Source organism: Hemiscyllium ocellatum, chromosome 26 (genome assembly GCF_020745735.1).
Source record: "Hemiscyllium ocellatum isolate sHemOce1 chromosome 26, sHemOce1.pat.X.cur, whole genome shotgun sequence".
NCBI classification, from domain to species: Eukaryota; Metazoa; Chordata; class Chondrichthyes; order Orectolobiformes; family Hemiscylliidae; genus Hemiscyllium; species Hemiscyllium ocellatum.
Genome location: NC_083426.1, coordinates 8,055,891 through 8,581,581, shown reverse-complemented (window position 1 = coordinate 8,581,581; position 525,691 = coordinate 8,055,891). Strand labels below are relative to the sequence as shown.

General features: G+C 42.4%; 4 protein-coding genes across 16 annotated transcripts; 2 read left to right on the top strand and 2 right to left on the bottom strand.

Moving 5' to 3' along the window:
* Positions 1-68,309: 68,309 nt before the first annotated feature.
* Positions 68,310-106,104, bottom strand: rbbp5 (retinoblastoma binding protein 5). 4 transcript variants are annotated; one of them, XM_060845325.1, is made up of 15 exons: positions 105,944-106,104; positions 100,681-100,706; positions 99,592-99,764; positions 96,610-96,750; positions 94,731-94,893; positions 93,729-93,838; positions 90,998-91,117; positions 89,900-90,053; positions 88,120-88,191; positions 86,974-87,091; positions 80,059-80,128; positions 78,630-78,735; positions 77,154-77,277; positions 76,365-76,553; positions 68,310-68,411 (listed from the first exon to the last, which is right to left on the bottom strand). In XM_060845325.1, exons 1-15 carry the CDS (start codon positions 105,960-105,962, stop codon positions 68,389-68,391), a joined length of 1,608 nt encoding a protein of 535 aa, XP_060701308.1. In that variant the 5' UTR covers positions 105,963-106,104; the 3' UTR covers positions 68,310-68,388. The 4 variants fall into 4 exon arrangements, with proteins under 4 accessions (XP_060701308.1, XP_060701310.1, XP_060701309.1 ...); XM_060845327.1 differs by having other exon boundaries at positions 76,476-76,553; positions 105,944-106,103; XM_060845326.1 differs by lacking the exon at positions 68,310-68,411 and adding an exon at positions 71,422-74,862 and having other exon boundaries at positions 76,476-76,553; positions 105,944-106,103.
* A 9,392-nt stretch (positions 106,105-115,496) lies between these two features.
* LOC132828322 (uncharacterized) lies at positions 115,497-186,638 on the top strand. The gene is made up of 15 exons (XM_060845322.1): positions 115,497-115,691; positions 125,779-125,803; positions 129,945-130,070; positions 136,671-136,789; positions 138,577-138,688; positions 149,878-149,925; positions 155,515-155,654; positions 156,950-157,027; positions 161,832-161,886; positions 167,738-167,901; positions 169,465-169,533; positions 174,131-174,185; positions 176,455-176,541; positions 182,517-182,588; positions 184,056-186,638. Exons 1-15 carry the CDS (start codon positions 115,536-115,538, stop codon positions 184,865-184,867), a joined length of 2,118 nt encoding a protein of 705 aa, XP_060701305.1. The 5' UTR covers positions 115,497-115,535; the 3' UTR covers positions 184,868-186,638.
* On the bottom strand, positions 180,278-308,266 carry dstyk (dual serine/threonine and tyrosine protein kinase). 6 transcript variants are annotated; one of them, XR_009646108.1, is made up of 14 exons: positions 307,914-308,266; positions 268,768-269,156; positions 242,188-242,878; positions 225,281-225,519; positions 223,392-223,475; positions 217,025-217,201; positions 214,908-215,037; positions 214,381-214,537; positions 211,614-211,746; positions 209,774-209,887; positions 205,822-205,936; positions 203,997-204,131; positions 194,466-199,111; positions 180,278-180,453 (listed from the first exon to the last, which is right to left on the bottom strand). XR_009646108.1 is itself a non-coding variant. In XM_060845318.1 (13 exons), the coding sequence occupies exons 1-13, from the start codon at positions 308,182-308,184 to the stop codon at positions 198,930-198,932; spliced, it is 2,817 nt and encodes a 938-aa protein (XP_060701301.1). In that variant the 5' UTR covers positions 308,185-308,266; the 3' UTR covers positions 192,635-198,929. The 6 variants fall into 6 exon arrangements, 4 of the variants coding, with proteins under 4 accessions (XP_060701301.1, XP_060701302.1, XP_060701303.1 ...); XR_009646107.1 differs by lacking the exon at positions 180,278-180,453 and adding an exon at positions 192,635-194,158; XM_060845318.1 differs by lacking the exon at positions 180,278-180,453 and having other exon boundaries at positions 192,635-199,111.
* A 39,425-nt stretch (positions 308,267-347,691) lies between these two features.
* tmcc2 (transmembrane and coiled-coil domain family 2) lies at positions 347,692-514,150 on the top strand. Of its 5 annotated transcripts, none has more exons than XM_060845316.1 (7): positions 347,692-347,763; positions 348,090-348,263; positions 361,990-362,514; positions 493,826-494,171; positions 497,947-498,535; positions 506,983-507,118; positions 510,958-514,150. In XM_060845316.1, exons 2-7 carry the CDS (start codon positions 348,090-348,092, stop codon positions 511,267-511,269), a joined length of 2,082 nt encoding a protein of 693 aa, XP_060701299.1. In that variant the 5' UTR covers positions 347,692-347,763; the 3' UTR covers positions 511,270-514,150. The 5 variants fall into 5 exon arrangements, with proteins under 5 accessions (XP_060701299.1, XP_060701298.1, XP_060701297.1 ...); XM_060845315.1 differs by having other exon boundaries at positions 347,701-347,844; XM_060845314.1 differs by having other exon boundaries at positions 347,701-347,949.
* Positions 514,151-525,691: the final 11,541 nt, after the last annotated feature.

The window sequence follows — 525,691 nt, the reverse complement described above, 5'->3', positions numbered from 1 at the left end:
CCTAACCCTTGCCAGATCTCCTCAATGTCTCTGCACCTTTCTGTACAGTTACCCACGATCCCATTGCCTGCTTCTTTCCCCAGTAGCATGCAAAAGCTTCACTGGTCTGGAGTTACTTGTGTCAGCATAACCAGCATATTTCCTTGGTTGATTGGCTACTCTCTTCATCCAATCGCCCCGGCATCCATCATAATTTCAAGTTGGTGTCCCTTGCAATCATTGCCTGCTGCCATCCCATGGTTTAATGAGCTTCCATACAGAGATCTAGTGATTATCTGACTTATTACTGGAAAAGCGAAAGCTATCTCCAGCAGGATGTCTGCAAATGGACATGATGGTGTCATGACAATGTCACTAATAATGCAGAGACTCAGACAAATGAAAATACACAGGGTATTTGGTGGGTGGGGTGAGTCGATGGGAAGAGTTTGGGGGACAGGCAAATCCACCCCTACAAGTCTCCAAAACTAGAAAATCCATTTGCAGCTGGGCAACCAATCAGAGGAAAGTCTACCTGATAATTAGACCTGAAGGAAATGGTGAGGAGCTGCTCCTCCAATCATGGGCAAGTGCTTTCCCCTGCCTGCTGCTGATAGGTTCATTGGTGTGTCAAATGTCACATGTAAATCTGTGATGTGGAAATGCTGGTGTTGTACTGGGGTGGACATCGTCAGAAGTCACACAACATCAGATTTTATTTCTCAGGTGAAAGAGCAGCACTCCAAAAGCTTGTGATTTCAAATCAACCTGTTGGACTATAACCTGGTGTCGCATGACTTCTGACATTTAAATCTGTAATTGAGATTTGGGATCATAACTGTCTGGTTAATCTGTGGCAGCTTTACCCAGTAGTAAATCTTTTGCTGAGACCTCACTAGTTACAATAACTTGCCGGTGTATTATCTATTCTGAAAAAAATTGCGAGCTTATGTTTGTTGTTCTGTATCAATATAAATCCCATGGTGTCTGGGGGGATTAATGTTTTCCTTTTGTGACTTGACAGCAAGCTTAATGAATGGCTGTTAATTATTGAGGATATTGATGAATTAACCTCATTCTGCTTTGTGTGAGTCCAAAGCCCCCATATGTCACAAATAAAAAGCATTGTAAATATGTCACTGCATCACTTAATAAATGAGTTAGTGTGAAAAGAAGAACAGTCCTTGAAAAAATCTCAAGGAAAACCCTTCAGATGAAGAACCATTTCAAATGCTCTGTGGACGCAGGTTTTTATTGGCTGGTGAAATTTAAAATCAATTAGTAAATCTGAAACATTAAGCTGGTCCCAACAATGATATGGTGCCATCACTAATTGTCAAATAAGCTCATTTGGTTCACCAATGACTTTTAGGGAAGGAAATCTTCTGACTTTGCCTGGTCTGGCCTACATGTGACTCCAGACCCACAAAAACGAGGTTGTGCTTAGTTGTGCTTGGCAATAGCCTGGCAAGCTAATCAGGTTCAACAGATGACCAACAAATAGTAGCCTATCCAGTAATACCCAGATCTCTTGAAAGAATTAATCAAAATCAGAATCCCTACACTGCAGAAAGAGGCCATTTGACCCACTGAGTCGGCACCAAACTTCCAAAGAGCATCCCAGGCCAGGTTCCCATAACCCATCATTTCCCATGGATAACCCACCTAGCCTACCCATCCCTGGTCATTATGGCATGGCCAATCCACCTAACCTGCACATCTTTGGGATGTGGGAGGATACCAGAGCACCCTGGGAAACCCACACAGACACAGGGAGAACATGCAAATTCCACACAGTCACCCAAGGGTGAAATCGAACCTGGGTCCCTAGCACTGTGAGGCAGCAGTGCTAACCACTGAGCCACCATGCACCACATTTAACTACAGGGTAGCTCATCTTTCCTTGGGGCAAGTTCGTGATGTGTCATAAATGCTGTGTCCTACACAGCAGTATCCATATCCCACAGGTGAATTTAAAACAACTTGTATTTATATAGCATCAGGAAACTCTCAGTGATGGGAGAGAGGAATAACAGGCTTAGTTCAAAATGGCAAAGTGGATGCTAAGGTGACAAACAATATTCTTCAGTGGCAATGGGGAAGGTGCAGTTTCAGTGACAAGGGAACTGGGTCCATGGCAATGACTACAGACCAATGTTCTGCCCGCCCAATAGGAGAGGTCGGACATTCACAGAAGGTCGTGCAGGAAGTCAGCAGCAGATCAAAAAGCAAAGTACATTTCTTTCTAAAGTGATGTATTACCTTGCATCACAAACTGTAAAAGCAGCAAAATCCAAACCCACTCGGCTTTTAAACATTAGGAAGATCTTCTGACTGATCTGGAGTTTACATACCTTCAGCATATCATGGCAACAGATCAGGGATCAAACTTCAGTGGATCAAACAACACAACAAAGGAAGATTTTCATTTCTTTATAGCCTTTCACAACCTCAGGACATCCAACAGTGTTGCATAGCCAATACTTTGAAGCTTAATCAGTAATTTAGGAAGCATGGCAACTAATCTGTGCACAACAGCCTCCCGCATGTGATAATGACCAGCCAATCCATCTTTTTAGTAATGTTGATCGAGAAATAAATATTGATCCCACGTTGCAGGGGAGAAATTCTCCACTCTTCAAAGAACCATCCATGGAACCTTTCAACATGGACCTGAAAGAATATAAGGGAATTGGGCTTAATCTATGCAAATAGTCAAGGTCATTTCCTCAGGTTAGAGGAGTCCAAAGCTAGAGGGGACAGGTTTAAGGTGAGAGGGGAAAGGGACCCAAGGAGCAACTTTTCACGCAGAGGGTGGTGCGTGTATGGAATGAGCTGCCAGATGAAGTGGTGGAGGCTGGTACAATTACAGCATCGAAAAGGCATCTGGGTGGGTATATGATTAGGAAGGTTTTAGAGGGATAGAAACCAAATGCTGGCAAATGAGACTAATTTAGGATATCTGGTTGGCCTGGAGAAGTTGGACCTGAGGGTCTGTTTCTGTGCTGTATATCTCTGTAACTCTATGTAGATTGGATGTTGATTCTAAGAGTGCAGCTTCCTTCAATACTGTCATTGCTGGAGCATTGTCCCGCGACTGTGTCCATCGGTATTCCCACTGTCGGAATTGAGACTCCGTCCGCTCAAAATTCTCCTCATTGACACACATCGCTATGGCTTTGCTCAGGATTTAATTTTGTTCTGCTCTGGCTGGGGCTGATGCCCTTGTTATTTTACCAGCGCCCCGGCCACAGCAGAGTCCTCTCCACAAACACACAGGGACAATGCTGAGGTCAGCTCACTGCCATGAAGCACTCCCAAGGAGCAACATCACTTGTTTGTGCCCCAGGCCACCCAACTCACTGAGCTTGAGTATGGACACACAGACACACCTACAGATCGTAATTCATTCATCCGCAGGTAATCCTTCTCATCACTGTCACTTAGGGAGACTGCAGTCTCTTGTAAATACACCCACTCCCACATGCCACTACCTTCCAGCAGCTTTTTCTGACAGCTAGCTCTTCATCTCTCTCTGTTAAATTGGGTATTCATTAATCAATTGAGCAAAGATCAAAGCTAAAGGATAAAATAAAGAGTGGAACAATGCAATCAAAACTGATCACTGGACACGCACTTCAACTCCAATGAAGAAACATAATTTAGAAATGCTTTAGAGTGAAGAATATAGATCTTGCTTTTTGTGCATTTTTTTGCTGCTGTAATTTTATGTACCTCGCTCTGTTCTGTCACTGTACGTTATGATCTGCCTGCATTGCACACAAAGCCAAACTTTTCACTGTATGTGACAATAATAAATCAAATCAAAATTGAAAACAGAATCAAACAAAATGATTTAAAAAGGAGACTAGACACAAGAACAGGCCGTTTGGCCCAACCATACTATTCCATTCTTTATGCTCGACTGGAATCTGTTGCCTCCTCATCTGAATTGATCTATTGCCCTGAAAATGTGTTGCTGGTTAAAGCGCAGCAGGTCAGACAGCATCCAAGGAACAGGAAATTTGACGTTTCGGGCTAAAGTCCTTCTATTGCACTGTCCTGGATAAGCCTTCCACTTAAATGTATTGATGCTATTTGCTTCAACTCCCTGTGGTAGTGCATTCCACATTTTCGCCACTCTTCCAGTAAAGGCATTTCTTCTGACTTTCCCATTGAATTTGTTGATGACTGTCTTTTATCGGCAGCTTTTAGTCCCGCTCTTCCCCACCAGAGGGAACATTCTCTCTGTTTCCACTCCATCAAAATCTTTCATCATTTCAAAAGCATCTATGAGCTCACCCCAGAGCCTTTATTGTTCAAGAGAAAAGAGAAGCATCCTATCAATCTTTTTCTGAAACTTTGACCTAGATATTTATAGAGTCACAGAGTCATGCAACACAGAAACAGACCCTTTGGTCCAACCAGTCTGTGCCGATCATAATCACAAACCAAACTAGTCCCATCTGCCCGTTCCTGGCTCCTACCCCTCCAAACCTTTCCTATTCATGTACTTATCAAAATGACTTTTAAACATTCTAACTGCACCTGTACCCACCACTTCTTCTGGAAGTTCAGTCCACACACAAACCTGTGTAAAAATGTTGCCCCTCATGTCTTTTTAAAATCTTTCTCCTCTCACTTCTAAAATATATCCCAGTGTCTTGAAACCTCCCACTTCAGGGAAAAGAGATCTATCGTCACCTTACATCCTACATACGACTAAAGCTTTCAGCCTTAAATAGAATCTTAAACTTCAGTTGTTCATTGTAACTGATAGCTCTCTTAATCTCTGTCAAAATACACTCTCTTAATCTCTGTCACGTGGACAGCTTTACAATTGTACAAATTCTGAGAAATGCTTGTAAACACAGGAGTTAAAGCCTCAAAAGTTTATACAACTTCACTTTGTCAAAGACAATAAAATGCTGATCTTGCCAGTAATCAATTCATTCCACAAGCAAGTTTACAAAAAATATTGAGTGGATTGACCTTGCTAAATAGCAAGGGGTGTGCTGACTAGGTGGGTTAGTTATGGGAACTGGGTAGGGCGGCACGGTGGTTCAGTGGTTAGCACTGCTGCCTCACAGGTCCATGCGGGTCCCAGGTTCAATTCCAGGCTCGGGTGACTGTCTGTATGGAGTCACACCACATTGTGGTTTCCTCCCACAGTCCAAAGATGTGCAGGGCAGGCGAATTGGTTGTGCTAAATTGCCCATAGTGTTAGGTGCATAAGTCAGAGGGGTAAATGGATCTGGGTGGGTTACTCTCTGGAGGGTCGGTATGGACTTGTTGGGCCGAAGGGCCTGTTTCCACACTGCAGGTAATCTAATCAGAAAAAGGGATTACAGTTCTCCAGCCACAGAGCCCCTCACGATGTTGCTGATCTTGTCCTCTTGTGACCAAATTAAGGTAAGGCCACTTCTCAATTCAAGGGATCCAGGGATTGGATGGGATTCTCTTACGAGAGTAGATGTGGACTCAATGGGCCAAATGGCCTGCTTCCTCACTGTAGGGATCCTGTGATGCACTGACTGTAGTACTAATGTATATGGGAAGAGCTTCCCAAAGTTGTCTGCTTGAGCAGTCAAGACATTTCTCTGACTGCGAATTTTGAAGGAAAATTGAGCAAATGAAGGACTTTAAACATCTATCAAATTTCCTGCAGTGGACTGTATCCGTTTCCTGATAACTGTGAGCTAAATGGGAGTCAGACAAAACACAACGGATAGCCTGCTGGGTATAATGAGATTATTGGATTGACAAAGGGCAGAGGAGAGGATTTCCTGAATCACTTCTTTCTACAATCAGCGACAGCTTTGTAATTTACTTTGCAGAGTGCTAAAGCCCACTAGCCCTCAGCGTGGAATAATTTATTCACCAACTGCCTTGAGAAAGCATTAGGCAAAGCAGTCAGCCATGCCAGACCCTACATTTATGCCAGTAAAAGCACTTTAAGAGAAACCTCAGCTGGGACCATCCAGCAGGGAGGCTTTCAAACACTCTCAACCTCAACTTTCCCCTCCCCAATTATCCCCTTCAAAATAAATAAACAATGTGCTTCATTAAATAAGCTCAGCAGCTGTCCATTTCAGTCACACCATCCAAGTGACAGAAGGGGCAGAGCAAGAGGCATTGCAAATGAGGGCCCAGTTCCCCTCACATCTCTCACTCCAGCTTCAAGGTCTGCTTGAATCCTTCAGTTCTCCAGCCACAGAGCCCCTCACGATGTTGCTGATCTTGTCCTCTTGTGACCAAATTAAGGTAAGGCCACTTCTCAATTCAAGTAAAACTCTGAGAGGAACGAGAGGAGTTGCCTTCTCGTTGCAATTTTTAATCACCTCAGGATGCCCTGAAGATTCCCACAGCTACTGTGGCTTTTGTAGCACTGTCATGACCCAGGAATTGTTGCTGCCAACTTGTGCACAGCAGGATCCCATAAGCAGCAATGTGGCAATGACCCTGTCATTGACCACTTTTCTAGTGATCTTAGTCAAGAGCTAATGATTGGCAACATTAGCATACTTGTCAACATTAAAGGCATTTAAATGGTCATTGGATAGGCATCTGGATGATAATGGAATAGTGCAGGTTAGGTGGGCTTTAGATTGGTTTCACAGATCGGTGCAACATCAAAGGCCAAAGGGCCTATACTGCACTGCAAGGTTCAATGGCCAGAATACCAGGACTTTTATTTATTCATTCACTAGCTCGGCCAGCATTTATTGCCCAGAGGGCATGTAAGACTCAACCACATTGCTGTGGGTCTGGAGTCACATGTAGGCCAGACCTGGTAAGGATGGCAGTTTCCTTCCCTGAAGGGGATTAATGAATCGATTGGAGTTTTCCTGACAATTGGCAATGGATTCACAGTCATCATTAGACTCTTTATTCCAGATTTTTATTGGATTCAAATTCCACCATCTGCCAAAATAGGATTTGAACCCATAATATTACTGGGGTCTCTTGATTTACGCTCCAACGATAATACCATTAGGTCATCACCTCCATCCGTCCTTTGAGAAAACTGTCGTGGAATCTCTTAAGTCCACTCAAGGGGAAAGACAGGGCCTTGGTTTAAGGTCTCATATACCCAAAAGAGGATATTTCTTTTAGTGCTGCTCTTACTAGAATTCTGAGCTCAAGATGGTAGAGTCAGATTTTAACCCACAACCTTCTAATGGTTCAAGCATATAGTTCTTTGAAAGTTTCATCACAGGTAGACAGGGTGGTAAAGAAGGCATTTAGCACACTAGGTTTGGAGGGATAAGGGCCAAGCGCAGGCAGGTTAGTTTGGGAATATGGTTGGCATGGACTGGTTGGACCGAATGGTCTGTTTCCATGCTGTACGACTCTGTAACTCTCTATAACTCAGATGCAGTGTAGGACCCACTGACCACGATTAGCAGAAGAACACTGTGAAATAGTAGCAGCCATGCCTGATAGTGCCACTTGTACCTCTGCATCAGGACATCTGTCAGGGAAGACTTCTTGGATTTTGTTGGATTTGGGGTTTTAGCTTCAATCTCTCCACTGACAGCCCTAAAGCCTGTTCACGCAGAGGGTGGGACATGTATGGAATGAGCTGCCAGAGGAAGTGGTGGAGGCTGGTACAATTTTATCATTTAAGAGGCATTTGGATGAGTATATGAATAGGAAGGGTTTGGAGGGATATGGGCCAGGTGCTGGCAGGTGGGACTAGATTGGGTTGGGATATCTGGTCGGCATGGACGGGTTGGACTGAAGGCTCTGTTTCCACACAGTACAGCTCTATGACTCTATGACCCTCATCTTGACCCAATCTGCAAAGAGGAGAAAGTGAGGACTGGAAATGCTGGAGTACCAGAGTTGAACAATGTGATGCTGGAAAAACACAGCAGGCCAGGCAACATCCGGGAAGCAGGAAAATCGATGTTTCGGGCATAAGCCCTTCTTTCTGAAGAAGGGCTTATGCCCGAAACGTCAATTCTCCTGCTCCTCGAATACTGCCTGACCTGCTGTGTTTTCCCAGCACCACATTTTTCAACTCCAGTCTGCAAAGAGCCATGATTTTCAACCCTTGATGATGAGAAGGTTAACTGGGACAGGGAAGGAGAAAATGATCCTTCCAGAGAACAGGGTATGTAATTCAAGGTGACAGTGTAGGATACTAGGGAGGTGTTGTGGCTCAGTAGTTAGCATCGCTGCCTCACAGCACCAGGGACCTGGGTGAGAGTATGTGTGTGTGTTTTTTTTTAGATTTGATTCCGTACAGTGTGGGAACAGGCCCTTCGGCCCAACCAGTCCACACTGAACCTCTGAAGAGTAACCCACCCAGACCCATTTCCCTCTGACTAATGCACCTATCACGATGGGCAATTTAGCATGGACAACTCACCTGACCGGCACATCTTTGGACTGTGGGAGGAATCCAGAGCATCTGGAGGAAACCCACACAGACACGGGGAGAATGTACAAACTCCACACAGACCTGAGGCTGGAATCGAACCTGGGACCCTGGTGCTGTATTGAGCCACTGTGGTGTGTGTGTGTGTGTCCGTCTAATTGGGACAAAGGAGGCTTGAATTTGCACTAATTAAATTTAGGATTTACTTATACAGAAGTGATAATGGTAAAATTAAGGGTGGGAGTTCTATTTTGCAAGATTTTTATTCTGCTTGCTGAAGAGGTGAGTGTCACATCCTTACACAAGGTACACAGTCTGAAAGCTGGAATCTGTTTCCAAACTGAAGGCTTATTGCCTTCTGCCTCCATCCCCTTTGATGGGGTGTTAATTTAATTCGATGAGCGCCTGTTCAGAACACCTCCACCTGCCAGTGTCAATTCCCTGCCCACTCCTACCCCATTCAAAAGATAAGAATGAATGAGGATAACCAATTTCTACTGACAGGACAGTCAGCAGTTAGAGGACATAGATTTAAAGTAATTGGCAAAATCAAGCTGTGAAGTAGGAGAGTAAAGTGTTTAATACTCATCTCCTTACCGTGATCCAGAACGCACTGCCTGAAAATGCAGTGGGAGCAGATTCAATGATAACAGCCAAAGGGAACTGGATGAATACTGAGCGAGGAGAAGACTTGTCTTCCTAAGGGGATAGTACTGGGGAGTAGGATGAAATGGAGAGTACAACAAGCCAGTTTAAAGATGATGGACTGAATGGCCTCCTGCCATGAATACGGTTTCCTGATTTCATGTCAAATAATTGCCTTCCAGAGCTGGTGCTCAGTAACCTTTGTCCCAGTGTTATGGCCTTTTGCAAATCTTAAACATTACCCTCTGGGAGAAAATAAAGTTGAGCAGCTAAGGCAAATCTGAATCATTACTTCAAATTAAGGCAGGGAGACAGGACCAGAGGGATATTAATGGCAATGAATGAGATGTAAATTTAGAACAGATATTTGGAAGATCTATTTAGCTAATTAAAATGGTGATAGATGGTTTAGAAGATCCACCAAGAGGATTGTAGAGAGATTGGTAGTTGGTCTATCATAAAGCTGCACTCTCTTGGGTTTTGTGCAGGTTGTTATACCAAAGGGAGATTCTCCAGCAATCCCACCGCCTAATCCGGCTTCTTTATCCCAATAACACTCTGATAAAACCCAATTTCGTTTTAATGTTGCTCTTGGGATTTAGTAAAAGGAAATAGATTTAAGGTAACTGGCTAATGAGAAACCCAGCAGGGAGACTCACAGTACACTGCTCTGATCTGTAATGCACTGTCTGAAAGACCAGTAGAAGCAGAACCAATACTAACGTTCAAAGGGGAAATAGATATACATCTGTAAAGGAAATGTTTGCAGGACAATGGAGAGGGGTCTCTGGGGACTTGAACTAACATGTGAATTAGAATTAGGAGCAGTTCACTCAGTCACCTCGATGCTGCTGTGCCATTCAATCAGATCATTGCAGATCTAATAGCGCCATATTCCCACCTATCCCAATAACCTTTCACCCAGCCAAGAATCAAGACGAAAACTTAAGTCGTTTCTGGTGGTGATGATGATGGACGGGTGACCAGGGCAGAAGTCCCCTTACAACACTTTTGCACAGAAACATAATAACTAGGATCAGGAGTAGGTCATTCGGCCCCTCTAGCATGCTCTGTCATTCAATAGGATCATGCCTGATCATCGAACTCAGTTCCCTGTTCCTGCTTTCTCCCCATACTCTTTGATCCCTTTAGCCCTAAAAACAATATCTACCTAACTAATGTAAGGGCGGCACAGTGGCTTAATGGTTAGCACTGCTGCCTCACAGCGCCAGGGACCTGGGTTTGATTCCCACCTCGGGTGTCTGTCTATGTGGAGTCTGCACATCCTCCCCGTGTCTGTATCTAAAGATGTGCAGACTAGGTGAATTGGCCATGCTAAATTGCCCATAGTGTTAGGCGTATTAGTTAGAGGTAAATATAAAGTAGGGAATGGGTCTGGGTGAGTTACTCTTTGGAGTGTTGGTGTGGGCTGAAGGGCCTGTTTCCATGCTGTGGTGAATGCAACCTAATCTAGCTCCTTCTTGAAAACATCCAATGTTTTGGTCTCAACTGTTTTCTGTGCAGAGAAATCCACAAGCTCCCCATTGTCTGGATAAAAAAAAACTCTCCTCATCATAGTTCTAAATATCCCCATTCTCTATCCTTAAACTCAGCACTGGGATCCACTAAGTGTGGCTGCGAGGCCACAGTTTAACATTGGTGTGAAAGGAGCACTTTCCCTACTACCGTAATTTCCGAGGGGACTTTGTGCCCACCTGTCCACACTTGGATTAGAGCCCACAACCTTCAGACTCAGAGGTGAAAATAATACAAATTGACAAGTAACAAGAAATACAGGGCTTGAGAGTTGTATTTGGCATCCGAAAGGCAATGCACAAAGGCATTCAACATACTAATTGGTTTGATTAAGAAGGAAAATGCTATGTTTTCCCTCCTGGTTGTCCTCTCAGCCTAATAAGATTTGGACATTTATGGGTCTGCTCTACATTAGTGAAGTTCAAGCTGATAAATGGCTTCAACCAACCAAACCATTTGTCAGATCCTGGTTCGAAGTAACAGCAGGGTCTGGCTGTGGCTAATGTCTCCAGGGACTGTGTCAAAATTACATTACCAACGGCTAATACTCGAGGGACAAAAGCAGCAGGTGGTCTGAGATACTGATCTATTTTCAGTTTCTTGATTGAGACCTTCATTGTTGGCATTGTTGTCTTGGAGTTCATGCATTGTCACAAAACTGTTCTGATGCTGGACTATTGAAACTGAATTTCTAATGTTCATGGGGGAACCTCAGTGTATGTTAATAGTTTCGGAGGATACTGTGGCGTATATTAATAGTTTTTGAGGGTATCCCGGTGTATGTTAATAGTTACAGAGGGTAACCCGGTATATGTTAATAGTAACAGAGGGTATCCTGGTGTATGGTAATAGTTACAGAGTGTATCCCGGTGTATGTTAATAATTATAGAGGGTAACCCGGTGTATGTTAATAGTAACAGAGGGTATCCTGGTGTATGTTAATAGTTGAGTAAAAAGTGAGGTCTGCAGATGCTGGAGATCACAGCTGAAAATGTGTTGCTGGTTAAAGCACAGCAGGTTAGGCAGCATCCAAGGAACAGGAAATTTGACGTTTCGGGCCAGAGCCCTTCATCATATCCATTCCTGATGAAGGGCTCTGGCCCGAAACGTCGAATTTCCTGTTCCTTGGATGCTGCCTAACCTGCTGTGCTTTAACCAGCAACACATTTTCAGCCGTATGTTAATAGTTACAGAGGGTAACACGGTGTATGCTAATAGTAACCGAGGGTATCCTGGTGTATGTTAATAGTTACAGAGGGTATCCCGGTGTATGTTAGTAGTTACAGAGGATCTCTGGATTCATGTAAATAGTTACAGAGAGTCCCCGGTGTACATTAATATTTGCAGAGGGCCTCTGGGTGGAAGTTAACATTTATAGACAGTATCCATGTGTGTGTGAATACTGACAGAGAGTTCATGGTCATGCATTATCAGATCCCTCGGTGTGTATAAATATATACAGAGGGTTCCTAGGTGCAGAGGGTTTCTGGGTGTATGTTAATATTTGAAAGATCCCCTTCCTCTTTTGACATTTCTTCACCATTAGCCAGCAGCTGGGAGAGACTTCATTTCCCTTGTTCCATTCTTACCTTCCTAATTGTAGCCCAAGAATCACAGCAATCATTTCTCTCCCAATCCCATGGATTTACCCTTGCCTTGCTCTTGTTTCATGTCTCATGCGACTTTGTGATATATTCTGAATATGCCTCAGTCTTCATGGATGCACTGACAATGCCTAACTCCAATTGCAGTGGCTCTCTCTCTCTTTTTGTCTCTCTCTCGAGCTTGCACTGTTGTTGAATGATCAGTCTGCTTGCCCGACATACAGCACTAGATGAGCTGAAATACTGGAATTTCTCACTAATTGCCACAAAAGCATTCCCTAGTCTCTGACTCCACCCTGCTCCCTGAGAATGAAGTTTGAACCAGGCTGTTGATCATATTGGTGTCGTATTTGGCATATCTGTATTAATATAGCACCTTTCATAACCTTGGGGCTTTATGGCTCGAGGTGTAGTGACTGATGTAATCGGGAAAACATGCAACAAGTGCAGAGCTACGCCCCTCAAAGGGTTTGGTCCCAATTACCAGGAAAACCTTTTAGAGAACTGATCTTCTCAGAAATGGTGCCTTGGGATGTTTACAACCACTGGAAAGCCTACACAGGGTCTCAAATAACAGTCTGACCAAAAGGACAGTGCCTCTGACCGGGCAGCACTGGGGCAATACTAGCACTGAAGTGACAGCCTGCAATATTAGTCCCGTGTTGTGGCTTTGGCCAATGAACTTGCAGGATTCTAACTCAGAGATTGAGTCAGATTGACTGAAGCAAGAAAAGTTAAGGTCTGTCAAGGTCCGTTTCAGTGTTTAAGCACAGATCTGTTCTGGTGCAGAAGGAAGCCATTTAGCCCATCTGGTCTGTGCCAGACCTTTGAGCATTTTGACTGAGTGACAAACTGCTGCCTTTTCCCCATAGTCCCCCCCCCCCCCCCCCCCCCCCCCCCCCCCCCCCACAAAGTGTTCTGGATTCCCACAGTCAAAAGACCAAAACGTGACTCATTTGGGGTGATCACTGCAGAGTCCAGGAATACTATGCAACAGAGCAGTGCTGACGGAGAAGGCAGTAGGTGTGGGTTTTGAGTGAGATTAAACCTGCTCTGCTTACTGATCACTGTGGAAACAGGGCCGACTGGCCAGAACAAGCCTCAGTAACCCAGAGCAGGAGAAGAAGGAGGAGCAGGAGCAAGATCAAGTCAGACCACAAAATCGCAGAGTGGTTGCTGAGCACAGGGAGGCCATTCAGCCCATTATACCAGCTCGATTACCTAGTACCAATCTCCTACCTTGTCCCCATATCCCTCCACATCACCTCTATCCAAATAATCACAATGATGCGGTCCTAGTACCTATTCATGGCTGCTGCAGTGGAGGCGAATTTGGGTTCCCGACGGCATCTACGACCAGCACAGATACATTGAGGTTCTGCCTTGGCAAGTCCCAGCAAGGACTTATAGTAGCGAGGGTGTGGGTGGAGGTGAGATGGAGCCAAAGAGTGGGAACTTTCATTCCAGCAGTGATAAGGCGAAGTGACTTGTGCCTGACCACCAGGCCCATGGCCCAGACTGGGGCATTTAATAAGGAGGACTGTGAAGATGAACACTTTTTATTCACTTCTTTATTCTTCTCCCTTTATATTCTATGTTTTGGTTTACCTTTCTGTTTTTGTAAGTTCAAAATCACACAACATCAGTTTATCATCCAACAGGTTTATTTGGAAGTACAAGCTTTTGGAGCGCTGCTCCTTAGAGTCATTGAGTCATAGAGATGTACAGCATGGAAACAGACCTTTCAGTCCAACCCGTCCATGCCGACCAGATATCCCAACCCAATCTAGTCCCACCTGCCAGCACCCGGCCCATATCCCTCCAAATCCTTCCTATTAATATACCCATCCAAATGCCTCTTAAATGTTGCAATTGTACCAGCCTCCACCACTTCCTCTGGCAGCTCATTCCATACACTTACCATCCTCTGTGTGAAAAAGTTGCCCCTTAGGTCTGTTTTATATCTTTCCCCTCTCACCCTAAACCTATGCCCTCTAGTTCTGAACTCCCCGACCTCAGGGAAAAGACTTTGCCTATTTACCCTATCCATGCCCCTCATAATTTTGTAAACACCTTTATAAGGTCACCCCTCAGCCTCCAACACTCTAGGGAAAATAGCCCCAGCCTGTTCAGCCTCTCCCTGTAGCTCAAATCCTCCAACCCTGGGCAACATCCTTGTAAATCTTTTCTGAACCCTTTCAAGTTTCACAACATCTTTCCGATAGGAAGGAGACTAGAATTGCACGCAATATTCTAACAGTGGCCTAACCAATGTCATCGGGTAACTAGCTCTGAGAAGCTAGTGCTTCCAAATAAACCTGTTGGACTATAACCTGATGGTGTGTGGTTTTTTAACTTTGTCCACCCCAGTTGAACACGTGCACCTCTACATACTGTTTATTCAAGATGGCACCATTGAGTGGAAACACTAGGCAACACTTTTCACTGTATGTTGTAACAAAATACACGTGACAATAAAAAAGCAAATCAAATCAATGCCCCTCTTGAAAGTTTCAGTTGAACCAGCCCCCACCATACTGCCAGACAAGGGCATTTCTTACTTTAACAACTCAATGTTTGAAAAAGCCTTTCTCTCACTTCAGCTTTGCTTCTTTTACCCATCAGTTTAAATCTGTGCTCTCTCATTCTTGTTCCTTTTATGAGCAGCTTCTCCCTCTCTACACCACTCAGCTGTCAGGATTTTGCAAATTTCTATCAAATCACCTTGTTAGCCTTCTTCTCTCCAAGATGAATATTCCCAAATTCTTCAATCTATCCTCATCACTGACGTTTCTCCTGCCTCCTGACCAGATATCCCAACCCGATCTAGTCCCACCTGCCAGCACCTGGCCCATATCCCTCCTGTTCGTATACTCATCCAAATGCCCCTTAGATGTCAATGAAGTCCCATTACCAGGGTGGCTAACAACTACACACTTTCATCTGTCTACATTACACTGGATTGATCAAGAATATATCCATCTCAGTCTTAACGAAAGTCAGAGATTGCACGACACCAGGTTATTGTCCAACTGGTTTATCTGAAATCAGTGCTGCTCTGAAAGCTTGTTATTTCAAATACAACTGCCGGACTATAACGTGGTGTCGTGTGACTTCTGACTTTGTCCACCCCAGTCCAACACTGGCGCCTCTACATCAGTCTTAAATATACACAGCTCCCTCTGGCAAGATGCTCTAAAGACTCTTAACCCTCTGAGAGAAGAAATTGCTCCTCATCGCAGTGTTAAATTGTGCCAGTCATGGTCAGCAAAATGATTAAGCAGCTTCATATAATCCATTGAAGAAAGAGAAGAGAAAAACATGATCTACAATTGAAGCAGAAAGCAAAACAGGCTGGAAACCTTACTCGGTGTGCAGGAAGTGAGCTGAATATTAGAAGGTTTAATAACAGAGCTTGCCAGCTAGCTACTTGTGCACTGCAGAAGCCTGGTGCATCAGTCAAGGAGAGGTTGTGGAGTTTACTAGAGGACAGTAAGCCAAATTGTTGAACTGGACTCTATAAATCAGTGTGACGCCTTTCTGTAATTGGGATGCACTTAGAGTGGATGGTGCTGATAAGAGGAATGCTATGAAAAGCTGCTAGCTCTGTCACAGCTAGATCCAAGCACATTGAGGGGTCCTGCTGTGGCTGTACGCTGGTGAAGCAATAACAGCTTAGATTGTTCATGCTTATTACTGAAATACAGATTGGCTAAGGAGGAAAAATTCCTCCCACTCATGGTCTGTTCAGCAGATCTCGCTAATATAATTTTAAAAATGTGCACGAGATCACGGTTCTACCCACTGCTGTATTTGATAAGACACTCAGAGCAAAGTACAGGCAGTAACTGGAATGGAAGATGTGAAGGAGTCAGTGATTATTCACAATGTGACCACAGTGCACACAACCACAGAACCACACAAGGAAATGTTCTTGGGTCTCTCCTCTTTGTAGTTTTTATAAATGACTTGGATGAAGAAATCGAAGGCTGGATTAGTAAGTTTGCCAATGCCACAATGATCAGCGGTGTTGTAGATAGTGCCAAGGGATGTTGCAGGTTACGACAAGACATTGACAGGATGCAGAGCCGGGCTGAGAAGTGGCAGATGGAGTTCAACTTGGATAAATGTGAAGTAATTCATTTTGGAAGGTCGACTTTAAATGCTGAATACAGGATTAAAGACAGCAGTGTGGAGGAACAGCGGTATCTTGGGGTCCATGTACATAGATTCCTCAACGTTGCTACCCAAGTTGATGGGGTTATTAACAAGATATACGGTGTTTTAGCTTTTGTTGACACAGGTATTGAGTTTAAGAGCCTCAAGGCTTAGGCCACACTTGGAATATTGTGTCCAGTTCTGGTCGCCTCATTAGAGGAAGGATATAGATGCTTCAGAGAGGGTGCAGATGAGATTTACCAGGATGCTGCCTGGATTGGGGGGGGCTTGTCTTATAAAGAGAGGTTGAGTGAGCTTGGGCTTTTCACACTGGAGGGAAGAAGGAAGAGAGATGACTTGATAGAGTAGACAGCCAGAGATTTATCCCCAGGGCAGAAATGGTTGTTACAAGGGGCCATAATTTTAAGGTGATTGGAGGAAGGTTTTGAGGAGATGTCAGATGTAGGTTTTTTACACAGAGAGTGGTGGGTGAGCGGAATGCACTGCCAGCAGTGGTGGTAGAGTCAGCAACACTAGGGAGATTTAAGCGACTGCTGGACAAATACATGGAAGGCAGTAAGTTGAGGGGTGTCTAGGTTAGGTTGATCTTAGATTAAGATAAATGCTCGGCACAGCATCATGGACCAAAGGGCCTCGACTATGCTGTACTGTTCTATGTTCCATGTTCTAATTGTTCTGGTGCAGAAGGAGGCCATTTGGCCCATTGTGTGTGCAAGTGCTCTCTGAGATAGCATTGTGAGTAAACATCTTTCCTCTATAACCCTGACTCAAATAATCATCTCACTGAACCTGCTTCTATCAGGCAGGGCATTCCCAAAGCCTAACGGCTCACTGGGTGAGACAGCTTTCTGTTACATCACATTTACTTCTTTTGCAAATTGCTGTGAGTCTGTGCTCTCTTCATTCTTGATCTGCTAGGGGAGGAACAGCTTCCCCCCGGTCTACTCTCTGCAGACCCCTCATGATTTTGAAAGCTCCAAATAAATCTCCTCCTAGCTTTCTCCTCTCTAAGATAAACAGTCTTAGTGGTTCCAAACGTCCATCATAACTGAGGTGTCATCTTTGGGAATCTCTTCTGCTTTCTCTTGAACGTGTCCAAATCTTTCGTTTTTCCACATCTCCCTCTCTCTCACTATTGCTTGCAGCTGGTGCTGGGTTGTGAAGTAGACAGGCAGGAGGCTGGGAAAACGCAGCAAGTCAGGCAGCATCAGGAGGTGGAGAAATCGACATTTCGGGTGTAATCCTTCTTCCTGAGCCTGAGTCAGACCTATGTATTCTCAGTATCCCATTTGGCCCAGTGCTGAGTCTCCTACCTGGTATCCTCTTGCTCACTAGAACCGTTTATTTCTTCTTCCTGAATATTACGAGTGCCTCTCAGCACCTCTACTGCCACTACCTCCTGCACCCCACCCACCTCCCCCCTCCCCACCCCGTCCTGGTGTATTTGTTACTGAAACCCTCAGGGGTATTTTTGGTGCTTGCTGGACAACTCCAGCATTCAGTTGCCAGGCCTTTCACCTTCCATCTCCCAGGCACTGCTGCCCATTCTGAACTCTCCCTAAGTCCTGCTCACCCATCACTCCTGGGGATGACACGGTGTCTCTGTGCTTAGCACTGCTGCCTCACAGCACCGGGACTCGGATTCGATTCCCACCTCGGGTGACTGTCCGTCTGGAGTTTGTGCATACCCACCGGATCTGTGTGGGTTTCCTCCGGGTGCCCCGGTTTCCTCCCACAATCTGAAGATGTGTGGGTTAGGTGAATTGGCCGTGCTAAATTACCCACAGTGCTTGGCTCATTGGTCAGGGGTAAATATAGGGTAGGGGAATGGGTCTGGATGGGTTACTTTTCGTAGGGTCAGTGTGGACTTGGCGGGCCGAAGGGCCTGTTTCCACACTGTAGGGAGATCTGATCTAATCTAATTCTGTGTTGACTGACCCACATTGGTTCCTGTTCCTTTTCGGCCTCAACTTTAAAATTCTCAGACACTAAAACAGAAATTGACGGACAGGCTCAGCAACCAGGGTTAACTTCTCGGGTCCAGTGACCCTTTCCCAGAGCTGATGGTAGCTGGGAAAAGGTTGGTTTTATTGCAGAAGATAAGGTCTGGGTAGGGGGGTAAGAAGTAAACAGTGGGTGGGGATAGAGCACAAAGAGAGAGAAGACTTGAAGTATTAGCTTGCTCTCTCTCTCCACAGATGCTGCCTGACCCAATGGATTTCCCACATTTTTTGGTTTTGGTCAGTGACGAATAGTTGGACAGATAAAGGAGTGAATATAATGATCAGCCTGCAAGAATGAACAGCTAGGAATGAGGATGATTAGTGGCTAACAATGGGTTGAGTGTAATAGCAGACCATCTGGTAACAAGGCTTGGTGTGTGGGATTGGGTTAAGAACACAAGAGAAGCTGCCTCAAGCCCTGAAATTGCTGACCCTGATATTGAGTGCAGAGCACTGCAGGGTCCCCAAATGGAAAATGAGGTACTATTCTTCCAGTTTGTGCTGATCTTCGCTGAAGCACTGCAGCAAGCCTGAGACAGAGATGTTGGCCAGGGAACAGGGTGGGGTGTTAAAGTAGCAGGCAACGGGAAGCTTAGGGTCTTTTTTGTGGACAGAGCATAGATGTTCTGCGAAGTGACCCCGTGATCTATGCTTCGTTTCCTTCAATGTAGAGGAGACCACATTGTGAGCAGTGAATGCCATAGACTAGATTGAGTGAAATGCAGGTAAAGTGCAGCTTCAGCTGGAAGGTATGGTTGGGCCCTTGAATACTGAGGAGGGAAGAGGGAAATGGGAACGTGTTACACCTTTAATGGTTGGTTTACCCGAAACACTACTTAGACAATGTCTCCCCCACCCATCCTCCTCCTGTAACCAAAAAAAAAGTTCTGTGTGACGATTTGATAAGGTTACTAGATTCTTTTTCAATAATCACTTTGGGAATTCAAAATACTGGGACTGGATGTTAGGACAGTTGAATGTTCTCCCTGTAGACTGTGGGAGGCAATGGTCATCAGTAGTGTCCCTGTTGACTGCATCTTTGGGAAATGCACCCAACTCCAGCTCCTCGGATGCAGTGTTACAGAACTGGAGCTGGAACTGAATGAGATTCGGATCATTCGGGAGGCTGAGGGGATAATTGAGGGGAGTTGCAGGGAGGTAGTCACAGCTCAGGTACAGGAAGCAGGTAGATAGGTTACAGTCAGGGGATGGAAAGGGAATAGGCAGACAATGCAGGGATTCCCTACAGCCATTCCCCTCAATATTTTGTGGTAAGCATAAATTCTACAAGAGAGATGGTTTGCACCTTAATAGGTTGGGGACCAGCATTCTGGCAGGCAGGTTTTCTACTGCTACATTTAAACTAAGTAGCAGGGGGGAGGGGACAAACTGGATGTTTAAAAAGGAAATTGAAGGGAAAGTTAGAACAAGAGAAGTCAAGAAAGACAACTGGATCAATGAGGCAGAAAATTCGAAAAGGGATCATGCTGTAAGGTTGAATGGAACAGGGGTTGATGGGAAGGGTGAGAGCAGTAACAAAATTAAAAATACTGTATATGAACGCACGAAGCATAAGACATAAGATGGATGAGCTTGAGGCTCTTTTGGAAATTGGCAGATACGATATTGTGGGGATAACTGAGACGTGGCTTCAAGTGGACAGGGCCTGGAAAATGAATATTCAAGGCTACACGTGCTATCGTAAGGACAGACTGACGGGCAGAGGGGGTGGAGTGGCCTTGTTGGTAAGGGAGGATATTCAGTCCCTTGCGCAGGGGGACCTAGAGTCAGGGGATGTAGAGTCAGTGTGGATAGAGCTGCGAAATTCTAAGGGTAAAAAGACCCTCTTGGGAGTCATCTACAGGCCCCCAAACAGTAGTCTGGATGTCGGATGTAAGTTGAATCAGGAGCTGAAATTGGCCTGTGGTAAAGATGTTATTACAGTTGTTATGGGGGATTTCAACATGCAGGTAGACTGGGAGAATCAGGATGGTATTGGACCTCAAGAAAGACTTTGTGGAGTGCCTCCGAGATGGATTCTTAGAGCAGCTGGTGCTGGAGCCAACCAGGGAGAAGGCAATTCTGGATCTAGTATTGTGTAACAAACCAGAATTGGTCAGAGACCTCGAAGTGAAGGAGACATTGGGAAGTAGTGACCATAATACATGAAGCTTCAATCTGCAATTTGAGAGGGAGAGGGTACAGTCAGAAATGACAGTACTTCTGTTGAATAAAGGGAACTATGGAGCTATGAGGGAGGAGCTGGCCAAAGTTCAATGGTGCAATACCTTAGCAGGGATGACTGTGGAGGAACAATGGCAGATATTTCTGTGTATAATGTAGAAGTTGCAGGATCAGTTCATTCCTAAAAGGAAGAAAGATCCCAGGAGGACGCATGGGCGGCCATGGCTGACGAGGGAAGTTAAAGAAACATGTAAAGTTAAAGAGAAAAAGTATAACATAGCAAAGATAAGTGGGAAAACAGAGGACTGGGAAGCTTTTAAAGAACAACAGATGATTACTAAGAAGGAAATACGCAGAGGAAAAATGAGGTACGAAGGTAAACTGGCCAATAATATAAAGGAGGATAGTAAAAACTTTTTTAAGTATATGCAAGGCAAAAAACAATAGTTAGGACTAAAATTGGGCCCTTGAAGACAGAAACAGGGGAATATATTACAGGGAACAAAGAAATGGCAGAAGAATTAAATGGGTACTTCAGATCTGTGTTCACTGGGGAAGACACCAGCAATCTCCCTGAGGTAACAGTGACTGAAGGACCTGAACTTAAGGGAATCTGTATTTGCCAGGATTTGGTGTTGGAGAGACTGTTAGGTTTGAATGTTGAAAAGTCTCCGGGGCCTGATGGTCTACATTCCAGGGTATTGAAGGAGGTGGCTCGGGAAATCGTGGATGCGTTGGTGATTATTTTCCAGAGTTCGATGGATTCGGGGTTGGTTCCTGAGGATTGGAGAGTGGCTAATGTTATACCACATTTTAAGAAAGGTGGGAGAGAGAAAGCAGGAAATTATAGACCAGTTAGTCTGACCTCAGTGGTGGGAAAGATGCTGGAGTCTATTATAAAGGATGAGATTACGACACATCTGGATAGTAGTAACAGGATAGGACAGAGTCAGCATGGATTTAAGAAGGGGAAATCGTGCTTGACTAATCTTCTTGAATTTTTTGAGGATGTAACTCTGAAGATAGATCAGGGAGAGCCAGTAGATGTAGTGTACCTGGATTTTCAGAAAGCTTTTGATAAAGTCCCACATAGGAGGTTAGTGAGTAAACCTAGGGCGCATGGTATTGGGGGCAAAGTACTAGACTGGATTGAAAAGTGGTTGGCTGATAGGAAACAAGGGGTAGTGATAAATGGCTCCATTTCGGAATGGCAGGCAGTGACCAGTGGGGTACCGCAGGGATCCGTGCTTTTTACAATATATGTTAATGATATAGAAGATGGTATCAGCAATAACATTAACGAATTTGCTAATGATACAAAGCTGGGTGGCAGGGTGAAATGTATGAGGATGTTAGGAGATTACAGGGTGACCTGGTGGGCAGATGCATGGCAGATGCAGTTTAATGTGGATAAATGTATGGTTATCCACTTTGGTGGCAAGAACAGGAAGGCAGATTACTACCTCAATGGAATCAATTTAGGTAAAGGGGCAGTACAGAGAGATCTGGGTGTTCTTGTACACCAGTCAATGAAGGTAAGCATGCAGGTACAGCAGGTAGTGGAGAAGGCTAATAGCATGCTGGCCTTCATAACAAGAGGAATTGAGTATAGAAGCAAAGAGGTGCTTCTGCAGCTGTACAGGGCCCTGGTGAGACCACACCTGGAGTACTGTGTGCATTTCTGGTCTCCAAATTTGAGGAAAGACATTCTGGCTATTGAGGGAGTGCAGCGTAGGTTCACGAGGTCAATTCCTGGAATGGCGGGACTACCTTACACTGAAAGACTGAAGCGACTGGGCTTGTATACCATTGAGTTTAGAAGACTGAGAGGGGATCTGATTGAGACATATAAGATTATTAAAGGATTGGACACTCTGGCAGCAGGAAACATGTTTCTGCTGATGGGTGAGTGCCGAACCAAAGGACACAGCTTAAAAATACGGGGTAGACCATTTAGGACAGAGATGAGGAGAAACTTCTTCACCCAGAGAGTGGTGGCTGTGTGGAATGCTCTGCCCCAGAGGGCAGTGGAGGCCCAGTCTCTGGATTCATTTACGAAGGAGTTGGATAGAGCTCTCAAAGATAGTGGAATCAAGGGTTATGGAGATAAGGCAGGAAGCGGATACTGATTAGGAATGATCAGCCATGATCATATTGAATGGCGGTGCAGGCTTGAAGGGTTGAATGGCCTACTCCTGCACCTATTGTCTATTGTCTATTGTCAATAGCAAGTATACCGTTTTGGATACTGTTGGGGGAGATGACTTACCAGAGGTAAGCCATGGGGTACAGGTCTCTGGCGTAAGGTCTGTCCTTGTTGCTCAGAAGGGAAGGGGGGGAGAAGAGCAGAGCATTAGTCATTGGGGATTCCATAGTTAGGGGGACAGATAGGAGGCTCTGTGGGGACAAGAGAGACTCACGATTGGTGTGTCATGATGTGTCAGATCATGTTTTTGGGATCCTTGAGGTAGAGGGGGACAGCTGAAAATGTGTTGCTGGTCAAAGCACAGCAGGCCAGGCAGCATCTCAGGAATAGAGAATTCGACGTTTTGAGCATAAGCCCTTCATCAGGAATGAGAGAGAGTAGCCAAGCAGGCTAAAATAAAAGGTAGGGAGGAGGGACTTGGGGGAGGGGCGATGGAGGTGGGATAGGTGGAAGGAGGTCAAGGTGAGGGTGATAGGCCGGAGTGGGGTGGGGGCGGAGAGGTCAGGAAGAAGATTGCAGGTTAGGAGGGCGGTGCTGAGTTGAGGGAACCGACTGAGACAAGGTGGGGGGAGGGGAAATGAGGAAACTGGAGAAATCTGAATTCATACCTTGTGGTTGGAGGGTTCCCAGGCGGAAGATGAGGCGCTCCTCCTCCAGCCGTCGTGTTGTTATGTTCTGCCGGTGGAGGAGTCCAAGGACCTGCATGTCCTCGGTGGAGTGGGAGGGAGAGTTAAAGTGTTGAGCCACGGGGTGGTTGGGTTGGTTGGTCCGGGCGGCCCGGAGGTGTTCTCTGAAGCGTTCCGCAAGTAAGCGGCCTGTCTCACCAATATAGAGGAGGCCACATCGGGTGCAGCGGATGCAATAGATGATGTGTGTGGAGGTACAGGTGAACTTGTGGCGGATATGGAAGGATCCCTTGGGGCCTTGGAGGGAAGTGAGTGTGGAGGTGTGGGCGCAAGTTTTAAATTTCCTGCGGTTGCAAGGGAAGGTGCCGGGAGTGGAGGTTGGGTTGGTGGGGGGTGTGGATCTGACGAGGGAGTCACGAAGGGAGTGGTCCTTGCGGAACGCTGATAGGGGAGGGGAGGGAAATATATCCTTGGTGGTGGGGTCCGTTTGGAGGTGGCGGAAATGACGGTGGATGATACGTTGTATGCGGAGGTTGGTGGGGTGGTAGGTGAGAACCAGTGGGGTTCTGTCTTGGTGGCGGTTGGAGGAGCGGACCACTCCCTTCATGACAGCGTTCCGCAAGGACCACTTCCTTCGTGACTCCCTCGTCAGATCCACACCCCCCACCAACCCAACCTCCACCCCCGGCACCTTCCCCTGCAACCGCAGGAAATTTAAAACTTGCGCCCACACCTCCACACTCACTTCCCTCCAAGGCCCCAAGGGATCCTTCCATATCCGCCACAAGTTCACCTGTACCTCCACACACATCATCTATTGCATCCGCTGCACCCGATGTGGCCTCCTCTATATTGGTGAGACAGGCCGCTTACTTGCGGAACGCTTCAGAGAACACCTCCGGGCCGCCCGGACCAACCAACCCAACCACCCCGTGGCTCAACACTTTAACTCTCCCTCCCACTCCACCGAGGACATGCAGGTCCTTGGACTCCTCCACCGGCAGAACATAACAACACGACGGCTGGAGGAGGAGCGCCTCATCTTCCGCCTGGGAACCCTCCAACCACAAGGTATGAATTCAGATTTCTCCAGTTTCCTCATTTCCCCTCCCCCCACCTTGTCTCAGTCGGTTCCCTCAACTCAGCACCGCCCTCCTAACCTGCAATCTTCTTCCTGACCTCTCCGCCCCCACCCCACTCCGGCCTATCACCCTCACCTTGACCTCCTTCCACCTATCCCACCTCCATCGCCCCTCCCCCAAGTCCCTCCTCCCTACCTTTTATCTCAGCCTGCTTGGCTACTCTCTCTCATTCCTGATGAAGGGCTTATGCTCGAAACGTCGAATTCTCTATTCCTGAGATGCTGCCTGGCCTGCTGTGCTTTGACCAGCAACACATTTTCAGCTGTGATCGCCAGCATCTGCAGACCTCATTTTTTACTCGTAGAGGGGGACAGCCCCAAGTCATGTTCCACATAGGCACCAACGACATAGGTAGGAAGAGAGATGGGGATTTAAAGCAGAAATTCAGGGAGCTAGGATGGAAGCTTAGAGCGAGAACAAACCGAGTTGTCCTCTCTGGTGTATTCCCTGTACCATGTGCTAGTGAGGCGAGGAATAGGGAGAAAGAGCAATTGAACACATGGCTACAGGATTGGTGCAGAAAGGAGGGATTTGGATACCTGGATAATTGGGGATCTTTCTGGGGTAAGTGGGACCTCTACAAACAGGATGGTCTATACCTGAACCAGGCAGGGACCAATATTCTGGGGGGGGGGGGTGAAGATTTGCTATTGTTCTTCAGGAGGGTTTTAATTAATTCAGCAGGGGGATGGGTACCAGAATTGTAGCTCCAATGTACAGGAGGTTGAGAGTAGCGAGGTCATGAAGAAGGTTCAAGGCGACAGAATGTACCAGCAGGCAGAAAGATGGTTTGCAGTCTGTCTAATTCACTGCCAGAAGCATCCAGAATAATGTGGGTGAACTTGCAGCATGGGTTGGTACCTGGGACTTCAACATTGTGGCCATTTTGGAGACATGGATAGAATAGAGACAGGGATGGCTGTTGCAGGTTCTGGGATTTAGATGTTTCAGTAAGAACAGAGAAGATGGTAAAAGAGGGGAATGTGTGGCATTATTAGTCAAGGACAGTATTAGGGTGGCAGAAAGGACATTTGATGAGGACTCGTCTACTAAGGTGGTATGGGTTGAGGTTAGAAACAGGAGAGGAGAGGTCACCCTGTTGGGAGCATTTTATAGGCCACTGAATAGTTCCAGAGATGTAGAGAAAATGATTGCAAAGATAATTCTCGATAAGAGCCAGATTAACAGGATAGTTGTTATGGGAGACTTTAAATTTCCTACATTGACTGGAAACACAATAGTTCAGTACTTTAGATGGGTCAGTCTTTGTCCAGTGTGTGCAGGAGGATTTCCTGACACACTATGTAGCTAAGTCAACAAGGCGTGAGGTCACATTAGATTTGGTACTGGGTAATGAACCTGGCCAGGTGTTAGATTTGGGGGTAGGTGAGCGCTGTGGTGATAGTGACCACAATTCAGTTATGTTTACTTTAGCGATGGAAAGGGAGAGGTATATACCACAGGGCAAGATTTATAGCCGTGGGAAAGGCAATTATGATGCAATTAGGCAAGATTTAGATCCATAGGATGGGAAAGGAAACTACTGGGGATGAGCACAATTAAAATATGGAGCTTGTTCAAGGAACAGCTACTGCATGTCCTTGATAAGTATGTACCTGTCAGGCAGGGAGGAAGTGGTCAAGTGTGGGAAACGTGGTTTACTAAAGATGTTGAATCTCTTGTCAAGAGGAAGAAGGAGGCTTGTGTAAAGGTGAGATGGGAAGGCACTTGAGTATTACAAGTTAGCCAGGAAGGACCGAAAGAGAGAGCTAAGAGCAGCCAAGAGGGGACATGAGAAGTCTATGGCAGGAAGGATCACGGAAAACCCTAAAGCTTTCTTTTGCTAAATCTGGAATAATAAAAGAATGACTAGATGGGGGGGTGGGACATAGGGAGATAGTGAGGAAAAAGATCGATCTGAGACAGGTACAGCTGAGAACAGAAGTGAGTCAAACAGTCAGGACAGGCAGGGACAAGGTAGGACTAATAAATTAAACTGCATTTATTTCAATGCAAGGGGCCTAACAGGGAAGGCAGATGAACTTAGGGCATGGTTAGGAACATGGGATTGGGATATCATAGCAATTACAGAAATATGGCTCAGGGATGGGCAGGACTGGCAGCTTAATGTTCCAGGATACAAATGCTACAGGAAGGATAGAAAGGGAGGCAAGAGAGGAGGGGGAGTGGCATTTTTGATAAGGTTTAGCGTTACAGCTGTGCTGAGGGAGGATATTCCCAGAAATACATCCAGGGAAGTTATTTGGGTGGAACTGAGAAATAAGAAAGGGATGATCACATTATTGGGATTGTATTATAGACCCCCTAATAGTCAGAGTGAAATTGAGAAACAAACTTGTAAGGAGATCTCAGCTATCTGTAAGAATAATAGGGTAGTTCTGGTAGGGGATTTTAACTTTCCAAATATCAACTGGGATTGCCATAGTGTTAAAGGTTTAGATGGAGAGGAATTTCTTAAGTGAGTACAAGACAATTTTCTGATTCAGTATGTGGCTGTACCTAGGAGAAAGTGAGGTCTGCAGATGCTGGAGATCAGAGCTGAAAAATGTGTTGCTGGAAAAGCGCAGCAGGTCAGGCAGCATCCAAGGAGCAGGAGAATCGACGTTTCAGGCATAAGCCTTTCTTCAGGAATGAGGAGGGTGTTGCAAGCAGGCTAAGATAAAAGGTAGGGAGCAAGGACTTGGGGGAGGGGCGTTGGGAATGCGATAGGTGGAAGGAGGTTAAGGTGAGGGTGATAGGCCGGAGAGGGGGTGGGGGCGGAGAGGTCGGAAAGAAGATTGCAGGTCAAGAAGGCGGTGCTGAGTCCGAGGATTGGGACTGAGATAAGGTGGGGGGAGGGGAAATGAGGAAGCTGGAGAAATCTGCATTCATCCCTTGTAGTTGGAGGGTTTCTAAGTGGAAGATGAGGCGCTCTTCCTCCAGGCGTGTTGCCATGGTCTGGCGATGGAGGAAGCCAAGGACCTGCATGTCCTTGGTGGAGTGGGAGGGGGAGCAAAAGTGTTCAGCCACAGGGCGGTTGGGTTGGTTGGTGCGGGTGTCCCAGAGGTGTTCTCTGAAACGTTCCGCAAGTGGGTGGCCTGTCTCCCTAATGTACAGGAGGCCACATCGGGTGCAGCGGATGCAGTAAATGATGTGTGTGGAGGTGCAGGTGAATTTGTGACAATATAGAAGGATCCCTTGGGGCCTTGGAGGGAAGTGAGGGGGGAGGTGTGGCTGCAAGTTTTGCATTTCTTGAGGTTGCAGGGGAAGGTGCCGGGGGTGGAGGTTGAGTTAGTGGGGGGTGTGGACCTGACAAGGGAGTTGCTGAGGGAGTGGTCTTTCCGGAACACTGATAGGGGAGGGGAGGGAAATATATCCTTGGTGGTGGGGTCTGTTTGAAGGTGGCGGAAATGACGAAGGATGATACGATGTATCTGGAGATTGTTGGGTGGTAGGTGAGGACCAGTGGAGTTCTGTCCTGGTGGCGATTGGAGGGGCGAGGTTCAAGGGAGGAGGAGTGGGAAGTGGAGGAGATGCGGTGGAGAGCATCGTCAACCACGTCTGAGGGGAAATTGCGGTCTTTGAAGAAGGAGGCCATTTGGGTTGTTCGATATTGGAATTGGTCCTCCTGGGAGCAGATGCAGCGGGGGCGAAGGAATTGGGAATATGGGATTGGCATTTTTACAGGGGGCAGGGTGGGAGGAGGTGTAATCTAGGTAGCTGTGGGAGTACAGAAGGTGCAAAACTTGACCTACTCTTGGGAAATAAGGCAGGGCAGGTGACTGAGGTGTCAGTGGGGGAGCACTTTGGGGCCAACAACCATAATTATATTTGTTATAAAATAGTAATGGAAAAGGATAGACCAGATCTAAAAGTTGAAGTTCTAAATTGGAGAAAGACCAATTTTGACAGTATTAGGCAAGAACTTTTGAAAGCTGATTGGAGGTAGATGTTTGCAGGTAAAGGGACGGCTGGAAAAAGGGAAGCCTTCAGAAATGGGATAACAAGAATCCAGAGAAAGTATATTCCTGTCAGGGTGAAAGGCAAGGCTGATAGGTATAGGGAATGCTGGATGACTACAGAAATTGAGGGTTTGGTTAAGAAAAAGAAGGAAGCATATGTCAGGTATAGACAGGATAGATCAAGTGAATCCTTAGAAGAGTATAAAGAAAGTAGGAATATACTTAAGACGGAAATCAGGAGGGCAAAACGGGGACATGAGATAGCTTTGGCAAATAGAATTAAGGAGAATCCAGAGTCTTTACAAATATATTAGGGACAAAAGGGTAACTAGGGAGAGAATAGGGCCCCTCAAAGATCAGCAAGGCGGCCTTTGTGTGGAGCCACAGAAAATGGGGGAGATACTAAATGAATATTTTGCATCAGTATTTACTGTGGAAAAGGATATGGAAGATATAGACTGTAGGGAAATAGATGGTGACATCTTACAAAATTACAGAGGAGGAAGTGCTGGAAGTCTTGAAACAGTACCTGATCAGGTGTACCCGTGAACTCTGTGGGAAGCTAGAGAAGTGATTGCTGGGCCTCTTGCTGAGATATTTGTATCATCGATAGTTACAGGTGAGGTGCCGGAAGTCTAGAGGTTGGCAAATGGGGTGCCACTGTATAAGAAGGATGGTAAAGACAAGCCAGGGAACTATAGACTGATGAGCCTGACCTCGGTGGTGGGCAAATTGTTGGAGGGAATCCAGAGGGACAGGATGTACATGTATTTGGAAAGGCAAGGACTGATTCAGGATATTCAACATGGCTTTGTGCGTGGGAAATCATGTCTCACAGACTTGACTGAGTTTTTTGAAGAAGTAACAAAGAAGATTGATGAGGGCAGAGCAGTAGATGTGATCTATATGGACTTCAGTAAGACGTTCGATAAGGTTTCCCATGGGAGGCTGATTAGCAAGGTTAGATCTCATGGAATACAGGGAGAACAAGCCATTTGGATACAGAACTGGCTCAAAGGTAGAAGACAGAGGATGGTGGTGGAGGATTGTTTTTCAGACTGGAGGCCTGTGACCAGTGGAGTGCCACAAGGATGGGTGCTGCGTCCTCTACTTTTTGTCATTTACATAAATGATTTGCCTGCGAGCATAAGAGATAGTTAGTAAGTTTGCAGATGACACCAAAATTGGAGATCTAGTGGACAGTGAAGAGGGTTACCTCAGATTACAACAGGATCTGGACTAGATGGGCCAATGGGCTGAGAAGTGGCAGATGGAGTTTAATTCAGATAAATGCGAGGTGCTGCATTTTGGGCAAGCAAATCTTAGCAGGACTTATACACTTATGGTAAGGTCCTAGGGAGTGTTGCTGAACAAAGAGACCTTGGAGTGCAGGTTCATAGCTCCTTGAAAGTGGAGTCACAGGTAGATAGGATAGTGAAGAAGGCGTTTGGTATGCTTTCCTTTATTGGTCAGAGTATTGAGTACAGGAGTTGGGAGGTCATGTTGCGGCTGTACAAGACATAGGTTAGGCCACTGTTGGAATATTTTGTGCAATTCTAGTCTCCTTCCTATCTGAAAGATGTTGTGAAAAGACTTACAAGGATGTTGCCAGGGTTGGAGGGTCTGAGCTACAGGGGGAGGCCAACAGGCTGGGCTGTTTTCCCTGGAGCGTTGGAGGCTGAGGGGTGACCTTATAGAGGTTTACAAAATTATGAGGGGCATGGATAGGATAAATAGGCAAAGTCTTTTCCCTGGGGTGGGGGAGTTCAGAACTAGATGGCATAGGTTTAGGATGAGAGGGGAAAGATATAAAAGGGACCTAAGGGGCAACTTTTTCACACAGAGGGTGGTACGTGTATGGAATGAGCTGCCAGAGGATGTGTTGGAGGCTGGTACAATTGCAGCATTTAAAGGGCATTTGGATGAGTATATGAATAGGAAGGGTTTGGAGGGATATGGGCCGGGTGCTGGCAGGTGGGACTAGATTGGGTTGGGATATCTGGTCAGCATGGACGGGTTGGACCGCAGGGCCTGTTTCCATGCTGTACATCTCTATGACTCTATGACTCTAGTTAGATTCGCGCCTGTCAAGGACAGTAGTGGGAAGTTGTGCGTGGAGTCTGAAGAAATAGGACAGGTGCTAAATGAATATTTTTCATCAGTATTCACTCACAAAAAAGGCAACATTGTTGACAAGAATACTGAGATACCGGTTTTTAGACTAGATAGGATTGAGGTGCATAAGGAGGAGGTGAAAATAGATAAGTCCCCTGGGCCGGATGGGATTTATCCTAGGATTCTTTAGGAAGCTAGGGAGGAGATTGCAGAACCTTTGGCTTTGATCTTTATGTCATAATTGTCTACAGGAATAGTGCCAGAAGACTCGAGGATAGCAAATGTCCCCTTGTTCAAGAAGGGGAGTAGAGACAACCCTGGAAATTATAGACCAGTGAGACCTACTTTGGTTGTGGGTAAAATGTTGTATAGGATTCTAAGAGATAGGATTTATAATAATCTAGAAAGGAATAATTTAATTCGGGATAGTCAACACTGTTTTGTGAAAGGTAGGTCGTGCCTCACAAATCTTTTTGAGTTCTTTGAGAAGGTGACCAAACAGGTTGATGAAGGTAAAGCAGTTGATGTAATGTATATGGATTTCAGTAAGGCTTCTGATAAGGTTGCCCATGGTAGGCTATTGCACGAAATACGGAGGCATGGGATTGAGGGCGATTTAGTGTTTTGGATCAGAAATTGGCTAGCTGAAAGAAGACAGAGGATGGTGTTGATGGGAAATGTTCATCCTGAAGTTCAGTTACTAGTGGTGTACCGCAAGGATCTGTTTTGGGGTTACAGTTGTTTCTCGTTTTTATAAATGACCTGGATGTAGGCATAGAAGGACAGGTTAGTAAATTTGCAGACGACACTAAAGTCAGTGGAGTTGTGGACAGTGTGGAAGGATATTGCAGTTTACAGAGGAACATAGATAAGCTGCAAAGCTGGGCTTAGAGTTAGAAAATTGAGGTTAATGTGGGAAAGTGTGAGGTAGTTCACTTTAGAAGGAATGCAGAATACTGGTTATTAGTAAGATTCTTGTTAGTGCGAATGAGCAAAGAGATCACAGTGTCCATGTGCATAGATGGCAATAAGCTCCCATTCAGGTTGATAGGATTGTTAAGAAGGTGTACAGTGTTTAGCTTTTATTGATAGAGGTACTGAGTTTCGGAACAATGAGGTCATGTTGCAGCTGTACAAAACTCTGTACAGCTTGGAGTATTGTGTACAGTTCTGGTCACCGCATTATAGGAAGGATGTGAAAACTTTGTAAAAGGTTCAGAGGAGATTTACTAGGATGCTGCCATGTATGGAGGAAAGATTGTATGAGGAAAGGCTGAGGGATTTGAGGGTGTTTTCATTAGAGAGAAGAAGGTTAAGAGGTGACTTAATAGAGACATACAAGATGATCAGATGATTAGATAGAGTGGATAGTGAGAGCTTTTTTCTTAGATGGTGATGGCCAGCACGAGGGGACATAGCTTTAAACTGAGGGGTGATAGATATAGGACAGATATCAGTGGTAGATTCTTTACTCAGAGAGTAGTAGGGGCGTGGAATGCCTTGCCTGCAACAGTAGATAGACTCACCAACTTTAAGGGCAGTTAAATGGTCATTGGATAAATATATGGATGATAATGGAATAGTGTAGGATAGATGGGCTTCAGATTGGTTTCACAGGTCTGCACAACATTGAGGGCCGAAGGGCCTGTACTGTGCTGCATTGTTCCATGTTCTATGTTCTACCTTCTTTGGCAGTTGCAGGGGAAGGTGCCATGGGGCTGTGGGGAAAGGGGGGGATTGTTGGGAGTGAAGGAGGGTATCACGGATGAACGGTCTTTGTGGAAGGCTGATGGGGAGGGGAAGAGAATATGAGTCTAGTGATGGCATCTCACTGGAGATGGTGGCAATAGCAGCTAATAATCCTCTGGATGTGGATGTTGGTGGGTTGATAAGTGAGAATAAGGGGGATCCTATTGCCATTATGAGAGGTAAGGGAGTGAGGGCTGAAGTGCAGGAGATGAATCTTTACTTGGTCTGACTCCAGTCCCATAGCAACGTGGTTGACTCTTAATTGCTGGGTAGTTAGGAATGGTGGTCACCTAGCCAGTGAACGGGTAAAACAAATCAGATCACACAGCAATGTGGACAACATTTTATTGACCTTGAGGTCAATTCAATGGCAAGGAGGCAGCTGCCAATTTGAGGTTGGCAAATCACAATCCATGGAAGAACGTAATGTTCAAGAATCAGCACGCAGCCAACAGAAACAGTCTCCCACCATCATTAACATGTTGGCAGCAGCTCCACATTCAGCAGTCAGGCTGCTGCAGCTATCCTAATTTTGGGAACACTCATAATTCACGCATACATTATAAACTGCATGTTTCACAGAAATGAGAAATAGACGAGTATTTATATATAGAACAGCAGATTCCTTACTAAAGCCCAGGATTAATGCCAAGTCCACACTACAAGCGTGCTCTCTCTTTCCCTCTTTCTCTCTCTCACTCACTCTCTCGCTCTCCCTCCATAATGCTTTTCTGTGACTCTTTCTTTTACATGTCTAACAGTCTCCCTCATTAATAATCTTGGGCTCCTTCAGTATCTGTCCCTCTGGCTCTGTCACCTCTGTAGTCAGAACCTATTGGCACCTCAATGCCAGGCTGTGTTTTTTTCTAATTCATTTGTGGGACTTGGGTGTCGCTGGCTGGCCAGTATAGATAGCCCATCCCTAGTTGCCCTTGAGAAGGTGGTGGTGAGCTGCCTTCTTGAATCGCTACAGTCCACTTGCTGTGGGTTAACCCACAATGCCGATAGGGAGGGAATTCCAGGACTTTGACCCAATGACTGTGACGCCCCATTCCCCTTTGTGGCCAATTCTTTTGGAGGATTTTAATGGCATCTTGAAGTTACCCAGCCCTTTTGTTATTGTAATTTATTTCAAAGTTCACTTCCATTCTTTCCTGGAAGAAATGACATTTTGCAGGTACTCCGTTCCTCATAGGCACCAACCACCCTTCAGCGCATTTCCTCAGGTGCTGACAGCTTGTGTTATTTGACTGTGTAGCACTTCCTCAAAGCCTGATTTGGGATCCATTCGGCACATGTGCGGGAACATAGGAGGGATGGTTAGTAAGTTTGCAGATGACACCAAAATTGGAGGTGTAGTGGACAGCGAAGAAGGCTATCTCAGAGGACAATGGGACCATGATCAGATGGGCCAATGGGCTGAGGAGTGGCAGATGGAGTTTAATTTAGATAAATGTGAGATGGTGCATTTTGGTAGGGCAAATCGGGGCAGGACTTATACAGTTAATAGTGGAGCTCTGAAGAGTATCGCCAAACATGGAGACCTAGGGGTGTAGGTTCATGGTTCCTGGAAAGTGGAGTTGCAGTTAGACAGGATGGTGAAGAAAGCCTTTGGTATGCTCACCTTCATTGGTCAGAACATTGAATATAGGAATCGGGATGTCATGTTGAAGCTGTACAGCCATTGGTGAGGCCACTTTGACAATACTGCGTATAATTCTGGTCACCATTCTATAGGAAGGATGTTGTTCAACTTGAGAGGGTGCAGAAAAGACTTACAAGGATGTTGCCAGGACTGGAGGGTTTGAACAACTGGGAGAGGCTAAATAGGCTGGGGCTGTTTTTTTTTTAGACTTACAGTGTGGAAACAGGCCCTTCGGCCCAACAAGTCCACACCGACCCGCCGAAGCGCAACCCACCCATACCCCTACATTTACCCCTTACCTAACACTACGGGCAATTTAGCTTGGCCAATTCATCTGACCCGCACATCTTTGGACTGTGGGAGGAAACCGGAGCACCCGGAGGAAACCCACGCAGACACGGGGAGAACGTGCAAACTCCACACAGTCAGTCGCCTGAGTCGGGAATTGAACCCGGGTCTACAGGCGCTGTGAGGCAGCAGTGCTAACCACTGTGCCACCGTGCCGCCCACCGTTTTCCCTGGTGCAACGAAAGCTGACGGGTGATCTTATAGAGGTTTATAAAATCAAGAGGGGCATAGTTGGGGTAAATAGCCAAGATTTTTTTTCCAAAGGTAGGGGAGTTCAAAACTCGAGGGCATAGGTTTAAAGTGAGAGGGGAAAGATTTAAAAAGAGCCTGAGGGGTAACTTTTTCACGCAGAGGGTGGTGCATGTATGGAATGAGCTGCCAGAGAAAGTGGTGGAGGCTGGTACAATTACAGCACTTGAAAAGCATCTAGATGGGCCCATGAATAGGAAGGGTTTAGAGGGAAATGGGCCAAGTGCTGGCAAGTGGGGCTAGATTGGGTTGGGATATCTGGTCAACATGGATGAGTCAGACCAAAGGGTTTGTTTCCATGCTGTATGACTCCAGTAGGAGTAGCGACATGCTGACCAGGAGGAGGAACACTGACTGATTTTCACAGGCTCAGGGATGTTGAGGCCAATAGCACTGCCTCCTGGCTTCTCCTCCTTCCTATTTCAAACTGAAGTCACAGAATGTACCAATGAGAGTCAAACATGGAACCATCACAGCTTCTTTGGTTCTGCAAAATTCATTGATCAAATTGGGAAGCATTGTGTTTCCTCTTCTTATCCTAAACCACACCCTTCCATCTCTCTCTCTCTCTCTCTCTCTCTCTCTGTCTCGCTCTCTCTCTCTCTCTCTCCTCCTGTGAGGCACAACCTAAACCCCACCTCTTTGGCCAATCCTTTAGCCACCCATCCTTGGGCAGCCATTCGGCCCATTGTGTCTATGCCAGCTGCGAAGGTGGTAATCCCTCCTTCCAATTCTTGGCCCATTGCCTAGGTTATGACATCTGAAGAGCATTTCGAAGAGACTTGTTTTTTAAAGATATAAAGATGGTTTCTGAGGTTACTATCAGTGGCAGTGAGTTACCAATCCCCACTATCCTCTGGATGAAAATAATTATTCCTCAAGTTTTCTCTGAACCTTCCACCATGTGGATTCAGCCTCTGCCCCCTGATTATTTACCACTTGGCAAAGGAATTAAGTACTTCCAAACCACTCTAAATGGGTCCCTCATAATTTGAGACATCTCAAATTAAACTTTCCTTCTGTTTGAAAGAAAAGCCGCAGCCTTTCCCATTATTAAATGATTTTATTCCTAATAGTGCCTGTGTATCCTCTCTACAGGGATCACAATCTTCCCGTAAGGCAGTGATTAGAACCACAGTATAGCTCAGCATGTGCGATCACTCCCATAAAGTAACCTGGGCATTTTTATGCTTTATAATAACCATATAAATGCAACAGTGGATCCAGGTACAGGAGATAGTTGACTGAGGAAGTTATTTATCGCCCCCACAGACTGAATGGAATCTTATTTTAAAAGACAACGCTGGTCCTTTGCTGCCTCTGAGTGGCAGTAGAGGTGAACAGCTTATGGGAGCAAAAACTTAATTGTAGGAGAAACTCAGCAGATCTGGCAGATCTGTGGAGAGAGAAACAGAGTTAACATTATGAGTCCAGTGACCCCTCTTCAGGGCTGGCAGTAGCTAGGAAAAGGTGGCATGTATGCTGATGAGCGGGGGATGTGGAAGGCGGGTGGGGTTAAGTGGAGACAGAGCCCAGAGAAAGAGAGATAGGACAAGTAAGTTAGGCAGAAAAGAGATGGTTTATAGTAAACTAGAGAAGAAGGAAAATTGCTAATGGGGACAATGACCAGGTGAAAAAGAGCTGGCTGCGCTCAAAGCAGCCCATGTGATAACTGGGCCAGGGGTGTGTGGGTGGGTAAAGGACATGGAGATAGGCCTTAAAATGACTGAACTCGATATTGAGTCCTGAAGGCTGCAGATGGGTATACAATTAGTTCTTCTGTAACGCGATCGCTTGTATTTTTGTACAACCCCGCGTTATAGAAACATCTCGCTTTAGAAACAATGCTTAAAGTGTTGACGACGTAATCGTGTTACAGCCAACACAAAGTTTTCACTTGCGAAACAGTGTCCCCAATTCGTCGATAGTGAATTCGAGTTAACGAAACACACGTTATCGCAGAATGGCCTGCAGTCTGAAACAGCGATGGAAACAGAGAGAGAGATGATCAGTCTCTAAGCACTTGTCATGGAATTTGAATTCAATAAAAATATCTGGAATTAATAGCCTAATGATGACCATGAAACTTATGTCAATTGTCAGAAAAGCCCATCTGAATCACTAATGTCCTTTAAGGAAGGGAACAGCCATCCTTACCTGATATGGCCTACATGCGACTTCAGATCCACATAATGGGGTTGACTCTTAACCACCCACTGGGAATTAGAGATGGGTAATCAATGCTGCCTCAACACCCTAATCCCGTGAATGGATAATAAAAAGAGTCAGAGTCAGAAAAAAAATTGCTTTATCTTTTGGAAATCAATGAAATTATAAAATTGTGAGATATAAAGTTATAAATGCTTGGCTTTGACTTTTAAATCTGCACCTTTACTATAATCATGTCATGACATAGGTGTTTGCATTTAGCATTGTGGAAGGAAACCCTAATTGGGTTTTAAAGATGTTTCAGTGTCACTGACCATAGCACCAGCGCACGCTGTCTGACCTATGATATTAGAAGTCTACAGGTTTTTAAGTATATCCCCAACATGGGCACAGTTTCGCTGACACTCCAGTGCAGTACCGAGGGAATGCTGCACTGTCAGAGGTGCTGTCCCTCACATAAGACACTTGAGTCATCTCAAATGGATGGAGAAGTTCCCCAATCACAATTCTGGGGAAGAACCAGAGAGCTGTCACTGGATTCCTGGTCAAAAATCAATCTTTGATGAACATCGCACAAAAGAAAATCTGGTCATTCTCGTTGTTTGTGGGAACCTGCTGTTTGTCTGTGAATCTGCACTACAACAGTGTCTCTATTTTTTTCTTACACACTGACTGTGGCCCAGCCAGCACAGAGTCAGTCCTCACCTGAGGAGATTCTAATTCCGTAGTTATACATTTTTTTAACATACAAATGGTTTTACATCATTAACACGTTTAGCGTTACATTTGCTGAATAACAAACTTTTCTCATAGTTGTAATTTGTTTCCCCTAAAATGTGGAGATTCCAAGCCTGTTGGTTATAGATTTTTTCTTTATTTCCCCCTACACTTATGTTTTCCCCCGCACCCGTGATGTGTATGTGTGGGTGTGAGACACAGTGAAAGACAACAGGTGTATAAATCTTTCTTCATTTTCCACCACCAGGAAGAAAGGAAACACCCGAGTGGCCAGTGACAAGCAGTGCCCTTCACATCAAAGGGCAATGCTGTGTGATCAAACAGTGAAGGGGCGGGCAGGGACAACACTGTCACTATTTCAAAAATACTTCATTGGGTGTCCTGAGTACTAATGGGTACTATATAAATGCAAGTCATCTATTTCTGGTTGAGTCAACTGGCCTCAGTCCTTCCAAACCTGGGGTCAGATAAATAGCTAAGCTTCCTGCACCTGCTCACTGCCTCGAGTTGATAGCATTTAGTGTTGTCCATCACCCTCCCGGATTAATGCCAGGGAACAGAATGATTACAGCTTGTAATGTTACTGCAATCGATTTCTTTATTTACCACTCAGTCAGTTTAACACTGTAGCATCAAGTTACAAACAAAGCTGCCGCAGACTCATCGCTGAGACTTAGGTATGGCCCATACTGGTGAGGGAGAGCTGGCTGGGCTCAGCTGGGACTGCCCTCCCTCTCTGAGCTCACACTCCTGTTTCTGTGATGATTGTTCCTGGGTTACACTGCCCATGTCTCTTCACAACATTATTTTTAATTGTTTCTTTTCTTGAAAGCTCCAGGAAGTTTGATTCCCGCCCAGGACTCTTGTGACTCTAAGATCATCCACTCAATGGTCAGATGGACAAGATGCATCTGTTTACCCCCTACACACACACACACACACACACACACACACACACAGCTTCTGTCTTGTATTTGGGAGCTGTGATAACCATGAAGATTGAGCAGTTTTTTTAAGGAGAGCTTATCACCAGATTCCTGCATGACCCTGGATCTAATTTTAAGACTACATCCTGTTATTCTACCTTTAATCCCACAAGAGGGAACAGTTCCTCACTGTCAAACCTAGTGAAAGTGTACCACATTGTGAACAAAGTCAGAAGGCACACAACACCATGTTATAGTCTAACAGGTTTTATTTGAAATCACAAGCTTTCGGAGCAGGTAATTTCAAATAAACCTGTTAGACTGTGAAGTGGCGTGGTGTGGTTTCTGACCTTGCCAACCCCTGTCCAACACCAGCATTTCCACGCCATGCTTACCATTTTAAAACTCTCAGTCAGATTGACCTACCCTTCCCTTATCCTGGGGGTAGTCAGGAGTGCAGAGAGTGGGACATGAGGAGAAATAAGATTAATCTTCACTAACCTGACCCTGTTGTAGATTTTATATTGTAGAGATAGCTTCTATGTGCATGAAAATTTTATTTAAGATATCTTAAAATATCTCTGCAGTCACAAACTGTTTGCACTCATGTTTATAGCTCAGGGGTTCAGCTCCTTCTACAGTCTGTTCACTTGTCTCAGAGAGCACACCCAGGCTTAACCAGTTGAATTCTGTCAGCATCAATTGCAACTAGACTCACATAATCAAACACAAAGCGATTGGACATGGACTTTATTCATTGTCTAAGTTTGCCTGTGACAATGCACACTCACTGAGAAAGCTCAAGGGTGACTGGCAATCAAAACTGAGCAATGCTGGCAGAGAAAAACACAATGAATGTTTCTGTTGGACAACCTTCATCAGAATTCGAACAACGTGAATGATACAAATTTAAATCATCGAGTCACAGAGTCATACAGCACAGAAACAGACTCTTCAGTCCAACCAGTCCACACCAAACATTATCCCAAGCTAAACTAGTCCCACCTGCCTGCTCCTGGCCCATATCTATCCAAACCTTTCCAATTCATGTACTTATCCAAATGCCTTTTAAACGTTGCAACTCTACTATATCCACTGCTTCCTCAGGACTCCAATGCGAACTACCCTTTGTGTAAAACATTTGCCCCTCATGTCTTTTTTAAATCTCTACCCTCTCACCTTAAAAATGTGCCCCTTAGTCTTGAAAACCCTAATCCTAAGGAAAAGACAACTGCCATCAACGCTATCTATACCCACATTATTTTATCTACGTCCATAAGGTCGCCTCTCTACCTCCTACACTCCAGTGAAAAAACTCCCAGCCTATCCAGCCTTTCTTTATAACTCAAACTTTCCACACCCGGCAACATCCTGGTAAATCTCTTCTGAACCCTCTCCAACTTGACAATATCCTTCCTATAACAGGGCGACCAGAACTGGACACAGTATTCCAGAAGAGGCCTCACCAATGCCCTGCACAACCTCAACATGACTTCCCGACTCCTACAGGCAGTTCTGCTAAAATGCAAATTGACTGTAATGTGATTGGGTGAATAGGAAATGCTTTTTCTAAAACACAAACTTTTAAAGTGTGTGTTGGCTATAATGTAATTATGTTGCCAGAACTTTAAGTGTGTTGTATTGTGCGATTTTTGTATAGCACAGAGCTGCACAAGAACGCAACTATCAAGTAATAGCGGGACTACTATATACTCAAAGAACCGAGCAATGAAGCAAGTATACCAAATGACTCTTTAACCACCCTGTCTATATGTGACGCAAACTTTGAAGAATTATGTACTTGAATCCCTAGGTCATGTGGGAGAAAGAGCAGAGTATTTTTGAAACTGGGCGGTGCTGAAAGAGAAAAGGCAGCAAGTTCAATATTAAAACAAAGGCTAAAGAAATCTCTTTCCCACTCGAAGATGCTGAGCATATCCAGCATTTTCTGGTTTTAGTTTTGCTCCCCAGCATCGACAGCTTCTTATCACGGTTCTCAAAGTTGTCCTTGACAAACAATAATCACCTTCAGAAGATGTGGAGAAAACTGTATGAATATGAACAATTTTATCTCAAAGTTGCAATCTGAGTTCCTATTATAAACTCAGTTGATTTTTCCCCAGCCACTCACTGTCCCCTTTCTCAAGTCTGTACTGTATCTCAAGGATTAATTCATTGTTCACTTCATCATCAATCCATTTGTGCCTCACTTTAATGTCGTCAAACCCTGTCCAAGGTCTGAACTAACCTAAAAGCCTGGAGCGATTGTATTATAGAGTGCTTCAATCTCCTTATTGAATCACATTTTGTTACTTGTACACTTCCATCTGTGTTTTACATTAACTGCCTCGCTCAATAATAGAATTAGTTGGATTCCCTGCAGATCGTATTACCCTACATACACTCTCTCTCCTTACCCACACTGTTTGCAACTGAAGTCAACATTATGAACTTACATATGGTCATTCAATAATAACATGGCTGATTGATTGCGGTCTCAATTCTACACTGCAGCCTTCGATAACAACTCCTTTCTTAGTCAAGAATCTATCTACCTCTGCCTCAAAATTATTCAATGAAAGAAGTTTATAAAATAATGAGGAGTATAGACAGAGAGTATAGTCGTTGCCTTTTCCCTAAGATGGGGGATTTCAAGACTTTGGGGCACATTTTTAAGGTGAAAGGCAAGAGATTAAAAAAGACATGAGGGGTCATTTTTTTACACAGAGGGTGGTTCACGTGTGGAAAGAACTTTCTGATCCCTGGAGCATCGGAGGCTGAGGGGTGACCTTATAGAGGTTTACAAAATTATGAGGGGTATGGATAGGGTAAATAGGCAAAGTCTTTTCCCTGGGGTGGGGGAATCCAGAACTAGAGGTTATAGATTTAGGGTGAGAGAGGAAAGATATAAAAGAGACCTAAGAGGCAACTTTTTCATGGAGCAGGTGGTACGTGTATGGAATGAGCTGCCAGAGGAAGTGGTGGAAGCTGGTACAAGTGCAACATTTAAGAGGCATTTGGGTGTGTATATGAATAGGAAAGGTTTGCAGGGATATGGGCTGGGTGCTAGCAGGTGGGATTACATTGGGTTGGGATATCTGGTCGGCAGGGACAGGTTGGACCGAAGGGTCTGTTTCCATGCTGTACATTTCTAGGACTCTATGACTCTATTTGAATAAGTACACGGATAGGAAATGTTTGGAGGGATATGGGTAGGAGTAGGCAGGTGAGACTAGCTTAGTTTGGAATTATGGGTGGCATGGATTGGTTGGACCGAAAGATCTGTTTCGGTGCTGTAAAACTCTATGGCTCTGTCTCCACCATACCCTGGAAAAGATTTCCAAAGACTCAACGCCTCCAGAAAAAACATCTCTCCTCACCTCCATCATAAAATGGGAGACAACTTATTTTAAGCAGTGTCTTCTATTGGCCCATCGATCACAGTCTTGGATCAACTTTAATTTTTGTTTCCTTTCTGGTTAAAATCATGCCAAAAGAATCTTTCACCTTCCACATCCTTAGGTCACCCCAAAATTATTTTGCTTTTTGGCCACAGAAATACTTTTCAAAGTGTGGTCATTATTGTGACAGCAGCCAATTTGCACACAAGTTCCCAGAAGTATCCATGGGATGAATGACCTGCGAATCGTTTTACAGTAATATTATGTTGGAGATACCAGACATCAGTATCGCCCTCATTTTGAGTACCATGGAAGTATTCCACATCAGTCTGAGATGGAGGTGGAACTTCAGGAGAGACAATGTAGCATCGCCTCAGAGCTGCAATTGTAAAAACCCTCCATTGTGGGAACAGGCCATTGGGCCCATCGAGTCCGTTTCAACCATCTGAAGTGCATCCCACTCAGAACCCACCCCCCTAATCGATAACCCTGCATTCACCATGGCTAATCCATCTGCACATCCAGGACATTATGGGGTAATTGAACAAGACCAATCCACCCTTTGGACTGTGGGAGGAAACCAGAGTACCCAAACGAAACCCACCAGACACAAGGAGAATGCAAACTCCATACAGACAATCACCCCGAGGCTGGAACTGAACCGAGGTCCCTGGTACTGAGAAGTGGCAGTGCTAACCAATGAGCCACCATGCCGTCCATTATGGCCCACTTAGGTTTTGGTCATTATGATGTTGCTCTTTGTAAGAACTGTAAGAAATTGGCAATGTGACTGCACTTGGAAAGTATTTCACTTGTAAAGTGCTTAGTGCCATTTATGAGGTAGTGAATAGTGCTTTATAAATGCAAGCGTTTCATTTTAGTCTTATTCTGGAGCCAAATGTTGGGTCCTTAATTCTGCCTCAGTTAATCCAACAATGTATTAATGGTGGTAGTCCATTTACCCTCTCTGAAACGAAGGATGAGCAGCGACATGGGACAGAATGTTTTAAGTCTTTGTTTTAATCTAAAAGCTCAATGGCAAGCAGATTCCAACAGTTGCCCAGGATGGAGCGACAGAGATATTCCAGCATGAAGGAGACAAGGTCATTTGTTCTCATGCTCCCAAGAAATGTATTCACCAGCCACACCTTAAGGATAGATGCTGGTACACAGACCGATCTGAAGGACAGCAACACAAATGTAGAGTACCCAGTCTGTAATTCCAATAGGATCCCAGACAAGTCTGTACTGCACACAGACACAACCCTGTGGGTACTGGTAACACAAAAATAGCAAAGACATTGCTCAAAACAGTCAGGGGATTCAGGGCAACATCAACCCAGACAGGTTGAGTTAAAATTATTTTGATTTGATTTGACTTGTTTTGATTTATTGTTGTCACATGTACCGAGGTACAGTGAAAAGTTTTGTTTTGTGTGCAGTACAGCCAGATCGTACCATACAAAGGGTAATAGAACAGAGCGAGTAATACAATGTTACGGCTGCAAAGAAGTTGCACAATACGGCCAACATTCTACTTGATATTAGAGAAGTCCATTCAGAGGTCTCATAACAGTGGGGATGAAGCTGTTCTTGAACCTGTTGGTCAGTAATATTCAGGTTTGGATGCTTGGAGAATCTCTCAAATAGATTTAAGAGAAAGCATTGTTAGTAATTTTAACGGACTTAGAATTGGGGTTTGAAAGTGCAGAACAATTGTAGAGAGCTGGCAGAGAGTCGCCCTGTGTCATGGCCATCTTGAATCCATGATCCATTGATTCCCTTATAAGGAAGGGAATGATACTGCAGAAACATGAAAAGCTTGAGACCTTTGTGAATTGACAATTAGAAATTCGACACAGCTGGGATTGTCCTGGGTTCATAGGTAGCATGTGGAGCAAGCTCACAGATAAGGGTACTGTGGTAGTGTATGACACATCCATGATTATAGGAGCTCCTTTATGTTAATAAACCACCACCAAGTCACTCGTGTCACCAATGGAGGGAGGTGACGGCCCAGTGGTATTATCACTGGTCTGTCAATCCAAAGACCCAGGTAATGTGTTGGGGACTTGGGTGCGAATCCTGCTGAGGAAGATGGTGGAATTTGAATTCAATACAAAATAGTCTGGAATTGAGAGTCTAACGATGACCATTGCTGATTGTCTGGAAAACCCCATCCAGTTCACCAATAGCTTTCAGGGAAGTTTTGAGGAGGATGATGTTGAGTGTTGACTTGTCAGAGCCATGGAGGTGACACCCAGCATTGGGTCAAAAATGAGATGCCAATGTGTACCTCACTGATGTAATGGTGCTACAGAGTCAAGATGACATGCCATCCAGTAGCAGGATCACTCCAGGCTGTGCTGATGGGCTGGCACTTTTGAGGTTCTCTCCTGTTTCCCCCTGGACAATATCCACCTTGCCCAGTCGAACTGCCGGAAGATGATCACTGCAAACAGCTGGCCATCATGTTTTGGAAATGCTGGTGTTGGACTGGGGTGTACAAAGTTAAAAATCACACAACACCAGGTTATAGTCCAACAGGTTTATTTGGAAGCACTAGCTTTCAGAGCGCTGCTCCTTCATCAGGTGGTTGTCCTGAACACTCCAAAAGCTAGTGCTTCCAACTAAACCTATTGGACTATAACCTGTGCTGTGTAATTTTTTTGAACTGCAAACAGAGATCTCCTCACTGCTCCTCAGTTTAGTCCCAATCTATTCTGCGGTGAGTGGGAATATGCTTCGCAATTTGATGTTTTGAGATCCAAGGAGATAAAGTCTGGTTGAAGATTTGTAGCTCGGGTGTCTGTTGTTGTGGTTGCGTGGGTATCCGTTTTTGGCGAATACCTTGTATAGGTGTTTATCACCAGATGCCTAAGAGATAGACCATGGAACGAGGACATGCCACAACCAAAAGGACTAGCCACACTACCATACGTCAGGAGCGTCTCAGAACTGACAGCCAGACTACTGCGACCCTTAGGACTCATAACAGCACACAAGCCAACTTCCACACTCAGACAACAACTCACTAGAACAAAGGACCCAATAGCCAGCACGAGCCAAACTAACGTAGTTTACAAAATACCATGCAAGGACTGCACAAAACACTATATAGGACAAACAGGAAGACAGCTAACAATCCGCATCCATGAACATCAGCTAGCCACAAAACGACACGACCAGCTATCCCTAATAGCCATACACTCAGACAACCAGGAACATGAATTTGACTGGGAAAACACTACCATCATAGGACAAGCCAGACAGAGAACAGCCAGGGAATTCCTAGAGGCATGGCATTCATCCACAAACTCCATTAACAGACACATGGACCTGGACCCCATATACAAACCACTACAGCTGAAACTGACACCCGGAAGTGGCAAGAACATCCATCAACAGACACATCGACCTGGACCCCACATACAAACTACTACAGCTGAAACTGACACCCGGAAGCGGCAAGAACAAACCACTATAAATACCGGAAGAAACATCAAAGCAGCGCTTCACAGGAGGCTCCAATAACACTGATGATGTTCCCTAGCCAGGGAACGAAACGTTTGCAGCAAAAACTTCCAGCTCGGCGAACAGAACCACAACATCCAAGGAGATCTCTCTGTGGGATGTCTTCACCTGTCAACAAGGTGGCCAGGGTCAGTAGGGTTAGAGTTAGAGCTATTGTGGTCAAAGTACTTTTTTTTTCTGCCTCCACCAATCAGATCCATGTGTGCACATAAAACAGTTCAACTCAAGGATGCCTTTCTCCCCTCAACAGGACCAGCGTGCATTTAGATTTTCTTTATTCATTCACAGGATGCAGGTATCATTGGCTGGACCAGTGTTTAATGTCCATCCCTAATTGCAGTTCTAGTGACAACTACATTGCTGTGGGTTTGGAGTCACATGTGGACCATACTGGGTTAGGACGGCAGACGCTCTTCCCTAAAGTGATCCATATGGATTTTTCCCTGACAATGGCTGCACAGTCATTGAGATTTATTGGATTCAAATTCCACCATCTGCCATGGCAAGATTTGAATCCAGGTCCCCTTCATCATTACCTGGGTCTCTCAATTAATAATCGAGTGAGGACAGCACTTGGCCATCGCCTCCCTCAAATGGAATAAAAATGGTGTTTCGCGAAAGTGATATCAGACAGTCATTTGATGGCAATAAACATTAGGAGGTACAGGTGAGCAAAAAGACTTGGTCAAAGGTATGAGAGATTTTGTAACAATGGTGAAGGAAGAAGGTGATGAGCTGTGCTGTTATTTATCCTGAATCAGATGTTATTTCCTACAAAGACCACTCCCCGATCATCGCTGCTGCACTCTTGAATGCCCTCCCTGACACTCCACACAGAGCGGAAACTGAAAGCAACCCAATGTCCAAGGTAATTCAAAACCCTAGATCATAGCCATCAAAAGGTTTCCGGACCTTCAGGGGGGGCTGGTAGATATAAACCTAATGCTCAGTACGAAAATAAGTGAAACCAACACTTAAATTCCTGAGGACAGAGATACCAGGAAGGGAGTTGGGGAAACTTTATGATAAAGCTGAAAAACAGACACATTTCATTTCACCTTCATCAGAACACAATCACAAGAATACCAAATCTCAAAGGACATAATAACTTATACTGCACGAGGAAAGGGAGCTGATTGGTTGACAAATTGATTTTGTTTGGTAGAGATATAGGCATGGAGGATGCACTTGAGAACAGTTAACTCTCTGACAATTAATGTGAAGGTCAAGGCTGGTAGAAGTAGAGAATACTGGATGGCTACAGGTGATGAGGTTCTGATCAAGAGAAAGGAGGCATATATCAGTATAGGCAGCTGAAATCTCATGAATCCCTTGAGGAGTATGGGGATATAGGAGTACACTTAAGAAGGAAATCAGTAGGGCAAAAAGGGGACATGAGATAGCTTTGGTAGATGCGGTAAAGGAGAATCCAAAGAGATTCTACAAATATATTAAGGGCAAAAGAGTAACATGGGAGAGAATCGTGCCCTTTAAAGACCATCAAGGTTGGCTGGGTCTTTTTTCCCTGGAGCGTAGGAGTATGAAGGGTGGTCTTATAGAGCTTTATAAAATCATGGATAGGGTGATTTGCTTCTTCATCAGGTGGTTGTGTGGTTCTCCACAACTACCTGATGGAGGAGCAGTGCTCCAAAAGCTACTGCTTCCAAATAAACCTGTTGGACTATAACCTGGTGTTGTGTGATTTTTAAACTATAGATAAGGTGAATAGCCGAGGTTTTTGCCCAGGCTGGGGGAATTCAAAACTAGAGGGCACAGGTTTAACGTGAGACGCAAAAGGTTTTAAAAGGGACCTGAGGAGCAATCTATTCACTATGTGCGTGGAATGAGCGAACAGAGGAAGTGGTAGAGGCAGGTACAATTACAACATTTAAAAGGCATTTGGGCAGGTACTTGGACAGGACAGGTTTAGAGAGATATGGACCAAGCATAGGTGAGACCAGGTCAGTTAAGGAAACTGGTCAGCATGGGTGAATTGGGCTGAAGAGCTTGTTTTCAATCTATATGATTCTATGACTCTGAAGCTTTTGTTTAAAGTCAGACCAGGCAGGTCAACTCTTAAAAGGTGGGGAGCTGCCCTAGGGAGTGCACCAACTATCCACTAATCTTGTCATTAGATGAAAAAAATGGTATGCAGGGGTCTGCTCTCACTGTTTGTGAAGGACAGGTCCTGGTGTATGTATTTATACAGCTTCTAGCAAGGGTAAGTGCGCCATATTGTGCACCCTACTCAAAATTCTTTCCAGGTTGTTGGAATAATTCTCAGCACACAGAGGACTGTTCAATAAGGGAGATGAGGAAACATTTTTTTCACAGAAGAGGAAAGATGTTTCATCTCGTACCCATCAAGACACAACCACAATTAAATTAAATTTCAAAATTTAATGTTGGACACTCCATTCTGAGTTTTGAAGGCATTGACTAGTTGAGTATGATTAATACTCTGTTCGCCTGCTCAGCTCTCTGTCTGTTGCAAATAACTGAATGGTAATTGATTCAGTTGTCACGAAGTCCAGCCCATATCCTGGCTTTAACACTAAAGTTAAGTACTCACATCACTCACTGGTTTGGTAGAAAGTAACTGTTTTTGACTGCACAGCAGCATTCTGTTTGCGGGAAGAAAAAACATATTTTTAATCGCATTATGTTGTTATGATTTGGAAGGTATTGACTGAAAGGGTGATGGAAAATGGACAGCATTCCATGAGAAACAAAATAAAAAGGTTTCTGGGCAAAGAGAAGTGGGAAAGGGACTAACTGGACAGCCATTTCACAGATGGGCTGAATAGTCCCTTTCAGCGCTTTAGGAGTGAAAAACAAGTGATATTGCCTTACTTGCACGCCCTCTTTTAGATTCGATTAGATTAGATTACTTACAGTGTGGAAACAGGCCCTTCGGCCCCACAAGTCCATACCGACACATCGAAGCGCAACCCATTCAGACCGATTCCCCTACATTTACCCTTCATCTCACACTATGGGCAATTTAGCATGGCCAATTCACCTAACCTGCACATCTTTGGACTATGGGAGGAAACCGGAGCACCCGGAGGAAACCCACGCAGACATGGGGAGAATGTGCAAACTCTTGGTAGTGGTTTATAGTCTCCCTTTGTATATAAAGTAGGTTATTGCCAGAACAAAAGACACACACAGAGATTTTCAATTTACATTTCATTCTGTTGATTTAATTTACTTTAAACAATTCAGCCCAGCTCCTCTTGAAATAATCTTACCAAGCAAGAACATAAACAGAGACTGCTGGAGAAAATCAGCAGATCTGTGGAGAGAAAGCAGATTTAACATTTCGGGTCCAGTGACCCATCCTCAGAATGGATCGCAGCTGGGAAATGGTGGTATTTATGCTGGTGATGGCGGTGGTTGGGGGGGGTGGGCGGTTGGGGTGAGGGGCTGGGCAGGGTGAGCAGATAGTTTGAGATGGAGCCCAGAGAGAGGTAAAATAAAGTTAGCAGACAACTAACAGATGAAGGAGCAGCACTCCGAAAGGTAGTGCTTCCAAACACATCTGTTGGACTATAACCTGGTGTTGTGTGATTTTGAACTAGGCAAACAAAGGGATTGTTGACAGTAAGTCAGGGAAGGAGAAAAGTTGATAAAGGAGACAGTGAGTGGATGAAAATGAGGCAGCTGGACTATCAGCGTCTCATCTTCCACAATGGGGACCCTGCAGCCTTCAGGACTGAATACCATTTTAGACCTTGTATACTACCTTCTACGTACTTCACCCACCCCCCATACTCCAAGCTCTGTCATCACATTGGCTGCTTTCACCTACTCATGGCCTCCATTAGCAGCTTTTTTCACCCCTGCTTACTATCAAGCAACACTTTGTCTGCCTGACTCCCTCTGGGCTCCATTTCCACCGATCCACTCACATTTTTTCCTCCTTGTCTCCCGACATCAGTGCAAACACCATCTTTTCCTCGCTACTATCAGTTCTAAAGAAGTATCACTAGATCTGAAATGTTAACTCTGTTTCTCTCTCCATGGATGTTGCCAGACCTGCTGAGTTTCTCCAGCAATTTTTGTTTCAGGAGTCCAGTATCTGCAGTTCTTTGTTTTATCTTATTGAGAAAGACCTTCTCAGTCAGCTCAATACAATGGCTATCATAGTGTTATAGAGATGTACAGCACGGAAACTGACCCTTCAGTCCAACTTGTCCACGCGACCAGAAATCCCAACCCAATCTAGTCTTATTTGCCAGCACTTGGCCCATATCCCACAAAACCCTTCCGATTCATATACCCATCCAGATGTTTTTTAAATGTTGAAATTGTACCAGCCTCCACCACTTCCTCTGGCAGCTCATTCCATACACACCACCCTCTGCAGGAAAAAGTTCCCCTTGCATCCCCACCCCAGAGAAAAGACTTTGTCTATTTCCCTTATCCATGCTGCTCATAATTTTATAAACCTCTATAAGGTCACCCTCCGACGCTCCAGAGAAAACAGCCCCAGCCTGTTCAGCCTCTCCCTATACCTCAAATCCTCCAATCCTGGCAACATCCTTGTAAATCTTTTCTAAACCCTTTCAAGTTTCACAACATCTTTCTGATAGGAAGGAGACCAGAATTGCACACAATATTCCAACAGTGGCCTAACCAATGTCCTGTACAGCCACAACATGACCTCCCAACTCCTGTACTCAATACTCTCACCAATAAAGGAAAGCATACCAAACGCCTTCTTCACTATCCTATCTATCTGTGACTCCACTTTCAAGGAGCTATGAACCTGCACTCCAAGGTCTTTTTGTGCCGTAATACTCCCTAGGACCTTATCATTATGCGTATAAGTTCTACTAAGATTTGCTTTCCCAAAATGCAGCACCTTGCATTTATCAAAATTAAATTCCATCTGCCACTTCTCAGCCCACTGGCCCATCTGATCAAGACCCTATTGTAATCTGAGGTAACCCTCTTCGCTGTCCACTACACCTCCAATTTTGGTGTCATCGGCAAACTTACTAATTATACCTCCTATGTTCATATCCAAATCATTTATGTAATCAATTACACCGATCCTTATGGCACTCCACTGGTCACAGGCCTCCAGTCTGAAAAACAACCCTCCAACTCCACCCTCTGTCTTCTACCTTTGAGCCAGTTCTGTGTCCAAATGGTTAATTCTCACTGTATTCCATGAGATCTAACCAATCTCTCATGGGGAACCTTGTCGAACGCCTTACTGAAGTCCATATTGATCACATCTACTGCTCTGTCCTCATCAAACCTCTTTGTTACTTCTTCAAAAAACTCAGTCAAGTTTGTGAGACATGATTTCCCACACACAAAGCCATGTTGACTATCCCTAATCAGTCCTTGCCTTTCCAAATACATGTAAATCCTGTCCCTCAGGAATCCCTCCAACAATTTGCCCACTACTGACGTCAGGCTCACCAGTCTATAGTTCCCTGGCTTGTCCTTACCACTTTTTATATATTGGTACAACATTAGCCAACCACCAGTCTTCTGGCACCCACCTGTTGCTATTGATGATACAAATATCTCAGTTAGAGGCCCAGCAAACACTTCCCTAGCTTCCCACAGAGTTCTAGGGTACACCTGATCAAGTCCTGGGGATTAATCCGCCTTTTTGTGCTTCAAGACATCCATTTTTCAGGACCATTTTTCAAGAAGTCACCTTCTATTTCCTCACATTCTATATCTTCTATGTCCTTCGCCACAGTAAACACTGATGCGAAATACTCGTTTAGCATCTCCCCCTCTCCTGCGGCTCCACACAAAAGCCGCCTTGCTGTACTTTGAGGGGTCCTATTCTCTCCCTAGTTAACCTTTTGTCCTTAATGTATTTGTAAAAACCCTTTTGGATTCTCCTTAACTCTATTTGCCAAACCTATCTCATGTCCCCTTTTGGACCTCCTGATTTCCCTCAAGTGTACTTCTACTGCCTTTATGCTATTCTAAGGATTCACTCAATCTCTCATGTCTACCCCTGACATATGCTTCCTTCTTATTTTTTAACCAAATCCACTTTTAGTCATCCAGCATTCCTTGCACCTACCAGCCTTTCCTTTCACTCTAACAGGAATATACTGCCTCTGGACTCTTGTTATCAATTTGTGGGCAGCACGGTGGCACAGTGGTTAGCACTGCTGCCTCACAGCACCAGAGACATGGGTTCAATTCTCACCTCAGGTGACTCTCTGTGTGGAGTTTGCACATTCTCCCCCTGTCTGTGTGGGTTTGCTCCGGTTTCCTCCTGCAATCCAAAAAATGCGCAGGTTAGGCGAATTGGCCATGTTAAATTGCTTGTAGTGTTAGGGGAATGGGTCGGTGTGGACTTGTTGGGCCGAAAGGCCTGTTTCCACACTGCAAGTAATCTAACCTAACACATTTTCCGTGATAATTAGACAAAAGCTGAACTTTGTGAGTTTGGGCTGTATTTTGCATCTATTATTGGGTTGACCAAAACTTCCAGAATTGTCCGGGAATCTCCAAAAATACAAGATTAATCTTCAGCCCACTGGTGTGAGCAAAGGCCAAGAGAAAGACCATTCAATCAATAGTGTGATGCTGTTTTGGTTTACTTGAACACTTTTCAAAAATGGAAAGAGAATATGTGACTGGTTGGGGTGATAAGAAAAGGGACATAATATCCTGAAATCTCCCAGCAAATCTGAAACTAGGAATGGCAACACTGGTCTAGTAGGATGAGGATTTTAATTTAGTTGACTAAAAAGCCAATCTCATTCAGTCACTGAATATTGGATGAACAATGAACAGTGACTACCACAAACCATTCTCCCGTAATCAAATACACATCAATTCAAGAGAGGATTAAAAGCACAATATTGCAAAAATTGCTCAAAATCTGAAACAATAACAGAAAATGCTGGAGAAAGCAACAGGTCTGGTAGCATCTGTGGAGTCCAATATGGCTGTAGGAGTGTCATACTGGTCTTGAAACATTAATCCTGTTTCTCTCTCCACAGATGCTGTCCACACTTGCTGAGTTTCTCCAGCATTTTATGTTTTTATTTCCAATTGGCTGTTGGCTCTGGGGAAGAGAAGGAGTGGGAGGAGGAGGATGCCACAAAGTCCCTTGAGGCAACTTCATGAAATTTGGGAACATCCAAACTACCGACACTAATCGTCAAAGTTTGTCAATATTTACTTTCTCTCCTAAAGGAAATGGAGGCGTTCAAACTGAAATGTTATCAGGATGTAAGTAGCTGCTACAACATCATCAAAGACATCTCTTGCAACAAAGTAAGTCATTATTTTCAAAAGGCTTGATTCAGGAATACTGCAAACTCTTTCACATGTGGACCTTCCTCCAAGAGTAATCAGAAAGGGGCACAGTTTATTTGAATTGGTTTAGCTTCATTTTAATTAGTTTATTTTGATGGCGCTTGAGGATATTCAGGACCAAGAAATGAGGTGGAAGCCTAGCTTGCAGCAAACACACCTGGTTCCACAAACACCAGGCAAGAAATTATCAAGAGCGTTACTCGCTTCCTATTTCTCTGCTTTTTTCTCTTAATTGTAAAACAACATGACTCAGTGTGGCTCTCATTGGACAGGGAAGACTGAAATCTACATTAAGTCCAAAACCAAATCATAATTTCTGCTTGGTTAGTTTTCAGGCTTTAAGAGGCACAGGGGATGCAGAATTTTGTTCAGTATATAAGGCACAAATCTCCAGCTTTGCAATTCTAAAGTAATAGGGTGACCCAGTGAGCTACAGCTGATACCATTGTACCCATATTGCATTTGGTTTGTTCCATTTTAGATAGATGAAGACAGCAAAGCAATGCAAAAAGCCAATCTGGAGTCATCCAGTCTCCAAGACCAAGACAATGGTTTAGGATATTTGGATGTAAACATGCAAAACAAGGAGGAAACCAATGCAGGAGGAGGCAACTGGATCAGATGGTGGGAACTGGACTGCTGCACAGCTTTGTTGATAAATGATGAGCTCTTTTTCAGAGATTCTGTGACCTCTGACAAATGTAGCGGCTCTGGTTTCTGCAGCATCAGTCTCAGAGATTATAAGAGGTTCCAGAAGGTTCTGGAAAAGAAGTGTCAACTGTGCATGAGCAGAAACAAATCTGAGTTGGGCGGAGAGGCACCAATAGAGGAAGATACCAAAAGAGGATGGAAATATAATCCCTAAAATACACTCAATAGAACTCAAAATGGGTTTAAGAACTGCAGGACAGGTCAACACCCAGAATTGACAGAAAATCCTCCAGTTACAGATTGGGTAAAAAGGCCTTGAGCATGTACAACCAGTAACTATCGCTAGTACAGGAAGACATCTACATTTGAAAATGAAAAACTTCCAACAAATCAATACCATTATCTCTCTCAAAGGTGTTTCCACCAAAGATCAGCACTCTTTATCTGATCTAGTTTCTGATCCACCCAATGGGGACGATCCTCACCCAGTTACTAATGCCCTCATGGGAGGGATTATTGAGGGGAAGAAAGAGGAAAGAGAAACGAGACATGAATCATCTTCAGTCAGAAGGTATAACCATGACAGACTCTCTCCAGATACTGGAGCCTTCCACATACCACAGCATGCACAACACTACCAAAGCTACCTGAATAAACCATCAGTGGAGTGGAATGAGAAACTCTCAGACACTGCAGAAGACATTGGAGAAATGCAAGATTTAATGTTAAGGTTGGAAGACCATGGGACTTGCTACACCACCAGGAAACAGATGAGAGACCAGCTCCTCAAAGACTGAGCAGTGAAGACCAGTGAAGAAAGGAACAGCATGACCACTGACGATGACACTTTGAGTGGCATCAAGTTGGGAAGGTATTGGAACAGGACAGAGAGGAAGCATCACTGGACACCGGCAAAACAGAAGAGACAGAGGAGAGAGGTGATGCTGCAAAGCCAGCTGTAGATCGTGAAGAGAGTAGAGAGCAGAAAAGTACAATCCAATATTATCGAGCTGAGCCAGAGGAAAGTCAGCAGGGAAAAAAGTAAAAAGACTTTTGACAACTGGGTCACCATTCAGGAACTGTTGACACATGGTTCATGATTTGCTGATGGCTGAATAGTCTACAGTCCGTTGCTCTCTGTCACTACTGCACAAAAACATAACAATATAGTTTAAGAGAACAGGTGGAAGGGATAATAAATGGATGCTTGTTATCATTCTTCCACACCTGGCACTAAATCAGTTTTTCAATCCTCACTGAATCATTGTGATGGATGTTTGCTGACGATTACAGTTCGGTAATTAATGAGGTTAATGCCATTTGTTAATTGTTAGTAAAAATATTGACATGTTCACTTCTTGATTAATGCACACATTGGTCAACAAATTGAAGGAACTAAAGGCTACATTGAGAATTCCGAGATCCCAGAAATTCTTGGCAATTTGCTTCCCCCACAACAGCATCATACCTTAAGTCTTTGTTATTCTTAACTTGCTGGATTTCCATGTTAACTTTCCCACTAAATTTACCACAATAATTTAGAGTTGGTTAGTGAGAGCCTAAGTATCTTTTTTAGTGAAGAGATAATTGTTAAGACATTGCCAATCCAACCCAGAGGCGATTAATCTCAGTTCTGAGCAGAGTAAGTTCTTTGCTGAAAATCAAAAAGGTTACAAATGTTAATTTTGTACATAGTTTTCCTTTCTGTCAATGCTATCTGTCAAATAAAGTGTAATGAGGTCGCAAATAACTGTAGAAATGGAGGCAAGGATGTTACATTTACTGTAGCACTGCAGTCAGGGGGAGAGTGGCATGGGGCAAATATCACTGGCCTAGTGACCAGGCTAATGTTCTGAGCTTATGAGTTTGAATTCCATTGTAGTATTTGGTGGAAAAGCTGAAGTCGATACCCAGAATTAAAAATCTTTCCCAATTACAACCATGTAACCACAATAACACCCATTCTGGTTTACTAATGCCCTTAAGGAAAGAAAATCTATCAACCTTACTGACATGTGACTCCATACCCACAGTTACGTGGGTGACTCTTAACTGCCCTCTAGGCGATTATGAATAGGCCTAGCCATAATGTCCACAGCCTGAGAATAAAAAATATCAAGAGCTGAAATCTGATATACCAGTCTAGGTGAAGCCATATGGAGAGCAGATGTACGCAAGGTTGTTAAGGACTGCGTCAGACCATTCAAAACATTCTTAAGCAGGCAACCCAGTCCATAACTTTGCAATTTGTTTTGGTAAGTGTACAGCGAAAATTACCCGGATTAAATTAGTTAGCTTGACGACTAGATTTTAAAACAGACAAAAATTTATTCACAAAATTACACAATGAAAGACAAAGAACAGAATAAAGAACCCTTACGAAACTTAATCTATCCAACTAGACTTAATTCTGATTTTACACAACAGTTCCAATTATCAACCCCCCTTTAAAACCCAGTGTAAATGGAGCAATGCTTCCACGTTGAAGTTGAAGGGCAGGAAAAAGAGAGAGTTTCCACATGCTCCCTGTTGAAGACTCAACTAAAACTGCTCAGCTAGAGAGCTGGCCACTTCCCTTTCATTATACAGGTCACTTCTAAAACATGACCACTTTGGTCTGAAGTCTCACCTGTTTACATATAAACAAAAGGTTCCTCAAAATTCTTTTCATCTCTGTACTAAACCAGACTGATTGAACCCCGGCCCAGTTTATTATCCCTCTGAAAAACTATCAAGGACAGAGTCTCCTTGAACCAAGGAACAGCTTTAGGGAAAAAAATGGACTAGCTTTGTGACAAGATGAAGATTCAGGTTTTGGGGTTAAATTATGACCATTTTCAGAAGATGTAAGAACTTTTCTGTTTTAATCAAATCTTTTTTTCTGTCTTTTTATTTCTCTTTCTGGACCTGATTTGACTCGAGATTACCTGATTTCCCCCTCGGTTCCTCCAGTGTTGTTCTCCATTCTATATCTCCCGTTAAGAAGTTACCTTCTTAAGCTCATTGTCATGTTCAATTGCCACCTTCTCAAATTCAACTTCAGAATTCAGGATGAAAGACAGAGAAAAATCTTTAACTTATGGGCTACATAGCAAGCTGATCCTATAGCACAAGATTTAATCCAAATGGTTATTCATTTTCAAACAATACATTAGCTTATCTTACCAATCTCTGCCACATTCAGTCACATTGGTCAACTATCCAGAACATGACTGAGCAGACAAATGCCCATATTGGTCTTGTAACTGGTTATAACTGAAATATTCCTCGCACAACTTCTGTCATACTTTGCTGCAAATGTTGTTGCACACTAGACTTATTGCACCTTCTGTAAGTGTTCAGTAGGGCACATCTCACAGCTCCATCTGTGAAGCAAGTTCTGTGTAACACAACCAGGACGCAGGCTGGAGTAGTCTTAATTGGTCTATTTTCTGAACGACAAGAATTAAACAGGTAGAGTTCTAATTTCTTCAAGCTTACGGTATAAGAATTCCAACACCTCACATATAGACATAGCAACTCTCCTTCCGCCAACCTACCATAATTTTGCACAATTGAATCACCACTTGGGAATCCAAAGCATTACTCTGTGTTCTGGTGGATTGGCTGCGCTAAATTATCCCATCGTGTCCATGGAGGTGCAGGTTGGTTGGATTGGCCATGCTAAATTGCCCCGTAGTGTGCAGGGATGCGCAGGTTAGGTGGATTGGCCAGAGTGAATGCAGGGTTACAGGATACTGTAGGAATTCTGTGGTTCCTGTATGAGAACCCAAAATGCTGATCCCTATGCCAGTCAACAGATTTGAATCAGCCAATAGTGTCCTTGCTTTAGTAACAGACTTCCACAGCCCCCAAATTTGAAATGCATTCAATTATGATGATGAGTTATGCAGATTGCAGCATGATTGTTTTAAAACTATATTTATTCTTAGATGCTGTATTTCAATTCAATTAGAATTACTCCTCACAGTCAACGTCACCAAATGCTTCCTGAAAACTCAGGTATAGATTACTGCAGTGAATTCTGCCAACTTCAAATCCAACAATGGCATAGTAAAGTTGCCCTTTAGGGCTGTTTCTCCTTTGAGTTTCTGAGCTACAGGGACTGAGCCAATCTTCCCCTGTTAATATCTGAGGAGCAGCATCTCAATTTTAACATTCTCTCATCCTCATTTTCAAATCCCTCCATGGTCTTACCTGTCCTCTGTTATGGATTAGGCTGGATTCCTTCAAAATATTCCAAGAAAGTAGCCTAGACCCTAACTTTTTCTTATTTTAAAAGCAGATGTGTAGTGGATATTCCAGTTGTGATGCAGCCAGTAAGCAAAATAGAATTTATTTAAACACTACAGCTGGAACACAAACAAAGGAAACCAGAATTTAGAATAATTAGATTGCTTACAGTGTGGAAACAGGCCCTTCAGCCCAACAAGTCCACACCGACCCACAACCCATCCATACCCTACATATACCCCTTACCTAACACTACGGGCAACTTAGCTTGGCCAATTCACCTGACCCGCACATCTTTGGACTGTGGGAGGAAACCGGAGCACCCAGAGGAAACCCACGCAGACACGGGGAGAACGTGCAAACTCCACACAGTCAGTCGCCTGAGGCAGGAATCAAACCTAGGTCCCTGGCGCTGTGAGGCAGCAGTGCTAACCACTGTGCCACCGTGCCACCCCAAATAACTTAACTATTTGAAAACTCAGAGCTGAAAATGTGTTGCTGGAAAAGCGCAGCAGGTCAGGTAGCATCCAAGGAGCAGGAGATTCGACATTTCGGGCATAAGCCCTTCTTCAGGAATCTGAATATTTGAAAACTCAACCAACTCAATACCACAAATTAACTAAGGAGCTGTTCCTATAACATCCCATAAACACACCCCTTGGCAAAAGGTATATTCAAACTCAGTTTCTTACAATAAGGAGAGATTTCAGAGAGAGAAGCCAGTCAAGGATCATCTGCTGAAGCTTGGAACTTTTCCCTGGACTGCAGCGGCTTCTCATTGTTACAACTAAAAGGAAACTAGAAAAACCCTGAACTGGGAGAACTGGCCACTCCTCTGCCATTGTTAAACTAGGCTCCTGCCCAGACATTTCAGCCCCTCTGCCTTTATGACCTCTCTTGAAAAATCCCAAGGACAAAATCACCTTTGTTAAAGGGGCAACATTGTCACACCTCATATGTACAGCTTCCTCAATGTTCACCAACCTCTGAAATCTCAGGGTTCTAGCCTTCTGAGCAATTTTCTTCACCCACCAGAAGTGACCATACCTCCAGTTGCTTGACACCTAGCTCTGGAATTTTCTCCATTGTCCTCTTCAGCACTCCGTTAAGATGCTCTCAAACTTCTCTTTCTATAAGAAGCTCCTTAGTACCTGTCTGTTATCCCAAGCTTCTGTCCAGCTGCCTTCACATCACCTAAGTGCTTAGCAGCAGTAATGGTTGCTTCAGCAGCAGAGTGGTAGACCCAGTGTGGAGACTCCTGGAATGGACCGTGTGGGGAAAGCATAGCAAAAGGGAGGAGATCAAGCCCCTATAGAAAGTGCGGTCCAGTGTGGCTAAGCGCTTTTGAAAGATTCAAAAAGTGTGGCACTGGAAAAGCACAGCCAGTCTGGCAGCATCTGAGGAGCAGGAGAATAAGCCCTTCATCAGGAATGTGGGTAGGTGGGCTGAGAGATAAATAGGAGGGGTGTGGGGTTGGGGGCAAGGTAGTCTGCAAGGCCATAGATCGATGAAGGTGGGGGGGGTGATGGTGATAGGTCGGTGCAGATAGGTAGGAAGGAAGTTGGACAGCTCAAGAGGGCAGTGCTGAGTTGGAAGGTTGGATCTGGGATACGGTGGGGGGAGGGGAGATGAGGAAACTGGTGAAATCAATGTTGATGTAACATAATTGGAGAGTCCCAAGGTGGCTAGGGAGGCCCAGACTTGCATGTCCTTTTGGAGTGGGAGGGGGAGTTGATGTGGTCAGACACAGGGGAGTGAGGTTGTTTGGTGCCTGTGTCCCAGAGTTGTTCTCTGAAATATTCTGCAAGTATCCTGTTTCCCCAATGTAGAGGGGACCACGTCAAGAGCAACAGACACAGTAGGTGAGGTGTTTGGATGTGCAGGAAAATCTCTGCCGATGTGGAAGGATCCTCTGGGGCCTTGAATGGAGGTGAGGGGCGAGATGTAGGCGCAGGTCTTACACCTCTTGCAGTGGCAGGGGAAGACTGTAATGTTTGCCTTTCAGCTTTATTTCTTTATTTTTCTACTTAATACTAAGAATGACTGCATTAACTTTTAACTGTTCTTTCTTTCTATCTTGCTCTTTTAATTCTGTACCGAGGTATTTGTACCTAAGATGATGCCTTGTGTAGCGGCATTGTACACTTTTCACTGTATCCCTGTACTTTTGCACTTGAGTATGCATGGCAATAAGCACCTAAATCTAAATCTAAAATCTAAGTATCAATATCTCATTGCACACCTGTGAAGCACCTTGAGATATTTACTGTATTAAAAGTGCTACATAAACATGAAGTTGTTATAGTTTCACAATTTTGCCTGAAGATTTTTTTACCCTAGTCTGCATTGTACAGCACCTGAACAATGGCTACTAGAATGCACTGGTGGGGATAGGTTCACCTGAGGCATTTGATGGGGTGTTAGATTTTATTTAAATAGAAACAATTTACAAGATTACAGGGAAAGGCAGAAAGGAATGTAGTCATTTTGCTTACTCAGGCATGATGGGCTGAATGGTCTCCATCTACACCAAAGCAAATTTTGTGACAACCAATGAGAACTTCATTGAAGCAACTCTGTGCAAATCTTATGTCGGGGATTATGTATAAACTGGTTCCAAAATCTCATTAGTTTCAAGTTGTGTCTCCACCAAATTCCAGGAAAGAGGGGTGGGCTGGGATGGGGGAGAGCAGGCTGTTGGCCTGGAGGCTGGTAGTGGGTGAGAGAGTGGGTGGGGGTCAGGGTTGAGATGGTGGAAGCACTTGCAATGAAATTTTCCATCAGGTTGTGTGTAGTTCAAAAATGAGGTAGTGTTTATTTATCCTCTTCATCAACAATGGCACTTAGAGAAAACAGTCACATTATCATTGATTGAAAATGAAAATTTGTCTTTCTTCACTCATAAAAATTTGATTTCCTGACAAAACACTGTGTTTTTCTATCATTGCCAAAGTCATTCAATAGTTATAGGTGCAATTTCTATCCCAGAATAATGCAAACGTATATGGAAAATATAGTTAAGAGAATTCAGGAAACATAACAATCATTGAATCATTCTTCAATTCCTCTCCCAATAAAGTTGCTTTTGAATAACTTAATATGAGCAGCAGCTGAGGAATGGTGATGCTCACCGTGTGAGGACTGCTAGATATAGAAAACAATGTGGTCTCTTTCTGAGCAGCCATGATTCACACCCTGCTCCCAGGTTAGGAAGAGGACAGTTGTTTAATGATAATCTCTGCTCTGTGCTGATTTCTAACCCTCTTCAAAGCTCTCCTGAATGTGTCCCCTAATCAACTCCGGCATGGTATTAAAGGATTGCCGGAAATGCCAACATTTGCATGTTAAACCAAGGTCAGTTTGAGTTTTCAAGTGAATATAAAGGATCCTATGGACAAAAATAACTCCCCAGAGGTCAGTAACCTGTTAGCAAGTGGTAGCTCAGTGGTTCGCACTACTGCCTCACAGCGCCAGGGATGCAGGTTTGATTCCAGCCTCAGGTGACAGTCTGTGTGGAGTTTACACGTTCTCTCTGTGTCTGTGTGGGTTTCCTCTGGGTGCTCCAGTTTCCCCCCACAGTCCAAAGGTGTACAGGTTAGGTGGATTGGCTGTGGTAAATTGCCCATGGTGTCCATGGATGGGCAGGCTAGGTGGAGTAGCCTTGGAAAATACAGGGATAAAGGTGAGACTGGGTGGGACTCTCTCCAGAGGGTCAGTGTTGGTGGAATGGCCTGCTTCCACACACTGGGGATTCTATGAAGTTAACCTTTGACACACGAAAGAGTTTTTGTCTTTAGTACTGACTTATACAGAGTCTGACACTGGAATGTCAATACGCGTACCCTTTTTAAGTCAGTCAGGGCTCCCTAAATTAACCAGATTGACAGCGTCAATCAGGGAACTCATACTCTATGAGGACCAGCTGGCTGAGATCATTATAATCAGTACAGTGATACAACTTTAGAGAAGAGTAAGAATGAGGATCTTAGTTAATATTTGTCCATCAAACAGTGGATCACTGGGTCTTTACCACATTGCTTTGTGGGAGGTTACTGCGTGCAAGATAGCTGCCAGAGTCCTTATTCTACAACAGTGACAACCCTTTTGGTAATGTTTCATTGACTGTTAAGTGCTTTTGGAGAATCCAAAGTGATGGAATGCAGCATAGAGATGCAAAATTTGTCTCACAGCTGCACACACACACCATGGGTACTGGGGATAAAAATAAGCACTACCGCAGTTAGGCGGTAGTGTGGGGGTTAAAAGGAAAAAAAATTTTTTTTTAAATTAACAGGGAATAAAGGCACTGCTTGTCACTGGCCACTCGGGTGTTTTCCTATTTTTCCTGAAAAAAAAATAGAGATGCAAAATTCTTAAGCTATGAGAAGACAATATAGGATTTGCAGCACAGAATCACTTGGTCACTGGTCCACACCAGGCTGAATGCTGCAGCGGAACCTTCTCCCAGCTTCTTCAGTTCACACAATCATCACGTGCTTTAGTGGTTTCCTTCTTCACATGCACTTATCAAGCTTTCCCCTAAAATACATTTGCCAGACCTAGGACTCAGGCACAGCAGGTCGGATCCATGCACTTTAACAATGTCCTCAAAGCCTCTCCGAAGAGGTCAAACAGCTTCCGTGGACTTGTGGGAGACCCTTGGCTTGTGACCAAGCAGGAATGGCGGAGGTTTGTTTCAGGAAGGTACAGGACAGTGAGATTCCAGCAGGGACATGCGGGGACGAAGCCGAGAATGAGGAGGAACCTCCAACACCTCAGCTGCCCGAGACCACAAACAGCATCTGGCCTCCACGTGACTGAGGCTGCAGGTTACACAGTGAATTTAACTGCAATGGCAGAACCCAAAGTGGAAATACACCACCCTCGATCCTGAAGGATGGCTTAACAAGAAAGGTATCTTGGTTATTAATCGTATTGTAATTGTGTGTTTCAGAGTTGGGCCACTTTACTGGTGAGATAGGTTTTCCTGAGGAACAGATTGGATTTATTTGTACAGATAGTTCTCCTACAATGCTGGCGTTGTGCTCCAGCGAAACCTCACTTAATAGAAAATTGCTTTCATTAAATAATGGGGCCTATGGGAAAAGTGGGGTTAGGGACAAAACAGCAAAAAACAAATCACTCACACGATCACTCAAAAATTGACCAAAAGCCTAACACAAAGCCTGAATGGATATTTAAATCATATTTCTTAATGAAACAAAAGTAAATTTAACACATTACTTTGAAAAAGTACTGTTAATGCAGGGACAGATGGTCATCATCACCACCTTCCAGGTGCAGTTGTGGTTACAGAAATGAATGGCAGTGGTTGATTGTCTTCTGACTTTCTTGGGGGTTGGCTTAGATTGTGTGATATGCAGGTACAAGAACAAATTAGAATGGCAAATGGTATGTATAAGAGTAATGCAGTCTTGCAGGAAATATACAGGACTTATACAAGAATATTCTTCTCAGAGGGAGAGCAATAAACATTCATTAGTTTAATTTTTGAGATGAAGTTGCTCAATGTACAGTACTGTACCTCTCACATGCTCCGACGGCACCTGACACTGAAATGTGCAGAATAACATGGAGTGTTCACATTGGCTCATTTGCAGAACAAAGCGTGCAAAATGATTGCCGCTGGAATCGCGCTATTACAAATAGAGGTAAGCGTTCTTGAAAATCCCATTCCCTGATTCTTCAGCGATCTTATAGCCAAATCGCACTGCTGAAACAAACTTTATATAAGAACTACCTGTAACTACATTATATTTAAGCTTGCTTTGAACGTCTTCATTTTTATCCAATCAAGCCAATCATAATCTTAACGATTTCTAATAGAATGTTACAAAACGCTATTTTATATACTCCTGCTCACTAGTTGCCAACAGTGTGGCAGTGAATACACGTTGGAAACTGTCTGCTCTCTGTGAAGTGCTCAGCATGTCCCAAAATTTGGTAAGTGTTTGGAGTGCAGCATTGTTTAATTTCCTAAATGTATTCTGTTCAAGACTATGACACATTCAGTAAGAACTCTTTCCTTACAGCTTGATCAATACACACATTATTGTCACAGAAGGTCAGAGCTTCTGTTCTCATGCAGCTCCTGTTACTTAGTTGGATGACTCCAATATCATTATTACACCACCATCATGTATGCCTCTGATGTTAATCTCATTACTCTACAGCAGGAACGTGATAAATTCATGCTCCTTATCATCTTCAGCAGTGTAACTTTTCCTAACTCCCACGCTCTCTGCAAGGTCCTGCTATGTACTGCTGCTAATTGACTGCCAGTGATAAGACCAGCACAGTGCTCGTGGACATGTACCCATTCAGAAATTTCACAAAGGTATTCAATCTATTCCTCAGGAGGTTCAAGAAGAGCATACCACAACCCAATGCACATTCTCCACACCATCCATTCACTTCAAATCAATTTCACTGTATATATCTGATAAGATATGGTCAAAGAGTTTCAAGATAGAAAAGCCATCTAGTTAGAAAAAAAGTTAAGATTTGGAGATGCCGGTGTTGGACTGGGGCGGACAAAGTTAAAAATCACACAACACCAAGTTATAGTCCAACAGGTTTAATTGGAGGCACTAGCTTTCAGAGTGCTGCTCCTTCATCAGGTGGTTGTGGAGTATGGAGTATAGAAAAAAGTTGTATCTATATGGCATTTTACCGTAAAGATAAACTCATACAATAATAGTAGACATACAGATGTTTCCTTTTGCAGAGCAATGTTGAATGAGAAGTCTTAGGTTAAGGGCTGGCAGATTTAAAGCAGAGATATTAAGGACTTCCTTCTTAAAGCATTGCCAATCTGTGGAATTCGCTAACCCAGAGTGTTGTGGATGCTGGGACATTGAGTAAATTTAAGGAGGAGATAGACAGATTTTTAATTAGTAATGGGTCAAAGGATTATGGAAAGCGGGCAGGAAAGCAAAGTCAAGGCCCAGATGAGATCAGCCATTATTATATTAAATGGTGGGCTAGGCTAAAGGGGCTAAATGGCCTTCTCCTGCTCCTAGTTCTGATAAACCAGTTTGCAATGCAGTTGTCGTGTCAGCAAATGCAGCAGCCATTTTACATGAACAATAACCAACAGACAAAATGAGTCGTCATTAGTTAATCTAAAGAACAAAATGTGTCTTCATTCAAGGGAGAAGGGGGTGTTGCTGGCTAGGCAGCATTTATTGCCCATCCCTAATTACCCAGACAATAATTAAGAGTCAACCATATTGCTGGGCATGGAGTCACATGTGGCCAGGCCAGGTAAGGATGGCAGGTTTCCTTCCTTAAAGGACATTAGTGAACCAGACAGGTTTTGCTGATGGTCAGCAATGGATTCATCATCATTAGACTCTTAATTCCAGATATGCATTTAATTCAAATTCCACCGACTTCCAACGATGGATTTAAACTCGGGTCTCCAGAACATTGTCTGGGTCTCTTGGTTAACAGTCTAGCAATAATACCACAAGACTATTGCTTCCCTTCCAGTGGTATTGACAGGAGATACAATATTGGGCAGGTCTGGAAAAATACACATTGTTCTTTGAACGTTGCTCCCATGTGCATCAATTAAAGTGAGCAACATGGCACTGAGCTGTCCTATTGAGAATTTCAATGTCATCAGAGGCTAGGCTTAAAAATAAACTGTTTTTAAATTGTTTCAACTCTGGAAAGGAGCAGAACCACTCCTCATTACCCCACTGTGCACCCGCCTGCTACAGATGTGGTTAAACTGGTAACAATAGAAAACCTAATTTATTTACTGCACACTCAGTAATTTGTCATACACAAAAATAAAGCTCCAAGAACAAAAGCACAGGCCCCGCCGATTGCCAAACCGATGGCAATGACACGCACAGCCGTGTTCGCACTTTTAAATAAAGCTTTTACTTTCGCAAAAAATGATTTCGACTTCTTCTTCACTGGATTTCCTTGCAGGATTTCCAACTCCTCCTTTTGCTCAGGTGACAGCACTTCATAATAATTCAGTTGCACCAATTTTTCCGGGATGACCCTCACTCCAATGAGCACGCGCTTGACAATTTGCATTGTCTTTGAGTTCTGCACTTGGCACATATACGTCCCAGCATGCTTCTCCTCCACAGCCTTTATTGGCAGAAGGAGAGAGAAGCGAGTAAGTGCCCATGCTGTTAATATTAGCCTGAACAAAGTTTATTCCAAATATAGAAATAACTTTTAAAAAACAAGATTGTTTGTTATCCTGTACTAAAACAAAAAAAAATGGAAAAATGACACTGTAGCTCAGTGGTTAGCACTGTTGCTTCACAGCACCAGAGACCCAGGTTTGATTCCACCCTTGGATGACTGCTGCATGGAGTTTGCACATTCTCCCAGTGTCTGCACGGGCCCCCTCCTGGTGCTCTGGTTTCATCCCCCAGTCCAAAGATGTGCAGGTTACGTGGAATGGTCATGCTAAGTTGAGTATAATGCCCAATAATTTGCAGGCTAGAGGGTTAGCCATGGGCAATACTGGGTTACAGAGTTAGGGTGGGTCTGCATGGAATGGTCTTCAGAGGGTTAGTGTGGACTTGATATCTGCTTCCCCACTCTCGGGATTCTATGAAAATGTGGAAGTCAGGATTGAGGGAATTGTGGCTTGAGCTTTAAGATTAGCTTTGCTGATTATGAAATCAAAACGAGGGACAGTCGAATCAAAGATCTGAAAAAAAGAACAGAAATTGCTGTAGAAATTCAGCAGGTCTAGCAATATCTGCTGAGAGAGAAACACACTTAATGTTTCAAGTCCAGTGACTTTTTTTCAGAACAAGAAGCAAAACGTTAACTGTTTCTCTCCACAGATGCTGCCAGACCTGCTAAGTTTCTCCAGCAATTTCTGTTTTTGTCCAAGGAATGTTTGCTGCTAACTTCCTAGAAGTTCTGGGGGGTCTAGGTTCAATCCAGAGATAATTTTTAGAAGTTAAATTTTTGGTCTCAGGATAGGATTTGAGGAACCTCTGCTACTGAATAAAATATTCTGTCCAGTCAAAATCCAGCGAGTTAAATCACATTCTGGCTTTAAATGGATGACTCAAATCCTCCCCCCCCGACTTTGAGAGGCAACCCTCCTTACTACTGCAAACTCACAGGAATATAAAAATATTTCTGCTCACTAATTACTCTTCACACGAGGCTTCTGTCTCTGTAACAGGTTTCAGCCAAGAACAAGTCTTTTTATTATGTGTCTGAAATGAGTCTAACATAACCACTTTGCCTGAAGCATGGGAAATTTGGGAGATGCTGAATCAATGCCTTCTCATTTTCTCTCTTTACCCATCTCATCAAATGCTGTGAGCTGATGACTTGGGGAGGTTATGTTGAAATTAGTCTACACAAGCACAAAACAGGACAGAGGGATGTCTTTGCTACAGAGAGACTGGTGTGTGTGTGGAATGAACACACAGAAATGCAGGTACAGTTACATGTTAAAGACATCTGGATAAGTTCATGAAAAAGGAAATGTTTGGAGGAATATGGGCCAGGAGCAGGCAGGTGGGATTAGTTCAGTTTGGCAATATGGCCGACATGGCTGAAAATGTGTTGCTGGTCAAAGCACAGCAGGTTAGGCAGCATCTCAGGAATACCCTATTCCTGAGATGCTGCCTAACCTGCTGTGCTTTGACCAGCAACACATTTTCAGCTGTGATCTCCAGCATCTGCAGACCTCATTTTTTACTCGAATATGGCCGACATGGACTGGTTGGACCGAAGGGTCTGTTTCCATGTTGTATGACTCTATTACTCAAACCAACATAGGATAATTCTGAAGAAGAATCAAATTAGAACATATCGAAATATTAACTGTTTCTTTGTCTGAAGATGTTGCCAGACCTGCTCGGTTTCTCCAGCACTCTTTTTTAAAAATTTAAGCTTACACAAGAAGTGATTGAGTGATTGTTTTTGCATGATCATTAGATATGGGCACTGCTGATTAGGCCAACACTGATTGCTCATCAAAATTGACCTACAGATGATGATGGAAATGCAGTATATTCCATTGTACACGTATCCAAATCTCAACAGAGCAAATTAATACTCAAATAAAAGAACTGGAGATGCTGGAAATCTGAAACGAAAACAAAAATACCTGGAGAAACTCAGCAGGTGTGGTAGCATCTGTGGAGAGAGAAAAACAGAGTTCATGTTTTGATTCCAGTGACTCTTCAAGAAGGGTCCTGAGGAAGGGTCACTGGACTCAAAACATTTAACATTTTGCTGGAGAAATTCAGCAGGTCTGGCAATATCTGTGGAGAGAGAAACACACAATGTTTCAAGTCCAGTGACTTTTCTTCAGAACAGGAACCGAAACGTTAACTGTTTCTCTCCACAGGTGCTGCCAGATCTGATGAGTTTCCACAGCAATTTCAAATTAATACTCACTTTTACAATAATCATCCAGGGTGTGGTTGTATCCCTGATTGGAAAGAGTTTGAATAAATATTGATCTGTTGTCACAATTCCCCTCGCAATCTTCCACACGAAGATGAAATCTGATGATCCTAAAGTTTTGATGGTTGCATCCAGGCAGCTGATACTCAAGGTGGCACCTACGGTAGTGGTCTTGGCTATCAGACCACAGTCCTCATTGATCAGGCACAAGGCGTTTGTTAACGTGCAGTTACTTTTCTGCCCCTTTTTGTCCATCTTGCAGTAATACTCGGACCTCCAACCCAGCCCACAGGTTTTGCTGCAGGGGCTCACACTTACCAGCAAGTTCCCAGTAATTGTCACATTCTCTGCATTCGGTGGTAAGGTGTTTAAATCCTCTTGGAAGGTGGCCAGATGAATCAGGAAAGTAAAAGAGAGGACACGGTAGATATCAGCATGAGGGACCAGCATTTCCTGAGGGAGTGGGGTAGAACAAGAGGAAGGGAGGAGAGAGGATTAAGGTTGCAGATGATCCAATTTTAACAAGTCTTTATTACATCAACCACTGGAAACAATGGAGCTCAGGTCACACCATGACAACATTGGTACACTTTTAGATGCGCAAAATAATGGGTGAGAATTTAATGATAAAGTAAGGGTGAGATTGATGGCACATACCATCTCCTCATATAGAAATCATACAGTAACTTCAGGAGAGGATGGATGCACAGTTCAGTGTTGGTATCCAAGCTTTGTAAACCTGTTTATACAGCTCCAACCTTCGTAAAAGTGGGACCTCATCTACTGCCTCACCAGTGCATTCTGTAACATGGGGCACAGTTTAAATTCCCCACAGCAATGTTACATTTTGAATATATCACATCTATAAATTCTTTTAATCATCAGATAAATTTCTTATTGCCAAACAACCATTAACCATTAGAATTTGGGAGTCTAATTCCCATAGGATTTAATTGAAGTTTTCCAAAGTATAACTTATTATATTGTATTTGCCTCGTTCTCTCACTTAATTCTATATTGTCTCCCTCTTTTCATCAGTTCAGTTTTGACACCACACCCCCCTTTGTTGGTTCTACATTTCTTCAGTCTAATTGGTAAAGGGAGTAAGTACTAAGGGAGTAAGTACTAAGTGACTATCCCTGTTGTTTCCCAGCTGTGTATGTGCCCTTACTCACTGTACCTGTATCAGACTGTGCTTTCAGTAACTTGCAATATCATGCAAAAACAAATCATATCATAAAGATCATGATACATCTTCCTAATCGTAAGCACTAATAAATTCACTTCCACAACAAAATGTTGCACAAAGCCTTTCCTGAGGGATACATTAAAGTTGCTTAGTCAAGGTCCTGGACAATGAAAATATTCATAAAGCAGCAAATTTCTCAGCTTAACTATTATGTAGCACACTAAATGCGACTTATTTAACATCGCATGGTAGAGGTCACCTCTGCTTCTCATACCTTACCTCAAACCTGGCTGTGTTCTCCCACCACCCCTGCTTTCACTAACCAACACTAGCCTCTGGTCTGGCAGCATCGCGATATTAAAATTCTCATGCTTGGTTTCAAATTACTCCATGGCCTTGCTCTTCCTAATCTCTGTCAGCTCCTCCAGCCCCCATCTCTCCAAGATCTCTGCACTCCCTTCAGGGGTATAACTATTAGCAATGGGTTTTGTTTGATTCCAAGCAACTTTGTTATCGCTTCTAATGCACCTTGCCAGACTTATATTCATTGCTTTTCAATCACACAAATAGAAGGATTCAAAATTTTGATCATTAAAGTAACCACAATAACTACTCATAACATTGGATTTTCCAAAACAACACAACCTTCACAATGGAAGACCTTCCCATTTTAATTTGCTCCTTTTTCCCTGATTTGACAGCTAGTAGAAATTGATAGATAATTTAAAGAAGTGCAAATTTTGATCTGGCAAATACAGTACAGCAATGTCTTAGTTTTATTGTACTGGTCTTAATGTTACTAAGACTCTAAACTTTTAACAGAAACTGATTTGACGTTCTGTTGAGCTGGGAGGTGGTTGGTCAAATGTACAGCAAGGCAATGTCTCAAACAAAAATGCTGATTAATTTCAAGATGTTCTTCCAGTTACTTTATTACAACAGAGGGACAATGATGCAGTAGTATTGGAGGGGTAGGGGAAATCTGTTGTCTTCACCTGCCTTGGCCTATATACGACTCCAGAGCTACACCCTTGCCCTATCCTTAGCTGTCCTCACAAGCTATTCATTTACAACAAACTGCTAAAAGGTCACAAAAATAAAGGAATGAAACTGGACAGATCACCTGGCATCAACTCAGCAACTGGAAGTGACAACCATCACCCTGCAAACATCTCCTTAACAACATCTAGAGGTTGGTGTCAAAATGGGGAGAGCTGTTTCATAGATTAGACAGTGATATAGGTCATTCTGCTATAACGCAACAGTTGTGTTCCTCTGCAACCTCGCGCTATGGGAAATTGCTACATAAATTGCACTGTAGAAAATCGTGCTATGGAAAACCCACTATTCCCATTCAGCAGAAAGCTTGCATTATGTGAACAATATCCACAATTAATCAATTGTTTTATAACCAGTTTGCACTCACGAAACATACATTATAGAAGAACTACCCATACTCTCAAATCATACCTCACATGGCGTCCCAGACAGCTTCATGGTCATCCCTACATAAATACTGCCTTCATTCCTGATGAAGGGCTTTTGCCTGAAACATCAATTTTCTTGCTCCTCGGATGCTGCCTGACCTGCTGTGCTTTTCCAGCACCACTCTAAAATCTAGCATCTGCAGTAGCCACCTCTGCCTACATACTGCCTGTCCATTGCAGGCCTTCAGCAGTATACCAGTGAAGATCAATGCAAGCTGAAGGAACAGAACCTGATTTTCCACTTAGTCACTTTACAGCCTTCAACACTCAACCTTCGAGTTCAACAACGTCACACCATGAACAGCCTCCTCTGTTCTGATTAAGGGCCTTCCTCATCTTCAGATACCCACCCGAGCCATGTCTCTTTTCTTTATTCATTCACAGGATGAGAGCGTCACTGTCTAGGCCTGCATTTATTGGCCACCCCTAATTGCCCTCCAGAAGATGGTGGTGAGCAGCCATGTTGAACATGCAAATTCCCTTTGTGGTCAGCACATTTACAGTGCTATTATAGGGTAGGAAGGTTTAATATTTTGACCCAACCAACAATAAATGCTGCCCTTGGCAGCAACATCCACTAAACAAGAAAACAGCATGCTTTAAAAGCTAAGTGAATGTTTGTCGTGCACATTCTGAAGGCCAAAGCACTCAGTCTCTCAGGCAAGAGCAAATGAATTGTCCAGGAGACAGCCTATGAAGACATGCCCAGAAATGAGTGCTCATAATCCAGCCAATGAAGTTACAGATGAGACTACCCCTTCTAATTAAACAAAAAACACCAACAGAATTAAAACCAGGTTAATGTTTATTATTTACAGAAATTAAGAAAATGTATACACAGTTGCTCAAACCATCCTTGCATTTATGTTCTGTACAACCAAATATTGGGTCATCTCAATACACTTGAGTCATCTACACATTTCTGAAATCTGGCCAATTTAAATGCAGTAGAGGATTTAACAAGTATTTGTCCTATCAACATTAAAAAAAGGATCATTGCAAAACAACCGACCCCCAAGTGGAAGAGGTGGTTTAACAATAACAGCTATCTGTTATTAACACGACCAGTCAAACACGGAAGGAATTTCTCACCAGCACAAGGGCCATGCACCAGCAGGGTCAGATTACAGTGCTCCCGGAGAAGGCAAATTGTCCAACTTCGGAATGGTCATTTAAGAACCAATGTGAAACTCTCGCTTCCCCTTCTCCGAAGGAGTCTTAATTAAACACAACGGACAACCAATAGTCTTCACTGTCCTGGTTTCTTTCCACAAACATCTTATTCTCTTCTCTCCTCATATCATCACCTCATTGTCAAACTCCCTACTGGGTCAAACAGAAACGCCCAGACTCAAAAGAGGGACCATTTAAAACCATAAAAACTGCAAACAAATGGATTGTCACATTGAAAATTGCAAGATATCATTTAATGTGTTTACTGCTATGTAGCAGGAAGAGCCCAAAGAACTGTAACCTACTAATCCTTTGGTCTAGATCCATCATCCTTCCCCCCCATTAAAGCAGTTTTACAGAAATAAGGGTAGCGCAATGATGTGAGAATACTCTAAAAGAGTAGCTGAGACTAACTGCATAGGTGCTAGGGAAGCGAGATAAACACACAAAAGAGAAAACAGTAAAAGATTTCTGCGAAGAGGGTTGGATGAAGAGCAGAGGGAGGTTTCTGCAAACCATAAACCCCAGTAATGTACCCGCTGGGCCAAATGGGCTCATTTCTGTGTGGCAAATACCACATTACTAATTCTATTTGAATTAAAGGGCATGTGTTCAATTGCATCTCTTTTTTACCTCAAAAGAAAAAGTCAATGATTAATAAATTTGATCTTATTTGTTCCCTGGCAACGGTAGTCGGTCGATATTGAACAGAGGTTATATCACAGTAGCCACTGGAACTGGAGGATTGAAATTTTGCAGCAGGATTATGAGGACAATGCACTACAGAAATAAAACCATAGCTCATTCCTTGCTCAGCTCAATGTAGATAAGAGAACCTTGTCGATTTTAAAAGTATTTATCATGTTACAACATTCTGTGCCACACAGACAACAATAGACTTCTTTTCTGTATCATAATTTGTCAATGGTTCATACTTTCATTCAGAATTTTCTCGGGACTCAGTATTTCGCACGTGCAGCTGTAAATGCTACTTTTTACAACGAGCAGATTCTCTTCGGCCAAGCTGCTCCAATTGACCATCAGTATTACAGAAAGAAAAAAGTGAAACAAGGAAACATGAAACACTTGGGCAGGTGGTGGTGGGGCTGGGGGAGCACTTGTGTAACAGTTAGAAAACATCGAGACACTGGAATGACTGGAAAATAATCATGCAGCTTCAAATCAAGGTATCATTTATCTGCTTGGGTGGGAGCTTTGAATTTTTCCATTTAATGGGCCCTCCCCTTGTATGCATGGGGTTAGACTTTGGTATTCATTACCAGGTGATAGACATTTCAGGTGCACAGGGACAGTCACATTTTAGGGAGCGTGGGTTTTGAATATGCACATATGGGGTAAAGGTTAGGTGTGCATGTGTCTATGTACATGCGTGCATGTGAGAAGACATCTTTGGATTGTGTGTGTGTAGAGAGTGGAGACAAGAAGTTTCTTCCATTGACACAACGGTACCCATTCACTAGCTGACTAAGCCTTCAGAATTCGTCCATAGTGTCACTGAATATTAAAACAGGACTTCATTATTTGTGAAAGTGAACAAATAAGAGTTAGTTAAAAGTTAATTGATGGAGAGGCTTATTTCAGATAATAAACAAATTAAATTGAAGGTGGCCATCAAAATTATCCTGTTCACCCTCATCTCCTGGAATCTCTACTTTATGTGAATTGTCTTGCCCTGTCCACATGGGAGCACCAGTAATCATAAACAGATTGAGCACTTCTATTTGAGCACTGGCAGCTATTCCAGCTGTAACTCTGACATCGCTCTCCTGACCTGACTGGTCTACAGTTTTTAAGATCAGTGAGAGAAGCCCTTCCCAGAACGGGCCGATTTTGGGGACTCATCTATCCGATGCCTCCATAATATCCGATCTCAGTGTTGCTGGACAGGGCTCTGGGGCTGCAGAGGTTGAACTAAGAGGTCGAAAGATTCACTGTAAACCATTCGAGAGATGAATCTCCAAGTTCAGGAACCGATCAGCAGTTGGGCCTGGCAATGATTTCACTGATTGGAGGCAGGTATCCTTTGGGATGCCAGTCCAACTCCACCCCAGTTGGTGTACTGACTGCCCACTCAAATGCCAGGTCCTCACTTAGACCGGAAGCATAACCAGATAGGAATCTTCTACCAGCCTCCTGCACCAGCAGAAAGCCTGGGGAAATTCAGATCCCTAAGGTTCCTCAACAGGAGAAGGGATAGGGATTTGCGACAGCACAATAGTTAGATACAGCCAGTTGGTACAGATTGTGAAGATGTACAACTGCTGAGTGGAAGTGCTACACTTTGAAAGATCAAGGGAAGGGAAAAGTAAGAAAAAAGCAACTGCCAACCCTCACTTCAATAGAGGCATTAGTTATAGCCCACAACAGGATTATCAGTCCACTTCATAAACAAAGAAATAACAAAAAAGTTAAATCTACGATATTTAGCCATTCACCGCCAGCTAGTTATACAACAAACCAGTACAAAAGATATACAAGCACCCAGATCTCTCAAGGTTACCACAAATAGTTCTTCTTTAAAAGAAAAATACGTGATGGAGAGGGAGGTTGTGTGTCTCTGGAACCGGATTTTATGAAACTTTACAGTGCACCTGACATGTCAGTCCTGTGACCTCCCAGAACATGAAAGGGACACCCATCAATAACTACTACAAAAGCAAAACTGGAGGATGATAGTTTTGTTCATCTTCTCAGACTTGAGTGCCTTGCTTGTTATATTTCCATATAAATAGTAATATATTCACTGTATGACATGTGAAGACAGAAATTACACGTCAGTTTTCCTGGTGAACTGTAAGAGATCTTCAGCTGACTGATGTTTCAATGCCCATAGTTCGAGGAGGGATGAAGGGCCTATCCATCCCTTCGGTTCATGAAGGTTCCTTTTCTCTTTGGCCAACAAAGTGGCCGACAGTCATTCTCTTCCCAGGTGCTGCATCACACTAAGAAGTATGAAGGTAGCTCAATAATGTCAACGATGATGGAAAAATCATCATCAGCCGTGTTTACAGCAGGTCAGAAATAACACCTCCTCCTGAAAACCCAGAGAGAGAGAGAGGCAGAGAATAAAAATTGAAGTATCTCAAGGTAATGGACAGGAAACATGAAACCAAGTTCTCAGGATGTATGTCCCTTTGGCTAATTTCAGCCCCAGCAGGAATGATACTGCTGAATTATAATACCAATCTTAACATAACAATGGTTTTCAAACAGGGGTACACAAGGCCTTGATTAGTATAAAGGTGTTGGTGAAACACTCTAGAGAGGGAGCAAGAGGTGAGTGAGCAAATTAACGCATCTCAATCTTGAAAATGAAACTGTATCAAAAAGGAGAGGACATTACTTTCTTGCATCTTGCGTTTATTCTTAAATAGCAAATAGGCCATTTTCTTCTTTAACATTTTGACCTTGCAGTTCCAAGCAATAACAGAACAACTCCCTTGGAATGTCCAAAATTCCATCTCCCAGTTCTCATAATCCATAAATCCGACTCCAGTCCAGTCTTGTGACTCTTTTGCACTGTCTTAATATTTCTTGGTGGCCTGAATTGGACACAGCTCTTAGAAGGTGCACTCTGACAGAACATTATTTGATTTCAGTACGTTTTCCAATGATCTGACTGAGCTACATTGTTCAACATTGAACACGCTGAATTGCTTGTTGGTCTCCAATATTTGGACATGATTATTTGTGTGGCATTTTCACTCGTGTTTTGTAACCAAAGATTCCCAGGAGTATGACAATATTTTGAAGGCATTCCCCACAACATGTTTGAAAACCACTGCTATATGCAAATAAATAAAAATTTCCAATGATTTATAAACAGAAGCACAAAGTATAAAGCAAGCACGTTATGCTAAACCTATATAAAACATAAGTTTAGTCTCAGTTGGAGTATTGTCCTCAATTCTGAGCAGAGCTGAAAATGTGTTGCTGGTTAAAGTGCAGCAGGTCAGGGGGCTTTTGCCCGAAACGTCGAATTTCCTGCTCCTTGGATGCTGCCTGACCTGCTGCGCTTTAACCAGCAGCATATTTTCAGCTCTGATCTCCAGCATCTGCCGACCTCACATTTTACTCAATTTTGAGCAACACACTTTAAGAAGAACGTGAAGACTTTGGAAGCCAAAAGTCCAGACCTATAATAAAACAGCAGGGTAGTGGAATCAATCGGTTAGAACTTTCAATAGGCCTGATGGGTGTAGGGAAATACTTGACACAAGTTGCCTGGATTTGCCAAGGAAAAACTACGTAAGCAAATGGGGGGAATGACATTAATAAAAAGCGACATGGTGCAGGCAAAATGAAGGAGGATCGGGAAAGGTTTGGAGATCCTTGTGCTCCACACGTGGACTAATTAAGCTAAACAGCTTGATTCACTGCTGCAAACACTACACACTGCTATCCACTTAACAGCAACTCCGCATGCAAAACCAGGAGCAGAAACTAGAGGGAGCGGAAGGGTGAGGAGGAAGCGGGGGTGGCGGGAGAAAGCACAGGTATCAGGTAAGCTGCGGGAGCTCCCACCGTGGTCCTTACCTGCGGGTGGCTCAGCCACCTCCGCTAGCTCCTTGCCCTTCACTGCTCCTTCCAAAGGCTGACCTCTGTCCCCTTTGAAGGCTTTCGACTTAATGAAATCTTTCTCTTTACCTTTCGTTCCTTTTGGCCGGCCTGCTTGCTTTTTCTTCGACTTGCCATCGCCCTTCACACCCAGCAACGGGTGAACTTCTGCAGGAGAAAATAAACCGGCTGGTTACTGTCGCTGAACTCAGAAGCAATCGCCTTTTGGACCACAGCTTCTGAGCCAGTGAGACTGAAGACAATTGGAAGGGGAAAAGGGGGGGTAAGCATTTCTGCTCCTAAGTTACCCAGTAACTCTGCTTTGCCTTGATAAGGTTTAAACATTAACAAGACTGTATGGTCTATAAAGCTTTCTGGTAACAACCTTGGCCTATCCTAATCTTTTATGCATTCTATTTTGTGAACTGATCTCATCCTACACATTTCCATCCCCTAACACAAAGCAATATGACTTCAAGCCAAGCTGTGCACAATATAAGATTCAGTACAAGTACAGCTCACTCGAACAGCCACAGATCTCCCACAGTATTACTGCTTTCTATGATCTGGACATTAATGAGATATCACCAAGGTAGTACAGGCATCTCTATAGTCCATTTTAACCTCCTCCAAATTCCAATGAAACTCTCTACCTCCTTTTGAAATAATGTATCCAAATAGGAGGTTGAGGAACGATTATTAAAGCAAAGAGTTATCAAAACAAAGTGTAAAATACTTGTGATAGCTGGTCTAATAAGTAACAAGTACCATCACACGGAACTCCTTGCAGCTCAATAGTCGTCATCTTGGGTTTCTTCTTTGGCGGCTGTGACCCATCAGTGGACGCCTGTCGTTTCTTATCCGGATTGTTCAGGTCATCAGCTCCTGGGGTCTGTCCAAGACATAGAAGCTATTAAAAAAAATCTCAAAACACAGAATAATTTCACTCACTCTCTGACTAGTCTCAACGACAAAGGAAGTGAAGCCCCTCCATTGAGTGAACATCATACTCCAGCACAAACTCAACACTAGATCAAGCATCACCATCATGCTGACGCTCTGTCATTCAGAGATAAAATATTCCATTGATCCATTTGCTATTCATAAATTTTGAATGTGTTTTTTCCCCTAATTATGGCACCTTAAGATATTTTAATACATTCACATTAACGGCACTAAATAAAAATTAAAGGGCTCTTGTGGGTGAGTGGTGGTGTCCCTACCTCTGAGCAGAGGCTCAGTTCAAGTCCCACATGCTGCAGAGGTGTACAATAACATCTCTGAACAGGGTAATCAGAATATATGTATAAACAAAACACTTTAAAGAAACGCTAACTTTTATGCAGCCAATCAAGTAGATTTTGGGAGTTTAATCACTTTTATAAAATGGAAATTGTGGCAGCTAACCCTCACACATCAAGGTCTCACCAACATCAAGGTGAAAATAATCAGTTTGTACGTGCTAGGTGCTGGTTGAGAGGTGGGTATTGACCTGGGTATTCTGTGGAATGCATCATTCATTTACATCCAGCCGAGGGGAAAGGCCAGGCCTGCTTTAACCTTGCACCTGAAGTCTGGACTATTGTGGTTTTCGGTGGGGAGGGAATGGGGAGTACATAGGACAGCAAGATTAATTAGCATGAACCTATAAAATTGACAGAAATTAAAGTTAGATACAAAACTGTTGGAAGAAATAAAACAGTAGGACACTTATGCAAAAAAAAGTATTATTAAACATATCTTCAGCAGTGGCCTGAAAACTGAAAACAGTAGTTTTCGGTTTTGAATCCCCAGTATCGGGATTTCTAGACTGGGAAAAGAGAACAAGGCCCATCTAGTTCACCTTCTACCATCCTAGCAGCAGGATTACACGATGACAACAGAGATGCTACCAAGACTCGGACACAAAGCGAGGAAATCCCGACAGTGGAGAAGTGCTCTGGGTTCCACAGATACCTGCTTTTCCAGGTTTGCTGCAATTACCTGTCTCAAAGCACTCAGATAGAGAATCCCAAAATATTATCAATCCTAATGCATTGTTAGTAACGCTCATTCGCACGAACACATGAGTCAGGGAAAGCTGTAGGCCATTCGGCCCCTCAGGCTTGCACTAAGATTTTGACTGATCTGCTTGTGTTTCAAACTCCCAACCCCTCCAAACACAAGTGAAGTTAATGTCAAATTAAACTGCTCATGTTACTGCTCATCAGCAACACTGGGTTACAGTGTTACTTGCAATCTCACCTGCACTGCTTCAGGAGGTGGTCCATAGGGATTCTCTTCAGGATCCTCCACTTCTGGAGATATTGGGAGGTAGAGGAGAGCTTTGCAGTCTTCAAACTCTTCATCACTGGGTAGAAACAATGCAAGGCATGAAACCACATACATTACCCCCAACTATTAGCTTCTCTCTTCAAAGGATATGAAAGCAGTTCTCTCAAGCTGTACTTCCACAGAATGTGCAGCGAAGAAAATGGTTGGAAAAGAAATGGCCTCTTACAGAGAGCAGAACAGTAATTGACGCTGTCGCTTAAGCAATTTGAATCTGAGGCCACGTATGTTAACTGCAGATCAAGAGTCAGTAGAAAAGGCTGAAGATAAACATAACATTTTATAAGTTCACTGAATGAGTTTTTTTATCGTTCATGGAATGTGGGAGTCACTAGCAAGACAAACATTTGTTCCTCATTCCCAATTGCTCTTGGACTAAGTGGCCCACTCATCTATTGCAGAGGGCAGTTAAGGGTAGGTCGTGCTGCTGTAGGTCTGGAGTCAAACGTAGACCAGACCACGTAAGGACAGCAGATTTCCTTTCCTAAAGGCAAGGATCTTTATAATTGATGATAGTTGTCATGGCCACTAATCTTCATTCCAGATTTTATTTATTGAATTTAGATTTCACCATCTGCCAAAGTGGGGTTTAAGCCCATGTTCTCAGAGTGTTATCCTGGCTACGTGGATTACTAGTCCAGTGACATGAACATGAAAACATCACTCTCGCTGAGGAAATATTCAACCACCAACAAAAGTCACCAATCTACAGTAAAGTGTCGGGAGACAAGGAGATGATGGAAGACCTGGTACCCAAGCCCAATGCAGCATGTAAATTCATATGAACCCAGAGCAATATCCCCTGATCATCCTCCCACTCTAGCCCAATGCAGTTAATTCTCTGACTGACACCCAATGACCAAAAATTAAGACTCTTCTGGTCCTATTTTATGAAGTCATGAATTCACATTTTCAAGTGTAGTGCGCAATCACAGGGTGCACACAAGAATATGAGAACGTACCAGCCATTACTGACCACACAGTACATGTGTACTGGAGGAGCATTCACTTTACTTGTCTGCTGAAGATTACTGCCCAATGTAAACATCCCAGAGCTCCAAGAAATACAGGAAAGCACCTTCACCACATGGACTGCAGTGGGTTAAAGCAGTGATGGACAATAAATACCATCATGGCAACGACGGACCATTTCAAGAATGAACCAAAAGAATAATTCCAATCAATATATCGAGACGTAGAGAGCAACAGGAAATTAAAATCCTTGGTTTCTGCAACTCTCCCGACAACAAGATGCAGCACCCCAAAGAAATTCCCGAGCTTGAAATCGAAGTTGATGCAACAACAACCAAGAAACAACATATATTCAGGTGTAGTGATCTACCTGCTACAAAAAGCAGCAATAGGATCGACGGATGTGACATCAACCTCTTCATCCTCAGCCGCATCGCCACCTAAAGGATTTTCAAACATAAATAGGTCAAAGTTTGATAACAATACAAAGGTGCAAGTGTGTTGCTGGTCAAAGCACAGCAGGCCAGGCAGCATCTCAGGAATAGAGAATTCGACGTTTCGAGCATAAGCCCTTCATCAGGAATAAGAGAGAGAGAGCCAAGCAGGCTAAGATAAAAGGTAGGGAGGAGGGACTAGGGGGAGGGGCGATGGAGGTGGGATAGGTGGAAGGAGGTCAAGGTGAGGGTGATAGGCCGGAGTGGGGTGGGGGCGGAGAGGTCAGGAAGAGGATTGCAGGTTAGGAGGGCGGTGCTGAGTTGAGGGAACCGACTGAGACAAGGTGGGGGGAGGGGAAATGAGGAAGCTGGAGAAATCTGAATTCATACCTTGTGGTTGGAGGGTTCCCAGGCGGAAGATGAGGCGCTCCTCCTCCAGCCGTCGTGTAGTTGTGTTCTGCCGGTGGAGGAGTCCAAGGACCTGCATGTCCTCGGTGGAGTGGGAGGGGGAGTTAAAGTGTTGAGCCACGGGGTGATTGGGTTGGTTGGTTCGGGCGGCCCAGAGGTGTTCTCTGAAGCGTTCCGCAAGTAAGCGGCCTGTCTCACCAATATAGAGGAGGCCACATCGGGTGCAGCGGATGCAATAGATGATGTGTGTGGAGGTACAGGTGAACTTGTGGCGGATATGGAAGGATCCCTTGGGGCCTTGGAGGGAAGTGAGTGTGGAGGTGTGGGCGCAAGTTTTACATTTCCTGCGGTTGCAGGGGAAGGTGCCGGGGGTGGAGGTTGGGTTGGTGGGGGGTGTGGATCTGACGAGGGAGTCACGAAGGGAGTGGTCCTTGCGGAACGCTGATAGGGGAGGGGAGGGAAATATATCCTTGGTGGTGGGGTCCGTTTGGAGGTGGCGGAAATGGCAGCGGATGATACGTTGTATGCGCAGGTTGGTGGGTGGTAGGTGAGAACCAGTGGGGTTCTGTCTTGGTGGCGGTTGGAGGAGCGGGGCTCAAGGGCGGAGGAGCGGGAAGTGGAGGAGATGCGGTGGAGGGCATCGTCGATCACGTCTGGGGGGAATCTGCGGTCCTTGAAGAAGGAGGCCATCTGGGCTGTGCGGTGTTGGAATTGGTGGGACCGACTCAACACAGACATCTATTATAAACCGACTGACTCCCACAGCTACCTGGACTACACCTCCTCCCACCCTGCCCCCTGTAAAAACGCCATCCCATATTCCCAATTCCTTCGTCTCCGCCGCACTCCTTCTTCAAGGACCGCAGATTCCCCCCAGACGTGATCGACGATGCCCTCCACCGCATCTCCTCCACTTCCCGCTCCTCCGCCCTTGAGCCCCGCTCCTCCAACCGCCACCAAGACAGAACCCCACTGGTTCTCACCTACCATCCCACCAACCTGCGCATACAACGTATCATCCGTCGCCATTTCCGCCACCTCCAAACGGACCCCACCACCAAGGATATATTTCCCTCCCCTCCCCTATCAGCGTTCCGCAAGGACCACTCCCTTCGTGACTCCCTTGTCAGATCCACACCCCCCACCAACCCAACCTCCACCCCCGGCACCTTCCCCTGCAACCGCAGGAAATGTAAAACTTGCGCCCACACCTCCACACTCACTTCCCTCCAAGGCCCCAAGGGATCCTTCCATATCCGCCACAAGTTCACCTGTATCTCCACACACATCATCTATTGCATCCGCTGCACCCGATGTGGCCTCCTCTATATTGGTGAGACAGGCCGCTTACTTGTGGAACGCTTCAGAGAACACCTCTGGGCCGCCCGAACCAACCAACCCAATCACCCCGTGGCTCAACACTTTAACTCCCCCTCCCACTCCACCGAGGACATGCAGGTCCTTGGACTCCTCCACCGGCAGAACACAACTACACGACGGCTGGAGGAGGAGCGCCTCATCTTCCGCCTGGGAACCCTCCAACCACAAGGTACGAATTCAGATTTCTCCAGCTTCCTCATTTCCCCTCCCCCCACCTTGTCTCAGTCGGTTCCCTCAACTCAGCACCGCCCTCCTAACCTGCAATCCTCTTCCTGACCTCTCCGCCCCCACCCCACTCCGGCCTATCACCCTCACCTTGACCTCCTTCCACCTATCCCACCTCCATCGCCCCTCCCCCTAGTCCCTCCTCCCTACCTTTTATCTTAGCCTGCTTGGCTCTCTCTCTCTCTTATTCCTGATGAAGGGCTTATGCTCGAAACGTCGAATTCTCTATTCCTGAGATGCTGCCTAACCTGCTGTGCTTTGACCAGCAACACATTTGCAGCTGTGATCTCCAGCATCTGCAGACCTCATTTTTTACTTAACAATACAAAGGTGTACACTTTAGTTTACAAGTATAAGATGGCTGGGACAACTTCCTAATATGGTAGCACGATGTACCCATGATGGAAGCAACACCCTTCACAGCTAAAACAGTATGATCCAAATAACTATTATAGTCTAATAAAATATTGAGAACTTAAAATGGTCTTTAGTGAAGTTTATTAAGATTGCAGTTAGTCTTAGAAGAAAGTCAGAAACTGAGACAACCTGATGGAAGTACGTAAAATTTTGAGAGGTGTGGATACTTGGACTCTTTCACCCTGTATGGAAATGTCACATTTTAGGGGACATTTAAGGTGAGAGCAGAAAAGTTTAAAGGAAATGTGCAAGGATTTTTTTTTAAGCAGAAGGTGGTAGGTGCCTGCAAGGCGCTGTCAGGGGAGCTGGTGGAAACAGATACGTTAGCAAAGTTTAAAAGGCATTCAGACAGGTACACGAACAGGTTGGAATAGCAGGATACAGACCACGTGCAGGCAGAAGAGATTTGCTTAGAATGGTATCATGATAGACATAGACATAGTTGGCCAAAAGACCTGTTCACATGCTCTGTTCTTAAAAAATACAGTTCTCAGAGGAATCCATACTTTTATTGTCATGAAGTTGGTGTGCAAAAATGGTAAAGTTGTAAAATGGGGGAAAGTATTGTGCCATCCCTTTAAGAGCTGGTGTTCTTAGAGACTTAACAATGAATGTCTGTGGGCACCAGCTGCAGGTGCTCAAACTGACATATTGTATTAAAAAGCTGTTCAGTTAGCAGACCCAAACTGCATTTTTGCCAGACAACAGTTTAAATTCAGCCAATTCAATTTAAAAGGACTAAGGACCAATTAAATTTAAATCTGACGGTGTTGACAACCTCGAACTACTCTGGTTATAAACAAATTAAATGTCTGCATGGCGTAGGTCATGGCATGCCTTTGGTTCGGAGGAAGTGGGAGTTGCAAATGTGGTAGCCACTTCCGCCCCGAATACCACACACCTAGACACGGAAACCTCGATTGCCGATGTCACTTCCACCACCAGTGACGTCACCCTCCGAGAACCAAACCGAAATGCCGCCCATATTGCTCATGACGTCACTGTGGACACAGCTATAAGCTTCACTCTCCACCCCCTGCGTGAGTGTCGCTTCCGTTGGCGACGTCACTCTGGACTCTATAATCACGCCCATTCAAGCAACTGTCTCCACACCCACCTCGAGCTCCAGCCCCACTCTAGGTCCCAACTCCCATTCCTGCTGTGTGTTCACCATTCCCCCAGACCTCCCCCTCACTAAGGATGAACGTTTAGCCCTCAGTAAAGGCCTCAGCTTTATCCCTCTACGCTCCCAGATTCATGAGTTCAACACACGCTGCGACCTTGAACGTTTCTTCTGCTGCTTCCGCCTCTGGGCCTACTTTTACAACCAGGACACCCGCCCACCCACTGAGGACCCCTTCTCCCGCCTCCAATACATCCCATTCACCTGGACAGCCAGTACCGGCCTGTTACCTGCCCTCGATGTCTTTAATTCAAACTGTCGCTGTGATATCGACTGCCTCAACCTGTCCAACCTCCTCCCCCCCTCCAGCCTCCCGTCCTCACAACATGCAGCCCTCCAGTTTCTATGCTCCAACCCCAACTTCACCATCAAACCAGCAGACAAGGGAAAGGGCAGTAGTAGAGTGGTGCACCGACCTCTACGCCACTGAAGCCAGGCTCCAACTCCCTCGACACTGTCCTGTCCCCCTTACTTCAGGAACTCCCCACCTACATTTGTGACACCACCCAGGCCCTTCACCTCCTCCAAGATTTTAGTTTCCCGGTCCCCAACGCCTCATCTTCACCATGGACATCCAGTCCCTGTACACATCGATCTGCCATGACAAAGGTCTCCAAGCCCTCCGTTTCTTCCTCTCAAGCTGTCCCAACCAGTACCCTTCCACCAACACCCTTATCCACCTGGCTAAACTGGTCCTCACCCTCAACAACTTCTCCTTCCAATCCTCCCACTTCCTCCAAACCAAAGGGGTAGCCGTGGGCGCCCGCATGGGACTCACCTCTGTCTGCCTTTTTGTCAGATATGTGGAACAGTCCATCTTCTGCAGTTACACCGGTACCACTCCCCACCTGATCCGGTGTCGCCTCTTGCTCCCACGAGGAGGTTGCACAGTTCACCAACTTTACCAACGCCTTCCACCTGACCTCAAATTCACCTGGACCATCTCAAATACCTCACTCCCCTTCCTGGACCTCTCCATCTCTGTCTCCGGTGACCGACTAACCACAGACATCTATTACAAGCCCACTGACTCCCACAGCTACTTAGACTACACCTCCTCCCACCCTACCTCCTGTAAAAACACCATCCCTTATTCCCAATTCCTCTGCCGCATCTGGTCCCAGAATGACCAATTCCACCTCAAAAAGTCCCAGATGGTTTCCTACTTCCATGATCACAACTTCCTTCCAATGTGGTTGACAGTGCCCTCCAACGAATCTCCTCCACTTCACTCACCACCGCCCTTGAACCCCATCCCTCCCAATGCAATAAGGACAGAACCCTCCCCGGTCCTGATCTTCCAGCCCACCAACCTTTGCGTACACCGCATCATCCTCCACCACCTTCAAAAACCGTTGGTCAAAAATTTACCTGTAATTCTCCCAATGTCATCTACTGCATCCGTTGCACCCGATGTGGTCTGCTCTACATCTAGGAGACAGGACGCTTTCTTGCGGGTTGTTTCAGATATCATCACTGGGGCATCCGCACCCAGCAAACCCACCGCCCCATGGCTGAACACTTCAACTCCCCCTCCCAATCCATCAAGGACATGCAGGTCCTGGGTCTTCTTCACCACTAAACCGTTACCACCAGACTCCTGGAGGAGGAGCGCCTCATATTTCACCTTAGGATCCTGCAACCACACGGGATCAATTTGGATTTCAACAGCTTCCTCATTTCACCTCCCCCCACATTACACCAGTCTCAAGCCACCAACTCGGCACCAACCTCCAGACCTCTGAAATATCACCTACTCCCACCTATCGCTTTCTCAGCTACTTTCTCCCCAACCCACACCCCTCCCATTGGTCTCTCAGCCTCGGCCCACAAGCCTCATTCCTGTTGAAGGGCCTATGCCCGAAATGTCAATTCTCCTGCTCCTCAGATGCTGCCTGACCTGCTGTGTTTTCCCAGCACCACACTCTCGAGAAAGTTCAGGAAGACCATTCTGTGTGAACTTTGACAGACAAGTTTGAATTTATTGTTCTTATTACTTAGAGCTACGTGAGTGGGATCTAAGTTATTGAAACAGCATACCAACGGAATTTAGCTCAGTTAGGGAATATGTATAGATAGGGAGTAACTGTTCAGCTTGTTAGAAATTCTGTTAATTTGTTCACTGTTAGAGTTGGATAAATAAATTGTTACTTGTTAATTGTAAAGTGAGTGAAAGGATTTCATTTCATTTAACCAGTCCTTTACAAGAGATTGGAGGGGTGGGGTCTGGGAGGTATGTAATACTCCTTGTCACACTTTTTTTATCAGATTATGAGATGAGATGCTCCTCTTTGTGTGTTTGTTTTAATCATCAAAGGGGTGGCAACCTCCATTTCATACCATGACAGAGATCACTATGACCAATTGTTGCTTTGAACACGGCTGAATATATTGGCAACACCAGCAGTAGTTGCCCCACACTTTTGAGAAATCAATGTATGCAATCCTGAAGACCAATGATGGACAAACAGATAAATTGGTCGTTCAAACATCAATATACAGGTGATAGAAATCTGAAATAAAAACAGAAAACGCTGCAGCAACTCAGCAAGTCCGGCAAAGTTGAGCTACTGAGCTTGAAAACTCAAAACTCTGTTTCTCTCTCCACAGTTGCAGCCAGAGCTGCTGAGATGTATTGATCAGTTTACTAAGGAGCCACCAAGGGACCAGGTGCCAATTTGCTACAGTTTCTAGCTGGGTCTGAAGTACAGTCAGTAATACGAAATTCGAACCAATTGTTATCGTGTAAAAGGAAGCCATTTAGCCCATGCACTCTCAGAATGAGTATTATGACTTACTGTCATCTTTCTTCCTTTACCCCATAACCTACAATATTAGAAGTTACTTGAACAGAAACAATGCCCTCCTGATTGCCTTGTTGAACCTGCCTCCATCAGAGTTCTAGACAGTACTTTCACACATACTGTGTGAAAACGCCTTTTTCATACATTGCAATTATTTCAAACATGTGCCCTCTCATCAGACTCCCTTTTACAAACAGTTACAAATTCTCACTGTTTATTTTGTCCAGACTTCTCATGACTTTGAGAGCTGCTATCAAATGGGCTTCTCCCTTCTGAAGAGGACAGTAACAGCTTCTCTAGTTTATCTTCATTACTGAAGTTTGTCATTCCAGAACCAAGTTTCATAAACCTCTTCTACAACCTCTCTAATGTGTTCACATCTTTCAAGTGGGGTGCCCAGAGAGCTGCACACATACTCCAGTTTTCATTCTTACCAGTCTGTTCAGGCTCGCTCTTATCTTCATCTTCAATATCAAACTCAGATTCTCTCTCTTCGTATTCAACATTCTCGTCTAACTCTTTGAAGTCTGGAGCGAATGCACTCCAGTTTTCCTAAGAGAAATGTAACCACGTTCAGTCAAACAGGCTCCGTTTGGAATTCCAGACAGTCAATCCTGAAACAAAAGCTCCAAGAGCAAAACATCTACATATCTGGGAAAATAAAAGAGGAGGAAAGTGGAAAATGAAGTATGTGTTCCAGAGCTGATCAGGCCAGTCTTGTAACAGTAGGACAGATTCACACCATTTTTTTTCATGATTCACTTCCATAAAGCCTGATGCTATTTTCATTCAAACCACTTTCACTGGTCACAGTGTGAGACAAGAGATGAAGTCGACAGACCAGAATTAGTTTTCCAGCAGAAACATACTTCAAAGAATCTACCTTCCTCCTAAGCACACCGCACCTCACCCCTCCATCCACCTTTTTCAAATTAAACTGTGACCAAGAATACAGGAGCTCTGGATAAGGGGAGGCCTCTCTCAGATTATAGACACTGGCTCAGGCATTTCCTTTCTCAGCTGGACAGAGACAGCCAACCGATGGGAAGGCTGTCAAATTAGAAGTTTACTTAGCTGTAAAAATAATTTTTCACTGCTCACTGGAACAGAATATAACAAGAATCAGAGGCCATGTCATCCCCACTAAAATCTCACATTTCAGTCGCTCCATACTGACTGGGTTTGGCCAACAACTGATATTAAACTGCTTTCCAAATTAATTAGCCGAAGAAAGAAAAGTACCACGAGGTGAGCCAACCAGAGCCGTGATAGGACAACACATTAAATATATTTATTCATTTTTTAACATATCCACTCAAAAGATTCACATAGCTGTTTCTTTCACTCCACACTGGGGTTTTGTAACCACGGGATATGCTTTTATATCTCTTCCCAATGACTGTGCCACAGATAGGTGCGTGTGTCTAGGCACCAAATCTAGAATGGTCTAGAATTTAATCTGATACACAGATGCCAGCTTTCAGGAATAGTTAATTTGGTGCAGACATCTGTCATCTGGTGATTGTTATTCAGATTCAGGAGCCTTGCCTTAGAGACATAAAGTCAACCCTGGCACTTACCACTTGGTTCTGAGCCCAAATAGACACGACTCCACTGGATATCGAGGCTATGATCGGTCGGACAGGGTGCCACTAAAGCAGAAATTTTAAAAGGGAAAGAAAGAAAGTTAGTCTTGCGTTTTAAGTATAAGATGTCCGGTTTTCTGAACAGAATATGGCCAACTCCAAAAATTAATTAAGAGTCAAATATTACATGGGAGACTTGCATTTTAATGTTTGCAATACACACTACCCACCACTGCTGAAACACATATTGGGAATCTGACTGACAGCAAGTAATCAATGGCCAAAGAGGTTGTAGAAGACATTCAGAAGTCATACATCTCTTAATTTACTTTTCATAATTGGAGTAAGCTGTTCTAAAACATCACTTGCAAATAACCATGAATAAACAGCTAAGCTTTATTCTTAGAAAACCTACAGAAGACTGAGTGGGAAGGACTTCTCCGGAGCATAAACCCTCACACAGAGCAATTCGACTGAATGACCTCATTCTGTGTCAGAAACAATGAAAACTAAAGACATTCTCTAAATTCAAAACTGAATGCCTGTTTTTTTTTGTCACACCTGGTACGTCTCCAGTGACACTACCAACGTGTCGAAGACCAGGCGTGGAAGGAACCAAGAAGTTGGCGGCTGGTTACGCAGCAAGGCCCAGAATGTACATGGGAACATGCAAATTAGGAACAGAAGAAAATCCCCAGCTGCTCAAACCCAGTCCAACATTCAAACTCTTGGCTGATCTGATTACAGATTCAATTCCATAGTCACACCCACTCAAGGCCCGAAAACCTTCAACTCCCTTATTAATTGATCCATTTCCACATTAAAAATACTCAGTCACCCTGCTTCCACCAAGCTGCTGGAAACAACTTTGAAAACTCAGGATTCTCACAGAAACAAAATTCTCCTCATTTATGTCTTAAGGGGAAGGTGCTTTATTTTTAAACTCAATCTTAAGTAAAGCAATGAGTGAGAGATTGACTGACTGGTAGGAGAGCACAGAGCATAATGTGGGCTACGTATGAAAAACTGCAAGTCTAAGGACAAGGAAGGGAGAGGTTAGGGCTAAACCGCTGCTGTCGAGAGTGTGGTACGGCAAAAGCACAGCGCAGATTCTCCTGCTCCTCGGATGCTGCCTAACCTGCTGTGGCTTTTCCAGCATCACACTCTTGACTCTGATCTCCAGCATCTGCAGTCCTCACTTTCTCCTAAACCACTCCTAAATTAGCACTGCCTTACAATTTATCTCCTTCTAGATTCATTGGTGTGTGAATGTGGAGAACAGAATGCCAAAATTCCTTATTCCAGTTATCTGATCCTTTCTCAGTTACCTGCAACAGAAGCTTGCGCGCAAAGCTTCAAACGCCCATGACCCAAAGATCGAAGATCACAGAATTATTACAGCTCAGGAAGGCATGGGTGTTCAAGGCTTGACTGCAGACAATACATGCGTTGACAATTATTCAAATAATCCCTCTGTAAACGACCAGAGGCCCACCCTAAATCGTAAAATTTAACCAAAGTAAAGTAAAGTCATCAGAAAAAGACAAGGAGGACAATTTTTGGACAGAGTAGGGGTTAAGGGTTTTGGCAGGAAAGTAGAGTTGAGGTTGAAGATCAGTAATAATCTACACTGAATGGTGGAGAAAGAGACATAGCTTACTCCTATTTCAGTGACCTTGAAGAACGCCTAGGATCACTCAACTAGAATCAGAAGAACTCAGTAAATTAGAGTCTGCCAGTGATTAAAACTAATTAGCCACAAGTGGTCACTTACTGCTACATCCAACAACAGCTCTCCTCGGGTGCCATGAAGAATCTTCACCAAGTTTCCAATGCTTTTCTCCCACATGTAGAGCGCGTGCTGCCGTGCTGATCCAGCACAGATGTACTCCCCATCACCAGAGAAACAACATTTCTTCCAGGGAGTCCTGAGGTTGAGACAAAGTATTAGGTCACAGATTAAAAAAAAACAAAAAAAACAGAAAGAATCATTCATTCCCAGTAAACACGTTAAAGGCAACTCAGCAACGCTCACTGAACAAATGCTTTCTGATTTCCACAAATGAGAAGCTTTAATCCAGTGAATTAAATCAGGATTATCTCTGTGCTTTTTCATAATTAAACATCAGCAAAAGAAATTGCTTTGCAAAGTGGATATCTGATTATAATTCTTTTCAATAAAAACCCATTAGAGACAATAAGACCATAAGAAATAGTAATGGAAGTAAGGCCATTCAATCATGGCTGATGGGCATTTCAACGCCGCTGACCCGCACTCTCTCCGTATCCCTTATTCATTCATTCTCCCTTTTTGTTGGTGAATTCACAATCTATTAAATTAACCATTAACTGGTGATCTGGCACTTTGAGAGATTCCAGTCATTCTCCTCAGCCTCAGCATTGTGAAAATGCTCAGGCCAAGAGCAACATAACCACTGATGATCCCGCTAACTGCTATGTCTGTACCACACAGAGTTATGACGTTGTTACAGTTTCTAACTAGGTAGTGGTGCAGTGGAGATGTTATCCAGAGGTCCAGTTAAGTACCTGCTGAAACTGGTTTAAACCCCACTGTAGCTGCTGGTGAAATTTAAATTCAATTAATAAATTTAGAATCGAAAGCGAGTCTCAGGAATGATGACCATGCAAACACTTGTCAATTGTCATATAAACCATATCTTTCAGGAAAGGAAATCTGCTGTCACCATCTACTTTAGCCTACATGTGACTTCAGACTTTTAACTGCCCTCTGAAATGGCCAGCAAGCTTTCCAAGGATAATTGGGGATGATCAACAAATGCCGGTCATGCCAAAAGCACACACGTTCCAGGAAAACATAATTTTAAAAGTAGTAGTTTATTCAAATACTGACCTGTTCACCAAGTCCTGCAGCTTCTGCATTGGTTCGGGCTCCCCATCTCGCCCACATGTCAAGATCTCCCGACCGTCATATACTCGGATGATTCTGTCTGCTGTGTTTATTAGAAAGCAGCTACCGAGACACAGAGAGAATAGTTTAGCGAAGAAGTACCCACTACCACATTCAGGCAGAGTGAAGTAACTAGGTGGCGCTTGCTAGCACAGAAACAAAATGCAGTGAGATGCAGCTAATGATTGTTCGTTGGCAAGAGATGTTGAAGGTGAAAAAGAAGGTCAAAGATGATGTCTTTCACTTGTTTCATGAGGCTTTAGGTCAGAAGGGAAGAGGAAGTTTTTAAAGCAGCGAACTGAATACTTTGAGAGCTTGAGTAAATGCTAGATCAGGTTTACTCTCTACGACAGCCCAAAGAGAAATATAATTTTTAATACTTAAATGCAAAATAAACTTCCTTTTAAAAATTTTTGCATTTTTAAAAAAATGAAAAGACAGAACATTTGGAAGTGTGGAGCAAGAACAAGGTTCAAAATAAGCAAGGAGTTGGAAAAACTCAACCTTCAAAGAGTCATAGGGTCATACAGCATGGAATCAGACCCTTCGGTCCAACTCATTCATGCTAACCTGATAGCCTAAATTAATCTAGTCTCCATTTGCCAGCATTTATCCCATATCCCTCTAAACCCTCCAAGTTCACATACCCACCCAGATGCCTTTTATATGTTGTAATTGTACCGGCCTCCACCACTTCTTCTGACAGCTCAGTCCATACACATACCACTCTCTGCTGAATAAAGGCTGGAATATCCAGTCATGAGGTGTGACCAGTGAAAGAAAAGCATCCACCCTATGTGTGGGAGAAAGAATCTGTGAGGAGCTGCTTCTCCAGATCATAGATTCTTGTCTCTCCCATGCTCAGTGCTTCAGTTCTCCAATCACAGGTTCCCTCTCTACTGAAGAGAACCCTAAAAATAGAAATGAAGGAGGGGATGCCACTACATCGATAATAACGGAGTCAATGAGGGGAAGAATAGCAACTCTGAATACCAAGTAGTAGTCCGATAGAAAATGTCAATAAGAGCTATTGAAAAAGATATATTTAGACCATTGCGTAAGATAATGTCTTTGGTGTTTTTGACACTGAAAAATTAACCTACTGCTCAGGTTACTCATCCATCGATTGTGCAAGTCACAATTATTCCCAAATGTTCACATGATGGAAGATTTTCTACCCTCTATCTCAGTGACTGCATTACAACCTGGTCCAAATATGGATAAAAGAGCTGAACTTCAGAGAAAAAGTGAGAGTGACTGTCCTCAAAATGCAGGTAGTAATTAATCAAATGGAGCATCAAGGAGCCCTATCAATACCGGAGTCTGAGGGAACCGAGGGAAAAGCCCTCTGCTGCTTGGGGTCAAACCAAACACACAGGAAGATATTTGTGGTTGTTGGAGATCAATCACCTCAGATCCTAGACACCTCTGCAGTAGTTCCTCAGAGCAAGTGTTCTCAGCTCAACCACCGTCAGCTGCTTTACCCTCCATCATAAGACCCAGAGGTGGGAATGTTCGTTGAAGATTGCACTATGTTCAGCACTACTTACCACTCCGCAGATACAGAAGCAGTCTGTACCCAAATGCAGCAAGGTTTGGACAACACTCGAGCTTGGGCTGATAAATGGCAAGTAACATTACTGCCACATAACTGCCAGGCAATCACCATCTCCAACAAGAGCAAATTGAACCATCATTCCTTGACATTCAATGGCACTACCATCACGGAATCTCTCACTGTTAACATTCTGGGAGGTTACCACTGGGTCAGAAACTTGAACTTAACAAGCCAAATAAATATTATGGCTACAAGTGCTGATCACAGATTAGGCATCTTGAAGTGAGTAACGCATCTCCTGACTCCTCAAAGCCTGTCCACCATTTACAAGGCACAAGTCAGCAGTGTAACAGAATACACTCCACTGGCCTGAAAGAGTGCAACTCCAACAACACTCAAGAAATTCAGCATCAGCTATGACGAGTAGCCTGCCTGAGTTAGCAGCATAAGCACCACCTTCAAAATTCACTTCTGCAAACACCATCTACTCAATAAGAAACAGGGACGGGCAATAATGCAGGCTCCATGTCTCAACAATGAATAAAAAACACAAGTGTACAGGGTGGCTGTGTGTGCCAAGCAAAAGATGCACTGAAGCAACTCGCCAATACATCTCAGACAGCATTTTTCAAACCTGTAACATCTAACAACTAGAAGGACAAAAGCAACAGATACATGGGACCCTACCATGTGAATGTATCCCTTCAAACCAAATATTGACCTACTTAAAACTGTGTAGCCCTTCCTGTTGCTTGGTCAATATCATAGAACTCTCCCCCAGCAGTACTGCAGGTATATCTACCCATGCAGGGCAGTAGTTCAAGAAAGCAAGTCATTACCACCACCTTCTAAAGAGCAATTAGGTGGTGGTGGTCAGGCAGAGGGAGTGAGATAGAGTGTGATAGAGTGTGTGATAGAGTGTGAGAGAGAGAGAGAGAGAGAGAGAGAGAGAAAACTAAACAGAGGAAATAAAAACACAAATCTGAGGACTCTGCAAAGCAACACAAGTGGTGCAATACCCATTCTGATCACTCACTGATTCAGACTCATACCACTGAGTGAAAACATAGCTCATTCTAAACTCCCTGAAAAATGTGTGAATCAATAAAAACTCACCTCCCTTTCCTCGCAAATTCGATAGATTTGATCGCCGTGGTGTTACTAGTGCCTGTTGTGACTCTGAATGAGGCTACCAGATCTTGTGAATCAGTCTTTAGAACTAAGATCTGAAAATACAAGGCGCATTTTAGCATTATCAACAAAAATAAGAAAAACAAGAATTGAGTAATGTCACAGGGGTCAACACGTGCCCTAAATGGTAGGATCTTAGCTCTCCCTGCCACTGACTAGTGATATACAGGAACATTACAAACGTGAGGCATGTTAGCCAATCACAGATCCAAAAAACAGAAAATTCTGTTCAAATGAAAAAACATTTAAACACAAACATCAATGTGTTTCTCTTCAGGAGGAGGGGACTCCATGAACGTTAACATCCTCAATAACAATGGAGCAAGTTTATGGGATCAGAAGCTTAGAGCAATAAGTGTCCTGGGTTTGATCTTCACGCAATGCTGATTTAGTCAAAGACACCACTAAGGGGCATTACAGCTCGACTCAGTGTTTGTGGGCCAGGGAAATTAATTGAACAAAAAGCATCCAGGAGTTCCAAACCTCACCGTCAGTGTTGGAAAAGCACAAACTTTCTTTCTCTCTCTGCTACTCCTTTCTGTGTTGGTTGACAAGCAGTCACCATTCATCCTTTGGCTTCACCAAAGCAGGATGATGCTGGGGCAAGTCAATGGAGGACTTCCAGCATCTGTGGATCTGTATTCCAGCCACTAGGGGGAGGGTAAAGGCTCAGCTGTGGGAGATTTCTCGATCTTTAATGGTCTGAAGAGCAATGTAGATCAATAGATACAGCCAGTTTTGACAAAGCACTGGATCTTTCGGACATTAGCTCCAAAGTGCTTTACCACGTGAGATTGCACAGAAATAGACTGTAAATAAATGAATCAATTAAATAGATTCATGATTCAGAATTGATACATTTGATCTACCAGTGATACAACTGGAAAACTAGATCAAAGGAACAAGAGATTTTCCTGTAATGCTCACCTTTCCCTTGGCATTCCCTGTGTAAATATATTCTCCTCGTCGGTCAAAAGATGCCACAACATTAAGATCTGAATCATCATCTACAGGTAGAACCACGTGCTTAGAGTCAGAGAGAGTTAATAACACTGGAGCACATTTCATCGGGCAGACAAGGACCCTGTTCCTGTTGATACAATGCAGGTTCAAATCAGTTACAAATATCCATTTAAGGGCTTGTCCTTCATTAGTAAACTGAACTAACCAATGATTAGAACGGAAAAGCCAAGTGGGAGGTTTATTTCTCCCACACAGCTTTATTAAGTGTAATATTATATTGTACTAACACCACTGGCGTAACAGATTGTTATAGAGAAATAGCACTCCAAATGACCAGTTAGCAACTTAGGATCATAACTACCACTCCCACTTTATTGAGCCCGTTACCATTCACTTCTCTTCTCTGGGTCCTCGTGGGGTGCAGCGGCAGTGTCCCGACCCCTGAACTGAGAGGCCCGGGTATAATTCCCACCTACTTCAGAAGTATGTAATTACATCCCTGAACAGGCTGATTAGAAAAAAACGTCACCCCTCCTCTGAGTTCTATTGTGATGCAGTATTAGTGTCACCACCTCTCGGCAAGAAGGGCTGCGCTCAACTCCCACCTGGTCCAGGAGTGTTGCTTAGAAAATATCACATCATCTCTGGACCATCATCTGTTTCTTGCCCCATTGCATCCACATTTCACCTTTGTCATTTGATAGCTTCCACTCTTCAACTTATCACAGACTTCCCTCTTTGTTCCTTCCTCTACCGCTTTAGCCTAATCTCTGTATTTGATAGTAATTTGTTGAATTTTTAACCTCCCATTGTTCTGATCAAAGGGCATTCAAATGATACCTGAATGATTTCTCTTCACAGATGCTGCCAGACCTGGTGAGTATTTCTAGCATTCACTACATTTACTTCAGACTTCAATTTTTTTTCATGGGATGAGGGCGTCTCAGGCTAGACCAGCATTTATTGCCCATCCTTAATTGCCCAGAAGGCAGTCAGAGTTCACCATATGGCTATGAGCTTGGAGTCATATGGAGGCCAGACCAGGAAAGATGGCAGATTTCCTTTCCTCTTTTTTTTAAAAACAATAATAACACTGGCTACATCGTTGTTATTAAACCAAATTTTCTTAAACTCTAGACATTCAGAATATTTGCACTAATTTGCTTTTGACCCGCAGCAACTAGAATTTGGATTCTGTGACACCTGGCAACAAGTTTGTGACGCTGTTGAAGAAGCTGGACAGAGGCTGAGAAGCTCTTTGCAGGGCAGCAGCAGATTCCGAACTGCAATGACCTGGGTTCCTGCTTTATGTCATCCACGAAAGGATAGTGTGCTGCAGAATCAGGAAGTAAAGTCCCCTTTCATTTGTGCAAGGGGGAGAAAGAAAAAAAAACCACTGACTCTGTATAATTTTGTGTTCCCTGTTAAGATTTTGAATGGCAGACGTTCTGATGCAAATACTAAACATGAGAAGTTAACGAGTGTTAAAATGTCAACAATCTGTACAAACAGAGTAACTCAGCCCCAACAAAGCAGTGCCTGGCATTCAAAGTGGATATTTCCCACAACTGCTACCCTATGGATCAATCACACTCATTACTTTACATGCAAAATTAGGGACACGTATCTCTCACCCACCCAAAAGTGGGTTGCATTTACCTAAACCCATGTTACATTGGGAAGCTGGTCTTTAAAATTCCTAAGCTTTCAAATTTCAGAGAGGAGTGTAAACAGAAAAGTTAGAAAAATTAACTTTCATAGCCCCAAGTGGACTAAAGATTTTAAATTTACTGCAGTCCTGGAAATTTCATTGTAAATCTACACAAACTCTTGGAACACTTACTGATCTCTGGGATGGAACTGCACTTTGAGAACTGGTGAAGGAAATCGGAACCTCTGGTCACAATCTCCAGACAGAACGTCCCACAGCGACACAATGTTATCGGTCGACGCACTGACTAGTTTGTGCCCATCGCGACTCCAACTGTAAAACATGAGGAAAATGCGATTATTTTTTAAAAATGTAATCTCCACAGGATGTGGACATCACTCAATGCATTTGAGAAAGTGGTGGCAGCTTCTGAAACTGCTGCGTTTGTTGTAGGATAATATAGGGGGCTATAAAGGAGAGAGTTTGACTCAGCAACGGTGAACGAACAACAACATATTTTCAAGTCAAGTTGGTGTAAATTATGTAACATGTTAGAGGTGTAAATACATTGATAGTTTTTATAATGTATGCTTTTTCTTTCTAACTTAATGCATGCCATTGCATCCTCAGCAATTGTGGCCACAATAGGGAACACTGAAACACACAGAAATCAAAATCAACTGTCTGCCAGCTAAAAGGAAAAGGTCAAGGCTGTTGGTGTATGAATGAATAGGGCCATATGCAACTCTTCCCAGTAAAAGCTAAAGAAATGGACCCAAAGAGATAAAACATAATGGGTGGCATGACTAAAGGCACATGTGCACCAAATCTGCAGTTAAAAACAAAATCAAGTAAAAATGTTGTGAATAAATATGATTCACCATTACAGACACAAACTCTTGGAATATTTACCAGTTGGAACTGAAATTTAAAAGAGGAAGGAGAACTGGAACAGTGGGACTGCACTTCCACCTTCTGGGTGAAAGACAGAAGTGCAGTTACTCTCAAAATAATCTGGGAGTATAAATAGCAGCAACTGAAGAACAAAAATCAGATGAGGGAAAAAGAATGGGGTGGAATGGGGGGGCTCTTTCAGCATCAATAAAATAGAGAAAAAATTGAAGTCTTTAATAATTACTTCAATCAATTCCAAACTTGTCACGTCAAATAAAATATATAAGGGTGGTGCGCATATGGAATGAGCTGCCTGAGGAAGTGGTAGAGGTGGGTACGATTACAGCATTTAAGAAATATTTGAACAGGTCAATGAATAGGAAAGGTTTCCAGATAAATGGGCCAAATGCAGGCAAAACAGGACCAGTTCAGTTTAGAAAACCTGGTCAGCTTGAACAAGTTGGGCTGATGGGCCTGTGTCCATGCTGTTTGAACCTATAAAATTTATGATGCACTGCACTATTAAGAAACTGGTATTTGAAAAGAGGAGAGTTTGCATTCAGGACATAGAGGAGGGCACTAAGGAGGCTGGTGATTCTAAGCAACAACCTCATGAATCAGTATTTGAATACCTGCTTCTTCTTGCCTATGTAAAATGACTGATGCAAAAAACAATTGTAAGCTCCAGCTGCACAGTACGTTCATTTTGGATTGCAGTAGCGCCAGAGAAAGTAATTCAGGCTTTATCGGATGATGTAGATTAGTCATTGAAGTGGGAAAACAAAGACAAATCAAATCTAAACACTGACAAGTTCAGAACATTGTGTTTTATGAAGAATGAATGAGCAAAGACATTGGCAAAAGAATTACAATAAAGAAGTTTGAAAGGGACTGATAAAAGACCTATTAGTTCTATCAGACTTTATACAAGATTTACAGAGGAACACGCAGTTGTTCGGTGAGCTGGATTGTGTAGTTTGAGTGTGGAGAGCTCAGCCCATTCAGTAATGCATTTGTTAGGCTCCACTTTGAATCCATGCAATTCTGACATTTCACTCTGGGGCAGATGTGTATCAGTAAATGTGTGAAAAACAGAAGAATGTCCTGAATGTAAAAACAGTGATGAGTTTCAAAACAGGCTATTGAAGGTTCCACTTCAAGTCCAGAGGAAGGAACAGACATCTTACAGAATATGAGAAGTATTTAATGGTGCAGTTAGGCGATTACAGAATATTAGAGCAGACCATCAGAATGAAATTATTCAAATGAATTAAAAGTCAACTTAGAACAGATCTTGAAATAAAATCCTCCCCTATTAGGGGACAAGTGTTTGCAATGATTAGGTTGCTAACTTCAAAGAACCACCGGACGCTTGCTTCTCAAGAGCAGATATATGTAACCAATCTGTTCAGACAGGTTATTTCACGCCTCTGGTAGAGTTGGGATTTAAACCCAGATTTAGCGACACCATTATTGTGCCACAAGAAACCTCTATGTTCTTAAGAGTAGATTTGATGGGAGACTGCATCAGGAAGTTTGAGACAGGTAAGAAGACTGGCATTACAACTGTATTCAGCTGTAGCTCACTTCTGGTCAGATCTCTGAAACTTTAGCAGCTGAAGGAGAAAACTTAGACTTGCTTTGCATTTCCCAAATTTTCAGTTTCTCTTTCAAATTTCCAACATTCCATCTTTCTTTCTGGGCTCACAGCCAGTGAACTCTGAGGGGCCACACAGATGTTACAACCATCTGCAAAACACTAAACTCAAGCAGGGTACAACGCTCTGTCATCAATGGCTAGTTACCAGCCTACTGACATGGTATTCTTTCAATCTCAAAGATTGAGATACCCATTCCCACCTCACCAGCAACAACAGAGACGTACACTATTCCTTGATGAAGACCAGAGTGGACGATAGTGGGAAAAGCTGATGCTCAGCAGAATCAGAAACCAAAAGTTTCCAAGCTTGGTCCCTAGCTTGTATAAAGTCAAACTCTCAGCCAAAGGTACAGGTGCATGAAAACTTAGCTGACAGACCTGTCACTACAGAAGGAAAAATGGACTCTTAACCTTGTTGGAACATGTGAACTGAGGCCAGCTGGCCCCTCCCCCACACTCAGCGTTTAGCGGCTACCTGAGAACATAATGGCTAGCAGCTGTACCTCAACATGCAGTCAACTCAAACTTGGAGGTGAACAACTTGCAAAATGTGTTTTGGTTTTTAAAATATAGACACATAAGTACACATCCACAAACACACATACAGGTTCATCAATTACCATAATGAACAAACTGGATGGATGTGTGCGCTGATGATTTTGGCAATACCCCTCGTCAGGAAGTCCCAAATGACAATGCGACCGTCGTTACACCCCACAGCAAGCAAGGTACCCCACCTGTTAAAGGTACAGGTGAGGGCCATGCTGATACAGTCCAGAGTTCCATCCGCCTCCTGCAAAAATAAACTACGTCACATCCAGAGAAGAACAGCGTTGCATTATATACAACAATTTGCATTCACATAGCTCCTTTAATACAGTAAATCCATCACAAGGTGATTCAAATGAGTACTGACAGTAAGCCATTATAATTATTAGGACTGAGGAATAATAGCTTAATCAAAGGGTCTGGTTTGAGGAGCACTTTAAAAAGGAAGGGCAGAGGTTAAAGGTATAGTGAGGCAATTTCACAGCTTAAGGCAGCACTTCACAAATCTTGTCCCACTGTGATCCCACTCAAGATTTGAAAATTGAGACACCCCTCAGCAGGAACTAAAAGAGTGGTTTTAGTGGGGGGGGGCTCTGTGAGATCAGAGCCCTGGTACAGAAGCAGTACCACTGTTATAACTCGATTAGAAACCCCAGAGGCCACTGCCACCTCAGAGCTCAGGACCCTGAAATTTCAGCTCGTAACCATGCTCAGGGTCCTAATCTCCATTTTGGGAAACTCTGGTTTCAGGCTGAGGCAACTAAAACTAAAGCCACTAGCTGAGGTGCAGAGGGAATTGGTGCTGCACACAATCCCAGAATTGCAGGAAAGCAGAGTCCTCAGTGGGTTGAAGAATGTTTGACAGTTAGTGAGGGGCAAGGTAACAGAGGGATTTAACAAACACAGATCGGAATTATAAAACTCAAACTCTGCCAAATCGGCAGCTAATTTTAGTTACTGAGATTTTTTTTGAGAGCCAAGATACATTCAAAGACGCAGAGACTGTTGGTTGGAACGCTAGCCAGGAGAATATTAGAATACTCAAAACTGGACATAACAAAACCAATGATGTGAATTTCATCAACAGATGGAATAAGGCAGGATAAGGGTCAAGCAACTTTACAAATGTGCAGTTTGACACAAAACGTTTTCAAACCTACCTCTGGGTAGTTCTGTCCAAAGGACTCTGTTTAAAAGAAATGGAAACATCAATTTAGACACTAGGTCTTGAGAACGATGTAGTCTCATTGAAGTAAAACAAAGAACCGTGCATGCTAAAGATTCCAAACAAAAACAGAAATTGTTGGAGGAAATCAGCAGATCTGCCTGCATCTGTGGTGACAGAAAGCAGAGGCAATGTTTCAAGTCCACTGTCCCTTCTTCAGAACATTGGACTCAAAATGTTAACTCTGTTTATCCACAGATGCTGCCAGACCTGCTGAGTTTCTCCAGGAATTTCTGTCTTAGCTTGCAATCGTACTGAACTGTCTCAATATATACAGCAGATATAAATGTTCATATCTTCATCTTAAAAGGATATTCTTCCAGACCACAACACCCACCTAGCAGGACATACACATTCACCATTTGGCCTACTGTTCTTATATTTGTTCCTGGTTTTCACTATCATTCTGTACAGTTTTCTCTGAGTTTATATACATTTACCTTCCTGAATATCCCTATTGAATTTGCTCCCACCATGCTGTCAGAATTGGACATTGCAAAGCTCCACAGTCACCATCCACTGTAAGGCCAACAAAAACATTCTCTTCAAGAAAATGAACAGCCTTCCTGCAAACTCCGCCACTGAAGGTGACAGTTCAAGGCTGTAAACTCCAGCTTTAAGCACGGATCCTTGTTCTGAGCATCTCAAGACAAAATACCTCACGTCCGATGTTGATTCACAACGCCACACATTTCCATTTAACACACAGGTTCAGGGGACTGAGGCAGCAGCATTCAGAGAGTTAGTACAAACACGATAGACTGATTAACCTCCTCGTGCTGTGATTCTATGCATTGGATTATGGGGGAGTTCTTTGATAAACTAATTAAGTAATAACAAATATTGAGGAACCAGCAACTCAGCAGCAGTGGGAGAACCCCAGACCAACAGCATCTGCTATTAATCGGAGGAATAATTCAATCGTTTCATACATTATTAATTTTTTAAAAAGTATTTATTCACAGCCTCACAGGACGTGGTTGATGTTCATTTCCACTTGCCCTTGAGAAGCTGGTGATGAGACACCATTTTGAACTATGACAGGCAAGTAGTATAGATACACCCCAGACCATGTAGGAAAGGAACTCCAGGACTTTGACTCAATGAAGGAATGGCAATACAGGTCTAAAATAGGATGGTGTGTAGCTCAGAGAAAAACTTGCAGGTGGTGGTGTTTCCAAGCATCTGCTGACCTGGTTCTTTTAGAATGAGTGAGAATATTGGTTTGACAGAGAAGCTACTGACAGAGAAGCCTCAGTGAGTTGCTTCAGAATATCTTGTCAATCAAACAGGACACGATGCTGGATCATGTCAAGCTTTTCAAATGGTACAGTGGCTGCACATTCCACATTTCAACTGCGCCTCATACCAGGAGGTCTGCTGTCATGGTATATCACACTTGACTATTTTGTGCCATCCTCACACAGTCACTGAAATGCATCGGTAACTGCAATGACATCAAACTAAATCTACATCAATCCCTCATTCTCAATCACCAGAGCTTTACAACTCTGATCAAATAGTGACATCTCTTTTCTTGTTGTCATTTTTTAAAGCATTATTTATGCTCCTGCAATTCCAAACACCTTTTCATTTGTCTGTGTATGAATTTTGAACAGACCTCCTAGCAGTGTGAAGAAGTTGTGAAATTTTTATATATATATTTCAAAGGTCTCCATTTCTTCCACACGCACTTATTCCCATTTCTGAGTAAAACAGAGAAAGAAATGAAAGTAGCATCTTTTGAGTTTTTTCCTGGTTACTAACTTATTCTTCATCTTCACAAAATTACTTCTAAATATCTCTGTCCTTCTTCCAATTTCTGTATATCTGCCATCCTCTGTTATCACATGTCCCAAATAGACAAACTTATCTGTCTGTTCCGGTGGGAATACATTCCTTTCAATCTTCATTCTAACTTCTGCTAATTTATTCATTTCACTTAAGATTTAATTTTCTTTTTGGTGTTCATACTCAATCCACATTCTAAATTACATTTAACTTGAACTGTGATATTTTCCCAATTCTGCAAGTAACATAGCATTATGAGCATGCAGCCAGTTTATACTCTTGCCTTCTATCTGTGGCTCTGAGTATTTGTTCTGTGTACAGATTGAATGTCTGCAAGAATGCACAGCATTGTGATACACCTCTCTTCACTTGAGGCATACTGGAGTGCACTTCGTTCAGCCTGATGTTCGCTATTCGGTCACATTACAAGCTCTGAATAAATCGCCCATTTTACTGGCAATGTCACACATTTCAGCAACATGTCTATTAACTTTTGGTGATAAAGACGATTGATAGCATTTTCATAGTCTAAATCTAGACCATATTTGATCAATCTCTGCTTTGAATGTGCTTTTTTTTCTAATATAGTTTTCAAGATAAGCTTATAAAATGACATTACAAAGTTATAATTCTAAAATGTTACACTCCATTGCTTTGGTGATCTTAAACTTAAATGAGAAATATCACTTGGAATGGATCCTGTGTGTGTATTTGATCACAAATTTCTGTTACCGCTTCTAACTCGGTTACTTCAAGGGCTTTTAGTTTAGATGTTCTGTTGTTACTTCTTCTATGTCTGGAGCATTTCCTGGATTGATCAATTTTAAACCATCTTGATTTTTATGTACCACTTGCAAAAGTTCTCATTTCCTTTCTATCTGTCAAAGATTTCACCTTCTGGTGTATAACTCTCTTTGTGATTTCTTTACAACTTCAATACTACTTCATATACTGCATTAGACCATTTCTGCTCAGCTTGCCGACACATGTTCTATGTTTTATTTTCAATTTCGTCAGACTAGTGTGCTGCTTTCCTTTTCATTTTTATCATCATTGTATCTTATTGGTCATCCACTCCTTGTCTCCATTTTTCCCCTTTCTTTCTCCATCTTGCAACAGTTTCTTTGCAGTGTGTTGGATGTTCTATTCTGTGGTTTTCCACTTATTCTCTATTTCTTCTTCTATGAGCAATTCTTGCTCAAATGCCTCAATCCTGAAACATTCTTACCCATTTTTAAACACAAGTTTTACACTTCAAAATGCGAATGCTGACCATAAATTGCTGTGGGATAGCTCGAGGTCATGAACAGCGCTCTGACCATCCAACTTACCACTGCCAACTCCTCGCCTTCCCCCTTTCACCCTCCTCCACCCCCCCAACACCCAATCTCTCCCATTACCCCTCAAAGACCAGCCTCTCGTTATGCCTAAAACAGCCCTCCACTCACCCCCTCCCCTCCTGCCAGTTACACCTCTCCCCTACCTCCACTTACCTTACCCTCACTCCAATTACTCCCTCAGTTCCCTCCACACCTCATACTTCGCTCACTTACCCTTTCCTTCCACTCTCCTCCATGAATCCAGTTGTCCTTGCAAACACCCCTTCTCTCCCTCTCATTAACCCTCCTCTACCTCCAGTTTACCCCTCTCCCTCCTCCCTCCCTCGTTTACACCCCCTCTCCCTCTCATTCCCTCCTCCTCTCCCTCTCGCCCACTCCCCCTCATTCCCTCCTCCTCTCCCTCTCGTCCTCTCCCCCCATCCCCTCTGTTCCCTCCCCCCTCTTCCCCCCGATTATCGTTCCCTCCCCATTCCCTCTCCCCCTCATTCCTCTCCCCGTGGATCCCATTCACTCTCCCTAGTCCCTCTCGCCCTCGTTCCCTCTCCCTCATCCCTCTCGCCCTCGTTCCCTCTCCCTCACCCCTCTCTCCCTCATCTCCTCCCCTCCCTCGTTCCCCCTCCCCTCCCTCGTTCCCCCTCCCCTCCCTCGTTCCCCCCCCCCTCCCTCGTTCCCCCTCCCCTCCCTCGTTCCCCCTCCCCTCCCTCGTTCCCCCTCCCCTCCCTCGTTCCCCCTCCCCTCCCTCGTTCCCCCTCCCCTCCCTCGTTCCCCCTCCCCTCCCCTCGTTCCCCCTCCCCTCCCCTCGTTCCCCCTCCCCTCCCCTCCCTCGTTCCCCCTCCCCTCCCCTCGTTCCCCCTCCCCTCCCCTCGTTCCCCCTCCCCTCCCCTCGTTCCCCCTCCCCTCCCCTCGTTCCCCCTCCCCTCCCCTCGTTCCCCCTCCCCTCCCTCGTTCCCCCTCCCCTCCCTCGTTCCCCCTCCCCTCCCCTCCCTCGTTCCCCCTCCCCTCCCCTCCCTCGTTCCCCCTCCCCTCCCCTCGTTCCCCCTCCCCTCCCCTCGTTCCCCCTCCCCTCCCCTCGTTCCCCCTCCCCTCCCCTCGTTCCCCCTCCCCTCCCTCGTTCCCCCTCCCCTCCCCTCGTTCCCCCTCCCCTCCCTCGTTCCCCCTCCCCTCCCCTCGTTCCCCCTCCCCTCCCTCGTTCCCCCTCCCCTCCCTCGTTCCCCCTCCCCTCCCCTCCCTCGTTCCCCCTCCCCTCCCCTCCCTCGTTCCCCCTCCCCTCCCCTCCCTCGTTCCCCCTCCCCATCCCTCGTTCCCCCTCCCCTCCCCTCCCTCGTTCCCCCTCCCCTCCCTCGTTCCCCCTCCCCTCCCCTCCCTCGTTCCCCCTCCCCTCCCCTCCCTCGTTCCCCCTCCCCTCCCCTCCCTCGTTCCCCCTCCCCTCCCCTCCCTCGTTCCCCCTCCCCTCCCCTCCCTCGTTCCCCCTCCCCATCCCTCGTTCCCCCTCCCCTCCCCTCCCTCGTTCCCCCTCCCCTCCCCTCCCTCGTTCCCCCTCCCCTCCCCTCCCTCGTTCCCCCTCCCCTCCCTCGTTCCCCCTCCCTCGTTCCCCCTCCCTCGTTCCCCCTCCCCTCCCCTCCCTCGTTCCCCCTCCCCTCCCTCGTTCCCCCTCCCCTCCCTCGTTCCCCCTCCCTCACCCCTCTCTCCCTCGTCTCCTCCCCTCCCTCGTTCCCCCTCCCCTCCCTCGTTCCCCCTCCCCTCCCTCGTTCCCCCTCCCCTCCCCTCCCCTCCCTCGTTCCCCCTCCCCTCCCCATCCCTCGTTCCCCCTCCCCCACGTTCCCACCCCCTCGTTCCTCCCCCTCTCTCTCCCCATGTCCCTCGTTCCCCTCCCTCCCTCGTTCCCTCTCCCACTCTCCCCCTCCCCCTCGTTTTCCCCCTCCCCCTTGTTCCTCCCTCTCTTTCCCTCTCCCTCCCCCCTCGTACCCTACCCCTCCCCCCGTTCCCTCCCCCCGTTCCCTCCCGCTCATTCCCTTCCCACTCGTCCCCTCCCCCCCCGTTCCCTTCCCCACATTCCCTCCCCCTTACCCAGCAGCTCCAGGTTCATCCTCTCCCTCTCTCTGGTTTATCCTCCTCCCCCCGGGCTCCGGCTCAAACACCAACCGCCACTTTCCTTCAGGATCCGAGCCCCGGGCGGCCGCCTCCCCCCTCGGTCCGGCGGTGAAAACCCTCCGCCGCTGGCTGGTCCGCCGCTCCCCGGCCGTCCCCCCGGCGCGAAGAGCACTGTCCCCGGTACAAGGTTCCGGCCTCAGCGTCTGTGGAGGGACAGAAACTGAACCACATCTGTCTTACTTTGTTCTATAATGTTCCTGTGATACACCATGAGATGTTTCACAGTCTAAAGGAGCTGGAAGTTGTTGATGTTCTTGTTTATTTTGTTCATTTCATTGATGTCTTTGTGAAAATGTTTAAGGAAGGATTGACAATAAGATCAAAAACATAGGAACTGAATATGGCCATTCAACCCATCCAGTCTGTTCCGCTATTCAATCATGGTTAATCTGTTTCTTAACCCTATCTTCTGCCTTCCACCTATAACACTTGATCCTCTTACTTATCAAGAACTTATCTATCCATGTCTTAAATACACTTAATGACTTGGCCCCCACAGCCTTCTGCAGCAATGGGTTCTACAGCTTAACTGCCATTTGGCTGAAGAAAATTCTTCTCATTTCAATTCCAAAGGGTCATTCCTTTACTCTGAGACTGTGCCCTGGGGGCCTCGTCTCTTCTACTAGTGGAAACATCTCGCCGTCTGCTCTATTCTGGCCTGTCAGTATTCTGTAAGTTTCAATCAGGTTCACCCCTCATCCTTCTGAATTCCATCGTGTACAGACCCAGGGTCCTCAACTGTTCATCATATGTCAAGACCTTCACCCCCAGGATCACTCTTATAACCTCCGCTGGACCCCTCCAAGGCCAGCACATCGTTCCTTAGATGTGGAGCCCAAAACTGCTCACAATAATCCCAATGCAGTATATGTCTGCTTTAGTATTCTGGCCCTCTCAAAATGACTGCTAATATTGTATTTGCCTTCCTAACTGCCAACTGAACCTATGTAAAGTCAAGGAGATTCCAAAATCATGCTAGATCTCCACCCCTATCAACCCTCACTCCATTTGGGAGTCAGTGAGAGAAATAGCCAAGTGGCTGAGAAATAAAAGGACCTGCATTGAAATAGTGCCTTAATCACCAACCCTACAAGGTTGAACTGGAACAACCAGTAATCAATAATCTCCCATCACTGTTGGTGGACAAAGGTAAAGGGGACGTCGAAAATAGAATTTTGTTTAGAAACAAATATATCTTTGAACAATTCAATTTGCTCGCTATAAAAATATTTGGCTGACAAATGAAGTATAAAGAATCATTCAACTGGAAAGGTGCAGAAGCCACAGGGTAGTAGTCATGGGCGATTTCAACTTCCCAAATATTGATTGGAAGCTCTTTAGATCAATTAATTGGACGGGGCGGTGTTTGTGCAGTGTGTCCAGGAAGCTTTGCTAACTCAGTATGTAGATTGTCCGACCAGAGGAGAGGCCATATTGGATTTGGTACTTGGTGATGGGCTTGTTAGTGGGTGAGCATTATGGTGATGGTGACCACAATTCTGTGACTTTCACCTTGGTTATGGAGAGAGATAGGTGCATGCAACAGGGTACGTTTTACAAGTAGGGGAAGAGTAAATACGATGCTGCAAGACAGGATCTGAGGAGCATAAGGTGGGAGCATAGGCTGTCAGGGAAGGATGCCGCTGAAATGTGGAACTTTTTCAATGAACAGATACGATGTGTCCTTGATATGTATGTACCTGTCAGGCAGGAAAGAGATGGTCATGTGAGGGAACCTTGGTTGACGAGGGAGGTTGAATGTCTTGTACGGAGGAAGAAGGAGCTTACATAAGGTTGAGGAAACAAGGTTCAGACAGAGCGTGGGAGGGATACAGGATAGCCAGGAGGGAGCTGAAGAAAGGGATTAGGAGAGCTAAGAGAGGGCATGAAAAATCTTTGGCGGGTAGATCAAGGATAATCCCAAGGCCTTTTATGCGTATGTGAGAAAAATGAGAATGACGAGAACGAGGGTAGGTCCGATCAAGGACAGTAGTGGGAGACTGTGTACTGAGTCGGAAGAGATAGGAGAGGTCTTGAATGAGTACTTTTCTTCAGTATTTACAAATGAGAGGGTCCGTATTGTTGAAGAGGAGAGTATGAATCGGACTGGTAAGCTAGAGGAGATACTTGTTAGGAAGGAAGATGTGTTGGGCATTTTGAAAAACTTGAGGATAGACAAGTCCCCCGGGCCTGACGGGATATATCCTAGGATTATGTGGGAAGCAAGAGAGGAAATTGTGGAGCCGTTGTCAATGATCTTTTCATCTATACTGTCAATGGGGGTGGTACCAGGGGACTGGAGAGTGGCGAATGTTGTGCCCCTGTTCAAAAAAGGGAATAGGGATAACCCCGGGAATTACAGGCCAGTTAGTCTTACTTCTGTGGTAGGCAAAGTAATGGAAAGGGTACTGAGGGATAGGATTTATGAGTATCTGGAAAGACGCTGCTTGATTCAGGACAGCCAGCATGGATTTATGAGGGGTAGGTCTTGCCTTACAAGTCTTGTTGAATTCTTTGAGGAGGTGACCAAGCATGTGGATGAGGGTAGAGCAGTGGACATAGTGTACATGGATTTTAGTAAGGCATTTGATAAGGTTCCCCATGGTAGGCTTATGCGGAAAGTCAGGAGGCATGGGATAGTGGGAAATTTGGCCAGTTGGATAGAGAACTGGCTAACCGGTCGAAGTCAGAGAGTGGTGGTCGATGGTAAATATTCAGCCTGGAGCCCAGTTACAAGTGGAGTTACGTAGGGATCAGTTCTGGTTCCTCTGCTGTTTGTAATTTTTATTAATGACTTGGAAGAGGGAGTCGAAGGATGGGTCAGTAATTTTGCAGATGATACGAAGATTGGTGGAGTTGTGGATAGTGAGGAGGGCTGTTGTCGGCTGCAAAGGGAATTAGATATGATGCAGAGCTGGGCTGAGGAGTGGCAGATGGAGTTCAAGCCTGTCAAGTATGAGGTTGTCCATTTTGGAAGGACAAATAAGAATGCGGAATACAGGGTTAACGGTAGGGTTCTTAGTAAGGTGGAGGAGCAGAGGGATCTTGGGGTTTATGTTCATAGCTCTTTGAAAGTTGCCACTCAGGTGGATAGAGCTTGTAAGAAGGCCTATGGTGTATTAGTGTTCATTAGCAGAGGGATTGAATTCAAGAGTCGTGAGGTGATGTTGCAGCTGTACAGGACCTTGGTAAGGCCACATTTGGAGTACTGTGTGCAGTTCTGGTCGCCTCACTTTAGGAAAGATGTGGAAGCTTTGGAGAGGGTACAGAGGAGATTTACCAGGATGATGCCTGGAATGGAGAATAGGTCATACGAGGATAGGTTGAGAGTGCTAGGCATTTTCTCATTGGAACGGCGAAGGATGAGGGGTGACATGATAGAGGTTTATAAGATGATCAGGGGAATAGATAGAGTAGACAGTCAGAGACTTTTTCCCCGGGTACAACAGAGTCTTACAAGGGGACAAAAATTTAAGGTGAAGGGTGGAAGGTATAGGGGGGATGTCAGGGGTAGGTTCTTTACCAGAGAGTGGTGGGGGCATGGAATGCGCTGCCTGTGGGAGTGGCAGAGTCAGAATCATTGGTGACCTTTAAGCGGCAATTGGATAGGTACATGATAGGTGCTTAAGCTAGGACAAATGTTCGGCACAACATCATGGGCTGTATTGTTCTATGTTCTATAGATTATAAGAAATCTTCTGTCCTTTCCTCTGGTGGGACAGGGTGGCGTTGTTGCAACCTGCAGCAATTAAGGAACCTGCACCTACACAGTCATTCACAGGGAAGTGGCAATGTAATGGTAATATTAGAATCTAACAAGCTGCCACTATTTAAGAAAGGTGGTAAGGAAAAGCCAAGGAATGATAGACTGGTGAGCCCGACATCAGCGGTGGGCAGGTTATTGGAGGGGATCCTGAGGGACAGGATTAACGTGCATTTGGAAAGGCAAGGACTGATTAGGGATAATCAAATGGTATTGTGTATGGGAAATCGTGTCTCACAAACTTGAATGAGTTTTTAAAGGAAGTAACAAAGAAGCGGTGGACATAGTCTATGTGGACTTCAGCTAGGGTTTAACAAGGTTAAACTGGTTAGCAAGGTAGACTGGTTAGCAAGATATGGTAGACTGGTTAGCAAGATTAGATTACATGGAATTGATGGGGAGCGAGCCATGATGTGTGTGTCCTTGTATGTTATGATCTATCTGTACTTCTCATAAAACAAAACTTTTCTCTGTACTGAGATACATGTGACAACAATAACTCAAAATCTCTCATTTTAATATAAAATTGGCTTGAAGGTAGGAGACAGAGTTGTTTTCAGGGCTGGAGGTCTGTGACCAGCAATATGATGCAAGGATTGGTGCTGGGTCCAATGCTTTTTGTCATTTATATAAGTGATTTGGATGTGAATATAGGAGGTATGGTTTGTAAATTTACAGATAACACCAATAATGGTGACATAGTGGACAGCATTAAGGTTATCTCAGAGTACAACGGGATCTTGATCAGATGGGCCAATGGGCCAAGGAGTGGCAGATGAGTTTAATTTAGATAAAGGTGAGCTGATGCATTTTGGAAAGGCAAATCAGGGCAGTACTTATACACTGAATGGTAAGGTCCTGGGGAGTGTTGGTGAACAAAAAGGCCTTGGAGTCCAGGTTCATAGCTCCTTGAAAGTGGAGTTGTAAGTAGATAGGATAGTGAAGAAAGTATTTGGTATGCTTTCCTTTCTTGGTCAGTGCATTGAGCATAGGAGTTTGGAGGTCATTTTGCAGCTGTACAGGATATTGATTAGGCTACTTTTGGAATGCTGTGTTCAATTCTGGTCTCCCTCCTGTAGGAAGGATGTTATGAAACTTGAAAGGGTTCTGGAAAGATTTACAAGGATGTTGCCAGGGTTGGAGGGTTTGAGCTATAGGGAAAGGCTGGGGCTGTTTTCCCTGGAGTGTTGGAGGGTGCAAGGTGACGTTACAGACGTTTATAATATCATGAATGGTGTTTAGGGTGAATAGCCAAGGTCCTTTCCCAAGAGTAGTTGAATTCAAAACGACAGAGCGTACATTTAAGGTCAAAGGGGAAAGATTAAAAAGGTTGTGTTTGTGGCCAGTAGGTGGAGCAATTTGTGAATATGTGCAACCTCAAGTCTATGGCCTTTAAACTCATATTGAACAGTGTGGGTTAGGAATAAGCAATTAGCTCAATGAGTATGGTTAAAAGGCAAATTCTTCATCTTTGGGGCGGCACGGTGGCACAGTGGTTAGCACTGCTGCCTCACAGCACCAGGGACCTGGGTTCAATTCCCGCCTCAGGCGACTGACTGTGTGGAGTTTGCACGTTCTCCCCGTGTCTGCGTGGGTTTCCTCCGGGTGCTCCGGTTTCCTCCCACAGTCCAAAGATGTGTGGGTCAGGTGAATTGGCCATGTTAAATTGCCCGTAGTGTTAAGTAAGGGGTATATGTAGGGGTATGGGTGGGTTGCACTTCGGCGGGTCGGTGTGGACTTGTTGGGCCGAAGGGCCTGTTTCCACACTGTAAGTAATCTAATCTAATCTTTGATGACCCAATTTAATCAAGTCACAGAATGTCTGCAATGCAAAAAGAGAACATTTGGCCCAATGAGTCTGTAGTGATCCTCTAAAGAGCATTCCACTCAGACTCTAACCCTGCATTTCCCATAGCTAAATCCAGCTAGCCTATACTTCATGGACAGGTTAGCATAGCCAATCCCCATAGCCTGCATATCTTTGGACTGTGAGACAAAGCTAGAGCAACCACCAGAAACCCATTGAGAATGTGCAGACTCCTCACTGATAGTTGCCTGAGGCTGGAATTGAACCTGGGTCCCTAGCACTGTGAGACAGCAGTACTAACCACTGAGCCACCATACTCCCCTTAATTGTTTTGTGATTTGTTTTGTTCTTGAGCATCTCCTGAAATTTCGAAAGAGGAACCAAATTTTCTCTCAGTTAACAGCCTCAATGTTGTGACAAATTGCACAAGATTCTTTGTCTTTTCAGGACAAAAAAGCCAATTAACTCATCAGGGAGACTTTGTAGCAAGGACCCATTTGTAAAGTGTCAGTTCACGAATGTGATTAGCTACTGGATTGAGACTCTCCAATCATTCTGTAGTTGACAACAATGTGATATCATTGCCAAACACCAGATGAATGTAAGAAAATTACTTCCTTCCACCCTTGTGCTTTGGATTCTTGATTCACAGAATTTGTTCCTTTTTTGCTCACATTTTACATCCTCCCTAGAATGTTTTATTACATTGTCTTCTATTTGTAGAAGAACTGCAAAGGTGAGTGACAGACCATAAAGGCAGAGAGCTGCAAAAGGGGAGGGGTTTCAGAGGGAGTAGAGAGAGATGTCAAAGAGGGAGACATAGTCAGGAAAGGATGCAGAGTCTGGAAGAGAAGAGAGGGGCCACAAAGTGGAGAACACAGGTTTAAACCTTTCAACAGAGGAATAGTCACTTAACTAGGAACAGGAAAATTGAGGTAATGAATCCCTTGCATATTAATGTGGAGTTTGTCACTTAAAGCTGCAAGAGTTCAGAAGTTACCGTATGGTGAAAAATGCACCGGAGTAGAATATTAAAGAATACTGTTGATGGTATAATTTAATATCAGGCTGTTTTATTTTGTTAAAACTTGCATTTATGTGTTACCACATTTAAAAGCATCATACATACTATGAATTACTTCAGAGGTATTAAAGACAAAATGTAATGGTTTAACTGTGACCCCAGAAAACCTGTTTATGATGATAGCTTTATTGTGTATAGAAATGTGGTGGTTTTCTTTAAAAGCATTTGTTGCTAAATTATACCTGTTGCCTTGTGCCAGTTTAGGTACTGCAATGTCAAGGAATATGTCCTTTCCTTGTGTATTTTGGCTTTAATTTCAATGGGATAGTGACATCATTAGGTGTATTGATTAATTATGGAGTCATAGAGTCGTACAGCACTGAAACAGACTCTTTGGTCCAACTCACCCACACCGACCAGCATCCCAATCTGGCTTGGTCCCATTTGCCTGTATTTTCACATATCCCTCTAAACCCTTCCTATTCCACCCATCAAGATGCCTCTTAAATGTTATAATTGTACCAGGCTCCACCACATCCTCTGGCAGCTCGTTCCATAGCTGCACCACTCCCTCAGGTCCTTTTTAAATCTTTCCCTTCTCAGATTAAACCTCGGTCCTCTAGTTTTGGACTCTCCTGCTCTGGGGAAAAGACCTCGACTATTCACCTTACCCTAAAGAAGGGTTACACTCGAAATGTTGACTTCTCCACCTCCTGATGCTGCCTGACTTGCCGTGTTCTTCCAGCCTCCTGCTTGTCCACCTCGGATTCCAGCAGCTGTAGTTTTTTTTGTGTCTAATTCACTCTATCCATGCCCCTCATGATTTTATAAACCTCTACACGGTCACCCTTCAGCCTCCGACGCTCCAGGGAAAACAGCCCCAGCCTGTTCAGTCTCTCTGTAGTTCAAATTGTCCAATCCTGGCAACTCTGAGTGAGTTTAAATCCACATATATCAACATAGATACAAAAGCTATTGTTACTAAATGGCTGCATCAACAAATGAAGGAGTTGGTGAGACCTGGGTACAGAGCCCGCGAAAACCAAGAAATAGCTCCTGCAAGTCAAAATGTAGCTCCTGAAAAATGTCAAGACGAGCCCTTGGAAACAACAATATACTGAGCGCTAATTTCGACTGATAATTTCCTGATCACTTTTTTCAATGTTAATTAGTGTAACCCCATGGACTGCACCACTCAAGAACACAGTTCACCACGACCTTCTCAAGGGCATTTAGGTTTAGGGAGTAAATGCTGGCCCAACCAGCGATACCCATATGCTGAGAATTCATTTGAAATAAACACCTCGATTAAAAACATTGAAGAATGTCACTGATTCAGCCATCAGTTCTGCAGGTTCCTCCTAAAACATAAGATCCCTCGTTAGAAGCTGTTTGTTGGGATCAGCTGGTGCAGTGGCTGTGTTCATTTCCTTCACATTTGCAGGTCTTAGGGGAAGATCAGCAAGTGAGAAGAGGAGCATGGACGTGCCATTCAAAGGGCCAGCACAGACACAGTGGGCCGAATGGCCTGCCTCCTTGCAGGACAATACTGAATGCTTCGTCTGTGGGCCAGCTTCTTCTCAAACCAGGATCAGAAAATTGGGACAAAAGCAGAGGTTGCTGGAAGAGCTCAGCAGGTCTGGCAGCACCCGTGGAGAGAAATCAGAGTTAATGTTTCGGATTGAGTGACCCTTCCTCAGAACTGATGGTAGCTGGGAAAAAATTGGGTTTTATGCAGAAGATAGGGTGGGGGAAGGAGGTAAGGAGTAATCGGTAGGTGGAGATAGTGCCCAAAGAGAGAGAAGAGCAGTGCACAGACAAAGGAGTGGCTAACGGTCAGCCTCGCTTCTAATGGGGGTTGTTCGTGACTGATAATGGATCATGTGTAAGAGCTGATTGTGTGATAACAAGAACCAAAAAAGAAATTGCTGGAAAAGCTCAGCAGGTCTGGCCGCATCCGTGGAGAGAAATCAGAGTTAGTGTTTCGGGTCGAGTGACCATACCATGTGATAACAAGTCCTGGTGTGTGGGGGTTGGGGTGAGGACATGGGAAATTATTTACCTCGATATTGAGTCCAGAAGGCTGTTGAATTCTAGCTTTGTAGAAAGCTGGGTACTGGAGCTTTACCTGAAGGTAAACCTCATATTGCTGGAAGTTTTAAATACAGTGATCCTAAACACACAGCGTCCTTACTGCTGATGTAGGATGTTACCACGACTATTCATTTTGCATGTTTAACAGCAACATCAAGCAATAAGAAAAGCTTAAATAAAAATAGAAATTGCTGGAGAAACTCAGCAAGTCTGACAGCATCTGTGGAGAGAGAAAAACAGAGTTAAAGTTTTGAGTCCATTGTCCAGTCCGGGGTCTGAAGAAGACTCCAAACATTAACTGTCTGTCTCTCTCTATGGATGCTGCCAGATCTGTTGAGTTTCTCCAGCAATTTCTGTTTTCATAATTGATTTTGGAGATGAATTGAACACATCAGGTGTTTCCACACATTCCTGTTTTATAAAAACAGAGATTCTCGAGTTTCTGAAAAAGGGTCACTGAACACGAAACGTTAACTCAGTTTCTCTTTGTACAGATGCTGCCAGACCTGCTGAGTTTCTCCAGCAATTTTTCTGCTCTTTTTGTCTTCAGATTTCGGGATATCATATTCCAATGTCAACATGTGGTGAAAAAATATCGCAAACCCCAGTAACAAAAATCTCTTGGCAGTCACACGCCTATGAATTGGGCGGATTGAAGTTTTTTTTTGTATCCAAAACCCTCAGACAATGTGGATAAACAGGATTGCAGATCAAGTTTCAGTACAGTGCAGGTTACTGTCTCCCTGTGCAACATTACAGACTCCAGATTTTACTCCTTGTTGATTGCTCCTTGCCCTTGACTGGGTTGCAATTCAGACAAATGGACTGTAGGATTCCTGGTAGTATCCCGGGATGGTGTTTCCGGCTGGCGGTTGCATCACTAGTTGCTCTGGGACTTGCAGACAGCAGCAGATATGAAACCCTGGCACTTTCCAATAGGACTGTCGGGAGTTGCACTGAGGACTGTTCACAGAAGGTAAGGTCTGTCCTCTCTTGTGAGATGGGGTGTTGGGGAGGGGTTGCTGGGGGAATCCCTCTGAATAAATATGTAGGACATTGCCATGCTGCAAATGTGTTGCTGGTCAAAGCACAGCAGGCCAGGCAGCATCTCAGGAATAGAGAATTCGACGTTTCGAGCATAAGCCCTTCATCAGGAATGAGAGAGAGTAGCCAAGCAGGCTAAGATAAAAGGTAGGGAGGAGGGACTTGGGGGAGGGGCGATGGAGGTGGGATAGGTGGAAGGAGGTCAAGGTGAGGGTGATAGGCCGGAGTGGGGTGGGGGCGGAGAGGTCAGGAAGAGGATTGCAGGTTAGGAGGGCGGTGCTGAGTTGAGGGAACCGACTGAGACAAGGTGGGGGGAGGGGAAATGAGGAAACTGGAGAAATCTGAATTCATACCTTGTGGTTGGAGGGTTCCCAGGCGGAAGATGAGGCCCTCCTCCTCCAGCCGTCGTGTTGTTATGTTCTGCCGGTGGAGGAGTCCAAGGACCTGCATGTCCTCGGTGGAGTGGGAGGGAGAGTTAAAGTGTTGAGCCACGGGGTGATTGGGTTGGTTGGTCCGGGCGGCCCAGAGGTGTTCTCTGAAGCGTTCCGCAAGTAAGCGGCCTGTCTCACCAATATAAAGGAGGCCACATCGGGTGCAGCGGATGCAATAGATGATGTGTGTGGAGGTACAGGTGAACTTGTGGCGGATATGGAAGGATCCCTTGGGGCCTTGGAGGGAAGTGAGTGTGGAGGTGTGGGCGCAAGTTTAACATTTCCTGCGGTTGCAGGGGAAGGTGCCGGGGGTGGAGTTTGGGTTGGTGGGGTGTGTGGATCTGACGAGGGAGTCACGAAGGGAGTGGTCCTTGCGGAACGCTGATAGGGGAGGGGAGGGAAATATATCCTTGGTGGTGGGGTCCGTTTGGAGGTGGCGGAAATGGCGGCGGATGATACGTTGTATGCGGAGGTTGGTGGGATGGTAGGTGAGAACCAGTGGGGTTCTGTCTTGGTGGCGGTTGGAGGAGCGGGGCTCAAGGGCGGAGGAGCGGGAAGTGGAGGAGATGCGGTGGAGGGCATCGTCGATCACGTCTGGGGGGAATCTGCGGTCCTTGAAGACGTGATCGACGATGCCCTCCACCGCATCTCTTCCACTTCCCGCTCCTCCGCCCTTGAGCCCCGCTCCTCCAACCGCCACCAAGACAGAACCCCACTGGTTCTCACCTACCATCCCACCAACCTCCGCATACAACGTATCATCCGCCGCCATTTCCGCCACCTCCAAACGGACCCCACCACCAAGGATATATTTCCCTCCCCTCCCCTATCAGCGTTCCGCAAGGACCACTCCCTTCGTGACTCCCTCGTCAGATCCACACCCCCCACCAACCCAACCTCCACCCCCGGCACCTTCCCCTGCAACCGCAGGAAATGTAAAACTTGCGCCCACACCTCCACACTCACTTCCCTCCAAGGCCCCAAGGGATCCTTCCATATCCGCCACAAGTTCACCTGTACCTCCACACATATCATCTACTGCATCCGCTGCACCCGATGTGGCCTCCTCTATATTGGTGAGACAGGCCGCTTACTTGCGGAACGCTTCAGAGAACACCTCCGGGCCGCCCGGACCAACCAACCCAATCACCCCGTGGCTCAACACTTTAACTCTCCCTCCCACTCCACCGAGGACATGCAGGTCCTTGGACTCCTCCACCGGCAGAACATAACAACACGACGGCTGGAGGAGGAGCGCCTCATCTTCCGCCTGGGAACCCTCCAACCACAAGGTATGAATTCAGATTTCTCCAGTTTCCTCATTTCCCCTCCCCCCACCTTGTCTCAGTCGGTTCCCTCAACTCAGCACCGCCCTCCTAACCTGCAATCCTCTTCCTGACCTCTCCTCCCCCACCCCACTCCGGCCTATCACCCTCACCTTGACCTCCTTCCACCTATCCCACCTCCATCGCCCCTCCCCCAAGTCCCTCCTCCCTACCTTTTATCTTAGCCTGCTTGGCTACTCTCTCTCATTCCTGATGAAGGGCTTATGCTCGAAACGTCGAATTCTCTATTCCTGAGATGCTGCCTGGCCTGCTGTGCTTTGACCAGCAACACATTTGCAGCTGTGATCTCCAGCATCTGCAGACCTCATTTTTTACACTAGGAAATTGCCATACCTTAGTAGCAGATCCAAAAGTTCAGAAATACCGCTCCAGCCAAAACAAAACAATTGACGATTCCAGCTCACGAGATTCCTCCTTCCTGTTAAAGAAACATGTTTTCTAAATGTGACGTAGAATCATGTTGTTGGCATTGTTAAGACTTTTAGGACCCAAAGGGGGTTAGGCAGAGCAGGTGGAGAGAAGCTGTTACAAAAACAGAAGTATCTGGAAAAGCTCAGCAGGTCTGGCAGCATCTGTGGAGAGAAATCAAAGTTAACATTTTGGGTCCAGTGATCCTTCCTTAGAACTGATGATCACTAGGAAAATGTTAAAAATCACACAACACCAGGTTATAGTCCAACAGGTTTAATTGGAAGCACATTAGCTTTCGGAATGATGCGCCTTCATCAGGTCAATCACCTGAGGAAGGAGTGGCATACCGAAAACTAGTGTGCTTCCAATTAAACCTGGTGGACTATAACCTGGTGTTGTGTGATTTTTAACTTTGTACACCCCAGTCCAACACCGGCATCTCCAAATTAATAAAATGTTGGTTTTTATGCAGAAGCTAGGGTGAGTGGAGGGGGTAAGGAGTAAATGATCAGTGGGGATACAGCCCAAAGGGTTGGGCAGACAAAGGAGTGGATAACGATCTGGCTAGGAGGGTGAATAGCTGTTAATAGAGACTGTTAGTGGTGAACATTAGGTCATGTGTAATGGCAGACGATGTAATAGCAAGGCCTAGTGCGTGGGGTGAGAGGGCTAGGACATGGAAGAGTTCAGATCCTGAAATTATTGAACTTGATATTGAGACCAGAGGGCTCTAGGGTCCTCAAGCAGGAAATCTTCCAGCTAGTGCTGAGCTTCACTGGGAGGCTGCAGCAAGCCTGAGACAGAGATATTGGCCAGGGCTTATGCCTGAAACGTCGATTCTCCTGCTCCTCAGATGCTGCCTGACCGGCTGTGCTTTTCCAGCATCACACTCTTCGACTCTGACTCTCCAGCAGCTGCTGTCCTCCCTTTCTCCTGCTCTGTTAAAGTAGCAGGCAACTGGAAGTGCAGGGTGTTTTTTGCAGGTGGAATGTAGGTGTTCTGTGAAGTGGACACCCAGCTACACTTTGTTTCCTCAATGTGGAGGAGACCACATTGTGAGCGGCGAACATAGCAGACGAGACTGTAGGAACTTCTTAAGGCTGAAAGACCAGAGGGCACAGGTAACCTCCAAAAGAAGCAAAGATGATGTGAGAAAAATGAAATTTCACTCCATACTGAGTCCGGAAGACCTGCTGAGATTTTGCAGCAACTTTCGTTTTCATTCCCAATCTCTTCAATCTATCCTCATTGCTGAAGTTTTTCATCTCTGGAAGCATTCCTGAAAATTTTCATCACTTAAACAGATAAAATGTGCTGGATTGTGGGGAAAAGGAAGAGAGTGGGATTGAGTAAAAAAATGCTCAAGGCCCTTCATCTCTCATTCCTGATGAAGGGCTCTGGCCCGAAACGTCGAATTTCCTGTTCCTTGGATGCTGCCTAACCTGCTGTGCTTTAACCAGCAACACATTTTCAGCTCTGATCTCCAGCATCTGCAGACCTCACGTTTTAACTAAAAAAAATGCTCAGACAGCCAGTGCAAACACAATGGACTGAATGGCCTCCGTCATGATTCTGTAATCCCATGAGGCGTTCTGACACTCATTCTGGTTCACCCAGCAGGTCCAGGAGAAGCAATGAGCTGTTCTCTGCAGTTTGAATGCACAATGCAGAACTTCAGAGAGTTAGAAAGTAGTATTATTTAGGTAATTCAATAAGTTTGTTAAAAGTCAAATGAAATAATTTGCCATTGTTGCTTTATCCTGACGATGTCCCTATGCTTTACGAATGAGAGGGGAAAAGGCTACAATATTCTAAAGGTGGTTAAGCAACTGGGTTTTAAAAAAAAGTTTCATATTTCAGCAACAACTTTAACTTAAATAGCAATCTTTTCTTCCAAATTCAGAAGAATGACTTAATTACCTGGGATCAGACATATTTAAATATTTCGATTGGGTAGCAGTAAATTCTTTTTAAAGGGATTTATTTGCTTGAAACAAAAACAGACATTACTGGAGAAGCTCAGCAAGTCTGGCAGCATCTGAGGAAGGATCACTGGACCTAAACCATTAACTCTTGATTTCTCTCCACAGATGCTACCAGACCTGTTGAGTTCTTCCAGCAATTTCTGTTTTTGTATCTGCTTTCCAGCATCTGCAGTTCTTTCGGTTTTTAATTGATTGAAATATTGGAATGGTTGACAGTGTGTGCAATCTACAAGATGCGAAGCAGCAACGCAGCCAAAACCCTTCAAAAGTACCTTCCAAATCTGTGAGTTCTACCATCATCGAAGGTCGAGGGCAGCAGAGCACCACCAGTTGCAAGATTCCGCCCCCACCCCCACGCACCATTCTGCCTTGGAAACAGATCATCTACTATATCTACTTTACTATGGCTGGTCAAAATCCCAAAACTCCATCCCTAAAAACACTGTCACTGCTCCTGCACCGTAAGGGTTGCAGTGGCTAGAGAAGGCTGCTCACCGGTGCACTCTCCAGGGAAATAATTGTTGAGGCTTTGCCAGTGTCACTTACACCCCAAACATGAATGTTAAAAAAAATTCAGGATTTGGGGATCATTTGGCCGGAGATAGGGATATGAGATTTTAACTGGCCCCCTTGAAAATTTCTACATTTTAAAATTAGGACTGCTTGCTTAATAATTAAATTCTTAAACCATTTTGTCCCCTGCTGGAGACGGGAATCCTGGTCTTGCAAAGAGTGAAAATTTTGGCATATGTTTTAATTAGTATTTCTGCCTGGCTTTTGAACAAACTGACCACACCCCAATGATGGGAAGCTGTATATTCTGTCCAGTGATCATAACATCTTGGCAGGGATTTGCAGGGGTGTGGATTCGTTGTAACTGGGGTGATTCCAAACTCTGACTCACCTACCCTGGGTTACACCACCTATACTACGGAACTGATATGTCCTTTCAAAACTCATTTTTACAAAGTTTGTCTGACAAAGCTGTGGTCAGATGATTCCTGTGGTCAACTTCAATCCTTTAAATTTTAAAAACCATTTAGAACATAGAATATTACAGTGCAGTACAGGCCCTTCAGCCCTCCATGTTGCACTGACCTGTGGAAACAATCTGAAGCCCATCTATCCTACACTATTCCATTATCATCCATATGTTTATCCAATGACTATTTAAATGCCCTTAAAGTTGGCGAGTCTACTACTGTTGCAGGCAGGGCGTTCCATGCCCCTACTGCTCTCTGAGTAAAGAAACTACCTCTGATATCTGTCCTATGTCTATCACCCCTCAATTTAAAGCAGTGTCCCCTTGTGCTAGCCATCACCATCACCATTTGACCCCATAAAGGTCACAGGTTTCAAAATTGATATTTGGAAATCAAAAAGGATATTAGCAATAAGTAGAAGGTGGGAAAACTTGGGTTGTTTTCAGAAGACATGGATCAGGGGGTGCTCGTCGGACTCTTTCTCTCAGGGTGGAAGTGTCAAACATTACGGGGCAAAAATGTAAGGCGAGTGTGGAAATATTTGAGAGAAATGTGCAAGGAAAGTTTTTTACACAAAGGGTGTCAGGTGCCAGGGGAGGCAGCAAACACATTAGTAAAGTTTAAGAAGTATTTAGACGGAGATATGAAGAGGCAGGGAGTGGAGGGATACAGACCATGTGCAGGCTGTGCATCATGGTCAGCACAAACATTGTGGGCTGAAAGGCCTGTTCCTGTGCTGTACTGTTCTATGTTCGATGATAAAATGATTATCACAAAAATCACACAGAAGATTAGAATCCGTACAGTGTGGAAACAAGGCCTTTCGGCCCAACAAGTCCACACCAACCCACCCAGCCCCATTTCCGTCTGACTAATGCACCTAATACTAAGGGCAATTTAGCATGACCAATATCTCTGCATATCTTTGGAATGTGGGGAACATGTGCAAACTCCACACAGACAATCACCAAGGCTGAGAATTGAACTTGGTACCCTGGTGCTGTGTGACAGCAGTGCTAACCACTGAGCCACCTGCCACACTAAAGGAGGCCATTCAAGCCATTACGTCTGCACTGTCTCTTTCAATGAGCATTATGATTTAGTACTACTCAGTTGGTGTTTCCCCGTAACCCCACGCATTGTTTATTATTTTAAAAATTCATCTAAAGCCCTCTTGCATGCCCCAGTTGAAGATGCGTCCAACATACTTCTCAGCACTATACCCACATCCATAACCACTCGCTGTGTGATAACGTTTCTCCTAGATTAGTTCCAGAGATGAACGGTTTGTCTTATGAGGAGAGTTTGAGCAATTTAGCCTGTACTCTCTGGAATTTAGACAAAGGGAGTAGATCTCATTGACATGCTGAAAGGGATTGGCGAAGGAGACCCAGAATGGATGTTTCTTCATGTGGGGGATTCTAGAATAGTTTTGGGTTCAGGGATGAGCAGATTTAAAACAGAGATGTGGAGAAATTACTTCTTTCATAGAGCCATGAGTCTGCGGAATTAACTATCCCAGAGTGTGGTGGATGTCAGGACATTGAGTATATTATAAGGAGGAGATAGATTTTCAATTAGTAACGGGTTGAAGGGCCACAGGGAACTGACAGGTAAGGCTGAGTGAGATTAACCATGATCATGTTAAAAAGGCGAAGCAGACCTGAGGGGCTGAATGGCTTACTCCTACGAGGGTAAATGGCTCCTCCCTGACTACTCCAGCCTCTGCGTGATTTTGAAAAACTCAATGAAACCTCTGTGTTGCCTCCAAGGAGAACAGCCACAACTTCTCCACTCTAACCTCATAATTGAAGTGTCATACCCTGGGACCATGCTTGTAAACCGCTTCCGCACTCTTTCCAAGATGTTCACATCCTTCCTTTTGTGTGGCACCAGAAATGTACACAGTACTCCAGCTGAGGTCTAACCAGTGTCCAGTGTAAGTTCAGCATCACTTTCTTGTTCCTGTACTCTTTAAGGAGAAAGTGAGGTCTGCAGATGCTGGAGATCAGAGCTGAAAACGTGTTGCTGGAAAAGCGCAGCAGGTCAGGCAGCATCCAAGGAACAGGAAATTCGATGTTTCGGGCATAAGCCCTTCATCAGGAATTCCTGATGAAGGGCTTATGCCCGAAACGTCGAATTTCCTGTTCCTTGGATGCTGCCTGACCTGCTGCGCTTTTCCAGCAACACATTTTCAGCTCCTGTACTCTTTATCCCTCTTACTGAATCTGAGCTTACTGTGGACTTTATCAAATGCTTACTTGGCAGTCTTGCCACGATTAGTGACTTATCCACAAATATATCCAGGTTTCCTGGATCCTTTGTACCCTTTAGTTGAGTCCTGTACCCAAATTCTGTCGACGAAATCAATCACCTCATCCTTCTCCATACTGACTTCATTGCCACCTATCTGCTCACTCTAGCAACTTGTCGATGCCCTTTATGCAATTCTGCACTGTCTCCTACAAAGATTACAGATCTCCCATGTTTTGTGACATTTGAAAGTGTAGAGATTTTTCCCGGGACACTAGAATCTAGGTCATTAATATCTATCAAGAAAAGTAAGGGCCCCTAAACCGACCCCTGGGCAACTTCACCACAAACCTCCCTCCAACCTGAAAAATATCCATTCTGTCTGTTTCCTGCCCCTCAGACAATTTATGAACATTGCTGCTCATATCCCATTTATTCCATGAGTGTAACTTTTCTCACAGTCTTGTGTACCACTGTATTACTCACCTTTTGGAAGTCCATGCACACTACACCAACAGCATTATCTTCATCAATCTTCTCTGTTCCTTCTTCCAGTAAGTCAGTTAACAAGTATTCCCTGAGAAATGATGTGCTAGCCCTTCCTAATGAACCCCCCATTTTTCCATGCACCTATTAATTCTATCCTGAATAATTGTTTCAAGAAGTTTCCCTATCATTGAAGTTAAACTGACTGCTCTGTAATTGCATTTTTTTAAGAAGGGTGCTACATTTGCAATTCTCTCGTTCTCTGGCACTACCCGTGGGCCTCATGACAATTGAAAAATATTTCCAGTAGCTCTGCAATTTCCATACACTTTAGGTTAGATTCCCTACAGTGTGGAAACAGGCCCTTTGGCCCAACTAGTCCACACCAACCCTCTGAAGAGTAACCCACCCAGACCCATTCTCCCTAATTCTACTGGCAATTTAAGTATGACCAATTCACCTATCCTCCACATCTTTGCACTGTGAGAGTGTAACCCATGCAGACACTGGGAGAATGTGCAAACTCCACACGACAATTGCCTCAGGCTGGAATTGAACCAGGTCCCTGGATTGTGAGGCAGCAGTGCTAACCACTGAGCCACCATGTCGCCCCAAATATATCCTTGAGTTCATCTCATTTGGTTCCAACGTTTAATCAACTTTAAATACAGACTCTATTCCTGAGATGCTGCCTGGCCTGCTGTGCTTTGACCAGCAACACATTTTCAGCTGTGATCTCCAGCATCTGCAGACCTCATTTTTTACTTTAAATACAGACATCCTATCCAATGTCTCCTCATTGATTTTAAAGCTTTCCAGGGACTGAGTCTACTTGCCAAGGCCCAGGTCTTTCCTCACTAAAGACAGATGCAGAAAATCCATTTAACAACTAAGCATTTGGCCCACCATGACTGTATTAAACTCCCCAGTTGAAGCACTGCCATCCAACTGAATTGTTTTCAGCAGCTGCAAAGTTGGAAGAAGTTAGCAAGAAGTCCTGTGCACCTGTCAGCGAAACAGAGTAAATGATGACAGGCTGACTATTGCTTCCCAAATCATGGCGCTGGACATAACACCACTACATAAGCTTGGGATCTTTTCTCTTGTTAATTCAACCAATGTGCGGATCACTGGCAAGGCCCATGTTCCTCTCTCCCTTTGGGGGATTCATGCGGATCGGTGCCACAGCATGAGACATTTTTTAAAAGCTTTTTTTGCCGAATATGGGCATCATTGGCTGGGCCACCATTTATTGTCCATCCTTAGTTGGCCTTGAGAAGGTGGTGGTGAGCTGCCTTCTTGAACCGCTGCAGACCATATACTGGGTATACCCGCTGTGCTAAGCGAGGCAGTTCAGGATGGTGAGTGGCTTGGAGGGGAACGTGCAGGGCGGGAGGGGGTGTCCCCATGTATCTGCAGCCCTTGTCCTACTAGATGGTGGAGGCCACACAGGTTTGCTGAAGGAGTCGAAAGGTATGGTGCTGGAAAAGCACAGCAGGTCAGGCAGCATCCAAGGAGCAGGAGAATTGACTTTTTGGGCATAAGTCCTTCATCAGGAATGCCACTCCCCATCCTGAACTCCCTTGTGCAGCACAATGGGTATATCCAGTATATGGACTGCAGTGGTTCAAGAAGGCAGCTCACTACCACCTTCTCAGGGGTAGCTAAGGATCGCTAATGCCCAAAACAAACTCCTATGATAGCATTTCCAAGAAAGGCAGTGGGTTATCTGGGCATTATCATCATGCTGTTTGTGGAAGTTTGCTGTGCACATATCAGCTGCCGTGTTCCCTCCATTATAGCAGTGTATTTGCTTCATTGGCTGTCAAGAACTTTGAGACATCTGTTGGGCAAGAAAGGTGCCATATAAATGCAAGTCTTTTCCATTTGTAAATTCTAAAACACTCAAGGGAAAATAGGCATGTGCAATAAATGCTGAGTCAGCCGGTGACACCCATAACTCTTGAACAAGTAAAAATATTTTGTGATTTCAACATTGTGTTGCTCAAGTTCCACACCCTAGCCAATAGGTAAAACTGTGACTGATAGATATAGTTTGGAATAAATGGAAAAATGTGAGTTCTAACAGATCTAATGTGCAGTTTGTCATTTGTGTCTTTACAGAATCTTCCCTGTCGTGTTATTAAAGGTGGGTACTGAGCTTATTTACCCTTTCTTTTCTCGATTAAAATAATTTGGAGTTAATCCTTCATTGCTCTGTCACCAAGGAGAACATTGAACATGAAGAATACACATCTGTGCACATAAATTCTCATCCACTTCTCATTCTGACTTGGTAGAAAAACCAGTGAGAGATTTGTCAGCTATTTTACATTACCTCACATTCACACTTCAATTGTAGCAAATAGGGAGAGATGTAAAAGTAGGTGCCAGTCTCCTGTTGCCTGTTCCAGTGGGGAGCGGGGTTCCACTGTATAGCGCTGGCTGCTGCTTCTGTTCCTCACCCCAAAAGGAAAGTTAAAAATCACACAACACCACGGTATAGTCCAACAGGTTTATTTGGAAGCACTAGCTTTTGGAGCGCTGCTCCTTTATCAGGAGCTACCACAGTTACCTGATGGAGGAGCAGCGCTCCTAAAGCTAGTGCTTCCAAATAAACCTGTTGGACTACACGCTGGTGTTGTGTGATTTTTAACTTTGTCCACCCCAGTCCAACACTGACACCTCCTCATCATGGACCCCAAAGGTAGGTAGACCAATTATCCACTTTCCAGACCCTCTTGCTCAGTTAACGCAACATCAAGATGAAAACTGCATCACTTTATTTCTGTAGTCATTTGCCACAATTATCTCCTTTACAACAGTGGCCACTTTTCAATTGTGTTTGTTTCAGTGTGGCTTGGGATTTCCTGAAGTGACTGAAAGTAACAGTGAGTGCCTATGTCTATTGGAATCTACAGCCAGATCTGATTCTGTCCTTCCCTAATGCTTCCCAGCGACAGGAATTGACAAATATTCAGGAGCAGGAACTCCCGAGGTAGCTCTGATAGCTAGAGTAACATTCATTTTCTTCCCTTGAAAAATACTTTTTTCCAAGAAATGTATTTTATTCATAAATTTGTACAATTACATTTCAACTTTAAAGTTACAAGAAGTGCATCAAAATTCAGCCAGTCGCCATATAGCATGTTCCACTCTGAGCTGTCTCATTACAATTCTATTAGTCTTAATGCTTAAAATATATATTCCATACCAGGTAACATGCCCTAGGGCAAAACATTTCAAATAGTGCCATAGAAATAAACATTTCTCCACGTATCATATTTTACTCTGAGATGCCTGATTACAGTCTCAATGCTGTTGCTGTTCACACTGTGAATCAGCTGGTTGAGCAGGCAGTGAAAATTCCCGATGAAGAGCTGATGCTCGAAATGTTGACTCTCCTGCTCCTCAGATGCTGCCTGACCGGTTGTGCTTTTGCACCACACTTTTTGACTCTGATCACAGCATCTGCAGTCCTCTCTCTCTCTCTCTCCCAAATGGTATACTGGCCTCTATTGCAAAAGCATTTGAGTACAGGAGCAGGGAAGTCTTATTGCAATTGTACAGGGCCTTGGTGAGACCACAGCCAGGATATTGTGTGCAGTTTTGATCTCCTTATCTGAGGAAAGATGTTCTGATAATGGAGGGAATGCAACAAAGGTTTATCAGACTGATTCCTGGGATGGCAGGACTGACAATAATAGAGAAACTTAATCAGTTACAATTATACTCACGGGAGTTTCGAAGAATGAGGAGGGATCTCATAGAAATCTATAAAATTCTAACAGGATGAGACAAAATAAACACAGGAAAGATGTTCCCAGTGGCTGAAGAGTCCAGATCCATGGGTCATAGCTTAAGGATACAGGGTAGACCATTTGGGACTGAGAAGAGGAGAAATATCAGTGGGGAGTCTGTGGTAGGCTCTGCCACAGAAAGCAGTTGAGGCCAAAATATTGAATTCAAGAAGGAGTTCAACTTAGTTCTTGGGGCTCAAGGGGTCAAAGAAAGTGGGAACTGGATACTGGAGAGAAATTGGGAATGGAAGACTAGAGAGAAAGTGGGAACGGGGTACCAGAGAGAATATGGGAATATGGGACTGGAGAGAATGTGGAAATGGGATACTAGAGAGATATTGGGAATGGAGGACCGAAGAGAAAGTGATAACTGGGCACTGGAGAGAATGTGGGAATATGGGACTGGAGAGAAAGTGGGAATGGGACACTGAGTTGGATGATCAACCATGATCATATTGAATGGCAGAGCAGCCTCAAAGGGCCGAATGGCCTACTCCTGTTCCTGTTTTGTTTGTTTCAAAGTAATTCCACAGAAGGCATACATTCCGAGGAATTCCACGGATTCCAGCCCCACATTGTACTATGGCTGAAAGCCCTTAGAGAATGAACTTGCCCTTGAGAATTGCCCTTAAACATCAACAATTTTCAGGCAGACCAAAAAATTTCTTTCACCAAGTTGACAGTCCTCTCGGCATAGCTGGAGTATATCAGCAAACTGACCAGAGAGCAGAATGCATGATCAGAGTAGGCCTTGGTTCTAACTTGAACATCAAGGCTAATATCCCAGTTAAGGTTTGAGGGAGTTCTGCAGTAGATATATGAACCAAAGTCCCATCTGCCTGCTCAGGTTACTGTAAGAGATCCCAGGAGACTATTTTGAAGAAGAACAGGAATGTTATCCCACGGTTGGAACGATGGCTCTGTTTCCATGCTGTACATCTCTGTGACTCTATGTATCTTGGCCAATAGGTATTGACCAATCAACATCACAACAATAGATAGGGCGGCACGGTGGCACAGTGGTTAGCACTGCTGCCTCACAGCGACAGAGACCTGGGTTCGATTCCCGACTCAGGCGACTGACTGTGTGGAGTTTGCACGTTCTCCCCATGTCTGCGTGGGTTTCCTCCGGGTGCTCCGGTTTCCTCCCACAGTCCAAAGATGTGCGGGTCAGGTGAATTGGCCATGCTAAATTGCCCGTAGTGTTATGTAAGGGGTTGGGGTATGGGTGGGTTGCGCTTCGGCGGGTCGGTGTGGACTTGTTGGGCTGAACGGCCTGTTTCCACACTGTAAGTAATCTAATCTGGTCATTACCTCAGCATTGTTTGATGAAGTTTGCTGTGGGAATACAAATTGGATGCTACATTTCCTACATTGCACTATACACAAAAGGATTTACTTAACTGTAAAATGCTTTTAGATGTCCAGCACTTGTGAAAAATGCAACACAAATGTGAGTCTTTTTTTATCATTTTAAAAATATTCAACAGAAAGGGAAAACAAGCAAAATCAAGCAATTCCTAAGAAATGTGTTTCACCACAAAAGGAGATGATGGAGTGTCTGGAAAGTGACTTAATTTCTCTCAGTGACACAGGAGAGATAAATAGAGAACAGTGCTCTTTAGACGCTGGAGTACAGAAACCTGGTTGTCCATTCAGGGTCTCTGTTCATTAACATGACATTAGCCCAAATTTCTGAGTGACATTCATAGCAAAGTAGGAAATAGAAAGAGGCCATTCATTCTCTTGAGGCTGTTTTGTCATTCACTTACATCATGATTGAACCTTAACTCGGAAAAGCAACTAAGATAATCAAAGACCACTCTCACCCCAGTTATACTCTCTACCAGAGCCCTCTCACCCCAGTTATACTCTCTACCGCCCTCTTCCATCGGATGGTAGGTACAGAAGTTTGAATACACATCCGAACAGATTCAAGAGCAGCTTCTCCCCTGCTATTATCAGATTTTTGAGCAGACCTCTCAAATGTTAATTCTGATCTCTCTGTCGCTCTGCACCATCTCTATGGCTGTAACACTGTATTCTACACTCTGTTTCGTTACCCTGATACACTTTGTATGGTATGATGTACCGATACAGCACACAAAGCAACATTTTTCACTGTATCTCGGTACATGTAACAAGAATAAATCAACAAATTAATATTCGTTATTATCCTGATCCAACCAAAACCCAAGATGCTCAGTTTTGACATTTTTGATTGATTCGTTATCAAACTTCAACAGTCTTTTTTGAGGGAGAGAGTTCTAGACCTCGTTACATTTTTATGTGAAGAGTTGCAATTCTAATCCTGGCTTTAATTTTAAAATTATGCCCCCTTCTAATGTTTGTTTTGAAATTCATAATTCAATTGCACTATAATCTTCTAAACTTTTTGGAATCCAAGCGTAGTCTAGGCAACTTGGAAGGGTTTACACGTGAGCGAGGATCGATCACTTCTGTCTCACAGTTTTTTCTTTATTTCATCAGGTGATTGTCTGCCCAAGTACCATGATACTTGGCCTCTTTCACCACCTCGAAACATGGATATACACATCGTTCTGCTGAAGGGGGTCGGGCCAGTGCTAGAGATCAATTTCACCTATTCAGCTGATGGTAAGACATTTCTCCCCCCACCTTGATTCTTTCACGGGACATGCAAAGCCAATATTTGTTGCCCATTTCCTGTTTACCTTTGAACCAAATGGATTGTTGGGTTATTTTAGAAGACTATTAAAGATCAACCACATTGCTGTGTTTCTGAAACCAAGGCAGATTCCCTTCCCTCGAGGGCATTAATGATTAATGGATTGTAGCCATGGTGTGGCCCCATTACTGAGCTGACCTTTATATTCCAAATTTGGTCATTGAATTTAATACCTTTAATAATTTATGGGTGGCATGGTGCTTAGCACTGCTGCCTCACAGCACCAGGGACCCAAGTTCGATTCCAGCTTCGGGCTGGAAACTGTGTGGAGTTTGCACATTCTCCCCGTGTCTGTGTGAGTTTCCTCTGGTTTCCTCCAACAATCCAAAGATGTGCAGGTCAGATGAATTGGCCATATTAAATTGTCGATCGTGTTCAGGGATGAGTCAGTTAGGAGCCTTAGTCATAGAGTCATAGAGTAGGGGAATGGGTCTGGGTGGGTTACTCTTCAGAGGGTTGGTGTGGACTTGTTGGACCAAATGGCCAGTTTCCACACTGTAGAGATTCTATGATTCTATGATCTGTCTGCTTTGCTGGCGGGATTTAAACCTGTACCACCAGCCCATGGTCTGGGTCTTTGGATTACTAACCCTTGATGTTACCGCTATGGTACCATCTCCCTCACAATGATACAAAGAAGAAGCCTTTCCAAATGTCACCTACATATCTTTCTACAAACCCAGCGGAACTCCTTGCAATCCAAATATTCACATTAGTTTTCTCCATGTACTCCTGTAGTTACTGTAACGAGGTCAGCCAGGTGGACTTCATAGAATATGAGTTCCCTGTTTGGGGCTGTTAATCTGATCCAATTAGGGAACCCAGGCTGACAGATATAAACAGGTGTCAGACATCCTGTTCACTCTGAGAGCTGGCTCTGAAGGAACTGGATCAGTGTCAAGGATTCTCCACCTGTGAATAAAGTGTGATTTGGTGTCGGGATATGGCCTCTGTGGAGTTATTTCAACTCTAACCCACCAGCTTTAGGCATGATCCTCTGATACTGTAGGTGCAACGAAATGGGGAAGAAAACACAAGATTGGCACTAGGAAATGATGCTGTTTTGAGGAGCTGGTGCACAATGAGCTGAATAACCTCCTTTTGCTAAAGATGACCAAGCTAGTTAATATTCTTTACTATATTGTACATTGTAGAATGTGAAATGTGTGATTTATCTTTTGGTGTAACCTTTCATGTTCTTTTCATTGTGCCTTGCTTGGCTTATTGGCAGGGACAAAATTTTTTGCTCATCCCAGTTGTCCTGATACAGAATGCTATGTTAAGCCAATTAGAGTCATAGAGATGTGCAGCATGGAAACAGACCCTTTGGTCCAACTTGTCCACTCCAACCGGTTATCATCAGTTAATCTAGTCCCATTCACCAGCATTGGCCCACATTCCTCTAAATGCATCCAGTTCATGTGCCCATCCAGATACCTTTTAAATGCTGTAATTGTATCAGCCTCCATCACTTCCTCTTGCAGTTCATTCTATACATGCACTACCCTGTGCATGAAAACATTACCCCTCAGGTCCCTTTTAAATCTTTCCCCTCTCACCTTAAACCTATGTCTTCTGAGTTTGGACTCTCCTACCATGGGAGATTGACTTCTGCCTATCTGCCCCACATGATTTTATAAACCTCTATAAGGTTACCCCTCAGCCTCCAACGCTCCAGGAAAAATAGCCCCAGCCTGTTCAGCTTCTCCCTTATAGCTCAAGCTTTCCAACCCTGCCAGCATCCTTCTAAATCTTTTCTGAACCCTTTTCAGGTTTAACACCCTCTTTCCTATAGTAGGGACACCAGAACTGAATGCAGTATTCCAAAAGTGGCCTCACCAATGTCCTGTACAGCCTCGCCATGACGTCATAACTCTTATGCTCAATGCACTGACCAATAACGGCAAGCATACCAAACACTTTCTTCTCTGCCCTGTCTACGCTGGAGCTCCACTTTCAAGGAATTCTGAACCTGCACCCCAATATTTTTGTGTTTGCCAACACTTCCCAGGATAAAAAATGAGGTCTGCAGATGCTGGAGATCACAGCTGAAAATTGCTGGTTAAAGCACAGCAGGTCAGGCAGCATCCAAGGAATAGGAAATTCGACGTTTCGGGCATAAGCCCTTCACTTCCCAGGACCCTAACATGAAGTGATTTGTCTTACCAAAATGCAACACCTCACATTTATCTAAATTAAATTCTATCTGCCATTCCTCGGCCCATTGACCCACATGATCAAGGTCCCGTTATACTCTGAGATAACCACCTCACTATCCACTACACCACCAATCACGGGGTCATCTGCAAACTTACTAACTATACCTCCTGTGTTCACATCCAAATCATTTATATAAATGACAAAAAGCAGTGGACCCAGCACCGATCCTTGTGGCACAGCATTGGTCACAGGCCTCCAGTCTGAAAAACAACCCTGCATGACCATCTTCTGTCTCCTATTTTCAATCCAATTTTGTATCAAAATGTCCAGCTCTCCCTGGATTCCATGTGATAAAACCTTGCTAACCACTCTGCCATTTGTTGAATGTCCAGCTGAAGTTCTTGTAGACAGCATCCACTGCTCCGCCCTCATCAATCCCCTTCGTTACTTCTTCGAAAAACTCCATCAAATCAGGGAGACGCCATTCCCCATGTATGAAGCCATGTCAACGATTCCTAATCAGTCCTTGCCTTTCCAAATGCATGAAACCCTGTCCCACAAACATGATTTTAATCATTGCTTACTAAACTCTATTTTGTTTGAAAAATTTGCAGAAAATGATTACAAACTGCTCAAATTTGACATTGTAATGAAATTAATTTTTTTGCAGTAGTCTATGAGTTATTCCACTGATGTTAATTCCAGGATTTAATTACAATTAACATTTACATTTCATGACAATATTAGTTTTTCTAGTGCAAAATGTGCTAAGGAATGTTATGTGGGTTCCATGGCTCCTGAAAGATGGAAAAAGAACAGAAAAGGAGCTGTCTGTGAAAGACGGGGAGGATTAAGTGACAGAGAGTTAGTGGTTCAAAGGCAGAGGGAGTGGTCATGGGACAGGAAACTGGAGGGGATGTGAAAGACAGAAAGAGGGGATGTGAAAGACAGAAAGAGAGATGTGGCAGACAGAAGGAGGGGATGTGACAGAGAGAAGGAGGGGATGTGACAGAGAGAAGGAGGGGATGTGACAGAGAGAAGGAGGAGGTGTGACAGACAGAAGGAGGGGATGTGAAAGAGAAAAGAGAGGATGTGAAAGAGAGAGGAAGGAGTTGTGAAAGAGAGAAGGAGGGGATGTGAAAGAGAGAAGGAGGGGATGTGAAAGAGAGAAGGAGGGGATGTGAAAGAGAGACTGAGAGGATGTGACGGATAGAAGGGGGAGATATAACAAACAGAAGAAGGGGATGTGAACGAGAGAAGGGGGGAATATGACAAACAGAAGGAAGGGATGTGAAAGAGAGAAAGTGAGGATGTGAAAGAGAGACTGAGGGGATGTGACAGACAGAAGGTGGAGATACAACAGACAGATGGAGGGGATTTGGCAGAAAGAAGGAGGGGATGTGAACGAGAGAAGGGGGGATGTGAAAGACAGACGGAGGAGATGTGAAAGAGAGAAGGAGGGGATGTGAACGAGAGAAAGAGGGGATGTGACAGGCAGAAGGAGGGGATGTGAAAGAGAAAAGAAGGAGATGTGAAAGAGAGATGGAGGGCATGTGAAAGACTGAAGGAGGAGATGTGAAAGAGAGAATGAGGGGATGTGACAGACAGAAAGTGGAGATGTGACAGACAGGAGGGAATGTGAAAGAGAGGAGGAGATGTGACAGACTAAAGGAGGGAATGTGGAAAAGAGAAGGAGGAGGTGTGAAAGAGAGAAGGAGGAGGTGTGAAAGATTGCAGGAGGGAATGTGAAAGATAGAACGAGGGGATGCGACAGACAGAACGTGCCAGGGAAGACAAAATGAGATAAAGATTAAAAGTTTAAGCCTCATATAAAAAACGGAATGAAAACCTGGCAGACATGTTTGAGATTTCCAGCATACACAATGCTTTAGTTTGGAATGAAGATTCTTTTATTGTTTAAATCCTCCAAAGGGGAATTGCGTTGTTCCCAGAGATAGATGCCTAAGTATGAAGTATTCCAGACAAATCCCCACTCTATCTCCTTGTTTCACAAATCTGTTGAACATGTGGATTCAGAAAGGTGACCGATCAGACAGTAAATGGGAAAAAAAACCACATTTTTCTTTTCAAAAATAATCTACCCATGAAATATGTGAAAATATTTTATGGAGCAGTTCAAATTTGACATGATGTGAAGTGTAATACAGTTCAATTTTATTCAGTACACCATCTGACACTAAAGGTTGCTCTGAGCATGAATTTAATCCCTAGGTTAGTGTGAGTATGGGTGCACCTCCATCTCCCATGAGGAACTTACCCCTCCCCTGTCCCTGATCTTTTACCCACACTTTCCATCAAATCCAGCATCCCTCTCCCACCCCAATCCCTCACCTTTGTAGCATGTACTGACTTTGGTGGATCTGAAATCCCCCTCTCGCCCTGTCCAACCTAGAGACACGGAAACTCGACTGAGAGCTTAAAGTCTCTCCAGCCTTAGTGTTGCAGAGTGTTTCCATCCCACATCCAAATTCAAACCATGGTCTGTGACACCAAATCCCACCACCCAACTCTACTTCCTTTGTACTTCTCCAATGCTGAAGAAGAGCCATTGGACTCAAAACGTTAGCTCTGCTTTCTCTCTCCACAGATGCTACCAAACCTGCTGAGTTTCTCCAGCAATTTTTGATTTTCCTTGCTTTATACTTTACTGAGCAATTTCAGAGAGTGGTAGAAATAGAATTTATTGTCGTGTGTACTCAGATACAGGAATACAGGAGGACAGTAAGAAGTGTACAATGTCACCATTCCCGGCACCAGATTAGGAACAAAGTAGAAAAATAAGGCAATAAAGTTTAAAGTTCAACACGACAGTCCCTTTTAAAGTGCTTAGCCATGTTCGATCTCCTCTGTAGGCAACAGCACTGCAGGTTCCACAAGACCTCAAGCTCACTGACCCCCGCATTGTGTTCGCTCCTTCGCTCACCCCCTGCACTCCCTCATTGTCCCCCTCCACTCTCTCGCTCTGTCCCTCCACTCCCTTGCTCTCCCCCTGCACTCCCTCACTCTCCCCCTGCACTCCCTCACTCTCTCCCTGCACTCTCTCGCTCTGTCCCTCCACTCTCTCACTCTCCCCCTCCACTCTCTTGCTCTGTCCCTCCACTCCCTCACTCTCCCCCTGCACTCCCTCACTCTCCCCCTGCACTCTCTTGCTCTGTCCCTCCACTCTCTCGCTCTCCCCCTCCACTGTTTTGCTCTGTCCCTTCACTCCCTCGCTCTCCCCCTGCACTCCCTCACTCTCCCCCTGCACTCTCTCGCTCTGTCCCTCCACTCTCTCACTCTCCCCCTCCACTCTCTTGCTCTGTCCCTCCACTCCCTCGCTCTCCCCCTGCACTCTCTCGCTCTGTCCCTCCACTCTCTCGCTCTCCCCCTCCACTGTTTTGCTCTGTCCCTTCACTCCCTCGCTCTCCCCCTGCACTCCCTCACTCTCCCCCTGCACTCTCTCGCTCTGTCCCTCCACTCTCTCGCTCTCCCCCTCCACTGTTTTGCTCTGTCCCTCCACTCCCTCGCTCTCCCCCTGCACTCCCTCACTCTCCCCCTGCACTCTCTCGCTCTGTCCCTCCACTCCCTCGCTCTCCCCCTGCACTCCCTCACTCTCCCCCTGCACTCTCTCGCTCTGTCCCTCCACTCCCTCGCTCTCCCCCTGCACTGTCCCACTGTCTCCTGTATTAGGCTTGCTATCTCGCTCTCTCCCACACTCTCACCCAGCCCTGCATTGGCCTCACTCTCCCCAGTGATGCATCAAAGTCGACACCCCCTCACCACTGTCGCTGGGAAGAAACTTTACCTCAGGTGTGCTGGATACCTTGAAACCACTGACCGTTCCCTAGAAGGTAGTTGGGATGCTGAGGTGGGTATGTAGAGCTCAGTAAACAACAGGTTACCTTGCTGCCCTCATCATTCAAATAAACTCAGGATCGTATTTTGAACCCCACACCTATTTCCCACAGGAAATCAAGGAAGCACAAAACATACAAATAGGTGCAGGGGTTCGCTTCCTGAGGTTTCTCCAACATTTAAGAAAATCCTGATTGAGTTTCCCCAGATCCTCGACTCACCTATTGCCCAAACTCCAGTCACTGTCATCTTGAACGTGCTCAGAGCCTGAACATCTGCAGCTCAGTTGTAATTATTCACAGTCGTGGGCATGAATGGGATGTGAGGGAAGGTAAAGGGGCAATTCTTTTCTGTATTGTGTTTGGTCTGAGTGAGGATTGCCAGTGGGAGGGCCCCAAGGAGGCAGGGTGAGGTGACTGGACAGGAGGGAAGGAAATAAAAGAGAAAGGCAAAGATCAATCCTCTGTTGCTGACTCTTAAATTCTTCTCTTTAGCAAATCTAATTTCCATCAATAAGACGGTGATTGCCATTTCTCAAGTGGGCTCAGTGCAGTGTGTAACGTATTGGTACATCAATGGATTCCCAGCACAGACCAATTACAAAGGAGAACTGGTCAGTAGCAATTCCTTTATTCGTTCATTTCTCTGCCTCCTCTTCTCTCCTGGGAACCTTGGTGTCAGCTGTAGCCCAGTGGGTAGCTATATCACCTCTTAGGCTCATAGAATCCCTACAGTGTGGAAGCGGGTCATTTAGCCCATTGGGTTTACAGCTACCCTCGAAAAGCATCCCACCCAGACCCATCCCCTAACCCTAATCCTAACCCATCCACCTAATCTACACATCCCTGGGCACTATGGGTAATTTAGCATGGCCCACCTAACCTACACATCTTTGGACTGTGGGAGGAAACTGGAGAACCCAAGGGAAACCCACGCAGGAATGGGAGAATATGCAAACTCCACACACAGTCAGTTGCCCAAGGGTGGAATCGAACCTTGGTGTCTGGCACTGTGAGGCAGTAGTGCTAACCACTGAGCTACCCTGCCACCCCACTTGAGCCAGCTGAGCACATGCGTCCTTCAGATGGGATGTTACCCTGAAGCCCAGCCTGCCATCTCAGGGAACATATAGAATGTGGCACTCAATGAAGATGGGCAAGGGAGTTCTCATTGGTCTTCTGTTCATAATTAATCCTTCAAACAGCATCGCTGAAAGAGATTTCCAGGATTTGTTTGTGGGATCTGGCTATGCAAATGGCTGCCACAGCTATTACATCAGGACGATCACAACACTCCAACGTTTGTTCATTGGCTGCAAGGCTCTCCTCTGAGATTGTGACGGGCACTTACATAAAGCCCTTCTTGTCTCTTGTCTGAAGTCTTTCATTGCTACTGGAGGCACCATTCAATAGGGGGATGAGATGGGCAGCTTAAATAATGATGGGGAGTATGCTTGGCAATAGGAGAATTCAAATGTGTGTCCATCAGGGTCCTTCCAGCTCTCTGGTCTATTCTGAGCAGGAGATGAGAATGTTAGAAATAGGAGAAGGTTTAGGCTATTTGGCCCCTTGATCCTGCCCTGCCATTCAGTGAGACCATTGTGATCCTAAGTTGTCCACACTCTAGTTGCCTGCTTGCCTTCCATAATCCTTGTACCTCAAGAAACTGCCTTGAATGTATTCAAAGACTCAGCTTCCACATCTGTCTGGTGGGGTCCGGAATTCCACAGCCTGATGATACTCTAGACATGAAATTCTTCTTATTCTGAAACTGTGCCACTTGGTTCTTGAAGGGGCATTCTTATCTAGTAGGGTCTGGCTGAGATGTCTGAGACCTAATGGAATTAAAGGTCAGGATACTTAAATATGAATTAATAGATAACCAGGTGTCTAAATTTGGGGGACGAGTCATCAGTGTGTTTGGAATTCGTGGTGTGCAATCTAGAAATAAAACTCCGAGTGAAAAGATGCATGCCTGGCCACTGTCTGACCAGCATTTTCATTCCTGATATTTAATAAGGGAAGTCATCCCTCCAAATCTTAGAGATTTCAATTGATCGCCTTTCCTTCTTCTGAACTCCAGTAACTGTTCCTCACAAAAAAAACCCCTCCATCAGATTCAATCGATCCATAGAAATTCCAGGGGAAGTCTTCCTCTATTTCTTAAAAAAAAAATTGAGCTTGAAATATTAGTTTGGTATCTCTCCCCCCAGATGTTACCAGAGCTGTTGAGTTTCTCCAGCACGTTCTGTTTTTATTTCCTCCTTGATTTCCTGCTTTATGCAAACCCTTCTGGATCTTTCTGGAGAGGTCCCAAAGATATGGTTCACTGTGTTGATAGTTTGTCAAGTTATAACAAACGGGAGGCCGGACATGTGACCTGTAATCTTTTCTCTCCCAGTGGAGTCTGACTTATCACAGCTGCCATCGACTGAAACCTGCACAGCTTCTGTCTGTTAATATCTACAGCATCCCACCCACCGAGGTTCTGGTGAAGAACGTCCGCTCACCAGGTGAGAGTCTCAAAACTTAATCTGAACAGTTTTATCAGCAAATATCTTCAGTCCATGAGCTGAGCAATGTCAGGTCGTCAACTTTGCTGACTCAGGTCAACTTGCATGTGACAAACAATCACATGACAATTGATCATATGACATTAGACCACATGATTCCAACGGTGTGACATCTGATCGTGTTGTTTCATTGCACGACATCTTGTCACGTGACATTTCGAGTTGTGAAGTGATGCAGCACAGGAAGAGACCATTCAGCCCATCTTGCCTGCAACTTGTAACGTTTTTGAAGAATGCCACATCCCCTGCCTCCGGCAGCCCCAAAAGCCACGCAGTATTCACATGTCCACGGGCTGATCCACCTTTAGCCAATCAGTGATATTGACACAGCACTAATCAATCATTTGACACCTGACACATGCTCACGCTATCACTGAATCTGAGTGTCATCAAAAAGAGACATTTTATCAAAGTTTTTCATCTTGCATCCATCAAGCCAATTCACAAGAAAACCAATAAAGGGGAAAGCCAACATTTACACCAACATTATCGCCTTGAATTGGTATTCTTGCAAATTGTCCTGACAAGTCCAAGATGAAAAGCTTCAACAAAATACAGGTGATCTCTGGGCTGAAAACGGGTTCCGTTCTGCAATCCCTTTGTAACTTAGTTGTACATAAGTTGAGTCACAATGCAGGACAATGGAAAACAACTTTTCATAAGTCCAGGAACTGTTCATTTATCAGTTTCCAGCAATTCTTCAAGTTCTAAACACCAAATGAGAATTTATTGTCTTAAGGTTGGATCGAGTGTAGCCTCCAGTTGACCTCACATTGACCTCCAGTTTCATCTGTACAACCCCCACACATACTGCATGCTGTACTTCATCATGTCTGGTTGATACTGTGCCTGAGAGATTAACCTCCCATTCTTGGAGGTTCTGCACACTGTGGGATGATTAGAAAGCCTAACATCACCACTAGCTCTCCCCAAAAGATGCACTTGGTCACAGCAGGGCAATGACCTCTCAGCAATTGCTCAATTGGTAGCACTATCAGACTTTCCAGGTTCCAATCCAGGTTTTGAGTGTAAAACCCAAGGCAGCCCAGTGTTGAGGGAGCTCTGCACTCTCAGAGGTGCTGTCTTTTAGACGAGAGGTGAAACCGAGGCCAAGTCTGGGTCTCCTTGCCATTTGGAACTTCTTACAACAGACAGCTGTGGGGCAGAGTACTTGCGTATATTTAAGGATGAGATAGATAGATCCTTAATCAGTCGACGAATCAAGGGTTATGGGAAAGGGCTGGAAAGTGAATGTGAGGAGTATTAAATCAGTCATGATTTAAGATAGGCTCAATGACCTACTCCTGTTCCTGTTTCATATGGTCTTACAATCTTCTGGTCTATCTGTCTGCTCGCATATATGTAAAGAAATCTATGGCATTGTTTCGAAGAAAAGAAGTGAATCTCTTCAGTATCCTGGCCAATATATAAGCCTCAATTGACAAGACAAATACTGCATATATGTTATCATCTCTTTGCTGTTTGTGAGAGTGCTGTACGCATTTGACTGCTGCCTCTCCTCCATTACAGCAGTGATTACATTTCAAAAGTAGTTCTTTGGCACTAAAGTACTTTGAGGTGCCCAGAGGTTGAGAAAAGCACAATATAAATGCAGTCCTTTCACCCTTTTTCACTTAAACATTTATGGCTGAACCTCCCTGTCTGCAGTTAGTTTGGAAAGGACAATATTCATAGACCTGCTTGCATTAGGCTGCGCTGTTATTCCAAAATTAAACTATTAGAAGAATATGATTGATTGCACTTTAATATAAACACACTGTATTCTTGAAATATCTTTTGGCTTCTCTTGTTTAGACTGCATGATATTTAAATTCCTGTGAGTTAATTTTATTCTGTTAAAATGTGATACTATATACAATCATGTTGCTGTTTTTCTGTACTGATGTGTTTCTGGTCTGTATCTGGAAATGTTGCATGCTATACATAGCCAGGAAAGAATGGAAATGTTGGGTTCAGTCCTAAATTAAGTAGACATGGTGGTGGCACGGTGGCACAGTGGTTAGTACTGCTGCCTCACAGTGCCAGAGACCTGGGTTCAATTCCCGACTCAGGTGACTGTGTGAAGTTTGCACATTCTCCCCGTGTCTGTGTGGGTTTCCTCCCACAGTCCAAAGATGTGCAGGTCAGGTGAATTGGCCATGCTAAATTGCCTGTAGTGTTAAGCAAAAGGGGTAAACATAGGGGTCTGGGTGGGTTGCGCTTCGGCGGGTTGGTGTGGACTTGTTGGGCCGAAGGGCCTGTTTTCACACTGTAAGTAAACATTTTAATTGCTACTATCATCAGCGTGCATGGTTTCAAGCAGACACTGAGTAAACACTTCAACTTAGCAATTAATGGTAAGACAGGTATCACAAGTACTGAAATATTTCTGATCTTATCACACCCTTTCTCACTCCATCAACAAAATGAAATCATTTTATATATAGCATACCAAGAATTAAGATCCCTTCAGAGCCCAGTTACTCTTACATAGGTCGTGGGTGTCCCTGGCTGGGTCAGTATTTATCGCCTAAACCTATTGCCCTTGAGAAGGTGGTGGTGAGCTGCTTTCTTGACCTGCTGCAGTCCATGTGATATTGACAAACCCATAATGTCCTTAGGGAAGGAACTCCAAGATTTTGACCCAGTGACAGTGAAGGACCAGCAATATATTTCCAAGTCAGGACAGTGAGTAGTTTAGAGGAGAGCCTGTAGGTGGTGGTGTTCCCATGTATCTGCTGTACTTGTCGTTCTAGATGGGTGAAGTGACAGGTTGAGAAGGTGCTGTTTAAGGAGGCTTGGTGAGCTGGAGCTCATCATCTTGAAGTGGGAACACCTTGTGAGTGGGTGGCGGAGGGAGTGAAATTAAAGTTAACTTGAAGTAAAGTTACCACAGTCGAAATACCAGCCCATGGATATGGGCCGAGGGCAAGCACAGGTCAGAGTAACAGGGAAAATGCATCTTAATAGACACCAAGTTCCCATGCACGCCAATCTACATTGAATCCTGCTTAGCAAGCCCCTTGACCCTCATTTTAGAACCCTTCCTAGGCATCACTCCCAATCACAGCTCTGTCACCTATAACTATCCAAGATCTCTGTGTTCTACCATCTCAGGTATCTTGTGCATTACCTACTCCCTGGCCTTACTATTAATGGCTCTGTGGGCCTTTAGCTCTGGAAATCCCACTCCTAAATGTTACTGCCTCTCTATTTTGCTCTCCTCCTGTAAGGCAGACTTTAAAAACTTCCTTCTATTGATCAATCTTTGCGTCGCCTGTCCTAATGACTATTTCTTTGATTTGCGGTCAACTACCCACAATTACTGACATTTGAGAGAAGCATTAAATTGGAGGCCCATTCGATGCTACTGCCTACACCCATATCTGCGTTGACATAATGCTTTAAGTGGTATTCCAAAGTACTTCACGGGTGCATCAAGCAAAAATTGAAATCAAGTCACATCAGGGAGTACTAGAACTGGTGTCCAAATGTAGATGAGAGAGATAGGTTTTAATTAAGAAAGAAAGGGGGATGGTGAGTTTATTTTCTGAGGAATGAGCATTGGTCATTTCCAGAGCTGAGCTCCGAGTCTGCTGAAAGACCAGTAAATGGTGAAGGTAGCAAATTAGCCAAGGGAAGTGGGCATAGGACAGGACTGACTGAACTGGTCCTCACTCTGAACAACTTCTCTTTCCAATTCTCCCACTTCCTCCAAACTAAAGGAGTTGCCATGGGCACCCGCATGGGCCCCAGCTATGCCTGCCTCTTCGTAGGATATGTGGAACAGTCCATCTTCCGCTGCTACACTGGCACCACCCCCCACCTTTTCCTCCGCTACATCGATGACTGTATCGGCGCTGCCTTGTGCTCCTACGAGGAGGTTGAACAGTTCATCCACTTTACCAACACCTTCCGCCCCGACCTCAAATTTACCTGGACCATCTCAAACTCCTCCCCACCCTTCCTAGACCTTTCCATTTCTATCTCGGGCGACCGAATCAACACGGACATTTACTACAAACCAACCAACTCCTACAGCTACCTAGACTACACCTCCTCCCACCCTGCCCCTGTAAAAACACCATCCCATATTCCCAATTCCTTCGTCTCCGCCGTATCTGCTCCCAGGAGGACCAGTTTCAATACCGTACAGCCCAGATGGCCTCCTTCTTCAAAGACCGCAATTTCCCCCCAGACGTGATCGGCGATGCTCTCCACCGCATCTCCTCCACTTCGCGCTCCTCCGCCCTTGAGCCCCGCCCCTCCAACCGCCACCAGGACAGAACCCCACTGGTCCTCACCTACCACCCCACCAACCTCCGCATACAACGTATCATCCGCCGTCATTTCTGCCACCTCCAAACGGACCCCACCACCAGGGATATATTTCCCTCCCCTCCCCTATCAGCATTCTGAAAAGACCACTCCCTCGTCAGGTCCACACCCCCCACCAACCCAACCTCCACTCCCGGCACCTTCCCCTGCAACTGCAAGAAATGCAAAACTTGCGGCCACACCTCCCCCTTTACTTCCCTCCATGGCCCCAAGGGATCCTTCCATATCCGCCACAAATTCATCTGCACCTCCACACATCATTTACTGCATCCGCTGCACCCGATGTGGCCTCCTTTATATTGGGGAGACAGGCCGCCTACTTGCCGAACATTTCAGAGAACAGCTCTGGGACACCTGGACCAACCAACCCAACCACCCCATGGCTCAACACTTCAACTCCCCCTCCCACTCCACCGAGGACATGCAGGTCCTTGGACTCCTCCATCACCAGACCATAGCAACACGACGGCTAGAGGAAGAGCGCCTCATCTTCTACCTAGGAACCCTCCAACCACAAGGGATGAACTCAGATTTCTCCAGTTTCCTCATTTCCCCTCCTCCCACCTTGTCTCAGTCCCAACCCTCGAACTCAGCACCACCTTCCTAAACTGCAATCTTCTTCCTGACCTCTCCGCCCCCACCCCACTCCGGCCTATCACCCTCACCGTGACCTCCTTCCACCTATCACATCTCCATCGCCCCTCCCCAAGTCCCTCCTCCCTACCTTTTATCTTAGCCTGCTTGGCACACTTTCTTCATTCCTGAAGAAGGGCTCATGCCCGAAACGTCGATTCCCCTGCTCCTTGGATGCTGCCTGACCTGCTGCGCTTTTCCAACAACACATTTTCAGTTCTGATCTCCAGCATCTGCAGTCCTCGCTTTCCCATAGGACAGGAAAGTGGAGTTGAAATAGAAGATCATCTACAATCTGAGAGAATTTCAGAGCAGATACAAGCAACCATTTCATGTTTTATTTACCCCTGGTATGAGAGAGTCACTGCTAATGCTGGCATCTACAAAACAACGTAAGAACTACATAGCCCTTTGAACCTGCTCCGCCATTCACTAAGATCAGGGCTGATCTTATGGGCTCAGCTCCACCTACCCAGCCTCTCACAGTAACCCTTAATTCCTTTAATGTTCAAAAAATGGCTATCTTAGTTTTTAAAATGTTTACTGAAGTCGTATCAACTACTTCACTGGGCAGGGAATTCCATAGATTCACAACCCTCTGGGTGAAGAAGTTCCTTCTCGATTCAGTCCTAAATCTGCTCCCCCTAATTTGGAGGCTATGCCGTCTTGTCCTAGTTTCACCTGCCAGTGGAAACATCCTCTCTACTTCTATCTTATCCATTCCCTTCATAATCATATACGTTTCTGTAAGATCCGCCCTCACTCTTCTAAATTCCAATGAATATAATCCCAGTCTTCTCAGTCTCTCCTCAAAAGCCAACTCCCTCAACTCCAGAATCAGTCTAGTGACCCTCCTCTGTACCCCCTCCAGTGTACAGCCTTTCTCAAGTAAGGAGACCAAAACTGCCCACAGTACTCCAGGTGTGGCCTCACCAGCACCCTATGCAGCTGCAATATAACCTCCCTGCTTTTACACTCAATCCCTTTAGCAATGAAGGACAAAATTCCATTTGCCTTCTGAATTATTTGTTGTACCTGCAGACCAACCCTCTGTGATTCATGCACAAAGATACCCAGGTCCCTCTGCATAGCAGCCTGCTGCAACTTTTTACCATTCAAATAATAATTTTATTTACCATTACTCCAACCAAAATGAATGACTTTATATTTATTAACATTGTATTCCATCTGCCAGACCTTTGCTCACTCATTAAAAGTATCTATGTTCCCCTGCAAAGTTTCACAGTCCTCTGCACACTTTGCTCTGCCACTCATCTTAGTGTTGTCTGCACACTTTCACACAGTACCCGTGGTCCCAAACTCCAAATCGTCTGTGTAAATTGTGAATAATTGCAGTCCCAACACTGATCCCTGAGGCACACCACTAGTTACTGATTGCCAACCAGAATAGCATTCATTTATCCTCACTCATTGCTTCCTGTTAGACAACCAATCCTCTATCTATGCTAATACTCCACCCCTAACACCATGCATCTTTATCTTATTCAGCAGCCTCTTTGTGGCACCTTGTCGAAGGCCTTTTGGAAATCTAGGTACACCACATCCTCGGGGTCCCAGTTGCCAACCTTGCTCATAATGTCTTCATAGAATTTGAAAAGATTTTTTAAGCATGACCTGCCCTTCATGAACCCTTGCTGTGTCTGCCCAACGAGACAATTCCTATCTAGGTTCCTTGCTATTTTGTCCTTGATAATAGACTCAAGTATCATCCCCACAGCAGAGGTTATGATAATTGCTTGATAATTCCCCATCTTTTGTGTACCTCCCTTTTTAAACAGAGGCATCACATTTGCTGTTTTCCAATCTACTGGAACTGCCCCAGATTCCAGTGAAATTTGGAACATTACCACACGTGCACTTGCTATTTCTCCTGCCATTTTGTTTAATACCTAGGGATGTATTCCATCAGAGCCAGGAGACTTGTCTATCCTTAGCTCCATTAGCTTGCCCAACACTACCTCTTCTGTAATAATGATTGTTTCCAGGTCCTCACCTACCTCCAGCTATTTGTCAATTACTGACGTGTTGTTAGTGTCCTCCATTGGGAAGACCAATACAAAATACCTGTTCAATGCCTCAGCCATCCCATTTATTACCCATTACTAGTTGCCCCTGCTGAGTGGCTTGCTAGGCCACTTCAGAGTGACTACACTACTGTGGGTGCGGACTCACAGAAAGATCAGTATGGATAAGCAGAGCAGATTTCCTTCTGTGAGGAGTACAACTGAATGATATGTTTTTATAACAATCAGGTAGTTTTATGATCACCGTGACTAGGGCTAGCTTTTCAATTCTAAATTTAGGTATTGGGGTGTCTATATTTTCAAAATTCAAAACCAGGACACATTGAAAAGCTATGGGAAGGTGAAGGCTAGGGCAAGGGACAGAGAAAAAGCTAAGAGAGCGCCAGATCTGTTATTTACAGAGAATAGCGTCCATCCTCTTTGTATGATGAAAATTACAGGAAGATATAACACGTTAGGCAGGAAAATGGAGGTTGGATCCAGTTGTGTTTCTTGATTTGATTTGATTTGATTTATTATTGTTACATGTACCTAAGTACAGTGAGCAGCACAGGCAGATATAACATACAAAGACGTAGAGATCATAAGCGGTTTAGATAGAGTGAGGCATACAAGGTTACCGCTGCAGAGAAAGTGCACAAAGAGCAAGGTCAATATCAGATTTGAAGTTAAAGAGGTCCATTCAGCAGTCTAATAATGGCTGGGAAGAAGCTGTTCTTCTTGAACCTGTTGATAAATGTGTTTAGGCGTCTGTACCTTCTGCCTGACACATGAAGTTGGAAGAGGTTATAACCAGGGTGGGAGGGGTCTTTAGTGATGCTGGCTGCCTTCCTGCAGCAACAAGAAGTTTTGATGGGGTCCATGGATGGGAGATTGGTTTGCATGATGGTCTGGGCTGTGTTCTCAACTTTCTGTAGTTCTCCCATATATGTTACCTTTGGAGTCTTGTCTTGGTTTACAAATGTATGTATATGTTTGTTACTAGCCCTGGTTGTAATCTGCGACAAGTCCTGGTGGAAATTCCAATTCTGCAGCCTAAATTGTCAATTACTGGCATGTTATTAGTGTCCTCCATTAGGAAGATCAATACAAAATACTTGTTCAATGCCTCGGCCATTCCATTTATTACCATCGTTAAATAAGCTCAGTTGGCTGGACAGCAGGTTTGTGATACACAGTTATGCCAACAGCATGGATTCAATTCTTCCACTGGTTGAGGTAGCCATGAAGGGCTCTCCTTCTCAACCTCTTTCTCCACCTGAGGTGTGGTGACCCTCTGATTAACCACCTCCAGTCACCTTTCTCTCATGAGAGAGTGAGACGATGATGTCTTTACCTTGTATAAAATCAAGGTGCACAGTAAAGCTGAGGAAGTGAGGCATGGAGTCGGAGTACAGTTATTGTCAGCTTTAAGAAGTATCCAAAGTCAGACCATTTGAAATATACATAAAGGACTGCATTGGTGAAGTTGAAATATCAATATGTTTTGCAAGAGAAAGCAAAGAGGGAATGAAAACAAAAATTGCTGGGAGTCTTCGCAGGTCCGACAGCGTCCGTGGAGTGAAAGCAGAGATAATGTTTCAGGAACAGAGACCCTTCCTCCGTTTCTGATTTCCAGCAACTGTAGTTCTTTGGTTCTTTCCTGTCAAATAGGGAGTTGTTTCGCAGTGGCATTGATGGTTAGGTGAGAAAGTGATTTTTATAGTGTTGCCAACTCCAGCTGGCCAGATTCCAGAAGGTGTTATCACATGACCTTCTCCCTTCAACTGCCCATCCCCCAGCCTCCTGCTAATGCTCCTTTCTGCTTCACCCCTCCCACACCCCTTCCCAAACATGTCAATCACCACCAAAGCCCATCCTCCCATGGATGGCCTTGTGTTGACAAATTGGATAAGGTGCCAGAAGGCAGCTGGTGGAGAAACAGGGCTGTGTGAGTGAGAGGTCCTGCACCATTTAATCAGCAAGAAACCCTCCCTGACACAGATTATAGTTTATTATTTTCTGAGTTCCTGTAGGGCTTGAAACACTTTACTCAATTTCACAGCAATAAACTGGTTTGTCCTGAAGCAAAGATTGGTCCTCGTTTCAGCAAACAACACTTGCTGAAAAATTAATTGTTATTTTTAAACCGGAGATTGATAATTGATTCCGCACCAATCTTTGCGTGCAGAACTGTTTCCTAATTTTACTCCCGAAAGACCTCGCTCTAAGTTTTGAGTATGTCCCCTAGTCCTAAACTCCAAAACCAGCAAAAATATTTCCTGTCTATTGAAGGCAAAACATTGAATATGTTCAAGAAGGAGTCAGGTATCATTCTTGGAGCTAAAGGTATCAAAGAGTCTGGGGAGAAAGCAGAAACAGGGAACTGGGTTAGATGAACAGCCATGAACCTATTAAATGGAGAAGCAGGCTTGAAGGGCTGAATGGTCTACTGCTCCTACTTTTTTGTTACTATGTTTCTCTTTACACAGTCAGTTCCTCTTAGTAACATTTGAACAAATTGCTCCTTAATCCTGTAAACCCTGAGGAAAGTGTCACTAGCTTGTGTAATCTGTGCTTGCAATTTTACCCAGGCAGGCCAGAAAATGTAACCACTCACGGAGTCATAGAGCACAGAAACACACTCTTTGATCCAACTCGTCCATGCTGACCAGATATCTCAATCTGACCTAGTCACATTTACCAGCATTTGGCCCATATCACTCTAAACTATTCCTCTTCATATACCTCCAGATGCCTTTTAAATTGTACCAGCCTCCATCACTTCCTCTGGCAGCTCATTCCATACCCGTACCACTCTCTGTGTGAAAAAAATGCCCCATCAGGGCCCTTTGAAATCTTTCCCCTCTCACCTTAAACGTATGTCCTTCAGTTTTGGACTCACCCACCTTTGGAAAAAAACCTCTATTCACCCTATTCATGTCGCATATGATTTTATTAACCTCTACATGGTCACCTCTTAGCCTCCAACGCTCCAGGGACAAAATCCCCAGCCTATTCAGCCTCTCCCTGTAGCTCAATCTCCCCAGTCCTGGCAACATGCTTGTAAATCTTTTCTCAAGTTTAACAACATCATTCCTGTAGAAGGGCAACCAGAATTGTACACAGTATTCTAAACGTGGCCCCACCAATGTCCCGTGTAGTTGTAATGTGAGGTCCCAACTCCTAAGCTCAATGTTCTGACAAATGAAAGCAAGAATGTCAAACTCCTTGTTTACCGCCCTGTATACCTGCAACTCCAGAATTTTCTAAAAGTACAGTTCCCAGAACTGAGCACGTGCATCATGGTATGATCTAACCAGGGCTCTGTAGATGTTATGTTAATGCATAATCAGCCACTATTGATATTTCAAGCTGAGTCCTATCCAATGGATTTATGTAATCGTGCTGATTACATTGAAAGCTGTAACTGGAACAATTTCTCACTCCATCCAGGGCAGTTACATTTCCAGCTAGGTGGGATATGAGGAGAGGTAGCAGAATCAGGAATCTTTACTTTGTGAGAGTTGAGGGTGGAATGTGATCTCATTGAAGTGTGAAAGGATACAGACAAGATCAACCTGAGGGGAATGTTTCTGAGATCTCCCAGTTAGCCGACCTAACGCTGGAGATCATGCATGGGGTGCCTGGTGTCAACAATTAATGCAATTGTAGATTCTACAACACGAGAGGCAGCAGCAGGACATGGGGTGGGGGTGGGGGGGTGGTGTGAGAGAGGGTGAAGTTTGCCTTCAAAATTCATGAGTTTAAAGAAAGAAAGAAGGCTTCCCAGTAAGAGTTTGAGGCGGAACTTGGTTTCTGTGGGATCCTTTGCCTTTTTAACTGTCCTTTCATTTCTCGTATGTGAGTGAATTTTCAGTTCTCTCTGCAGGCATGTTTCAGGGCCTGGCTACTAACCTCGAGGGAGTTTAAGGGAGTCAGTGAGGGAAGATGGAAGTGGAGAAATGCGAGGTGTATGGGAGAGCGTGAAGGCATACACGAGTTTCCCTACAAACCACTTCACATAGAAGCCTGAAAGAAACTATCTGTTTGTAAATAAATCGCAATTGTTATGAACCTTAAATTTCAGAATTATCTGCAATTTTCAAGTGACGCTATTCCTCTCATTTTCAGATTGTAACAATCCAGTGATGAAACGTTACGCTAAAGACTACTGTCCAGGTAGGATGGAAGCTGACATGTTTATTGTGTGGAATATATGGTCCCTCTTCAGTGAAGGACTTCACCATATTAGACTGAATCCTTCTCACTGCTGCTGTCAGGTCTTCACGTTGTATAAAAGATACCTGAAGCTCTGATTAAAACAAAATCTCACAACAATGAGACTGGATTGGAGAGAACATACTCATTCAAAAAGATTGAACAGACTAGGGGTCTGTTTGAGTCTTAAAATGCTCCTCCAAAACAAAACTCTACAAAAACAAGCGTTTGATTGTCTGACCTAATGTCTCCCTCCCTGTGTGACTCAGTATCATACGTTGCTTTTTAATGCTTCTGTGAAACACCTTGAGAGGTTTCAATATGTTAGCGGTGCTGCAATGATGTAAGTTGTTGTTGTCGTCTTTAAGCTTATGAAAGGGCTTTGATCGAGCGAAGATATTTCCACTCGTAGTCACTTGATAACACAGACCCAAAGTATTACTGAAGAAAAAGATGCTTTTGAGGCTTATCGACTTGCACTGATCAGGACAGAATTTGAAGAAAACCAAATTTAGAAGGGAACAACAATTTATACCGCATGAGAAGAGGTTGCTGACTGGTTAGCAAGTGAACTTTGGTAGATGTATTGTCATGGAGAATGCATGGGGAAAAGTTATTGCCAGCTCCTGTTTAAATTTAAACGAGTTGGCTCTGATTAGCCAAGACATGGTGAATACACCGGTGAATGGCTGTCCCCTCAGCTTTTGTTTTATTGAAAAGGTACAGTGTGGGGACATGTTCTTTCTGTTTGTAAAGTTCAGAGACCTGCGAGTGGATATGTCCAGCTTCTGACACATATAAATGAGTCCCACTAATAATCTTACATTGATTAAATTTGGTTGTGAAGAAGTTTGCTGAAAATGTGTTTCTGTAAAAGCGCAGCAGGTCAGGCAGCATCCAAGGAACAGGAGATTCGACGTCTCAGGCATAAGCCCTTCTTCAGGCATAAGATCTCATTTTCTCCTTGTGAAGAAGTTTCACTGGAATGGAAATATTAACTCTGCTTCTCCCTCCAAAGATCTGCTGCGTCTCTCTAGCAATTCCTATTTTTGTATCTTGTGTTGTTTGGTCGTGTCATAATTAGCACAATCAGGATTGTTTCACAGAATCACAGAACCCCTACAGAGTGTAAGGAGGCCATTCGTCCCATCAAGGTCACGCCAACCCTCCGAAGATCATCCCACCTAGACCCAACCCCCGACTCAATCCCTGTAATCATGCATTTCCTGTGGCAAACCTACCCAGCCTGCACATCCCTGGACACGACAGAGCAATTTAGCATGGCCAATCCACCTAACCTGTACATCTTTTGGAATTGTGTTCGGCAAATGGCGTCCAATCATGTGATCATATCTAATGTTAAACACTATGTTCTTTGTTTTGTAAATCAGGGCAGATTGAATATGGTCAAATGTGTATGTCATGAACTGCTGAAGGGACATTCTGTTTGATGCAATATACCAGGTACAAGACAAATGGGCACCATACTTAGCATCACACCAGCACTGAAATACATATACCATGTGATTGATTTGCAAAGCTGAACATCACATTGACATGAGGGCATCATCTAGCTAATGGAAATTATCACTGGTTTTGTTATTGCATTGTCACAGAGTGAAATGGCTAGTTCCGTATATTTTACTAAATCCCTACAGCGTATAAGCAGCCAATCAAGTCCACCACTGACCCTCTGAAGAGCATCCCACCCAGGTCTACCCTCTCCCTGTAACCCTGCATTTCCCATGGCTAATCCACCTCGCTTTCACATCCCTGGGCAGTATGGTCAATTTAGCAAGGCCAATCCACATAACTTGCACACCTCTGGACTATGGGACGAAACCGGGGGAAACCCACACAGAAATGAGGAGAATGTGCAAACTCCATGCAGACTGTCACCCAAGGGTGGAATCAAACTCAGGTCCCTAGCGCTGTGAGGCAGCAGTGCTAACCACTGAGCCACACATTTTGGGACACCTTGTCATTCAGGTAACCTGAGGCTTATTGGACATTTTTCCATGCCAAATATAACAGGGCTATTCATGGATTTACATGACGTAGAGCAAGCGATGATCTGATCAGAATAGCCTTTATTTCAAGCTCTTTCACCATTAAGCTGAATCAGAGTCTATATGCTGCCTAATCAGTACTCTCTTCCCCAGCAGTACAAGTTATTGTTATCTTTGAAATTGAGTGTTCTTGCAATTCTGTCCTGATTATTGTAAGGCAAAATGCCAAACAGTGATTCCATTTGTGATGGAGTCCAAACGCTGGCTCATAAATATTATAGAGTCATAGAGTCATAGAGATGTACAGCACGGAAACAGACCCTTCGGTCCAACCCGTCCATACCGACCAGATATCCCAACCCAATCTAGTCCCACCTGCCAGCACCCGGCCCATGTCCCTCCAAACCCTTCCTATTCATGTACCCATCCAAATGCCTCCTAAATGTTGCAATTGTACCAGCCTCCACCACTTCCTCTGGCAGCTCATTCCATACACGTACCACCCTCTGTGTGAAAACGTTGCCCTGTAGGTCTCTTTTATATCTTTCCCCTCTCACCCTAAACCTATGCCATTAGACAGTTACTTCAGGAGAAACTTCTTAAACCAGAAAGTGGAGAATTTGGAACTCACTCCCACAGAGAGTTTATGAAGTGAATCGTATAAATACATTAAAAGAGAAGCTGGATAAAGATTTGAGGAAGAAAGGAACACAACGATATATTGATCAGGTAAAGAGAGATGGGAGATAGTGAGGACTGCACATGCTGGAGAGTCAGAGTCAATAAAGTGTGGTGCTGGAAAAAGTACAGCAGGTCTGGCAGCATCTGAGGAGCAAGAGAGTTGGGCCCCCAGTCCTGATGAAGGGTCCTACCCAGAATGTTGACTCTCCTGCTGCTCGGATGCTGCCTGACCTGCTGTGCTTTGTCCAGTGCCAAACTTTATTGACTAAAGAGAGATGGGAGCAGGTTGTGTGTAGCATTAACATTAAGTGGCCTCTTTCTGTGCTGAATGTTCAATGTAATCCAATAGAATAATTCTAAAACTATTTGAATTAAGTACTGCAGCTCATGAAATCATCAGAAGATGGAGACACTGTCACTGTATGTCTGCCAGTCTTTTGTAATAGAGTCATAAAGTCATGGAGATGTACAACAGTTTAGTCCAACTCATCCATGCCGATCAGTTACCCTAACCTAATCTAATCCCATTTTCCAGCACTTGGCCCATATCCCTCTAAACCCTTCCTATTCACATACCCATACAGATGCCTTTTAAATGCTATAATTGTACCAGCCTCCATCACTTCCTCTGGCAGCTCATTCCATACATGTACCACCCTCTGCGTGAAAAGGTCCCCCTTTGGTCCCTTTTATATCTTTTCTTTCTCACCCTAAACCCTCTAGTTCTGGACTCCCACACTGGAGGGAAAAAAACCTTGTCTGTTTATCCTATCCATGCACGTCATGATTTTATGAACCTGAATAAAGTCAGGCTCAAATGCTCCGGGGAAAACATCCCCAGCCTGTTCAGCCTCTCACTACAGCTCAATCCTCCAACCCTGACAACATCCTTGCAAATCTTTACTGGACTTTCAATGTCACAACATCTTTCCAATAGGAAGGAGACCAGAATGGCACACAATATTCCATAAGTGGCTTAACCAATGTCCTGTACAGCTGTAACATGACCTCCCAACTCCTGTACTCAAGACTCTCCCCAATAAAGGAAAGCATACCAAATGCCTTCTTCACTATTCTATCTACCTGTGACTCTAATTTCAAGGAGCAATGAACCTGCACACCGAGGTCCCTTTGTTCAGCAACACTCCCTAAGACCTTACCATAAAGTGTATAAGTCCTGCTAAGATTTGCTTTTCCAAAATGCAGCATCTCACATTTATCTAAATTAAACTCCATCTGCCACTTCTCAGCCCATTGGCCCATCTGATCAAGATCCTGTTGTAATCTGAGGTAACCCTCTTCGGTGTCAATGACATCTCCAATTTTGGTGTCATCTGCAAAATTGCTAACTGTACCTCCTATGTTCACATCCAAATCATTCATATAAATGATGAAAAGCAGAGGACCCAGCACCGATCCTTGTGTCACTCCACTGGTCACAGGCCTCCAGTCTGAAAAACAACCCTCCCCACCACCCTCTGTCTTTTACCTTGGAGCCACTTCTATATCCAAATGGCTAGGTCTCCCTGTATTCCATGAGATCTAACCTTGCCAACCAGTCTCCCATGAGGAACGTTGTTGAATGCCCACTGCTTTGCCCCCATCAATCCTCTTTGAGCTCTTCCTGTTTACATCCCCAGATACATTGTGACCTCCTGCCAATGGAGGGAGATTTTGTGGCCTGTCCTATTTCAGGTCCCAAAATAAAAACAAACATAAAGTTAAAATGTGATGAATGTTAAATTGCTAGCCTTCCATTTACAGCTGCAAGAGTCAGTCCGACTTCCACAGTTATTCATCTGCATTACGTATTTCAATGCAATCTCCAGCTTGCGTTCTCTCCTTTTTCATAACTTCACTCACTGAGGGGGCGGGGGTGCGCAGCTCTTTTTTATTTTACCTTAATAAGTGAGAGGTATAATTTGAGATGTATAAAATTAGGAGGGGCATAGATAGGGAAAACAGGAATGAACTTTTCTCTTTGACAGAGGGATGAATGTAGAGGGGGCATAGATTTAGAACAAGGGACAGAGGAGGGTGTGAGGAAAGATCCTTTTACCCAGAAGATGGTGGGAATCTGGAACTCACTGCCTGTAAGGGAGGTAGAGGCAGAAACCGTCATAACATTGATGTGGCACTTGTGATGCTAAAACATACAAGGCCAAGTGCTGCAAAGTGGGATTCAAATAGTTAGGTGCTTGACTGGTACAGACTCGATTGGCTGAAGGGCCTTTTGCTGTTGACCTCTATGATCAACACACATCAAATTAACCAATCACCCAATTACAAAAGCCAGCCCTTAAATATGTGTTCCAGTGAGCCACAACGTTGTCTGTTATTTCTGAAGCATATGTTGGTTTGTTGGCGTTCTCATGTTAGAGTGGTGGTGATCCTATCTCTGAGCCAGGAGGCCCTACTTCAAGTCCCACCTGCTGCTGAAGTGTTTTATAATATTACTGAACAGTTTGATTCAAAATATCGCACTGATTCATTTTGAAAGGGACCGTCATTTACAATACTGTGAATTAACTACTCCCTACCTCGTGATTTGGTACATGATTTAGGTACGTGGACACAGAATTGAATCATGTAGACATTTTGATGGGGCTGCTGTGAGAGGCTGTTTCCTCTGGCTAATGGCCAAGAATCATGGGATACAGTCTCTAATCTTTTGTGTCTTTCATTAAGTCCATGACTGATTTTCTACATCAATGGCATTATTCCCATATTGCCTTCCAACCAGTGAGGGAAGTTTCGTATGCAGTCATACTTTGGGATAGAAGGATAAGATGGACTGAAGGTCATAGCCTGCTGGAAACTGTTGATGTGTGATCATGTAATTTCAATTCTTGCTCTCCAGAGATCACTGTCCAATGTATTCTGAACAACAGTGACTTCACAGTGACCTACAGCAGCTCCCATCCTAACCTTGAGTACTTAGTGTATCTCTGTATCTGGAAGAGTCAGTATTGCAGCACTGAAGAGGCTCAGAACCTTGCGGTAAGTATGCAGTCATCCTGATCAAGAGCCAATACCTTCCTTGGATAACAAATTGAGAGTGGAAATCTCCAGAAGTAAACATTTAAACAACAAGGAATCTGCAGTTCAGAACTGGAACCCATTCTTCTTCTTAATTTGTTGTTCATTGAACTGTGATGTATATTTGAACGGCGGTGTATATTTGAACTGTGGTGTATTATTACTGGACGGGTCAGATCCCAGACAGAAATCTGGCTTGATAGATCACAGTTTGTTTCACTAAACAAACCATGTAATGCTGCATATTTGTAACAGTAAGATAGAAGTTTATTTCACAAAAGAAATGAAGATGAAATAGAATAAACATCAACTATTTACACATTCCTGGGTCTAGATTAGAGTGGTTCTGGAAAAGCACAGCAGTTCAGGCATTCCTGATGAAGGGCTTTTGCCCAAAAAGTCAATTTTCCTGGTCCTCGGATGCTGCCTGAACTGCTGTGCTTTTCCAGCACCACTCTAATCTAGACTCTGGTTTCCAGCATCTGCAGTCATTGTTTTTACCTTATTTACACATTCCATAAGTTTATAGATTTTGAAATACGTGGTACCATAGTAATCCCAAAACATTCCTTTACAAATCTCTTTATACAAGACCCAAAAAACCCTTTGTCCAGTTCTGACAGCAGAGAAGAGTCCCCATCTGTTGCATCTCTGTACGTTTAATTTAACTGGAACTTCAACTCCCATCTACAAAACTTGATAGCTTCTTCATGGACTTTACATTTGCCTGAGCATAATGTTCTCAGCTTTAAATAACCTCTTCAGGGTTTTATCCAAACACTCTTCGTGGGTTTGTTTTATTATCCTCCATTGTCTAAAGTAACCTCTTCTCTATTTTCTCCCTTTTTTGTGAGTGATGCTTTATGTATCTGTGTTCATCTATAGACTTATGCTGAACAACCCTAAAATTGTTTTATTGTTTAAAAAATTATTTTCAAGCTATGTGTGTTTCTCTTAAACTTAAAAAAAATCAAAACTTTCTAACAGAAATCCTGATGCACAACTGTTTGCCTTTTTTATGCAAACTCTCCTGATGTGCCCCTCCTGTTTTGAAAGCTACTCCCTCAAACTGTTTAAAAGAATCACCATGGCTACAGAAATATCCACAAATTGTCCCGGCACACAGGAACATTTAAAGTTCAAAAAATCCAAATTAAAAATATGTTATATTAAGTGTAAAAACAAACCCTAGTATACTTGGCACTATTCTAACTTGTCAGGCAAAGTGATGGGTATGTTCTGTGTTTGAATTAAAGCCACCCATAGATGCATTTGGGAAAACCAACAGCATCAGATTCAAGAATGTTCCAGTGATCCCATGTCTCTGTGTCCGGGTAAGCTGACGTCTTAACTGCGGCAGTCCATGTGGTGTAGGTAGATCCAAAATCCAGGATTTTGACCCAGTGACAATGAAGGAACGGTGATACATTTCTAAGTAAGCAGCAGGTCAGGCAACATACAACGAGCAGGAGAATCGACGTTTCGGGCATAAGCCCTTCTTCAGGAATGAGGAAGGTGTGCCAAGCAGGCTAAGATAAAAGATAGAGATGAGGGACTTGGGGAGGGGGGTTGGAAATGCAATTGGTGGAAGGAGGTAAAGGTGAGTGCGATAGGCCGGAGTGGGGGTGGAGAGGTCAGGAAGAAGATTGTAGGTTAGGAAGGTGGTGCTGAGTTCGAGGGTTGGGACTGAGACAAGGTGGGGGGAGGGGAAATGAGGAAACTGGAGAAATCTGAGTTCATTCCTTGTGGTTGGAGGGTTCCTAGGCGGAAGATGAGGTGCTCTTCCTCCAGCCGTCGTGTTGCTATGGTCTGACGATGGAGGAGTCCAAGGACCTGCATGTCCTTGGTGGAGTGGGAGGGGGAGTTGAAATGTTGAGCCAAGGGGTGGTTGGGTTGTTTGGTCCGGGTGTCCCAGAGCTGTTCTCTGAAATGTTCTGCAAGTAGGCGGCCTGTCTCCCCAATATAGAGGAGGCCACATGGGTGCAGTGGATGCAGTAAATGATGTGTGTGGAGGTGCAGGTGAATTTGTGGCGGATATTGAAGGATCCCTTGGGGCTTTGAAGGGAAGTAAGGGGGGAGATGTGGGTGCAAGTTTTGCATTTCTTGCAGTTGCAGGGGAAGGTGCCGGGAGTGGAGGTTGGGTTGGGTTGGAGGGAGTGGTCTTTTCAGAACGCTGATAGGGGAGGGGAGGGAAATCTATCCCTGGTGGTGGGGTCCGTTTGGAGGTGGCGGAAATGACGATGGGTGATATAATGTATGTGGAGGTAGGTGGGGTGGTAGTTGAGGACCAGTGGGGTTCTGTCCTGGTGGCGATTGGAGGGGCAGGGCTCAAGGGCGGAGGAGCGGGAAGTGGAGGAGATGCGGTGGAGAGCATCGTCGATCACGTCTGGGGGAAATTGCGGTCTTTGAAGAAGGAGGCCATCTGGGTTGTACGGTATTGGAACTGGTCTTCCTTGGAGCAGATGCGGTGGAGACGAAGGAATTGGGAATATTGGATGGCGTTTTTACAGGGGGCAGGGTGGGAGGAGGTGTAGTCTAGGTAGCTGTGGGAGTCGGTCGGTTTATAGTAAATGCCCGTGTTGATTTGTTTGCCCAAGATAGAAATGGAGAGGTCAAGGAAGGGGAGGGAAGAGTCTGAGATGGTCCAGATAAATTTGAGGTCGGGGTGGAAGGTGTTGGTAAAGTGGAAGAACTGTTCAACCTCCTCGTGGGAGCATGAGGCAGCGCCGATACAGTCATCAATGTAGCAGAGGAGAAGGTGGCGAGTGGTGCCAGTGTAGCTGCGGAAGATGGCAGGCATAGCTGGGGCCCATGCGGGTGCCCACGGCTCCTCCTTTGGTTTGGAGGAAGTGGGAGGATTGGAAAGAGAAGTTGTTCAGAGTGAGGACCAGTTCAGTCAGTTGAAGGAGGGTGGCAGTGGAAGGGTACTGGTTGGTACGGCGGGAAAGGAAGAAGCGGAGGGCTTTGAGACCTTCGTGATGGAGGATGGAGGTGTACAGGGACTGGATGTCCATGGTGTAGATAAGGCATTGGGGACCGGGGAAGCGAAAATCATGGAGGGGGTGGGGGGTGTGGGTGGTGTCCCGAATGTAGGTGGGGAGTTCTTGGACTAAAGGGGACAGGACCATGTCAAGGTATGCAGAGATGAGTTCGGTGGGGCAGGAGCAGGTTGAGATAATGGGTCGGCCGGGGCAGTCAGGTTTGTGGATTTTTGGCAGGAGGTTGAAATGGGCGGTGCGGGGTTGTGGGACTATGAGGTTGGAGGCGGTGGATGTGAGATCCCCTGAGGTGACGAGGTAATGGATGGTCTGGGAGATGATGGTATGGTAGTGGGAGGTCGGGTCATAGTCAAAGGGGCAGTAGGAGGAGGTGTCCGTGAGCTGGCGTTTAGCCTCAGCGGTGTAAAGGTCAGTGTGGCATTCTACTACGCGCCTTCCTTGTCTGCCAGTTTGATCGTGAGGTTGAGGTTGGAACGGAGGGAGTGGAGGGCTGCACGTTCCCAGGGTGAGAGGTTGGAGTGGGTGAGAGGGATGGAGAGGTTGAGGCGGTTAATGTCGCGGCGGCAGTTGGCTATGAAGAGATCAGGGGCAGGTAAGAGGCCAGCACGGGGCGTCCAGGTGGGTGGGGTGTGTTGGAGGTGGGAGAAGGGGTCATCAGAGGGTGGGCGAGAATCCTGGTTGAAGAAGTAGGCACGGAGATGAAGGCAGCAGAAGAATTGCTCGATGTCTCGCCACGTGTTGAACTCGTTAATCCGAGAGCGTAGTGGGATGAAGGTGAGGCCTCTGCTGAGGACTGATCTTCCATCCTCAGAGAGGGGGAGGTCTGGAGGGATGGTGAAGATCCGGCAAGGCTGGGAGCTAGGACCTGGTGTGGGGCTGGAGCTGGGAGTGGGGGGCGGGGTTAGACGTAGGGGCGGGAACACATATCGGTGTGGGGTGGGGTTAGGTGTGCGAACGGAGATCGGCTTGGGGGCGGGAATCGGGGCGGGGTGGGGTTCAGTGTGGGGACGGAGATCAGCGTGGGGGCGGGAATCGGGGCGGGGAAGGAGATTGGGGTGGGGGCGGGGTTAGGCGTGTTGACGGAGATCGGCATGGGGGCGGGGTTAGGCGTGTTGACGGAGATCGGCATGGGGGCGGGGTTAGGCGTGTTGACGGAGATCGGCATGGGGGCGGGGTTAGGCGTGTTGACGGAGATCGGCGTGGGGGCGGGGTTAGGCGTGTTGACGGAGATCGGCGTGGGGGCGGGGTTAGGCGTGTTGACGGAGATCGGCGTGGGGGCGGGGTTAGGCGTGTTGACGGAGATCGGCGTGGGGGCGGGGTTAGGCGTGTTGACGGAGATCGGCGTGGGGGCGGGGTTAGGCGTGTTGACGGAGATCGGCGTGGGGGCGGGGTTAGGCGTGTTGACGGAGATCGGCGTGGGGGCGGGGTTAGGCGTGTTGACGGAGATCGGCGTGGGGGCGGGGTTAGGCGTGTTGACGGAGATCGGCGTGGGGGCGGGGTTAGGCGTGTTGACGGAGATCGGCGTGGGGGCGGGGTTAGGCGTGTTGTCGGAGATCGGCGTGGGGGCGGGGTTAGGCGTGTTGACGGAGATCGGCGTGGGGGCGGGGTTAGGCGTGTTGTCGGAGATCGGCGTGGGGGCGGGGTTAGGCGTGTTGACGGAGATCGGCGTGGGGGCGGGGTTAGGCGTGTTGACGGAGATCGGCGTGGGGGTGGGGTTAGGCGTACGAACGGAAATCGGCGAGGGGGCGGAGGCACATGCGGCGTGGTCGTTGTGCAGGTGAGTGATGTCACTGGGGGCGGAAGTGGCTGCGGCGACGGTTGTTTCTGACAGCCATGGACCCCACGGAGGCCGCGAATCTGTCGGCGATGGTCTTCCTGGCGATCGTGGAGGCGGTTGTCTGGGCGGCGATCGTGGAGGCTGGAAGGTCGGTGGGGGCGGACGTGACGTCATGGTTCACGGCGGCGGTTGCTGTTGCGGGCGCTGTAGCGGCCGCGTGGTTAATGGCGCCAGAGTGAGTTCGGAGGCCGATGGAAGATTCTGGAACAGTTGAGGAACCCAGAGTGTGGGGGTAAGTACATGAAAGTTTTTGGTACTTACTGCCTTTAATTTCCGATATGGCTAGGAAGAACTGTTTGTTTAGTGTATGGATTCTTCTGTGGATGAAGAACAGTAGAGGTCCTTTGCAGGTCTGTGAGAGTGTTGTCCTGAGCTGGGGTAGGGCTTATTGCAGGGAATGTAGGTGGCGGCGCATGGCTGCAAGCGTGGATCGGAGAATCCGAAGGGAGGTCTGTTGCTGGAGGCTTCGGATTTGTTGTAGGTACAGGTTGTCCTGGTTGGGTCCAAATTTTGTTGGTCTGAACGTAGTCCGGAGACAGATAAATTTTTCAATCAATAAGGGGATAAGAGTTCTGGAGAAAATAAATGAAGGTAGAGTTGAGGAAAATCAGATGGTAGAGCAGACTTAATGGGTGGAATGGCCTACTCTACTCCTGTGTCTTATGGTGGAAGGTGGTAGTGTTCTTAGACTTCTACTGCCCTTGTCCTTCAAGGTGTTAACGGTTTGGAAGGTGCTGCAGGGCATATTTTAGATAGTACACACTACTGCCACTGAACGTCAGTGATGGAGGGTGTGGATGTTTGCAGATGTGGTGCTGATCAAATGGGCTGCTTTGTCCTGGATGGTGTCGAGCTTCTTGTGTGTCGTTGGAGCTGCATCCATCCAGACAAGTGGGGAGTATCCATCACACTCCTGACTTGTACCTTGTAGATGGTGGACAGGCTTTGGGGGGTCACCACAGTGAGTGACTCACCACAGTGTTCCCAGTTTGTGGCGTGTTGGCTGTTGCAAAATTAAAAATGCTGTAAGTGTGCTGTAGGTTAAGCAGCATCTATGGAGAGAAACAGTGAGGCATCTCTCTTTGACTGCGCTTTCATTGTTTATCCTTGTACCACTGTGAAGTGGCTTGATCCTTTCATTCCACGTGAAAGGCACAGAATGCGTCCAAAGTTCTGGTGGTCTAACCAACAAAGGCAAATTGTCGATTTTGCTTATGTTGATCTCACCCATCCCTTTGGAAATCACATCATCTTTAAAGAGATTTTGCTGCAAATACCATCTCTGTTCTCCTTTCATCACAGGTGGCCACAAAAAGCCACAGTCTGTACCACGAGCAGATGGAGTGTCCATTCAAAGGTATGTCAGAGGGTAGAAAAAATGCTGAATGACGAGAGAATGTCTTAACTTGATACTCAGGGTTATGACACAACATTGTCGATGTTTAAAATGAGGTGCTGGAGAGAAATTCACACACTTCCAATTTTCCTTGAGGATTTCTCAAATTGTTTCTGAATTTCTAACTTGCATTCCATCCATAAATGATTTCCATTCCCGTGGCCTCAGAAGGGGAGGTATTATAATTTGAAGAGGTAAAAACAACAGTCGATCTTCCGTAATTACAGTGGCACCACTCCCCACCTCTTCCTCCGCTACATTGATGACTGCATTGGCGCCACCTCATGCTCCCACGAGGAGGTTGAGCAATTCATCAACTTCACCAACACATTCCACCCTGACCTTAAATTTACCTGGACCATCTCTGACACCTCCCTCCCCTTCCTGGACCTCTCCATCTCCATTATTGATGACCGACTTGACACTGACATTTTTTACAAACCCACCGACTCCCACAGCTACCTGGATTACACCTCTTCCCACCTATCTCTTGCAAAAATGCCATCCCGTATTCCCAATTCCTCTGTCTCTGCCGTATCTGCTCCCAGGAGGACCAGTTCCACCATAGAACACACCAGATGACCTCCTTCTTTAGAGAACGCAATTTCCCGTCCCACGTGGTTAAAGATGCCCTCCAATGCATCTCGTCCACATCCCGCATCTCCGCCCTCAGACCCCACCCTTTCAACCGTAACAAGGACAGAACGCCCCTGGTGCTCACCTTCCACCCTACAAACCTTCGCATAAACCAAATCATCCGCCGACATTTCCGCCACCTCCAAAAAGACCCCACCACCAGAGATATATTTCCATCCCCACCCCTTTCCGCCTTCCGCAAAGACCGTTCCCTCCATGACTACCTGGTCAGGTCCACGCCCCCCTACAACCCACCCTCCCATCCTGGCACTTTCCCCTGCCACCGCAGGAACTGTAAAACCTGCGCCCACATCTCCTCCCTCACCTCTATCCAAGGCCCTAAAGGAGCCTTCCACATCCATCAAAGTTTTACCTGCACATCCACCAATATCATTTATTGTATCCGTTGCTCCTGATGAGGTCTCATATACATTGGGGAGACTGGGGCCTCCTAGCAGAGTGCTTTAGGGAACATCTCCGGGACACCTGCACCAATCAACCACACCGCCCCGTGGCCCAACATTTCAACTCCCCCTCCCACTCTGCCGAGGACATGGAGGTCCTGGGCCTCCTTCACCACTGCTCCCTCACCACCAGACGCCTGGAGGAAGAACGCCTCATCTTCCGCCTCGGAACACTTCAACCCCAGGGCATCAATGTGGACTTCAACAGCTTCGTCATTTCCCCTTCCCCCACCTCATCCTAGTTTCAAACTTCCAGCTCAGCGCTGTCCCCATGACTTGTCCAGACTTGTCCTACCTGCCTATCTCCTTTTCCACCTATCCACTCCACCCTCTCCTCCCTGACCTATCACCTTCATCCCCTCCCCCACTCACCCATTGTACTCTATGCTACTTTCTCCCCACCCCCACCCTCCTCTAGCTTATCTCTCCACTCTTCAGGCTCTCTGCCTTTATTCCTGATGAAGGGCTTTTGCCCGAAATGTCGATTTCGCTGCTCCTTGGATGCTGCCTGAACTGCTGTGCTCTTCCAACACCACTGATCCAGATTATAATTTGAAGCTCAGTTCCAGGAATCTGAGCAACTTCAATGAGACTGACAGATCTGAAGGAGTTCTGCATTCCCAGCAGGTACTGCCTTTACAATGAGACATTTAAACAAGGATCTGTCCCTCCTCTCTGTCGTGCATTTAAACAAATCACTATTTCAGACAAGAGCAGAGAGTCTTGCCTGAAATGTATCCCTCAAACAAAAGAGTTAAGAAGCAAATTATATCGTCATTATTTCATTGCTCTTGGTGATCACCGTGTACAAACACGGTTTCCGTCTTTCCAATATCGCAGCAGTGACAACTCTTCACAAAATGTTGTATAGTGTTTTGAAATGTCTCATCTGAGAGATTGTGCAACACTCCCACATCGCTGACCCTCTGAAAGTGTAACACTCCCACAGTACTGACCCTCTGACAGTGCGGCACTCCCACAGTGCTGGCTCTCCGACAGTGCAGCACTCCCTCAGTACTACCCTCTGACAGTGCAACACTCCCTCAGTACTGACCCGCTGACAGTGCAGCACTCCCTCAGTACTGACCCGCTGACAGTGCAGCACTCCCTCAGTACTGACCCGCTGACAGTGCAACACTCCCTCAGTACTGACCCGCTGACAGTGCAACACTCCCTCAGTACTGACCCGATGACAGTGCAGCACTCCCTCAGTACTGACCCGCTGACAGTGCAACACTCCCTCAGTACTGACTCTCTGACAGTGCAGCACTCCCTCAGTACTGACCCGCTGACAGTGCAGCACTCCCACAGTACTGACTCTCTGACAGTGCAACACTCCCTCAGTACTGACCCGCTGACAGTGCAGCACGTCCACAGTACTGACCCTCGGACAGTGTAGCACTCCCTCAGCACTGACCCTTTGAGAATACAGCACTCTCCCAGTATTGACCCTCTAACTGTGCAGCACTCCAGAGTACTGGCCTTCTGACAGTGTAGCACTCCCTCAATGCTGACTCTCTGACAGACCACCCATTTAACTCTCTTTGCTATAAGGGAAACATTTGCAGATTCTCCAATCTCTCCACGTAACTGAAGCTCCTTATCCCTGGGATCCTTCTAACAAATCTTTCATACACACTTTGCAAGACTTTGACCTTCTTCGATGCCCACAGTGAAACATAGTATTCCAGCCGACTTATCAAGGTTCATCATAACATCACACAACATGTGGAGGCAGATTCCGTCAGAGATTTATAAAGAGAGCTGGTTATATATTTGAAAATGATGAAGTTAGCGAGCTACAGAGATAGGGCTGGAGAGTGGGACTAGCTGGGTAGGTCTTTCCAGAGCTGGTACAGACATAATGGGCCAAATGGCCTTCTTCAATACTGTAAAAATCTATAATTCGATTATATGGCTGTACAAATATCTGACATAATATTTTTCTATTGGTGCCCTTGCCTTGATAAAGTCGAGATACCTACTTCCCTTTTTTATTTTAAACTGTCTTAACACATAAAATTTTATGAACACATCCTTCAGAGGCCCACTATTCCTGCAGCCCCATTTAAAACTGCATCCTTATGTTGGGGGTGGGGGGAGGATGAGAGCAGTGAGCTATTTGCAGAGTGGGGGTGGTGAGGGTGATGTGACAGGGAGTTGGGAGTATGGGGATAGGGTGCCAGTGCTCTAGTGGAACTGTCACTGGAGTATGAATGCAGTGAACCAGGTCATGTCCGAGGGATCCTGGTTTGAATCCTACCATGGGGCAGATGGTGGAATTTGAATTCAATAAAAAAAACTCTGAGATTAAGAGCTTAATGATGACCATTGCCAACTGTCAGGGAAAGCCCATCTCGCTCACTAATATTATTCAAGGAAGGAAATCTGCCATCTTTACCTGGTCTGGCCTACATGTGACTTCAGACCTACAGCAATGTGGTTAATTCTCAGCCGTCCTCTGGTCAATTAGGGATAGGCAATAGATACTTGCATGACCAGCAACTTGCATTTCCCATCAATGAATATATATATATATATATATATATAAAAAAGACCCTTCTCTGGTCCATGGGAATACCCCCTCAGCCTCAATATTGAGCACCCCAACACAACATCTGCCACCCATAGGTGCTCCCACCCACCCTGTTCCTTAAAGGAACCTTCACCACCCTGCCCTGAGAATCCCTTCTCCATTCCAGCCCTACCTAACACTCACCTGGTCCAGACTCCAGGACATAGCCTCTGGTTACAGTCATAGTCCCAATGACTCCAGCTTCTGGAACTGCTGGGCCTGTAGAGCCACTAACTATACACATTGGCCAGCAGTTGATGGGGGAGTCCAGAACTAATAGGTTTAGGCTGAGAGGGGAAACAATTAAAAGGGACCTAATGGACAACGCTTTCCTGCAGAGGGTGGTGCGTGTATGGAATGGGCTGCCAGAGGAAGTGGTGGAGCCATCTGGATGGATATATGAATAGGAAGAGTTTCAAGGAACATGAGCCCAATGCTGGAAAATGGGACTAGATTAGGTTAGGTTACCTGGTCAGCATAGACACGTTAGACCGAAAGGTCTGTTTCAATGCTGTACACCTCTATGACTCTCTGACTCTCTGACTTACTGGCTCCAAAGCAAGGGCAGAGTTTCTGCCTCCAGACACGTGACATTGCTCAGAGGGTTAAATAGCTGTGGGACAGCCAATACTAGTGAGAACATGTTCTCCACAAAATCTTCAAGTGGGACAGGAAATCTCATCATCTGAAAAAAAATCCCAGCCACTATCTCCTTCGAAAATGCACCACATCACATTTCTCCGTGTTAATGTTCACCTGCTAGGTGTCTGCTCAATGCACCAATTTACCAACATACTCCTGAATTCTGTTACAGTTTATACCTTTTACAAGTTTCATGTCAACTTTGAAGTTATGGTGCATTTATGCAAGCTCAGGCCTTGTATACTAGGAAAGAGCAGTGGTCCTAATACTAACCCTTGGGGACATTCTGAATACTTTCCTCTGTGTGAAAAGCAACCATTCACCCTTAGACTCTTTATTCGGTTTCTTCCCCAAGTTGTTTTACCCATTGTTCATTCCCATGGCCTTATGGTCATGTCAAGTCTAGATATTTTCCTAATCAACCTGCACAGACATATTATTGTACACTCCTAGAGAAGCTAGGACTTGAACTCTGGGCCTCTGGTCTTAGAGGTATTAAACACCACCAACTTGGAGTCATCCACCCTGAGAAATGACCTCCTGGGGCACATTGTCTGCGGTTTTGTAGCGGTAAGTTTTGTGCAGTACTCACAGTTTGAAATTCAGGAAACACAATATCCGTCTCACTGCCTTCATCAACCATCTCAGTTATTTCATCAAAGAACTCAAATCAGGTTCCACATGATTTGCCTTTGACAGATCCACGCTGGCTGTCGTTTATGAAAATTGATTTTGTCTAAAAATTCCCCACCCACAACACTATCTCCTTTCCATTGTTTTATGTCCTGGGTTTGTACACCCCCCCCACCCCCAAACCACTGCTCTGTTCCTCAACTCCATTCAGGTAGCTTCCCTCTTTGTACACTCAAGCACATTTGTCAGGGCTGCAATAGTGTCTGTAGTCAGGACTGCCACCAGTCTCATTCCTTGCGACCCTTTCTGTTTTTCCAGCATGGAAGGATATGCCAGGCTTCTGTTATTGCCTGTTAAATCCCATGGGGCGACTTGTGTCTGTGCTTTATTTTCCATGATCTGTATTTTATGTACATTAAATTTTCATGCAGACAGTAGCATGGTTGTAATGACTAACAGATGGTCCAGCTAACACTCTATGAAGATGTATTCAAATCCATCCACAGCAGTTCGTGATCTTGGAATCTTATAGGTCTAGATTTGAAAGTGAGTCTCACTGATGGTGCCCATTGGTAAATCATCATTATTTGTTATAAAAACCCATCTGATGCTAATTAGGGAAGGAAATTTGCCTGGTCTGACCAACATGTGACTCCAGTCGATAAGTTACGTGGTTGACTCTTAACTGACCTCTGAAATGGCAAGTCACACAGTTTAAGAAGCAACTCTGGGCGGGACTCGGGTGCTGGTTTTATTGGCCACAGTTACATCACATGAAAGGTTAAAGACAAATCTCTCCAACCCCACCTTAGTTCTGCCTTATGTTTCTCCCCTGCCTGGTCCCTCCTCTTACTGAATGCAGAGAGTCATCAACTGACAATCAAGTTGGAATCAACTGCATCAGCTCTCCAGTTACAACCCAGTGGCTTTCCAGCAACCTGCACCATCAGGATCAAAGCGATGTTCTCCTACAGAGAAGACAGCACAAGGTGGCTCACAAACATGTCATCAGTTCAGGAACTGTTGGTGGGTTCCATTTTGATGCTTCTTAGCCAACTGAAGGCAACAAAGCCAACTATGGCAATTTTAATCGCAATGTTTCTCTAAGATTTTGTCAATAATGGGCAATATTCCAGGTAGAGCCCACTAGGGAACAGGCAATTCTGGATTGGATGATGTGTAATGAGGCGGCTTGGTTAGGGAGCTTAAGGTGAGGGATCCCTTAGAGACCAACATATGATAGAATTCATCTGCATCAGTTTTCACAGTGAAATAAACCTGTAAGACACCAGAATATCAAGAGGGTCAGGGCAGAGGTGAGTGTTAGCCATTACTAAGGAGGAGATGGTGGGGGAGCTGAAAGGTCTGAGAGTTGATAAATCACTCTGGACCAGATGGACTACACTTCAGAGTTCTGAAGGAGGTAGCTGAGGAGATTGTCGAAGCATTGGTGGTGAACTTTCAGGAAAAGTGGAGTCAGGAAAGGTCCTATAGGACTGGAAAATGACTAATGTAACACTCCTGTTTAAGAACGGAGGGAGTCAGAGGATAGGAAGCTATAGGCTAGTTAGCCTGACTTTGATCCCATTAGTAAGAATTTAGTGTTCATTATTAAGGATGAGATTGTGGAATACCTGGAAGTGGGGAGGCTGTGAAAAGACTTGGATGGGATGGGAGAGTGGGCAAAGAAGAGTAACTGGAATACAATGTGGGAAAGTCTTTGGTAAGCACTTTGGTAAGAGGAATAGAGGCAAAGACTATTTTCTAAATGGGGAAAGGGACTTGGGAGTCCTAGTTCAGGATTCTCTTAAAGTTAACAAGCTGGTCTATTTGGCAGTTAGGAAGAGAGATGCAATGGGAGCATTCATTTCAGGAGGGCTAGAATTTAAAAGCAGAAATGCACTGCTGAGGCTGCTTAAGGCTCTGGTGAGACTGCATTTGGAATATTTTGAGCAGTTTTGGGTCCTGTATCTAAGGAAGGATGTGCTGGCCTTGGAGGGAGCCCAAAGAATGTTTACAAGAATGGTCCTGGGGACAAAGGGCTTGTTCTCTGAGGAGTGGTTGAGGTCTCTAGGTCTGTGCTTGACTGGGTTTAGAAGGATAAATGGAGATCTGATTGAAACTCACAGAATACTGAGATGCCAGGATAGAGTGGACATGGAGAAGATGTTTCCACCAGGCGGCGAGACTAGGACGCAAGGCCACAGTCTGAAAGTGAATGAACAACCTTTTTCGAACTGAAATGAGGAGGAATTTCTTCAGAGGGTAGTGAATCTTGAAAACTCAGTGCCACAGAGGGTTTTGGAGGCCGAGTGATTGAGTGTATTTAAGACAGAGATAGATAGGTTCGTGACTGGTGAGGGGATCAAGTATTACGGGTGAATGGAGTGAGAAACACATCAGCCATGATCAAATGGCGGAGTAGACTCGATGGGCCAAGTGGCCTAATTCTACTCCCATATCTTATGGCCTACTGTGACTCTGGTGACTTTGCAAGTCAAGAAATCACAAGAAAGAACAAGGTCAAGTCCCTTTTTTTGAATAACTGTTTTCATTACCCATTAATTTGTATCGTTGCCCAACTTGTAGGTCTCTGAATCGAAGATACATGAATTCAGCATCAAACCATCTCTGCAGGACAAGGTGTTGTGTGTGAAGGTCAGTCTGTCTTTCTCCTATTGATTTTGGCCAGTGTTAATCTCTTACTGTGATTGTGGGGTGAGGTGGGCTGTTACAGTCCATTCACTGAGTCCAAGTTGCCATGGTAACTTTTACAGACATGTTGTACTCTGGTGCCTGTACCATCACTATTGTTAGGACGGAGCTACCGTCCTCGTGTTCGTTTGAAGGAGAGAGACACTGGATCTGATTCAAAATATAAGCTGGTTTAATGAGAGAGACGTACACAGAACATACAGTGAGATATTTACTGCTCACTGGAGAAGGCGCGTTCTGAAATCTTTCCAGAAACCCCTGCTTGATATATTGTTTGCTAAGCTAATGCTACGTAATCACTCACACACGTGATCTCTCACAGACAAAGGCCTCCTGTGAACAGGCCTCGGCCTTGGCAGGTATCCACGAGATGGTCTGTCTTGTAAACAAGGTCTCCGAGTAAAGGCTGCCATTGTATTGGTCTGACCTTGGTAGTCCAGCTGCACAGGCAGTTTCAGTAAACAGTCCAAACAGCAGCTCCGCAGCACCCTCCGATTTCCCAAGCAGCAACTACAGGTCTGCCCTCCCTAGGGGTATAGATATATATCCCAACACTATCTATAACTCCAATGTTCTTCTGTCACCTGCTTGGCCAGGTGCACTAAACCATCAATGGTTGATTCTTTCTTCATGCTTTAGTTATTTATTGTGTTTTTTCCTATTTTTCTGCCAGTTTCCTTCCAGTGTCTCCTAACAGTATTGACTCCTTGCACAAAAGCAGCCATTTTCTGTGTGAGATTTCCAATAGTGGTCATGAGAAGGTTAGCATCCCAAAGGATGTTGTCTCAGCTATTCCTCACCCAATGCCCACACAATGTGCACTTCCAAGCAAGATTTAATAGTTTATCATGTGCCAACATACCCTGAATATGTTTGCAGCACACAAACAGGACACTTAGCTCAATACATCCAGGCTTGAGCTGACTAGAGTCATAGAGATGGACTGCACGGAAACAGACCCTTCGGCCCAACTCGGCCATGCCGACCAGATATCCCACAGTAATCTAGTCCCACTTGCCGGCACCCGGCCCATATCCTTCCAAACCCTTCCTATTTATATCCCCATCCAAGTCCCTTTTAAATGTTGCAATTGTACCAGCCTCCACCACTTCCTCTGGCAGCTCATTCCATACATGCACCACCCTCTGCGTGAAAATGTTGTCCCTTAGGTCTCTTTTATATCTTTCCCCTCTCACCTTAAACCTATGCCCTCTAGCATGGACTCCCCCACCCCAGGGAAGAGACTTTGTCTATTTATCCTATCCATGTCCCTCATGATTTTATAAACCTCTACCAGGGAAAACAGCCTATTCAACCTCTCCCTACAGCTCAAGTCCTCCAACCCTGGCAACATCCTTGTAAATCTTTTCTGAACCCTTTCAAGCTTCACAACATCCTTCTGATAGGAAGGAGACCAGAATTCCATTCAATATTCCAAAAGTGGCCTAACCAACGTCCTGTACAGTCTCAATATGACTTCCCAACTCTTGTACTCAATACTCTAACCAATAAAGGAAAGCATACCAAACACCACCTTCACTATCACATCCACCTGCGACTCTACTTTCAAGGAGCTATGAACCTGCACTCCAAGGTCTCTTTGTTCAACAGCACTCCCTACGACCTTACCATTTAGTGTATAGGTCCTGCCCTGATTTGCCTTTCCAAAATGCAGCACCTTGCATTTAGCTAAATTAAACTCCATCTGCCTCTCCTCAGTCCATTGGCCCATCTGATCAAGATCCATTGTAATCTGAGGTAACCTTCTTCGCTGTCCACTGCACCTCCAATTTTTGGTGGCAAACTTACTAGTGGCACATAACATTGTACCTCTCAAATGCCAGGCAATGACCATCTCCAGTAAGACACAATCTAACCATTACCTCTTGACATTCAATGATGTTATCGTCACAGAATCCCCCACAATCAACATCCTGGGGTTACCATTGATCAGAAACCCAGCTGGACTCACCACATAAACACAGTGGCTACAAGAGCAGGTCAGAGATTAGGAATACGACAGTGAGTAACTCACCTCCTGACTCCCCAAAGCCTGTTCACCTATCTACAAGGCACAAGTCAGCACTTGCCTGGATGGATGTGGCTCCAAAAATATTCAAGGAGTTTGATACCTTTCAGGACAAAGCAGCCCACAAATCCAGAAACATCCACTCCCTCTACCACCCATGCTCAGTAGCAGTAGTGTGTGCTATCTACGAGATGTCCTGCAGAAAGTTATGTGGTGAGTCCAGCTGGGTTTCTGATCAATGGTAACCCCAGGATGTTGATTGTGGGGGATTCTATGATGATAACATCATTGAATGTCAAGAGGTAATGGTTAGATTGTCTCTTACTGGAAATGGTCATTGCCTGGCATTTGAGAGGTACAGTGTTATGTGCCATTAGACAGCACCTTCCAAATCCATGAACACTTCCATGTGGAAGAACTAGAACAGCAGATACATGGGAACACCACACTCTGGAAGGTCCCCTCTTGACTTGGAAATACATTGCCATTCCTTCATTGTTGCTGGGTCAAAATCCCAGAATTCCCTTCCTAAGGACATGTGGGTCAATCTACAACACATGGACTGCAGCGATTCAAGAAGACGGCTTACCACCACCTTACCAACAGAAGGGCAATGAATGCTGGCCCAGCCAGTGATATCCATGTCTCATAAGAGAATTTAAACAAATTCATGCTGAAGTTTGTGCCCTAATGGCGCTCCTTCCAGTTTTCATCATCTATCCCCATCTATGTATCCGTTGAATACATCCAATGACCTGATTGACATGAACAAAGTTTGAGGGACATAGGTAGGGTTCATTGGGAGAAACCTTGCTCCTTTGTGGAGGGGCTAATGCCCAAAAGATTTAAACAAAAGAATAGGAAGTTAAGAGTGGATTTAAGAATAAATTTCTCTGAGCCAGAGGATGGTGGGTATGTGGAATTCTGCCTAAAAGTGGGGTAGAGGCAGGAGCCGTCACTACATTATCAGGTAATGTCCTGTACTCTGAACTGGAAACTCTGGGTTCGAATCCCACTCTGGGACTTGGTGGTCAAGGAAAGTGTGTTCATAACGCAGGCAAACACAGTGAACATTGACCTGCAAATCCATACTGAGGGAGAGATTCCTGGTCAACCATGCAATGGGAATTATAACGGTGCCTCATCTATCGCTATCCATAGCCCAGGCCACAACATGCAGGTAAAATTGTTGCCACAGTGACTCAGTTTCCTTGTGTAAGATATAGCATTCAAGGGCCATGATAATCAAATATGGGCAGTCAATTATTTGCAAGTAATTTTAAAACAGTTTATTAAGAAGCAGCCATTTAGATATGTTACTTTAGCTAAATGAAAGAAAATGTATTCAATCTGAGACAGAGGAGGGTGTTTCATTTAAACCAGAGGGTGGACAGACAGTTGGCAGAGTGTGTGGATATTATTAAGAATCCAGCTGCTGTATCTGTTGCCTTTGGACATCGGTGTAGCAGTAGCTTGAAGGGCACTGTCTAAGAAATGGCTTGATCAGTCTGTGAGACAGTGCTACCAATTCAGGCAATAGCTTCCAGATGTTGGTAAGGAGCAATGTTTCTTCAAAGGTAATCTATGTCAGCACACTGATTTCAGCATCTACTTCCGATTCGGGGAGTCATTGCCCTGCTCAGGCCCTGGAGGGCTGCATATCCAATCAGAAAACAAGAAGGATTGCTGGTTATGAAGACTTTTCAGGCTCAACGGGGCGCTGTTTGCTGTTCTTGGTGTCTCGGTAAAATTCCTTTCTATCGAGACTGTAGTGGTTTTGAGACAATGAGTGACTTTCAGATAGATCTTAAGACTCAGCCATGTTGCTGGAGTAAGGTGTAGGCCAGGTCAAGTAAGGAAGGCTGGGGTCGGCTTCCCTAAAGGAAGGGCATTAGTTGAACCAGATGGGTATATATGAGAATTAACATTGGCTCCATGTTCATGATTAGGTTTGCAAATTGCGCACCTAACATGGTGGGATTTGAATCCAGATTCCCAAGTCATTACCTGGGTGTTTGGATTACTATCCAATGACAATACCACTATACCACTACCTGCCCTTTAACAGCATTTATTCATGGTGCAATTCCTTGAGAAGCAGTTTGGTCTAAATGGCTGGTGTTGGTCAAATTGGTACCAATAGCATGAGGTTCAATATCCATTCCAAACAGGGCTGGGTCATTTCCTACCTCCTTGTCCTGTCCATGCTGGAGGTTGGGCCACTCTAGATCTACGAGGTAAAAACAATGACGGCAGATGCTGGAAACCAGATTCTGGATCAGTGGTGCTGGAAGAGCACAGCAGTTCAGGCAGCATCCAACGAGCAGCGAAATCGACGTTTCGGGCAAGAGCCCTTCATCAGGCTTTTGCCCGAAACATCGATTTCGCTGCTCGTTGGATGCTGCCTGAACTGCTGTGCTCTTCCAGCACCACTGATCCACTCTAGATCTAACCTTCCCTGAATCAGAGAACTCTGGGTCAAGCACATTCACGTGACTTTTTTTTTTGCAGGTCTGGTCTGATGACATCTATCCGCTGCCTGAAAAAATCTACTGTACCCAGCCAAGTATGAAAATGTTTCTAGATAAAGCAATTTGCATGAAATGTAACAATTTCCCATTTTCATTCATTGGTTTAAATGTATATGTTAAAACACTAAATAGGCTTCATATACTTAACTCATCTGTTGTATTTTCTGTTAGCGAGATGTGTCTTGTTTGTTGATGATACTCTGTCTTTTCCCATCATTCAGTTAGATGCTCTGCGCGTCGAGTTTCCATTGTTCAGGGCTGGCCAGGTGTGAGGTCAGGGGAAATTGGTGGGAAACAGCTGAAGGAGTTTTAGGAATATGAGAGCTGCAAGATGGGAAAAATAAGTATCCATTTAATTCACCTTCTTCTATCCTGGTAGTCTAGAGTGGACATTGCACAGTGGTTAGCACTGCTGCCTCATAGCACCAGAGACCCGGGTTCAATTCCTGCCTCAGGTGACCCACTGTGTGGAGTTTGCACATTCTCCCCGTGTCTGCGTGGGTTTCCTCCGGGTGCTCCGGTTTCCCCCCACAGTCCAAAAATGTGCAGGTCAGGTGAATTGGCCATGCTAAATTACCCGTAGTGTTAGGTAAGGTGTAAATGTAGGGGAATGGGTCTGAGTGGGTTGTGCTTCAGCGGGTCGGTGTGGACTTGTTGGGCCGAAGGGCCTGTTTCCACACTGTAAGTAATCTAAATCTAAATCTAAATTTATCAAAGTTTACAGTAGATAGTCTGCTTTATAATCCAGAGTGTGGTGCTGGAAAAGCACAGCAGGTCAGGCAGCATCCGAGGAGCAGGAACATCGACATTTGAGGCAAAAGTCCTTCATCAAGAACTGCAGTCCTGCAGCATCTGCAATCCTCACTTTCACCTGGTTTGTAGTCCATCTGGGAGGAGAAAGTGAGGACTGCAGATGCTGGAGATCAGAGCTGAAAATGTGTTGCTGGAAAAGCGCAGCAGGTCAGGCAGCATCCGAGGAACAGGAGAAGGAGCTTATGCCCGAAACGTTGGTTCTCCTGTTCCTTGGATGCTGCCTGACCTGCTGTGCTTTTCCAGCAACACATTTTCAGTTGTAGTCCATCTGGCCATTATCTGGTATGGGATTTCTTTATATCTAGCATCTTGCTTTAGTGAAGTACCTGCAGGGGCCTATGCTTGTTCCCTGCCCTGCAGCATCCTCAGAGACACACAGAAAAACAGAAATCAGTTTTCAGATAATTTTTTACACCCCACAGTGTGTCGGATTTGCTTGCAGGTTGCTCTTTTCCATCACAAACCAAGGTGAATTGCCATATTTGATTAACTTGGATATCTCACCTATACAAGCAATGATGTCAACGCCTCTCCCCCCCCCCCCCCCCCCCCCCCCCCCCCCCCCCCGCCCCCGCACCATATTGGCCAAGGTATTGCCATGGAGACAGGGGAGTTACAGCCCTCCCTTGCAAAATTCGAAACAAAATGGCTGCTGTTAGCTGTAAATCCACTTGTGGACAGCAGATGTCAAACAAGTCTAAGTGCATTAACAACCAACTTGAAGGTAGTTGGTTGATCTTGAAGCTCCCTTGATGGGAGTGACATGCATTCATAATCAAGGAGTAATTGTCTGCAGACAAATGGAATATGTTCAAAGTTTGGGGGAAGATGTTCAAGCCTCATGTGTTCCTGAATACACAGGGGAGCTTTCCAATATAGAAAGTCCCTTTGCTTTCACCATGGCAATGCCTCAGCTAATAATAGTTGACTTTCCAACCAAAAGACATCTTTACCTCCTGAAGGTAACTTACTGTGATCCTTTGAAATGTGGTATTCCTGCATTTTACCCCGAAGTGTGTAAGACGGAAAGCTTCAGCAACATCCTTCCCATGTGAGCAACTGAGAGCTTTAAGATGATTGAAAGAGTTGATTGGATAAATAAACAGAAATGATTTCCTCTAGAGGGGTGGATTCTAGAACCAGAGACTGGAACTAAGATTTGAACCAAGCCATTGCTGTCTGATGTCAAGGAGCATTCCTTCACATAAGGTTGGGAGTTGGGGGGAGGTTGGTGATAGAAATCTGGAGGTTTCCAGATAAAAACTATTGGGGGGGGGGGGGGGGGGGGTGGAGGGGTATGCAGCCAGGTAAATGGAGCTAACATAGCTCAGCTATGATTTAATTAACTGATATAATAGACTTTGGAACGACCTTGCTTTTCTCGTCCATCCTTTCCAAAGATCTATCGGTGTGAGGGGACCGGCAGCACATTTTGATTTAAGAAAAATAGTCCAATCCAACTTTAGATATAACTATCTTTCCATCTTTCAGAGAGAACTCTCTCCCCCTGGCTTGCTGCCATCTCATCGATAAGTCTCATCCTCTGTCCATTGGCTGCAATGATCTTCTACAAGAAATGTAAGTGATGTTTGTGATATTGTCGGCGAGTTTAGGATTTCCACTGCAATCAATAACAACTCAACTTGGTAGGAAAGTACGCCAAACTACTCCGGAAATAGCTGGGGAAAATACTAACATTAAGGGCACAATGATCACAAAATAATTCAATTTAATCAAATAGATCATCTAAAACAGAGTTTTTGAAAAATTCTTGGGATTAGGCTTCGTTGGCTGGACACAGCGTTTATTACCTGTCCCTAGCTGCCCCTTGAGAAGATGTTGGTGAGCTGCTTTTTTAAACCATTGCAGTCCACTTGATGTAGGTTGACCCACAATGCCCTTAGGGAGGGAATTCCAAGATTTTGACCCAGTGGTACTGAAGGAACTGCGATATATTTCCAAGCCAGGATGGGGAGTGGCTTGAAGTGGAACTTGTAGGGGGTGATGTTCCACGTATCTGCTGTCCCTGTTCTTCTACATGAAAGTGGTTGTGGGTTTTGAAGGTGCTGTCTGAGGATCATTGGTGAATCCAAAGGATCTGTGGTAGTTGATATAAAGCTCAATGTTAAGAGTTATTGCAGTGCTCTCTTAGCATTGGACAAATTGTTAAAAGAAAGTCTTGTATTTATGTAGCACCATCGTCATCAAACTCCCCAAAATGCTTTCCAGCTGAGTTATATCTCACTGAAACGTCTAAGATCCTGAGGGTACCACAGTGATTTGGTGACAGGTGGAAAAATAATTCAGTTGTGTGTAAGAGCAGTATGGTGATGAAACGTCTGAAAATGAACCTTCCAGCTCATCGAGCAAACCTACATCCAGAACCTCAACCTGAGCTACAAATCTTCTCAAAACTTGATAATGGGGTCATTTTCTGGTTGACATGTGGCCAGTGGTATACCACAAGGACCAATGTTAGGGCTTCACCTTTTTACAACTGTTAGAAATGATTCGGATGAAGGTCTCATTTCTAAACTTGTTGATGATGCAAAGATAGTTATGAAAGTAAATTGTGAAGAGCACTTAAACAGCCTACTACAGAGTATGGTTAATGAGTGAGTAAAGATCTGGCAAATGGAACAAAATTAGGTAAGTGAGAAATTGGAACAAAAAGTAATAAAGAAGCATTTAATTTAAATGGTGAGAGATTACAGAGTTCTGAAATGCAGAGTGATCTCTGTGCACTCATGTATGAATAGCAAAGGATTAGTATGCAAGTACAAAAAATAATTAGAAACCTAATGAAATGTTATCACTTACTGCAAGGGGAACTGAATGCAGAAGAAGAGACGTTATGCTTCAGTTACACAGGGAATGCAGTGGTGAGACATCCCAAACGCTTTGCCCATTATTGATCTCCTTTCTTAAGGAAGATGGAAATGCATTAGACGTAGTTCAGAGGTGGTTTCTTTCATTAATCTTTAAAATGGACAGGTTTCTTATGAAGAAAGGATGGACCAAGTCTCGGCTCATATCCACGGGAGGTTAAATCAATAAGAGGTGACTTGATTGAAACTTAGAAGATCCTGAGGGATTTCGCCAGGCTCCAGTCATGAGAGAATTTACAACTCGGAGTTACCCATTTAGGACACGGATGAGAAGATTTTGTTTCTCGGTGGGTTAAGAGTCCTCTCTCTCAAAAGCTGCAGAAACAGAGTCTTTTAATACTTTTAAGGCAGAGATAAATTTATTAAAAGTGAGGAGCTATGAGTTGGGAATGTGGAGTAGAGGTTACCATCAGATCAGACATGAACCTATTGAATGACAGAGCAGGTATGAGAGGCTGAATATCCTACTCCTGTTTCGAACTTGTATATTTATATGGCAAGGACAGAGAGGCCCAATTTAAGATTATGTAAGCTTGCTTTTACACTGGAGATGAAGAGATTTATTTTTTGTCTTTGAGGCTTGTTAGTCAGTGAAAGTAGTGGAGACTGCACATGTCCTAATTTGTACCGAATTCTATTCATCTTTCTGCTCATTGACCTCATTGGTTCCCGATTAAGAAATGCTTCAATTTTAAGATTCTCATCAATCCCTCTATGGTTTCAGCCTTTTCTATCTCTAATCCTCCTTTAAATTCCTGCCACGACCTTCCCGACACTCCACCAATCCCGTCTCTTCACTATCTCCGATTATAGTTGCCCCAGCAGGGGCAGCCGCACCTACAGCTGCCGGGGCCCTAAGTCCCCGAACTCCCTCCCTAAAGCTCTGCTTATCTTCCTCCCTTTAAGATGCTCTTTAAAACATAGCTCTTTGGTGAAGCATTTGGTCACGCGTACAAGTCTCTTTACGTGGCTCCATGCCACATTTTAATTGGTGATGTTCCTCTGAACATCCACAGCATTTGATTACGTCGAAGGTGCTATAAATACAAATTTCTGTGTCACTTCACAGCATGTCAGCTGCTTGGAATTTTCCAGATAAGGGGAGGAGTTGGGTGTGTAATCTTAGTGCATTGTTAACAATAGGATTTATTCATTTCCATTCAACTGTGAGCAGGGATATCATGCTTCCTTAAGCACTTATTGACTCATATTTGGTTGGCTGTTTTTAGTATACAAAGTACATGGAGATTCAGTGAAGTGGAAAGTACCAGTTAGTGAGCTAGCTGGTCAGTGCAGTTACTGACATACACTGTGGGTGCTCTCTCCTTTTTTTTGTAGCATGTGATTGTCATGTCCATTGGGTGTGGTGGGATGATGTGGAAAGGTTTGCGTGCAGATACAGCAAGCAGAAATGCAAGTGGCATATTGGTGGATATTGCAAAGGGATTGGAGTAGAGGAATTAACAAGTCTTGCTACAGTTTTCACAGGGCTATAGTGAAACCACACATGGAACATGGTGTGCAGTCTTTGGTCTCCGAGTGTGAGGAAGAATATCTTGGCATTGGAGCTTGTGCAACAAATGGTCACTAAATTGCTTCCTGGCATGTGTGGGGTTGTTCTATAATGAGGGAGGGAGTGAATTGGGGCCTGTATACTCTGGAATTAAGAGTGAGAGGTGTTCTCAATGAAACCTACAAGGTTTTGCAAGATCTTGACAGAGTAAACATTGAGAGCTTATCTCCCTGATTGAAAAATCTAAAACAGATGGGCATAGTCTCAGGATAAGGACCAGATCCAGTTTAAAAAGTTCACTCATGGGACAAGGGCAGTGTTGGGTGGACCAGCATTCATTGCCCATCTCTTGTTGCCCCTTGAGAAGGTGCTGGTGAACTGTCTTTTGAACCACTGCAGTCTATGTGCTTTAGGTAGACCCAGAATGACCTTAGGGAGGGATTTCCAGATTTTGACCCAGCAACAGTGAAGGAATGACAAGATATTTCCAAGTCGGAATGGTGAGTGACCTGGGGGCTGATCTTGGAGAGGATGATAATCTATTTTCCTTGACCTTCTAGATGATAGAGATTATAGGATTGAAAGAGACTGCTGAAGAATCTTAAGTGAATTTAGGACTGAGATTAGATGAAATTACTTCAGTCTGAAATTCACTACCTCCTGAGCTGTGGATGCTGCATGGTCAAATATACGTATGGGTGGGATTGACAGATTCTTAGTCTCTCAAGGAATGAGTGGGAAAGTGGAATTGAAGCCCGAAATCAGCTGTGATCATATTGAATAGTGGAGCAGGTTCGATGGGTCAAATGGTCTACTTCTGTTCCCAGCTCCAGTATTGTTTTCTGAATTAGAAAATTCGCGATTCAAGTTCAGGATCTCCTGACAGTTGTGCAGAAAACTTCAGTCTGGGTTTTCAAGAGCAGTTCTGAGGGAATAGTATACTTTTACAGCTGATGTCCAGAGACCCTGTTTTCCGACTCAGGGGAAATCGAAAGGCATCAGGGCTTTCCCCAAACAGGTAAAAGCAAAACACGGCGGGTGCTGGAGGTCTGAGCAAACACCAAACAATGCTGGAGAAACTGGCAGCATCTGTGAAGAGAGAAAAAATGTTAATGTTTCAAGTCTGATATGATTCTTCTGCAGAACTCAGTTACAAAATATTAGCGTTAATTGGAGAGGAACAGGGAGTTCTCCTCGTTATTTTGCTCAATATTTGTCACCTCAACCAACATTAGCAAGACAATGTCATCATTGCTGATTGTGAGACAGTGTGGTGTGAAAATTGGAAGCTTTGTTTCCTATGTTACAGTACTCCTAGAAAGGACTCTGTTTCTCTGTAAGATGCTTTGAGACATCCTAAATTTGTAGTTTAAGAATCTAACGGTGACCGTGAATCCATTGTTGATTGTTGGAAAAACCCATTCTGGTTCACCAATGTCCTTTAGGGAAGAAAACTGCTGTCCTTACCTGGTCTGGCCGATGTGACCCCAGACCCACAGCGATGTGGTTGATTCATAACTGCTCTCTGGGCAATTAGCGATGGGCAAGAAATGCTGCCCTAGTGTCGCCCTCATCCCATGAAGGAATAAAGAAAAAATAAAATGGAACTTTTCTGTTACAGAGCAGTGATGACCCTCATTTTCAGCTGCTGCAGCTCAGGCTGATTGAGGGAGAATTGCCTTTGATCAGTTTCGAATCCCTTCCACTTGGGAGTGTGGAGTTTCTGTATGCATAGAATCTGAAGGGAGCTGGGTTGCATACACTTGCTGCCTTGGAAAAACAACAGAGATCCCATGCTCATCCTACTGTCACCCCAGAAGACACAGGGCTCATCACCACCTTCTGAAGGGCAATAGGGATGGGCAGTAAATGCTGCTTTCACCAGTGATGGCCATGTCCCAGCAATAAAGAAAAAAACTTGGATAGACTTACGGGAAAATGGAAAATGCAGTAAATACCCAGCTCCTGTTGACATAAAGTCATTGATCTTCAATGTTACCTTTTAAATGTCCACTCTGTCTGTCTCAGCAGATGCTGCCTGACCCTACGTGATGAGCGTTTCCAGCATTTTCTGTATTTATTTCCAACATCTGCTTTTCTCTGCCTTTGAAGTTAGAATTCTATGGAAGGGGCTGAGAGCTAAACTCCATGAGATCTACTGGGTGCAATCGTCTGAGTCTCAAAACAGCTTTCCTGTTGCCCTTTTCTCTTGCTAGTGAGCCACAGGGAAGCAATGCTGCACTGATTCAAACTCCGTCAATAGGCAATGTAGAGAGATTAGATTAGATTACTTACAGTGTGGAAACAGGCCCTTCGACCCAACAAGTCCACAACGACTCGCACCTACTCAGACCCATTCCCCTACACCTAACACTACGGGCAATTTAACATGGCCAATTCACCTGACCCGCACATCTTTGGACTGTGGGAGGAAACCAGAGCACCCGGAGGAAACCCACACAGACACGGGGAGAATGTGCAAACTCCACACAGCCAGTCGCCTGAGTCGGGAATTGAACCCGGGTCTCAGGCACTGTGAGGCAGCAGTGCTAACCACTGTGCCACCGTGCCACCCAGATCTACTGGGTGCAATCGTCTGAGTCTCAAAACAGCTTTCCTGTTGCCCTTTTCTCTTGCTAGTGAGCCACAGGGAAGCAATGCTGCACTGATTCAAACTCCGTCAATAGGCAACGTAGAGAGATTAGATTAGATTATTTACAGTGTAGAAACAGGCCCTTCGACCCAACAAGTCCACACTGACCCGCACCCACCCAGACCCATTCCCCTAGATTTACCCCTGCACCTAACACTGCTGGCAATTTAGCACGGCCAATTCACCTAACCTGCACATTTTTGGACTGTGAGAGGAAACCAGAGCACCCGGAGGAAACCCACGCAGACACAGGGAGAATGTGCAAACTCCACATAGTCAGTCGCCTGAGGCGGGAATTGAACCTGGGTCTCTGGCGCTGTGAGGCAGCAGTGCTAACTGCTGTGCCACCATGCCGCCCACAAAGGCTCAGAGAGCTCAGAGTGTGGGAAGTAACTACTCGGGCTGTCCTGATGAATTATTGGCACTCACCGTTGTAGCCTGTAATAGTCTCTCTCTCTTTTTTTCTGGTGTCACGCTGACTTCTTTTTTTAATCAACAGATAGGAAAAAATATCAGCTTTATCAGAAACGTCAGGAAGAAAATGAGCAGCTGAAAGTGCTGATGGCCCCAGGTAATAACATGCAGTGATCTTCCGGAGTAACTTCTTCAATGTCTCCATTTTCCTTTGAACGTGGAGGCGGTTATTCAACTCCCTGAGCTTGTTCTGTAGTTCCATTTGACTGTGACCAATCTGCAATCTCACTCCATTGATCCAACTTCAGTGGAAACCCTTATTGAAATCTACCAATCTCACCCCAGAGAGCTTTCAGAAACCTGTTGTTTTGTGTTGACTTCACACTGGGATGACACAAATGATGGATGCTGTTGGGAGTGGGGGCAAGAGGACAAGTTCTTGGAGCAAGGGGATGGAGTGAGGGTCCAGTGTGGGTACATTTGTGCTGTCCAATATACCTTCCGCCCCAGTGCCTTTGATGTGACTTTCATCTCTTTCAACCAGGGGTTCCCCTTCAGCATGGTCTAATGAGCCCGCTAACATCCCTCTCCCACTTTCTGCATTTCTGTTCTAACCGGCCCCATTGCTCCCATAACCACCTCAGATTTCTTTGCTCATGAGTCTCCTCTGCTTCATGCTTTTCAACAGTATCTTCATTGTCAGATAAATATTCAATAGGAAACCCTGTCTATAATGCCAGACTGCAGTTAAGTCTGGAACGCTAAACTCAATGATGGGAATCAAACCTAAAGTTATGCACGTCTCTATCCATGTCAGAACCCATGTTTCCAAAGGATAATAATGATAATTTATTGTGAACATCCACCAGAGCACACTGCCACACTTGCTGAGCTTTCTGTTTTTATTTCTGAGCTGTAGGCTACTGCTTTTAAGTTTCCTGTCCAAAAGGGGCAGCACTGAACCAGTTAGGGCTTTTTAAATAATGACAATCCGACAGATTCACAGTCACATTTACTGATTCCAGCTCTTTTATTTCCGATGTTAAATATTAAATTCCAGTTCTCACACTGCCAGGGTGGGATTTGACCTACCATTCTCTCTTGCGTTGGCCCTAATACCAGGACAGGTCATTCTGCTGTAACATGGCAGTTGTGTTCCTGTGCAACCTCCAGCTGTAGAAAATTGGGCTGTCGAAGATCACCAATAGGAAATTGCTATACCCATTCAGTAGAAAGCTTGCATTGTCCAAACAACGTCTACAATTTGTCAATCATGTTATAGACAATTTGCACTGATGAAACACGCGTTATGGCAGAACGACCTGTAATGTAACTACCACAACCCGTGTAACAATATAAACTAGTAACAAAATGAGAAACTCAGCAGGTCTGGCAGTGTCAGTTGAGAGAGAGAGAGAGTTAACGTTTCAGAACCAGTGAGCCTTATTCAGAACCGGAAGGTGACTGGAGCTCAAACATTACCTCTGCTTTCTCTCTCCACAGATGCGGCCAGGCCTGCTGTGTTTCTCCAGCAATTTCTGATTTTGATTCTGATTTGCAGCAGTTCACAGTTCCGGCCGGTTTATTTTAGTTGAACATAAATCGGTATGATTTTCTTCGACAGTCAAGCTGCTGCTGCTTTGCTCCTGGGATCACAAGTATTTCCAGGGAGTGATTGAAGCCTTTGCCTGGTACCTTCAGCAGGACTGCAAGTGTGAAGTGATCCTGGAGCTCTGGGAGAGGAGACAGCTCGCCCAGACAGGCGCAATGATTTGGCTGTCGGAGAAACTGGCAACAGCGGATAAAGTCACCATCGTCTGGTCGAAGGGGGCGGAGATGAAATGGAAATCCAAGTCCTTGCTTCAGGAGGACAAGCCTTTTTTTGTGGAATTTGAATTTGGTGACTTATTCACCCCTGCCTTGGTCAGCATCGCAGACCAGAGCCCGAGGGGGTTAACTGAGAAGTTCTCTGTTGTTTACTTTGAGAGGATCAGCGCTGGGGTCAAAGTGCCGGAGATCTTCAGAAAGAAGCAGATTTACAAACTGATGACTGACTTGCAAAAATTCCAGCTCACGTACACCACAGGGACTGAGTGGACGGACAGCAAAGCTAGACAGAAGCTGACTGACAGTATTGAGGCATTCGCCACCTATCAGCAACTCTCCCCTTCCTGGTTTGAGGACTGGCATCATAGAGAGGGTGACAATCAGGTCTCCTTCTCTTCATCTGCGTTTCCAGAAAATATATTCTCCCCATCGGACAAACCGGTGATGCAAGAGAGCAACCCCTCTGAACTCACACCTCACGGACCCCTCACCGCATCTGATCAGCACAATCCAGGGTCAGAGCCCTGCATGGGAAATACGGTGATGGACAAAGACCATCACAAACCATCACTTCTGCCCAGCAATGCCCGTGTATCCAGTTTGGTTTAGGATACGGGTTGCAGTGTTCCTTAGCAGTCCTTGTTGTTGTCCTCTGGGTATTACAGCCAATAGACGTTGCCTCCTGAAAGCAGTGCATCAGAATGAAGACTACAACCAGCTGGTGATGGAGAGCTGGGAACACGGTCTGCTGCCAGGGCAACTGTGTATGGGCTTTGTCTGCTCACAGTTCACAATGTCCTGACCCAATAAGATCCTGCTTTAGTCCATCATAAACATGTCACAGAGCATCCTCTGCTGCAGGGAGGAGGATGACCCTGGCCCTGGTCTAGGCCAGGCACAATGGGCTAAATGGACACCTTCAGAGCTGCATGATCACAGTATAAGTACCTCCGATGGCTTTCAGTATTGAGTCAAAGTTATAGAGCACAGAAACAGATCCTTCAATCCAACTTGTCCATGCCAACCAGATATCCCAACCTAAACTAGTCGCACTTGCCAGCACCTGGCCCATATCAGTCCAAACCCTTCCTATTCACATACCCATCCAGATGCCTCTTAAATGCTGTATTTGTACCAGCCTCCACCACATCCTCTGGCAGCTCATTCTGCACCTGGACCACCCTCAGCATGAAAAAGGTGCCCCTTAGGTCTCTTTTATATCTTTCCCCTCTCACCCTAAACCTATGACCTCCAGTTCTGGACTCCCCCACCCCAGGGAAAAGATTTTGTCTGTTTGTCCTATCCATGCCCCTCATGACTTTATAAGCTGCTAAGATCACTCCTCAGCTGGCGACGCTCCAGGGAAGACAGCCCCAGCCTGTTCAGCCTCTCCCTATAGCTTAATTCTCCAACCCTGGCAACATACTTGTAAATCTTTTCTGAATGCTTTCAAGTTTCACAACATCTTGCTGATAGGAAGGAGACCAGAATTGCCTAACCAATGTCCTGTGCAGCTGCAACATAGCCTCCCAACTCCTGTACTCAATACTCTGATGAATAAAGGAAAGCATACCAAACACCTTCTTCACTATCCGATCTACCTGCAACTCCACTTTCAAGGAGCTATGAACCTGCACTCTGAGGTCTCTTTGTTCAGCAACACTCCCCAGGACCTTGCCATTAAGTGTACAAGTCCTGCTCTGATTTGCTTTCCCAAAATGCTGCACCTTGCAATTATCTAAATTAAACTCCATCTGTCACCCCTTGGCCCATTTGATCAAGATTCACGCAATTCCTTTTGACCATGCTTTTTGTTGTGGTGTTTTGGGGATATGGATCATAATTGTAAAATCCCAGGCACTCCTTTGTCATTGCGAGGTTGTCCTCATCTTGTCAAGACTAAACGTTGATTTATGGGTTGTGAAATCGATTGGAGCTGAACTTTGAAGCTTGTAACATAATTGTTGAACAGTGTCTCATGTAAACAAACTGAAAAGCTCTGATTAATATCATGTGACCCACACGGTCACATAAACTTGCAGTATTAAAGACCTGGCTAATGTTTATCATTATAAACCCTAACTCTCCTCCCGACCAGTATTGTGGGTTTATCTACAGCATATGGACTACAGTGACGTAAGAAGGCAGCTCACCACCACCTTCTCAAGGACAACGAGGGATAGGCAATAAATATTGACCCAGCCAGCGATGCCTCTGCCCCATGAGTGAATACTAAAAAAACGTTGATTTTGTGCTTCTATATTGAATGTTTGTCAATATTGAGATAGGGTTCAGTGCTGAAGTAGTTTCACATCAGACTCAATAATGTTAACTTTGTTTCCTCTTCACTGATGTTGCCAGATCTCTGAGTTTCTCCAGCAATTTCTGTTTTTGTTTAAGATCTCCAGCATCTACAGTTCTTTCCTTAATTAAACGATAGGGTTTGTTTGTTTAATATATATTAAAAAAAGTCATAGAATATAAATCATTTGTCCTGAGGCAGGAAGAAGACTGTACTTTTAAGAATAAAACTTCACTTTAGACCTTTTTTTTGCATAAAAGAGTTGCTTTTGTGAGGGGTGAAAGTCCCAGATTGATGGAGCACCACTTTGAAGCAATGAAGCACCGTTCCAGAGTTCAAGTCTGAGGAAGGGACACTGGACCAGAAACATTAACTGTTTCGCTCTCCACAGATGCTGCCAGACCTGCTGAGATTCTCCAGAAATTTCTGAATTTTGATTTTCAGATCTCTAGGACGATGATTCCACGCCTCTATCTGCAATTCTTTGTTTTGTCACATTCAAGATGGTAGTGTGAGCCATCCGTGCCTAGGTGGGATTGTGGGTGATGGGAATCTCGGTTGCACCAGCATGTCGCTGTAAACGTGTGACATCTCTACAGCACAAGGTGATGGTGTCTTTACCGGATTGTGCTCAGATGGGACAGATCCAAAGGAGCCCCGTGCATTCATGGGCAACCAGGTGATGATGTTGAGTTCATTCAATGACTCAGTGCAGTGCTCTCCACAGAAATAACAAAGAATGCCATTATTTTCCCAGGTATTTCTCCAATGACTAATACCACAGACAAGAATATTCTCCTAATTAGTGTGACCTTACTCTCACTATGCTGGGCACACACTGGTGTATGACTGTTCAATGAGTGAGAGTGGTGTTGGAAAAACACAAGTGGTCAGGCAGCAGAGGAGTAGGAGAGTCAATGTTAGTATTTCTCCTCTTCCCTGGTGACTATCTGGGCAGCACCATCTTTAAGACTGGGAACCATTGCTTACTCATAGGGCAGTGACATCACGGTGCCGTATTCTGTTTCTGTGCATGCACAGCTGGTGGCACTGTCCATAAATGCTGCCCTTGCAACATAGCAGCATCGCAGGCAGGAAGCTGGTGTCTCACTGCGGCATTCTATCAACACCGAGTCAGAGACTGTGGGTTCAAGCTTTGCTCAAGAAACAAAATCCAGGCTGATAGTCCAGAGCCCTACTGGCAAAGTGCTGCACTGTTGGAGGATCCATCTGTCCTCGTAGGTGGGCTGTTAAAAGACAAACTCCCATAGCACAGCAGGACAGTTCATGCACACATCCTCAGATATAACTGAGGATTGTACTCAAAACATCGATTTTCCCACCTCCTGATGCTGGTTGGCTTGTTGTATTCTTCCAGCTTCCTGTTTGTCTCTGTCGGATTCCAGCAGCTGCATTTTATTTTTGTCTCTTGCCCAAATTCTGGATATTTCTCTTGTTATTTTATCCTCAGCCACCACGATACAAACAATGACTATTCTTCAAAAAGGACTTGCCTGGCTGTAAACCAGGGATAACATGAGACTTTGAGCAATAGCTATATAAATGCAGAGGTTTCTGCTTTCATTCACCTCCGGTCTTGTTGATCTTAGTCACATATTTAACCAGTGGATGAACTCAAACCTCAAAATGCTTCTTGAATCATTTCCTCTTGCCAGAGCCATGTGCTCCATCTCCAAGTCAATAGGTTTAGCTTTTGTTTTCTTTTTGTATAATAAGCTCACGCTCTTTCCTTAAAGACCATAATTGCAGCTCCACATGAGTACCTCCCATGACTAACCAGCACAGTAACCAATTGGATTATCCAGTAATACCAGCAGCTGAAATCATGACTAGTGCCATTTCTGACCTTGGAGTAGGGGAGTTTTGGCTTCTAATCCTAGCTAGTATTTATTTCTCAATCTTAGAACATCGAACGTTACAGCGCAGCATAGGCCCCGCGGCCCTCAATGTTGTGCCGACCAAACAAGGCCATTATCTTGTGAGCAAGCTAGGAGCCATGTTTCCTACATTACAACAGTGACTGCACTTTAAAAACATTTCAGCGTAGGAAAATCTGACTGTGAAGTTTCTTTCGAGAGTACCTTCACACTGAACCAACACTCTTGCAGAAATAACACAAACACTCTGTTCTGATGGTAAAGTGGTAAACCCCTACTTCTGAGCTAGGATGCCCAGGTTCAAATCCCACCTCCAGGGGCACATCACATCCTCTCTGATATGGATTCAAAATATCTCTATTTTCATTGTCCAGCCTCACAGCACCATCATGTGGTAAAGTGGTGAGAAACAGGAACACCAAGACCAATTGGATTAATTCCCCAGTTTACTAATCTTGACTATGATAGCAGCCCGGTTATCAGAGTGAACATTCAAAGACAGCAAAATTAGAGATTGACAGCTTGGAGATGCAAGACATGTAGTAAGTGTATAACGTGCAGAGGCTCACGCCAGGATAATTTTGAAAAACACTTTTTAATCATACATGGGCTTCAGTAGTAAGACCAGCCAAGCACATTGCTATCGGCCAAACCAGGTAAGGACAATACATACCCTTCCCTAAATGGCATTAATGAACAAGACAGGTTCCTGTGACAATGATAGTTTCACAGTTTCTTGACTGATCCCACCAGTATGCACTTGTCAGATGGTTCACATGTGTAATTCTATTTGCTTATTCATGAGATTGAGTGTTTTTCCTAAAGCTTTCTATGCTGGATTGTAAATTCTCTGTCCGTTTGAATCAATTTTAAATGTTGTGGTTAAGTGTTCAAAATGCTAATTATCTATTTACTTACAAGGAGGGGGGATGACCTAATGGTGTTTTCACTAAACTGTTAACCTAAAATTGTCAAGCAGGAGATTGGGAGAACACAGCAAGCTAGGCAGCATCAATCCAGCGACCCAGCTAATCACCTGGGAACCTGGGTTTCAATACCGTCACAGCAGATGGTAGAAATTGAATTCAGTGTAAAACGCTAGTCTAGTCAGTGATGCCCTCAGCCCATGAATAAATTTTTTTCAAAATTCAGATAAACCGAGCACCGAATAGCATATAATCTCCTGGCTAAATTGAATGTGTAGTTACAAACTAAATTATACAAACCATTTTATTCCTTTTCCATAAGCTTACAAATCAAGCAATATTTTAAAAACAAACTATTCCTCATCCATTTCAAATACATCAAAAAGCCACTTGACTATCAACCATGGTGCTATGGAATCCTCAGTTGAGGAAGATGGTTATTGTGAAGACCCCGCCCCTTGTTGAAGTTGGTATCATCAGAACAGATGCAAAAGGAGCCAGAGGTATGGGAAAATGGAATAGTGTGCAGGAAGTAGGGTCTGAGGATGTTTAGTCAAAGGTAACAGTGGGTTTGTCATGGATATTGGTGGCCAGCATATCCCAGAAATGGAAACAGATGTTGGAGGAAGGGCAGGGACGAGTCAGCGATGTACTTGAAGTGGAGAGTGGGGTGGAAATTGGAAACGGAATTGATACACTTTTTCAATTCCAGACAAGAGAGGGAAGCAACACAGATATCATCGATATGCTGGAGTGTGTTGTGGATGGGGGTTCCACATGTCCCACCAAGAGACAGGTATAACTGGGGCTCATGGCCACCCTCTGACCTAAAGAAAGTGAGAGGAGTCGAAGGAAGAGAAGTTAAGAGTGAGGATGAACTCAACCAGGCGGGGGATAGTGGAAATTCAGGCCTATTCTCTCCCACCACCCTCCTCCAAGCAGCAGCAGTGAGCCATGAGACCATCCTGATGAGGGATGGACCATTCCCTCCGAGACCCTGATCCACTCCCAACACTGTATCCACCATCCCACTGCACACACCCCCCACCTCCCACTGGCACTGCCCAGATTTACATCCTTACCTGTCCAGGAGGTAGTCGCAAATATGGGGAATGTATGCAGTTATCCCTCTAGCATTCAGAGGAAAGGTATTGAAACAAGTGCATCATGGACACCCCAGCATAGTGTGAATAAAGGAAATAGCCAGGAATTATTTTCGTAGCTGAATGTGGATTTTCCAACTGAGGAGAAAGTGGGATCAACTGAATCCTGCACATTAGTAAGGGAGGTATTGCCATTATCGCCCCTTCACTCATGGGAATGGCGTCAATCATAGTGGCAGCAGATTAGTGACAATTGAGCCAGACCAGTAGAGGGGCAGATGCTGCTTGCAGTCTTGGATGCCCACTCCAACACATGGAGTTATACAATGGAGATCACCTGGTTGACAAATAGCCAAGCTTAGAGATCTGTTCAAACCTTGAATCAGGCCTTAAAGACCTCACAAGGACAGGGAGGCAACAAGTTCCCAGCATGCACTGGTACACCACGAGACGACCCAGTGTTCACCACCACTCCTAATGTTCAGTGCTAGCCGAGAACCAGATATGACTTACTGCAAGCTGGAAGAGACCAGAGGAGATGGTACAGGGAAATCAAAAAAAGGACAGATGGCCAGAAGATTGGAATATGCTCTAAGAGGAGCATACACGTCCGAGGAAAAATGGATCCCAGCACTAGTGACAGCTCCAATAGAGCCATTGTCTTATACAGTACATTCAGGGGATTAACTAGTCTGGAGGAGACCTGCTGACAGGCTGGTCACCATGTCTCACCAACAGGGGGAGGGGACTATCCTTCAGATTACTGAGTAAGGGTGTTGACTGAGCCATTTGTCATCCAAGGCAGGGCTGACCACACCCAGGGAGGAGAGATAGCAGCAGTGTCACAGAGCAACAGCCAGAATGGGACACATCTGCAGAACAACAAGAGTTTCTAGAAGGCCACACTAGGAAAGGCTCCTGAGATGACAAGATGGTCTTCTAGGAACTGCCATTCTCAAGCAACTAATCATGTTGATGCAGTCTACAGCCAGATCATCTATAGAGGAGGAAGTGGTCACTCCTCCATGGTTAGCATGCTTTTGTAAATGTTCCTGACTCTGCACATGTTGGTTACAATGCCTGTATAATCTTGATAACTGTTGTATGTATGCTTACCCATGGGAGCTTTAAAACAAAGGGAGGAGTATTATGTACAGTTGGAGTGTTGCTCCTTTAAGAGCTGGCCATGTGACTCAAAAGGGGCAGAACTCAAGCAGCAGTTGTGGAGATGGGAGCATGGTCAATAAAGTGTTCCTGTCAAGAGTTACCATTTGTCTACCTGGTTCCAAAGGAAGCACCAAGAGTCCAATTCAGTTTCTGCTCAATAATAACCCCCAGGATATCGACTAGGGAATTCAGTGATGGGTAATGGCATTGATGGTTAGATTCTCTGCTGTTAAAGATGGTCATTGTGTTACTCAAATACCAGGCAAAGTCACCACATTGTTGCTTTATGAAAGTGCAGATGGACAAATCGTTGGTAATGGGACACGCACATACATATTGACGATTACAGGAAATCGCATCAGAGCGCAACTGAGAAGATCAATTTCTGCTGAGGGGATCTGCAATCTAGTGACAGAAATGCTGGTGGACAATCAGGTGACTGGAAGAACACAGCAAGGCAGGCATCATCCGTCGGTGGAGAAGTTGATGTTTCAGGTGTAATCCTTCATCAGGGTTGGGATTGGGTGTGGGGGAGCTGCAGATAAAGGGGGAGGCAGGGGCAGGGTGGTGAAGTGGGGATAGGTGAAGACAGGCAGAGGATACTACCTGGTTGGTCAATGGGAGGAGTGAATCTGGTAGGTAGCTGGGAGGAGTGGAAGGAGGGGGAGGGGCTGGGAAGGAAGGTTATTTGCCTCCCTCAGATGTGCATGAAACGATGATGGAAGCAGGTTCTCTGGAAACTTCCAAAAGCAAATTGGATAAACAATGAAAGGGAAAATGTTCAGTGCTATGGGTAAAGAGTTTTCTTGCAGAGTCAAGACAGTGCTTTCAGTGCTGTAACATTCCAAGTTAGAATCAAATGACTTGACTTGCCCCATGTGAATGGAACGTACCTTCTTACCTACCTTCTTCCAGCCCATTTAATGTGGAAGGGTGAAAAAAAAAACAGAAAAGCAATTCGAGATATTAAGATTAAGGAGTTGGTTAATGTTCATCTTTATTATAGCACCTTGTATTTTGTATATTTTTTCAGTTTTCTTCATTTAAAACAGGATTTTACAGCACAGGCATTTTAACAACCAGGTAATTTTTTTTTTAAAAACACTTTAACTTTACTCAATGGCTTAACTGGAGAAAGATAAGGAATACACAACGGTAAAATATTAAGAATGCATCCAACTAGTTGTTTTTCAATACAGAAGAGTCCAAGCAGATTTAGTATTTTAAAAATCTCCATTATGATGCCAAGTCTCGTCACCATTTACATTAAAACAAAACAAACCTGTATCAGAATGTACCAACAAAAAAGTAAACATAATTGTTCGATGCAGGATTGTGCTAATGAATTGTGCAGTTGACCAATAAAAGATCTTCCCCAAAGGATTCACCTTTATTATGACATACTGAGATGTTGTTTCATCCTCCAGTCCCCTTGTTGAGAAGGGCTGGTGGAGGGAATTCACATCCAAGTAGACACAAAACACCCTTCTTGGTCGTAGTATTCTTTCTCCAGGATTTAACTAAGGCAGCAAGGTTCAGCAAGTGCTATATTGGGTGATTGGAAAACAATTAGCAGACCACCACCTGGGAATTTAGGGCATCCTGACTGACGTCGAAGGCAATATAGGATAGAAGGGGAGAAGATTTAAAAAAAAACAATACTAGTCTGCTGAAAACATTACTGCCCTTTCCTGTAAGAACAGCACCGTACAGGTACAAGCAGAACACTGTCCTTATTCACCTAGCTGGAGGCCTAACAAAAGCCCTTCCTGTTATTGTTATCAGAATCTGCTGCACCAAGAGTGGTCTGAGTAACAGCTACCACTACAGGGACTTCCTTTAAGTATTATTTGGCTATTGCAACCTCAATATATTGGCCTCCCTCTCATGATTCTGTCATTGACACATACTGTTTACAACTGAACTAAAGTTGAGAACATTTGACAGTTAACCCAACAAACAAAATGCCAGTTAGGCCCTCAAAACTATTAACAATAATCCAAAAGACAATTTCTCCACAAAAAAATGTAAATTAATGTGGAATTGGACTAAAAACAGCCCATAAATGTAAAGAATTACAAGGGACAAGGAATAAGCTTTCTAGATTAATTGCTATTACAAAATTAGAAGTAAAGTGCAGTGATTTAGTCAATTATACAATACAGTTTTGATTAAAAGATTAATGAACCTTTATCGATATTTCTCATGTACCATATTCACACATTACACTTGACTATAGCTTGATTTTGCTGAATACATTATACAAATACAGTTTAACATGTCAAGGGGCAAAAATATTAAGAAACCATATTTAATTTACAGCTTGGATCCAGATGTGTCACATGAATTGAAACCACGTGCACAAGTGTATAGTCAGCCTGGGCAATGAATGAGAAATCGAGTGGCTGGTTATATCTCAGAAACACACTCATTGGTGAACTTCTATGGCATACAGACATCGTGAAATGTCACCAAATCGAGAAATGAGAAAGGATTTGGAAAACCTGAGAAGTGAAATGAGAGAAAAGAGAAGGTGCAAGGTTGTGTGCAACAATGTTAAACAGAGTATACATCTTAGGAGTTTTTAAAACACTGTTTTAATATGGAGTGGAAGTGCCTTAAAAAAGGAAATAAAACCAAAAATGGTTTAGGTAACACTGCAAATAGATAGGAACATCTCACTTAGAGTTGCTTTACGTGGGCAGTTTTCTGCCCCTCACCCCATCTAGCCTGCAATTTGAACCCAAGGAAAGACAGTCAGACTCCTTTTGATAGGTGGGAATTTACAAAACAAGGTGTAATTGGTCTTACCCTGCAAAAGGAGTCAAACGTGGGCAGGAGGACGTATCTTTTTAAAACTGCAGCAGCCAGAGGCCTACTGGTTTTCCCATAGTTTTCCAAAAGGTAAAACTGGACGGAGCGGAGCTCACCCTCTCTGCGATTCAATGCTATACAACAGGTTTCAGCTCGATGCAGGAACCAAGTAACCACGCCGGTGGGTGGGGGCGGATGGGTGTTCCCAATGCAGCTGACAGTCCATGTGCTTTCTTTTTCTTTTTAAAATTAAATATACAAGCCTCTATCTGCAGCTGAAGTGCGATAAAAGGGAGACATGCCTGTCACCATATTTTTGCAACCCAGTTTATACAAAGCTGTTGGCTTCTTCCAAGAAATACTGACCCATCACCTCAGACAGCTTGCAGGTCACTGTGTGACGGAGGAGAGATTTACTTAAGTTTCAATTTAAAATTGGTGTACTGGGACCACTGTATTAGAATAATCAAGATTCAGTGATCTGAATTAGTGTTGTTACAATCTATTTATGTCTTCTATAGTTTACCTTCGAATCCTGCACTTTCGACTACCAATAAAAGAAATGAAGGGAAATAAAAGGGAACAACTACCTAATTTTATTTGATAAGAAACCTTGTTGTGCTTTTTTTAAATATATAAAAACAGGCAGCTCCTTGTTACTGGTGGGATAATCAGCTTGCCTCATACATCTAGATAGCTATCTGCATTTAACCTTTATCATTGCAACAACTTGACAAACTATTACCCGACCATTTCTCTCCCCAGCGTTCATACATGAATCAGTTACAGATAGTACGTGGCACCTCTTTGGACTCTCCAGCTCAACCATCCAAGACTTACATTTCAATCCCTTCACTCAAAAGCTCAGTGTTTAAACCAATTATCTCCCTGCCAAGAAACCGAACAAATCCAGACATACCAAGGGCCAGGATTACCTTTTACATGAAAAAAAATTTACACAGCAGATTGCTGTTTTTCCCTGGAACGTGTCTGTGTGTGCGCATGCATGTGTGTGTGTGGGAGGCTGGTGCAGAGAATAGATTTGTTTACTCAAATACATGCACTATTGAGAATCCCTCAGCAGTGGATCTGAAAACTTGACAAACAAGTTGCACATTAAAAGACGATGTGCAAGTTAACTGGCTAATGGTTCACTGCTTTCAGGTTATAACCATTTACTTTTAAGATGGGGCTGGTTTGAAAACCAAACAAATCTTATTCAGATAGAATAGATCAAATACCACTGTTGCTGTCAGTACAGTCTCTGGGGTAGGGGTGATTGGTTGTGGTAGTACAGAGCCTCAGGGAAGAAAATTCAGAATCGCAATCCAAATTTAGGTAAGATTAAGACAACGCAAATGAAACTAACTTTAGGTTGTGTGAACAGACAGACTCTCCCAGTTGGGTCTCTGTTTTGATGGATTAAACGTTTTCTGCAAGGTTAAGTTAAATACTTGGCTACTTGCAAGTGCTCACAGTTTAGCAGCTCTTTCCTCTTCACTTTTTAAAAACAAATTCAAAATTTGAAGCATTCCCAGGAGTTTTCATCCCTTCTGCCCAATTTGTTTACAAAATTCATTGGGACTAAATGGGATAAGGAGCATTCGTCCAAGTGTATTCTTTTAGAATGCTGTGATTTCTCCAAAGACATATTGCAGATTGAGGCTTCTGTCACTTGTGCTGTAAAATTTGGAAACAGGAAAAAAGTTGGCTGAAAACAACTGATTTGTAATTGATCTCTGCACAGATCAGCAAATAGATGATACCATGTTAGGACCCATCACTCCACCTACATTCTCACAGTAACACAAATTAGGCATTAAAAGTTAGAATTATTGGGCCAAGTACTCAATGATGCTATTTGCCTTTTGATCTCCTCCCAATTTAAATAAATTATTTTTCTACTGCACTGTTCAGAAGATTTTTTTATGAAGCTTTTGTTTCAAAAGCAATACTGGTTAAAACAATCGAAGGAAAGAACAAAAGGCTCATTGGTGATGAGGGGTACCTTTCTCACATATCCCAGGTGAAGCGGTCCTTATGGTATACTTAGATCTGAAAAATTCCACCTACCTCATAATTCTCACTTGAGAAACCTTAACTATATTCCATATTATCACTATTTCATGTAACAGGTTTGGAGATAACAGGTCTCAAGATGTTAAGGCCAGTCATCTCATTAAAACGTCTTGCCAAATTGTTCCTGTACTAAATGTGTCGCTCTTTAGACAAGCTGACCTGCAGATTAGGGCCTTCATTCTTTCATTTAAACCAATTGCTGACACTCAAGAACCATTCCCTCAAACAGAACTAAACACTGTCCCAGACAGTGAACGAAAGACCAACAATTCAATAACTGTATTCTGCACCAAAGCATAAAACTAAAATATTCAAAAATACCAAATACTTTGCTACAGGAGTCCGTTCTAATGCAACTAGAATTTTTTTTTGAAATAAAGTTAGTGTTACATCACTTTCAAGTAGACTGTAGAAGGATGGAGTGTCGAATCTAGCAAGCTCAGTTCAGAAAAAAAACTTGGCTAGATGTGCTGGTGTCAAAGTGCAAATTTACAGATTGTGTTTTAAGGATGTACTTGATCCCATTGGTGGTAATTTCTTGTCACTTAGACCTTATTCATTGGCTCTTTTGGCACAAACTCAGTTTTAACATAACTAATGTTAAGACCCACACAAATGTATCATTTTTTCAGAATACACAGATAAAAGCATTCTGCCATCCTTCATTAATACAAAAAAGGAAACATCGAAGAACCAAACTTCATAAAGATAATAGATTTCCACTGGGCAAATCTCAACAAAGCCCCTTTATGTTGACAGGGCTAAATACACTGAAGTAAACAAAGTTCTACACAAGTTTAAAAATAACACAAATACACATGCATAAAAAACAGTAGATGAGAACACAAAATAATCACCAATCAGGGTGAAAATAAGTTTGGCCAGAAATAAAAGCCAGAAGATGGAGAATCTTGAATCCAAATACCAATTTTTCATGAAAACAGAATGGAGTGTTAAACAAGGCTACTGATTCACCATCTCCTTTGTAAGATCCCTTACCATAACTCACTTATCACTTAGCAACAATACAAAGTTTGCTTATAATCAATGTGCTCTTATAACCTGGCAACCATTTCAGAATAGCCAAAATCTGATAAATAATTTAAAAATGGAGCGGTGAGTAATGGAAGGTACAATAGTGTTAAATGTTGGGAAGGGTCTTCAATCCAACGGCATTCAAATGCTTTAATTTCATGGCTAGAGAGAAAAGGTCAAGATTGTCATAACCTCTCTCTCCTTCTCAGTCAGGTATGACACCTACTTTAGATCAGAAGTTAAAAGGCCCATTGGATGACAAATGCGTGGGTGGTAGCTGAATATAACCATTGACAAGTTGCTAGAAGGATTAAAAGTAAAAATTTGAATTGCTTTCACCTTTCAGGCATCAATGTTTTCCTTGCAGCCCCAATTCCAAGGTTTTAATCAACTAAATGATTATGTGCAGTAGTGATATTGTTCTTTGATATTTTGTTAAAGATTATAATGCAAAAAGATCCCAGTGAGCTGTTTTAGGGCAATTAAAGTAAAGAGAGGTAGCAACAATTCTTGTGTAAAACAACTGAGCACAAGCAATGTCTAGAAACTACTGACCAATACCTTCAAGAGAGATTCTGGGAGAGGGACAGGCTGGTGCAGACAAGTAACCATGTCCATTTTCCAGCTCCAATCCATTCACACAGCAGTAAACTCAAAGAAACTGTGAAACGCTGAATAATTTCCCAACAGCTGTGAGCTCCAAAGATAAAAATATGAACATAAAAATAGTGCAAAGTGGCACTATTTGTGGACAGAGAAAGGAGGACAAGTGCTAGTCGTGCATAAACATATACTACCATGCTTAGTATTGGAAGCTGTTGACAGAAAATGAATGGTGCATGGTGCTAATTTTTGACCAAAATGTTTCTGTTCCTTTCCACCTTCTTCCCTAGCAAAAGAACATTTATCCACTGGCTGCAATCCATGCAGTCTTCCATGGATCAGAATGGAATGCAGAGAACGAGAGAAGAGAGTAATAAGAAAACAGTTACATTCCTATGTACATACACCTTTTAATGACATTCTGTGCTAACTTGGGGGGGACCATAAGCAAGGTTTGCTCAAAAATACTGTCTGGCAAAAAAATGCTAATGAGTTCCTTGCATTATTCCCAACAAACTGTCCTATTGCAACCCCCTACAAGTCCAAGACACTGGATAAAAAAATCTCAAGTTTTGCTTTCTTGCTGCATAGCAGAAGGTAAACAGTAATGCTGAACTAGTGTTAATACTTATACTGCGCTCAATGCAAACAACCCTGCCTCAATAAACTGAGTTCATCTTTTGCTTTTTCTTCTCCCCACTGTGGGGAGTTCCTGTAAATCCACGTGGTTTTCCCCCAATCTCATCACGTTGAGCCATCTTTGCAGTGTGTTCCGGAGTGACTTTTGCAGAGTCTGTCCATGATGCTTTGCAGAATGGGCTGAACAATTCCTAGCAAGGGCCTCTGAGACGGGTCACCATTCCAACATGCCTCCATCAGCTGCCAACATTCCTCGTCAAACGTAGGAAGCCGTTCTGGCCGTGCACCTAGAACCAAAGATTCAAGTTACATTACACGAAGGGGCCCATTCAGCTTAACTCACCTGCACTAACACTTTGTAAATGATAGCCAATTAGTCCTGCAATTGCTCGAACGTTTCCCAACTGAGGGTGTACCTATACCAAATGAATCACAGTGGATCAAGACAACTGTTCATCACCACCTTTGAGGGCAATAAATGCAGGCTCAGTGACGCTCTCAAACCATCAAATGAATAAAACAAACTGCAACTCATTTTGACTGATTGCCCTGCCAGCAAAAATGTCACAGCTGAAAAGATATAATCAGAGCAGAACAGGAAGGAAGGAATAAATGAAAATTAATAAAAGAATGCAGACCGATAGTACTGGGGAATAAAACGATACATATGGGAATGTGGCTTCACAACATCTATGCCCAATGTCTTGGTTTGTGGCATCGGTTCTGAACACTGATGCTTCCTTAAGTAGATGCAGTTAAAAGGTCATTCATCCATAAGGATCTGGGAGATGGTTTCATCACTGTTTATAGTATTCTCGAAGGATTGACAGGGTTTCAGTACACTAACGGTTCTGTGTATATATGCTTTGTCTTCTCATGAAGCAGATTATTGTTAGCAGGTGTAGAATATAGAGGTTAAAGCTAGTGCTTCTCTCAAAAAAAAATTCTGTAATCGTATTGGTATTGCAATAAAAGTTTACCCAAGTACTTCTGTTAGTCTGTGTAATATGACCATGTGAAAGGCCTAGTCCTTCAGTTATTGCAATTGCTATCTGTGCATTCCAGTATTTAAAAAGACAGCAGCAAACCAGAGCAAAAACATGGTGACTCTACTCACTGTGCTGAATTACAGTTATGGAGGGCAATCTCACATTATTCAAAGCAGAGAAAATTAAACTCCTTAGCAAACTTTATGCTGTAGAAGTTCACTAGGCATTTTTGCAAGGTTTGTGAAGCTCAGGTTGAGGTTTAGGGGGTAGGTTTGCTCGCTGAGCTGTAGGTTTGATATCCAGACGTTTCATTACCTGGCTAGGTAACATCAGTGGCAACCTCCAAGTGAAGCGAAGCTGTTGTCTCCTGCTTTCTATTTGTCTTTCTCCTGGATGGGATTCCTGGGGTTTGTGGTGATGTCATTTCCTGTTCGTTTTCTGGAGGGGGGGTTGATAGATGGCATCTAGATCTGTTTGTTTGTTTATGGCGCTGTGGTTGGAGTGCCAGGCCTCTAGGAATTCTCTGGCATGCCTTTGCTTAGCCTGTCCCAGGATAGATGTGTGTTGTCCCAGTCGAAATGGTGGGTTTTTTTCATCCGTGTGTAAGGCTACGAGGGAGAGAGGGTCATGTCTTTTTGTGGCTAGCTGGTGTTTGTGTATCCTGGTGGCTAACTTTCTTCCTGTTTGTCCTACATTAGTGTTTGCAGCAGTCCTTGCATGGAATTTTGTAGATGACGTTGGTTTTGTCCATGGGTTGTACAAAATTCCATGCAAGGACTGCCACAAACACTAATGTAGGACAAACAGGAAGAAAGTTAGCCACCAGGATACACAAACACCAGCTAGCCACAAAAAGACATGACCCTCTCTCCCTCATAGCCTTACACACGGATGAAAAAAACCCACCATTTCGACTGGGACAACACATCTATCCTGGGACAGTCTAAGCAAAGACATACCAGAGAATTCCTAGGGGCCTGGCACTCCAACCACAACGCCATAAACAAACAAAGATCTAGGTACCATCTATCAACCCCTCCAGAAAATGAACAGGAAATGACATCACCACAAACCCCAGGAACACCATCCGGGAGAAAGACAAATAGAAAGCAGGAGACAACAGCTTCGCTTCAATTGGAGGTCGCCACTGATGATGTTACCTAGCCAGGTAATGAAACATCTGGATATCAAACCTACAGCTCAGCGAGCAAACCTACACCCTAAACACTAGGCATTTCCCCACAGCCTAATGACAGACCTCAAACCTTCAATCTAACAATTAGAGATAGAAGTACAGATAAGAATCTATTATCAGTGACTTCACTGACGATACTGGCAGAATAAATCCGATGCTCAGGGAGGATAAAAATATGAAAGAAAACTCAATTCCACTTTTATTTCAAACACTGTGGTGGAAGTCAAGATAAAATTATTAGAAGTCAGCAGAGGAGGACTCAAATCTCTATCATAGTGGGCATGAATTCACAATTAGGTAATAATGACTGCAGATGCTGGAAACCAGATTCTGGATTAGAGGTGCTGGAGAAGCACAGCAGTTCAGGCAGCATCCGAGGAACAGGAAAATCGACGTTTAGGGCAAAAGCACTTCATCAGGAATACAGGCAGAGTGCGAAGGGTGGAGAGATAAGCTAGAGGAGGGTGGGGGTGGGGAGAAAGTAGCATAGAGTACAATAGGTGAGTGGTGGAGGGGATGAAGGTGATAGGTCAGGGAGGAGGGTGGAGTGGATAGGTGGAAAAGACAATAGGCAGGTAGGACAAGTCATGGGGACAGTGCTGAGCTGGAAGTTTGGAACTGGGGTGAGGTGGGGGGGGGGCGAAGGAGAAATGAGGAAACTGTTGAAGTCCACATTGATGTCCTGGGGTTGAAGTGTTCCGAGGCCGAAGATGAGGCGTTCTTCCTCCAGGCGTCGGGTGATGAGGGAGACGCAGTGAAGGAGGCCCACGACCTCCATGTTGTCGGCAGAGTGGGAGGGGGAGTTGAAATGTTGGGCCACAGGGTGGTGTGTTGATTTGTGCGGGTGCCCCAGAGATGTTCCCTCTGCGAGGCAGCGTCCAGTCTCCCCAATATAGAAGAGACCGCATCGGGAACAACAGATACAATAAATGATATTGGTGGATGTGCAGGTAAAACTTTGATGGATGTGGAAGGCTCCTTTCGGGCCCTGGATGGAGGTGAGGGAGGTGGTGTGGGCACAGGTTTTGCAATTCCTGCAGTGGTAGGGGAAGGTGCCAGGACAGGAGGGTGGGTTGTTGGGGGGCATGGACCTGACCAGGTAGTCACAGAGGAAACGGTCTTTGCGGAAGGCGGAAAGAGGTGAGGAGGGAAATATATCCCTGGTAGTAGGGTCTGTTTGGAGGTGGCCTGACCTTAAATTTACCTGGACTATCACCGACACCTCCCTCCCCTTCCTGGACCCCTCCATCTCCATTAATGACGACCGACTTGACACTGACATGTTTTTACAAACCCACCGACTCCCACAGCTACCTGGATGACACCTCTGCCCACCCTACCTCCTGCAGAAATGCTATCCCGTATTCCCAATTCCTCCGCATCCGCCATATCTGCTCCCAGGAGGACCAGTTCCACCACAGAACACACCAGATGGCCTCCTTCTTCAGAGACCGCAATTTCCCTTGCCACGTGGCTAAAGATGCCCTCCAACGCATCTTGTCCACATCCTGCACCTCCGCCCTCAGACCTCATCCCCTCCAACTGTAACAAGGACAGAACACCCTTGGTGCTCTCCTTCCACCCTACCACCTTCGCATAAACCAAATCATCCGCCGACATTTCCGCCACCTCCAAACGGACCACACCACCGGGGATATATTTCCCTCCCCACCCCTTTCCGCCTTCCACAAAGTCTGTTCCCTCTGTGACTACCTGGTCAGGTCCACGCCCCTCCCTACAACCCACCCTCCCGTCCTGGCACCTTCCCCTGCTACCGTAGGAATTGCAAAACCTGCGCCCACACCTCCTCCCTCACCTCTAATCCAAGGCCCGAAAGGTGCCTTCCACATCCAAAGTTTTACTTGCACATCCACCAATATTATTTGTTGTATCCGTTGCTCCCGATGCAGTCTCCTCTACATTGGGGAGACTGGGCGTCTCCTAGCAGAGCGCTTTAGGGAATATCTCTGGGACACCCGCACCAAATCAACCACACCGCCCCGTGGCCCAACATTTCAACTCCCCCTCCCACTCTGCCAAGGACATGGAGGTCCTGGGCCTCCTTCACTGCCGCTCCCTCACCACCCGATGCCTGGAGGAAAAACGCCTCATCTTCTGCCTCAGCACACTTCAACCCCAGGGCATCAATGTGGACTTCAACAGTTTCCTCATTTCCCCTTCCCCCACCTCACCCTAGTTCCAAACTTCCAGCTCAGCACTGTCCGCATGACTTGTCCTACCTGCCTATCTTCTTTTCCACCTATCCACTCCACCCTCCCCCCTGACCTATCACCTTCATTCTCTCCCCCACTCACCCATTGTACGCTATGCTACTTACTCCCCACCCTCCTCTCATTTATCTCTCCACCCTTCAGGCATTCTGCCTGTATTCCTGAAGGGCTTTTGCCCGAAACGTCGATTTTACTGCTCCTCAGATGCTGCCTGAACTGCTGTGCTTTTCCAGCACCTCTAATCCAGAATGAATTCACAATTATCAGGCAGAATAAATGAAATCATCATATGGGGGAATAGTTGACCCAGTCTGACTTCCTGGCAATTTTGACCACCTGACAGGACTGGGGACACAATAAAATTACTGCAAAGGTAGGCAAGGTCATTCTCCAAAGTCCCACATGACAAATGCCTTTCCTGGAAATTTTCTTCAGTGGAATTGTGATTAAGGACATGGATCAAATATTGCTTTTGTGTCATTGCCAATTTTCTCCAACCCATCATCATGCCTAGACTCCAATCTCTGGAATTCTCATCTTAAATCTCTGCATTGCTCTCTTCCTTGAAGACCTCATTTCAAAATTTACTTCCAACAAATTTTTGGTTGCCTGTTCACAGTTCATGTCAATTTTTGCTGAGTTATTTTCCCATGAAGTCCATTAGCAAATTGAGGAAAGTTTAAAGAATCAATTTACGTGCAATCTTGTTGAAACAATCCCCAGTTTCATCCATTGAGGAAAGTATAACAACAAATACCTTTCTTCACATTGTTCCACAGCTGGTCTTTGCTTGAACATTTTTCAAACGCCTCTGGGAGTTTAATTGTGCCAGTGCAGAGATACCAGAAAAGGATTCCAAATGCATACACGTCCACAGAATTATCATACTTGCCTAAAGGATCATAGGGGTTGGAAATGGTGAAAAAGAATAGAAAAATAGTATAAGCAACTAAACTTTTAAAGTTAGAGAATAAGCCAAGTAAGTGCCTTGTGGAGGAATTATAATTCAGCCATAGATTCAATTCGACACGTAATACCAGTCAACTATTCCTCATCCTCCCTCCACACACTGATTCTTAAAGACAGCCAGCGATTTGTAACAACACGAAAAAAAGCCTCTGATTTCTCCTGACTACTTCCCAATGGGTAGTAATTATAGAGGTAAAAACAATGACTGCAGATGCTGGAAACCAGAGTCTAGATTAGAGTGGTGCTGGAAAAGCACAGCAGTTCAGGCAGCATCCGAGGAGCAGGAAAATCGACGTTTCCGGCAAAAGCGCTTCATCAGGAATACAGTGTTGATTTTCCTGCTCCTCAGATGCTGCCTGAACTGCTGTGCTTTTCCAACACCACTCTAATCTAGACTCTGGTAATGATAGAGAGCAAACAGCAGGGTCAATATGGACTGTCTTGGACCTTGCTTCATATCAAAGCGATTGTAAGAGGAGGATATCAAGAAATAAGTAGTAAAGGCATGTAACTGGAGTTGAAGACGAAGAGTGATCTAAATGAAAGGCAGAAAGTGGAGGGGCTGAATAGTAGTCTCCTGTTCTTTCAGGTAGGTCAACATCAACAAAAAAGTGACTGTGACAACATGGATCCCTTGGTGCCAAATTCATTCAAGTTACACTGAAATAGCTATGTGTAAGATGGTAACTGTGGACGCATACACATGTCTGAAAGCAGCTCTGTCTGGTCTAGAATTGAACTGATGGCTAAATGTCAAAGGCAATACCTGTTCAACTTGCTGTTGTCACACGGCCACTGGAGATTCCGCATGACATTGCTTGAAAAGTAATTTGATATTTTCAGTGGCTCAGTATTGTTTACAGTACAAAAAAGAGTGCAAGGTTAACAGGGTTTAAAATAAAGGATGTCAAAATTAGAACCCCAATCAAAACAGAAGCTGAATTGCAGCTTTACCAGAACAGTCAGTTCCATGCTGTCAAGAGTAGCTAAAACAAGGATCAGAAGTCTGACTGCTCAAAAAAAGAGACACCAGTAGTTAGGAGCCACTGCATACCTTCCCCGATCTTTCAAAGAAACTTAAATTTCAATGCCTTTAAAGGGCAAGATCCAAAGGACAGCAAAGGGAAAAAACAACAACAGCTTCAACACCAATGCAGTAAAAGGCAGAAATAATCCTTAAAATCAATCAACACCAGAAGAGGTTTGGGGCATTTTATTATATCGGAAGGTGCTATATAAATAGCAGTTCTTAGTGTTACACATACATGTCTCAAAACCATGTGCTGGCTGCTCTTTAGTATCTACCTCATGAAAGACTTTATGTGTAGGATTTTCAGTCAAGAGAGGGAATCAGACAATAACAAATTTGCTCACCCACCATTAATACACACTGGATAACGGTTGAGATGGAAATGCCATTTCACTTTAACTTTCTCAGATGTGAGATAAAGACCTCGAATAGCCAGTTTTGTGAAGCTATTGCAACAGTGCTGAAGCTACAAGCCTTAAAGCAGGTACTAACCAATGAGCTAGCACAGCCTACACTGCTTTCCTAACTCCATTAGCTTAGCGAAGCTGTCTAGAAACCTCATTGAAGCAATCAAATAACATACCTGAAAACAGCTCAGGTGCCATGTGTATAGGGGTCCCCACAATGCTCCCAGACATCATAGCTTCGGGTTTGCAGAAGCCCAGGTCAGTGATTTTGGCTCGATTCTGCTTGTCCAACTATGGATCACAAAATAAAACGTGCAAAAAAAAAAAATTGAAATGCAAACCTTTCATTATTTGAGAAAAAGGAAGAGGAAGGATGGATCACTGGACCTGAAACAGGAACTCTGATTTCTCTGCACAGATTTTGCCAGGCCTGCCGAGCTTTATGAGTAATTTCGGTTTTGGTTTCCAAAACCTCAGAGGAGATTCAGTTTACTTGTAGTAAAAACTGCTTGTGATGTGGTGCCTACCATATTGTCCAGGAACTGTATTCAAACAGCAAGAGGGAGCTGATGGAATATTCAAAGACAACAACTTTTCCTCAACATTGAAAGACAAACATCTGACTACCCAGATTCATGGGACCTTCCTGGATCAGCGCACCCCCAATAGTGCTTTCACAAACAGCATTTTGGTTAATTTCACTCATTGGTTAACCTCTATGCTGCTGCATTCTGTGATATCAATAAAAGAAAATCAGTGCTGAAAGAATTTGCCTTGATGAAGATAAATGTACAATACAGACTCGATGGGCCAATGACTTATTTCTATTGTAACAGTCTAGAATTATGGAATTTTGTATGTCAGGTGGGGGAGTGGTGAAAGAATGTCTTCAAGGCAATGTCTCTTCCATTGCCTGTACACAGCATTCCTGCTGCAAGAATGGGGGTAGACTGGGTGAACACTGAGGAAATTCACACCCCATTTCATTCTTATTAAATTGAATTTTCTGCTTTTTAGCTATTCACCTTGCCCCCAGAGAATAGTGGTTGTAATAAATGATTTTTGAGGTGCAAAGTGCTTTGAAGGACCCTAACAAAAAAAAAGACTTGCAATTACGTGGCTCCTTTCCTGACTTTGGTAGCCAGCACAGTCTGTTGTATTGATCTTTTATTTCTGCAATGCTGGACATTTATTTCTCTATTGTCTAAGACCGTGAAATTAAAAGTGTGCCAAGGCACTTTGGTCTCAGAGTTGGTGCTGTAATTGGTGATGTATAAACTTTTCACTATACCCAGTCAGTGACAATAAAGGCTAACCTTTTCTATTCAGCCAAGGATTTACTTTTAAAACAGTCACTGTTCAGCACATCCCGTCTGTGCTCTCTTTCAGGAGAAAAATTAGTGAGTTACACTTCTTCCCCATATCCATTCCCTCAAGTATCTATTTAATTCACATTTGAAGGCTACTATGGAATATTTACTTACCATGCCATCAGGCAGTCAACTCCAAATTCTAACCATTCCTTGCATTAGAGGGAAAAAAAATTTTTCCCTCATGTCCTATCTGACCCTTTTGCCAATCATAACCAGCTTATTTTAAACAATTCATGTTGAACATGTCTGTTTAGAGTTCTCCATTCCAAAGAGAACACATTTTACTCGAAGTCCGGGAACTGTTTCAATAAATTTATTTCGTTACTTCAAGACTACACCATCTTCATAAATAGCAGTGCCTAGAATTAGAGAAGACGCTGACTATGGCCCAACTACTAATGGTATTGCATGGATTTAGCAGAAAATCTGGCTTTTGTCAATTTTTACTTTATTTATAAAACTCAGAACATCATACACTAAAATTACAGATTATTTTGTCATGATAAAAAAGGTACAGTGTAGGTTGACTAATTCGCAAAATAAAACAATGAAACATATTTCATGGGCTGCATATCTCTTGTCTTCAATGAAAGAATAAGATCAAAATAAAAAAAAGTAGTGTGAATGTTGGAGATCAGGAACAAAAACAAACTGCTGGAAGAGATCAGCAGGGCTGGCAGCATCCATGGGCAGAAAAACTGTTAATGTTTCAAGTCCAATGTGACTTCTTTAGAATTGATTGGGGCTGGAAAATGATAGTTCTTATGTTAATGAAGGAGGAACAAATGGAACAGATCGTGCCCAGGAAAATGGAATATTACTTTGTTATATAAGCTTGACATACAAAGAAATTAAGAATGCAAGGCTTGAATTGTCAGTTAAACACATGTAACCTCTCTTCCAACAAAGGTAAATATTGAAGAACCAACTTAAAATGTATTATAAAGAAAGGTTGAGGCAAAGTGGCTTGATCAGTTTGACTTCAAAACTTGGATCATAGCAGACTGATATTGTGATAACAAATATCAAGTTTGTTCAAAGATGGTGTTTCCTCCCTTTTACATCATAATTGTGAAAACCAGTTACCACTAACATTGTTCAAAATGGGAGAAGCAGATCGACAGTTAATGCCCAAATCAATTTCAAAATCTAAACAGAATACCATGACTAACAAACCTGGTATCAAATCATTAACTAGCAATCTTGTAGCTTCCCTGACCTCAAAATCGCGTCTTCTGAGAAATCAGTTTCACAAAAATAAACCAAACAAATAAAACAGCACCTTTAGGGCCCTATAAAAATAATTCATTGTATTCAAAAGTGTAATTAGCTCACAACACCTGTTTGCCTTATTACCTGAACTCCTAGGTATTTTGCATTTGATTAAACGATTAAATACAACATTAAGTACCATGGACCTACATGGTCTGATACACAGGTTAAGTATCGGAATCATTTCAAAAAGGTGGCAACACACACACCGAATTTCACTGAATTCAAAACAAGCAATTCAGGTTAAAAACAAAGAAGAGACTGCAGCTAGATTCACTATACAGCACTGTTCTGTAAACAGTCTCCAGGAGGGTGAAACTAAACTATGCCTCTTAAATCAGCTGAAATATTGTAAGAACAAAGATAGACAGAAGCACAATTCACAAATCTGCCTTGGTAACAAAGCAGGTAGAAGTTAAAGTTGTTTCATATTTTACAAATTCAGATAAATAAAACACCTTGCCATTACAAATGCCGGAAAGATAAAGTTAAGGCTTTGTGGCAACAGCTTATCATGTTCACAGCTCAATTACAGACTGCATTAGCAGGAATCTCATAAGTAAAAGAGCTAATAGGCCTAGATTTGATCACTAACCTTGAAACAGAGTAATCATAGCTGGACAATAGCATGTCCAACTATGAAACTGACTCAACTCAAAAAAAGGTGCAAATTTGCGAAGCCATCAAATGAGTTAAAGTACAGGCTAAACTTAGTCAGTCTAAATTATTTTTCAGAAAAGCCAAAAGAATATTTCACATCATTAACCCAGCACATGAAGATTAGTAGAGCAATATATTATTGCCCTCAGGAGTAGGAAGTATTGGAGAGTGCTCAAAATCTAACTGACAGAATATAATAACTAAGGAGAAAATGGTTTCACTGACAGTTCCGATTTACTCAGTTTTAAAGTTAGTGATAACCAGAGGTAACAGACTCAAGGAAAAAAGGTTAGGAAAATCCAGGGGATGAGGGGAATCAGAATTATTTCATGCACACGATTGTGGCCTGGAAATGTGCTGACAAAAAAGACAAATTAAATACTGACTTTCAAAAGGGAATCAAATATACACTTGAAAAGACGACATTTTCAGAACTCCATGGTAATGCAAGGAAGTGGTCTCCTAAGAGTGGATAGTTCTTCTAATATGAATGGCATGGACACAATGGGCTGAATAGCCTCCATCTATATAAAAGTAAATCTATGGACATTAAACTTTACTAGAATTGGAATCAATCCTCAGGACACTAAAAAGCTTTCTGCAGTACGTCACCGCATTCAGTAGCAGTGGAAAGCAGATATTCTAGTCTATTAGGTCAGCCTCACTACCCTGCTTCAGCTCAAGACTGAACATTGTTGAGAGATGAACAAGTTTGAAAGAAAAAGTTTAAATCATCTCCAACAAAGTGACCCATTCTATGTCCAATAGCCAGACAAAAAGCAGCACAAATCTATTATATATTGTTGGAACCTCAAGATCTTACCAAGACATTTTTTAATTTGATGTCTCGATGCACAAGGCCTTGGCGATGGAGAAATCGGATCCCTTCCACGACATCAAGAGCAATCTGCAAACGTACTTCAAGCTTCAGACCAACCTAGAGATTAGAAGTAGTTTCTAAATTTAGATTAAGACCTTTGTCAACATGCTTCAGGTAGCCATTGCAATGCCATAGTTTAAAATTCTACAACTGAACTTGTTAACTGCAACAAACACTCATGGAACCAGGCAATAAACACATCAATTTAGATCTTATTTACCTTCCCTTGGGAAAAAAAAGAACCAAGAAATGACATTACCCACCTTAAGAAACCAAGAACTATAAATAGAGAAACGGGACATACCACCAGCGCTTCACTCGAGATGCTCACTGATATTAGCTAGTCATGTGACAAAAAGTCTGAAAACTAACCTTCCAGCTCACCAAGCTAACTAACTTATCAACCTGAATAAAAAGGTCCTTTTCTTTTAGGAAGACTTAAGTTAGTTTATCTTGGAGATTATAAAGTAACATGAGTGTGTGAACAAATGCAAGATGCAATTTAGGCTTTTGTGTCTATTCAGAAGAGATTAAAATATAAGAAATCTGAAATAGAGTCAGAGATGTGCAGCACAGAAACAAACCCTTCGGTCCAACTCATCCATGCCAACCAGATATCCTAACTTAATCTAGTCCTACTTGCCAGCACTTGGCCCATATCCCTCTAAACCTTTCCTATTCATATACCCATCAAGATGCCTTTCAAATGTTGTAATTGTACCAGCATCCACCACTTCCTCTGGCAGCTCATTCCAAACATGCACCATCCTCTGCGTGAAAAAAGTTGCCCCTTAGGTCTCTTTTATATCTTTCCCCTCTCACCATAAACCTATGCCCTCTTGTTCTAGACTCCCCCACCCCAGTGAAAGCCTTTGTCATCTATTTATCCTATCCATGCCCCTCCTGATTTTATAACCTTCTATAAAGGTCATCCCTCAGCCACCGACACTCCAGGAAAAACAGCCCCAGCCTGTTCAGACTCTCTGTAGCTCAAATCCTCCAAACCCAGTAACATCCTTGTAAATGTTTTCCAAGCCCTTTCAAGTTTCACAACATCTTTCCAATAGGAAGGAGACCAGAATTGTATGCAATAGCGCAATAATGGCCAAACCAATATCATGGACAGCTGCAACATGACCTCCCAACTCCTCTAATCAATACTCTGACCAGAAGGAAAACATGCCAAACACCTTCTTCACTATCCTACCTACCTGCAACTCTACCCATCCGTAACTCTGAGGTCGCATGGGTGTGCAACCACACCTTAAGATAATGGGTAAAGAGCGCTGGGGTAAGTTCTCTTAGGATGACTAACCTACAAGCTACTTTTCCTGTAAAAATGTGCTCAACAACCAGTTGACCAAGGATTAAAAAGTTAATGCAGCAAAGCAGCAAACTCATAACTGGAAGGAAAAAAAAATAATTCCAGGGCAAGGAATTGGAAACTTGGGATGAAATCCATGGGTTGGATTTTCCAAAAGGTGGCCAAGTCACACAGACTGCCATTTCTTTTAAAAGTGGGGAGCCCTGCATTTCTTAGAGGACCTCCCACTCAGGGCCTCCACAGGTATGTAGCCATACCCCATTCTGACTGTCACTCTGTTGTGCAGATCTGTCAGAGGGTGCAATCTATCGAGGGATATGAAGCAAAGTCTGGAAAATAAATTTGAGGTGCAGGCCATTCAGAGCTTAATTAAACTAAGTTGGCACAGTTAAATGTCGTACTCCTAGACTGAGCTAGAGTCCACAGATGGAACTGTCAGCCAGCTTCCCGTTTGCCCACCTTCAGTCCAGCATAGAGGTCTCGGTGCAACCTCTCCATGATCAACAGTACAGCAATGCTGGATCCACCTCCATAACTGTAGTCTATTACTGACCCATGAAGATCAACCAGTCGCTCATGTCTGGGTAAAGATCTATTAGAGGGGGGAAAGTAAAACATTAGTTTCTAATTTTAAAAATGCACAATAAAATTTGTCTGTTCCCAGATTTGGCTGAATTTTCAACAACAGCCAATATAGGCTTCTTGTCTTCCACTCACCTGCATTAGGAACAGTAGTTTAATAAACTCATTATCATCATTTTATGTGGCGGTTATACATTGTCTCCATTTCTGCATAGGTTTCCTCCTGGTGCCCCCCATTTCCTTCCACAGTCCAAAGCTGTGCAGATAAGGTGGATTGGCAACGCGAAACTGCCCACACAGTGTCCAGGAATATGCAGGCTAGGTCCATTAACCATGGAGAAATGTTGGGCGAGGGAGACAGGGTAGGGGTTGGGTCTGGGTGGGATGCTCTTCAGTGGGATGGTGTGGACTGGATGGGCTGAATGGCCTACTTCCCTGTCAGGGTTCTATGATTTATTTTGATAAAACAGAAGTAGCTGCCAGCATGAATTTCAAACCGGAGGATGTCTGATCTGATGCGAATTGTTCCAAATTGCCACATCTGTGATTTCCAAGCCATGATCGGCTAGCCAGCCAACCACACCCAGTCCCTCCAAATCTCGAACTTCCTTCTTGCCACTACCCTTTTATGAACTATGGAAACATTCGTCATGTATTTACTGAACTTTCAACAAATTTACACTGGAATATTTCTTTTTTAAAAAAAGATCCATTGCGCCAGGACTGGGAAAGAATAACTATCAGCTTCTTTGAGAAGGTGACCAAACAGGTGGATGAAGGTAAAGCGGTTGATGTGGTGTATATGGATTTCAGTAAGGCGTTTGATAAGGTTCCCCACAGTAGGGAGGCATGAGATTGAGGGCGAGTTAGTGGTTTGGATCAGAATTTAGCTAGCTGAAAGACAACAGAGGGTGGTGGTTGATGGGAAATTTCATCCTAGAGTTCAGTTACTTGTGGTGTACTGCAAGGATCTGTTTTGGAGCCACTGCTGTTTGCCATTTTTATAAATGACATGGATGAGGGCATAGAAGGATGGGTTAGTAAATTTACGGATGGCTCTAAGGTCGGTAAGAGTTGTGGATAGTGCTGAAGGATGTTGCAGGTTACAGACGGAGATGGATAAGCTGCAGAGTTAGGCTGAAAGGTAGCAAATGTAGTTTAATGTGGAAAAGTGAGATTCACTTTGGAAGGACCAACAGGAATGAAGTGTACTGGGCTAATGGTAAGATTCTTGGTAGTGTAGATGAGCAGAGATATCTGTGTCCATGTATGTAGATCCTTGAAAGTTGCCACTCAGGTTGATAGGGTTGGTAAGAAGGTATAAGGTGTGTTAGCTTTTATTGGTAGAGGGATTGAGTTTCAGAGCCATGAGGTCATACTTCAGGTGTACAAGACACTAGTACGGCCACATTTGGAGATGGTGTACAGTTCTAGTCACCGCATTATAGGAAGGATGTGGAAGCTTTGCAAAGGGTTCAGAGGAGATTTACTCGGATGTTGCCTGGTATAGGGGGAAGGTTTTATGAGGAAAGGCTGAGGGACCTGAGGTTGTTTCTGTTGAAGAGGTGATGATTGAGACATAAGATAATCCGAGGGTTAGATAGGGTGGACAGCGAGAGCCTTTTTCCTCTGATGACTAGCACGAGGGGACGCAGCTTTAAATTGAGGGGCGACAGATATAGGATAAATGTTAGAGGTAGTTTCTTTATTCAGTAGTAAGGGCGTGGAACAGCCTGCCTGCAACAGTAGTAGACTCATGAACTTTCAGGGCATTTTAATGGTCATTGGATATACATATGGATGAAAATGGAATGGTGTAGGTTAGATGGGCATCAGATTGGTTTTACACATCGGTGCAACATGAAGGGCTGAAGGGCCTTACTGCACTGTAATGTTTTATGTTGAGAGTGTGGTGCTGGTAAAGCACAGCAGGTCAGGCAGCATCCAAGGAGCAGGAGAGTCACTTCTGATGAAGGGCTTTTGCCTGAAACATTAACTCTCCTGCTCCTCAGATGCTGCCTGACCCGCTGTACTTTTCCAGCGCCACACTCTCTACTCTAATCTCCAGCATCTGCAGTCCTCATTTTCACCTGTTTTATGGTCTATGTTCAGTGTCAGAATATGCTGAATTTAAAACCGGAGTTGCAACACCAAAATTCCTAGAAAACAAAACGTAGCAGGACAAGTCATGACCTGTCTGAAAATAGTTAACACCAGACAAGGACTCAAACTGCAATCTTCTGATCAGCATGGAATTAGAATAAAGCAGTAGGTAACTACATGGATGACCGTAACACCCTAAGAAATAGGAACAGGAATGGGCAGCTCTCAAGCTTGCTCCAGTCAACAGGATCACAGCTGTTCGGACATGTCTCACTTATACTTTACTATGTTTTCCATGTAATCTTAGATTCCCCTACTGACCAAAAAATTCTCTCAGCTTTAAATACACACAAGGACTCTGCCTCGACAGCTTCTGTGGCAAGAGTTCCAAAGACGCTCAACGCTCAGAAGAAATTCCTCCATATCTCAGTCTTAAAATGGTTATCCTTCATACTGAGTGTATGACCAGACAAGGTCCTCTGATTAAGATCGCAGACTTAGGCATCACACTCGAGGATGCAAAACTCTGAAAGGAACCCACCTAGTGTAGTGGAATTCAAGTGCCAGGTCATTCCAATGCTTGTCATCTGGAGGCACGACAGACTTCAGTGCACAGGGTGAGTGACCAGCCCAGCTGTCGCACAGGTACACAACTCCATACTGGCCACGGCCCAGCTCGCGACCTAATTTAGGTTTACCTGTGTAAGAGATAAACACCATTATAGCACTGGACACAGCATCAAAGGAAGGATTAATTGGCCTTTTAGCACAGATTCAATTGAAGATATCAGGGCTAAAAGGATTAAATTATGGCTGCTTGCATAAACTAGGCCTATATTTCCTCAAGTGTCAAAATGAAGAATTTTTAAGGGGGTGGGGGAGAGAAAAGGAGAAGATGGAGTCAACATAACATTCATCCATGATCTAACTGAATAAGCTCAAAGGGTTGAATGGCCTACCTTGATCATTTTGAAGTACATGCATTAGATCAAGCACACGTTCATCGCTAGTAAATGCGTTAAACAAGTCAACCCCAAAAGTGAAAGGAGTGTAAACAAATAACCTTACCGTGTAACAGCAAATCCCGGAGGGAACGACTTTCCAGTGAAAGGCGAGCCAGGCGTGGTGCATGGTCTTTGCGTACTTTCAACCACAGATCTTCAGTTTTCTCAAGCCTTCCTGAAAGTCCTGTTTCAAGCTGTGGAGAACAAAAGTTAAAAGTCACACAAGGAATTGAAGGGGAAGCTGATGTATTTTGAAGTGATATTAGATAATAATGAGTGAGGAAACTAATAGAATGTGTTAGTGGGAGCATAAGTACAAACATGATATAAGCAGCAATAGGCCATTCAATCCCCTCAAGCCTGCTCCACCATTCAATATGATCATGGCTAATCAAAGCTCAATATCCTAGTCCTTACCTTGACTCCCCCATGTCCCTTCATCCCTTTAGCTGCAAGAGCGATAATGGCTTCCTTCTTGAAAGCAATGTTTTCACTGTAATGTCTTAAATAAGGAAGGGCGGAGAGCATTGCACACAGATATTCATATGAAGCACAAATACAAGCATGAACTAACAGGGCTGAATAGCCTGCTGCGGTTCGGTGCAACACACTTCAGTGGCTCCTTATCAACTTTTGCTTTTTAACCACTTAAAGAAATGGGACAAGAATGTTTACCTTGAACCTTAAGAGTTGAAGGAGAGAGAAAGAGTTTGTGCAACCAGTCCTAAAGTGTTTCACACAGTTAATTACTTGAGTACAAGGATTTAGCACCGCATTTTACATGCGGCAAGATCCACAAGAAGCAACGAACTGAAGACTGTGGTGAAACATCTGTCAGTGGATTCAGCATCCTGTACATGAAAATTGCTCACCAATTAAACATTGAAAAAGCTGAAGTTACTGTTGCTCCCTAAGTTGACTCCTTAACTACCACGTCCACCCACTCTCCAAGAAAAGTACTCCAATTCACAGCACTGGTGCCACTTTCGCCTGTGACATGAACTCCCACCCTTATTGTTACTACCACAGAGGGCTTATTTTGACCCTCAACCTTGCAAGAGGTTATGTCTCAGCTCATTAGAAGCGGAGATCTTCATTTGTCTTTGTCAGCCCTGGAACGGATTTCTCCAATGCAATTCTGGTTGGGCCCCAGCATTCTCCACTTAAGGGCATTCATAACTTGCATGTCGGTGTCTCATCTTGCAATTAGTACAGCTCCCCTAACACCCATGTGTTTAGTGACTGCTCCTGATCAAGCAACATATTTATTGCCAAACTCTCACCCAAGTTTGAGTTCGTTGATGGTCTTGTCCCTTGAAAACTCTAACCTACCCTTGCTCCTCAACTGAGCTATTAATGGTCCTGTAATTTCAGTCTCCTCAGTATCATTTAAACAGCTCAGCCATTGATAGCTGTGCCTTCAGCTGTGCAGGATCCAAGCTCTGGAATTTCTGCCCTCCATGTAATCACCTCATTTTAACTTCTTTTAAAGCACGAACTAAAATCTTTTCAAATGAACATTTAGTCACCTGCCCCAATATCTCATGTGGCTCAGGCATATTTTGCTTTAAAATGTGTTCCTATGCAGGACACCCTAATGTTGAAAGCAACACACACAAAGCAGCTGCTGTAAAGAAAAGCAGATTCACACCTTCAATACCTCAATACTACCAGGTGTTTGTAATAACTCGAAGTACAGGTAACAACAGCCAATTTCAGCTCAGTAAGTTTCACAAACAGCTGTGCAATGGTGACAAATAATCTCATTTACCTTTACAAAATGAAATTGGTTGAAAATAAATATTGGCCAAGATGAAAGCAGAAGCTCTATTGAAATCATGCCTTTAAATCTTTTATGTCCAGAGAAGATGCAGTTTAACTATTTATTTCAAAAGGGTGACAAATGCAGCAATGAAACACGTGCCACACAGTGTCAGCAAGAATGTGTGTCCAAGTCTCTGAGATGAAACAAAGCCGACAAACTTCTGATTCAGATAAAGTCAAACATGTCATAAGAGCTTAAACAAAAGATTCCTCTCAAGTGAGTGTGGAGTGATATTGGCTTTGGATTAAAACCCTGATTGTGAAGCGAATAGAGACCGATAGGCATGTCTCAAATACAACTGTCATGGAACAAGTGTTGTGCAAGTACTTTAAGAGATTATGTCAACAAGAACAAACCTGTCGCAGAGAGGCAGCAAATGCTTCGTGTGAACTGTTGAGCCGGGTACGGAACTGACTACATATGCTCTTGGCAAGTTTAGATGCACAGAGACTCTCTATGGCATCCTGTGCAATTTTCCTTTTCCACTCAATGGTAACAGATGGGGGATGTACCCAAGGCATCCTATGAATAATCTGTTGGGAAAGATACAAAATAAATTGATTTCATGACCTTCTAACAAAGAATCTCAAGTTTCAGGACAGAATAACCAGCATGTCAAGAATATTTACAAACATTGTCCAGCTTCACTTGGTACCCTTTTCTCCCTGCCAGTGCTAACACTCAGTGCAATGCAACTCCATGGTCTCAAGCAGCCCTCAATACACCACCCAGGTTGCAGTCATCACAGATGTGCTTACCAACTGCCAAATTATTTAATTGTGGAGGAATGTGATGTGGACATTCACATGTACACTTCCAACATGGGACACTGGACTGCATTCAGGATTGAGAATCTTAAATGGTTTTCCTCCTAGCTCCCTATGACTAAATTAGAGTCAATTAAGGCAAATGTATTAGGTGAACTTGCTAATCTCTATCTGGCATCGAAAAACTCAGTGGCATAGACCTCTCCCTGTGTACAGGACATGCATCTGCTAGGTTATTAGTCAAGCACTACCTGATGAATTGACCAAATGCAGATGGACCTCAATGCAACTAAAATTACACTGAATTGCAGCAATGATACACCAAATCATAAAAACTATATATTCACAATTAGACTCGCGACATTTACTTTGTAATAACTGAAATATTCTGTGTCCAAAAATCCCCACCACCCATTTGTTTGATGGGAAGAGGTTATGTCCTGACCCAATCTTCAACGAACATTACACATCAGAGCAACAAGCTCCTAGCTTGTAGATTTTCTTGAACAGAGGCCTTAATTTGACATCAATGCAACAGAAACCAATTCCATAGAAATTCTCAGGGTAAATCTGCATTACATTTCTTAGTACAAACTAATCTCCAATACTTCCAAACTACAGAAATAAAGAGCTCACTTTTGCAAACTTAACAAGTGATCCTGGGATGTCTCTTGAAACCATTCATTTAGGACAGTAATGCTTGCGTACCAACCAAAGGACAAAATACAGCAAAATATTTAGTATACACACCCTGATAGATAAATATTAGATATTGACTAAAAACGGACCTTCTGATAGCACCTGACTAGAAAGCTATCAGCTGTGTCCATGGGGTGGAGAAAAAAAAATACAAATTTTATGAAAATGTCCTGCAGCTGATTGGAGGGATGACTGTGGATTTGATTCAACATCATCTATATTACTTAAAACTGTGGATTTCTTTTTTTCATTAATTTATTTGATTTTTCTCCAAACAAAATCAAATGACAGCTGATCAAGGTGCAATCACAAGCAATAAACAATGGTCAACAAAACCCAACCAACTTTCCTACGGCATATACCACCTCCAAAATACAAGGGAAAAAAAATGACATAAACAACCCTAATGCATGTAAACATATACAAAGCACAAAACAATTAACTTTTAAGTTATGCAAAAGTATGCATGTCTAACGTTTGGTCACAATTCCAGAGTAAGCTTCATGTTGTTTAGATACAAAACAGAAGAGATTGGATTGAGTTTTATTTGGAAGAAATGACCTAGAAGATAAATGAAGTCAGAACTTAGACAATGGATACATGGACTTGAGCAAGACCTTTGATAAGGTTCTGCATGATAGACTGGTTAGTAAGGTTAGATCACATGGGATCAAGGGAGGGCTAGCCAACTGGATACAAAATTGGTTCGACAGTCAGAGACAAAATGGTATTGGAGGCCTGTGACCAGCAGTGTGCCATAAGGATTGGTGCTGGGTCCATTGTTTGATATCAAACAATTTGGACAAGAATAGAAGCACAATTAGAAATTTTGTGGCCAACTCAAACTTGGCATATAGCAGAAGGTTACTTAAGAGTATATTAGGATCTTGATCAACTGGGCCAATAGGTTGAAGAATGGAAGACAGGGCTTAATTTAGTTAAATGTGCGGTGTTGCATTTTGGTAAGACAAACCAAGGCAGGACTTACAGGGCTGAAAATATGTTGCTGGAAAAGTGCAGCAGGACTTACATGGCTCATGGTAGGGCCCTGGGGAATGTTATTGAACAAAGAGCCCCCGTCGTGCAGATGCACAGTTCCTCGAAAGCGGAGTCACAGGTAGACAGGGTGGTGAAGGCCACATTTGGCATGCTTGTTTTCATCAGACAGAGCACTGTTGGAATGTCACATTATCGCTGTGCATGACCTTGGTAAGGCTACCGAGTACTGCACACAATTTTGGTTGCCCTGTTCTCATCAGAATGTTATTAAACTGGAAAGGTTACAGAAAAGATTTACCGGAACGTTGCCAGGACTGGAGGCCTTGAGTATTGACAAGACCTTGGATAGGCTGGCACTTTTTCCTCTGTAGCATAGGAGGTTGAGGGGTGATATTCTCGAGGTTTTTAAAAATCAAGAGGAGTATAGATAAGGTAATACAGATGATGCTGAATCCCTAAGGTAGGGAAGTTCAAAACTAGAGAGGGTATATTCTCAAGGAGAGAGGTGAAGAAAATTGAAACTTCTGCACAGAAGGTGGTTCATATGTGGAATAAACTGCAGAGAAAGTGGCAGATGCAGGTACAGTTACAACATATGAAAGACATTTGGACACAATGAATAGCAAAGGATTAGAAGGATATGGGCCAAACATAGGCAAATGGGACAGGGTCAGTTTAAGATCTCTGGCTGGCATTGACAAGTTGGATGAAGGATCTGTTTCTGTGCTGTACAACGCAATGACAAACCTTATAAAGCAGCACATGATTTCTTCATTCACCACATCAGGGATACAGAGTACAACAAGCCAAGGATCTGTGCTAATTTTTCATCAAACAGCTTATTCTCGGAGATCCAAGATGGCGGCGACTCAGCAAGTCTGAGTCTACAGAGCCCTTCCCAAAACCTGGGTAAAGTGGGTTTCCTGTCCCCACCACACTTGCCAAACCACCCAAAAAATTTCTTTAATCTTAATTAGCTGCTGAATATTATATTTAAATAGTCTAATACTGAGTGGATAATGAGTAAATCAAAGGGACCTCGCAGCTCTCAGAAAACAAAGACCCCTCCCCCACCCTCCTCTCCTCTGGCTGCAGCTGATGTAAAAACAGGCCTTATAGAGATGATTGCTAGACTGGAATCGACACTCGTCAATTTCATCGCAGAATCCAGACAGAGATGGAATGCATTCGAAGAAAAGCTGCAGAAACAGAATCAAACCATGGAAGAGCTGCAGGGCCGAGTGGAGGGGGTGGAACTAAAGGCCACGACCTCCGAGGCTGCAGCTCAAACAGCTGCAGAACAGGTGAGAGCTCTGGAGCAGAGAGTCAGGGCCTTTGAAATTTACATCGATGATATTGACAACAGAAATCGGAGAAAGAATATTCGATTGCTGGGCCTTCAAGAGCAAGAAGGGAAAGAACAGTTAGTAGCATTTCTGGAGCGATGGCTGCCGCAGATTTTAAACCTGGGGGCTGAAACTGACCGGGTAAGGGTGGAGTGGGCCTACCGGGTCGCAGTACGCGGATCTGGCCCAAACCAGCGCCCACGCCCGGTCCTGTTCCGGCTGCAGAGTTATAGGGAGAGGCAGATACTCCTGGATGCCTCCAGAAAGCTTGGAAAGGATCCTAAAGCTATGATTCATGAAGGATCCAAGATTATGTTATTTCAGGACTTCTCCCCGGCTTTGGCACGAAGAAGGAAGGCGTTTGATGAGGTGAAGAAATGTTTAAGGGACTTAGATATTCAATACACCTTACGCTACCCAGCGACGTTATGCTTTACCCACGAAGGATCCGAGTATAATTTTAGATCATCGGAAGAGGCCAAGAAACTTTTAGACTCGGTTAAATAAATCGTAAGAGACAATTTATGTTGGCTTGCCTCTCCCACACTCCGTGGGGAGAAATGGTTACTTTATTCTACTTTACTTTTGCCTCTGGGAGCGGGGTTGTCTTCCTTGCTATGTTATTATACTTAACTGTAATCTGTTGGAGTTGTAATTTTATAGTTATGTGTGTTTGTACGTGGCATTGATGCTATTAGATATACTCAGGTATGGGTGGGGTGGGGTGGGGGTGCGGCGCTCACTGTTAACTCTAGCTCGGTATTATATCTAAATCCTATTAAGGAGCGCCCGGGTCGAGGGTGGGACACTGTTTGGGAGAGGATATGGTGGAACGTTGGAAAGGTAGTAAGGCCCCCTGAGAACAAGGGGGAAGATCTCCATTCAAACATGTTTAATTTTTTTTTTGTTTGTTCTTATTGTTTGGAAATAGCTTCCTTTTAATCATACTGTTATGAGTGTATTAGAGAACATTTTCTCTTATTTGAAGGATGTAAGCGACTCAACTATACACTCTGGATGATTGTGGATTAGTTGAATTTTGATGATTATATATTTAAGATCTATTTTTATATTAATGTTTGTGCTTGAAAATTCTGCTTATTTTTGTAAATTTGTCAAAATGTTAAATTCCCAATAAAAATATCTATATAAAAAAAAACAGCTTATTCTCAGTTGCAGCATTATCTAATACTAGATATGATATTTCAGATGGGATAGCAAATGCCTTGGAAAGTGTGAAAGAGATTTACTACAAATGATACCCATGGTGAGGGGTTTTAGTTTATGTGAACACAACAGAAGCTGGATTTTCTCCTTACAAAAAGGGGGAAAAAAATTTGTTACTAGTTCCAAAAAAGTTGACAAATGAAACAAATTGGTTCTTACTATTTTGGCTACTAGAAGCAAAGGTTTGATAAAGCAGAGTCGTCATGGCTTTTCAGACAGAGGTCATGCTTAACAAATATGGGTGGAATATTGAGGGGAAACGGTGGTAAAGCAGCTAATGTAGTTCATATACATTTTAACAGGCCTTTTGACAAGGTCCAGCATGGGAAACGGATAATGGTACAAGTTCATGGGATGCAGACTAACTTGACAAGATGGATCCATAATTACCTTTATGATAGGAGAGACAGAGACTGCAGATCAAAAGCTTGTGCAATTGGAGCCTGATGTGCAGTAGTATACCACAATGACCAGTGCTGGAGGATTGTCCCGGAGGATATGCAGATGTTGCCTGGGATGGAGTACCCGAGTTACCATGAGAGGCTGGACAAGATCGGGCTGTTTCCTTTGGAGCAGAGAAGGTTGACGAGGGACCTTATAGAAGGTGATTATAAAAAGGGGCACGGACAGTGTGAATAGACAAAACCTGTTCCCCTTATAGAAAGGGCAGCTCAAATGTGAAAGGCAAGTGGTTTAGAGAGTTTGAGGGCAAAGTCTTTTCACCCAGAGGGTACTGGCATCTGGAATGCACTACCCAAGAATGTTTTCAACTCATGAAAAAGCTCCTGGATGAGTACTTGAACTGTCATAGCATTCAAGGCTGTGGGCCTGCTGAGCGAAAGCAGGACTAGTGTCGGTAATAATATATATATTTGGGGGTAGTAATATATTTTAATTGGTAGAGACTGAGCCAAAGGGTCTCTGCTGCAATGTATGATCCTATGATAAAGAATTCTGTGGAGAGAGATAAAAATTTAAATAATAGGCAAAAGAAGCCTAGGTGCCATGAGGAAGGTCTTCTAAAACAACAATTATCACAATCTGGAATGCACTGGTTGTAAAGGTTGTGCAAAAAGATTCAAAAGTAGCTTTTGAAAAAAATTGGATCAATACTTGCATAGATAAAATTGCTACCATAGACAAGCTGAGCCCAGTGGCCATCTTCTGGAGGGGATGCTAAAATCACTGGATAACTTCTATTTTGAGAGCACCAATTCATGCTCAGGAACCATTGCCAAGCCTTCTTGTATCTCCAAGTGGTCATTATTCAATGTCCAGATAGTATGTGGCAATACTCTTTGATGGCAGGGTTTCACAACTCTGACTGCCACCATGTTCACCACAGATAACTGGATGTCAAACAACATAGGTGCTGAGGCAGATTAAACAAAAAGGGAGGCAAGAGACTATATGCACATACATTCCTACTCTGCTACACAAGATCAGTTCTGAGAATGCATCCTAACACATTGCAATTAATGCACCTACTGCAGCATCAAGGCATCACATTTTGCTCTCTAAAAATTTTTTTTCTATCAGTGTACATAAGAAAAAAGATGAGCCTTTTGACATAGCTGACAAGGATGATGTCTAACAATTTGGATATTTCACACTGTTATGATGGAACTTTGAATACCTTCAAACACCTGCTCAGCAGTGCCTCAAATTACAACAAATATTTTTACCTGCTTGATTTGTTCCCAAAGCAGTCGGGACACTGTTGATCCCGAATGGAATGTGACCTCAACATGATACGCAGCATTTAAAATCTAAGAAAAAAAAACATGATTACTTTCTAAGAAACTGAAAATGTACGGTTGATAGTTTCAATTGAAAACACAAATATCACATCGCAAACAGGCATACAGCAAGATTAGCTGGCGCTGGAAAAGCAAGCAGGTCAGGCAGCATTCAAGGAGCACGAAAATAAACGTTTCAGGCATAAGTCCTTCATCAGGATTCTTGATGAAGGGCTTATGACCAAAATGTCGATTCACCTTCTCCTCGAGTCCTGCCTGACTGGTTGTGCTTTTCTAGTATCACACTCAACTCTTACCTACAGCATCTACAGTCCTCACTTTCTCCTAGCAAGATTAGCTGACTAGGGGACTGCCAAAGCTCTAATTTGAGTTGTCTCTTGTCTAGGTCCACTCTGGACTATCTTGACTGGTAGAAGGCAAGCTCGATGAACCTCTATGTAGGTTTGCTTACTGAGCAGGAAGGTTTGTTTGCAGACATTTCATCACCAGACTAGGTAACATCAGTGAGCCTCTGGTGAAGCACTGGCATTACATCCTACTTCGTGTGTGTGTCTTGGTCTGTTAAGGCGAATGGTACCATTTCCGGTTCTTTTTCTCAGAAGATGGTAGATGGGGTGCAAACTGATGTGTTTATCGATGGGATTCCGATGAGAATGACAGGCCTCTGGGAATTCTCATGTGTGTCTCTGTTTAGCTTGTCCTAGGATGGATGTACTGTCCTAAAGTGATGCCCTTCATCTGTAAGTAAGGATACTAGTGATAGTGGGTCATGCCTTTTGGTGACTGGTTGGTGTTCACATATCATGGTGGCTACTTGTCTGCCTGTTTGTCTGATGTAGTGCTGGTTACAGTCATTGCATGGTATTTGTAAATGACATTAGTTTTGCTGTTTTTTTTACATTGACTAATGAACAGTAAGGATCCACTGTTTAAATGTGTTAGTAGGTTTGTCAGCTACCAGGACGCCAAAGGGTCTGAGTATTCTAGAAGTCATTTCAGAGATGTCATTGATGTAAGGTAATGTGGCTAGAGTTTGAGCAACTTGTGTCTGGTTTTTTGGGTTCGTTGTTGAGAAATTGGCGGACTGTCTTTATCAGGGACCCATTCTTCTCAAATACACTGTAAAGGTGTTTTGCATCTGCTGTTCATAGTTCCTGGGTGTGCTGCAGTGTGTTATGGCTTGTTGAAATAACGTCCTGATGCAGCTCGGTTTGTGGATGTTGGGATGAATGCTTCTATAGTTAAATATATGTTGTGTGCGTTCTTTTCCTGTAGATGGTGGTTTGAAGTTCTCTATTAAGTGTTTGCTCTACTGTGACATCTAGGAATGGGAGTCTGTAGCCATTCTCCTCCACTTCTGTGAATTTTATGCCCGCAAGGATATTGTTGACTGTGTTGTAGGTTTCCTCTAATTTGCTCTGATTAGCGATGACAAAGGTGTCAGCCACATAACGGACTCAGAGTTTGGGTTGGACAGTTGGGAGACTGCTTGCCTATTTTTACCTGTCAATGTCTATGATCCAGAAAGTTTAATTTTGCTGAAGTTGATGGCAGCTGCTTCCCGCTATTGACATCTACCAAACCATGACAATGTCTGTCTGTCTGTGTGACACCCAGTAAACTACTCAGCGTTATCCAGATCGTAACTCACCACTCAATAATTCCCATCTCCCCTCATGTTCTTGTGCCACAGTTGCTCAATGAATCAAAACATTTTTTACAGCTAGCTTTCAGACTTATCAACAATGAATCCTCCAGGGCTGTGCTGAGAATTCCATGCATTCAGCCCACAAACTAACCCACACTCGACATACCTGTTTCAGGTGATTGCTGGTGGCATTGTTCATGGCAGAATCCTGGTTGGATTTTTCCAAGCTCTTGAGACAGCGTTCAAGGGTCCCAACAAAACTTTCTCGAAGGTAGTCTACAGAACTGATAAGTTTATTGGCAACAGCTTGATTTAACCGAGAAATAATCAACTCCTGAATCTGTTTGATGCAGCACTTAATGTCCTTATTGCCAACAGTCTCACCATTCTCAGAGATGATTATGTCTGGGGACGAAGGAAGGAAAAGATAGTAAAAAGTGATTGGCATGAGCCTTGTTCTGCAACATTCAAATCACACTTCGAGAACATAACATTTTATTTTGATGCTATCAATTCTATAGTGCATTGATCACAGACATTGCAAAGTCTCAACTAATCCACGCATGCTCATCATATTATGCAATCTACTTCAACAAAGTTGAGAGAGCAGAGAGAACATCAAACAAAGCAAATGCTCGATGACTAAATTTAAAGTCATTAGTGGAACACAGGAGGTTTGACACTAGTGTTGTTCTCAAAAGAAAAACTGGATTTCAAATGTTCGCTGCTTTCTCTCCACAGCAACTGCTGCCACAGCTGGGTTGCTCCAGCAATTTCTATTCTTGTTTCAGTTCTCCAGCATTCACAGCTGTTTTATTGTAAAGTCTGAAATATGGTTGGTTGTACAATACATTAACATATTGCAGTGGAATCTTCAATGTAACATGTTGGAATCCTAGTGTCACATGTTAGATTTCAAATTTCTATTTTATCCCTGGAGAAGAATCCAACTGAACAGTTAAACTCCAAAGCTTACATCCGGTAAATTAGTGACAACAATAATGAAGAGTACTGACCCTTAAGGTGGTCAGTTTTTAGTGGGTGGCACAGAAATAGAAGGGGTCATTCAGTCTTAAACTTACTCCATCATTGAAATATGTCCTTGGTAGATCTGCATCGTAACTCCATCCACCCATTTAGGCTATTTATCAAATGAACAATTAATAGAACAGTACAAAAAGAACAGTGTAGCACAGGATCAGGCCTTTTGGTTCACTAAGGCTGTGCTAACACAATGCCTTTCTAAATTCTCTACACAGCCTGTATCCCTCTATTCCTTGCCTATTCATTTATCTGTTAAGAAGCAAGTTGGAAATATGGATTAAGAGTTCAACTCATTGAAGTAAATTGGCTTAACTCTAACATATGCCATTGTGTAGGTCAAATAGACAGTTCTGATCAAAGATTCTTAACCAAATTATTTATCCATCTTGACTCAGGCTAGTGCACAATGATACTAGTTTGTTAAATGATATTCTTTCCTTTAGCTCGACAGCAGAACCAAGGGACACATCGCACAAGATCTTTATTATTTACGACAAAGATGGAAGAAAAATCATATTCATTCAAAGGACAACTTGCGATCAGAGGGGGCTCTGAATATCAGCTGCTCAGCATCTTTAAAGCAGAAATTGTACACTGAGTCCAAAGGTCGAAGTGCGGCTATGAGCATCCAGACAAACTTCCCATATCAATGTACAACTGCAGAGGCACAATTACAGCACTTTATCCTCCTGGGTAAAAGCAGAGCCCTGATGCTAAGTGCGATCCACACTCACTGCCATGCAAGCACTGTATATGGCTGTGTATGACTGTCTGCAGAAATACAGTGGGTGGTTTATGACCTATACTAAACATGTTCTTACAGTTCATCTACATTACTGCAATTTAGAAGCTTGCTTGTCAAGTGACACAATGTTTTTCACAATGAAATCAATAGACCCTGACTTGGCAATCGGTGTCATGCTCATCCTCCATTTGGTTCAATTCCTTCTTTACGCACACAATTTGTATGATGAATTAAATACCCATCAGCCACAATTATCTTTGAGGGAGTGGCCTACCTTTTCTAAACTTGGCGATAACTAACGGAGAAATTAAAAAAAAATTTTTCAAATTGTCAAGAAGTACTCACTAATATTTAAATAGATAGGATTTTTTAAGTGACTGCCTTGATTACAATGTGGAGGTGCCAGTGATGGACTGGGCTGGACACATCAGAAGTCTCAACACCAGGTTGAGTCCAACACATTTATTTGAAATCACAAGCTTTCGGAGTGTCATTGCTGCAGCAGTGAAGTGACTTCTCCTGACGAAGTGCAACACTCTGAAAGCTTGCGACTTCAAATAAATGTCTTGGACTATAACCTGGTGTAGTGTGGCTTCTGACCTGGCCTTGATGATCACAGACTAGAAACACCCTATCTGGATTAGTCCAGTGGTGGATCCACAGAAGTCCAAGAGTCACTTCTGGCTGGTTGGTAGGAGAGAGAAATAATGTCGCTTGCCAGGTAAAGACGACACATGGTATCTGGCTAGTTGGAAGCTACAGATCCCCTTTTGCTAATAGAAGCCTAGAATTATGTAGTCCATGGGGCCATTGGACCCATCGTCACTGTACTGGCTCCTGAAACAGCAACCCAGCCAGCCCCAGTCTCTGTAACCCTCCAAAATTCACCCACTTACCAATATATATCCAGCTCTCTTGAAACCTCATGGAATCTGCCTCCACCATACACACTCAGGCAGGGAATTCTAAATCCTAAGAACTCTGACTAAAGTTACTCAACTCACTCAGAGCCCTCTTGCTGACAATCTTGAAATTGTGACCCCCAATCACTGATATACCAACGAGCAGAAATGCAAGGTCCAACTTTAGTTAGCTAATTGTTAGTCATTTTGAGCACCTTGATAAGGTCACCTTTTCTTCATCTCTGCACCAAACAGAGTAAGCCCAATTTCTCTAATTTTCCCTTACATCTAATTTTCCCTTGTGACTTGTATTGCTCCAGTAAATTTCTTTTGAATTCTCCGTAGGCCTTTAACATACTTAAAGGTGCCTAGAATTGAACACAACTCTCCAATACAGCTCTGACCAATGATTTGGAGAGGTGCATAATTGTATCCTTACTTTTAATCTCAATGCCTCTATTTATAAGGCCAAATATCATTTAAGCCTTCTCAACCGTTTCAACTGGCCTGGTCACCTTCAGAGAATCATACACGTGAACCCAGAGGTCCTTCCGCTCCAGTACTCCTCTCAAAATTGTACCATTGACCCTGTATTGTCTGTCCATGTTTCTTCTACCAAAATGCTTTCCCCATTTCTCCGTATCGAAATTCATCTATTAGACATTTGCCCAATTTGTCAATGCTTCTCTGAAGTCACTCAACATCATCAGCACAATTCACTATTTACCCAAGCTTAGTATCATCCACAAATTTAGAGATTCTGCGCTCAACACCAATCTACAAATTGTAGATATCAATGCTGAAAAAGCAAGGGTCTAAACACTCATGCTTGGGGAACACCACGCTCAACTTATTTCCAACCTGAGAAATGCCTATCTATACATAACCTCTGTTTCCTATCTTTTAGCCAATTTCTAATTCTTTCAGCCAAGGACCCATCAATCCCAAACATTTCTAGTTTGCTAATCAACCTGTCATGGGTCACATTTCAAACATACTCTCAAAATCCAAATATATATCAACAGTACTGCCCTCATCTCCACAGTACCTGCTTCATCTCAAAGAATTCGAATAAATTCAGTCACGACCTGCCCTAGACAAAGCCAGCTTGGTACTAATTCATAAACTAATATAAACTGAAAGAAGATACAACTTTAGAGCCTTCAGTTTTCCCCAATGATCAGGTCCTCCAGTCCCCTGGGAATAATCCTGTGTTCAGGGGCCTGGTAAATCTCTGTAAAAGGGCTGTGCAATTTGCTCCCTTAAACCATCTCAGCATTCTAGGATACATCCCATCCAAGCCTCATGACTTTGTACTTGCAGTGCTGCCGAAGTTTTTAGCACCTTATCTATATTGCTCAGTTATTCAACATCAAACTTGACCATTGTCACCATTTTGTAACTTGGGTAAAAGCAGAAGCAATGTACTCACTCAGTACCTTTGCTGTTTCCTTCGATTCGGACAGCAGCTGAGCCTACTTGTTCCTTATGGGTCTGACATCATCCTTCATTCCCCTTTTATTAGTAAAACATTCTTCAAATATATTACTGTTTGTTTTACTGCAAGCTGCCACCCTTTACTCACGCTTTGTCTTAGCTTTCACTATCCCAGCATTATCGAGATACTCTTCCTGATTTCTATCATTATTCCAGTATACATCATACATTCCCATATTTTCCCATCAATATCCTTAGTCATCCAGGAAACACTTTTTGGAGACCCATCATTTATTTGGCAGGCTAAGTACCGAGCTTGCACCATGATCATCTCTTTTGAAAGTCTCCCATTTTCATCTGCTGTTTTATCCATCAAAATGCAGATCCAATAAACACACTCCACTTGAACTCTTCAACCCCCAAAAATCTGTCCTTCTCCAGTCTGGAACCTTAATCACAGACGGAATTTTTTATTCCTTTCCAATTTAACACTGAACCATATTATAGTTTATGATGGCTATTTCCCAAATGACCCCCACTCTGACACTATTTGGCCCGCCTCATTTCCTAAGACCAAATCCAATACAACTCCCTTTCTATACATCTCCATAAGGTTCTCCTGCATACATTGCAGGAACTTTTACCCTTCCACGCCACACACTCTGGTGCCCCTCTACCCCAGGGTAACTGAAATCACCAAATATCACAAACCAATTGGTCCTGCAGATTTCCATCATCTGCCTACAAATGCTCTCTTCTGCTTCCTGCCTACTATTTGGTAGTTGCAAATGTGTTGCTGGTCAAAGCACAGCAGGCCCGGCAGCATCTCAGGAATAGAGAATTCGACGTTTCGAGCATCAGCCAAGATTTTTACTATTTGGTAGTGTATAATACATACCCAACAAGGACATTGTACATGAGAAATAGGAAGGGAGCAATCACAGATTCTAATTTAAAACTGCTAATATGAACCGGGGTTAAAAACTCAAATTTGGGACTATGGTAAAACTTTAGCATTACATAAAGAGTCTGATATAATTGGTCATCTGATGCTGGCTTAAAACAACGATTAAAATTAAACCCTTAATTCCACAGAGTTTTTTTTCACCTCAGAAATATCAAAGAGTATTACCTGGAGTGATGGGGAAAGGCTTGACCATACCAAAAATAGTTAGGGTCTGGAATGTACTTGAACCAGAGATGGAGGTAGGTTCAATCAAGGCAGGGAATTACAATTATTTGAAAAGAATGTGCAGGTGTTACTGGGAGAAGGCAGCAAAATGGTATTAAACAAAATGCTGATTTGGAGATCTGGCTATGATTGGGACAACAGTCTCCTTCAGTGTCGAAACCACTTTGAGGTTCTTGTCTGGAGGCAGATAATACTGAGTTAATACTTCGAGTGATATACAAGTAATACCAGGGAGCCCATTAGCACACTGATGATTTTTTTCATTGTCTGGACAAGGAAACAAAGCATAGCTGGAATCAGAAATTTGGAGTGTTCTCATACAGCACAACAGTTCCTACCAGGAACAACAGTTGGCAGATCTTCAGCTAATTTCACGACTCAAAGACTGTCAAAGTCAATTGAGCATTTTTGTTATGCAGTCACTGTTGTACTGTGGGAAACACAGCAAGTCCCCTCAAACAATGAGATGAGTTACTGTAATTCTACAATACCAGAACAAAATACTCTTTCATGGATCTCTCTTTTAAAAAAGAAGTGATAATGATCTAAGGATAAGTATTAGTCAGGGCACCAGGTGAATTTGCTGGATGCAAACAAAACCGGTGGACAACCAAAGCAACACCTTCTATTGTTCAGCCACCGTCAGAGTGCATAGGTGCTTATACTTCCCTGGTCAAGCATTGCAGACAACTCAGGCCTGTTCGAGAAGTAATGCCACCAGCTAAGGCACCTCTTTTGGTTTCTGTTGCAAAATGGACAAGACCTGCAGCCAGCACAAGGCACAGGACTGGCATATTCCCAAGATGCTGGGCCGAGGCAACTTTGCCTGCCACTTGCCTGAGCAATGCACCTTGCTGATGGCTCAACCAAAGAACAAATGGGAAATCTCTCAGGAAGGACTGTAGGTTCAGGGAAGCTTTATTATTCAAAGTTATTGAAAGTCCTATTTTTGACCAAATTAGGTTGGTGACATTTAGCAAAATAAAAATCATTAGCTTCTAACCCAAGTTTCAATGTGCAAAGTCATTTGAAACATGACAATTTCATGAGCTTCTGCCAAAACACTGAGCAACAACTGCAGTGTGATAAACACCAAGCTTCTGCATGTTAAACTATCTATTCTATTGCTTCAGGAGGACATTAAGGGTTGCAACATTTTATAAGCAAATATCCAGCAGGCCAATGTTCCTTCTCGGCAAAAGTGAGGACTACAGATGCTGGAAATCAGTCTCCTCACCCATAGTTTGAAGAGAATCAAATGGTAACGTCTCATCTGAAGGCTATCACTTTTATCTGTGAACTGCAGTGAACTTGTTACTGAAGGGATTCATTGAACAATATCCTTCAAATATTTCAACATTTAAAGTGAATACAATTATTACATGTCCTTTCTCCATTACTTTTAAGACCCTCGTTTAATGTGAACTTTTATACAAGGACTTGGCAACCTACCCTCATTTTTGTGGTTCAGTGTCAAATTTAAAGTATCTGTAGATATATTTTGTTCAAAGCATTATATAGCTCTACCAGAGGAAGTGGCGGAGGCTAGTACAATTGCAACATTCAAGAGGCATCAAGATGGGTATATGAATAGGAAGGGTTTAGAGGGATATGGGCCAAGTGCTGGCAAATGGGACTAGATTAGGTTGGGCTATCTAGTTGGCATGGACAAGTTGGACCGAAGGGTCCGTTTCCATGCTGTACAACTCTATGATGATGGGAAGACAAACTGTTGTTAATTCTTACAGCTCCAGTAATTTTAGAGCTCATGCAATGATGACTTTAACCACAAGGTGGCAATCCGTCCATACATTGGAGTGAAATCTCGATACAGGAACATCGGAAAAATATTGCGCACTAGTGTTCAAAGTTGTTATTTGCTCCAAAGTCTAATGTAAAGACTTCAGCATCCATTTGTTCACTACTGAAACAATTAGAATGGATTCCAATTTATTTACAAGTTTCAGCACTGCCATACCACAAACACTGAGAATAAGGGTCCATTAATCCTTTTTAATGACATCTAAGAGAACAATTATTGCTAGGACACTAGGTTTGAAAACTCCCAAACTTTTTTGGTTCTAAAGGAGTTTCTCAATACTTTGAATAATTGCATATTCTCCAGAGTGGATTCAATTAACCTGTTGCAATGAGTTTATGTAATCTTACATCGTCAAAGCACTGAGGTCACTTTCATTTCACATACTTGGCCCCCTTCAGACAATCAAATGCAAAGTGAGTCAGTGGTACACTGCTATGGAGAGACACCCACAGTACTGTTCGAGTAGCATTTTGACTCAGCAGTTGTCAAATATTAATGCTGTTCCAAATCCAGGATGTCGTGCATCTTGGAGGGGAATCTGATACGTGGTGGTTCACACATACCTGATGCCCTTGGTAGAATTTCTGCTATGCAACTCTTAGACAGTACACACTGCTGCTACTCAGTCATTAATGGAGGGAATAAATGTTCAAGGCAATTGATGTGGTCCCAATCAAATGGGCTACTTTTTCCTGGATGGTGACAAGCCTCCTCAGTCTTGTTAGAGGTTTGTTGGAGATGCATTCCATTTTACTCCTGACTTATGCCTTCTGGATGGTAGATAGGCTCTGGGAAGTCAGGTGGTCAGTTACTTGCTGCAGCATTTCTAACTTCTGACTTGCTCTTGTCATCACAGCTTTATACAATTGGCCCAATTCAATTGCTGGTCAATGCTAACTCCCCAAATATTAATTGTGTGGGATCCAGTGATGGTAATGCCACTGAACTGACTGTTTCTATTTGCATGAATTCCCATGATAAAAGTCCCCTCAAACCACAATGTCTACATAGGGCAATCTGGCAAAAACTGGACTAAATATAAATGTTCCCAACCATGTCCATTTGCAGAAAGACCTGGATGTCATCTATGTTTGAGCTGATAAATGGTAAGTAATATTTGTACAACACAATGGCAGGCATGAACGATCTGTAAGGAGAAAATGCAGCCATTGCCCTTTGAATTTTCTGCTGGATTTTCTCCTTACAAATCCCTCCATTTGACCATTGTGTTGTACAAATATTACTTGCCATTTATCAGCTCAAACCTTGACATCATCCAGATCTTTCTGCAAATGGACGTGGTTGGGAACATTTATATTTGGGGCAATCTGGTAAACACTGGACTAAGTGGACATTGTGGTTTGAGGGGATTTTTATCATGGGACTTCTTGGAAATTGAAACCATCAGTTCAATGTGCTGTCAGTCACCTGCTATTTTGACTCAAAAACAGGCATCCCATCTAATTACTGGGAAAGCCTAGCTTTAACATAACTGGAGACGTCTATGCTAACTGTTGCCTAGCAACCCTCTGATCTTAGAATTCTGCTCTACAGATCTCCCTGTCAGTGTATGCACTGAAGGTGCAGCCTCTCTCCCAAACTCCTGTTTCTTAAAATGTCATCTCTGGGCGCTTGATTGAAATATTCACGTTTGGAAACACAATCCACCTGATAAAACCTGAAATAGTGGACCGTGACTAAATCACTACAATTTGCTCGCAAGTTAACTGGATTCAGAATTTGGTATTTATTAATCCACAGCTATTAGCAATTAAGCTTCATAGTCAAGGTGATCACTGATGGTTTTGTCATTGAACTACTAATCCAGAGTCCCTGTCTAAAGCAATGGATACAAGGATTCAAATCCTGTTATGGAGGCTGATGGAATTTTAAACTATTCACAACATGAGAGTTGAAACTTGCCTTAGTAAAGTATGGATACCGAACTGGCTAGATGGTGGAAGACAGAGAGGGTGGTGGCAGACGGTTGTTTTTCAGTCTGGAGGCCTGTGACCAGCGGAATGCCACAAGGATCGGTGCTGGCTCAACTACCTTTTGTCATTTATGTAAATGATTTGGATATGAACATTGGATTAATGGGTAGTAAGTTTGCAGATTACACCAAAATTGGAGATTGGACAGCAAAGGTGGTTACATTAGATTACAATGGGACCTTGATCAGATGGGCTAATAGGCTGAGGAGTGGCAGGTGGACTTTAAATTAGATAAATGCGAGGTGCTGCATTTTGGAAAAGCAAATCAGAGCAGAACTTTATACACATAAATGGTAAAGTCCTGGGGAGTGTTGCTGAACAAAGACCTTGGAATACAGGTTCATAGTTCCTTGAAAGTACAGTCTCAGACAGAAAGGATAGTGAAGGGGGCTTTTGGTGTGCTTTCCTTTATTGGTCAGAGCACTGAGTATAGGAGTTGGGAGGTCATGTGGTGGCTATACAGGATATGGGTTAGGCCACTGTTGGAATATTCTGCAATTCTGGTCTCCTTCCTATCAGAGAGATGTTGTGAAATTTGAAAAGGTTAAAAAGGGATTTACAAGGATGTTGCCAGGGTTGCTGGGTTTGAGCTTTAGGGAGATGCTGAATAGGCTGGGGTTACTTTCCCTAAGCATTGGAGGCTGAGGGGTGACCTAATAGAGGTTTATAAAATCATGAGGGGCATGGATAGGATAAATAGACAAGGCATTTTCCCTCTGGTGGGGGAGTCCAGAACTAGAGGGCATAGGTTTAGGGTGAGGGGGCAAAGGTATGAAAGAGACCTAAGGGACAACTTTTTCACGCAGAGGGTGGTACGTGTATGGAATGAGCTGCCAGAGGAAGGAGGCTGGTACAATTAAAGCATTTAAAAGGCATCTGGATGGGTATATGATTGGGAAGGGTTTGGAGAGATATGAGCCAAGTGCTGGCAAATAGGCCTAGTTTAGGTTAGGATATCTGGTTGGCATGGACGAGTTGGACCAAAGGGTCTGTTTCTGTGCTGTACTTCTCTATGACATTAATACGGGTGGCTTTTTGTGACATAATGCAATAAAGCACCTGGCTGACAAATAGTAGATGTAGAGTTCACAATTCAGAGAAGCCTGCTTCCAACTCCATCTTTAAGTGGCCCTCTTCTGGTACAGTGATAGTGTTCCTACCCCTGCACCGGGGGTTCAGGTTCAAGTCCCACATGCTCCAGAGGTGCACAATAACATCTAACAGGTTGATTGGAAAAATAGTCTAGTCTAAATAAAAAAAACACAGGAAACATAAGACATGAGAAAGCCTTCCAAAGAGGTATAGGTTAAATTTGCTAAATTGCTGTGTAGTGTCCAGGATGTGCGAGCTTGGTGGATTAGCTATGGGAAATGTGGGGTTATGGGTTCAGGTTGGAGGTGGGATGCTCAGAGGGTTGGTGCACATTCAAAAAGGGGTGAAAGGCTTCTTTCTGCACTGTCACAGAGATGTTTAAGGGGTTAATTTTCTCTGCTGACCTCTAAGAAATTGAATGCCCCATGAGTAGAGTGGTAGGTCTGTCTTACAGGTAGAATGTCAGTAATTTACATTCCCATCCTTCACCCTTCAGAAGAATTTGCATGGCCATTTCCTAGTTATTCAGAGAAAATTTACATCATCCCTTATTCAGAATCAATGAAAACATTGCAGTTAAAATTTGACCACACCCTACAGTTACAAACAAAAAATACAATTTACAACAGATCTGGCCATTAAGAGAAGATTTACATTACATTGTTTCTGGAGATAATCAGGTGACTAAATGGTGTGTCTGGAGTAGGGGAATGGCTAGGGGCTGTCTTGTGGGCATTACTGACCATAATGCGAAACTCTTATACTGTATAAAAGGAAAGACTGTTTGTTTGTTCACAGCACCTTCCTTAATACACTCTGCAAACATTGCGAAGAGTGTTAAGTGATCCTCCAGAAAACTTGTACTTGCCAAAATTAATTGTGGTCAGCGTTTTGCAGTTGCACCAAGTGCATAAGAATCTCAAAAAAAAAGAACCTAACATAGGGATTCTATTCTTTCCTTCCATACCATTGGTCCACGGCAATTTTTATTCCCTGCTGCCTTTTTTCCCCAAATGTCATCTTTGCAAAGACTGATTTGTTTTTTTTTATTGTGGGGGTGAGCAGGATGAAAGGAAGTTTTATTGTCAGATCATATCTTTGATGTTGAGCAGTTTGCCACTTACTTTCAGAATATTTTATGTACACTAAACGGATTATTTTGAGGTAATAAAGGAAGCCTGGTAGATGCTGCTTTTAGTTTTGGTGATAGCACTGAAGACAACCAATTGCACACTTCTCGGATTGAACATATTTACCCCAAATGAGGAGTGTGGTGGTGAAGTGAGCCTTAAATAACTGGACATCTTTCCAGTCACAGACACAACATCCTTACTCTGATGTTATGATGGAGGGAAGGTCAGTGATGAAGCAGCTGAAGATGGTTGGGACTAGGACTCTATCCTGAGGGACTCCTGCAGTGATATCCTGGAGCCAAGGTGATTGTTGCAGCTCAAATCACAGCCATCGTTTGTACTAAGTATGATTCCAACCAGCTCAAAATTTTCCATTCCCCACTTATCCATGGCTCCTTGATAGCACACTGTCAAAGGCAGTCCAGTTGAACCAGGACTGATCCCAGACTTTGTGGTAGAGTATCATTCCAGTCCATTGGGTTACAGATTGTAATCAAATATGATTCTGCCACTGATGAACCACAACATCACGGATGTCCAAATCTTAATTTACTAGAGCTGTTCTAAATTTATTCCATTCAGCACAATGGTAGTACCATATGAAAAGATGGATGGCAGCTTGGAAGTGAAGACAGGGTGTTACATCAATAGTGAATGTGCAATCATTCCTACAGGTAATAGCACAATAAGTGCATCTGCCAGAGATTTAAGACAATGCAGGTGTTCCCACAGTACCATTCAAATTCAAAATTTATGCTGGTGCCTTGCCTAATACTATGCCTCAGCCAAACCCTCAAACAGCTCAACAGTCATTTACTTCATTACTATTAATGGGCGATTGCTATCTGCAAACCAGCTGAATTTTCAATGAGATTTATTTGCTTGAAAGCACCAACGTCCTAAGACTTAGAAAGAGATTCTAAAGCAGCTGGAGAAAGAAAACAATTCACTTTTGTCACCAAAACTGAGGTTTCAAGGGGAGTCTTCAGTCATAAAAACATAAGCAAAAATGATTCACACTTAGAGCAGTGTTTTTCTGCAGCACTCTAGCATCCTGAAGAATCTGTCTCTGAAAATCTCTGACCAGTTTTCCTCACTCTGTCATTCCTTCTCTCAAAGAGATGTCATTCCTTGAACTATTCAGCACCACTTCCTAAACACTTTGCAGGACTCTTGCCTCATCTGACCAATCTACTCTTCCCTCAGGCTACATCTGCATTGCTTTGTACTGTACGCTGCCATGAAAATTCGTTTATAGCAACAGGAGGCAGCAACAAGAGCAAAGTACGAAGGTAAAGATCTAAACTGCTATCATTGTCTCTTGGCAGTGGTGGGATTAGGAGACTGATTTTTAGTTAATTGTATTCTTACACATGATAACCGAACTGAGAGTTATATCTACATAGAATCACCTGGAACAAAAAAAAATCAATTTTATAGAGAAGCCAGCACTGGCAACATCCAGCCTCCAAAGACAATGTTCAATAGTCAGTGTCTATAATAGCAGCAGGAAAGATCTCACATGGAATTATTTGTTGGACAGTTATGTTGTTAAGTCAAACACCACTAACATAGATCATAAGTAGTAAGAGTAGGCCATTTGGACCCTTGAATCTGCCTCTGCCAAACAGCAAGGTCATGGCAATTGTGATTTTAACTTCACTTACCTGCTAACCTTCAAGCACTTTTTTGGCATGCTTCCTGATTAAGGGCTTATGCCCGAAACGTCGCATTTCCTATTCCTTGGATGCTGCCTAACCTAGTGTACTTTAACCAGCAACACATTTTCAACTGTGATCTCCAGCATCTGCAGACCTCATTTTTTACCCCATGCTTCCAGAATAGTAGAGTTTGTTTATATGCTAAATAGCCCATGTCAAATTACAGTACAACTGCTCCAAAGAGCTCTTGTAGTGCAATGGCAGTGTCTCCATCACTGGATTAGAAGGCCCAGGTTCAATCCCACCTGCTCCAGGTGGGTAATAAACATCTCTAGCAGGTTAATTGACAATAGACAATAGGTGCAGGAGTAGGCCATTCAGCCCTTAGAGCCTGCATCGCCATTCAATATGATCATGGCTGATCATTCCTAATCAGTATCCGCTCCCTGCCTTATCTCCATAACCCTTGATTCCACTATCCTCGAGAGCTCTTTCCAACTCTTAAATGAATCCAGAGACTGGGCCTCCACTGTCCTCTGAGGCAGAGCATTCCACACACCCACCACTCTCTGGGTGAAGAAGTTTCTCCTCATCTCTGTCCTAAATGGTCTACCCCGTATTTTTAAGCTGTGTCCTCTGGTTCGGCACTTACCCATCAGCGGAAACATGTTTCCTGCTGCCAGAGTGTCCAATCCTTTCATAATCTTATATGTCTCAATCATATCCCCTCTCAGTCTTCTAAACTCAAGGGTATACAAGCCCAGTCGCTTCAGTCTTTCAGTGTAAGGTAATCCCTCCATTCCAGGAATTGACCTCGTGAACCTACGCTGCACTCCCTCAATAGCCAGAATGTCTTTCCTCAAATTTGGCAACCAGAACTGCACACAGTACTCCAGGTGCGGTCTCACCAGGGCCCTGTACAGCAGAAGAACAACCTCTTTGCTTCTATACTCAATTCCTCTTGTTATGAAGGCCAGCATGCTATTAGCCTTCTTCACTACCTGCCGTACCTGCATGCTTGCCTTCATTGACTGGTGTACAAGAACACCCAGATCTCTCTGTACTGCCCCTTTACCTACATTAATTCCATTGAGGTAGTAATCTGCCTTCCTGTTCTTGCCAAAGTGGATAACCATACATTTATCCACACTAAACTGCATCTGCCCACTCACATAACTTGTCCAGGTCACCCTGTAATCTCCTAACATCCTCATCACATTTCACCCTGCCACCCAACTTTGTATCATCAGCAAATTTGTTAATGTTATTGCTGATACCATCTTCTATATCATTAACATATATTGTAAAAAGCTGCAGTCCCGGCACTGATCCCTGTGGTACCCCACTGGTCACTGCCTGCCATTCCGAAATGGAGCCGTTTATCACTACCCTTTGTTTCCTATCAGCCAACCAATTTTCAATCCAATCTAGTACTTTGCCCCCAATACCATGCGCCCTAAGTTTTCTCACTAACCTCCTATGTGGGACTTTATAAAAAGCTTTCTGAAAGTCCACGTACACAACATCGACTGGATCTCCCTCGTCCATCTTCAGAGTTACATCCTCAAAAAACTCAAGGTTAGTCAAGCACGATTTCCCCTTCAGAAATCCATGCTGACTCTGACCTATCCTGTTACTACTATCCAGATGTGCCGTAATCTCATCCTTTATAATAGACTCCAGCATCTTTCCCACCATGGAGGTCAGACTAACTGGTCTATAAATTTCCTGCTTTCTCTCTCCCACCTTTCTTAAAAAGTGGTATAACATTAGCCACTCTCCAATCCTCAGGTACCGATCCCGAATCTATCGAATTCTGGAAAATCATCACTAACGCAGCCACGATTTCCCGAGCCACCTCCTTCAGTACCCTGGGATGTAGACCATCAGGCCCCGGGGACTTCTCAACCTTTAGACCCAACGGTCTCTCTAACACCAAATCCTGGCAAATACAGATTCCCTTAAGTTCAGGTCCTTCAGTCACTGTTACCTCAGGGAGATTGCTTGTGCCTTCCCCAGTGAACACAGATCCGAAGTACCCATTTAATTCTTCTGCCATTTCTTTGTTCCCTGTAATATATTTCCCCGTTTGTCTTCAAGGGCCCAATTTTAGTCCTAACTATTATTTTTTGCCTTGCACATACTTCAAAAAGCTTTTACTATCCTCCTTTATATTATTGGCCAGTTTACCTTCGTACCTCATTTTTCTTCTGCGTATTTCCTTCTTAGTAATCCTCTGTTGTTGTTTAAAAGCTTCCCAGTCCTCTGTTTTCCCACTTATCTTTGCTATGTTATACTTTTTCTCTTTTAACTTTATAGGTTTCCTAGCTTCCCTCGTCAGCCACGGCTGCCCATGCCTCCTCCTGGGATCTTCCTTCCTTTAAGGAATGAACTGATCCTGCAACTTCTGCATTAGACAGAAATACCCGCCATTGTTCCACCACGGTCATCCCTGCTAAGGTATTGCACCATTGAACTTTGGCAAGCTCCTCCCTCATAGCTCCATAGTTTCCTTTATTCAACAGAAGTTCTGTCACTTCCGACTGTACCCTCTCCTTCTCAAATTGCAGGTTGAAACTTATTGTATTATGGTCACTACTTCCCAATGGCTCCTTCACTTCGAAGTCTCTGACCAATTCTGTTGTTTCATTACATAACACCAGATCCAGAATTGCCTTCTCCCTGCTCGGCTCCAGCACCAGCTGCTCTAAGAATCCATCTCGGAGGCACTCCACAAAGTCTATTTCTTGAGGTCCAATACCATCCTGATTCTCCCAGTCTACCTGCATGTTAAAATCCCCCATAACAACTGTAGTAACATCTTTGTGACAGGACAATTTCAGCTCCTGATTCAACTTACATCCGACATCCAGACTACTGTTTGGGGGCCTGTAGATGACTCCCAAGAGGGTCTTTTTACCCTTAGTATTTCGCAGCTCTATCCACACTGACTCTACATCCCCTGACTCTAGGTCCCCCTGCGCAAGGGACTGAATATCCTCCCTTACCAACAAGGCCACTCCACCCCCTCTGCCCGTCAGTCTGTCCTTACGATAGCACGTGTAGCCTTGAATATTCATTTCCCAGGCCCTGTCCACTTGAAGCCACGTCTCAGTTATCCCCACAATATCGTATCTGTCAATTTCCAAAAGAGCCTCAAGCTCATCCATCTTATTTCTAATGTTTCATGCGTTCATATACAGTATTTTTAATTTGTTACTGCTCTCACCCTTCGCATCAACCCCTATCCCGTTCAACCTTACAGCATGATCCCTTTTCGAATTTTCTGCCTCATTGATCCAGTTGTCTTTCTTGACTTCTCTTGTTCTAACTTTCCCTTCAACTTCCTTTTTAAACATCCAGTTTGTCCCCTCCCTCTAACATAATGAATCTGATCTGTTATTTGGCCGGTATAGAATCAAACAGGATAGGTGTGCCACTGTACCTCAAATGGGACTGTTTGAAGTGAATTACCCATTCCTACTCAGACAGGAACAATCCCTTAACCAAGCCATCACCCCCTTCCTTACCATGGACAGACTGTTGAGAATTTACATTGAAATCAATAATTCCTACCTTCCCAAACAAAATAACCACATTGGGAAGAGAACATGCAACATTAAATAATGACCTCCATTTTATCACAAAGAAAGCACACTGGAAAACAGTTTCTGTTCAACGATAAAAATTACCTCTTGCTGACTTCTGAAAACCATGGCACAGCTATCGTCTTTTCTGCAGAGCGTTCCTTTAAGCTATTTTTTCATTATTGTAACAATACCATTTGCTTTTGTCTCCAACTGTTACAAGCTCCCGACTTCTCATAGAAAGACTACTCCTACTCATGACCACCCTAATCCAATCCTACCTTACCTTCCTAACTCCTGGAATAAGCCAGTAGCAGCAGGAATCAAAGCCCCAAATATGCTAATTTTTAATCATAAATTTTATGTGCTCTGCTGCCCGAATGGACAGAAATGCAATGATAAAATGTTAAGTTAGCTTCCTGCGACATTTAAACCACAATAGAATAACAACACTATAACCTCACCTTTGAACTGCAAATTTGCGGCCTCTTCCAAGAGCTCCTCCTTCATGCTGCTGAGTGTGTCGACGATCATGTCTCTCATTTCCTCCTGTTTCCTGTTAGCTATGCTCATCAGTGACTGGAACAACTCATTCTCTTTGTCCCTTGTGTACTCCAGTCTCTTGGGAGTGATCTGCAAGTCTCTCTGCATGTCAAAGGCCTGGTTGATGAAAATGTCCAAACAGCGACAGTGTACACCGTTTAGCACAGTTGCTGCATCCACAAGGTGCATCTGCACCACTTGCTTAGCAAAGACACCAAGCTGCCGAAACTTCTCAAAGTGTTCCACCAACATGCTTTGGGCTTTGCTGCTGTTGAATTGCCCACCCATGCTGGGACTCAGGAAGTCCAACTTGGTTAGCTGACGGTAAAGATAGCTCTTTTCCTTTTCAGACTTGGAGTTTTTCACCACTATGTCCTTGTCTGGACCAGAGGGAGAGTCTGGGTGGAAAATGTTCAGGAGCTTTGGTACCTTTATGAAGAAAACAGGCAAGGAATGTTCCCTCATCTCCTGCAGCTCACTTTCTTCTGAATCAGTGAAACGGTCCTCACTGATGGCATAGACAATAATTGGAAGGGAATGTCGCCAACACTCATCAAGCTTGCCCACCTCAGCTCCAATTTCATGGCATGGAAGAACAAGAATATCCATTTCCTGGAACAGATTGAGAATGGTTAGAAACAAAATCAAGCCCATGCTGCGACTCTGTGCTAATCTCACCTCAGTCAAGAGATTGTAATCTCAAACCTGCTCTAGTGACTAGACAGCACATAAATCAGATCGCTTTGGACAGCTTTCAGGGAAGCCATGCCAGAGATATTGTCTTTTGAATATGGAACAAAGGGCTTCATCTCAGGTGGATGCTGGATCTCCCATGGCACAACTCAGAGACAAGTGGCAATGTTTTTCCTTTGTCCTGACCAAACTGGATCCCCACAACCCAAGAAAAGGATCTGGTCGTTATTATATATTGCTTGTAAGAGCATGGTGTGTATGCAAGTGGCTCATTTCTTACTGTGCATCCTGTAAATCAGACATCCATAGTAATGAAAAGTTTGGTATAAATATCAGTTTGTTTTTATTTTCCTTTTCAGGAACAGTACTGGTCTGGCATATATCAAGTGCTTACTAAGCATGTTTATGCAAGTTTTGGCTTAGAAGCACTGAGAACATGGTGTCAGGATTAAGCATGGCTAATAGAAAGCTAGGGGCAGGTACAACCAATAGAGGGGGAGTTAGAAGAAAGTGCATATTGTAATGGAGCAGACAGTGGGGTTTAAAACAGGGACACAAGTTTTGCTCGTCTAACAACCCAAGATGACATCTGGGGATTGATGGAGTGAAGGTAATGAGTACATGGTACAGCTATGGAGAACAGCAGTCTCATTGATCAACATGGAATGGACAAAACTTTGGTTCGTCAGGCAGGCAGTTGGAGTTTGATACCTAGACCAGATCAACCCACGACTGAACAAACGACTGTTTATGGCATGAGACTGTGCAACCAATGACTGCTGCCTTTGCATACACAATATATAGCTAACTATTGCACTGCACGTTCAGTGCTTTGGGACTGGAGATGCTACATAAATGCAGCGCTTCTGACAGCCTCACCCATCACTCCATTTCCACCTTCCCCCATGTCAAGATTAATGTTAAAGTAGAGAAACTGCATTAATACAGCAGCTGCAGAATACAATTAAACTTCCATAGACCACACATAGAAGCACAGCAAGTCAAAAATTAAATGAAAAAGCCTAAAATAAGACATGGTGAAGAAATACTCTATTACCCATCACAGCCAAAGAAAATCATAAGAATGTCAAAAGGAACAACTGAAACAATTTTACAAAAAAGTTCTGTATCCCAAGCTGAAGAGAGTATTTTTATCTCATACTCAGTAATATTTAGGAGCCACAGGAAGCAAATTCAAGAGAGTAATCTCAATTTAGGATTAACCACTGGGTCTCATTCTTTGCTGTTATTCCACTAATTGTGGATAAGACTTTGACCTGATGTGGGGTGTAGCATGGGAGCATGAGCAGACATCTTTACTATGGTAGGACAACTATTCAATGCAAGGGCAAATTACTGCAGATGCTGGAATCTAATGAAAACAAAACACTAGAAATCACAGCTCTGATGAAGGGTCATCTAGTTTTGAAAAGTTAGCTTGCTCTCTCGGCATGGATGCTACCTGAACCACCAATTTCCAGTATTGTGTATTCCACCATTCAATGTACGTGGTTCAGACTGGATTTCGCAAATTTGGACGCCCCACTTGGTGAAATGAGGAAACAGCTGCCTATTGTTAGTTATTTTGAGCATCATGTTTGCAATGTACTGTGGCACGAATGAGCAGGGAAAACCCACAAAGGGGAACAAAGAATCAGGATCTCTGAAGCTCTGATTTCTCGACACCCAACTTTCTCCTTCACTCACGACAGCTCAGTCTCTTGCTCGACTTAAAATATCTTCTGGCCAAAAACATTATTCTTCCCATAATGGACAGAGAACTCAAGTGCCAACCTGGGTGACTGGCTTGCCGAGTGGATATATTTAAAACCTACTTACAGAATGTCAAAGCCACCAGCAAAGGAGCTGATGGCATAGTGGTAATGTCATTGGGCTAGTAATCCAGAGCCAAATGCTGATGTTCTGAGGACATGGGTTTTGGATCCCACAGGAGATGGCAAAATGTGAATTCAATAAAAATTTTGAATTTTGCCGATGGCAAAATGTAACAGTCAATAAACATAAAAATCTTGCTAGTTCAATGTCTTTTGGGGAAAGAAATCTGCTATTCGGCCTGGTCTGGCCGACATGTAACTATAGGCCCAATGCCTGGACTCTTAACTGCCTTCAAAATAATTAGCAATGAATAAATGCTGGCCACACTAACAACGTCCAAATGGGAGAAACAAATAATCAACCAAGGCCGGCATTTGTCAGTGCTTAAGAAGGGCGGATTATGGCAAGACATGATCTGATCAGGGTAGACGTTTATACACAAAATGGATGCGTCCAAGCTTGATCCTGAAGCTGATCAGTGAATAAATGCCTCAGGCACTATTAATGGGGTTGATGACAAAGCCAATCTCCAATTGTGTGGAATGGTTGGAATCACTACGCCATGCTGACCAATGAAGTTAGACTTGTGGTAGATAGTACTAAAAAACTCCCTGCCCATTTCTCAACTAGGTTATCGTGGAAACAGAGCCCTTTTGACTGCTCCACTTCAGAAGTAAATTTGGATGCAGGATAGAGCCCATTAACACTTTTGAGGAAGTTCCTCAGTGGCTGCTGACCAGAGTCAGCCTTCCTTTGTTTAATCTTTAAGCAAAAACTGTCATTAGGTCACAGAAATATTCTCCATGACATTGCCTCCAAAAGGATACTTGCCAATGTATCAGCATTTATGTACAGAAATGTTGCTTTGCTCTTGTGGGTTTTTTAAAATTGCCCTGATGAGTGCAAGATGAAAAGCTTCTACATAATGTCTTTTTTCAGCAATACTCCAGTTCTGTACTCCAGAACAATTCTAAGCTAGAATTCCTTACTTGTTAGGCATCTATTCTTTTTAACACATTAGTGCCCACTGTATCACCATCATTGGTTATCAGTTACACATTAGACAAAATTATTCCAGAGTTAACTGGAACTTGAAAAGATTTCACACTTGTCCCTGCTTGGTATTTCAAGGGTTTCTTCGTTGATTCCCTGATGAAGGGCTTTCGTCCGAAACATTGATTTTGCTGCTCCTCAGATGCTGCCTGACCTGCTGTGCTTGTCCAGCACCACTAATCTTGACTGCGATCTCCAGCATCTGCAGTCCTCACTTTTTGCCTAAACCTCAGTTGACCATATCCTGAAGCTTGTGAACTGTGGTGACAAGTCAATGTGGCTCTCTCTGATTTAGGTTTGCTCCTCTCTGTATTCAAAAGTACTGTGGACCCCCAATATCTTGAGATAAATTTTAAATGCCTCCACTATTGCCTGGTGAACTTTCAGTTACCATGCCAAGTTCGGAAATCTTCCCATTAAACCTCTCTACTTCCTTCTCCATGACGTTCCTTCTTCTTGGACTGAATGTTTGGTTACCTCTGTCAAAATGTTATCAGCAAATGTTGCTGAATAGTAACTTACAAAATTTCATGACATGTGATTGTTCTATTAAAAACTTACACAACATTTTGCACAAATCATTGCACTGCAAATCTCTCTCACTGCAGTTTAAACTCGAATAAACAAAGCAATGGTGACAGCAAAGTATTTTTGCTCTAGGAGGAGAAAACATTGTGGTACTGAAGACCATAATCACAAAAGGACTCTAGTAAAAATCCTGAAACTGTAATCACCGAACTGTAATCAAAGGAAAAACTCCCATTTGAAAAGATTGCTCTCAAGAGACTAAGTTTTTTTTCCCCAGGAGGGAATATATTTAAGAAACCCACAACAATTGAAAATACATTGAAAAGGTAATAAAATTGAAACCTTCCAGGAATTGCTTCACATGGTAAGCAAGATGATGGGGCAATTAGTATAAAAAATTTTAAACCGAATTATTTTATTTAGGCCAATTAATACTTGAACTATACACTGGAAAGCAGAAGCTGACATCATGCAGAATTTTCATCTGGGAATGATTTGTGCACAAAAAGGAACAATTTTCAACAGGGAGAATCTGTGTTCCTGGATTTTAACAACTCCAAGACAATTGCTAACTTAATTTCTTCCATCCAAATCTCAACAGGTTGTTTGAATAATGATAAATGGCAACGATTTTGTAGAAACATTACTGAAATAATTCTCTGAACCATGATGTCTTTGAAAAGATCGAGTCCGCTGCAGGAGTTAGTTACCTTGCTGGGCTAATAATGCTGAGCAGCCCAAATAAACAGAAACAAAATCATACAATGAACATTAAGTACACCTCTTGATCACATTTCAATTGTTGTTCACTAAGTTTGTTTTCTGGAGCAGACTTTCCCACACCTGTTTCAATCACAGTAATTAAAAATTTAGTGACTGCTGTAAAGCAAATTCCAAGAAAAACTGCTGATATGACTAAGTCATAAGTTTCAGGTATTGATGGAAGGATCAACTATTACTAGATCAGAAATTATTTCTTGGTTACCTTTGTGTAACAAATTGCTGTTTTATATCTTGCATGCCGTCAGTGTTATGTCTTTTTTGAAAGATGACATGTTGGGCAGTACTGTGCACTCACAACCACACTGAGCCTCAAGAATGGGGTGTCACGTTTCATTGCACGACCTGACAGACATAACTCCTGATGTACAGTAGACTATGTTTTGTACAACCCACATATGTCACAGTGCAAGCGTAATTAGTTACAAAATTACCTGATTCATTCCCCAAACTCAACCAATTTGAATATAAATTTCTCCAAAACCTTTCATCCCTAGTGTCAGCCTAAATGACAAGCTTAAATCTACTGAATGGGACTTGGCATTAAACCTCTGCGCTCACATGAGAATGCTACCACTGAGCAAGTCAGTTATAGAACCAGAGACCCCAATATTTGGTATACGTCAATGCCATACCTTGAGAGATTTACATATTTAAACAGTGTTCCTCTGTGGATGCAACACAGCCAACTGCAGCAGCACAACACCCTCATTGCAATACCAATACTCCGATTTCCCACAACACAATTTAACAAATGTGAGAAACGTCATTCATCTGGACATGCTACACAATCCATCCTGTCATAAGACAAGATTCCCTACAGCGTGGAAACAGGCCACTTGGCCCAACAGGTCCACACCAATCCTCCGAGAGTAATCCATTTCCCTCTGACTAATGCACCTAACACTATGGGCAATACAGCATGGCCAATCCACCTGACCTGGACTTTTTGGATTATGGGAGGAAACCCACACAGACACGGGGATCATGTGTCAACTCCACACAGTGTCGCCCAAGGTTGGAATCAAACCTGGGTCCTGGCTCGGAGGCTGCAGTGCTAACCACTGAGCCACTGTAACTTCACCTCACATCCATATTGCTGACTCAAACTTAAAGACCTCACTTGCAAACTCTTTCCATCTACTTTTAACAGAAGTAAAAGCAAATAAATACTCTTGCAGGCGTTATGCTAATTATGTAAAAACGCTCATTAACTTGTAGCCAATTTGCACTGGACATGCACATTAAGAATTTCCAAGCTGTCTATTTATGCAACTTCACTGTCAGAGGTGAGACACATTGAGAGTTCAAACCGAATTTAAACTCAGATCTCTGGAGTGAAAGGCGAATGTTTAACTACATACCACAAGATAATTTCAGGGTAGAGCAGGCAAAGATTTTTACTGCGTGCTAATTTCAGAGTTTGAAACTATAAATTAGGCAAAAATGAATATGTTGTAGAAGGGACAACAGCTAGCATGAAAACTAGGCCCTAATGTCAATTAGTGAAATTGAAGTTTTGCAGGCCTCACCAACATATATGTCAAGTTACTAACTCAAATATTAAACAAAATGCACAATATGTTGCAGTTCTCAACAGCTGGCGATGAAATGTTCAGAGTGCTTATGATGCCTGCCAGGGCTGAAATTAAAATCATGCTGCAAAAAAGAAAATGGATGAATCCAAAAAATTAATTTAAAATGAACTATTAAAAGCTTAGCTAATTTGCACATGGCTTTTCCTGTTAAACATCAAGAGTAATGAATGACTCCAGTCTAATCCATGCCCACAATAGAGTCAGTCTCCGGCATCCCCAAGATACTACACAGCAAGCCTGAAATGGAACTCCAGCAGCCAGGACTACATAAGAACTGAATTCTTCAAAGCTGGAGGAGTAACCCAGGCAACTGATGAATTGGAACACGAGGCTTGGTTTAGTTTGTTAAGGAGGAACCAGTTCATCTATTCAGGGCAGGATGGTCTACAGTTTCCAGTCCTGCTCAATTTAAGAGGGCAGGTAGGGTGGTGGGGTGGGGGAAGAGAAGCGTGGGAGCATGAGCCAGAATTTACCACCACCTAGGACTCATGCTCACTTCCCATTTACTTACTTATGGAAGAGGGCACAAATACAAGAGAGATTCTGTTGAATTGTGCCATCCCTCTTTATAGACAAACAGCCCCCTGGACCTCAGACCAGATTAGCACATGAAGAACTGCCATCTGGGTGAACAATCAAGGAATCACCTGTATCCAGGTTTTAAGTACAACAGAGAGTTCACTCTTTCCTAAAATCACAAGACAAATAGACCTGCAAAAGCTTCACTAGAACATCTTTGCTGAAGTGTGTTCAGTCTCACTCCGAAAACACAGACAAGGATTTACATCAGCTCCGCGCCAGGATAAAGTCCATTTCAAATAGTGATCATTCCATGTGAAAATAGAAGTCCAATCCCTGTCCCCTAAACAGTTACTTTGACTACTCATAACATGTATCCTTTTCATACAAACACTATTTACTCAATATTTTAGAGATTTACCTCTTCCATTTGTGACACTCCTGGTTAGTTTTGACCAACACTGTCCACCTGCATGACTATGCAATCAGGTCCTTATAACTGCATGATTCACACCTATTGTGTACAAGGCATGTCCAATTTGAGAACTGCAATTTAGAAAATGACCAGGGGCAGATCCACACTCCTGGAATCAGTAAGGTTTTGTACTTTCAGCTAGTCTAGCATCAGTTTCCATAATGTTGCTCTCAGTATAATTGAAAACTGAGTTCAGTGGGAGTCAGAGCACTGTAGAGGGCCCTGGTCTGACAGAGAAACTGGGTCTGCAACACCTGTGAGGCAAACAAACCAACACCGACGTAGGCTGCTTGGCAGAACTCCAGAGGTACCTGTCTAGAGAAGGAGTTTGCACAGAGAAAACATGGATGCTGACCTAGAGAGCAAGCCTACAGGGTAAGATATAAAGAGAAGATTCGACTGCTGGCAGGTTTTGAAATTTGAATTTTTCAGTAAATCTTAAACCAGGTGTTTAGTGGACTAGAATTATAGAAGGGAAGTAAAAGATAGGTTACAGGAAGGAGTTGTAAACAGTTTTTCATTAAATTTTCTTAAAGTATAAGAGAGAATAAAGTTCATAATTTTTACTTTAAGTATGAATAAAAGAATGACTAGAGTAAGATTATCAAAGATAGCAGTGGGAAGTTGTGTGTGGAACTGGAGGACATAGGAGAAGCACTTCATGAATACTTTCCGCCAGTATTCACATTTAGTGAGGATACAGAGATGCAAGCTACTAGATTAGATGGGATTGCAGTTGACAGAGGAGGTTTTAGCAAATTTAGAAGATCTGAAAATAGCAAAGACCCCTGGGCTGGATGGGATTTATCCTTGGATTCTCTGGGAAGCCAGGGAGGAGATTGCAGAGCCTTTGGTTTTGATCTTTGTGTCATCATTGTCGACAGGAGTGGTGCCAGGAAACTGAAGGATAGTAAATGTTGTTCCCTTGTTTAAGAACATGAGTCGGGACAACGCTGGTTGTCACAGATTCTTCTCACAACAGCACGACAGTCATACTCCCAGAATAATACCTTTCAGAGAGTGACTCGGACAGCACCTCACTGTGCCTGGATGGATCTGCTCCACCGACAAGCCAGGCTTAGCAGTGATGGCAGCATTATGGTACACCATCAAGAGGGAGTTGCTGTTGGAGGTCTTAACATTATGTCCAGAGTCAAAGTAACCTCAAGGCACCAGGTTAAACCTGGGCAAGGAAACCACCTGATTACCCATGTACCAAACTCCCTTGACTGATGAATCCTAAACATATACAAGGATTTCCATCTGTCCCTTTCCAACATGAAGTCCATTTAAAATGTTGATCATTCCATGATCCTGTCCCGAACATGACTTTGACTACTTGAAACATGTATCCTTTTCATACTCTCATTAGTTAAGTTGGCAAGGCACAGAACATACTCTGGCTAGGAGATTTCAACGTCCGCCACCAAGAGTGGCCTGACAGTATCACGATTGATCAAGCTGGTCAGGTCCTAAAGAACATAGTGGTTATATCGAGTCTGGGGCAGATCGTGAGGGAACAGAGAAGCAAAAAGATACTTAACTCATCCCCACCACTCTGCCTGCCACAGATGCATCTGTACAGATAGTATCTATAAGAGTGACCACTGTAGAGGCTGTGGAGACAAAGTTTCACCTCCACCGAAACAAAATACTTTACATCATTTTGTCCAGTACTATATTAAACTGATCGACTTGAAACAGATTGAGGACCTCAAGACTGGGCATCCATGAATTATCATGAACCATCAGAAGCAGCAGAATCAAGCCCAACGCATTTGTCGCTGCTTCAATCGCCTTCCTGCCACCTGAAGGTCAAAGTGAGGATGCTCATTGAAACTTGCACAACGTTAAATAGCATTTACAACTCCTCAGATGCTAATGAAGTCGATGCATAAACGCTGCAAGACCCTAACAACATTCAGGTTTGGGCTGAAAAGTGACAATAACATTCATGGCCGGACAGGAAGACGGTTGGTGCATACTCCATTGCAGAGATTCTATGATTCTCTTCAATGGACTGGACTCGCCATATAATTATAGTGGTTACAAAGAGTAGGTCAAATGCTAGGAATCCTGCAGCGGCTAACTCTCATCCTGACTCCCAAAAGCCTGGCCAACATCTACAAGGCAGAAGTCACGAATGTGTTGGAATATTCACGCTTGCCTGGATGGGGGCACTCAAGAAGCTCGATACCATGCAGGACAAAGTAGCCTCTTTCATTGGCACTACATGGACAAGCGTTGAAATCAGAGACAAAAACAGAATTTGCTGGAGAAACTCAGATCTGGCAACATCTGCAGACAGAAAGCAGAGTTAACAAACAAGCATCTATTCCTGAGATCACTGACACTCCGTAGTACCAGTGTGTAGCATCTACAAGACGCACTGCAGAAATTCACCAAAGCTCCTGAAGACAGCACCTTCCAAGCCCATGAACACTAACATCCAGCAGTGCAAGGGCAACAGATATATGGGAACACCAACACCTCTTAAGTTCCCCTCCAAGTCACTCACTACCCTGAACTGGCAATGTACTGCTGTGCTTTCCCTGTCAATGGGTCAAAATGCTGCAAAACGCCTCCCTAACATTGTGGGTCCATGAGCTATCATAAGCTGCTGCAGTTCAAGGTGGCAGCTTACCCCCACCTTTAAGGGAATGAGACTTCAGCATAAACGCAGATAACTAACAATGGCTACATGCCATAAATGGGTCAAAAAAGTTTTGTTATTTAAATGTGATATGCCTACTACCTAGCTGAGAGTTGCATTTTCAACTCTTTTGGCATGACAGTGAGTGGCTAAAGACTTGAAGTTTTGGTTTTCATTTTTGGTTATTTCATCATTGCATAGAATATCTGTTTATTTGAAACCTATTGTACTTTACACTTAAATCAATGACTGGCAGGTGCAGTTCATTTTGCTACTTAAACATTTAAAAACTGCAAGAAACACAGATGCTGTTAATCAGCAACCAAAAGATATTTTTTTCAAAAAGCTCAGCAGGTCTGGCAGCCTCTGTGGAGAGAAATCAGAGTTACCATTTCAGGTTGAGTGACCCTTCCTCAGATTTCACTGATTTCTCAGATGCTGTCAGATCTATTGAGCTTTTCCAGCAATTTGTTTTTGTTACTCCAACAAAAGCTTCAATTAAGACAGATGCCACTTCTCCAATTCCACTGTTCTTAAATCTGGCCTAAGCAAATTTAATACAGCATTAATTGGAGTCTCGGTCACATATGGAGCTTTAAAATAGCACCAACTTCAAGGGTATCCAGCTTGGGCTTTTCATTCCACCCTGCCCTTCTCCTTGAAGGACTGTTTGCTACTTAGCACCATTCAACTGGTTCCTAATCCACTGTCAATATTCATAATCAAAATCTTTTCAGGAGTCTAGGGACACCATGTCAAAAGACATCTGCTCAAGGCATGGTTTTCCTCTCCAAACCAATAGTAGCTATTCAAAGGCTGTTCATTGGCATGTGCTTAATTTAGATAGAATGGAGCAAAATCAAATCGATGCACCCTGGTCTCTCATATCCCTCTTTTCGAAGATGGATACTACATCGGTCTGTTTCAAATCAACTCACGTGCTTCATAATGTCATTGATCTTTTATAAATCTCCATCTCTACTCTTCTTTTCTAGTATTTATCCGTAACAATTTGTCTGAAATTGAAGTGCTTCTCTACAGCCCTTTTAATCTGCCTAGTATGAACATATTATCTATTCTGGCTGGCCGTTCTAATTTGGGAAGAGTGTTGCTCATTGCTCCATCTAAATACTCACAGGGAAGACATCATTCAGGGTAACCCATCTGGTGTCTCAGATCTACATCTGATTAGATTTAACTTGCATATTTTTCAATTATCAGCCCTACTATGGGACTAACATGGATGACTTTCTCTAAATTAGATGAGCTTCTGGCTTTGAAGTTTTCTGTCTGAATATCTGCAATTACTTTTGCTTATTTCAACATTTTCACACAAATCACTGAACCCTTGACAATAAGTTGCTGAGTCAGCAGGCTACAAAGAAACTGAACAAATGGTTGTGATCTTAGATTTTCAAGAGTACTTGATTTAAACAGTAGCACACTGACAAAAAGAAATGTAAACAAATCCGCTCAAACGTGCTATTGCTCCAAATACCCACTGCCAGCCATTATTAGTAGTACACTTGGGTAGATTTAGTTGAAATCTTAGAAGGGCGTGCAGAATTTACAACAACTTTTGAAAAGGTGAGTTTTAAAATGGAGACTCAAATATCCAACAATGAAGTTGCACCTACAGTCAGTTTTTGTGACAAGATCTAGTTTCACCTCCCTCATTTTATAAATAGCATAAAGATGCCAGGAGCTAGAGCAGAATTGAAGCAGGAGGACTGAGATCTGTTTGACAGGAAAAAGACAGCAATTAAAAAAAAGAATGTGTTTTAGGAAACAAAGGTTCAACAAATAAGGCAATCATGACGGAGGCCAGAAAACACAATTAGCACAATGATTTCCATCAAAAGTTAGAAGTTGACCAGAAATGTGCAGTAATGTAGTTTTTTTTTTAAAAAAAACTTAGTTTAAGGTCTCAGGATGTTTCACAGGATTGCGTTCAGCAACTAGACAGGTGACAAAAGGTTTGGACAAAGGTTGTGATGAATTGTCTTAAAAAGGGTGAGGTGGAAAGGCTTTATGAGTTAAGTTCACAATTCAGGGGATACAATGGGTAATAGAACTGGAGAAAGTCAAAGATGCAGAGTTACTAGGAAATTCAGATTTATGGGAGAGCACAGCATTGCAATAGTTCGGTGTTAAAAAGCAAAAGAACAAAATGCATGTGTTTTGGCAACAAATATTTGTGAATTGGAAGTAGGCAGTGCATGTGATGGGGAGATGTTCTGCATAGCCAAATAGGTGGTTATAAACAGTCCAACTTAGCCTGAGGCACTGGTTAGGAGTCAACAGAATATGGGACGAGTCCATTACATTGCAGTGAATGAAATGGTAACTAACAGTTTCAACCTATTCATGACTAGAAAACAAATCAGCAAACTGGCAACAGAGGAAGTGGAGGGCTTAAGAGAAGGGGTACAGCTGAATTTCACCCAGTTTACCAGGTTGTAGCTGTTGGAGAAAACTGGGAGGCTGAGACATGAACACTAACTTTGCCATGACTTCAGCAACCTATTCAACTGACATGCTGTTCTCTTCTGTTCCTGCTTACCTGATAAGCAAATCAAGAGATTGAGAAAACTCTACTTGAAGTTTCTCTCAACCAGATCAAACATACCCAGATCATAACTTTCCTCATGAAAAACGAAATATGCTTTCAGTTCCCGATAATATCTGCCCCTCAATTCATGCTTAAGACAGAATATCTGATCATAAATAATTTGGATGTGAGCATAAGAGGCACAGTTAGTAAGTTTGCAGATGACACCAAAATTGGAGGTGTAGTGGACAGCGAAGAAGGTTACCTCAGATTACAACAGGATCTTGATCAGATGGGCCAATAGGCTAAGTGGTAGATGGAGTTTAATTCAGAAATGCAAGGTACTGCATTTTGGGAAAGCAAATCTTAGCAGGACTTAGACACTTCATGGTAAGGCCCTAGGGAGTGTTGCTGAACAAAGAGACCTTGGAGTGCAGGTTCATAGCTCCTTGAAAGTGGAGTCGCAGGTAGATAGGATAGTGAAGGCGGCATTTGGTATGCTTTCCTTTATTGGTCAGAGTTTTGAGTACAGGAGGTGGGAGGTCCTGTTGCGGCTGTCCAGGACATTGGTTAGGCCGCTGTTGGAATATTGCATGCAATCCTGGTCTCCTCCCTATTGGAAAAATGTTGTGAAATTGAAAGGGTTCAGAAAAGATTTACAAGGATGTTGCCGGGGTTGGAGGATTTGAGCTATAGGGAGGGGTTGAATATGCTAGGGCTGTTTTTCCTGGAGCGTCAGAGGCAGAGGGGTGACCTTTAAGAAGTTTATAAAATCATGAGGGGCCTGATTGGACAAATAGACAGTCTTTTCCCTGGGTGGGGGGAGTCCAGAACTAGAGGACATATGTTTATGGTGAGAGGGGACGATATAAAAGAGACCTAAGGGGCAACTTTTTCCACACAGAGGGTAGTGCATGTATGGAATGAGCTGCCAGAGGAAATGGTGGAGGCTAGTACAATTGCAACATTAAAAAAGCATCTGGATGGTATATAAATAGGAAGGGTTGGGAGGGATAAGGGCAGTGTGCTGGCAGGTGGGACTAGATTGGTTTGGGATATCTGGTTGGCATGGACAAGTTGGACTGAAGGGTCTTTTTCCGTGCTGTACATCTCAATGACTTTCTCATTCAGTCCTGTCATGTTACTATCGTCAGGCCAGCTACCACGTTTCAAACATTACACTGTGTTGCAGAAATATTCACTTGATTGTGAATGAAAAATCTCCAAGCTATGTAAGGGTACTACAGTTGAGGGTGTATAAACTCTTGTTCGATTTTTTTTCGCTGAAAAGAAATCTAACTATATCTTCTGCACCTTATGAAATCATGACAAAGAACTGTAAAGAGAGCCCCACAATAGCAGTAAAACACTAAAGCTTTATGGTGCCTCATGGGTGATATAGAATCCAAAAGCAGAAAGGCTGTGAAACAATTGGAATTGATTGAGAGCCAGAAATGGCTTCAATAGCAATACCGGACTGCACATCTTCCAGCAGAATGTTTCAAACTAATGAGAAGCTTGTTGAGGAATTCAGGTTTCTAGAAATAGCTGAAGGATGTCATTCATCATTGAGATGACAATTGGCAGCAAAACAGCTGGCAGTCTCAAGTCCTCAATCAGTATGGTCTCTCCCAATATGTATAAAGCTTTGCTTCCAAAAAATGTCCAGTAACAAAATTTACTTAATGCACAAGAACATTCAGGTGAAAAAACAGTCAATAAAGTACATGCTTAGGCCTCAAAACATCCTCTGTTGAGAATACAGACAATTACTTCCAGAGACAATTTAAAGTGTCAACTCTCCACTGTGGTGGAGAGATAAGAAAGATAACGTTTGCAACAATGGTGTTAAGATCCAGGTTAAAACTGCCAAGCTCTTTGCATCTGCCGTCTATAAACAGCCTGGTTTGTTTTTCTGTTTAATACACATCTGTTCTCCTGAAGACAATTGCATTCTTGTGAAAATAGTACCTAACGCCACACTAGCCAACTGTGAAATTTAAAGAAATGAGCTATGAAGTCAGGTTTCATTCTGGAGTCTTCCCAATATGACTTTAACTGGGAAGCTAAATGTTTTTTAAAAACACATTGAAGCTCCCTTTGAAGCACAGCAACACCAACCTGAAAAACTGGACCTACTTGTGACCAACCCCTGGTAAATGGTGACAACTTGCTCACATTGTCATGCCAAGGCAGAACAGGAGTGAAGAAGCAGCAAATTCTGCACTCCGGATCCCACTAACCTGTGGGGCATTGGGCAGGTGGGGCACAACGATCTCAAATGAGAGAATTGGCCTGTTCAATTATATTCAAGCATTACACAAACTCACCAAGTAGACATCACCCTAGAATAGGTGATAGCTGCAACAAGGATTGCTGTCACCAAACATTACCTGCATACGAAGAGATGATTCAATGAATTGAAGATATGGCCCTGACATATTCTACCACTGTTAAAGTTCATTAGTGCAGAGTTAATGCAGCAAAGCAGCTTATATCTTTTGCATCTATTCCCCATTAACTTTTCAGCATCACTGCTCTTCCAGACTTTCATCCACCATACATTGTCAATGTGGATAAAAGGAACATTGTCTCACTTGATAAACACCAGTAGCAGCCTCCAGACTATTTTTCCTCCTTCATACAAGTGGCGTAGAATATTTTAAATACATCGGTGTTAAAACATATCTATATGCATCAGCAGGGTTACAATGAACTTAGTTGCAAACTGTGAATCTCAAAACATCACAGCATTTCAGAACTTGAATCTTCCCAATACTCTGCAATATTTGCTTCAATTAATGCAGCACTTTCGTGAAAGCCCAGTCCAAAAACTAACAGCCACATAACAAATTACTTCCATTTGGCAGCACTGTACTGGAGGAAAAAGCATTAAACATCACTAAGAGTTATACAGCAGCATTCACAGAGCAAGCATCCCAACATCATGAGCAAAGAGCAGACAATGTGGTTGATGACATGGCTTAAGATAGGAAATTCAAAAAATTTGTCCAAGTGTGAAGGGCCAAGGATATAAAATTAGTAAGAACATTAGTCTGCAAATGCATGATGGTGTGGGCAAGGTGAAGAAACAACACAGCTGGAAATGTCAGAGGTGGAGGGCCAAGTGTTTGAAGCAATCAAAAGTTGGAGCTTGCAAAGAACCTAGAGACTGGTGAGCTAAGTATTTCGCACATGGCTGAACCTTTTGGCAGGTATAAAACAGATCAGACAGAATACATAAAGAAAAACAAACCAAGCATGAAACTCATGAATTCATTCATTTCAACTGGTGAACCAGCAGAGAAAGTAACTATGTCAGAATCAGAGGTGGGGAACTGAAGGCAGAAATAAACAAATTTTGTCTTTGACTAAATTCCCAACTGATGACTGGGACCGAGGGTGGGTACAGTGCCTTAAATTGAAAGATCCTGATGAAGGGCTCTGGCCCAAAACGTCGAATTTCCTGTTCCTTGGATGCTGCCTGACCTGCTGTGCTTTGACCAGCAACACATTTTCAGCCTTAAATTGAAAGCCAAGAGATTCAGCACAGAAGTTAGAAAACACTTCACCTCAAATCATTTTATGCAAATAAATTACTTCAAATCGGATTCTGATAAATTTGTCACCTAGCAGCATCAGCAGATAAGTAGCCGTGGTAGCTGGACGGAGCTTGGTTACAAATGAGCAGAGATCCAATTGATTGGCAAACAAGCTCAATAGGCTGAATGGCCTGCTCCTTGGATCAAATTCTGGAAGGAGACAAAATCTGAAATATTGGTCAGGGTATGGACAAAAAATTTATTTAGTTAAATTAAATATGTTGGCAAATCTAAAGACCATATGATGTGAAGAGCAGAAGGAGGCCTTGCAGTCATTGTATCTGCTCTGCCATTCAATGAGATCATGGCTGATCTGATCATGCTCAAGTCCATTTTCTTACCTTTTTACCGACAACCATTCTCTTTACTGATGAAAAATCTGTTCATCACACAGCCCAGCTTCAGCAACCGTTTGCACTAAAGATTTCCGCAATTACACGACCATGAAAAATATTCTCATCTGTCTTAAATGGTAATCCCTTACTGAGATTATACTCAATTGCCTGTGACTCTCCTGCAAGAGACAACAACCTGTCAAGCATGTACTTTGTCATGCTCTCCTAAAAATAAATCTGTTTCAACAAAGTCACGTCTCATTCAACCAACTCGACTTATTAGAAAATCCCTCCATTCCCAGGATTAACAGTGAAATTCCTCTGGATTGCATCCAATGCAAGTGCATCTTTGCTTGGATCAGGGGCGAATCAAAACTGCACAGTATTCCAACTGTACACCAACAGATTCCTTGTACAGTTAGAGCAAAACCTCAATTCTTTTCATTCTTTGAAATAAAGGTCAACATTTCATTTGTTTTCCCTCATAGGTATTTATCCAATTGTTTTTTCAATCCAGCAGTCAGTCTCCACCACGCTTGCAAGGAGTGCATTCCAGATTCTCACCAACCAAATATCAAACTTCTACATCATTGTTGAGTTCAGATTCATATCGCGCAGAAAAGACCCTTTGGCCCATCAAGTCCACACTGGTAGGACTATTGCTTCGGGTGCACTAATCCCAATTTCTTGCACTTCTACCCTGTTCCTGGAGGTTGCAATATTTGAAGTGCTTATCCAAATTTCTTTTCAAGGTTGCAAGGTTTCCAATCTTCACTGCAGTGCATCCCAAATTCCTACCACCCACTAAGTGAAAGTTTTTCTCCAAAACCCTTCTGAATCACCTGCCCCTTACTCTAAAACCATGCTCTCTTGCAATTAATCCATCAACCAAGGGTTACAGCTGCTCTCTATGCATACTTCTCAAATCTTACATACCTCAAATCATGTTTCCCCATCTCTCCAGCTTTCTCTGTTCTAGAACAATCCAAGCCCATTTAGTCTCCTCCTAAAGCTCAATTTCTCCATCCCAGGCAACATCTTGGTGAAGCACCTCTCCATCCCCTCTAGTGCGGTCACATCCTTCCTGTAATGAGGTGACCAGAACTGCACAGTACTCCAGCTGATGCCTTTTTTTTCCCCTCAAACCTTCAACATTACCTCCCTCACTCTGCTTCTATACAGTGACTGATTAACGCAAAGTGTCCCACATGTCTTAACTATCCTCTTCACACACTCTGCCAACTTAAGGAATCTGAATAATTATCCCAAGATTCTCTGAACTACTCAAATATCCTACTATTCATTAAATACACACAAATTTTGTTTCTTCTTGTGAAGTGAATCTTGTACTTATCAGGATTAAATAACATCTACCACTTGTCTGACCATCTGATCATTTTTGCTGTTAACCACTCTACCAATCTTGGTGACATCAGCAAATTTGCTTAATACTACCCCCATATTTTCAATATTATTTACAAGTATGACAACCAATAAGAGTCTCGTACTAATCCTTGTGGTACACTGCTGTACACTTGACTCCAGTCACACAGACGAACACAAAAAGTCTTCTACCACTACCCTGTTTACCTCGTTACTAAGCCAGTTTCTGGTCCATCTCACTAAGTTTCCCCTCAATTCCATGTGCTTTAACTTCAGTCACCTATGTGGGACTTGTCAAAAGCTTGGTTAAAATCCATATAAATACATCAACAGAACTTCCTCATCCACACACTTGACCACCTGGTCAAAAAACTCGAACAGATTCGTTACCCCTGACTTCCCTCTGACATAGCCATGCTGGCTATCCCTAATTAACCCAGGCCTTTCCAAGTGGCTATTAATGCACTTGAAACAATTCTGAAGGGGTAGTTGCGCTAACACTGATGAGAGACTCACTGGTCTGTATTTTCTGGCTCATCTCTACTACCCCTCCTGAAAATTCGAACCACATTAGCCATCTTCCAGCTCTTTCCCCTTGGCCAGAGGGGAATTAAAAATTAATGCCAGAGTCCCTGCAATTTCTTTCCTCTCCTTTCACAGCAGCCTAGGGTGCAATTCATGTGGATCAGGGGACGACTTTTGCTTTAAACCTGACAGAGCCTCTAATGCCTACCCATTTCATATGGCAAACTGAACAAGTTCTTCACAGGCCCTTGCCCTGAATCCTATACTTCCGGTTTCCTTTCCAGAGTGACGACCAAAGGGAAGCATTCATTTAATACCCTTCCAATATCCTGCAGCTTCACACATTTCCGCCTTGGTCTCTGAAGGGTCACATACTTGATGAATACATTCAAGGAAAGAGGTTCACAAGGAAAAGTATCTTAGGATTCTCCTTAATCCTGTTGGCAAGTCACTTTGCATGTCCACTTTTTACTGTAAATGCATTAAGTTCCTTGCATTCCTCTCGGGCTGTAGCCAAATTGCTCTCTTTGGACTTGCTGCAAGCTGTTTTCTAACTTACTTAGTCCTGCATTGTCCTGGACAGCCAGGGTTCTCTGAACTTCTTACGCCTATGTTTCCCTCCAAAGGATTAATGTTGGACCAGTACACACACTAGCTTCGTTTTGAATTTCATTCATACCAGAGTTATCCTACAGTTCTCCAACCTCTGCCTAACAGAACTAGTTTTTGCTTTCTGCATTTCATTATTTTGACCCATTATACCAAATCTCCAATCAACATTGGACAAGGCGACAACATTCTCCAAGATGCTTTGTCGGTCTTATTTTCACTTGCCTCATCAACTTCGATATTTCGCCTGGCTCACATATTAATAACCTGACACCTGTCATTGACACTTTATTCTTGGCTGCATTTTCAAACTCAGCCTCTTGAACCACCATTCATTCCCAATAAAAATTATACTTTTTATGGGCTGTATGAATAATATTGGCATTTTATTAACCCAGTTTCTGCATATACACTTAAGACCAGCTAGAGAGACAAGAACATTCAGTACGGAAAACAATGATTCGCTTAATGTTGTGGGAAAACTCCAAATACTGCAGTGTTTTACATCAACCTGACAACACAACAGGTGCTGAAATGTTCAATGTTTCAGTAGGTGCCAAAATTCATCATTGCAGCAAAGTTGTTGGAGCTCAATAAAGCTGGAAATAAGAAAAACACGTTCAAAAGAAAAAACAAAATCTGATTCAACACTTGCTAACAACCTTATGAAACTTTCACTAACTGACAAACATGTCTTCCAGCAAAGACAAAAAAGTTGATGCTTTTTCAGAGGGGTGGGTGATGGGGAAAGAGACTGTCAGTCAATAGACAGGCTCCACCATGTCCATCATTTAAAGTACACAGCCTTTGACAGTTATTTAATCCTGACCATGGTTATTGTTTTCGAGTAAGGAAATAGACGCCAACTCTAAAACACAGCAGTTTGGTTTTAGTTTTGCACACAACACTTTAAAATTTCCAATAACTACCTAAACATTGAGATATCCAGAGTGGACTTAGATGTGTGTGTGTTTTAACAAGTTCAGGTGTCAGGAATGAAAACAACGCAAAACAGAGTTTTGGCTGAAGTCACTTGGCCTTTTCCAAGGGAATTTCACACCATGTCAGCAGGGCTACCTTATGAACAATTAAGGATTGGAAACATTCCATTTGTGCTGCAATTGGAAGAGACCATGATTTATCCTCTACAAGGATAGTTACTTCAAAACAGTCTTTCTGAGAAGTACTCATGGTGCAAAGTTTCATCGGTACCTTGCACTTACCCGGTTTGCAGAGATCAATCATTTCATATCACAATACAGTTGGCCAGTTGTATTTTTTTTGGAAAAACTGATGATTTAAATGTTAATTTCTAACCCCCTCCAACAGATGACCCATGTCCACTGTATATGCATTCTAACAGATCTCAGAGCAAAGTTCCCTTATGGGTCACACACCATTTCCTTGCGAAGTTCAGACACCGATGCTCTGCCTGTGCAAAGTTAGCTGCCCTTAGGTCAAGGGACAGCAATTGGTTCACTATAAAAGTGAACCGACGACGGGAGTGCTCATGGGGAGGTAAATGACAGCTAAAATTTGTTTGCAAGGTGTCTTACAAAATGAGCAGCATGCTGGAACTCTATGGGCATGTTTGTGAACCATCAAAGTTCAGCCTGACAGCCTGTACAGAGTGAGGCAGAGGGCGAGTGTGGGTGAAAGAATTTGAACAACCTGATCTCAATGTTATTTGGCACAATGATTCCAAAAATGCACCACCTGTGTTGAACACATGAACAAACAGCACACTAATTGGCACAACTACATGAAGAATGACATAACGCTGCACATAGCTCCCAAAGCAGCACTTTCAGTGGAAGCAGAAAAAGGTGGCTGGAGGTGATCAGAGAAGAAGAAAAAAAGATAACTTTCACGTTGTTACACTTGTAATGCATACAGTAGTATACTATACATATCCAGCCAATTTCTTTAGGACCTAGAATAGGTAGACAATTAATTTTTTTTAAACTGATTAATTCATTTATCTGAAGTTAGTGGCAAATCTCAGGTTGAAATCATAACCAAAAATCACCAAGCTCTTACAGCACAGGGGCAGGACATTTGGCTCATTGTCCCAACACCCGCTCTTCAAGTCTCTTGCTTTTTTTGCCTTAACCTTGTTAAATAGTCATCCTATGTCCTCTTGAATGCCTCAACTCAACCGGTTTCCACTGCTCTAAGCATTACTTCCATATCCGAACTGCTTGGTGAGAATTTTTTATTTTGCACATCACTTCAAAACTATTCAACCTTGTTCTTATTCCTTGTACAAATGAGAACAGCGTCATCCCATCTACTCTTGAATCCACTCAACTTTGAGAACTTCTCAGATCTCCCAGTAGACTAGTCCCAACTTATTCAATATAACCTCCTAACTAAAGATCATCATCCCTGGAACCATTCTTATAAACATCTGCACTTTATCCAATGCAATCACATCCTTTCTACAACATGGCATCCAGAACTGTACAGAATATTACAGCCAAGCCCCAACAAGTAGATAAATTCAGCATCATGACTTTTGTACTTTCTATCCATACTAACAGAGCCAATAATAGAGCCATTTTATTTAAGGCTCTCTATACTTCGATAATTCATGCACAAACATCCAGGCCCTTCTCCTCATGCATCCCCTTTTATATTGCAATTCATTGCACATCCTGCTGACATGCATCACCTCACAGTTCTGTATTTGTGTCTGCTTTCATGTCAAACATTGAGGGGCCAAGACACTGTAGACAGGAATGAACTTCTCCCCTTGGCGGAAGGATCAATAACCAGAGGGGCACAGATTAAAAAGCTAAGGGAGAGAAGATTCAGAGGAGATGCAAACTAGACTCTTTCACCCAGAGTTTGGTGGGAATCTGAAACACGCAATCTGTAAAGGGTGGTAGATGCAGAAACCCTCAATACACTTTACTGCTATTTAGATATATACCTTAGCAGCACAAGTATAAAGGTTATGGGCTAAGGATAAGAAAACAAGATTAGAATATTTAAGTGGTTATTTTGGATCAGTGCAAACTCAATGGGCCATAAGGGTTTTGTGTGCTGTAGACCTGAGCCTACAACTGTGTGAACATCATCTGCCACTTATCCGCCTACTCCATCAACTTGTCTATGCTCAGATTTTGACTCTGTCCTCATCTCAGTTGACAATTCTCAGTATTGTATAATCTTAAACTGTTCCTACACACCAAGACCTAGGTTTAATATACATCAGAAAAAAGCAAGAATCCTATACAATTCCATGGGGAAACTGCACAACCACCTTCCTCTTGCCCCCAAACTACTTTGATCATCATGCTATCATTCAGGCAATTTTGTACCTAAATCACTACCTGATCCTTTAACTGATTTGAAGACAGAGAGGAGTTATGTGGCACTATATTATACATTCTGGAAACTCATGTACATCCCATTGATGGCTTTACTGTCATTAGGACTCTGTCACCTCTTCAAAAATATCCCACTTCATTAGTTAAACATGATTTTCCCTTTAGAAAGTTGCAGCACTACTAATTTCCAAAATGGGTTCAATTTCAAAACAATTAAAGGCTTGGATAATGGTGGAACTGATCTTAGTGTTTCAGCTACTTCAACTATATATTTATCAGCACTGTGGATATACATGCATCACATAAATGCCAAACATTCATGAAGGTGACTCACCATAACCTCAAAGGGAATTAAGGATAGGGAATAAATGTTATCCTCTCAAGATATGAACACATGCCACAAACAAATAAAAGACATTTTCTAAAAAAGTGGTTTCCCTCCACACGTGTTCACCCAAAACATGTTCCTGTTAACTCAACACGTGGTGAATAATTATTGGAATTTAAAAAAAGGACAGCATGGCAAATGAAATAACTAGCGAATATTTGTTGAGCAAGTCGTGAGCTAAGTTGTTTGCTGCAAGGTTTGTGGAAGCAAATTCAACATTTAAATGGAGAACTGGGTAAATTTTAAGTGGGACATGCAGAGTCAGAGTGTCCAGGGAAACTATAAAAATCAAACCGCACACATTTTATTAGCTTACTTCACAAGGCTTACACTGTGCTGATCTGTTCAGTGCTTTAAAAATTCACTGAGCAACAATGTTTTTACTAGGAAATGTTTTAAATCGGCTTGAGAGAAAAGCTTCTGTTAGTTATGAAAACAACACTTAAAATATGATGCAACTTTCACATGGAGCTGATGCACAGCACAATGAGTGAACACAGAAGAGAAGAAAAACAATTTTGAAGTTATAAAATGGCACCTAAAACGATTCTTGCTCCATTAATGCTGATTAATGTTAGCTATATTTTGAATTTGACTGCAGCTGCACATCAAAAATAAAAGATGCAAATACTTCCACAATTTCAGGGATTAAATCCTGGAATTATGATCCTAACAGCACTGTTGGCATACTGACACCCTAAGGATTGATGCAGTTCAAGAACCATCACCTTCTCTATGACAATCTATCTGGCACCGCCTTGGATTTACAATGGAAATAGTCATGGAAGCTGGAGAGGTTGGGGAAATAAACATTGCTATCTGAAAACAGTTCACATTACAGAAGAGGTGGTGCTGGAGATCTTAAAAAGTGTTAGAAGTCAGTCAGTCTCAGGGATCTGATCAAATGCATCTTAGGATATTGTGGGAAGCTAGGGAAGAAATTGAGGTTGCTAGCAGAAATGTGCCTGCCGTCTACAGCCATGGGCACAAATATCCCAAGTTTTCATAACAGAATAGCCCTGCGCATCAGTGCAAAAGGCAAGGCTGAAGCTCTCAATGCAATCTTCAGCGAGAAATGTCAATCTACCTCACCATCCTCCAGTGGTCCCCAGCATGACAGATACCAGTCTCGCATCCGATTCGATTCACTCAACATGATGATATCAAGAAACTGCAAAGTTGCAGGGATTGACAACATTCCAGCAAAAGTACTGAAGGCTTGTACTCCAGAACTTGCTGCTCCTCTAACTAAGCCCTTTAGTGTAATTAAAAGATTGGCATCTACCCGGCAGTGGAAAATTGTGCAGGTTCCTCTACGTTAAAAAAAGGACAAATCCATGCCAGCAAGTTACCACCCCAGAGTCTTACATGCTTAAAATAAGACTCATTGTTAAACTCCACTGAGCATTGTTAAACTCCACTGAGCATTGGCCCACCATCATCTTATGCAATGAAAGTGAAGCAAAATGATTCACTTTAGCGGGAATAACAGAAGACAATACAAAATGAAGGGTTTCAATTCTGGAAGGGATGCAGGAGCAAAGGGACTGGGACATCTGTTTGCAAAAATAATTGAAGGTAGATGGAAAAGGTCAAGAGCACAGTGAATGAAACGTATGCAAAACACATGACCAAGAGCGTTGTGGAGGTGATCACCTAAGGTTTGCAAAAGGGAATTGAGGCATTTTCTCTGAAAGATGCGGGGGCAGGGGGGGGAGAGAAAATAATAGATAGGAGCATTAATTGCCTGTGTTTCAGGTTGAGTGGCTTCCTGCACTGTCTGCATTCTATACGTAGAGCTTTAAAACCCAATGCACTTTAAAAACTGCAGGACACTCACAGCTCAGTCACTCAAATCTCTTCATTATATTCAACCACTGTCCAAACCCAAACTACTCATTACACTAAAGGTCAAAGAAGCCATCGACTTGCACAAAAGCTGCTACAAAAGTGATAATCCACACACTACAGCAGTTTAAGGTCAGAACTCAACATTCCAATCAAAGTTAATTTGAAATGGGCATTAAATGGTCACTCTTAGGTGACAGTCACACTCCAAAGTAATTTTTTTTAAAACTGCACTATCTTCAAATAAAAGCTTGACTGTGTTGAACCAGAGGTGAACTATTCAGACACGTCAGCTACACAGTCTTTGATAATTCCAATATTAATTTCAGTCATAGAGATGTCAGCACAGACTTGACACAAAAATTGCAAATTCTCCACTCAAATTAATCTTAGTGACAAATCAATGATGATCTAGAATTGAATTGTTACCATGTTCAGTTTCATGATTTCTAATAGAACATGAAAATATAAACTCATTTTAACAGCCCCCTCCATATTTCTATTGATCCCCAAAACTTGAACCTAACTTCTCCTTCTGACAAAGGACCACAAACCTACAACATGATCTCTGCTCCACCAGGTGCTGCCAAGCGCTTCCAGCACAATTTGCTTTTAATTCACACAGTTCTGTTGTGCATTTCCAACATTTTAACAATATAGATCATACAAATGCTTCGATAGTTTGTTTCTTTAACCTGGTTTCACTTGTTATGCTTTGAGTGTTAATTTTGAATTCTGGAACCATTACTATCAGTCATCTTGCCAGGGTACTTGTTTCATCTCTCAATGCTGCATGCTGAAGTCATTTCATCCTGGACGCAAGATATGTTTTTAGGTTTCTTTCAATTTAAAAGTAGAATTTTCTCAAAGCATTTTCTGGGTAAGAAAGGGCTAAAGATTTCAAATGTAAATATATTCTTCCTTTCCATGTGTTCCTAACATCATTTGAAATCAGCTACCAATGAAAGGTGCCAAACTGTGCAATCATGATCCCTCTGCAACTCAAAAAAGTGGTCAATAAAATCATTGCAGAATTAATCTAACTTGGACTTGATGTGAGAATAGCTCTGCTGGCTGACATCCATTTTCTTCAGGTTACAAGATGAGAACTTTAAGAATAAAGAGCAATGGAACAATGATAGATCCTGGAATAGTTGAACTGGGTACAGAAACAGAATTGTCTTCTATTCTGCACTCTTCAGGGCAGAAGTGACTCAGTGAAATACATGCAGGAGCAGAGGTAGAAGCATAAAAATGAACTCTTCACACCAACCCCTTCATTCAACTGAACATGTTTGATGTCAAGTCCTGCTTTCCAAGCCATCTTCATAATTACTTTCATTTCTCTACAGTTCAAAGATCTACTCGCTTTAAAGATGTTCCTAATGAAATATCCATTACTTTTAATGTCAAAAAATTCCAAAAATTCCCCTTTGTTTAAAAAGAAGAAATTTACCCTCAAAGGACTCTGGATGAATCAGCCTCTTGTCACAAGACTAGTCCTCAAAACTCTTAACTGAGAAGCCAGGGAAAACAAACATCCATTCTGCCAAACCTCCTCAACACTATGCTCAGTTAGATCACCTCAGTCTTCTAAACACCAGAGGGTAAATTCCCAAACCCAGATCATCAGTACAAAAGCGCATTGTGGATGTTGGAAAGCTGAGGTACATTGCTCAAGCAGCAATTTATTTCTAACACTGCAGGCTGGTGATCTTTCTTCAGAACTAGGAATGAAGACGACAATAGAAATAAAAAGATCTCACAGCACATCTCAAAAATTACATTACCTGCAACAACGGATGATGCAATGTTACCTCCAGATGTGCTGCACGATGTGCGGGATCCTGACTATCATCTTGGATTTCCAGGTCCTCCTCAGGAATTGTATCCCATTTGCCCTGGTGTGCTGCCAGGTGATGAACCAACACATATTGACCAGGCAAGGCCAGGCTAATACTGGTCCTCTTTCCATGGGTGAACTTCAATCGTCTCCTTTTACATTTCTTCTCATTGCTGCTCCTGATGACTGGCAAGAGTTTTTCACCCAAGAGACTGTTTAGTAAATGACACTTGGCTCCACAGTTCTGACCCAGGATCATAATACATGGAAAAGAGCCCACTGTTGCCTGCAGGTACTCCTCTTCATGCCGTGGGAATGATATGCAGCTCAGAGAACCTAAAAAAAAGGAGAAATTGACATTACAAACATCCTGGGTGTTACCATGAAATAGAAAATGAACTGGACCAGTCATATAAATAGCATGGTTAGAACAACTGGACAGACACTGGATTTTCTCCAAAAAAAATTCACCGATTCCCCAAAGTCACCGTCCACAAGGCTCAAGTCAGAAATGTGATCAAATACTCTCTAATTACATGAATGCAGACTCAACAAAACCCAAAGCAGCAAGACAGTATCAGAATCCCGAGAGTCAGGGAAGGGGCTATTTTGCCCATCAAGTCTGCACCAACCAACCCAAAGGAGCGCCCCACCCTACCCTGTAACCCTGCATTTACCATGATTAAATCAACCAAACGTGTACATCTTTGGACTGTGGGAGGAGACCAGAGCACCCAGAGGAAAATCACAGACACGGGGAGAATGTGCAATCTCCACACAGATTGTTGCCCAAGGGTGGATTTGAACCCAGATCCCTGGCACAGAAGCAACAGTGATAATCACTGAGTCCCAAGGCTGCCCAACCCAGCAGGACAAAGCAACCCACCATCTACAACATGGATTTATTTATGCTTGTCATATGCACCAGGATAGTGAAAAGTATTGTATTGCATGCTGACCAGACAAATCATACCTTATAAAAGTACATCAGGGTAATAGAACAGATGCACTGCAGCAACTCTGCAAGGCTACTTCAACATCTTCCAAACCTTCAATCTTAAGCAGTTTGAAGAACAAGGGTAGCAAATACATGGCAACACCAGTACTTAATTCCCCAAGTCACAAACCATTCTCAAATCTGAGTTCTATCAGTCAGTCATTCTTTTGTTGTGACTCGGTCAAAGTCTAGAATCTCTCTCCTCAAAATAAAACACAGTCTACCCACCCCATGTGCAAGACTTCAAAAGACAATTCACCATCAGCTGCTCAAGAGTAATGAGGCACATGTATCAGGTGGTGGTGGCTTAACCAATGACAGCCATATTCCATAACTGATCAAAATAGACTGGCAAATTTCCCAGGATGCTGTTCAGAAATAAGTCTCAAATGAATAATGCTGAAAAGGCAACTGCGGATGCTGGAAATCTGAAAAAGAAAATTATTGGAAAATCTCAGGTCTCGCAGCATCTGTGGAGAGAAATCAGACTTAATGTTTTGGGTCCAACAACCCTTCTTCAGAACTGATGGTAGGGAGGAAAATAGGGTTAATCAAGAGGATAGGGTGTCACATTTACGATTCATTTGATGCTTGGAGAGTTTCAGATTTTCAGTTTATGGGCTCCAGTTGCCTTTGACCATGGACATACAATCCCTTCACACATCCATTCCCATCGAGATGGACTCAAGGATCTCCAATTCTTCTGAGAATATGCCTGAATGAACCACAAAGCAACGCTTGACTCTGCCTGGCTGAGCTCATCCTCGACCTGAGCAAATTCTTTTAACCCATCTCACTTTCTGCAGGTCAAAGGAGTTGCCATGAGTACTCACACTGACCCCAGTTATACTTGTACCTCACAAAGAAACATGGAACATTCCTTGTTCCAGTCCTACTTTGGACCCCAACCACAACTATTTCTCAAGTTTCTTGATGGCATCATCAGTGCTGCTTCCCTCTTGTCTGGAATCGGAAAAGTTTATTAACTTTGCTTCCAATTTCCACCCCACTGTCACCTTCACCTGGTCTATCTGACCCCCCCCCCCCCCCCCCCCCCGCCCCTCCTTGACATCTGTTTCCATTTCTGGGGATATTGGTGGTCAAGCTATCCATGACAAACCCACAAACTTCCACAGTTACCTTGGCTGCACATCCTCACACCCACCATCCTCAAAAGGACACCATCCCATGCTTTCAGTTCCTCCAGCACATCTGTTCTGATGATGCCAACTTCAGCAAAGGGGTCTTCAAATGCCCTCCACTGCATCCAACCCAACACCCACACCTCAGCCCTTCCAACAACAGCAATAAGAGTCTCTCGTCTTCACCTGCGACCCCACCAGCATCCACATAATCCCCTCCCCTTTGCTTCTCAGCCTTCTGCAAGGACCATTTCCTCCAGGACACACTGATCCACTGTTCCTTCACTTCCAACACATTCCCTTGGCATTTTCCCCTGAAATGCCAGACGTTCTAACATCTGCACATTTCATTCCTCTCTCCTTACGATCCAAGGGCCAAACACACCTTCCATATGAATCAGCACTTCACCTGTACTTCATACAATCTTGTCTACTGCATTTGCTGTTCACAATGTGGTCTCCTCTAGTTGGGAAAATTAAAAGATCGACTGGATGACTGCTTCTCAGAACACCTACGTTCTATCCACAGAAATGATTGAGGTTCCAGTTTCTTGCCACTTCAACACCACCCTTTCCTCTTGCCAACATCTCTCCAAGTTAGCTGCAGTGCTCCAGTATAGCTGAACCAAACCTGGAAGAGCAGCACGTTATTTTCTGCCTGAGAACTCTGCAGCCTTCTAGACCCAACATCAACAATGAGGGGGTGGAGCACCTTGCACCATGCTTTCCATCACATTCACATACTAGTCCTCAGCTCTACATGGATTGCTACCACACATTCCATTGTCAGCTACTAATAGTCCGCAGTAACAGCTACTCATTCTCCTAAGCTGGTTTTTATCCACTTCTTTGCCTGTCCAACTGTTGTTTTCTCTCTTGCTGGGCTCCATCTATCGGTTATTTCTCCCCCCATGTCCCTATCCTGTGCAAATACCCTCCTTTCACTAGCTGTTAGTTCTGAAGAGCACAGTCACTGGACCTGAAATGTTAATGCTGATTTCTATCCACATATGTTGATGTTTTCCAGCAATTTTCATTAATGCAGCAATGACTTTGTTATTCCAGTCATCTAATGGCTCTGGGTATATCCTCCACACCACATACTGGACAGCTCATTCAGCCACTTCAGAAAAAGCAATTAACGAATCTAACTGGAATCACCGAAATCCAGACTGAATAAAGAGAGCAGGTTCCTTCCCAAACAGGACATTGCAGCAAAATGTCTTTAATAGTGTCAGACAATGCACTCTGAAAATGACAAGACAATTACATAAAATATTGTTGAGCTAAATAATGAAAAAGGAATCAGTTTAGATATCATGACTCTGATGTTCAGTTGTTGGCGAGTTTATGAATTGAAAATATCAACTTTTGTTACAGAAATTTATCAGGTAGTTGTCATGCTGAATCTGATATCTAATGAATACAAACTGCGACTAATTCATTTCACTAAACCAATTTTCAAATTATAGATAGGAAAGAAACTGAAAGTTGACAAGATATTTTCCTTCATTTGCACTGACCTGAGAAACTTCCATGTAGAAGAAGGGTCAGGATAGGGCACATGTGCCACTTGACCAACTGAACACTAGCTTAAAAATGAATTCAAATGAATGGGATTATTTGTGGTCTGGCTTTCTGAAATCACCTTACACAATTCATAAAAGAGTGAATAAGTTGAAGAAAATTTACAATTGCATTTGTAGTGATGACCAGAACCAGAATCTCAGTGCCACATTCACTTCATGCAATTTGTGTTGGCTGTTTCAAACAAGAATTCAGTTATTACCACGTCCTGTTTTTGATGTTTGTCCCCATAATATTTTTTCTTCCTTCCAGATGATTTAGCACCACCCTTTTTGGAATGATGATCCAATTTGCAGCCATCACCCATCAGGCAGGGCAGTAACTTGTGCATTTTATTTCTTCATTCACTTGTTCAGACACACGGATCTTTTACTGAAACGCCAGAACAGATTAATTTGTACCTGGACCTGTTAGTTAAAAGCTTGGGATGCTTAATTCATACACGCAGCAACTGAAGCAGCCCCAGTCACAGCACTGACACTGATTCCATCAAGCTCCAAACTAATTGAAAAGAAAAACAAAATCTTCAGGTTGGTCCTGGTGCACACTGTTGCATAACCCAAAGCTTAGCTTAAAATTGATAGTACAAACTAAAATAGCAAACCAGTACCTTTTCCCATATTCACCCAAGTACCAGCTTGGCTGAATTGGCCATATTCTAACCAAAAGAGAAAATGCTGGAAAATCTCAGCAGGTCTGGCAGTATCTGTAAGAAGAGAAAAGAGCTGATTGTTGAGTCTAACTGACCCTTTGTCAAAGCTGGCCATATTCTAAATTTTGCCTCAATGTTGCAATTTCAAACTTTACTTGTCAATACATTAACAGTGCTACATTGCTGGACTTGACATTTTGCAAGCTGAGAGAAAACCCAGATCCTTCCATTAAACAAGCTCAGAAGTCATGCAACAACAGGTTTATTCAAAATTATATTGCTTTTGTCTAGAATAACAATGATGGTGTCTAATTAAAGTCTAGATTACTTGTTCAACTAGTGTTGCACCTAAATCAAACAAACAATGTGTTGGAGAGCCCCAGGAATTTTAGCGCCATCTGTGGAGTAAAAACTTTACCGTTTCAAATGCATTAACACTTTGTCAGAACTGCATTGAGAGTTAGATTAATAGCTGGAAACAATATTCACAACGAGCAAGAGAAAAATAGGACAGATAAAAGAATTATTGATAGTAAGCTGGTGAAGTAGTAAAGCTGAATAGTTGACGACAACTGTGAATAATTGAAAGTGAGTTGGTTGTACTGTTAGAGTACTTTTGTGTTTCATCTGAACAAAAGATGGCAATGAGACTTCAGATAAGCCTTCCACTGATTTGACAGACATTACTAGTGCAGGAAACCATGGAGCTCTCTGTAAGGTAGTCTGTGACAAAGTCATCGTGTGTGAAATTGACATTTTGATCTCATTAGATTCGGTGCATGCCTTCATTCGATTGTCGCTAAAGTTGATGCAACTAAAGACAAATTTAAGGTTTGGAGCTGTTGCTTAGCTGAGTCATTGGCATGCTTTGAAGTCACTTCTGCATTTAGAAAACAATCAGTTTCATTTTCATGTAGAATAGCCTGGCATACCCAAGATATTTGTTTAAAACAGATGCTTCGGATCAGTTAAGGTCATGCAGAAAAATTAATCTATGACTCAATGGTTGCCATCTCTCAATGTCACATAATTAATAACTGATAAAATTGCCAGGAGGTTAAGGCAGCCAGTGTGCTTGCCACATGGTCATTGAAAAAAAGTGAGGTGTTGCTGGTGGTGAGGATTGTTGTTGGTTGGGGTACTGGGTGAACTCTTCATTTAGAATTTGAGGAATTTTAACTCCCTATTTGATGGAAGCCAAGTAATGGAGGTGCCAGTGTTGGACCAAGTTAGACAAGATCAGAAGTCACAACACCAGGTTATACTCCCAAAGGTTTATTTGAAATGCACAAAAACTTGCTGACAACGGAACAAATTCCTCACAGAATAACATTTTCTTATTCCTTTTGCAGACAATTCCAAATACCCATTTTATAGGAGGAACGAAGGAGGAACGAAGGAGGAACGAAGGAAAAGAAAAAGAAAGAAAGAAAAGAAAGTGGGCAATTTCTGGCAGCGACAAACAGAAACTTATGTTTGAAGCCAAATGTGAAGTAGAACTGAAGGAAGGGTCATTTAAAAATCATATGGGACTCAATGCTAACTCAGTTTGTCTCTACAAGTGCTGCTGGACCTACTAAATTTCTCCAACGCTTGGGTTTTGCTCAGAAACAAGCATGATTTTCACTGCATCTAGACAACGCCAACTGTTGTAATTTAACTGGGGTCCTGGGTGGTCCACATCATGAAATACAGAGACTAAATGAATTCCAAGACTGTAGATGTGAATAATTGAAAGTGGGTTGGTTGTGCTGTTGTGTGTGTATTTTTGTGTTTCATTTGTGCAAAAGAAGGCAATGTGACTTCAGGTAAGCCTTACACGGATTTGACAGACATTGCTAGTGCAGGAAACCACAGAGCTCTCTGTATGGTAGTCTGATAAAAACTGCAGATTCATGGACTTGAACTCAGGTGTGTAAGTTCGAATAAAAAAAAAAGGCTTCACATGCTGTTTCTGAATTAATCAAATTCGATACAGAATATATTTCTTAGATACATCAATGTGGACACGAATTTAACAGAAAGAAATTACAAAACTCAGATCAGCACAAACACGTGAAATCATCACACTCATGTAGAGTGCAAGCTATTTTTACATATTCTCCAAACAAAATTAGTAGGAGAAAGTGAGGACTGCAGATGCTGGAGGTCAGAATCAGTGTGGCACTGAGAAAGCACAGCTGGTCAGACAGCATCCGAGGAGCAGGTGAATCGATGTTTCGGGCATAAGCTGTCCATCAGGAAACTTATGCCTGAAACGTCCATTCTCCTGCTCCTCAGATGCTGCCTGATTGTGCTTTCCCAACACCACAATCTTCGAAACAAAGTTGGTAGTACAACACCTTTCACCTCCAAACAAAAAAAAAGTACAATTTTTTTTGTACTCTTACACCAAAATGCCAAAGGTAGCTCATTTTATTCATTACTTTCCATGGGAAACCATTCCAAAATATACATACCATCCAATAACAAAAGATTCACAACTTCAATCTTAGTTGGTTCACAGCTCCTTCAAAGTGGAGGTGCTGGTGGATAGGACAGTGAACATGTTTGGTATGCTTTCCTTCATTGGTTAGTGCACAGAGTACAAGAATGGGAGGTCATATTGTGGTTGTACATGACATAGGACTGCAAAAGTGGCCTACCCAGTGTGCAATTCTACTCTCCCTGCTGTTGGAAGGCTTCAGAAAAAATTTAGAAGGATGGTGCCATGTTGCAGTGTTTGAGCTACAGGGAGAGGCTGAGTATGATTCGATTCCCTACACAGTGTGGAAACAGGCCAACAAGTTCACACCAACCCTCTAAGAGTAACCCACCCAGACCCATTTCCACCTAACATTATGGGCAATTTCCCATGGCTAATTCACCTGGCCTGCACATCTTTGGACTGTGGAAGGAAACCGGAGCACCTGGAGGAAACCCACGCAGACACAGGGAGACTGTCTGTGTGGAGTTTGCACCGTTACTTGAGGCCGGAATTGAACCCAGGTCCCTGGTGCTGTGAGGCTGTAGTACTAACCACTGAACCACCGTGCTGCCCTGAGTAAGCTGAAGCGGTTTTTCCTTGAGGCTCAGGGGTGGCTTTACGGAAGTTTACCAAATCCTGAGGGGCATGGATAGGACAAATAGACAAGGGCTTTTCCCTGGGGGAAGGAGTCCAGTTCCAGAGCATAGGTTTACGTGAGGAGGAAAGACTTACAAGGGACTTAAAAGGGCAACTTTTTCCACAGAGGATGGTGCATTTATGGAATGAGCTGAAGGAGGAAGTGGTGGAGCTGCTGTGACAATTGCGACATTTAAAAGGCATCTGGATGGGTATACCAATAGGAAGGGTTTGGAGGGATATGGACCAAATGCTGGTAAATATGACTAAGATTAATTTAGAATATTGGGTCAGCATACACAAGTTGGACCAAAGGGTCTGTTTCTGTGCCATATATCTCTGACTATTTACTTTTGTGAAAAGAACCAAACAGTGACATGTGCTGCACATGAGGCTGCTAACTAAGTGTCCATGAGCTTAGGGGCAAGGTACTGGCATGGATATGGTTTGGCTGACTGGCATAGGCACACAGTAGGGATATAGGGGTCTGTTTCAGGATGGCAGCTGGCAAAACGAGTGGACTTCCACAGGTGGGCAGTGTTGACAACAACTATTCATGTTATACATTCACGATCAGGACAAAGGAAGAAAGAGCGTTGCTGCTAAGTCTGCAGATGACAAAAAATAGGTGGAAGGGCAAGTAGTGCTAAAGCAGCAGATAAGCTGCAGGTCTGGAAAGGCTCAGTGGACAAAGTAGGAGCAAATGAAATACAATGTGACAAAATGGGAGTTTGTGCACTCTGATAGAACAAATAGCAGGTTTAGACTAATCTCTAAACAGGGAAAGGCTCAAGAAATCGGAAGCACAAAAGGGAGCCCTCATTCAAAGTTCTCTTAAGGTGAACATGCAAGTTCAGTTGGCAGTTAGCAAGGCAAATACAATGTTCATATTCAATTTGAGAGGGTTAGAATACAACAGCAGATTTGCTGCTGAGGGTGTATAAGGCTCCAGTCAGACCGCATTTGGATCACAAAGCAGTTCTGGGTTCCATATCTAAAAGAAGGATTTGGTGGCCTTGGAGGTGACCCAGAGAAGGTTTACAATAATGATCCCTGTGATGAAGGGCTGGTCACATGAGGAGTAGTCATTTACTCGAGGTCTGTATTCGATGGAGTTTAGAAGGACGAGGGGGATCTGATTGAGACTCAGATTACTGACAGGCCTGGATAAAAGTGGATGTGGATATGTTTCCACTAATGGGAGACACTAGATCCCAACGGCTCAGAAGTCGTGACCCTTGAGAACCGAGATGAGGAGGAATTTAGTCAGCCACAAAGCAGTGGATCTCTGGAACTCTTCACTTCAGAAACCAAGACACTGAGTAGACTTAAGATAGAAATGGATAGGTTCTTGATTAGTAACGGGATCAAGGGCTATGGGGAGAAGGCAGGAGAATTGTGTTGAGAGAGAGAGAAAAAAAATCAGCCAAGATCTAATGGTGGAGCAGCCTCAACGGGCCGAGCTCTGCTCCCCTCTCATGGTCAGACTTGTGCATGCAACATTTTATGCCTCAGATTAAAAACTACCCCAGGTTATACAGGGCAATGGCCTGCCCAACCGCTACACTGAGTAATATCTGCCAGATACGCTCCTCTGTCCTATCATACAGCGGTTGTGTACAATTTATTAAATACCACTTGACCTACTTTTTTTCCATTGAGACCCTTCCTTCCCCTAAATGAATAGGCTGTGACTAGCAAGTAACTGTTCAGATACCAGGGACTTCCCTTGATCCTGTTCAAACAGGATTTTACATGGGTTAGCATAATCAATTTGAGCAAAGTGACATGCACACACACAAAGCAAAAAAAAAAATTAGCAAAATCCATGGTCAAATCTTCCTGCCGCAAACCAGAAAGGGCAGTTGCAAATGTGACGAACTGCTAAGATTAAAGCTTTGGTCAGTTCTGTTTTTTGTCCATCTGGAATAACTCCATAGTGTATGGCTTAAAAAAAAACTCACAATCAGCATGCTCATCAGTGGGCTAAATAACTCACTCGCTACTGGAAAGACAAAGCAATTTGCTAAAAATCACCACAATCCTTCTGCCAGTAAGTCTGCACCAAGATGTTCCTGCACTTTTCAGCTGGTATTCATCCGTCAATGTGACACTATCAATCCATGTACCCTCCCTATTGGAATTCAACGAGGTTCAAACCAAACCAATCTGCAACACTGCAATGAACTTCAGGAATTATTAGAACTAGAAATAAAAAATAGAAGCTGAAGGATAAAGCTAAGAATAGTCAAAATGTCCACTTTGCAAGAGAGGAATGCAAAGGGAAAAACAGACTAGCAGGTTTTCCCATTTCTGACGAGAGTTAGTGATGCTCTCTGGAAGTGTAGGCGGACACACGGATCCAAGCAGAAACCAGGACCAAATTGAGCAGTGACAGTGCCACAGACTAGCCTATCAGTCGGGGCTTAATTGGTAGCACACTCCCTTCTGAGTCAGAAGGCTCGAAGTTCCACTCCAGGGTTTGAACACAACGATCAAGGCAGATACTGTTGTGCAGTTGAAGCACAACTTTTCAGTTACAATATGTTTATTGGTTAATTCGTCACTCGTGCTTTATGTATTTGAGTATAGCTTATATAGTTTTAGACATGAAGTTAAACTATTCAACACGTGATAGATTCCAACTTATTTCCATTGTATCTATTAATCTCCAAGAGTTGGGAGCAACGTTGACTTGAAATTAACAGCTAGAAAGACAAGATTACATACAGAAAGTGAGCACATTTAACCAAGGAGCTAGTGGCATGACATTTGCAATGCTCATGAACAGGAGCATTCCTGAGAGATGCTTTAAGACAGCTAAGTAAGGATACAAGCATTCAGCAAATCCTTTATGTTTGTAAACCCCTGGTTACTTCAGCATATCAGAAGAAATTGGTAATGAGGGACAATTAATGCTTAAATTGGTTTGGAAATAGCTTACAGCAAATTACATTACAAAAATGTCAATGGAGCCCAGGAGAGAGAGATGGGGGGAGTGCTCTCCAAGTGCTTTTGGTGTGAGATTTTAGTTGCTATTTCATCTTTGTGTGGCTTTCTGCTCGGAGAATACAGCTGAAAGAAGTTACAGATAGACAGTGCAGCACTGTAAGCGGAGTAAAAAGAAACAGCATTTACTTCAAAGCAAGAGGCCTGATAGGCAAGGCAGATGACTACAGGGCATGGCTGGGAATATGGGACTATTACAGAAACATGGTTCAGATGGGACAGGGGATGTTGCTGCAGCCAGCAGCAAAAAAAAATGTTGCATTGCCTACATAGTGCCAGGGTCAAAGGATGTCTCAGAGAGGGTGCACAATGTTCTCAAAAGGACAGAGGAATCAGCAGGAGGTCATGGTACACGTTGGTACCAACAACATTGGAAGGTAAAAAGATGAGATTCTGAAAGGAGAATATAGACCAGATCTAACAGCTGAAGTTCTAAATTGGAGGAAGGCTAATTTTGACAGTATTTGGCAAAAACTTTCAAAAGCTGATTGGATGCAGACGTTCGCAGGTAAAGAGACAGCTAGAAAATGGGAAGCCTTCAGAAGTGAGATAATGAGAGTCCAGATATAGTGTATTCCTGTTAGGGTGAAATGAAAGGCTGGTAGGTGTCAGGAATGCAGGAGGACTGGAGAAATTGAAGGTTTGGTTAAGAAAAAGAAGGAAGCAAATGTCAGGTATAGACAGGATAGATCAAGTCAATCCTTAGAAGAGTATAAGGCAGTAGGAGTATACTTAAGGAAATGAGGAGAGCAAAAAGGGGACATGACATAGCTTTAGCAAATAGGGTTAAGGAGAATCCAAAAGGGTTTTTACAAAATATATTAAGGACAAAATGGTAACTAGGGAGTGAATAAGGCCCCTCAAAAATCAGCAAGGCAGCCTTTGTGTGGAGCCACAGGAGATGGGGAAGATATTAAACAAGTATTTTGCATCAGTGTTTACTGTGGAGAAGGACATGGAAGATGTACAATGTGGGGAAAAAAGATGGTGTCATCTTGAAAAACATCCATACTACTGAGGAGGAAGTGCTGGATGTCTTGAAATGCATAAAAGGTGGATAAATCCCCAGGACCTGATCAGATGTACCCGAGAACTCTGTGGGAAGCTATGGAAGTGATTGCTGGGTCTCTTGCTGAGATATTTGTATCATTGATAGTCACAGGTGAGGTGCTGGAAGACTGGAGGTTGGCTAACGTGGTCTATTGTTAAAGAAGGGTAGTATAGACAAGCTAGGGAACTGTAGACCAGTGAGCTTGATGTCAATGTTGGACAAGTTGCTGGAGGGAACCTGGAGGGACAGAATGTTCACGTATTTGGAAAGGCAAGGACTGATTAGGGACAGTCAACATGGCTTTGTGCATGGAAAACCATGGCACATTAACCTGATGGAGTTGTTTGGAGAAGTAACAAAGAGGATCGATGAGGACAGAGTGGTAGATGTGATCTGTATGGACTTCAGTAAGGCATTTGACAAGGTTCCCCATGGGAGACTAGTTAGCAAGGTTAGGTCTCATGGAATACAGGGAGAACTTGCCATTTGGATACAGAACTGGCTCAAAAGGGTAGAAGACAGAGGGTGGTGGTGGAGGGTTGTTTTTCAGACTGGAGGTCTGTGACCAGTGGAGTGCCACAAGGATTGGTGTTGGGTCCTCTACTTTTTGTCATTTACATAAATGATTTGGAACATACAAGGTATATTTCCTAAGTTTGCAGACGATACCAAAATTGATGGTGTAGTGGACAGTGAAGAAGGTTACTTCAGATTACAACAGGATCCTGACCAGATGGGCCAATGGACTGAGAAGTGGCAGATGGAGTTTAATTCAGATGAATGTGAGGTGCTGCATTTTGGGAAAGCAAATCTTAGCAGGACTTATACACCTTAATGGTCAGGTCTTAGAGAGTATTGCTGAACAAAGACCTTGGAGTGCAGGTTCATAGCTCCTTGAAAGTGGAATCTCAGGTAGATAGGATAGTGAAGGTGGCGTTTAGTATGCTTTCCTTTATTGGCCAGAGCATTGAGTGTAGGAGTTGGGAGGTCATGTTGCAGCTGTACAGGACATTGGTTAGGCCACTGTTGGAATATTCTATGTAATTCTGGTCTCCTTCCTACTGGAATGATGATGTGAAACCTGAAAGGGTTCAGAAAAGATTTACATGGATGTTGCCAGGGTTGGAGGATGTGAGCTCCAGGGAGAGGCTGAATAGGTGACGTAAGAGGTTTATAAAATCATGTGGGGCATGGATAGGGTAAATAGGCAAAGTCTTTTCCCTGAGATGGGGGTGTCCAGAACTGGAGGACATAGTTTAGGGTAAGAAGGGAAAGGTATAAGAGAGACGTAAGGGGCAATGTGTGGCACATAGAGGGTAGTACATGTATGGAATCAGCTGCCAGAGGACGTGGTGGAGGCTGGTATAATGACAACATTTAAAAAGGCATCTGGATGGATATATGAATAGGAAGGGTTTAGAGGGATATGGGTCAAGTGCTGGCAAATGGGGCTAGATTAGGTTGGAATATCTGGTCGGCATGGACGAGTTGGACTGAACGGTGTGTTTCCGTGCTGTACGTTTCTATGACTATAACTAGCAGCTTAATGTTCCCAGGTACAGATGCTATAGGAAGGAGAGAAGGGAGACATTAGAGGGGGAGCAGTGCTTCTGCTTAGGGATAACAAGACAGCTGTATTTCAGAAGGATATTCCTGGGAGATTGTCCATTAAGTTATATTGGTGGAACTGAAAAATAAGAAAGCGATGACCACATTGATGTCCCCATTATAGTGTCCCCAATACTCAGTAAATTGCTAAGCAAATATGAAGGCACTATCAGACATCAACAACAATATGGCTGTAACAGTAGGTGATTTTAACTTTCCAGTCACAGAGCATGGAAATAGAACCTTCAGTACGAGTACCCACCAACCATATTCCAAAACTAAACTGGTCCCACTTGATGCATTTGGCCCATATACCTCCAAACCTTTTCCTAGTTACACACTTGATCAAATGTCTTTTAAATATTGTAACTTAACCACCACTTCCTCTGGCAGTTCACTCTGCACACAAACAAGGGAAAAATAAAACATCGCCTTTCAGGTCCTTGTTAAATCTCTCCTCATCTTAAAAGATGCACCCTCATTTTAAACTATCCCAGCCTACGGAAAAGATACACCCACAATTGACCACATGATTCAATAAAATTCAGTAAGGTCACACCTCAACCTCCAACTTCAGAGAAAAGTCCCAGTCTAAACCCTCCATTCCCAGCAACATACTAGCAAGTCTTGCCAATTTAATATCCTTCCTATTGTGTTCAGGGCTTGGATGGGGATGTATTTGTTAAGTTTGGACAAGAAAACTTTCATATTCTGTGTGAATGCACCCATGAAAGGAGGACCAATATTTGACCTCTGTTGGGAAATAACTAAGGGCAAGAGGTGCTCGTGGGGGAACACTGAGGCCAGTACCATAATTCTATTGGTTTCAAAATAGTGATGGAAACGGATAGACTGAATTTCAAAGTTTACATTCTAAAGTGGAATAAAGCCAATTTTGACTGTATTAGGCAGAATATTTGGAAGCTGATTGGGGGAGGCTACTCACAGGTAAAGGGACATTCGGGAAATGGGAGGCCTTTAATAATGAGATAACGAGTGTTCAGAAACAGTACATTCCTGTTAGTGAGAAGGGCAAAGCTGGGAGGCATAGGGACTGCTGAATGATGAGAGAAACCAAGGCTGGGGCAAGAAAAAGGAGACATGCCAGAGATAGACAGCTGGGATTGAGTAAATCTCTACAGGAATATAAAAGGGAAGTAGAAGTACAGTTAATAGGGAAATCATGAGCGCAAAAAGGGGACATGAGATAGCTTTGGCAAAGAGACAAGGAGAATCCAAAGAGATTCTCCAAACTCATTAAAGGGCAAAAGATTAACTACGGAGAGAACAGATCCAATTAAAGATCAACATGACCATTTGTGTGTGGAACCACAAGAGATGGACAATATATTTTGCTCAGTATTTAGTATCGAGAAGGACTTATTATTGGGTCTCCTTCCTATAGGAAGGATGTTGTGAAACTTGAAAGGGCTCAAAGGATTTACGTGAACGTTAGGCAAAAGTGAGGACTGCAGATGCTGGAGACCCGAATCTAGATTAGAGTGGTGCTACAAAAGCAGAGCAGGACAGGCAGCATCCAAGGAGCAGGAAAAACAAACAAACATTTGGAGCAAAAGTCCTTCATCAGGAATGGGTTTTTGCCCAAAACATCAATTTCCCTGCTCCTTGGATGCTGCCTGTCCTGCTCCGCCTTTCCAGCACCACTCTAATCTAGATTCCGATCTCCAGCATCTGCAGTCCTCACTTTACAAGGACATTGCCAGGGTTGGAGGGTTACAGCTACTGAGAGAGGCTGAATAGGCCGGGGCTATTTTCCCTCGAGTGTCAGAGGCAGAGGGTGACCTTATAAAAGCCTATAAAATCATGAGCAGCATGGATAAGGTGTATAGGCAAGGTCTTTTTCCCCAGGGTATGGGAGTCCAGAACTGGATTGGTATGGGTGACAGGGGAAAGATGTGGCAGTGCATGTATGGAATGGCACTGTCAGAGGTGGTGGTGGAGGTTGGTACAATTTAAAAGGCATTTAAAATAACGTTTAAAAAGGTATCTGGATGGGTATAGAGGATATGGGCCAAGAGCTGGCAAATGGGACTAGATTATTTTAGGATATCTGGTTGGCATAGACGAGTTGAACAGTCTGTTTCCATCCTGTACATCTCTATGACCCCAAGACTTCAAAGCCAGGGAACTTAGTGAAATAGTCATGTCTTGAAAAGAGCTTATAATACTGAAGGGGAGGTGCTGGAGGTCTTAAAATGCATAAAAGATAGATAAACCCCTGGGACCAGATCAGATATTTCCAAGAACATTGTGGAAGCAAAGAAAGGGATTACTGGCCCCTTGCTGAAACATTTGTATCATTGATAGTCACAGGTAAAGTGGCCGAAGAATGGAGACTGTTACATAACTGCACCACGTTAGTCAAAAGGAAATGCCAGGGAAGTATAGACCAGTAAGCCTTAAGTCAGTGGTGGTTAAGTTGTTGGAGAGGTTTCAGAGGGACAGAATTTACATGCATTTGGAAAGGTAAGGCCTGATTAGGAACAGTCAATACGGCTGTGTGTGGGGTAAAATAGTGTCTCATTAACCTGTTTGAGTTTTCTCAATAGTTGACAAAGATTTATGAAGACAAAGCAGTAGATAATTGTCTTTACAGACTTCAACAAAGCGTTCTACAAGGTTACGCTTGGTAGACAGGTTATTAAGTTTAGATCACATGGGATCCAGGGAAGCTAGCCAATTGGATACAAAATTGACTTGAAGGTAAGAGACAGAGGGTGGTGGTGGAAGGCTGTTTTTCAGACTGGAGACCTATGACTGGTGGTGTGCCACAAGGATCAGTGCGGAGTCCACTGCTTTGTCATTTTTATAAAAATGATTTGAATATGAATATATAAGGAATGGTTTGCACATTATATCAAAATAGGTGGTGCAGTGGACAGTGAAGAAGATTATCTCAGAGTGCAATGGGACTTTGATCAGATAGACCTAACAATGTCAGAGGGAGTTTAATTTAGATAAATGTGAGGTATTGCATTTTGGTAGGGGAAAACCAGGGCAGGGTTTATACACTTAATGGTACGGACCCAGGGAGTTTTCCCAACAAAGAATCCTAAGAGTGCAGGTGCATAGATTCTTCAAAATGGAGTCACAGGCAGACAGGGTGGAGAAGGTAGTTTTTGGCACACTTACCTTCAATGGTGAGAACATCTGGGCATCATGTTGTGGCTGCACAGGACATAGGTGAGGCTACTTTTGGAACACTGTTTAATTCTTGTGTCACCCTTCTATTGGAAGGCTGTTGCTAAACTTAAGATGGCTCAGAAAAGAATTCTAAGGACTTTGCCAGGACTGGAGGGTTTGTGCTCTCCAGCGATGCTGAATAGGTTGAGGTATTTTTACCTTGGAGTGGAGGTTGAGGGGTGACCTTATAGAGGATCATAAAATCATGAGGGGCTACCAATCATGATAGGTTGACTAGCCAAGGTCTTTTTCCAAGAGGGTGGAGCTTTAAGGTGAGAGGGAAAGGATTTAAAAAGGGACCTGAGGGATAACATTTTCTGCAGAGTGTGGTGCAATCTGGAATGAGCTGCCAGAGGCTGGTTGAAAAAGGCATTTGGATAGGTGAATGAATAGTAAGGTTTTAGATGGATATGGGCCAAATGCTGCTAAGTGGGACTAGATCAAAATCAGGATGTCTGGTCAGCATACATGAATTGGACCAAAGGTTCATTTCCATGCTGTATAACTTGAAGATTCTATAATAGCTTCAAAGTACTTAAAAATAATGAGAACAAGAGACTGAAGCATTCATAGACACTAAGTGGCAAATTTTGGAAATTTTACTTGAGAAAAACAAGTAGTGAAGGAGAATTCTCCATTAGATCATGCTATATTTACAACTGCTTTAGAATCAACTTAGAGAAGCTTGATGCATCGGAGAAAAGAAATTCATTAAATTCTTTATTTGCAACAGATGGCAAACAGAGTCCTGATGCCTGTTTAGATGGATGAAAAAGACCACACTACCACTTTTAAGAAAGAGGAATTATGCTTGTTACCTTTGTTAATAGTTAACATTAATGATTTCCAAAAGAGATGATTGCATCACTTATCACATCACTATTGGAGTGAACTGTGCACAAATTGCTACTGCATTTCTCACCTTCCAGCATTCACTGCAATTCAGGAGAAGTACTTAACTGACTGCAAAATAAGTGCTTCTCATCATTACTAATCCTAAAATCATTTTCTTATTACTCTCAACTCAACCAAATGATGGAAAAAGGGATGGGAAAGGTACTGTTAAAATACTACTGTTAAGAATCAACCTAAGTTACAAAAACTAGCAAAGCTGATGAAGTGGAAAAAACAGAGCACTTATACAGTACCTTATAAGATAACTAAATGACACAATTGTCAGATCATTAGTAATACAAAACGTTTTACCTCTTTAAAATCAACAGTACCATGTTCCTGAAATGTTAGCACAAAATTACAATGGCTAGTTCAAATATAATTTGCTTGCTACAGAAAGATACATTACAATTTAAGACTCATGGTTACATGACCACAAATTCAACTTACTTACATACTTGAAAATGACCTGAAAACCCCAATTATTCATTGAGGTCAATCAGTTTCAAGAGATTGACTATGATCAACAGGGATAGATTTGAACCTGCGCTCAAAAATTCACACAAACCACATTATAACTTGAGCTTCTCCAAATATTAATTTCTGCATTCAACAGAAAAACTTGCTTCGAATGAAGCAAGCCTTTGAGAGCAAAATACAAGGGTTGAGCATGTCCTGATCAGACAATAAACATCTTTATCAGGCTGTTGAATTACGCACAACATGCCCTGGGCATGTAAGCATGCACAGTCTGTCAGCAGTTACCTTTCTTATAGACTAATGGACCAAACATGTTCTTAACTAAATGAGTTCCATGAAGTTGAAATATACCAGTTACAACCACAGTTTAATGCTTCACTAAAAAAGTAAAAACCTTGCCCAACAATGGCGAAGTGCCTTGAACTTCCCTTCTCCGTCGAATTAAATTGCTAGCCCCAAAACAGGAAGATCAAAAAAAAAAGGGGGTGGGCAGGAAGCTGATTAAAGTCTTGCTGAAGAAGAAAGGGAACACAGGTATAGTCTGACTTTTCTTAGTATCATGTTACTTAGGCAAGTGATTTCACTTCCTGTTCATTCAAGATCAAAAAAAAGGGAAAAAAAACTTCACACAAACTTTTACGTAACACTTCTGGTTATGATTTGTAGATTGAGCTGCATTTTACAACAGCAAGGATTGCAGAATATCCTCAACATCTCAGGACACCACACGCACTGAGATGGATAGCAATTTACTTTTTAATGTGCGCAATCTCTCAACCCCACCTTTCTTTTCACTGTTCATTTGAAATCATGGCGAGTTCAACTTTTACACTCAAATTGTTGGTGTCGCAGTAAGGATTTCTTCTATATTTGATCAGTTCAGGAGACAGACCATTGCTTGCCCTGTTCATACAAATCATAGATCACCTTGTGTTAAAGTGCAGTACCATTTTACACTAACAATAAAGTGCAGTGCAAAGCCCTAAAACTTATGACCATTCAAAAATAAATGGTCAGCTGAAACAAAGTCTGAACCATTTTGGCCTCAAGTTCATTTTCCTTCTTTCTGGAATGGAATATTGTATGCAATTCTGGTCTCCCTCCTATCAGAAGGATGTAGTGAAACTTGAAAGGGCTCACAAGAGACGTACAAGGATGTTACCAGAGTTGGAGGGTTTGAGCCATAGGGAGAGGCTGAACAGGCTGGGACTGTTTTTCCTGGAGTGTCAGAGGCTGAGAGGTGACCTTATAGAGGTTTTTAAAATCATGAGGCATGGATAGGACAAATAGAGCAAAAGTCTGTTCCCTGGAGTGGGGGAGTCCAGAACTAGAGGGCATAGAGGTTTAGAGTGAGGAGAGAGATATAAAAGGGACCTAAGGGACAACATTTTCAAGCAGAGGCTGGTGCATGTAAGGAATGAGCTGCCAGAGGAAGTAGTGAAGGCTGGTACAATTACAACATTGAAAAGGCATCTGGATGAGGATATGAATAGGAAGGGTTTGGAAGGATATGGGCCAAGAGCTGGCAAATGGGACTGGATTAGATTAGGATATCTGGGCAGCATGGACAAATTGGACCAACGGGTCTGTTTCCATCCTCTACATCTCTACGACTCTCCAGATAACTTCTCAGCAGTCAATTTAGACTATGTTAATGGCATTGAAGAACTAGCTTGGTACTTAAAGATGCCCTGAAAATGACAAGTTTGAAAACTCAGTGGAATTAACCATCCCATTTCTGATTCTGCACTGTGCATCAAGTCAATTTCGATCAAATCCCCAACACATTTCTAACACTCTGTCTCCCAAAATACAGTTTCACCTCTCGTCCAAAAAAACCTTCAACTTCCGGTTTCCCTCCGCCACTTCAAATGTAGCTGCATGCCACCTTCGTCTTCAGCATTCTTTCCAAAATACATACAGACTGAAACCTGTTCCTCCAGTGCTTGAATGAGAAAACACATTCCTGTTTAAAAGTGAAGAGGTTTTCATACCGCAGATTGGAAAAATTATTTCTAGAGGCAAGAAGGTCAGTCTCTGATTCAATAGTCAAAAGAAAATTGAATGAACACATCAAATTTAAAAAATGCAGAGCTAAGCAAAGACAACAAGGCAGTGAGACTAACTGGAAATTTCTACCACCAAGAGTCAGCAAACCAAATGGCCCTTGTGTTTCTCTTATGAAGCCTGAATTTATAGTTGAACAAAGGATAATGTTCCACATATCACAGAACACTAAGCTATACCCACAGTACAAGTCAGTCAGAAGGCATCAGAATCAGCTCTCACTTACACAACATCAAAGAAGCAAAATAAGCATGCTTGCACTTGTGCATTAATTCTGGGCAGCCACAAAATTTTAGGGATTCCTGACAACTTTAAAAAAGACAAAAAGAGATGGTGATGGGTCAGAGGGGAGAATGAAGTGGATAGGTGCGAAGGAAGATGAACAAGAGGGCAGTGCCAAGTTGGATGGTTGGAGCTGGGATGAGGGAGTGGGAGGGGAGATTAGGAAACTGTTGAAAAATCAACATTGATGCTGTGTAGTTGAAGGGTCTTAAGGTGGAAGAAGAGGTGTGCTTCCTCCAGTTGTCAGTTAAATTGGATTTGGCAATGGAAGCGACCCAGGACTCATGTCCTTGGTGGAGTTTGGCAGGGGGGGGGGGGGGGGGGGGGGGGGGGGGGGGTGGAGTTGAAGTGAACAGCCACAAGGCATTGAGGTTGTTTGATGAGTATGTTCACTGAAACTTGGGAACCCTGGAAACTTAATATTTTTGGTTGAAGTTGCTGCACAGAATTGGTGTAAGGTACTGGGTAAAAAAAGGTGCAAGGTTCTGAAGAGCTTCAGGAGTCCTGTAAAATTAGTTTTTGCTTTGGGTTTCACCCGAGTCAATAAAACTAATTTCATTTTATGTACAACAGATCATCATTATCATTAGTGGTTCCATTCTTCAAGCACATATTTCCAAGTGGGAAAATTCAAATTTCAGACACCAAAAACAGGAAAGTAAAATAGGTGTCACTGCTGCAATTCAAATGAGCTCAAACAAACAAACAGTTGTTAAATTGTCACATCAATACCAGGACAGGGGGTGCCATAACTATCATGTTACTGGACTAGTCACCCAGAACTCCAGATGAAGTTCAAATCCTACTGTGGCAGGTTTATCAGGAATTCAAAATTCAAAGACTAGAATAAAAGCAAGCGCAATGATGACCATGTAGCCACTGTCAATTGTCATAAAAACTAAATTTGTCCTTTTGGGAAAGAAATCTGCCATTCTCATCTGATCTAATCCAAGTTTGACTCCAGACCTCCAACACCAACACGGTGGATTCTGTCATTAAGGACGGGCAGCAAGCACTAGCCTGATGTGCAATTTGTTTCAGTGTCACAAATTTCCCATTTAGATGGTTTAACTTGTTTTCCCTTCAGTCAATCCTTTCAATGGAACTCAACTTGATTTCCAGCCTCACGAAGTCTTTTGGTTGTATATGGAATCCCATTGTTTTTAATATGGTACATCAACTCCACATGGCCTAGCTTGATATTTTAAAATTCCTTCATGAGGCATGAACATCATTGGGTAACAAAGATTAGCACTGTTAACTCTTAACTGTCCGAGGAGTGACAAAGTGCCACCACCTCAGATCACTACATTGGAGAGGGGAACAAATTCAATTTGCCAAGCTGTGGCATGAGTCAACTGCAGTGGCGGCCATCTGGAGCACAGAATTCCCAGTCGAAGGACAGAATTTCCTTCCTTTAACAAGAACTTGGTGAACCAGAATATGAGTTTTATGGCAATCTAGGATTTCTATAATGACTAATAGGGAGACAAATTTCTTATTCCAGATTTTCATAACTGAATTTAAATTGACTGGATTATGGTCATAGAATGACTTTCAACTTTCCACTGCCCATGACTTTGGAATACTAACTGGCAATGTAACATCTGTGCTAACATGGTCATGTAGTCCCATAGGCTTGGTGTTGGGTTTAAGGTCTTGGTCAACAAACAACCATTCTCAACAGGCAGGAAGAGGATTTTTGCCTTGCAGACATTTAGCCTCCAGCCTTCTTCAATGAATGAGCCATGCTGGAGTTCAGTCTTTGGGCGTATCTAAGTCTTGCCTGCACACTACAACTCCGCCACAGGTTGGGGTGATCTTGGTTTTGACCCCAGTTTGCACATAATATGTGATGTGCATTGGTTGAAGTTCAAAATTGTCACAGCAGAGAGCACGGTCAAAAACTTTTACAGGTAACCAAACTTGAGGCAAATGCTCCATAATCCATGGTTTACTGAGCCAAAGGTCTTTATAAGTGGCCACCTTCAATCACAGGTGTTGTTGCTGCCCTTTCATCTTGGACTTTTCTTGCTGTGAAGATCATGACCACTGTGCCTTTGATGGACAGAATATGCATTACAACTTGGGCAATGCCTCTTCAGTCACCAGGAGGCAGCAACTAAAGGAGGATTTTTAAATTGATCTTACTTGTGGCAAAACAGAGGAGAGCCCTCTGTAGTCACTGCATTTGGTCTAACTCCTTCTCTGTAGTCAGAGTTACAACATCTGAGATCCCCTAGCATGTGCTCCTCCTTGCACAAGTCCGGAGTGCTTCACCATTATTTCAGCTTACAATTCAACCTATTGCTGCCCTTGTAGGTTGAAATTATCAACTGTCAGCTGAGAACCAATGTCAGGTTGGGTGGTACTGCAATGGTGGGGCTGACAAGTCAAAGGTAGTCATGTCAAAGATGAATCATTGACCTGCTTTGTTTCCTTTTGGGTTTTGTGCTGTTTTTCGTTCTGCAATACCTTGCGCTTGTCATTTACTCACTCCTGGATCTTGTCACTCTTAAATCTGTCTTGATGTTTCCTGGTTGAGACACTTACAGTTCCCTTACTATGGCTCTTTAGAACAGCATTAAGGGGAGAACAACCACAGAGGCCACGCAAGCTCTTGTTTGTGGAGTTTGAGAAACTCATTCTTTGCTGGGTATTCTTTCCTGCAGAAGTGTTTTTGCTGCTAGTCCTGATGGATTGATGTTAGATTAGGCTATGGATGATCAGCACAGCATTGATGAAAACATCTTGCCAGTTTCTTGCTCAGATGATGTCAATGTCTGCAGCGAGGGTGTTGTCACAAGGTGTTGAATGAAGTAAGGCGCTCATGACAACAAGGTCATATCAGACATTGGGTTATGAGAAAAATTCTGTTTCTTTCCCCTGCACCACCTTACTGATCACACCTTCAGAAACATTTAGGACATTCCAATTCCAGCTGTGAAGTCACAAAGTAGTATTAACTAATATCCCTTCAGAACAAAGAATAGCAACTGATCTAACCAGGTTGTAGTCCTTCATATGGACTTCAGTAAGGCGTTCAACAAGGTTCCCCATGGGAAACTGAGTAGCAAGGTTAGATCTCTCAGAATACAGGGAGAACTAGCCATTTGGATACAGAACTGGCTCAAAGGGTAGAAGACAGAGGGTGGTGGTGGAGGGTTGTTTTTCAGACTGGAGGCCTGTGACCAGTGGAGTGCCAAAAGGATCGGTGCTGGGTCCTCTACTTTTTGTCATTTACATAAATGATTTGGATGCAAGTATAAGAGGTACAGTTAGTAAGTTTGCAGATGACACCAAAATTGGAGGTGTGGTGGACAGCAAAGAGGGTTACCTCAGATTACAACAGGATCTTGACAAGATGGGCCAATGGGCTGAAGTGGCAGATGAGTTAATTCAGATAAATGCGAGGTGCTGCATTTTGGGAAAGCAAATCTTAGCAGGACTTATACACTTCATGGTAAGGTCCTAAGGGGTGTTGCTGAACAAAGACACCTTCGAGTGCAGGTTCATAGCTCCTTCAAAGTGGAGTCGCAGGTAGATAGGATAGAGAAGGCGGCATTTGTATGCTTTCCTTTATCAATCAGAGTATTAAGTACAGGAATCGGGAGGTCATGTTGCGGCTGTACAGGACATTGGTTAGGCCACTGTTGGAATATTGCGTGCAATTCTGGTCTCCTTCCTATTGGAAAGATGTTATGAAATTTGAAAGGTTTCAGAACAGATTTAAGGATGTTGCCAGGGTTGGAGGATTTGAACTATAGAGAGTGGCAGAATAGGCTGGGGCTGTTTTCCCTGGAGTGTCGGAGGCGGAGGGGTGACCTTATAGAGGTTTACAAAATTATGAGGGGCATGGATAGGGTAAATAGGCAAAGTCTTATCCCTGGGGTCAGGGAGTCCAGAACTAGAGGGCATAGGTTTCAGGTGAGAGGGGAAAGATATAAACAAGACCTAAGGGGCGACGTTTTCACACAGAGGGTGGTATATGCATGGAATGAGCTGCCCGAGGATGTGGTGGAGGCTGGTTCAATTGCAACATTTCAGAGGCATTTGGATGGGTGTAGGAATAGGAAGGGTTTGGAGGGATAATGGACTAGGTGCTGGCAGGTGGGACTAGATTGGGTTGGGATATCTGGTCAGCGTGTACAGGTTGGACCGAAGGGTCTGTTTCCATGCTGTACATCTTCTATAACAATAGAAGAATCAGAGAGTCCGTACATATTCCTTTATTTCTGAGATGGTCAACTAGTTGATGAACCTGAACACAGTCGCCTTTTGTCTCTGACCCTCAATAAGGCATAACAGCTTCTATGTCACAACATAATTCTCACAAACCCAAACACAGCTTCAGATATTGCTACGAGCGCATCACAGCAGAGCTTAGAGCTGATGCCTCCCATGTACCGCGCTGAATGAGCAGCAACAGGCAACTTACGTATTTTTTCATTCCCAGTGGCCTAGATAAACTAATTTAAAAAAACACATCGCACTCAAAATAATGATAACAGAGCACGAGGCTAGGAATCAAGCCAAAAAGCCCTTTTAAATGACTTTTTTTTAACTGTGTCATACAGACTTAGCAACAGATAGTGAGCTCAGTCGATTGTTCCCTGTCTGGGAAATGCAATCAGCTTACAATTAAATCGGAAACACTCAAATACTTAATCTAACAGAATTGGGAACTGCACAACACTAACTTCTAATTTGACACCAGCCAATTCCGCAATCACTGCAGAAGATGGGAAAGTGATCTTCTCGTTCAAGTCCAATCACCGTTCGAAAGAACGATGCTCATGTTCAATAAGTCAAATAATCTATCCCTGCTCCTGTTTATGTTTTTACCAAAGGGAACAGAAAATTAAATCATTTTAAAGAAAAACAGAAATTCATCTATCACAAACAAAATTTCTGAAATTTTGTTCAAGATTTAGAGCTTCAGAAATGGACACGTAGTACAAAATCTTCACAGAATTTTTGTGCATCTCTCTGGTCACAGACCTGAAGCTGAACAGCAAGTCAATTGACCTGCTCGGCTTTCCTCCATCATTCAACTCCACTTTAGACTTCTACTGCATTGCTACTGAACCAGTTCCTCTATGAAATGTTAACATCTATCTCTTGAGCCATGCACAAGTAACACTTCTCTCAATATTGCTTGGCACCTGTTTCGTCTCTTAAGCTACCTGTAGCATGTCCTATCTCATACTAATACCAAGTGAAAATAAAAAGCCTTCAGTTGCCAACATCTTGTACAGTTTGTCAAATATGTGAAGTTTCCAAATGCTGGTTGCAATGCATTGAGAGAGATGGAATGATGACAGTTGTCTCCTATAAGATACACTACAGAAATTTACCAAGACACCTTCGACAGCAGTTCTCAAACACACGACGAGAATGACAAGTATTCACCTTCCTGACTTAGTAATATGTCCCTGTTCTTTCACTGTCACCTGGTCAAAATCCTGGAAATCCCTCCCTAACATGGTTCAGCGTGGGTGTCGACACGAGATTAGATTAGATTTCCTCCAGTGTGGAAACAGGCTCTTCAGCCCAACAAGTCCACACTGACCTTCCAAAGAGAAACCATTCCAGACCCATTTTCCTCTGACTAAAGCACCTAACACTATAGGCAATTTCCCATGGCCAATTCACCTGACCTGCACATCTTTGGACTGTGGGAGGAAACTGGAGCACCCAGAGGAAACCCACAAAGACACTGGGAGAATGTGCAAACGCCACACAAACTGTCACCAGAGGCTGGGATTGAACCTGGGTTCCTGGTGCTGTGAGGCAGCAATGCTAACCATTGAGCCATCGTGCTGCCCCCAGCGTTTCAAGCAGGCAGTTCGACACAAACTTCAACAGCACAGGGGATGGGCAATCAATGCTAGCCCAGCTGGTGATGAGCACATCCCACAAATGCAAATAGTTCATATACGTACATCAAAACTTAAGACTTCACAATGTTAAAAGCTAAACGCAATTGGTTCCTGTTCTAACAGGCACACAATGATGCACATCACTAACTTTTCATCACAAAGACATTACACCGAAGGAAAACAAAAGTACACCACACTCTTCAAAGTAAAAAAGAAAGTCACAAGGTGTTGTCTGGCTCAGTGCTCACACTTAGCTTGGAGTCAGAATCTGAAACTTCATTCAGAAAGTTCAACAGGTTCAGACAATTCTGGGCAGTACTGAACTACATTGCATAACGTCAAGTATAGAATCATAAAATCTCTACAATACACAAAGAGACCATTTGGCCCATCAAGTCCTCATGAACCCTCCATGGAGCTTCCCACCCAGAACTACCCCACCACCCAATTCCCTGTAACCTTGCATTTACCACAGCTAATCTATCTCGTCTATTCATCTCTGGATGCTGCAGACAATTTATCATGGCCAATCCACCAAACCTTCACATCTTTTGGACTGTTCGAGGAAACCCATTCAGACACAGGGACAGCATGCAAAAATCACACAGACAGTCACCCAAGCATGGAATCGAACACTGATCCCTGGCACTGAGAGGCAGTGCTAACCACTGAACCACCATGCTGCGTAAGTGTTGCTTTTCAGGTGAAATGACATTACCCAGTCAAGTTGACAAACATCACATGGTATACCTTAACTCTGGTCTGCTCATCAATATTTATGCCGGAACTACTGCGACAAAGGGAGGAAACATTTTGTGCATTTTTTTCTCATCTGAAATAGGAGACTGAGGTGACCTTAGAGGTTTATCAAATTATGGGGGTTATAGATAGGGTTAATGGTAGGTGCCTTGGCCCTAGGATGGGGGATTTCAAGACTTAGGGAAACATTTTTAAAAGTGAGAGCAAAGAGATTTAAAAGATATGATGTGCAAATTACTTTAAAAACAGAGGGTAGTTTGCACGTGAAATGAGCTTCTTGAGAAAGTGGTGGATGTGGGTACAATTAGAACATTTAGAGTCAGATGTACAGCATAGAAACAGACCCTTCGGTCCAACCCATCCATGCCAACCAGATATTCCAACCCAATCTAGTCCCACCTGCCAGCACCCGGCCCATATCCCTCCAAACTCTTCTAAAGACATTTGAATAGGTATATGAATAGGAACAGGTTTTTTTTGGGGGGGCGGGGGGGGGGGCCATGATATGGGCAAGAGGCAGACAGGTGGGACTAGTTTAGTTTGGGATTATGTTCGACATGGACCAGTTGGACTGAAGAGCCTTTCTATGACTGTACATGAGTCATACAGTAAACTACATACTGCTCTCTCAACATTAGATCACTCAAAATAGATGAACAGGTAGATCGTGGGGGGTGACAATGATAAAAACTAACCAACTTACAGGAATTATGGCATTACTTGATATCAATTATCCATCCACTGATCATGTTATATCTGGGCTACATTAATACCAATTCTAACTAATGAAGGACAGTTAACACCTGACAAAGAGACTTGCATGAATACCACAATTCAACAGCTGAAGTGAAGGTGATGGGACAAATTTGAAAATAAATTAAAAGTAATTAACAATGCTCTTGAGATATAACAAAGTGTTTGCAAAACCAAAGTCTCCAACGTTACTGATTACTAACAGGGTGGTAAAACAATTGGATGAAAGTGGGTACTGCAGCTGCTGGAGATTAGAGTGGTGCTGGAAAAGCACAGGTGGTCAGGCAGCATCCAAGGAGCAGGAAAATTGGCGTTTTGGGCAAAAGCCCTCCAACAGCAATGAGGCTGGCAAACTCGGAGGGGTGGAGAGATAAATGGGAGGGGGAGGGAGAAGGTAGCTGGGAGTGCAATAGGTGGATGGAGGTGGGGTAAAAGTGATAGGTCGGAGAGGAGGGTGGAGCAAATAGTGGGAAGGAAGATTGACAGGTAGGACAGGTCATGAGGACAATGCTGAGCTGGAAGGCTAGAACTGGGGTAAGGTTTGGGGTGGGGGGGGGAAATGAGGAACTCGTGAAATCCACATTAATGCCATGGGGTTGAAGGGTTCTGACGCAGAAGATGAGGCGTTCTTCCTCCAGGCATCAGGTGGGAAGGGAGTGGCGGTGAAGGCAGCCCAGGACCTGCATGCCCTTTGCAGAGTGGGAGGGGGTGTTGAAACATTCGGCCACGAGGCAGTGGGGTTGATTGGTGCGGGTGTCCCGGAAGTAAAACAATTGGGACTACTGACTTACATGAAATATAAGCATGTCAGAGCCATCAAACTGCATTAATATTTGTGAAGACATGGTTGCAGACCTGACAAACTTGTGCTCGACAGAATTGCCATGTTAAAATGAGAATTAACTTGCCGAGAGTTCTTTGTGGTTAAAACACTACAAACAAATTAAGTGAGGACAGATACTTGGTTTAAGATCTTAACAACCCAAACCAGAAATAACAGCTGGCGGATAACAACAAATCCCCACAGCCTTCAGGGAAGGATCTGGAGGGTTGAGCCACACATTACAAAACATACTGAAGCATGAGTGATTATGACTGTGCCAAAAGTAGCTTTATCAAATACTATCACTTAAAGCATAGATGCAAATGATGGAGGTCAACCATTACTTCAATAACTAGGGGTCACAATTTCAAGATAGTCCGCCTGGAGGGCTAGGAGTGAGATGAGGAGAAACTTCTTCAATCAGCGGATATGATTTGATGGCGTTGCCCAGGAGAGTAGTTGAGACAGATTCCATTCAAGGAATCAAGAGACTGCTGGATATATATTTAGATTAGATTAGATTACGTTGTGTGGAAACAGGCCCTTTGGCCCAATAAGTTCACACTGACCCTCCGAAGAGCAACCCACCCAGATCCATTCCCTGACATTTACCCCTTCACCTAACACTACGAGCAATTTAGCATGGCCAATTCATCTAACCTGCACATTTTTGGACCGCGGGAAGGAACCAGAGCACCCGGAGGAAACTCACACAGACACGGGGAAAATGTGCAAACTCCACCCGAGACAGGAATTGAATCCGGGTCTCTGGCCACTAACCACTGTGCCACCGTGCTGCCCATAATTCAAAATGATGAATTTAGAGGGCTTAGAATGGGACAAGCTTGGTCAATCTTTCAGGAACCAGAAAGGACACAATGGGTTCATTGTCTTCCTTCTACACTGTATAATTTTAGGATTCTTCAACTCTTAAGAATTTCACAGTTATGCTTGCTGCATGTGACCAGCTATAGCATAAGGAAGTGTAACCTTAATAACACGAATATATATTTACTTTTTTAGCGCAATGTTACAAGGTGCTTCGTGAGGGTATTGTTACATAAAATCCAACACCATGCCAAACAAGGTGGCAATTAAACAGGAGGAATCGGAAAGCTTGATTTTAAAGGACAAGGCAGGTAGATTGGCATACAGACCTGAAGAGCTTTGGACCTTGGCAACCAGAAGAATATGGTCTCAGCTGGAGAAATGACAAGATAGAGGTTGTGCAAGAGACTAATAAAGGAGAAGCAAAGATCTTGAGGTGTAATCTAGCAGTTAGATATAGAGGCTTGAGATAATGGAGTGATTTATAAAGATGATGTTAAATCAGCGCCAACGTAAGTCAGGAAGCTTCAGGTGCTAGGTGAACAGGATGTGTTGCATCACAGATGCTATCTGAATATTGGGCAAAGATCAGAATCTGATTATGAAATTGAAAATGACAAGCTCGAGTGTTAATGGAGTAAATTATTTGTACTGTGGTGGTTTATAGGACAAAGTGAGAATTGCAGATGCTGGAGATCAGAGCTTTAAAAGGTGTTCCTGGAAAAGCACAGTAGGTCAGGCAGCAAAGGAATAGGAGAATCGACGTTTCGGGCATAAGATTCCTGCAGATTCATGCCTGACCTGCTGTGCTTTTCCAGCAACACATTTTTAAGTTGTCGTGGTTTATGACAAGTTTGGTAAACACTGAAGACTATGAATTTGTTTTTGGTTCAGGTTAATAAAAGGGTTAATCTTAGCTTTAAAAGCCCAAAGATTGAGGACACCTAACAAGAGTCAGATGCAAATACGGTTTCTCTTCTTGAAGAGTACCAAATAGTTCAGGGAAAGTAGAGTTATCTCAGTGGTCAAGTTAGTTTGCCCAACTTCCAGACCAAGGCTGCTTGGTTATTCGAAAGTGAGAAAATCTAAATTCTTAAATTTTCAAAAGTATTCACAGGGAAGAACCAAGGAGAATCAATTCAGTTAAACTGAGAGATTTGACCAAGGGGTTATTTCCAGACATTTGAGTGTCTAACATATTGTGTTAGAAAAAAAGATGAGATTTGACTTGGTTTCAATTTAAGATTTTTCTTGTGTACTATACCTAGATAGTTTGGTTAGTTTTCATTGTTGCCACTTGGTGTACTAAACTTGTAATCTGCTATTCAAGAAAATCTGTTTGGAGACTATTTTTCAGTAAATGACCACATGTTAGCTAAAATTAAAATCTATCAAGCCAAGTTTCATTCTGGAATCTGACTTGCCCAGTAACACCATTAGTTGGGATTGTGACATGTACAAAAGTTTCACAAAATCTTATGATAAATCTATCCAAATTTGAATCATGCAATCACTTTTATGCAAAATGAAAAAATTGAACTATAATATTGGTCAGTTATTGGAGATTAGGCATCAAGATCAGCTTTCAGAATGTGGTCTAATAATTAGGATTGTTCCTTTTGACAAATCAAAAAAAAATGCAAGTTCAATCCTAATAGTGACACAAAGGAGGAAGACAAGTGATGAGAAAAAGCTTTTTTTAAAAAAAAAATGCATTGTTATGGTTTGGAATGCACTGTCCAAGAATATGATAGAGGCAAATTTAACCGAGGCTCTCAAAAGACAGGGATAGGTAGTTATTTGAAAACTAACAAGCTACAGAACAACCTCTGTTATCGAAACAATTATCGGAGTTTCGTATTATTCGAACAAGATCAAAGTCCCATAAATGTTTCCTTTGTTTACCATCAGATCAGTTATTTGAACAAAATACACCCCACCCGCCTCATTCGGATAATCAAGGTTGTTCTGTTCTTGGTTATGGAGAGAAAGTTACAGAGTGAGGCCAAGCAAAATAATCCAATCTGGGGAGCTTTTGCAGACATGATAACCAAATAGCCTCTTTCTGCTTGGTAACAATTGCATGATTGTGATTTCCACTGCTTTTGTTCCTCTTCCAAAATAACTCTTGAAAGTACAACTGAGACTAAGTTGTAGTATTTGGCCAACTCTGCAGATTGAATAAATCTGCAACAATGCTGGAAACCAATGCAGTCCAGTGAAGTTTATGCAAACTGTTGTCCTGAAATTCAGCTCTGTGGAATTTAGTATTCAAAAACAAACCATCAAGAGCATTGATCTTCTCCATTACAGCACTGAAACACTAATTTAGTTACAAAAAGATATTGAATACCAAAAAGAGGAAACAAAAAAAAAAGGAGTGAAAGATGAGTTTGGGACAATAGAATGAATGAAGAGAAAGACAGTTAAATAGGGATAGTGGAATGTCAGAAGAATTCCATGTAGAAGGACAAGTATGGGCAGCAAAGCACAATCACATCACAGTATGCTCACTCAGACAGCAAATTATTAATCATTAATCCATATCACAGGATGGACATGATTAAAACAAAGTACCAAGGAAGAGATCAACAAGGTCATTGCCAGGAATGGAGAATTTTAGCTTTGGGAAAAGACTGAACAAAGTAGAGCCATTTTGGTTTTTAGCAAATGAGATCCATAGGAAGTTTAACTGGTGCATTAGGTATGTTGAGTAAAGACTTAGGTTCCATCAACTTCAAGTAATGGATGAAAGGATTAGGGTTGAGGTTATGTTCACAATCGGACTGAATAGCGTGGATCCTTCACTGACTGTAAAAAGGTTGATAGAGATGGAGACCCTCATGGCATTTTAAAAAAAAAGGTATTTCCAAGTGGTACTTACCTTCAATATACTACAGACCAAGAGTGGTCAAGTGGTGTCAGGCTGAATTGCTTTCCTTGAACCAAAGCAGACATAGTGGGCCTTAGGTTCTTCAGCTGTGGTTTACATTTCTCGGATTCCCCAGTGTATGAGCACGTTAGGACATCTGAAGTATCAAAGCTGCAGCTCCCAATATACAATTCCATTATTTGATTTCCAAAGGTTAGCTTCTCTAACACAGTTGCCATGTTACACAATTCAGCTACAGGTTTCATGCTTAACAAATGGTTGCAAACACAATTTACAAAATGAAGTGTTACATCAACATCACTAAGCGGGCGAGGGGGGTGGAGCATCAGGAATTCAATTTATATGGAACTGGCCTACAAACGGTCAACCATGGCTCAGGGAAGACAGTCAGGAAAACATGAGGGGGCTCTGGGTTCAATCATAACACTCCAGTGAAGTACGAGGGAATACTGACCATCAGGTGACACTTTAAAAATTAAGGTCTCACCTATCCTCCAAGATAGTCGTCATTTCACATAAAACAAAGGGTGCAGTCCTCAGTGTCTTGGCCAAAATGGATTCCCCATTAAAAGGTCACAAACTGATTACCTGGTCACGACTGCTTTGCTGAATGAGCACAAATTTTCTGTGTTTCCTACATGGCAACAGGAACTGCAATTCAAAAGTACTTCATTGGTTGTGAAGTATTTTGAGAAACCCAGCAGTTGCGAAATACTCTACATAAAGTGCTACTTTTCCGTTATTCAGGAACAATTTAAAGCTTAAGCAATGAATTTGTTACAATATCGCAAGATGACAACAAACCAAACATTTAAGAATACTCTAGGCAAAAGTGAGAATTTCTGATGTTGGAGATTAGAATTGATAGTATGTTGCTGGAAAAGCACAGCAGGTCAGGCAGCACCCAAGGAACAGGAAAATTGACGTTTCGGGCAAAAGCCCTTCATCAAGAATTGGAGGGTTTTTGCCAAAAACGGCGACTCATCTGCTCCTTGGATGCTGCCCGACCTGCTGTGCTTTTCCAGCAACACACTTGACTCAGAGTACTCTGGCAGGTCCGAATGATTATTGACAAAGAGTTTACATTGCTTGAACTGCTAAGAACATGAAAATTGCAGCAAACTCAACCACACATCCCCTGGAGTCTGCTCTGCCATATACACGATCACACTGAACATCTGCCTTAATTCCACATTGTCACCCACATCCCACAATCCCTCAATTCAGAAGAATCTCAATGACCGGTACTCTGATCATTTCAGTAAAATCAAAATTCACAGTTCTGCTCTTTCAAAATGAACTGAATTTCAGATCAAGGAAATTTCTTGCATTAAAAAAAAACGTATTTGTGGGCAATTAAATCTTACCCACCCAAAAAACGTTGTCCCTGTTGGTAGGTCTGAAACATGGGAGACCAAGTACACTCAGCAAGACCCCACTAACAGCAATTTGTTTTCAAGCACTGTAAGAAAGGGAAATATTGTCTGGAACTTGCCATCTGATCCTTAGATACTGGGATCTTTGGATATCCAATCAAGGGTACAGACAGAAAAGATTTGCAAGGACGTTGCCAGGATTAGAGGATCTGAGCTACACGGAGAGGCTGAACAGGCTGCAGCTGTTTTCCCTGGAGCATCAGAGGCTGAGGGGTGACCTTATAAAGGTGCTTACAAAACTATGAGGGGCATGGATAGGATAAATAGACAAAGTCTTTTCCCTGGGGTCAGGGAATCCAGAACTAGAGGGCATAGGTTTAGAGTGAGAGGGGAAAGATACAGAAGATACATAAGGGGCAACTTTTTCACGCAGAGGGTGGTACGTGTATGGAATGAGCTGCCAGAGGATGTGGTGGAGGCTGGTACAATTGCAACCCTTAAGAGGCATTTGAATGGGTATATGAATAGGAAGGGTTTGGAGGGATATGGGGCGGGTGCTGACAGGTGGGACTAGATTGGGTTGGGAGATCTGGATGGCATGGACGGGTTGGACCAAAGGGCCTGTTTCCATGTTGTACATCTCTGACAGAGCCTTACTTCAAGGTCTTGTTCAAAAGGTGACACGGTCTCAGTAATGTGCTGGGGATGTTGCACTTTCGTGGACTGCATAGTCAATTCTCAAATGGAACTTGAAAAGGCCAACCTTCCAATCAAGAGTACAAGTAACTGAACCACAACTGCATCAAAATAGGAAGGTACAGCCAGATTTGCCATCTGTTATCTTGTCAGCCAATAGTTCACACAAACAGATGAATTACAAGTCAGACATTTGGGTCATTCAAGCTCACTTCACCATTCTGTGACCATGGCTGATTTGACTGTTCCCTAAACTCCATTTTCTGGTTTGCTCAACCCTTCCACCCACAATCTTCACCTCCCTTGCTAACTTATATTTAAAAAAAATCTAACTCTGCCTTGAATATATTTAATGGCCCAGCCACGGGGGTTTTCAGCACCAGATCGAGTGTCCACTCATTACCTAATTCCAAAGTTAGCATGCTCCACTAAAGCACATGGTCACCAAGTTCTTAAAATCTTGTGTCCAGCTAAGCTGAAGCTGCGATAATTAAAAGAGAACTGAAGTTTTCCTTCACTAACATGATATTTCACAACTCTCTGCAACTGAATTTCGTGTTTGCAGCCTTCACATACTCCAAGTTTGAATGGGTTTTCTTAATTTTGGAAATATTTTGAAAGGGATATCAAAATAACTTCAGAACACATGCTGATTTTTCCATTTTGGTGGCATTTGTTTCCTAACATAAATTTTATGTTATTTGTTGTGATCCATCAGAATCCGAGCTTTGCAGAGCCTCCCCTTTGTGGGGAAAGCCACTAATTCACTTACACGGCCTCTCATAATTCTGCGTGAACTCAGGAGGTGGTTTACTGGGTTGGTACCTTGTATGAGTGGGTTGTATTAGGAAAACAAAGTTGGAGAGGCTGGACTCGTATCTAGTGAACTCGAGAAAAAAGGGAGGGATGACTTGCTTGAAATGTATAATAACCTGAATGATCTTGAACAGATGAATATAGGAAAGGTGTTTCCTCTGGGGTGGGGGTGGCTCAGTGGTTAGCGTTGCTACATCGCAGTGACAAGGACCCGGGTTTGATTCCAGCTTTGGGGGACTTTCTCCCTGTGTTTGCGTGGATTCCTTCCGGGTGCTCCGGATTCTTCCCACAGTCCAAAGATGTGCAGGTCAGGTGAATTGGCCATGCTAAATTGTCCATAGTTTAGGTGCATTAGTCAGAGGCAAATATAGGATGGTGGAATGAGTCTGGGTAGGTTATTCTTCGGAGGGTCGGTGTAGGTTATTCTTCGGAGGGTCGGTGTGGACTGGTTGGGCCAAAGGCCCTGTTTCCACATTGTAGGGAATCGAACCGAATGGAGAAGTCCAGACTTAGAGGCACAGTTTTAAAATTAGACATCAGCCTTTTAAGGCAGATGAAGAGAATGGTTTTGCTTTCAGAATCCACAGACTCAAACTCTCTGCCTAAGGCAGGATCATTTGATGTTTTTAAGGCAAAGACATTCTTGTTTGGTCAGAGAATCTAACGTTTTCACGGGTAAGTGGGAAGGTAGAAAATCAAAACACAAACAGATCATTTGGGGGGGGGGGGGGGGGGAAGCAAAGCATATTTCTGCTTCTATCTTGTCTGTCCGTGTGATTATTCCAATTCATGCAGGAAGTGAAGAAAAAGGCAGGTCATCCTGTGGTAGAACATTTCAGAATCCCTCCCCACTAAAAATCAAACCTTGTTCAAACATGGGTTACACAACTTCCATTGCCCATTCCTCTTTCAATTTCCACAAATTATTTTTGTATGAGAGGGTTTGGAGAGTCACCCAATAAGCTGCCAGCAACATAGCAAATAGAGCAAGCAGTTCATTGGAGCAAAGAGATGATAAAGCTGGCTTTGACCACGTACTGGAGGATCCAAATAATTCCAATAAAGTTGCATTTTCTGTAACCAATATCTCAGCTCTTGTTGAGACATTCCTGAGCTGCCTCTTTGCTTTTTTTGTGCAAGGTGGTTTGGTGGTGAGGAGATGGAGGTTGACTCAATCTGTCACATCTCAACCTGAACAACAGTAGAATCCATTATGCAACAGAAAGCGATAAAGGTCTTTGCCATGTCTGCTTTCTTCCTTTATCTCGAGGGGTGAGATAAGGCTTGGTTAAAAATGTCAAGCTGTTTTATTCTACAGTGAATATGCACAGACAGCAAAAGTTCTGACTATATTCAATTACTATGAAGGATATTTGGATCTCCATTTAACAATATACATGCTCCTAACAAGCTGCCTTTTTGGCACTAATTGCGGCTTCTGTTGCAACAGACAGAGTGTATTGTGTTTAAGCATCTGACCTTATACCTAATTACTGACTATTCAGCCAAGGAGATCAAATACCTTCTAACAATGGATTAGAAATTTATCGATTATTAAGACAAGTCACCAAATTGCTTGTTTACTGTATGACTAAACATCAAGACAAACATGTTAACATTCAACATCGAATCATTTCAAAGCCCTTTTTGTTCTTCTGGCCTTTTTTTCTAAATAAAGTAACTACTCCCAAATCTTTTCCAGTCAAATTCTGAAACATGACTCAGCTCCTAATTTATCCACTTTCAGAAAGCTGGCACCTCAAAACCAGTTGCACATAAAAGGCATAACACCAAACACAGAAAACCAAGGGGGGCACGATGGAACAGTGGTTAGCACTGCTGCTTCACAGTGCCAGAGACCAGGGTTCAATTCCCACCTCAGGCAACTGGGTCTGTATGAGGTTTGCACATTCTTCCCATGTCTGCGTGGGTTTCCTCCAGGTGCTCTAGTTTTCTCCCACAATCCAGGTGCAGGTTAGATGAATTGACCATGCTAAATTGCCTGTAGGTGTTAGGTGAAGGGGTAAACGTAGGGAAATGGGTCTGGATGGGTTGCTCTTCAGAGGGTCGGTATGGACTTGTTGGGCCGAAGGGCCTGTTTCCACACTAAGTAATCAAAGTAAAATCTAAATATCTTAAATGTTACAAGTTAAACATATTTAACTAAATTAACTTGCACAAGGTCAGTGACCTGAATCAATGAAAACCGATTTCCAAACTTGAATCCATATTTACCATTGCGTGTGGATAATTCTAAAGCCAATAACTTGGAACATATGAGGTGCAGAAATCAAATGTTATTTCTGCTCTGACAACTTACAAAAGGTTGCACTCGAGGGGAAGCTAGATGAGCAAGGAGGAAGGAAAGAACAGAAAGATGTGTTTATGAAACTAAATAAAATAAGGTGAAAAACATGGAGGAAACACTGAGATAGCCAAGTTAGGCTTTCTGCTGCATTTTCATGGAGAAAAAAAACTTAAGATTCCAATTCCTGAATCATGGTATTACTTTGATACCAACTTGTACATTGTTTCTGTCAAAGGCAAGTTTTTCTTTACTGTTCCAACCAATACCTGAAATTAACCTCACCTTGCCTTAAGTGACACACCCACATCTTGTTCTGTCACTTTCCTCTGCAGTGCTGCTGGTTTACAAACAATATTAAGCCTTGCAGTGTGAGCATCACATTTTGGTCCTTAACAAAAATGTGAATGCAATCTAAGAGGCAATAGCCTGAGGGTATTATTGCTGAACTGTTAAGCCAGGGACCCAGTAATGTTCTGGAGACTCAGGTTGAAATCCAGCCACAGTGGATGGGGAAACTTTAATTCAAAAAAGAACTCTGGAGCCAACAGTCTAATGATGACCACAAACCCATTGGCAATTACTGGAAAAGCTGATGTCCTTTAGAGAAGGAAACTGCTATCCTTATCTGGTTTAGCCTACATGTGACTGCAGACCCACAGCAACATGCTGACTCAACTGCCCTCTGGGCAATTAAGGACAGACAATAAATGCTGGGCTAGCTAGTGATGCCCTTATCCCATGAATGAATAAAAACAAACCCTCTCATTTGTTTGGCCCAAGATCAAACACAAGATCTTAATCTTCCAAACTAAATAAATTTAGTGTGCATGCTTTAAAAAACATTTATCTAAATAAGGTGAGATTTTGCACTCAAACGAGACCCCAGCCTTACTCAACATTTTGCCACAAATTTCAGTACAATCCTACTTCCTCATGGACAAGTATTTTCATTTTGAAAATAAATCACATCTTGAGCTTGTACAACAAATCTTCAGAACTATCCAGAGACTAATCAACACACAGAGCAGGGTGGGTCCTACATGCAATGTTTGGAAGATAAGATATGCCCCATTTCTGGTTAGAGATTTACACCTTCTCTCCAAAGTTGGATCAGCCAAGGATCCTCACCATCCCCCAGCACCAGCCCTCCCTCTTCCCAGCCCTCGATATAACCCTTCCCTCCTCCCCTCCAATCCTCAGCTACCCAGCCACAGTCCCCAGTCACCCGAGACCCCTACAACCCCATCCCCAGTCACCCGAGACCCCTACAACCCCATCCCCAGTCACCCGAGACCCCTACAACCCCATCCCCAGTCACCCGAGACCCCTACAACCCCATCCCCAGTCACCCGAGACCCCTACAACCCCATCCCCAGTCACCCGAGACCCCTACAACCCCATCCCCAGTCACCCGAGACCCCTACAACCCCATCCCCAGTCACCCGAGACCCCTACAACCCCATCCCCAGTCACCCGAGACCCCTACAACCCCATCCCCAGTCACCTTCTCCCACAGTCCACCATCCACATCAGCCCCACCCCCACCCCCCCCTCCAAAACCAACAAAATCCTACAGTCAGTCAATCAGCAGACCCCTGGTACTCTCAGTCCCTTATTGCCCCACCCACGATCCCAGGTCATCACTCCCCACAGTTCCAAGTCACCGTCATCCCAAATCACAGATCACCCCCCTACACCCCACCACCCCAAACCCTGAACGTCCTCCAAGCCTCAGGTCACCATCCTTCCAGGATCCTACCAAGGTCAGGTCAGTATCAGCCTACCCTCACAGCCCCCCTCACATCCTCCGTTGAAGCACCCACCTCCCCCCATCCCATGCTCAGGTCTCCATCCCATGGTCCCTAACACCCAGCCAGCCTTACCTTGACCTCCCTCTCCCAGGCCCGGCTCACCTTCCAGCAGTGTAGGCTGGCTGTCAGCCTCTCCAGGCCCGGCCTCTCCCTCTCCCAGGCCCTGCTCACCTTCCCGGGACCCGGGGCTGCTGCCGTGCGAGTGCCGCAGCTCTCTGAAGTATTTCTTGGTCTCCCTCAGGTTCTGCCTCAGATACGAGGCGTGTTTGCTGCAGCTGCCCAGCGACCGCAGCAGCTCCCTGGCCGCCGGAGACAGGGAACGCCCGCCACCTGCAGCCTCCATGCCACGGCGTAGGCCGTGAGCTGGGCCCGGCTGCAGGGACACGGACACCGACCTCAGCTCCGGGGACAGGGATCGCCGCCGCTGTTTTCCCTCAGTGAACAACACCCGCCCGGGGAAGCCTGGGTAATGTAGTCCCGGGATTCTTGGGTAATGTAGTCCCAAAGCCGCCAGCACCATATATTCTTGATGAACTCTGGGTAATGTAGTCCCGGGATTCTTGGGTAATGTAGTCCCGAAGCCGCCAGCACCATATATTCCTGATAACCCCTGGGTAATGTAGTCCCAGGATTCTTGGGTAATGTAGTCCCAAAGTCGCCAGCACCATCTATTCCTGATGAATTCTGGGTAATGTAGTCCCGGGAATCTTGGGTAATGTAGTCCCAAATCCAACAGGACCCATGTCTAGTCCTTGGTGAACCCTGGGTAATGTAGTTCTGGGAATCTTGGGTAATGTAGTCCGAGCGCAATGTTTACTATGTGTTCCCGATGAACCCTGGGTACTGTAGTTCCTGCAACCCTGGATAATGTAGTCTTAAGAGTGGTGCTGGAAAAGTACAGCAGGTCAGGTTGCATCCGTGGAGCAGAAAAATTTGCTACCTTCCCCCACCCTCCTCTCTGACCTATCACGTCCATAACCACCCCCACGCACCTATTGTACTCTATGCTACTTTCTCCCCCCACCCCCCCACCCCGACTTCATTTATCTCTCCACTTTGCAGGCACTCTGTCTCTATTCCTGATGAAGGGCTTTTGCTCGAAACATTGATTTTCCTGCTCCTTGGATGCTGCCTGACCTGCTGTGCTTTTCCAGCACCACTCTAATCTAGACTCTGGTTTCCGGCATCTGCAGTCCTTGTTTTTACCTAATGTAGTCTCAAGCCGCCTGCTGTAAGTATTCCTATTGAACCTTAGTTAATGCCATCCCAAAGCTGCCTATTCTATGTGTTCTTGATTATCTCTGGCTAATGTAGTTCCCAATGATCCCTGAGGATCCAATGAAGACTTGTTTGAAGACTCTGGGTCAATGCTTGATTGAGTTTAAAATGTTGAGGGGGGATTGAATTGAAATTTACAGATTACTGAATTGCCTGGACAGAGTGGATGTTGGGAAGATTTTTTATTGGCAGGAGCGACTAGGATCTGAGGGCACAGAGTAGAAGGAAGATCTTTTAGAAAGGAAATAAGGAGAAACATCTTCAGCCAGAGAGTGCTGAATCTGTGGCATCAACTGTTAGAGAAGGCTGTGGAGACCAGGTCATTTGAGTTTATTTAAGACAGAGATAATAGATTCGTGATGAAGGGCTTATGCCCAAACCGTTGACTCTGCTGCTCCTTAGAAGCTGCCTGACTGATGTGCTTTTCCAGCACCACACTTTTCGACACTGATTTGCAGTCTTCACTTTCTTCATCAGAATAGACTCTTGGTTGTCAAGGATTATGGACAGAAAGCAGGCAAATAAGGTTGAGAAACTTATCAGCCATGATTGAACAGTGAGGTAGACGGGAGGAGGCTGGAAGAACACAGCAAGCCAGGCAGCATCAGGATGTGGAGAAGTCAACTTTTCGGGTGTAACTCTTCTTCAGCTCCTGATGTGGCCTGTCTTGCTGTGTTCTTCCAGCATCCTGCCTGTCAACTTTGGATTCTAGCAACTGCAGTTTTTTTTTGTCTCTAACCATGATTGAATAGTGGAGCAGATTAGATGGGACGAATAGTCTAATTTCAGCTCCTGCGTCTTATGGGTAATGTGCAACCAGGGAGTCTGGGTAATGTAGTCCCATGGCCGTGTTGGATAAGGCTGTCCCTTAGGAGAAAGTGAGGACTGCAGATGCTGGAGATCAGAGTTTAAAAATGTGTTGCTGGAAAAGCGCAGCAGGTCAGGCAGCATCAAAGGAGCAGGAGAATCGACGTTTCGGGCATAAGCCCTTCTCCAGGAAGGCTGTCCCTTGGGTGATGTAGTTTCAGGGATTCTGGGTAATGTAGTTTCAGGGATTCTGGGTAATGTAGTTTCAAAACTACGGTTTGGGACTGTCGCAATGATCCCTGGGTAACATAATTCCAGGTATCCTGTATGGCCCCAATGGGTGCTGGGTAATGTAGTCTCAGCAGGAATGGGTAATTCTGTGAGACAAAAACAGGAATTGCTGGAGAAACTCACCAGGTATTGCAGCATCTGTGCAGAGAAAGCAGAATTAACATTTCGAGTCCAGTGACTATTCTTCAGAAGACTTCAGTTCTAAACAAGAGTCATACTTCAGCAGGAGCAAATTACTGCTGATGCTGCAATCCATATTGAAAACAAATATGCTGCACATCACAGGGGATCAGACAGCTCTAATGAAGAGTCTTCGAGGTTCAAAACATTAGCTTGCTCTCATACTTCGACATCCACAGTTCTTGGTTTATTGGACTGGGTAATATGTTGCCACTATCCTGAGCACTTTGGTCCTTTGTTGCACTCATTATGAGACTGAGGAATGGCTGAGAAGCCAACCCTGGTTGCCCCTTGAGAAGTTGATGTTGAGCCACCTTCTTGCTCATCTGATAGAGGAGCACCCACTGTGCTATTAGGTTGAAGGTTTTAGGAGTTTGACACTGAAGGAGATGCAATATAATTCCAATTAAATCAGGATGGAGCATGATTGGATGAAGGGGAATGTATGAGTGGTGGTGTTCCCATACATTTGCTCCGAATATTTATTAATATCACAGATGTCAGGGTATTAGAATATACTGTTGAATGTACCTTAGAGTTGTGAAAGTTTAGTTTAATCTCAGACAATTGCCAAACAGAGTAATGGAATGGGTTGATGGACAGTTTAAAGTGGGAACCAGAAGCAATGCTCTGTCCTAATACCTAATTGACATGAATTTCTGCTCTTCCAGTATTCTAAAGTCCTGTTGGCAATTCAAGAAAGATGGTAATGAGATAGAGGCTGAGTTTCATCACCTTTATAAGAAAGATAAAGTTGTACATTTGGATGATGTGAGCATTGTGCTGCATTTTCATGAGAACTAGGAGGATTGACAAGAAAACAACATTCAGAAGAAATAATGTAAGAAATATTAGATTGGAACCGTATGAAAGCAGTCTACTCAGCTAGACAACATTGGGCAATCATCAGAAAGTATTCTTACTTCTGACCTTAAGTTGGAGGGAAGATCATTGATGAAGCAGTTGAATGTCATTGGGCCTCAGAGACTATATTGAGGAACTCCAGCAGTCATGTCTGGGGCTGAGATATCAGCTGACAGTACTCAATGTATTATTCCTTTGTGCTAGTTGTGACAATAGGGAGCAGAGAGGTTTTTTCTGATTCCTAATAACTTCAGTTTTACTCAGCCTCCGAGATGACACACTTCACCAATGCCTCAAGGTTGATCAATTTTACTGCACTTTTAAAATTGATCCTTGTGTCCATGTATGGACTCAGGCTGCAATTAGGAATGCCAAACCATCTTGACCAGAACCTAATATGAGCAGTGGTGAACAAATTACTAGTGAGGTTCCGCATGGTAGATTGGTTAGTAAGGTTAGATCACATAGGATCCAGGTGGACCTAGCCAGTCGGATGTAAAATTGGCTTGAGTTCTTTATTTGTTATTTATTGTCACATATATCAAGAAAAATATAGCGAAAAGTGATTTGTCGCCACAATCCAGCGCCATATTGAGTTACATAAAGAATAAAATGAAATTATATTATAAATAGAGTTCATCTGCTGTACAGGGGGTCTTCAAATACAGCTCCAGGGCTTCTACAAGGTCTCCTCAAAATTCCCCCAGGCCTCAAGGAGCCCCCACTCTGGGTACAGTATGAACAAAAGTCCATATTTCAGGCAATGTCTCCACAATGACGACACCTGCTGCAGCTGCTGAGTCCCCACTCCAGGCCCCATGGATTGCCACAGACAACAACCTGAGTCCACCCTCCAGGTCTCTGATGCCAGGAATCCCAGCTTCAGGCACCGCCACCTCTGCACCCAAAGATCCGCTCACACGGCTTCTGCAGCCACATGACATCAGAAGATAAAGCAAAGAAAAAAAGAGAAAGAAAAAGACAAAACAAAAAGGAAGATGCAGCAAGCCTGGAGCGGACTGGGTCAGGGGCTTATTGTGTCAGCATCGCCACCTTGTTGAAGTTAGGAGGCTTTTCAGAACTGTGGGCCTGTGACCAGCGGTGTGCCACAGGGATCAGTGCTGGAGCCGCTGCTTATCATCATTTATATAAATGATTTGGATCTGAATATAGGAGGCACGATTAGGAAATTTGCAGATGATACAAAAACAGGTGGTGTTGTGGATAGTGAAGAGGATTATCTCAGAGGACAATGGGACCTTCATCAGATGGGCCAATGGGCAGAAGATTGCCAGATATGCCACATATACTCATGTCAGAGTCAAACTTTTAAGACTTTTTAAGGCTAAATTTATGGAGTCAACTATAACACCGGTACTATGTTTGAGGAGCTGAAATTCATGCTACAGTCCAAAATACCGTATCATTTGCAGAAGCCCAACTGATCGCTAAACAAATAAAGGGGAAAAAAGTAATTACCAGATAAAGACAATAGAAATAAAAATGAATTAGTAAGCTTTTATTTATACATACAAAAAGTGAAGTAGAAATATAATATGGCTTTAAATCACAATTACACAATACATCTTAAATATGTCAAATACGAAAATTCATTAAAATATTCACCACTAAATAAAGCTGCATAATCATCAGGATGAGTGATATTGTTACGTGGATCCAATTCGTAGTAAGAAGTAGCACACCATCCGCTTCTTCTTCTTCATCTCTGCCATCCCGTAGCTAACCATCCTCTGTACTGTCCAATGAATTCGAAATTCCACATTTCTTGAATAATTTGAAAATAGTGTCAGCTTCCATTTCTTTCCAAGAATCAATGATCCGTTCACAGATCACTGGCAGTGATACAGCCTGCATACTGCCTCCATCACACATCCAGTTATTCCACTTCATTCTCAGCATGTTTTTAAATGGCTTATTCAGACTAACATCTATTGGTTGCAAAAGATTTGTAAATCCATGGGAATTACAGCTACATTGGTGTTATGTGATTGGATGTTAGCAACAACATTCTTCACTAGATGTGATCAACAGATGAACAAACTCTTTTCCTTGTGTAGTCCACCAGGTCATAAATTCCAAACTTTCTTTATCCATTTTCTACATCCATCCAGCTTTGTAGATGCATATGGATGACAATTCCTTCTGGAAATTTCTCCTGTGGCAAAGCTTTTCTCTTAAAAACTGCCATTGGTTTTAACTTAGTACCAGCAGCCATACACGAGAGAACTAAAGTAAATCTACTTTTTTTATGGCTAGTGGGGTCGTCACCAATACTGTTTTTTCTCCTTTTTGGCATTTGAGAGTAATCGGTGTTTCTTCTATGTTTCCAATGCATGATATCTTGTAACCTTCCTTCTGCAGGTTTCTAATTACAAACTGGTGAAACTGTAAAATCTTCTCGTTCAGCAGGCAACTTTTGTGCAATCTTAGTTCTCTGCTGAAGCACTAAGTCATGCCTTCTCATGAACCTTGTGCACTATTCAGCACTTGCCTTAAAATCCGAAATTCCATCCTTTGATTTTGTTTTCATGCATGGGTTCAGATGGCTTCACAACTAACACACTTTCCATTTTGATGATTTTCAAGTACCCACTCAGCAACTTTTTCTTGAATTGTGGCCACTTGCTAGGTTTATCTCTGTTGGCACACTTTCATTTTAGCATTATCTGAAGTTGTTTCAATATCTTTCTCCAGCGTCTCACAAATTTCTCTGAAACATAAATTTCTCTTGCTGCAATAAAGTTGTCTTCTCTACAACTTCATTAACTTTCGGTTTAAACTCTACTGTATATTGTTTGTTTTTTCTAAAGGGCGTTTTTACACAAAATGATGAAGACATTTCAAAACCTCAACTTGGCATATGACTGTTTTCCATGATGTTGGTTGTCACCTGACATGATCAATCTTAAACTTTTGTGCCAAATTGGTGTGAATTGTATATCAAATCACATAATAGCACAAAAAACCCAATTCATTTCCTAATCAGAACATTTATGTACTGGAGAATACCTTGACTTGCAAATGTTGATCTGTTATCTGTGAAGAACTAGGGTTGACTTTTACATGAGATATATGGAAAAATTCCAGATCTTCAGGTCAAAAATAGCGGTCAACATTTTCATGAGATCAACCATTACTTGAGTATTTTCCGGGGGGAGGCGGGGGGGTTAAGTTAGATAAATGTAAGACATTGCATTTTAATAAGGATGAAGTTAAACAATTACACAACACCAGGTATAGTTCTACAGGTTTATTTGTAAGTACATTTTATTATTTATAGTCCAACAGGTTTATTTGGAAGTTCAAGCTTTTGTCAGGTAGCTAGTGGGACAGGATCATAGGAACAGAATTTATAGTAAAACATCAAAGTGCCATACACCTGATGCAAAGCATTGAACAAACCTAGATTGCTGTTCAGTCCTTAATCACTTAGAATGGGGATGCAGGTTATGAGTGATTAATGTGTAAATCCCAGAACTTCTTTCCAGTCACAGTCCCAAGATAACTTAAGGTTTTATTTTAAAAACTGACATCTCAGCTCAGACAATGCATTAAAGGTGTGACGTAAGAGTCTGTCTGTACCCAACCTTGAGTCAGACTGGTTCTATTTCCAAAGTAGAAATTTATAAAATGCTACATGGACTGCCTGCCTCCAGATGATGTACTTTTTGAACAAAATAGAGTGCATTTGCAATACAAATCTGCATATTCAAGTTCACTCCATAGACTTATATGTGTACATGTGTGTACGTGTGTGTGTGTGAGTGTGAGTGTGACAGAGTGTATGCAGGTGAGAGGGTGTGTGTGTGTGTGTGTGTGTGAGAGAGGGTCTGTGTGAGTGCGTGAGTGTGATCATGTGTAAGAGTGTGTATGTATGTCTGCTTGTGTGTGTGTGTGTGTGTGGGAGTGTATAGTGTAGTGGGATCACCTGGAATGTAACATGAACCCATGATCCCAGTTAAGGCCACCCTCATGTGTATCAAACTTGGTTATCAGCTTCTGATTGGGATACACGTCATGCAAAGTTGCCAAAGTCCACCTTGGAGGACAGTCACTCGAAGATCCAAGGCCGAATGTCCTTGACCACTGAAGTGTTCTCTGACTGGGAGGGAATATCCCTGTCTGGCGACTGTTGCATGGCGTCCATCCATCTGTTGTCGTAGCGTCTGCTTGGTCTCATCAATATACCATGCCTTGGAACATCCTTGTCTGCAGCGTATGAGATAGACAACATTGGCCAAATCACACGAGTATCTGCCACGCTCGTGGTGGATGGTGTCCCCACATCTAATGTCGATACTCTGATATGTCTTGCTATGTTTGCCATGACAGGGTTGTATGGTGTTGTGGTCAATGTTGTCCTGAAGGTTGGGCAGTTTGCTGTGAACAGTGGTCTGTTTAAAGTTTTGTGGTTATTTAAAGGCGAAAAGTGAAGGCGTAGGGAAGATCTTGACAAGGTGCTTATCCTCATCGATAATGTGTTGCAGGCTGTGTAGAACATGGCGTAGTTTCTCCGCTCGTGGGAAGTACTGGATGACAATCAGTACTTTATCGGTCGTATCCCGTATCTGTCTCCTGGGACATCATTACAGTTTCTCACTGTGGCATATTGGAACTGGTGATCGATGAGGCAAGGCAAACCAGGGTAGGGCTTATACAGTTAATATACAATAGACAATAGGTGCAGGAGTAGGCCATTCAGCCCTTCGAGCCAGCACCACCATTCATTATGATAATGGCTGATCATCCACAATCAGTATCCTTTTTTGCCTTACTCCATAACCCTTGATCTTTAAGAGCTCTATCCATCTTTCTTGAAAGTATCCAGAGGCTTGGCCTCCACTGCTTTCTGGGGCAGAGCATTCCATATATCCACCACCCTCTGGGTGAAGAAGTTTCTCCTCAACTCTGTTCTAAATGGCCTACCCCTTATTTTTACACTGTGTCCTCTGGTTCTGGACTCACCCATCAGCAGAAACATGCTTCTTGCCTCCAGAGTGTCCAATCCTTTAATAATCTTATACGTCTCAATCAGATCCCCTCTCATCCTTCTAAACTCAAGTGTATACAAGCCCAGTCGCTCCAAATTAATGGTAGGGACCTAGGGAGTGTTGCTAAATGAAGATGCTGAGGAATGCAAGTGCATAGTTCCTTGAAAGTGGAGTTTCAGGTAGACAGGGTGGTAAAGAAACAACAGCAAAATGCTGGAAATGTTTAGCAGGTCTGGTAGCATCTGTGGAGAGAAATTAGAGTTAACATTTCAGGTCCAGTGATCCTTCTTCAGAACTGATATGGTGAAGAACGCATTTAGCCTTCATTGGTCAGAACACTGAATATAGGAGTTGGGACATCATGTTATGGCTTTACAGAACATTGATTAGCCCACTTTTGGAATATTGCATTCAGTTGTAGTTGTCCTTCTATAGGAAGGATGTTGTTAAACTTGAGAGGGTGCAAATGTTGCCAGGACTGGAGGGTCTGAATTATAAGGAGAGGCTGAATAGTCTGAGGCCTTTTGTCTGGAGATTCAGATGCTGAAGAGTGACCTTACAGAGGTTTATGAAATTCATGAAGGGCATGGATAGAGTGAATGGCCAAGGTCTTTTTCCTCAGGTGTGGGAGTCCAAAACTAGAGGGCCTAGGTTTAAGGTGAGAGGGAAAAGATTTAAAAAGGGCTGAAGGGTAACTTTTGCATACAGGTAGTGGTGTGTATATGGAACAAGCTTAACAGAGGAAGTGGTGGAAGCACATACAATTACAACATTTAAAATATGTGAATAGGCCATCTGTGATTAAAGTTACAACGAAGCACAGGTCCCCAGGCTGTTCTGAATTTTGTGCTGACTCAAACAGCAAAGAGAGAGATCTCTTTTGCAAAACAAAGTTATTTGAGTATGGGGATTGGCCAGGGAAATACCAGGCTTATTTGGCTCGGAAAAAGAGCCCCTTCCCTTTTACACACACACCTATCAGATGTATCAGACAGGGCACTGGAACTCTTATTTGTGACTCCAAAAAGATTAATATGGCTTTTAGGAAATTTTACTCCAAGCTGTATTGGTTAGAGGACTGTGAGGACAGGTTGGCAAAGATGGAATCCTTCTTTATGAACCTGAACCTTCCAGGTGCGATCCCTTTTGAATACTTCCTTGACAGTGCAAGAGATACAGGGGGCTGTAAGACAGCTGCAAAATGGTAAGGCACCCGGCCCAGATGGCCTTCTGAGTGAGTTTTATAAGGAATTTATGAATATATTGGCCGGGCCAATGCTGGACATGTACAATTATTCGTACTGTCAGGGCTGCCTCCCACCCTCTCTGAGAGAAGCGAATACTTCTCTCATTCTCAAGGAAGGGAAGGCCTTAGAGGTCTATGCTTCATATACGTCCATTTCGCTGCTAAACTTGGATTTTAAAATTTTATCTAAGAAACTCACATTGAGATTGGAGAAGATGTTGCTCTTTATTGTAAAGGGGGACCAGACAGAGTTTAGTAAGGGCTGTAGGTCCTCTAATAGTGTTAGAAGAGTACTGAGCATAGTCCAGGTGTGTCAGTAGTGGTCAATTCCAGGCTTGGTGGTCTCCCTCGAAGCAGAGAAGGCATTTGACCGGGTGGAGTGGCCGTATCTTTTTTTATGTTCTGGAGCAGTTTGGTTTCGGTGGGGTCTTTTCCAAATGGGTGGAAGTGTTATATAGCGATCCTATGGCAGTAGTTCTTTCTAATTAGTATTGGTAGAGGCAGCCAACACGGTTGTCCCTTATCACCACTGTTGTTCACGCTGGTGATTGAGCCATTGGTGGAGGCCATTGGGAAGGAACCCAATATGGTTGCCGCGGAGGTGGGATTGGGGTGCATAAGATCACACTTGTGCCCTTGTTCAAGAAGGGCAGTAGAGATGACTCAGGTAATTATAGACCAGTGAGCCTTACTTCTGATGTAGGAAAGGATTATAAGAGATAAGATTTATAATCATCGAGTAAGCAACAATTTGATTTCAGATAGTCAACATGGTTTTGTCAAGGGCAGGTCGTGTCTCACAAACCTCATTGAGTTTTTTGAGAAGGTGACCAAGCATGTATATGAGGGTAGGGCAGTTGACGTGGTATACATGGACTTAGTAAAGCTTTTGATAAGGCTCTACATGGTAGGCTGTTGGAGAAAATGCAGAGGCATGGAATTGAGGGTGATTTAACAGTTTGGATTAGAAACTGTCTTTCTGAAAGAAGGCAGCGGATGGTAGTTGATGGAAAATATTCATCCTGGAGTCCGGTTACTAGTGGTGTGCCACAAGGAGCTGTTTTGGGACCACTGCTGTTTGTCATCTTTATAATGACTTACACGCAGGCATATGTGGATGGAATAGTAAATTTGCAGATGACACTAAAGTCGGTGGAGTAGTGGACAGTGTGGGAGAATGTTACAGGTCACAGGGGGACTTGGATAAATTGCAGAATTGGGCTGAGAGATGGCAAATGGAGTTCAATGCAGCTAAATGTGAGGTGATGCACTTTGGGAAGTATAACAGGAAGGCAGAATACTGGGTCAGTGGAAAGATTCTTGGTAGTGTGGATGTGCAGAGGGATCTTGGAATCTATATACATAGATCCCTGAAAGTTGCCACCCAGGTGGATAGTGCTGTTAAGACGGCATCCAGTGTGTTAGGTTTCATTCGTAGAGAGATTGAGTTCTGGAGCCACAATACCATGCTGTGAGTATACAAAACGCTGGTACAGCCATACTTGGAATATTGTGTACAGTTCAGGTCCCCATATTTCGGGAAGGATGTGGAAGCATTGGAAAAGGTGCAGAGGAGATTTCCCAGGATGTTGCCTGGTCTGGAGGGAAGATCTTATGAGGAAAGGCTGAGAGACTTGAACCTGTTCTCATTGGCAAGAAGAAGGCTAAGTGGGGATTTGGTAGAGACATACAAGATGATCAGAGGATTAGATAGGGTAGACAGTGAAAGTCTTTTTCCTAGGATGATGACATCAGCTTGTAAGAGGGGACTTAATTACAAATTGAGGGGTGATAGATTTAAGACAGATGTCAGAGGTAGGTTCTTTACGCAGAGAGTGGTAAGGGCATGGAATGCCTTACCTGCTAATATAGTCAACTCAGCCACATTAGGGAGATTGTTGATGATGATTTTGGGATAGTGTAGGGGGACGAGCTAGGAATTGTTCATGGGTCGGCGCAACATCGAGGGCCGAAGGGCCTGTTCTGCGCTGTATTGTTCTATCATACCCTACACAGATGATGTTCTCCTTTTCCTATCAAACCCGACAGTTTCTTTGCCTCATTTAATATATCAGCTTGTTTGGCTCTTTCTCAGGATAGAAGATTAATTTTATGACATCAGAGGCCGTGTCTGTAGGGGGTCTTGGGGGAAATACCTGATCTTGAGGGTGAAATCCGATTCCCTTTCAGGTGGTCACAGGGAGATTTTCTGTATCTTGGCATTCTCATTACTCCCGCCTGTGACCAATTGTATAAGGCTAACTTTGTGCATTTGCTCGATAAGGCAGGATCTTCAGTGTTGGGAGGTTCTTCCAATATCTTGGTTAGGCTGAATAGCTCTTATTAAAATGTATGTGCTTCCTTGCTTATTATCTCCCATGCAAGTGCTTCCTCTGATGATGTCGAGACAAACATTACGGAGACTCAAAAGTTGGCTCGGTTCTTTTATTTGGCGTCACTGACAGCCTCTTATTAAGCTTACCAAATTGCAGCTTCCCCAGGAAGTGAGGGGTTATTAAGAGGTATCAAATAAGCTCCTTGCTATCCTTTGTGTGAATGATTGGACACATGAGGACCTGAGGTCAAAATGGCTGGATATCGAGGCCTCCCAGGCGAACTGCCCCCTTATTAATCTGTTACTCATGGATAAGATGAGAATAGTCACAAAGTATTGTCGGAACCCAATTGTCATTAATACAGTTAAAGCATGGAGAGCGATGTGGCAAAGCGAAGGTAATTTATCTAAAACTTCTTTTCTCATTCCTATAGTAGGAATGTCAGGATTTTGCGCAGGTTGGTGGACTCTGTTTTTAAGTTACGGGCATCCTGGGGAATGTCTTGTCTGGGAGATTTACTTGAGGGGGAGGTTATGAGTCCCCTGATCAGATGAGTTCCAAGTAGGAATTGCCCAACAGGGACTTCTTTCATTACTTTCAGGTCAGGGACTTTATTCAGAAGAAAACTACACTTCTGATTGAGCCTTATAGCCTATGTTATTGAGCCCTAACATAGAGAGGAGGGTACTTCAGACTGTAGGTACTCTCCCAGTTAGCATCCTTTCCCATTTACTGAAAGGTGGTGCCTCGAAAGATATTTCATGACTCCATGGGGTCTGGGAGCAAGAGTTGGGAGTGGAAATTTCATCAGAGATTTGGGAGGACATTTGGAAGAACATGAGAAAGATCTCAATCTGCAATAGAATGCTTGCCATGCAGTTGAAGGTCCTTCACAGAGTTCGTCTGACCCCACAGCGGCTTGTGAAATTGAAATAAGGAGCCTCTCCATTGTGCCCCAAATGCACAATAGGTATTGGCACTCTTACCTATCATTTATGGTCATGCCACAAGCTTTGCAATTTTTGGGGCACTACAGCAAGTGTCATGGGCGTCTCCTGGAGACTGAGGTCAAGGTAGATCTGGTGTCTCTTCTTCTGGGCCTGCCCAATTTGCCTTCCTTTGAAGAGCGTAGGAAAAAGCGGTTTAATATTCTTACATATTGTGTGAGGAAGAACATTTTGATGAGTTTGGCATCGGAAAGTTCTCCAAGCCTGCCGGGATGGTGTAGATTAGTTATGGAACACATGCCCCTGGACTTCCTTACTAGCATGGTGCACCAGAAAACAGAACTTTTCTACATGATGTGGTGGCCCTTTCTGAACCACCTCGAAGCAGATTTGTCTGCCATACTAACTTGGGCTTTTGTTTAGCCTCGAGGCATGGGTCTGATGAATTGGGTGTCCTGAGAGGAAGAATTCTGAATTAATACGGAGCTAACTGATGCTCCTGGTGATGGGGAGCTTTGGTGGGGTTGCACTGACCGGTGTAATTTATTATGTACAATTATTTATTGAATTGTAGAATGAGTAGCTTTTTTTATTATTATTTGTTTTGTAGAGTAGTAGTGAGTTTATTGTAATTGTTGTTATACACTCAGATTGTTATACTTTTTGTAATTTTATAATTTTGTAAAGAATACAAATATTTTTCAATTAAAAAAACACAAAAAAAAGACATTTGGGTAAGTACATGAATAAGGAATGTTTGGAGGGATATGGGCCAAGTGCAGGCAGGTGGGACGAGTTGAGTTTGGGATTATGATTAGCATGCCCTGCTGGACCAAAGGGTGTTTTTCCATTCTGTATGGCTTTATGAGTTTATGGCAGCACAAGTTGCCAGTTAAGGTAAATTATAGCTTATTAAACACCTTATTAAACACCATAACTTTCCTCAATAATATTTAGTTTCCTATCTTACCAAACATGCTGAACAAGCAAGACATTGAAAAATCTAGACATGAAAATCACAGCAAGTACTTAGTGACTTCAGCTCATTGCTGATTCAGTAGTGTTATCATTTTGCTCAGCATGAAACAGCACCTCAGCACATGGTCCACGGTCTCCAGCCACACACAATCTGCGTTCACAGGAATTGGAATCCAACATTTACCAAGCCCTCAGTATCATCATGGCACCTAATCAAACCACTTGTAGGCCACTTAGGAAGCACAACTTGCAATGCATGGTGCATCGATAACAAGCACTGAAGGCTGCAGCAAGGTTACTTCACATACAGGGACGGGCACCCAGCTTCAGGCTGCATGCTTGCTCTTTTCTCTTACTTACTTAGCTAATTGGCATGCACAGATGCACTCAGTCTTAACGCCAGCCTAATTTCCTTACTGATCAGTAGTCCTCAATTAAAGGGATGGAAATATTGCTACACTGTGGTCTGTTAACTATGGCGCAGGCAACAGGGATGCTGGTGTTTTGACAGATACCCAGGAATATTGCATTGCTCAGCAAATGGCACATGGTAAGATAGACCATAGAGGTAGTGTAAGTTGTTAATGAGGTGTATTTGGTAAAATAGTCTGAGATCTTTCTGGGCTCACAGCGAGAATTCCAATGTAATAGGAGTCACTCGGCTTCTTGAGCCTGCTCCAGCATTCAATAACATCATGATTGATCTGATTTACTTCACATTCCTGCTTGCTCTGTCCTTGTTTTGAAAAATCTATCAACCTCTGTTTTAAAAATATTCAAAGACATTTATTGCCTTTTGTGGAAGAGCTTACCCAAGACTCACGGTGCTCAGTGAAAAATATTTCTCCTTATCTTGGTCTCAAGTAGGTAAACACTTACTTTTAAACTGTGATCTGTAGGTCCAGGTTCAGTGATGGGCAACCTGATGATTTCTTCCATCCACAGATGTTTTTTGAACTGCTGTATGTATTTAGCATTTTCAGCTTCTATCTCTTCATGATCCCAGGAATCATTTGGTTAATCTACATTGCACATTATCTAATGTGCAATGTTTTTTTCAGATTATGTGCTTCCTGCTGTGCCATTACAAGAGACGACAGCCAACCTCTCTGCTCTCAGCTGTCAGTAATATGAATAATCAACCCTATCATCAACTTACTGAGCGTATTTTGGACTGCTTTGTATTTCCCATGTGCTCTATTCAGATTTCTGCATATGCAGCATTTTCTTTCTTTTTCTCTAAGAAGAGACCCATTCTTGGTCTTTAGTACCTTTTGCTTTTGCTGTTTCAGGTTTCCCCTTCCAAAAAACTACACTTAAACTCAATACTTATATCTATGTTATTTATTGTTTAAGCACTTACAAAGATATTTTGTGGCAACTCGTGTTTTGTGAGAGATGCAGCATGTGTAAAATAAACTTAGTTTGACTTTTTTTTTACAGCCATTCTGCATCATAGAGTCAGAGTCATAGAGATCATGTTCTTATTAATACAAAATGCATGTTTAATACATGAACAGCCTCCAACGGTATTTCATGGTAGTGTTACCAAATTTATTGCTGAGCCACACATGGAGTTATTAGGGAAGATGACCAAAAGCTTAATTAAAAACATAGGTGTTAATAAGCATCTGAAGAAGAGAGAAAGCAAACTCCAGAGTTTATGGCTGAGACAGCTAAAGGCACAACCACTGATGATTTTGGAACAGTGCGGCATGGGAACCAGCTCCTTGACCCATCATGTCTGTGCAGACCATAATGCAACTCTAAGCTAATCTCATCTGCCTGCACATGGTCTGGATCCCTCTATTATCTGTCTAATCATCTGTCTAATTTTGCGAATATATCTGCTCCTTCCACTTCCTCTGGCTGTGCATTCCAGGCACCTACCATCCTTTGTGTCAAAAAACTTGCCTCACACATCTTTTTTAAACTTTCTCCTTCTCATCTTAAACTTATGCTCCTGAGTATTTGATATTTCCAGCCTAGGAAAAAGACTCGACTATTCACCCTGTCTATGCATCTCATAATTTTATATACTTGTATCAGATTGCCCTGTCCACCTCTGGTGCTCTAGTGAAAAAAAAATCTAAGTTTGTCCAACTTCTCCTTATAGGTAATACTCTCCAATCCACAGAACATCCTAGTCACGGTCTTCTGCACCCTCATCTAAACCTCCATATTATTCCTATAGTGTGCAATTCTGGTTGCTACACAATACTCTAAAACTGGCCTAAGTCTTATCGAGTTATAACATGGCTTGCCAACTTTTATACTCAATGTCCTGACTGATGAAGGCAAGCATACCATACATCTTACTTACCATTCTAGCCACATGTGTTGCCACTTTTATGGAGCAATGGACTTGGACTCCAAGATCCTTTTGTATGTCAATGTTCCTAACGTTCCTGCCATTTACTGTATATTTGGCTTTTACATTTGACCTCCCGAAATGCATATTCTCATACTTGTCTGGATTAAACTTCAATATGCCATTTCTCCTCCCAACTTTCCAACTGATCTATATCCTGCTGTGTCCTTTGATAACCTTCCTCACCATCCACAACGCCACCATTTTTCTCGACATCTGCAAACTTACAATTTTCATATGAATCATTTTTTAATATTACATACAACAGTGGTCCCAGCACCACTTGCAGAACACCACCAGTCACTGACCCTCGTCAAAAGACACCCCTTCACAATCACCTCTGTCATCTATGACTAAGCCAATTTCATATCCAACTTGCAAATTCACCATGCAACTTAATTTTCTTGACCAGCCTACCATAAGGAACCTTGTCAAATGCTTTAGTAAATCCATCCAGACAACATCCACTGCCCTACCCTCATTAATCATTTTTGTCACTTCCTCAAAAAACTCAAATTAAGTATGAGACAAGACATCCCATGCATAAAACCATGATGATAATCTCTAAGATGTCCATTCTTCACCAACTGTGAGTAAATCTTCTCCCTAAGTATCTTCTCCAATAATTTCCCTATGACTGATGCAAGGCTTACCAGCATATCATTTCCTCGATTATCCCCATGAACTTCAAAAGCAAATGTTCAGCAACAGCTATTCTCCAGACTTCTGGAATCTCACCTGTGGTTAAAGGGGATACAAAGACCTCTGTCAAGGCCCTAGCAATCTCCTCCCTTGTCTTCTTCAGCTTCTTGGGATAGATTAATCATGCCCTGCCCCTCACACAGGTAAGAGACCACTAGGATGATGGATGGATGGAACTTGCTGTACGTTAAAATATAGTCACCATGATTTTAGAACATAGAACATAGAACATAGAAAAATACAGCGCAGTACAGGCCCTTCGGCCCTCGATGTTGCGCCGACTGAAGCCTACCTAACCTACACTAGCCCAATAACCTCCATATGCTTATCCAATGCCCGCTTAAATGACCATAAAGAGGGAGAGTCCACCACTGCTACTGGCAGGGCATTCCATGAACTCACAACCCGCTGAGTAAAGAATCTACCCCTAACATCTGTCCTATACCAACCTCCCCTTAATTTAAAGCGGTGTTCCCGAGTAACAGCTGACTCCATTAGCGGAAAAAGGTTCTCACTGTCAACCCTATCTAAACCCCTAATCATCTTGTACACCTCTATCAAATCTCCCCTAAACCTTCTTTTCTCCAATGAGAACAGCCCCAAGTGCCTCAGCCTTTCCTCATACAATCTTCCTACCATGCCAGGCAACATCCAGGTAAACCTCCTCTGCACCCGTTCCAATGCCTCCACATCCCTCCTATAGTATGGCGACCAAAACTGCACACAATACTCCAGATGAGGCCGCACCAGAGTCTTATACAACTGCAACATGACCTCAGGACTCCAGAACTCAATTCCTCTACCAATAAAGCCCAGTACGCCATATGCCTTCTTCACAGCACTATTTACCTGGGTGGCAACTTTCAGAGATCTGTGTACATGGACACCAAGATCCCTCTGCTCATCCACACTACTAAGTAGCCTACCATTAGCCCAGTAATCCATCTTCTTGTTACTGCTACCAAAGTGAATGACTTCACACTTCGCTACATTGAACTCCATTTGCCACCTTTCTGCCCAGCTGTGCAACTTACCTATATCCCGCTGTAACCTGCCACATCCTTCTGCGCTGTCCACAACTCCACCGACTTTCGTGTCATCCGAAAACTTGCTCAGCCAGCCTTCAAGTCACTCCTCCAGGTCATTTATAAAAATGACAAACAGCAATGGTCCCAAAACAGATCCTTGTGGAACACCGCTAGTAATTGCACTCCAAGATGAACCTATACCATCAACCACTACCCTCTGTCTCCTTCCAGCCAGCCAATTCCTAATCCAAACCTCTAATGCATCCTCAATGCCATACCTCCATAATTTTTGCAGTAGCCTACCATGGGGTACCTTATCGAATGCCTTGCTAAAATCCATATACACTACATCTACTGCTTTACCCTCGTCCACTTCCTTGGTCACCTTCTCAAAGAACTCAATAAGGTTTGTGAAGCACTCATTACTTGACTAATCACTTACAGCAATATTAAAATATTCAAAACTCATGTTCAGAAATTTTGACTAGGATTCAAAAATTGCTTCCCTCTGATCTCGGCATGATTGGTCATGTAAGTCTCAATTCTAACCAAAAACCTTGCTGTTCCTCTCTCATTCATTTTAATAATCATGAATCAAGAATACTCAAAAAAAAACTTTTAAGAAAACTATTTTTTGCAATTTATTGCAGCAGTTTTCAGGATATTAACCGTTAATTGCTTGAAATTCCACGACAATGTTGCAGGACTGGTAAACCTCACCTGATCTCCAGGTTTCAACATTTTGCACCTCTTCCAATTTTCTTTCCTCTTTCTGTGGTAGAGTGGATAGAACCCCAGCCTCTGAATTAAAAGTGCTGGGTATGAGTCTCACATCAGGACTTGACAGTTAAGGGAGGTGCATTCATAATGTGGCCAAACAGGTTGAGTATTAATACATAAATCTTTCAATCACATCTATCACAGCTGGTAAGAGTGGGATAGTTTACCTGTCAGTTAGAACCAGGTTAGCAGCCTCCACAAGTTAAAAACAATTCTACTCAAAAGCTCTTGTCACTGGCTGTGTGCAATGTCAAGTGTCCTCTTTGCCTTGAGGGACAGCGTGAGAGAGAGACTTCCCTGGTTATCTGTTTCCTTGATGACATAATGCTTCTATTTACAACTTAACTCATGTGAACATTTTTATCCTTCCTTCTGGGTCAGTCTGATTTCTTCATCTGTTTGCAAAAATGTTTGCTTACTTCTTATTTCCCAGTTCTGAAGAAAAACATTATCTTTTCTCTACAAATAGATAATAACTGACCTCCTGCATGTTTCCAAGAATTTTCTGTTGTGTTTCATTTCCATCATTTGCAGGATCTGTTTTTAATATTGCTTTTGCATTTTTTTTAAGAAATAAAGGCTTAAATTTAGAGGTGAAAATTATGGGACAACACAGCATTTGCCATCATTACTCCATTCAAATGTACTGTAACTTTGGGAGCCTGTGGGTGCAAATTAAAATGGAAATCCAAAGGTTGCTGAGAGTATTTCTACACTGCTCCATGGTGATCACAATTCAAGTTCCTCTAGAATGAAAACCTTAAATTTACATGATTTTCTACTCTTATGCTATTAGTTTGGTGTAAATGAAATGAGAAGAAGCTAAACCTTGCATGAGGTGTTACTGAGTTTTTAAAACACATAGCAAGTTCACAATTCCTGTGAAACAGAAACACTAACCACTATATGGATCTGTTCAGAATGAGATGTAACATGTGATATACATATATTTCTAAATACTTATTGTAAACTTGGATTTCTAGATTTTGAATGAGTAAACTGGGTTTTCGTGTATCTGAAATTAAAAGTTAACTTCTAAGAATTTCTGTAGCCATGGCGATTTCTTTTGAAAGTGTTTGAGGACTATCTTTTGGATTTGTGTGCAGTACTAATGGATTGTTTGTTTTCTTTAGGTTGTTTTTGACCCAATATAGGAAGCAAGGGACCTTAAGTTTTGTTCGAGACTTCTAAAACATATTTTAAGCCTAAGGGAAATACCCACAACTTACAGAAGGAGTGTTTTGGTTTCAGTTTTTACTTTGGATTTTGATCAGTCCTACGAAGTTTTGGAATAGGATGGCTATATAGACTTGTGCACCTGAGAAGGAAGTGATATATAGTGATCTAGATTATCTTAGAGTGAAGTGTAAGTATTAGTATTAGTCCTAGACCAGAAATGGAAACCTTGAAGAGGTTACTTTCAACTAAGTACATTTATGCAGGTGTATAACAGCTTCAGGAAGATCCCACCTGCAGTTCCTGTCTAAAAGTTGAAGTCAAAGTGACGTAATCTTATTTATGTGTTAGATACAGTGAATCAAGTTTGAGAGTTGTGTGGGTGGTGTTTTGGATCCTGTTCCAGGGGTGTGTTTCAGGTGTTATACAGAAGTAATTTGATTGTTTTGAATTGGTGAAGAAGTGTTTTGAGATTAATGGGATTATTATTTTACTATACATTTTTTAAAAACTGTGAATTTGTTTTAAAAGTTGATGGTTTGGTTCATTCAACTTTGTCTTCATTTATTGTGTTAAGAAACTCTGTTTAATTGTATAAACAAAATCTGTCGCATTGTGTGTTTACGTTGAGGGAGAGAGATCACTTTGTTCTGACTAATTTGTTTATCGTTCAAGTAATTTATTTTGCTATCTGAAGACATGAATTATAAAAACGTTAAAGGGTTCCGAATTTTAAATTTACAAGCTTGCAGTCTGTCAGAATACCTCAATGTGATTGGCTGCATACCTTCCTCACTGATACACTGTTGACAATCCCATTGACTTGGTTCAAGATTTAAACCACCATCAGGAATGGAGAAATGCATGCCACTGAGATTGTTAGATCTCTCTGGGCAGGTTTCTTTGAGGACAGCAGCAATTGGCTGCAAAGCAAGGAAAACTGTTCAGTAAAACTCATTCTCAAGCATTGTGTGTAAAGAGTGCATATGAAAAAATGCTGTAGAGGCTTGTCTGACATTAATACAGTCAAATCCTAACATGACTCATCGAACAAACAGGAATTCATGGTGTCTTGTATCAAAAGCTTTTGCTTTTTGCTTTGAGAACTTGATTTTGCATGACCAAATCGTTGAGAAACTTTGAAAAAGTAAATAAAGAGCCACTGTTTCTATGGCAGGAGAACCATCAGTAACCCAAACAAAGCGGAGGGTGAAGAGGGCAATATTTTATCTGTGTAGCAAGTTATAGAACATAGAGAACATAGAACAATACAGCCCATGATGTTGTGCTGACCATTGATCCACATGTAAGGTAAACCTAATGTACGAACCCCCAAATTTCTGTGACCATATGCATGTCCAGCAGTCTCTTAAATATCCCCAATGACCTCGCTTCCACAACTGCTGCTGGCAATGCATTCCATGCTCTCACAACTCTCTGTGTAAAGAACCCGCCTCTGACATCCCCTCTATACTTTCCTCCACCCAGCTTAAAATTATGACCCTTCCTGTTAACAATTTCTACCCTGGGAAAAAGTCTCTGGCTATCAACTCTATCTATGCCTCTCATTATCTTGTATACCTCAATTAGGTCCCCTCTCTTCCTTCTTTTTTCCAGTGAAAAAAGTCCGAGCTCAGTCAACTTCTCTTCATAAGATAAGCCCTCCAGTCCAGGCTGCATCCTGGTAAACCTCCTCTGAACCCTCTCCAAAGCATCCACATCTTTCCTATAATAGGGCAACCAGAACTGGACACAGTATTCCAAGTGCAGTCCAACCAAAGTTTTATAGAGCTGCAACAAGATCTCACGGCTCTTAAACTCAATCCCCCTGTTAACGAAAGTCAAAACACCATATGGTTTCTTAACAACCCTGTCCACTTGGGTGGCAATTTTAAGGGATCTATGTACCTGCATACCAAGATCCCTCTGTTCCTCCACACTGCCAAGAATCCTGTCTTTAATCCTGTACTCAACTTTCAAGTTTGACCTTCCAAAATGCATCATTTCACATTTGTCCAGGTAGAACTCCATCTGCTACCTCTCAGCCCATCTCTGCATCCTGTCAATGTCATGCTGCAGCCTACAACAGTCCTCTATACGGTCAACGACACCTCCAACCTTTGTATCGTCTGCAAACTTGCTAACCCATCCTTCAATCTCCTCATCCAAGTCATTAATAGAAATTACAAAGAGTAGAGGCCCAAGAACAGAGCCCTGTGGAACACCACTCACCACTGACTTCCAGGCAGAATACTTCCCTTCCACCACCACTCGCTGTCTTCTGTCGACCAGCCAATTCTGTATCCAGATAGCTACATTTCCCTGTATCTCATTCCTCCTGACCTTCTGAATGAACCTACCATGGGGAACCTTATTAAATGCCTTGCTGAAGTCCATATACACCACATCTACTGCTCAACCCTCATCGACTTGTCTAGTAACATCCTCAAAGAACTCAATAAGATTTGTGAGGCATGACCTGTCCCTCACAAAGCTGTGCTGACTGCATTTAATCAAGCCATGGCTCTTCCAGATGGTCAGAAATCCCATCCCTTAGAATCCTTTCTAACACCTTGCAGATGACAGACGCGAGACTGACTGGTCTGTAATTGCTGGGGAATTCCCTATTTCCTTTGTTGAAGAGACGAATTACATTTGCCTCCCTCCAGTGCTCAGGTACGACTCCGGTGGAGAGGAAGGATGCAAAGATCTTCTCAAGTGGCGAAGCAATCACATTTCTCGCTTCCCAAAGCGGCCAAGGACAAACCTGGTCTGGCCCTGGCGACTTGTCAATCTTAATGTTGGTCAAAATTTTCAGCACATCAGCTTCCTCAATCTCTATCCATTCTAGCGTGCTGACCTGCTCCTCAATGGCTTCATTCACTACAAGCTCCTTTTCTTTAGTCAAGACAGAAGCAAAAAACTCATTTAGGGCTTCCCCTACCTCCTCAGACTCTATACACAAGTTCCCTATGCTATCCCTGATCCACCCTACTCTTTCTTTGATCATTCTCTTATTCCTCACATATATGTAAAATGCCTTTAGATTCTCCCTAATCCTTCCTGCCAAGCCTTTTTCGTGCACCCTCCTGGCTCTCCTCAGATCATTTTTGAGCTCCTTCCTCGCCTGCCTGTAATCCTCTAGAGCTGAGCAAGACCCTTGCTTCCTCCACCTTACATAAGCTGCCTTCTTTCTTTTGACGAGAAGCTCCTCCGCTCTCGTCATCCAAGGTTCCTTTATCTTACCACTTCTTGCCTATCTCAGAGGAACACATTTATGCATCACGAGTAACAACTGTTCCTTCAACAGTCTCCACATGTCTATAGTGCCCTTTCCATGGAACAATTGGTCCCAGTCCATGCTTCCCAACTCACGTTTGATAGCATCACAGTTTCCTTTTCCCCAATTAAATATCCTCCCATTGTGCCTGCTTCTCTCCTTCTCCATTGCGATGTAGAATGTGAGGCAGTTATGGTCACTGTCACCAAAACGCTCTCCCACTACAAGATCTGACACCTGCCCCGGCTCATTGCCGAGCACCAAATCCAAAATGGCCTCTCCCCTCGTCGGCCTGTCAATGTACTGAGTTAGGAAACCCTCCTGAACACACCTTACAAAAACAGTTCCTTCCAAACCATCTGCTCGAAGGAGGTTCCAATCAATATTGGGAAAGTTAAAGTCACCCATTACAACAACCCTACTACATGCACACTTTTCCAAAATCTGCCGACCTATGCTTTCTTCAATATCCTTGCTGCTATTGGGGGGCCTGTAGCAAACCCCTAATGAGGTGACTGCTCCCCTACTGTTTCTAATTTCCACCCATACTGATGCAGTAGGCAGACCCTCCTCGACAATGGTAACTTCTGTAGCTGTGATACCCTCTCTGATTAGCAGTGCTACACCCCCTCCTCTTTCCCTCCCACCCCTCCCTATTCTTTTTAAATGTTCTAAACCCTGGAACATCCAGTAACCATTCCTGCCCCTGAGAAACCCACGTCTCTGTTGTGGCCACAGCATCATAGCACCAGGTGCTGATCCATGCTCTGAGCTCATCACTTTTATTCCTGATACTCCTTGCATTAAAGCAAACACACTTTAACCGATGCCTTGGTTCTTTCCCAGGAAATTCCTTCCCACTGGCTGCGCTACCTCTTATGATAAGGAATGCATGCCCAAAAGCTCTGGTGGAAAAAGATTGCAACTTCCAGGAGGGAACGGATAAATACACATTGCCTCTCTGATCTGAATGCTTGGGACCAAATCGTTTTTGCAGTTTGTAAGTTTCTGGATTATAAAGAATCTTTGAATGCCTGTTCTGAGGAATTCCAGCAGCCACATCCTGGGCTGAGGCATCAGTTTTCAGAGCTTACAGCAATATTCTTTTGTGCTAGTTGTGTCAATGGCCAGTGGTGAGTTTTTCCCTGATTCTCACTTACTTCTGTATTACTCAGCCTTCTTGACACACTTCACCAATGCTGTCATGGGTGATTAATCTCACCACACCTTCAAGATTGACGTGTTTTGCCCATGTTTAGGCTAAGTCTGCAATTAGGACTGCAGCCAAGTCATCTTGACAGTACTTAAAATGAGCATAGGTGAACAAATTACTAGTGAATAAGTGTCATGCCTAAACTAATGTCTAACAAGTGTGTGAACTTGAAAGCACAGTGAGGTTAAGTACTGTATTTACTTGAAGCATAAAACAGTTATAAAATACTGGAAAGCTGTAATACAATATTTGGATAAGAAACACAAATTGAATCTTCCTTGTTTCAACTGTCATACCACTGTATTAAAATGATGCTATAAGTTGTTTCAATGACTCAAACAAATTTCCAGATAGCTGAACTTGTGAAACAATAGATTTCCAGACTGGAAAGGTAACTGTGTCCTCAAAAGGAATCAAAATTCAGGACTGTGGGAAGGAGAATGGGATTAACTGAATGGACACAGGGAGAACAGGAAGGCACAGGTTTAAAGCTGCTTGCAAAAGAAGCAAATGCAAGGTGAGAACAATTTTTCACACTGCGAGTGGTCCAGGTTTGGAGTGCTCTGCCGAGAATCATGTGAAGGTGCGTTCAAATGAGTTGCTAAATAGGGCATTATTTAAATTTGAAACTAACTGTAACAGGTCTTTACCAACCCTGCTGTGTCCAGGGGGTTAGCAAAATACAGCCACTTTGGCAACTGGAGGTTAGAGCGAGTTTGTGGGTGGGCAGGCCCAAGACTGGTGGTGGTTCAGGAACCTGGCTGGGCAGCTGGCAATGGGGAAGGTGGCAAAGGATTGTGACAAGGCCACTGCCACAGCTGTGCCGAAAAGTGCAGCAAGAATTCGGGCTTTTGCCCGAAACATCGATTTTTCTGCTCCTCAGATACTGCCTGACCTGCTGCGCATTTCTAGCAGTTCTCTAATCTCCAGCATTTGCAGTACCAACTTTCGCCTGCTCTGAACTAAAACCAGGTATACAGAAAAATAGTGGTTCGATCTAATAACAAGTCACTAGGCGGGCCTCTCCCAGTTACATGTGCCATCTTAACTCAGTCTTTAAACCATTATTGCAGGAGCTCAAGCGAGTGAATGGCCTGAAGCCAGGCCCCGGCTTTAGCCTGGATACTCCTCCGACACTCAGATGGTGCTGGTCACCAGCACCATGGGCTTTTCCCCTACTTCAATATGATAGTGATAGGGAATGTTTGATTGACAATGAGTGTTTGATAGCTTCCCATACTACAGCACAGCCTAGTCATCGCTGATTTTCCCTGTCATTTGGACAAGATCTTGCTTCATTGAGACCATGTGGTGGTAGCTATGTGATGATCACACAGCGTTATAAGAATCCACACACAGGCATCTTCCAACCCAGCACCACCCCTCCATCCACCCAAATGAATTTTGGCACCTGGACATCATCACCCTTACAGTGAACTCCAACAATGACAGACCCGAACAGCACAGCGTTGTTATAGACTGGGAACTCCGGCTACTACATTGACATTGCTGGCCTGAGTGAGGCACGACTGGCAGAAGGAGAAGGGCAGCTCAAAGAACATGGCTGTGCTTGCACTGGAAGGGCAAACCAGAAGAAGAATTCTGTTTCTACAGCTCAGCTTCAGTATAAGAAAAAGCTGGTTGGTTATCTTCACAAAGTCCCCCTGCAGTGTAAGTGAGTACCTTATGACCATAAAGCTCACCCTGGCCAAGAAGCAGTACATCAGTCATCATTGCCTATGCCCCGAACCTAGATGCAACAAAGTAAACAAATGAAACATTCTACGCCAGCCTCAACCAATTTCTGTCCTGCATCCCCAAGGGAGACAAGTTGACTTTCCTTGGCAACTTCAATATCAGTAGGGAGGGATACAAATTTATGCAAAGGTATGTTTGACAAGGAAGGCAGAGGGGAAACCAAACTCCAATTGATTTTTCTCTGGACAAAATGGATCCACCACAGAGCCATAAGTGCAAATTGGCTTCAAGTTGGGCTGCATAATCACACAAACAGTCTTCGCCAACTTTCTCAACACAACATTTCACATTCTCCACTCCATGAAGCTGCCTTCTGGAGTGGAGTTAACCGACAGGACAAGAGAGAAACAATTCACCTTTGTCACCTCCAGGCAGAATTCAGACCACCTCAACTCTTCATCGAGCTGCAGAATGCAGATGTGGCAGGTGTGTGCACAATCAGAAGTCAAACTTCAAACCATCACTGATGTATTCACTGAGGTGTACGAGTGAATGCATCTCATACAAAACATCCGGAAAACAAAGGTTCTTCATCAGCCCTGATAATCCTGCCTCACGAACATAGTCCTTGACAACCAAAATCCGCAGCTGGAAAACATGGATCATTTCTCATATCTCAGGAATTTTTTCAGGAGACAAGGTAGTTGGAGGAGAGTATTGGTGTGATAATGCAGCCCTGCCTGACCCCAGTTTGAACTCATATTGCATCTGTGGTGGATCCTCTCAGTGCCAGCAGACATTGACAATGAAATCCAACATCAATTCCAAAATGACATTGTATGGTTCATTTCTCAGAGGAACAGTGTTCAAAGTGCAAAACTTCAACTTCAGCATGAAGCTCACGTCTACAGAACAACTGTAGTCCCCATCCTGCTGTATACATCCGAAACATGAACCATATACAACAGATACCTCAAATCGCTGGAGAGTTATCAACAGTGCCACCTTTGCAAAATCCAGCAAGTTGACCAACAGAATAGATGCACCAATGTGAGCCAATATCCCTAATATTGAGGCACTAGTCACACAGCACCAATTGTGATGGGTGGGCCACATTGTCCACATGCCTGAATTAAGACTCCCTAAACAAGTGCTCTACTCTGCGCTCTGTAATGATCACAAGGAGGGCAGAAGAAACATTAAAAGGACACCCTGGAAGCTTCCCTCAACAAATGCATCAACCCAATGACATCTGCCCTCAAGCCCCACCACTTGCCTTGGAATGCACAACCTAGAGAAGCATCAGCAAAAGCACCAACCACTGTGAACATCACTGAATGAAGCACATGGAGCCCAAGCACAAGCAGCAGAAAGGGAGACCAGAATCCAGAGCATCCCACCGCTCTTCTCAAACACCATCTGCCCCACCTGTGACAGTCTGAAGTTCCAGGACTGAACTATCCAGCCACCATGAAATCTGCCCACATCTGGAGTGGAAGCAAATCATCATCAACCTAAAGGAACTGCCAAAGAATAAGGAGGTGGAGGTAAGTTCAACTGAATGTATTAAATGAGACATTGGGTGATTATTTGAATTAGAAACAAAATTAAGGTTTTGGGGAAGAGGCAGAAATTTTAGAACCAAGTCAAAGCGTTTGGAGAGGTGGAAAAGAAAAGATGGGTCGAAAGGCATCCTTTGGCTTCATGTCAATTCTGTGATTGCTGTCTCAAAGTGCTCAAGCAGACATGAAGGGCCAAATATCTCTCTTCTAGTCCACAGAATTTTTGGATGATTCTGTACAATAGTCATTGATTAACGGAATTGTGGAATGAGAAACACCAAAATACTGGTAAGACTTCATGAACCCCATGTAATTAAAATTGGATTGAACTTACTCAGTCCTCCAGAGGCACAAGCTCTGAAAATGACACTTCAGCTCATTTTCAGAAAGAGAAGAAGGAAAATAATCTTTCGACTGAACAAAACACTAGCTCTGAGGATTTGATTTCAATGTGTAATTACCAAAGAAATGAAACTGCAATAAATTATTAAACACCCCTGCTCAGTTTTTTTTTGCTGAGTTTTAAAAACTCAACAAATCCGATTAAAAATTGATCCACAATTCAAGAAGCCACAGAGAAAGTCATGTCCCATGTCAGATGCTCTTTGGCACTGTAAGCTAGCTTTTGAAACTACCATTAAAACATCCCATTGAAGTGGAAAAGATCATATTTTTATGGCACTACCACTTGTATTTTTATAACCTTCAACTAAGGCTTTTAAAAGGAGTGTACTCAAGCAAAATTGAGATTAGGTACGATAGGGTTAGTTTCGCTACAATAATCAAACATCACAAGGGGAAACCAAAAGCTCCATTAGGGGCAGCTATTAATTGGCTTTTCAAAAGTTTTACATTTTTCACAAGTAGAGGAATGTAGTGAAGATATAAACTGTAGGAAAATAGATGGTGACATCTTGCAAAATGTCCATATTACAAAGAAGGAATGCTGGATGTCTTGAAACAGGTAAAAGTAGATAAATCCCCAGGACCTGATCAGGTATACCCGAGAACTCTGTGGGAAGCTAGGGAAGTGATTGCTGGGCCTCTTGCTGAGATATTTGTATCATTGATAATCACAGGTGCGGTGCCGGAAGACTGGAGGTTGGCTAACATGGTGCCACTGTTTAAGAAGGGTGGTAAGGACAAGCCAAGGAATTATACACCAGTGAGCCTGACGTCAGTGGTGGGCAAGTTGTTGGAAGGAATCCTGAGGGACAGGATGTACAAGTATTTGGAAAGGCAAGGACTGATTAAGGATAGTCAACATGGCTTTGTGCATGGGAAATCATGTCTCATAAACTTGATTGAGTTTTTTGAAGAAGTAACAAAGAGGATCAATGAGGGCAGAGTGGTAGATGTGATCTATATGGACTTCAGTAAGGCGTTTGACAAGGTTCCCCATGGGAGACTGATTAGCAAGGTTAGATCTCACGGAATACAGGGAGAACTAGCCATTTGGATACAGAACTGGCTCAAAGATAGAGGACAGAGAGTGGTAGTGGAGGGTTGTTTTTCAAACTGGAGGCCTATGACCAGTGAAGTGCCAAAAGGATTGGTGCTGGGTCCTCTACTTTTTGTCATTTACATAAATGATTTGGATGCGAGCATAAGAGGTACAGTTAGTAAGTTTGCAGATGACACCAAAATTGGAGGTGTAGTAGACAGTGAAGAGGGTTACCTCAGATTACAACAGGATCTTGACCAGATGGACCAATGGGCTGAGAAGTGGCAGATGGAGTTTAATTCAGATAAATGCGAGGTGCTGCATTTTGGGAAAGCAAATCTTAGCAGGACGTATACACTTAATGAGGAGAAAGTGAGGTCTGCAGATGCTGGAGATCAGAGCTGAAAATGTGTTGCTGGAAAAGCGCAGCAGGTCAGGCAGCATCCAAGGAACAGGAAATTCGACGTTTCGGGCATAAGCCCTTCATCAGGATTCCTGATGAAGGGCTTATGCCCGAAACATCGAATTTCCTGTTCTTTGGATGCTGCCTGACCTGCTGCGCTTTTCCAGCAACACCTTTTCAGCCCCATATACACTTAATGGTAAGGTCCTAAGGAGTGTTGCTGAACAAAGAGACCTTGCAGTGCAGGTTCATAGCTTCTTGAAAGTGGAGTCGCAGATAGATAGAATAGTGAAGGCGGGATTTGGTATGCTTTCCTTTATTGGTCAGAGTTTTGAGTATAGGAGTTGGGAGGTCATGTTGTGGCTGTACAGGACATTGGTTAGGCCACTTTTGGAATATTGCATGCAATTCTGGTCTCCTTCCTATCAAAAAGATGCTGTGAAACTTGAAAGGGTTCAGAAAAGATTTACAAGGATGTTGCCAGGGTTGGAAGATTTGAGCTATAGGGAGATGCTGAACAGGCTGGGGCTGTTTTCCCTGGAGTGTTGGAAACTGAGGGGTGACCTTATAGAGGTTTATAAAATTATGAGGGGCAAAGATAGGATAAATAGACAAAGACTTTTCCCTGGGGTCGGGGAGTCCAGAACTAGAGGGGATAGCTTTAGGGTGAGAGGGGAAAGATATAAAAGAGACCGAAGGGGCAACTTTTTCATGCAGAGGGTGGTATGTGTATAGAATGAGCTGCCAGAGGATGTGGTGGAGGCTGGCACAACTGCAACATTTAAGAGGCATTTGGATGGGTATATGAATAGGAAGGGTTTGGAGGGATTTGGGCCGTGTGCTGGCAGTTGGGACTAGATTGGGTGGGATATCTGATCGGCATGGACGGGTTGGACTGAAGGGTCTGTTTCCATGCTGTACATCTCTATGACTCTAATTACATAAATAGACATGAGCAGTCGATATTGATGGGCCAAATGGTCCCCTTTTGTACTGTACTGTTCCATGTATATGACCTGTAGGAGCACCCTTTATTATATTCTTGTTCCATTTCCTGCATCAGTTCTTTCTCATTCCCAACTTCTAATTGAATGAAAGATCAGATTCAAAACAGGTCGAGGCAGGAAAAGATATTCATCCCAGTTAGTTCACTTACCCATAACATTTCACAGATGCTTTTCTTGTGTTCCTTTTATTGATAAGCCTTTTTAATTCCTTCTTGAAACTAGTGTGGTTCCACACAACATCCAATCCTCTGCTGTTTTTCCACTTGCAGCAAGTCACATTGACCTCTCATTCTTGTGTTCTCCATCTTGCTACATTGGCTCCTGGTCTGGCAACGCCTTGGTGGAATTTTCCCTTCCCTTGAGATGTAGAGAGACACGATGAGGAGAAATAATTGGGTGAATTGGTCCTGGAAGGATACATGATACTGCCTCCTTCTTTGGCACTCGCCATGTAAGTGCTGGGCGAGATGGACCCTGAGCTAGCTTCTTGACTCACCACCAATTAAAGCTCTTAATTTTTCTCTGGATGGCCACTGAAAGGCCACAACCTTACCACCTCACAAATGAGCTGTTCCAAGGTTGGGGACTGTGAGCCTCTTTGCCCCAATCTGTGGTAATCAGAGATATGGATTAGGACAGTGGGGTGGCCTTGAAAGCTACTCACCTGCCCTTGCTTCTGACCTATATTATCCCATAACCATCCCATCAGAAGAGTCTGAAAGATCACTTACCTTCTCACAATTAGTCCCCTGTAGAGTATGCCTTCATTTGCAATTTTTGGGATGCAGAAATTGCTTGCCTATGATTGGTTAGCATCTCCGACAACAATGTCAAGGCCAGCACTACGCCAGAAACCTGCCCATGATCACCTATTGGCTCTTAAAGAACTGATTCCATGTCAATCAGGTGACTTATTTCAGCATTGGGGATGACATGCTTGTGGCCATCTAACATGCCCATCTCAATACTCCACGAAAAAGAAACATTCTGTCACCATCGGTGGATAATCCACCACTGGATTATAAAATTCTCATCCTTTGTTTACAAGTCTCCATGGGTTTGCTTCTCTCGATGCTCTGTACTGTATTCCTCTGTTACCTGGGTTCCTCCAATTTCAGAGTCTTGAGTAACCTCCACTTCCTTAAGTCTGCCATTGATGGTCTTACCTTCAGGTGGCCAGAGCCTATGCTTAATTTCCTGTTTAGTAAGCTATATCTTCTTGCCTCTTCCTCTTTGCCTTAATACCGCTCTTTGAAATTTATATAGAGTCATAGAGATGTGTAACATGGAAACAAACCCTTCGGTCCAACCCGTCCATGCCGACCAGATATCCCAACCCAATCTAATCCCACCTGCCAGCACCCGGCCCATATCCTCCAAACCCTTCCAATTCATATACCCATTCAAATGCCTCAAATGTTGCAATTGTACCAGCCTCCACCACTTCCTCTGGCAGCTCATTCCATACAGGTACCACCCTCTGTGTGAAAAAGTTGCCCCTTAGGTGTCTTTTATATTTTTCCCTTCTCACCCTAAACCTATGCCCTCTAGTTCCGGACTCCCCCACCCCAGGGAAAAGACTTTGCCTATTTACCTTATCCATGCCCCTCATAATTTTGTAAACCTCTATAAGGTCATCCCTCAGCCTCCGACGCTCCAGGGAAAACAGCCCCAGCCTGTTCAGCCTCTCCCTATAGCTCAAATCCACCTTTGATCAAACAATGGCTTATCTATCCTAATACATCGTTGTGTGTCTCGGTGTCAAAGGTGTGCTGCTAATTATTTTTAAGAGATGTTTCACAGTGTTATGTATAGTATATAATTTGAAACCGCTTGTTGTGTCACCACTCATACTGGTAATCTGTTCAACACACTTCCCATTATTTTAATAAATAGATTATTGCTACACTTCCTGTTTACTTCTGCTCTCTATTTGTTACTTAAGGCTGTAGATGCCACAGTGTCAGTTTCCTGAACCAATCACAAGGGACTCTGAAAGATGAGATGGCCTTTTATCCATTCAATCTGAACTGAATGGGCCAAATGACTTCTTCCTGCACCATAAAGTTCTGTGATAACCAATATTCCATGGAAGACAAAGTGCTGTGCATGCTCAAAATCTAAAATCAAAAAGAAAATGTTGAAAATGCTCAGCAGGTCAAGCAGCAACTGTGGGGAGAGAAACAAAGTTGGTTGTTGAGATTGGTGATCTTTGTCAGTGCTATCCTTTAGACCATTTAAAGGTGAAGAAAAATGTACATTTTCATAATGTCCCAGGAATTTGACAATGCAACAATATATTGATCATTGTTGGTGACAAAGAAGAGTAAGGACATTTTAACCAGTATCCTGGTTAATATATATCTTGTAATCGACATCAACATCAAAACAGTGATTGAAAGAACTATTGTAAATCAGAAACAAAAACAGAAATTGCTGGAAAAGCTCATCAGATCTGGCAGTTATCTATGGAGAGAAATTGGGGTTAACATTTTGGGTAATTTTGTTTCTGAAAGAAAACAGAGATTCTGATCATTATCACACTTCTGTTTGCAAGACCTTTCTCTGGCCTAATTGGCTATCTTGTTTCCTACATTATAATAATAACTACACTTGAGAAAAAAACTTAATTGGCTGTGAACTATCTTGGCATGCCCTGAGGGGCATTTTTACAAATCCCTGTCTCTTTTCATTGGCCATCTTTACTCAGACTTCCTGTTCCAGTGCAGTAGCAGGAAATTGTGTTTTTTTTAAATTAGACAAGCAAATCATACTTTGAGTTCAATTCTCAATATGTATAATTTGTGAAAAAAAATGCACATGAAATTGATTCGAATAGTTATAAAGACCTGGCTGGATCTCTAATGTTCCTTATGAAAAGGAAATTAATGTCCCTCAGGGCAGGGAATTTGTCTCTCTTATCTGATTTGGCCTAAATGTCATTTCAATCTCACACCATGTAGCTGACTCTTAATGCCTCAGTGCAACTTGCCATAGGAAATAAATATGCATTGCCCATATCCCAAGAACAACTTTTCTAAAATCTCTCAAGTGAAGGTGAAAAAAAGATGAAAAGACAATAAAGCTTTTGGCTGTTTATGACAAGATCAGGGTCTGGTTTAAATTCACCATTAATCACGTCCTCTGTCTATTTCACACTGCCAGTTGAATAATTGTCAAAACTCTCCATCAGGACTGGCATATGTGGAATTGGCTTTTCAGCTAGATGACCTGCTGACCCTGATTTGGATTCATGCCTTCAGCAGAGGAGAGAAGTAGGAAATAGGATACACATACAAGCTTTCTAAAAATACAGTTACCATTGTAATGAACACAAAACACGCACACATTCATTAAACTATACAGAAAACCAAACAGAAAAACAATAGTCAGGAACACAAACCAACCAATATTACATCACTACTTGGTAATATTAATTTTCTCTCACTTAAAGCATTCAACTTGAAAAGTTACTTTAATAGTCTCTGTGGCTATACACAATATTAATTGATTTCATCCTCAGGGACTATTTAAATAAATCTACTCTGAGTTTTCTCACCCATCATGACACTATGCCTGTGACGACAACCAATCAATATTCATTCCACCCATCTGCAGATTTTTGCATTCTACCCATTCTAATTGTTTATTGTGCTCTTCTTAAATTATTATATACATGTTCTATATTTCACATCATAAATATGTTTGTTATTTTTTTAAAATTATGATTTACTTTACCTTCTTGTTTTGTGGGCAACTGCACAAATTTAGATGTTGTAATAAATAGGCCAGAAATCCAAAAGTATACCATAGACACATAAATAGTAAATGAGCTTCAAAGAAGAACTGGGTTCTGTAAGGTTGCTAAAACAGGATTTAATGATGAGGCAGTGATCATGGCCAAAGTACCAGACATTTGGACTTCACATTTTTCTTAACCAAGGAAGAATCATGGAATATAGAATCCAGACAGTGTACAAGCTGGCCATTTGGCTATCGAGTCTGCACTGACTCTCCGAAAACTATCCCATCCAGACCCACCCTATCCCAGTAACCCTGAATTTCCCCATGGCCAATCTACCTGATCTGCACATCTTTGGACTGTGGGAGGAAACCGGAGTACGTGGAGAAAACCCAAGCAAATATGGGAAGAATGTGCAAACTTCACACAGACGGACACTTGAGGATGGAACCAAGCCTGGGTTCCTGGCTTTGACAGGTAGCATTGCTAACCACTGAGCCAGTGTGCCATGTTACCACCCCAGAAGGTGCTGGTGAAACCATGATTAAAGAGAAGGTCGTTAAGAGACTGGGTAGACTAAAATTTTATAAAAAGATATAAGATTGACTGTCTACACTTAACATTGTTTATTCATTTGGGTTGGACGAGGGAAGTAAGGAAATTGGAGAGGCACTTGAATCCTCTTTAGATACAAGAGTGGTGTCCAAGTTGAACTGGAGAACTTCAAATTTACATCCTTCGACAAAAAAAGATAAGGATAACCCAGTAACTGCACAATCAGTTTGTTCAACCTTGGTGATGCAAAAGCTTACAGAAACAATAATTTGGTACAACATTAACAATGATGTGGACAGAGACAAGACAAAGAGCTTCAGCAACATGTTTCTCTTTTCAGCAGGATTCAAGTTGACAGGATCATTCAGTACGGAAGAGACTCTTTGGTCCATTGAGTCTATATGGCCAAAGCTACACTGAACCTACACTTGCCCCACTTTCCAGCACAAGGCACACTGCATTGAGCCTTTTGATACATCTTGATTAATTCAGGAAAATCAGCACAGATTTATAAAGGGAAAACCATATTTAACTAAGTTTTTCAGTGAGCTAAGGTAGAAGACTGATGAAAATAATGCAGTCAATGTGGTGTACATGGCATTCTAAAAGGCACCTGAGATAGTCCCATATATCAAACCTCTTAGGAAAGCTAGAAGTAATGAAATAGAAATGACAGTAACATCTTGGATACAAAATTGACTGAGGTCCAGGAAACAGAGTGGTTGTGAATGGTTTTGTTTTGGAATGGAGGAAACATTTTAATTATGTTTGCCAGAGATTGTATTCAGTGCTGTTACTTTTCTGATCCATCTTACTGGCTATACTGCTGTGCGTTGGACATCATCTCAAAATTTGCAGATGTTACAAATCATGGAAGTATTGTGAACTATGAGAATAGTGGTAAAATTCAGGAGGTCATAGACAGATTTATGGAATGGCAGGTACAAGATGAGATTTGATTCAGAAAAATATGAAGTGCTTTGATTTCATAGGAAGGATGAGGAGAGACCTCATAAATTAAAGCATACCATTCAATAGGGTGTTCAGAGGGACATGGGAATACATGTGCACAAATCATTAAAGTTGCCATAGCAGGTTGAAAAAATGATAATAAAGCATACAATATCCTGGGATTTCTAAATAAGATCAAAAAGTATAAAATCTTCGAGTCAAAAATGAGGTCTGCAGATGCTGGAGATCACAGCTGCAAATGTGTTGCTGGTCAAAGCACAGCAGGTGAGATGCTGCCTAACCTGCTGTGCTTTGACCAGCAACACATTTGCAGCAAAAAGTATAAAAACAAAGATGTTAGGGTAAAGCTATATGAAACATTGGTTTGACCTCAACTGGAGTATTGTGCCCTGACTTGGATAGCAGGATTTAAAAAAGAATGTGGGGGCATTAGAAAAGATGCACTGAAGGTTCTTCAAAATAGATCAGGTACAATGAACTTTAATTACATAGATAATTGTAGAAGCTGAGCTTGTTCTCTTCAGAGATTAGGAGGGTTGATTGAGGTCACAGATTCATAGAGCTGTACAACACAGAAACAGACCCTTCGGTGCAACCTGTATATGCCGACCAGATATCCCAACTCAATCTCGTCCCACCTGCCAGTACCCGGTCCATATCCCTTCAAACCCTTCCCATTCATATACCCATCCAAATGCCTTTTAAATGATGCAATTGTACTTGCCTTCACCACTTCCTCTGGCAGCTCATTCCATACACGCACCATGCTGTGTGTGGAAAAGTTGCCTCTTAGATCTCTCTTACATCTTTCCCCTCTCACCATAAACCTATGTCCTCTAGTTCTGGACTACCCCAGCCCAGGGAAAAGACTTTGTCGATTTATCCTCCCATGCCCCTCATGATTTTATAAACCTCTATAAAGGTCAACCCTCAGCCTCCGACGCTCCAGGGAAAACATCCCAGCCTGTTCAGCCTCTCCATATAGCTCAAATCCTCCAACACGAGCAACATCCTTGTAAATCTTTTCTGAACCCTTTCAAGTTTCACAACATCTTTCTGATAGGAAGGAGACCAGAACTGCATGCAATATTCCAACAGTGGCCTAACCAATGTCCTGTACAGCCGCAACATAACCTCCCAACTACTGTACTCAGTACTCTGACCAATAAAGGAAAGCATACCAAATGCCTTCTTTGCTATCCTGTGTACCTGTGACTCCACTTTCAAGGAGCTATGAATCTGCACTCCAAGGTGTCTTTGTTCAGCAACACTCCCTAGGACTTCGCCACTCACTGTATAAGTTCTGCTAAGATTTGCTTTCCCAAAATGCAACATCTCGCATTGTTCAAAAGTATGAGGTATCTGGACAGAGTGAACAGTGAGAAATTGTTCCCATTAACAGAAAGCCAACAATCAGAACCAACAACTTGATGATTGGCAGAGAACCAGAACAGGCACAAAAAGAAACCTTTTTTTCAACAGTGAGTGACTGGGATCACGATGCACTGAAATCTGGTGTAGACAGTTTCAATAGGGAATTTGATAATGATCAAAAGAGAAGAAATTTCCAGGGCTTGAGGGAATAAGGTGAGGGTGTGGAGCTCGTAGACTTACTAGTACTTAGTAGAGCCAGCACAGTCACAACGGGCCAAATGGCCTCTTTCTGTGCTCCAACGATTCCATGATTAGTACTTGAATATTGCTGAAAAGAGAAATGTGTTGCTGAAGCCCTTTGTCTTCAGAACAAACATAAAAATGCCAAATTTCCAATGATCCCAAGAATTTATGCCATAGGAGAAATGGGTGCTAATTGACAAGTTGACTTTGATTTTGATGTTGACATGCAGAACACAAAATGGATAGGTCCCTCATCTCTTCAGTAATTCAGAAAAGACACAGGCTTACATTGTGATTGTTTGAAATTTAGTATTCTTGAGTTTGTCCTGATGAGTGCAAGACCAGCATGTCTCTCTATTCAGCAATATTCAAATTCTGTATCTCAATGTGACTGTTTGAATGTAAAAGATCATCCGGTAGTATTTAAAGAGTGATCAGTTATTAAATTTTAATCAACATATCTCTTAAAATAGCTTATTAGTTATTGATTTCTTTGCTGTTGGTGGGGCTAGTGTGCAAATTGATGACTACAATTTGCCACTGCACAAGCAACTGCATTTGAAAAGTAATGAATTAGCTGTCAGAACTTTGAGGCATCCTGTGGATATGAAAGGTTCAATATACATCCAGATTTATTCCTTGACAAGGAAAAACATAATGAAAAAACAAAGATATTGCAGGCAAATATTGGTTCTCATTTATAACTTCCTCAATGAGTGTGTCATGTGAAATCTGTCCATGGCTATAATTTCCTTCAATCACTATATTCTCAGAGGCTAACCTCCTGTATATTCTGCATGGCATTTCTCACTTTGTGCAGAGATGTCAACTACTAACACATGCTGAATGAACTGTTTCTGTTTAGCATATACTTATTAAGCCATGAGACCAAAAGATGTGGGAGCAGAATTAGGCTATTTAGCCCAGAGTGTAATCCACCATTCAATGAGATCATCGCTGACCTGAATAATCCTTAACTCCGCTTTCCTGCCTATTCCCCAAAATCCTTGCTATTACTAATATAACATCAGTCTCATCCTTGAAAAATGTACCAATCCAGTTTCTATCGCCTCTGTAGTAAAGAATTCCACTATGCCTGCAAGGAAGAGAATCTTCATCCCCATTTAAATGAACGACACCTTACTCTGACATCATGTCCTCTGGTTCTAAACTCTCCCACAAGAGGAAACAATCTCTCAGCATCTATCCTATCAAATCCCCTACGAACCTGGTATGTTTCAACAAGGTTGCCTCTCATTCTTCTAAATTCCAATGAGTTCAAGCCCAACCTACTCAATGTCATCTCATAAGAAAATCCCTCCACGCTGTAGCTAGAATCAACCTGATCAACATTCTCTGGAATGCCTCCAATGCCAAGTATATCCCTCCTTCAATAAAGGGACCAAAACAGTTTGTAGTATTGCAGCTGTGGTCTGATAAGTGCTGTGTATAGTTTTAGCAAAACTGCTCTATTTTTATACTCCATTCCATTTGAGATAAAGGCCAGAATTTCCCTCACATCCTGTCTTTAAAAACTTCTGAAAATCTGTTATTTACTAAATGGGAGAGAGGCAGAACACATCACTTGTTGCCCATTTGATATGTAATATATGTGTGTGTGTGTGTTGTGGCTTTTTGTGTGTCTCCAATTTAAATCACTCCACCCCAGCTCAAAGACGGTGACTTAACTTGCCAGGCTTTCAGGTTATGACATTCCTTCCTCCCTCCTTCAACTTCTCTTTCATTGAAGCTTCTCAACCACCAGCTCGTCTTCACCTCCCACCGCCACAGAATTGTTACGGCTCATTCAACCCTTCATGACCGTGCTAGCCCTCTGATTGAGTAATTTGACAGGCTACCGCTCCCCCAGCGAAACTATTATCTGAAAAGGAAGATAATAATGCCATTGCCATTGATCAAGGTTTCGGACGAGCTACCCTTACATTGCCTCATCAGGCCCAGAGTCCACATTTTTGGTCATCTCTCTTCAGTGAAGCGTCTCGGGGCGTTCTGTGTTCAGGGTGCCACATCAATGCAAGTTATTATTTTATGCAAGACAGCATTACACGCCTGGTTAGTGCAGATGAGCTCCTGCGAAAAGGGAAGTTTCCTACCTCTCCATATCGACCGCTGCTTGGGGAGGGGGGGAAGGTAGTGAAAAAAAAACCTCAGTGCCTGCAACCTACCTTGAATGTGGTCCCACAAGCCCCGCCCACACCATCTCACGCATCTCCCGCTTCCGATTGGGTGGCGAGGTGTCAGTCATCATCGGCTGACGCTCCCGGTCAGTGGGTAGGTTTGGTTGTCGGCGCAGAGGGGGCGGGGCTTGGCTTAGTCCCGCCCCCGCCTGAGCCCGCGGACATGGCTGTTCCTCTCAGTCAGGCGGCGGTGCGTCGAAGGGGCTTGGGTGATGGCGGTTAAAAAAATAAGAATGTAAATATCTATTGGCGTTTATTTAAATCTACCGGATTTGTAAATCCATGAAGCAAAGTGTTGTGTATTTTACCCGCCGAGGTAATTTTCCTGCTGAAAATCGAAAGGCGGTGTCGCCATGAAAATTTGCCTCAAAGTCTTAATTTCGTCTTGTATTTGGGATGGAGGATTGAAATGGATGGGCGAGTACGTTTTTTTAAGTCACTGGTAATGTTTAATTCAGGGTTTTCTCTTTTGATTCGCGTTTTTTGTGGGAGTTTTACTGGGTGTACACAGCAAGATCCCACTTTTACCTCCCCTCCACCTCCTCCCTTTTATTTTCGCAGATGAAGCGGTGCAAGTCTGACGAGCTGCCCCTGGATGAGGAGCAGGGGCCGAGGCTGGGAGCTGGTGCTGATGCAGCGCTCAGGCAGCAAGGTGATGCTGTTCCAGCAGATGCAGCCTGCCCATCGCTGTCACTGCCTCCACCATCCCGCAACAACAGAACTCAAGACCTGAAGGTACAGCGAGCAAATAGGCTCTTCCTTTTTTTCTCTACTAACAACATAAGTTGATGAAAATCCTACCTCCTTCACTGGGTTCTCTGCCTTGTGCTCTCGTATGAGTCCAATGAATCTCCTGTAAGGCACCTTGGGGTATCTTGCTGTGTCCAAGGCGCTATATAAAAGCGGATTGCATTCAAACTTTTAGTTGTGTGGGATGTTTTGTCTTGCCTGATATTAGTGCTCACTACCTCTGCCTTGCTTTATCTAACCTATAGAAAAGCGGTTCTGAGGCTGATCAATAAGACTATCAGATGTAAGGGAAAGAGAAATCAAGAGTGTGTTTTGTCTGATTTCAAATTTAACCCAGCCTCTGAATAAGTTTTGTTGACCTCTGATATTCCACTGAGGTGGTTTGCAAACCACTGAATGACTCTTTATTTGTGATTTGTGCAGTCTAAATAATTATTAGTTTTTTTTAAATCTAGAGTTTTGGAATGGAAATATAAGGTTGAGTAATTGGGCACTGAGGAATTGTTGTTCCTGATCATGTAAACAACTGGGATCACAGGCGAATAGTCCTGCAAAAGGTGCAGTTCGTGCATAATTCAGTGTTGAAATTAAATTTCAATCATGCATGCTGAAAGTGGTTTCCTTTGATTGAGCCAAACTGAATCTGGTGATCTGTGCTGTTACTTTATTTCAGCTGGGCTATGATCTGTCTGGGTGGGGCTGTTGGCCACCGCCTCTGTGCCAACAGAGTGGAAAATCAGCCTGTCTTCATAACTATCCAGTAGATCCTGTTGGATAGTGGGTGTGGGTACATTAGTTCAGCACAATACTGTCTTCAACCAATTTGCACAGCCAGGAAGCCTGCAGTGACTTGCTGCCTTAGATCTCACATAAGGCAAAATAACTGAAGCTAGCTATTTAATTAGAGTCATGGCATAAGAAATAGCTTTCTAAAGATCAAAGTAACAAATCAAATCAATCAAGTCACCTTCAGTAATTTTAGTTTGTTCAATGTATCACAGATTCACTGTGTTTTTAAGTGAAATAAGTGGTTGACAGAGAGCTTAGAACCAGAATCCAGTCTTACACTTGTCGAAGTAAATTGGTCACGTTTCAATTTTACGATTCCTTGACATTGTTTGAAACTCTCAAATTTATAACTGTTTTGTTATTCACCAATGGCCATTCACTACACTCTCATTATTGCCCCCTTGTGCTCTCATTGTTGATTAATAGAAGCAAATACTGCGGTGTATTTTTATAAATAGAACCAAGTAAAGCATATGACATTGAGCAGAATGCTCTTATTTCCATGAGGAAGGAAGATTAATAACTCAATGATGTAGTAGAAACGAATAGCCTATCATTTTGGACCATGTTTTTAATTTACTATGAATAATAGATAACAGTATTGTATTGCTGTGTCCCAAACCTGAGCTCTTCCTGGAAGGAAAACAAAAATAAAACTCTTCATATTATTACTACTAGTGGCATCTAATGAACTATTTCAAATTAATTATACTAATTCTTTTCTCGTCCAAATTATTATCCGTCATGCATGGGGTAACTTTACCTCAATAACAGTTTGAAGTCTGTGTAGTAGCCTTTTCACTGTTGTTCTTGCATGTCATCTACTATAGTCTCCATGTGCTGTACATTTTATTTGTTTATGACAATAGAATTGAGATGTAATTCAGGGCCCCACATTTTGCACTTCGTTTGTCTCCCTCGACCTCTGACGTATTGCTCCTACCCCTGCGCTTTGATCGTTTATGGTGAAATTTATGGTGAATGAATCAGCATTTCTTGCATTATCAATATGATCAATCTCTAGGGAACATTTCCCAAGTTATTATAGTCCCAGACAGGAAATCCCAAATTGTCAAACTTTTGCAAGAGGTGCAATGAGTTGGTTTCACTTCTTGATTAACTTACCCATACGGTTGGTTGTAACAAAGTTAGGTAATAAAGGGTGCTTTTCTTTCATGCCAAATTAATTTATACATTTAAAGCCAGGTTTAACAGGTTTTCTTGAGTTTATGAATAAGTGAGTTTACTGCTTACTGAAAGCAAGAAGAATTAATGATGCGCATACATGGCGATTCAGAATATGTAGTGAGTCCAAAAAAAGACAAACATTCCAAGGATCAATCTCTGGGTTGATCGGTAAGGGCACAGTGGAAAATTGAAGCCTTGGGTGACATCAGTCCCACTAATGTGAGTAAATGAGTTGTTTGTTTCCTGATGTTTGTCTTTGCAGGTCAGTAAAGGCCTTAGTTTGGTTTCCTTTTGACTGCAGTTTCAGTTGCTTTCCTGCTTCACCAAGAGAGAAACTTGCTTTATATTTATCAACAGCACAAGGATGGGTGACAGGGTTTTTTTTAAAGCACAGCACCTGACTGTGTGCACTAGCATACACAGACCTTGCTGAAACTGGAGTTTGATCTTTACTTTTGTCCATTCATTAATGGTAAAAATATGAAAGCTTGGGACATCATCTATCTAAGAGAGATTTTGTTGAGGCAATTGTGTGTGGTTTGTCAGCCCATTCTTATCTCTGTAGGTTTAAGCGATTGTGGTCCAGTTTGATTTAACTTGCCTTTGTCTTTTGAGGGGTTATTGTTTTAAAGTTCGCTTGACACCTTGAAGTGTGACATTCCAGGGCTTCTCTCCAAATAGCTATTGAAATTACATCTACTGTTATTTTCTGGCTACATGTCCATTCTTTGAAAAATATATTTTGCAATTAAAAGTTGAATATATCCATAAATACTTCAGGATCCTGATCCTCCTTCATGATACCATAACTATAAATGGTCTACGACTTCTCTGTCATTGAACCAATCCACCTGTTATACAATGTTCAGTATTTTGTTTGAGGACAAATTGTTAACTTAGAGGAGGTGTAGTACGGCTGAGTAGAAGAACTTTGTTTAGCCCAGTAGTATTTCATATCCACTAATTGTGTTTTTTTTTAAAGTGAAGCTGCAGGTGCCAATTTTATGGCAACTATTTACTTTGAGTCTCAAATGTGAGAATTCTCCCTCTCCTGCAAAATTTCAGTCTGAAACTCCTTGTTACACAAAAGCATGCAAAATAGGGGCAGGAGCAGATCATATGGCCCTTCAAGCCTTCTCTGGAATTTAGTACAATAATGCTAGCTTTCAACTCCACCAGACAGAGAGCTGTAATTATAGACAGGAATTTCAGAGCTTTCCGAAATAAATTATATTCATAAATTTTTCTTTCAACCGCATTCTTGCACTCACTCTTAAAAAGAAGTGGTTGCTCTTCAAATAAGTGCCATTGGTGAATTTGTATGGTGTTTTGTTTTGCACCTGTTATTTCTCCCTCATTTCCTGTACTAATTCATTCTGATCCAATCTTTCTTCAACTCAGTCTAAACTCCATGATTTGAGAGGAATTTTGATTGTTTCTGTCTTCTGTGTAATTATTTTCTGACCATGATGCCAAACTGTGGCAAGCTTAAATGGAAACAAAATACCTGAAGCTCCCTCTTCTCCCATGAGAAATTAACATTACTAGTAGATTTCTTCATGGTCAGGTGAATAAAGGCACGTAGTCTGGTGTGACAGAAACATAGCTTCATGTCATGGTGGTTTTGAAGTCAGTACTGGGCTTTGGATAAAGTGGAAGAGAAAAGGAAAAATTAATGTGGGAGACATGTTCCTGTTTAACCTGCATCAGTGCTTTGGGCTTTGTGGTGTGAGGATATATAGTTTCAAGGGGCTCAGGCCTCATTTCCGGTCTGCTGATTTATCCCGTCTGAGTCATGGGACCAGTTAATTTATGTATTTAATCTCTCTATCCCAGATAATATTGTGCGGGGGGGGGGTTGGGTTTGGGTTTAGTGTTGGTGGTGGGAGGTAGTCAGCCTGGAATCCTCCTCCTCACCATCCAGCGAGCGTTGAAATATATTGTTGAACTTATTGTCATTGTTTGTGATGAATGATTTAGAGTCATAGCAATGTACAGCATGGAAACAGATCCTTCCATCCAACCCGTCCATGCTGATCAGATATCCCAAACCAATCTAGTCCCACCTGCCAGCACCCGGCCCATATCCCTCCAAACCCTTCCTATTCATATACCCATCCAAATGCCTCTTAAATGTTGCAATTGTACCAGCCTCCACCACATCCTCTGGCAGCTCATTCCATACATGTACCACCCTCTGTGTGAAAAAGTTGCCCCTTCGGTCTCTTTTATATCTTTCCCCTCTCACCCTAAACCGATGCCATCTAGTTCTGGACTCCCCAACCCCAGGGAAAAGTCTTTGTCTATTTATCCTATCTTTGCCCCTCATAATTTTGTAAACCTCTATAAGGTCACCCCTCAGACTCCAACGCTCCAGGGAAAACAGCCTCAGCCTGTTCAGCCTCTCCCTGTTGCTCAGATCCTCCAACCCTGGCAACATCCTTGTAAATCTTTTCTGAACCCTTTCAAATTTCACAACATCTTTCCGATTGGAAGGAGACCACAATTGCATGTAATATTCCAAAAGTGGCCTAACCAATGTCCTATACAGCCGCAACATGACCTCCCAACTCCTGGACTCAGTGCTCTGACCAATAAAGGAAAGCATATCGAACACCTTCTTCACGATCCTATTTACCTGCGACTCCACTTTCAAGGAGCTATGAACCTGCACTGCAAGGTCTCTTTGCTCAGCAAAACTTCCTAGGACCTTACCATTAAGTGTATAAGTCCTGCTAAGATTTGCTTTCCAAAAATGCAGTACCTTGCATTTATCTGAATTAAACTCCATTTGCCAGTTCTCAGCCTATTGGCCCATTTGGTTCAGATCCTGTTGTAATCTGAGGTAACCCTCTTCGTTGTCCACTATACCTCCAATTTTGGTGTCATCTGCAAACTTATTAACTGTACCTCTTATGCTCGCATCGAAATCATTTATGTAAATGACAAAAAGTAAAGGGCCCAACACTAATCTTTGTGGCACTCCACTGGTCTCAGGCCTCCAGTCTGAAAAAAACTGTCCACCACCACCTTTTGGGTCTTCTACCTTTGAGCCAGTTCTGTATCCAAATGGCTAGTTCTCCATGTATTCCATGAGATCTAACCTTGTTAATCAGTCTCCCATGGGGAACCTTGTCGAATGCCTTACTGAAGTCCATATAGATCACATCTACTGCTCTGCCCTCATCAATCTTCTTTGTTACTTCTTCAAAAAACTCAGTCAAGTTTGTAAGATATGATTTCCCACACACACAAAGCCATGTTGACTGTCCCGAATCAGTCCTTGCCTTTCCAAATGCATGTACATACTGTCCCTCAGGATTCCCTCCAACAACTTCCCACCACTGAGGTCAGGCTCACTGGTCTATAGTTCCTTGGCTTGTCCTTACCACCCTTCTTAAACAGTGGCACCACGTTTGCCAACCTCCAGTCTTCTGGCACCTCACCTGTGACTATCGATGTTACAAATATCTCAGCAAGAGACCCAGCAATCACTTCTCTAGCTTCCCACAGAGTTCTCAGTTACACCTTTTTAGATTAGACTTACAGTGTGGAAACAGGCCCTTCGGCCCAACAAGTCCACACCGACCCGTCGAAGCGAAACCCACCCATACCCCTACATTACCCCTTACCTAACACTACGGGCAATTTTAACATGGCCAATTCACCTGACCCGCACATCTTTGGACTGTGGGAGGAAACCGGAGCACCCGGAGGAAACCCACGCAGACACGGGGAGAACGTGCAAACTCCACACAGTCAGTCGCCTGAGTCGGGAATTGAACCCGGGTCTTCAGGCGCTGTGAGGCAGCAGTGCTAACCACTGTGCCACCGTGCCGCCCACACTGATTAGGTCCAGGGGATTTATCCACCTTTAACCAGTTCAAGGCATCCAGCACTTCCTCCTCTATAATCTGGACATTTTGCAAGATGTCTCCATCTATTTCCCTCCAGTCTATATCTTCCATAAACCTTTCCACAGTAAATATTGATGCAAAATATTCATTTCTTGGACTATGCAGTGCTGCTTAGGGAACAGAATGTAACTGTGAGATTGGTCTTGCACGAGGGGAAGGTAAGATGAAAGGAGCAAAAATGACAGTTGAACTGAAGTATAAACGAAAGAAATATAAATTAAAGTAAATATAATAAATACAGCGGAACTGCTTTGCCACATCCCTGAAACTGTGGCTCCTTTCTTAATTTAGTATGTCCAATTTATATCTGACCACTGAAAAGACTCTGTACTTGTGGACTGCAGAGCATGGGTCCCACAGTGTTTGCTTTGAGTTCTCAACCATGTTGCAGAAATGAGTGGTGTAGATGTGTTACTCTATTGATCAGATAATTGCAAACCCCTTAATCTGCAACACTTAACATGTTGCAAATTATTGAGAAAAGTGCAGTTATCCTTTTTGATCTTATTAAAATGTCTAAAAATGGCATGACTTGAAATGCAAATATTTGGAACCTGTCTTTCCATGTTTCTTGAAATGTAAGACATGGAAACTGTGAATTGATCAAAATCTTAATGCTTAGTTATTCCCTTGTAAAGTAGACTCATCGCTTCGAGCAGTGGACTCTGCCTCAGTAGAACCTTTGCTCAAAATTTATTTCATTAGTTTCTGTTTTGGCAAAGGAAAGCCTAGAATTTTCGTAGAAGAACAATGATTGAAACTGGCCAGATAAGTTAATAAAGTTTTCTAAAATTCTTATGTTCACAGAAATCGTAGGCTTTGGATGTTTTCAAGAATGCAGGTGGTGAAACTACTTAATTACCATGGTGACTATTGTGTGAGTCAAACAGCTAAAGATGCTTGCACAAACAGAAATTGCTGGAGAAACTCAACAGATCTGGTAGCATCTGTGAAGGGAAAGAAGAGTTAATGTTTGGGGTCCTTTTGGACGAGTCTGGTCTAAAGAAGGATTACTGTACCTGAACATCCACTCTGCTTTCTCTCCGCAGATGCTGTCAGAACTGCTGAGTTTCTCCGGCAATTTCTGTTGTTATTTCAGGTTTTCAGCATCTGCAGTTATTTATTGCTTTTAGCTACGTGCTTAGTCTTCAATCTAAGCAGGAACAGGGTCAAGACATTGTCTGTTGTTCTGAAATGGTGCATTTCAATTCCATTGTTCTAATACTTAACAGCCATTGCAGAGTCAAGCAAGATGATCAGATTGGCTGACTAATTTTTTTCTGCAGAGATAATGCAGTTAGTGGTCTGAACTCCACTATATGGGTGAAGAGGTACATTGGATCTCCAAGTAACGGTGCCTACTGCCTTTGAACTAAAAGCATAACTTGAGCGTTCAGCTCTGGTATTTTAGTAGTTAACACTATTTGGTACCATTGCTTGCACTATTCTGAATTTTTGGACAAAATTTGCTGGAGTAAAATCTAACATGTCTCTTTTTAATGAGCATAGAAATATAACTGAAGGATTCAGAAATAATAAATTGGTTATTTAGTTTGGTTTCATTGCAGAATATCTTAGAACAAACTGGTGTATTTGCAATTGCAGCAAACCTGAAATTGGGAATTTGATTGGCTTTTTAATCACTATGTAGAGCCTTTCATGGTATGAAATGACCCAAAGGAACATAGCAGGATTATAAAAAAAGTATGATGTCATAGAATGCATACAGTGGAGGAAGAGGCAATTTGAGAATTGAGTCTGCACAGACCCTCTGAATACTATCCTTCCCAGATTCAGTACCCACCCTAGGACACTGAAGTAAATTTACCATGGCTAGTCCACCTAATCTGTAGATCTTTGGACTGTTGGAGAAAACCAGAGCTCCTGGCAGAAACACATTGGGAGAACATTGCAACATCCACATAGTCATCAAAAACCGGCATCAAATCCAAGTCCCTGGCGCTATGAAACAGCTTGTCATAGTCGTATGATATAAGGAATATCTTAAAGAAGGAAAGTGAGGGAGTTGGGCTAAAAGGTGTAGAGAGTGTCTACTGGAACTTCAATATCTGGGCAGCTAATTAAATGTCCATAAATGGTGGAACAGTTGGAATTGGACATGACCTAGAGACCAGAATTTGAGGAGTGCAGCTTTCTTGGGGGATTGCGGAGTTGGAGGAAATTCTAGAGATTTTACTGATGGTATGGAGGGACTTCAAAATGAAGATGAAGATTTAAAAATCAAGATGTTGGATGTTGCTTGAATGGGGAGCCATTATGTTCAGTGATGAGAGGGACTCGCTGGGCGTTATAACACTGGCAACATAGATTTGCTTGAGCTCCAGTTTGGATTAGACAGAATGCATTGGACCAGCCAGGAATCTATCTGAATTGTTGAGTCTAGAGGTAACAAAGACAGGAGTGAGATAATGAACTGAAGTAGGGTCAAAGTCAAGTGATATTACAGAGGCAGACATGAGTAGGCTCGATAATGACATGGGTGAGATCAGTTGCTTATCTTGGAATCAAATGTTACATGTAAGTTGTCAGCACACCGGTTTAATCTCAGATGAGTGCCAGGGAACCAAGATTGGAGCAGGAACTGAAAAACAATGGTTTCCATTTTTGTAATATTTGTTGGAGGATATTTTTGCTTATTTGGTACTTTATGTTGAATAAACTGACTGATAATTTAGGAACAGTAATTGATTTAATATAGGCGGTGATGAAGCAGACCTCTGTGTTGTCAGCTTACATGTATACATTGGTGCTGTGCTGTTGGACAATATAACTTGGGAAATAGGAGAGGACCAAGAATTTGTTACCAGAGGTAACTGTGTTGGAAGTAAAAGAAATCCAATACAAGTCATTTGATTTGATCGATAAGAGTGGAATCAGGTGACAGCAGTCCCTTTCAATGAGATATCATTGGAGAGATGTTGGAGGAGGATAGTGTCGTGAAATGTGTCTCTGAAAAGGCTACTGAAGGAACGAGTAGGAAAAGTTTGTCTTTTCCATACTCTGATAGAATGTAATTTATGACCTTGAACGAATCTGTTTTGATACATATGAGTAGGTGTAGGACATTTAGCGTTTCAAGCCTGTTCCACCATTCAGTGAGATCATGGCTGATTTGTGGTCGATCTCCATTTACTTGCCTGTATCCCTTAACACTTGAATATTAAATCTGAGAGATTTTTTTTATTAACAGCTGATTCAGCATCCACTGCCATTTGTGGAAGAGTTCCATACCTATACAGTGGGTCCACACTATTCTTTACCTCTATTCCTCATTTAGTGTATAGTCCTTATTTAATTAGCAATCAATTTCTGTTAGTTATTCAGCTATTACATACTTAACACATTATTTTAGTGTGTTGCTGAAAATTAATTCATGCATTCTGAGGGAAAATAAATCTCCCATTTTCATTCCTTGACTTTTACAGATTTTTATGAAACGTATCTTAGAAATAGCAAGAACCCTGTGGTCTGACCAGATTTGGCAGTCTAAACCACTTATCCCCCATTTCCTTTCAAGTCTGCTTTCCTTGGACATGAAGGATTAGAGATGAGGGCTGCGTTGTAATGGAAGAACTAGCAAGATGAAGTGAGATTGTAAAACGCAGATGGGTGAATGTTGGTTGGTGAGTTTATATGGAGGAAGACATTTTAGGTTCAGAGGGTCGTGGGTGAAGCAAGAGAGCTGATAAGTTGTGATGGAGGTTTAAATTAAGGATAAGGAGCGTATTGGTGCAAGCAGTGAACGTATCATCATGGGTACTTCTTGCTGTTCTGGAGGAGATGGCAGAAAAAGAAGCTCTTAGAAGAGCAGTGAGAGAGATGGAACAAGGTGACAACTCAATGGGCAAGAATGTGCCAGAAGAATACGGTGTAGGACGTGGTGTAATATGGAGGTGAGTGCTGCATTACCACATCCGCCAGCTTGCCAAGACAAGTTGTGAAAGATGTCACCGAAGGGAAGCTTCATTATAAGTCAAAGTTCTATTCCCCTCAGCAAAGGTTATTTGCTCAACTCTCAGGCCTTACAGTAAATAAGAAATTGGTAGGAGCAATAGCTCTGGACAATGTCATGAATAAAAAATCCTCATTATTTTATTTTCAAGTTGATTTTTGCCATTCGTGATGAGGATGGGATTGGGAGGGATAGAGCTTCTGTTATTTATCAATATCTTGTGTCCCATTCTTCGCCATCCAAGTTGGTTGAACTGCTCGACCTAAAATACACATCATCTCTGCATGTTTCGGCAGCATCTGGAGAGAGAAAACAGAGAATGATGAAGGGCTTATGCTCGAAACGTCGAATTCTCTATTCCTGAGATGCTGCCTGGCCTGCTGTGCTTTGACCAGCAACACATTTTCAGCAGAGAACGTTTTTGAGTCCAGTGACTTGAAATGTTAACTCTGCTTTCTCCCCACAGATGCTGCCAGGCCTGCTGAGTTTCTCCAGCAATTTCTGTTTTTGTTTCAAATTCCCAGCAATTCACACCCCACCCCTTTCCGCCTTCTGCAAAGACCGTTCCCTCCGTGACTACCTGGTCAGGTCCACCCCCCCCCCCCCCCCCCCCCCCCCCCAACAACCCACCCTCCCATCCTGGCACTTTCCCCAGCCACTGCAGGAAATGTAAAACCTGTGCCCACACCTCCTCCCTCACCTCTATCCAAGGCCCTAAAGGAGCCTTCCACATCCATCAAAGTTTTACCTGCACATCGACTAATATCATTTATTGTATCCGTTGCTCCCGATACGGTCTCCTCTACACTGGGGAGACTGGGCGCCTTCTAGCAGAGCGCTTTAGGGAACGTCTCCGGGACACCCGCACCAATCAACCACACCGCCCCGTGGCCCAACATTTCAACTCCCCCTCCCACTCTGCCGAAGACATGGAGGTCCTGGGCCTCCTTCACCGCCGCTCCCTCACCACCAGATGCCTGGAGGAAGAACGCCTCATCTTCCGCCTCGGAACACTTCAACCCCAGGGCATCAATGTGGACTTCAACAGCTTCCTCATTTCCCCTTCCCCCACCTCATCCTAGTTTCAAACTTCCAGCTCAGCACTGTCCCCATGACTTGTCCGGACTTGTCCGACCTGCCTATCTCCTTTTCCATCTATCCACTCCACCCTCTTCTCCCTGACCTATCACCTTCATCTCCTCCCCACTCACCCATTGTACTCTATGCTACTCTCTCCCCACCCCCACCCTCCCCTAGCTTATCTCTCCATGCTTCAGGCTCACTGCCTTTATTCCTGATGAAGGGCTTTTGTCTGAAGCGTCGATTTTATTGCTCCTCAGATGCTGCCTGAACTGCTGTGCTCTTCCAGCACCACTAATCCAGAACCACAGTTCTTTGTTTTATTTTAATATGCTAAATTGTTTCTCATTTAGCCTGAGGGTTGACTAAACCAGTATATGTCCAGAATCTGTTTGATAATTCAGTTAATTTAGTTTGTGCATTAATTAATAGTTATTCTCCTGGGTGAGTGAGATATTGCTGGGTGATAGGACTTTTCTTCTTAGAAGGACAGAAGTACTCCCAGTATTTTTTTTCCACCTTCTGTTCGAGTTATATTTTCTGCAGCAAATGTGCCAGGCTGGTATACTGTAAAATATATCAGAGAAGGCAATTACTGAAGGCTAAATTTTATGTATTTCAATCATTGTTTTATCTTGCAGAACAGTGTTAATCAGTTTATTTTATCATAAACAATGGATTTGGTTCAGTGACCTTGTTTATATTATGCTAAAAGTGGTTATAAAGGAATTCTGAGTTGTTGAGATGGAATATATTTGTTCAACTTGTCATAACTATACTGCAGAAATGAATTTGGAAGCATTTCAGCACCTATTGTAATGGGGTATAATTGTTAGGAAACTGAGCTTGATGATCAAGGACATCTTGAGTGCGAACAGGAGTTGAGCCACCCAGTAGATAGACTAGCACCAAGTTGATGGTTTACCAGAGAAAGTCTTTTTTCTAATTATGTCAACTTTTGGCATTTTGTGACCGGGAGTGTTTTGCGAAAAAAAGTCAGAATAGACTGCACTCCAGTCATATGACTATTTAAGTTTATATAACAATAAAGCTCCAATGTAAAACATGCCTCAGAATTGTCCGGCAGGCAGTTAAATTCCTATTGTCATTAAAGTAGAAAATACTGAAAAGACTGCAGATCGGGCAGGATCTGTTTCAGGTGAAAGAATTAACATTTTAAGTTAAAGCTCTTTAAATCAGAACTGAAAATCCTCTTTGTTGTTCTGTATCTGCATACATGAGTAACTTTTCTTGATCTGCTTGCAATTTGATTCTTTTACTGGCATTCCCACTTACGAAGGGAAGTTATGACTGCTATTCTATGACCATGGATAAAGGCATCACTTTAGTATATTTGATATATTTCCGGAATTTCCCTCCATGTATTCTTTCCAAGCTTGAAGTTGCAGAAATTCAATGAAGTGTCCCACCAACTGTAATCCTGTTCGACACAGACCGGGTAATGGACCTGAAACCTCACCAGCTATACCATTTCAGGAGAAAATGATTTTATTTTGAAGAAATTCATCTTCACTTTGTGTAAACAAAGTTTGTAAGCTGGCACACACCCAGTACCGCTGTCAATAATTATAACAGCAGTTAATCAAAGCAGAGTCTATATTTTGAGACTAGATTGCTTTAATGAAAGTCTGAGTTCAATGCCAAACAAATTTTTGCGATAAATAACAGGATATATTTGTATCTTGTAAATATTCCCAAATACAGTTTACCTCTACCCAAATTACAGATGAGATTTTGACTGTAATCCAGTCATGTCTTGTATTTGTCTGCAATTATGCATTCATATCTGTGCTGATAAAATGCGCTCAAGACCCCAATCTAGTTGGAGCAATTGATTGATTGTACAAGTTCACAATCATTCAGAAGCACAGGAAAGATGTTAGCATTATATTTTTATGTCTGACATTTTAAGAAAAATATGTTCAGTGACAATAAATATGGATCTTATTCAATCTAACAAATAAAGCAGTTGGTTTCAGCACAGTAGGGTTGGGAAGCAAGCAACAAATGAACTGGCCTGGCGTTATTGCATGTGGTTACTCCTGTTGAAAAGTGTCCATGTATGGTGCTCAGTTGATGGCCTGATTGGACTTGGTCGATACACTATTCAACAACAGGGAGTACATCACAACTGAATAGATCATGACATTTGCTGTTACCTGCCTAAATGCTCATGTGGAAATGAACCATTTGAGCATGATACTCAGATGCTATTGTGGAACTCTGTGAGCAAAGTGTAGAAAGTTGTAGAAAGTGTGGCAAATTGTTTTTATATCCTCTCCTCTACCCCATACCATAAATTGTTCCAGGCTTACAACCTCCTTCAGTCAGGTTTTCCTTTCTGTGGGGCAGTATCTGTACCCCAGTTCTCCAAGTGATCAGTGCCAAAACAGCCTCAAACGTTGTATTGCAATAAATTGAATGCATTGCTACCAGTATCCCAGTATAATCCACTTCAGTAGAAAACAGACAAGGAAGAAAAATTGTTGACATCAGAATTTCAGAAAGTCTGTGTTCACTATTTTCACTGGAGTATATTCTTTGATTTTGTTTTGTTCTTATGAACAGAATGTTAAAAGTTTGGTGTGAGCAGAAGTCTGGGACCAAACTTGTTTCATGGTTAATGTTGAACAATGAATTGTGGTGCTTTGGGGGCTGTTTTTGGGATAAGGTAAAGTAGGGTAGAGTGGAAACAAATGTCTGAGGGTGTGGATCTAATATTTTTATTCTTCTTATTTTAAAGAAAATTCAGCAGCTATCTGAAGGAGGTGGTTCAGGTGGTATGTTTGGACATGGTCTGAAGCAACTTTTCCATCACCGAAAACGGTCTCGGGAGCGCGATCAGAGTATGCAAGAATCTTCTCAACTTTACTACCATCCTCATGGACACTCTGATCATGATTCTGCAGATGAAAAGGAACGATCTCCTGAGATGCATCGAGTCTCTTATGCCATGTCCCTCCATGATCTTCCTGCCCGTCCCACAGCCTTCAACAGAGTCTTGCAACAGATTCGATCGAGACCATCCATCAAAAGAGGAGCCAGCCTCCATAGCAGTAGCAGAAGGTCAAAAAGTGGTTCAACTGAAACCCAGAAAGGGAGTCCACATCTTGTCCGAAAGGCACCTCAGGACAGTTCACTGACTGCAATTTTGCAGCAGCATCAGTACAGACCAAGGTCGTCATCCACCACAGACACAGCATTCACTGCGGGAGAGATTGGTATCCTCCACCCAACAGGGGATGAGTCGGAACGAATCACAGATAAGGTGCAGTATTTTCCTATTATGTTTCATATCACAAACTTTTGCTGCAAGTCTTGTGATGAGAGAATTGATCAAATCAAATCAAATGCATCCCTGGTATTTCAAACGATTAGGTAACCTTGTGGACAGTACTTCTTGAATGGTCAGTATTTAAGTATTTTTATGGCCGAGGTGAATAGATTATTGATTACTAAGGTGCTGAAAGGTTCCAGGAGGTATGCATAAATGTGGATTTGACGTTACTATCACATCTTTTTGAATGGTGTAACAGGCTCAAAGGACTGAGTGACCCACCCTTGTTTTTGTTCATATGTTGGTATGCTCTGATTTTGGTGGAATTACTGAAGACTCCACTAAAATAGCCAACTATATACATTTTGCAGATGTTACAAATGGAAATTATAGATTTTTAGAAAGTATTAATTAAAAGAGGAGCAGTAGAAGACTATGTATTCCTTCAAGCCTACTTCTCCATCACATGATTGGAGCTGGTCTGTTTGCATTTCAAATTTCACATTCTTATATATCCCTAATAACTTTTTATTTTCTTGCCTGACTAGAACATATCTGCCACTGCCTTTAAAATATTTCGTGATCTCACTTATGCTACCTTCTGAGACAAACAGTTTGTAAGTTGCAGAGCTCCCTGTCATGATTTATCTGGGCAAAATATGCAAATAATCATGTCCCACTGTTCCAGAAACCATCACCACTTGCATATGTGGAAAACCTCATTGAAACCATAAAGTTTACTAATTTACCTGACTGCTACTGAGGCCAAAAACAATTCACATAAGTTTTTTTGAGTAACATCTAAAATACCTCCATTTATTGAAACATACTTAGCGATAACGAGCAGTGAAAGGAACAAATTTCTAATTTACACAACATAAATTATATGTTAAAACCCAAATACATGCAATCTTAATCATAATTAAGATTTATAACAGAAAAATGGTTTAACATACATACTATTGGTGGAAAAAGAATATATGCAGGGTAAGCAAAATTGAGGACATAAACATTCCAGACCATATTGTGGAAAGTTATTTTCATCTTGCTCCCTTTTGATTTTTACTGTTGTGATATGTTGTTATCTCGAGAGATGTGGTTGATCTTCAATTGGATTGGTCATCAGATGAACTTGTGCCTTTTCTTATCTTCGTTCTTTCTTTCAACTTTTCTTTGGTTTTATGCCTTTTTTCCCCACACTGGAAAAATGAAGGAGAGGTTCTGGATGTTTTTCACTCTGTGCTGCTCTTGCCACTTAAAACGTTTTAATATGCAGCAGCTCAACCAATCAGAGGCTGTTATGCAGAATTTCCTTAACTCAAAAGATTCTCAGTGCTGCTCAGTCTTGAGTTCCTCCTCATTGCTTCAACAAAAACAACATTGCATAGGATTGCTCTTCCAACTGCACAAAGCTTTCTGTTATTCCAGTTATTGCAGTCCAACTTCAATTTCAGCTTTTAGTTCCAAGAAATAAGAAAAAATGTGGCAAGACAAAACAATTATTCTCCTGGTCTCTGCACTGAAAAGGCAGCCCCTAATTTTTAAAGAGTGTCCCCTTGTTCTGGACTGACCCACAAGTGGAGGCATCTTTTCTATATTCACCTTGTCAATACTGGATTTTATTCACTTCAATCAAGTCACCCTTCACACTTTTAAGTCCCAGCAGAAACATGCCCAGTCTGTCCAACCTGTACTTAGAAGATATATTCCACGTGTTAGTCTAGTATAACAACAACATAAAATGCTGGACAAACTTGGCAGGTCTGGCAGCATTTGTAGAGAGATTTAATGTTTGAGTCAAATGTTTATCTTCAGAGTGATGTTACTCTCAGACCTGAGTTTCTCCAGCATTTTAAATTTTCTCTTTGGATTTCTATCATCTGCTATATTTTGCTTTCATCAGTCCAATAAATTTTGTTTGAACCATCTCCAATGCAATTAGATTTTTACTAAAATATGAAGGCCAAAATTGCATTTGCTATTCAAGATATGGTCCCACCAGTGCACTCCAATTGAAATATAGCATCTTTAGTTTTATGTTCAGCTGCTCTCATAATAATGGACAGCATCCCATTAGGATTCCTGATAACCTGCATACTTACTTTTTGTGACTTATGTCTAGAACGTCTCAATTCCTGTGCATCTCAAATTCTTCATTTGTTCTCGATTTTAAGTAATATTTTGCAATGCGATTGTAGTAAATTCTTCTGTCTTTTGAAGCTGAACTCCTGATTTCTTTGAAATTTATACTGATTTGAATAACTTGAGTTCAGGTTACTACATTTGTTAAGTTATATATTTGTTAGAATTTCTAAAAAGGCATTGATTTACTCCTCAAAAGTACCATGCAGTCTTGGGAGTAATTAACAAAAATTGAATTTTGCATGCAGTACTTATGTTATGAAGTCAAAAACATGTATGCTCACTTTAAAATAGAATGTTTTCTGACTATTGAAGTAAACTTAAAGTGCAAGCTCAGCTGTTCTAATGGAAAGGCTGGGAGATGAGCTGTTCCAAAATTGATACTTTTAACAACTAGCTGTTAAATGGATACCTGAGTTTTGATTGCTGTTTTGACAATAATTTGAATTTAACCAGATTAGATTAGATTCGCTCCAGTATGGAAGCAGATACTTCGGCCCTACAAGTCCACACTGACCCTCCAAAGAGTAACCAGACCCGTTCCCCTACCATATATTTACCCCTGACTAATGTACTACAGACAACTTAGCATGGCCAATTCACCTGACTACACATCTTTGGCTTGTGGGAGGAAACTGGAGTACCTGGAGGAAAAACTCATGCAGACATGGGGATAATGTGTAGACTCTACACAGACAGTCGCCCGAGGGGGAGTTGAACCCAGGTCTCTGGTGCTATGAAGCAGCAGTGCTAACCACTGAGCCACTGTGCTGCCTTTTAGTTTATATTATGCCCAGGATACTAAAATCCAGTTGAGTTTGAACTTATTATTTTGACAACATTGGACTAATAAAACAGTATGATGTTGGGGGTGTAAAACAAAATGCAGGTATTTTGAAAATTGGTCAGAGAGCGACTGCTGTAGAGCTGGAGAGCTAACTGCCTGTCTAACATCTTGCTGTCAAAGAAATAAGAAAGCACTCTCTGTTAAAAGTTACCTTTTCCTGTAAGTATACTCTGTCAACAGAGGAAGATCAAACAGAAGATTGAACACAGCGGAGAAACAGAGACTGTCTTGATATTAATGTAATGCTTAATAATTGTGGTATTGGAACAGCATTTATTTTAAGAGTTGGGGTCAGATCGTATGTAGTTAAGAAAAAGGGGGGCTTGGATTTTTTGAATAGTTTTTGCTTAGTGTTCACTATTAGAGTTAGGAAATGAAATTGTTATCTCTTCAAATAGTAGAAGTTAGGAGTTCTCTGTCACTCACACACACATGAACAGATTTTGAGACATTGATGAGCTTTTCTGGCCATTTGGTTTTAATGAACAGAAGGGTTCGACCTCTGCGTTGTAACAGTTATTTAGGTCACCCAAAGTCAGTTTCAAACATTCTCTGGCCATGTTAGCCATACAGACGTGAGGGGCTGAAGGGCTTTCCTGTACTGAATAATTCTGATTGTACGTAACAATATGTTCGAGGATCAGGCAACATTTTCTGCTTTAAATGGGGTCATTGTATGCCACAGCATAAAAACTGATCATTTGATGCGTCAGGACTGCTTGGTCTAATCTGTATTGTAAACAAAATACACTAAACTCCTCAGATTTTTCTCTAGATTAAAGGCACTGTATAATCTCTCAAAAATTGACATGGAGTAAATGTAGGGATTTCAAGAGACCAAAAGCTTGGTCAAAGATGTGATTTTGAAGCTATTTCTTAAATGGAGCAGAAAATAGTGGGAGACTTAGGGAAGGAAAATTCAGAACTTTTATGATTGGCTTATAGAAATCCCGGATCACAACAGTGGGGCAATGGAAATGAAGTAAAATCAAAGTGCTGGAGAAACTCGGTAGATCTAGCAGCATCTATAGAAACAGAAATTGAGTTAGTATTTTGAGTCCACTATGAATTCTTCAGAATTGTTGTAAACTCTGTTTCTGTCTTCACTGATGTCAGACCTGCTATTCAGCGCTTTCTGATCTTATTTCAGATCTTCAGCATCTGTAGTACTTTGCTTTCAAAGGAAATGAAGGCTGTCAAGACCTTTGGAGCAATGTGGAGTGCTCATAGGGTTTGTCTAAAGGAGGTTATAGAAAGGAGGAAGAGTGGAGTCATGAGCACGAGAAATGTTTGTTGGTCCAGTACCCAATCAGCAAGCACTAGTGTTGTGGGTATATGGAATACTGCAAGTTAGAGCATGGACAGAAGAGTTTTGATTTGATCAAAGTTTATGAAGATTGGAATATGTGAAGCTGACAAGGAGAGCAATGAATGAATTTTGACCGTCTTGCTTAATCCCTGTATGCTTCAAATATCTATTAAATTATGAGTAGTTTCCTGATTTGGATCCTGATTCTTAAAGTAAAATAAACAGATAGGTTGGGGGCATGAAACAGCTTTCTTAAGTGGAAACATTAACAGCTACTTTGTTTTTGAAAACAGAAGTCTATGTCTCACTGAAAAGCCCATATTTGTGATCCTGCTCCTGAAACTGATTTTCAGCCACCCTTTGGAAAACAACTTAAACAAAATAGGATTTATTATATTGGATCACAACCCCAGATGCTCTGTCGATTTTATTTTTTCCTTCTGTTTTGAGTTTACATATCTTATGATTTTGAAATTCTTTCCATGGTTCATATCAGGTGTTTGGATTCAAAAACTTTCAGTCATTCACTAACACTTGCTTTTTAAAAAAACCTGAATTCTGTGTGCTCTTGATATTTCTTTTTCAAAGAGACAAAAAATTTGCAGATGCTGAAATCCAAAGTAGGCAATCAGAAAGCTGGAAGAACACAGCAAGCTAGGCAGCATCAGGAGATCGATAAGTTAAAATTTCGGATATAACCCTTCTATCCAAAACGTTGACGTCTCCACCTCATGATGCTGCCTGGTTTGCTGTGTTCTTCCAGCCTCCTGCTTGTCTACTTTCTTTTTCAAAGACAGTGAAGTTCTAGTTGCTGCTACAAAAAATTATCAAGGTCAGTAATCAAATTCGAAACACAAATCAACAAAAGAGTAAAATTTTCATGTGTGTCTATACTACAAAGTGTTAGTAACACAGATGTCGCCTTGCTGTCTTAACAATTTATCTGCTCTGTGCTTACTGAATATTTTTAAGAGTGTTTGTAGAAAACATGCATTTGGATAAGTTCTGTTGGTATGTAAATTATCATGTTTTTGTTAGGAGTAAAGTAGGTGCAAAGGGAGAGTGGTGGGTATTGTTGACACAAGGCAAAGTGCTACTCCTGGGGCATTTAGCTGCAGTTTTCTGTACTTTGAACTTCAACCTCTAAGGGAAATAAATTTGCAGATCAAATTTAGGTTATATATCAGTCTACTGATTTCCTTTATGCATAGTGCAGTAATTTTTTCACGACTTGCTTGTTTATGAATTTCCTGACTAAGTGTAGTACTCAATAATAGGGTTTGAAAAAAAGCTGCTGTTTGCCATTCTTGGCTGGCAATGATAAATCCTGAAAAACGGGCATTAAGATAATTAATTAATTTCAATTGTAGTGTTATGGACCAGGCCAGACCCCCTCAAACTATTTTAAGAAGTTGGCTCAGACCCTGACTTTTCTTATTTTAAAGGCGGATGTGAAGTGGGTGTGCTAGGTGTGATGCAGCTGTCAAACTACTTGGATTTAAGTAAAACAAAATTCATTTAAACACCACAATTAAAACATGATCAAAAGAAAGTGGAAGATAGAATGACAACTGCGAAAAACTTAACTGACTTGATACAGTAACGATTACTAATTAATTGTTCCAATACAGTAACATCCTGTAAGCACACCCCTTGACCAAAAAGTAAATTCTAACACAGATTCTTACAGGCAGGAGGCTAGACTCTTTGGCACCTCTGCCTTTATGATATTTCTTCAAATAAAAGGACAAAATAACCTTTTTAAAGGGACAGCATCGTCACAGTAGGTATGACATTTGATTCAGCTTCCATGAAATTCTTTGCTGCAAATTTTTAACTCGATATTTTTATTGAATAAGAAGATTTTAAAAGATTTTTTTCAAAATTACAAAAATAATACAAGCTAGTATATTCCACTTTAGAATATAGTAACAACCTCAATATGCAATTTAAAAAGAAAAACTAACTAATCTATTCTGCAAACAACCAAAACATAAAATAAGGCATCATACATTACTAACAGTAAACAAATAACTAAATACATACTCAAAATAGATTTATATCAAGTCATAACAAAACCCATATTTATACGGGATTCCTCCTCCCAAGGGCCCCCGAACCAGCTGGAACCATTACCACGGCTCAACAAAGGTCCCGGACAATATGGCCAAAATATCTGTGTCAATATAGTTCAAAAAGGGCTGCCATGCTCTATAAAATAATTCTGTTTTTTGCTGCACCATATTCTTTAGGAAGTATTCCATGACTATCCTGTACCAGTTTGAAAGTCCTGGGGGACCTTTGGATACCCAATTCACTAAAATATTTTTCCTCACACAAAAGGAAAAGATAGTGAATAATTTCCTCCCGCATACATCCAAAGAGGGGAAATCCCAGGAGCCAAAGAGTAGGGACACTGGGTCCAAATCAATGTCCGTACCAAATCTCTTTGTCAAGGCATTTACTACTCTGTCCCAATATCTGCGGATCTTCTGGCATGTCGACAGACAATGCATGAGACTACCAATTTCAATTTTGCATTTAGGACAGGTCAGAGGTAGTCTGTCTTGAATTTTGCAAGTTGTTCAGGCGCCATGTGAGCCCTGTGGAGTATCTTCAATTGAGTAGCCTGAGTTCTGTTACAGTTAGCAAACTTCCTGGCATTTTCCCAGACGTCCTCCCTCATTTCTAAGGAGATTTCCAACCCTAATTCTTGACTCCAGGTTGTATATAACCGTTCCATGTCCTTCGATACCTTATTGCAAAGTCGGTGGTAGGGAGTACTCTGAGGGCGGACCCATTGGCCGAAGCACACTCCTTTCCCCATCCGATTTATAAGGGTTGATTATCAGTGTACTCTTCTTTTGTATAATGTCTCTTATTTGAAAATACTAAAAGAGGTCCCTGCTGGGCAGCCCAAACTTCTGGCATAGCTGCTTAAAGGACATCATAACCTCCCCATCGGAAAGATCTCCCAAACAGGACTCCCAAATTTTGAATATAGCATCGGTCAGCCGTGGCTGGAATCCTCATGTTCCCACTAAAGGGGTATAAGCGGAGGGTTTTTTTTTGCAGGTTACCCTTGTCTTGTCGCATTATCCTGCAGGCTTTTTATTGTATTTAATACAATAGGGATATTTTACAATAATCCATAATAACTCTGATCTTGTCCATAAATAGTAAATTGATGAGGGGACATTTTGCTTGGGAGGCCTCAATATCTAACCAGATTGGGTCTCTTGTGACCCACAATCAATCAGCTACATAAGAGAATAGGGAGCTCAACTGGTATCTCCTGAAATCCAGAAAGTCCAGCCCTCCCCTTACTTGTGGAAGCTGTAGCTTTTCTAATTTGATAAGGGGCCTTCTATGACTCCAAATAAAGGAGCCGAGCCAACCATAAAGCTTATGCAATGCCTGTCTCAGCAGCATTAAGGGGAGCATTCTCATAGGGTATAAAAGACTATGTAAAATATTGATCTTAATAAGGAGGAGAAAGTGAGGACTGCAGATGCTGGAGATCAGAGCTGAAAATGTGTTGCTGGAAAAGCACAGCAGGTCAGGCAGCATCCAAAGAGCAATAGATTTGACGTTTCGGGCATGAAACATTCCTGAAGAAGGGCTCATCCCTGAAACATGGACTCTCCTGCTCCTTGGATGCTGCCTGACCTGCTGCGCTTTTCCAGCAACATATTTTCAGCATTCATCTTAATAAGGCTACTCTACCTAACCAAGATATAGGGCGATCTTCCCAGTGTTGAAGTTCCGGTCTTACTTTCTCTCATAAGTGTGTATAATTCACTTTATATAGCTGACCAAATGCCGGAGTAATTAAAATAGCTAAGTACAGAAAACCTTCCAGTGACCATTGAAAGGGAAAACCGGATCCGTCCGGAAAATTGGATTTGCTGGCAAGGCCTCTCAACGGCATGGCCTCAGATTTCACAAAATTGACCAAATAAATACCAAATACCAAATAAATTGAATTAGGCGGGGCACAGATGTCAAAGGGTCACTTAAGGAAAGGAGGACATCATCCGTATAGAGAGTAATTTTGTGCTTGCCCGATCCAACCTCCAGGTCAGTTCGTATCGATTCCGCCAGCGGCTCAATCACTAGCGTAAATAATAATGGTGAGAGAGGACATCTCTAACGACAGCCTCTGTCGACACTAAAGCCATCTGAACTTAAACCATTGGTGATCACCGTTGCTTTGGGATCGTTATATAATAGTAAAACCCATTTAGCAAAGACTTCTTCAACGCTGAACCATTCCAGCGTACAAAAAAGATATGGCCATTCTACCCAATTGAATGCCTTCTCTGCAACAAGGGAGACAGCTAAACCCGGTATCACTTCCTGCAGGCAGGTTTGTACCATATTTAAGACTCTTCTAATGTTATTAGTTGATCTGCGACCCTTTGTCAACCCCGTCGGGTCCTGTTTTATAATGAATGGTAAGACCCTCTCCAGTCTTAATGCTAATGTTTTTGAGAGAATTTTAAAATCCACTTTTAACAATGATATGGGTCGATATGAGGAGCAGTCTTTTGGGGTCTTTCCCTTCTTAAGAATGAGAGAAATATTTGCTTCTCTCAGTGAAGATGGGAGGCAACCCTGACTACATGACTAGTTATATGTATTTATAAATGGTCCGGCCAGTTCCCCGATAAATTCTTTATAAAACTCAGCCTGGAATGCGTTTGGTCCAGGCGCTTTGCCATTCTGAAGCTGCTTCACCGCTTCCTGTACTTCCTGGGTTGCCAGAGGCGCATTCAAGAATGACACCTGCTCCGAGATTAGGCCTGGGAGGTCCAGATTTTTAAAGAAAGACTCCATCTTTCTCCTCTGTCCTCACAGTCCTGCGACTTACACAATTCAAAATAGTACTTCCTAAAGGCTGCATTGATCTTTTTACTATCACAATTCAGGGTACCAGTACCCTCTCTAATAGATGTAATGGCTTGTGGAGCCTTTTTCTTTCTGGCAAGGTACGCTAGATACCTGCCAGGCTTATCGCCATATTCGAATAGCCTCTGCGAATTATATCTCCCTCATTGCTGTTTGGGTAAGTGCGGTATTCAAGGTTGCCCTAAGGGCTGTGATCTGCTGTAGTTTAGTAATGGAGGGCCTATCAACATATGCTGTCCCAGCTGCCTTGAGGTGAGCCTCGAGCAGATGCTGTTGCTCTCCCTTTTGTCTTTTCTGGGTCGCAGAATATAAGATGACCAGGCCTTGCACGTATGCCTTTGCTGTCTCCTACACCGCTGAGGGGTTACTGGCTGTGCATGAGTTGATATCCCAGAAGATTTTAAATTCCTGTGAAAAATTTTTGATGAACTTGCTATCCTCCAATAAAAAAGGATCCATGTGCCAGGGTCAGGGACCTATCCCATCATCACTAGTCTCAACCTCCATATATACTGCAGCATGGTCAGAAATAGTTATATTACCTACTTTACAAGACAATAGCGAATTCAAAAGGGTCGAGGGGCAAAAACAATATCGATACTGGTATAACACTCGTGTGGGTTAGAATAGAATAGAAAGTAAAGTCTCTACCCTCGGGATGGAGACACCTCCCCACATCTACCAGCCCCAACTCCCTATTCAGATCCGCCAGCTGCCTAGATCTCAAAGGTATGCCTGCAGAGCTCCTATGTATCCTGTCCATCTCTGGGTCAAGGATACAATTAAAATCTCCCCCTATAATTGTATGGCGGACCTCAAGAGCCATCAACTTAAAGAATGCTTCCATGATATATTTAAAAGAGTGTGCCAGAGGGCAATAAAGATTCAAAATCCCGTATTCCTCTCCATAAATTAAGGCTTTAATCAATATATACCGTCCAGACTCCTCCTTTATCTGGCTTAGCATTTGGAAGGGAAAATTCTTCAGAATAAGAATGGCTACTCCCCTAGTTTTTGAGCTGAAAGATGAAAAGATGAAACCCTAGTCAAACCCGCTCTGTTGCAGCTTCGGGTGCTCCTTATCAAGTAGATGTGTCTCCTGTAAGAGAGCTACGTCAACCCTTTCTTTTTTAAGACTTAATAATATCTTTTTCCTTTTGATTGGCGAGTGGCTCCATTTGACGTTCCATGTGCATCACCTAAACGAATAGCTCGCCATGATCGTCCAGGCAAGCTGGAGGAAGAACCCCACCCAAAAGATTTTGAATACAGACCAAAAGCAATTCACATACTAAAAAAAATCTTTAAAACTGTTAAATCTAAACAACTAAGAACTACTCCTAAATAAAAATAACATAAACATATTTAAAGGGAGATTTTCCCCCTTACTCACAGGAGGCACTACTACCTTCCAGTAACCCCGCTATAACCCCTCCCAGCTAGAGCCCTGCCCTTGACCCAGGCATTACAAAATAAATAAATAAATTCCAGTATCTTATAAAATAGAAGTTGAAAGTGGGTGACCCAACCACCCTCCCATACTATCACCTAGATATACTTAACAAAACCAGCAGAAGATAACAATATATAAGATTACAAAATTACAATCCCAGCAAGTATTAAGCAACTAAATAAGAAAAAAAAACCACTCTGAGATATCCCCCAATAATCAAATAAACCGCGTGAGTGATAGATAAGAGACTAAAGAAAGAATAAGGAACGAGCCCCCAAAAGAGAGGGTGGGGGGGAAGAAGGAAAGACAAAGGGATGGGGCAAAATAAAGTCATTGCCCGTACAGTTCAAGTCCTACAGTCTATTTGAGAGCATCCATTTACCTTTTCTGATGATCCAAAGTTATATACAGATCCTCCATGATTGAGGCGCAGCATTGTCGGATATCACATGGAATATTGAATGTTTAAGTCTCTTGGACGCTTCTTCGCCTCGTCAAATGCCCTCCTCTTGCTGACCACAACTGGAGAAAAGTCCTGAAACAACACTATCTTGGAGCCCTTGTACATTATGGCAGGGGATCCTTCTCCAAGAGTCTGGAGGCCTTCAGTAGCATTTGTTTTTCTCTGTAGTACTGAAGTCAGCCAAGGACAGGGGGGACGCCGGTCCAACCCTGGCTTTCGTACAGCGACCCGGTGGGCCCGCTCAACCGCACCCAACCCAACTCCGACTCCAGTTTAAACAGCTGTGGGAGCCATTGCTCCAGGAATTCCACAAGCTGGCCTTCCTTCTCCCTTTTGGGAAGGCCCAGCGACTGAATACTTTTCTGATGAACTTGATTCTCATCGATATGTTCCTCAAGGGTCTGGACTTGCTGCTCCAGAGCCTGGAACTGACTCACTGATGACTCAGCAGCAGTCTCTAAGGCTGCGGCCCATTGCTCCGCCACTCCAACACGCTGCTGAGTTTCTAGATCGTGCTTTTGCAGCATGTTTTTACAACTATTTTAAGTAATTTAAGTGAAGTGAAGTGAGGGTGGGCATCCCACTCTGCCTGAGTCTTGGGCAGAGCTCTGCAGACTCAGACCTGCTGGGTCGCTGCCATATTGGTTCTCCATTTTGCTGCAATTTTAACATTGCTTGATTGTTACAGATATTAGTTTGCCCAGACAAAATTACTCTTAATTGTTACGAGTGCACAAGTGTGTATGATACAAACTTTTCATGTTGGCCAGCTTGACAAATTCCAACTGACTGAAATGCTCATTATCAAGTTTCAGACCTCAATGTTTTTACTCTAGTTATTTGAGTATTTGGAATCTGTGGGCTGGAGCAGCTTAGCAAAAGGCAGTAATTCCAGGAGTTTGTTCCTCAGTTTGTAATCTTCTGTTAACAGGGTCGATATTTTTCGTTAAGAAAACAAAATTCTTAGGTCTACACAGAGAGTAATAGATTTAATGTTATGAGTCCATTGTGACTCTTCCCTTTCAAGGTCGAAAATATAAAAATAAAATTTGCTTCTTTTTCTAGCGGATCACTTTTTTTTGGAAAAAAGAAGGAAAAAAATTCAGAGAAGGCAATGAATTTCTAAAATGACTAAAGTTAAGGCTCTTGAGTGGAATTAGGATTGAAGTCGAGAATGCAATTGCCGATATAAAATAGTCAACAAAATTTGAAATGTTACAATAACAAAATGTGTTTAGAAAGGGGCTTTTTAAAATCTTACATGTTGAAGAGAAAACAATAAACTGTTTTTCAACTAGGTGTTGAAGGTGGAAACATAACCGTCTTTCATTGAAGTGCATTCAAGACTTGGATAAAGGAAGTGCCAATCCCTTACAACTCCTATAGATCATTGCCCTTCATTAATAAAGGTTTCTTCGTTAAGGGGTGAAAATTAGTAATTACAGAATTGAGAGTTACAAAACACTGTATCTTTCCTTTGCAAGTTTGAGTGCTCTGCAAGTTGATAGAGTTTATCTCAAAATGTAATGTCTTTTTTTCCTATGTTTAGTGTTCCAACACATGAAAAGGGGGCACTGCATTCACATCAATTTTCATTGTTATTCCACACAGCTTCAAATGTAGTCATCACTTTTGATTCCGTTCCCCACCATTCTGATGAATGGGAAGGTCTGTAACCACTGTTGACCCGAATACTCAAAATATTCAAAGTAACATTTAATAGAATCAAACCTCTATTTATAGTGCTGTCCATTTCACAGGTTGATTGTTACTCTTTTTGAAATCCTCGCAACAATGCTGTCTATTCAAGGCCTAATCCCTTTCTTAATAATTCATGTTCTTCTGTGGTACATACATCTATTTTAAAATGCATTGTCTTGTCAAGTCATGTTGTATTGACGATGAGATTAATGTTTGCCAGCGATGTTAGCCATCTTTTTATTTGATTAAGATAGTGTTTTATGAGGAGAATTTAAGATGGCTGACACTTAAACTTCTGAACAAATACAGTACTTTTGTGATTTTCTGCTGAAACTATGCATGCAGACAGCTGGATGTTTTATTGCACCTCTACGCACACATTTGGAAAAGCACTAACAGTGCAAGAGCTGAATGATGTCTAGATCTATCAGAAGTGAAATTCCATAAAATTCTTCAAGTCTTGTTTAGAGAGTGTTAACATTGTGTAGTTTAGCATTAATTTCTGCAAGTTAAAAACAATTCAGCTGCAGGGTTTGCTGTGATTTATAATCTCTTACAAGCAATTTGCAAGTTAAAACAAAAAATCCTTTCACGTAAAATTAAAATTAAAATATATTGGGTAAAATTTCTTAGCATTGCACTTTACTAAACATAACTTAGCATGCACTAAATATAACTAAATCTTGTATCCAAATTTCTTCAGTTTTAATGACCTGGACTTAAAAACTTGTGCTCCATTACAGATAACCATTTTAGCACTTGGCTCCTGGATATGATATTGCTTTAATTTCTATTCCTCTTCGCTATCCTATTGTTGTCTTTTATTTTCTCTCTGACTCGTATTGGCTGGCATTCAGTTCCGTGACTCTAACAGTCCATTTAGTTCCTCTGCCAGATGGTCATTGTTGTGCACTTAAACAGTGACTGTTGAGGCTATCTTAGAAAAGCCAATCCTCGCAACATGCCCAGAAAAGATCACTGGCAGTGATTAGGAGTGGGGTCCAGAGGCAGGTTTAATGTACCCCCATTCAGTGATACTGAAGCCGATTGTAAGGACACCACTGCCCCAGCTAACTCAGTCATGTTGCCATCAGATCTGGTGAGTCCATTGTCTATGCTTTATTTTACCTTTGGCTATTTATTTCCCCAGTGACCAAATAAATGGAGTGAATCCAAGCCAGTAGAAATTGTGTGGTGCTTTTTGCTTGCTTTATGTACATAAGCCAAAATACATTGGCTAGCATCCACACATTGTACCTTACCTATCCTCAAAGCAATTTATGGCCAACGTAGTATCTTTTGTAATGTAGATAAAAGCAGCGACTAATTTGGACAGAGCGTGATCACATAGGTAGCAAGTGATATTACTGCGAACTTAACTTTTGTTCTATGTTGGTTGCGGAAGAAATAAGGCACAAGAACAGATTGAACTGAGCAAACATCATGACCTGTGCTAAAGATATCCAAAGCATCTATGGTACCCTTGGCATGCCAGCAGCCTCAGCATACAATTTAAATAGAATAAATTGTGTTCTGGCTTGCTTAATTGTTGATGTATTTTATAGCTGATCGACAAATGATTAAGGGTGAGGTTTAGGAAATTCTCAGAAATTCTTAATCTGACTCTTGGGCTTGCAAACAAAGAAAATTTTTAACCGTCTCTGAACAGGAAGATATACAGAGTCTTCTTTAATGTCAGGTCCAAAATATCCTCTGACAAATGGTGGACTGCCTTCGTATTTCCAGTGAAACTATCACCTCAATCTTTATTGTGTTTCAGCGTCAACACAACATGTTCAGGAGGTGTGTATGGCTGAATTGAACAACAACCAGTAAGGGTATCTCACTGTACCTGGCCCAATGAACTGCAGTTCACATGGGCTTTTATCTTTTAACAAGGGTCCATTAAGTTCTGAGCCACCTTTTGTTGCCTGAAAGTGAATGTAAAGAGTTTCCTGCATTAAAAGGAAATGCCTTTGATTTGCAATTGCAGGAAAGTTCTGAGGAATGTCAAATTCCAAGGCATTTTGGGTTTTTTCTGCAAAAGCTGTACTGAACTGTTTTAGGACTCTTTTATGTGTACTTAAAGTTTTTTTTAATATAAAAATATAATTTGCAGCCTGTATAGGCTTTACGGTACACAAGGATAGGGTATTTAATTTGAGCACTGACATGGGCTTAGTTACCGGTAGGGAGTGAGGACAGGCCAACCAGTTGAAAGATGTTAATTTAGTGCATGAACCAAAGAATACTATGTCCTTTGCTCCCAGCAAGTCCACACCGACCCGCCGAAGCGCAACCCACCCATACCCCTACATTTACCCCTTACCTAACACTACGGGCAATTTAGCATGGCCAATTCACCTGACCCGCACATCTTTGGACTGTGGGAGGAAACCGGAGCACCCGGAGGAAACCCACGCAGACACGGGGAGAACGTGCAAACTCCACACAGTCAGTCGCCTGAGTTGGGAATTGAACCCGGGTCTCAGGCGCTGTGAGGCAACAGTGCTAACCACTGTTGGCTGTATTTGTATGTTTATACATATTGTGTGTGAACTGCAATTTGTGCAAAATTGTCTGCCTGTGTTTTAAGCTTTCTTCTTTGAGTCCATTTGTGCAAATCCAGATTCAGAAATGTGCATTATTCACTCATTTGTCTGAAGAAATTGGGAAGTGTTTAATTGGTCAGTATCAAGATGTTTCTCCTACTTAAGTGCCAATTAGTTCTTTTTGGAATTATACTTTCACATTCAACCAGTTTGCCACAATTTATTACCTGATATAGCAGTATTTTCTGCTCACAATGTTGATTTTTTTCTTTGCTTTAATTTCTTCTCCTCTTCCCTATCTTATTGTTGTCTTTTTTTTCTCTCTAATCCAGGTTTTCTCCAGATTGTGTATTGTTATTTTTGTATTAATGCTACTTTGGTGATCAGCCACTAACTCTGCAGCCAATTCGCATTCTTTAGGGTACATTTCAGTACCTTCCATGCAAATTAAGTTGCTCTTTTTGGGGATTGAGCCTATTACCGTCTCTGATTCAGAGAATATTGGCCTGTGCAGAGATGTTTTAATACACTCCCTGGAGCAAGTCAAACTTGAACTTGATTTTCCTGATTCAGAGGACAATACCATTGTGCCATCTGAGAATTTGTATTCTATCTTTCCAGTTATTTTGTTCATTCGCACTCTAAAAATATTAGTGAAATAGTGGGTGTAAAAATCAAAAGCAGAAAGATAATGGAACATCTAACACTGAAAAGTGAATTGTGGCTGGAAGGCTTTCCTCAATGAAGAGGTGAGAACTACACTTCATGTATTTAAAGTGTGTCCTGATTTGGGATAAATCGGGCTGAGAAAATAATCAATATTCTCTAGCTTAGTTCATAACACCGCTCTGCCTTCTTATGTACTACCCCCCACGGCTCATCACAAAATCTGATTGTTTCTGAAATTGTTTCTCAAATAGCTTTTCACTGCCTCTGTATCTGAAATGTAATTCTGTAAAATGGTTGCACTTTCTGTGAAGTCTGTTACAAATTCTTGTAAGTTACACATCATCTGTAACCTGTTTAAGATTACTGAAAAGATTGAAAAAATAGAAACAATTCTTCAGATGTGGGTAAGATTTTCATTTTGACTTTTACGAATTCTAATGTGTCAGCTTTAAGTGAATCTGCTTCTCTAAGAAGTTACCCAATCAGAGTATAAACTGAGTAAAATGAGGCAAATTCATTTGTGCTCAAGGTGTGATGACAGACTTAAAAAAAAATGCAATTGTGAAGAATGGACCACTTGGCCAACCATGGCAGTCTTATCTTGTCACACCAAACTTTGGGAGGGTCAAGACATCGGTTTTAAATTCAAGGATGAAATTCAAATCTGTTGTCTTGGGAAAATGGAAGCAAATGTGGGTGGAGAGAGGCAGTGGCTGAGCAGGACTTGGTATGTAATGCAATATGGGCAGTTTGTCAGAAAAAATTGAAAGCTGGAGAGTTGGAGGCCAACCTTCTATTAATTCAAGTTACAAAACTTAGAGATAAGTGATGTGCTTCGGCAGTTTGAGTAACACCTGGGATCAAATAATGGTGCAAGTTGTTGGTCTTCGTAGCGGAGATGATCTGAAGGTGACAGAAGTTTGTTTCGGGGTCAGACAGAAAGCAGACTGTCTGATCGAGCCTGAGGTAATGATTGAACAGGGCGCAAAATCGGTGTTCATATTTATAAATCTATAAGTATACTTTTACATTGCAAGAAACCAAGCTTTTGCTTATTCTGAAAGTGAATGTTCTATATAGCTGGCTATTCTCTGGATATGTGACTGCTGTGATTTTGGCAAGTGAAAGAGACAAACCATCTTTGAAGAATTAAGATTGGCTTTACAGTTGACTTGTTACCAGATTCAGACTTGTATAATGTAAATGCAGAGATTTACTGCACAAGTAGACCATATAATGTCCATAGGGTTACATTTGAAGTGAATCAAACAAGTCTTTTTTAATTTGACAACTTTGACAACTCCTTGCCACGTACCATACTATTCAGCACATATGAGGAGAAACTTGTTGAAATTGGTAATGGTTGTTGTCAGTTTGGGAGACATAGTCACAAAGTGAGACATTATAACTACAACTAAAGCTGAATCAAGATTAACTTTTGGTATCCTCCTTAACCAAGTGGCTGTGAGAAGTTTAATTATTGAATTGATAAAAGGAATGAACAGTGTAACATGTAGTAGCAGCCTGCAAGTGAGCCTGCCAGTTGATTTATATACTGCTGGTCTTGGGAACTGCCTTGAATGAAATAATAGACAAACCAATTATAGAATGTTAAAGTCTAAAAACTGTAACCATTGTGATAATGTGATTCTTCTCTTCATTCAGCAGATAAGCTAATGCAATATCAATAACCATATCAGTGAGTATTTTACTTATTCTTTTATAATTCACATAATCTTTATTTCTTCTTTCCCTCTACCTCAAAAGGTATTTGACACTGCCTGTTTAATGAAGTGTTACAGTTGTTCCATTTCCCCCCTTAGTTGAAGCAAAACACTCAGAGACACAGTGTAGTTTTACCTCCTTTATCTCTATTCTGGATCCTGGAGGAAGAGAGAATGATCACCCATGTCAACAGAGATATGAGTTCTCGGTCTTCTCTCTTGAATAAGTTTCCTAATGAACTATATAGTCATTTTACAGGGAGGAGCATCCAGAGCCAGCAACATACATATTAATTGGGTGACCATTACTATCAACAAGTATCAGTCGTAAAGATTAAGCCATCTGCCGTTGCACTATGAATGTTATTAACCTTAACTGGCTTCACATAATGAATAAGTTTCACTTTACAAATCACGCAACACCAGGTTATAGTCCAACAGGTTTAACTGGAAACACTAGCTTTCGGAGTGGTGCTCCGGAAGCTAGTGCTTCCAGCTAAACCTATTGGACTATAACCTGGTGTTATGTGATTTGTAACTTTGTACACACCAGTCCAACACCGGCATCTCTAAGTCATGACTTTTCACCTTGTTAAACTGACCTTGCGTACTGAATGCTTCCAATATTGTTAAATGGCTCGACATAATGAATGCTTTTCCACCTTGTTAACCCTTTACCCTTGCCGCCATTCCTTTGTTAACTAAGTTCTTATTTGATCTGAGTCATGCTCAGCTGAACCTGTTGTTTCACCAAACTCAAAACTTAACTCCTTTCCCTACCTGTTCATATTCACATTCTCATTACAACACGGGATGAACCCTTCTGTTTAATTTAAACCAGCAACACAGGAAAAATTTATCCCATACAGTAATCTGAAAATTCAAGAGGCCGAGCACTAAAGTGAAAATTAACAATTTTATTTCTTAAAATATAATCGGGAATAATTAACTAACAACTATTTACAACTCCTTCCTCTAACCTAACTTTTACTTTCTCTTCCATAATATTACTCTGACAAACCCCTGAATAAGATATACTGAAATATTCAAATTTCAAAACCAGTCAGCTGTCGAATCATCTCTTTGCAGATTTGCTCTCCAGGTTGATGCTAATGTTTTTCTCTGTGCAAACTCCTTCTCTAGAAAGGTACTTCTAGAACAGGACAATGTTGGAGAGATTATCTGGGGAAGAGGGCGGGGTTCAGGGTTCCCGCCTGTGTAGAACTCCAGGGTAAGTGTTGGGGGAGAGAGAGAGGCTGGAAGTCAGTCATTTAGAGACAGTGCAGGACTGTTCTTGGCAGCATTTCAGTGAGCCGAGTTCGTTTTTAAACATCGTACCTGTAAACAAAAGATGCGATCAAGGTTGAAACAGCCCTTTGATATCACTTTTCTATTGGGACCTTGCGATCCCCTTCGGATAATCCGATATTCGGATAATCGAGGTTCCTCTGTATATTAAATTCAAACTTGATTGGAGTTTGTTTGTTTTTTTAACTTTTTTTTCACCCGAGTGGCGAGTTTGTTTGTTTTGGGGGTGATATAATTTAAACTGATTGGCCGAATTCAAATTTGTTTTTTTCTCCAGGCAACCAGCTACCCTAGCTGCTGAACCACATGTTACATTGTATCTCATTCAGATCACTTGGTGCTGTCAGGTAGTTCTGCGAGCTTTTGACTGTCTTAAACATACAGTACACCCACATCTTCATAACAGAAGTCAGCCCTGACTATTTAGCTTTTAAAAATGCTTTCAAGCCACATGGGGTCAGAAGTAAAGCTAGATTTGTTGCCAGTCTCCAATTGTTGAGACTGTAGTGGTGAGCTCCTTCACACTTCATAGCTTTGTCCTTCTCAAAGGTAAAGATGGCATGCTTAGAAGGTGCTGTGAAAGGAGCCCTGGCAAGTTTGTGCCGCATCTTGTATGAGGTGCATACTGATACACTATGTTACGGCCTGGGGTAAACTCTCCTGCTTACTGTAAACTTGCAACACAGAAAAGATATATCCTGCGCGGTAATTTGTGAAAATTTGAGAGGCCAAGAACTAGTTAAAGTAAAAATTAACAACTTTATTTCTTAAAGTATAACAGGGAATTACAACTCCTGTCTAACCTGTCTTTTACCTTACCTTTTATAATACTAGTCTGATAAAACTCCCGATTATGATTTACAAAAGAAAACTTGTCTCAAAACCAGGCAGCTTTCAGTTTTCTCTATTCCGATCATCTTTGATTCTTCTTGGGGATTCTGCTTAACAGGTTACTGATCGATTAAAGGCCCCTTTTAAGAGAGCTTTTTTTTCAGGCAGTCTTTACATGCTGGCAGCTTGTCAGTTCTCATCTCAACTGTTCAATTTTCCCTGGTCTTATACCCCCAAAGCGTTGGATTATGTCATTGGTTTGTAAGATTGTCAGTATACTAAATGCAAACTGGATTGGAGTTGGGTATTTTTCGGGGTATAATTTAAACTGATTGGCCTAAATTGAATTTGTTTTATCATTTCCAGGCAACCAGCCATCCTAGCTACCTTAGTAGTTACGTTGTCTCTTTTTTCAGGGCACTTGGTGCTGTCAGGTAGTTTTTGCTAGCTTTTAATTCTCCTAAAGGTACAGTAGACCCACATCTTCATAACAACTGTGCATTGGTGGTGAAGGGATTGAATGCTGAAGGTGATTAATGGGGTTCCATTGAAGCAGGCTGCTTTGTTTGAGCTGCCCAGATGTTGTTGGAGCAGCATTCATCCATGGAAATGGTAATAATATTTCATCACTCCTGAATTTTGATAATGAAAGGGATTTGAGGAGTATCAAAGTGAGGCAATAGCATATACTTGAATGTTTGCTTAAGTTCAGGTCTTTTGCCATGTTTAAGCCGTGGCTGTAATGAAATCAGGAGCTGAGTGGTCCTGGTGAAGCCCAAACTGAACATTATTAGCTTCAGATGTGAATGGACAGTTCTGGGCTGACTTTTTTATGATGTTTGAGGGACGTTGAATATGTGACTCATGACTCAGCTGAGTTTGTTCTGGCTTTCACAAGTGGGATATTCTTAGCATTGTCAGGTAGATGCCAGTGTTGTCACAGCTGTTATTGGATGTTGAATGGATCTCTTCGCTGTTAATGTTGATCTCTCACAGTGCCTTCTCGGTAGCTGTAACATTGTATCCTGAACTCTGTTGTGTTACCCTGATACACTTGTAAGATCTGCCTGCAAAACATGTAAGACAACACTTTTTACTGTACCTCGGTACACATTACAGTAATAAATCAAAGTAAATCACTGGAGTAATTCGACGAGGGGTACATTATCCACGGAGTGCAGGTGTTCAAAAGTTGTCAGAATGTTACTGGGGGTCACGAGGCATTACAGTATCGAAAACAAAGAAGGCACTGCACAAGAACAGGTCTTTTGACCTGTACTGATACATTTTCAAAACTAAAGCCTTTTGCCTCCACACGGCCTGTATCTCTTTATTCCCTGCTTATTGATGTATCTGTCAAGATGCCTTTTAAATGTTGCTATTGTATCTGTTCCAACCATCATCTCTGGCAGGATGTAACAGGCACTTGCAACCCTGTGTTTGCAAAAAAAAAATTGCATCTCCTTTAAACTTACCCTATTTTATTGTAAATCTCTGATATTACTATCCTGGAGGGAAAAGAAAGACTGCAACTATTTACTCTATCCGTGCTTGTCATAATTTTGTAAACATCTATCAGCCCAGCCATCAGCCTTTGACATTAAAGTGAAACAAAGCATATTTGTCCAATCTCTCCCCTTAGCACATACCCCCCAAATGAGGTGACATCCTGGTAAATCTTTTCTGTACCTTCTGTTAGTGTGGCAATCAGAACTGTACGCAATATTCCAAATGTGTCCAAATTCAAAACATCTGCATATTTCTTGCCAATCTTTGCATTTTGCCCCAACTGATGAAGGCAAGCATGCCATATGCCTTGTTGACTACCTGAGCCGTGTTTCCATCAGGGAACTGTGGACCTGTCCACTCAATCCATCTGTATGTTAATGCATCTGAGAATTCTGCCATTTCCTATATAAATCACTCTTGCGTTAGTCCTTTGAAAATGCATGACCTTGCATTTGTCTGGATTAAATTCCATCTTCCATTTCTCCACCCAAGTGTCTCTGTCTTATCTCCGTCTTAGCCTCTACCAATCATCCTCACTGTCTGCAGCTCCCCCAACCTTTGTGTCATCCGCAAACTTAATACTCAAACCACCTATACTTTTTCCTCCAAATCAGTTATCCACATTATAAATAATAGGGGTCCCAGCACTGATCCCCACAGAACACCACTGATCACAGATCTGTCATCTGAAAAACACCCTTCTGCTACTTTCTGACTTCTATGGCCAAGCCAGTTCTCTATCCATCTTACTAGCTCACTACATGTCCCACGTGACCTCACCTTCTGAGTTTGCCTGCCTTGACTGACCTTGTCAAAGGCCTTGCTAAAGTCCATGTTGATGACAACCACTGCTCTGTTCTCATGAATTATCTTTGTCACTTCCTCAAAAAACACAAATAAGTTGGCAAGTCATCATCTCTCCTGCATAAAGTCATGCTGCTTGTCACAAATGAGTTCATATTTTCCCAAGTGTGAATAAATCCTATCTCTAAAAATCTCCACAATAACTTCCCTGCCGTTGCTGTAAAAATCACGAGTCTGTAATTTCACAAAGGAGCAACATTTGCTATTATCCAGTCCTTTGAGACCTCACCTGTGACTCAAGAGGATACAAAATTTCTTAAAGCCGCAGCAATTGCTTCCCATGCCTTCCTTAGTTTTCCTGGATTGATTCCCTTATGTCCTGGGAACTTGTCTATCTTAATGCTTTTCCAAACACCCAAAATCTCCTTCATTTTTGTGTCTACATGCCTGAGAATGTCAACAAACTCTTCTCTCTTCTCACCAACCACCATGTCCTTCTCCTTTGTGAAGCAAAGTATTCATTAAAGATCTCACCCCTATCATTTGGCTCCACACAAATTTCCTCCCTTGTCCATGAGTGGACATAACCTCTCGTTCCTTATATGTGAATAAAAAGCCTTGGGACTTTCCATAATCGTGTTTGCAAAGGTCATTTCATGGCTTGTTTTAGTCCTGCTATTTTCTCCTTTACGTTCTTTCCTGCTTTTTCATGTTGCATAAGTTCTAAGAGCAGAATTATGCTAATCAGTCCATTGTGTCTTCTCCACTACTGAAACATGGCTAATATGATTCTGAACCCCATTCCACTGCCTTCTCCCTGTAACCCTTAGTAATCAAGAGCCTATCTATCTCCATCTCAAATAAATTCAACGACTTGGCCTCCACGGCCTACTGTGGCAGAGTTGCAAAGATTACTAACCCTCTGGCTGAAGAAATTCCTCCTCATCTCAGTTCTATACAGGGAAAGTCTCCAGAAATCAGTCCCTTCACTTTGAGACTATGACCTTGGTTCCTCGTCTCTCCAACCAGTGGGAACATCATTTCCACATCCACTCTGTCCAGGCCTCCCAGTATTCTGTAAGTCTCCATTAGATCCCCGCACATCGTTCTAAACCCGATAAAGTACAGACCCGAAGTCCTCAACTTCTCCTCACACAACAGCCTTTTATCCCTTGGATCATTCTTGTAAACCTCCTCTGGACCCCTTTAAGGCCAACACATCCTTTCTTAGATATGGAGCTCAAAACTGCTCGCAATATTCCAGATGCAGTCTAACCAGAGCCTTGTACAGAATCAGTGGTATATCTCTGCTCTTGTATTCTCACCCTCTAGAAATGAAGACCAACACTGCATTTGCCTTCCTAACTGCCAACTGAACCTGCATGTTAACTTCAAGAGAATTCTGTACAAGGACTCCCAAGTCCCTTTGTGCTTCAGATTTCTGGAGACTTTCCCTGTTTAGAAGATAATCTTCACAATATTCTTGGTACCAGAGTGCATGCCTCTGAAACATTTTGTTTCATCTGCCACTTCTTTGCCCACTCTCTGAGCGTGCCAAGACTGCCTGCAGCCTCTCTGCTTCTTTGACACTTCCTGTCCTTCCACCTATCTTTGTGTCATCTGCAATTTAGTGACAATGCTCCCAGTTCTTTCATCCAGATGGTTAATGTATAATGTCAGTTGTTGTGGTCCCAACACGACCCTTGTGGAACTCCATTAATCACTTGCTGCCACCCTGAAAAATATCTATTTATCCTGACCCCACTCTGCTTTCTGCCAGTCAGCCAATCCTCTATCCATGTCAGTACCTTGCCCCTAACACCATGGGCTATTATCTTTCTTAGCAACTTCCTATGTGGCACCTTGTCACAGGCCTTCTGGAAATCCATCTACTGGCTCTGCTTGCTCTTTAACACCTCAAATAAATCTGACCGATTTATCAGGCACAACCTTGATGAAGCCATGCTGATTCAGCCCAATTTTCCTATCCATTTTCAACTATTCACAATCTTATCCTTAACAATGGAATCTAAAACCTTTTTAATGACCAAGGTCAGGCGAACAGGTGGATGGTTTGCTCTTTTCTGCCTGCCTCCCTTCCTAAATAGAGGTGCACCCTCCCTGATTGCAGTGGTGTCTGAAAGGTCACCACGAATGCCTCTGTAATCTCCTCAGCTATCTCCTTTGGAAAACTGGGGTATAGTCCATCTGGTCTGGGTGTTTTATCCACCCTCAGACCTCACAGTTTGCCCAGCAAGTCCTTCGTGACAGCAACTACACTTTCGTCTGCCCCGACTCTCAAATTTCTAGTCTGCTGCTGGTTTCTTCCACTGTGAGAACTGATGAAAAGTACTGATTCAGTTCCTCTGTTATTTCCTTGTTCCCAGTCACTACTTCTCCAACCCTATCATCCAGTGGTCCAATGCCCACTCATGGCTCTCTTTCGATATCTAAAAGATAACGTTTCGATATCTAAAAGTCTCTTGCAACTTTCTCTGATATTAATACATTTATTTTTAATAAAGACATGTTATCTGCACACACGTGTATACACACGCACATGTCCACGCACATACACCATTGCTTTTTTGAAGTTATTATCTGCTGGTTTTAAAGGCTTCACAATCCTCTGGCTTCCCATTAATCCTCACCACATTGTGTGCTTTTTATTTTGCTGTTATGCTGTCTTTGACCCCCCTTTGCTTTACTCTCCCCTTAGCATGATTTTTTCCCTTTCTGCTGTGCCTCCCAAATTACTGCCAGAAACTCCTGACATTGCTGCCCCACTGACTTCCCTGCTCGACTACCCTTCCAATCAGCTTTCTGGTCAGCTCTTCCCTCATGTCTTTCCAGTTCATTTTACTGAATTGTAATTCCATTATGTCTGATTCAGTCTTTGGCAAATTGCAGGGTGACTTCCATGATATTCTGGTCACTGCCTCCTCAGGGTTCCTTCACCTTAAGCTCTTCCATCATGCCTGCCTCATGATCATCACCAAATCCTTTATTATGTGTTTCCTAGTGGGCTCTGCCACAAGCTGTTCCAAGCAAACCATTTCATGAACATTCCATGAATTCTTTTTCTTGAGATCCATGATCAACCTGATTTTTCCCAGTCCACCTGTATATTGAAGTCTTCCATGATTATTCTAATAAAGCCATTCTTACGTGTCTTTTCTATCTCTTGATTTATTTTCTTCCCGACATCTTGATTACTGATAGGAGGCCTGTACACAACTCGTATCGGGGTTTTTTTTAATTTGTGGTTCCTCAACTCTGCCCGCACAGATTCTATGTCTTGTAATTCTGTGTCACTGCTTGCTATCAATTTAATTTCATTTCTTATTAACAAAGCAACCCTTCCCCTCTTCCCATCTGCCTGACCTTTTGATAAGATGTGTATCGTTGGATATTTAGTTCCCATGCCTGATCCCTAGTCACACCAACCTGTCCCTGACCACTGATTTGAATTCAAGATTGTTAATCTCCTGAAACACAGCGACCAGGTAACTCTCCCCCTCCCTGGTGTGTCACAGTGTTCAAAACTCAGCCTCCAGCCCATCCACTCTGAACTATGGTTCCTCAAGCAACCAACAGTTGCTACAGATGTGGTCACTACAAAAAGCAATGGAGTCCAGTAGTACCCACGTCCTATGGTTACAACACACCACTTGGCCCAGCATGTCTATTTTAATTACTTAGTTGCTAATTTGATTTTTAAACAAATTGTACTGGTCTTTTAGTTTGTTGCCTGTAAATAATTCCACTATTTGCCTTCAATGTGAAAGTTACCAAAGTTCCCAACAATAAATAGTCAAGTTTGTAGCTGTCACCAACCGATGAACGTACAGTTGCCCTGTGATACCGCTGTTTGATGTTCTTCCTTGATCCTAGGCTTCAGTTTATCTAGTTGAAAAACCTTACAGTCGCTAAGCCAAAGAAAAAGCCGAAAGCACCTCTTGCCCTTTGCAATGAATTCCTGCGTTAACTCCAAATTTCCTGAAGTATGTGCTCATTCTGATTGTCTCACGTCTCACTCTGGATGTCCTTGCCTCCTCCTTGACCAGGTGAAGCTTTCTTGAAGGTTCTGTCTATGTTTGGTTTCCTAAATCTTATGTAAAGTTTATTTTTCTTTCTGACTGAGCTCACAATTTCTCTTGTCATCCAAGGTTCCTGAATCTTGCCATTCTTATCATTCACTTCCACAGCTGGTCTCTCATCAACTGGTCTTGAAAAGATTCCCACATGACCGATCTGAATTTACCCTCAAACAGTCATCCAAATTTACATTACTCATTTTCTACCTAATTTTGTCCTAGTTTATCCTTCACCCAATTTAGTACTTTGATCCAAAAATCTCTGTTATTCTTAGCCACAAGTTACTTCAACTTTATGGGATTATGGTCACTGTTACCGAAATGCTCCCCCACTAAAAACTGAGTGGACTCATTCCCCAATATTAGATCCAGAATGGCCCTTTCCCTAGTTGAAGTATTTACAATTGCTTCAAGAAATCCTTCTGAATCCCGCAAAGAAATCACCTTGTTTTTATGTGTATCTCGTGCTTTGCATGGCTTACCTGCAGTACTCTTCAATGGACCAAGTTGATCCTTTGGCTTCGTACCTGCTGATCTATCATGTGACCATGTTTCTACACTGTTCTCTCTCGAACTTTCCAACAGGTGACATCAAATGTTATCAAAAGCAAATTCTCGTTATCAAAAGTAAATGATCCACATCCCTCTTTATGGTATCATGCTAAAAAGAAATAGAAACAGCCATCTACTTGCCCCATCAAGCATGTTATGTTGCATTTGATGCCTAGTTTGTGATTTATCTCCAACAATCACTTTATTTTCCTGGAGTCCTTTAATAACTTGGGTAATCAGAAATATATCCTTTTTTTAAGTTAACAATTAAGTTATCAAGTGATGCTCTCAGAAGATAATACAAAATTACTTTTCACTATTGCCAGTAGAAGTGTTTCCTAACTTTACTTCTGAAAGATGTGCTCTAGTTTTGAGATAATGTCCCCTAGTCTTTGATTCTCCAATGTGTAGAAATAGTTTCTCCAACTATTTGGACACTGTGCCCAAGGAAGGTCAGCACAGCACTTGGCTCAAAAGCAGCTTTGGCAGATACCTAGTACAGGTTATTGCCTCACTGCTGTTATCAGGGTTACTTGTTGGAGAGAGAGAGAAGAGAGGAAAAACTACCAAAGCAGACACATAATTCCCAAGTATATGAGTCTGAATTTTCAAAGTGCATGTATTTGAGATGGAGACTGACACAATTTGACTAGTCAAAGATGATTGTTGCCTGCACATAGTTTTTATCTTAGCTTTCTGTTACCAATTTAAACATAACATACATTAAAACCTCATTGCAGATATAATATATGTAGACTATAATAAACATGAATCATTTGAAATTCAATGTGATTTTTTTTAATGGATATGTATCATAGTTCAGTAAACTTTAATCCACTGTGTATAGTTAAGATGTTACAGCTGGTATCTACATTGGTGACAGACAAATGAAATACAGCTACAAGTGATTTAATATGAAGTATTTTATTCGTTCCACTTTGTAAAAGTGTGATAGAATTATAAAGTATTAGCAATCTTCAAGTAAATCTGCCGCTTTTGCAAAGGCTTCACTCATGATGCTGGCAAACAGGGATCAGATGCTCCACATTTAATCTTTCCTGATGGTGATGCAGTTCGTTGAAACAGGAATTGGATAACATAGAAACATAGAAGATGGGAGAAGGAGGAGGCTATTCGCCCCTTCGAGCCCTCTCCTCCATTCATCATTATCATGACTGATCATCTAACTCAGTAGCTTAATCCTGCTTTCTCCCCATAACCTTTGATCCCATTCGCCCCAAGTGCTTTATCTAGCTGCCTCTTGAATACATTCCATGTTTTGGCATAAACTACTTTCTGTAGTAATTAATTCCACAGGCTCACCACTCTCTGGGTTAAGACATTTCTTCATCTTAAATGATCCAGCCTGAATCCTCGTACTGTGACCCCTGATTCTGGATGCATCCACCAACAGAACATCCTCCCTACATCTACCCTATCTAGTTCTGTTAGAATTTTGAGTCTCTCTGAAATCCCTCTTCACTCGTGTGAACTCGAGTGAAAATCATTCTAACCTAATCAATCTCTCCTCATATGTTAGTCCTGCCATCCCTGGAATCAGCCTGACAAACCTTCGCTGCACTTCCTCAAGAGCAAGAGCATCCTTCCTCAGAAAAGGAGACCAAAACAGTGCACAATATTGTAGGTGTGGCCTCACCAAGGCCCTGGATAACTGCAACAACACATCCCTGCTGCAGTACTGGAAACCTCTTTCTTTGAAGGCCAGCAGACCATTTGCCGCCTTTACTGCTTGCTGCACCTGCGTGTTCACCTTCTGTGACTGATGCACAAAGACAGCCAGGTCCTTCTGCGCACTTCCCCTCTCTCAATTTACAGCCATTCAAGTAGTAATCTGCCTTCTTGTTTTGGCTTCCAAAGCGAATACCCATATTTTCCTGCATCTGGCATTGGTTTGGCCACTCGCCCAACCTGTCCAGATCATGCTGAATGATCTCTGCAGCCTTGTTCACAGTTCACCCTCCCACCCAACTTGGTATCATCTGCAAACTTTGAGATGTTACATTTTGTTCACTCATCCAAATAATTAATATTTATTCACTGATACTATTCACAATATTTATCAGCCAGGAGGTTCTTCTGATGACAAACTATTCACTTGTATTCTGTGTCTGTATTTTTGCTGAGAACAGGATTGGTCCTGATTCTGTCTTCTCCTTTTGACATTAGTTTGCTGGTGCTTGCTAGATAACATTTGAATAAGAATTAGAGAGCTGCTGTTACAATAGAGCTTTTTGCCTCTACAAATTTATATTTTCAAGAGAGGTGAGGCAATCAATTTGCAGATGGTTTAAGAACTTATAAAATGTTATTTGCACACCAGTGAGCTGTGTGTGTGGAATTTCCTTTCAGAGACCATATAAATCTATCAATCATGCATCATGTTTCCTTTGAAAGTTGTGTTTGCACTAATCTGTCTGAATGTGTGTCTGTTAAGAGTATCCCTAACAGTGTGTTAAGATATATCTGCTGGTAAGGTTCAAGAGTGAAAATGAGCTTGGGCTGTTTTATGTCTTGATTCAAAGGGATTTCTCTTTCTGCATTGCATGTGAACAAGGTAAGGAGTGTTTCTTATTGTTCCTGACATTCTTCACTTTTGTCAAAAATTTTCAAGGTTAGATATGGTCAAGCAAGATCTGCTCATGCAACACTGTTTGTGCCTGATTCAGTAATCTCCAGACCATTGTAGAATCTACGCTTTGAAGACAACAGTACCGGGAGAGGCATTCTGAAAGAGTGGTAATCTCAACTAGAGCTCTCAACTGGAAGCATCCATATTCCTATTCAAAAGGACTTCAGTTTTGAGCTTGTACACTCGTGTATTATAAAACTAAGTTAAAATAAAACAAAATAGGAATTGAAGGAGAAACTCTGCAGGTCTGGCAATATTTGTGGAGAGAAAGCAATTTACCGCAGTGATTCTAGTGACCCTTCTTCAGAATTGTTAGTAACCAGGAAATGATTTATTTATGCTGATGACAGGGGATGGGATGAAAAGGAGTGATCGGATAGTTTGAGACCGAGCCTAGAGAAAGCAAGAAAATTAAAGGGAAGAAGAAAAGCTGATAATGGAGACCACGAGTAGATGAAAGATGGTTGTGCTGAAAGCAGACCATGCCTTGACAGGGTATGATATGTGGGCGTGGGTAAAGCAACTGAAACTCGGTCAATCGGCTCTAAAATTATTGAACTTGACATTGAGCCCTGAAGGCTACAGGGTCTCCAAATGGAAGATGAAATGCTGTTCTTCCAGCTTGTGCTGAGCCTTTCTGGAACACTACAGCAGGTCTGACAGTTAACACATCCGTGCACTGTTTCTCTAATGTGTTTCTCATCTCAAGTACATCACCCTGGAGACCATGCTGTCACCTTGCTAGGCTTCAAGTGATGGAATGTCCTTGCAAAACATCTCTAAAACATTCCTAGAAACCTACTTTTTGGAGGAAGGTTTTGGTTATCTGGTTTAGTAACACTTTATGTGGTTGAATGTCAATTTTCATTGATAACATCCAGGAAAGACATTGAGATACTTTACTACATTAAACTCACTGTATAAATCCACATTCTTGTGCCTCTGTTCTCATTTTGTCTGTAGATTTTACACAAGTAAACTTTGGGCAGATATAATCCATCTTATAATTGACTTGGAGCCACAGTACCCAATGTTCCTAAATTAAGATCTTGCATGCATTGATTTATCATGACATCTATATCGTTGATTTTGCTGCCAATAGCCAAAACAAAATTGAAGATTTTATTCTTCTGAGCAATGTGTTTTTTTAGAAAGACAAATGGCTGCTGATGAACTCTTTCTTGCCTGAGAGAATTGCAGGTTGGACAGCGTACAGTTGGGGTTGTGAGAGCCTGTCCTTAAATTTGAAAAGTTAGCATAAAAGCTATTTGGAAAAAGCATGGAATATTTTTAAAAGATAATGGTTGGACACTTTTATCAGTGGTTTGATGTTTCAAATTATAACTAGTCATTTATTTTAAATGCAAGGGTTTGATGGTTGGCATCCATAGTCTAGGTAAAAATATGCGCATTTTATAAAAGACATTTTTGCGTCTTACCCAGTACAGCTTGCAATAACTTCTCTTTCAACCTGTGACTAAACACTATTCACATGTATAGCTTGAGATGTGACAAAGATGTGTTAGTTTGGACATGAAGCAACTGTGAGATAATATTTTGGAACTTTTGAAAAGTGCCAGGTGAAAATTGCATCTGTTGATTTTTGCCTCTTATGGAGTAAACTTTGCATTTTAGATTTTTGAAGTCTTTGTGCTATCATTTGAAGACTTTGATGATCATTTCATGAAACACTTTGAATTTTATAAAATATTCTTTTCAAGGAAGTAAAATACTATAAATGCTAAAAATCTCGCATGCAAACAGAAAAAGCTGGATGTATTAATTATGTATCATATCACCTGTGTCAAAAGAAAAACAGAATTTATGTTTATTCAATGACTATTTGCCACAGTTCCAGTTTCAAACTAGATTGTCTGCTTTGTCACAAGATACTAAATGCAGCCTAATATATCATATATCTCAACTTACTCGTCTTGTACTCTCAAGAAATTGAAAAGGCTTTTCTGCACTCTAAAGGCTAGACTAATAATCCTGAGACCCCAGGAAGTGTTTTGGATGCATAAATTCAGATCCCACTGTGACAGATGATAAACTTTAAATGCAATAAAATCTGGAATTGATAATCAAATGATGACCATAAAATCGCTGTCGATTATTGTGAAACAAAAATGTGGTTCACTAATGTCCTTTAGTGGAAGGAAACTGTTGTCCTTATGTGATTTGGCCAACATGTGATCGAAGCTATGTTGACTTGGATATGTACATCGGAGGTGTAGTTACTAAGTTTGCAGATAACACTAAAATTGCATTTGTAGTGGACAGCGAAGAAGGTTACCTCAGATTACAACAGGATCTTGATCAGATGGGCCAATGGGCTGAGGAGTGGCAGATGGAGTTTAATTTAGATAAATGTGAGGTGCTGCATTTTAGGAAAGCAAACCTTAGCAGGATTTATACACTTAATGGTAAGGTCCTAGAAAGTTCAGGTTCATTGCTCCTTGAAAGTAGAGTTGCAGGTAGATAGGATAGTGCAGAAGGCGTTTGGTATGCTTTCCTTTATTGGTCAGAGCATTGAGCATAGGAGTTGGGAGGTCATGTTGCAGCTGTACAGAGCGTTAGTTGGGCCACTTTCGGAAGGATGTTGTGAAACTTGAAAGGGTTCAGAAAAGATTGACAAGGATGTTGCCAAGATTGGAGGTTTTGAGCTATAGGGAGAGGGCTGAATAGGCTGGGGCTGTTTTCCCTGGAGCATCGGAGGCTGAGGGATGACATTATAGAGGTTTATAAAAGCATGAGGGGCATGGATAGGGTAAATATACAAAGTCTCTTCCCCGAGGTGGGGAAGTCCAGAACTAGAGGGCATAGGTTTAGGGTGAGAGGGGAAAGATATAAAAGAGACCTATGGGGCAACGTTTTCACAGAGAGGGTGGTATGTGTATGGAATAAGCTGCCAGAGGAAGTGGAGGAGGCTGGTACAATTGCAACATTTAAGAGACATTTGGATGGGTATATGAATAGGAAGGGTTTGGCAGGTGGGACTAGATTGGGTTGGGATATCTGGTTGGCATGGACGGGTTGGACCGAAGAGTCTGTTTCCATGCTGTACATCTTCATGATGCTATGACTCTTAACTACTCTCTGAAATGACCTGGCACTTGTTTTATTCAAGGGCAACTCTGATTAGGCAGTACATGCTGGTCTAGCCAGTGACTCCTACATCCCAAGAGTGAATTAAAAAAAGAGTGGAAATGACGCATGGGTGGGGTGGGGTCCTGCTGCAGAGCAGGAAATAAAAGGTACTCCAAGGAATTTAGCAAGTTCAATCACTTGTGAAAGGCTTTATTTTCTTGCTGTCTCCTCCCTGCAAAATAAAAGTTTTCTTTCAAATGAGCAGTTGGGAAAGATGTCATTAAAAACAGGGACCCAACATCAATTGGATGAGGACCGGAAAGGGCAGCAATTTTCAGTTGTCTGGTCAGTTAGATTAAAAGCTGTGCTATACGTGGGATCTAACATTACAATTTACAGGCGGCTTGAGTCGTGTTTTCAGAAGATGCCTATTTGTTTTATTATGTTTTTGTTTAACAAAGAATAAATTGAGTTTTGAGAACATGAAATTCAGTGGACAGGATTGCATGAGCTCGTTTGGCCATTCAAATATTTAGGTGTCATTTATCAATAAGGTTTGAGATGTCTATGAAGTGCGCATGTCTAGAGTATAATTTGGGTTCAATGTGAATTTTGTTATTGAAGGATGAAAATAAATTTACTAATTTAGCTAGCCTTTTCTAAAAAAAAAGCTAAGCCATACATGAGACTCACTGTGCAATGACCGGCCCAATTTTCAAGGTTTCAGAGGACAAAAAGGTTAAAAGTTTCAATTGTCAGCTTTAATTTCTTGAACCTGGATTCAAATCTGACCAGTGCCTTTAGATTGCACTTCTCACTTTGAGATTAGAATGTTTTTAGTCAATGAACTGGGCTCCTTGTAATTCTGGCTCCACAATGTTAACTTTAGCTGAGAGCTTACCTGTTCATTATTATTCTTGTGATATCAGCTGATCACCCTCTTTGGAGATTGCTCACCCCAGAACTTTCACATCAGTTTACTTCTAGCTACAAGGGAAATCTGAGTTTTAAAACCAGCATTTCTCAACCTCCCCTGTATTTCTAAATAAATAACACCATAATTCAATTGTCAAATCTTAATTTTACCTTGATTTTCATTCTCTGTTTTGAATCTGTGAAGAGACGTGAGGGTTGTGTTATCCAATTCTCAAAGCAAAAGGTCAAATTCAAGAATATCATGGAATAAAAATAGAGTTCGACAGGTTCATTCATTTTTAGTCTTAATTTTGCTCTTTACTTTGTGCTCAGAGTCCTATTGTGATACAGCAGCATGTCATAGTCATAGAGATGTACAGCATGGAAACAGACCCTTTGGTCCAACCCATCCATGCAGACCAGATATCCCAACCCAATCTAGTCCCACCTGCCCGCACCCAGCCCATATCCCTCTAAACCCTTCCTATTCATATACCCATCCAAATGCCTCTTAAATGTTGAAATTATACCAACCTCCACCACTTTAGCAGCTCATTCCATACATGTACCACCCTCTGCATGAAAAAGTTGCCCCTTAAGTCTCTTTTATATCTTTCCTCCCTCACCCTAAATCTATGCCCTCTAGTTCTGGACTCCCCAACCCCAGGGAAAAGACTCTGCTGATTTACCCTATCCATGCCCCTCATAATTTTGTAAATCTCTATAAGGTCACCCCTCAGCCTCCAACGCTCCAGGGAAAACAGCCCCAGCCTCTTCAGCCTCTCCCCATAGCTCAAATCTTCCAACCGTGTCAACATCCTTGTAAATCTTTTCTGAACCCTTTCAAGTTTCACAACATCTTTCTGATAGGAAGGAGATCAGAATTGCATGCAATATTCCAACAGTGGCCTAACCAATGTCCCTTACAGCCGCAACATGACCTCCCGACTCCTGTACTCAATACTCTGACCATTAAAAGAAAGCATACCAAATGTCGTCTTAACTATCCTTTCTACCTGCGACTGCACTTTCAAGGAGCTATGAAGCTGCACTGCAAGGTCTCTTTGTTCAGCAACACCCCCTGGGACCTTACCATTAAGTGTATAAGTCCTGCTAAGATTTGCTTTCCCAAAATACAGCACCTCACATTTATCTGAATTAAACTCCATCTGCCGCTTCTCAGCCCATTGGCTCATCTGTCAAAATCCTGTTGTAATCTGAGGTAACCTTCTTCGCTGTCCACTACCCCTCCAATTTTGGTGTCATCTGCAAACTTACTAACTGTACCTCTTATGCCCGAATCCAAATCATTTATGTAAATGACAAAAAGTAGAGGACTCAGCACTGATCCTTGTGGCACTCCACTGGTCACAGTCCTCCAGTCTGAAAAACAACCCTCCACCGCCACCACCCTCTGTCTTCTACCTTTGAGCCAGTTCTGTATCCAAATGGCTAGTTCTCCCTGTATTCTGTGAGATCTCGCCTTGCTAATCAGTCTCCCATGCCTTACTGAAGTCCATATAGATCATATCTACTGCTCTGCCCTCATCAGTCCTCTGTGTTACTTTTTCAAAAAACTCAATCAAGTTTGTGAGACATGATTTTCCCCACGCAAAGCCATGTTGACTATCCTTAATCAGTCCTTGCCTTTCCAAATACATGTACATACTGTCCCTCAGGATTCCCTCCAACAACTTTGTGGGCGGCACGGTGGTACAGTGGTTAGCACTGCTGCCTCACAGCGCCTGAGACCCGGGTTCAATTCCCGACTCAGGTGACTGACTGTGTGGAGTTTGCACGTTCTCCCCGTGTCTGCGTGGGTTTCCTCCGGGTGCTCCGGTTTCCTCCCACAGTCCAAAGATGTGCGGGTCAGGTGAATTGGCCATGCTAAATTGCCCGTAGTGTTAGGTAAAGGGGTAATGTAGGGGTATGGGTGGGTTGCGCTTTGGCGGGTCGGTGTGGACTTGTTGGGCCAAAGGGCCTGTATCCACACTGTAAGTAATCTAAAAAAAAACTTGCCCACCACTGAGGCCAGACCCACAGGTCTGTAATTCCCCGGCTTGTTCTTACCACCCTTCTTAAACAGCGGTGCCATGTTAACCAAGCTCCAGTCTTCCGGCACCTCACCTGTGACTATCGATGATACAAATATCTCAGCAAGAGGCCCAGCAATCACTTCTCTAGCTTCCCACAGAGTTCTAGGGTACACCTGATCAGGTCCTAGGGATTTATCCACCTTTGTGTTCCAAGACATCCAGCACTTCCTCCTCTGTAATCTGGACATTTTGCAAAATGTCACCATCTATTTCCCTACAGTCTGTATCTTCCAAATCCTTTTCCACAGTAAATACTCGTTCAGTATCTCCCTCACACACCCCACCACCAGGGATCTATTTTCCCTCCCCTCCCCTATCAGCGTTCCGCAAAGACCACTCCCTTCGTGACTCCCTCGTCAGGTCCACACCCCCCACCAACCCAACCTCCACTCCCGGCACCTTCCCCTGCAACCGCAGGAAATGTAAAACTTGCGCCCACACCTCCTTCCTCACTTCCCTCCAAGGCCCCAAGGGATCCTTCCATATCCGCCACAAGTTCACCTGCACCTCCACACACATCATCTATTGCATCCGCTGCACCCGATGTGGCCTCCTCTATATTGGGGAGACGGGCCGCCTACTTGCGGAACGCTTCAGAGAACACCTCTGGGACGCCCGGACCAACCAACCCAACCACCCCGTGGCTCAACACTTTAACTCTCCCTCCCACTCCACCGAGGACATGCAGGTCCTTGGACTCCTCCATCGGCAGAACATAACACGACAGCTGGAGGAGGAGCGCCTCATCTTCCACCTGGGAACCCTCCAACCACAAGGAATGAACTCAGATTTCTCCAGTTTCCTCATTTCCCCTCCCCCCCACCTTGTCTCAGTCGGTTCCCTCAACTCAGCACCGCCCTCCTATCCTGCAATCTTCTTCCTGACCTCTCCGCCCCCACCCCACTCCAACCTATCACCCTCACCTTGACCTCCTTCCACCTATCACATCTCCATCGCCCCTCCCCTAAGTCCCTCCTCCCTACCTTTTATCTTAGCCTGCCTGGCACATTCTCCTCATTCCTGATGAAGAGCTCTGACCCGAAACGTCGAATTTCCTGTTCCTTGGATGCTGCCTAACCTGCTGTGCTTTAACCAGCAACACATTTTCAGCTCTGATCTCCAGCATCTGCAGACCTCACTTTTTACTCACACAAAGGCCGCCTTGCTGATCTTTGAGGGACCCTATTCTCTCCCTAGTTACCCTTTTCTCCTTAATGTATTTGTCAAGACCCTTTGGATTCTCCTGAATTTTATTTTCCAAAGCTATCTCATGTCCCCTTTTTGCCCTCCTGATTTCATTCTTAAGTATACTCCTACTGCCTTTATACTCTTCTAAGGATTCACTCGATCTCTCCTGTCTCTACCTTACATATGCTTCCTTGTTTTTCTTAACCAAACCCTCAATTTCTTTAGTCATCCAGCATTCCCTGTACCTGCAGGCATTTCCTTTCACCCTAACAGGAATATACTTTTCCTCCAAATCAATGAGGAACACCATGTGATGTTTGCCAGTAATTCAAGAAAATGAATCTGATTGGAACTAGGGACTAGTTTTGTTGATTTGATAAAATTTGATTCAACTGAAGCTACTTTATTTGAAAATAAAAATCAATTTTAATATGGTGAGATGAGCAGAAGCATGATTATACAGTAATGGAGTCATAGACATGCACAGCATGGAAACAGACCCTTCAGTCCAATTCACCCATGCCGACCAGATATCCTGAATTTATCTAGTCCCATTTGCTTACATTTGGCCCATATCCCTGTAAACCCTTCCTATTCATATACCCATATACCCATCCAGATGCCTTTTAAATGTTGTGATTCTATCAGCCACCTGCAGTTCCTCTGGCAGGTCATTCCATACTCGCACACCCTCTCTCTGAAAAAGTTGCCCCTTCGGTCCATTTTAAATCTTTTCTTCCCCTCATCTTGAATCCATGCTGTCTAGTTTTGGACTCCCCTTCCTTGACTTTTTATTCTATCCATGCCCCTCATGATTTTATTAAACCCCTGGGGCGGCACGGTGGCACAGTGGTTAGCACTGCTGCCTCACAGCACCAGGGACCTGAGTTCAATTCCCGCCTCAGGCGACTGTCTGTGTGGAGTTTGCACGTTCTCCCCGTGTCTGCGTGGGTTTCCTCCGGGTGCTCCGGTTTCCTCCCACAATCCAAAGATGTGCAGGTCAGGCGAATTGGCCATGCTAAATTGCCCGTAGTGTTAGGTAAAGGGTATGGGTGGGTTGCGCTTCGGCGGGTCGGTGTGGACTTGTTGGGCCGAAGGGCCTGTTTCCACATTATAAGTAATCTAATCTAATCTAATCTCTATAAGGTCACTCCTCAGCCTCTGACGCCCCAGGGAAAATAGCCCCAGCCTATTCAGCCTCTCTCTGTAGCTCAAATCCTCCAACCCTGGCAATGCCCTTGTAAGTCTTTTCTGAACCCTTTCAAGTTTCACAACATCCTTCCAATAGCAGGGATAGCAGAATTGAACACCGTATTCTAAAAGTGGCCTGACCTGTGTCCTGCACAACCACAACATGACCTCCCAACTCTTGCCTTCATTGATCAGTGCATTGAGTATAAGTGTGCTAAGTGCCTTTTTCACTATCCCGTCAACCTTCAAGTCTACTTTCAAGAAACTATGAACATGCACTCCAAGATCTTTCTGTTGAGCAATACTCCTCAGGACCTTACCATTAAGTGTTTAAGTCCTGCCATGTTTACAGTTTTTGTACTTTTCAGGCATGTTCCTGGTTGCTCAAGCTCCTGTAAAGCTTTGTGCTGGGATCTATTTACTGCTGTCAGGAAATCTGAGTCTGGTGGCAAAGAAATGAGAATGCAAGAAAGAAATTTCTATTTTTGTATAATGAAAGGATGAGATCTGGTGAAAGCTGTCAGTTTAGAGGAGATATTGAAGTCAGACTAGCAGTGAGGAGTGCTTTGAGCAAAGAAAGAGACTGGCTAAACTATTGGCAGAACTCTAAGGTTTGAGAACTGTGTCTCAATTCTTTTTACATGTCTGAATTCACTCTTTATGGTTAGATTGCCAATGTATTTGGATTTTTTTAAAATCTGCCCCTCACAACAATTTTAATTCTAGCTCTTCATGACTTCTTCATGCTCCGTTTTAGTAATTAATTTAATGTACCTCATCAATGTTAACTTTGAGAAAACAACACCTCTGGTTTCTTCTTCTCGCAAAATAGGCAATTGGTGATTTTGCCCTAAATTTTCTTGTGAATCTTGGCTCACTTTGGAAAGCAATTCCACTCAGTTTACATTCCAATTGACATTCACATTTTGGAAACGCATTATTCCAAATTGTTTTTGCTTTGTATATCCCTTGTGAAAAGTACAACCAGGTTAAAAAAGAAACTTACAGTGCACCTTTAATGTGAAAAAATGTTCCAAAGGTACATAAAAATTGGAAAAGCATAAGTTGGGAAAGATTTTATGGAAGATTTGGAGGAACAGGATAACTCCAACAAGGTCTTTTTCACTTTTTACATCTAACTCTGTTACCTGTTATCTGATTTAAATTTTAATAATGATGAACATTATAAGTCTCATTGTTATTATTGCAAAATCTGTGCATTTACATTTCTGTGTACTGTGAATTATAACTTATAAGTTGATCTGTGAAGCTTTGAAAAAGCCTTTCAAAAATGGGTGTCAGCTTAGACCCCATAGGTTAATTGCAGATCACCAGTACTGATCCAGCAGGGTCTGTTTCTCTTTATCAGTTGTTTTGCGTGATCTGCTGTGTGTAGGTGTACCTTAACATTCCCATACATCAGCTTGACGACATGGACCATATTGCTTGCTTGTTTTCATGCATCACCTATGAGCCAAGTTTAAAACTTAGCATGCATTTTTGAGCTGAAAATTGAGGCCAACTGCTAATTGGATGGAGGGCTAAACATGCATTTTGCCACTGAGAAAATAGGATGGTCTTGTGTGTTGGTTGGCTTATACTCCATGATCGTGAATAATGATCAGGAGTTAAGATTGTTTTGTTTTCATAATTTTCTAATTGCAATCCTGGTTGAGATCAGCAAACTCCATCTTTTCTGTGTGGCTCAACACCGTGTGCTAGGCATTCACTGCCTTCGCAAATGGTGCTGTTCCATTATTCTGGTGTTGTGGGACGGACAGCAGATGTTCTAATTTGATACTTAAGGTAATACGTAGAATGGTACCTTCATTTCATAGAAAATTAACAGGAAACCAGTGTAGTGTCATATCCTGTTCCTGCTTAATTTTTCTGGCCTTCTTCCTGTTCTGCTTCCATTATTGTTGTTAGGAGTTCCCATAGAGAATAATTTTTGGAAAAGCAATAATCCAGTTGCTCTTTATCCAAAATTGGAAAACAAGTTTTCTGGTGTCAGTGAATTGGAACTGCATACCATTATAATTTGAGTCATGTGCTTAATCAAGCATAGCAGTTGGAAAATAAGTTATAAATTTGATCTGTAAATGCCTTAAAATGCATATTTATTTTGGACCCAGAGTCTTTTAGTTTTATGCTGTAGCTATGTTGTGATGCTGGAAAACTGTGCAAACAATGCTCCAACTTTTTTCCCCCTTTACCAGTAAACTGCCAGTAAATATAGGGAAGGGCTTATGCCTGAAACATCGATTCTCCTTCTCCTTTGCTGTCTGACCTGCTGCGCTTTTCCAGCAACATATTTTTAAGCTCTGATCCCCAGCATCTGCAGTCCTCACTTCCTCCCTGACTATATTTTATGTTGGATGGTCAGTAATATATGGGAAATAGAAAGCAAATCCTGCACTCCAGATCCTATCTCCTTATGGGATATCCTGCGCTATGTTCTCAAAGATTGTAGATTGAGAGTTGGCTTGTTCATTAACATGAAGAACCATTGCAGGACCCCATGATCCTGAGGAGACATGATCCTCAATGATGATGATAGCTCCTTGAATAGAGCAGATTATCCTCATGACTTTATAGAACTGTAATCAAAGAAAATTTAATACTTTTTGAAAAAGCACTGATTTAGACAGATGAGCAAAGGTTGCTTCAGGGATATGTTTTAAGGAGTGGCTTAGGAGAGTAGAATTAATAAAAAGATGAGAATGAGATTGCAAATTCTGAAATTTATAACTTGAGGCAGGTGAATGCATAGTGACCCCGTTTCGGTCTGAAGCCCTTTATCAGGGTTTTGGCCCAAAACATTGACTCTCCTGTGCCTCAGATGCTGCCTGATCTGCTGTGCTTTTCCAGCAATACACTCGCAACTCTGATTAGATTAGATTAGATTACTTACAGTGTGGATCTCCAGCATCTGCAGAACTCACTGTCTCCTGCATGGTGAAGACTGTTGATTTGAATCCTGTGTCTAATCAGGTACTCCACAATACTACCACACTATATTGTGAATTGTAAATTGCACGTGTATTATGTTGAAACTTGTATTCTTTGATTGCTGGACCAAGATTTGAATCCAACTCCAGCTTCATGGCATGTCCTGTGAAAAATCACCTTAAAGCACATTGAACGCAGTTCCTAGTCACTATGCATGCACTACAAATCTCTAAATTGTTGGCACAAAATTGATAGAAATGTGGAAAATGAGAGTCAACACAAATATTAAACCCTCCGTTTGCATCGAAACAATGCTTTTCACCATATTAACATTTTTAAAGGAAAACTGCACATGCAAATCTGAATGAAGTCAGCTTTAGTAGAGGAAAATAGCTTTCTGCTCAAAAAACTAACTCCACATGCAGTAAAAAAAAGCCATCCAACAGGCCAGAATGTGTCTTTGCTTGAAAGATTCCACAAAAATTTCTATTGTCTCTGTTATTAAAAAAAAATTGAAGTTTTTTCTCTCTGATATTGTTTTGCTGCTACATCTTTATGAAATCCTTCAGTTTTGATTTTTGGTTACCATTCAATCTACATTGCTTAGATTTTTTGAGAGAACCAAGAACAATGCCGCACAGGAACAGGCCCTTCGGTCCTCCAAGCCTGTGCCAACACATTTTGCCTTTCTATCCTAAAGTTGTCTTCATTTACAGGATTTGATTCAATTTGTCTTACAATCAGAAACTTCTGTTAGGTCATTCATCAACCTCTGATGTTCCAGTGAAAACAAATCCAGTTCTTAGCTAAAATATCCCGCACCAAGGAACATCCTGGTAAACCTTTTCTGTACTCTACCAGTAGGATGTGGATGCTCTGGAGAATGTAGTGACCAGAACTATAGGCACCATTTCAATGTGTGACCTAACTGAAAACATATAAAGGTGCAGCACATCTTGTCTATCCTTTACACTCAATGTCCCTTCCAATGAAGGTAAGCATGCCATAGATCTTTTTTTTTAAACTACTGTCACCTTCAACAATCTATGAACCTAAACATCAGATCCCTCTGCATATCAATTCTCTTCAGGGTTCTACGATTCACTGTAGAATTTCTACCTGGTTTTGACCTACCAAAATGCATTACCTCATTTGTCCAAATTAAACTCCATCTGCCATTTTTCTGCCCATTCTTCCAAATGAACTAAATCCTGCTGTATCCTCTGATAATCCTCTTCACTGTTTGCAACTCCACCAACCTTTGGGATTAATGAGGTTATACTGCTGGTCTTAATTAAAAATCTTTGCATTTGTTTGACAGGTAAATAGTTTGGTTTATTTTATCTTATCTTCATTTCCTTTTGTTTAATAAACTTGTGTTGACAAAACCTGCAACATTGCATTCTTATGTTTCAGCAAGAAACCACTTAGATCAAATGTTGTTTTATCTCAGTTTTAACAATCAAGCCAAGTTTTAGTTTGGGATCTGACTTGTCCAGGGATAATATCAGTTGGGGTGATACAGCAACAACACCTGGTTGATACAAGACTTTGGCTGACAAGTGGCATATAACTTTTATGCAACACAAGTGCCAGAAAATGACCATCTCCAGCAAGACAGAATCTAATCAGTGCCTCATGACATTCAATGACATTACCATTGCTGAATTTCTAATTTTCTATATCATCGGTACTCCCATTGACCAGAAATTGAACTGGACTAGCTATTGTGTTTGCATCAGTTCTCCGAATGAGCATCATGATTTGGTGCCATACTCGAACCTTTTTTCTGTAACCTTGTAGATTATGTATCTTTAAATAATCATCAAAAGCCCACTTGAATGCCTTAATTAAACTTGTCTTTGTTGCACTTCTGGGCCTCAACCACTCTGTGTGAAAAGACTTTTTTTGTCGCATTGCACTTGGTACTTTTGCAATTCACTTTAAATCTATGCCTATCCTCATGTTGATTCTTGTTTGAGTGGATACTGTTTCACCCTGTCGACTCAGTCCAGACTCCTAAGATTTTTGAAAATCTTGTTCTCACACTTGCCTCTCCACAAACTTCTCTGACCTACCTTTAAAACTGCAATACATTGCCACTGAAACCATTCTTGTAAACCTCTTCAACACTTTGTGCAGTGAGTTTGCATCCTTCCTGTCATGTGGCTTCCAGATCCTCTGCTGAGGTTAAACATGTCTGAAACAAGTTCAACAAAACCTTCCTGTTCTTGTCTATGCTATTATTAATAAAACTGAAGACACTGTGCAATTTGTCAACCACTCTCTTCACTTGACCTGCTTTCTTTAATGATGTATGCACATGTACGCCTTTTTCTCCGACATGCAATTTAGAGTAGTTCCCTTCATTTTATACATCCACTCTTCTCTTTCTGTCCAAAAGTGTCACCTTGCACTTCTCCTGTTAGAACCTTATCTATCACATTTTCACCCAATCTGTCAAACTTTTGAAGTTCCACACTGTTATTCTGATTACGAGGTTTGTATTGTCCTCAAACTTAGAAATTGTCTCCTAACTGTCCAAGATCTAGATGATTAATAAATAATAAGGAAGACCAAAGGTTCCAGTCCCAACAGCTGGGGAATTTCACTACAAAACTTCCTGACCACTGTGCTTTGTTTCCCATCATCAGAAAGGAGATGTCAAGGGAGCAACAGAGAGAGACAGAAGTACTTGTAATGTACTAAGCCATGTTTTGAGGTGTTGAGATGATTTTTGAAAACTACTTAATTGTCAATGGAAACTAAAGCCAGGTAATACTGTTCAAGGTATCAGTTTCATTTCATGTTAACCATCTTAAGATAAAGTCCTATTTTATGGCACTAAGATTACCCAATTCTGTTTTTTTTATCACTGCTTTGCAAGTGACTATTTGGCAATATGTTGGACAAAGCAACTGTTGCAATTGCGAATCATTGCAGCCCTTTAGGATTGATGATAAACATCTGTGACTGCCAAAATATTTTGAACTATTTTTACACACACTGCATCCTCTACATTTTTTTTCACCTCTGTTCCAGGGTTCTGTTGCATTAATATGATGAAATTTAGTCTTTTATGAATGCAATTCTCAGAGCTTTTTTTTCTCAATTAAAGCATTTGAAAGGGAACTAGATTATTCCTTTTCACGTAACTGTGTACAGGATTATTGGGGGTGGCAGTGGTGGGGGTGGGTAAGGCAGGACAATGGCTTCAAGTGTGTTACTCATTTGGAAATCCGGTGCAGACACGATTGGCTGAATGGTCTCCCTCTGCACTGTAACAATCCTGGGTTTCATATCCCATGTTTCTCAGGGGTGTTTTTTCACGGTTTATTGTGGCGTTGTTTATAATGGATGTACTTTTTGATGAACCAAAGACATAGTGTGTATCTTAATAAACTGCCTTGTTTATTCATTTTACACAGCACAACGATAGCCTATAGCTTTGGTACTGTTTTGTTTACAATTTGGATAGTTCTGTGTTTTCATGCTGCGATTCCCATTGTGCACCTTTTTGTATAGAACAAAATAAATCAAGCTCAATAGAGTTCTTGTTTAATTGCCAACTATTCCTAGACACCGTGACTTGAATCTTAGTGCAGATTTTGTTTTCTCTCTCGGAAAAATTATTGCATGGTATTCTTCACTTTTTCTGCTACTTTCTCCCCCATTCCCTGTGGTATTTTCCTGATGTGCTTTCTTTTTTATGTGACTGACTGCTCTTAGATTTTGTTATATTGCCCTCCCCAGGTTTTTCCCCTCTGGTTCCTGTAGAACAGGAAGTTGTCTCAAGTGCTTACCCCAGCAGATCTTCTGAATTTGAGGTTATTGGCAAGTTGTGCTTTTAGGGATCATCTGATATACCACTGCAGACTGGTGAAAGCTAAGCACAGCCATGGCACTTGGTGCATCCAGTTAATGGCAGATTTGGAATTTGGGTTCTCAGACAGCTGTTGAAGACCATGATTCACATAACGCCTCTTGAACGTGGTTCTTCCCATGGTGTGTCACTTCTCCACCTTGCCAAAGCCCCAAAAAAAGCCAAGAGCCCATGCAAATGTTTTATCCAAAAAACATAGTGTGACAGAAACGTACTTATGCTGCTGACTATTTTATCTCCCAGACCTTGAGCTTTCTTCCCTACTCATAGAGTCATAAAGGTATACAGCATGGAAGCAGACCCTTCGGTCCAACTCGTCCATACAAGCTAGATATCCTCGTTTAATCTAGCCCTGTGTGCCAGCATTCGGCCCATAACCCTCCTAAATCCTTCCTATTCAAACACCCATCCAGATGCGTTTTAAAATGTAGTTGTACCAGCCTCCACCACTTTCTGTGGAACTCATGCCGTTCATGTATCATACTCTGCATGAAAATGTTGGCTGTTAAGGACCTTTTGAATCTTGTGCCTCTTAACCCGAATCTATGCCCTCTGGTTCTGGGCTCCCCTACCTTGGGAAGAAGACCTTGACGTATCCATGCCCATCACGATTGAATAAACCTCACCCCTCATTCTATGATGTTCAGGGAAAATAGCCCCAGTCCCAGACCAGCGGTTAAACCATATGAGGAAGCACCTACGTTTAACTGCCGTGATGTAATGCTTATTTGGAATTTTGTTTTATGGCTATAATGTCCATCCTTTGTGTCTTATTTCTAGCTCATCATTTAAACACTAAAGTAATGCAACCACTTTACTTTTTATTACTCTTTTGTACCTAAGAATTGTACCTAAGTATTTGTAGTGAAGATGGTGCCATAAAGAGGTAACATTGTAAAACTTTTCACTGTACGTCTGCACTTCTCTACTGGAGTCCAAGCGACAGTAAAGGATATTCTATATTCTGTTCCATGTTCTATCTTTGAGGAACAATGAAATTTGCAGATGACACCAAAAGCGTTGGTGTAGTAGACAGCCAAGAAGATTACCTCAGAGTATAATGGGATCTTGATCAGATGGACTGATTGGCTGAGGTCTGGCAGATGGAGTTTAGTTTAAATAAATGAGATGCTGCATTTTGGGAAAGCAAATCTTAGCAGGACTTACACACTGAATGGTAAGGTCCTTGGGAGCGTTGCTGAACAAAGAGACCGTGGAATGCAGGTTCATAGCTCCTTGAAAGTGGAGTTGCAGGTAGATGAGATAGCGAGGAAAGCACACTAAACGCCTTCTTTTATTGGTCAGAATATTGAGTAGAGGAGTTGGGAGGTCATGTTGCAGCTGTATAGGACATTGGTTAGGCCACTGTTGGAATTTTGCATGCAGTTTTGGTCTCCTTCCTATTGGAAAGATGTTGTTAAACTTGAAAGGGTTCAGAAAAGATTTACAAGGATGTTGTCAGGGTTGGAGGATTTGAGCAAGAGGGAGACGTTAAATAGGCTAAGGCTGTTTTCCCTGGAACGTTGGAGGCTGGGGGCTGACCTTATGGATGTTTATAAAATCATGAGGAACATGGACAGGATAAATAGACAAAATCTTTTCCCTGGGGTGGGGGAGTCCAGAATTAGAGGGCATAGGTTTAGGGTGAGATGGGAAAGATATAAAAGAGACCAGCGGGGCAACTGTTTCATGCAGAGGGTGGAATGAGCTGCCAGAGGAAGTGGTAGAGGCTAGTACAATTGCAACATTTAAAATGCATCTTGATGGGTATATGAATAGAAAGAGTTTGGAAGGGTATGGGCCGGGTGCTGGCAGGTGGGACTAGATTGGGTTGGGATATCTGATTGGCATGGACAAGTTGGACTGAAGGGTCTGTTTCCATTGCTGTACCCCTGTATGACTCTATGACCTATTTTCCTCCAAATCATTTATATGCATTACACGCAACATGCCTGCCTTGCAGTTGAATGAACTGGTCTTTAAAAGACTCCCATATGCCAGATGTGGATTTGCCCTCAAATAGTTGTGTCCGATCCACATTCTCCAACTCTTGCCTTATTCAATTATCATTGGCTTTCCCCCTTCATCCGAGGTTCATTGTTGTTATCCATAAGTATTGAAAAACATAGGGATACTGGGCATAATTCCATAAAATGCTCCCCACCGAAACTTTGATCAGCTGGTTAGCCTTATTTCCTAACACCAGGTCTTCTATGCCCCCCCCCCGATTTCAAAAAAACCCTTCTTGAACACGCCTGATAAATTGCTCCCTATCCAAACCCCTGACACTAAAGGGAGTTTCAGTCAGTGTGGGGGGAGGTTAAAGTCATACAACTCCCCCACCTTATTTGCATTCTCCTCTGTCTAATCTAAAACATCAATATCTCAAAATGTTAAGATGCCAATCCTGTTCTTTTTTCAACCATGTATTTGTGATAGCAACACATGAAAGTTTCATGCATTAATCCAGGCTTGCTAAGTTCATCCATTTTACTTGATATACTTGTTGCATTAAAGCAAATAGAATTCAAGCCTCCAGTTCTGCCAAGTTCAGCAACCTCTTCCTGACTGCGCTTCCTTTTAGCTATGTTTGCCTTAGTCTCAAGCTCTTCCCCTGTCTCTCTACTTCCTGACCTCCTGCTCTGGTTCCCATCCCTCTGCCATACTCTGGAGTGGCACGATCAAACCTTCCTGCCAGAGTATTAGTTGTTCCACCATATTTTATCAAGTCCTGATAAAGTCCATTTAGAGGGGATTCCGATACTGAATCATTTGTCCTGTTAATTGGGAACAATCAGCACTAAAATTCACTCGTACCTTCTTATTAAAATCGAGATAATATTCAGAATGCAGCCACATTTTTTGATTAGTTTTAGAATTTTTCATGGGAAGACTTCAGTGGAAAGCTATTTACACCCTTGTGCATTTAATAAAGTGAAAAATGATTTAATTCTACTCTTTTCAGAATTCATGTGTGATTCTTCTCCTATCTTAGAATAATAGCTGTGATAAATTTTAAGAAATATCTGAGAAATCCTTTCCTGACTTTGAAGTACTGAAATGAGACTCTGATTAGCCATGACTTGACATAATGGACAGATCTCAAGCTTCAGTACATACGTCTGCATTTATTACTGTAAAAGGAGCTGAGTTTCAGAGATTAATATTCTCCTCTGAAGGATTTCAGAAAGCTCATACTGGGATAAAATATGCTTCACCTAATCTGCCTGAGGTTTGGTGGTGATTGGGCAGTTACAGCCAATCACTGATGGATTGAGGCAGCTTGAACAGGCATTTAAGGGAGTTAGTTAGTGCTGTAAATCTACTTTGTTGAAATGTGATGTTGCAAGACTGCTCAGCATTTTCTCAAATGGCTGCAGGATGGTGAATAAATTAATGTGGAAGATTTGTTTTTCTTTGAATCTGTAGTAACAAATTTATTTGTGACATTTTAGAAATGTTAATGGGATTTCACCTCATTACAAAAATAGTTAATTTCATACAGTTCAAAGATTCTCGGGTTTAAGCTACAAATACATGAAGTTCTTTCTCACTTTCTGTTGTCTGCCCCATCCCTTTTCATATATATTTATTATTAGAACATAGAAAAGTACAGCACAGAACAGGCCCTTTGGCCCACGATGTTGTGCTGAGATTTAATCCTAATGTCAAATCTCGTAACTTAACCTACGCACCCCTCAACTCATGGCTATCCATGTGCATGTCCAGCAGTCACTTAAATGTCCCCAATGACTCTGCTAAATTCGATTGGCTCTGGTAGTTCTTTAGAACTGAGTGCCAAAAGCCATTTGATTGAGTTGACTGAATGATGCCAATCGTTGACTTATGGGAAGGCATCACAATCAGAGTCAAGCCCAATTATGTTTTGACTTGATGCCCACGTATCTGTTTTTATATTTGATGATGATTAGAAATGGGAATGCTGCGTCTTTTTAGATTAGATTACTTACAGTGTGGAAACAGGCCCTTCAGCCCAACAAGTCCACATCAACCCGCCGAAGCGCAACCCACCCATACTCCTACATTTACCCCTTACCTAACACTACGGGCAATTTAGCATGGCCAATTCACCTGACCCGCACATCTTTGGACTGTGGGAGGAAACCGGAGCACCCGGAGGAAACCCACGCAGACACGGGGAGAATGTGCAAACTCCACACAATCAGTTGCCTGAGGCGGGAATTGAACCCGGGTCTCAGGCGCTGTGAGGCAGCAGTGCTAACCACTGTGCCACCGTGCCGCCCACTGTGCCACCGTGCCGCGTCGATCTTCCCTCTCTGATTCCCATCACTCTTTAGCTTTCATTAATTGTATTACAGCTTTACTTGAGACCAAATACCAACCAACAGTGAGAAGTAGTTAAAAATCCAAGCTTTTTTAATTGGGTTCTTGGTTAATAGGAGCAAGAATGTTTCCATCTGTTGTCTGCAATATGGAGGAAAATCCAGCATTGAATCCACTATTTGAGAAATGTTACTGAGGGTCTTCTCTTGATGCTTTAGAGTTGATGTAAAGTTTTGCCTGGGATTAATAATTTGTTGGAGACAGGGGTGCTGCAGATGCTGGAGAAATCAGAGTTGGTCAAGCATGTTGCTGGAAAAGGCAGCATCCAAGGACTGGAGAGGGGGAACTGAATTGAGTGATAAATGGGGTGAAGGGAAAGGTGGGCAAAGGTGGGAGGTGATAGTGACATGTTGGTGGGAAGGGTGGAATGGATAGGTGGGAAGGAAGATGGACAGGTAGGTCAAGCCAAGACAGCAGATCTAATTTCGAGGGTTAGTTCTGGAATGGGGTGTGGGAAGGAGAGATTTTGAAACCAATGAAGTTAGTGTTCATGCCATGTGGTTGTGGGCTCCCGAGACGAAAACTGAGATGTTCCTCCTCCTCCAGTTTGCGGATGGCCTTCAGCCGGTGGTGGAGGAGGCTCCGAGTGGACACGTCCTTAGGGGAGTGGGAGGGGGAGTTGAAGTGGATGCCACAGGAAAGTGGGATTGGTTGGTGATTACGGACCAGAGATATTCCCTGAACCATTCCACGAGTTTGTGCTTGGTCTCTCCAATGTAGAGAAGACCACATTGAGAGCACTGGATATAATTGAGGTTGGAGAATGTTCAAGTAAATTTCTGTCGAATTTGAAATTGGGGAGGGGTGGGGGAGCGATGTCACAGGTGTAAGGAGATGTGTGGGTGCAGGTTTTTGCACCTCTTAGGGTGGCAGGAGAAGGTGCCAGAAGTGGAGAAGGGGTTAGTGGGGAGTCTGGACCAAATGAGGGAGTCATGAATAAACATTCCCTATGAAATGCAGATGGGGTGGAGAGGGAAATATATTTTTGGGATTGGTGGCGCAAGTGGTGAGGAAAATGGGCTAGATTTGAATGGGTGGGTGGACTGTGAGGACCTGAGAATTCTGTCTTGATTGGGGTTGGAGTTGGGGGAGTGGGGTTCAAGGACAGAAGTGTGGGAAATGGAAGAGGCATGACTGAGGGCACTGTTGATCACTGGGGAGGGAAAATTATGGACCTTGAAGTAGGTGGATATCTGGGATGCCCTGGAGTGGAATTGCACATCCTGAGAGCAGAAATGGCAGAGGGGGAGGTTGAAAGGAGATGTTGAGGGTAAGGACCAGTTCTGCCAATTGAATGAAGGTGTCGGCAGAGGGGTACTGAGTGGATCGCTAGGAGAAGAAACTGAGGGTTTTAGCGCCTTAGTTTATTTTCATTTTTCCTTTGAAGTCAGCATTAGCAACAATTGAGGAGGAGTTAACTGAGGTTTCATTATATGAATGAAAAGAAAATCGGATCTTGAGTTGACTCAGTTTATGCTTGGAACCTCACCCTTGCTAGTTAAATGTTAGAGACTGGAATGTTATTGAAGAATGGCATGTAGCAGAGGCATGTATTTGAGGCAAGATGATAAGGACAAGGGTTAATTATGTTTTCAGTGCAAAATAAATTATTGGGAATTAAGCTTGTTTTTGACCTGATATAGTCCGTTTCTTTCTAATCTCTGAAGCGTTGTAACTTTAGAGTGATGCCACTTTTTTGAATTGTATATCTGGCATTTTTTTATGTTAGCAGCGCAGTAATGAAGTAACATTGGGTCTGGTTACATATCTACTGTGTGCCTCAAGAGCATATGTCTCAATTTCTTTCATCTCAGTGGGCTGAAGCAGCCCATAATGGAGTCTTGTGAACCTCTACAATGTGTCTTTTGAACTAGATGAATGGTTCACTGTCTTCAAAGACTTGGGCATATTTTTGTTCATTGCTTGAAGATTTATCCATCAAGGCTAAAATAATCTTTTAAAACTTCAGACTGATAGAATTCTAACAAGATGTCTCAGTGAGTTGACAGATTTAAGTTTGCTATGTTTCTGTTGTACATTTATGACCATTCGCTACATTTTAAAAGCTGAAATGGTTCACTAGTTTTCAGTTTGACACACCTGAAATGTGCATGCCCAAGTCTCTTGTGTAACACAAGGGATTTATTTTAAACCACAGGTTTTTCCCTTATAACTGAACCTGTTCAAATTTTATTTAAATTGTGAAGCCTTCTCAGTCTGTTTACTCTGGTTTTGATTAATTAGTCTTTATAATGTGAGGAAGAAAAGTTTTTCCCACGTGGTTGACATCAAAAAATGCTGTACAAACTAATGTCAGTTACAGCCCAGCCTCAATTTCAAGATTTTCTTCTTTAATTTGAGTCTTTTAATGATCAAGCCATTCCCTGTTCCTGTAACCTCATGCAACATTCTATAATTTCTGTACTGACCTCCCTGATTTTAATTGCTCTACCACTGGTGATTGTGCCCTTTGCCGCATCCCTAGGCATAGGAGCATCTTCCATGAACTCTGGCCCTCTCTATTTTCCCATCTTAAAGGTACTCATTGGAGCCTACCTTTTAGGTAAAAACAATGACTGCAGATGCTGGAAACCAGATTCTGGATGAGTGGTGCTGGAAGAGCACAGCAGTTCAGCCAGCATCCGAGGAGCAGTAAAATCGACGTTTCGGGTAAAAGCCCTTCATCAGGAATAAAGGCAGAGAGCCTGAAGGGTGGAGAGATAAGCGAGAGGAGGGTGCGGGTGGGGAGAAAGTAGCATAGAGTACAATAGGTGAGTTGGGGAGGGGATGAAGGTGATAGGTCAGGGAGGAGGGTGGAGTGGATAGGTGGAAAAGAAGATAGGCAGGTAGGAAAAGTCATGGGGACAGTGCTGAGCTGGAAGTTTGGAACTCTAAAGGAGGCCATCTTTATTAGAGACCGCAATTTCCCTTCCCACCTGGTTAAAGATGCCCTCCAACGCATCTCGTCCACATCCTGCACCTCCGCCCTCAGACCCCACCCCACAGGACAGAACGCCCCTAGTGTTCACCTTCCACCCTACAAACCTTCGCATAAACGAAATCATCCGCCAATATTTCCACTGCCTCCAAAAAGACCCCACCACCAGGGATATATTTACCTCCGCACCCCTTTCCGCCTTCCGGAAAGACCGTTCCCTCCGTGACTACCCGGTCAGGTCCACGCCCCACTACAACCCACCCTCCCACCCTGGCATTCCCACCCTGGCACCTTCCCCTGCCACTGCAGGAACTGTAAAACCTGTGCCCACACCTCCTCCCTCACCTCCATCCAAGGCCCTAAAGGAGCCTTCCACATCCATCAAAGTTTTACATGCATATTCACAATATCATTTATTGTATCCGTTGCTCCCGATGCGGTCCCCTCTACATTGGGGAGAATGGACACCTCCGAGCAGAGCGCTTAAGGGAACATCTCCGGGACACCCGCACCAATCAACCACACCGCCCTGTGGCCCAACATATCAACTCCCCCTCCCACTGTACCGAGGACATGGAGGTCGTGGGCCTCCTTAACCGCCGCTCCCTCACCTCCAGACGCCTGGAGGAAGAGCGCCTCATCTTCCGCCTCAGCACACTTCAACCCCAGGGCATCAATGTGGACTTCAGCAGTTTCCTCATTTCCCCTTCCCCCACCTCACCTCAGTTCCAAACTTCCAGCTCAGCACTGTCCCCATGACTTGTCCTACCTGCCTATCTTCTTTTCCACCTATCCACTCCACCCTCCTCCCTGACCTATCACCTTCATCCCCTCCCCCAATCACCTATTGTACTCTATGCTACTTTCCCCGCACCCCCACCCTCCCCTAGCTTATCTCTCCACCCTTCAGGCTCCCTGCCTTTATTCCTGATGAAGGGCTTTTACCCGAAACGCCGATTTTACTGCTCGGATGCTGCTTGAACTGCTGTGTTCTTCCAGCACCACTAATCCGGAGCCTACCTTTTGTCTGGTTCAGCATCAAATTTTATTTAGTAATCTAAATATATAATAAAGACAGCATTTCGTGCAACTTATTTCGTTGCATGATAATGAGAAAGCGATTCTGAATACTACTTGCAGTTTAGACACTAATCATTCACCTCTGGAACTTGAATTTAATTCCAGGTCCAAACCATTGTGTCTGCATCAGCTCCATCAGTGGTCCAGCTTCTGAGTGGCCATAATGTATGGGGAATGGCCCCAAAATACATGATTGCGTTTAATTTAGCGCAATTTAACCTTGGCTCAATGATGGCTATGTTTTTTTGTTAATTTAACAGGTCAGAGATGTCTTGGTATGAGGGGGAGAGAGAGCAGCAAGAAGTCATGGTACACATCGGTCCCAATGACATAATTAGGAAAAAGGGATGAGGACCTGAAAAATGAATATAGGGAGTTAAGTTGGAAGCTAAAAGGACAAGCAGAGTAGTAATCTCAGGATTGTTACTGGTGCCACAGGCTAGTGAGGCAAGGAAAAGAGTGAGTGCAGCTGAACTCATGGCTGCAGAGCTGGTTTAGGAAGAAGGGCTTCAGATACATGGATCATTGGAATACCTTCTGGGTAAGGTGGGACCTGTATAAAGAGGACAAGATGCACCAGAACTGGAGGGACACCAATATCCTGGGTAGGAGGTTTGCTAGAGTTTTTTGGGAAGGTTTGAACTTTTTAGCAGGGGGTTGGGGACTAGAGCTATAGATCAAAGGATGGGATAATTGTTGAACAGGCAGGTACAGCGTGCAGAGAGTCTGTGAGGAAGGATAGACAGTGGATATGGCAAAATTGCAATCAGTGTGATGGGTTGAAGTGTGTCTATTTTAATGCAAGAAGTGTCTGGCATAAGGGTGATGAACTTAAGACCACAGATCAGTATTTGGAGCTACCATGTTGTGGGATTATGGAGACTTGGATATCACTGGCAAGAATGGTTGTTGGATGTTCGGGGTTCGAGTGTTTAAAAAGGAATAGGGAGAGGAGTGAAAGAGGTGGGGGAGTGACATTGCTCATCAGGGAAAGTATACAGCTGCAGAAAGGGAGGTCATCTAGGAGGGTTTGATCACTGAGTCATAATGGGTGGAAGTCAGAAACCAGAAAGGAGCAGTCACTTTATTGGGAGTTTTCTATAAACACACTAACGGCAACAAAGACATGGAGGAGCAGATTGGGAGGCAGATTTTGGAAAGGTGCTGAATTAACAGGACTTTTGTCATGGATGACTTTAACTTCTGTAATCTTGATTGGAACCTCCTTTGTACAAATAGTTTAGATGGAGTAGTTTTTAATCAGGTGTGACCAAGAAGGATTCTTGACTCATTATATAGACAGGCTGACTAGGGGGGGAGACCATGTTGGATTTGGTGCTTGACAACGAACCACGTCACGTGTCAGATCTCTCGGTAGGAGAGCATTTTGATGGTAGTGATCACACCTCCTTGATCTTTACTATAGACATGGAGAGGGATAGGAGAAGACTGTGTATGTGTGTGTGTGTGTGTGTGTGTGTGTGTGTGTGTGAACAAATTCAATTGGGGAAAGGGGAATTACCGTGCTATTAGGCAGGAACTGTGGTGCATAAATTGGGAGCAGATATTCTTGGAAATGCACAACAGAAAAGTGGAGGTTGTTTAGGGAGCCCTTGCTGCAAGTGCTGGATAGGTTTGTCCCACTGAGGCAAGGAAGGCATTGTAGGGTGAAGGAACCTTGGATGACACAAGATGTGGAACATCCAGTCAAGAGGAAGAAGGAAGCCTACTTAAGGTTGAAGAAGCAAGGATCAAACAGGGCTGTAGAGGGTTACAAGGTAGCCAGGAAGGAACTGAAGAATGGACTTGGGAGAGCGAGAAGGGAGCATGAAAAAGCCATGGTAAGTGCAATTAAGGAAAACCCCAATGCATTATACACTTACTGAGGAACAAGAGGATGGCCAGAGTGAGTGTAGCACCGATCAGGGGGAGTGGCGGGAAATTGTGCCTGGAGTGGAGGAAGTAGGGGAGGTCCTTAATGAATACTTTGTTTCAGTATTCACTAGTTAGAGGAACCTTGTTGTTTGTGAGGACAGCGGGAAATATGTTGATACACTCGAACAGTTTGATGTAAAGAAGGAGAATGTGCTGGAAATTTTGAAAAGCATGAGGAAAAGATAAGTCCCCCACATCACATGGGGTGTACCAAACATTATTATGGGAAGCGAGGGAAGAGATTGCTGTGCCTTTAGCTATGGTCTTTGCGTCCTTGGTATTCACTGAAATAGTACCAGATGATTGGAGGGTGGCAAATGTTACTCCCTTGTTCAAGAAAGGAATAGGGATATCCTTGGCACTTAGAGACCAGTCAGTCTTGCATCAGTGGTGGGCAAATTATTGGAGAGGACTCTGAGAGATAGGATCTATAATTATTTGGAAAAGCATAGCTTGATTAGAGATAGTCAGCGTGGCTTTGTGAGGAGCAAGCCATGCTTCACAAGCCTCATTGAATTGTTTGAGGATGTGACAAAATACATTGAAAGTAGAAAAGTGGATGTGGTATATATGGATTTTAGCAAGGTATTTGATCAAGTTCTCCATGGTAGGCTCATTCAAAAGTAAGGAGACATGGGATACAGGGAAATCTGGCTGTTTGGATACAGAATTGGCTGGCCCATAAAAGTCAGAGGGTGGTAGTAGATGGAAAGTATTCAGCCTGGAGCTCGGTGGCCAGTGGTGTTCTGCAGGGATCTGTTCTGGGACCTCTGCTCTTTTTAATTTTTATAAATGACTTGGATGAGGAAGTGGAAGGGTGGGTTAGTAAGTTTGCTAATGACATGAAGGTTGGTGGAGTTGCGTATAGTGTGAAGGGCTGTTGTAGATTGCTATGGGACATTAACAGGATGCAGAGTTGGGCTGAGAATTAACAGTGGAGTTCAACCTGGAAAAGCATGAAATGATTCAATTTTGGAAGGTCGAATTTGGATGCAAATTACAGGGTTAAAGTCAATATTCTTGGGACTATGGAGGAATAGAGGGATCTTGAGGTCAGCCTCCATAGATCTCTCAAAGTTGCCACCCACGTTGGTAGTGTAGTTAAGCTTATGGTGTGTTGGCCTTTATTAGCTGGGGAATTGAGTTTTAAAAGCCATGAAGTTATGCTGCAGCTCCATAGAGTCCTATTTAAACCTCACTTGGAATATTCTATTCACTTCTGGTTGCCTCATTATAGGAAGGATGTGACAGCTTTAGAGAGGGTGCAGAGGAGATTTACCAGGATGTTGCCTGGACTGGAGGGCATGTCTTATGAAGAAAGGTTCAGGGAGCTAGAGCTTTTCTCATTGGAGTGAAGAAGAATGAGAGGTAACTTAATAGAGTTGTACAAGTTGGTGAGAGGCATGGATAGAGTGGATAGCCAGAAACATTTTTCCCATGGTAGGAATGGCTATCACAAGGGAGCGTAATTTTAAGGTGATTGGAGGAAGGTTATGGGGTGATAGGTTTTTTTTTACAGAGAATGGTGGATGTGTGGAATGCACTGATAGCAGTGGTAATAGAGTAGGATACATTAGGGGCATTTAAGTGATCCATGGATCGGCATATGGATGATAGCAAAACTATACCTGTGGGGTATGTAGTTCACTTTGATCTTAGAGTAGAATAAAAGGTCAGCATAACATCGAGGGCTGGTGGGCCTGTTCTGTGTTCTGTACGTCTCCAGGAGGCCATGTATCCTGGTTAAGTAAACTAAGCTGGCTTTGCAGTGAAGGTCTGAGGAAATGCCAAACTGTTGAAAGCGTAGTTTTCAATGAAGCCGAATCTTCTTCCTCTGAGATGCATATGAAAGAACCTGATTAATGTTCAAGGAGCAGGATTGTTCCAGCTTGATTTTCCACTCCACTCCAAACCTCATGGCCAATATTTACATTCTAATCAACATCACTGAAACTAATTGTGTGATCATTGTCTCACTCCTATTTCTGTGACTTAGAGTACAAAATGTTTGACATGTTTGCTGCTCAATAGCATGTCAAATGTATTTAATTGTCATGATTTGGAGATGCCGATGTTGGACTGGGGTGTACGAAGTTAAAAATCACACAACACCAGCTAGTGTGCTTCTAATTAAACCTGTTGGGCTATAACCTGGTGTTGTGTGATTTTTAACTTTGTATTTATTCTCTTTGGGATGTCCTGATAGGTTCCATATGAATGCAAATTTTCTTTGCTAATTAGTATTTCATGATAGTTGTAAGAGTTGGTAAAATGCTATAATAACATACTGATAACTGTTCTTTCGGGTATGGGATGTGATATTTTATTACAGTTTAATATAGGGAGCTTTAGTCTGCATGTAAATAAGTTCCAGTTGACCTTGGTGTGCTCAGTCCTACAGTAGAAAGGATGTCATTCTCCTGTAATAGATGGCTTCATCAGAGGCTCACTGATGATATTACCTAGCATGGTGACGAAACGTCTGAAAACAAACATCCAGCTAAGCGAGCAAGAAAAATCAAATTTTAAGGAAAGGTTTTTAAATGTATTCTTGCTTGTGATGATGTCTGGCTAATGGTGAGTTGATTGGTGTCAACATTTTGAAATGAATAGTGTGTGTCACCTTGTAATTGTTAGCTGTGACCTGAGTATTGTTATTAAATGGAGGGTGAAGATTTATAGTTCTTGTAGCCACTGAGAAGAATTTTAAATTGGCTGTCTCGATAGTCCTGAGAGTATGCTGAACATGACAGTGAAAATTATTTGTGTTTAATTTTCATTTGTTATAATAGAGACCATTGCAAGAATTACATTGAACCTGGAGTTCCTGTAGCATAACCGGGGACTGGTGTTCAACTGGCCTTGAAGCAAGCCATCAACGACTTTATTTTAAAGGAAAACTTGAAAATGTTTTCTTTATTTCAAGCCACTATCTGTGTTTGTGTGCTGTTCTTTGAGTTGAGTTCTGCACTAGGGACTTCCATGTGTTTCCGTTCTAACTCAACTTGCTGCATGAATACTGTTTGGAATGCATGAATCTCATTCCTGGCAGCAAGTGCATCGAGATAAACAGCATTTTATGTTTTACTCGAAATGTTGGAAAAAAGTTCAACTAATGGAACAAGATAGTCGAGGGATCTCGGTTATAATTCGAAGCGTTTTCCCATGTTTAAGCTCTCTTTCATAAAGTTGAGTATCCTCCATGTTTTTAGGGCATTTTTGCTCCACAAAATCTTTGGAAATTGTTCGCTGATTTCCTGTCATTGGGCGTAAATGTTAGTATTTTGTTTATAACTTTAGCTTTGTTTAACTTATTTAATCTAAACACAAGTTTCAATTCATTACTTTTTTTATTCATTCATGGGATGTTGGCCTCACTAGCTAGGGCAGCATGTTTTGTGCATCCCTACTTAGCCAGAGGGTAGTTAAGAGTCAGTCACATTACTGTGGGTCTGGAGTCACAAAACGGCCAGACCGATAAGGACAAAAGTCTCCTTCGCTAAAGAACGTCCTGACAAATGAAAATGGTTTCACGATCATTCGACTCGTATTTTCAGATTTTAAATCAAATTCTACCATCTGCCACAGCATTTGAGTGTGAGGCATCAATATATTACTCAGCCCTCTGACTTTATAGTCCAGCAATTTACCATTTCAGTGCCTACTTATGAAATTTAAGTCAAAACAATATTAACTGACCTTGTTATTCTCTCATTCCCTGGTGCAGAATTACCTTTCTTGGTCTCCTTGTGACTCTGTCCTGCCTTCACAAAGAGATGCCCACATCTGTCAGGTGCAGCTCACTCCTGTATCAGGCTGGTTCCATCCTCCAGTATATGATACCTTTACAGCATTGTACCCCTAGCCATCCATTTTATTCCATTAATCTGCATAATATATTGGACAAATAACGTCGAACATTCTCATGGACTTTTTTTTTGAGAAGAAAAGATTGTTTGTTTTCCCATCTGAATTACTTCGTTTCCATATAATCAGTTCATACATTACTTGTAACTGATCAGCTTTCTTCTCCAACCTTTGTCAAGTCGTTACATTGCTTAAACAAAAGTAGAAACTGCTGGAGAAACTCAGATGGTCTGGCAGTGAGTCAAGCATGTCAACTCTGAAGACCAATCACTGGGATCACAATATTAACTCTGCTTTTTGTCCACAGATGCTGCTCAACCTGCTCAGTTTCTCCAACAATTTCATTTTTTTTGTTTCAGACCTTCAGTATCAGTTTTATAAATTAGATCCCTTTTTATCAGTACTTAGAAAATAAATGCACCATTCAGAACTCAAACATCTAATTTTTAGAATTTGGAGATGCCGATATTGGACTGGTGTGGACGAAGTTAAAAATCATACGTTACCAAGTTCTAGTCCAACAGGTTTATTTGGAAGCATTAGCTTTGGGAGCACTGCTCCAACCACCTGATGAAGGAACAATGCTCCGAAAGCTAGTTCTTCCAAATGAATCTTTTGGACTATAACCTGGTATGGTGTGATTTTTAATGTGGTTTTTAGTAGTAATTGGATATTATGGAGTTTTCCCCCAATATCAGAATCACTGCATTATGAGTAATGGTGCTTCATCCAGTTAACTCCATCTTCAGTCAATGTTGATTTTTTCCCTGCTTATCTATTTGTAGTGATCCAGATGATTTGGACTTCTACAAATGTTGAAAGTAGAAACAGTGTAAGAATCATTAAAATGCCAGGTGCTTAGAGTCTTTTGTTTTGCTAGCGTCACTTTTGCCCTGCTGATGTTACTTTGCCCGGATCAAAATCAAATAAAATGATTTGTGTGAACCTCGAATTAAGAACTGTGCCACTTCTGTTTAACATCATGTTTAATGGTAACTGAAAAATACAATTTCTATTTTTGCACGGCGTCGTTTAAAGTTGTTTGGTCTTTTAAGATTAATATCCCACCCATCTTCTCTTGAGTTCAAGCCCTTTGATAATGCGATCCTGTCAGAGACTATGATTGAAAAGCTTTCATCAATTGATGTTTAGTTAATGGGGGAAGAGATATAATGAAAGCTGATGATTTGTATTGTTGCTTAACTTCTACATTGAGACACTTGCATGTTGTAGAACACGACATCATTTCTTTCTCAAAGCAAAACTCCAGCTTGAATAACCTGATTGAGAGTAAGTGAAACTGTATGTCTGGCTGGTACATATGGAACAAGACGTCACATAGCCAAAGCAAACTTTGTTGCTCACTAAATACTCAACGTATATCTAGTGGCTATTTTTATTAGATCTTCTACTTTGCTTTTTATACACAAACTGCCACTATTTCGTAATTTTCCTTGTGTGTGTTTCCCTCCAATTCTATCCGATCATTTTGCTCAATTGATTCGGGAACAGCTTATTTCTCTTATTGTCCCCAGAAATGGCATATTTCAAAAGACAGCATAACTTGTAGTTGTGTTGTGTAGGCCAAGTCATCAGATTCATGGAAATTGAAACGCCTTTAAATTGTATTTCAAGATAGAGGTGCCGTTGATGTCATCAAGGATTGATACTTCAGTGGATTTTTTTTTTGCATCAAGAACCTGACAGCCAAATTCCTTTTCAGGCATACCTCTCCCCTTGCCATCCCTGTCCTCTTGCTATCCTCTACCAAAACTGAAAGGAGGAGCAAAGACAAGATATATCATTGGTTGCAGCTAATGTCAAATGTTGAGTTATTTTCCAGTTATGTTATTCTGGTAGCCATTTAGATTTTTTTTCAGCAGAGTGAGCTGTCTGTGAAAAAATTTACATCTCTGTTCTCTGCTGTGTTGTCCTAACTAAGTGTTGTGAATTATGGTTAATTAGTGGCTGAGGCTATTTATGAAACTCAACACGTTTTCTTGCCACCTCAGATGATAGAAATGACTATACCTCTTCACCATTGGTTCTCCAAGTGTGATGCAGTGGTCAGTGGATTTCCTCCAGGTTGTCTGTGAACTAGTCCAAACTGCAAAATAAAAAAAATCAAAAGAATTGCAGTTGCTAGAAATTGGAAACAAAACAGAAATTGCAGGAAAACTCAACAGATCTGGCAGCATCTGTGGAGAGAAGACAGAGTTCTAAAAAACTGAAATGTTCACTCTGATTTCTCTCTACAGATGCTGCCAGACCTGCTGAGTTTTTCAAGCAATTTGTTTTTAGCCCACAATGTAAGTGACTGATCTCCATTTCTGTGTCTGGGACGACACACAAAAGTACAAGGAAGAACCTTCATTTCCCACCACTGTAGTGCTTTCACATCAGATCAATTCCTGCATATACTGCACAGCATACAAGTTGCAATTTAAACACTGCTCAATTTTCAGCATTGGTTTGTCGGAGGCTCAGGTTTTATTGAGGTTTATAAAATCATGAGGTAAGGTGAATTAGCCAAGATCTTTTCCGCCAAGTAGGGAAGTCCAAAAGTAGAGGGCATAGATTTAAGGTGAGAGGGGAAAGATTTAAAAGAGACCTAAGGGGAAACATTTTCGCACAAAGGGTAGTGTGCATATGGTATGAGTTGCCTGAAGAACTGGTAGAGGTAGATACAGTTACAGCATTTAAAAGTCATTTGGTTAGGAAAGGTTTAAAAGGATTTGGGCCAAACACAAACAAACGGAACTAGTTCAGTTTAGGAAACATGGTCAGCATGGATAAGTTGGGTGAAAGTGCCTGTTTCCATGCTTTATTCTTATATGACTCAAGGTCATTGTTCGTGCAATAATGGTGATCACCCATTGAAGTATTTCTTGAAAATACTTGTGACACCTATGGTAATTATAAATGTATATTTATATAACATGCAGCATCTAGTCATCTTGGATTATGTTGCATTGCACTTACGGTTATTATGGCAATTTTGCTTGGTTGCCGAAATAGACAGCACAGAAGTGTGAAAGATACAATTCAGTGCATCTCCAGTGAATATATTGTGATTACCTAGAGAGTGGGATTGAAATATGCAAAAAGGAGCGGGCTTCATGAGTGCATAATGTTTCTAAAATGTTGTACTTAAGTTTCAGGCATAATCTAGGAATTGTTGGGGCATTGTTTTATGAAGTTTAACATTTGAACAATTCAATTTGTTTTTCATCCCAACAATATGTACATTGACAACTCATGTTTTTGTTTAATGTTAAAATTGCATTACATAGCAGAAAACTGCTGAGATATTTGCTGTCACAGTGGAACTTGACAACCGTTTCTAAGTAAAGGCTACCCTCCCCTTTTCATTATAATGTGCATGACCACAATCAAAATGATTCTTTTTCATTGGTATGTTGTGGAGATTATGTTGGCACATGGCAGTCTTTTCCCTGCACAGCTCTACTTGAGAAGTAGTTGTTGATTAGTGGAAGTGAATACAGCTTGTCAAAAGGATGTAATATCAGAACTGTATACTTGGAGCAGTAAACCTAACCAAGTTGAGCCATTTTATAAGCATTGTTCAATCAGCCAGTTAAAGCAGTGCAGATTTCTGTAGAAGTTTGAGCTGATCTGATTAGCATTGATGCTGATTGTAACTGTATGCTGGCTAAAATGTCATTCCAATCTCAGTATACAATTTCCAAATTCAGCCTCATTCAATATATGCAGCATCCTACATTAAATGTGTTTCTCAGTTCTCTATTTTGTTATGTTTGCCGCTCCTCACACCTAACTCTAAAATTTTCTCCTTGCCTCCTTTGAAATTGCTTATCATTGTCTTGAGTTATGTTCTGCAGGTTCTGGCAGCCTTTCAATCCATGTCTAAGTGGGCAGTCTTAATGTGAGAATGCATTTGTATTGACAGCCTTTTTAGTTATTGGATATTTTACAGACAAATCCAGTCATCTCCATGTTCGTATCAAAGCAATAAACTTGCTGGGATTACTGGAAAGGAACTTAGTGCAAATAGTGGTTGGCTGTTTACCTCTTCATTTGGATACCAATTTACTGACTTTTCAAAATAAAGTTAGTTAACTCAGCACTGATCAGCCATTGTGTCTGAGCATAAGGCTGCATCTGGCTCAGTTCTTTTGGAATTTTACAGACGACATTATCAAAACCAGCAACAAATTGTGTATTAGAGTGGCAAGTGTGCATGATCAATTGGGATCTTGAATGTCTAGATTAACCTGGACCCATAGAAAAGTTGCAGTTCAAAAAGAGGGAACGAAAAGACTATTCAGGCTGCCTCATGCATTGACTGAAAAAGAAAGAAAAAGAAAATAAAACAAGCTGCGTTATATAATCCCACCTTGCAGCCGTGATCTGTTGCCATGTAGGTCCAAGTACTTGAGTCATAGATCATGGTGCCTTTTAGCAGGTTGTGTTTATGCCTCCCCAACCAAAACTGAACACTATTAATCAGATATCCACCACTCAGCAGGTGACAAACATTTCATTTCTCCTCTGAGCCTTCTTCAGTTAACATACACTGGTACCCTGTATTAATTGACTTTTCAGCTGTATGATACAGGACTTTCCTATCTACTTTATCTAGACCTCTGGTCATTTTGTGCAGTTCAGTTAAGTCATCCCTGAATGACTTATTTCAAAAGAAAAAAAAAATCAACTAATCTGTTGCTTAAAAGTTTGTTCTTGGGCATATTTAGAAAATTTTGATGAAGCTCAGGTTTATCAAACGTGTTCATCTGCTAATTTGCTTAGCTTGATTTGCTCTCAAGGGAAAGGTATTTTAAATCAATTTTAATATTTCAATTTGCATCACTTTTAAAATCTCTCTCTCTCTCTCTCTCTCTCTCTCTCTTTCCTTCTTAAAACTCCAAGAGGGTGCATCACCTTCTAATTCAAGTGAGACCCTATGTCCACCTGACGGACTGCCAGAGCCAACTGCAATGAACTCTAAGAAAGTCATTGAATTCCACCATTGTGGATTCTTGATCCACCGAATTCCTCCTTTGTTTATGTTTCTTGCATTCATGATGTTTCTACAGAACTGTCTGCCTGGTGAAAGTGTGTTGGGATTTGGAGGGTAGAGTTGTAGTTTGCATCTGGCTAATTAATGATCAGTTTTACCACTTGTTGAAGGATAGGTTTGTTTGTTATAAAGAAAGTTCGGTTTTCTTGATTATTGATGAAACCTGAGGTCAATTTCTTTCAGTTTAGTTAACGGTCAGAGTCAGGCAAATTAACTGTCTGTCTTGCTAAATTGGTCACTAGTCTATTCGTGACGACTCAGAGGTCAGAACACGTCAAAGTAAAGACGGTCGTGAAGCAGAATGGTGGATATGTGAAATTTTCAGCTGAGAAAACATCCAACTTCATACTTCCTTACCTACTGGGATACGGTTGAAAATAATATTTTTGACCTTTATACGACTGTTGAAATACTAGATCTTATATTTCTCTTGGCCCTCACATTGAGCAATTGTTGAGCTACATTTTCTGAGCAGATTCCTTTGTCTTTGAATTGCACTTGCCCTGGTACAATTGGGAAAGGTGCACAGGGTGCATACTTATCTATAACTTGAAATTAAGATTTTTTTTGTGTTTCATGAGAGTGCTATTTGCATGTTAAAGGTGACCTCCCATCTGAAGTTTGCTATTATCGTAGCTACCCATCTCAGCTCCAACTTCGGATTTCTGATTGACCAGATGCTATTTTAAATTGCTGCTGCCCTTTTTTAAGCCCAGAGAAGATGGGTAGAATCAACTTTTGCATTGCTAACATATATTTTTCTGTCATTTTGTAATACGTTTGGTTATTAATGTCAGTAACCCCCATTATTTTTCATGATTCTATTGTCATTGCAAATCCATCCTGCTTTAGTAAATAGAGCAACTAAGCAAGGTCTAAAGGAAATCTTTTCAGTAGTTTCTAAAATTTGTTTCAATATCTTTTTCTGCCAAAAGTCTAAAGACTGTTTGCTAAACCATTAATGTTGGAAAAGAGGTGTTTACATTTTTGAAGCTTTTAAATCACATCTCAGACCATCAAGTACCCTGAAATTTGGTAATTTATTTGCAAGCAAACATGTCAGCCATGTTTGCTGTATAAGATTACATAAGCAGCAACTGTGAGAACATTCTATTCTGTTCAATTTTTAATATCATTTCATGGAGGAATGTTGACTCTGACACCAGAAGGGAACTCGCGTCCTTTTTGAATAATACTTTGGGATCTTCAACATCCATGTGAAGAGCCAAACCGGCTGCAACTAAATGATGAATCCAAGAGACACCGTCTTGGAAAGTGAAACACTACATTGAATTGACATCTTATTTTGTGAGCTTAACCCCTGCAATAGAGCTGAAAACCACAGTCTCTGACCTAGCAGTAATTGTGTTGCGAGCTAAGTTGAAGCTAGCAGATAGATCACTGAGTTTCTGCTGGTGTGTAATTTATTAGAATCAGAACATTTACATTTTCCAAAGCATTTCAATGAACAAAAGCAAACTATATCTTCAGAGTAGTAGTCTCTTTCCGCAGAAGATATGTCCTGAAGTCATTCAGTACAGCAGCAAAAAGTAGAGAAGGTAGAAAAGATTGTGTCCAACCTGCACCCAGGCAATTAACAGCACTGCTTTTGACAAGACTTTTGCCCTGTAAGAAAGCTTAAGAGAGGTTGGATAATTCGTTTTGATGATTTTCTGAAATTAGAGACTTTGTCACTTTCGAGAGTTAATACTGTCTTTGATGGACTGAATAGTCTTTGTACTGTAAATTAGTCTATTGACTTCTAGATCATTGGTGAAACTGTACAAGCTCATTGTGAAGAAAAGAATCTTCTGATCTCTTTATTAGTTAAGTATGAATGTTATCACTCCATGTTCATTCCCATTTTCCTCAAGATGTTTTGTCTATTTTGATACAGTGATTGGCTATCGATCGAGATTTTGATGTGGCTGTTTTATGTGACTGTAGCACAGCCTCACATACTGGGCAGTGCAACCAAGTACAAATTTGCTGGCTTCTGTTCAACTGACCAAGTTTAAGTCTTTGATTTTCGTGTTGGTTTCCAATGGCACCGAAAGGATGAGGGGTGCAGTTTATAGAAAAATAAGCCAAGGTGTTAAGGCAAGTATTCTCCTGTGCCCGCCCAAACCCAAGATTAAAATGTAAGCTGCCATCATAAGAACTTTGAGTCTGGCTAACTGAGAAATAGAAAAGCATGTTTCCTAAAGAAGCTTTACAGCCTGGGCCAACCCATTGACTCATTAGTTTGCTTTGAACGAGAATGATGATCTTATTGAGATTGTCAAGTTTTTCTTTATTTTTCTCATTTTTGTTTTGAAATTGAGAATCAAGCTTTGGACACCTTGTTTTTTTTCCCAAGAAAAGGAACAAACCAACAAACTAATGTTTGCATTGTAGGAACTAGACTGGAAAGATAATTGCAATTTAATTGTTGTTCGAAGGTGATGTTTCAACACCAGGATGTGTTCTACCCAAGGACCGGCAGTAAATCAAAGGATAGATCGCTGCTGACCAACCTATCAGAGAGAACCTTGAATAAGAAAATGCAAGCACAGATTGAACTAATTTAGACAAGACTTTTAGGACAGAAGACCATATGTTCTAAAGCTGCTGGACTAGGCAGTTGTTTGAGTTTTACTCTGTCTAGTTTTAGATTCAATTGCAGCAATATTGGGTGTCCCAAGGAATAAAATCCTGGTTTATAAGAAATAAGTGAATATTTCTCTGAGCCTGCTGGCAGCTGTTTACATTGGTGCCTTTGCAATTCAAGATATAATTCCATGTACCTGGAATGCATTATTCAGAGTCCACAAGACCTTGTACTCACCACTGAAACAGTTATCAAACTCTGAAATTACAATTTTCTTTTTTTATCCCATAACTCTGTATGCCTCTGTCTGTGAGTAGATGTTACAATCAAACAAGATTGGGTTTAAATTGTACTTATTTATTAGCTTAGAACAAAGAACTGCAAATGTTAGAGATCTGAAACAAAGCCAGAAATTACTGGTGAAAGTCAACTGGTCTGGCAGAATTGATGAGGAGAAAGTAATCTAAAAGTTTTGAATCCGGTACTTGCCAGACCTGTTGAGTATCGCTAGCAATGATTGTTTTTGTGACATAAATTAGTTTACCTTATTATTTAACTTTGTTCTTCTAAAGTTGCATATTCATAAATTGTTCATTTCTGTTTAATTTATAAGCTTGCATTTCATATCTGTTGTTCTTAAAGCCTAGTTAGGAACATCTGGACAATTTTGAAAGTCATTGAATGTTTTCATTTTACAGTGTTGCAAATCCGAGTCTACTTTGGTCTGGCTTGTATTGACTGTATTGTAACAATCCATACATGCTGCAGTTGTTGTCAAAGAGGTTATTACAGGGCATTTATTCTTACTTTGCTTAAGCTTGCTGATGCTATTAGCTTTTCTGTTTTCAAATGTGCAGATTTAACAATGAGCACTCTGATCTCGGGATTTGCAGGATAGTACAGAATTAATTCCTGTTGTGGAATGTGCTCGGGATTGTTTGTCAGCCATTTGCACTACACAGTACAAAGTTATGGCATGTGTTCAGGTATGCTTTAAGAAAAGCTTTGTGGAAGGTTGTATGTCTGAAATTCAATGTGTGGAAGAATTCAAGGCTCATTCCAGGCTTCTGCTGAGAAAGATGTTAATAGTGCCTTTGTTGTGACTGATTATCTCATCACCTTTTATAAAAATCAAATGAAAAACAATCAAACAGACTTGTACAACTTGAATCTAAGGCTGTTGTGGAAATTCATGGGAGTAATCAAGTACTGTTGAAAAGAATTGTATATTGAAATGTAGACTATTTTTGGTATTATCCTGCTGAAAGTTAGATGTATTAATTGGCTGGTATGAATGCATTAGCTAGATGAATTAACTGGATTTATCAACATCCTGGTATTATCATTAACAGAAAACCACACTGTAGCAGCCATATAAATATCTTGACTGCATGACTAGGTCAGAAATTGGGAATTCTGTGGGAAGTCACTTGCCTCATGATTCCTCAAAGCTTGTTCATCATCTACAAGGCACAAAACCAGGAATTGCTGAAAAAGCTAAGCCGAGATGGTAGCATCTGTGAAGAGAAAGCAGAGTTCACGTTTCAGGTCCGGTGACCCTTTCTTACAACTGAATCCGAAACATTAACTCTGATTTCTCTTCACAGATGCTGCCACACCTGTTGAGCTTTTCCAGCAACTTCTGTTTTTGTTACTGATTTACGGCATCTGCAATTCTCTCAGTTTTTATTTACAAGGCACAAGTTGGGAGTATGATGGAATATTCTTCACTTGCCTGGATAAATGCAGCTCCAATAACTCAAAACTTGACACCATCCAGGACACAGCTGCCCACTTGAGTGATACCACATCCATAAATATTCACTCCCTCCACTACCAACACACAATGGCAGGAATGCATACCATCTGCAAGGTGGGCTTTAGCTCCTCACTAAGGATCCTTCGACAACAGCTTCCAAACCGCCTTGAAGATTAAAGGCAACATGGGAATATCACCACCTGTTGAAGTTTCCTCCCAGCCACGCACCATTATGATTTGGGACTGTATTCCTTCACTGTCATAGGGTCAATATCCTGGAATGACCATCTGAAGAGTGCTGTTGGTGTACCTATACCTCAAGGACTGCAATGGTTCAAAAAGGTAATTCACAACCACCTTCAAGGACGATTAGAGGTGGCAGAAAGTACAGGCCTGAAAAGAAACATCCACATCCCATTTGTGTAGTTTTTTAAATACACTGCAGTGTGTATATAACAATCTTATTTATCTATTTTGAGAGGGAGAAGGTGACACTCTTTAACTTGTTGGTGAGTTGAAAATGAATTTAGAAGAGTGCATTGAGACATTTTGAAGAGTTTATTTTGTAATTCCTGGTATTTGTTGAGTTAAAACAGACCTTGGTGGTGAAGTGTAACGGAAGCATAATCAAGTCCGGATGTATCTTTCTCGGTCTCCTTTATTCAAGCAAATGCAGGGGAGCCAAAGAACAGAGTAATGTTTCTCCTCTGAATTCCCAGATCAATGGTTACAATATATTTTATATTGTCAAAGCACAATAGATTAGTGTTCATGAGATCCACCAGTTACATCCAGTGTTATGCAACGCAATTTATACAACATTTTTTTTAGCTTGAGTCCTCCCACTACTTAGGCTAGGCAAGTTGCCACGAACATGGTCAAAGTTTTCCTTCTCCCTGAGCGTGTCCAGACATGTTTGGACCTTGCTAAGCCGCCTTGTTCAGAATGCATCCACACACTGCGCTTACCCAGACATTTTGCCCCTTTCAGTAGGTGATGTCCTCAGGATACTCTATTTTCCCTTCAGGATCTGGAGTCTAAGGTACGTTCCAGACTACTGATCCATCAATGCCTAGGAAATCAGTGAGTGCAAGGAGTTTAGATGTGAATGGGATTCTGTTCAATTCCAAAAAATAATGTTGTTGAATAGCTTGCTGGTAATACATTCTTGGCCACTTGAGGGCACTAGTGGGAATGTATGGTCGCAACATCTACACTAAGATGTAATTTTTGCATTGTTTGTTGCATATATTTCCTTTTATTGCAATTTAATAATTGTTTTGGGACATTGGCAAAACTGAATCTATTATTTTTGTGAGTCACCTAAATCTGTGTGCAATTTTGACTTGTTGCATTTAACATGCCTAAATTGCATACTAGTAAAAAGTGAGGTCTGCAGATGCTGGAGATCAGAGCTGAAAATGTGTTGCTGGTTAAAGCGCAGCAGGTCAGATGAAGGGCTTGTGCCCGAAATGTCGAATTTCCTGTTCCTTGGACGTTGCGCTTTAACCAGCAACACATTTTCAGCTCTAAATTGCATACTATTCCTCCAAATAATTGTGAACAAGGCCATGAGAATCACAAGCATAGGATTGAAGATGCTAAATATGTAGCTGTCTTGATTTTTCTGCAGTGGTGCCAGCTGTACAGTGTGTCCCTGTGCAGGCACTGATGAAGGGGTTCTAATAGGACTTGGTTCAGTGTGGCTGCCATGATCAAATAGTCTTGTGGTGCTCTTTCTGCCTCCGATTATGACTGTTGATCAGCAAAGGCATGTCAAGTCAGTCAGTGTAACAACCTGAGAGCAAAGACTAACAAACCCATGCAGTAAAGGCTGTTATGGTGCAGTGATTGTGCCTCTTTAACTAAACTGGAAGGCTTGTGTCCTAAGTTCTTCAGAAGTATGACACAACGAAACAGGATAGATTGATTAAAAATAAAAAATAAATATTCATTTGTCGACTTTATAGTAGTGGAGCATCTGTGGCTCTTAAGAAAGCATCAGACCTGCTCTTGTAAATGTATTTTGGTCTTGGTCCCTCTCCAGAGTTGGTATGCTGTCAATTATCACAATTATTCTTTTGTGTCAATGGTAGCGACGAGAATACCTGCTTCTGTTGGAATTGATCGCTCGAGCACTTTCTGTTCTTTCCTAAGGTTTAACACTTTTTACTACTTCTCTCATGAAGCAAAGAGAGAGAATATTACGCTATTGGAAATCTGCTGTGCCATTGAAATGACCAAATTTCAGTAGGATTCTTTCAGTTTTGCAATGTACACTTTTTGCTTTCTTTTGGTGAAATCTCGTTAGCCGCTGCACCTCCTCTCTGTATGCTGACTTGTCATTCCTGCTAATGAGACGCACTACAATTGTGTCATTAGCGAACTTAATGATATGATTCGAGCTATGCATCCTTGCAGAGTCATATGTTAGCAGGGTGAACAGCAGTGGACTGAGCATACAGCCCTTGGGAGGCCCCCCCCCCACGCTCAGTGTGATGGTATTGGAGATGTTGTTCCCAACCAGACTGACTGAGTTCTCCCAGTCAGGAACCAGGATCCAGTTGCAGAGGGAGGTTTTCAGGCCCAGCAGACTCAGCTTTCCAATCAGGTGCTGAGGAATGATAATGTTGAATGTAGAACTGAAGTCAATGAACAGTAATCTGACATAGGTGTCCTCCTTGCCCAGGTGGGTGAGGGCCAGATGGAAAGTGGTGTTAATTGCTTCATCTGTTGAGTGGTTGGGATGATACGCAAACTGCACGTATCCTGTGAAAGTGGGGGGGGGAGGGAGGTGAGGCAGCAGGATCTTAATATGCCTCATCACAAGCCTCACTTCATGACAGGTGTTAGCACAATGGGGTGGTAGTCATTGAGACAGGACGCTAGAGACTTCTTTGGCACAGGGACAATGGTAGCGGTCTTGAAGCACATTGGAACTATGGCGCAGCTCAGGGTGATATTAAAAATGTCCTTGAGAATATCCAGCAGCTCGTCAGAGCACCCCCTGAGCACTCTGTCAGGGACATTATCTAGTCCAGCACCCTTATGTGGGTTGACTTTGCATTGGGTTTTCCTCACATCAGCCATGGTAAGATACAGCACCTTATCATTGGGGACGTGGTCTTCCTCATTGGTACGTCATTTCGAAGAGCTGGATAGGCTGGGACTTTTTACATTGGAGCATAGATAATTAATGGGTAACTTTCTTGAGGTTTATGAAATCATGATAGCCATGGATAAAACAAAAACCAAAGGTCTTGTCCCTAGGGGAGGAGAATTTGAAACTGAGGGTATATTTTTCAGTTTAGAGGGGGAAGATTTAACCGGAACCTGAGGAGCAACCGTTTTACACACAGGGTGGTTTGTTATTTGGAATGAACTACCAGAGGAAATGGTAGATGCAGATACACTCATAACATCTAAAAGACATTTGGACAAGTACATGAATAAGAAAGATTTAGAGCAGTTAAGTGGGACTAGTTTAATTCTGGAAATTTTTCGGCATGGATGAGTTGGACTGAAGTTAGTTTTTGTGCTATATGATTTTGCCTCTATCGCTTATGCTGCAAAGTTGTATTCATCCACTAGACGGCGAGCTGTCTGTGCATTGTTCCTGACAGACCTCTTATGGTACATAAAAGACAGTACAGCCAGCTTTCTAAATGCATTTATTCATAAAAGGTTTGCAATTATTATATTTGTAAGCTTTTTAAAAGTAGTTTGAATGTTATAAGATTTTAAATAAAAATGAAAGTTTAGTCTTTATTAATGCAAACCATTAAATTATGGTGGGAATGTGCTTATTGAAATTCAAATCAACCACTTCTATTTCCCCCACAGTGCCACCTAACAGCAGTAATGTTTATATTTTTCCTAGCACCCAACCAGTTTTGTTGTTTCCTTAATCACAGATGGCTATTGTACTGGTGCAATGTTGGATCGTACAGGCCATTAAAGCCCAAGGTTCCATCTCCTCTATTCTATAGGTATGTCAGGAATAAAAGGATGACTAGGGTAGGATCGGTCCAGTCAAGGATAGTAGTGGGAAGTTGTGCGTGGAGGCGGAGGAGATTGGACAGACACTAAATCAATACTTTTCGTCAGTATTCACTCAGGAACAGGACACTGTTGCTGATGTGAATATTGAGTCACAAGTGATTAGAATGGATGGCCTTGAGGTATGTAGGAAAGAGGTCTGGGGAATACTGGAAAGGATGAAAATAGATAAGTCCCCTGGGCCTGATGGCATTTATCCTAGGATCCTCTGGGAAGCTAGGGAGGAGATAGCGGAGCCATTGGCCTTGATTTTTATGTTGTCATTGGCTACAGGAATAGTGCCAGAAGACTGGAGGATAGCGAATGTGGTCCCCTTGTTCAAGAAGGGGAGTAGGGATAGCCCGAGTAACTATAGGCCAGTGAGTCTCACTTCTGTTGTGGGCAAAGTCTTAGAGAGAATTGTAAGGGATAGGATTTATGAACATCTGGATAGGAATAATGTGATCAAGGATAGTCAGCATGGTTTTGTGAAGGGCAGGTCGTGCCTCACAAACCTTATTGAATTCTTTGAGAAGGTGACTAAGGAGGTGGATGAGGGTAAAGCAGTAGATGTGGTGTATATGGATTTTAGCAAGGCGTTCGATAAGGTACCCCATGGTAGGCTAATGCAAAAACTACGGAGGTATGGCATTGAGGGTGCATTAGAGGTTTGGATTAGGAATTGGCTGGCTGGAAGGAGACAGAGGGTAGTAATTGATGGTATAGGTTCATCTTGGAGTGCAGTTACCAGCGGTGTTCCACAAGGATCTGTTTTGGGACCATTGCTGTTTGTCATTTTTATAAATGACCGAGAGGAGGGGCTTGAAAGCTGGGTGAGCAAGTTTGCGGATGACACGAAAGTCGGTGGAGTTGTGGACAGCGAACAAGGATGTGGCAGGTTACAGCGGGATATAGATAAGTTGCAGAGCTGGGCAGAAAGGTGGCAAATGGAGTTCAATGTAGCTAAGTGTGAAGTCATTCACTTTGGTAGGAGTAACAAGAAGATGGATTACTGGGCTAATGGTAGGCTACTTGGTAGTGTGGATGAGCAGAGGGATCTTGGTGTCCATGTACACAGATCTCTGAAAGTTGCCACCCAAATAAATAGTGCTGTGAGGAAGGCATATGGTGTACTGGGCTTTATTGGTAGAGGAATTGAGTTCCGGAGTCCTGAGGTCATGTTGCAGTTGTATAAGACTCTGGTGTGGCCTCATCTGGAGTATTGTGTGCAGTTTTGGTCGCTATACTATATGAAGGATGTGGAGGCATTGGAACGAGTGCAGAGGAAGTTTACCAGGATGTTGCCTGGCATGGTAGGAAGATCGTATGAGGAAAGGCTGAGGCACTTGGGGCTGTTCTCATTGGAGAAAAGAAGGTTTAGGGGAGATTTGATAGAGGTGTACAAGATGATTAGGGGTTTAGATAGGGTTGACAGTGAGAACCTTTTTCCGCTAATGGAGTCAGCTGTTACTAGGGGACACAGCTTTAAATTAAGGGGAGGTTGGTATAGGACAGATGTTAGGGGTAGATTCTTTACTCAGCGGGTTGTGAGTTCATGGAATGCCCTGCCAGTAGCAGTGGTGGACTCTCCCTCTTTATGGTCATTTAAGTGGGCATTGGATAAGCATATGGAGGTTATTGGTCTAGTGTAGGTTAGGTAGGCTTTGGTCGGCGCAACATCGAGGGCCGAAGGGCCTGTACTGCGCTGTGTTTTTCTATGTTCTATGTTCTATGTACATTGATTGAGTAAAGTTGGATAAAAAGAAAGAACTTGCATTTCAAAAGTACTTTTTTTCATCCTCATGATATCGAGAATTATATATGTTATTGCAGTTAAATAGTTGTATACAGCATGATTCTTTAAAGAAAAAGAAAATAATTAACCTTATAATCTATCTTGCTCGCATTGTATGAGATGGAGTGGAGTGGATAGATGGGAAAGACGATGGACAGGTGAAGAGGGCAATGCTGAGTTGGAGGCTGGGTGAGAGGAGGGGAAATGGGGAAGCTGGTGAAATCTGCATCAATTCCATGTGATTGCAGGTTCCCAGGGCGGCAGATGAGGCTTTCTTCCTCCAAGTGTCAGCTGGTTAGGATTTGGCATTGGAGGAGGCCTAACCTGTATGTCCTTGACTGACTGAGAAGGGGAGTTGAATGTTCAGCCACAAGTTGCTTGGGTTGGTTGGTGCGGGTGTGTTCTCTGAAATGATCTGCAAGTTGGCACCCTGTCTCCCCAATGTAGAGGAGACCACATCACATGCAATGGATACAGTAGATGACATTTATGGAGATACAGGTAAATTTATGTTGATTGTGGAAGGATCCTTTGAAGGTGAGGAGAGAGGTGTGGGCGTAGGTTTTCTACTTCCTGTGGTTGGGAATAGGGTGTGAGCTGGTGGGGGATAGGACTGAACAATCCCCCCCCCCCCCCCCCCCCCCCCCCCCGCCATGGCTGAAAACACCTGCACCAAACAACCCCCCCCCCCCCCCCCATGGCTGAAAACACCTGCACCAAACAACCCCACCACCCTGTGGCTGAACACTTAACTCCCCCTCCCATTGCACCAAGGACATGCAGGTCCTAGGCCACTTCCATTGCCAAACCTAACCACCCAACGCCTGGAGGAAGAATGCCTCATCTTGTGCCTTGGGACCTTGCAACCACATGGGATTAATGTGGATTTCACCAGCTTCCCATCTCCAACGGCCCCCTCACCCCCCCCCCCCCCCCCCCTGCAAAACCACCACCTTATCCCAGTCCCAAGCCTCCAACTTTGCATTGCCCTCTTGGCCTGACCATGACCTTTTCCATCTACCTACTCCACCCTCCTCTCCAACCTATCACCTTCTCCCCAACCTTCATCAAACTGTTGCATTCCTAGCTACCTTCCCCTCAGTCCCACCCCCTTTCATTTATCTCTCAGCCCCCTGGCTTACAAGCCTCATTCCTGATGAAGGATTTATGCCCAAAACATCGATTCTCCTGCTGCTTGGATGCTGCCTGACCTGCTGTGTTTTTCTAGCACCACACTCGACTCTGATCTCCAGCATCTGCAGTTCTCACTTTCTCCTGAGGCGGACTGTGGGGAGAGTGTGCAAATACTGACCAGGACACTGAAAATTTATTTGTCTTCAAATCAGGATCTTTTACATACAATACACAAGACAAATGGGACTTAATTTTCCAACTAGAATGTCACAATGAAGGAGTGATACCTTAAACTATTATCTTTGATTTATGTGCTTGAATTCTAAAAGTGAGAATGCTTGCAATTAGTGAGATTGACACTGACATTGCAGCATTTCAAGGCTATAATTGATCTTGTTTCACCTGGGCTGGGGAAGAAAAAATAGTCAGTTATGTTCTGACTATGTTCCAATAAGTGTAACGACAGAAAAGTGTGCGTACATTATATCTTGAGAGAAAATAGATTTGTGTCATGCATTTCTTCACATGAAGAATGACGTTTGAGTGAAGTGAAAGGTGACATTCCATCCTGGTGAAACCAGGAAGTAATCAAGTTTCTGAGCAAAATCGTATTTTGGATGCAAAGAATGTGAATGATCTTGTATCATTTGTAATGATGCTGTGGCTTTAAGAGGCATGTTTTGTTCTGGTTTCTTTTATAGAGAGACATTAGGGAGCACAATCTGAGAAGATAAATAAATTGTGAAGCCTTTGTTGCAACTTTTAAACAAAGACATTAGAATGGGTGTGGTCAAACTTGCACTCTCAGAATCAGGGATTTTTAATTTTCAGCAGCAATTGTTGTTGGGTCTTGAACTTGAAGCTATTTTTCCTCTCTCTCGATTATAGCCAAAAACTGGGTGTTCTCTTGCTGTGCTGTTGGATTGCATGTGAGACAAATCTTTTGTCTGAATTTGCCTTTTGCCAAGGGTTTATGGGATGTTACAATATTGGAACAGTTAATTAGTAATAGTTACTGTTTCTATTCCAAGCTTTTTCCAAGTTCTTCTTCCTTTTGTTGTATACCAACGATTATGTTTGAATAAAGTGTGCTTTGCTTAACATCGAGTAATTTGGTCCATCGAGTTACATCTGGAACACAACACCTCATATTTACCTTTTTAAAATAAGATAAAGTTGGCATCAAAGCTACCACCTTAATATATTTTGAGGGGGTCAGCTCTGGTCTGGTCTGTAATACCTTTAAGCAATTATTTGTCAGGTCAGTCTGTCTGGATTGATTGCTACAACTCACCAAATCCTGACTTTCTCCAAATAGCCAGCAGGTTGAGAAAGATTGTATGACTTTTAACTGGCTGAAGTCCACCATATTTTCCTCTAATTAACCTGTAGTCCACTAGAAAAGAAGGAGCTCAAATGTCATCAGATGCAAATAACTATGTGGGAGTATTCTAGCGCAAATAATATGTGTTGCTCCCAGATGTGTAGTAATTAATTTTAAATGCTCCCAACACTCCCTCAAAAATGTGTTTTTTCCACAACGATGAACAATAAAGCTAACTCGGAATATTTCACAGTGAAATTCATCCCATCTGATGCAGCATGCTGAGGAACTGTTATGGAGTTCCTCCAGGTCTTCACTGTTTGAAAGATCATGGCCAAATCTATTCCACACTGCCAATAATTGGGCACTGATCCCTGTATGGAAATAGGATTTCTTTTAAAGTGGCTTGGTTTGTCATGTAAAGAACAAAACTGGAGCAAAATAGTGTAAATTTTTAGAGAATAAATGTCCAAAGTCAGAACAGTAGCTGTTTCCACTTTGGAAGTGTTGGAAAAGTAATGGATCACCAAAGAAGCTTTTATTCCTTAATCCAGTGTTCAGGGTACAGGATTGTCTTGATGTCGTATTGTTCCATACATCAACTATCACCCATGTGTGACTGATTTAAGATCCAGATGTTGATTTGAATTTTTATCAGTAAATAAAAATGGTTGAGTTGTTCGACACAAGATACCCATATTCCTAGAATATGTGCATGTGAACCTTAACCTTTCTTTGTGAAATAGTATGTCAGAAACTAGTGAGAAATCTTTTTGTAATGTACTTGCAATTGATAGGAGAAATTGAATATGTGAAATGGATTTAGTTGTATTGTTTGGGTTGTGTGCAGTGTTTATCTACAAAAATGATTGCATGTGCCCGAGCGGATGTTGTCATCGTAGCCACACTTGTCAGCAATTTCTTTTGGACAATACTGCATTAATGTCTTTGGATTTTTAAGTAAAGAACTGGGTTTTAGTGTCAACCAGAAAGTTGTTCCAACTCTAATTTACATCACTGATATGGATTCAAGAACTCTAAGCCAAAAGCTTAAATTTGTCTGTCAATTAAATAAATCCCTTTGTCAGCGCACACTCTAATGGTCTCTTGCTATGACAGAGGGTAACCCCCCCCCCCCAGCTAATTTAAACCTGCAACACAGAAATTACTTAACTGTTCTATAATCTCTTATAATTTAAGAGGCCAAGAACTATCCCAAAGGTCACTATTTAAAGGAAAAATTAACAACTTTATTTTTTACTTAAAATTCGAACATAGAATAATTGACTAACAACTATTTACAACTCCTTTCTCTAACCTATCTTTTACTTTCCCTTCTATAATACTGGTCTGATAAAACTCCAGATTGAGTTACCAAAAATTCAAATTTCAAAATCAGCCAGCTGTTGAATCTTCTCATTTTGTATCTTCCTCTGTCATCTTTTCCTCTTAAGATTTCTATCTCACAGTGTGTTGATAGATAAAGGTACCTTTAAGAGAGCTCTTCTATGGGCAGTCTGCATGTGTTGGTGGCTTGGCAGTTCTCCTCCAACTGTTCAATTTGTTTTAATGTTTACATCCCAAAGCATATGATCATTTCATTGATTTTAATGTTCTCAAAATACCAAATTCAAACGTAGTTGGAGTTTAGTATCTTAGGGCATAATTTAACCTGATTGGCCAAATTTGAATTTGTTTTTTTTGTCTCCTAGAAACTCAGATATAGCTAGCTGCTGAACTGAATGTTACATTGTAAATTTTATAGTACTGTGTGTTTGCTAAGTCTTTCAACTTTCTTAGAAGTACAGTACACCTCTATACCTCCATAACATTCAAAGGTGCAGTGACCTTTGCCTCATTGAGTCAAAGGGATGCATTTGAAAAGTGGAAGTGATGTAGAGAAGAATATTGAGATTGATTTCTTCTGACTCTCATCCATTTGAGAAGCTACTTGAAAGTAGATTTTGTAGAAATGTTCATACAGAAGTATGTCGTACTTAATGATAGCAACAAAAGAAAGCCACAAGATAGCTTTGAAGTAAGTGAGACATTGATTCAAACCAAATGCAAAGTGACATGGTTTGTTCAACCAGTGAGTGATTTAAAACTCCAAATGAACTTAGTTATTAAATTAGATGCAGCACTGATGGTAATGGAGGTCTTTCTAAATGGCTGAATTAAGGTTCAAATGATCGTTTTTAGATGTGAAGTGTTATGAAGTTGAAGGCATGTACTGTGCCTTTAAGAGAGAATGAGAGCTGTTTTGCATTAAGAGCTTGCAAGCACCTGTTATGTAACTGATCAGCAGTCTGAGAGTGTACTGGAAAATGAAAATATGTAACATTTGGCTGTAAACCACATACCTCAGTTGTTTTGACCACCATTCGAATCTAACCAATCAGTTTAAACTATGCCCAATGATACTAAAACCCATTCAAGTTTGAATTTATTGGTTCGACGTTATCAAAAACAATGAGACAATCCGATGTTTGGGGTGTAAAGAAGCCAGCATTTTGAGAGTTAGCTAGAGGGAGTGACCAATCCCATCGCCAGAGTAACTGCGAGCAAAACACTCTCTATCAAAAGTACCTTTCTCATATGAAACATTGTTGCAGCAAAAGACAGAAGACAATCCAGGGAGATGTATAGCCAGAAGAAGACAGATACTGGAGACGACAGCCACTGTCTGTTTTCGAAAATTAAGTTGATGTAATTTTAATGTGGGTTTTTATCAGAACAGTATATTGTTATAGAATGGGAGGTAGATAGCAACTATTTAAGAGAAAGGAGGCTTAGAGTAAATGGTTGTTTAATAATCATTTGTAGAGTTAAAGAATAATTTGATATTTATTTTCTTTAAATAGTGGAATTTGGGAGTTCTCTGTCACTCATACTCAAACAGATTAAGAGGCAAGGTGAGCTTTTAACGGAAGGATTCACCATCGTGTCATAATAGAAAAGCTTGTGAAATGATGGAATTGAGTAAATTTGAGAGTTGAGTTTTTTAAGGTCAAGGGAACTATTCTTCAGTTGCTGTTTATTTGCTGCAAAAAAGGAAAATGTGTGGTTGTTGCAAGTATTACTATTATTACCCCTACCCTCCGTAATTCTTCCACTGTTAGATTAGAGGTGTTGAGCTCAGTTGTGGTATTCCCCAGTGTTCCTCTGTTTGGGATCAACTATTTTAAGGATAGGATTGGGAACGCCCATGCTTGGCTCACTGCCATAGTTCAGAGTGCATTTGCCAAGTAAGGCAAGGAGGAAGACTTGTTGACATGTGTTCCTTGTAATTTTAACATACTATTCTAAAATTTAGTATCTGTTTTAAAATTGAACATTTGTTTTAATTTCAAAATTTGTTGACAATGTTAAAAAATTTTTATAACAGGCACTGTTTCTTCAAATCTCTTTGCAGACCTGTTCTTAGTGAAAATTATGTAGATTTGTTTTTGGAAACTGTGGTATGTTACACGTAACAATGCAGTGTAACTGTGAGCATGTGAATGCATTTATTTTCCTCACTGGATTCCAGTAAAGCAGTTGTTTGATATCATTGTACTGCCAGCTTGAGAGGGAAAACACTTAGTTGGACTGTTGGGGACTTGGTCTTCAAAATGTATCATGTGTCTGGGAAAGTGTTGCACGAAGAGAATTTGATCTTTACAACTTAACTGAAGTGCCAACAGTTCCTGATCTATCACTTGATGAAAGCGCTGAATGAAGGTTCTTGTTGAAGCTACATGGTGTACCTGTGAATAAGAAGGGATTAAATAGATATCGAAGTCGGACAGAGGAAAATTATTCTAGTAGGAGGAGGCTTCAGTTGGGTGAAAGCACTGCTGTGGCCCAGTAGAACCAAATGGCCTGTTTCCATGCTGTCGGTTCTGTTTAATTCAATTTTAAAAGTAACATTGAAATCGGTAAGTTAAGTAAATTGGAATGGCAACACTGGAAAATAAATTCACCTATCCTTCCCTCCCCAGTTTTAATAAATCAGTTATTATCTAGTGTTTTAAGCCACAAGAATAGAAGGTCACTCAATATATAGATCAATAAAGTCTTCTTTGTTTAGTATGAAAGTGAACAGAGTGAAAACAATGGATCTGTGCTGACTACCCTAAAGCTTACATTATGCCCATTACCAGTGATATTTTCCCTACCTCCTCTCATCTGTCAGAAGGGGCTCCATTCACAAAGGGCATCTATTTGTATCTTTGTTTTTGCTATAATATTTTTACTGACTCACGTAACGGTTTCTTTGATACATTTTCTCTTTTATTACCTGATTATTCAAAGATGATCACAATTCTCCTTCTTTCTAATATATTCACCCACCCATCCACACTTAACAAACTGGAAATGAAATCTTTTGTATGTGCTTTCAGTATCTTCCAAATGCTCATTCTCCATTGTCCCACTTTTTTTTTGATTACTGTCTTGTTTGGACCCAACTCATCCAAACCCCAACTGCACTTGAGCCTTCCACTCACACATCATCTCTATACTTAGTGACTTCTACTGGCTCCCAGTATCTAAAGTCTTTGATTTTAAAATCCTGGATTCTTTCCATCAGTCTCTGTCTTGCTACTTCCCACACTCTCTCAAACTGTCTTCTTGAAACTCATCCTTTTAACCATGTTTTGGATATTCATTCCTTATCTTGATTAAGATATGCCTTTCCTCTCGAGGTCCAGCTGGTCGTAACTAGTAAAGCTGGATCTAACAGCAGATTATTTAGAAATACATAATATGATCAAGCAGAGTCAGCACATGTAATATGATCAAGCAGAGTCAGTACACATGTAACATGATCAAGCAGAGTCAGCATGGCTTCACAAAGGGGAAATCATGCCTTATTCTTAGAGGAGGTAACAGGCAGGATAGATGAAAGGAAAGCAGTGAATCTGATATATTTGGATTTTCAGAAGGCATTTGCTAAGGTACCAGACACTAGGCTCCTTAAGAAAAGAAACTGAGGTATTGGGAACAGTGCTTGGTATCTGTGTGAATGGCTTAGCTAGGTACAGCTTCTGTGGCCAGTTATATAAAACTAGAAGATGTATGAGCGGAAGTAGGACATTCATTCCATCAGCTCTGCTCTGCCATTTGTTGGACATGACTGATCTGATAATCCTCAACTCCATTTCTTCACCTTTTCCCCATGACCCTCGATTCCTTTATGGATTAGAACATAGAACAATACAGCACAGAACAGGCCCTTCGGCCCACGATGTTGTGCCGAACATTGTCCTAGCTTAAGCACCTATCCATGTACCAGTCCAATTGCCGCTTAAAGGTCACCAATGATTCTGTTTCTGCCGCTCCCACAAGCAGCGCATTCCATGCCCTCACCACTCTCTGGGTAAAGAACCTACCCCTGACATCCCCGCTATACCTTCCACCCTTCACCTTAAATTTATGTCCCCTTGTAACACTCTGTTGTACCCGGGGAAATAGTCTCTGACTGTCTACTCTATCTATTCCCCTGATCATCTTATAAACCTCTATCAAGTCACCCCTCATCCTTCGCCGTTCCAATGAGAAAAGGCCTAGCACTCTCAACCTATCCTCGTACGACTTATTCTCCATTCCAGGCAACATCCTGGTAAATCACCTCTGCACCCTCTCCAAATCTTCCACATCTTTCCTAAAATGAGGCGACCAGAACTGCACACAGTACTCCAAATGTGCCCTTACCAAGGTCCTATACAGCTGCAACATCACCCCACGACTCTTGAATTCAATCCCTCTGCTAATGAATGCTAATATATCATAGGCCTTCTTACAAGCTCTATCCACCTGAGTGGCAACTTTCAAAGATCTATGAACATAGACCCCAAGATCCCTCTGCTCCTCCACCTTACTAAGAACCTTACCGTTAACCCTGTATTCCGCATTCTTATTTGTCCTTCCAAAATGGACAACACCACACTTGACAGGGTCAAACTCCATCTGCCACTCCTCAGCCCAGCTCTGCATCATATCTAAGTCCCTTTGCAGCCGACAACAGCTCTCCTCACTATCCACAACTCCACCAACCTTCGTATTGTCTGCAAATTTACTGACCCACTCTTCAACTCCCTCTTCCAAGTCATTAATAAAAATTACAAACAGCAGAGGACCCAGAACTGATCCCTACGGAACTCCACTTGTAACTGGGCTCCAGGCTGAATATTTACCATCTACCACCACTTAGACCGGTTAGCCAGTTCTCTATCCAACTGGCCAAACTTCCCACTATCCTATGCCTCCTGACTTTCTGCATAAGCCTACCATGGGGAACCTTATCAAATGCCTTACTAAAATCCATGTACACTACATCCACTACTCTACCCTCATCCACATGCTTGGTCACCTCCTCAAAGAATTCAATAAGACTTGTAAGGCAAGACCTACCCCTCTCAAATCCATGCTGGCTGTCCCTAATCAAGCAGTGTCTTTCCAGATACTCATAAATCCTATCCCTCAGTACCCTTTCAATTACTTTGCCTACCATCGAAGCAAGACTAACTGGCCTGTAATTCCTGGGGTTATCCCTATTCCCTTTTTTGAGCAGGGGCACAACATTCGCCACTCTCCAGTCCCCTGGCTCCACCCCCATTGACAGTGAAGACGAAAAGATCATTGCCAATGGTTCTGCAATTTACTCTCTTGCTTCCCACATAATCTTAGGATATATCCCGTCAGGCCTGGGAGACTTGTCAATCCTCAAGTTTTTCAAAATGCCCAACACATCTTCCTTCCTAACAAGTAACTCCTCTAGCTTACCCGTCCATTTCATACTCTCCTCTTCAACAATACGGTCCCTCTCATTTGTAAATACTGAAGAAAAGTACTCATTCAAGACCTCTCATATCTCTTCCGACTCAATACACAGTCTCCCACTACTGTCCTTGATTGGACCTACCCTCGTTCTCATCATTCTCATGATTAGCGATCTGTTGACTCAACTCTAAATGATCCAGCCTCAACAGCCCTCTGTGATTTTTTTTTAAAACTCCACAGCTTCACAATGGTGTGAGAGAAACAATTCCTCCTTTTCTCCATCCCAAATGCATAATCTCCAAGTCCAGAACAATGTAGTCCCAGACTCTCACTTCAGGAAATAAACTTTCTGCATCAATCCTGTTAAATGCCCCTAAATTTTGTATGTTTCAATAAGGTTGCCTCTTAGTGATTTACTTTCAGTGACAGCTCTGGATGTTTCCACTGTTAAAGATGGTATGTGAAGACTTTTGGTGTTTCTGAAGAATTCCTAATCTCCATTGTAAAGTTGAAAAAAGAGCAGGAAACATAAAGCAAGGAACCCCAATCATCTCAGTGGTTATTTATGAATGAGGCTTTTATGCAAGGGTAATATTTTCTGGTTAGCTATATTTGTAGCTAATGCCATGGGGGTACCATGCATTATTTTGCAAAATTGGATTGTTGGATTTAAAATTGTTTAACTAGTATGGATTAGGTGTAAGAAATTAACATGGTGAGTATGGTAAAAGGGCAAGTAGTTCACTTGTATCTGATCAGTTTAATTGAATAACTTAGCTTGTTGACTTTTACCATTTCATTTGTAAAACAAGGAACCAATGATCCTCTCAGTCATTCATGTGGCAATTTTTGAATTCATTAATCAGATGTGGGTGTCACTGCATATTAATTGTCCATCCTTAATTGCCCTTGAACTGATTAGCGTGTTAGGCTATTTTGTAGGGCAGTTAAAAGTTGAACACGTTGCTTATGGTCTGGATTTCAATGTAGGCCAGACCAGGTAAGATCTGCATATTTCCTTAATCAGATTGTTTGTTAATTACTGTCAATTTGCATAATAATGTGGTTGTCATTAAGCAAGCTTTTTATTTCAAAGTTTTGTTAAATTTCTTCAATGGTAATGCTAGAAGATAGGTTAGGACCCATAGCCTTTACAGTGTCCAATGCCTCCAGCCATTGGTTTGATATGAATTGATTTGAGTGAAGGCTGGCATATTTGACTCCAGAGACCTCAGGAAATGGATTATTCATCCATTGGTTAGCTATTTCAACCTTGAACCCATATTTGTTCTCTTCCCCAATCTATTCTCCATTTACATTTGACTTTTCAATGTTCAACTTTTCTCTTCCAATGTAAAGTTGTTCCATTGTCTTCTATTAACCTTTTGGTGTGTATTATTAGTGTTAATGGAGTTCATTATTTGTGCTGGCTTGATTCTTTCTCGTCAAAATAGAATGCTTGCTGCATTTTCGGGCTACCGATACCCAACTGTATGTTCTTGTATTTTCAGAACTGCATTATACTTTGTGACATTTTGCCACACAATTTGATTTGAACACTGGAAACTGATGATTATTTCATTACCTCTGTACCAAGGGCTCAGCAGTAAAGTACTTCCTTTGGTTCAAATGCTAGTTCTCCCATTAAGCAATGTTTGTTGGTGTGACATGTCCAATCCAGTAGTAACGGGACAGTGCTATTTTAGAAGATTGACTGACTGCAGCAAATGTGCTATGTGTTTTGTAAACAGAAGAGGGAGAGGCTTTTACATCCCTTTTATGGTCTTGCATGACATTGGGGGTTCTTTATAAAGCAATTTCTGCATCACACTGGTTGACTGAACAAACCTGCTTCAGCTATAGTTGGAAGTTGATCAATTCCGCTTCCTGCCAGAAAGCTGTATCTAATTGTTGTATTCAAGGAATTTTGATAATGAAAACTGCACTGTGGTTTTCCTGTCCGCTTTAATTTGGAGGCTGACTTCAGCTGATGGTTTGTGAGTGACTGTCACTTTTGGCCTGAATGGATCATGTTGCAAATTGTTTCAATGGTGAATCACCAGTAGGATTTCTACCGTAAGGTTTGAATAGCCTTGAGTTCAATGCGGGAATAGTCTTAAGTTATGTGGCAGAACAGGGTTGCACCAGTGAAATTGAATGAGCAAAAGAAAGATTCAGATGAGACAAATGTCTCGTCATGCCTGAACTTTGGATCATTGAAGTTGGATTTTATACCAAAGTAGGAAAGTATCCTTTTGTGCTGTGTTGTATTTTGTGTGTTTTAATATATGTTGATATGTATCCCTCAGCAGGGTTTGGACACAGCATGCAGTTAATGTTACACAGTGTTAACATACATTATCTTAGGAAATGTGTCGACATTTTTCAGACCTGAGAAAAGATTTTTCATTGTAAGTTATTGCTTATACTGTCCTCAGTACAGTGATCATGATAAATGAATATCTTTTTGCAGACATCAGCTGTGTAAATCAAGGAAAACATATCAAGAAAGCTAACATGCCACTGTCTATAAAGGCACTTTTAATTTTTTTTCTCTCCTACAGCAGTGTTCTTTTAAACTTTATGATTGATTTAATAAGAACAATAATTTGTCACACTAGATAGTTCAGCTGGATTTATGCTGCATGTTGTGGAAATTAATGTTGGAGTGAGTTTCCAATGAGGGCATTAGACCTTTGTGACTTTGGCAGTCAGGGGCTGGCCTGATATCTGCCACGTGCATGGCAAAGTATCCAGTATCATCTTCATGATGTAGACATATATATAAACAGATATTGCTGAAATTGTTTTTATTTTGTGACTTCATTCTACAAAATGGTTGTCATAAAGCTCTTGCCACAGTTAGACATATTTGGAGGCAACTTGACTGGAAAATGGTAACACTCTACAGATATATTCCTGCCAGCCAGGGTTGGCCACCTTGATAAGGCTGCTCAAGATATATTGAAGCAGACCATCATGGGCAATTTATGCTGGTGTTAATATTTCTGGTTTGTATTTTTGAATATTTTATGATTGTTTAAAAAGATTGATTGTACATGACTGGTGTAAAAAAAATTATTATATGTCACTCTTTTACATGGAGGACACAAATATCCACACACTCACTCTATTCAAGATTAACAATGGCTTGGTCAAAATTTGTAGTTTCACCCAGGTTCTCAAAGTTAGTTCAGCATTACCTCAGAGTTATGGAGTCATACAGCACAGAATCTTTGTTCCAACTCATCCATGCCAACCAGATATCCCATTCTGACTAGTTCCATTTGCCAGCAGTTGGCCGATATCCTTTGAAACTCTTCGTATTAATATACCCACCCATATACCTTTTAAATGTTGTAATTGTACTGACTTCCACCACTTCCTCTGGCAGCTCATTCCATAACACACCACCCTCTGCCCTCAGATCCTTTTTTAAATCTTTCTCTTCTTACCTTAAATTTATACCCTCTCGGTTTGGACTGCCCCTCCCTAGGAAAAAGACCATGACTATTTATCCTATCTATTCCCCTCATGATTTTGTAAACCTCTATCAGGTCATCCCTTAGTCTCTGCTCCAGGGGAAAAAGCCCCAACCAATCCAACCTCTTCCTATTGCTCAAATTGTCCAGTCATGGCAACATCACAGTAAATCTTTTTTGCGTCCTCTCAAGTTTAGCAATATCCTTCCTATAGGAGGGAGACCAGAATTTCACACAATATTCTGAAGTGGCCTCAACGATGTCCTGTACAGCTGCAATATGATGTCCCAACTCCTATACTCAATTTGCTGATCAATAAAGGCAAGCGTATCAAATGCTATCTTCACTCTCCTATCTGCTTGTGTCTCAATTTTCAAGGAACAATGCACCTGGACCCCGAGATCTCTTTGTTCGGCAGTACTACCCAGGGCCCTACCATTAACTATAGAAGTTCTGCCCTCGTTTGTCTTAGCAAAATGCAACATTTCACATTTATTTGTGTTAAACTCCATCTGCCACTCCTGACAATATGAAGGCAATTTCTAGTGTTTTCCACAAAGAAAAAAAAAGAAACCTGCTGTAACACATTACTCCATTTGTAGTATGATATTTGCATATCTTACAAATCTATGATCATTTTTATGTAGTTTTTCATTGTAGTAATTCTGCTATTGTGATCCTGGTAATAAGCTTTGATCGAAATGTTGAAAAAAATGTTTGCTTAAACGTGATTATGACGCATGTACCATCCCTTGGTAAATTTATTGTGAGAGATGCTGTAGTTTAAGGCTCAGTCTGTGCAATTCATCAAGCATGCAAAATGGTTCTATTTAAACCAGCAGAAACCGGTTTATTTCAGCTCTTATGCTGCCGCATTTTGGAAAGACAATCTCTTTCATGTTCCTTAACCACTGTTGGCAGAAGGAATCTTTGGGCTGAGGGCTTTCCACTCGAATATTAATCATGAGGATCACCGACCAGATATTTACTTGATCAGTTTTATATCTTGTGACACGTGGGATATGCAGATTGATCACTCTTCTGCAGGAGGAAGGATTTTTCTGCTTAATTCATTGCTGGGAACATTTGTAAGTACTGCATGCCTTATTGGCATGATTAAGTTAAAACAAAAGATTTCTAATACTGAGCTAAGCAATGAATTTTGGCTATAGTCTTACACCACTGGAAATTTCGACAAGCCTGCTTGCTTGAAATAAGATTGACAATGAAATATATGGTTCATTTCCAATGCATTCTGAACATTATTCTGGTCCACTGTCAGTAGCTTTGTACATTTATCAGTGGATTGTTTTGCTGTACGACTTCAGTAACAAACTGTGGAATGATTGTTTTAGTTGGTGTCAGGAATTAATCAGAATCTCTATTAATTGTGTTTACTGTTTCACAGTATTTGAAACAATAGTTCAATCAGTCCTTTCTTTATTTAAGTGGATCCATTTATCAGACTTTTCTGCTGGTCTTGTTGTTTCTATCCATGCTACAAATTCAATACATCGTTGCTTAAAAATTAATAAAATATCCAAAGTGTTGTAAATTCAATATTAATATTCAACATTTGGAAACTACTTTCTGTTGAATTCCACACTTGTTATTATTGTTCAGATGTTTATTGTAAACTCGATGTTGTCTGACCTCAAATTGTGATTTTGCTTTAAAAAACATCAAATAATAGTTCACCCAATCTTAAAAGATATTATTAATGCCATGAAAACAATTGTTGTTCATAGTCCATACCATCACAGATTTCAAAATAAACAGTTGTATGTGGGACTGAAGTCTTGATATTTTCAATAGGTCAATAATATTTTTAACCATCTTAAGCAACGAATATTGACTAAAATGATGCTTGCTTTTATTTGCAGTTCTCACAAGAAAGCTGTGTTGAAACTACATAAGTCATTCTTCAATATGTGTCTGTCTGTGTGTGTGTGTGTGTGTGTGTGCGTGTGTGTGTGTGTGTATGCGTGTGTGTATGCGTGTGTGTATGCGTGTGTGTGTGTGTGTGGGGCCGTGTGGCCTATCATAAAATATAACTCAGAAATGTGTTTCACTTGTTAAGTTGGTGAACCTGCATTGTTGTGAATCATTCATTGTTCTCTGGAAGCCTCTGACTTGGTGGAAGAGACTTAGTTTAGTGGAACATTCATATTGTATAATGTAATGAAATTGAATTCAGTAAATTGTCTGACATCTTAAAATAGTAAATGAGTTAGCATTGCACGGACACCAAAGGTTGATATGCAATTTTTAAATTTTGGGACATCCTAGAATAATGGCATAAATATAGGGTAAATCTGGAACTCTGGCTTGACACTGAGGTAGAATAAAATTCCTGAGGAAGTTTTGATCTGTTTCATCAGGTCGGTCCTCAAACATGCAATAAATCTTCTAAGTCGTTCATTCAGTGTTGTGAAGTAATAATTTGTTCAAAATGTCAGGGATGGGCAATATTATTGGCCCTTTCAATGACATTCATATCTCGAGAGTGAATGAATAAAAAATACTAGACTGAATTTAAGCTTAGAACCTTCCCTTACAATTCAATCCAAATGCAAAAAACTAATCCTTTGTCTAAGAACAGTATTTGACAAGTATTTACATTGCTAATCTCTATAGCATTTTTCAGAAACAGAAGGATTTCCTCATCAAGGAATGAAACATTTGCTGTGTCAGCTGTGCTACAGCCGATAACCTTCTGACTTTGATGTGATTGTGTTCGGTGGTCAAATCGAACTCCAAGACTTGCACACAAAAGTACACGCTGACATTCCCAGTGCAACATTATCAGAATATTAGGTTCTTTTCCTTGAGATTCTTACAAAGTTGATGCAACTGCAATACGCCAACTTCTCTGAGCAGCCAAAACTTAGTAAGCAAGTACAAGCTTTAGAGGATCACTTAACACTCTTCACATTACTTGCAAAGCATGTCAAGAGAAGCTTTCTGAACAAGGGAACAATCCTTTTTGTACAGGATATTACATTACCATTAGTAATGCCCTGAAGACAACCCCCAGCCACTCCCCCATACTCACACGCCACTCAATACACAATGCAATGGTTTTATTATAACCAGAAACCATATGCTGAGATAATTCCTTAATGGCAAGATCTGGTGTAAATCGTTTTTTATATACAGGGTGTGGTTAGATTCTTAACTGCAATGTTCTTATTCTTTCTGAATTGTAGGCAATGGCAAAGTAAATTGACTCTGAATAGCAGGAGATGGCAATCTAAATGTTTTGACATTCTACCTGCCAGATAGAGAAACAAATCACCCATTTCCCGGGACATCCAATTTCTTGAAGATCAGCAGAACAAATTATCTATTTAACATCTCTTCCCTCCTTTTATCATTTAATGAAAACCATCTAAATGGAGGATGAGAAAGGCGCTACCAGCTTATTCATAAGAATCTGACAGCCAATATTTGAGCTAGTTATTGACATACAATATACAATGATTAAAGTCACAACAGTTACTAGCCCATTCAGTAGATAGGATCACCACCCCCGCACCCCCCACCCAAGTGGAAAAAGTGTTCACCTAGAAAGTTCTTAAATCCACAGTCCTTAGTGACCACTCCATCCCCTCCAAGTTGAGTGGAAATGAGCCAGTTATCTAAAATCTCCTTCAGTAAACTCCAATCAGAAAACAAAATACAGTATGTCCTTGTGCATCACTCCACGGAGAAATCTGAATTCTTGGATAAGGGCAGTTAAATACTTAACAAAACTGACGAGACTTCTATCCTTGCGGAGATGCTTCAGATGGACGATACCAGTACATCTGAGCGTGAAGTGCGGCAGGAGCAGGGTAGGTGAATGCAGCATTCTTTGCTGCTTTTGCTTCCGTTCTGCTATTAAATGTAACAAAGCCAACTAACTGGCTGTTTTGATGTTAGCTTGATCAGTGAACCTTCGTATCCCTTAAGTGATCAAAAGAGAAGGTAAAGTTCACATGGTTTAATCTCCATAGGAAAGCCACTGACAAAAACATACGGACCTCCTCTTCATCATTGTTAGCTGCTTCACTTTTCATGCTCATGACAGGGGAGCTGATTGAATCCATTGGATCAGGTTGTGGAAAGGTGGGCAGTGGTCTGAAAGTGTGCTTTACCTGTGAATGGAGAAACTCTACAGATGATGTTAGCACCTGAAAGTATCTGTGAATTTCCCCTCTCATTTCCTTCCTTGCCGAGGTGGGTATCAATATGAAGACAGTCACACATTTAGCTGCACTAAATTGTGTCTGCCTATTTCAACATTCTCAGTTGGCTTGAAGTCTATTACTCTGTTCACTATTTATGTCATTATCAAGTTTTATACAATCCATAAACTTCTAAATTGTACTGCCTAAACAATTCAATCACTTATAAACAACAATTAGTGATCCTAAAATCAAACCCTCGAGGGACCCCATTCAAGTTATTCAAAAATTATTTTCTTTGACAAATTAATACTGACTAATGTGAAAGCTGTCAGGAAAAGTATTTCATAGTTCCTGACTTCTAACTAGGTTTTTCTTTAACTTCGGTTACGATTGACTTCATGCTTAGTTGTCATCACGTTTAATTTCAAGTCTTCTACTTTCCTGATCACTTAAAGGCGTTACCAGCAGTGTTCACATGTAGATTTTTCCTTGAAGTTTATTTTTTTGTTTTGCTGCTGTATCTACTAGTCAATCTTTAAGCAGTCCTGCCAGCTGAGAACCATTCAAATGGAACTGATAGCCCATTGTTGAACTTATTGCAGTGTGTCCTGTCCAAAATTACAGTGAACACTATACTAATTAAGTTCTTGTATCATCTCACACAGCGATCTCTAATTGTAAAATTTTGAAAATAATTTATAGAAATAATATGTTTTACATAGATTATGAAATCAATACACAAATATTTGTTACCAAGTACTAATAGCTAATAGTATTGTGTAAACGTATAGAAAATGGAAATGAGTAATCACTTAACAAAACAAAGCAACATATGAATATTTTCTAAACAGCTGCAATTTAAATTGATGTCTATGAACTGAAATTTAAAATGACAATAAAAACAGAACAAAATTAAATATTCCAGGTATTATTAGCATTGGTAACAAAGCATCAGGTATACCCACTTGGCCAACTGGAGTGATCCAGAGGCCTTTTGACGCAGCGTGCGAACACACATCTTCCATATTTGTTTTTCTTCATCAGGGGTATATCCCTGTAAATGCTGCACATTGACAATGTCTGGTATGCCTGTACTCTTTGAAGCAGATGACCGATCGAGTGCCTGCTGGGTCATCACAGAGGGCAGCGCATTTAATTATGGTCAATTGCTTGGGGAGGAGGAAATTTTAGACATATAGTGAGTCCTGAGTAGGTGTCCCTGAGGAGGTCAGAAATCTGCATTATGACCATAGCTTGCCATCAATGTCATTATTTTGGAACAATATCAGCAGACCAGGCATGTCATGAGGTACCTCCATTTTATTTTCAGTTGGCAGTTCAGCTTGGCATTTGAACTCTGATTCCTTATTGTCTTTCCTTTCTCAAGTTAGCCTGTTTTCCTTTACTCATCTCTTAATCTTCACACTGACACTTCAGCAGCTCCCAAGACTTAGGGTTTCCCTCATTATCACACACTCTAATCCCTCTTTGACATGCGTTATTCTTTTCAGCTGGAAAGTTTAGATATGTTCATTATTTCTTCAGCAGTCTTTCTCCATGCAGTTATTAAAGTTTTCCATTTAGTCTCCGTATTATGTTTCCAAATTGCTTCCTTTGTTTTTAAATATTTATCTATGTCCCAAGTTCCTCCTATTGGCCAAATTTCATTTCCCATTTTTTTATTTAAACATCCTGGCAGATTCCTGAATCATTCCTCATTTTGGAGGTCATCCCGGCATAACCAATGCAAACGGATTCTGACACCTGACTGATCCAACGTAAGTCTCAACTTGCTAAGTTATCTCTATATACTAGTTCAGTGTCCTCAGTCCCCACACTCACTTCAGGGTTCTGACTTTCGCGTGTGGGATTCTGCCCCCTCCCCCTCCACTTAACAGTGGTCTAAGGCAAGGTGATTGAGACAGACCCAGTAATTATCTTTAATCTTATGCAATATGTCCCAGGGCCTCAAACCTCACTCTTAGAGGATTCTAACTACCGAATTCAATGGGGACTGTGACCTCCCTTTCCGGTAACTTATGGTTCTGAGGACTCAAACCTCCAAATTTGAGGGGGACTCTAACCTCCTTGACGTGCAAGAGCGTAAATTATCTCAGAGATTCCATCATCACAGAGTCCTTGGGGAATGAGTGGTTGACTGAGTGGTAAGTTAAGGAGAGAGATCAAGATAAATCTTACCTTGTCGGCCCATCCATCTCATGCAATCAGCGCTCTGACAATCATTTATTCAGTCTGCTTAGAAGCTCCATGTATGTTGGAATTCCACTGTTGCCTTCAAATGTTAGTTTTTTTCCTTGAGATTCTTACACACTTTATGCAACTGCAATGCGCCAACTTCTGTGAACAGCCAAAATTTGCTAAGCAAGTACAAGTTTTGGAGGATCACTTAAAACGCTTTGCAGTGCTTGCGAAGCATGTCAAGAGAAGCTTCCTGAACAAGGGAACAGTCCTTCTGTTTGTATAGAATGTTACATCGCCATTAGTAATGCTCTCAAGACAACCCCAGCCACATTCCCATAATCACATGCCACTCAAGTCACAATGTAGTGATTTGATTTGCTCCAGAAACAATGTGATTCTCTTGTTTCTTAATGGCAAGGTCTGGTGTAAATCATTTTTTTAAACTGCGGGGTGTGGTTAGATTCTTCACTGCAATGTTCTTACTCTTTCTGAATTGTGGGAGATGGCTATGTAAATAGATTCTGAATAACAGGGGATGGCAATATAAATTATTTTACGTTCTACCTGCAAGACAGAGAAACATACCACTCTACCCCTGGGATATTCAATTTCTTGAAAGTCAGCAGAACAAATGAACTCTTTAACATCTTAAGACATGCTGTATGTTGAAAGAAATGTTCAACCAACACACTATCTGCCTCTCAGGTGAATGTGGAAGATTTCATGACACTTATCAGAAAGAGTAGGGTAGTTATCCTTTGTGTCCTGGCAAACAGTTATCCTTCATTCCACATCATGAGCACATCTTTGATTTTGGGAGCTTTCGATGTCCTTACAATTTGCCTGCATTACAGCAGCTGCTACCATTTGAAAGTGCTTAATTATCTATGAAATGAATTCAAAGATACGATGTAATGTAAGACCTTTTTTATATGAAGTGCCTTTCTGTACAAGGGCATCCCAAAGAGTTGTGCGCTTTTGGAAATTCTTTTGAAATATCATTTTTGTAGGAAACCTACTGGTATTTGTCTTTGTAAGTGAAGGGTTGTGGAGGATAGAGGGTGAAATTTGTTTTGTTTTGACTGTGTACATTCAACATTTTACAAATGCGTATAAATACTTTCTTTGCTCGAGAATATTATTGTCTAAAATACTTTATCACCTGGAAATAAGTTAGAAAAATTAAACAGAGCTAACACATTACCTCAGTAATACCTCTGAACTACAAGAGTAAAAGCAATGTCTGTGGAATCTTGTGGAACATTGATGGAGGCTGTATTGCTGAGCCAGAAGGTCTGCTTTCAAGACCTATTTGCTCCAGAGTGTGTGTCATAATATGTCTAAACAAAGTCACTCTTTGTTGCATTAGTTTTAAGTGTCAATTTTTCATCTCAGATATAATTGTATCTTTCCATATAAGATTGTCAATTACAGTATTGATAGATTCCTGATCTATTTTTGTCCTCCAATGCAAGCAAGAGATGACTATCTCAAACTTAGATTTATTCTGTTGAGTTTACCAGTACTTTGTAAGAACAATGTTTGGCAAATTAGACACCGGCTTCTCAACGGGAGAATTTTGATTCTGCTCACAACCTGACTTGCACACAAGCTAGATCTGAAAGATCTCTGCTCAGATACCGTTATGAAGTATTGCATTAAGGCAGTGTGCTTCTGCATCAGTGTAAAGTATGCCATAGGGCACAAGAGTGTGAATAGGGAATGAGTAAATAGATATCAAATAAGAAATCTGACTTCACATTTGCCAAAATAGGACAGTGGCATTACGTGGTATAGTCAAATAATGAAGCCCAAAGTTCGTACTTGCAATCGAGTTTTTTAATAAAGTAAGATGTAAGATGTTTTGCATATTCAAGGCCACTTGCCCATCTTATACTGAGAATTCCTCCTTTGTATGCTGATTTTAAAAAAAATTCAAGCTTTTATATTGGTAGCAACATAGTAATAAATAGTGACACGGAGAGAGAGAGAGAGAAAACCTGCAGTTACCGCCTTTGCTGTTTGAATTCGTGTATCGCTGGACATCGGAGTGCATCTGGGAAAATTAGCAAACAGTGAAATTCACAACTAATCTTGGAGGAACTGTTGGGCGAAGTTCACAGCACAGAATCAGATAAGTTAGTTGTTTTAAGTCTGTCCAATAGAAAGGCTGCAGTAGTGGGTACAGTGGATTCTTTCTTGATTATATGTTTTTGGAGATAAGTCTCTTGATTAAACTTAAAGTATAAGCCATAGCTATTAATTTAACCTGGGGCAGTGTCTGTAGAGAAATAAGACGGTGTTATTTTCTGGGTCTGTAGATTGTGAAGGAGCAAAAATGGCCTTTGCAGTGATATGTACTTCTTGTCAGATGTGGGAGTTTAAAGAGAGTTTAAGGGTTACTGCGGATTATATCTGCATAAATGCTGTTGGATGCAAATCTTACCAGATCAAGTGGATCAGGTGGAGAGACAAATAGAAGCGATGAGGAATTTGTAACAGCTACAGTATGTGATGGATGGCAGTTATAGGAAGGGGGGAAAGTCTCAGATACAGCCATATAGATGGGTTAACTCCAGGAAGGGTGAGAGAGGTAGGCAGCTAGAGCAGGAGTCTTTTGTGGATATACCCATTTCAAACAGGTGTGCTGTTTTGGAAAATGTAGGGGATGATGGTTTCTCAGGGGAACATAGCACAAACAACCAAGTTTCTGGTATTGAGACTGGCTCTAATGTAACGAGGGGTATGTCGGCTCCCAAGAGATCAATTGTGTTAGGGGATTCTGTAGTCCGAGGTACAGACAGACGTTTCTGTGGCCAGCGGAGAAAAAGCAGAATGGTGTGTTGTTTCCCTGGTGCCAGAATCAAGGATGTCTCAGAGAGGGTGCAGAATGTTCTCACGGGGGAGAGGGCCCAGCAAGGAGGTCATTGTCCACATTGGAACCAACGACCTTGGAAGGGAAAAGGTTGAGATTCTGAAGGGAGATTATAGAGAGAGAGAGGCAGAATTTTAAAAAGGAGTTCCTCAAAGGTAGTAATATCTGGATTACTCCCAGTGTTACGAGCTAGTGAGGGCAGGAATAGGAGGATAGAGCAGATAAATGCATGGCTGAGGAGCTGGTGTATGGGAGAAGGATTCACATTTTTGGATCATTGGAATCTCTTTTGGGGTAGAAGTGACCTGTACAAGAAGGATGGATTGCACCTAAATTGGAAGGGGACTAATACACTGACAGGGAAATTTGCTAGAACTGCTTAGGAGGATTAAAACTAGTAAGGTGGAGGGGGTGGGACCCAGGGAGATAGTGAGGAAAGCAATCAATCTGAGACGGGTACAGCTGAGAACAGAAGTGAGTCAAACGGTCAGGACAGGCAGGGACAAGGTAGGACTAATAAATTAAACTGCATTAATTTCAATGCAAGGGGCCTAAAAGGGAAGGCAGATGATTAGATTACTTACAGTGTGGAAACAGGCCCTTCGGCCCAACAAGTCCACACCGACCCGCCGAAGCGCAACCCACCCATACCCCTACATATACCCCTTACCTAACACTACGGGCAATTTAGCATGGCCAATTCACCTGACCCGCACATCTTTGGACTGTGGGAGGAAACCGGAGCACCCGGAGGAAACCCACGCAGACACGGGGAGGATGTGCAAACTCCACACAGTCAGTCGCCTGAGGCGGGAATTGAACCCAGGTCCCTGGCGCTGTGAGGCAGCAGTGCTAACCACTGTGCCACCGTGCTGCCCCAGGGCCTGGTTAGAAACATGGGACTGCGATATCATAGCAATTACGGAAACATGGCTCAGGGATGGGCAGGACTGGCAGCTGAATGTTCCAGAATACAAATGCTACAGGAAGGATAGAAAGGGAGGCAAAAGAGGAGGGGGTGTGGCATTTTTGATGAGGGATAGCATTACAGCTGTGCTAAGGGAGGACATTCCTGGAAATACATCCAGGGAAGTTATTTGGGTGGAACTGAGAAATAAGAAAGGGATGATCACCTTATTGGGACTGTATTATAGACCCCCCCAATAGTCAGAGGGAAATTGAGAAACAAACTTGTAAGGAGATCTCAGCTATCTGTAAGAATAATAGGGTAATTATGGTAGAGGATTTTAACTTTCCAAACATCAACTGGACTGCCATAATGTTAAACGTTTAGATGGAGAGGAATTTCTTAAGTGTGTACAAGACAATTTTCTGGTTTAGTATGTGGATGTACCTACTAGAGAAGGTGCAAAACTTGACCTACTCTTGGGAAATAAGACAGGGCAGGTGACTGAGGTGTCAGTGGGGGAGCAGTTTGGGGTCAGTGACCATAATTCTATTCATTTTAAAATAGTGATGGAAAAGGATAGACCAGATCTAAAAGTTGAAGTTCTAAATTGGAGAACGGCTAATTTTAGGTATTAGGCAAGAACTTTCAAAAACTGATTGGAGGCAAATGTTCACAGGTAAAGGGACGGCTGGAAAACAGAACGCCTTCAGAAATGAGATAACAAGAATCCAGAGAAAGTATATTCCTGTCAGGGTGAAAGAGAAGGCTGGTAACTATAGGGAATGCTGGATGACTAAAGAAATTGAGGGTTTGGTTCAGAAAAAGAAGGAAGCATATGTCAGGTATAGACAGGATAGATCGAGTGAATCCTTAGAAGAGTATAAAGAAAGTAGGAGCATACATAAGAGGGGAATCAGGAGGGCAAAACGGGGACATGCGATAGCTTTGGCAAATAGAATTAAGGAGAATCCAAATGGGTTTTACAAATATATTAAGGACAAAAGTGTAACTAGGGAGAGAATAGGGTCCCTCAAAGATCAGCAAGGCGGCCTTTGTGTGGAGCCACAGAAAATGGGGGAGATACTAAATGAATATTTTGCATCAGTTTTTACTGTGGAAAAGGATATGGAAGATATAGACTGCAGGGAAATAGATGGTGACATCTTGCAAAATGTCCAGATTGCAGAGGAGGAAGTGCTCAATGTCTTGAAATGGTTAAAGGTGGATAAATCCCCAGGATCTGATCAGGTGTATCTGTGGGAAGCTAGAGAAGTGATTGCTGAGCCTCTTGCTGAGATATTTGTATCATCGATAGTCACAGGTGAGGTGCCGGAAGTCTTAAGGTTGGCAAACGTGGTGCCACTGTTTAAGAAGGGTGGTAAGGACAAGCCAGGGCACTATAGACCAGTGAACCTGACCTTGGTGGTAGGCAAGTTGTTGGAGGGAATCCTGAGGGACAGTATGTACATGCATTTGGAAAGGCAAGGACTGATTCAGGATTGTCAACATGGCTTTGTGCGTGGGAAATCATGTCTCACAAACTTGATTGAGTTCTTTGATGAAGTAACAAAGAAGATTGTTGAGGGCAAAGCTGTAGATGTGATCTATATGGACTTCAGTAAGGCGTTCAACACGATTCCCCATGGGAGACTGATTAGCAAGGTTAGATCTCATGGAATACAGGGAGAACTAGCCATTTGGGTACAGAACTGGCTCAAAGGTAGAAGACAGAGGGTGGTGGTGGAGGGTTGTTTTTCAGACTGTGACCAGTGGAGTGCCACAGGGGTTGGTGCTGGGTACACTACTTTTTGTCATCTACATAAATGATTTGCCTGCGAGCATAAGAGGTACAGTTAGTAAGTTTGCAGATGACACCAAAATTGGAGGTGTCGTGGACAGCGAAGAGGGTTACCTCAGATTACAATGGGATCTTGAACAGATGGGCCAATGGGCTGAGAAGTGGCAGATGGAGTTTAAGTCAGATAAATGCGAGGTGCTGCATTTTGGGAAAGCAAATCTTAGCAGGACTTATACACTTAATGGTAAGGTCCTAAGGAGTGTTGCTGAACAAAGAGACCTTGGAGTGCAGGTTCATAGCTCCTTGAAAGTGGAGTCGCAGGTAGATAGGATAGTGAAGAAGGCATTTGGTATGCTTTCCTTTATTGGTCAGAGTATTGAGTACAGGAGTTGGGAGGTCATGTTGCGGCTGTACAGGACATTGATTAGGCCACTGTTGGACTATTGCGTGCAATTCTGGTCTCCTTCCGATCGGAAATATGTTATGAAACTTGAAAGTGTTCAGAAAAGATTTACGAGGATGTTGCCAGGGTTGGAGGATCTGAGCTACAAGGAGAGACTGAACAGGCAGGGGCTATTTTCCCTGGAGCGTTGGAGGCTGAGGGGTGATCTTATAGAGGTTTACAAAATTATGAGAGGCATGGATAGGATAAATAGACAAAGTCTTTTCCCTGGGGTTGGAGAGTCCAGAACTAGAGGGCATAGGTTTAGGGTGAGAGGGGAGAGATATAAAAGAGACCTAAGGGGCAACTTTTTCACGCAGAGGGTGGTACGTGTATAGAATGAGCTGCCAGAGGATATGGTGGAGGCTGGTACAATTGCTACATTTAAGAGGCATTTGGATGAGTATATGAATAGGAACAGTTTGGAGGGATATAGGCCGGGTGCTGGCAGGTGGGACTGGATTGGGTTGGGATATCTGGTCGGCATGGACAGGTTGGACCGAAGGGTCTGTTTCCATGCTGTACATCTCTCTGACTCTATGACCTGCAGATTTATTTTGGAGTGCACTATTTTGAGCCAGGAGTTGGATCAGGTGTTTGCAGAGTTCTAGTCCATTATACACGTTGTCAGTCCAGCTGCAAGGCAAAGTTTGAACCAGTTACAAAATCAGTTTTTCTTAATGTGTGAAGAACTGTGTTCCTGTGGTTTTTGTAAAATCTTCAAAAAAAATTTAAATAAACTGATTTCTATGCAGAACACACTTCAAATTGTTGCCACCAATCTCAGATTTAACATATCTACTGCTTACTTCATCTTTATTGGTGATGTGGCTGTTTGGCAATATTTTTTGTTGAAAGTTGCTGTGACAAAAATGGAGTTTGTGTTTATTGCTTCACATTTATCATCTACAATGCAGTGCAGACCGAAGTTAGTTAACTCACCACAAATTGAGGATCGAGTCAAGGAAATTCTAACTGCCTGAAGCTCAGCTACTTAACTGAGTAAACCAACTCAAGTTATTGGATTCTTTTTAAGTACATCTTATTTAAAATAAAAGCTAGTTATTTTAAAAGCTTAACTATTGATTCTATGGCAAAATGGACCACAGAAACTCTAGGATATATTGAATAACGTTCATTCTGCTAATACTTTCATTAGAAAATTATTCAGAATTATTGAGTGTAGGGCAGCAACAGATTGCAGAGAAATTAAGAAATCTGATGACAAAAATAAAGGAAAAAAAGCATCAGGGAAAGACATTAGAATTGAAGTCTCGATGTAAGGTAAATTAATTAGAATGTGTACAGTGCTCTGGCTTGTAACATGACTTCATCCACACTAGGTTTATTCTGGGAGGAAAAAGCCACCAACTCCCACGGCTACCTGGACTCCTCCTCTTCCTACCCTGCCTCCTGTAAAAATGCTATCCCTTATTCCCAATTCCTTCGCATCTGCTCCTGGGAGGACCAGTTCCGCTGCAGAACACACCAGACGGCCACCTCCTTTAAAGACCGCAATTTCCCATCCCATGTGGTTATGATGCCCTCCAGCGTATCTCATCCACTTCCCGCACTTCTGCCCTGGAATTTCACTCCTCCAATTTGCAACAAGGACAGATCACCCTGGTCCTCACCTTCCACCCCTCCAACCTTCGTATACATCACATCATCCTTTTGCCACCTACAAACAGACCTCACCACCAGAGATACATTTGTCTCCCCACCCCATCTGCTTTCCGTAAAGACCATTCCCTCTGCAACTCCCTTGTCATGTCCATGCCCTACACCAACCCACCCTCCTCTCCTGGCACCTTTTCCCTGCCACCACATGAATTGCAAAACCTGCGCCCACACTTCCCTCCTCATCTCCGTCCAAGGCCCCAAAGGACCTTCCACATCCATCAAAGTTTCATCTGCACTTCCACCCATGTCATTTACTGTATCCATTGTTCCCGATGCGGTCTCCTCTACATTGGGGAGACAAACTGCCTACTTGCAGAGCGCTTCAGAGAAATCTTCAACACACCAACCAACCCCACCGTCCCGTGGCTGAACACTTCTTCAATTGAGGAAGAACACCTCATCTTCCACCTTGGGACCCTCCAACCCTTTGGCATCCATGTGGATTTCACCAGTTTCCTCCTCTTCCCCCTTTCCCCCCCCCCGCCCCCACCATCTTATCCCAGTTCCAACCTTCCAACTTGGCACCAACCTAATTACCTGTCCTACCTGTCCATTTTCTTACCCTCTTTGACTTATCACCATTAGCCCCACCTCCAGGTACCTAGCACACTCTCAGTTACGTTCCCTCCAGCCCCCCCATTTATTTCTCATCCCCTTGGCTGAGCCTGATGAGGGACTGTTGCCCAAAATGTCAGTTCTCCTGCTCTTCGAATGCTGCCTGAACTGCTGTGCTTTTCGAGGACCACACTCTGAACAGTTATTTTGGGAGGAAAATATTCTTGGTTGAAACATTTTCGGGGGAGATTGAGAACAGTAAAAATGTATTTCTAGTAGTTTCCTGCAAACATATCTCCTGACTTTCTTTTTTATAATACTCTGTACATACTCATACTGTATTTAAGTGTGCCTGTCTCACCAAAAGGGTGCTGGTTATATTTTCCCACCTGTAAGTACAGGATTTCGGATGATGTCACTTCATTTAATTCTACTTTCATGTTAACCAAAACTGTAACTTTTTCATGTGAAAATGCAGAGACTTCAGAGGTTGCACAGAACATCCTTCCTTGGACAGACCAAAATTACATATTATACTCCTAGTATGGTCTACAAAAGCCCTGTACAGTTCCAGATGACATCTTGCTCCTGGACTCATTTCCTCTTGCTTTAAAGGCCAGCATCCAATTTGCAGCCTTCAAGGCCCACTGCACCTCATATTTGCTTTCAGCAACTGGTGTTTAAGGCCACCCAGATCTTATTCACTTCCTCCTTTCTTAATCTAATGCCATTGCTAATAAGATGGATAACTGCACAATTATCCACATAATCTTTGCTTTTCTTGTATTTCCCCTTCCTCAACTTGTCCAGATCATACTGAAGTACCTTTACATCCTCCTAGCAGCTCACTCCTCAAAGCTAGACACATTACAATTAGTTTCCTCATCTATATAAGCATTAATCCCTGCTTACCCCAATAGTTTCTCAGAAAATATGAATATTTTCTTCCTACTTTTTGTTTCCTGTCTGCCAACCAGTTATCTAACAATATCAGTACATTACTCCAAATCCTTTGCTCTTTAATTTTATATGCTTACCTCTTAATTGGGATGTTACCAAAACTTCCTGAAAGTCTAAATGAACTATATCCACCAATTCTAGTTACATCCTCAAAAATTAACATGAATTTGTCTAGCACAATTTCCCTTTCACAAATACTGATTCTGTCCAATCCTGTCACTGTCTTCCAGGTACTGTGCTACTAAATCTTTTATATAGAACCATAGAGTTTTCCTGACTACAGATGTTGGGCCAACTGGTCTATAATTTCCTATTTTCTCTTTTTTCACATTGGTGTGATATTCGATACTCTCCTGTCCATATGAACTGTTCGAGAGTTCATAGAATCTTTTAAGATAACCTCAAATGCATCCACTTTTCCTTGGACTACTTCCTTAGTTACTCTGTGATGTACATTTTTGGACTGAGGGAATTTACCGGTCTTTAATGTCATCAATTTCCCCAACACCGTTTCCCTACTAATACTTATTTCCTTCAGTGCATTCCTCTCACTGGACTCTGTGTTCCCCAACATTTTTGAGATATTTGTGTCCTCTTTTATGAACACCGCCAAATACATGTTTAATTGGGTTGCCATCTCACTGTTCTTGACCATAACATCCTCTGTTTCCAATTGTCTTTGCTAATTTTTATCTTTTCACATACAATCTGTAAAAGCTTTCCCATAAGCCTACTCTCTTATTCTATTTTCCTCATCTTAATCCTTTTGGCTTCCTTTGCTGAGCTCTAAATTGCTCCCAATCTTGTCAACTTGTTAGCCCATTCTTTGGATCTAATAATATCCCTAATTTCCGTTGTTTTCTGTGGTTGGGCCACCATTTCTATTTTATCTTTGTGCCAGATAGGAATAAGCAATTGTTGCAGTTCATCCTTGTACTCTTTAAATGTTTGATTAGATTAGATTACTTACAGTGTGGAAACAGACCCTTTGGCCCAAGTCCACACCGACCCGCCGAAGTGCAACTCACCCATACCCCTACATTTACCCCTTACCTAACACTACGGGCAATTTAGCATGGCCAATTCACCTGACCCGCACATCTTTGGACTGTGGGAGGAAACCTGAGCACCCGGAGGAAACCCACGCAGACACAGGGAGAACGTGCAAACTCCACATAGTCAGTTGCCTGAGGCGGGAATTGAACCCGCGTCTCTTTCGCTGTGAGGCAGCAGTGCTAACCACTGTGCCACCGTGCTGCCCACATTACCTATCCATTGTCATCACTTTAGTAAATTCTAAATTTATCCTAGCCAGCTGGCACCTCATGCCACTGTAGGTTTAGATTATTTAGATTCAGAATCAGCTATTGTTTTATGTCCTTCTTCCTCAAGAGGCCTTACACAGCCCAATTGCCAATTATTTCTTTCTCTATTCACAATACTTACTCAAGGGTGGCCTGTTCTCTCATTGGTTTCTCAATGTATTGTGGCACACTTTTAAGAATTCCTCCGCTATGACATTGCTATTGATTATTGATTTGCCCATTCAATATGCAGATTAAAATCACCCATAATCAGAGCTGTACCTTCATTATTTTAATCTGTCATATCCTGTTTAATGCCTTCATCAGTATTACCACAACAACTTTGGGAGTTGTATTTAAACTCCCTTGATGCTTCTAAGCTCCACCCATATAGATTCCACTTCAGCAGGGCTACTATCCATTGTCACTAATGCAACAATGCTGTCCTTAACAAGAAATGTGACTCAACTCCTTTTCTTCTTTGTCTGTCCTTTCAGAAAACTGGTCACCTTGCAACTGTGACTTCGTAATCCCAACGACATTTTGTGTTTATAACTGTATGTGACAAATGCATCCACTTTATTGTGACACAAGGCCTTAAGACTTGTCATTTTAACATCCTTAGTCTGTTCACATTATTTTACACTATGACCCCTACAAATCAATTTCAGTGATTCGTGCCCCTGAAATCACTGTCTGTCACTTTTTAAAATTTCTCTTTTTTTTCCTGTGTTTTCCTCTCCTCCATCTCCCTGTATAGGTTTTTACCTCCCCTGCTATTTTAGTTTAAACTCTCCAACCGTACAGGCAAATAGTCCCCCAAGACATGATTTTTGATCCTGTTGAGGTTCAACCCATCCGCCTTTTGCACATCTGCAAGAACCAGTCCCAACATCCCAGAAATCTGATATCCTCTCCCCAGCCACAGAAACATCTGGTAAATCTGCTATTTTGATTAGTAGTAACACGTTCACTTGTAGCAATCTTGAAATCGCTACATTTGAGGTCCTGCTTTTTAACTTGCTTCCTAATTCACTATGTTCTGCTTTGAGGACCCCATAGGTTTTTTTTAAAGAAAGTATGTCATTGGTACAGATGTGTACTATGACCACTGGCTGTTCACTCTCCCAGTCCAGAATGTCCTGCAACAGCTCTGAGACATCCTTCATCCTGGCACCCAGGAGGCAACATGCTGACCTAGTGTGTTGTTGTAGTCACAAATGTTTGTCTATTCACCTTACAATTGAATCCCCTATTACTATACCCCTCCTATGCTTATATTTCTTCCTGTGATGCAGCAGAGCCAACTATGGTGCAATAAATTTGGCTGTTGCTTGATATAGTACACTACCAGTATTCAAGATGGCGTAAATGAGGGTGAAGTAAAAGGTTTCTGTTGGTTTTGTTATTCAGATGTTTCTTGTTGGCTAATCATCAGACAACTTTGTGGACGCTGGTGCAGAAGAGCTCAAAAAGAATGGCATATCGGTGAACCAAAAACTTCAAAGAGCAACATGGCCACAGTTGATAGTGTGTGCAATTAGTATGAAAAAGATATAAAATAAGTGAGAATTTATCTTCTGCCTTGGTTGTGTTGGTGGCACAGACTATTCCACCATTTATATGGACAAAGTTAAAAATCACACAACGTTAGGTTCTAGTCCAACAGGTTTATTTGGAAGTACTAGCTTTCAGAGAGTTGCTGCTTCAGGTAACTAGAGTAGGAAGAGTCAGAGGACAAAAGTGAGTGTAGTGCCCATCATTAAGGAGAAGGTGCTGGTGTAGCTAAAAGATCTAAAGGTGGACAAATCACCCAGACCAGATGGACTGCACTCCAGAGTTCTGAAAGAGATAGCTGCAGAGATTGTAGAGGCATTGGTGGTGATCTTCAAGTAATCACTGGAATCAGGGAGGGTACCAAAGGACTAGTAGAGTTCCGTAGGAGTCAGTATTGGGACCACAGTTCTTCACGTTATATATTAACAATCTGTACATAAGAACTGAAGATATTGTTGCTAATTTGGCAGGTGACACAAAGATAGGTGGAGGGACAGGTATTGTTGAGGTGGAGTGGCTATAGTCGGACTTAGACAAGCCCGGTGAGTGGGCAATGAAGTGGCAGATAGAAAACATTATGGCAAAGTATAAGGTTATTCACTTTGGTTGGAAGAATAGAGGCATAGGCTATTTTCTAACCAGGGAAGGGCTTTGGGAATCTGAAGCACAAGAGAAAGTGAGAGTGTTGGGTTAACATGCAGTTTCTGTTACGAAGGTTAATGCAACGTTAGCATTCATTTCAACAGGGCTAGAATACAAGGTGTACTGCTGACGCTGTGTAAGGCTCTAATCAGACTCCATTTTAAAAATTGTGAGCAGTTTTGGGCTTTGTATCTAAGGAAGGATTTCTGTCATCGGAGAGGGGTAAGAGGTTTACAAGAATAAAGGGCTTGTCATAGGAGTGGTTGAGGATGCTGGCTCTGTCCTTGATAGAGTTTAGAGGTATGAAGGGGCACCTGATTGAGACTTAGAGTACTGAGAGGCCTGGATCAAGTGGACGTGGAGAAATGTTTCCACTAGGAGGAGAGATTGGGATCCTAAGGTACAGTCTCTGAGTGAAGGGATGACCCTTAAGAACTGAGATGAGGCAGAATTTCTTCAGCCAGAGGGCTTTAATCTATAATATTTATTGCCACAGAGAGCTATGGATGCCAAGTCATTGAATATTTAAGACAGAGATAGGTATGTTCTTGATTGATCAAGGGTTACGGGGCGAAGGCAAGAGATTGGAGTTGAGAAATCTATCAGCCATGGTGAAATGGTGGAGCAGACTCAATGCACTGAATGACCTAATTTTGCTCCTCTGTCTTATAATCTTGTGGAAAGCAAGTGATCTGCAATCCTATTATATTTCTGTTAGCATTCTGTTCTGTATTTACTGCATTCATATCTGAAAACTGCTCAAGGCTGAGGGACATAATCACATGGTCTTTCTATTCAGGGTAAAAGTGGCAGAATTCCAGGTAAAAATCTAATAAATTGCTTCTGAACCAACTCCAATGTATTTAATCATTCCTTAAATAAGAAAAAAACATAATCATGAGCAGAAGCTATTTCTCTTCATGTATGGTTCAATTAGATTATTTACAGCGTGGAAACAGGCCCTTCGGCTCAACAAGTCCGCACTGATCTGCCGAAGCGCAACCCACCCAGACTCATTCCCCTACATTTATCCCTTCACCTCACACTACGGACAATTTAGTATGGCCAATTCACCTAACCTGCAGATTTTTGGATTGTGGGAGCACCCAGAGGAAACCCACGCAGACACTGGGAGAATGTGCAAACTCCACACAGAGTCCCCTGAAGCGGGAATTGAACCCGGGTCTCTGGTGCTGTGAGGCAACAATGCTAACCACCATGCCGCCCACCAGAGGAGACTGATTCAAGATGATTGGCAAAAGATGGGAGATAAGTTATTAGTGGAGTGTCTTCACTTGGTCTGGAATGCACATCAGCTTCCAAAATCACTCTGGCGCCATTAACCACGCGGCCGCTACAGCGCCCGCGGCAGCAACCGCCGCCAGAAACCATGACGTCACGTCCGCCCCCACCAACCTTGCAGTCTCCGCGATCGCCGGCCAGACAAGCGCCTCCACGATCGCCAGGAAGATAATCGCCGACAGATTCGAGGCCTCCGCGAGTTCCACGGCTGTCGGGAACACCATTTCTGCTGTTGCCGCAGCGACTTCCGCCCCCTGCATTGCCGTCGCCGCAGCCACTTCCGCCCCCGTGACATCACTAACCTGCACAACCACCATGCCGCATGCGTCTCCGCCCCCACGCCGAACTCCGTCACCATGCCTAACCCTGCCCCCACGCCTATCTCCGCCCCCGCCCGCAAGTCTAACCCCACCTCCACGCCGATCTCTGCCCCTGCCCGCAAGTCTAACCCGGCCACCATGCCCAACCCCGCCCCGCATGCCCAGCTCCAGCCCCACAGCAGGTCCTAACTCCCAGCCCTGCCGTGTTTTCACCATCCCTCCAGACCCCCCCCCCCCGAGGATGAAAGATCAGTCCTCAGCAGAGGCCTCACCTTCATCCCCCTACGCTTTCAGATTAACGAGTTCAACATGCGGCGCGACATCGAACAATTCTTCCGCCGCCTTTGTCTCCGCTCCTACTTCTTCAACCAGGATTCTCGTCCACCCTCTGACGACCCCTTCTCCCACCTCCAACACACCCCATCCACCTGGACACCCCGTGCTGGCCTCTTACCTGCCCTCGATCTCTTCATAGCAAACTGCCGCCGTGACATTAACCGCCTCAACGTCTCCACCCCTCTCACCCACTCCAACGTCTCACCCTCGGAACGTGCAGCCCTCCACTCCCTCCGTTCCAACCCCAACCTCACTATCAAACCGGTAGATAAGGGAGGCGCGGTAGTAGTTTGGCGCACCGACCTTTACACCGCTAAGGCTAAACGCTAGCTCGAGGACACCTCCTCCTACTGCCCCCTTGACCATGACCCCATCTCCCACCACCAAACCATCATCTCCCAGACCATCCATAACCTCATCACCTCAGAGGATCTCCCATACCCTGCACCATCCATTTCTACCTCCTGCCCAAAATCTACAAACCTGACTGCCCCGGCTGACCCATTGTCTCAGCCTGCTCCTGCCCCACTGAACTCATCTCTGCATACCTCGACACGGTCCTGTCCCCCTGAGTCCAAGAACTCCCCACCTACATTCGGGACACCACCCACGCCCTCCACATCCTCCATGATTTTCGCTTCCCCGGTCCCCAACGCCTTATCTTCACCAAGAACATCCAGTCCCTGTACACCTCCATCCCCCATCATGAAGGACTCAAAGCCCTCTGCTTCTTCCTTTCCCACCGTACCAACCAGTACCCTTCCACTGACACCCACCTTCGAGTGACTGAACTGGTCCTCCCCCTGAACAACTTCTCTTTCCAATCATCCCACTTCCTCCAAACCAAAGGAGTAGCCATGGGCACCCGCATGGGCCCCAGCTATGCCTGCCTCTTAGTAGGATATGTGGAACAGTCCATCTTCCACAGCTACACTGGCACCAACCCCTACCTTTTCCTCCGCTACATGGATGACTGTATCGGCACTGCCTCATGCTCCTACGAGGAGGTTGAACAGTTCATCCACTTTACCAACACCTTCCACCCCGACCTCAAATTTACTTGGACCATCTCGGACTCCTCCCTTCCCTTCCTAGACCTTTCCATCTCTATCTCGGGCGATCGAATCAACACAGACATTTACTACAAACCGACCGACTCCCACAGCTACCTAGACTACACCTCCTCCCACCCTGCCCCCTGGAAAAAAGCCATCCTATACTCCCAATTCCTTCGTCTCTGCCACATCTGCTCCCAGGAGGACCAGTTCCAATACCGTACAACCAAATGGCCTCCTCCTTCAAAGACCGCAATTTCCCCCCAGACGTGATCAACGATGCCCTCCACTGCATCTCCTCCACTTCCCACTCTTCCGCCCTTGAGCCCCGCCCCTCCAACCGCCACCAGGAGGACAGAACTCCATCGGTCCTCACCTACCACCCCACCAACCTCCACATACATCGTATCATCTTTTGTCATTTCCACCACCTCCAAACAGACCCCACCACCAGGGATATATTTCCCTCCCCTCCCCTATCAGCGTTCCGAAAAGACCACTGCCTCTGTGACTCCCTCGTCAGGCCCACACCCCCCCACCAACCCAAACTCCACTCCCGGCACCTTCCCCTGCAACCGCAAGAAATGCAAAACTTGCGCCCACACCTCCCCCCTACTTCCCTCCAAGGCCCCAAGGGATCCTTCCATATCTGCCACAAATTCACCTGCACCTCCACACACATCATTTACTGCATCTGCTGCACCCGATGTGGCCTCCTCTATATTGGGGAGACAGGCGCCTATTTGCGGAACGTTTCAGAGAACACCTCAGGGACACCCGGACCAATCACCCGATGGCTCAGTACTTCAACTCCCCCTCCCACTCCGCCAAGGACCTGCAGGTCCTTGGACTCCTCCATCGCCAGACCATAGCAACACGACGGCTGGAGGAAGAGTGCCTCATCTTCCGCCGAGGAACCCTCCAACCACAAGGGCTGAACCTAGATTTCTCCAGTTTCCTCATTTCCCCTCCCCCCACCTTGTCTCAGTCAAATCCCTCGAACTCAGCACCGCTTTTCTAACCTGCAATCTTCTTTCTGACCTCTTCGCCCCCACCCCCATTCCGGCCTATCACCCTCACCTTGACCTCCTTCCACCTATTGCATTTCCAACACCCCTCTTCCCCCCCCCCCAAGTCCCTCCTCCCTACCTTTTATCTTAGCTGATGGACACACTTTCCTCATTCCTGAAGAAGGGCTCATGCCCAAAATGTCAATTCTCCTGCTCTTTGGATGCTGCCTGACCTGCTGCGCTTTTCCAGCAACACATTTTTAGCTCTGATCTCCAGCATCTGCAATCCTTACTTTCTGCTGGAATGCACACTGCCAAGGTTATTAAATGCCAATGGATCTTGACAACATTCTGGCCATCGCACTGAAGATTTGTGCTCAGCGAGCCATGGCCTTAGCTGCAACATTATCATCTACCCAACAAGGTGGAAATTTGCCCAGATATGTCCTGTCCACATGTTGAGGGGGACGACTTACCAGGGGTATGCAGTGGGGCCCAGGTCTCTAGCACAGAGCCTGTCCCTATTGCACAGAAGGGAAGGAGGGAATGTAGGAGAGTGTTAGTCGCTGGGGACTCGATAGTTAGAGGCTCAGATAGAAGGTTTGTTGGAACGAACGAGACTCTCGGTTGGTGTGTTGCCTCCCAGGTGCCAGGGTCCATGCTGTCTCGAATCGTATCTTTGGGGTCCTGAAAAGAGAGGGTTGGCAGCCTCAAGTCATTGTCCATGAAAGTAGAAACGTAGGTAGAAAGAGGGATAGGGATGTAAGGCAGGATTTCAGGGAGCTAGAGTGGAAGCTAAGAGCTAGAACAAACAGTTGTTATCTTTGATTTGTTACTCATGCTACCTGATAGCGAGGCAAGGAATAGGGAGAGATATCAGCTGAACACATGACTGCAAGGATGGTGCAGGAGGGAGGGTTTCAGATTCTTGGATAATTGGGGCTCATTCTGGGGAATGTGGGACTAGTTCAAACAGGACAGTCTTCACTTGAACCAGAGGGGTACTAATATCCTGGATGCGAAATTTACTGGTGCTATTAGGGTGCGTTTGAACTAGCTCAGCAGGGGGATGGGAAACTGAAAGTGTAGTTGTAGTGCACAGGAGGATGACAGTAAGAAGGAGAGGGACAGGATTTCAGGGTCACAGGAATGTGCTGGCAGACAGCAAAGTGGTTTGAAGTGTGTTTACTTCAATGCCAGAAGTATCCCAAAAAAGGTAGGTGAGCTTGCAGCATGGATAGGTACCTGAGACTTTGATGTTGTGGCCATTTCGGAGAGGTGGATAGAGCAGGTTGAGGAATGGATGTTGCACGTTCCAGGGTTTAGATCTTTCATTCAGAGCAGGCAAAGTGATAAAAGAAGGGGAGGTGTGGCCTTGTTAGTCAAGGATAGTATAACGGTGGCTGAGAGAACTTTTGATGAGGACTCGTCTACTGAGGTAGTGTGGGCTGAGGTTAGAAATAGGAGAGGAGAGGTCACACTGCTTGGAGTTTTTTATAGGCCTCCGCAGAGTTCCAGGGAGGTGGAAGAGAGGATTAGTAAAATTATTCTGGGTTGGAGTGAAAGGAATAGGGTAGTCATTATGGGGGACTTTAACTTCCCCAACATTGACTGGAAATGCCATAACTCTAGTACGTCGGATGGATCAGTTTTGTCCAATGTGTACAGGAGGGTTTCCTGACACAGTATGTCGAAGGGCCGACAAGAGGGGCTGCCACACTGGATCTCGCGCTTGGTAATGAACCAGGCCAGTTGTTTGATTTAGTTGTAGGTGAGCACTTTGGAGAGAGTGACCATAATTCAGTTATGTTTAGTTTAGTGATGGAAAGGGATAGGTACATGCCACAGGTCAAGAGTTATCGATGGAGCAAGGGCAATTATAATGCGATTAGGCATGAATTAGGATGCATAGAATGGGGTAGCAAAATGCAGGGGATGCAGATAATGGAAATGTGGTGCTGGTTTAAGGAACAGATATTGCGTGTCCTTGATAAGTATGCCCCTGTCAAGCAGGGAGGAAGTGATAAGGTAAGGGGACCATGGTTTACAACAGAAATTGCATCTCTTGTTATGAAGAAGAAGGAGGCTTATCTGTTGATGAGGCAAGATGGTTCAGATTAGGTGATGGAGAGTTACAGATCAGTTAGGAAGGATTTAAAGAGAGAGTTAAGAAGAACAAAGAAAGGACACGAGCAGTTTTTAGCAAATAGAATAAAGGGGAACCCTACAGCTTTCTATAGGTATGTGAGGAATAAAAGGATGATTAGGATACGAATAGGGCCAATCAAAGACAGAAGTGGGAAGTTGAGTGTGGACCCTGTGGAGATCGGAGAGGTGCTAAACAAACATTTCTCATCGGTTTTCACTCAGGAAAACAAGAATATTGTAAAGGAAAAGAATGAGGTATGCGATATTAGACTAGGTTAGTTACGAACAGATGTTACCAATTCTAGAAGGAGTGAAAGTAGACAAGTCCCCTGGGCTGGATGGGATTTATCCAAGGATTCTCTGAGAAGCTTGGGAGGATATAGCAGAGCCTTTGGCTTTGATATTTGAGTTGTTAATGTTGACAGGTTTGGTACCAGGAGACTGGAGGATTGCAAATGTTGTGCCCTTGTTCAAGAAGGGCATTAGAGATGACCCAGGTAATTATAGACCTGCGAGCCTTACTTCTGTTGTAGGAAAGGTTTTGGAAAGGATTATAAGAGATAAGATTTATAATCATCTAGTAAGCAACAATTTGGTTTCAGATAGTCAGCATGGTTTCGTCAAGGGCAGGTCATGTCTCACAAACCTCATTGAGTTTTTTGAGAAGGTGGCCAAGCATGTAGATGTGGGTAGAGCAGCTGACGTGGTATACATGGACTTCAGTAAAGCCTTTGATAAGATTCCATATGGTAGGCTGATGGAGAAAATGCAGAGGCATGGAATTGAGGGTGATTTAGCAGTTTGGATAAGAAACTGGCTTTCTGAAAGAAGGCAGCAAGTGGTCGTTGATGGAAAATATTCAGCCTGGGGTCCGGTTACTAGTGGTGTGCCACAAGGATCTGTTTTGGGACCACTGCTGTTTGTCATTTTTATAAATGACTTACACGCAGGCATAGGTGGATGGATTAGTAAATTTGCAGACAACACAAAAGTCGGTGGAGTAGTGGACAGTGTGGAAGAATGTTACAGATTATTAGATTTTTTTTAGATTAGATTAGACTTACAGTGTGGAAACAGGCCCTTCGGCCCAACAAGTCCACACCGACCCGCCGAAGCGTAACCCACCCATACCCCTACATTACCCCTTACCTAACACTATGGGCAATTTAGCATGGCCAATTCACCTGACCCGCACATCTTTGTGACTGTGGGAGGAAACCGGAGCACCCGGAGGAAACCCACGCAGACACGGGGAGAACGTGCAAACTCCACACAGTCAGTCGCCTGAGTCGGGAATTGAACCCGGGTCTACAGGCGCTGTGAGGCAGCAGTGCTAACCACTGTGCCACCGTGCCTTACAGGTTGCAGGGGGACTGAAGAATTGGGCTGAGGGGTGGCAAATGGAGTCCAATGCAGCTAAATGTGAAGTGAAGAATAACAGGAAGACAGAGTACTGGGTCGATGGCAAAATTCTTGGTAGTGTGCATGTGCAGAGGGATCTTGGAATCTATATACATAGATCCCTGAAAGTTGTCACCCAGGTGGATAGTGCTGATAAGAAGGCATACGGTGTGTTAGCTTTTATTGGTAGAGGGATTGAGTTCCGGAGCCACAATATCATGCTGTGAGTATACAAAACGCTGGTGCGGCCACACTTGGAATATTGTGTACAGTTCTGGTCCCCATATTTCGGGAAGGATGTGGAAGCATTGGAAAAGGTCAGAGGAGATTTCCCAGGATGTTGCCTGGTCTGGAGGGAAGGTCTTATGAGGAAAGGCTGAGAGACTTGAACCTGTTCTCATTGGCAAGAAGGCGAAGAGGGGATTTGATAGAGACATACAAGATGATCAGAGGATTAGATAGGGTAGACAGTGAAAGTCTTTTTTTGAGGATGATGACGTCAGCGTGTACAAGGGGGCGTAACTACAAATTGAGGGGTGATAGATTTAAGACAGATGTCAGAGGCAGGTTCTTTACGCAGAGTGTGGTAAGGGCGTGGAATGCCCTACCTGCTAATATAGTCAACTCAGCCACATTAGGGAGATTTAAACAATCCTTAGGTAAGCACATGGGTAATTTTGGGATAGTATAGTGGGGCGAGCTGAGAATAGTTCACAGGTCTGCGCAACATCGAGGACCAAGGGGCCTGTTCTGCGCTGTTTTGTTCTATGTTCTATAAAGTAGGTCTACCCCAAACTAGCCAATCAGCATCACAACTGTCTACATTTTATCATCACCAAACCAGCATATGTCATCAATCGTGCTATTAAGTGGCATTTATATACTAAAAACTTATTCACTTGTGTTCAGTTGTATTCTAGTAGGATCACTTGGCTGTTTTCTTTTTTTAAGTTCATCCACAGGACATGGTATCGCGAGTTGGCCAGCAGTTATTGCTCATCCCTAGTTGCCCTTCTGAAGGTAGTGATGAGCTGCTGCCTTGAACGGCTGCAGTTCACGTGCTTAAGGTTGACTCACAATGGACTGAGGGAGGGAATGCCAGCGTTCTGACTCGATGACAGTATCATACTTTCACGTTGGAATGACGAGTAGCTCGGAGAGGCACTTGTAGGGGTGGTGTACCTATGTATTTGTTGCCCTTATCCTTCTAGATGGAAGTGATTATGGGTATGGAAGGTATTGTTTAAGAAGTTTTGCTCAATTTTTGCAGTGTGTCTTGTAGATAATACATGCTGCTGCTGATTGTTGGTGCTGGAGGAAGTGGATGCTTATGGATGTGGTGCCAATCAAGCAGGCTGTTTTGTCTTGGGTGATGTTAAGTTTCTTGAACATTGTTTGAGCTGCATTCTTCCAGGCAAGTGGGGAGAATTGCATCACACTCCTGATTTGTGTCATATAGATGATGGAGAGGCTTTGGGGAGTAAGAAGGTGAGTTACTTGCTGCGATATTCCTAGCTTCTGACCTGCTTTTGTAGCCACTATGTTTATGTGGCAAGTCTAGTTGGGTTTCTGGTCTATGGTAACTCCAAGAATACCGATAGTGGGGGATTCAGTGATGGTAACTGTAAAGGGGCAGTTGTTCGATTGACTCGACTTTTATTTTGAAATGGTCATTGTCTGGCGTTTATGTTGCACAAATGTTACTTGCCACTGGTCAGTCCAAGCCTGGACATGTTCCAGATCTTGATTTCAACATGGACTGCTTCTGAGTAATTACAAGTGGCACTGTACATTGTGCTCTTGAACTCATTACAGCCTGGTCTAGACATGGGCAAAGAACTCAAGTCAAGAGTTGAAAGTGACTGCCCTTTACGGCCGCATTTAACTGTGTGACATTAAGCAGCCTGAGTTAAGATCAAGTTAATAGGAATCAGGGAAAGGATTCTCTGCCAGTTAGTGTCATACCTAGCACAAAGGAAGATGCTTCTGTTTGTTGGGGTTTGTTGAGATTTGATCATCTGAATTGCAGGACATTTTTGCAGGAATTCATCAGGGTACATATTTTTGAATCACCCTCTACAGAGATATGATTGCACATGTTTGAAAAAATAATACTTGAACCGGGTCCTCTTGGTTCTGAGATCAGAACACTACCACTGTGCCGCAAGAGCCCTTAAGTTCTTCAGAGTAGTGTCTTAGGTTGAAACATTTTCAGCTGCTTTATTAATGACTTACCCTCCATTATAACGTTAGAAGATGGGATGTTTATTGATGATTGCACAACGTCCTACACCACTCTCAAATTCCTAGATACTGAAGATTCTTATGGTCATCTGGATCAATACCGGGACAACAGTGAGGTTGATAGTTGGCAAGTATCATTTGTACCACACAAGTGCCAAACAATGACCATCTCTAACAAGAAAAAAGTCTACTACCCCCTCAAGGTATTCAGTGGCATTACCTTAGCTGAAAACCTCTACATTCCAATCAACATTCTGGAAGTTACTATTGAGCTGAAACTGAACTGGACCAGCCAAGAATGTAATGGCTGGTCCATGACTATAAAAACAGGTAAGGGGTTGGGAATTCGACAGCATGTAACTCATTACTTGACTCCACAGAGTCTGTCCAGCATTTGAGGCACCAATTAGGAATGTCATGGAATTCATTTCCCTTAGCTGAATGAGTACAGCTCCAACAGTTAATCTTGCCACCATGCGAGATACATTTGCTTGACTGACAAAATCCGAGCAGAAGTGTATTTAGTAGTAACTTTCACAAAGGAATTGGATCGATAATTGGCAAAAAAGAATGAAAGAACTTTAATGAGAGATCAAAGGAGTAACACTACAATCAGTTGCTATATCACAGTAGTTCTGTTCTCCTGCAATCCCGCATTTTAAGAAAATCATGTAATAGCATCACCGATTAAACTAATGGGACTGGAATCACGTTATAACAAATAGACGCTTTAAAAGTTTGCACGATAAAAACAATGCCCCAATTTGTCAATCATATTATAGTGAATTCACATAAACGAAACATGCATTATAGTAGAACAACCTGTATTTGGATAACTCTTCCAAAGAAGCAGGAGTGGTCTCATGCTGTAAAGAAATCTCTCATCATTGCTGGATTTGATTTAACCTAGCAAACAATGTAGGACATTTCATGTCCATGGTCACGAGTAGCATAACATTCATAAAAAAGTGCTTGAAACCAAACTTGAAACAACTTGAATTCCAGGCACTCAAAAAAATTACTGTACGAGTGTTTAAAAAAATTACTGTGTGAGGGTTTTGGTTTTTGCCAAGTCTAGTCTGCAATTCTGTTGAAATCAGGAATACATTCAATATCAATGCCAATAGTAAATAGTGATTTTCCGTTGTCATAGTTCAAACTTTGCTATAGATATTCTCAGCACTAACTCAGTGATAGCTACACCAAAATACAACAACTGTTTTTCATTCATGCTATGGTTGTTTTAAACAATCATGCTGTCATCTTTTAATGATACTGATTTAAAACACATTAGTTAATTAAATTTTAGCTGATTGCAGGTTTTACGCCACTATTGAGCGATGCTGTAGTGTGGCACCTTGTCATTTTACTGATATTCAGTGGTAGAAATTGACAGTTTAAAAATTATAAATGGAGTGATTGAAAGGCATTAGGAAACTGTCATAGTCTAATTAAACATGTTTTTGAAGTATTCAGTTGCTCAGTTGATTAGCACAAAAATCAAATATTGTGGATACACCAAAATGAATTGCAAAGTAATATCCAACTCTGAGAATACTGGCAACAAATACTTTTTAAATTGTCCAAACTAAAATAGAGGAAGCTGGAGAGAACATTGGGTCTGGTTACAGTTCTGAAGAGAAAAGCATGGTATTTCTGATAAATAACCTGATGAAAGTTCATTGACCTAAAGTATTAATTCTGTTCCTCTCACCACAGATCTTGCCAAACTTAAGTACTTTCAGCATTTTCTGATGTGCTTTCAGATTGCCAGTCTTTGCACTATTGTACTATCAATTTGTTCAGTTCACTTTTGTGAAAAAAAACTACAATCTTAGGTTTGGCCTGTAACATTAATCAACACTTTTCTTACAGACTCTGAAGAACTTGTGTTCCCTTTTTAAATTTTTATTTCAGATTTATAGATTTATTTTTACACATCCAGTTGATTTACGTGTTGAGAAAAGAAAGCATCTGGACTTTGAAGATCCGAACATCAGATGCTTTATGACAGTACTGTGCCTTTAAGAGGAATGTTCTGTCCTGTTTCTCTTGCAGAGGAGAGTTATCACAGTGGTGTGGAAATGTCTCCTTGTGACAGGCAATTGGTGAACAACTTTGAGTTTTTGCTGTGTTTTTTACATAAGACAAATTGATCCTAAGTTGGCATAGTCAGAGCTCTCACAGAGCCAGGAAAGCTTTTAGTTTTGCTTACAGTTACTGAGATCATTTCAGCTGGCTGCTGGAGCTAAAGTTTGAGTTCTTTGCTTGAGTGAAGTCTTAGACGGGAGACGACTTCTTAAAGGTCAAAAAGAGAAAATTGTTTCTTCTGGACTGGAGAGAGCCAGCACGTAAGATCATAACTGTTTTGCTGAGTTGCATTTTGCCCAAGGATGTGTATATGGGATGCTACCTGTATTAGAACAGTTGATGATTAGTATTTGAATAATATATTATCTTGTTCAGTATTTTCATAAAGTTATGCCAATTCTTCCTTTTTGTTGTTTTTTAACTGTGTTGTAAGAAGAAAGTGTGTTTTGATTGAAGCTTAGTGGTGGACCATATCTGGAACACAGCACCAAAACACTTGCTTTTAAAGAAAATATAAAAGTTAGGATCTAGGCTACCTCCATAATATACTTCGGGGATTCTGGTCTGGTCCATCACAAAGCATAATTGTTTCTACTCTGCTAATAGTGACAGCATTTTCTTGCAACCACTTAGAATCATAGAGCTGACAGCATAGAAACAGACCCTTCAGTCCAACTCATCCACGCTGACCAGATATCCTAAATTAATCTAGTCCCATTTGTCAACAAGCGGTGGAGACTGGTACAGTTACAACATTTATAAGGCATCTCGATGGATACGTGAATGGGAGGGCTACAGAGAGATATGGGCCAAGTGCTGGAAAATGAGACTCGATTAATTTGGGATATTTGGTTAGCATGGAAAAGCTGGACCGAAGGGTCTGTTATTGTGCTGTACATCCCTAAGACTCTGACTGCATTGATGTACCCATCCACATGCCTTTAAATGTTGTAATTGTACTAGCCTCCACAACTTCATCAGCCAGCTCATTTCATGCAAGCACCACCCTCTGCATGAAATCTGTCCCTTCTCACTTTAAACATTTGCCGTCTCTTCTGCTTACTCGAATTGCGTAACACTGGAAAAGGTATCTTTTAAAATAGGCTTTCCCAATTTCCCAACCACATTCTGTGATATGGGTTTGTTGATTCAAATGTCCCAATTCTGTCTCGATGTATCACAATCTGATATGGCAACTGTACCATTCAAGATCGGAGACGGTTACAGAGAGTGGTGAACTCTGCATTCACAAAGACCAACCTGCCATCTATAGAATCCATCAACAGGCTCGCTCTCAAGGAAAGGCTGCCAGCATTCTCAAAGATCCATCATACCCTGGCAATGTTTTTTCTACAACCTCTAACATTGGCGAGAAGGTACAGAAGCCTGAACACATACAGCAGCCAGTTTCGCAAGTTTCTACCCTACTGTTGTTAGAATACTGAATGGACTCTCAAACTCTTAGCATTCAGCTGTACTTGTGTTTTTGTTTTTGCCGCTGTTTACGTATTACTCACTATCTATGATACTTAACTATGTGATCTGTCTCTATTGCTCGCAAGACGAAGCTTTTCACTGTGCCTCGGTACACGTGACAATAAATTCAATTCAATTCAATTCAATTTCAATGTAATAAATAATCACTGTTCAAGGAGCTCAGTTAGAATTTTAAAATGTAATAAATCCAAATAAGAAATGTCTCTCAGCTTTACCTACTTTCTTTGTTAATCAATTTGATTATTCTCCTCCTCTAAAATCTATAACCTTCAACTCTTTTGAATTGAAGCAACTTCTAGAACACCGTGACATGTTTGACTTTTCTTGTCAATACCTCTGGCTGTTTCCCAATTATAAAATCTAATCTATCTGTTGGCTTCCCATATCCCTCCCTCTTTTGAATAGTTTCGTATTGTTTAATCTTTTTTTTCATTCCTTAGATGCACATTATTAGTTTCATTACCCTTGTCCCCTTGGGGCAAAAATGTTATATTTGTAGTCGGACTAAGTTGTTGAGGAAACAACTGAACCATGAATAATAAATGGATTATTTCAATGTCTTTGTGTTTATGATGGGGTTGCCTTGCAGTGAATGTATGTAGGGAGCTGCTCATTGATAAGTTGCAGTCACGCAATTTCTGCTTGCTCAGATTTCATAGTTTCTTGTCTACAAATGTTTTCCTCTCCTGCATTTGCTTTAAACGGACATTATAGAATCATATAATCCCTGGAGTGCAGATAGAAGCCATTCAGCACATCGATTATGCACAGACTATCCGAAGAGCAGTCCCCCTCCCCCTTTACCGCAGCTAATCCACCCAGCCCACACATCCCTGGACACCATGGCAATTTAGCATGGCCAGTCTGCCTAACCTCCCATCCATGGACTGTGGGAGGAAACTGGAATATCCTGCAGAAAACTATGCAGACACAGGGAGGACGTGCAAATTCCACATAGATTCCAGTCTTGGGTGAGTATCTAACCCAGATCCCTGACACTGAGGCACCAGTGCTAACCGGTGTGCTACTGTGCCGCCCACAACTCTGATCAATTCGAGAGCTTTCAGTTGCTGCCTTTTTGGGATTATTCAATATTTATTTCGCTACTATAACATCACTTATTTTTTTTAATTCATTTGTGAAATGTGGCATCGCTAGCTGGCCACCATTTATTGCTCGTACCCAGTTCCCCTTGAGGTAGTGGTGAGCTAGATTAGATTAGATTAGACTTACAGTGTGGAAACAGGCCCTTCGGCCCAACAAGTCCACACCGACCCACCGAAGCGCAACCCACCCATACCCCTACATTACCCCTTACCTAACACTACGGGCAATTTAGCATAACCAATTCACCTGACCCGCACATCTTTGGACTGTGGGAGGAAACCAGAGCACCCGGAGGAAACCCACACAGACACGGGGAGAACGTGCAAACTCCACACAGTCGCCTGAGTCGGGAATTGAACCCGAGTCTCAGGCGCTGTGAGGCAGCAGTGCTAACCACTGAGCCACCATGCCGTCCACCGTGCTACTGCCTTGAATTGCTGCAGTCCACCTGCTGGGGGTTAATTCACAATGTAAATAATGAGGTCTGCAGATGCTGGAGATCACAGTTGAAAATGCGTTGCTGGTTAAAGCACAGCAGGTCAGGCAGCATCCAAGGAATAGGAAATTCGACGTTTCGGGCATAAGCCCTTCATCCGAAACGTCGAATTTCCTATTCCTTGGATGCTGCCTGACCTGCTGTGCTTTAACCAGCAACGCATTTTCAACTGTTAATTCACAATGCCCTTCTGGAGGGAATTCCAGGATTTTGACCAAGGAACAGTGATATATTTCCAAATCAGGATGGTGGGTGGCTTAGAGGGGTACTTACAGGTAGCGGTATTCCCATATATCAGTTCCCTTGTCCCTTGAGTTGGAAGTGATTGTGAGTTTGGAAGGTGCTGTCTTAAGGATCTTTGGTAAATTTTGGCAGTGCATATTGTAGATAGTACATGCTGCTGCTAGTACTGAGCATTGGTGGTGGAGAGAGTGAATGTTTGTGGATGTGGTGCCATTTAAAGCAGGCTGCTTTGTCCTGGATGGTGTCAAGCTTTATCAGTATTGCATCCATCTAGACATATGGGGAATGTTCCATTACACTTCTAATTGTGCCTTTTCAGTTGATGGGCAGGTTTTGGGGAGTCATGAGGTGACTTACTCTCTGCAGTATGCTTATCTTCTGACTTGTTGCAACTATTGTGTTTATACGATGTGTCCAGTTGAGTTTCTGGTCAAATTGGCAGAGGCTCTACTAGGCTGGTCAATTTTTTTTGTCATTTCTGAGAAAATTATGCAATAGCATTGATTATCTAGAGCAGTTTTGAGGTTCAGTTGTGTAATGATGCCTTAGTAAACAACAGTCACGTGGCTATAGACTATGTTCCTGCCTGACTTCCTCAGTATTTTTGAGGAACTGATTACTGCATGAACTCTGATAAAAACCTATTGCTTTCTGTACTCAGATTTCTATAAGATTTGAAAGGATTCCACATAAAAGGCATTAATAGTCGGGCTCGAGGAAGTGTTGTGGAATAGAAAGACTAGGGATGCAGGTATGTGCTTCCTTGAAAGTGGCGTCACAGGTAGACTGGGTGGTGACAAAGGCATTTGGCACGCTTGCCTTCATCAGTCAGAGTCTTGAGTACTGGAGTTAGCACATCATGTTATGGCGGTACAAGACATCATTAAGGTCACATTTGGAGTACGACATAGAGTTCCGGTTGCTCTGCGATAGGAAGGAAGTGATTAAACTGGAAAGGGTGATAAAGGTTTACCATGTTGTTACAAAAACTGGAAAGTTTAAGTCATGAGGAGAGGCTGGATAGGCTGGATCTTTTTACCTGGAGTCTAAGAGGCTGAGGGATAACCTGAAAGATATTAATGAAATCATGAGGGGCATGAATAAGTGAATAGCCAAGGTCTTTTCCCCAGGTTAGGGAATCCAAAACTAAAGGGCATAGGTTTCAGGTGGGAGGTGAAGGATCTAAAATGGATCTGAGGGGCAACTTTTTCTCTCTGGCTGGTGTACATGGAACAAGCTGCCAGAAAAAGTGATATAGGTGTGTACAATTACAACGTGCAAAGGACATTTGGACAGGTATGTGAATTGGAAAGCCTTAGAGGAATCGAAGCCAATTGCAGGCAATGGGACTAGTTCGGTTTAGGAAAGCTGGTTGGCATGGATGAGTTGGGTTGCCGGGCCTGGTTCCATGCTGTATGATTCTATTACTCTATGACTAGTTAATCTTTAAAATCATGGATATTTGAAATCAAGTTTGAGTTCCAAAGAAATTGGCAGAAAGATAGTTAACAAAGTACAGCAGCCATATCAAGATTTGCTTGGAGGACGTTACGAAGTTGGGTGTCCTGGTGTCAGGACTATCACCCAGTAATGAGTTGGATTTAAAAATGCAATGCATTTTGAGAACAGATATTGGTATACACCATGCTGTTCTCAGCTGCTTAGATTTCATAAATCAGTGATGAAGGCTAATTTTGTGCATGATTTTAAATCTTGTCCAACTTACTGAAACCGAAGAATTAATATTAAAACATCTATTCTATTGTCAGAGACGTAGACTAATGTGACATCCTAGCATCCTCTGCAAATTAAAAGATTAAGGCTGTCTATATCCAAACAAAATCTTCCTTGGTAGCAATGAAATATTCTTGTTGATTGAGTTATAACACCTTTTTACAAGTTTAAATTTTTGACATTGGAATTAAATTTTCTGTCTCAAATATTTCACTTATTCAAAGAATACAAGATAACTATATCAATAATTATCACCAATAACAAGGAACCAAATATGTACATTATATTTTGGTGGTTCAATTACCTGACCAGAACATTCAAGTAATTTGCCTTTTAATTCAAAGTCGACTGAATTTAAATTTTGCCTTGACACAGAAACCTCATACACATCATTATGTTGTTCTGTTCGAGTATGTGCTGCAGCTATTTCTGTTAGCAGGCTCTGCATCCATCTGTACAGAAGTCTAAGTAGTGCAGCTCCCCAGAGAGAAGGAAATGTTCCATACTTGCATGCTTTCGGTCTGAACCATTAAGGTTGGTGGGGGAGTGGAATGCAACAGGAAGCTCAGATAGATGTAGATGTTCAACCCCCAAGCGTTAATCATTACAAAACTCTGTTACTGTTACCTTTAGTGACGTGTATATTTTACAAAATAAATCAAATGCATGAAACATTAGAATTCATGATCATTTGAAGTTACAAGGCAACCCTCGAAGATTGTAGATAAATCAAGCTCAAACGGGCTTCTTGTTCTATTTGATTTCAGTCCTTGCTAAGTGATACATTTAAAGAACAGTGTAAACGCTCTTGTGCGGAGGAACGCAGTAGCTCATAGACCTCCTGTGATGAGCTGCTCATTTCTACAAAGAACTCTGTTCAAGAGCTAGTGTGAGGTAGAAAAAAGGGGAAAGACAGAAGAAGAAAAAAGTGACTTGGTTCAGTTAGCCATGCTGGGGAATGAGGTTGTGCCGCCAACCACAGATCAGTTTCAACTGGATTCAGTTAATACTCTTGCTTTTCACAGCAATACGGTAAAATAAGATTATCATCAGTTTCTATTTTAGAATTTTTTTTAGCTTTAAATCTCTGGAAGAGAAATATTTCGAGCAGTGGAAGGAAAAGTTCTGAATTCAACTTGTTTTTTTATTATTTATGGTCTTGATAGTTTACCATGCTCATTAATTTACATTTATGTCCTTAGGGTTGTAAAATGAAAATGTAAATTTAATAAACAAGTTTACAAAACTTTAACTCCAGTTTCTCTGCAGTTCAGACAAAAAGAAATTCAGGCGTGTGTGTGTGTCAGAGGATATTTGCATCGTTGGGATTAAGATTACCCATCAAAAATGCTTCTCCATTGAATTTGTCTGTTATTCTTTTTAGCCCAAACAGTGAAGTTGTAATTTTGTCAAATAATTAAAATTATTTAAGAAAAAAAATCTATATGCGGACTTCAAATTTGCAGAAATATCAGTACTCTGAAAATAATTACACAATGAAACTTTTTTCAGAGATGAAGTGTGGGAAAGCTGCATATTAGCATTGAATCCCTTTATTTTTCATTTTCTCAGGGTTATCTGTTTTTTTTTGCAGAAGGGAAGGAACGGTTCACAATAGGACCTTTCATTAGAAAATTTCTTAATACAGGAAACAGCAGAAAACTAGAAAACAAATTATACGGTGATTATCTTATATCTGTGTGGAATTCCAAGGCTTTTTGATTTTGGTAAACTTAACATAGATCCAAGGCAAAAAACTATTGGCCAAGAGTCTGAGATTCAGACAACTGCTGGAATTACCACACTGACACTCAATGATCTAAAATTTTCGGTTGAGACCATTTCTGTTCTGGTAATGTTTGAACCTGAAATGTTATGTATATCTGAAATATTATATAAATAAAACACCATAAACGTAGGAGCAGCATGATGGAGTAGAATTATTCTGACCAATGGGGCCCACTGCCAAAATTGTTCTGACAAAGGGTTGCGCAGTCTCTTCTGTTTTCTGTTTGAGACCTGTGATATGCTTGCAGCATTTATTGTTTTTCATCTAAGAATTCAAGTTTTTCTTATTAGTCAGTTTCTAATAATGTTTTACTTGTTGCAAGTGAAGCATATCCCGTCTCTTGCTTCTCTAAAATTATGAACTAGCGTATTGAATTGTTGCTTGGTGCAATAATTATAAAATGTTTGTTTCAGCACTATTTTGTGCTTGAGTGTGCACTATGACACAGAATTCACAGAAAGCTGATGTACCACTTCAGTGTCAAAATAATCCTCATTGGGAAATGTTTGACTGCTTCATCAACAACTCATGGAATTGAAATTGAAACACAGCTATTGGAAAAATATTGATGTAAGGGCTTATGTCCATGAGTTTAGCTTTGTGATGATGTGTAATTTCATTTCATTTATTTCTGCTCCTTTAGTAAATTTACGGACCGGAGGGAAACAATTGAACTTATTTGTTCATAGCTTAGATAGGAAGAGATAAATAATCCAAGAGTTTTTATTCCTGAGCTCTATCCAGTGATTCTTGCTACCTGTGGTCAATTGGGCAAGGTATCAGTGTTAAAAATATGCATTGAACTGATAATCCAGGAAGGAACAAGAACCTTCATAAACCAAGGAGTGGTAGGGCAGAGGAAGAATAGAGTTCTTGGGCAAAATATCTTTAACGTTTGTTTGTCTATATTCTATTATATAATTAGCAGTTGTTGCTACTGAGTCATTAACACAATAATTATCCAATGAATGGAATCACTGACTAGTCTGAGCAGCTGGAGACATTTAACCAGTCATTTCTGTCATGCGCCTTCAATTGGCAGTTTCATAAATACTGAACGAAGAAAAACATTGTGGATGTTGGAAATCTTTGGGAAGAGGCCGACTAGGCTGGGGCTGTTTTCCTTGGAGGGTCAGAGACTCAGGGGTGACCTTATAGAGGTTGATAAAATAATGAGTGGCATGGATAGGGTGAATAGACAACGGCTTTTCCCTGGGGTGGGGGAGTCCAGAACTAGAGGGCATAGGTTTAGGGTGAGAGGGAAAAGATTTAAAAGGGACCCTCTGATGCAACTTTTTCATGCATAAGGTGCATGTGTATGGCATGAGCTGCCAGAGGAAGCGGTGGAGGTTGTTTCAATTATAACGTTTAAAAGGCATCTGGATGCGTATATGAATGGAAAGGGTTTAGAGGGATATGGGCCAAATGCTGGCAGATAGAACTGGCTGAATTTAAGGTATCTGGTCGACATGGACAAGTTGGACCGAAGGGCCTACTTCCATGCTGTTTATCTCTATGACTCTTAATTGAAGTCACATGGAGTGAGTTGAATTGGTGAAGGTTGGGATCTGTTATGCTGTGCATTTCTTGAAAAGGCCAAAATGCATCATTAATCCATGGGTTAATTATTCCAACATTGAACCTGACTTTTATCTTTGCTCTGATTTTGTTTTCCATTTTCCAGTATTGTTTTGAATTTTTAGCCTTTCTTTTGCACTGATATGTTAAGCTTCCCATCATTAAGAATGAGGATGTTTGTGGAGTCTCCTCTGCAAGTGAATTGTTTAGTTGTGAACCATCGTTTACAACTTTGGGAGAACTTGGGCTTAGATTTGATCATTAGTTGTGAGATCACTTAGCTTTGTCATATGCTTATTACACTGATTTGCATGCATGTAGTCCTATCTTTCAACTTCATCAGCTCAAGACCTCATTTTTAGCTATGCCTGGTGCTGACCCTGGATTCCTAGTCTTGCGTTGCTGGACCTGTTTGAAATTATTGCATTCACTGCAGTGGTCATACCACACAATGTGGGGAGGTATCTTTGCTATGAAGGCATGATTTAGTCTCCCAAAGGAATATACAGTGATCATTCTCAGACCAATATTGTCTTGGACAGATGTACAAGTAGATTGGTAAGGACAAGTATATTTTCCTTCTAGTCAGTTACTTTTCAACTGCTGAAGACCTGGGCTACCGGCTACTCCCTTTTAGCTTCTGCAGGTTTGATAAATAATGGTCATACCAAGCTGCTGATGGATGTATAAATGATGCCGACACATCAAGCCTCCTTTGGCACTTTACACAGTCTTCCAAGGTCTTGACCTCTACTAACCAGAAAGGCAAGGCCACGTGGTAAAGATAACATCACCGACTACACATTCCCCTCCACATCACCTTAACGTGGACTTTAATGGGATGTTTTTCTGAGACAAAATCCTCAAACTCTGTTCCTAATGGCATTGTGGCTAACTTTATTAGCACATGGAGGAGATGTCTGACCATCACATGAATATATAAAAAGAAAGCTGTCCTTGGACTTGGATATATTTGGAAATATTCACATTGTTTGAACATTTTGAAAATTTAACCTCTTTTGATGTTGTTCAAGTTGATTGATTTTACTCCCAGTTGACTATAATATGATCATAAATGTAAAGGACAGTCCCACAAATAGTCAGTGTCTATAGAAATGTACAAAGATTGTATCAGCTTGCTTGTGGTGTAGCATTTCTAAAAGAGAATGGATACAAATGAATCCTTGGTGTACTATCACAGAATCACAATAAGAGAATGAAAAATACCTTATCACAGTACAGTGCAAATGTAATGTGATACAATAATGTAAGCCTTCTGAAGCCTTGCCTCCAAGTTTGCATTAAAAGAAAGTTGTCCATGCTAACTATAAGAAACTTCGTGAAAGTACACATTTCAAAAGTTATGTGGGCCGAGTTTAAGTCTCTCTATCAATTTACATGATGTAACACATTTTGAAAACATCTGAAATTCAGCAAAGTAGGAAAGGAAACCACTTCTGATGCAATCACTGTGTGTGTTTTAATATGAATCATTTTGCAAACTTGTGACCTGAATATTGGGAAATTGAACTAATTTCAGTTATTTTGGTAAAAGGAGTACGGCTTTCAATGTAGATTCACGTTGCATTTTCAACAGACAGTAAGTACTGATTATCTAATTTCTCAGATTCTGTACTTGAGAAAGGATCTACAACCTACAGTTGAGTAGCTAAATGTGACAAAGGGGCCACCCTGATTTAATAGAATGGGTGGATCCTACACTCAAGACAGTAATACAACTATGTTGTTTGGTGTTATTGATGGGCATTGCTGTGCCTTGATCCACACTGACCAGTTTATCTTTCCTCCTGTGCCGATCTTTTGAGTATGAACACCACTGATATTTTCCCATCATGCGGAGAGAGAAACTTCGTGGAAACCAGCAAAAGGTATGGTAATCCTTTTGGTATTAAATTTTCAGAGCGATGCAGGAACTGCCTGAGGATTGCAGTAGCTCCTACTGTCTCAGGAAACACACTTGTGCTAAAGAATGATCTCTTGTGTCTATGTTTCAATAGTTTTATTTCTGTTCATCAGATTTAGAATTTTTTGTGTTTTTGTACAGATCTCTTATGATACAGTCATATTTCTTATCATGGTTCAAGAATTGAGACAATGGATTTCAGCAGAGTTAAGGTGCAACATATGTTTTTAAAGCATTCATAAAACCATATTTTATCAGTTGTGTTGTTACCTCAATGGAAGTGAATCAGTTGATCTCAGTGCAGGTACATTATAGTGCTATTGATTGAAAATTAATCATGGTGCTTGAGAATTCACTTCAGTGCCAATAAAATACTGATTCGTTTTTTTTAAATAAAATCGACTGATTGTTCACTATTGGTATTATCAATTTTAAATAGCATTAACTTCTGAGCTATTAGAATTTTATTCAGTTAATCAGTGAAAAGCGTAATTGATTTTGCTCGTGACACTTTACAGTAAACGCTTGTCTGAGCAAGTGACCTTTGTATGATCAATCACTGCCATGCAAGTCATATCTAACTGAAGTGCAGCTTAGGTATTGAGGCAAAATCTCAACTAATTTTAATCTGAATTTTGATAAATGTGTTTTAATTACAGCATGTGCCAAACATCTGCTGGAGCCAATACCAAAGATGAAATTATGCATGGTTTATAATTGTGAGGCTTTGGATTTGTCCATTTGCCATCATGATACCAGTAAATGCCTAACTAGTTGACTTCAAGGCATGAATCTTTGAACAGTTTGGATGTCAACTAGTCAGCCATTTACTGATTTTGTGTGGAAGTGTCAGAGCTGCTAGTTTCTTTGCGTGACTCAGTCCACACAAAGACGAACTAAACGAGTAAAGATTTAAGAGAATGCTGCACCTACCTTGCTCTCTTGCAACTTGGACTTCCATCCGTAATGTATTAGAGTGTCCACTATGGTTTGGTTTGTGGTATCATTGGCTCTGATTGTCCATAAGCTAATTGAAAGGGAGACATCCTATCTTGATGTCTAACTTTTACACACCATTATCAGGCAGTCACTATTGGAAACACTTGTTGAATTTGTGTTCCCTTCAATCCGTCCCAAAGACCAACTGTAAGGCATGCCAATGCTCCTCTGGATCGGATTAGGCAGCTAGAGATATTGCAGGTGGAGGAAGGAATCCTGGAATTATGTTGATAAAAGGGTAATAGGTTGAAGTGAAGCGTTAATAGCAAGAACTTTTTGAACCAAAAGTCTTTTCTGTTCCTAAAAGCTACTTTGTTGTGTTTTCTTATTTAATTCTTTAAGGTTAGCACTCATTTGGGAGCAAGAAAAGTACTTTAGGGTGGGTGTTTCTCTTGCATTTTGTAAGACCATGAATACCAGATGGTTTTAGTGGTATACTTGTATAATCTCTCGATGTATATTAACCCTTGGTGCCTCAGTATCATTGCTCCACATCATCTAAAGGCAGTCAGTCTTCAGATGTGGTGCCCAGATCTGAACACAGGTGTAGACTAATTTGGCTGTGTTCTGCTGCAGTCTGTTCATTGAGTATTTACACCCTAGTTATTTGAATATGAAGACCAGAACACCATTAGCCTTTTATGATTATTTTTGAACTGTCATTTCAATGATTTATGTACATGAACTCCTGTGCCTCTTTATAGCTCCATGCTTATTGCTTTTCACTATTTACCGCGTTCTATACTTTTTAGGTTCAAAGTGGATAACCTTACATTTTGCTTGCCTTGGATTCCATTTGCAACTGCCAATGAATATTTATTTGAAATATTAATTTGTAATTTTATACTTTTGTATGCAACATTCACATCATTACCTAGTTTTATGCCACCAACAAACTTGGAAATGTGTGCCTCTATGTTGTCATTCAAGTTAATAAATACAGAGAGTGGTTGAGGTCTCAGCAGCAATCCCTTTGGAACACCACTGGTTAGATCTTTTATTTAGAGCACTTGGCCATTCTTCTGAATCTCTACTTCCTGTTACTTGAAATTTCATAACCAGTTTAATAAATTTGCTTTAAATTTCATGAGTTTCAACTTCAACTAACGACCTCTTAAGCAGGACTTTATCAAATACCTTCTGGAAAAGCAGTTAACATTTACAGATGGAAAACAACTGTATCCCACTATTCTAGACTATATATACAAAAAATGTCATTGGACCAATCCTTGATTTGAGCTGAATTTGCACATTTGAGACAGTGCAGCAGGGAAGCGTGAGGAAACACAATTCTTTTTCAGAGTGGAGATGGAATTGTTCATTAGTAATGTCAGTGGACAGGCTCCTAGCAAATGACTCCCTGTTTTAGACTGTGAAAATGAAAAAGAAACATGGACATGGTACAAAAGAGGCTTCCAATTTGCTATACAGTTAGTCCCTAGATTACACATGGGTACTGTTCCTAAGTATGTTCCAATGTTAATTTCTACACAAGTCTGTATACTATACAGTACAGAATAAAATACTTATTTGCTTGTATGACTGAGTCTTCACATGTTGGATCCTTAAAATTAATAATAATGAGTTCTCATTTGTAAATATGAGTGTTCATAAGTTGAGGAGCACCAGTAAATTGATTTTGTGTAACTGGCAAAGATCACTTGCATTGCATCTGATTTTGGGCTAAAGGAAGGGAAGCAAATTCTGTCTGGTTACCACTTCTGGTTGCATTTCAGTGCGGGAAAATGCATTGGACACTTAGCAAGTATCAATCTTGTCTATAATGCTCACTGCGTTCACATGTGAAATGCTATGGTCATTATGTTAACTGCCGATGCCTGGGGACTTGTGCTCCAGCATGGGGATCAGCACGTCCAAGAGAAAACAGGAGTGATTTGTAAGATTGTTTCTGTTATCATTTATATTAATAAAGTTTTATTTTCTCTGCATTTTCCAGTTTGAAAAGGGAGATGTGAGTACACTCAGTTTGCCAGCAAACACCAGCCATGGGGGCTCAGACTCCAACATTAGCCTTGATGTGCCCGATGGAACGCCAGATCCTCATAAGACAAAAGCAGCCATAGAACACCTTCACCAGAAGATCTTGAAAATCACAGAACAGATAAAAATCGAGCAAACTGCTCGGGATGATAATGTAGCAGAATATTTGAAACTGGCCAACAATGCAGACAAACAACAAGCATCCCGTATCAAGCAGGTCTTTGAGAAGAAGAACCAGAAATCAGCACAGACAATTGCACAGCTGCACAAGAAACTGGAACACTACCACAGAAAACTAAAAGGTAGCGTTCTGATCTGGAGTTGTCAGCACTATTGATATATTCCAACGAGAGTCATATTACTAAAGGAGCAAGGCTTATGTTTTTAACTATTCCTTGAAAATTGAGGAATATTGTCAGTTTCTTCTTTTAAATACAAAAATGTTTTAGTTTTTAATTTGCTAATTTAGATTTTTCATCTCAACCACTTCTCTCATGTACCATTCTGAAGGTATGATTCACATTTCCAACTTAATTGATCCAGTGCATATTGAAATAGTGATCCTTCACCTGTGTTGTCTACATTGGAAATATCAACAGGCTTTCACTGATGTAAGAGGCAATACTAATGAGCCAGATTATTTTCTTTCCCCAAGTTTATGTGTCTGCACTAGCTGAAATGGGCCACTGGTCAATGTAGGAGATGTGGCTACACCAATCCTAGCCAGCTCAGTTTGGTTTTTATTGCCAGAGGAAAGTAATGAGAGAAATAATGCTTTTTGCTTGTGTGGGACTGTGAGAAGCTTAATCCAGCAGGCTCCGTCTTATTCCTGCCAGAACAGGTGATTTCACTATCCCATCAATTTCTGTTTCACAAAGTAGCTTGGAAGTCCCCTCACAATGGAACTAAGTGTAAAAGAAGCTTTTCCAACAATGCATTTGGAACACTGAGTTCTAATTAGTTTGAAATTATAAGTAAAAGCTTTTGGGTATATTATTTGTGCTGGCAATGATTTCAGGATTTTCTGGTCAATCTATGTTACAGATTCCAGTAGCATTTATTAGGAAAATTTAACAATCTATTCTGGAGTACCTTTGAACCACTTCCGCTTGAGTAAAACCAAAATCTAAGACTGGAAATTTAAACGAACTGAAAATGCTAGAACTGCTGAGTTTTTCTTTATATTTTGTTTTTGTTTTAACCTAAGCAACATAGTTTTTTATCTTTCTTTACTGAATGAAGACCTTGATTTATGCTGGGGTTATCTTTTTGTGTGCCCAGAAGTCTTGTGATGCTTTTCCCCGGTGGCCAATCTTTACACATTAACCTAGACCGTTACATTGGCTGGCTCTTTGAAAATTGGGAGTTCATAAATTGAGTTTAGGTCTGTCTTCATTCCATGCCCATAAAATTACTCATTCCTCAAAAGATGACTTATCAGCAAAGCTGTTTGCAAGATCTCTCCGATAACTGGATTAAATACCCAACTCAGCCCAAAACAAGTAGTCAAACCTCAGGCATTCTATTTGAAAGGCTATGGGGTGAGCTGGCTTCCCTAAAGGTCGTCCTCCTGAATGATTTTTCTTTCACCTGCTGGGCACAAACAACTGAAACTAATGCAAAACTAAAAATTGCTGAAGTAACACAGGTCCAGCAGCATCTGTGGGGGAAACGCAAGACCAGCTGATATTCCTCAGTGATTTCTCAATGTTTCAGACCTTCAGCATCAACAGTTCTTGGTCTTATTTGTGAGAAACTAATGCACACAGTTCTGTGCTCACAGTTGTGGAATGTGCAATGTTAAGAGCAGGATCACAAAAGAAAGCATTTTCTTGAACCCAGCAAATAAGGTGATGCATAAATTGAAGTTCAGATCAGCGAAGTGGATTAATTCTGCTCAAAGTGCTTTTCGTGTACGCTTTGTTTTCATCAACACTAGCAATTGTGCAGAAACAACAGAAAGTGAAAGAAATTAAACTGACGGACTTGAATGGATACATTCTCCGTCCTCCCCAGTCCAAAATAGAAAGTGAAATAGAGAAATCAAGATTGGAATGAGGAATGGAAATCAAGATTTCATGAAAATTGAAAACTTTCCAAATTCTAGTTAAGTGGCCAAGAGAGAATATTTGTTTCTAGTAGTCTCAACAGTACTAAATTTCGAAAAGATGACATTGGGATTTGCTTCAGAATTAGGAAGTAAAATTTGAACAATAAGTGTCTACATTCATGTATTCAGGAAGATGGGATGCAGGTTAGTGACACTTTAATTGTGAATGTCAGCAACCAAGTCTTAATAGTCGGGAAGCAAGGATCAAATTTCAGATAGGTGACCGCTAATCCAAAAAACATTCTTTCAGAGATAGATGGAGCCTACAATTGGATAAGCTGTCCATTCTGTAGAAGGAGCTCACTCAATTGGGTCTCTTAACATTTACTTTTGTGTCTTCATATGAATTTACAGAGCTCAAGCTGTATTGATTGAATTTTGACAATGTTTTTTCCCCCATTCAATCACGTTCATGTTTTCTGCTTAATATTTAGTTATTTGAAATTTAATTATACTGCGAAAGACTACAGCATGAAAACATACTCTTCCGTCCACTCATCCATGCTGACCAGCTATCCAAAATTGATCTCATCCCATTTGCCAGCATTTGGCCCATATTCCTCTTAAATTCTTCCTATTCATATATCCACATTGACCAATAAAGGCAAGTATACCAAATGCTGCCTTGTCTTCCCAGCCTACCTGTGACTCCAGTTTCAAAGAACTGAGAGCCTACTCTCGAAGGTCTCTTTGTTCGGCAACACTCCATGTCCTTACCATTTAGCATATCGGACCTGTCCTGATTTGACCTACCAAAATATAGCGCCTCATATTTATCCAGATTAAATTCCATCTGCGACTCCTTAGCCCATCCGTTTGAGGTCCTGTTGGACTCTAAGGTAACCCCCTCCACTATCCACTACACCACCAATTTTGGTGTCATCTTCAAATTTGCTATTCTCATTTAGATTAAAATAAGGACTTTTAAGTGACAATTGATTGGCTTAAAAATCTGAAATTAATTTGAACATGTTAATTGACCATTGGAAACTAGCTAACTGTTACTTATGTAGTCTGTCATTTGTGTAGAGAAACTGAAGGGATAGCTACCTCTTTGATCTCCTGGGTGAAAAACAAATGGACTAGAAGGTCTAAGTTATAATTGTCAATCTATTTTAATTCTCTGAGTTAAGGAAGAGCAGCAGCTGGGTCACCACGATTTGCATCTGAGCTAAGGCCATTCGCATTGTTTCACAGGCCATTGGTTGTGTTTCTAATCAAGTATGGTGATCCTTATAGCAAAGGGCATTCATATGATTGTCAGCTGAGTGCAACAAATAGTTTCACACACATAGCTTATACGTGAAATAACTGCTTAAGTAGTCATTCAACCATTTGTAGAACTGCACACAAATGTCAACCACAAACCTAGAAATAAGGGGGAGAAAAGCAAGTAAAGACTAAGTTACTGGATACATTTTAGGCTAATATGATGAGATCTTCTGTGTAATTGGTTATCCTGATGCTACAGCTATATAGTCAGGTTAACTTGCAGCAATAATTTAAAATAGAATGTGACTTATGCTTTTGTTTGCTCTGATCCTGGTTTACCAATGTTTTAATCAGAGACCTCTGAGAAATAGATGTAGACAGACAAGATATTAAATGGTTGAAAATGCGTTGCTGGTTGAAGCACAGCAGGTCAGGCAGCATCCAAGGAATAGGAAATTCGACGTTTCGGGCATAAGCCCTTCATCAGGATATTAAATGGCTTACTTTGGACAAGGAAAACTGCAAGGATGTTTTAAACTGTCTTGTATATTTTCTAATGCCCTGCTGTAGAGTGGGATTGATAAATGTCTGGGAGCGTATTGTCTATACTATCCATTTACTGTTTAGCATCATACTTGAAAATGTCAGAGCACAAGAGGCTGGTATCAGTTAGCGCACATTTGACAGATTCAAACAAACTAAAATGTACAGATATTGTTTCATTGATTGTGTAAATTTTAAATGAACTTTTGCAGAGATCGAACAAAATGGTCTTTCAAGGCAACCAAAGGATGTTCTACGGGATATGCAGCAAGGTTTAAAGGACGTAGGCGCCAATGTCCGAGCTGGGATCAGTGGATTTGGTGGCGGCGTGGTGGAAGGTGTAAAGGGAGGCCTGTCTGGTCTCTCTCAGGTCACTCACACGGCAGTAGTTTCCAAACCACGGGAGTTTGCTAGTCTAATACGAAACAAGTTTGGCAGCGCTGACAACATTACCCACTTGAAAGACACACTGGATGAGTCACACCAGGAGGAGACCAGTAGGACTCTGAGTGGCAGTGCTACACTGGTGTCAAGCCCCAAGTATGGAAGTGAGGATGAATGTTCCAGTGCAACCTCTGGCTCTGCAGGTGGGAGTAACTCTGGGGCAGGGGCTGGAGGCATGGGGAGTCCCAAATCAAATACACTGGACAGCCATCATAACAATTTTGATACTATCCTGGATGAACTTCGTGAAATTAAAGATAGTCAGTCACATCTGGAGGATGCAATGGAAGATTTGAAAGGACAGTTACAAAGAGATTATGCTTATATGACGCAGTGTTTACAAGAAGAGCGATACAGGTACCTAACTTACAGTTGATATATTTTGACTTGATGAATAAGGAAATGGATAGCTGCACTGTTTTGAAAGTCAAGATTAGAGTGGTTCTGAAAAACATCAATTTTCCTGCTCCTTGGATGCTGCCTGACCTGCTGTGTTTTTCTAGCACCACTCTAATCTTGACTCCAAGCAACAGCATCTGGAGTAGCCCCTTACTCCACACTGTTATGAAGTACAAGTGTGGACTTTCCCCGTCAAACTTTCTTTTTTCCTTCCCTTTCTCATCCCAGTTCCTGTCAGCATGCAAGCTAATTTTAAGAGAGTTAAGATTTGTGAACCCCAAATTGAATCAAGTTATAAAAAAATGGAACACCGGAAGTCAATCCCACTATTCCTGGAGTCATTTCAAAAGTTTTTTTTTAATTACTTAAGAAAACAAAGTTCCCAAATTTGCCTGTCAGACCTGGTTAATAGAGAATCTTTAACAGGTTTCTATACGTAACAAGAACTATTTTTATTACAAGTAATTATATTCTAACTACAGGCGAACATCCGCTTACTGTTTTCTTGCCACTTTCTAAAACCCCATGTACACTTGCGCACATTCTCAAACAAAAAAAATGGTGTTATAGATGGGGGCAAAAGTACGAGGGAAGCGGTTGAATAGCACCAGTCATTTGGATTCAGTGGAGTGTTCCTTTTGTTTCCAAGTCTTTCAGTTCTCTGACCTTTTCCTTCAGGACCTCACACTTCTTCACAGCAGGCACAGAAACTTTTTGATTGAGTGACAAGATTTCGGCATCATTGGCTAGGCCATTATTTATTTTCCATTCCTAATTGCCCTTGAGAAGGTCGTGGTGAATTTCCTTCTTGACTGCTACAGTTAGTTTTGTGTAGGAATGCCCACAATGCTATTCTGGAGGAAGTTTCAGGATTTTCACTCTGACACTGAAGTAACAGCAGTATCTTTCCTATTGCATGAATTATAAAGTCTTGGGCTTATTGATTCAGCGTGACAGTTTACAGCAAATGGTGGGAGAAAGTAAACTGGCTTTCTTCAGGCTTCACATATTTTACTACACAGAGACAATATCATTCACACCCATAAGCTGTAACTATGTCAGCATGCTCAATCAAATTCCTGAGACTGCAGCATTGATGCATTCAAGCTTCAGTGATAACCACAGAAGAATATAGTCGATAATGAAAGATTTTATTTCACCTCAAGGTCAGTGAGCCCTCTCTTCCAGCGCAGTCTTTGCCTAATTGCAGTTACGATGGTCTCTGCCTTTACAATATTGTGGTTTCTCCAGTAAGTTCTCCAAATGTATGCATTCAACATTTTGGAGATATGCATTCACTTCATAATGAGTGAGGCAGCCTGAACAAAGACCAAGATCTTTTCTATCCTGTTGCATAAGATGCACCAGGATTATCTGGGGAGCATCTCAGCTTTGGCCTTGTTACTGTGTGCTAGATTTGACCGGAGCACTGCTAAACTAGGGAATATTGACCTGGGTTACTCTTCTGGCGATTCATACTAAATTGTACATATGTGTGGATGTGAGTTGGGGACAAGATCCAGTTTGGTGGCAGTGTCCTTCATGTTCATATAATAAACGTATGTTGTGTAGTCACTTGATGAGGGACTCCAGGCTAACTGTGTCTGAAACAGTCACCTTGCATAGATGAGGACCCTCAAGATGAACAAGGAAGAAAAGTTTGGATGGAAAATGTATCTGAGATCCAGGAGCTTGATCAATTGACACATTCATGGTGAGGTTATGTTGTAAACGTGATACCCTGGAATGACAACACTGCTTTTCACATCAATTTGATCAAAGGAGTCAATGCATGCCCTGCAACAAAATATAGCACTTACATATAAACAAGGATTTTATCTGAAATGCTACAGCCACAGGACTCAAATAACCCTTGTCCTTCAACATGCTACGTGACAAACTTTGTAAAATGTACAGATCCTCAATACATATTTACTGTGGAAAAGGACATGGAAGATATAGAATGTAGAAAAACAGATGGTGACATAATGAAAAATGTCCATATTATAGAGGAGAAAGTGCTGGATGTCTTGAAATGCATAAAGGTGGATAAATCCCCAGGGCCTCATCAGGTGTGCCCGAGAACTCTGTGGGAAGCTAGGGAAGTGATTGCTGGGCCTCTTGCTGAGATATTTGTATCATTGTTAGTCACAGGGAGGTGCCGGAAGACTGGGGGTTGGCTAATGTGGTGCTACTGTTTAAGAAGGGTGGTAAGGACAAGCCAGGGAACTATAGACCAGTAAGCCTGACATCGGTGATAGACAAGTTGTTGGAGGGAATCCTGAGGGACAGGATGTATGTGTGTTTGGAAAGGCAAGGACTGATCCAGGATAGTCAACATGGCTTTGTGTATGAGAAATAATGTCTCACAAACATGATTGAGTCTTTTGAAGAAGTAACAAAGAGGATTGATGAGGGCAGAGCGGTTGATGTAATCTGTATGGACTTCAGTAAGACGTTCGACAAGGTTCCCCATGGGAGACTGATTAGCAAGGTTAGATCTTACAAAATACAGGGAGAACTAGCCATTTGGATACAGAATTGGCTCAAAGGTAGAAGGGTTGTTTTTCAAATTGGAGGCCTATGACGAGTGGAGTGCCACAAGTGGAGTCCTCTACTTTTCATCATTTATATAAATGATTTGGATGCGAGCGTAAGAGATATAGTTAGTAAGTTTGCAGATGACACCAAAATTGTAGGTGTAGTGGACAGTGAAGAAGGTTACCTCAGATTTCAGCGGGATATTGATCAGATGGGCCAATGGGCTGAGAAGTGACAGATGGGGTTTAATTCAGATAAATGTGAGGTGCTGCAATTCGGGAAAGCAGACCATAGCAGGACTTATACACTTAATGGTAAGGTCCTCGGGTGTATTGCTGAACAAAAAGACCTTGGAGTGCAGGTTCATAGCTCCTTGAAAGTGGAGTTGCGGGTAGATAAGATAGTGAAGAAGGCGTTTTGTATGCTTTCCTTTATTGGCCAGCATATTGAGTACAGGAGTTGAGAGGTCATGTTGTGGCTGTACAGGACATTGGTTAGGCCACTTTTGGAATATTGCTTGCAATTCTGGTCTCCTTCCTATCGGAAAGATGTTGTGAAACTTGAAAGGATTCAGAAAAGATTTACAAGGATGTTGCCAGGGTTGGAAGATTTGAGCTATGGGGAGAGGTTGATATGGCAGGGGCTGTTTTCCCTGGAGCATCTCAGGCTGAGGGGTGACTGTACAGAGGTTTACAAAATCATGAGGGGCATGGATAGGATAAATAGACAAAGACTTTTCCCTGGGGTGGGGGAGTCCAGAACTAGAGGGCATAGGTTTAAGGTGAGAGGGGAAAGATATAAAAGAGAACTAAAGGGCAACTTTTTCACACAGAGCATGGTACAGTATGGAATGAGTTGCCAGAGGAAATGGTGGAGGCTAGTACAATTGCAACATTTAAAAGGTGTTTGGATGAGTATATGAATAGGAGAGGTTTGGAGGTATATGGGCCATGTGCTGACAGGTGGGACTAGATTGGGTAGGGATATCTGGTTGGCATGGACGAGTTGGACTGAAGGGTTTGTTTCCGTGCTGTGCATCTCCATGATTCTAATTTGAAGGAGGTAGTAGTTCTTCAGTGCTACTCTTGCAGTACCTTGAAATGCCTGGTGGTGGTGCAGTCTACCGTAGACTTTTCCAAGTTCTGTTGCACCAGCTAATTCAATGTACTGTGCCTGCTGGCATTCTGCATTTTAAATGCAAATATAATTATTATTCAAATATATTGCTTATCTCTACAAAGTATAAAGTGAGGCTATAATGAAGCAAATTGTCAATTTTAAATGTAATTTTGAGATAAGATTCAAAGACAAATCATGTCAACTTAAATATGTACCTATAAATGTTTTTTACTTTGTGTGTAAGCATCAACTATATTGAAATTCCTGCATGTTGTAGGTGAGCATCCCAGCATGTATGAAAAACCAGGTTTAGATGTAACCTGTTTAAGATTATTTAATTGCCCCCTCGACCCATGCGCTTACTGTGTTCCCTTCTGTCCTACAATATAAATGCCTTCTGAAATGATTTCACAGAAGCCAAGATAACAAATGCTACCAATTGAATCAATACCATGTCTACTTTTGCTTCTTTGACATCCACATAAATTAGTTGAGTGGGAATGCTTGCTGATTTTTATCATAACTGCAGTCCAGAAAATTGAACCCTCTTTGCCCCAGTTGTGATCTTTTAACACGCTGGAAATCTAAAATAAAACCTACAAATTTTGGAAGGACTCAACACCATAATTAACGTTTCTGGTCAATTAGTGTGTCAAGACTGGAAAATATTGAGTTGAATGGCTTTTCAGCAGGCACAAAGTACAGAGGTAGGTGAGGGGCAGGAGGCATAATTGGGATCTGCTGATCCCAGGGCCTTCCAGTCTGTCTTCCACCACATTTCTGGGATACAGGACCCCTGAGGCTCACTGAAGATGTTTCGTCATCCTACTAGATAACGTCTGGAAATTAACCTCCTAGATCAGCAAGCAAACCTATATCCAGACGCGTTCCTTTCATCCAATTCTGATAGAAGTTTATATAATAATAAGAAGTATAAATACAGTTAATGATGGTTGTATTTTCCCTATGCTCATGGATTTCAAAACCAGGGAGCACATTTTTATGGTGAGAAGAGAGATTTTAAAAAAGATGTAAGAGGCAAACTTTTTGTACAGAGGGTTCAGTACTGGAATGAACTTGCTGAGGAAGTGATGGGTGCAGGCACCGTTACACAATTTAAAAAAAAATTTGGATAAGTGCATGACTAGAAAAGGTTTGGCGGGATATTGGCCAGGAGCTGTCAGGTGGGACTGTTTTAGTTTGGGATTATGTTTGGCATGGACTGCGTGGACCAAAGGGTCTCTTTCCACGCTATTTGACTCTGACTGTGATTGACCTATAATCCTCTCCACACCATTCTGCTGTAATTATTGATACCTTCTCCAGACCCCTCTTCGGGTCCTATGCTTTTTCCCCTTTTTATCTTCTACCCACAACACTTATGTCATTTAACCGGTCTTGCCCTTCCTTCAACCAGATAACTCCCATTTGTTCTTTGATGACCCCCTTTTATTTTCTCCACCACCCCCACCTCCAACATGTCACGTACCTCCAGTTCTAATGAACGACCATCGAACTGAAATGTTAACCTCTGTTTCTTTCTCCACATTTGATGTTGATTGCATCAAACATTACGCAACTATTTTAATCCCTCTTACATATCTCTCTCATGGCCTAGCGATCTATTATAGTACATGTTTTTATCTGTCACTGCATCAAATCTATTTGCATTTTTATATCAGGCAAATATGTTAGGTGGATCAATTTTTTTTGCTGAGTATTAGATTATATTCAAAATTCTTCAGTTTTAGAGAATAACGCAGCTTGGAAAGTTGAAGTAAATTCAGCCACCTTGTCACTTTGCACTTCAAGATTTCACACTCCAAAAAAGTCAGTTCCAAGTCATTTTCCACTCCTGTGTTTTCTCTCTCTTTCTCTCTCCCCTGTCTCTCTGTCTGTCTGTCTCTCCTCCCTCCATTTCCTGACTCTTTCCCTGCCTACAGTTCAAATGTTATGTTCTTCCTCCCCATCCACCATGGTGTAATGCCAGTTTGAAATCTCTTCTGTTGCTCACTCCATCACATCAACTCTTGAATCAGATTTTTCCTGCCTCTTATTCATAACCTCAAGATTCCCAAAGACTGCCCAGCTTCACATCTCATGAAGTAGCCACTGCTGCAAAACCACGTGTCCGTGTAGTTCACATCACCAGAGTAGGTTAGCTGTGCTGTATATGTTCTCCTTGAGCACACCATTCAGTTATAAAATTAATGACTGAGGATGCCCACAAGATGGTGCAAACTGTACATATCAAGTCATCGTTCAAGAAAGAACATAATAAATGACTAATTAGCTTAATAAATTTAACTTTGTGACATATGTTCTGTAATGTCCATGTTTTATTGTTGCGGTTTTTAAAAAATGAATATCTAAGTTGATCTCCTAATGTCTACCCCAGTTATTCTGTTTCTCAATAAGTAGCAGTATGGCAGTGTGTTGATGGAGTTAAGTGAAAGTACCTCTTTTGACATCATAATAGATGTTACAATTTATTACAGATGCAAAACAAGCTTTTATTTTTCTTTGTGTATTTAGTGTTATGTTTTGACAATCTTACAGGGGTAGTCCTTTTGCAATATGGAACTGGAGTATTGCTGGAAAAGGGGAATATTGTCCAGGCTTTTCATTTTTCATACGTTAGAATAGGTGCAGGAGTATCAAATTTTAGAAGGAACGTCAGCTTACCTTCAGTAAGAAAAGGGTGCTGGATTAGTGGTGCTGGAAGAGCACAGCAGCTCAGGCAGCATCCAAGAAGCAGCGAAATCGACGTTTTGGGCAAAAGCCCTTCATTAAGAAAAGGGTGCTGATTAGTAAGTTGGAAGATTCTGAAGCCTTGCCAAATGTACCAGAGAACTGTGGGCCACTATGCTTTTGTTCAGTTGAAAAAGACATAATGCCTGGATATGTTCTTGTTTGCAGGGGGTTAGGGTCCTGTTAATAAATATAATTAGCTTCTAGCAAATGTGAATGACTTCAAACAAGCATAGTCCATTTGCCAACCACACACAAGCTAGGAATCTTGCAATGAAGAACTTGCCTCCTGATTCCCCAAAGTTAGTCCGCCAGTTATAAAGCAGAAATCAAAAATGTGATGGAATACTCCCAGTTGCCTGGATAAGTGCAGCTCCAACAAATAAGTTTCTTGACACTATCCAGAACAAAACAACCCACTTGATTGACACTATGTCCATAAACGTTCCAACACCAATGCTCAGGAGCAGCAGTGTACACCATCTCCAACATACACTGCAGAAATTCACCAAGACTCAGTACACAGTTGCTTCCAAACCCACTCCCTCTAGCATCTGGAAGGACAGGAAAGCGGAACACCACTACGTGCAAGTTCCCCTCCAACCACACACCTTACGGATCTGGGAAATATAACTTCACTGTCACTGAGCCAAAGTCCTAGAACTCTATCCCTAACAGCACTGTGGCATGATGAACAACTCATGGACTGCAGGATTTCAAGAAGGCAGCTCACTGCTATCTTCGAAAGAGCATCTAAGGACAGACTATCACCTTGACAGCAGAATGATGGAATGGTGTCCTTTTCACAGCAAATCATCTGACTCCTAAATGCTGGAAGATTATTGGGGCATATGTAGCATTGTATTCTGACTCTCATGTTGCAATTTTTCAATTTAAAATTTTCGTTTTAATAAAGGAGAATATAGAAATAGGACGTGGGCTAGTGAGTAGTTTTGGCATGTTCCACTGTTCATTTGAATACTATTTGATCTGTATATCAACTCCATTTAGCTGCTTTCCGCAGTCATTAACTTAGCGGCTGAAATTCATAATCGCACTCTAATTTGCAGATTGATTTGACATCAGTTTATTTGTACTTGCCAATAATTAAACTTTGTGACATTGTGGGCCAAAAGATCACTGAGAGCAGAATAATTCATGGCCTAGAACAGCATATCTCCCATTTCAAATGAGACTGCATTATCTTTCCAATTTAGTCAAGAATAACCTACATACTGCAATTAACATTTAAATAATTACTGCTATGTGAAAAAATGATTTGTGATATCTGTCCCAAACTAAACATATCCCAATTTGTACTTCTCATTCTCTTATCCACCAGTTTAAATTTAATTTTAGATATAGCTGAAGATTAACCTCTCGTTTTCCAGTAAGCATTTTATATACTTCAACAGGTGATTTTTAATTAGCCACCCCTCAAATCTGAAGAATCCAGCATTTTCCAGTCTATCGTCTGTGTCCTTGACAGTAAGGATCCTGTCTCTATCCTCGAAGTAAACACAGTAGGCCAGGAGTATAATGCCTCTGAGTTCATTGATTTCTGTAAGTAGTACTAAATAGAGGGCATCTCCTATTAGATCATCCAAGTTAGCAATGGTGTAGATTTGTAGTGAGTTACATGGTATGTTCTGCAGCTTTCCAAGAATGTAGGAAAATGATCTGAAACTGCTGCAGAACGTGTTCCCCTTCTATTGGTGCATTGAACATCAAGAGAAGGACTGGGTCCATTTTAAAAATTTGAGAGCCAAATACAGTTGGAAATCTGCAATTAAATCAAAATGCTGACTATGCTCAGTGGCTATGGAAGGCACCTGTGGAGAGAGAAATGGAGTTTACATTTTGGGTCAATGATTTTGACTTCCTACTGATGCAGTACAATCTTAGTATTGCCAATTGCCCTACTTCTAATTTTATAAGCTCATGTGTAAGCACTGTAAATTGTTTTTATGGTAAAGTTTTAATTCTCTGTATAGGTATGAGCGCTTGGAGGAACAACTGAATGATCTAACTGAACTTCACCAGAACGAAATGTCTAACTTGAAACAGGAACTTGCCAGTATGGAGGAAAAGGTTGCGTACCAGTCAGATGAGAGAGCCAGAGATATCCAGGTATGTACTCCCCTAAGAAATGAGCTGCTTTTAGTTGGTGAATACCTCTGAATTTCCTTGGTGGAAATTTCTACTAGGTGCTATTAGGGGATAAGAGATACTTCCTAATAGGAGTTAAATTCATACCATTGGATGAATAAGTTGTGGTTGTTTTCCGGCATGTTTGGATTGCATTGATAGAAAGAAACAATTGAATTGGAAGTTACTGGGTTACTTCAGTAGTTCCGCATTCCAGTGATTGTTAATTGCAGATATCGATGTCCTTTATCATTCTACACCCCTCCCCCAAAATGAACGAAGATCAGCATAAATATTTTGCAATTATTTATGAATATGACATTTTCAAATCCATTTGAACAGACCTCTGAGAATCTAATGCCCTAGTTTGTAGATTTTGACAGTAAAGTATAATGGCATTTTTAGAAAAATTATATTGCTCTTATTGCAGCTTTCTTTCTGGACAAGCTTCATTCATTCCCTGTTCCAGCAACTCCATTCAGACTCTTATTCTCACTAGACAGAATTCTAGTTTGGCTATGAAAATATAATTATCACAAGTTACAGGTATAATTTGTGAAACCTTAGTGCAGCTGTACCATTGCTTACATAAACTGCTTGAAGTTGATTCATTTGGTCATTTAATCTTTTCACTTTGCTTTTCGTTGCTTTATGGTTTTGCACATCATCTCTCTCTGATATTTCTCTGAGCTGCACATGCATGTTGACAAAAGCATTTTTCGCTCCTCTCCCTCTTTCCTTGCAGTGTATTCCTTGTTTCTTTTTTCTTCAGTGGTGTCATTCTTTTTCTCCCACTCTTCTCCAAACGAGCTGACTTGTGCAGTTATGCAATTGCATAAGCACAAGAATTTCTTTATGACCATGTTGAACTAACCAACCTTTCAGTATCTTGATTGTAGATTATTGGGATATAGGTGCTTCAAATGCAGTATTTATTGTGCCTCTCTAATTATCTTGGAATTGTTGCAATTGCTGTTAGAGAGGAGGGTTCAAAGATTTTAACCCAAAGGAAAAGCAGTATCTTTTTAAGTCAAGATGATGGTGTGTGTGACACATGGGAATATCATTAATGACAGTGATCTAATGCTGCCCTTATTCTAAGTGGTGGAGATCTCTGATGTAGAATACACTGTCAAAGGAGAATGAATGCTGACAGGCTGTATGTCTGTTGGAACATCGTGGTTGAGTCTTTTGCCAATGTATATACCTAGGTGTGCTTTCTAGCGGGATACAGGTTGTGAGCATAAATCTGGCTATATATTTGCAGTGTCTGTTTGAGTGATGAGTTAACTGAGCACAAACCATGAATTGAGCCTGGAGATAATTAGTTGATATCTAGAACAAAAAGAATAAAATTTCAATGAAGATTGCATAAACTAGATTTGAATTTCTTGAGTATAAACAATTCGGAGCTGATTTTATTGTTTAAGATGATTAAAGGAGTTAATAAGATGCATAGAGAAAACTATTCTGTTTTCACAAGAGCACATGGCCTTAATATTAGTGCTTGGATGGTGAGAATTGATGTCAGGAAGCATTTCTTTACATAAAATGGTAGTAGAAGTAGAACTCACTGAAAATATGTTTAAGGCGAGGTCACTTGAAAATGTCAAAACCAATAAGATTTTTATTTAGCAAGTGTATTAAGAGTTAGAGTGAAGGCAGGTAAATCACTAAACTGTTATGAAGAAGAAGGAAGCTATTTGGCCCATCATGCCTACACTGGCTCATTGAATATGCATTACTACCAACAAAGTTGAAGGCCTAGATCATTCGAGATCCAGCTGAATGATGGAACAGGCGAAAGGGGTTGGATGGCCTACTGTTGTTATTTTATAAACAATTATGGAAATCTCAAATGTGTTGTGCTACAGAATCTTGATGTGCAGATTCTTACCCCTGTAATTCCCCAGTGATAAATTCTTGATCATAGATTTGCCTTCTGCAAGAGGGAAGCCTGCAGGTTTAATAGCACCTCAGTTAGTATAACATTGCTCTGCAGATGAAGTATTTTCTTGGTCAGGATATGGTATGTGTGGCAATTTGGCATGAAAAAATAGACAAGGAAAGCACATTCTGTTGAGCTGAAGAATGCATGTGGTTTGTATATACGTGGGTGTCTGGGAAGTTTGGGATACTCATATTAGTCTTTGCTTTGATATGGTCCATCCAAGATAATCTCTCACTCCACAATGTATTGTTCAGAGAAGGATATTAACTGATAAGTACAAGAGTGCCTGAGCAGACACATTCCTAAACTGTCTGATCTAGGTCTGACTCATTTACTGCCACTGTACATTGTCTGCTGACCACACAAGTCTCTCGCTGCGACTTCATTTCCTCTGTATCTTTAACCTTTTAAAGGACTAAAGGACCTTTTATATTAATCTCAGATAGATAACAGTTGTAAAAGGAAATTTCCCCTCATTTTCTTCCTCTCTACCCATGAAAATCCATTTTTATAACTACTTCATTTACTCGTTTGGATTTGCAGTCAGTCCCTTCTGCCAAATACAGATCAGTTTTTATTGCATATATTCATTTGTTAGTAGTAAGTGTTTGAATATTTTTCTGTAGTCTTTGAGAATTGAACTAAATGACAGTAATCTGAATGAGCTGTACAAATTTATGCATGTCCATTGTAATGCACCCCATATTAACTTTCAGGTTTTTGAAGATGTTTAAGTTCATTTTTATTTAAATTTTGTTTTCTGGAAATGTGTGTTATGGAACTTGATCTTAAAGTCTAGGTTCTCCAGATGGTGCTGTTGCCTTGAATAGAACAGACCACCTAATACTAATGTTAATAATTATGTTAAGTTTAAGGGAAGATTTAATAAGATTGTTGAAAATTATGAAATGTTTTGTAATAGAGTGGGGAAGAAACTTTTTATTAACAGGAGGGTTGGTAATGTGAGGGCATAAATTTAACATAATTGGCAAATGAAATAGAGAAGACATCAAAGTTTGTTTCGATTCTTAAGCTATGATAACGTACAATGCATTTTCTGAAAAAGCAGGGAGCAAATTCATTTGTAACTTAGAAAAGAGAATTTAATAAATAATTAATAAAGAAAATAAATATACAGCTGTGGGTAAGGAACAAAACCATGAGACTAACTGGATAACTCTTTCAAAGAGATTGTTCAGGCATCGTATACTGAATGGTTGCCTCCAACTGTAAGGAGAATGGATGGGCTGATTGGCTTTTGTTTTTGTTTTGCTTTAATTTTCTTGATACAACACTGCAGTTGAGCCGTGCTCCAACAAGATAGTATAGTTTGATTTCTGGGTAAAAATGCTTTTAACGTAGTTTGGATTCATCAATGTCACATGGCTGTAAGAAACATTTTATCACTCTTGCAGAACTAAAATATTTCAGTGGAATTTTAGTAGAGATTAAATAAAGTAACATCCTGAAATGTCTCTTCATTTTGCTTTGTAATTTGTGCATTTTCTCCCCCATCTTCACCAACAGTGTCCAAGAGGAGGGTAGGGATTTGTCAGTGAGAGATGTTAGTTCTAAAAATAGAATGCTTTCCAATTTGGTTATCCAGTATTTAAATCAATCATAGCATTGTTGCGTCTTTATTCCGGGCCCTTATAATTGATCTTTGGCCAAAACTTGGAGCTGCCCCATACAGCAACATTTTTTTTTCACAGCAGCCACCTTTTCTTGACTTGTTTTATCAACCTAATTTGTTACTTACACTTTCTTCTACTATCGAACTGACTCTGCATTGAAGCTGCCTTTGAGACCAATAGAATGTGAGGAAAAAGTGCTACACTCATTTTGCTTCTTATTTGTTCACCACTTACAGGAAGCTCTGGAGTCATGTCTAACCCGGATCACCAAACTGGAGCTTCAGCAACAGCAGCAGCAGGTGGTACAGCTGGAAGGGGTGGAGAACGCAAATGCGAGGGCACTGCTGGGCAAATTCATCAATGTCATCCTGGCACTCATGGCTGTCATACTGGTGTTTGTCTCCACCATAGCCAACTTCATCACTCCTCTCATGAAGACACGTTTCCGGGTGCTCAGCACATTGCTGCTGGTATTGTTCCTTGTCTCCCTCTGGAAGCAATGGGAAAATATTGTGTACTTCTCAGAACAGATCCAGTTACCCAGCTGATCTAGACATTTTTGATAGCTGACAGATTGGCGAGTTTTTTTTTAATGCAAACAAGGTTTCTTGACCTCTTGTTTTTCTTCTCCTCCTCTCCCATCCCACCTCATCTCATCAATGTAGATGACATTGTTAGTTTGGTGGCCACGTGCAACAAAATGAATCGTGGTGCGATGAGGCCCGATTAGAAGGAAGAGCTGATTGAACTACATTATTCTTTTCAAGATCTTAACAAAACAGGCTGTGATGAATTGGTTGCGTACTGACTGAAGCGAGTAATGAAGGAAGGCAGTTTAAGAAAGACACTGTTCATAACGAATTGTACCATTTCAGTATTTTTTTGTTTTATTGTTAACTTATAACAAATATTTAAGAGTTTTTGTGAGGGCCGGGAGAGAGTCAATATTATTTGTGTGACTGATTATATATTTATTTATAACTAATATACATTCGATATACCACGAATGTTTTGCAAGATATCCTAAGCTTAATCACATTGCACATTCCGGTTTATGTGAAAAAAAGTCCTTGAAACTAGTAGAAATGAATTCTTAAAGCATTCAGAATGGATGAAAATGTGTCTTTGGACAGCTGAAGCAGGCAGAAAATTTAGTTTGGCCAGTTTTTGCCATTAAAGAAAAGTAGAATGTTGGAAGAAAACTTGCAGATGCTCTCAGCAACTAAAAGTAGTCTCCACGTCCGACCACATTTTTCAAAGAATTTTGTCTTACTTTTCCCAGTCTTGCATCTTTTGTGCATGTTTCATTGACTGCTGCAGCTGCCAGCATCAGTAAATAAAGGAATTGTAGCAATCATATGTTGGCTAGTTGCTGCACATGTGAAAAGGCAAGAGATGTCTTGGTCATCGAGATACTGCTGGATTATGACACATGATGGAAGTGGTTTGGGTGTGAGTAGTTTTCGAGTTATAGTAGGATCCATTACTGCAGCAGAAAATAGATGCATTAGAACCTGTTCAGCAATTAAATTGATGGTGTTATTAGGAATTAAGACCATCATGTGTTACTAGGTTGATTGTCTGCAATTTGTTTTGACGTATTTAAGTACGATGAATTAATTCCACTTCACTTTCCCTCGTATCTTTCAATTACTTGACCTGTTAACCAGGCAATTGACACATCTGTGATGGAGAGAAAGTATTAGAACTACATGTTGGGTTTGATGTGAACACTTTAAGCTGTTAAAATTAGACAAGTATATTTTTTCCCAACTGCTGCACTGTGTGTATCAGCTTTGCGTGGATAAATAATGATAGAAATAAGTTTTGCTTCATGAGAACACACTGGCTTTTTGTGGTGCGTTGCTTGAACTTTTTTTTAAAGTTTCTTAAAAATTTTTAAATGCCATTTGGTGAAACAGCATGGTAATATTTTCCACTCAGTTAAGCAGCACCTGGTAGATCAGAAGATTACATGCAAGTTTTCCCTTTTGCTTTCACCCCCATTCTTTCCCCTGCATCCTTTCATTTTCTTGTATTCATTTCCAAAGGCCTTTGTGAGCTAATGGAGACCAAATGCCTTATTAGAAATAACAAATTGGCTGTTGACCAACAGCAGCATAGTATAATGGCAATAGGAGAGAGATTGTGGTAATAGACCATAGTCCAAGCAGAGCTCAGTGTGTAGGATGTTAAAACAAAACATCCATGCATCTAGCAATCATATAGTGAATTGAAAAGTTGATTCTCACGAAATGAGAATTTTTAATCCGCTTACACCACAGATTCAGATGAAGGAAGTAATTCTGCAAGTTTGATATTATCAATCCAGACCATACCAACAATGCTTGTGTCTTGTTTTAAATAGTAATTTTGTCTCATTTCATGTCCTACATTACCTGTTTGTTTGTGGAAGGAGGAGTATGGAAATGAGAGCTTTCTTTGTCTCTAATATTTACTTTAAGTTTGAGTATGATTGTAATTCTAATAGGTAGACTGTCCAAATAAGTACTCTAAGAAACATTTTAGCACTCTGGGGAATCACTGGGGCATAGGGTAGTGAGTGCAGCTTCTTCAAGTAGTTTGGCATAGCACACCAGATACTTGGAGGGAATACAAGAAAAACATTCCCACAAGAACATTTTTCCCTGTTTTAATCGGAAAATTCATCTGTTTGATGCTCATTTTGGAAACAATTAGCACCTAGGAAATATTGTTAGACTAAGTGCTGATTTGAAAGTCTGTGTAGAACTAATAGTGAAGCCTGTACTTAGAGGAAAGCCTTCCCATCAATGACCCAAAAATATATTAGATATCAATATATAATTGTTGTGGATATATGGAATTTGCTAGGACCTTAATTTAACAAATAAATAAGACAAATGGTGAGACTGAGTAAAATAGACCAGCCAGTTCCAGGTTTGCACTGAATTTCCAGGCTTGTGCACAAAGATAATGGCTTAAACATTGTCGAGAGAAATGGTGATATGGGCCTTTGAAACACAGGAGTAGTAGTACCGGGAATGGAGAGAGAATAAGGATCAGAATGTATAATATAGCCAACCAGTTAATAATGTTAGTCCAGCTGTACTACGGAAATATTGTCTTGGGACCTGTTGGGCTAATACACGGATGTGGTGTCACTGGGGCCATTCTAACACGTCTATAGTACATTACTGTGTGTGTGTAACAGGAAGGGTGATTAGACAAGGTAGTATGCTGTTAACGCAATGGAAGTTCTTGCCATTTAGGAAGGGATGTGCTTTCCTGTAAAGGTACAGTACGAGGGAAAAGGAGTGTACAGTTTGAAGGTCACTTTGTAATCTCAAGTTTGAATATTTTTATGTAAAATACTTTTAGTTTAAAGTATCTTTTTCCTGTTTTGAGAAGAATAACTTGAACCATAGTTTTTGTAGCAACCTTGCTCGGTTGGTGAAAATTATAGATCTAGAGCTTTATGAAGATTGATAGAGTATTTACTGTCCTGACCTGTTTTCAGGAATTTATGATAATAAATATCTTAAATCTTTATGTGCTTCCAGTTTAGTTTTCGAGTATGCATTCCTCAATGAACATTTTTAATGGAAATTTATTTTGTAGGCTTCTCTCGCTATAAAGATGCTGTCTTGCCAGTGCTGTACCTCTGCTACGAGAGAGTGTGATTGTAGTGTGGCAAGTTTACTTTTGTGTTTCTATTAAGTAAGTGAAAATAGGAATTTAAAATGGAAATATAAGGACAAATTTTAAAATGGGCATTGAATTATGTTTGCACACGTTTGGTCCATTTTACCCCCAACTTCTAATCCTGATTGAACTGGTTCTGATTCTGTGCAATGCCACTGGATGTACACCCATTGAATTATATTGATGCTAAGTAGTTTATTAATAGGCATAAGCAATGCTGATCACTGTTCCACTTGTTCTAGTAACACAAATGTATTCACCTCCCTATCGATCTTGGCAGTATGATTCCTTCCCAGATACTTGCTGGATTTTGTTAGTTTTAAATCGTATGACGTGCTTTTGCTCTCACCACCACTGGTCCCGTCCTTTCCTAAAGTTTGTGTTCAACCACATTACATTCTTATCACAGTTTAATCACTTAAGTAATCCTATGGGTAATAATTGAACTTGCAATGTTGGAATCTAAGATTGAAACAGAATCTAGAAACATTACATCAACCAGCATCAGTGAATGTTGGTTGATGTAAACCTGAAAAATAAGTGAACAGATATTTTAGTACAGTCAACCAGGGGGAGGGTGGAATTGTACACTTGGGCAAACCTACAGACTACAGAATGTTGAAACTGACTTGTTTCTTATGATTTTTCTTTTTATTTTACTCATGATTTTTCTTTGAATTATTGCCTGTAACAAGTGCATATTTATATTTGTGTATCCTTTCTTTGAATGTTGTATCTTGCCCAAGTACGCCATTCTTTTTAGTTTTGAAAACAGTTCTATATTCCAAATGTTAGTTTATCTGTTCTCTCTCATGCTGACTTAAGTGCTGTACATTTCCAGCATTTTTGATTCACCTAGCTGTATATTTTGGACTTGTTTTTCAGCAAGGCATTGATCCCTGATCAAGTTATCGGACAAATGATTTTCAAAAGCCAGCAATGTATTTCTCAAATTAATCATACCCACTGCATGATTTGCTGGGTAGATTAATTTTACTTGAAAAGGCCAAGTGGTAGTGAATATGCCTGCCCCACCAATGAGATAAAGCAAATAAATTTTAATAGCATATCATTCGCTACAACAAATTGTTTACTCTTATTATGGTCATGTACATGACTGACAGAAAAACAGAAGGTACATGAATACAAAAGCAATTTACTAACCACGCAAGTTAACAAACTTTCTATCAACATTATTTTCAGAATTTTTGCATTTGCCATTTTACTACAAGTCAGAAATATTGCAAAACAGACGACAAAATTCATTGGCCACAGACTTAAAGCCAAACAGCATTGTCATTGCAGAAATTTTCAAATATTATGAAAATAGTCCTTTATATTATTTGTCAATTTCAGTTTCAGCAACTGGATTCTTTCCTCGTGTCAGCAACTAAACATTAATTGATATTTTCCTTTTCCACTTTAACAGCATTGTCATTGTTCTTTGAAGATTTACTGCCGCTTCCCAATCTGAGCTTTCCCTGGGGATTGTGTAGTTCTTGCAGTATCAAGCACTTTATGTAGGCCAGTGAGTTCTATGGTAACACAGTCAAAAGACACATTACTCTTACAGTTTAAGTACAGAGGTAATAGATTCTGTTCAAGAGAGTTACCTCAGCAGACATACAGTGCTTTACTGTATCACTTTAGGTGCACGTGACTTCGCTGTGGCAGCAGGAACTGAAAGAGCAAACACACCTATGTTCCTCCATTTTGCTTTACTAAAGTGGGTAGTCTTAATTTAATGGTAGATTTGTAGACTAACATTTTTGTTGGTTAATAGTGTTGCTTGTTCCCTGAACCCCAGATTATTTGCACCAAAGAGTGTCACTGACAGAGGAAGAACAATGTGTTTTCCATTGGCTCCTTCTATTATTTTTAAAATAATTTGTTGAAAATAGTTATAGAAAGCAATAAATGTGGAAAGCAATTAAATGCCCAGTTTATCCAAATAGTGGCAAAGATCTGATAAATCACCAGTGATAGTTATTTGAGTATATGAAGAACATTCAATCAACTGAAAAAAAAACTCTTTAATATAACAGCATAATACAACTTATATTACAAGTCTTAATGGATTCTGTTACAAAGATTTTAATGCTTATAATGTTGCACTGATCTAGACTCCTTTTTTTCTGAACATTGTCAGCTGCCACTATGAAAGTACTTGAATGTTCTGAAAGTGGGCATTAAAGGATTGTCCACTTTAGGGGAGGGGATGAGTACTTTTTATTTATGATACATCCCTATTTTACAGTAAAAATGTGTTAAATTGGGCATTTTTCCCTTTCTGCTCAGTTTTTGCATGACTAGCATTGGGCTGGGGCAGATCAATTCTTTGGTTGGCCTAACATTTTAAATAATGACAGTCTCCATCATAAGGGCCTGCTTGCAAACAAGAAAATTTTTGGATGTAAGTTTTTTTTGCACTTTACAGGCAAATTTGCTGTCACCATGGCTTCCCTTGTGCTCTAAGTATTTAACCAAATTTTCAGATGTTCTGTGTTGATTAACAAAATGAGACAAGGAGACTACACAGAAGTTCATTCTGTGCTAAACATACATTTTTGTTAAAATGTGCTCTATTTGCATAGAGCCTACCTGGGCATTTGTGCTTTGAATTGGCAGATTTACAAGTAGTTTATTGTTGGCCTCCTCACTAAAGACAAAACCAGAAAATACTTTCCCAGTTTTGAATTCTTGAAGTTCATAGATGCAGAAGAGGTTAGAATTAGTGGACATTCAACAATAGTCATAATCTAGTCAAGCTTGCAACGTAAATCTACAGCAAGCCATGTTAGTTGTAATGCTGTATAAATAATTATCTTTGGTTATGTTCTGTCCTGTATCAGCGAACATATGATAAATGTTTCTTTGTGGCACATGCTGTACAGAGCCCAGAAACAACTTTATTGATTAGAGGCAGCGGTCCATTGTGTTACATTAGTGAGCATGGCAACTTCTGTCATAGGATGTTGTGCATTGCAGATTCTCAGCCCATCTGGATCATGAAACCTCCAATTGATATAATGAATGTAGACCACGACTACCCTTGTTTTATGTGCAAGGTCAAGAGTTTGTTTTATCAGTTATTTAAAGAGATACCTGAAGTTATGAAATGTCCTTTTTGAGTGAATTGTTTAAGTTGCATTTTTTTGCTGACAGTCCGATTTGTTTTGATTTATTTATTATCACATTCAAAATACAGTGATATGTTGTGTTGTGTCACCACTGTCTGGCGCCATCTTAAAACACAGAAAAATAAACCAAAACGTAGAATCTAAAGGCAGAAGAATAAAGAAATAAAGATAACATGCCTTGTTGAAGCTGAATCCCTTCTTTATATGTTCCTTATATGTAGACACAAGATCAGTTTTATTGCTAAGTAAGCGCCTGGGGAACAACTTCGTACACTCACATCTAGTTCAATGATGTTTCCAGGTCATACGAATGTTTATTGTTTCCAGTTCCATTATTTCAAGATTGTTCATGTTGTCTTAAACTTATTTTGCTTCCATTTTCATGTTGCAATATATTTATTAATTACCTGAGATCAATGACCTTTTTACAGCTTTCTTCCACAACAGTTCCAGTTGAGGGCACTCATTTACAGGTGACAAATGCTCAATGTTTTTTTTCTCTGCGCTGCAAAGTCTGAGTGGAAGAATTCTGTGCTTGCAGTTAAATGTACATCTCCGTTCAAAGACACAAAAGACCATTTGAACCACTGAACGTCTGTTCCACATATAGATTGCTTCTTGTGTGAAGAAATTGTTGCAACGATCAGCCCTAAAACTAACCTTTAATTGGTTGAACCTGTCACTTACTGGACATCGTGATGACTTTGTGTCTAAAGATGAATTAATGTGTTAGAATACATTCAGATTGGGAAATTAACAAACCCCTACCTCGGCATTTCAAAGTCTCCGTTTTCCCAGTGAGTCAGATTGGCTCTAACATCAGAGGCTAGGCTTTATTCCTGGCTCATGCTCTTCAGAGTTGAGCATTACTGCAGTCTCCATTAGTGCACTGTAAGAGGGAGGGGACAAAATCAGGTCAAGTTACCACTCTTAAATCATTGTATAGTGGTACTGGCTTAAAAGTGTGTGTGTGTGACTGGAGTATGAATGAAGCTCTTCCTGATTGAATAGGCTGACAGTGCTCTGAATAGCAGTGGGAGGGGGGAGAGTGGAACCAAAGGTTTTCTCACTCACTTATAACTAGCACAGAAGGAGTAAGTGTTTGTACTGGCATGTGGTGTGATTAAATCACTGGCAAGGGAGAAAAACAACACATCAATATTATCTCTAGCAAGTTCTACTAATACTTGGATTCCTGTGGGAACTTTTTGAAGTTTTGTAGATGGATCATTCAAACCTGAAATTCAAAATTTCAGTGCCAGTTTCTTTGGCCCTCAGGTGCTTAAGTAACCATGTGGCTGAATTACTTTGCCATGTAAAACACATTACAATGCCAAAGAACTTAACACTGGGTCTGTGTCATTGAAATGTTGATTCAAGAGGACAGAAATCATGGAAGGAGTTTGAAATTTTTTGGGTAGGGGAATAAAGTTGATGGTAACATCAGATTAATGTCCTTTATAATTGGCAAGGATAAAGAAATACTTGGTTACTTTATTACTGATTCCTCAAGGAACTTCATTTGCTGGTGTTCCTCATTATTTGCTCAACATAAAGATCTGGGCATAGAGTTTCAAGGATAGATTTTATATCGGAATCTCCCATCATCCATTCATTGTATTTTATTTTCTGGAAGAATAAATGTCTAGATAAATGTACACTTCTGCATACAATCAAAATGAAGACCTGAAATAAAATTGTCAAAAAATAAACCAATTTTTAAATAAATTTATTCAACAGTTCTAAGTTTTTTTTTAGTTCATGCAGGAAGATCTTTTGGTGTACTTGAATGCAGTTTGATTCTTATCAGCCCTCTTGACCCATGGTTATGCCATAGTGTTGCTCTCAATCTGCACAAGAGAGTTCTGGATCTGAATGTTGTCATTAAAGGCTTAATTGGTCAGTGAATAATACTGGCTATTTGTTCATTCTTCCCTTGAAGACACATTTGCTAAGATATGTTAATTATCTGCAGGGTTGTTCTTTTGTGTTGACCATCTAGTTTGTACAATGTGCAGTTAACATTGCCACATTCTCATTCTCAGTATGATCACTGAATAGCAATAATAATTTGTATTCATGTAGTGTCTTTAACCTAGTAAATTATTTTAAAATGTTTCATTTGGGCATTATTGAATAAAATTAGCCTCTGACCTACATGAGAAGATAGGGTAGATGGGCAAAGGTCTAGCCAGAGTTAGATTAAAAGGATTATTCTGAGGGAAGTAAAAAGGTTCAAGGAGGATATTCCAAAGTTTAGGGCTGAAACAGATGAAGACATGCCAACTAGCGAAGCAAATAAAAACAAGAATACACAAAAAGCATAGTGCCATATGAGGGCAGCAGGCTGGAGAAGGCTGCAGAGATGTAGACGGAGTTGAGTCATTGGATGGACCTAAAAATAAGGACACTTTAAACATTAAAAAGAGGGTGCCTGGCAATTTTGAGTTCATTTCCTTCCAAGCTTAGCAGCAATGAAGCTTCTTCCTGATAATATTCCAGGGATAGAGCATTGAACCAAGCATCTTTCAACCTATACATTTTGTTCTTTAACAGCGGAACTCAAGAACATCATTAAAGATGCTAACTGTCCAGTAAGCTAGCAGTACATCCAAGCTACAGAAAGTTACAAATACTTATGAGGATATGGAGCAAATGTTTTGCTTCTGAAGCCAAAAGTCTGCAAATAATCCAGGGTGTATCTTCCCTGCTTCCTGCAATTTGAGAATTACAGCTGCAAAATCTTATTTTCATACAGTAAAATACCATAATGCAAAACATCTGATTGCAGACTGCCTACTGCATAGATAATAATTTGAACTGAATGTTTTTGCCAGGAATCCTATTGGACATAATTGCCAGTCCCCTAGTTTCTCTCCTGTCCCAGTAATTGAAGTCTGGTGCCACAGGTGCCAATTAGCAAAGTTGCTCAACATATAAAATGTAAGAAATAAGAGGAGTCAGCAATTCAGCCACTTGAACCTGCTGTACCACTTAATATGATCTTGACAGATCTCATCTTGGCCTCATTTTCCTGTCCAGTCTCCACTGCCCTTTATCCTATTACTAATTTAAAATATCTGCCTTAAATTTATTCAGCATTGCAACATTCACTGTACTCAGCTACTGAATTCTAGATATTCGTGACCCTTTGAGAGAAATAATTCCTCCTCATCTCCATTTAAAGTCTACCACCACTTAGTTTAAAATTACAATTTCTCGTTCAGGAATAATGGTGACAAACTCAGAGCATGGATCAGTACTTGGAACTATGATGTGGTAATTACAGAGACTTGGACATCACAAGGGCAGGAATGGTTTGATGTTTCAAAAGGAATAGGTGGGGAGGTAAGAGGTGGAGGAGTGGCATTGCTAATCAAGGATGGTATTACAGCTGCAGAAAGGGAGGTCATCAAGGAGGGTTTGTCGATGGTCACTATGGGTGGAAGTTAGAAATAGGAAAGGAGCAGTCACTTTACTGGAAGTTTTGTACAGGTCCCCCCAATAGCAACAGACATGGAGGAGCAGATTGGGAGGCAGACTTTGGAAAAGTGCAGAAGTAATATGATTGTTGTCATGAGTAACTTTAACTTCCCTGCTATTGATTGGGACCTCCTTAGTTCAAATAGTTTGAATGGAGCAGTTTTTGTTAGGTACTTCCAGGAAGGGTTCTGATGCAACATTTAGATAGGCTGATTAGAGGGGAGGCCATATTGGATTTGGTGCTTGACATCAAACCATGCCAGGTGTCAGATCTCTTGGCAGAACATTTCAGTGATAGAATTGTGATCACTAACTTTTACTATACTCATGGAGAGGAATAGGAGCACATAGTATGGGTAAGTATTTAATTGGCAGAGGGGGAATTACAATGCTATTAGGCAAGAGCTGGGGCACCTAAATTGGGAACAAATGTTCTATGGGAAATACACAACAGAAATGTGGAGGCTGTTTAGGAAGCACTTGCTGATAGAGCTGGAAGGTTTGTCTCACTGAGGCAAGGAAGGGATGGTAGATTGAAAGAACCTTGGGCAACAAGGGATGTGGAACATCTAATCAAGAGGAAGAAGGGAGCTTATTTGAGGTTGAGGAGGCAAGGATCAGACAGGGCTCGAAGGTTACAAGGTAGCCATGAAGGAACTGAAGAATTAATTTGGGAGAGCTAGAAGGGAGTGTGAAAAAATTATAGCCGGTAGGATTAAGGGAAACCCTACGTAGATCTACATGTATGTGAGGAACGAGAGGATGGCCAGAGTGAGGCCAATCATGGATAGTGGAGGGAACTTGAATCCCGAATCAGAGGAAGGAGGGGAGGTCCTTAATGGTTATTTTGCTTAAGTCTAAGCTTCTAAGAGGGACCTTGATGTTTCTGAGGACAACATCAAACAAACTGAATTGCTATAATAAGTTGATGTTTTTGAAATTTTTGAAAAACATAATGATAGATAAATCCCCTGGCCGTATCCTAGGTTTACACAAGGAAGCGAGGGAAGAGATTGTTACGACTTTGGTGGTGATTTTTGTGTCCTCACTGTCCACTGTAGTAGTGCCAGATGATTGGAGGGTGGTAAATGTTATTCCCTTGTTCAAGAAAGGGAATAGGAATAATATCGGTAATTACAGACCAGTCAGTCTTTACATCGGTGGTGGGCATGATATTGGCAACAATTCTAAGATATAGGATTTATGATTACTTGGAAAACCATAGTTTGATTGGAGATAGCGGGCTTAGTGAGGGGCAGGTCATGCCTCACAAACCTTATTGAATTCTTTGAAGATGTGATAAAACACAATGATGATAGAGCAGTGGATGTAGTGTACATGGATTTTAGCAAGGTTTTTGATCAGGTTCTCCATGGTAGGTTCATTAAGAAAGTAAGGAGACATGGGATACAGGGAAATCTGGCTGTCTGGATACAGAATTGGGTGGCCCATAAAAGTCAGAGGGTGGTAATAGATGGAAAGTATTCAGCCTGGAGCACGGTGACCAGTGGTTGTTCCGCAGGGATCAGTTCTGGGACCTCTGCTCTTTGTGATTTTTATAAATGACTTGGATGAACAAGTGGAAGAGTGGTTTAGTAAGTTTGCAGATGATGCGAAGGTTGGTGGAGTTGTGGATAGTATCAATGGGACATTGACAGGATGCAGAACTGGCATGAAAAATGGTAGATGCAGTTCAACCTGGAAAAGTGTGAAGTGATTCATTTTGGGAGGTCGAATTTGGATGTAGATTACTGGGTTAAAGACAGTATTCTTGGCAGTGTGGAGGAACGGAGGGATGTTGGGTTCCATGTCCATAGATCCCTCAAAGTTGCCACCCAAGTTGGTAGTGTTGTTAAGAACGTGTGTTGGCTTTCATTAGCCGGGGGACTGAGTGTGAGAGCCACGAGTTTAAGCTGCAGCTCTATAGAGCCATGGTTAGACCACACACACTTGGAATATTGTGTTCAGTTCTGGTCGCCTCAATATAGGAAGGATGTGGCTGCTTTAGAGAGGGTGCAGAGGAGATTTCAGCTGAAAATGTGTTGCTGGTTAAAGCACAGCAGGTTAGGCAGCATCCAAGGAATAGGAAATTCGACGTTTCGGGCATAAGCCCTTCATCAGGAATGAGGAGAGTGTGCCAAGCAGGCTAAGATAAAAGGTAGGGAGGAGGGACTTGGGGAAGGGGCGATGGAGATGTGATAGGTGGAAGGAGGTCAAGTTGAGGGTGATAGGCCGGAGTGGGGTGGGGGCGGAGAGGTCAGGAAGAAGATTGCAGGTTAGGATGGCGGTGCTGAGTTGAGGGAACCGACTAAGACAAGGTGGGGGGAGGGGAAATGAGGAAACTGGAGAAATCTGAGTTCATTCCTTGTGGTTGGAGGGTTCCCAGGCGGAAGATGAGGCGCTCCTCCTCCAGCCTTCGTGTTATTTTCTGCCGGTGGAGGAGTCCAAGGACCTGCATGTCCTCAGTGGAGTGGGAGGGAGAGTTAAAGTGTTGAGCCACGGGGTGGTTGGGTTGGTTGGTCCGGGCGTCCCAGAGGTGTTCTCTGAAGCGTTCCGCAAGTAAGCGGCCTGTCTCCCCAATATAGAGGAGGCCACATCGGGAGGGAAATATATCCCTGGTGGTGGGGTCCGTTTGGAGGTGGCGGAAATGACGGCGGATGATACGTTGTATACGGAGGTTGGTGGGGTGGTAGGTGAGAACCAGTGGGGTTCTGTCTTGGTGGCGGTTGGAGGAGCGGGGCTCAAGGGTGGAGGAGCGGGAAGTGGAGGAGATGCGGTGGAGGGCATCGTCGATCACGTCTGAGCGGAATCTGCGGTCCTTGAAGAAGGAGGCCATCTGGGCTGTGCGGTGTTGGAACTGGTCCTCCTGGGAGCAGATGCTGCGGAGACTAAGGAATTGGGAAAATGGGATGGAGTTTTTACATGGGGCAGGGTGGGAGGAGGTGTAGTACAGGTAGCTGTGGGAGTCAGTCGGTTTATAGTAGATGTCTATGTTGAGTCGGTCGCTCAAGATAGAAATGGAAAGGTCTAGGAAGGGGAGGGAGGAGTCTGAGATAGTCCAGGTGAATTTGAGGTCGGGATGGAAGGTGTTAGTACCACCACCAGGGATATATTTCCCTCCCCTCCCCTATCAGCGCCCCACCACCAGGGATATATTTCCCTCCCCTCCCCTATCAGCGTTCCGCAAAGACCACTCCCTTCGTGACTCCCTCGTCAGGTCCACACCCCCCACCAACCCAACCTCCACTCCCGGCACCTTCCCCTGCAACCGCAGGAAATGTAAAACTTGCGCCCACACCTCCTCCCTCACTTCCCTCCAAGGCCCCAAGGGATCCTTCCATATCCACCACAAGTTCACCTGTACCTCCACACACATCATCTATTGCATCCGCTGCACCCGATGTGGCCTCCTCTATATTGGGGAGACGGGCCGCTTACTTGCGGAACGCTTCAGAGAACACCTCTGGGACGCCCAGACCAACCAACCCAACCACCCCGTGGCTCAACACTTTAACTCTCCCTCCCACTCCACTGAGGACATGCAGGTCCTTGGACTCCTCCACCGGCAGAACATAACACGAAGGCTGGAGGAGGAGCACCTCATCTTCCGCCTGGGAACCCTCCAACCACAAGGAATGAACTCAGATTTCTCCAGTTTCCTCATTTCCCCTCCCCCCACCTTGTCTTAGTCAGTTCCCTCAACTCAGCACCGCCATCCTAACCTGCAATCTTCTTCCTGACCTCTCCACCCCCACCCCACTCCGGCCTATCACCCTCACCTTGACCTCCTTCCACCTATCACATCTCCATTGCCCCTCCCCCAAGTCCCTCCTCCCTACCTTTTATCTTAGCCTGCCTGGCACCCTCTCCTCATTCCTGATGAAGGGCTTATGCCCGAAACGTTGAATTTCCTATTCCTTGGATGCTGCCTAACCTGCTGTGCTTTAACCAGCAACACATCTTCAGCTGTGATCTCCAGCATCTGCAGACCTCATTTTTTACCTGCAGAGGAGATTTGCCAGGATGCTGCCTGGATTGGAGGGCATGTCTTATGAAGAAAGGTTCAGGGAGCTCGGGCTTTTCTGACTGGAGCGAAGAAGGATGACAGGTGACTTGATAGAGGTGTACAAAATGGTGAGAGACATTGATAGAGTGGATATCCAGAGACTTTTTCCCAGAGCAGAAATGGCTATCACAGAAGGGCATAATTTTAATGTAATTGGAGGAAGGTTTAGTGGTGATGTCAGAGGTAAGGTTCATTACACAGAGCGTGGTGGGTGCGTGGAATACAATGCTAGCAGTGGGAGTACATTCAGATATATTAGGAATATTTAAGCAACTCTTGGATTGGCACATGGAAGATAGCACAATGAAGGATATGTAGGTTAGTCTGATCTTAGAGTAGAATAGAAGGCCAGCACATCATTGAGAGCTGAAGGGCTTATACTATGCTGTATACTGTTCTATGTTCTAAATTGCCTCGTATAGTGAAACATCCACTCTACGTCTACTTTGTCAATCCCATTTAGAATCTTCTATACTCCAATTAGATCTCTCATCCTTCTAAGCTCTAGCAAGTACATGCCTAAACTGCTCAATCATTCATCATCAGACAAACCTTTCATCTTTGAAATTAATCTGATGAAATTTCTCTGAAGTGCCT

Coding starts and splice junctions, on each gene's coding strand:
- LOC132828322 (XM_060845322.1), top strand. CDS start 115,536: ATGGACTGTAGGATTCCTGGTAGTATCCCGGGATGGTGTTTCCGGCTG. Junction 136,790..138,576: donor CCAATTACAAAGGAGAACTG/GTCAGTAGCAAT, acceptor TTTCTCTCCCAG/TGGAGTCTGACTTATCACAG. Junction 182,589..184,055: donor GAAAGTGCTGATGGCCCCAG/GTAATAACATGC, acceptor TTTCTTCGACAG/TCAAGCTGCTGCTGCTTTGC.
- dstyk (XM_060845318.1), bottom strand. CDS start 308,184: ATGGAGGCTGCAGGTGGCGGGCGTTCCCTGTCTCCGGCGGCCAGGGAG. Junction 269,157..307,913: donor CCTGGGAGAGGGAGGTCAAG/GTAAGGCTGGCT, acceptor CCTTTTTTTTAG/GTTCTCTGAGCTGCATATCA. Junction 217,202..223,391: donor TTTGGGAACAAATCAAGCAG/GTAAAAATATTT, acceptor CTTTCCCAACAG/ATTATTCATAGGATGCCTTG.
- tmcc2 (XM_060845313.1), top strand. CDS start 347,938: ATGGATGGGCGAGTACGTTTTTTTAAGTCACTG. Junction 347,971..348,089: donor TACGTTTTTTTAAGTCACTG/GTAATGTTTAAT, acceptor TTATTTTCGCAG/ATGAAGCGGTGCAAGTCTGA. Junction 494,172..497,946: donor CTACCACAGAAAACTAAAAG/GTAGCGTTCTGA, acceptor GAACTTTTGCAG/AGATCGAACAAAATGGTCTT.
- rbbp5 (XM_060845324.1), bottom strand. Junction 88,192..89,899: donor AGCTGTTGTTGGATGTAGCA/GTAAGTGACCAC, acceptor TTTCTGCTTTAG/TGGCACCCTGTCCGACCGAT. Junction 87,092..88,119: donor TTTGGGCTCAGAACCAAGTG/GTAAGTGCCAGG, acceptor CATTTCTCTTAG/GAAAACTGGAGTGCATTCGC.